This window comes from Coturnix japonica, chromosome 7 (assembly GCF_001577835.2).
Source record: "Coturnix japonica isolate 7356 chromosome 7, Coturnix japonica 2.1, whole genome shotgun sequence".
Lineage (NCBI taxonomy): Eukaryota > Metazoa > Chordata > Aves > Galliformes > Phasianidae > Coturnix > Coturnix japonica.
In genome coordinates, this window is record NC_029522.1 from 31,116,807 (window position 1) to 31,693,522 (window position 576,716).

General features: G+C 41.7%; 5 protein-coding genes and 1 long non-coding RNA gene across 20 annotated transcripts in view; 2 read left to right on the plus strand and 4 right to left on the minus strand.

Annotated features, from left to right (window-relative positions):
• The window catches only part of KIF5C (kinesin family member 5C), a 69,075-nt gene extending 42,600 nt beyond the window's left edge, over nucleotides 1–26,475 (minus strand). The window contains exons 1-7 of the mRNA XM_015869249.2: nucleotides 26,142–26,475; nucleotides 10,948–11,038; nucleotides 8,242–8,315; nucleotides 4,473–4,577; nucleotides 2,625–2,673; nucleotides 1,779–1,834; nucleotides 809–896 (exon numbers count right to left, since the gene is read on the minus strand). Of these exons, the coding sequence (XP_015724735.2) occupies nucleotides 809–896; nucleotides 1,779–1,834; nucleotides 2,625–2,673; nucleotides 4,473–4,577; nucleotides 8,242–8,315; nucleotides 10,948–11,038; nucleotides 26,142–26,267 (589 nt within the window). The 5' untranslated portion in view covers nucleotides 26,268–26,475. The remainder of the gene's footprint in view (nucleotides 1–808; nucleotides 897–1,778; nucleotides 1,835–2,624; nucleotides 2,674–4,472; nucleotides 4,578–8,241; nucleotides 8,316–10,947; nucleotides 11,039–26,141) is intronic.
• Nucleotides 26,476–33,068: 6,593 nt separating this feature from the next.
• On the minus strand, nucleotides 33,069–71,383 carry EPC2 (enhancer of polycomb homolog 2). Its single transcript, XM_015869267.2, has 14 exons — nucleotides 70,973–71,383; nucleotides 58,950–59,109; nucleotides 50,660–50,805; nucleotides 48,184–48,390; nucleotides 47,311–47,459; nucleotides 46,918–47,050; nucleotides 45,438–45,629; nucleotides 45,027–45,116; nucleotides 44,205–44,350; nucleotides 43,759–44,102; nucleotides 39,251–39,387; nucleotides 37,384–37,543; nucleotides 35,546–35,879; nucleotides 33,069–34,346 (listed from the first exon to the last, which is right to left on the minus strand). The coding sequence occupies exons 1-14, from the start codon at nucleotides 71,123–71,125 to the stop codon at nucleotides 34,274–34,276; spliced, it is 2,424 nt and encodes an 807-aa protein (XP_015724753.1). The 5' UTR covers nucleotides 71,126–71,383; the 3' UTR covers nucleotides 33,069–34,273.
• A 4,436-nt stretch (nucleotides 71,384–75,819) lies between these two features.
• On the plus strand, nucleotides 75,820–92,394 carry LOC107317055. 3 transcript variants are annotated; one of them, XR_001556703.2, is made up of 8 exons: nucleotides 75,820–78,020; nucleotides 78,773–78,877; nucleotides 83,887–84,010; nucleotides 85,281–85,401; nucleotides 85,830–85,982; nucleotides 86,745–86,875; nucleotides 87,394–87,453; nucleotides 88,740–92,394. It is a non-coding gene; the product is annotated as an uncharacterized LOC107317055 (long non-coding RNA). The 3 variants fall into 3 exon arrangements; XR_004307975.1 differs by having other exon boundaries at nucleotides 83,887–85,401; XR_004307976.1 differs by having other exon boundaries at nucleotides 75,820–76,488; nucleotides 83,887–85,401.
• Nucleotides 92,286–212,532, minus strand: MBD5 (methyl-CpG binding domain protein 5). Of its 12 annotated transcripts, none has more exons than XM_015869254.2 (16): nucleotides 212,424–212,532; nucleotides 169,261–169,358; nucleotides 146,707–146,845; nucleotides 143,222–143,413; nucleotides 131,025–131,127; nucleotides 130,449–130,583; nucleotides 125,578–125,680; nucleotides 124,983–125,163; nucleotides 123,072–123,179; nucleotides 119,663–121,801; nucleotides 107,941–108,969; nucleotides 106,152–106,363; nucleotides 103,394–104,602; nucleotides 99,076–99,188; nucleotides 95,359–95,434; nucleotides 92,286–92,928 (listed from the first exon to the last, which is right to left on the minus strand). In XM_015869254.2, the coding sequence occupies exons 6-16, from the start codon at nucleotides 130,559–130,561 to the stop codon at nucleotides 92,857–92,859; spliced, it is 5,355 nt and encodes a 1,784-aa protein (XP_015724740.1). In that variant the 5' UTR covers nucleotides 130,562–130,583; nucleotides 131,025–131,127; nucleotides 143,222–143,413; nucleotides 146,707–146,845; nucleotides 169,261–169,358; nucleotides 212,424–212,532; the 3' UTR covers nucleotides 92,286–92,856. The 12 variants fall into 12 exon arrangements, with proteins under 12 accessions (XP_015724740.1, XP_015724739.1, XP_015724738.1 ...); XM_015869253.2 differs by having other exon boundaries at nucleotides 131,010–131,127; XM_015869252.2 differs by having other exon boundaries at nucleotides 130,449–130,878; nucleotides 131,010–131,127.
• A 10-nt stretch (nucleotides 212,533–212,542) lies between these two features.
• On the plus strand, nucleotides 212,543–225,207 carry ORC4 (origin recognition complex subunit 4). The gene is made up of 14 exons (XM_015869265.1): nucleotides 212,543–212,657; nucleotides 213,924–213,992; nucleotides 215,437–215,513; nucleotides 216,289–216,379; nucleotides 217,865–217,940; nucleotides 218,343–218,428; nucleotides 219,329–219,377; nucleotides 219,865–220,016; nucleotides 221,227–221,400; nucleotides 221,693–221,779; nucleotides 223,114–223,222; nucleotides 224,180–224,275; nucleotides 224,357–224,424; nucleotides 224,915–225,207. Exons 2-14 carry the CDS (start codon nucleotides 213,936–213,938, stop codon nucleotides 225,101–225,103), a joined length of 1,311 nt encoding a protein of 436 aa, XP_015724751.1. The 5' UTR covers nucleotides 212,543–212,657; nucleotides 213,924–213,935; the 3' UTR covers nucleotides 225,104–225,207.
• Nucleotides 225,208–226,240: 1,033 nt separating this feature from the next.
• On the minus strand, nucleotides 226,241–276,541 carry ACVR2A (activin A receptor type 2A). Of its 2 annotated transcripts, XM_015869262.2 has the most exons (12): nucleotides 275,170–276,541; nucleotides 248,918–249,125; nucleotides 246,587–246,696; nucleotides 245,126–245,280; nucleotides 237,961–237,984; nucleotides 234,843–234,986; nucleotides 234,071–234,214; nucleotides 233,153–233,298; nucleotides 232,581–232,695; nucleotides 232,147–232,285; nucleotides 230,546–230,676; nucleotides 226,241–229,678 (listed from the first exon to the last, which is right to left on the minus strand). In XM_015869262.2, exons 1-12 carry the CDS (start codon nucleotides 275,222–275,224, stop codon nucleotides 229,484–229,486), a joined length of 1,566 nt encoding a protein of 521 aa, XP_015724748.1. In that variant the 5' UTR covers nucleotides 275,225–276,541; the 3' UTR covers nucleotides 226,241–229,483. The 2 variants fall into 2 exon arrangements, with proteins under 2 accessions (XP_015724748.1, XP_015724749.1); XM_015869263.2 differs by lacking the exon at nucleotides 237,961–237,984 and having other exon boundaries at nucleotides 275,170–276,540.
• Between the last annotated feature and the right edge of the window lie 300,175 nt (nucleotides 276,542–576,716).

Genomic DNA, 576,716 nt, shown 5'->3' on the forward strand with positions numbered 1-576,716 from the left:
TGACAAGAAGTCATATTTCAGTGCTATCTGATGGCTAACAAATTCAAACATAAGAGTCTACTCATTGGAGAGTTCAGTCCTGGACAGCAACATCTCACAGCCATGGACCAAGCTCTTACTTCCTCATACCAAGACCTAAATTAACCAGAATCATAATACACGACAGTCTTGGAAAAGGTTTCTTTTTTTCCCCCTCTTCCTTAATTTTCTTCAAGAAAAGTTTATTTTTTTCCACAAACCAATGAAATTTAACCAGAAATAGTATGAAAAAGATTAACACTGAAAGCATAATAAGATGGCATCTCAGGGATATAGAAAGGAAGGAAGGTTCTCTCCTTCCTTCTTAATGAGTATACAGCACACACACAAAAACCTCACATGATACAATAACACTATTCAGATGTGTTGGTATATTGATGGTGTTGATGTAGAACTGCAATAAGAATGCATGTCCAACATCACAAATAGAGAAAGAAATCTAAGCTGAGCAAAATTAGAGAGAATTATGAAGCGATAAAAAGAAGTTGGGCAGGTCTCAGTGCATTTCTGTGAGAAGGTTTCCTAACTTTATAGTGAATGCTTTCAGCAAAGAGCACACCATTTATATTAGAGCTTCTGAGTGATTTTTATTGTGTATGTAATCAAACATCCACCTTCATTCAGGCACTTGGACTTGATGGTCTTTAAGGTCTTTTCCAACCTGAGCAATTCTATGATTCTGTGACCATTCGCATAAATAACTCGAAATACTTTGTGTATCCCACTAGGAAGCACCAAGCAGCCAAGAAAGCACCCACAGAACACTTACTTGTAACAGCCACATGGCGGTTCGCTTTCCCTTCATCGATGACATCCAACACCTCCTCAGGACTAGATACAAATCTTTCTGTACAACCCTGAAAATGAAACACAAGAAGAGTTTAGAAGAGCACGAGTACTCCAAATGCCATCAAGAATCTATAGCACAGATGATCAAATAAGGAAAAGAATCATCAACCCGACCACCAGCAAGGCAGTGACCCACATTTGCCATGGTACAACTTGCAGCAGCTGTTGATGGGAAAGGTTAAGAGAGTTTTATTTCCCACAAAATTAAATACTCAGTCAAATTGTAATGTATGTACAGGAGACCATTTCTACACTCAGCACGTAAAGAATGGCACAGCATATTGCTAACTATTGCTAATTTGGGTTATATTACTTGTCCGAATTAGTTTTTCTCTCTCAATCCATACAAGACAGAGCTCTCTTTCTCTGCAATATTTGTAAGGGAACTATTTTATTTTATTATTTTCGCCTTCTCCAGGGACAGAATAAACTGAACACTATTATACGTACATTATTAAGGCTCACATATGTTCACAAGAAATATATGGAATCTAATTGAGGGCATAAAGGTCATAAAGCAGTTTACATGAAATCCCAGCCCAACAAATCTGCTCTAAAATACTGCAAGACTTCAGCGACAAAGTATTAAAAAATTCTTCAAGATGTTCTCTTTCATATTCAACATGAAACAGGCAGGGAAATACTGAGAATTTAACATCACTGGAACACACTGTAAATGTTTGAAGTCAGTAAAGCAAAGCAAACAAATGATTCAAGCCCATTAATATTTCAAGAAACTGTTTGGATTCGGGATCTAATACTGCTTGAGCATTCAAGACAGAACATCAGTTGAATCACCTCAGTAAACACAGAGGTATACAAGCATAAATGAATGTATATGTCTGTTATCTAAGAAAAATGAAAGGCTCAGCTTCAACTTTGCCATGTACCTTCACATATGGAACTCTGTTCTTATCTTCATGTACGGCAAGGTTTGTCTTTGACACTAGAAAGAAAGATGGAGGATCATAAGGAACATTCCATAAATAAGACTGTGTCAAATATAGACACAACACGAAAATGCAAATATTCTGAATACATTAAATCTGTCAAAGCAGAGTGTAGTAATTTCCTTATTGACTAGCGCTATTTCTGTACATATATTTTGTAGATCTTGTGACTGTTTTGTTATTGTTACCTTTATAGAAAAGACCTCTTCTTTACTGCTTGTCTTAGTATGACCAAGACAGAACAATGTAAATATATTCAAAGCAGCAAAAAATTCAGAAAGTATCAGTAGGTCTCAGGGAAACTCCAAAAAAGCTTGAATAGATGTTCCTGAGTGCTACTGTGATTTACATCTCTCTGTCTTCAGGCTGATTCTAAAAAGCGTAAGTTACTTTCATTAACATACAGACACACAAATGGTTATCTCCCATAAAATTCCATCTAAGGACAAAATAATAATAACTAAAAAAAAAAAAACAACACCAAAAACAGCCCCAAAATAAGCCATTTATATTCTTTTTTACAGTAAATCCAATGGAAGTTTGCAAGACTCAGAAACAGCCCCTTCCATTCAGCTGCATACCCACTGGTAGATAACCAAGCTGGGTAGCACTGCCAAAGCAGTGCACTACTACTGATGATTTAAGCTACAGAACTGTCTGTCAGTCACAGTCACACAACTTCAACTTAAATCACTCAAAGACAGAACTGAACCTACACTTAAGGGAGAAGAAAAGCCCCAAACCAAACCAACCACCATGTAGTTATACATAAAATGTGAAACTTACCATCCAAAAGGTCCCTTATTTTATCCAAGTATATTTCAAAGTAGGACACCTAATTAAAGAATCATAAGCATTACAGATTTAAACTCTAGCAGTTTAAAAATGCCTCCACCCATATTTATCTGCCCAAACGAAAAGCACCAAACTACAAGCAAATCCCACCTCCCACATGCTTTGAATTACATCTATCTCTTTTGAATGATTTCCACGCCAACAACCTCTCTCTATTTATCAGTGGCTCACCAGGAACGTGTGTCAAAAAGCTTCAGACAAACCTCAGCTTCCTCTGTCACTTTTGGACTTAAAAATATTGAAGAGAAGTAAAGTAACCCACTTAGTACCATTTCACCACTGCAGTACTACTACATCACTTGTAGGGCATGTCTGATGAGAGGCACAAAGGCAGACAGCAAAGCCCATGGTTTTGCACACCAGTAACATAAGCCTGACTTACATACATTAAATTAAACTTTACAATGAAGTATATTGTAAAAGCTCCTTCCTGAATCAGGTCTCAAATAGCAAATGGAAAACGAGCTCCTCTGTCACAAAAAGAGACAACTGTGTCCGGAATAAAAAACAGAAAAGAAGTTTAGGGAGAAGTCGAATGAATGAGTGACTATGTGAATACAAGGGCATTCAGCTCCAACAGAGGCAAACAGAAACGTCTTGTAAGCATGGTGCCTAACTGCACCAGAACTAAGATTTACCTAGGGATTATTTAGCAAATCCAATAGTAGATGGCTCAATTGCAGGTATCCGTAAACCCAACCCATGTAGTAAAGCATCCTTTTATCTCAAATGAAATAGAATTTTATCGACTTGTTTATTTTTAACTTTTGAGAACTGCTAATAAATACAGAAGTGTTTCAATTTGGGATATTTTCTTCATCTGTGTCACATTTCAAGCCATCTTTTGGACCACACATTTCAATACTCTGGCTCACCCAGACTCAGCTCACGTGCTTTGTATCATCCCATTAACACACACTGCTGAGGACCCACACACGCAGGAGACATCAAGTACTCTTCCCATTTCTAAATGGGTTTCAATTAGGGAGAAAAAAAATTGATATTAGTTTTCTGAGCTGGCTTAGTTATTAAAAGAGTGTGACAGTTCGGTTATAACCTTGCTCCAAATGACAGAACTCGCATTTCTCTAAATGACAGCTCCTCGTATAATCACTCATTCATTCACTGCTACTTAGGCAGCTTTTCTGTTACAATATTCATAGATGTCAGCTAGGATAGGAAGCCACAAAAACTGCTCAGTGCTGGCAGAACGTGATTTATAGAGTGATACAATTCTGCTGGGACAGGAATTTAATACGTCTGGTGTCTTGTACAAGGGGGTCCCCATCTGTTAGCATCAAAATGTTATCATGTAGAATAGCAACAGACAGGAGAGTTTTATGGATGATGGAAAGAAATCAGTGCCACTGCTACAAAAACCATTTCTATGAAAATTCAAAGGTGACCCTTAATTCCTAAGAGCTCAACACTTTACATTCTACAGTCTATTCAAATATTTAGATGGTTTATTGTGAGGTTGCTTCTGTCTGCACTTCATGTTGCAGTGACTGTTCATGTGCATGCTCAGGTGCTCCCAGTACAGAACGACATACTCCTCCCAGCATATCATTAACTGGTTCAGATGCATTCTGATGGATTATTGAAATGCACACACCCAGAGCACCATCTTCTCATAAATGTCCTCAGTAAAGCAGTTTGAATCACAGGCAGGAGAAAGGAAACACTCTGCAGCCACGTGCTCTAACCAGAATCCAGCTCCAGCTCCAGCTCTGCCTTCTTTCAGCTGACCCATTACATAACATGCCATCCTGAATTTACCTTTATATGAAACTCCAGGTTCTCATCCATGGAATAGATGTGATCAAAGATGTCATGTGCAATTCTCGGAATGATTCCCATTAGCTGAGGGTCATGCAGCTTCCCCTATGGACACAAAAGCAAACCACAACTAGGAAAGTGTTGCTTAAGCATGGGGAAAGGGAAATCCTTGTTCAAACACACCTTCATCCAGTGGGGCTTTGCAAACAAGCAAATGGGATTTGCTTGATGCAAACACACGTAAAAGATGGCAGGGTGACTCAACATGTTAGCACTCTTCACCCCATGGAGCACCTATCTGTTTTGTCAGCTCCTACCACATGTGATGCACGCTGTCCTGCTGCTGTGCACTCTGCCACTCACTGATTTAAGACAGATAAACACAAACAAAGCGAACTTTCCAATTACTGCCTGCTACTCCCAGTTAGAAATCAGCTGTTTGGAAACACATTAGAAACAAGAAGCCTTAAAGCATCCCAATTCTCCTTTGCCAGTAACAGTAATAAATGACAGTCAAGCCATTAACCTGGGATGAAGGAAATTTAACATGAAGAATCGACACTGTCTCTCTCCTTCTCTCTCAGCTTACATTTAAAGCTGCTACCAGGTTTCTCCCTTTCAACTATGTACACCATGGGGAAAAAGCAGAAGAAAGAGGCTGAAAGAGAGAAACCAGTTGCTTTCCTGACTGCCTTCCCTGTAAAGCAGCACTTGGCTGTATCTAAACCAGGAGCATTTTATTCATGTTATTTAAGCAATATTAACTTCTGCAGTGGAAGCGGTTAAATGCTGTACCATACACAGCACCCCATGACGCTCTGCAAAAGCTAAGAAGTCCTGGTTGTACAAAATGCTGTTTTAATTCAGAAAGAGAAAATGAAAAAGAGGGTGATTAAATAAATTCCTGAGGGAGGGGAAAGAAATCTGTATGCATGTACACTCGAAACAAAACCCAGCACTGTGTTCTGCCTTGCCAGCAAAGGCTTCACTGCACAATGCTGAGCTCCATTACACAACACTGGTTTGGGGCAGACACTGCCATACAATTTTCACACTATTCATTCATTCCTTCTCACTGAAGAAGTCCTTAGGTTCCAGCGAAGCCAACTGACTACTCGTCCTGCATTACTGCACACACACATTCTTCCCAAAGAGGATAAAGGAGCTTTTCCTAAACCAGGATAAATAGAAATCAGTTGGTATTTCTTCACCACTCCCATATGCAACCAAAGGTGCATCCATACTATTCAGCAATGTAAGAAGCACTATCCAGCTAGCAGAGGCAGCTACAGGTCCAGAAACAAAGGAGCGAAGCAGTGCCTCCTTTTCCATAGCAGTGTCTTGGTTTGTTGCATGCATTGCTAGCTCAGCCAAAGAACAGCATGAATTCAGAGTTCTGTCCCAGGGTCTTCTGTCTGAAGACACAGAGATGTGTCAGCTTTGGCACCTCTGCAGGTAAATGGTGCTTGGGCTCTGCATAAATGTCAGCTCAGAGACGTATTTGTTTATATGTTCTCCTAACATCTAGGAGCTGCATAGTATGTCTGCTTCCCTTTCCATAGCCTTTACTATAGTGAAAAAGTTAATTTGTAAAAAAAAAAAAATAATGATTTAAGGTACATGTAATTCAATCACTGTCCCTACAGCTTCATGAGCTTTGGCTTTCTCATTGTTTAAGTCAGTGCTGTCAGAATAGCAATGAAGCAACGAAGCGAGATGACATTCACTGCTTTAAAAACTGTAATACCAGCACGCCACTGAAAAATAATTGGTTTAACTTCATTATGAATGGATTTTTATTACAAGGGGAATTGCACGGAGAGCATACGTTGGAAAGGGAAACAAAGGAAACGATGGCTACTCGCAGAAATCAACAAGGAAAACACTGCCATGGATTTATCTCTGACCCCAGGATGAGTATGGAGAGGAGTGCTGCTGCTGCCATCAATTGACACTGCAGTTAGGAAGCTCCCCCAGAGCACCAGGACAGTTTTCTCTGCTCATTAAAGCCTCGTTTTAATAACAACATTAATTTTTAGGGGTTGGACTACATGATCCCCCATTCAGAGCCCTACAATTCTGTGATCCTACACAGCAAGCAAACAGAGGATAGTGAAGGACAGCATTGAGACACTGCAGCTTGACTTCAAGACGTTGACGTAACCACAGTTTGGAGGGACCTGCTATTGAAAACTGCAATGTAACAGCAGAGCCCATCAGTTTCTCCTGTTGGAAAAAAACCACGTGTTTTTAAAGGTATCCATCCTGCTATGCAGTGTGGCAAATGCTTTATTTGCCCAGGAGAAAGGTGGGTGTCAGAAAGCCCTTCTTGGCTGTATTACACCACTGTGCCCTGTTAGGCCTCACACTGACACCAGGCAGCATTCTGCATTTCACACAAAATCCTTTCCCTACAGGATTTCATTTTTCTTCAACTTCAGACTATTTTCTCCTCCTCAACATGCTATAGCAACATCACAAGGGGATGTTAGAGTCAAAGAGGGATTAAACTGCATTTAGACTCGATTCCACTTTAGAAATGACAGCTTCTTTTTTTATTAAAAAAGCAAAATGGACATTTTTCTACAGTCGTTTTCTTCATCACAGCTTGTAATTCCGAATATAAATTGGCTTTAAGAGATCTTTCCCCATGCCATGTGGAAGGACCCGCTCAAGCCCTGCAGACATTTTGATGTAATTACATTCCGAGCGGGTGGATTACTCAGTCACTGTGCCATCTGTGAGGCCTGAGCTAGTGATTTTCCCCATCCCTAGTCTCCAAAGGAGGCAAGGACAGACTTAATAAGACATGAGGCATCCGTTATTGCATCCTCCAGGAAAGGAGCAACTGTGGCAATTAAACAGCAATTCCATCAGGGCCTACTGGCTCAAGAGAATATTGCTTTCCTTCTCCTTTACTCTTCAGGTCAGGTAGGTCAGCTGTGTTAATCACGTAGCAAAACCATCTGACGCTGTTAAACAAAGGACAGCTTTTTGCTTCCCTTCATTTCATTTAGCAACGCTTTGCTCTAGATCTCCTATTGAAAGTTCATAGTTGAACCCAAATGCTTTACGACAAATACATGTGGCTCGTACAGTGCTGTGACAGAACAATCCTATGCTAGGATTAAATGCTTGAATAATCCTTCTGCTATGGGAAGGGACTAGAATATATGCATGTTTCTGCCAGAACAGCAGGGGGAAAGCAAACCAAAACAAAAACTCATACAGAAGAAGACAAAAGACACTGTGGCACTCCCTGTAGCAGAAATAGGAACAGACTTAGGGCCTCAGTCACCAGGAGCTGATATTCTCCTCCTCTAAAGCAACCATTTCCAAACGCATCGATTCATCCATTTGTGCCACAGTGTGTGAGGGAGGCATTCCCAGAAGATGAGTACAAATGAGAAGACCAATAACCAAGGCATGAATTTGCACAATCCTGTGTGTAAGGGAACTGTATCTGTATTACAGTATTCTCTGTGGATTAAGGAATCTCACTCCTGCACAATGATACACACAGCTAAGCTGTCATGACAAACATGGAAAGGCTGCAGTTGGTACTTTTCACTCACCATTCATTAATTTAGCTAGATGCTGTAAAGGGCTCTGGAAAAATAAAACAAAAAACCTTCCCTTTGAAAACAATGCGATAGCATAAAGAGCAGAAGCTTTGTCTATGTATTTATAAGCCCCTCACAGCTCAGTGTTCCAGCAGTGCATAAAATTCTACTGCTGCTACCCAACTGATTGAACTTTGCCTCTGTACCTCCATAGTGTGTGTCTTTCCTGACGACGTCTGCCCATAAGCGAAGATGGTGCCATTGTAGCCTTCAAGAACATCTGCAAAGGAGGAGGAAAACAATTAAACCTCAGAATGGCATCTTCAAGCTGCACTATCAGTGTTTCATACATCCAAAATGCGGAAGGCCAGTCAGAAACACACAATGCAAGTCGCCATCCATAAGCCTCCAAAGAGGAAGTTAAACAAGCTCACACTTTTCCTATTACTGTATCACTCAACGGTTCAGAGCCTTATTAATTTCCAAGCTTGTCAGCAAAGCAGGAGAGCAAAGGAGGAAAAGAGACAGACAGGAATTAGCTCTGCTGAAAATAGACTCCCATCAAGGCAGGATAGTCTTTATATTGCATACTTGCTTCCAAAATGACCCTGCACATTGCAAGGGGGTTGAAACTAGGTGACCATTGAGGTCCTTTTCAATCCAGGACATTCTGTTATTCTATTTAATGATTCCACTATTCAATCTATGCTGGTCCCATCAGACCACCCCACTGCCTGTATATATACACATGTGTCCAGATTACATATTATTACATAGACAATTGTAATCTTTTTGTATGCATCTCCCCATGCATGCATCCCAAGGCACCGTGGCCCAAGCAGCAACACATGTGCAGGTTCACTGCAGTCCCTGCCTGCAGGACTGTGCTGCCCACACGCAGACACTTGAGGGTTGGCCAGCCAGAAGGATGTTTGGTGAAAGGCTTTCCACTGAAGATGGTTAATTCACCATCTGTCAGCTGACTGAATAGAGAAGATGGGCCCTGAGACAAACAGCCTGCCCAAAACTTCAAGTGGAAAAAAACAACAGATGAACAGGAGCGATCCCACGAAGATCAGCTGTGGGTTTTATGTAACTCCTAACAAACATGAAAGCCCAAGCACTCTTCTCCCTTCCTTGCTGAACCCACTCTGCAGTGATTTTCAGCTACACTCACTGCCCCTGATGGCCGCCCAGCTCAGCCCCAGCACTGCAACCAGATGGTGCTTCCCTGCAAGCAGCACTGTTGCATATGTGGCAACACAGACACACTGGCATCAGGCATATACAAAAGCTGACAGCACCAGCAGGGCTGTGCTGCCCAGTAAAGCTCCACAACACAATGTCCACAGCAGCTGTGGAGCACTGGAGACCTGGAAATGGAGCGATGGTGAGAACTGGAGACACTCAAGGCCAGGCTGGATGTGGCTCTGGGCAGCCTGGTCTGCTGGTTAGTGACCCCATAGCAGGGGGTTGAAGCTGGATGCTCAGCATTGTGGTCCTTTTCAACCCAGGCCATTTTATGATTCTATGAACCAGAATCGTAAAGGCCTAATGCAGCCTTTGGGAGCACACCCAGCACCCTCCCAGCTCCACACCAAGTGAACTGCTTCTCAAAATCTCCTTCTTCCTTATGTTTCTCATGTGCAGAGTGTGACACACTTTGGCTGAATTTCTGAGCTACTTACTTAAACCTAATCCCATTTCTTTTCCAGCTAGAAAAACCTCATTTGGATCACTGTTATTGTTAACATCATTATGACAGCCATTGTTTTAAAGCCTGGCAGCGCAGCTGGTGTTTTTGGTGATAACATTAATCACAAGGAAACCATCAGCCACTTCTTGGGAGCGCGATGAAGTCTGATAACAAATGGTAACCTTGAAAAGCAATCTGTAAAGCCTCCAAGGTTTAAATAGCACTTCACATTGTGACATCCTCAGCTGATATTTTCATGTCGTAAATCACCTTGTACCCACCTATCAGAAACAGCACAGCCTGTGTCACATTCTTCACTATATTAGGCTTCAAAGTGAAAATTCAGTGTTTTATTTCTCTCACTGTATCTCACTTTCATAGAAACAGAAGCTCAGGACTGCAGCCTCTAAGAGCCACGTGAGACATCACGTACACAAAGAAGGCAAACCAATTAGTAGACACCAACTATCCAACATTAGCACACACTGGGATGCTGGAACTCTTTGGAACACTTCTAGATGTGGAGCTGTGTGTCAGCAATCTGAACGATTTCTAAGCTCTACAAACTCCATTCCCACCAGTTTTTATTAAAGGCTTACCCACGTGAAGAAATCAGAATTGCTTTAATTAGGCTCCCCTCTGAGAGCAGCCAACTTGAGCCTTATGACTCATTTCCTCTCTACAACATCAAATAATTAGCTTCTGGTCCTGATCCCTGATCAACCAGACTACACGTGTGCTGCTGGCAGCCCGCTTCCTCCTGAACAAAACCCAGCAGAGCTCACCCCAGGGCCCACTCCCTGCAGGCAGCATTCAGCTCACCATGCTGCTTACTGCTCTAAAGGCTACACAGAGCTCTCCAGCACTGCTCCTGCACCTCTGTGCGACCCCAGATCTCACATACCCACAGCATTCACCATACAGCCTTGTGCTGCTATAGAAGCACAGCTGAGACCAGCTGTGACAACATCCCCACTATCTGAACATTGTGATTGAAAAACTGAGGATCAAACCCTGGGACCAAGCAGGTCAGCCACTGCATGGAACCACTGAAGTGCAGACAAATGCTTAAAGAATATACCAAAATCCCATGCCTGCAATAATTACTAAGTTCCAGTAGAGACAGCTTTAGTATCCTGTCTTTAAATAGCTTGAGTGGACAGGGAGACATCATTTTCCTTCCACCGAAATGGCAATAAAGGAGGACAACACCTACCTTTGACAATCTGCTTGGCACAGGCATTATAAACTTGCTCCTGGGTTGTGTTGGGAGGTAACACTCTGTCAAAGACATAGGGCTTCCCTTGCTGCAAACCAAACAGAGACTTTTGTAAGAGAAGGAACATCACATACAGTTACACAGGTTTTGTGTGTTGTCTGTGAACAGGTTTGTTTGATACTTAAAAGACGAATCATTTTTAAGACAGCAGTTCAGTTCTTACAGCTCAGTAAAGGCAAGCAAGGCATTTGCATTTAAAATAAGATTCCTTTATTATACTAAGTGGATCTGTCGTATCTTCATCTTCCATCAAAGCCTGTAATGTTTCCCTCCAAAGACGTGACATTTTGCTTTCAGACGAGTGCAATGAGGGCCTCTCCCCCTCTGGATAAAGGACTTCTCCATAACACCTGACCTAAACCTCCCCTCTTTTAGTTTAAACCCATTCTCCCTTGTCTTACCATCATCTGACCACGTTCACAGTTGCTCTCCCCCCTGTTCCCTTTAAGTACTGAAAGGCCACAATGAGGTCACCCCGCAGCCTTCTCCAGGCTGAACCAGCCCGGCTCCTGCAGCTCCATCCCTCTGAGCATCTTCTGGACCTCATCCTATCTCAAGGATAGGAAAGTGATTTTTAAATGATTTAAAAGAAAAAAAATCAGGGCAACAGCTATTCTTGTGCTGCAATGGGCAATCTAGACATCCCACTTGGTCAAACAAGACCCAACTGAGGTGACCACGACTGCCAGCACAGCACAGCCCTGGGAGCAGCAGGACCACAGGACAGTGCTCAGCCAGCCCCAGCCCCAGGGCAGCACACACTCAGCCCCAGCACTCCATTTCATCACAGCTTTCTGTAATATACCATTTTCCCCTTGCAGTGCTGTGGGGCTGCCCAGCCTATTCTGGTACCATTTCTCAACTGGACTTTTGACCTACTTATCCCCTGGATAGGGACTGTCCCAGACTGCTTACCATAAGCACTGGGTACAGACTGGGTGCCAAAATACCAGAAGGACATAAAACTACAAGGATGGACAGTGAAAGGACAAGGCGGAATAGTTTTAAACTGAGACAGGGCAGGTTTAGGTTGGATCTTAGGAGGAAGTTTTCCCCCCAAGGGTGGTGACGCACTGCTCACAGGTTGCCCAAGGAGGCTGTGGATGCCCCATCCCTGCAGGCATTCAAGGCCAGGCTGGATGTGGCTCTGGGCAGCCTGGGCTGCTGGTTGGTGACCCTGCACACAGCAGGGGGTTGGAACGAGATGATCATTGTGGTTGTTTTCAACCCAGGCCATTCTATGGTTCTATGATTCTATTCAAGAGCTCCCAAAGGAGGAGTACAAAGATGGGGACAGTTCTGAGTGCAAGGGGTGTGAGGAGCAGCGGCCATAAACAATAGACACTAATCAAAGAGGCCAAAGCACAAGTGCACACATAAGTGCAGCTATCCGCTTACCAATTTATTCCCTTCATGCCTGAGTTGAGGCACATTAGCTACTCAATGTGAGAGAGCAGCAGGGAGATGCCAGTACATCACTGCACCACAGCAAACATCGCACTTCAGGCAAACGCTGCTCCTGAGCCATCAATCCACTGAGCTCTCAGCAGCCCCAGTGTCAGAGCCCTCCGGAACAGCCCCACAGTAATTGCACTGCATGCAGCTGGAAGAGGCACCGCCTGTCATTTATCTGTCAGACTGAAAAGCTTCAAATGTAAAGCAGCAATTCACAAATGTGCTACGCGGGTCAAATTCTTTCCTTAGAATTTTAGCTTTGGAAAGCTGTAAGGCTGGCACACCCAGCACTGGTGTCTGAAGGAAATAAATGTGTGTTAAGGATCCCAAAGCAGCTGTCATCAAGAGCACAAAATGAGAGCTCTGCTATCCAAGCAGCACTTATGTTTTTGGGAAGGGTTTTTATGGCTCATCTCCCTGTTGATTTTGGACAAAGACAACTCGGGGCTCAGGCTCAGCAGCACTCCTGAGGGCACACACTAAGATATGGAGCTTTTTCATTGTAATTTACTGAATTTTTGGGTGCTATGCTTCTAAGCTCTGAGTTTACAGCAGTCTTTCCTCAAAGGTAACAAAAGCCACATCCACCCTCCAAAGGCAACGTGATGGCTGAGCCAAAGCTTTTGCTCCGGAACACAGACAGGGAGAGCAAGCATGAATGTCACCATATTCCTACCATCTCCTTAAACAGGACTTGTTTCCTATTGCCACCTTCAGAATACCACGTTTACCCTACCATAATTCAACCTCCGAAATCAGGAGGATTTCAGCCTTATTACAGCTTATTCAAGAGAATAATAAACAGCCTTCATGAAGCGACCCTACTAATTTTATCTCCATAAGGTTTCTCATTGCAGGCCGTGTTATCACCTCTCACACATAAATCCCATCCTCCTGCCCATGCCATTGCTCCCTGCAGTCCCCCTGACCATGTACCATCAACTCCTGCACCATGGGCTGTGCTGAGCGCTCAGCAACACCCACACCTCTAAGGCTGGAGCTGCACCAACAGCCCCTCTGACTGCAGGGTGAACTGCCACCCAGACATGCTGCCGATTCCTTCACCAGCTTCTGAACTTGCAGACTTGCTGTTAAAAAGAAATAAACCCTGAAGATTTCATAGGCACAAACAGAATTCTAGTGATAAGCGCATGCACCATCAGATATGTGATTTCATATGCAATGTCACAGCGATGTCACTAGAAGGTAACGCACTCTCAGTTCAATGTAACTGAATGCATTTCCTGATTTATACAAGAAATAGCTCAGCTCTTCTAAATTCCACGTAGAGAGGAAATGGGTAATGGTTCAGCGCTTAGAGCAGCATGCTAACAATTAGTGCCTGAGTGCAGCTCATGGTTAATTCCCTCTGATCTTCAGGCAGGCTTCGATCCACAAGTGTACATGCAGGAGGCATTGAGCTCTGTGGCAGGATCCACAGCCCCACATGGAGCCCCGGAGTGTCTTATGAGAAGTGTGAGCAGAATGAGATGGCTTAGAATGGAGCACCCGACAGCCAGTGTGTAGCTCGGGTGTGGAATCAATAAAGTAGAAGGGAAGAAAGGAACACAAAACCCTGAATTTATTTGCTTTTTTGGGCTGTATGAGGGCATCTGGATCAGATGAGGAGCTACAGCCTGAAAACACACCCCAGAATCAGAGATACCATCTCACATTTATCCCAGGACGGACACAGGTTTGCTCTGTTTGCACAGGAAACCAGAAGACGAACATGAGGACATTAAGGACATTTCTTAAGCAAACTGGATGGCCACGAGCTGTGTTCCACCCGCCTGACCTCAGGGATCCTTGTATCACATCAGCACATCTCTCATTTGGTTGCATGTTGTGCAGCCCATCGGCACACACCCAGCACCATCCGTGCTCACGGAGGAGAGGTCTTATAAATAAAAGATTCTTAATTGCAGGCCCGGAAGACAGGCTTTGTCAAAGATCAGAAAGCAGACTCTTACCAGAAGCAATTCACATCTTCCATCAAGGCCCTGAGTAACCTCAATGCGCTACAGGGGTAACAAAATTCTCCTAAAGAAACTCTTACGTTTTGGTAATACCCCTAAAAATCACTTGGAAAACAACTGAAAACAAACACTGGTCCAAGAAGGAGCTGCAGAGCAATCTGAGTTGAGCAACATTACTTTTGCATGGCGGCTTTAATTATTGATCTGCCTTCTGAACATCCCTGCGGCGCTGATAGGATCAGGCATGTGGCCAAAGACCTGTTTTTAGCTCTCACTTGCAGCAGAGAGAACCTTTAACTCTTTGTAACAACAGCACCGCTCTAGTTTGGTATGGATCTACGATTTAGGAATAGAGGCTTCCAAAACTATTTAGCAGCTCCTCTTTCCCCCTAAGTGACCTGGAAAATGCACTCCGTCAAGAAAAAAGCAAATGAATTCTAAACACGAGGATATCCCAGCTCAAAGCCAACTGTTAAAGAACAAACACCCTTTAGCAACACTTTGGGCAAAGAGGCACACAGGCAGAGCTCTCCATCACCATCCTGCTGGGATGGGATGCTACCAGCTAACACAGAGCAGCAGCGTGAGCACCTCCCAAGCCCATCAGCACCCAGATCCTCCTGGCTGTTAGTGGAACCAGGGCTAAGGTGAGGAGCAGCACTGCTCTGGGCTGCTTTTGGAGCACTGCAGGCTTCATAGAGCCATGCAGGATGCACCAGGAGCACCCACCCATTCCCACACACCACAGAAAGAGGGATGTCTTACTTGAGGGCCATTGGCTTGCTTGTCCTCTTCTCAGGCTGCCCAGCACCGTCAGCACAGCCTGGCATGAAGGAAGACCCCGGGAGCCAGGATCCAGCCACTCCACCTGCCCATGGTTCCAGCAATGCAGCACATGGAGCTCGAGCTCTGCATGGCCTGGTTGCATTGTACAGCAGAGCCAAACGCTCTTGGAACTCTCAGTGTGCTGCTCTGCAGCCCACGTGGCAGCTGGTGGATTTGGGCAGCATTTACTTAACTGCTTACGTAACGGCACACAAATGATTTGGGAACAGAGGTGTGACACTCCGCAGCTCGGTTTGAAGCACTTTTGTCTTTACAGAGGTGAATGCTGGTGGGAAAAGGAGCTCGCCAGCTGCATAACACCGGCTCAAGACAGGCATCATGCCCAAGAAATCAAGGTAACACTTCCATTTCTCCCATCATTTCTCACAAAGCCATGCCTTAAGTAGAACAATTCCCTGCTCTTCAAGCTAAGCTATTTTAGCTACTGCCTCAGCAGGCCTCTCAGCTCTACCATACAACATGAGATGTACGGTCCTGTACCCTGCTGGGAAGAGCAGGACTCCCTCTTCAGCATGATCCTTCTCAGCCTCCACGTAGCCTGCATTGCTGTACCATAACAGAAAGCTACTAGTTCAAATTACGTGCTCTAACTAATTTAATAGACCTCTACGCGCCTATTCAGAGCTACCTTCACAACCTACTCATTTCACTTCTGCAAAGCACAGACAAGCTTAATTAAATTAACTCTGAAATGCTGTCATTTGCATTATAGCTGCAGCTCTTCTCTGCATCAGAGGTTCTTAACTAAACAGGAATCTCACAAGGGCATTTGGGACACACTGTTCTAAGCCCTGTGAGGTACAACGAGGTTCTGACCTTCCAAAACTCTCTGGTAAAAAAGCAGCCCAGCTTGAAGCTTGTAATTTAACAATCAGGTGATCAAAGATACCCTGAAGCAGCTCCCTACAGCACCAATGGGAGAGCATCCAGGCAGTGACATCCCATGGGTGAGGAGCTACAGGAATTAAATGGGAAAGCACAGCATCTCTGCATACCAGGAGCATTTGTACCATGCCAACAAAGCTCCCAGAGGGTGGGCAGACAATTCAGAACACAAAACAAAGCAGACCCAGGGAAGATGCTGCTCCACAGCTCCACAGCCCCAGCCCCAGACATAGCTGCACCTTCACTCCACCATGCTGGCACTGTGTTAATCTTCACTCTGTTAAACATATCACTTACAGATTTTATGGGGAGCTGGATGGCTCAGGAGATTAGTAATGGGATACTGAGTGCTGTCAGTTGTAGATTCAAATCCAACTCAGGTCAGGAGAGGTCAAAATTAAACGAGAGGGCATCACTGATCCGTATAACAGCTTTCTTTTCAGCATGCTCTGCAAAAGCAAGGATTGAAGGGAAACAGCGAACAAACCACACCATTGGTGCTGGAGTGTCCCACCAGGCTGGATATATATAGTGGCAAAGAGAAACAAATGAGATGTTTGCACTCCCGCTGCCTGCATTGTACAGGGTTTGTTCTGCAGAGGAAGCATTTCACAAGTGCAGAAGTGTCACAGTTACAGCTGGGCTGCGCATCCACCAAGCTTACCTTACAACAGAAACATAATCCCTGTCTGTGTCGGCCTCCTTTCCTGCAATGCAACTAAAAAGGAAGTTTTTCACCCAGAGGGTGGTGACGCACTGTTCACAGGTTGCCCAAGGAGGCTGTGGATGCCCCATCCCTGCAGGCATTCAAGGCCAGGCTGGATGTGGCTCTGGGCAGCCTGGGCTGCTGGTTGGTGACCCTGCACACAGCAGGGGATTGGAGCTGGATGAGCACTGTGGGCCTTTGCAACCCAGGCCATTCTATGAATTAACATAGGAGAAGCACAGCAACCATTCTGCACGTTCTGCCTTCTCCATTGAAAAGCAACACTAGCAGAAGAACTGAAAGGGCAGCAAACAGCACAGTGCTGTATGGAGTCACAGCTGTAGGTATGTGATGCACAGCTGTGCTAGCATTACCCCTATTCTGCAGCTTGCCTGGCTGTAGCCCAGTTTTGTGTCATGTGCATCTCGACATCCCCCCTATTAGCTACAGCGTGAGCATGTTAGAGCTCCGCAGAAGCTCCAATACCGAGGCAGGCAGAGCAATTACCCTGTCACCAAGTAATGCAGACAAGTTGCTCCTGGCAACAAACCACTTCAAATGTGGATGGAGAGCAGCCCTCACCAAGGCGATGCCATGCACTCCTGCAGCCATTTTGAGCAGCTGTTGCCCGGTGCCGTTTCTCTCCGTGTCGGTGTTACTGACTGCAGCACCTGGGGCACATAATTGCTTCCTCTTGCAAGCTCCTCGCTTCACAAGCAAGCTGCACATCTAAAAGCTGATTACATTGGAACATGGAGTGAGATTAGCATCCGCCAGGAAGGAGCGTGCAGGAACTGCAGCGATTCATCAGGTGCTTTGATTCCCACTGCTGTATCTGTGACCTCCCTTCGCTCTGCTAACACTTCTATTGATTTCTTTCATCCTTTCCCATCTGGAGCTTCCTCTCTTCCTGCCATTTCACCCAGTTCAAGGCGGGTCTTCTCACAAAGCTGAGGCAGAGGATGGAGGAGGCAGCAGCCCCCAGGGAGCCACAAAGCCACCCACCCAACAGAGCCAGCTCACCCAGGGCTTCCATTCCTGCTCCCTTTGCACAAAGAGGAACCAACTCAACCCCACCACAGGCTTAAAACCAACAAGCTTCTGCTTTTGGGGCTTATCACACTGATTTCCTTATACAGCTCACCTCAATATCTGCAGAAAATCTAGAACCCACAGTTTTAAGTGGCACGTCCAAACCTCATTGTTTGGGACTGCTGACCATCTAAGCCTGTGGCCTAGAAATTCAGTGTTGTTCAAATTTCATTCAAAATTCAAATGGAACTGATTATCAACAGCTTTGCATTTGGTAGTCAGAATGTCTGTGTCAAGTGGTCCCACAGTAAACAAGCCGTGGGGATGAGTTGTTGGGTTCTGCCTGTGTTACTGCTCACAATACAGCTCAGTTACACAGAAGACATGAATAAAAATCATGTAATTTTTGCTTTCCTAAGTGCAGAAATACATTTTTTGGCTCCTAACCCCATCCTGTGACTTTACTGTAGCTCAAAGTGTGTTACAGCATTCACATACAGCACATCCCTTCGTAAAGCACGTAAAGGAGATCAGCAGAGCAGCCCCACTTTCTGCACGTTATCCACGAAACAGGCAGTGCTGGCTACCATTATCTGACAGTAATTCTATTACCAGATTTAGTAACACTGAAATATTCCTTCTGCAGCTCCCAAATCTTCAAAGCAGGGGACAATCTGGTCTGTCACACAGCATTCACTCACAACGTTCACCAGGCACAAAAGGGATCACAGTAATGCCCACATTGTGAGCAAAACCATGTGTGCTCTTTCTTGACCAGGTGCAGCAAGAGAGACAAAGGACGGGCCGTGGCCTATGGGTCAATTCATACAAACTCTTAAGCTCATCACTTGGCATCACATCCAATAAAAGCCCACATCCTCAGTACTGAAGCTAGAAAGGTCTCTACTTCCCTAACATTACTGTTTATCCAACATACAGTTCCTAGCTCCACAAATCTCTTAAGCCCTCACAACAAATGGCACCATGTTGCCGGAGTATCTTGAGCTCACAGAACTTCATGGGAAAGGAGAGCAGGCAAAACCAGAGAATACATGGCCTGGGGATAAGACTGAGAGCCATGAGCTGAGTTTTGCTCACCAGCTGAGAATCCATCTGTGCCCCATCAGGTGGCACTAGCCACGTTGATCCACCCATCAGCACCAGGCAACATGAAATCTAAACCTCAGGACCCAACAGAGAGGAGAAAGGGGAGGAGTATTCCAGTTTTCTAATGGGTGACTATTTGATAATACTTAGAAAATCTGGGCTGCACATAAAGGCAGCAATGGGCAGAATAAATCCCTTATCACCAACAGAAACAGATTTCTTCAAGTATGTACATACGCTTCAGTATAGCAAGATTAACTTTGCTTTAAGGCTTGTTTGCATCACTGAACTACTTTGCTTTGAAGTTAAATTGTAAACGATACCATAGAGTGAAAAGTAATCAAGCAAATGTGTTTTCCACTGGGTATTTGTGGTTGACCAGGAAAGCGGTGAGAAAATATGAAAGCATACAGAGAAGCTCTGCTCCAGCTGCTCTGTTGGGAGCAGGACTGTGTGCTATGAGCTGCTCCAATAGACAGACAAAGAGGCAGAGAGATACACCTCCCAGCTGCACCCCGTGCCTCCCTCTGCATGCTCTTGTACCATAGAGCAAAACCAGCCCCAAACCTTCCTGAGTGCTGATAATCAGCTCCAAAAAACCCAAGTGGATCACAGAAAACGGCAGCGCTCTGTGAGAAGTGGCAGCCCTGACCACATCCCACTGCTGGCCTCTAAACAGACACTCCAGCAATTCAGAGTTGAGAAAAGAGATTCACAGCTGCACAGAAATCAGAGTTCTGCTAACAGCTTTTCTAAAAATATTCTCTAACCCAGTTACCCCAATGCAGGTAATGGCCTCCTGCACATTCTGCACTCAGTGAAAGGATTTGGCAGTCAGCACGTGATGCTCATGTAGCAGAGGTTTGACCTCTCCATGGATTCCCAACCCAAAAGTTGGCTTTCCATCTCCAAAACGAGACACCGCAGATGTCACAGCCCAGCACCATGACGAGGCAGCAGGTGAGGCTTCTCAGCAGACAGCGAGGCACTGAAAGGATGAATCACTTCTTGCAAACGCATCTAAAAGGACTACTATTAAATATTTAAGTTCTTATCTCCAAGTACTCGTCTCTCAGGGGGGAAAGAAACTCCAGCGCTCCTGTTTGCAATTAGGGTCTGTTGCATAATTTGATAATATACATGTTCTGAAGCTGCCATGGGACCAATTATCAATATCACAATGTGAATTCGATAGCAATCGTGTGCATTTCCAGAACATCCCATAGAAAGACCCAAAGAGGCCATAAATACCTAGAAATGGCTTGGCTCTTTCCCACAGATGACTAAAGATAGGAATCCATCAGCAATACCATGCTCCACACCTTTAAGATTCCGAAGCATCCCATTTAGGATGCTTTGGTTTGTTCTAAATATGATTTTAAGTACGCAGTATTTTCATTCTCCAAAAACAACCACCAAAGCAACCTGACCAAGCACTGCTAAGCAGCTGGAACCTTCCCATGGAGATAGAAATGCAAACACCAGCAATGCTGTAGTGCAGCCAAAGGCATCAAGCAGACACTGAGCAGTGATACATACAAGGTGAGCCCAAGCAGCCACCCCTCCTTGCAAGTGATGCCGAGTGACACAAGTTATCTAAGTGCCATTTAATCTCGTCCTCAGCAGAAAGAAAAGCCCACCCTGAGGACAGAGCAGCTGGGGGAGCTGCAGGTGTGGAATTTGGGGCACAGCTGCTGCTCTGGCAGCCCACACACCTCTGGCAGAGCTAGATGTGTCAGTGATGGGAGATGAACGAGGTATCTCAGGCTTGGAATTAAACACGTCCCAATGGAGGTCACCTCAGTGACGATGGAAAGGACACCAAAGGTAACAGTGAGGGTGTCAGCAGCCCTGTTCAGAACTGTCAAGATGAACTAAACTGAATATTCTCTCTTCCAAAAACTTGTCTCTGCTTTTATGGAAGCATCCCTTCCCTCTAAAAATCCCTTAGGACACTGCCACAGAGAAAAGTGTATTAGTAGCAGAGACATTAAGTTGGCCTTTCATCCTCTGCTTTATCTTCTGCAATGGATTGAATCCTCCTGGCACAGCCTGAAGTGCTGGAACAATAGATGGAGATGGAAGCGCACATCACTCCCACCAGCTCCTTCACTGCTCAGCCCTCCTCTGGGCAGGAAGCCTCACAGAAATCATCTCCAGCAATGCAGGAAAAGAAGCACTCCCAGACTTCCCAAATGCCAGGCAATCCAATGGCATCAGATGGAGCAGGCACTCCCAGAAAGGAGCCCAAACAGCAGGGATATACACACTGCTGAATGCACCGAAGCGGCCTTGGTCTAACACGAAGCAGGTCTGCATGAGCAGGAATGGCTCTAAACTGAGACAGGCAGGTTTAGGTTGGATCTTAGGAGGAAGTTTTTCCCCCCGAGGGTGGTGACGCACTGTTCACAGGTTGCCCAAGGAGGCTGTGGATGCCCCATCCCTGCAGGCATTCAAGGCCAGGCTGGATGTGGCTCTGGGCAGCCTGGGCTGCTGGTTGGTGACCCTGCACACAGCAGGGGGTTGGAGCTGGATGAGCACTGTGGGCCTTTGCAACACAGGCCGTTCTGGGATTCCACAATTCTATGAATACAGCATCTGTACTTTTAAGTTCCAAAGTTCTCATTTGGAATCTGTGTTTCTGACAGAACAGGCAGGCAGAAGGAAGACGCTTAATTCTGAGAGAAAGGTGTCCAGACAGGATGGGAAAAACACATGAAAAAGCCTTCAATGCTCTGAAAAGACACCAGTGCGAAACTGCTTTGGTGAAAACAAGAAACTTTGTAATTTGATTCAATAACCTTCTTCCTAGCACCATCACCAATACACAGATGCTACTTTTCACACCCAGTTTCTCTTGCTGTCAAGCACACACAACAGAACCCCCCAAACCCAGCCCATCAACACAGAAGCAAGCAGCTCTGCTATAAGCCAGCAAGAACCAGGCATGCACACTCTCAGTGCCCCATCTGCCCCATGACCATCACCTTCTGCACGAGCTTTTGGAAGTGGATACGAAGCACAGCTGTATGCCTTAGGAAAACAATTCCCCTTTTCAAAGGAACCTCAGCATACAAGCCCTGGGTGGCTGCTAGAGCAGTTGTGCAGCAAATGAAGGCCTTCATTGTGCGAGGTACAGAAGGGACATCCTAGCCCTGTGGAAGGAGCTGTGCTGCATTGATGTTTCCCAAGCAAACTAACACACTATTGTCCATCTTCCTCCTGAGATAATGAGCAGCTTAAGCTTCCAAGAGAAACCACCTCCAAAGACACACACACACAAAGTTCCAGATCTGTCAGTCTTGTGCTGCTGCTCCTCTGCAAACAGCCTGACCTGTAAGCAGCAGGGTCCATAATCACAGGGACTGAGCACAGCACACCATGGTGTGCCTGCCCATGTAATAGGAAAAGGCAGCAGGCTTGAGATTGCTGCAGCTCATGTCTGGGTGTGGGAAAAGCTGATGGTGCGGGTGGAAAGGAAAGAGTCCTGGAAAGGAATCCATCAGCTCCCGGTGCCTTTGGATCCCATCAGTTCCATACAAACACATTAGCTATACCAGCTACCTGCTACCCATTGCTGTGCCCTGCAGCAGCTTTCCTGCCGTGCCCAGTGCTCAGTACAGCAGCAATGCTCAGCAGAGCTGGAAAGCTGACCAAAGACACCAAGGGACAGAGCCAGCATCCAGCACCCAGATAGATAAGCGTTCTCCTAGGGGAATGATGCACTACACATCCACTGCAACATTCTGCAGTGAGGCAGAAGCCCCATCTCAGTCTGCATTCAACATCAGACTGGCAGGAGTGCTTTGTAGGAGGTATTTATAGACATGACATGAACAAACCCCTGCAAACAGCCTGCCTGTGCACCACAAGGCAGGGATGGATGCCTGCCTTTGTCAGGAACACCATGTAGCACAGCCCATGGAACAGGCACACAGCACGGGGTGGGCTCCCACCACATTCTTTGGGTGTTGTTGAAGCTGTAATTCATTTGCTACCCCACAGCTTTGGGTCGGCTGGTTTGTTTGAAGGTCTCTTAACTACAACTGCTTGCAGCCTACAGGGATCTCCGTACAGGAGGGGCTTAAAAATGTGCCTTTATTACATTACTATCAACTCTGGTGCCCAAGAAATAAAAGGTAAAGCATCTCCAAACATCCCACAGCCTGTCTGCAAAACAGCGCTGTAAACAGCAACACCATTTACATCCAGAAGTGCACAAAACACCGCTCGGATTCCACCCCAAATCAGCCAGCAGTTTTCGGTTTGTTTTACCTCGCACAGCACAGCACTGCTCAACCACAAGGACCACGGAGCTGCGGATCGGGTGACCATTTATTTTCCTAAGCACAATGGTGAGCTATGTGGAACATTTCATGCAGCATTATCCGCCCTGCAGCAGGCAGCCCTGCCTTGCCCCACACCATGCTACCCCAGGGGCATCGGTCCAGCCCGGTGTGCTCAGCAGTGGGGCAGAGGGGGCTCCCCATGAATCCCAAAATGAGATGTGCCCGCTGGGCACAGAGCCCTCCAGCTTCCCTCTGTGTGGGTGCTCATGAAGGACAGCAGCCGGGGATGGGGGGGGCATTCAAGGAGCCACCATCAGAAGCCTGCAGGAGCAGCTCGCTGGGGCAAATGGCTGCACGGCCTCCAGCGAGACTGGGAGAAGGTAAGGCAGCAAGAAAAGCACATTTCTAGGAACGTCAGCCAACACGATCAATCAGAAAGTCACCTTGAGGTTGCAGAGGAGCAGAAACGTAAAATGAAGCTGCAGTCTGTTGGGATTACGGTGGATCTAACCGCAAAGGAGAGCCGTGCATTTCCCACCGCCGCCTTTTGCTGCCACGGTTAAAGGTGAGATGCCTATTAAAAGCTTTTCTTTTACCTCAAAGTTTCACCTATAAAAATACACTCTTGCTTTGTTTTTTTCCTCTTGACTATTTCCTTAATCACAGGAAAACCTCAGCACGGCCCTTCAGTCCTCCTGCTCTGCCCACACCTCCCTGCAAACCAAGTTCAAAGTGCACAAGCACCCCTGGAAGCGGTAAGGATGTACGAGCACAGATCACATCCCAGCTCCAAGGCCTTCCTGATGAGCAGCTCCTAAACAAATGGAGCCGGGCACTGCAGGCAGCTTCACTCCTGATGTGGAAGAGAAACTCACACCCTCTGTTACGCTTCCTCCATTGCAGCTTGTTGTCAGTAAACGCCGAGCTCTGATCTTCTGTTGTTGTTGGAAAACTTGCTCAAGGCATAAAGAAAATGGGAGATGATGGCGAGAGGTTCATAAGCAAAGCACCTCCCACACTCACCCTTTAGGGAAGGAGAAGTAACTTCACCTGCACTTACGAAGAAAGAAGATAGATATACCCCTTAAGCATTCAGACTTTAATTCTTCTGATAGGATGAGAGAATTCCTACAAGCTTTCTTCCTTCTTTGTTTTAGTTTGAGTCCTCCTTTCCAACATCTTCTGCAACAAAAAGTAAAAGCTGCATTGCAGTGTTTTCCTAATGCTGTAGGGAAGCAGTGGTGGGTCATGGTGTGCTCCATCCCACACCATGGGTCAGTGGTGGGCTCCCATCACACACCATGGGTCAGTGGTGGGCTCCCATCCCACACCATGGGTCAGTGGTGGGCTCCTATCACACACCATGGGTCAGTGGTGGGCTCCCATCCCACACCATGGGTCAGTGGTGGGCTCCTATCACACACCATGGGTCAGTGGTGGGCTCCCATCCCACACCATGGGTCAGTGGTGGGCTCCCATCACACACCATGGGTCTGAGGGCTTTCACACCGCTGCCGCTCCAATGGAAGCCCACAGCCTGAGGTCTCCTCCCCCCCAGCATCCCAAACAGATCCCTGTTTCGCTCTGTGAACGGAAAGGAAGAGCAAAGCACCCCCTGACACCCACCCCGTGGAACCGAGCACACCTAAATTGTGCTATTTACATAAACCAAAGGGCAAACAAGCTTTATCCTTCCTCTCCCAAACCCTAACAGCAGGAAGCCGACAGTCGCTGCTATTTCTCCTTTCTACCTTTCAAGGAATCGCCCCCATCTCCACAACAAACACCATCCTCAAAGCAGTGCAGTCACTGTGTGTTCCATGCAACAACCTCCAGACTCACAGGTTACGAACCGGCACGTCCTGCTTTCAAAGCATAGACACAGATCCAAATTCCAACGCGACCCACACCGTTAAGGGGACGTTTCAATGCAAAGTGTTCGAACCGGCTTTTAATAGGCGTGAGGGCTCATTTAAGGAGGAAAGGAAGAAAGATGTGAAGCAAATGGCAGCTGAAGGCCCCGGCGGTGCCGCAGCCGCTCCTCCCAGAGCAGCGGGTTTTGATAGCGGATGAGCTCAGCCCATTGTGAGCAGCGCTGCACTGCAGCCCCGGAGCGCTGCCTCGCCTGGCTGGGGTAGGAGGGAAGGGAGAGGAGGCAGCAGGTTGCCCACAGACGACTCACATAGAGCGAAATGAGGGAAAATAAATGGTTTTAGGGTTGTGTTTTTCTTATATCTGTGCGAAAGTTGCAATGGATGCAAAGTTTTCATCAGCAACCTCATAAACCCTACGACCAACGATCGCCTCCCGCACCATCACCCCGTGTCGCTCCGCTAAACCTCAGCACGCCGCCCCCATTAACAACCCCACAAAGACCCGGGCCGAGGAACTGCGCATCATCCCGGAGCTCAGCCCGCAGAGGCCGGAGGGAGCGGCAGGAGCACCCCGCATCCAGGGGGCGATGGGAACCAGCGCTGTGATGATGCTTCTGCAAAGAGGGGCCGGGCGGCCACACGGGGTTGGGGTGGGGGGGAAGGCACCGCCCCAGGGGGCGCCCCGGAGCCGGGGGGCTGCGGCACAGCGGGGCGGGATGGGATGGGATGGGATGGGATGCCGAGCCCGGGGCTGGGAGCAGCGATGCGGCACCGCATCCCGGTCCGGTCCGACACCGACACCCCGCGGCTCCCACCGCCCCGCGCCGCCTTTGTCCGCCCCCCGCACCGAGTTTCCCCGCGGCGCTGCCGCAGCACAGCGCGGGGGCGGCCATGACATCACCGGCAGCGATCGCCCCCCCGCTAAAAGGACCCCACGGCCACAACGGGAACGACTCACCCCGATGACCACCGTCTCCTCGCCCTTGAATTTGGGGATGAATTTGTCTCCTCGGAGGATCTCCGCCTCGTTGAGGGGTCGGAAGCGGCACATCACTTTGATGCTGCACTCGGCGGGGTCCGCCATCTCGGCGGTGGAAGGGCCGGGGCAGGTGCCGGTGCCGCAGACTCCCCGCTGCCGCCGGGCGGGGACGGGAGGAGCGGGGCGGGACCGTGCGGGGCGGGGAGCCGCTCGGAGCCGCTCAGAGCCGGCAGCGCATCCCCGGCTGCGCTCCCGCCCCGGCTGCCGGGCTGCAGGAGCGGCTCGTCATCCCTCCTCGCCCCGGGGCTTTGTGGCCGCGCCGCAGTAACGCCGCCCCGCCCCGCCCGCCGCGATGTAACACGGGGGATGGAGTCCGCGCCCCCCACGGATCCGTGCGGGATGGACGCGGCCCTGCGAGGGGAAGGAGGATGGGAACAAAGAGAGATGGATGCACGGCTGATCTGCTGCCGTCTGTGGGCTGATCTGGCGAAGATCTGCGAGGAAAAGCAGAGTTGTCCATAGCCATCAATACATCACCTTTAACTCTTTGTAACAACAGCACTGCTCTAGTTTGGTACGGATCTGCGACAATACAGCACCGATAAGGCTGTCAGAGCACAACCCGTGAATCAGCAGCTGGGAAAAGCAAAGCCTGGAGGCCTGTGCCTTCCTTACTAGCCAGAGGAATCCCTGCCTTATGTGCAGCATTCAAGGCACCTGAAGCAGTTGGATCTGCCACGTTGGGTCTCCTCCATCACCCCACCCCCTGTAGCCACAGTTGGTTTGGTTCCAAAGGCTCTCATGCCCTTCTTAAAAGTAATTACATCAAGGAGAGTTAGCAATGTGCAGCGTGTGATAAGGCATTGTTATATAATGTGATTTATTCCTATGGATTACCAATTATTTAGCGCTCACTTCTCTTATGTTTCAAGCTCTTGCCATGAATAGCGAACTTGTAAGTCACGACAAGTAGGGGCTTAGCCATAAAGGAATTAATCCATATTTTTCTCCATTATTGAGGGTTCATTGTGGAGCAAGATAGGCAAATCTGCATCTCCCTGTTAGAGTGGGAATAATCTGCCATCAGTGAGAATGCTCTGAAGATCCATCTTTTCTCAGCAGTATTGTCAGAAACAATATCGCATTGTCCGCACCACAGACAATACTGCATTGGTCACTAACCTGCTCTTTTTGCTACTTAATTCCAGATTACTGTGAGTTCAGCAGCCAAGACAGAACGTCAGCTCTCAGATCAGCAATCAGAACTCCCTTAAGCTTGAGAGCTTCTTCCAGGTTGCTCTGGATATTGCTTCCTTTCATTGCTGCTGGGCTCCAGGAACGAGCGGTGGAGCTGAGAGATGAAAGAGCTTCAGGAGAAAAAGAAGAACAAGGTTGAATTTCTGCTGTCTTTAACAATTCGGTCCAATGAACTGACATCAGTACTGGCCAGGGGAGAAACTTATCAGCAAGGAGAGCAGCTTTAATGTAGATTCCATTGATCCTGGTGCATCAGCAACAGCCACCAAGATGAAATTTGATGTTTTGCCTGTGTCATCAGTGCTGAGATGCATCTATGAGGAAAGAGGTGGTAAATCACATCTATGAGGTGCAGGAGGTACCAGAAGGGCTGGGATCCACAAGACAAAGTTTAATTAGCAAGGTCGGTTACTACCATCACAAGGAAGGCATCAGAGAAAACATTACAAACCCAAAACATGCTTCACAAGGAATGAGTGAGTAAAGAAACAAGCAACAGAATGAAAAGTGATGAGAAAGCTATTAGGAGGAACAGAAACACATCAGTGTGCCCAAGTATCACCAAGGCAAAGAGGCCTAGGAATAGTTCTGGAGGGACTTACAGACCGTTTGTGCAGGCAGAGCAGCAGACTAATAACCAAGATCTGCATAGCTAACACTAAGTCACTCAAGATAATCTTCCCCTCAGGCCACGTTTCTTCTGGTCTGACGTGTAATTTCCTTGTTGATCCGGGACTGAAGAGGTTTCTTTTAGTTCTCCTTCTGCAAGCCGCCACTCTTCTACTTCAACAAAATTAACGCTTCCTTATTTCACATCCCAGCAGCACCTGGAGCAGTCAGACAGAAGCCCTGCAGCAGGACAGTTCTGCTATTAAGAACAAAACAAGTCAATAATTGGAGCCATCACAACAGCAGAGACAGGAACCATTATAAACAGAGTGCTGCAGTCAAAGGAAGCTCCAACTGGAAAGGTCTGAACTACGCTGGCAGGGTGCGTAAGAGCAGCCACGGTCTCCCAGTTGCCAAACACTAACAAATATGCTTTCTTGAAAGCATCTGTGCGCCTCCTTAACGTACAGAGATGAATCTCAGTCTTCAAATACATTATTCACATTACGCAGTCGTATCTTTTGTGCTTACCCATCTGTACAAATGGGTCGGCTTCAGAAAAGAATTGATTTTTTTATCACTTTGCATAAAACAGCAAAGCATTCAGTTACTCCAATACTGTCCTGAGATATAAGCCTTCTGTGTTGCTGAAATAAAAGGATTGTAACTTGGAAAAGCAAAATTTATCTTCCTCGGCCATAAAAAGCTGCCATAAAAACAAGAATCACTGCAATCCAGGAACAAAACTAACAAATATAAACAAAACCCCAAACCTTCACACTCTCAGCTTTTATTGTGAGAGATGACGGCATTTCCACTCTCCAGAAAAGTGGCCAATACAAAGAGAGAACAAAACCAACACTGTGAGGCATGAAAGTGCAGAAAGAGTTAAACAGCACTGCAGGCAGATGATGCCATCTTCTGGTGTCGTTTACAAAGCTGTTGATTTAAAAGCACAGTGACTGCTCTAGCCTGATCATCACCAGGATGATGGGGGGGGGGGAGGGAGGGGAATGTTGTTAGCTTTAGCATCACTTTATCCCCAGGGCAAGGTTCACTGAAATAACATTAATTCAGGAACAGTCAGCGAAGCGTTTGCAGTGATGGTGGGAAAGCCAGCACCAGGCTGCCATCAGCTCACAGCTCGCTGCCACCAGCCTGTCCCCAGGGGGAAGGCAGGGCATATGGGGCTGCTGGAGCACGGCCTTGCTGCCAGAGTCACCACCAGCATCTCCATCAACACTAAGCCTGAATTGCTACCGAGGTTTGGAATGTGCGACTATCAGCCGTGGTCAGCTGACTGCCGACCCACTGACTTTTTGCTATCTTTACTAGAGTTCCACTGGTTGGAATTCATTTATTATTTTTTTTTTCCACATGCAATCCTGAATAGATAAGACTGGAACGAGAGGCATAACAGGTATAATGCTGCGGTCAGTCTTATTTGCCAGAACTCTAAGGGAGTGGCAGCAGGTGGCTGTGCACTGCAGACACACTATTTAGGCTGATCTATCTGTTCTGCTCCCATTTTCCTCTTATCTGCTGTACTCTTAATTGCCTCCTCCCTTCATTTACTCCTTGCTCTCTAATTGATCTTTCTATTTTATCCTCCCTGTGTAATTACATTTGTATTAGAGTTAAATCAGTGTGTAATGGATTGAAACAAGATTGGACTAAACAGATTTTCCTGGTCTTAGTCACAGAAACAATCCTATCTTTGGGAGCCAAGCAGCCCACTGAGTGTGCAGGGGAAAAGCTATTCTGCCACAGAGGAGGCTCCAGCCATCTCCCCATTTCCTGCACGGGATATTGTGGGCACTTATGTCTCTTCATCCATATTTCACATCCACTCCTCTAAGAAGGCTCCTAGCAGGAGGATAAGGCACAAAGTAAGTACATCTCAAGCTGCATGCTTAGAGTGATAGAGCAATTTAAGTACTGCAGCCCTTTTTGGACTTGTCACATTCTCAGCCAAAGGACCTTACCAAACAGAATATAATATTGATTTCATCTCTCTCAGAATTACATCTTTACATTCACCTTCTGGCCATTTAAATAAAGCCTTGTAGAATATTTACCCAAATAGATTCCCATTTTATACACATGCTATTCTCACATTACACTGACTCTCGAGAGAAATGCTGCCATTTCATGCACTTATAGCATCTCACAAATAGCTGTTAGGTTGGCAAAGTTCACTAGGTTTGGATTGCAGCAGGGTAACTGGGTGTCTGCAACATGGGCTCTGTTAAGAAGCAACAGATTGCTCAGAGTGGCAAGCCCTGGTAATGCAGTTAACAGCATGATGCACTGCAAAGCACAGCAGCCACAAGGGATGTGCTCCCCACACTGCTGCCTACCCATCCTTTGCCCCTACCACCTCCTCAAGCCCTTCCCTTACCCTGAAGCACCCTGTCCTTTGCCCAAGAACCCCCCTTCAAATCAACTGTCTGCTTTAGTGAGCTTCCCAGGTCCAAGCGGTTCCACGGTGGAGCTCCACTGCTAAGCTGATGCAGCATTGCTCTGGCTCACGGACTGAAACTGCTCACACCAAATGTTTCCAATGGCTGCACCAGAAAAAAACCCAACAATTTCCCCTCCCCAGCCATTGTTCAAATGTAAACATTGGGATCCTAAGAGCTAACCCAGCTCTTACTGCTTGGTCCGCTGCTACACAGGAAACATTTCTTCTCTTTCCATTTTTCCCCCATCCTTCTCTTCTGAGTAACAGTTTACTATGAAGACAAAGATGCCGTTTAACTCACGAAGGCAATTCTCCACCTCTAAGTCCGAATACAGTGAAACCTAAAAACAGAAGAAAAAGTAGAGAATTGAGATTTGAGATTCTTCCTCTGAAGTCAAATGGAGGAAGTCCATTGACACGACTAGCCTGTACAAAGTTTGTTTGCTGCAACCTTGAGAGCCTTGTGCATTTCAACCAGGACACTTTATCCTAAAGGACCGAGCAGTTCTTCTTGAGAGGTGCTGGAAATTGAGAGCTGTGAGCTGGCTGTGAGCACACCACTTCCTTCATGAGGTTTGCCAGCAACTGCAAGGCTCCCACAGACACAGCCCAGGAGACAAAACAGGATCTCTGGAGGTTCTCAGCTTCAAATATCAAGCACTGAAGCCAAATACTAACAGACTGAAATCTACTTTGACTCCACCTGAGCACATTTTCCTACCCCTCTGTTAGAGTAATCATTGCTTGGCTTCAAACAGTGAATATTCCAAATAACAACGCCTACAGTTAAGCAGATATCAAAATTCAATAGCGCATCTACGGATGAAAAGCATTCAACAAACCTAAAGAATCATTGTTTTCCACAATATCTAACATAGGAAAATCCAGCATGTCACACTTGAAGCCCAATATAAATTGCTATAAATAAACCAAAAAAATAATCTTACCTGAGCACGGCTTCTATAGAACACAGCATTGCCCATCATCCTCCCTTTCTGACACTTCAGGCCCACAACTGAGGACTAGAAATTCTTACAAGGACTGTTAGAGTCCTGACTTATCATAAAGCCACATCGGTGCTAATACTTCAAATGGAAGTCACTCAACACAAGGCACACTCACCTTCTGAGCTAATGAAATCCTTTTCCCCCCATCTCAAATTCTTCCAGCATCTATTAAAAGTGCCAGCTAAAGGCTTTTTCCAGCCATCAGATGAGGGTTAGGCTACATGAAGTCACAGACACATGGCAATCCTAAGGATACTTTTAGTCCCATTTACTACAGAAATGATCTCCATTTGCAGTGGGATGAGTATGTGCTACAGAGCTCAGGAGCGCTCATTTGCTAAGGACTCAGCTTTCAATCTGCAGAAGAAATTACTTCCCATTTTTATTTAACTACAAAAAGGCTTTGGGGCTAAATTAGAGGACGCAGTTCTTTTTAGGTATCGCTCCCATTTGCGACACTTCTGCATCCAAAAAACTTCCTGCTTCAGACTACATAATCATGCAGCCATTCCCAGAAGCGAATGGAGTCCTACAGAAAACTCTAAGTAGACAAAAAAGGCTCATGTACATGTAATGATCAACGTATCAAAGTGGAAGCTCAATAAAGGCACAGTGCAGAAAGAGCGATGAATGAGCTTGTGCCTCCCCTTGTGCCGAGGACCCCAAACCTGCCTTTATGCTTTGCCTGATCAAGGCAGGAACACAGATGTGTCTGCAGTTCCTCCAAGTAATCCCATGAACACACTCTGATGTTCTCTCTCTCTTTGTGGACTTGATAGTGAAAATAAAGCGTCAGTTAAGCAAAATAAATAAATACAATATTAGACATCTACATTTCTGACAAACTCCCCACATTCACAGCTCTGCAAGTGTTTAACTGCCAGAATTTCTAACTGTCAGAAGATGAAACATGTTTAAAGGCAATGTAGACTAAAAGAAGCTCTTCATGCAAACATTTAAGAGGAAGAACGTACTGACTGTATGACAGATAGCAAAAATCATACCTCTGTTTTTTAAATAGAGATGAACAAATCATTCTTTTAGATGCTCTCAAAAAAGCAAAACGCTGAACTGCAATGTTAACTGGAGTCCAACTAACAACAGCCCTTGGGAAAAGAGCACGTGTCCATGTCAGCCTAGACAAGGGTGACAGTTCACTGAATCACAGAACGGCCTGGGTTGGAAATGACCACAGCGACCACCTGGTCCCAACCCCCTGCTGTGTGCAGGGTCACCAACCAGCAGCCCAGGCTGCCCAGAGCCACATCCAGCCTGGCCTTGAATGCCTGCAGGGATGGGGCATCCACAGCCTCCTTGGGCAACCTGCTCCACCCTCTGAGGTTCCTTTGGCAGAACATGCAGCTGTTCCTTACCCTGATTACTTCCAAGTCTCGGGTTCCAACTGCAGGACGATCCTTCCCTACCACACGCTTTAAGAAACAAGACAATCACACACACTGAAACCTCCTGCTGAATTAAATACGTGCACCGTGGCCAAAGTCATCATCAAAAGACCATTAACACTGTCTGAAACTTACACTTGCATGAAATAAACACATAAGCAACGTGTCCATGTTTTGATATGTATTTTTATTTCCCTGCAGTTTTCACTTATCAAGAACAAGTAACAGGGAAAGTTGTCTGAACTAGTGCATAAACAAACATTCGGAAACACCACTACACGTATCTAATTTACAAGAACCGTATAAAAAAAGTCACTAAAACACTACACTACGAAGGTGTCCAACGCTTACAGTCAGACTTTTTCCAACCCGTTACTTGCCTTGTAGCCACAGGAAAACTCTCCAAAATTGAAAAGACGATCTTGCCACAACCCTCCCTCCCCCCCACCACCTGGGATGGCTCGATATCTAGACATCCAATAATTATTGCAATGATATATAATGCAATACATACCTGGTAAAATGTCCTTTACGTGGTGTGTTACAGTTTTAAAGCCGGTTAAAATATGCAGTCTTCGGATAAAATGTCATTGGTTGAAAATTTTCTCTTATCTGCACAATTTTATATGTGTCAGATGCATAATTTTCCTAGTCAGCTTTTTTTTTTCCTGTGTAATTATTTTTTATAAACTGGTATTATAAATAGAAATATACATTCAAAATATATGGAAAAGTGAGTTACTACATTAAATTTGCATGTATCGATCCATCCCTTTCCCCTGCACAGTAATAGAAAATACTATTTTGCCTTGAACTTCATATTTGACAGTGAAATGCCACTAAAGTATTTACCAAAAAGTCCATCTAGTCAAATTGTGAAACAAAATGAACCAAGTGAAAACTTTACATTTCCTTTAGAAAAAAATTACAAGAATTTTGTCTCCTAGCTATGAATCTTTAACTTCTTTTTTTAGACACAAAGTTGGATTTATTTGTACAAGATACAAAATGTAAACATGGCAAAATAAATAGTTAAAACAAGTGATGCAGGATCCCATTTCATGCTCATGATCCCATTAAAGAATTATTTTTTAATCCATTCAGTTGCAAATTCAAGTGCAAAAGCATGATGATGAATATCTACTATTCAAGTAACAGAAATAATATTGATGATACAAATAAACTATTTTACAAGGTAGTGATTCTCCCAATTTTACAAAATTTACATTATATATCGACTTAATACACGATATAAGGATAGTCCATTTAGGTCCATTTTAGTTCTCTGTGATCCACAGAGTGCTGTATTTTGCATTCGGTTGGAATATAAATGACTACACCGTTAGCACAGGTTGAGACACTGATTTGAGGTTATGTCACTTCCATTGCTACTGTTGTCTCTGCTATGCCGTTCAAACCCAGCCGCTCTGGTTCATGGTTCTCTCTGTAACAAAAGAAGCATTCCACAATTACAGGTAGAACACGGATATTTCCTTATGCAATTTCAGTGATTTCTTACAGGCTCTGTGCTCTTACATGGCTATGGACAAACCTTAACATACACACTAGATAGAAACAGACCATTTAAAGCTGAAATACTGGTGGTTTAAGAATGGCTTTAACCCCATGAACATTGCAGTTCCTTCTACAAGAGTATTAGCAGAGATGTCCCAACTTCAATGCATTTAACTATAAATTACCAGCCCAAATTACAGATAATAATAAGTCTCCTGAAGGAACAGAGTCACGGTATGCCATTAGGACTTGTGCAACAGCTACCAATTATTCCATTTGTGAACTATTTTTTTCCAGTTCAGTTTCAGCACAAAAAAAATTCTAATTTCTTTCTGACTTTATTACCATCCCCTGTAGAGGAGCCTTAGGTCTATTCAGCTAAGATGGTTCTTTTTCAGGCATATGCTGACTTGACTTGAAACACCCCTGTGACTCGATGGAAACAAGAGCTAAAGGCACTAATGATACAGGAATACGCTTTAAAGCAATTGCTAATTTAAAAACAGCTTTTCCACTCTCTGCACAGGGACTGTACTATACGTGTGGTTCTCCATCTCAAAAGCTCTTTTTAACAACTCTGGATATGTCATGAAATAATCCATAATGGATAAAGCTAATGCTCTTTTTCTGCTTTCTTAACCTATAGACAAGTATTTCTTTTTTGCTTTTAAAGCATCATACAATCCAGCAGAGACCTTTACAACAGAGCCCAAATGCTGTCATTTGCAAAACATAATCAGCTACAAGCCACTGCCACTCCTGTGGAACACTTAAGTACTGGCTAAGTACTCGTAAATGAAAATAATTATACATTATAAAGGCATGCATAGTAAGAGACAGACTGGCTTATATCTGTTTTCTATTTTGAATTCAAAACGTGTATGCACACATACATATGTATAAAATAGATATGCCAGCCTGCATCTTACATTATGGGTACATATAGCTGCAGAGAGAACACATGGAGAGTTTGAAAGAATCTACTTGGCAAGTGCTGAATAAGAAGGGACAAATGAAAATGGTTAGAATGAAGCCACTTAAACACAATGGAAGACGACCAAAACTAGTGTGCTCCAAACTGGCAGAAGTTTTAACTGGAATCTGTGCTCTAACTTGCTCTGCGCTTACCTTGCTATACTGCTGATGGCACTGCTAGGAGTTACCTTTGGCACTCTGTCCATACTGGCAGCAACTGTGGCAAGTTTTAAGGCTGTTGGCGATGGTGCTGAAGTCCTTGTATTAATATGCACATTGACTGGAGAAACAACGCTGACATTGTTGAGGTGCACTGCATTAGTCAGGCAAGAATTGTTCATGGGAAGTGTTTGAGGGCTGCTTGTGCACAACGCTGGAATTAAGTGGTTTGTGGTGGTGTGGCCAACTGTCCTTACAAGCTGTACAGCTGAAATCCCTGGGCTGGATGATAAAGCCATGTTGGTGGAGTACAACGTTCTAGAGGTTCCTGTTGCAAAGCAAATGTTTTTAATTAAAACATGCCATTTAGATTTAAAGACAAAAGGTTAAATCTCAACAGTAATGATTTAAGCATGTGAGTCACTGGAATCATCCCTGTGTTAACTGCTTTAAGGACTCAAACAGATGAAAAGTCTTAGAATTCTTTCCAGTCAAGCTTAGGAGTATTTTAAAAGTGGGGGTTTTTTTTTGTTTGCTTCATTCACAAAGACATCAGAAAGTGGAAGAGTCTGTAGTGTCAAAGAGCTTTTATATTTTCCAACTTCATGCACTTCAATTTAGGAGTCTTAAAGTGCAGCATTCCCCATAAAAGTACATCATATGGGACCACAGCTTAGCCAGGCAACTATAGAGACTGAGTGAGAAGCCAAGTTCTGATGCTTTGAATCACCTCCTCCCTTATCTGACTGGCACCACCATGAGTTACTTGGGTCTTCAAGGCAACAGAATGAGGAGTACAGGACCCCTCCCAGCTTACAAAGCAGTGCTGTCTGTATTCAGATGGTGGGAGAACTTCAGGCTCTAGCTACAATCAAGCACAGCACATACTCAAACTGGTGGCTCTCAGGATTCCTCTTCCTATTCACTGATGGAAAAAAAAAAAACTGGGTCTAAGAACATTTCTCCCTATTCCTACAAAAAGCTGGTTTTAGTCAATATGTCCTAATTTAAATCTTCCTATCTGAAGCTGGAATGGCTGTTTTACATCAGTGACATCTACAGCCTTGGAACAGTAACACAAATCTAATTTTATATGCATATCTGCAATATTTTTCATCAACTGTAAGGCTATCGTGCTGATACATGGTACACACACATACACCTGATCCTGTATCCCTCAAAACATTACACTCTCAGATCTGATATTTCAGCAAGTTATACACAGTTGCCCTTTTCTTTACTGGATCAGTTCCAGTATATTGATTTTATTCAGCTGTGTTGCACTGCTCTCCCCCTCACACTTCTACTTATTTCACTATTCAGCCTAGCAGAAGGTCTATAAAACTAATCACACCATCAGCTATTAAAACTACAAATTACTATAAAATAATTTTATAATTCAAGTTTCAAAGACCATTTCTCTCAGTAACACAGCAACTGCACCAACATGGCTGGCATTGCTGCCTCCTATCAGGGACGGTCAGAAACAGAGCTCGGGAGCAAGGCAGTGAATAGCAACTTATGAACTTATGTACTAGTGCTTGAATTTGGGAGGAATCTTAAAACACTATCAAGTATCACTCTGATCACAAAATATTATTAGAGGATAAAGCCTATAAGAGAAAATGAAGAACATTCTCCCAAAGGTCAAAAAGCATTGACAGTTTTTATTACCAAACTGATACACATGCCACAGCACAAAAAATATCTAACATTTAAAACCTTCAGTAACAGTAAAATACACTGAAACACAGTATTTTGGAGAAACAAAATAAGATCATTTGGCACGTTCTCTGTTCTGCACAAGACCACGAGTTTTAAGAAATCATCACCTGAAGGCTGGACAACACCATTAATGTTGTTGTGGCTGGGGGTTTGTTCCTTCGTTGCCTCACTGCGACCAGGAGCAGGCGCACTGACCACTGCGGATGCAGCAAAGTGGGCACTGGCTGAATCAAGTGTTTTTGACATACAGTCAGAGGTGCTGGAGCCCTGGGGGAATAAAAAAACATTTTTTTATTTATAATTATCCAAGTAAGAAGTGAAGAACAACATCTGTTAATGTGTTTGAGAAGTTTCCTACTGGATGGTTACTATGGCCTAAGCTGTCTCCTCTGTATCTGCACAGAAAAAAAACCACACTAACCTAAATCTACAGAATTCTCATCATTCACAGCACATTCATTCTCATGGAGTAATTCATTCCAAAGCATAATCACCTACTGAATTCTGGATGTACACACACTCTCATCATTCAGCCTGGAGAAAAGAAGGCTTGCAGGGTGACCTAATTGCAGCCTTTAAGTACCTAAAGGGAGCCCATAAACAGGAGAGCCAATTCTTTGGAAGGGTAGGTAACAGCAGGACAAGGGGAAATGGTTAAGTTGAAGGAGGGCAGATTTAGGCTGGATATCAGAGGGAAATTCTGTACTCTGAGAGTGGTGAGGTGCTGGCACAGCTGCCCAAAGAGGCTGTGATGCCCCGTCCATACCTGGAGGTGTTCAAGGCCAGGTTGGATGGGGACCTGGGCAGCCTGGGCTGATATTCAATGTGGAAGCTGGTGGCCCTGCCTGCAGCGAGGGGGCTGGAGCTTTGTGATCCTTGAGGTCCCTTCCAACCTGGGCTATTCTGATTATCACTCTATCATTCTGGATTTTATATTAAATGAGGAAATCCTCTCCAACCATGTTCATCCTCTTAAAAATCTGAAGTTCAGCCATTTTATTTAAGTATGCAAACCCAAAGCTTTACAAAAAAGCACCATCAATAGCCACTATTAAAGAAACCCTCATAAGTAGAAAACACCAAGGGGAGAGGAGCTTCCAGCACTGGAAACTAGATATAAAATGCTTAAAATATACCTAGACAGCAGCTTTTAGATTTTCTTTATCAGACAACTAAGCTCAACAGAATACAGGTGTTCTTCCCTTGCAAGGAATTACAAATGAAATAATGTGTAGAATTCAGAAGTGCGGAGAAGTTCTCAAAATTCAAGTTAGTATATGTGAAACCAACATTCTCCTCTTAGAAGCAATGAGTTTATAGTACTCTCTTCACTTCTGTTTGTAACAATGCATTATTACATGAAGTTGTTTTACAAAGAAGTCTCTCCAGAGCACTTCTACACACACAGCAAGATAAATCCCATGACTATTCATGTCACTTGACAGACCACTGGCTGTTTTTACATGGACACAATTAACACATTAAAACATGAAGTCTAAAAACACAGCCACGATACGCTACTAAGACAACAAAATAAAACTACACACCTAGCAAACACAAGAGGTTTGGGTGTTGAAACTTAGAACATCAGCTGATTCAAAAGCAGAAGAAATATGAAAGGTATTTGCGATAGCTACAGCATTAATTATCTTTTGAGCACTATAAAGCAAACTGGAAAAGCATTTTGACCAAAACCCATCTTACGTTCTAAAAACTACTAAAAGTCTACTTCTAAATCTTTACATATTTATCAGAGTGTGGAGGCATTTAAGGCCAGGCTGGATGTGGCTCTGGGCAGCCTGGGCTGCTGGTTGGTGACCCTGCACACAGCAGGGGGTTGGAGCTGGATGAGCACTGTGGGCCTTTGCAACCCAGGCCATTCTGGGATTCTACGATATTTAGCTTATGACAGAGAGAAAAATCACAGCAAGCAAAAAGGAATACAGGAACATATGACAATGTCAGGTACAATACCTGTGCTTTTGGATGTGTCTGTTGCGAGGAATGCTGAGATTGTTGTTTCTGTTGAAGCTGGGCAAGTTGTTGCCTCTGCATTTGAACTAACTGCTGTTGATGTGTCTGAAATTGTTCTTCTGTGATACCCCCTGTTACTACAGAAAGGAAAGGGAAGTCAGTGTTAAACAGGTCTGCACAGAGCAACCACATCACAGATACAAGAATGGGCCAGTGCTGGATAACCAGTGGGTGAAAACATACACTGTGCCGGATGCTTGCAAAGATCTTCATACACTGATACACAACAGAGAGACCAAACTAAATTTGTTCACTGTGTTCTTTTAACACTGATTCAGTTCATAACAGAAGGATTCATGGCTTCCATGTTTTTTAAGCAACTTCTATCCTTGGGAGTTTTCTCTCAATACCTTCAAGCAAAAGCTTATAGAAAATTTTCTAATTTCCCACTTTCACACTTTTTTTTCCTCCTGAAGGGACTGCTTAGGACTGACCTGAACAGGTCGTTCTCTATCAACCTCTTTTTCCTTTTAAAGAAAGATGCTGTGTGCCATAATGGTTTTGATCACTCATGAGACCTTGGTTAACACAACCCCAGTAGTATCACACTCCCAACAAGTCAGTATGGGAATGGTGGAGACAAGAAAAGCTGTTCCCAATATTCCTCCCTACCTCAAGAACTGCAAATATGATAAAGTCAAAACACCAGCAGGTGTTTAATGCTAAACCTGAGTTTTGTGCAGTCAAAGCAACTCTGGAACTAAGTTCTCCCAGGAGCAAGGAAAAAGAGAATTCACTTTTCAAAGATTCCCATTAACTACACTTCAGTATTTTGAACTACATACTTCAAAGACCAAAGCTGTCATCCATCTCCAACACCTGGATGCCGCAGGAATATAATTCATCTCACCAAGAGACAGTGAGACAACAATTACATTTAATTGAGCTGTCTTTCAGGGCCTGGCTCCTCTGTTTCCTAGCTGTAAGTACTCACCCTTGTGCTGAAATTCTGTTGTAAGAGCCAAAATGCAGACTGACTGTTGACAAATTACATGGGAAATTACTTCTCTGCTGCTTCACCATTAACACAAGTGTCAGCCAGGCTGGCAGAGCACTTAAAATGTTCAGCGATTTACGTTATTCACCCTATTAGATTCTTGGGATTTTATCATTATTTCCAACATATTCTAAAAATCAAGCTTTCCCCCCCAGTTAGCTGTACTTAGATCCCGCTGAAGCCTCTTCCCCTCTTACTACAAGCTCTTAACTCAAAGTTCAGTCAGCTAAACCTGTTAAGCTTCCTCACAACAGTCTCCCAAAATGTGTTATGTTACTAAAGGCAACAGAGCCAAGAACAGCATTATGGAACATTACGTATGTATGTAATTCTATTTTTAAGTTCCAAGGCACCAAATTCTGTAACGCCTTCTGTTCTGTTCAAGAACAAAGTCAATTTCATGCAAATAAATACCTAAAATGCATTTAGCCTTCATCAGCTATTATTCATCTGCAGTACAAGGGCATTTATCTCAACTCTAAGTTGCTGAGTCAAACTGACCATCACTCAGTTTAGGGCAGGGCTACACGTTAAATGCTCTCTCCCCCCTTCCAGTTTGACACAGACCAGGAAGCCATGGAACACAGCTGCAGGGTACAGGGCTGATCAGCACAGCAGCATCCTAATTGCTTCTGCATTCATACATCTCAGCTCCAGCCAGGCCAGTACCTATCAGCAGGGTTTTACTCAGTCACACTGAACTCTGCTGTTAACCTTATGAAGAAAGCAGACACTCATTAGCACACCTACCATCCTTTCATTTTGCCAAATCAAACAACTGAAGGCTCCTAAAGACAAACCCAACTTCTACAATGCTCCAAGGCAGCCTTTAAGGTCATGGCCAAGTGCAAGCATTCTGTGGATGCTCCATCCCTGCAGGCATTCAAGGCCAGGCTGGATGTGGCTCTGGGCAGCCTGAGCTGCTGGTTGGCAGCCCTGCATTTGGCAGGGGAGCTGAAACTGGATGATCATTATGGTCCTTTTCAACCCAGGCCATTCTATGATTCCATGGTTCTACTTTTCATTAAAGCTTCTATTGCCCAGTATTTCAGTTTGCACTGCTTAATATCAGTATTCCCATTTAACCACAGTCTGTACATACTGAAATACTACAAAATACTACAAAAAGTCAATGTGAGAGTTTATGGTTTCCTCTCCTGGACATCTTCGGCCTAGGTTATGATGTCATGGCTCTTAGGAGCTTTAATCAAAGATCATCGATCAGGCTGCCCCACTAGAACAGTACCCCATTAATCTAATTATTCCTGCATGATATTTATTTCTCAACAGATAACCTCTGAAAAGTAAACGCCTGCTCCATACACAGAATTCTGTACCTCAGAACGCCATCATCTCCAGTTGTCTTTCGTATCTATGGACACAGTAACTAAGCAGCCGGCTGTCTGAGTGGCTCCCAGGCACTGGCAGATGATGCAGTGTGTACTGGCAAACTGCTGAAGATTTTGCCTACAGCCTAATTCTCACTTCAGTCCCACAAGCAAGATGAGTTGCAGTCTAGGAATTCAGCCAGCCAGCTAAGCACTATTTTGCCAAAGTAAGTTGCACCATCAACAAGTTCCTTGCAACCCCTCTCATACATTGCTTATCCTCATCATCAGCTTATCTCATTTATTAAACAGAATCCTTCCAGAGCTGGCTTTGGCAAAGAGACCACATTTGCTTCCCAGGTGCAGCACGTAAGCCTGCTGAAAGTTTACACAACTGACTGAAGCGATAAGATTGTTTTAGGGACCTTGTCTCCCTTGTTAGAGCACAAGCAAGAAAAAAATTTAGCTTGGAACAGAGCTTCTTTATTCACACACTGATTAGGCACCTTTATGACAAAACTAGCCATGCAGTTTTGAAGTCTTTGTTTCTGTTTGCATAATGCCTTGCATTGGGGAAATAGCAGTGCAGCAATTGCTTCATCAATACAGAAGTAAAAATGTAATGTGGAGGTAACTTTAAAAACAAATAACTGAAGTGAACAACCATCTCCCAAGATCTGCCTTAACAAATGCAGCAGTGGTACCTATGTCTATTACACACACAACCACACTCAGACCCACCCTGCTAAAACTCTCTTGTTACTCACTACGTACCAAATGTAAAACAGCAGTGCCTCATCTTGGCTCAGTTACACAGCAAACACTGTTGTTGCTTTATTGCACCTGACCCTTTAGTAGAATTACAGGATCTGTTTTGTAGTCTGAATATGGAAACAAAAAGGTCTTCCTAAACCAAACATTTCCCTGCATAGTGCACTCCAACTGCTGAGTAATCTCTGCTCACATCTGAACAGTCTTCACAGAGATCATCAGGATCATACAAAATAAATTGCATTCATTACCATCTTTCACATCCTTGACAAATTCCTTTCTGCCACCTGCATTTGCTTTAACACTGCTTAATTCTTACCAATAATCCCATCAAACAAAACTGCTCCTTTCTATTACAGGTGCAACTCTCCAGCCTTTCAAGCTCTTCACAAAAATAATTATACAAGATATCACCGTGGCACATTACGGCTATTCTCTTCATACAGCAGAAAAAATATTCTTGTGCAAATCCCTTCATAAGAGAGCACAGTATAAAGGTTGCAATGACTGTGCAGCAACTGACTTTAAAAGAGATGGGCCCCTTCCATATCCACATGACGTTAATTATGGGATTTAGAATCAGCCTACTGTGTCACCCAATTATCTTGTTTTACAATACCAAGTTCTGTATGCACACAATAGAGTGGGAAAACACTCAAATGCTTGTTGATGCTTGGTAAGAGATCTCCTCTGGCACGTCTCCAACCATCCAGTATTTTAAAGAATCCTGCATTCTTACAGTAGCATCAATTTTAACATTGTCACTTGCTTTAAATAAATCACTTGCTTCATATATTAGTTGTATTTGAGACTGCTAATGCGAACTTAAAACAGTTTTTTACTTCTGGTAAGTTTTATTACAAGTTAAGTGATTCTATATCCAGAGTAGAGTCTTGAAGATTCTACTGTTTATGTTTTAGCTTAAAGCATACGTGAATTGCCGTCTTGCTCATCTGGAGCTGTCAGGTCACAAAACTGAATGGTAAAAGACAGCTGCACTATGTGTGGGAGTTTGACATCGACCTTAGGGGAGAAGGAAATCCCCATCATAATTCACTCCTTAAATAAGGTTATGCTGATAAACTACATGTAAGCAATGCTGCCATGCAAACAGAATCCCTCCTTCGCATCTCACATGTTTTAAGTCCACCACTTTATCATGATTCTATCTGAACTGCAATTAAAGCAGGAGGAGAAGAACTTAAAATCTCTAAGAAATACATAAGAGTCACCTTGTATCATTGGGTTTAGTTACACATCATTAGTTAAGATGGTTTCAGTCCCGTCCCAAGAACAAAAGCACCAGAACTTACTATTTGAAGTTCCATAAGAGTTAAAATCCTTCTGCCTACCTGATATGCCATTCTTGCTGGTGTTCAATAAAGCTACAGATGCTGCAGAAACTCTTTTGTTATTCACAGTCTGCCCTGGTTTCCTTGAGGTACATTCTTCACTATCGCTGTCCTGTAGATTTAGTAGCCTTGGCTGAAAACACTGCAGTCGACATGATCTGATATTGCTTAGTATTTCAGAAAGGGACAGTCTGTTTTCACAATGTTTATTGGAAGCATTGGTCCGTGAAAAATTAGAAGAAAAGTCTAAAGTCTGGGAAGAGCTTGAAAAACTATTCAGCATTTCCGGGTCAATCTGTCTCAAGACAGGATCATGTTCTGTGGATATTCGGTCCATTATAACCCTGATTTAAGAGATGGAAAAAGAAAGGATGTTATTTATGTCTCATATATATATATGCTTTTATACTTTGAAGGGAAACAGAGTGAAAACAATGCAATCGTACCTTCCACCCCTGCCAACTCGTCTTCTTGCAAATCCTATACACCTTCTTGGAATTGTAAGGGTTGTAAGGCAATGCCTGAACCTCAGTTTGTCCAATTCTGCCAATTCTGCATTTTCATAGGAAGAATTAGTTTGGTCCAAACGAGGCTGGAAAGAATAAAGGAGAGACAATTTTGCACATTTCTGAAAACACAAAGTAGTTTGTGGTATTCTCTGAGTGATCACAATAGCAAAACACCTGCATGGCAGGAACAGAAGCAGATGCCAGCACACATTTGAGTTGTGCAAACAACTTGCAACACAACTTGTAGGAGATGCCTGTGATCTAACCTGAGTACTCAGGGAGGTTGTCTGGGCTTCTGGAGCAGACAACCTGGCAACTCAGTTACTTCTCCAGTGAGTTATAATAGGCAGCCTTAAAGACCATACAGTCACAAATTTTATTTTGCTTTTACAACCAACTCCAATTAACGCGCCCACATCTGAGAACTAAGACAAGTAGCATCCCATGAGCTTTATAAGCTGGGAACAAAGGATGTGTTAGGAGAACCAAGGGGAACATATGGAAGGGGTGGGAGTCCTCCCATTCAAACAGTGGTTGAACTAGGCTGCTGGCAATGCTTTGTGTTACCTTTAGGAAGTCAGAGGAACAGCACAAGGAAAAACATTCTTGTGAAAAACTCAGATTTTCTTTGGAGTCACCATCACCAAGATTTTCATAACGAAAAGGGACTAAAAGAACTATTCCGCTGACAATATGACAATGAAACAAAAACAAAACAAGAACACCCAACACACTAAATGCGACAGCAGTTAGCCTTACAGCATAATACTGGCATCCTGCTCTTCTCCTGAAAGCACAGGGTCCATCAGGATCATTTTCCTCTTCTGCTTCTGATACCGGTGAGGGTACCTAAGCCAGAAAGCAAAGTTATTCTTCCAACTGCCATATGTATATAATACAGATATTAAAATATACAATATATAGCATCCAATTGACTAATATGGTAAAAGCGTATTTTTATACAAGTTTGCATTTGACATATTTTATAAATATTGGTTTATATAATATATAAAGTTCTCCAAAACACAATTTGGAAGATGAAATAAACTCAAAGAGCTTCTGCAAACTGTCCAACACAGTTATTCTCCACTTCAAGCTATCCTGTCCATATTCCAGATAGCTGAGTTCTCCACTTTCTGTAGGCTAAAAGAAATTGTAATGGACTGTTACCTGCGGGAACTCATCTTCATCTGAGCTGTGGAAGTCATACTGCTTGATATCACTCTTGTTGATAACAGGCAAGGGCTCAGCAGAGGGCTGTTGAGCAGTTACCACACACTCCATTTTCGGTTTCTTCAGATACTTCTTCTTCTGACGTACAACATCTGATATCTCCTCCTTTAGAGATGAATGATGAGGATGCTGTTTGTGAAAAACAGGAAGAGTTCCAACAAATAAAAGCATGTAATTAATATTGTTTCTTCACCTCATGGCTTAGAAAAACATGACTGCTCATCTTCCAGGGCCTCTCAACATGCTGCACTAGTGGACAATATCAGATACACTGCAAAATTTATTCAAAGCATCTGGAGACCTCAAAACCTTACTTCCAATTGTCTTTACAGAAGTTTATTAGTAAACTGAAAGCTTTCATGCTATGTGACTACATTAAGAGGTTCCTTTCTTTTCATCACTCTCAGGATACTGTAATTGGAAAGCCTATTTCAATTGCTTTCTGAGGTCTCAGTTTTCTATGCCAAGAATTTACTGTTTTCTTAATTGCTCAAATCTGTTCACAAGAAACATTCTATGTTCTCCAGTTCTCACATGGCTTGTGTTTCTTGTAAGATCTCATGCTACTAGTTTTTGCAATGTTTTTATTTAATTTTTAAGATTTTGTTAACATTAATCCTCTCCAGCAATCAAGTAAGCAACTGCAGCAATATTAAACTGTTATTTGAACACAAACGTTTTACAGCTTCAAAGCTCTCCAATTAATGATTACTTTCTCTTCCAAATTTTTCAATTAATGAGTAAAAGCCAGAGAAGCTTTTTGAAAAACTCTTTAATTCTTCCCCCAAATTACCACTTGTCAGTAGCTGCCTGACTGAAACTAACTCCAGTTCAGCTTCATAAACCAGAGATGAGAAACAGCAGGCACAATTCCCAGCAGAGAAAGGGAAGGGATCTGTACTACATCCAGTGACCACTGGGTGTCGCAGGTGCTAAATACAAACTTCAAAAGGGCTTCAACTCCCGAGCTTTACAGATGAGTGTTTTATAGCACTCCAACAATTCCAAACAGCTCCTAGAATCCTCCAGTATTCTTGCTGTAAATCAGCAGACTGTCTTTGCACTGAGGGCTAACCAGTACTCATGGACAATAGTACAGGAAAAAGGCAGTGCTCTAAGTGCCTGTCAATGGGAAAACAATTCACTGCTTGGCCATCTCAGTGTTGTTCTTTTGCACGCTTACAGCATTCATGTTCACATCACCATACAGTGAAAGGGACAGAACTGTGAGAAGAAAAAAATGAAGGCTACCACAGAGGTGTTTGTTTGGTGGGTGATGGCCAATTCTTTTAAAATTTAGGTGAGAAAAAAAATTAGATGTTAAACACAGCAAGCATATCAATCTGCTAGACAATTTTCTAACGCAAACACCTGCAGGGTACAGGCAACAGGAGACTTGAAGCAGAAGGAAGATTACCTTAATTTTACATTCTTGAACTTTGTGATGATTTCCATTATGAAGAGTGGATGCAGTTGTGCTCATCTCTTTTTCAGGTCTGTTAAGCTTCACTTCATTGAGAATTTCACCTCCATAATCACCCAAATGGTATCTTAAAAAAAAAAAAAAAAGTTAATTAAAATAGTCTATTTCCACTGGGAAACATCAGAGGAACAAGGAACAGGCAAAGAGGCTGCATAAAAACCTTTCTGTTTCAGCTTCTGAAGTCTACATAAGTAATACATGCCTCCAGCCATGCATGTGTGCAAAAGAAGAGCATCCATGTAGGAATAAATCACAGGAGCTGTTATCAAACCTATTTAATGAGAAGTAAAACCTTAGAGTTATAAGTGACATAATTTGTGAGCTTACCTTTTCTCTACAACTTCCAACGTTAAATGCAGTAACTCGCGTTTTGTCTTCTCTCTCCTCTTAATCATCTCCAGAATTGTTATGGCTCTGCTAAACTCCCTTCTTAACTTCAACATCTTCTCATAAGACGCTTCATCATTCTTTCGATTCTGTTGAAAGATAAAATTTGCTTAATGCCAAAAGCAAAACCCACTGGGAATAACTAGCACTAGTTCAGCAAAAAAAGCCCACATAACACTGCTCAAAGTGAGAGCCGATGAGATCAGGATAAACTTTTCATAAGGCCCAATCTAGTTGGGATAGACAGCGCAAAAAGCAAAAGAAAATCTTTGAACTTGAAAAGGAACTCTTCAGTCGTTTTCTCCATGTTTTTTCTACTCATATTGCATCCCAGCCCAAGGGAAGCTCATCACAAGAAGGAATTCATGACTTTGTCCCTAAAGGTTTTCTTTAACCTTGTTTCTACACACGATAAGGTTATGTGTATCTACATACAACTTTGTAATTATCCAGTATTTTACATAGGACTTCCTCCTTAATGATATGAATACAAAACTTGAATTGTTTATTAATAGTGAAAGGAAGAGAGATTTCCCCTCTTCCGCCAATGCAATATGCAAGCCTATAAATTACCCTTGGACTTCCAGCCTTCCGGGAAATTGTCACATACTAAATGGACACAAAACTGATACATTACAAACTGACTACATCACTGAACAGATCTGAAATTGAGGTGGGTCCTCCAATATTGCAACTACTGATACAGACAAGCAATCACATCAAGAACTGCAGATAGCATCAGACTGATTCTGCCATCTGTTGGAAAGGAATCAAAATAGTTCCTAGCCACATAGGATTGAAACGGCAACTTACCTTTCTTGTCTGCATTTTCTCGGTTCTCCTCCGAAAGGCAACGTAAGGGTCGTTGTTGGTGGAGCCATCCCTCTTTTCCTGCTTGATTTGGGGGATGAGAGACGGCCCTCTGCAATTCTTACGCTTTCTTACCCAGTAGTCATATACAGCCTTAATAAGGTAGTCATCCTCATTTAGCAGCAATTTAGCCTCCTGAAGTGTAACGAGCTGAAAGAGAAAATGCAAAGGGCACAGTTGAGACGGGGTAAAGCAAGGAGAAAGTCACTGCACATTCAAATGCCTTTCACACTTCCTAAATAAACTTGATCCTTTTCTAGTACAAGGGAGAAAGGAATATTCACTTAAATCCAAACATTTAGGCCACCAGCTGATTGTCCAAACTTAAACAGTTCCTGACTTTTCTGGATCAGTACGATCAGCTCCCAGAACCCTTTATACAAGTCCATAACTTCATCTGCTCTTCACAAAATACTGAAGCAGTGTTGATAGCATTACAAGCACAGGGCCTAAATGACTTACTATCAAATCACAATCAGCAGACTAATCATTGACTTACTTTTTTTGTTCCCCTAAATAAAGGGGAAAAAAAAATCTTACTGGTGAGACATTATCAACATCTGATTACTTGCAGTTTGATGTTGTACACAGTAAAGAATCTTTCAGTGAAATCAAGATATGTTCTAAAGCAAATTACTACCATATTTTCCCCCCAAAAATGCTTACTCTGTGATAGAAAAAGACAATGACCTTCCGTATTTATCACAGCCCAGGGATACACAGACATTCATTTCTTACACAAGTTATTTCAGTAGGAGGTAGTTAAAACACAGGTAATTAAATAAGTACATTCTTGTCATATGTTATACTTCTATACTGAAATCACACCAAATAAACATAAAAGCCATCACTGAGTAACCAATGTATGAGTTTAACACATTCAGATCTTAAACCTATTTATTAAACAATAGAAAAAAACATCTCTTATTACTTAGAACAGAAGCCTGACAGAACTTCATCTTCACCATGTTTAAAAAATACCAAAAAGAAGCTTGAATTTGAACTTGCAGCTTTGCAAACAGTATTTCAAACTATGTTAAACCTTGACTCTACATTAGGATCATCAGAAAAAGAAACAATACATTGAAGAAAAATAAGGACACCTTAAGTCTAACCACTGCTTCTGTAGATGTAGTAGTTGTAGCCAGAATAAAAACCCAAACTATAGCAGAAATAGATCTAAGAAAAAAATGGACCTGCTTATGGAGGAGGGTGAGGGAAAAGAAGGTTCCTAATCCCCTGTACTTATGACAGCGTGCAGTGTTACAGCAATCCTGCATCTGTCCTAATGAGAACAGACACCAGCCTGGTTAAATCAAACCAGTCTTCCGGTTCTTTAACTTCATTACTCAAGCAATCAGTAATGAAAGCAACATAAGGAGAAAACATGAAAAGTGTAACCAGCTGCTTTAACTGAAAGCCAGGATAGAGGCACTAACAGCAAAGCTCTAAAAGATCCAAGTGCCACATATTCCATGTGCATCTTTTAATGTATGTGACAATTTTTTCTTCACATCCCATCCTCTCCACATAGTAACATCTCTTTACCCAGTGCTCACTGAGCTCTCCAAAAGAGGCAGAGAACACAAGAGCTTGCCTCTTACAATGTAACACCAAACTACATCAGATTAAGCAGCTGTGGCAGAGCTACAGATCCTGCAGCAGATGTTTCCATCCCACATAATGCCCATCTTGCTGAGAAATAACTTATTTTTTCAAGCTTACCTTTCAGAACCTGGTCCTTCTCATGTAGTTTTTGAGCCATGCTTTGGCTTTTAAGACCTTTCTCCAGACAGTGGTCTCCTGGAACACCTCAAGAACTTAACTACTAAAATATTAGCACCCTTGCGATAAAATAATTGGCAGCTCATGCTTGCTCCTGGAGCATAGCTTCCTTTCTTACATCACTGCAGTTTATATCACAAGGGTTCAATCTCAACAAAGGCTTTGCTTCACTGTCCGTGCTTCTAACCTCCAAACTGAAGACAATGCCCACTGTGCCAAGCAAAACAAAAAGATATGGACTCTGATATGCTCAGATCTGTACACCTACCAACCACTGTCAGCTTCTTTCATGCCTATATAGGTGAAAGCAGATACTTTCCCGTTGTATCTGATGTATTCCCGTTGTAAAGTTGTCCCCGTCTAAAGTATCATGGATGGGAATTAGAATTTAAAACCATCTCCTCTTATCACCACCACACACACCCACCCACCTGTTCTCCCTCCCTCCCCCTATTTTCCTTCTACCAATACTGACAACAAGTGACAGCAGTGCAATTTCTATGTGCCTGCCATGTGCCAGTCACATGAGCGTACTTAGCAGCAAGTAAATAAAACTGAACAATGAATGAGAACTACTCAGCCAGAAAACTCACAGATGAGAATACTTTAGACATTTCTTAACATAGCAGAATACCTGACTAGAACTGGCTTTTTCAAGTCTGTCAATCATTATTTCAAACTGCAGTGGCTTGATTTCCATCTTCCGATTTAGTCTGTTCAATAAGGTTTCATCTTCAGAGTCCATATCATAATCTGGCTGTTCATTGTCCAGATTAAAGGCTGAAACAAAAAACACACAAGCACAAAGCAAGTTAATACAGAAGCATGGATCCAACAGTCAGAAATAAAAAAACATCAATCAAATTAGCAGATCTCCATCATGACACTTCTCTTTCTGCTGTAAGTGTGCCCACACAGAAGTACTAAAACAGTATTTAGAATTTTCTTGTGTTTGTGTCTTTCTATATAAGGGGAAATAGCGCTCTCTCTTAATGTGGTTTGAAAGGGAGAAAGAAAATAAAACTTTTCATACAAAAACTATCATAGGAGCATACAAATTTTAATATCTCTTTGCAAAGTAAAAGCAGAAATGCTTCTGGGTGATGTTACAATGCAAATCCTCCACATTAAGATCCTTAACAATTAAGATAATTTTAGTCAAACCTCGTACTTACAGAAAAGTACTGAAATTCCAGTACAATTTGTTGCCCATTTTAAAGTAACTCAATGACATTACTAAAATCCTTAATGAAGTACCCTTGTTTAAAGTACAACACTGCGTAAAATCATAGAACAGCTTGGGTAGAAAAGGACCTCAGAGATCACCTAGATCCAAGGCCCTGCTGTGGCTGGGCTGCCAACCACTAGATTAGACTGCCTAGGAACCCATCCAGCCTGGCCTTGAGTGCCTGCATGGATGGGGCATCCACAGCTTCTCTGGGCAGCCTGTGCCAGCCCCCCCAAACCCTCTGAGAGAAGAATTATTTCCTAACATCTGACCTAAACCTCCCCTCTTTCAGTTTAAATCCCTTCCCCTTTGTTCTATTACTATCTACCTGTATAGAAAGTCGGTGCTCCTCCTGCCTGTAAGCTCCTTTCAAATACTGGAAGTTCACAATGAGGTCTTTACGCAGCCTTCTCTTCTCCAAGCTAAACAAGCCCGGCTCCCTCAACTTTGCATGACAGGAGAGGTACTCCAGCCCTCTGATCATCTTCATGGCCTTCCTCTGGACCTACTGCAACAGCTCTGCAGCTTTCTTGTGCTGGGGACCCCAGATCTGGGCACAGCACTTCAGATAAGGCCTCACAAGGGCAGAATAGAGGGGGGACAGTCCCCTCCCTCACCCCACTGCAACCCATCTGTTGATGTAGCCCAGGATACCATTGGCTTTCCAAATTGCAAGTACACACTGCTGGCTCATACCCCGCTTTTCATCCATCAGGACCCCAAAGTCCTTCTCTGTAGAGCTGCTCTCTAGGAGCTCATCTCCCCAGTCTGTATTCAAATGTAGGATTGCTGCAACCCACACGCAACACCCTGCACTTGGCCTTACTGAACCTCGTTGGGTTCTCTTGGGCTCACATTTCAAGACTGTCCAGGTCTCTCTGAATGGTACCCCTTCCTTCTATCATACTGACTGCACCATTCAACTTAATGTCATCAGCAAATCGCTACGAGTACGCTCAACCGTACAGTCCAAGCCATTGACAGACATGTTGAAGAGCACAGGGCCCATGATGGACCCCTGGGGGACATCACTGATTACCAGACTCCGCCTGGATGTAGAGTCATTGACAACCACCCTCTGGCTACAGCCATCCAGCCCATTCTTTATCCACTGAGCAGTCCACCCTTCAAATCTATCTCTCCTCAATTTAGAGATAAGTGTATGGTACAAGATGATGTCAGCTGCCTTGCACAAGTCCAGTCAGATGACATTAGTTGCCCTTCCTTGGTCCACTGATGCTGCCAGTCCAGCACAGAATGCCATCAGATTGGTTGGGCACGATCTGCTGTTGATGAATGTTAGACAAATCCTGATGCAAAGTCAGGTGTTGCTTTTTCTCCAAAACCAACTCAATTCTAGATACAGCAAATCATAGAACTGCTCAGGTTGGAAAAGGCCTTAAAGATCATCAAGTCCAACTGCAACCTACTCTCCAACTCTAACAACCCTCTGCTAAATCAGAACGTGAATCTTTCTGTGTTCTACAAACAGTATGTTCCTGACCTTACAGCAAGGCTCCTGTCTTTATTACAGATCACCCTACTCATTCTCTACAGTTAAGCAATGCTTCTGGTCCCATGAAAAGCAGAAGTATCGTTCGGATACCATAGCAGGAAATTTCACAAAGAATATGAGAAAAACCTATGCAACCCTAATTCCTACTAGATGCAATTAAAGTTCCATATCAAAACTCTCTCAGATCAAACAGTAACTACAACACTCCAAATAAATCAACCAACAAATTATTGTATTGACAGCACTGAACGTTTAGGGACATATATTCTATGCGCATCAGACAGCAAACCAAAGCTCCACCTTATCTCTTTCTTCTTAAGTCACAGCTACATCTGAGCAGCAGCTTTAAGGAACTCTGCACCCAAGCTTCCTGGTGCAATTTGAGGTGCTGCAGGAAACAGGAGACCCATGAGAATAATACTACAAAAATAACTTCAAAGCAAGTTAGAGCATACTGCTTCATACAGCACACAGTCGACTGCTACACAGTAATGCATTCCTTCCACATATCAGACCAGCCTGAGAGCGCTCCTGCTGTATTCCCATGAAGTAATTTAGCTTCAACCACTGCCAACACGCAAAACAATTTATTTAGCCTTGCACGAAAGCTGGGGAGAGGCACTCACACTCAGACACAACATGTCAGAAGTGCCAGGCAGCAATCCCTTACTGTTTTCAGCTGTGAACAGCTACCTCCCTTCACTGTACTAATTCTGAGAGTAGCACTTAATCAGAAAGCTTCTCTGGATCAACACATACTGTAAACACACTCTAAAAATATATTCCAAGAAAATACTACTACTACTGCAGTACAGCTACGCTTTAATTGGATTATTAATAGTATTAATTCAGTGAAGTGGCCATGCAGATGGTACAAAGGCACATTCCACTGTTATTGGGCATAGGACCCAAAACATCTCCTCTAAACCAAAGTAAAAATCAGCAGCTGCACATCAGACTGACACTTGTACAGTCTGCACTGCTTGGATCCTGCTGCTTCAGTGATGGCAAGCTGAGATCAAAACTAAGAATATTATTTAAAATACGCAGCTCTATAAGGCTGCATTTATTTAAAAAAATAAAAAATAAAACAAAAATCACCAAGCAGGGCCATGCAACTGAAAGGAGATTACTACAGTGCATGGGGTGACAGCCAGTAAATAAGCAAACAGCAGTGAGCTAGCCGGAGTGTCAGTGCAGAGACTAATGCAACCACCTGTGCAGGGCACTGTCAGTCCTGTAAGCTTCACTCCAGTTTCTCCCTGTGGACCTGGAGAGGCAGAGTGGTAACCACGAGTGCAAACAAGGCGGCTTGTCCCACAGGAGCTCTAACCTGCTGCCTCCAAGCTCTGCTGCACTGCGCAGTGCTGCTGGAAGCCTCTCCCCACAGACAGACTGACACCAGCTCTCCCCACCCCCAGCTGCTCTTCACTGAGTTCTAAGAATCTTGCCCTGGTAGCTGGTGCTTCCCCTGCCCATTGATGCCCCACACTGCACTCCATTCCAGACTTTGATGGCCTACTGAGAATCAACTTGCTGCTTTCTCCAAAAAGGAAATTGCAAAAGTTTCCCCGAACCTATAAAACAAACGCAGTCGTAATGTGCAGTGTAAAATCACACTCAAGCAACCCTGCTCAAGAGAGATGGCCAAAGTTATCAGAGAGGATATCCACACTGCTTTGCAAGGTTCTCTGCTCCACAAGCTGGATTGAAGCAGGGCTTCCAGAGTTGATCTCAGAAAGCCATGAGAGCCCAGAAGAGTCACTGTTTGTTTATCCTCAGGCACAAAAACACCCAGCCCATTACCTGCCAGTAGACAAGCCAGTAATTCCTTGTGAACAGGATGCTAAGTCAACTTTTGTTTTAAAAACCAGAGCATCAGTGAGCATGGGGAGCATCGTGACAGAGGAGATACTGTTCACCTGTAAGCTGGGAGCAGTGCTTGTAAACCTGCCCTCATTTCCACACTGAGGAAAGTAAGAGTTGCTGGAAATACCTGAGCCATACACGATCCCATCATGTGGCAGGAACATTCAGCACTGCAGAGATTTGAATGGCTTTCTGCTAAGGGAGAGAGCAGATGCATCCAGCAAGCAGCAGGACCGGCTGGATGCACATGGGGCAACCACAAGTGGGAAAGGAAGAGAAATCAGAACCTCCTCCTTTGGCTGTTATATTGGCTCATCAGCTGTGCAACCACTGGCGAAATAACACCTCAAATCCATCTAACTTCCTAAATAGCTGATAAAATCTCAGCACTCATTCTTGAGATTTGATGGATTAAAAAAAAGGCTAAGTGCTGAAAACCAGGAAATAATAATCATTAAAAAGAAAGAAACAACAAAAGCCAAGCTCAACACCATCATCTCCACAAAAACATCCTGACAATCAGATTGACTAGATACAGAAGATAAAAGGTATCCAATATGCACTTGTCAGGAGCACTGAATAAATCCAGTCTCGTTTTGCTCCACAAAAGCATACGGGTAATGTCAGAGCAGCGGTAGCCTGTGCCACACACGCTGCCTTTCATACATTCTAGCAATGCTCTTCTTCATCTGGCAGTGCTTCTCGCACTGTTTGTCATGGCCTGTGCTTACCAACACAGCTCAGTTGAAATGAAAGGGAGGTTACATGGAGGCCACAGGTTAATGACACTGAGGCAATGGAAATAACAACTGCATTCCAAAAGAAATGCATGATTACCATTCTTCAGCTGCTGCATGCAATCACAAGGAGTTAATTAACCCCAAGTTAGCATGTCACAGCTCTGGGACGCTCACAGAATCACTCTCTCTCCCTGAAGCTTGCCCACTGCTGCTCTTTCAAACACACTTTGAGACATCCTTACTCCTTATTTGTGTTTGGTTCCAGGAAAAGCCAGTTTCCATCCTGGAGCTGCTCTCCGGTAAGGCTGGACTCAATATGCAGATGATGTGAATTGCCCAATGTGGCCACCTATCTGTATTTCTGCCTCTGCCATAGGAACAGACATAGCTGTTCATTCATGCCTACAGAAGTCAGTGGAGAACTAACATCAGGCCCAGAAAGCACAGTATTTCAGATGCCCTGCAAGTGGTTAGCATTTTAGAACCAACCAACGTGACACTTCAGTCACAAGCCGACTTCTTACAATCCTTTTTCCTGTTAGTTCCTGGGAGATTCTCGTGGCTGAGAAATGAATGTCCTTTTCTTACTCCAAAGCATCTGTCCCTCCCCATGCCACATGCTTCTACAGTGCACTGAAGAGAAGGGCCTCCATGATCCTATCGCTAAGCCTTACCTCAAATTAACATTCAGAACTTGTTGGCTTGCTAATTGCTGTTGCAAAACTACCCTTCTAGCTTACACCCTTCACCACTGCAACCACTCCTGATGACAGTAGCTTTCACAGAGGGATTGGCTTTTGTTTACTTGAGCTCCTCTACATATTAAGTTCATATTAAACTATGGAAATGCAATTTGTTCAGAAGTTAAAGTACATAAAGTAGAGTTTAGTGTAGCTAAATTATCTAATTTAGTTTACTTAACAAAATTAAGGCTGTGGTTCAGCAGTCATTAAGCTGATCCAGGTGTGAATTACAACTAAACCAAGTGCTTTCACCAGCTTTCCTCCCCAGCAGCCACGCGTTCTTTCACATTCCTTGCACCAACCTCAGCAACCACATGCTGAGCCAAGCCAAAGAAACAAGAAACCCACAGGTCCACCTAACCAAAGCAAGCCAAAGATAAGCTTCCTGCCAAATCTGCTCCTGGGTTAGCTCCCCCCAGAGCACAGCTGCTACAAGGAGGGTGCTGGCATTAAGAACAGAAGAGCAGCACTGATCCTGCTGGCAGCAAATACTTGTGCTGACCAAATGCAAATGAAGAACCACATCATGGTAATTATACCCAAAGTAGTTACCAAAGCAGTAAACCACCACCTCGGTGGCAGGTCTGTCTGTAAAGCTGGAATGAAGCAGAGCTTCCAGTGCTCCCCACCTGCACCACACACCTCTGCAGGCAGGTACCATGCAAATACCCACTTTACATGTTGGACTGCAGTCCCTGAAATGTGGGAAGTGTAATTAAAGAACAATAAAAAGTAACTCTAAACTATGAGAAATAGACACTTCACTACTTTTATTATTATTAATTTTTATTTTTTATTTAAACAGAGTAACTAGACTTCAACTCATACAACATAATACTGAGTGTTCAAAACTGCATTTGAAAAGATCTGGCTACATCACCTGTGATAAAGCATTAGATGGTTATCACTATTCTTTTTAATGAAAGTTATGAAAACATAACTTACATACAATAGCATCAGCTGTAGGACCCTCTAGGTTGTTTCTTACTGTTGATAGTGGATATTTTTTGTGTATATCTGTGTCTCACTAAGAAACAAGCTTTCCTCTAGTTTGAGCTAGTAGTACACATAAAAACTATTCTAGTAAAGATGAACATCCTTGTCTATAAGATGAACTGCAAAATTATTTCAGGTTATTCATAATTTCTTAGTTAATAACTACACATGTGGAATGTAATACGCAGCCTCTTGTCACCTGATGGCTTATGCCGCCTCCATGGCCAAAGCACATAGAGCGTTACTCTTCTTGCTTTCAGCATTAGAACAACTGCTAAGCAGTGACCACAAGCACAAAGCAGCTTTATATCACACCTACTGCAACCAGGCTACATTGGAGTACTATTCTGAAGCACTATCTGATGTTTATTTTCAGCTCTAATACTTTCTGTTGGGTCCCCAGAAAGACAGAGTCTGAGCAAGACAAAGCACACACCAACATTATTTATATTTAACACTTTAATCCTGTTTGCTAGCAGTATTAACAGCATTTCTGGCAATGTACAGGAAAAGCAGCCTTGTCTCAGTTTAATCAACCTGCCTTGCTTGCAGGTTTGTTTCTTCTACTAAAAAGAGAAATACTTCATCTCCTTTAACTCACATCTTACATTACCAGCATTGCCTCCAATGCATCATAGAAGATCTTGAATGTGTTATTTCCAAAACTCTTTTACTCTATAAACACTTAGGAAAATAAGGGACTTCACTGTGCTAGTGAGAAAATACCTAAGGATCTTCAGTAGACATCAGCATTTGGATTTAAGTATCTTTGCCTGACTCGAAGCTCAGTTACATCTGTAAGGACAGCTGAAGGCAGACAAGCATAAAATGCTTTCTCTGCTCAAGTCTCCTTACAGACCAACAGCTTCTTGCAGACAACAACAAAACGTGATGAACAGTTTATCAACACTTGCCCACAGTGTCTGCACAAAACCCAGAACGAGCAAGATGAGTGTACTTCCTTTTCTAGATGTTCTAGCACACCTCTGTGTCCAAAGTCTTTCCAATGCAAATAAACAAAGACAAGAACTGGTGGTAAGAGAAGTTCTCCCTGAGGAAACTCAGCACTGAACTTCTGCTGCAATGTACTGAGTGATAAACCACTGCATTAACTGCATCTGAGGGTTTGCTACAGAGATTAACTCCAAGGGAAGTCCAAGCCACAAAACTACCCCCAGGAATGACATGCTGCAAAGGACAAACATGACTGCCTGCCAAGGAACAACTAAGCTGCTGAAACATAAATACTTGTCAACGGAACATCCAGAGACAACTATGATTAATTAATTAGGACTTCAGATCTTTTGAGACCCAGTTCCCTACAGAAAGAGCTTCAGCAAAATAAGAGGAAAACACAAAATAACTCCTACTACACACAGCAGTGGAAAAGATTCAAATGCTACAGCAAATAGCCTGACAATCACTGCTACCCTAACTGAAAATGAACCCTCCAGAACTTTGTTGCAGCCAGTAGAATCAGGGCTGATTGCCTTATAAAACCTCCTCTATTTATTTCATTTCCATTTATATTAAACTTCTGAATTAAAGGGTTTTGAATCAATTTTTGGATTGACAGAAGACAAGGCTTGCCAGTTACCACACATCAACACGCAAATCAGTACAGAGCTCACAAACAAACAGAAGAAACCTCACCTTTATCCTTAAATTCTCCCAGAAATTTACAAGATAAACTGGAATTTACATACACAGATCCCCCCTGGATTTGAGTTCTCTCAGTTTCTGAATACCGCAGCAACACTGTCACTGAGCTTGTTTGAAGATTACTTAATTAAAGGGAAAAAAAACCACAAAACCAATATTCACTAACTTACGTTGAATGTGAATGAACTGCTTTGGTTGCTTAAATTCTCCTTTATACAAACGATTGTAATAGTTCACATTGCTCTCTGCTTCAGGAACTGGGATAACCATGCTCTCTTTCTTTTCTCTGAAAACTTGTTGTGCTGAGATAGCCCGTTGCAAGTGATGTTCCTGCAAGACAGAAAGTGAAGAGTTTAATTACAGAAGTATTTACAAAGACAATCATCCTATTCTCATACTGTTTTTATTCTCATACTGTTTTCCTGGGTTTGTACACAAATTCCAGGTAAGTCAGGTATTTTAGAGGACAGCAGGATGTTTGCTTCCAGGTTAGTGACAAGAGATGGGTTCTCCATCACTCAGGAGCCATGAGGTTCCTAACAGATCTTTGAGCTCCTCTGAACATAGCTGCAAGCTGATAACTGCTCTGACAAAGCACAAACCTTCTACCAGACTGTGAAAACATCCCTCCAACCACACAAAACATCCTTGTTTGGTTTATACCAGCTCTGATTTCCTAACTCATTAAAAGCTACCATAGAGAAAATGTATGTAAGACCAGTTTGCATACACATTAAGTCCTCTAAAGCGTTAATACAAGCAGTTTCAAATCAAAAGAATAGCTAATTTCCTCATTCCTGTTTCCCCAGTAGCTCCTACCAGCTTGTTTCTTCAGAAGTTCAGACAGTTAAGTGATGAAGTGTCCTCACTGTATAACACTTAAAAGCATAGACTCCCTGAACAGATACCACTTCATTTCACTCTCACAGGACAGAAGACTGAACTGCCACGGAATCATTGCAAGCTGCAGCCTCACAGCTTAGTGACCATTCTCTCAAGGAGCCAGGAGCCCACAGGTTTCTTTCTCCACAGCAGTGCTCTCACCTGCAACTCCCAGAATGTGAGAGAAAGAGTGGCAGCAGAAAATCGACCTGGAAATCCGCTCTAATCCGCTCACCTCTCCCCAACCTACACAACCATTCTGTGCCTCCTGCAGGGGCTTCAGGTCCCCAGCCATTCCCACGCAGCCAGCTGCTAGAATAAGCACAGAATCACAGCATGGCCTGTGTTGCAAAGGCCCACAGTGCTCATCCAGCTCCAACCCCCTGCTGTGTGCAGGGTCACCAACCAGCAGCCCAGGCTGCCCAGAGCCACATCCAGCCTGGCCTTGAATGCCTGCAGGGATGGGGCATCCGCAGCCTCCTTGGGCAACCTGTGAACAGTGCGTCACCACCCTCTGTGGGAAAAACTTCCTCCTAAGATCCAACCTAAACCTCCCCTGTCTCACTTTCAAACCATTTCCCCTTGTCCTATCACTGTCCATCCTCATAAACAGCAGTTAAGCCTTTGATGCTTTCTTTTTGACTCCCTGGGGGTACCCACCCCACCAGCAGCTCCAGGGACTGCCCTGCCCCACAGATGGGGCACATCCCCAGCAGAGCAGCCCAAGCCTCAGCAATTTAAGTGCAGGATCTGCACCACATCTGGGAAACCCTCTCGAGAACAGGACTTCTTCCTCTTGAATTCAACAGAGCATTATATACAAAAAGAGCACTGAACAAAAGCCTATCCTTATAAATATGTCAATGGTTTTTACAATGAATTACGGCCTCTTCAATATTAAAATGTTGCAGAAATGAAAATAATGCAATTTCTGGGAAATTAGAATATAACAAATCAGTGACTGGAAGAGCAGCTCTGGGAATCTCCAGTAGCAGATGAAGCAACATTAAATCAAACCATCAGGCTCCCAAGTGAGCGCTATTAGAATTAAGAGCAGAGTGTGATCACATATCTGGTGTGATGTGCTGGAGTTAAAACACGCTGAATAAATCCGTCATTCCACCACAAAGCTGTCTGGGAAAGCCTCACAGTGCTGAGCAGGTAATTCAGCTGAAACCAAATTTGTTTCATTACTGAGCTGTTTTCTGTGGGCATCCCTGGAGTTGCCTGCTAACCGCACAGCTCAGTGCTGGCAGGAAGGGCACACGGAGGCTGCCTGTGCAATTGCTGCCTCTGGTAATGAACGAGTAGATGAGTAAATAAGGATTCACTTCCATGGAAAGCAGGAAAGGAGGGCACACAGCAACCAAAACTCAAAGCACGCTGAGGCTCTGCGCGCTGCTCCATGGCCCACTGAACTGCACAGATGAGTAATTCCATTCTCAGTTTCCATAACACTGCTGGTAGGTGTTCAGGGAGTTCCCAAGGAAAGGCTGAAAATAGGTGTCAGTGTTCACTTAGCTATACAATGTCTTTAAGCATGACACAGCCTTCAAACAAAGAGCTCTGGAAGCGCTACTGTCACTCAATCAGTAGAGCTTCCAAAGAAATGGGGAGAATACATCATTTTTGCAATTAGAAATGAACTAACTTTCTACTGAACACGAACTTAAAGAAAATACAAATTCCAGGCCCAGAAACTGTTCTGTTCAAACACACCCTGAAGATCTATAAATAAATGAGTCTAATTAAATGGCTTGACTCAACCCAAAGCCAGCTTTCAAGGTCTAACAATGCATTTAGCAACCAGCGCACAGTGCATTCTCCTTCCCTCTTATTCTCTTGAAAGACACACAGTATTTCTCCACCTGTACCTGGTTCTGCAGCAGGGGAGATGCCAGGCTCTCACACACACTGAGTGAGCATGAGAGAAACGCACAACATGCTGCCATAGGGATTAAAGGGAACATCTGTCAGTCACTAACCATTATTTTCTTTGAAAACCAAACCCTTCTTACTCACCTGACTAAAAGCTCTGCATACTTCAGGCTGTTTTTCTGGGCACCAAAGCAACAGAACTAGAAACACCCCTGTGTTTAACACACAGTTAAAACACAATTGTTCTCCAAGCACAAGACCCCTTGTCTCCATTCACATTAACCACACAAGTACCTTTACTACCCATCAGCCACACAGACAACAACATGCTGGAGCTTTGTAATCATTTTTATTACATTATAGATGAAAGAACCAACACCAGACACTATTTTTCCCATTGAAAAGAGTATTTACCAACAGAAACATCCCTTTTATTCTACTGCTGCAAGTTGAAGCAGCAGTTTGCTTTTTCCTTTATCCTTTAAGTTCACACAACTGCCTCCCACAGCACTCTCCCTGAAATAGTTTCCTTGTACTTTAAATAAATGCTCTAATATTCTGGGCAAGCACTAATTTTCTGGATATCCCTGTGGTTAAACACCATCCTAACACTGAAAAGCTGACCTTTGTCTTCGTTACGAAAGTGCACAAAGCAGCTCCTTACTGGACACAGCTCCCTCGGAGAAACAACTTCAGGACTTACTGAATACACCTGGTCTCTTCTTCATCCCTACCTACGGGGTAGATACAAAAGTAAGCAGGTGTGACTGTCACACACTCACCTGAGCTGTTTTGAAGGCAGCTGACTTTAGGAAAGAAACATTTGCAGCAATGTTACCAGGACATCAGAGGAAAAAAAACACACCCCAGCCTAGTTGTTAACATTGATTCTTTTAAGACAAATGGCTTGGACTTCATAGCAGTCCATTGCAACTGTAAGCACGATGGCAAAGGAAAGTGAATTTGTTAACAGCTTCACCTACTCTGAATGGGCTCCTTCTCTGCTAACATAGAGCCACCTTCCCTTCTACCTCCAACCAAAAAAGGAATTGAAACAAACGAAAGAAGCATGAGAAAACCTTACCACAGCCCAGCTAGTTGATTTGCCCAACACTAGATTCAAATCAGGAATTGCTATTAGTTGGCATTTTTACATTTAACGTACACATTCCGAAGCAGAAGTTTTGGTATGAGATCAGCAGGCCGGCCTTGCACAGTCCTAACCACAGTTCCAACAACAAGTTTCAGAGACATCTGAAAACAGCACCTGAAGAAGAGCAATCTGAAGCTCAAAGGCAATGCTAACCAAAGTGCAGCCCTGTGTGACAGCCCTGCCTGCCTCAGGAACAGGCACTGCCTCCTTTACTGCTCAGCACTGAGGAGCAGGTTGACACCCAAAAAATACAGAGTGCCTACAGAGCTTTTTTTTCCTTTCCTTGTCCTTCCTCTGCCCCAGGAAGGAAAGCAGTTACCTGAAGCAGTCACATGTACAGCAGGAAAACACCACAGTGATTTTCACCCTTGAGACAGCAATGGGTATCTTAGAGAAACTCCCAGCTTCATTTCTAATTGATTTTGGAAAGCAAGTATTGTAGTGAATTAGCATATCAAGTTGTTTGGGGTCTTTTTTTTGACCATGATCCAACAGAATCCATTCCGTTGCCTGCACTGTCTCCTCAGGTCACGGATCTCTCAAAAGGTTCTCTCTGTTACAGACCAGTATGGAGAACTGGGCAGACCACAGCTTGCATGCTACATCCAAACCCTGTACCCAAGGCAGGGTGCTTTATAGGACCAGAACTCCTCCCCCAGTTTCCATGCAGGGCTTCTGGCTGGCTGTGGAAAGCGGCTTTAAAAAGCCAGCAGAAGACAGTGTGATGTTCCCTGCATGCAGGAAGGACTCACCAAACTACTTCTCAAGTTCTCTGCCAGCCAGGTCGTGATTATCCAATGCAAACTCCCCCCCTCCTCCTTTCACAAGACTCATTTCCCACTCCCCATGCCACTTTGCCTTCCTCACTGCCAAATTATGACTGTAGGAAGGAGAAAAACAAACATGCTGCTAGTGTGCTGCTGCTACACATAGCTCAATGCAGGAGGGCAGCAACGTGAACCACACTGCGTGACTTCACCCCACAGATTCACAGAACTCCCTATGCTGGGTAAGACTTGGTAAGATTGTTATTATTTAGCTTTAGCTTTAGGAATGAAGAAGGGAAAAAGAGAAAAGAGAGGAAGGAAAGAGGGGGGAAAAAAGGAGCACTTTGTTTCCAGGTGCCAGCGCATCCCTTTCAGAAAGAACTGTTACAGTTTAACATCCAGTAAATGTATCCACTTAGCAGCTTGTGATACGTTTGTATCACTCAGCACATACCAGGTATAACATTGAAGAGAAAAAAAACTGCAAGCAAATCGCATCCAAGGAATTACTGTTATTTTCTTGAAAGCCGCTTCCGCAAGAGTAACTTGATTGCCCCAGTGTGACAAGCAGAGATGCAGACGTGTACACCTACACACAACATCCTTAACTTCTTAATGAGATTATCCTGCAATACTATTTTAGAAGACTGACATTCCACAATGAGTCTTCCCCTTAACTCGTTCTCAAGCTGGAGATCAAGAGAGAGGAATGTTTACTGCTGCTTACCTGAGAGACGTGCATTAAAAAATACAACAGTTCCTTGTGTCAGAGAGCTTACTGTCCTAGCAATGAAGCTACTAAGAGCTTGGGTGCCAAAGGAGCCCAGCAATTTTACCCTCTTCAGAGATGCAATTACCTGGACCGTTTCAGATCCCATTTCCGCACTCAAGTAGTTGCTTACTCACTGTTTAGTTTTCTAACTTGTATTACTTCTCTCCCAGAAATAAATCCCTACTACAGATGAACCATCACCAGGATGCTCCCAGCATAGATCGCCTTTGTTATGCAATTCAAGGTGGTTTGGCAGACAAGAAGTGTGAGCCTCAGCAAAAGGAATGGGAGAACACTAATAACCAAATGACAAATTAAAATGTAACAACAGAAACCAACCAGGGAAAAGGGGTAGAAAACACTTAGAAATATGCTGACTCTGTGTCACAGGGGGTGTGATGAGATAAAAGGAAGGGAACAATCCTTCAGTGATAAGAAGTGTCAGGGAACTGACATGTAACAAAGGGGAGGGCAGCCTCCCAATGCACACCATGCAGGCCCTGGCTCCTTGGGATTTCAGAAGACACAGATGTAAGAACAGACAAAGAAAACCATTACTGAAGTAGGTGAACTGGGGAGGCGTGGAGCACACCAGAGAAAGAAAAAACGAAAGAAAAAGGTTGTTGGGGCTTTTCTTCCATTTCTCACTTCCTTTAAGTGCAATAATCGAGTTTTGATTTCCTCCCCTTTTTACACAAATATCAGTTCTGCAATTGATGTGCACTAATAATAGCACTCATGACACCTAAGGTGTCATGCTATCTTGTTTATGTAAGCATGGGAGCACTTATCTCTAGAAATGGTTAAGTTTGAATGTGATGAAGATGCCAAGGCAAAGCAGTAGTAAACCCAAAGCACGGTGTAGTAGTTTGGTTGGCAAAATAAATTCCAAATAACCTCCTGAATGTTTAGCAGCCATCAGAATGATCTCTTGTGAAAAAAATAATTAAAAACAAGATTAATACAAGCAGATTTCATGCTTGCTGATTTGAATTATTCAAACAGGACATCTCAACTAATGTCAATTGACACGGAAATTGCACAGAGCTGACTACTGCTGAATTTTGCCTAGAAGTAGCAACACAAAATCACACCACCTCTGCAGCTGCCCCAAGTATTTCTTTCCCTTAAGCTAAAAGAAAGAGGGAAAATACCCCTACCTGCATTAGAGATGTTACAGAGCACAGTCTCAACTGCAAAGCCTCCTCCTGAGCATGTTATACACCCTGAGCCCTACCTGCAAGGGAGAGCCCTGTGTGAAGCTGCAGTGTGAACTGCCAGCTCTCGAGATCCCACTGCTCCCAGCCTGACACCCAAATGAGTTCAGGCACATTTTTTGGACTGGCATTAAGGACTGTGCCCTGCAGCCAAAATGCAACTTCATCTAAATTAAGTGCTAAGATAAGGCTGAACCCATTTAATCTCAGGAAAGCAGTCTCATGCTCCTCTGCACCCAAGCCTGCTACCCCACCTGCTCCCACTGCTTCCCCTAAGAGCATATAACACTCACTTTTTGGCAGCTAGGCAGCAGGATGGGGCTCAACTCTCAGAGAAGCCTGAGGAAGCAGTAAAGCAAACACCAGGCAGCGGGGAGATGCAGGGCACCTACTGGCTGCAGGCTCAGCTGTATCTTGAAAGCACACAAAGATAAATGACTTGACATTTGTCACAGACTAAGCTTATACTTGAAGCAGTTGTCACCGGCTAGCTGATAGGTGTTAATGTGATAAGCACTAATAAACTGATGATGAGTTTTAAGGGCAAATCTTTGTATTGTTTACCTTCAGCCACATAATTACACCCAGAGCAAAGGCAAAGCTGAGTTCAACAGGTCACCAGGGAGCTGACTGCTCATTTGGGCTCCGAGCCCATCAGCTGGGATTTTCATTCCCAACCACAGTTAACAAAACCCAACCTGCAGAGCACTAAGGCAGAAATTACCAAATAGGTCATTAAAAAGTAGAAGTCACAGAGTGAAAGGAAGCTTCTGTTGGCCACAGAAGTATTTTGCGGGTAAAAGAACAGGAGGCAGGGACAGAAGATGACAGCTGAAAACTGAAATAATGGCTGGGAAACTGAGCTGGAAAATGCACTTGCAAGGAACAGCACTGTTTGATTCAATGGGCTTCAGTAAGGGAGAACTTAACGTAACGTAACGAACGTAAGACCTGAAGATCAGCCCCCAAATACACACAAGAACAAGTAAATAGGTAAATCAGTAAACACATAAAGGTGCCGAACTCAAACTGAGAAGTTAACTTACACTGGGAGTAACGTGGCCCCACCTGCACATCAGCCTCCGGTGTGAACCACACAAAGCCATTTCTCCCTTCCCCAAGGAACTCTGCTGTCTTTGCTTTGTGGGGAGATGCAATCTCCCAGCAGCTAGAACTGCTAGCATCTCCACTCAAATATGAGCAAGAAGATTTATAATGAAAGACTGAACACTTCAATAGAAGAGCAAACAGACTGCAAAGCTCTCCTCTAGATGCAATGGGAAGGCAGAGACAATATGCAGTCAGGATATCACGATTTCACAAGTTTAACTGTGGAGAATATAAATTGAATTAGTTATTCCAATCTAAGTTGTCTACTTTCCTCATGTAATGTCCATTAATGTACTTATTCACCTAGTTTCCTAGTGCTCTTCAAGCCTGTGAGTTTCAGATAGCACCAGGTAATGACTTCTGCTCATCACCTCATTAATTGCTTTTCTTGAGGCATCTTCCTAGAAGCCCAAGAGGCTGACAGCACAGCAAGCAACAGAACCCGACCTCCCCCTGACAAACTGAAGCTGTTTAAGGCACCCACAGGTTAATACACACAGTTCAGTATAAATCTGCTAAGCGACAGCTAAATCTATTTATGCTTTGAAAGCAATCACCTGCAGCACTTCCATACACAAACTCAGCTGTAAAAGAAGCACCCTTCCCAGTAACCACGTCAAAGCACCTGGAGCACCACCAGAAAACAAAAGCAGGAGCAAAGACACTGTTGTGCACACCTCCAAACTCTCTGATTTCATTGCAGAAGACATGAGGCAGCACAACTTCAGGCAACAGAACGGTACTAAACAAAACCACTTGCTCTTATTTGTTACAAGTAACTATCGGCATGACCTCATTCATCTCCTTATAAATACAGGGAACAGAAAAAAGGACAACCTGTAAAACATGAAATATTTCAACAACAGCCAGGAAGGCCAAAAGCAGAGCCTTCCTGAAGCCTGCAACTAACATCCATGTGTTTATGTTCACATACACGGCATGAAGCCCCTCTACAGGAATATCATGAAGCGACTATAAATTAATCTACTAAACAGAAATCAAGAGACCTCCTTTGGCATAAGGATACACAAACTGAAATGCAAATACAGGATGGGTGCACAACTTCCTTTTTTTTTGTGCTTTAAAAAGCAAGCGCAGCCATAAAATTAACGATCCCTTCTGGCCTATATGCACATATTTTCAAGTGCTTCTGATTGAACTCGTTCTATTCATTGTATCAGCAGAAATGTTCACCGTGTTACTCTATATCAGCAGAAGTATCCAAACAAGAAAGCGTGACCTGAGTAAAATGAACGCGATCTGCCTTCAAAGGAGTGAGCTGCTTCAGCAGTGCTATGAGCTCCAGGATGCCCTGCAAGCCAGCTGATGAACTCAAGTTTCCAGTGCTACAACAGGGACTGAGTTAACAAAGGGATAGAAAGAATACGAACAGAGGAGAAAGCAAGAAAATAATAATAATAATTCAGATTTACTATTCCCAGCCTTTAAAAATAGTCAAAATTGAGCTTTAAGTGTATGATCAGTAAAAGAGCATCCTGCGGCGATCACACAGGGACTGAGCATGAAATTCACTTCTCATCCACATGGTCAGCATTTTAATAACCTGAAGCCACGTCCTTACTTTGCCTTTCATGCACTTCCTCTCCCCAGACACCCTCAGCTCTGCCATGCAGCATCAAACCCAGATGCAGGGAACAATGTTCACACCTGAATTTCCAGGTGAGCACTCAGGCACCCGTGACCAGACAATCTTGTTACTTTAAATTACCACCATCATCGCTCTTATCAACTGCCACCACTTCCAAACAACTCCAGCAAAGTTAAATTCACTTCTGAGAGACCTGGGGCTGAATGCGTGTCTCATTAAGAAAGGTTCTTCTGATGTTAGAGTGCTCTTTGTTACCGTGTATTCAATCACCAAACAGATAGCTGGGCAGTAACAAACAACACGAGGACTTCTCTACTCTCTCTATTGGTGAGATACGGTTCTTACTCAGCAGCAGAAAAACACCACAAAACGCTCACACTCCGTTTCTGAAACACACATGAGAAAAGCTTCCTACTTTTGTTTAATTATGAGCTCCCTCTTACAGGAGATTAGAAAACCCACACGCTTTCCTACTCGGGTTTAATTCAGGATAAATGATAAACACTCACTAACATAAACATACAACATACCAGAAGCCTAATCCCTTCACAGCAGGAACCTCCGTGTGAGCGAGAAGAGCAGCTGATTTGTGAAACGCTTCGAGCACATGTAAATCTTTAAGATACTTAGACGGAAATAATACAGGAATTTTCATCAAGATCAGATCAAAACAAAAGTCCAATGAAGATGCTCACACCCACACACCAGATGTGACAACCAGCGGTGAGCTCCAACACCCTGCCTGAACCACAGGGACTCGGCACCGCTTTAATTCCTCGTCCAAATAACTTCAGAAATAGTATTAGAAATGAGCGATAACAATGAATCACCACTAACTTCAGGCTGACGTAGCAAATAATAGTACTACTTGAAAGATAATAAGAATGAAATCACACAAAAAAAAAAAATAAAAGCACTCTGGTTCGTGTCTTTCGATGCAAAAAAACTCAATCATGAACAAAGCAAATCATACTCCTCTACTAGAGAAATGAGGCTGTAAGGTACGAGGCAGATGCATCAAGCAGTTTTAAGTCTTGGAAATGGGTAAATATGGTTATAGCCAGTTCAGTCAGTACTGGAAGTCACCCCTTGGCTCTGGGACCACTGAGCTGTATGTGTGTGTGAGTGAACAGCAGCCACCCCAACAGCCGTAACCCCAGCAGAGGGCTGAGCATACAAACAAATAATCACAATGGCCTCGGTTGAAAATGACCACGAAACTCATCTCATTTCAACCCCCTGCTGTGTGCAGGGTCACCAACCAGCAGCCCAGGCTGCCCAGAGCCACATCCAGCCTGGCCTTGAATGCCTGCAGGGATGGGGCATCCACAGCCTCCTTGGGCAACCTGTGAACAGTGCGTCACCACCCTCTGGGGGAAAAACTTCCTAAGATTCAACCTAAACCTCCCCTGTCTCAGTTTCAAACCATTCCCTGAGACTCCTGAGTAGTGGAGATGTCAGAAATGAACAGGTGAGCAGCTCCCTCCCCACAGAAGTCCCTGTGAATAACAGCAACATTTGCTATGAAAAAAAAAAAAACAAAAAAAAAAACCAATAAAAAGAGCTGGCTGGAGTGAATTCATATATATTTATTCATATAATATGTATATTCATATATATTTAACTACAGCCATCTATACCCAGAAAAGCCTTACATGCCACTGTCACAGAAATCTACATTTAAAACCGCTTGTGGGGCACTGGGCTGAGACCCACCCCATAAACAGAGCTGTCAGCACACAGCAGTACCCCAAACTCTCCATCAGTGGCACAGATGAACGCTGTGCCCTGATAACGTGTCTCACTCTGCACCTCCTTGCTGCTTCTCTGACTGCTTCATATCGAGCCTCCTGCAGAACATACCCTGTACAGCCACACTGCAGGGCACACAGAATCACAGCATGGCTGGGTTGGAAGGGATCTCAAGGATCGTGAAGCTCCAGCCCCTCTACCACAGGCAGGGCCACCAACATCCACATTGATACCAGCCCAGGCTGCCCAGGGCCCCATCCAACCTGGCCTTGAACAGCTCCAGGGATGGACGGGGCATCCACAGCCTCTCTGGGCAGCTGTTCCAGCACCTCACCACTCTCAGAGTAAAGAACTGACATCCCTGACATCCCACCTCAATCTTCCATACCTCCCATTCTTACAGCCCGGTAGGATTTAGCACAAGTTTCCTTACAGAAAAGAGACAAAAACTTCAGAATCACCCAAAGCTAAAAATCCATACACGAGCACCAGCCTGAACTTCACCATCACTTCGGCAGCCCGTCAGCTGAAGCGCAAACAAGTTTATTCCAAGCAGCGTTTACCAAAACAACGGAGTCATTTCAAACACCGGAGGCTCAAGCCGGGCAACCCGAACCGCCAGCCCCGCTATGCTGCCCCCCAGCCCCGCTGTGCTGCTCTCCGATCACGCCGCCGCCTGTCACAGCGCTGCCCGAGCCGCAGCCCGCCCCAAGGTTAGCGGCCTTAGCACGCTACGCCGGCTGCGCCCGCCCGCTCATTCACAGACGCGCCTTACGCCTTCCTCCTCCTTACGCTAACGTAAAGGCCTCCCCCCCGCTAATCAAAACACTCGCGAGTCGGGACGCAAAGAAGATGGCGGAGCAGGGCCCGCTTACGGCGTCGGACAGCAGTTTACGCTGCGCTCTTTGCGCAGGGCCCCGTCCAAGCCGTGCAGCGCCGCGGTGGGGAGCGTGCGTAGTGCGCTTGGTGAATGCCGATGGCCTATTTCCCGTGAGGGGAGGGGGGGGGGGGGGTCTGATAAACAATGGTGCCCCCCCTGCGCGGCTCCCTTACCGATTCCTCCTCTTTCTCCATCCCCGTGGGCATCTGCGGCACAGCCCGGTTGATGGAGACGCAGTCGTTGAGGTCGGGCATGTCCTTGCCGCGGTAGATGGGCAGCGGTTTGGCGGCGTCTAGCGCCCGGGCTCGGAAGGAGAGTTTGCTCATTGTCTCCCCCTCACAATAACACCCCGGGGCCGGGCGGGCGGGGGGGGCCCTCAGTGCGGCCGCGCCGCCGCCTCCCAGCCGCTCCCGCACCCGGCCCGCACCACCATGGAGGGTCCCGCCGCCCCGGAACAGCTCTCCGCGGGGCCGCCCGTAGCTCACAGCGCACGCCCCGCAGCCCTAGATCCGCGCCGGGCTCGCTCGATCCGCTCCCTGCGCCATGGCAAACATGGCGGACATTAACCAAAGCGGCCAGCGATCCCGGCAGCCACCGCGAGAACCCGGAGCGGGGGGGGGACGGAACGGAGGGAGGGAGGGAGGCGGGAGGAGGAGGAGGAGGAGGGTGCGCTGCGCGCGCAGCCAGGGGCGGGGCTGAGGGACGTGGAGCGGGATGGAGGGAGGTGGGTGAGGTAGTTCTATGGGGGTCGGCGTACGGGGGGATTCGCTCCTCAGAGCGTGCATTGCCGGCTGGACGCTCGAACCGGAGGAGTAGCGCTGAGGAGGCGGGAAGACAGTCAGTCAGTCAGTTAGTTAGTTAGTTAGTTAAAGTCAGTCAGTCAGTCAGTTAGTCAGCTAGTTGGTTAGTCAGTCAGATAGTCAGTCAGTCAGTCAGTCACAGTCAGTCAGTTAGTCAGTTAGTTAGTTAGTTAGTCAGTCAGTCAGATAGTCAGTCAGTCATTCAGTCAGTCAGTCAGTCAGTCAGATAGTCAGTCAGTCAGTCAGTCAGATAGTCAGTCAGTCAGTCAGTCAGATAGTCAGTCAGTCAGTCAGTCAGTCAGTTAGCCAGTCAGTCAGTCAGTTAGTCACAGTCAGTCAGTCAGTCAGTCATTCACTCCCCGTGCCCGGCAGCAGCTCTGCTCCACAGGAGAAGCCCGCAGGGAGTTGTGCAGGTGCCTGATTTTACCTTTAAAGGTGTTTTGTTTCAGTTTTAACATAAGAAAACTGCCGAGCTGGTGCTGCCCAGGCTGTGGTTGCTCAGGGTCAGAGCAGTGATTGAGTGACACTTGTCAGGATCTGCCTTAGCAAAAGCTGCTGTCAGTGAACCTGAGCGTGTACCCTCCTCTTACTTAGGGATTAAAACACGTGTCTAAATCGCTTCTGAATGCCAACAAATCTATAAGGCACCGCTGCACACTGATTTATTTAAACACAGCTTCAATTGGAGGCAATCTGGAGTAGTGCATTCACTCATGCCCTTCTGCTCTAAAAAATGTTTGTGTTCATAGACAATTCTTGCCTTGCATTGGAACTAACACCCTTTTACACAGAAGCACATCGTAAAGCAGTTCAGAGCTAAATACCAGCCTTGCTTGTAGTAGCCCAAATTGTGTGTGAGATGCATTCAGCAATGCTCCTCTTTACATGACTGTTTCAAATTGGTGTAGTTTTTAGCTCAGTAGTTACAGGAAGCAGCCAAACTTCTAACCCTCAAAGTTGGTTTGTTATCAGGAAAGATATTCACAACTGGTTGGTAGAAGCAGATGGTTGCCATTTTCCAAAGAGTAATTGCAACGCACTTGTGCAACAGCTTTAGTTTCTCAGTCTTACTGTGCAGCAACAATCAGGAGATTGTAAGTGAAATTAATCCTGGGCTGGAACAGCACTTCTTGTGTGTCTCCTTTGGAACAATCAGAGCCCAACAGCTGCATCTGAGAAACTGAAAGCTGTCATAAGGATGGCAGTATGAACTGTTCCATAGGAATGAAGGTGGTAGCAAAGAGAGCTCTGTAGCTCTCGGAAGCTCAGAAGCTGGGTTAGCATTTTGATGATGACTTAATTAAAGGATGAAAACACTGTGACTATGCCCACACCAGGCAACTGTCTGAAATTGTTTTAATTATCAGCTGCTAAACTGGGTGTTTAATGTAAAGGATGAACTGAATTTGACCTCACCTGCCAGGTCCCAGCTTCACAAGTTTAGAACAGGTAGTTAAAACTGCACTCACAGAATCACAGAATGACCCGGGTTGGAAGGGACCTCAAGGATCATGTAGTTCCAACCCCAACACTCAAATGTGAACTTCCCCTACATAGCTGACAAAGTGTAAAAGGGGGATGGATTCCACTTTAAGAAAAGGAAATACATTTTCAGCTCACGGTTCATGGGTTTTCTTTATTCTATGGGTCCTCTTACAGCCCTGCTGTAGAGATAACGTGTTTGAAAAGGTTAATTTAGCTGTGTGGAACAAGCAGTTCCTCCTGCAATACTTCTTGGAGAAGTTAAAAGACAAGGACTTTCCTTTTTCTGCGTGTTTTGTTCTTTTCCCCTGCTTAAACAACAACAGCAAAAGAAATGCAGCGCATTTACCCTTAAGGTGGCTCTTAGCTCTGAACTCATCCCATTATTTTATTTCCACAAACAATGCAATTCTTTTAGAATTTTGCCCTGCAGTGTGCCGGAGCTTTTTTCATGTAGTACAAAAAGCCATTGCATCTACCTGAACATATCCAGAACTAAAGTTTCTACTTGCATAAATACTTTGTGCAGCTTAGCTTTAAGCCAGCACCAAACATCCTTTCTGTATATCCTTAGACCTCATCCTGTGAAATATTACGGTTTTTCTGATTAATTTAAGCAACAAAATATGATGAGCAATACATGACCTCTAGATGACTTGCTTTGGTGAAGAAGAACCCCAAAAAACAACGTTTCAAAATTAAGTAGTTGAATCGTGACAATGAATTGTAGACACCTGCATAACATTTAGCCCCAGGAATGCTTGCTCACAGCCTGAAGAATCGTAGTATCTGGTGTAGTTTATTTGCAGGTGTTTTCTGCTCCTTCTCACTGTTGGAATGTACATCTCAGTTCGTTAGTCTCACACCAAGCAAAAGCAAAACTTTTGATGCCAATATTATGCTGACATGAGGAATCGTCAGTGTGTATTACTGAAATATGATGTCATGAGCATGTAGTGGTTATTTGTTTTATATGTTGTTTCCTTCTAAGTACCAGATGTCTTTAAAGAAATGTGTGGACTGTATAGAAACACAGCTAACCAGCAGTGCTTAATGGCCTCTGCAAGGGCATGGAGCAGTTCCTTGCAGAAATGACTGAAGTGTTGAAAGATAATGAGAGTATTAGGATGCAAAACACTTGACTGTAAATACATAAAAATAATCCCCAAGACTCAAAGTGTACAGAAAATTATGTTCTGCAGCATTCCAGATATTCACTGCATGAGGATGTGAAGAAATGACTGTGAAAGTGATGCCAACGATCCCATTAACAAATCTTTCACTCATACAGCCATTGTACATTCAGGATTTCTGCCTTGGTAGCAGCAGCCTCATTACAGAGCATTTTGATCTCATGTTTAAGTAAAGCTTCACTGGAAGGGAACCTAAAAGTAGCCAGGAGGCTGGCTTAGTAACTTCAGCACAAGAGAAAGTGCTGTGCTTTCCAGGAGATATATGAATGGACTAGGGGAATCTTTTTAAAGGTTATGAAGTCCTCCTTTCTCCCTAGGTCTGAGAAACCCTATTGAAGTGAAAGAAACCTCTGTCCTATTCATTTCAAAGGGAGTTTTGTCAGGAAAAAGAGCTTGATCAAAGTAGCTACTAAGCATTCTTAGTGGCTAATGTTCGGAGTTCAATGTATCAGCTGTTCCAAACCATTTCTATTTCAAATTATTCAAAGGCTTTAAGGAACTGGCTCCCTGCGCTTTTTCCTCTTTAAGATCACCAAAATTTATCAGCCAAAATGTGAAATCTGGTATGGAATGGCTTCTTGGGACATTTAAAGAGCTGAACACAAATTAGAAAATTAAGTTAAAATCTTGATCCCAACAACAGGCACCGTAAAATACAAAGTAAAAGGGAAGCTGTGAAAATAGCTGATTCCCAACATTGCAGCAGGAAGGTAAAATGATGAGAGATTCTTGAGCTAGAAAGCAGCAGGAAGCTCCTCATTTAGGAGTTTTATAGTAAAAATATCCTTGTCAAGAAATAGATGTAAAAGAAAAGTAGACTTTCTGTCTGAAGATTAGTAAAGGTATTCAGAGAGGTCACTGATTCATTAAAGAATCCTGGGGAGTTGTTTCTTATTGTAATCCCATTGTGGATCCTTAGTCGAAAGAGAAATGTACTCTACTGAGATTGTTGTCCTTTATGACCCAATTCAACAAGTTAACAGCCGTATGATTATAAAACCAAATGTATTTGTCTTAGAATTATCCTCCATAGAAGCCTACAGCCAAATGATACTCTGCTTTCTTAGATGACATAGCCTTCATAGAAGAACAAGTTTACCCAACAGCTATCAACCTTGCGAGAAGTTCCATTTTAAGAGAGGTCGTTCTTAGGTGCTTGTAAAGGCATTAACATTTACTGCATCAGCTGAGATTTGTTCTTCATGCTTACATGCCTGTATCCATCTCTGTCGTGTGGCATTTGCATGGAGGATATGCAGAGCATCAAACCATCATCCACCTTTAACACAGCTCAGAAACACAGGAATCTAAGAGTGAATATACAACAAAACTGCTGCATTTAGTAATGAAGTGGTATTCTAAAACGTTACCACCAAGGTGTATGAAATAAGGATCTTCATAACTCAAATAGGATACATGTATTGAAATGACAGAAATCACCACTGATTTGAACATATTTGAATCATAGAATCATAGAATGGCCTGGGTTGAAAAGGGCCACAATGCTCATTTTGTTTCAACCCCCTGCTGTGTGCAGGGTCACCAACCAGCAGCCCAGGCTGCCCAGAGCCACATCCAGCCTGGATTTGACTATGTTTAACATTGAAAAAGATGAACAGTGAGTGAAGTGGTGTCTGCTTTGGTGTTCAACACACCAGGGTGTAGGGGAGATTTCAGAGCAGCAGCACCAACATGGCATGGTGTCATCTTGTGCATACAGCAGTGAAGATGTGACATGTTTCCCTCAGTCCCCTGGCTCAGGTGCTCACAGCCAGGTGGGCAGGCTGCCTTGTGGCTTGGATGGAACAGCTTTATCTGTGTCGTTAACCACAAAATATGAAAGTGAGCAGGAGATAAATAGCATGAAATACCAAACCTCTCGTGGCATATGAGGAAATCCCAGCATGGATCCTTATTTCTCTCAGGACACACAACTGCTCTCTCCTGTTGTTTCTCCCTTCCCCTCAACACAACAAAAGCAAACAAAACAAGAAGCCTTTGGCACTAAGCAGAACCAGATGAGGTGCGGGACTGGTGGAGCTGCTCTCTTCCTGGTCTCTGTGCAGCGCAGCTTTCGCTGCTGCAAGGCATGTGCTGTGTGTGACTCAGTGCAGCTTGTTTTACCACCAGGAACAAGGCAGCCTTGCAGTGCAGCGACTGGTAAAGAGGAAACCAGTGGTTATGCCTGGAACGAGGAAATCACTGTTGTAATTGGTACGTAATGAGTATTGTATTCCTGCCGCTAAGGTTTTGAAAGTAACAGTAGGCCTTACAAAGGGATATTTACTATGCCACCCAGAAACATTGAGCAGAGAGAAACATGAAACATCGTGTTTACAGACATACACAAACTTATCCCAGCGTCTCACAGCTTGCAAGGCAAATGCAAGATCTGTTTGGTATCTTCTGCAGAATCATTGCGTTCTGAGGAGCTCCTCAGCTTGTGTTAACAAAGTCACCAAATCCCGCACGTTCTGCCACTTCTGAGGCATTGTTAGGCCAGCCAGAAAAACAAGAATCACAGAACATGAAAACTGTGGGATTTTAATTCAGAGCCCAGAACGGTGCAGGAATTTTCCTAAAGTGGAACCTGTGAAAAACTGCCCCGGCAGCGTGGGGTGCTCCCTTTCCTTCTAAAACCTTCCTTGTTCTGCTGAATTTTACCTTAAGGTTAGAAGTGGAGCTGCTTTCTAAAAACGCATTTGCATGCATCAGTTGAAGTAAGAAACCAGGAAATACGCAGAACAGAAATACTCTAAAAGCTGCGTGCTTCCCTATAACATCACAGCAAGCGCTGCTTTCTGGAACAGTAGTCCAGATAAAGTCATTTGTCACGCTGATAAAAACGGCAGCATTTTTCCTGCCCACCCAGTTCTGGGGCTGATAGGATTTGGTTCAGCCTGATCTGAAGCAGCAGAGTGGGAAAGGCATCTTTCATGTGTAGAGCTCATCAGAGGCAAGAGAAAAACAAGTGTCTCTCAACACCATTGCTTTTATTCTAGAGACAGAAATATTAGCTTGGTTCCAAGAAAAGTGAAAAGGAAAAGGAAAGTGTCACATTGACAATGAATAGTGCAGAGGCGGTGCAGTTTGTACTGTATTCTCTGTGCATAAATTCCCGATAACATAAGTTTTTAGTCTTCTCTTGTCATTTATGCAGTGAACATACAGATGTAGAAGTGTATCCAAGCTTCAAGTTTCTGTAGTTCCTTGCAAAGGGCTTTTTTAAACATGCAGAAGGCTCTTATAATGCAGACATGGATCTGGTACAGTATTATTCCCTGGAAAGGTGGGAGAAGTTTGCAAAGTTTGCTTTCTTACACATTCAGCTTCTCCCCACTTAGTTTTTTTCGATCACAGTCAAACCTTTCTTGAAAGAGTGAAGAGCATGTTTCCCTTTGAGGTGGGTGGTGTGGTGCATCCCAAAGCCTGCCTTGGGAAGACACCACTTTAAGGATGTGAACTCAAATGATGGAGAGCCAGGAGCAGGCAGGGGTAAAGAGAGACATTAGTTCAATTATAAAAGGCATTTCTGGATGTTCAGTACTTGTGTCTCACTGTGAGTAATCCCAGTCACACCCCTGGAAGCTTTTGTTTCACACTGACTTGAGCTTCATACAGCTGTGTCTGATTACATATTCCTGAAGCTGGATGTGTAGAGCCTTCTCCTCGTGTCCTGAGCTCGGGTTTGGTGTACAGACATAACAGCACCTGTCTGCAAAACTAAGCTTCATTAAGATGGAAAGGTATTAAAGGGTTAAAAGAGGAACTGAAGTGTTGGCATGGCATAGAGTAGACATAGCAGGAGGACATGAAAGTCAGTAGGGTAAGGTGATGCCTTCGTGTTTGAGTTGCATATGAAAGCTTTGGAAAACTGCAAATGCAATTTAGTGATAGCTCAAGGCAACATATGTGCAACTACCATAAAAATATGTAGTCAAATAGGAATGAAAAACCCTGAAGAAAAATTGTTTAGTATATATATTCATATATTTATCTCTCTGCTGGAGAGGTGCAGTAAGACCATCTCACTGAGGGTGAATGGAATCACCAGGGGTGCTCAGGGTCACCTCAGGGTCTGCTAAGGCAGCTCATGGGCAGAGCACTTCTCTGTGCCTGCATTCACTATGATGAGTCTCAGCAGTGCTTACACAGCGGCCACAGCAAGCGTGGACATGTGGAAGGATGTGTGTGCTGCTGTACCTTTATTCCTGTTAGATAACTGCAAGCTGAGATGGTGAAACCTTTGATAGCTCAGTGCTACCTCATTTCAGATGGATGAGGAAAGTGCTTGCACCTATACACCCCTTCCAGTGGGATGAGGGCACTGCAAGGATCTTGGTTCCAGCACAGGTCATTGGTGAAGAGGGAGGACTGCAGGCTATTCTACTGAGTCTTTTAAGTAAGCTGTTCCTATTGTCAGCTCTTCAGTGTACATAGAATAATGATTGGTAGGAAGAGGTGTTTATCTTCATAAGTAATTTCTTTTGTTTTAAAGGAAATGCTAGTGATGCATACATGGCAACCAGCAGGTCAGGAGAGTTGGTATGCAGAGGAATGGGAGCAGCTGAAAATAGCTGAAAATAAGAAAAGAACAGAAAAGGTAAGTCATATCATGTGGGACAACATCTGAAGAGACAGGCATTGTTCAACAGTACTAGAAAACGAGTTGCAGGCATTTCACTTTCTGTGTTACCCAACCATGAGGCACGGTGATGTAACGCAAGAAAGCTTTTGGCAAGGTTTGCTGTGTGCTACTGAGCCTTACCACGAAGGCTTTAGTAATAGTGCGATATGCAGCACTTGATTATAGGGATTATAGGGAATTTCTAACCCTGGCATCCTGAATAATGTCTGTGAGATTAAATATCAGGACACCAAGAGTTCCTGGCTACACCAAGTGTAGGAAAAATCTTGTAAGACAAAACAGTGTCTAGTTCAGTACTGATGTGAATGGTGTCACTAATCATTCATAGAAACAAAGGAGAAATTCAGAAATGTATTGAATGAAATAAACGACAATACTGGAGTTTTAGTACAGATCTTTAAGAAGCCCGAATTAACCCTTTCCAGTTTCTCCCAAGCATTCAGCATTTGCTCAGGAATTGTGAGCTTTTCTTGAACTCCCAGGTTTAGATTTGGTATCAAACTTTCTGATACTCCTGATGCGCAAAATCTTAAGTTTTCCTGCCCAAAATGCTGTTTTCCTCCCCAAAGTGCTGATAATATAAATCTTACCTAAGCTTGAAGAAAGTCTTTTAATCTATTTTTAACCAAATGCTCCCCTAGGCCTCATTAGATTTTTAACAGATAGGAGTTTGAGAAAGGATGTGCATGAGAGCAATTTGTGAGACAGAAGATACACATAAGAAACCAGCAAGGAAAGTTAAAAAATAGTCATTTTTCTTATATGACAAATCTGAAGCAGAAAGACAGAAAGATTAATTATTGGTTTGGTTCTGAAGGATTCCTCTAATTTTTATCTAATTCCCTTTTTTACAAACATTCAGCGATTTCACATTGTCAGGTGTGGCTCAAGTATTTTGCAGTTACTGAGGTAGATGCCACTCAGCATCCAAGATGCAGATGGACTTGCTGAGCCATCAGAAGATATTGTGTTTAACTCAGAAGTATCTGTTGCCTTGTAATGGAATGATACCTGTGAGCTGAAACTGAACGTACAACTCAGGTTTGCCTGTCAGTGAGCAGTGTGTACCAGTGATGAGGAAACCTTCCACAGTCTATGAATGCAGGTCTGCTCTACCTATCCCAAAAGCTCTGCTTACATATTAGTTGCATATACTTACTGCGATAAGTGCTGAAACAAGAAAAACCCACAACATATCTTCTCCTCAAAGAGCAAACCATGAAGGGAGCTCTTACCTCTGTTTTAAGATTTTCCTGTTTATTTTCTGTCTTACTTTCCTTCAGTGATATGTGTGGTTAGTGTGTGATAGGAATTCAAGCTGAAGCAGTGCTAAAATAATCAGCATTACGTGCTCAGCTCTCCAAGCTCCTGACCACCAGGAGTTTCTATGAACACCATTTTCCCTGCAGAGAATGGGGCTTTGGGTGTCCTGCAGCAATATTTGTATTCCTTAACTTGTTCAACCTTGATTATTTTGTGTGCTGATGAGTTTCGTATACATGACTTTAATTTCAGGTATCAAGTTGACCAACTCAAAGGATTATTAATAAAACAGTGCCCTTGTGTCACCCAGAACATATTAAAATATTCTGAATTGGCAAATCACAGTTCCATTGCAGGCAGCTTTCTTTTCCTGCCGGCACCTGTTTAATAAAATGGTTTGTTCTTCTCTGATTGCCAATTTGAAAGGGAACAGATCCAATGTATGACAAGACAACCACAAAAAAGAAACCATAGGTCTTTGCTCGTTGTTGGTATTATTAATTCACTGATGAACAACACAGGTATTCTTTCCACTGCAGGGACAGACTTCTCAGTGGTTGCTTTGTGTTCCTCCAGCTCAAGGAAGATCTGTTGCCTTCTACAGCATCAGGTGTGATGCCACTTCTCCCTGTGGATCATGCTGTGTTTTGAGGCATTGTAGACTATTTGGATTATAAGACACCACTCTAACCATCATCTCCCCATCACAGGGTCTATTCTTTGTAGCTTCATAATGCTCAGCGAAAACACCAGACCCATGGTTGTTGTAGCACCTCGCAGTTCCTCAACTGTGGTTCCTGCACTTCCTTTCACTGAAATTTCACAAGCACTCTCTTTTAAGAGTTTTTTTGGGGAAATGTTTTTGCTTACATTACCTAGTTTATATGCCCATGTTCTAAAACTGCAATTTCAGATAAATCCCTGCTATCCTGGGCACAACAGCCCTCTTGGTTAAGGAGCCATTTGGTGACAGGATAAAAGATTCAGTGCAACTTTGCTATTTTCATAGGAAAAGCAGCAAGCAACACACCAATATCTTTGAGAAAGGTCAACTTGATGTCAGCAGCACCAGAGCACAGGATGTGGGGATACTGAGTGCTCTGCTCCCGTAGGTGTGGTTAGTGGCAGGCAGCCAGGCTGGCATCACCACACCCACTGCAGCTGTTTGTTACCAGGCACTTCCAAAAAAACAATACTTAAGATTAATTTAGGAACAGACTCGATGAAACACGTTTAATTTCAGGTATGTCCTGCAGTCCGTTTAGGTATGTTGTTAACGTCTGTTCATGGTTCACTCTCTGTTTTGCTCCTGAAGTTTGCTCTTGTTGGGGATGCAAGAAGTTGCCTGAGATTTGTTCTCAGCCTCTTCTGCAGTCTCGTGGTTACTCTGACAACTTCACTCTTCTGCTGTGGCTCAGCACGACAGCCTGTACCTGGTAAATAATGTGTCTGTATCTACATACATAACAGAACCAGCAAAGAATGGTAAGGAGAAGGTTTTGAGAACACTTTAACAACACAGAACAGGTCATTTCACTAGCAACTCATGTTTTAACAGCAGTTAATTGTATTCTAAAAGGACAGATTAATATTGTGTTCAATAGTCATAACTCCTTTGGTTCCTCTCTGATTAACGCAAGTTAAAGGATATTTTTGGGATAACAACTGGGCCTGTATTTCAGGTAGAATTTTCAGTTCTCTAGTTTTGCTTTGAGAAATATCCAGTATAATCTTAAATATATAAACTGGCTTAAATCTCCTTACATGCAAATTTTCAAGAATATATTTCAAAAGTAATGATTTTAAGCAAGTGCTTCATCGAAGCATGACACGTGATTTGCCAAACAGACTTATGACTAAGCCAACACATAGCTTGTTCAGTGGGACCAAAATTTGCTCCAGTGTGATTCATCAATGAGTAAGAATGATGCTATCTGGCATTTTAATCTGAGCACAGATTTGAATAATGACCTGGATTTGTTGAGGAGCAGCTAGCTAAGCAAGAAAAGGAAAAGAAAAAAAAAAACCAACTATAAAGAATTCTGTAGTTGATATCATTACCTATTTTCAGCTATGTGAGTCAGTGAGCTATCACATGGATTTGCACAGAAATATCAAAGCAAATCCCACTTCAAACCCACACCACTTCCCAATATATACCCTCACTCGTCAATTGCAACAAACCGAGTTAACATATGTTTGTCTGAAATACAGATCAGAACTATAGCAACAATTAACTGTCTTAAAACAAAGACTAATGGCTGATCTGAGAAGAAATACGCAATCAACAAATGACATTTGCTGACATCAGTAGGAAGGGTCTGTAAGATACACAGAGATCAAAGTTGGCAAATTGTTATGCAAAATTGGAAAAGAAGATTCTAAAAAGACAGAGATGGAAACTTGTATGAATATTCTTTAGTAACAACAATTGAATCAGCTACAGCTGTCATGAAAAGACTGAAATCCAACATATTTCTTCAATATAAACTTCCTTTGAGTTACCTCTGGAGTCATGAGAGAATCATTATTCGTAGTGGTCCATGTTTTGTAACACAGAGCCAAGTACTGTCACAGGGGAAAACACAACTCAGGCTGTTAAAGGAGACTTCCACTAAACTGTGTCCTAGCAGAAGATGGAACTTTGACAAAATGTCATTATGTTTTTCCAGAATGTTATATAGTTTATTGCACAGTGATGTAGGAAAGCAACTATTCATCCAGTACTGGACAGCAGAGCAAGAACAGGTTGTAATGTGGTAATGCAAGTACTCCCAACAACATCAGCAATACTGAAAATCAGATCTTCTCATTCTTTGTCTGTGCTCTTATTTGAGCAAGATCACAAAACAAATGGGCAAGAAAAGAAGGGATGCTTATTGTGGCTTCTGTTGGGAAATACCAACTGCCTTTGGTCTGTAGCTGATCTAGCTGTGGATCAGGACTGCTCAAAAGAGAGGATAGCTGAAGTCCTCCAAAGATGTAAATCCCATTGAAGGAGGCACACATACCATGTTATTCAGGGACAAAATGATCAGCACTGTAGGGCTAGTTAAGAACCAGCTGGAGCTGTTCTGAAAGTCCCATGCTACAACTAAACTTATCTCAATAGCGCAGGCAATAGGTGCTTTAGAAATAGAAATAGGTGCTTTAGTGCTGCCAGGCATATTCCTCAGCTAAGAGATCAGGTTTCTGGGTCTCCAAATACAGAAGTCAGTCACCAGCCCAGTGATCACCTCAATCACCTGCATGCCTTATAACACTATATTTTGTTGTACCTATTTTCTGTATTCAGAATTCACAGCCTGAAACTTAGTGTCAGATACTAATTCTATCTCCTAAGAATTATGTATATATGAGTATATAAGAAGTACAAGCAGTTGATGTGAGGGCTTGCTAGGTTGGTTGGGAGCAGGGAGTAGTTCAGCTCGTATGGAACGAATTCATTCTCATATCCATTAGATACTTAAGATACCCATACAAGGCAGCTAAGAAGAAGAGGATCACTGTAAATAGTTGGTGGCAACATCTTCATATTACAACTAATTAATAGAAATATGACATTAATGTCCTTTGGAATTTGGCTTGCTTTCAACTTCTCTCTTACACAGTACGAGCAATCACTAGGATACACACAGAGATGCTTTGAGGTTTGCTAGAAACTCACTTTGCCTATTTTATGTTTCTCTATTGCTTAACAGGAAACGATCTCTGAAGTAGAAGCACAGAGGACTCTGCTCCTGAGGACTGGTTCATATCCCAGCTCCACACAGCCGAGTGCTCCGACCGGGGACTGGTGCGATAGCATCTCACTGTACAGATTCCGTAATTAATTTTAATTTCTTTAATTAAGTATTTAGTCTTTGGGGAAGGAGTATGAAAAAGTTGTTTCATAAACTGACAATGGGCAATTGTTCTAAGTTTCTTATCCTGCAGGCAAGCAGGATAATGAGAGCTATAGAAATACTTGGGCAGATTGATTGCACGGAGCAGATAGGAATCCCCTGGCACAGTCCTCTCATCTGTTTGCAAAGTAACAGGCACCTCCCAGCTCTTCCAGTGAACATCACTGTTACCCCGTGCTGCAAGTAGTTAAACCAGCTTTGAGTGCAGCTACTGGGGGACAACACTGAAATTAAAGAAATACAGAAGAAAATGGACAAATGGGTCTGAGTTCCACTCTGTTGTGAGCAGGACCAAAAAGCAGCTCACAGAAAAAATCTGGAGACATCGATGAGTTCAGATTCAAGGGCAGACCCAGAGATTTGTATCCAGATGTATTTTCCCTGCATATGTGGAAGAAATCTTTACAGACTGACTCAGAAACCGTCCTGTATGATACCATGTGCATGTGTCAGACCAGGAGGTGACTGAGATAATGGCTACTAATCACATTTATTGGACTCCTTGCATTCAGTGTGTGGGGGCTTCACTCCACTACAGTTCCTCCACAAAGACAAATCCTCATTTGAAGCCTTACAGCTTGGGTAGTTAAAGTGGCTGCTGACTCAACCTCATCCCTTCATCAAACATTACATCAACAGACAGCAGAAACTGGGGAAATAATGTTATCAAAAGTCTAATATCGAAACTCCCAATACTTTACCAAACTCACATAAAATAAAATGACATAAAAGAAAGCCAACAGATGTAGTGTCATATGGACTTGCTTAATGGCAATGCTTAGCCTTTCAGAAAAAGGTTTACATCTACATTTACTACTGAAACCTGGCATTTATATTGAATAATTCATAAGTTGTTGCTTTCTGTGCTTTGCTGCTTTCCTTATATGCATGAACCGAAATAACGTTATCTCTGCTCTAAGGGGAGGAGATCAATCTGTACATATGCAGATATTTTTGTCATTGTTCTGTAGTGTATAAATACGCATTTAACTGAACCGGTGCTAAAATTTCATCTTTGCTTATGACAGAAATGCTCTGTACAGATTTCATTTGCAACACGACTGTGCTTCCAACTAATTCTCCCAAGACTCTCCCAGGTATTTTGGCAACAGTCGCATGTAGTTTGGGCACGTGTTTCCATGCCTACATGTGCCTCATTTTAAGACAAACTCATCCCTCTTCACTCTTAGCACAGCTGCAAATGAGATCGCTGCCAGGGCTTCTCCACCCTTCCACCTTTTACCTGTGACCTCAGCACAGAAAGGATTTGAAGATACCCTTGGATTCAGGATCTGCACAGAACCTCAGCAAGTGAGTGTTTAAGTAGGAGCCAAGGTGCTGGTTTTTGTTACTTTTCTATCCTGTTGCTTCTAGTGTCAGCTTTGCAGATATTACAGTTGCAAATACCACGCTTGTCCTCTTCTCTCCTGCAGTTTATTCCTTTTAAAAGCTAATTTTAATTCTAAGACATTATTGTCTATTTCAACTATTCTACCATAGCCAATTTATCATCCATAAAGGCTGAGGGAACACTGTCTTTTTTACTGATGCTTCATCTGCAACTGGTTGAAGCAAAAGGGGTGCTTAGGCTGACCCTCCCAGGCCAGCTGTCTTCTTTCCTATTTCTCAAGGAAAAGTTTCTCATTTAACTCACACCAATGGATAAAGTGTTGCAGCATCATTTTTCCTGCTACTGTAGCACATTCTACAGTGTATAAATCTTTCCTGCTTCTCATTAGATGGGAGTTCCTAGGAGTGAGTTCCTTCCTAAAGCTCGCAGAGCAGCCTGGGCCAGTCCCTGACTTATTCACACACCTGGAGACAGAGCCCTGTTCTGCATCCTGCCTTGAAGACTTCACCGATGAACCAATAGCCACAAACTCAAAGCACAGGTACATAACATCAGGTCTTCCACCATGGTTTCTTTTATATTTATTTTTAAATTTAAGTATTTTTTCTATTCTAGTTTATACTGCTTTTAGCTCAGTTTCTACTTAAAATATCACATTCATGATCAGGCTTTAATTATGCAAAAGAAGTCCTTGCAGCATGCGCCAGCACAGCTCCAGCCCTTTGGAGCTGCACAGAGCAATTCCTCTGTTTCTGGAGTTCAGGGGGATGTCTGTTAATCTCCTCACTGGTTTATGGGGTTCCTGGTAACCCACATGGATTTGTGAGCCCACACTTGGCTCATAAGGGCCAATAACTTTCATAACTTAAAAAGCAAATTAACAGAAGGATCTCATGATGGTAGCTGAAATCCCAAGTGCTCCATCCTCCTGATTTCACACAATCATGGAATCATTAAGGCTGGAAAAGCCCTTGAAAAATCCCCAAGCCCAACCCCCATATGCCCACTGCCCACATCCTTCAGTGCCACATCCCCATGGCTCTGGGATACCCCAAGTACAGTGACCCCCCCCCACTCCCTGGGCAGCTGTGCCAATTTCCAAACTGAATTTGTATTAATGCCATTTGTTATAGCATAAATTACTGAATATCTGTAAAAGGAACAGCAAGTGTGAGACAAGCGGGTGTTGTCAGCAAATGAACAGCTGTCCCAGGGTGGGATCGACACTAACAGTGTAAGCAAGATACTGACAAAGATTTGTTTCTAGATATTTTTAACTATGTTGGTTTTTTTTTCTCACCAGGTTTCCTGCTTGAATCCCCCTCACACACCCAGTGCTCGTCACCTGTACTGCAGTTCTTCTCTCTGCACTGACTGCCTTCCTCTGGGCTGGAACACAAAAGAAGACTTTGTGAAACCTGTCACCATTTCTGGGTACTTGCAGTGCATTTTTTCTCCTACATGGGTTAATAGAGCTCCATGGTTATTTCTGGGAAGCAGCTACTGACAACCGGATGGTCTCTGTCATATGCTGAGAATTATCTGCCTACTTGGGCAGGATTTATTCTGTCACTTTGGGACCATCGTGCCTCTCTCTGACAGGGACGAGGATTTCACTCCAGCCTCTCCCAGGTCTTCCCTCTTTCTCCCCAAGTTCCTTCCCCGCATCCCCAAGACAACAACATATCAATAATTAAGTGGGCAGCTGAGGGCTGGGGCGCCTATTTGTGAACACTGCGGACAATCCTGTGCCCAAGCAGTGCAATTTCACATTAAGGGGATGGTTGTTTTTTTTTTTTCAGATATTTTTTGGTAGCCATATTGGCACAAAGAACCACAGCTTTGTCTGAAACTCTATGGGTGTGTTAAACCAAAGCACAGAAATACAGATTCTCCTTTTAGCCACAATTAAATGAAGTAATAATAGGATAATGTTTTTATTTATTTCTCAGGGGTAAATGTTCACTTTTTGTCCCTCAGAAGCAGAGAGGAACTTCCAGGACTGATCACAGGTAATGGCAAACTCTAATACTTGTTATGTGTTATGATGTTTTCTCACCTCAGAAAAAATCAGAGAGAAGCAACAAATTCTTTTCCTGGATCTGAAAAATAAATGAATATATAAGCCAGATAACAGGAGCTGCCTCTTCTCTAGGCCTCTTCCCTCGGTTGCAGCATCTGAGAAGGCTGCAGTTGCTGGGGTGGCTCTCAGTTGTGCCAGGTTCTGCTGCTTCTTTCTCTACCTGGTTACACACCTGCCTGAGTGTTCACTTTCTGTTAAGTAAACGTGGAGTCATGTGTGTAGAAGTTATGGGTTTTTTTGAATGAGGAGCATTTATTCTTCCATGCTCTTAGGATACATGGCTGCTTGCTCTGGCTCCCGACAACCGGCACTACCGCTTCCCTGGGGTTTGTCTGCAGGATGGAGAATCACAGCATGGTTGGGTTGGAAGGGATCTCAAGGATCATTGAGCTCCAACGCCCCACCACATGCAGGGCCACCAACCTCCACATTGAATACCAGCCCAGGCTGCCCAGGGTCCCATCCAACCTGGCCTTGAACAGCTCCAGGAATGGACGGGGCATCCACAGCCTCTGGGCAGTTGTTCCAGCACCTTCCCCTCTCATAGTACAGAACTTCCCCAACATCCAACCTCAATCTGCCCTCCTCCATGTCCTGCTGTTATCTACCCCTTCAGAGAGTCAACTCCCCTCCTGTTTATAGGCTCCCTTTGGGTACTTAAAGGAGTGCGGGGTCCCAACTCTGCTGTGCCACTGCACTGAGCTGAGCCCACAGTATGGAGAGGGAAACCATTCCCGTTCTCTGTGGGGATGGAACTGGATGATGTTTAAGGTCTCTTCCAACCTAAGCCATTCTCTGATCCTGTGATTTTGTATCTTTCCTGGAATAGAAATTTCCAGAAAGAACTGTTCTATTTTATTTAAGTGCTTCGTTTTTTAATTTCTGTTCTAAATCCTTCGCCCTTATCATCTCCTGTTGCAGTAGCATTCAATTACAGCCAAGTTCTTATCTCACAGCAGGTAAAAATGTGAGAGATGAAATCTCTCCAGCCTGTGTTTTGTGGGGGCTGCTTGTAGTCAAATGGAATTTTTGATTTTTTTTAAAGCAACAACAAAAACTTCTTTCAGGTGTTCATAATAAATATGAATAATAAAGAGCAAAGCACACGAGAGAGAGAAAGGAACTGGAGGCCTGACGTAGCCCTGCTTAGCTCTCAACTGTGCAGTAAATAGCAAGTGCTGCCATTTCAGTTCCCTGTGCTTTTTTCATCTGCAGATCATGTTCAAGCCTGCAGCAGAGGTTGGTGCGACTTTCTGGGTACCAGTGCATGGGCAGCACGTGGCAGCAGCACTGACAGTGGCAGCAAACAGCTCCAGGTCTGACCTCTGCATCTGAGCATGGAGCAGGTACGTGTTGGCTCTCTGCGTTCCCCACCAACCCCAGCCCCCAGCGCACACGGCTGCCGCATCACCACCACTGGCTTTTTGGGAGCCTCCAGTGTTCTTCCAAAGCCTTCTAGACATTGGTTTGAGCTGAGCTTGCAGTGAATTTGGAGCTAAGTTACCTGTTTGTGTTTTGGGTTTTGTAAATCAGCACTGAACTGAAGGCACTCCGTTACCGGGTTCTCAGGGCATCCTGCAGTGTGAGGGCTTGCTGCTGGTGCTGATGGCCGTGTCCTGGTGTGGCTCTGTGCCTGGATTCCACCAGCTAAAGCCTCAGCAGCCGCCAGCTCCCAACTTACCTGCAGATGCTACCCGCGTTCATGTGGACAAACTAAGGGTTGGACCCAGGCTTGTGGGCTGAGCTGCAAACTCACTTGGCTTCAGTGCCTTTAACTGAATGTTATCACAGTCGGTTTCTATTGAATTGGAGAGCGGTGCCCATGGCCTGATATAAGCCTGGGCATCCCGTGGTACTTGGCGTTTTGCAGTGAGAGGAGACAGTCCCTGCCCCGAAGAGAACATCACAGGAACTTTTTTTTCTGGTGATTTAATCATAATATTGACAACTTTATCAAAAATTACAAAACTGATATTAAAAAAATTTCTAATTCTTAGTAAGTCTAGAATGGGTTTCTTTTTTTAAAAATAGAAAAGCACTTTTATGCTACTGCTCTTCTGGAATTCTCACATTACAACCCTACATAGCAAAATACAAATGTAGCTAAGAAAGGTAGCAGGCCTAAGGTACTTCAGTCCACCACGAGCCCTCTAACAACTTCTATACCATCAAACTCAGGGACTCCAAAAGGGTATCACAGTACGTAGAAACCTTCTGCAGAACTCAGCTAGGAAATGCCTGGTAATGTTACGTTCCTTCTAACCCCGAAATCCTTAGACTGTGAGTATGAGACCTGGGACAGCAGAGGTGGGAATCAGTATTACTTTTTTCCCTCTGTGAATATTTACTTTTGCAGCTGATTCCAACCAAACATTCTCTGCAAGAAGTGAAAATACGAAGAAAATCCATCGAAACGAATGAAAAACATTATTATTATTATTATTATTTTTATGGTGTTCACAAAACGCACCATAACAGTAATGAGGAAGATTTCCTTTCATCGCAACGCCCCAACCGCGCCGGCACCGCGGAGTGGAGGAGCAATAAATAAATAAATAGTGGGAGCCACGGCGCCGCGGGGCGATTCTGTGTCACTGTGCCACGGACGGACAAAAGCCTCTCCTTCCACTTCCCACAATGGAGTAGGTTTTTTTTTTCCTTTTTTCTTTTTTTTTTTCCTTTTTTTTTTTTCACCTTTTAAATATAGGAATTCTCTCTTAAATTAGAAAGTAGGCAAAAAGTATTATTAATTATTATTATTATTATTATTTTAAAGTTTCATTTTAAGTCTTCTATTAGAAAAAATAGAGATTTATTAAACAAAAAATAATAAGGTAGAAAGAAGGGTTGGGCCTCCATCAAAAAAGTATATTATGCTTTAATGCAAAGAGAAAGAAATGGCTCTATGGGCAAAATTCAAGTACGAGTGACCAGTTTTTTAATCGTAAAGTAGGTGCAACATTTCTTAAAATGTTCCAACACCGCATGACCTGTAATGCTCACAATATTTACATTAACTGCTTACATGAAACCAGGAAAGCTCTAAAAGAGGAAAAAAAAAATGGTATGGACTGAAACAAACTACTCCTAGCACCCACAGCAATGTCATCATTAACCAATGAAATCAAGTGCACAAAAATACTTTACATAGTCTACCGATGTAAAGTATACATTGGTGAGGAAGTACAAACCTAAGGAGTTAGATGCCAAAAGAAGGTTGCTCGATACAAACTCCACTCTAGGACAGAAAGCAAAGGCAGAACCCAACCGAACGGAACCAGGCACGCACACAGGCATGTGGACACCCGCGGCGTGGGCATCCGACACAGGAGGGACACGCGGCAGCAAAGCAGGCTGCGATGGGGATGGACAACGTCAACTCTTGGAACAGAACAAACACATCAACTTGGAACATAAAAATGCCGACTACGCTACACAAAAAAAATCACTCCACATGAGTCTGCATGTAGGACCGTGGTGTTACACACATGACAAATGAACCTACCCCGCGGAAGGAAGGGCTCCTGCTCCAGGCCCCTGTAGCCAGTGTAGCTATTGCAATCCCTCGGGCTGGGGAAGGAGGAGAAAGAGCTGTTTGGTGAGACACGAGGAAGCGGTGAGCCTGGAGGGACTGCTCTGCGCTGGAGCCCTGGGGGCTGGGGTCCTCAGGGCCAGCTGGCCTCTGCCACGGGCTGCATGCAGGGCTGCTGCTCCCGGAGCCAACGGGACGCCGACTGCTGCCAGTGCTGGGCCAGGGGAAGACAGAGGGGGGCCCTGGCTGTGCCCGGGGGCCACAGCGGTGAGCTGGGAGCTATTTCAGGAAGCCCTGAGGACAGAGGGTGTCACTGCTTCCATCGCCATCACCACCATCCATGTGAAAAATGTATGAGCTAGAATGGAAATAACGTTGTGCTACGCTTCCGTTCGTTAATTTATAATGGCTCATAGCTTTAGACTTTTAAATCTGTAGTGTATTAATTTCTTCTACATTTGTTTCACATTTCTCACTTAATATAACATAAATAATTTGGTTAATAGATTTAACCTGCACATTTCAGCCACATTAATATATATAAGAAATCTGTTAATGGTATAAATAATTCTTTTTAAATAAAATAAATCTGATATGTTACATAATACTGATAAAAATTACTGTTGCTAATAGTTCTGTAAGCCACCCCTGATTTTCTGTTTCAGGACTGTGAGATGGGTCTGGGATTACCTCTCCGAGCGCTGGGAGCACGCCGTGCCTTCTGCAAAACCAATCTGCAGCCAGCACCAATCGTGTGCTGGAGCACCATTAACAGCCAACGCGATGCTTTACCATGTCAGGTAATTGCAGCTAATCCACCTAGGTGCTCGGAGGTCAGGGTTACTGGGGGTAGAAACTCTTTAGTTTAGCAAGTGGCTATGAAACCTTAACTACAGAAATAGCTGACTAAAATAGCCCATCTACTTTTTCCTTAATAAAATCTACACCCTCCTACTTTAAAAGTTAAGTAAATAAAAATGCAACCAACAGTTGCAGCCTTTGAATCGTTACTTAGAGCTGTGATCCCACGTCCCGTTAGGAATCTGCAAGGTTGCACTCTCCTACAGAGACCTGAAATGGAGTACAGTACTTCCAGGCAAGGTTCATTCCAAACAGACAGGATAAATGGACACTCAGTGGCGTGAAGTGTATGTCATAATTAAGGTATTACATAATCATGCCTTCTCTCTGCTGTTAAATACAAAAACAGCATCTTTTACATTATCATATAAAAGCATTTAGGCTGTATTTTTATTTATCACTTTACACTGGTAGTCTCTTGTATGTGTACTCAATAGAAACCAAAGAATTTTGTACACTATTTTTTTTTTTTTTGTACAATAAAAGATAAAGTGTGCATTAGGTACGCTTGTACATGACAATATTGTACAATATTTACATTTCAGATATCACCATGAAATTCTGTATTATCTATATACACAATGAAAATTTCTCAGAAACATTTGGACTATTTCTTATAATCACAATTTTAGTATTATAGAAAAAAACAAAACAAAACAAAAATAAAACCAACAAAAAAACAAAACAAAACAAAAACCAACCCTCAGTAATCATCTGACATGGTTACTGTAACCTTCCCAGATTTCTGATTGGCTTTTCCAGCAACCGCTCTCCCTCCTGATCATCCACACCACTGTACCACACTCCACGTAGCACCCCGCGGCGGCGGCCGTCCTCATATAAATATTGATATAACCACGTCTATATCAATACCTACATACAGACTTATGTGCACGTTCGTTTTGATAAGTACTGGACCAGTAACAAAGACATTCAATGTTATCTAGAGATCTTCCTCCTCTTGGGTTTTGGAGGCTTCACTTGTCTGTCTCCCTGTGGGATTTGGTGGACCTAGAAATAAGGACAGTCACAGGTTAGTGGAGAAGACCCGTCTGAGTAACCAGCCAAAAGCAAACGAGCCATGGACTGCTGAGATGCTGCTGAGCTGCCCCCATGGAATCATTTAGGCTGGAAAAGCCCTCTCAGATCCCCACATCAACCCCCACCCACCCCCCATGCCCACTGCCCACATCCCTCAGTGCCACATCCACAGCTCTGGGACACCCCCAGGGATGGTGACCATCCCATTCTACAGCAACTGTGCCACTGCCTGACTGCTCTTTGTGGAAGGAATGGTTCTAACATCCAACTTGACCCTCCCTGGTGCAACTGGAGGCCATCACAGCGGCTCTCAGCACTTCACGTTCACATGGACACAGAGTTCCACAACTTCACAGCCCTTGGTGGGGGCAGCTCCCGGCTGCTGCAGTCTGTGTGCCTCAAAGCTCTGTGACCTCAGAGCAAGTACCAACTGAACTGAAACTGCAGGTCCACCACATTCCGTGAGACAAATCTTTATCAATCATTCTGACAGCAGCAATTCACTACAAATTGTATGTTGAGAAAATACCGGTAACATGAAAAAAAATCTACCAAACTCAGGACAGCAGCAGCATTACTAAGGAAGGCGCCGTGCCCAGCAAGCTGTGTCCCACTCCTCACTATGTGCAGCCCTCCGATGTGAGCTTGGTGCTGGCTGAAGCGCTGCTGAGCTCTCGCCATGAGCACAGCGCTGCCAGAAGGGCCACGGAGTGCCACCACCACCTGCCGGCGGCCGCAGCTCCTGGCACAGTCGGGCAGAGGCTGCGCATCCCCACGCAGTGCTGTCCTGATCGCCTTCAGGCCATGACCACTTGCTGCTCGTTTACTGGCTCTTTCCAGCAGAAATGATGATTTAAGCTCATTATCTTGTTTGCACACTTAAAGTGTAACCCATGACTGAACTGCAGGAGTTGAAAAAAAAATGCAAGTCACCAGAAAGGGAATCATTGATTCCCTATGATCGTTTCTAAGGATCATCATTTTCATGGAAATTAACCCTGATTACAAATTTTGGGACCAGATAACTGGGATATAAATCAGGTCTAGGCAGTGACACGCGCAGGCTGGTGGAGCAGCTTGTTGGCATGATGGAACCATCCCTCAGCATGCCCTGCTGCAGGGCCTTCACCTGAGCCAGTCTGTATCACCATCAAATGTGTATAATGTTATAGCACTGCTGCATTCAGATATGAAGGAAAGGCAACTGTCCCCAGCAGGATGGATCTGAGCATTTAAGTTTTGCCATAACTGACACTAGAGATGCACGTGCTGTAGGCAGCCCCAGCTATTTGCACCAGACCTACAGTCAGATCCGGCCTTTACATCAAAACTCATTCTGGTCTGATAAAATTCCCAAGTTTCACCAAAAGGTTTGGATTTGTTATTGCTTATGGCAGCCACTAAGAGCTGCTGAATAATTTATTTAATATTTGCTGGTGGTTCTGAAGTCAGCTCCACGTCTGCAGCTCAGAGCAGATTTCCTTTTATGTACTCCAGCAGCTCCCGTGAAGCCTTACTCATTCTCCCAAGTATGCATGTGTGCACACATCTCCAGCGCAGAGCGCCGGCTGTCAGGAGAAAGAAATTATTCTGCATTCAAACTGTGTATAAATTAATAATTATAAGAATTACCGATGCTAAGGTCGGGGAGGCTGAACTGCAATACACTTCTTTGCATTTCTGTGCGTGTTGTGAAGGCACTGCGGGCATGTTTCAAACATGAAGACGAGCACATTGTGCTGGATGTGGCTCTGGGCAGCCTGGGCTGCTGGTAGGTGACCCTGCACACAGCAGGGGAGTTGAAACCAGATGATCATTGTGGCCCTTTTCAAGCCAGGCCATTCTATGATTGTATGACTGTGATTATATACATGATTCTATGACTACGTGAGCCAAATTTTATCGTATTCATTGATCTTGGACAATAACACAGCGTGAATGGTTTTAAGAGTTCTGCTGGCCGTAATGTCAGGAAGACTCCAACTTACCTGCCAGGACAGCTTCCATGTCAACACAACAAAAATGTTACTCAGAGAGTCTGATATGCAAAAGAACAATGTTTTTAAGTGTGGTTTCACTGAAGGAGGCTGATTTGTCAGCAGCCAGAGACAGCCCCGCAGCACGCCTGGCACCCAGGAGCTGTCAGCTCCACCTGGAACCACATGCGGGTATCCAGCTCCTTTAAAAAGCAATGCAACTGCAACAGCCCTGAAGGACGCGCCTTTTCCCCACTTTACAAAAGGATGTTTGCAGACAGTTTGAAAGGCAAGAAAAACATTGACAACACCACATCATTTCACAAACTGAAAGGAACCCCAACCAACAATCCCAGCCCTCTACAGACACACAGACACAGAGAGAAACGGGACACGATTATTGCCAACATGAAAAGAAACTTACATTCCCAGACATTTTGTCTAGTTCACTCATGGCCTCATGTATAGCAGCTTCTAAATGGTTATTTAGCTTTCCACTTCTAGGAAGAAAAGATTAATGGCATCAGTAATTCTTAGTAGCAGAAAAACACTTAAAATTAATAATAAAGACATTAACTCATCAGACACAGTCTGGCATCCGCAGAGCCTCCCAGGTTGGTGCAGCACAAACAGCACAATCGGGTCTATAAATAACACGATGCTGGCTCAAGGCTTGTGTTAGAATTACAGAGGAAAAATAAAAGGCAGCGCTTCGGCGACATGTACAGTTAGTTACAGCATCCACGAGACAAACGGCATCGTGGGGAACAACAGCACTCGGCAGTAACCCAGCTGTCTGTGCCATGTGGGGCTGGGCATGGCTTATAGAACATCAACGTCCCTCGGACCACAGAAAGTGTAAGATGAACTGAAACGGACTCATAGAAAGCCAGACGTATCCACGTGGGCTTCTGACCCCCTGCAGCTGGACTGCTGCAAAAACAAGTGTAGGTTTGGCAGTGTGGACAAGTGATGGCACCTGTGGATGTGATAAATGACAGCACAGTGTTGTTTGGTAGCAAGGTAACTTCCTGGAAAGATAATACATCATTCCATCTATAATACAGCTACATTAATAACTGATAGCAATGCTGAGTTTAATGTCATTTAGCAGCAGCTTTCAGGTCTCAGATTCCCTACGTAACAGGAAGTTATTTCACCACCACTAAGCTCTGGCTGCAGCCCTATAAATGTCTCTTGCAGATTTTTTTCTCTTACTGTTTCAAAATCTCATTTCTTTTCCTCCTTTTTCAGATAACTAAAAACCAAACAGTGTTTGAAACCCAAACCAAAATGCTTTTCCGTAGTATTTCCCCCAAACTGAGTTACTAGAAGTTAATTCCAAATAGCTCCGATGAGATCCATCCTACAGACTGTCCCTAGTGAATGGCATGAGGGTAAGGACAGATGTGCCTGCGCTAATAACCTGCATTGCTCAGAGCTTCCAATGACAACTAGAAGGAACTGCAACACTTCATCCCACAGGCACACACACATTGCTTTCACAGCAGCAAAAATCCTGCACTGACACTGTAAGTTTGAATTTGAGCTTTAACAGAACAACATTGGAGGTGATTCAGCAAGAAACCGATGGGATATTCAGTGTCCAGCAGCATTTCAGTAGAAACCAGCTCTAACAGGATGCTGGCAAACATTGAAATGGCACAGAACAGTTCCACTGTTCCCCTGTTCAAAGGGTCAAGGTGTAGTTTTCATTGGGGATGTGTGTTTTTCTTTTTCCCCCCCCATAAACTCAATAGAAGGTATGGCAAAGCCAAGAATGATTGACGAGACTTCATCTAGGCTGACGTTCAAAGTCACCAGCACGAGCAACTAAAATAATCAAAAGAAATATTACATAGGACATTGATTTCTTCATGTGTTGCCTTTGGGCAGAAGCTAGATGACCGCTTGAGGTCTTTCCCACCCCCACCAGATGTTGATGTAATTACTGCCAGTAGTCCAAACCACTGTTTGAAAGTATTTGATATACAAACGATGATATGCAGTCTTAAGACACTGCTGCTATGTGTTTTAAATAGCAATGCTTTACTGTGAAGATGATGAATTGCCCTCAAGCAAACCAGTGTTTCGGAAGGGCCCATCGCTGAGACATCATTTACAGCAGGCAACACCCTGACAACCAGAGAGCCTGACATCACATCAATATCTGCTACAGGTTGTGGTGATCTGAAACAACCTGCAACCACCGCAGTGTTTGAGGAGCAGAGCTCAAAGTCTTCACAGAATCATTGAGGACGGAAATGACCTCTAGGATCCCCAAGCCCAACCCATCGCTACTGCCCACGTCCCTCAGTGCCACATCCCCACGGCTCTGGGACAGCCCCAGGGACGGTGACCCCCACTCCACGGACAGCTGTGCAGTGCCTGGCTGCTCTCTGGAGATGAAAGTGCTCCTAATAGATAGGATTTTTTCCTAATGATGGGAACACAAAGAATGAAACATCATTTTGAGGATCTGGATGTTAACCTTGCTTTGCTAAAGACACTGAACTGATGTGCTGCTGGTCTGTATTCTCTTGGACTTCTTTGCCTGTCTTCTTTATTACAGAAGTGTCCAACTTGATGTCAGCACCTGGTATACGTAAGTACTGGGAACTTATCCATGTAGCAGCATAAAGAGAGTTGTGTGCCACATGTAACAATGAAATCTGATGTTCCAAAATTGTGGACTTGCATGGAACAAGAGGCACATGCACCAAAGCAGACCATAAGGAGGTCAAAAGCTGCTTCAGATACACTCAGCACAGAGCACAGGTCAAAGAAAGGGAGCTACCCCCCGGTCCACAAAGAAAGAGCAAAACATTTGAAACATAAAATATGTAGAAGTAGAAATATGGACAAAAACCTGTGTGGGCTGTGAAGGAACCCAATGAAAAGGGGCAGCTGGGGCTGCAGCCTGCTGGGGTACCTGACAGCTGCTGTTTCCTAATGTGCAAACAATGATGCAGAACCAGTAATGCCACAAAAAGGCGACTGGGTTCAGTGCAATTCTGGACAACCCTTGCAATCTGCTAAATACGCAACTGCAGACCAGGAGACCGGAGCTCTTCCGAAACTGCAGTGCTTATTCCAGCTTCAACTCCTTCCATGTGCTGCTGCTGCCACCTTCCTCCAGTCTCGTATTTTGCTTCAGGGAGCAGCGATAGCTGGGGGTGCCAGCAGCCCTCCTGGCTGCTCAGCGCTCGCCCTCAGCCTGCACTCACATGTTCTGTGGATGGTGTTGAAAAAAACCCAACACTGTCTCACTGGCATTAAAAGTATTTCTCCTAAGCACCTAAGCATGACATATAAATAGAGGAAAAGCTCACACCTTAAAAGGAGCTGAGGGCAAATAATTATTTAATTCCGGAAAGTCTGTGTTTATTGCTCTGAAGGCAGCACTGCAAACTGACTGAATTCTCACCAAGTAACGTGTTTCCACCACAGCAGTAACCAAGCACCACCATCCCAGGAAAAAATCCCATCTCTACTCTTGTCCTTTGACAGCTGGCAAGATTTTTTTCTCCTAAAGCCAATTTCATTTTCATCTCTCTGTGTACGCTTATGCTTCACCTCTTTGCATGTTTCCCAGTCTTTCTATCCTTTCCTGCTTGTAAACGAAGGCCAAAAGGTGAGAGGAAACCAACCAGGCCAGAGGTGTGTGACTCTGCATGGGAGCCGCTGCCTGGCTAACTGCAGCCAGCCCTCACCCGCTGCGAGGAGCTCCTCTGCAATGGGAAACTACTGAACTTACCCAAATACAGGCGGGCTGTGCCTGCTGCAGCAGCCAACAGAGGGAGAGGGGAGAGATAAGAAGGGCAGGTCTTGTGAAAAATTGGACTCGGTCAGAGTAGTTTGGATGTAATAACTTTTTTTTTTGGCTGTAAATTAGAATCCCACACATGAAAGCTCAAACAAGCAGGCTGACATTTTACAAAGGCTACAGTAAATATCAGAAGATGCAATAAAAATGCAGATATCAAAGATCTCGGATGATTATCACAACCAACACAAGGAATTCAGAAAATTAACTTCTCAGTTTGGCAGATCTGCAACGGTCCCCCCCAAAAGGAGACTCCCTGGAAGCAAAAGAATGTGATTATTCATCCCACTGGCAAACAAATGAGCACACACTTACTTTCTGTTCCTTTTCCTGGCTCGGTTGTAAGCTTCTAGACCTTCTGTTAGTGTCTTCAACTTCTCTGGCTCCACCTGAGTGAAGGTATGAACACCAAACCACATTACCCAGACCTGCAATTATCAAACACTGCTTTTACTTTACTGCTAGACATGCATTACTGCGGAGCCTAAAGTTCACCGCATCCGTAAGACACAACCGTCCCAGCAAAGAAATCAACGTACAGCAATGCACGCCCCTCAGACATCACAGTTCCTCTCTATATCCACACTACCAGTACAGGTATAAGAACTAGAAACACAGCGTGTAGGAAAATAAAACTAAGAAGGAAAGTGATACTGCAAAGTATGAATGGCACCGTCTGCAGGACCTTATCATCAAAACATTATTCCACTCAACTCTTGGTATTGCTTAGATTTGGTTCACAGCCATTTCTGCTTTGAAAAACAACAAAACAAAAGACGTTTAAAACACATCACTTAAAAGAAAATGAACCGATAAGTTCCTTCTTTGTCACAGCATTATATTCTGCTGACTTATTTGCATAACTTCACAAGAACCTCACAGAGCATTTGTTTCATTAAAAAGTACACCCTGTCTTTTGACACAAAGCAAATTAAATCCGCAAATACAAATTCATTAAGCGTGTCTATATACAACCCTGAACGTTAATTTCAATACAGCTTGACTTGAAAGTCAACCTTTCAATTACTAAATAATTTATACATTCACAACGACTCTCATTTTCGATGTGACAATCTGATGTTGATGAGTGAGCAAGTTGTCAAAACGTCTGGAAATAACGGCAAATAAAATCCACATTTAGAGCAGATCTCACGTTTGGAACTCACACATCTGATAACGAAGCTGGGAAACAGAGCAGCCACAGCAACCTTATAGACCAGCAGCTCCTGGTGAGGGCTGCACACAGGCTTCTGCTCTCATGCACCAGGGCTCATTATGCACAGGCTGGGGCACTTTTCCCTTAAAACTATGGTTGCTTTCAATGACAGGCTGAGCTTTTGTGGATAAACAGGAGAGCAGAAAGTACACATGATGGGAGCAGGCTGGGTGCAGCTGTGATCTGCTCTGGGCCCAGCACTGCCATGCAGCTGGCAGAGGCAGCGCTCCTATCTGAGCTCAGGTTTCAGTCCTTCATCTCAGAGCACATTTGGAAAAATACATTTTTCAAGCTGAGCAGAATTAAATGGTGGAAATGTGATCATCCTGGTGCTTTACACCTGGAACTGTACCACAAGACATGGTTACTCAAGTACAGCATCCTCAGCCATAACATTTAGATACCTATATGGGTACGTATAGACAGGTATCTAAGGGACAAACTTTCAGTGCTGTACATGTCTGCCATTAGGTGCATAAGTTCAAGTGTACAGATTTGCATGAAGAGCAAGTATTGCCCTTGATTTGCAAAGGACTCGTGGGACGTTACAAAACAAGAATACCTCCCTCGCTGGAATTTTATGATAGCACAACAGTAAAGCAGAAACAAACCCACCCCCAGCTGCCAGCGCTGTCTGAAGCAGCACCACACGGCTAACAGAATACAGCATTATCAGCAACTGTAACAGATACGCTGGGATTAATCATATCACACGCCTTCATTTACAATAACCCATTACAACACTAAATAATACATACAGATTGGATTTCCAAGACATTGATAAATCACACCTATTATTATCTCTAGCACTAGAAAAGCTCAGCTTCCTTAGGGAAATATCTATATGGGCTGATAAAAGCCCAACGTTGTATGTCAGTCTATAAAGAATGTTCAGAACCCAAATAGTCATCAAGCACCAAAACATGTTTTTCCTATTGCGAACTCTTTAGGATCAGGTACTAATTAGGTGTAAGATCCGAGAGAAATTAAGCTGTGCCATCACAGAGGAGAGGCTGACTGTCAGCGTGGTTCCTGGGCACAAAATAGTGGATAATTATTGCAACTACAACCCCCTCTGCTGAAATGCTGCTTTTAGGCCGTTTCACAGACATACATCTGTAGCAGCAAGAAGGAAAGCAGCAGCACCTTCCCAGACAGCTCTGCTCAGGAGCACATGTCAGGACCTTCTGGAGAACAGACTTTTGGAGGACTGTTTCAGAGCAGGCTGAACAAACTGCCAAAGGACGGGGCTGAACACAATGCTACAGGAGCGTGTGGACTTGCATAGACAGCTACTGTGCACAAGAGTTCTTTGTTCAGCTGGACGCACAAACTGCTGCACAGCACATGCACGTTTTCATACTTTTTCATATATCACTGTATCCCTCAATTCAACCTGAAATCCTGACCTCTGAGCGGTCATTCGCTCTGTACTTCTTGGAGGGGAAGCACAGAGTAGAAGTATGAGACAAGACAAGGAGTACGCTGTACTTCTTGTTGAAGGAGACATACACATGTTTAGTTATTACTAAATGAAAGGCCTTCTGATGTGAGAGGTGATCCGTGGGCCTTCCTGGTGAAGAACTGAGTCAGCCCCTCTGCTGCATCCCCACGTGTCTGACGGCGCATCTCTGTGGCGTAGAAGGGATCCATACATTGCTTTCCTGTTGTTTGTGCTTCCATATACAGTAAAATCTATGCCATTAAATATTGTGTTACACAGCATGTTCGCATAATGCACACAAGAGACAAAACCAAAGGAAGTGTGCTTGCACAAAGAGCAATCATACATTCTGGTAACCACAAGTGGAGAGAAAAGTTAAAAATGGCTGAGGAATGCAAATGAAAAAAAAAAAGAAAACCAGCTCTTTATAAATGTTATCAAAAATAAGCTTTTAAAATGTACCAAAACAATCTTATAAATATGGATATGCAATCAATTTTGTGAAGCTAACAGAAAGGCATACTTTGAATGCACATGCAGTGTAAGGATGTATTCATCGCTCCTATGGGACAGCGACACTGCTCACCTTCTGCTTCCATTTTTCATTTGCCAATACTTTTAATAAGAGTGATCTGTAACTCAGCGATCCAACCTTTATAAGGAACGAGCTGTTCAGCATGCCGGTCCTGTTAGTAAGCACGCTGACTGCTCTGAAGTGAATCTTTTTGTTCCATGCACTCAAACGGGAGCTCTGAAACAGCTTTGCCTGAGGAGATCAGAAGAAGCCAAGTTCTGTTGAACTAAGCTTGAAGCCACCCTGGCCAGGCAACACTCCAGTTATTTATGCTGCCAATTCCTCTAGAACACATGGGATTGTTCAGGGAAATTATGTTTGTGCATCAGCCTCGGATAATTGTATGGGCAGCACAGGGAGAGCAGCGATGGTTACAACACAGAGATACCAGATTGACTCAGAAGTTCCTGAGCTGCACACTGGTGAGATGCAGAGGCTGATGGTGGAAAGCTCCTCCTCCTGTCCTCGTACTCCCTGCTGGACACCATTTGGGTATGGGATTACTTTGGTCCAACCTACTGCAGCCATTCTTATGTTTTTAGGACTGTTGTCATGTAACCCACCAGGGATGAGTATGCGAAAACATGAAGTTTTCAAGTGGTTTGCTTTCTTTGTGCCAGAGGTAAAATGGTTTGGGAGGTCTTTCTTTTCTACTCACTTATTTCTTAAATTGGCTTTTTTTTTTTTCTCTTCAAATTGGCACTTAGAAAACATTACATATGGAAGATACAAAAAAGATGAGGAAAACCACAAAAATATAATTCTATACACCTAGCAGAGACTAGAATTTGAAATATTATCACGCATTCTCTGACAAGCACACAATTAAGTGTTCAAAACTCTGGATTTTACAACAAAAGAGCAAATTGAAATGCCTTCCCTGCTGTACGACATTGCAGACCTCCATTCAGGATGATGGTACCCATGCATTTCGCCACAGAGTGCATGTGTCACTCAGCAAGGCTTTCCTTATTATAGACTCCTCACTCCCATTAGATCACACTTTTCCTTTTTGCAGTTTCAACCACTTTTAGATGCCTCCATATTCCTTACACATTCAATCTGTTTTTTTCTGTACACACTGTTAGCCTAACAATTTTTTTTCGTGAAGAGATCTCGTGTGTAGCAAGCCTTTGGTATTAACCAGTTAGGGAATCGTCGTCAGGCCAAAATATGGTCTGTTTCACAGCACTGCCAGAAATTTCCCAGTAGATAACTACGGTACAAATTCAGTTCTGCAAGATATAGCACGAAGAAAAAGCAATTTGTACTACGAAAATAAGACAAAGAAAAAAATAAAGAACTGAGATAAAGGTTGGATACACATTGGTATAAGCATTAGGACACACGTGCATGTCAACAGATAGATAGATATGTGCATATATATATATAAATATACCTTCCCCTCCTCAGCGTTTTGTTGACATGAATTGTGAACGTCTTCTTCTCTTACTAGTTTTCCAGGCCATGAAGTCAGTCCTTTGATTTGGCCCCAGACCAAGTCGCCAACATTAAACGTCCTCGGCCTGTAATGTATCAGCTCATTTGAAGAAGGGGAATCTGGATTCCTTAGGTCATCTTCACTACTGATGCTTTTAGCATCTGAAGGGCTAGGCACACACCCATTAATGCTTTTGGCATTAAAATCTCCATTGTAATGGATGTAGTCTTTAACTAACGAACTTTCCAAACTATTTGAGGAACTCGGAGATTGCTCTTCCAGAATCAGGTCTTGTTTAGAAGTGTTCAGCAACTCCCCGTATCCTCTGTTCTGCTGAGGCCTATTTCCATTTATGTGTGCACATCGTTCCACAGTGTTCTCCAGTCTTTCCTTAAAACTCATCATAGTTCTTTTGTAATTGTTATACCTGAAATTCTCCTCCAACATCTTATCACTTTGACAGTTCCGCTGTGATAGCAGTACCTGATGCTGCTCGCCTTGCAACAGTGGCAGTGTGGAGATGTTATTGGGCCTTTCGTGACAAGGACTACTATGGATATGGGTGGAGTGGTCTAGAAACTCCTCACATTTCCACCTATTTATCTCACCAACAGGACTTTGTTCCCCTTCCCACTGTTTTTTGGGTGTGTTACAACTCGTTGATTTGTAATACTCATACCCATCCCCTTCACTTGAATTTTTACCATGCTCTGAATTCTTCAGTACTCGCGTTCCTCTAGTGTTTCTTATCCTACCTTCATGATCAGAAACAGCAATGTTTCTTCCATGGATTACTGCACTGACAGCACTAGAGAGATTTAGCGGGTCACCAATTGAGGCTGTGAAGGCACTCATGGCACTCAAAGCTGGAATGGGACTCATTTGTGTGGTACTGCTAACGGCAGTGGTGATCACTACTTGCATTCCCTTGCTCGCAGCATCTACGACTGCTTTGTAGATCGCATCCACTGATGTATCACCCTGAGCAGCGGCATTGAGGTTATCCTTTGCCTGTTGACCAAGAGATGGTTCAGTTCTTTGCTGCAAATCACAAGATGTCTCTTGGAAAGGAGGAAGCATAGCGTTGGAGCTCTCAGGTACTGGTGCCATTCCCATCTGACTGATCATTCTTTTGTTCAGAGCAGCAGCATCTTCCTGCATTCTCACCTGAAATAAGCAGACAGAAAGACAGGAATTGCTACTGTGCTTAAAAATCCACTCCAATAGAAAACAAGTCTTACGTTAATTAGAAAAAAACGGAAATGATACAACCCACTACCTTGCCTACATTTTCAGCTGCTTTCTCAGATTCTTTTTAGAGGCTCCCACTTTTTCTCTCCCAAATCTTTAACTACACCATGAAGTACTTCAATATTTCTGTTCTCAGCTGTTCCCTTTTGCTCTTTTTCAGACCCTCAAATTTTCTTCAGTCTTCCCTATCAGCTGTTCTTTGGGGCTCCCTCTACATCCTTCTTTCAGCCCCTGCAATGTAGGCCATCACTGTTCTTTTCCAACTGGCTAGCATTTCTACTTTCTGCCTTTCAGTCATATGCTTCTCTCCTGGGATGTCTTCACTTCAGACCCATGTAAACCATGCCCACACCCCTCAGTATTGCATCTATAATGTCAGGCATGGCCTCAGCAAACTGTAACCTTCAGATGAAAGGAACTGAGTTTTATATTTCTTGTCACACATGTGGGCAGTGAAGATGGTGTTATTAATAGTGCTGCAACAGATAAAAGCTGCTTCAAACAAGGGCAAAATATTTCCAAAAGCTCCCTTCAGTACTTACCACCACTATTTATATAACTGAGAATCTGAAGCAAAAAAATACTGAGATGAAGCTATTAGAATTCATTCATTCACAAAGGGAGGTAATGGGCGGTTAGAGGACTGATGTTGCAGCAGCAGTGAACTGTCTACACTGAGAGAATGACACGCCTTCTTTTTCCTTCTTAAGGGAAAAAAGCGTTTTCTGGCAGCATGCATCCACCTTCACATCTCGAGTTCTGCAGCAACAACAGCGATACTGCGCAGTAACAAACACATACTGTAACTCTGCTTCTATCAACTATTTTGGCTGCTGTGCTTCCTGCCACTTTGCTAGTTGAACAGTTCACGTTGCAGGATGAAGAACTATTTAGGTTGACAGCAGAGAGGTATCATTGTTGTTGCACAATTTGCCACTGCACATTCATTCTCATCCCTGTTTTTGTCAGTCTATAAGATCTACACTGAAGCCAGCTCTTCCATTGCATTTTAGTGGGGATGTATGAGAGGCTGGTGCATAGCCACCTATAATCACTGAAGTTTCTAATTACTGTAGAGTGGTATCAGCATTTCCTTCTCAGCCCTGAATGGCAGAGTGGTCTAAAAGGAAATTTATAATCCTTTTTTTTTATTTTTTTCAGAATGGAAAGCAATTCTGCTGAAAATGCGCAGTAATTGTCAGAACACACACAGCCTATTATTTTTCCAATACATTGAGCAGAACCATTTCCAAAGAAGCTCTACCCAGTTTCTAAGGCAGAAGGTATCAAGTTTCAGTACCAATTACTGACTTGCAGAACTCAAAGTTACTGAAAGAGGCACGCAGCTGTACACGTCATGTTGTCTTAAACACTGAAGACAAAAGAAATCAAACCACAGAGGATGCAATTTTACCTACTGAGACTTGCACGTAAGTTTGAATATCAATTTCATTTTGCTTTCTACCTGGAAATTTTGGAACAGACATGCCATGGGGTTTGGGTTGTTAGCTGGGCCAGGAATTGGGGGCTGGCCTTGAAAGCCCTGCATGTTCTGATACCCCTGGAGAAGGTGCTGTTGCTGCTGATTTGAAGGAAACATCTGATTGTTGTTTAATAGCGACTGGAGATGACTCAGTTGATGGTTATTCAAAGTAGTGTTTATAGATGACATGTCACCTGTAATTCAAACACAGGGAAATGTAAGTCAGTACACTTTTCAACAACCATAGGCATTCCCTCGACTGAACGGAATGCTAAGCAAACGCCTCTGTAAAACCACACTTTTCCCCTTCAGTCTTCTATGGAATGGTCCTCAAGGTATGTGTCTCCTACTCTTTATTCCTGTAGTTCTTCAGTATTGCTTCTTTTGCATGTCACATCTATCTGGACTCTTTCTAACCGTTTCTGACATGACTATCTTTGCCTTTGGAACGGCACACAGCCAAGTATGGCAGAATGAGCTTCTATGATATTCGGTGTCTTGGGATCTTACTCCTAGTTTCCAAAGAGTGACTGCTTCATACAGTACTGAGGTGGTGAGGGGGGGAGAGGAGGAGAGAGAGAGAAAAAGAGAAAATAATTTGAAAAACCCAACGAAGCCATTTGTTTCATTAACTATGACTAAACAACACGATCTAATTATGAGCAAAAGGCTTTTTGGACCGCTGACAGGTCAGTCCACACTCTACAAGTTTTTTAAACATTTTAGAGAAATCACTGTATTAACATTTTGTATAGTACAAAAATCTCACTGTACACAGCAATTCTGGTTTTAGTAAAGTATACACGGCTATGAAGTAATAAGGCTTTAAAATGTATCAATTTACCAGCTTTTTTTCATATAAAGTTAATGGTTCTCTTAAGATTTACATTTGCATAACCTTTGGTTAGCTGTATTCTACATGACGAAGGTCAAGGAGGGTTGAGTTCCTGGTGGCCATTTAGCAAGCAGGCATGAGGGATTCGGTTCCACACTTATCAGCTCTGCCACTGCTTTTTCCTTCTCCTACTGTACTTATGAGTTTATGCAATCCAAACAACAGGGGGATACTGCCTACGCTACGTATTCTAGGTAAAATTCGTCAAAAGTCACAGGTGAGAACCTAATCTTTCAGGACTTGGTTTGGGCTGTTGGTGCTTGTCAGTGAAATACGCTGGCTATCTAAGCTCCAAGTTAAAAAAACACCAGAGAAATGAGAAGATATAAATGCACAGCAGAGGGCTCATAGGGCAACCTTCCTCTTTGAACTTGCAAAGCATTCGCTTTGAGCTTGCTGTATTTGCTTTACAGGCAGTGTGCTTTCTGAGGGTTTTGGCTCTCCTGATTCGTTTGGAAAGCGGCCCTTGGCCATTTCTCACCTACTGCACAGCTACTCGTACTAACCCTGTGATGCCACACGCACTTGAAATGAAGCACTGCATCCCAGAGATGCACCTGTGCTTTAAGACTTGAAAAATGAACCAAGTCCAATTGCGCAGAGAACTGTAAGGTGTATACAGTCAGTCTAGGTGGCATCAGAATTAAGAATAGAATATAAAATAATTTCCAAAACCCGTATTAAATATTACTGAATAAAATCAGAATGTCGTTCAAATGCCGTACAGGAGCAGTTATAAACAAGCTGTAACATACAAAAGCTTTACAAAAAAGTATGATAAAGTGTCACCTTTAGAAATAGAAACTAGAATCAGAAATTCCCCCACCCCACCCCTCTTTTCTTTTCCTTTTATATCTGTGAAGAAATTGAACTTACCAAGCAGACCTGTCCCCAGTAGAGGGTTAAGTAGCTGTGGCACCACAGAGTTACTGTTGAGTTTAGCTGGACCAGATGTATTCCCAGCATTATTAGATATGTTCAGCAATGTTTCTGCCATTGACACCACTGCTGTCCCACCACCCAGGGTAGAGACAGACAGTGCTGCCACTGCTGATGATGTAGTGGTTGTGGTAGTGGTTGCTTGGGAGGAGGTGGCTATGGAAACCTCTGGATGATTAGCGGTGTTGCCCGATGCAGAGTTCAGGACACCTCCCACCAGCTGGGGATTCAAGGCCATTAATGCTGAGGCCCCAGAGACAGCTGGGAGGAGCAGGGGGTTAGAAGTAGTATCAGTGCCTGAAAAGCTTGGTAAAGGGTTCCCCAAGGGGTTGCTTAAAAGGGTCTCAACCCTGTTGCTTTCTGACTGATTGCTTGGCAAATGGTCAGGTGGGGCTGTCATCTGTGTTACTGAGGGCAAAGGGTTATTTTGCTGTTGCAACAAATCTGAGATGGTCAGATTGAAAGATGGTAGGGGAAGCATGGCAGCTGCTTGGGCTTGGTTCTGGAGGAGGGTTGCTAGAAGCTGAAAATGAACAGGCTGTAATACCTGCCCATCCACGTCACTGGAGAGAAAAGCTAAAGCAGCATTTACATTCGGGTTGAGAAAACCTAAAGGGTTGAGGTTGACCTCAGACTTGCCTTCTCCTGCTGAAGGCTGCAGTATATTTAATAGATTCTGGCTTAGGAGATGTTGCTGATTCACTGGCAAAGAGATAGGTAGAGAACTGAGGAGGTTTTGATTCAAAGAAGGTGGAAGATTGTTGTTTGAAGAGCTGTTCTGCGGGAAATGAAGCGAGTGTTCGTGGCCAGCGAAAGGGAAATCACCCCCAATGGGCAGCTGGCTCTGAAGAGGGTTTCCAGCTGCAGTAGTGACTATAACACCATCTTGAAGAACAGATGTTGTCTTTGTGATGGCGGGTTGGCTGGTGCCAGCTATGGCTATTGATGATGATGGTCCTGAACCTCCTGCAATGCAAAAGAACAGGAATATTACTAGTATGCTGTCTGCTGGGAGACAGTTGTCCGAGTCATAAAGTAACTAGGTCAATCCAAAACAGCAATGTTTGATACCCATGCACAGGAAAGAAAATGTTTTGAGCACCAAAACTTAAAATACAAAGAAATCTGCCATCGATTACTTCACGTACTACTGGCTGCGCACATCTCATCAGAAACTCTTTAACACGCTCGTACTTCTCCTACAAGTCTTTGAATGGGGATTTAAGAGGATTTCATTCATATATATGTTGACTAGTGTAAAACTCAAAGCAATCGTAACTACCTACGTCATAATGGACCAATAATCAATTAACTACTAGGATGAAGTATTAAGGTGAGACATGAATGATGTTCAGTGAAAAGTAACCGACCAAAGTGCAGCTGTGAAACTTTTGCTCTTTTGAGAGAATTAAAGCATGTGAAATTACTTTGAACCACACCCTTCGACTTTATTCCCATTGCAATTCATTGGAGAACCAACACTAAAAACACGTATGGAGATTATATTACAAAATGTCACAAAAAGTGACGTAAGATACCAACTACTCAAAAAGGTGCAAAATTAACACAGTTCATGAGGCATTGTACTGAACGCATGTGAAGGAAGTCCATATGCTCTCTTGCAGGTACAACTATGATTCTTCCATACAGAAATTAGATAGTGAATTAGCAAAAGACGAAGGAAGCAGAAACTGTAACCATAAAGCACAAGATTCCTATTCTGCTGTGAGGAGAAACATGTGAACAAAGCAATGAAACCAGCTTTGTGACAAGCACATTTCTCTGGGTGGCTGCTTGGAACTCGGAATAGAAAAGCACTTGATGATAACAAAACAAGCCATGCACTGAAAGCATGTATCCCATTGGAGTCCCGCTTGTGGCTGTGCATTTAAAACTGCAGATGAGGCAGGAATGGAGATACTGCCTTCAGCCAAGATCTGGTAAATGCCAGATCTCAGCATGCACGTGCATTTATTTTTAATGCAGCCACAATCTGGTTACTCCAATTCAGTGAGGCAAATCCCAAGACTCCAAATTGAGTATTTCCAATAGCACTAATCTCCAAACCATTGTAAAATGCATTTTAGAGAAGTTATATAAAAAAAAACTTTAAGATCTCTGTGGCTAAAACCAATTTCTTTTTGTTTCATTGGTGAAAAGACTCTTCCAAGACTCCCAAGCTCTGCGGGCAGTTTGTGGCAGACCAGTACAGCCCGGGGATGACAGCACTACACATCAACTGACAGATGCTGCTCCTCGGAGAAGACAAGGCTATGGACAAAACACTGCTTACAAAAAAAAGGGTGGGTTTGTTTGTTTGCCTTTGTGTTGTTTTTTGTTTTGTTGTTGTTTATCTTCCAATCCAGTACTTCCTCCAGCTGTGATCTACCTTACAAAGTAACACCACCTGAGTATCTTCACATGGCCTTCCCCATGCAAGCACAGGGTGCCTCCAGTTTAGCCTCAGGGACAGCAACAGTCAGATATATTTGTCTTCCTAATGCACGGCACTGTTCCAGGCTGCATTTCTGTGGGGAACCCTTTACCTCCCAGCAGGGACAGGCACACAAACAAGGTTTTTGCTCAGCAGATGAGAAAGGCTTCCCTCCCCACTAACAGCCACACCACGCACTGAGCAGCACACGGATAGATTTTTTAATTCAGGCATGCAGAAACTCTTCTATATGTAGTGCTCTCACAAGTATCAAACCTAATCCTGGTATTTTCAAATGGACCTAATCCTTATTTCTCACACAATCATCTGCAAGACAGCAAAGCTCAGACTCAGACAACTGTTGCTTTAGGATTCTGTTGTGCACTGGTTTACTTTCCATCCCACACAGAGCTTCTGGATATCTAATCTGAGAGGTTCAGAGCAACACCTGTCCTTTCTCCAGGTTAATTAGGCAATTGATCGCTACTGAAAAATAAATCTCGATGGATGCTGTGCAAAAGAGAGGGATGTGTGTGTACTGCAGCCCAGACTTGAGAAGTTGGGTAGCTAAGGGGGGGACAAGAAGAAGAAAACAAGAGAGAGTCACTGCTTGCTACAGCTGCTGTGAACGTACCAGGCAGACAGACACCCCGACAGGCAGGAAGGCTCCCAGTTGGTACCAGGAATTCTGCACTGGGCAGCAGCTAAAGCAATATTTAGAACTGCTTTGTGGGGAAGGTCTATCCACACACATGGGCTGAAGCACCAGGAGAGAGTTTCTGGATCTCCTCCAAAACACCATCTCCTCTGAGCCAACATGTCAACGAAGGGATACATGCCTCCCCATCCTCATTAAAGCCCAGAGTGGCTGGGCAGCTCCTCAATGTCTGGCCCCAAACCAAAAGACAACATCTGAGTTATTTTTTCCCCTTCCAAAAGACCGATAGCTTCCATAATTGTGATTTACAGCACTGCAGCAAGAAGGAGCATCTTCCTTGGGAGGACCAAGGTCAGGGACCCAGTTAACCACAGACTCTCCAAGGCCCAGGATGAACATGAGCAGCTCTGTTTGGCTCACAAGGAGAAAAAAGCAATGGCTCACACCGCAAGTGAAGGTGTGAACGGGTCAGCTAAGCAGCAAGGAAAAAAGCCACGTACCTCATCAAAGTGCCTGTGGAAAGTACTGCCAGCACGAGAGAAGCAAAGTCCTAATAAGTCTGCCCTTTCGACTGGGCAGTCGCAACTGCAATACAGAATTGACTCAGCTGTCCTTTGAGGTCTGACTCTCATCCACTGTGATACGTAGGCTATATAGACGCAGTATTTGCTGGGAGTTTCAAAGAGGGAAGGCTGACAGTGAAGACCAGACATAGATGTCAGCCAAAAAAAGCCCCTTTGCATATGAGCAAAGCTGCTGGGAAACCAGGGCTGTAATAATCCTGACTGCTTCCATTCCCTTTAGGACAGACAGAAGAAAAGGTGACCGCAACACAGAACTCCAGCAGAGAACAGAACCCAGAGCACCAACATGAAATGCTGCCTCAGTGCTGTACCCACATTCCAGTGACAGTTTTCAGATGAGAAACGTGAATGAGAGTCCAGAGCTAAAGGTTTCCCAAAAATACAGTATTCTGAATCCTAGATACTCGGGGCACAATAAATGTCAGCTCAGAAACAGGAGTCCTTGCTAATCAGAAGTTCTTAAGAGTAAATACAGAATGAAACAAAGATGGAAGAGTTGCACTAAAAGCCATAAAAACCCAGGCTGACTTCAGGCTTTCACCTCTTGCAGACACAGATGCCTGCAGAACTTCTGCCTGTGGTTAAGAGAAAGGGACTGTCTTTGTAATGCACCAGGAAGAAATATCCAGAGAGATGAAGCAAATATATATCCACTCTTCTCCTAGAAGTTCAAACAAGTGCTTTGGGAATAAATTAATTTGAAATTGAATAAGTTATACATTTTTAAAACTATCCCTTTGTGGCTACAGTAGTTCATTTGCGTATGTTTTTGTTTCATTTTCCTTTGAAAGCCAGTTGATTTTCCTACGTGGATTTCATCTTCCCTCCTTATTTCTTCTCCCAAGTATTATTTGAGAGCTATTCTCAAGCAGATGCAGCACGTAACGAAATCAATTAGCACTGAGAAGACTCACTCCCTGCCCAGTTAAAGACATTAGAAGATATTTATCGTTTATGTATCAGCGTTGTTTCACCACACAAACACATCTGTGTGTGCTGCTGTAGGGATGGAACAGTGCAGTCAGAGGTCTGCCTTGCTGGGAATCCTGCTTTTTACACAGTGCTAAGATTTAAGATTTGAACAGCACTAAGAGCTGCATGGCAGGTTTCAGGGGTGTCCTCAGAGCCACCCAGCCATGTGCCAGGTCTCCTGAAGCTACATCAATAGGAAGAGAGGACTACTGTCAGCCTAGAGACACGAGCACACGGTGGGCATTAAGTGGCAATATTTTTAAATTAGGCAGTTTTAGGAGGTTTAACTTTCACAGAACGATCATCACTAATGGAAGCAATTGGAACTATATGATCCTTGAGGTCCCTTCCAACCCGGGTCATTCTGTGAAGCAATGTGATCTCATTTCCCTTTAAAACTGGAGACATCTTCCTGCTTTAACTCCATATCCCATCGCTTACCCATACACTCAGAACCTACAGCTATACATTCTTGTAATTATATTCCCTGTATTCCTTTAGAATGGAAAGCATTTAAGATATTTATCTGCTATCACATCCATCCTGGTGCTTTCAATTCCAAAGAAGCCATAGCTCTGCACTTAACCACAAACCATCGATGTTGTCTTCCTTACCAAGATTGTCTGCTCCCTTGGGACAACAGAAACAACGAACGCCAGGCCGATAAATGGACTGCTCTTCCCAGGCCAGCAGGAGCAGGCAGAGCCCGACCTCCTCTCATGCACAAGGGACAAGACTGCGCTCTTCTGCTCCCAGCTGTAGGACCGTGCTATCACTGCAGTGACCGAGCATGTTACTGCGACTGCCAGTGCCACAATGCTGTATGAACATACACATCTCACAGCTGAAATGTTGGCCCCATTTTGGAGAAGGGCAGAATGCCCAACGCAGTTTCTAGGACGACATAAATGCTTAAAATTAGGTATCTTCAGTGCTTCAATCAATTTCAGTCTTGGTTCTTTTACTGCCCTTGTGTGTTATGACTTCTCCTCTTCTATCATCAGTGCTGCTTTTAAAATGACTTGGGGAAAACTATTCCTATGTGCCAAGAGGAAGATGAGGGAGGTAGTGCTAATGTGAAGGTGCTCATCTCAGGTATAGGAAGAGGATACAAAGCCTGGAGAAGCCAGCCCTTCTGGTCTTCATTTGCCAAAACAAAGTCAGCCCAACATAACTGGTGCACATACAGATTAAATACTCAATTCCCTTTTTCTATTTCTCCTAGAATTGGAGGTTTACTCAATTTCAGCTCCCTTTACTAAACAAATGAGTTAATTAAACAGAGCGTGAACTGAGTTTTTCCTAAGTTTTTCCCATTTGTTCGCATTTGCTAATGATAAACATCCAGAAAATTGGATGTTTATTCCACTTCCACATTCTTTCTCTACGGTGAATCTCACAGCAGGACGTACGTTCATGTCAATGCTATAACAATCCCTTGTTAACAATTACGGTTTACCTAATACGATCACCGATGCCTATTAAGCCAGTAACTCTTTTCCACTCAGAGAATGAGAGTGGTTTTGAGTGTAAGACCTCTCTCCAGAGTTAAAAAAGCAAATAAATTTCAATGGCAGGGTAGGAAGCAGACTTGACATACCACACATTTTCATACGTAGAAATCTGATTCCTCATATAGAAGATTTTCTTTACAGTTCTTATTTGAAGAGGAAAATAGTCACTTTCCCCCCCACCCCCAAGACGACAATGCAAGAACATAGGGCAGAATGTTGAAAAACCATGCCAGATTTCAAACAACAGCAATTCCTTGTAATGATACTTTCCTGCTTCACCCCTGCCCCCAAGGAAAGTCTCTCTACATGCTTATATAAACACCCAAACCCAAAATCAATAGAACAATTCAATTGGCTTTATAATTAGAAGAGTAGCTGTCTGGCATCCTGTCTAGGGGTTATTTCAGCTTAAAAAGAAACTTTTCTCAGACATAACAAGCCCCATAAAGGACGCCAGCCAGCCACCCTTCTAAATCTTAAGTTGAAAAGTTCTGTTTCTGTATTTCAGTGATATATAAAAGTAAGGGAGCAAATCCACAGGCCATCGTATTAGGCTACTTTAGAACCTAACACCCTACAGATATACAAAATGGCATATTCTATGTGTTTTACAACGATTGGTATTTTTCCCATAGATTAAGGACAAATCCTGCAGTTTGACTAATGCAATTCACCCCTCGGGAGGCTTAGCTTTGCAGTACAGGCAAAAAGTGGGCACAATACATTACAAATGGTACAGAACTGGGATGCATCCTGGAGATCACAACCCATGCCAATGAAGAATAAAAAAAATGAATGCTGGTTTGATTTGAAGGCATTTTTTTTCTTTGAATGATGATCTGATGATCAACAAGATGATTTCTGATCCTGCCAAGGGAAGATGATCCCTGACAGCTTCACTCTGAGCAGCTCTAGCCAACTGTTAGCATGGCAGAAAAGAATCCTTCACAAGTTCTGGTTCTATCTGGATGAGAGAAGATGAGAACTACTGTAACAGTTAACAAACATTCTGAGCAGTCAGTATGAAAGCAGTACACTTCTCTGAGATTTCCTATGTTCAGAAGGGAGGGCAGTAAGAGGGAAGGCTTGAGCTGAACAGATAGAAAGGTCTGACACAACTACCATTAATGTTCAGAAAGAACCTCGGTTGTGAAATTTCACTTGGCCTGAGCTGGTATGCTCAATATGGCCTCTGCAAGCTCATTTCAGTGGTCAGTAGCCTCAAAAAAGGAAGACATTTATTTCTTCAATGTTGAATTTACCAGCATTCTGCCATTGGATGCTGTCATGGAACACCTGCCAATGAAGTAAAAACCAGAGAGCCACAGAATCATCCAACCTAGAAAAGCCCATCAACATCACAGGGTCCAACCATCACCCTCACCTAACCAACACAGCTCTCCACCCTTCCAGATATTGCCCAAGTATGAATACCTAAATATATACCTAATACCTAAAGCAAGTGATACAATTCCTATGCCCGTATTTTTAAGAAAAGCAGATGGCAGGGCATTCCCAACAGCTGGAAAACCACCCAGCTGGACTCCCTGAGCTGCTGACCTGCTCTTGGCATGGGCTGAGCCTGGCTGCAGGAAACCAGCCAAGCTCTGGTTTCCTCAAGCTATGCACAGCCCCTGGAGCACCCCAAGTTCCATGGACATTTCTCTTTTATGCATCCATGGACCTACCCTGCTTCTCTTTTCTTCTTTTTGTTTTGCAACATCACTGATCTGACAGCTTGCATTAAGTCTATTAAATCTTTGAGTCACTGTTTTCCAAGGCAATGTTCCATTCCCAATTATATTACACCAGACTTGACTGCATTAAAATAAATTCTGTTTGAGTGGGATAGAAGCTCAAACTGATTGGCATCAGTCTTGTGTGCTGCTTTTCAATTAATTGCATCTATTTCCTGTTCTGCAAATTTCACCACTAAAATTTTACTATTCTGCATCTGAGGAAGGGATAATAGTATAGAAATATATGTATATTTTTTGCCAAACCTGTCCTTTAATTGTCACAGATAAACTTCTGGAAGTTTCTCCTGTTCCTGATATTTCCTGATTATCTTTATTCCCATTAGCTCCGGTTCGCTCCCTTATCAGCCACACGTAGCTTTTACTACCCAATATTGTTTCTCTTGTTTTCCTGCATCCCTTTATACAAGTGCTGTCCTTAGCAGGATTTGCAATGCTAAACATTCAAACTCTTTGCACAGAGATTTCCTACCCACTGAACTCCTGGACGAACAGCAAGAAGATAATAAATGAAGCAGACTCTACAATAAGATCTATGACATGGGGATGCAGCAGCCCTTCTTACAAAAAAACCCAGACAAAGACAAAGACAAAGATTGCTTCTGGGAGGCAAAGTGGCTTAACGAATAAATCCGTAAAGCTGCCAAATTAGCAAATTGGATACTACCTTCAGTTTGCATCTGAAGTCTCTAGGCTTGATTCACAATGAATCGTCAGACATTAACAGAAGTACTAACACCACTCATCAGTGGTGAGTCCAGAACCCCATCTCTTGGCAGACAAAGGTGTCTTCTTCCAGAATGAATAGCTGTGAATATCCACATGGTTTGATGCTCCTCACCTGAGACTAGTGTTCTAAAAGAAAACGCTTGCAACCTAAATACTATAGAAGCGATGCTGTAGTTGTCAATAAAAACAAGTGTAATAGGTTTCTAAGGGTGCAAAATTGGGAGAGTAAAAAAAAATCTTAGCACTGTGTAAATAAAAACGTTGATTTTTATGCCTATTCATTTTTAATTCAGTCACACTCATACCGAAAGCTGGAAGCTCTGGGTATTACCTCTGGAAGAAGCTGACAAAAGGCAGAATAGTAAAAATTGGTCCATGTGATTAAAGTCTAACTAAAAGCTTGGGCAATCATCAGCCATTTAATTGTGGTGATTCTCAGTATTTTCTCTCAGGAACCATTAACTGATTAGAAGCTACTCTGAAAACTGGCACAGAAACAGAAAACAGATTCAGCAATTAAAACACAGAGAGACAAAGCAAAAAAACAACGCACAAACTCAAAAGATGAATGTATGAATTTCCTGATGACACTGTGCACAGCTAAACTCAGCTTGTACGCATGGCTCCTTCTGCATGTTTGACACTGCTCAACTCCAAACACCACAATTATCAGCCTGCTACATTCCATATACAATAACTCACGATGCACCTCTTGCCATTTCTGTCTCTTTCTGTGTAACTGAATGCAGTCTGGAAACAAACTTTTATTTTTAAAGGTTAATATCAATCCAAAATTCTCAACATTTCATGCTCATTTCAAGGCAAGAACACTTCCATTCTGCTGCAAATACAGCAAAATGCCTTATCTGGATTTTCACTTGCTATGGATTCAGATCTAATGCTGCAGCCATGCACCTCTGTGATGACTCAGGCAGGATGCTGGATGAAGGGCTGTGCAGTTTCAGGGCACTGCCTCTGGGAATAACGCAAAGGCACCAGCTTCTGAAATTTCACCCTTAAAAAGAAGGCAGCTTTCCAGGTTTCTATCCATCACAGATACCAATAACAACACATACACAATTGCAGGTTGTGTGTATTTCCCGGGCATCAAAAATAAGGAAACCAAACCGGTCAGCAGTGAGAAACAGAACTGCAGCCTTTACCTAAGCAGGGTTGCCATTTACTTTATGAATAAGAAAAGAAGCGTCAATTTAAGCCCTTATAATTATACTGCTAGAAATCTAACAGTTCTCCCCAAGGTATTAGAAATACCGTCCTTTTCTGATGTAAGTTTGGCTGTTTGAAAGGTTTCAGGTAAATCTGAAGTTCACACATGGAGTTATCTATTTATTACTGCTCACCATCCCTGGAGGTGCTCAAGAAAGGTGGTACTAAGGAACACGGTAGTGGGCAATACTGGTGGTAAGCAGATGGTTGGACTAGATGATCCTACAGGTGTTTTCCAACCTTGAACTATTACAATCCTTTCCCAGGAAACAAATCACTACTGCTCAGCATCTCGATGGTAACTGCTGGCACACAGGCTCTTATCTCACATAAACAGTGTCTTCTGTTCTCTGTAAGGCAACGCAGCCCAACGTTGCAGCCACTTCACAGCTTTCTTCAGCTGCGTGGACAGTGACAGTGCAGGAAAACCCAACTGCTGATTCCTACTGACCATCAAAGAGGTGGAAACCCAAAGAGTTCTTGGAAAAGGGAGTTTCTGGTATGTTGAATGGGACACAGAACTTCCAGGGCAAATTGAGACCTCTGTTCCATTTGCAGGAGTACAAAGCCTCAGAACAGACAACACACAAGGAAATCTTCTTTGTCAGCATGACAAGGCAAAACAGCCATGCAAGGATTAATGGTTACTTGCTTCCAACACAAACCACTGATAAAGCTATGGAAAAAATGCCTTATTTCCCCAGGAATGGAGAGAAACCCTCCGAAGTCATCAGAAACCGTAATTAGCATGGTTTTAAAAGTAATGTTTATATATTTCATTCCATTCTGTATTTTAAAGAATAAGTGGATCTCTTAGAGGAAGACCAGAATACACATCAGGCTTTCTTGGGTTAATGAGACAGACAGCTTGCATGCTTACCGTCACTTTCATTTGACCTGAGGTAGTTTAGCTGTGACTGCATCAAACCCACACTCTGACAGTTAAGCAAGCTGAAATACTGAAGTATCAAATAGTTTTTCTTCCCTGCTTGAGAAATTAACATAGAACCATCCTTCAAAAATTCATGCTTTGTTCAGTCAATAATAGTTAAACAAAAATCAACATTTCTGAGCTGTCTCCCTCTCACCATTAAAGAGGATGAAGTTGGTAACAGTGGCAGACCTGCTTCCTCTCAAAGTCTTTGCTGATGAATAAATCAGGAAATCTTGCTACACTCTTCCAACTGCACATACAATTTATTCAACCATTTAATTACCAGCATAGCAAAATTACCATGACAAAGGCAAACTCAGACTTGGCAGCTTCCTTTCTGCCTCCAAAAAAAGGTTATTTAGAAAACTTTTATATTTCTATATCTGCTCCAATCTCCGACAACACTCAGCTATTTAACGCAAGGACTAAGTAACACTAGTACAGCCCAGACACCAACTACCAGGTGAGCTGCAGCCTTCCAGGGTTGAAGTAGCTCAGCATGATGCAGAAAAATTTATTTGGGCAAGAGACAAGAAGTGAAGTCTAGGTGTGTACAAACGTGCATGGATTTTATTTGTGAAGGGTGCATGGAAGTTGGGAAGAGTCAGAACAGGAAGGAGGTCAAGATGATTTTGTTTAGGAAAAGGGAGATACATTTTAATCTACCACTGTTTTTTTCCTTATTTGTTTTATTTTTGAGTATGTGGATATGAGCATGAAACAGGCATACTTTTCAGGCTGGTAAACTCAAATTCAGAAAGTAGATAAGTAAAAGGAACCCACTTAAAAACAGTCACCATATATTTCCAAACAGTCATACATAGGGGTATCCTTTTAAAAGGAAACATACCTGCTTCAGGACTTGTTTGATTACAGCTGCTAGCAATGCTGTTTGGTATCACTGGAGTGGAGGATGCCTGGATTCTTGACTGAGGTGGGTTCGGATGTAATGAATTTCCTAAAGCCATTCCTGACTGACTGAGCATCCCACAGTTCCCACTAGCCTGCATCTGATTTATTAAACCCGCAAGATGGTTGGCGGTGGCAGGGCTAGTACCATGGACAAAGTTAGTGTTTGTGTTCTGGCAGTGCATACCTTCCCCTCGTAACGGTAAACTCTGTGCCAGTGAGTTCTGAAGAGTGCCAGAGTTCATACTGGTGTCTGCAAAATGCATCTGGTTACCAGAGCAAGGTAAAACAGTACTTGAGCTCCCACAGCTGGTAGTACTATTGCTGCTCATGTGAGAGCTTTGACAACTCATGGACTGAAGTAACTGGGACATAGAGCTGATGGGAAAAGAGCTTTGACTTTGCTTTCTTACTAAATCAGATCCAGCTTTGGAAACTCCAGAACTCTCCAACTGAGACTGTCTCAGCAAACTCAACACTGTGGTGGTTGGCTGCTTTCTTTTTCTCAGAGGATCTTTTTGCTGAGACATCAATTTATCTCTCAGTGCTGCTCGACCACTTTGCCCTTCAGTCGTTGGTAGAAGCACATTGGCAGCAGGAGGGAACATGGTATTTAAAGTGCTATGTCCTTCGTTGTTGCCACCGCTGGCAACAGGTCCAGAATTGCTACTGCTGTTATTGTTGTTACCAGCAAGTTTATTTTGATTTGCTAGCTGTGCTTTGGCTGCTGCTGAGAGTAAACTACTTGCTGGAAAAGAGGCAGCATTGTGCTGGTTCAATATCTGATTTAAAGGCATTCCCAGCAAACCAGGCTGACTCTTCAAAGAACCACTTCCAGCCGATGCAGTAGAAAAAACTGCATTGTTTGGAGGATTTAATACATTACTCATTCCAGCAATTAATGGGTTAGGGATGTCCTTGTATTGATTAAGTCCATCGTGCTTGGTGGAGGGGCTAGATGGCATAGACGGTCTTGGCGACCCTATTGTCGACCGTGGGGACCTGGGAGGAACTTTAATACCAGTACAGGATGACTGTGGTCCTACTGGAGGCAGCAGGAAATTTCCATGATCTGATGATGTGGAAGAAGAACGTGATCTTTGGGGAGAAGCCTCTATCCTTCCAATCCCGGATCCCATCATATGAACTGGGGATGTCACTGGTGAAGGAGATAGGGAAGTAGAAACTGAATGCTGAACTCTCTGAACATGACTTCCATGGTTCATGTGACCGGGTTTTACGGTTGGCAAAGGAAGATTACTTGGCAAAGGGACGACAGCAGGAGGCATGCTTACATTCATCACGGGTACCTGAGAGTGGACATTTGAATGGTAAGTAGTTGGGTTAATGATAACAGGATTCTGATTGACTGGTTTGCTAGGAATAGGGTCAAGTATGCCAAGCGGATCCTTTTCTGATGTTAATGGCTTTTTCTGAAGAGCACAAGAAGGCGGTGGAGGAGGTGGAGGTGGACCTTGGGGTGGCTTATGGTGAAACATTGCTCGCGGTATTTCCATACCAGCTGAAAAATTACACATGGGTTTTTTCATTACAGGGCTTTTTGTGGTCAAGGTTGGGGAAAGAGGTATATTAGTCCTTCCAGCCATTGCACAGGATGACTGTATGGGAGAACCATGAAGCATTACTGATGGCGGAGACAGAGGTGTCCTGTTCATATGAATAGGACTTGAGTTGGGTGCTCCATGAAAACTGGGATTGTTCCTTGTGAAAACATCAGGGCTTCCAAGTGGGTCAGTCCTAGGAGAGATTGAACCATCTCCATATATCTGTGATCCTGATGAAGCTGGACTGGGCATCCCACCATGACTGCCACGATATGGAGACTTCTGTCCAAGTTCATTACTACCCAATCTCTGCCTAGGATAGACAGAATGAAGTTCTTGTTGCTGGCTTCCAGCCATTTCTTGCACATAAAGCCTACCCATGGCATTAGATGCCCCTATCATCAACTTGAAAGGAGTCTTACATTCTGGCATCACAGAATTTGTAATTCCTTCATGTGATTTATTCCTCATTGATCTTGGAGTTGCTGCTCGAGTAGGAACTACCGGAGTTGCACCTGATATTAAAAACACAACAGTTACTATTTTGAAATCTGGTGTCACACATTTCAGTACACGAATATTGTGTGTGAAATCATTCATTAAAGCCTTTTGGCTAAACTTTTGCTTAAACAGTAATATCTAAATCACCAAACTGTTGCTGGAATGGTGCAGACTACCCTACTGCAGAGCACAGATGAACAAACCACAACTCCAATTCACATATAAAACCTGTATAGATATGGACAACTTTAGATCTTGTGTTTCTCAGGTTTTAAGTGTACTTGCTACCCAATTAAAATGCATTTCAGCACTGTTCTTTCAAAACATCAATACATATAAATTTCCCCCCCTTTCCCTAAACATCATCGCCAGTTTTCTACTCCTGAATCTCCAGCATCATCACTTCAGCTACAGCACCAGCTGGAAGAGCTGGCAGGAGGAGCGGTCTATCACTATCATGGGGAAAAGGAACCTCTGGCACCATCTATTGAGTACAGGAGGAACAAGGCCCATGAAGGGTTTAGGTTAATTTCTCCTTGCTCTACAGGGAAAAAAAGCCCTGCCCCACAAGTTGTGCCTGATAAAGATGAGTGGGGAAATGTGCTGTACTATTTTGACTTTGATTTCCATCCAGCAGAACACTTAATTGCATAGATCTGAGAGGATGTGGCTGATCAAGGCAGGGTGCAGCACACTTGCTGCTCTGTGTCACTCACTGGCACTGCGGGCACCAAGTTCCAGTTCTCTGAGTAAATCTGCTTTTAGGATCAGCTTTGCTAAAAAGGTGAGTGCATTATACAGAATCTTGCAGTATTTCACTGATTTAAGGCTTTTCTAGTAGTTTTTTCAAAAAAATATCCTTGGTATCCACATACTAAATTTAAGAATGGGCTCTATCTCTTATATTTGTTTTCAGGATAAAGGCTTAGGGGATATGCACGCATTTGAACCCCTACAATAAGGACAAAATTACTGTAAACTGCAGTGTTGAGAGCTGACCTTCCAACACACAAAAGACCACTTCCCTTTTCTGCCCATCAACATCAGTTCTGTTTAATAAACAAATATTTCTTCAGTGTTTTACTTTAAGAACACCCTCACAGGCAGCTCCGAGCCTGGTGGACTTTCTGCCAGTTTTACTGCTCTGGGGATTTGTAATTCAGTTTGCAGTGGGAACCCAGTGAAGGAAAATGATTGTATTCTTGGCATGCAGCCCCTAAATATGCAAACGTAAGCTTTGAGTGGTGAGCTGAAGATTTCACGTTCAAACAAATTCAGAGGTACCTTTAAATTCTCCTACACACAAGAACTCAATTCCCTTCTTTCCTTCTCTCCGGCCATAGGAGACAGATGGCACTGAAAATCCTGCCTTCATCCTATTTGCTGAACCAGCTACATCATGACAGAAACAAACACGTTACCCTTCTCAAAACATAAACAAAGTCCCATTCCAGGGACAAATCTCAAGACTGAACTGCAACATGAAATACGTACAAGAACCCAAACAAATGGGCAAAAGCGTGAGTAAATGAAACAGTATTGTGTTTACAAAAGCAATTTAGTGGGAAATTTTCCTCTTCCTTTAGAGAGCAAAATTCTGATCAATAGGGAAGGTAAAAATAAGATTCGTGTCTTAAATATTTATCTGTTTTCCTCTCCTTCGTTTTGCTTTTCTATTTTTTAAATGTAAATGCATTTTAAATACCACAAATAGGTGATTATAATAGAAAAATAGTAAGGGAAATGCATAGCAACTTGGGAAATTGTACTGTTAGGTGTAAAAACAAGCCTCCGTTAAAAGACACATCCTTTAAACCAAGATTTCAAACCATAAATAATCTGAAAGGGCAACGGCGCTCGACTATTATGAACGTCACTGATGTCTTCATATTGCCTACATGCTTGCAATGTATTATTTCTATATCCATAACATTTTTTGCTTTTATTCAGGCTGCAGAGGGTAATTACCAAGGGTTGTTTCCCTAAAGCTGTGGGCATCACAGTATGTTAAGCATAACCTTCCAAAGCTCTGTGTTAAAAGTAAGCGTACCCCTCTGTTTTAACTACTTGGATTTGTAAGGCTGCTTCAGATCTTTTCTTGTTCTAGCAATCCAGAGAAAATACCTAACTTTCAGTTTAGGTTTCCATGCAGACTGTTTTTGTAGCTATTTCTATCAGTGCTAACTTTGTATCTTAGCTGAAGTAGCTTTGTTTTCTGGTAGTCATTCTCCTGATGCCTTTATTGACAGCAATTGTATCCCCTTTCAGTCACAATTTCTGTGAGGCTAAGCAAACTGAACACTTTCAGATGACTTTTGTAGAACAGATTCTGCACTTTGCTTACAGAAGAGCCTCTGCCCTGTTTAAACTTGAGTGCCTCTAGCAAGAACAGAGGCACAGGAAGGCAGCAAGCACAGAAAGATGTTTGTACCTCTCTGTCTTAGAATCACATTGACCTGCACCATACTGCCATCTGGTACTGCTCACAGGCACCTTTGATCACTCAGTATATTGAGGTATTCTTTCTCAATAATTTAGGGCTAATAGCTTTTTTTTGGTCTAGTCCCCAGGTGAATAACCTTACAATTAACAGGATTTGTTGCTGTAACTTTTCTATCACTCCAGGTGTCAACGATCCTCCAATTTTCCATAATGTTTTGATCTTCTTTTGTTTCAAATAATATTCATCAGCTTCATCCATCAACAAAATTACTTGACTTTTGCTGATCTGGATAATTAAAATGCTAATCCAGGTTGGTCTCCCAAAATAATCCTTGAGAAATTACAGTGGAGATTTTTAGTTGTATATTCTGCCTTGCAATACAATTTCCCATTTAGCCAAGTCCTTAGCCACATTCTAATCCCTTTATAATCACTTTATTCAGCTTCCCTAATTTCCCATGTGACAGAATATCAGACATATTACTACGGTTCCAAAAGATGAGAGCTAATGTATTTTCTTTGTGTAGAACAATCTGATATCTTTTCCAAGAAAATCACGCTCTTATTCTGGGATGACCTGCTTTTTAGATTCATTTTGTATCTTCCTCCATCTCTCTAATTACTACTTCCATTTTTAACTTGAGCCTGTTTACTACTGCAATCACAGATATATAAGGCTTTTGGGGGTGTTTCTGTACAGTAATTATATATATAAGATTAGTTGGCTAAATGATTTTGCATGCTGTTACTCACTTGTTCCACCACCAGGACTAGTTAGAACTAGTGAAGGATGTGGTGCTTCCATGCTTTTATGAAGTGTAGCCACAGCAATAATTTTTCTTTTATGTATGCATAGTTTGGTGACATCTTCATCTGCTTTAACATCTTCAGCAGTTCTCTGCTTCACTGCAGCTCCAGGATCAAAATTAAAGACCTGAGTGTAAAAATTCCAACATTTAAAATAATCACTGTTTGATTATTACTACATTAAGGGCTTTTCATTTTCTGGAGTTATCAAGGACACTACATTTCCCAGTACCCACTAAACCTGCATACGTTTGCTCTGACATACAGAACCTACCCCAGCAGCTGGTTAGGAGCCCTCCAGAAACCAACTCCTGCTGAAGCTACCAAGTATGAATATCACACATTAACATGTTGCTGTTGATGTTAAGCTGCCAGTGAAAATCGAGTCTCCATGCAGGGAGAAGGCAGAGAGGAGATTCATTCAATGGTTTGCATTCTATATTCGATGAGAACAGAATTTAAGTCATGGCACAGCACATCAGCTGGCATAGTTAGCTGATAAGGATTACGTTGCAGAAATCAAAGATTATTATTTCTTTACCTTGGGAAGAACAAGAGGACATTCTAGGCCACATTTGCAGGTTCCATCAGTCAGCAAGTAAGTCTTCACCTGCTCCAAGCAGGATAATAAAGACCCACTGGGACTGTAAAGAAAAAGAAATGACAAATTCAAGCTATTGGACAGGTCATGACTTCTATCCACCATTCTAACAGCTCACATGGACAGAATTTGATACAAACCTAAGGTCTCACATTTAGTTTCACAGTATTTCTTGCTTTTAGTCAAGAAATGAGAAGATACCAAAAACAGTGAAAAAGAAGCAACATTTTAAAGAAAGATTTTACCAGGGCAGAACAAACACGTGCAAAGAAAACAATGGAGACCATTGATATTTACTATTCATATTACAATTGTACTTGAAAGCTTTAACTATTGCCTAACAACTCTAAGGCAAATTCCTTCTCTCCCATAAAGTACAACACACAGGCAGAGGGCAATCCCCACAAACCTCCGCCCTCAAATCCCATCCCTGCAGCTCCATTGAGGCATGACAGTCACTTCTACTTTCTAGGACTGGAATGTAATTTATAAAGAAAGCATCACAAACGTGTATGTGAAGTATGAGATAACTCATGAAGAGAAGGGAGAATAGTGACACAGGTCTTGTGGCTGGGTTTGATAGTTGCACACCGTGTAGTTTATTCAGCTGTAATTTCAGCTTTCCCAGTGAAAGTGTGAAATGTTGCACCAAGAAGCCAGTCCAGGGAGTGGAACTGCACTTGGATTTCTTTAGCTCCAACCAGAAAATCATTATCTCCACATCCAAGAATAGGCCATTGGAAATTCCGTTATGGCAAAATCACTAATTCATAAGATGAAACAAGTTCTCATGTCAGAAACCTCTAACTTTCACATTGCTCTTCATTACTCAGCCATCCAAACTGTTCATCAGGAAAAGAATACAATGGTCTGTGAGGACTGGCTGAAACTCTGCTCCTTAAAAGCCCTTATTTTAACCAAAACAACTTAAGTGGAAGAGTCTGGATGATGAAAACAGCCAAGCGTCAAAATTCCAAACTATGATGAACTTTCATACTTGAAACCGAACGTATAAACAACTGATTATGCACAACAAGAACTCACTCATCTATAAAGCAACATCTGCAAATGACATTTAAAGTTACGTTAACAGTTTCAGTAACACGCTTGCCAGATCTGCCCTAAAAATGGTTATTTTGGAGAGAATCACTTAGGTTGAATATGTATAGCACTGACATTTGAGGATAAATAAAGTAAAAGCAATCTAAAAATAATGGTAGAAGCACGAAGAAAAATGATTTATAGGCCAGAGCGGCCTGATCTGATCAAGCACACCGGAGCAGCCGTGATGCACAGGGGAGGATCCTCACCTGGGGGTGTCACAGCTTCCCACAGAACTGCAGACTGGCATCTGCTCTCTACCAGCTCATCTACACACCACAAGTTCAGTGACGTTTAAGAAGCTCATTTCAAATGACATCTGTGGGAACAGGCTCTGGAGTTGGGATGTCACTTTAGGTGCAGTGGTTAAAGGGCCTGTTGAGCAGCAAGAACTAAGATCTCATGAAATTTTGCTTATCAGTGCTCCTTTGGCCTGGAATCACACACTCAGGTGAAAATGCCACAACACAACACAACCACTGATGCACAGCAGCCAAACTTATCCAGAGGCCACAGCTACTGCTTGCTTTGTAGAATATCTGAAGTTGGAAGGAACCCCCAAGGGCCAGCAAGTCCAACCCTGGCCCCACACAGCCCCACACATATCCTATGGCTGATGTTGGTGTTCCTGAGCTCTGGCAGCTCGGGGCCATGCTCACTGCCCCCTGGGGCATCCTTTAGAACCGAGTGAAGCTATGTCATCAAAGTTCTTTTTGTTTGTCTCTGGAAGAAAGTAGTTTTTACTAAGCTTTACTGGTACACAAATTGCCTGGAAAATGCAGGTACAGGTGTAAGGAGATAGTGGAGCCTGGAAACAACAGACCCATAGGGTATATACCTACTGCACAGACCACAGCAGGATGTAAAGTGAGCTATGGACAGCCCATGCTTACCAGGAGCACACAGAGCAGCCCACTGAACCTGTGGTGTTACAGGAGTCACCATAACCTGCTGCATTTATGTGCAGAGTTATTTGTCTACTGAAATACCAGAACTAAGAAAAGGCCCTTTTTTTCTTCTGGGCATAACAAGTAGGCACGTGCAATGAAACCTTGATATACAGAACAGCCCAACTGATTCATACCAGACATCATGGCTGCTGCACACCAGCTGTGGACTGCATAGACCTACGTAATGGCAAAGCACCTTTTGTGTGAACAAATTTCCTCACGCTTCTGCACTGCAAATGATAATCTACAGCTTCCTTTGTAAGAAACTACGCAGGTTTTTTTGTCACTCTAGACATCCTGGGGTTTTGAGACTCCAAAGAAATACAAGAGAACAAATTACATATTTGCATCAGCTGCTGACAGTTATGGAATGTCTACCTGCTATTAAAGACCTCTTCTCAGTTTATTCCACTGATGACTATTCGCTTACAGCAACCTGAAGAAGAGATTATCTCCAAGCAGCACTGTTAGTTACTAAGAAAGCAGAGCTTTCACCTGGTAATAAGGAACTAATTAATAGATTTAACTCAAAGCAACTGTTGACAGCTGATAAAAAACATGAAAGCTTTATAAAGAAGCACAATTACAACGAGTCCTTTTTCAACTGGGATCATCTATTCTTAATACACACACTTATTTTCCTCTGGGTAGTTTTTGAGTCAATATTGTTTGGCCTTCCTTTCCTTCAGTAAATGCAGTGAATATTTTCAGGGTGGCTGTTCCTTTACAAGGGCTCAACAGCAGCTTCTCTAGAGAGTTTAGGGAGAGTTCATCCTTGAAGATGCTGCTAACAACACCGGCAACTGACCTGATGGAGTGCAGCTCACATGCCATGTTGGATTAGATGACACCCCTTCCAACCATCACTCCATGACTTTCACCAATAAGAGTGTGGATGAGCATCTAGACACCGTCTAGACTTCCCTGAATCAGAATGGCTTATAAAGGAACACTAGTAAACTAACTACTGGGTTCAAGAAAAAGAAAGTACGTGGACAAATCTTGGGCAGAAATAATATCAGCTTCCCCAAAATGACAAAGACAACTGGTCAACTTGATTAACAGGACCAACTGGAATAAAAACTGTGTTTCTCATAAGGCAATTCAGGACAGAAATATTAAGAAACAGCAGCAATAAAAAACATATGAAAAAAGACAGAAGAGCAAATAACTGTCAGGATTATAAACAAATGTACTGGTTTCTAAGCACCTAAGACTTCTCCAGGAGCCTTATGGCCTGTTTCTTACAGCTGTAGAAAATAGAATTCAAATACAGATGGGCTCATTACACATACAAAAATACTGAAGAATTTTAAGTCCTGACGTCTGGATACAATGATGACAGGAAAAAAACACACAACAAAAAACACCCCGAACCAAACAACTCCTCTTTTTCATTGATTTTTAACTGAGAGAGGCCCAGTAAATTACAGCAATAACGAGAACTACAAGGGGAAGGCGATTTCTCTTTGACATGCGTGTTGGTGACATGGATTCTGTTTGATTCTGCCAATTGAGAATATAAACAAGAAATCCTGGTATGTATTTGATCTTTTATGGTGGTTTAGTGTGAAACTGGAGTATGCTGAGACTCATTAAAGAATTTCATATTGTTAATGTATAAAATGTGGTGTACGAGAGGTTATTTTAATCAGAGAAGAGTGGAATAAGTATAAGATAATAACAAACCGATAATCATTTAGATTAATATGATATAAACCTGACGTACCTACATTTTGTTAAAACAAACTTTGATCTTTTTCCAGTAAGATTTAATTTGCAGTACGTTTATCTGAACACACTCATTTAATAGTAATTTCAATACATTTCTTTGAGTCTGCTCCAGGATAAAAAAAAAAAATTCCATAAGCTGGGAAAATAAATAAAATATTGTAAACCTTGGTTTTAAGGCTTGCATTCCTGTATTTTTTTCCCCCTACATTAGAAATGGGAGGAACCTGTAGAAGTCAGCCCTGCTGAGGCACGTCAGTGATGTTGTACAAAGAACCTTCATAGTTTGTAAGATGGACTGATGTTTTCTACAGATACTGAGTACAGCAACACTGTTTAATTTCCTTTTGAAAGGGAATAAGTAAACCTCAAAATACAGTGGAGATCTGGAATGTAAACTCGGAAGAGACAGCAAAGAAGAGTCACTGAACGTCAGGGTAAAGTTGCATGGCACCACCCAAACTGAGCTGAAGGCCTGTTGCTGGCAGAAGAAAGTCCCACTCTATCTTATCTGCCATGAATTGTCTGAATGCCTGGTTGTTCCTTTGAACATGACCAGCAAATGGTCTTATAAAAAGCCAGTGCTGAGTAAGGAAAAGGCAGTGAGAGAAATTTCTCGTCAGTTTCTGGTGTGACCTAAGAAATCCTCTGGCTAGTTCCATTGTAAAAGGCTCCAATAATAGAGGTATTAAATAAGGTTAAATCTGCTACTGCTCAGCTTTAAAATCCACATGATGATAATAAGTAATAAAGAACTATTCGTGCCTAAAGCAAAATGTATAGTAAGGATATCAAATTTTCAAGACCAAGAAATATTAGATTTGTAATGAACAGAGTATGTGCTACAGGCATGCAAATAGCACAACTCAAGTGGACTCCGTTAATATCAACAGAATGAACGATCCAGCACTTTCAAAAGTCTAAGCCCTTGAACTCTGAGTGTAAGAATTAGCCAAGTCAATAATCCACCACACGTTCTGGCAAAACTACAATGCAAACAAAAACAGCAACCGCTTTAGATGACCATACCTGATATAGAGCACTCCACTTTGGTCCACCCGTCGCTGCCAACCAACGGGAACTTGCACTGCTGGTGGCCCTCCTTCCGTGTCCCCTCCGTCACACTCCTTTCCACCATTCATTTTTCTGTTTCTGTTTATGAGTCTTCAAAGATATCAACAGTAAGATGATATCCTTTTACTACATGTCATCATGGCCTCCCAAAGAAGGCCATTCAGCACATCTTTCCCCAAATTGTACAAAGTGCATTGGGAGGCTCCAGCTCAGTTTGAAACCAAGTCCTTAAAAGTGGCCATTTTTGTTAATGAGTCAGTTTCCCATTATAATCCACATTAAATATGCAATGTTTAACTCCTTATATATTCATAAGGACGAACTATATAGATAAAAATTAGTGCTTCCAACTTGGGAAAATCATCATTCACCAATCCTTTGTTACCTGTCAGAAAGGAGAATGGGGAAAAGGAGAATTTCTAGTTCAACAGCATGGTTCCAAGCTTGATGACTAAGATAACTTGTATTTTGTGAAAGCTCGTCTCATTTTTATAAGTTATGACTCAGATCTAATACCTCCAGGTATTATACCCTTTATATGCCACATTCTTTTTGTTTTCTTTTTATCTTCCGTTCATTATCCAAGTTCTCTTCTTGAGTTTCTTTCATGACTTCCTGGCTCCAACAAAACAGCCTGAAAAACACAAACACAGAAAATACATCAGCCCTTTCCTGAAGTCCAGTCCAGTAACTCATGACTATATGTGGATGATTACATGTGGATGCAACTGAACTACATCTTAAAGGCCAAGACAATGCAACTTCTATTAAATAGTTAAAGCACAGTCTGGGTGAATTAAGGGATATATCATTTAACAGAGGAGTTCCACATATGCTTCTATTAAAAATTATCAACAGATGACTAGCTCTATTAATGCCCTTTAAAAACTGTTTATAAAATGGAACAAATTTAATGCAGAGGAATCTGCTTCTAGGATTGATAATATCAATAAGAATGGAAAAAATGTTACATTTAGATTAGATTAAAATAACAACTTCATTAGAAAAAAAAACAACAAAACAACCCAACAAACACTTATATAATGAACAGGAAAAAGTCAGCAATTACGATTTTCCTAACCCAAATCTAGCTTTGGAATCTTCATGTTCTTCTGTGTTGATCTCTGTATTCCTATGAAAAAATCCGAGTATCATAAATAATAATTTCCCCCCATGTTATTATGCTGTAGGAAAAGATTTTCATTAATGTATTTCAGGATTAAACAGTGTGCTGTTCTTCAAGAAGTTTTCCAAGTAGATCTGACTTCACTTTCAAGACTGGAAGATTTATTAAGGTGAGACAAACATGGAATATTTAAAGTAAATAGTACATATAAGAAATCGATAGAACATAAAAGAAAATGGCACTGATGACTGTTGTAGTAATGACATTAATGGGTTTTATTTGGAATTGATTGTCAGTTCTGCCCTACTCCTAATACCGGTGTTACGCTAACATTTAAAAACATAGTACATGTTACTATAGATCTGAAAGATTTTTAGTAAGAAGAGGCATTTTGAGATAGAAGTGGAACATTAAGTCCATTAAGGATCCTACATTTCTGCAACAGCAGTACAAACAAACAACACATTACATCTTCATTTACCAGGAACAGCAGAAGAAAGCTACAGAGACGGACAGTCCTCAATATTAGTCTCAGCACACTGACACAGTACGTTCAGATGTGCTACTTATAAATGTACATTTCAGAATGCTAAATAAAAAAGAAGAATGTTTTCAAAACCAATATGGACTGGGAAGGAGCCAGCTGCACACACCCCTTGGATAAGGGCTGAAATCTGAAGATTAAAGATTAAGAAGGTAACAGATGACATTTCATCAAAAGCAAGGCAGAATTTAGCTTTCAGCATTATTGCTGAATGGTGTCTTGGCAGATCTGTTACAGGTCTCATTAAAGGCTAAAATAGGTAAATAATTGCCCTGTTTTTCTATTGAGAATTAACTTTCTATAATACAGTAAAATCGGGCTCAGAAAATACGTATATAACATACTGGAAGCACATATCACAGACAGGGTTGCTAATCTCTTTGCGCCGTCTTACTGTGGCTCATGTTGCTATTTAGGGCAATTACACTGGATCCATTACGAGAAAAAAAGCCATCACTTTCTTTTTTGCTCAAACAGCAAGAGACACTTTGAAGTAACCTTATATTTCTACTGGTTCTGCAGTGCCCCGCATTAGCTAACATCCCATTCCATCGCCACCACAATACTTATCAGATAAACCACTTTTCTGTACTGCACATAGCTTGAAACAGTACCGAAAGAAGCAGAAGAATTCATGCAGCTGCCTCTTGTGGGGAGAATGCTCAAACATTTTAACTCAGTAGAATGGACTGGAATACAATGGCTGCTTCAGCCGTATACCTTCCATCTGAACTCACTATTTGCTTTACTTTTTCCTGAGAAATACTAGAGGCTAAAAATTGTAAACTGACACAAAAACTTGAGCAATGCGCAATATAAAACTGAATCAGAACAATTGTGCATTATCCATTCTTCCCCAGGTACAAAAATGCTTAAACAACACACTCATCCTAAGGAGAAAACAGAGAACACTGCTATTCACATTACAGGGTCTGACCTTCTAACTTGCCATTTACCACGTGCATATGCAGCTGGGGCTCTGTGAGGACAAACCAGTGCTCCTGTGTGCAATGACTTGTAGAAATGACGTCTAGGGCTGTCTGGAAGCTCCGTGCAAATACACAGCTCACCAGTGAGCAATGAGAATGGATTTATGCATTTATATGAAAACACCTATAGAAGTGAAATGGCTTCACAGCTCTGAATGGATTGCCACAAACTGCAGGCAATAAAGCAGCAAACATGCTTTGAAAGTAATGCCTCCTATTTATTTCCATGGAAATGGCAACGGGTAAAAGGAGCACAATAACACTATTGGATAGAGCAAATTCTCAGCTACAAAACACTATTTCTCAGCACAGTCACCACCGTCAGCTCTGTGTTTTCACCACTGATGAACAGGAACGTGCACGTTGCGCTTGTAAAAATCGGCAGCAATAGAGTTAATCCTCCCCACGCCTGATTTAAAAAGGCACCCTCTGCATTTTCCCCGTACCTGGTTATCAGTCAAACAAAGAAAACAGAGCTAAGGAAGATAGCAGTGAAAAAGAGGTTAAGACTCACTTAATACAGTCTGAGTCTGGCTCTTTTTCCCCCCTCACACTGACACAGGCTGGATTTATAAAACGTCTCACATGCTAAGAGCCAAGACAAGAAGCTGCAGCAGAAGAGGACAATCAGAGGGAAGTGGAACTGCTCTATGGGATTTGCAAAGTCCTGTCACTGAAAACAGCCATGATAATCCCAGCGGGGATCAGCGTGGCCAGCCACGCTCTGACAATCAGAGCATCCCTTTGACAACTCAGCCCCTTACGCTTCTGACCAGACCAGAGTCTTCCAACTCAACTGCTGAAAAGCAGTCTCCTCTGACGCACCATTTTGCTTTTCAGTATCTAAGTATTCTAACCAAAGTACTTCAGATTGGTTTAGAAAGTATTTGGATTTTGGAGCAGATTCAAAATGTTTTGGACATTCTACCCAAAGGGCTGATTTTCATCAACCCGTGTAATAAATACCTCTTCTCTGTAATCTCATAATAACTCCAGACAACTCATGTTATCTTACCACGAGGAACACAACTTTCCACATCTAAATCAATTAATCCTTTTTTCTGTGCGCCAAGACATGCCTTTCACATTTGTTTGCAGTCCACTTTCATTATAATATGCTTAAAAATATTTCACTGGAGAACTATGTAAAATGACACCAAATTGTTTCCTCAATCCAATCCCTCAAATATCTCCCCCCATGAAAAATTTCCCCTTAACTTCCACATACTGAAAGTATGTTTTCCATTTTTAATGCATCTGTCTCACTCTTTTGAATGCTGCATTTTGGAAGCCTCATTGCACACTCAGCTGAAAATATTTAACAGTTTTTTAGGCAATACAGAAAACTTGGTACAAGGTTAAAGAAAATTAAATTAGATACTAATAGTCTGGATTCAGATCCATCACATATGATATGAATACCAATACAACCTTTCCTTTATTAGTAAGTGGATATAAAACCAGTAAATCACATTTTGACAGTCTAATACTGCAAAGATGCTCTACAAGTTTTTTCTTAAATGACCCTTTAAATAAGCTTAGCAGCTCCAGGTATTACAGGGAAAGGCTACTTACAGGTCCCTGAGAAATGACTGCCTCTGGGTGCTTCCTTATGGGATGACGACAGATTTTGGGCATCAAGTTTTGCAGACACTCCGAGTACCCACAAAACAAAATCATTATAAATACAAATACTGATCTCTCTTCTATCGCAGCAAAACCTACATGACATTCAGAAATGGAAACGCTCTCAGATCACAGTCTTGGATGTTAAGAACTAACAAGAATCTTTGGCTTCTTCCAACGCATTGTTTTCAAGCTACAGAGAGTTAAAATAAGGTTTTATTTAGTTATCATTTGCTAATTATTATTTGTCTATCAAAGGAGTTAGCTAGGATTCTCCTGTGTCATCTAATTAGAAACGTCTCTTTGCTTTTTGGGAATGTTTTTACATTTTGAAAAGAAGCTTTCTCGCACTAATTAGAATCGAATACTTTATGAAGCTTGACTTTTTATGTGAGTGACTCAACAATCTACTACAACCTCCCCAATGAATAAAGGAGATCCTGTTTCCTTCAAACTTATCTTTCTGTATTGGCATCTAGCACTACAACACTGCTGTATATATGATATATTCTGTCTTCTGGCTTGAGAAAGACATCATCTTCTTTCGTGTAAATACAGAGCTCCATTGCAACAACCAGAAAATCGTTCCAAGCAGCATAACCTTATTAAAATTATGTATTTTAAAAATGTCCTAGTGCCGAATCAGTTTATACCATCCAACACATTTGGTGCAACAGCATTCCGAGCTTTAGAAAGGATAGTTTCATTATATAGAAGTCTTATGTAATCCTAATTTATTGCTGCAATTTTTTTTAGGATTGGAAGACCCCAACAATTTAAGCACCCTAAAGAGGATGGCTATTTGGGTGAATTTGCTATTAATTAGCAAATAAATTCCACAGCCCAGGCCGCTGCACTCATCTCTGCATCCTCAGTTAATGAGCTGGCCATGTCCCAGCTAGGGCAGACTTGCTGATCTGCATGCAGAAGGACACAACCCCACTGCATGTGGTTGCTTTTACTGCCAGGCTGGATGATCAAAGCAGTCCTTTCAGGCCTGCTATCTAGGAATCTACAGCAATAAAACAATCTTTAGCTGTACCGTGGCTAGATGGGGAAAAGAGCCTGACTTACATTCACGGATTCCAGCTGTCACTAAGAGCATATGATACAAACCTCCTCCTTTTGCACCAACTTGCTGTTAACTAATCACAAGCTGTAATCCTTGCACAGGTATCCTTCCTGCCCATGCTTATAGGACAGGTAAAATGCAGCTGATTGAGCTGTGACACATCCTCCATTGCTGAGGTTTAACTGTCTTATCACAGCGACTGAGGTTTTCAATTCCAGTGAAAGCAGTGGAAAAGCACATCCTTTGCAACAACAGTCGACTACCTTTGAAAGCACACGTGTGCATGGACAGAAACATACAGCATCTCTGAAAGCATTTTGGTGAAAACCAAAACCGAGCTACATAAAAACAATATATTTTTCTTTTTAAACCTCGACTCTGTCTGCTCAGTAACAGCAATCACTTGGTAGAGACCAAAGATACAGCAGTCAGTGCGCTTTCAGGCCTTCCACCACATTAATTTCTTTCTTTGCAAGCAAAATAGGTCAAAACTGTGCACGTGACAGGCCTTCTTATGAGCAAAAATAATGTAAACATTCAGATTTTTCTATTTTTAAATTCGAAACTAATACCGGGTATGAATGTAGGCTACAGAAGAGCCCAGTTATCCTGTAGAGAAGAATATTATGCCACCACTATCAACAACATCTTTCTTAGGGCATGCAATGAAATGAATATTGCCAACTTACGTGCTAATATTGGAAATTAAAGAAATATTACAGCATTCCATTTGGTCAGTCTAAAGAGGAACTAATGAAAAGCATGTCTATCTTCAGCAAGTACAAATCCAAAGAAATGAATCCAGGCTCGGTGTTTGCTTGGTTTTTTAGTTTTGCTTTGATTTTTAATGGCCAAAAGTCATCGGTGCATTTATTTTTCAGTGGTGATGTTTCAACGTGCAAAGTTTCATCAACCCTATGCAAACTGGTTACTTATGATATTCTGAAACAAAGCAGCAAATAAGGTATAACATAAAAGAGGAGGGGCGTTCCTAAGGAGGATTTTAAAGGACTCAGCCTTCTGGAATGTAAAGAGAAATTACACTGTCCCACACACACTCAATGTATCAGCTTTGTAGCTGTAAAGGTCATTTTGGATTTTTTAGGCCTTGCTGGATAAGAAAATCTGCCTCCAAAATCTATTTTGCTGCAGAAAAGTCAGAATTTTGATTTTGTCAATGAAATCATTTACCATTTTTTTGGATGATTTTGGAACAAAGCTTTAAGTTAAGGTGTTCATTCTCTGTGGCTCCACGTATTGTTCATGGTTGTAACTAAGGCATTTTTCTACAGTGGCTGGCATCCTGCTGGCTCCCTATGAAACCACCAAGGTAAGAAGACACAAGAAGCTAAATGGACATTTCACATAACAGACCTGAAGCAAAGCAAAAAAGACGATCGCAAAATGTGCCTACAAGACCTACAAGGTCAGACCTCCCAAGACCAACTGCCACAACAAAGCTGGATACTAAAATAGAGCAGCCTGCTTTGCCACTGCAGCAACAGATTCACAATGATTGCTGTGGGGGTTTACAACTGTCAGAAAAAACGATGAGGGGTTTATAACTAATAAACTCAAAGCACTAATGGCACACACTGATTATTATCCAGTGATGGAGCTACAGGGACTGCAGAGTTCCTGGCCAAAGTTAAAATTACTTTAAAAGGAGACTGGAGGACACCATCAAAGAATATATTTGTTCTTTTAATACCTATGTTTCAGAATTAAACACAATCTGGTGTTATTAAATATAATTCAGTCACAGTTTTCATAATGGAGAGTATATGAGCTTCAGGACCATCTGAGACAGAACGTTCTTAGGTTATCTGATAAATAAATTAAGAAAATAAATAGGTAATAACTACTGTAAATGTTTAGTCCTTGTTAACAGCTTTGCTGTATGTTATTGACTGGTTGCTACCAAAAGAGTTATCTGCGGAAAAAAGAGTTAATTTTATAACAAGAGAATATTTAAAAGTAGCCATTTGAAAACTGGAACATGAGAATTCAATTTGATTCTATATATATAGTAAAATATATATATATGGAAGTATAATTTGTCTGGAAACACAGTGAAAGGCTTTGATCTTCAGTTGTAACAACTACTCAGATTAGCTCCATTAACTGTGCAATGTGATGTGGAAAAAGAAAGAAAGAAATGGCGAGAATGAAAATCTCATTCCCATATTGTAAATGCGGAGGCCGAATAAACTGGATAAACTTCCCTTGTTTGGCACCTGAAGTTCAGGACGCAGCAATATTTAAATCATCTGAATAATTCAGACTGAATTTCTGCACAAGAGAATGTCAGAAACGTAGCAGGATTGCAAATTAAACCTGTAAATTAGGCTTTCTGTGCCAAAGTCATAGGTCTGAACTATTTTTAGACACATGGAACTTTTTATCCAAATACCATTTTCTGAATTGTTTACTGAATTATGCATTTCTACTCAGTGATTTCCCACATGAAAAAAAACCTCTAAAGATAATTAAAAGTATCGAGTATAAATGCAATAGAGTTTGGAAGTGCAGGTTGCCTCTCTGAAATTTGCTGTGCTACAAACCCATGCCATAGATGCATGGATCTCCTTATTGTATTATTACTCACTGCCTTCCAATGATACACTAACTGAAAGGGTCAGCATGCTGAGAATTTGCCCCCACTGTTTTATTTATGAGACAGACAGCATTAAGAGACTTCCTCTATTTTCTGAAAGAGCACTCAGAAGTTTAAGAATATTTACCAAAAAAACAAGTGGGTGATTTTACTCCTTTCTGGTGCTTTTACTCCACAAAAACTGTGACAAATGTTCCTCTATTGATATACAAGAGGGCCGCTAATTGTAGGTTGAATCATTTTAAAGTGAAATCTCTATGAAGATTTGTATACATGATCTTCCCTTATTGAGCTCCTTCCTCTCACATACACTGATCTGAGTCACCTGTTTCAGGAATATACCACTGAACTGAAAAATTCTCTTCTTTACCTTCATACTAAAACTTTCTATCTGGCTTGCTCTCTAAAAAATATGAGGTAAATAATGTAAGCTTTAAGTGTGTTTTTAGTATATTCGTATACTGCAGGACACCAGATTTAAAAAAAAAAAAGGAAAAAAAAGAGCCTGACCTTTTTCCTCGTTAAGCATTAGATTTAAGGTGGAAATTATCATCACGTTCAGTCCAAGCTGAAAAACAAAGATCCAGTTGAAAGAAAAAATAAGCAATAGTAAGCAATACGGTCCTCCTAGGATGCTACAGTTTCAACGTTAAGTGATTCTTAATTATTCCTTCATACTTATGAACATCTAAATGGAGAGGTTTCTTTGAATATTGTTTTTCCTCTGAAACAAATACCTGCTTCCACTTCATGTTTTGCTCACAGTTCACTTCCAAAAAGCAAAGATAATCAGTATTTAAAAAAAGGTAATGCACAACGTTCTATTAATGTTTATTCTGTAAAGAATGCATTACCGTCCTCATCTGTACACATGCTGTTAGTTTTGGGGAAGATTTTGTGCTTCTTAAGTCAAAAACCTCCTTCACTTCTTCCTGCCCCAGGGAGAGGTTAGAAGGACATCAACCCCTCCCTGCCCTGGCCAGGCTGCTTCCTTAGGGATCCTGACTCATCAGCTCACCATCCCTGTGCCTGGAGATTCGCAGTTAAGAATGGCAAGGTACATTTAGCCCAATAGGATGAGCAAAGTACATAAATGTTAATGTCCGTATATCTTTTGGTTGAAATTTTACCTAGCAATTTTTAGACATATTCATACTGACACCTTAGTAAGCACAAATTATACTCTCCCATTAACTGTGAAGATTACAGTCTGGCTCTTAGAAAATGAAATGTTTACTTCCATGATACTAAAAAGCATTCTGTTCTCCATCTCAGGTTGGGAAACTCTCTTTGGAAGTATTTTTGTCATTCACACCATCCCAAACTTCAAATTTTGAAATTAGGATTTAAAACTTTAGGATTAAAGATTTTAAATACTTCTAAATAAATTCTCCCCATATGTTTGCAAAAGTCCTATTTTAGGAAAAGAAGTATGAGTAACTTCAGACTCAGAGACGGGGAATGTAGAGTTTTCATGTTAGCAACCTATGCCAAAAGTCCGGGCACTGTCACTAAGTGCCCAAAGCACCGCTCTGCACAACAGACTTGGAGACTTCCAGAAGCCAATTCTTTTGCCACTGCTTCTTTCTTTCCAGCTGTCCCCTCCATGGAAACTTGACAAGGGTAAAATGTTGCTAACGTGGACTTGTACCAACAAAAGCCAATATAGTGTGCCTACAAAAAAGGATACTTAGGCTATCAAACGAACTTCACCTAAAAGGATTTTTGTATCTTTAAGCGCCTTCTTCCTCCTTCCACAAAAATGTTGGGTATGTTTTAGGACCTGAAAAGGACCTCAAAGACTTCCTGGGGAGCGTGATTACTCATGCTGGGCCCCAACTACTCTGGAAAGCCTTGTATTGCATCTCGTTATGACAGCATTAGGTTTAACACAGAGCTCTGCCAGCAATCCATAGCTTTGCTCATTTGGTGCACCACAAAACATGATTTTACTACACATGCAATAAACTGCACAAACCCTAAGCCAGACATAAAAAGGTTTGGGTCTTCTCAGGAGGAACCGAACAAAAGGGTGAATCACATTCAAGCTCGACAAAAGTATTGCACCAGCTCATCAAAGCAGAGCGAACAAAAACGAGGGTAAAGGACCACAGGCAGCCAAAATTTAAAACCACGTGTCCCTATAGGGAGGCATGACACCCAAGAGTTTAAGAACTTATCATAAAAGAGAAGAATGTAGAAAAGGCACTATTTCACCCCAAACAGAGGAAAATATACGATTCCAGATCCTCATTCAAGACTGAAACAGACCTTTATTCTAGGCAATATTACGAGTCCCAGGAAATGCAGAAGGTATGTACCTAACAGGTATTAAGCATCCTCCAGAAAGTGAGCTACTGGAAAGCACGCCAACAAAGAATCACACAGTCAGCTCTAGTTTAAAACTTCATTGAAAGGAATTCCTTCAGTAACACAAACAGCCCCACAAATAAAGCCATCAGTGCCATGAACTCTGGATTCTTGGCAGGAAGATCTACAAAATGTGATTTTCAACCTACAGGTATCTCTCCATCTAAAAAAAAATGTGTTTAGTCCATACGTTACACTTTGGTACACTATTCAGTGGAAGCGTGAATTTAAGGCAATGAAAGGCAAACTTCCCAGTGTCGCTGAACCTGAATTTCTCAAGTTCATTTTAAAAGTGGACTTTCCAGGGCACTCAAAGCATTTTATTTACCAAAAAAAAGTTACTTATTCCTCTTACAACTGCTCTAAGGAAATCCCGTGAATATCAGATACCTTAAAACTATTTACCTTACAGAAGATTATTAGTAACAGAAAAAGTTCTATATGTTGGACGGTTTTCTCTTAATCCTTGGTGCAATGTAAACCTGCCTTTTTTTCCTTTCTCTTTTCTCTTTCAAATCTGTAGAGCCACCACCACCAATGCTTTTGATAGAATTCTTATCTTTTTAAGGTTTCATGTCCATCGTGCAGTGTTCTCTTTTTTTCCCCACAACAAACAAACCTCGTTCTTCCTGCTGCTCCTTAACAGTACTGCTTTTTAAATCCGCCACTAGTTTGTTGCTGCACTTTGTTGTTTTCTTCTTCCTAATAACCAGTTTCCATCATAAGAGACCACGACCAGTACAGCAAAGTATATGCTCAGGTCTCACTGACAGTGAATTTTTGCAGAGTCTCACAAAAGACACTGATGCTTTTAAAAAACCTTCAGCACTTGAGAAATAAGTATTTGTGATCTTTGTTTTTTTCAAGCACCTCAATCATCTCCCTCTTATACAGGGGACATGCAACAAACTCGGATGCAACATGGAAAATTGTGAATAAACATATGGAAAAAAGAACTTTCATATTGAGGACGACTCAATAAACTGCTGGCTTTGGTACAGAGCAGCTGTGGATTTCAAACCTTGGAGAAGTGAAAGCCTGAAGTTAACAAAACTCTGGACAATCTTTTCAGAGCTGCATTGGATGCCCTCGGTAGCAGAAAGTCAAACTGGTATCCTAGGAAATAGCCCCAGAAAACTGCACATCTGCTTTCAGGAATTTACAGTATTAAGCACATAAGCCAGAAAAACAAATATTTCTGAATCTAGCCACAATGTTATATTCCATAGGTACAATTTACAAATACATGGAAAATAGATATGAATAGGTCCTCCAAATTTTCCCAAAATCTGATCAAAGAAGACTGGTTTTCTGTTACATCTCTCAACTGAAAGGGATAGCTAAAAACAGATTCAAAATGAGGTCTGGTCATCAAGTATTCTGTGGGAATACTGTATGCATCGGTTCAGAGGTGATCAGACAGAATTCTATATTTTCTCTGAAGAAGAAACCACTGATAAGAATGAAAATGTACCGGTGTGTTTAAGAATCTTATTTTGAAGCTATAGATATAGTACAGATACTACACTGACTCATTAAGATGACCAAACAATCTGTTGTAGATTAACATAATTTTATTTAAAAAGAAAAACGTACATATTTCTTCAAGTGGGGCACTTCAGATTAGGGATCTCTTCAGTCTTTTCTGGAGGGATTTAAAAAAGCTTTGGAGAAATCTTAAAGCTATGGAATTAGCCTGGTATTTATAGCTCAGTTTCCTACTGTGTTCTTTGAGCTTCTAGGACATTTTTTTTCTCCATCTGCTGGTTGTTGACATGATATAACCTTATATTTTGACTATGAAAATGTATAAGAGCAAGTGCTTTGCATTTTACTGTGAAGTTCTGCCTTCATCTCAGGGCAAGGCAGCTATGCTCTGCCACCACTGTATCAGGTAGATCAAGAACAGTGCCGTATATTTTCTGATGCAGACAAATGGAGTTCTATTGTTTAATTATATCAAAATATATTACTACCAATCATGACTAATACTCCGTATGAATCACGCTGCCACAAAATGATACTTTTCGTGCCATTAAGATACTGTACATGGTATGCTGCTTCAAGAAAACCTGTTAAATCTAGGTCAAGAATGCTTTCTTCTTTGTTCTGTTATCAGAAAGGTCCATGGATCATTACAATGTCCATCTCATATATAGATATGAATTACCAAATTGCTTACTTTTCTACTTTACCACCATGAAACGTCGAAGAAATCCTTGTTCTGGTTATTTTTCTTTCTTTTATCATTAGCTGAAATCTTTTGTATTATGTTGCTTGAAATGCATATTAGAATGATCCTTACCACCACAGAATAAAACTACCAAAATAAAATAAAAGTTTCCCAGCTTAAGAAATGCACTGATTTACTTCTGAATACTCACCTACATTAATCGTCATGGTCTTGCTTCTAGTTACCTTGGGGATATTTAGTCTTCTTAGAATTTCTGATGCACTTGGAGATTTGCTTTAGATATTCTCCTGTTGAGATCTCGATAATGGGCTATGTCCATTGAGGCTGGCTCCTTGTCTTACCGCACCCCTCATGTGAGGAACTCTTGCACACCAGGTTACATCTATTGAGACAGTAGAATTATTTAAACTAAAATGCAAATGCCAATGAATCTGTAGCAGAAACTGAGATAATATTTACTGTTATGGAAGGCAAGGATGGCTCTGACTGGAACTGATAAGAGAAAGACAGCTGTCAACAAATTACGATGGCTCACTGTCCACAGGAATGGGCAGATTTCTAGAAAAATCAACTTAAGCTTTTTATAATGATAGAACTAGAATCAAATTTATCATACAAAGCTCATGTCTTCAGACAACTGTAGCAGTCCTGACACATGCTAATAGCCTCTAACTTGCAAGGCTAGAAGTTAGGCTTTAGAGTGTTCAGTACCACAGCTAACACTATATGTCAAATACATATACCAATACAGCAGCAGTTTCTCTCCTTTAAAACTAAACAACCTTAGCTAAGTAAAAGGCCCTAACAGTACTGCTTATGAGCTATTGCAGAGGTACACAGACACTGTAAGAGCTCGTGCATTATCACAGTAACACTTGCCTATCAAAAACAAAAGCACTGGGCTTCTCTTGAGCAATTCCCTTTGGAAATGATGGCACCAGGTATCTGTAACCCTCCACTTGCTCACAGTTGGTTAGACTTTAAGCACGACAGTTTTAATTTCTCTGACACTGAAAGGAGTTAACAACCTTTGCAGGACTTTAAGTCAATTAATTAGTTCTTTTAGAAGTAAAATGGATTGGAGCTCATTAGGTTAAAGACGTAGCTAAAAGAGTTGATGTTGGCCTTTGAAGCGTTGTACCTGAAAGCCTGAGGCCTCAGTAAGAGAACAACAGCTAAAAACCAGAAATACGCTCTTAACAAATTCAGATTTATAGGGAATTTCCCATGTTTTGAACAAATCTTTCATTGAAATGGATGCAACACAACCAGTCAAGGAAAAAAGAAAACTACTTAGAGAGAAAATGCTTGACAGCAGTTACTTTTCTTCAGATTATCCAGTCCATAAATATTATCAAAATTATTAAAATGAAAATTAAATAATAATAAAGAAACACTATTAATGGTAAAAACTCTTCTCATTCATTGAAATGGCTTACAACAATCTAAACAGAACCATGTGACCTTATAAAGGCAGGCAGTCTAAACACTGACTATATACCACTGAAATACACTATATTTGATTAAGTGAAAAATCAGAGCATAATGCTAAGGAGAAGGATGTCGTGGTACAGACATCCAGGCACGTTCAGTGGAGATGGGAAGGCACTGAACTTTCTCCCAAGACCTGAATTATCAGGCTCCACGCAATGGGCCTGAGCTGCTGGTTTTAGCTTATCAAGAGCCTGAGTGTCAGTGTTTCATAAATCACTCAGAAATTCTGAATCCTAAAATCTGACACGTAAATGACACGCTTTAAACAGAAGAATTTCATCTTCTGTTGCAGAAGAAGACAAATGTTTAATGTTTCCTCTGTATATAATTTCCTCCTTATATAAGCTGCATGATTATTTTTTAAAGGAACGTTCTTACTTGTTATTCATAAAACTATAGATGAATGCTTTAGGAATCTGTGACTTCAGAGCAGCTCATTTTTACAGTGGCAAAGCAAATAGAGATATGACATAACTTTGTATTAAATAGCTTGCATACAAATAAATTTTACATTACATTTTTACCATGCATTTAATATTCTTCAGATAAATTTACTTATTAACGTTTAATCACATTGAAAGGTATTGATAAGAGAGATTTTTGTAAAAGCTTTCCTAAAGCAAAAGCACAGCAAACAATGTAAAACTGATTTACTGGAAACAATTTCAATAGATGGATGAAACAGCCCAACAATGAAAGCTATGTCATACCAGGGCTTAAAATAACTAGGTCACGTGGACAATGCTGAAGATTTAAGTAGCATCAGTAAAAGAAGCATCTACTAAAGGCCTCAAGAATTTGACAAAGAAAGCATTACTAAAATGAATTCAAATCAACAACCTGGTTTTTAAATTACAGCATCTAAATAAAATAGTAACAATACATTAATTATCAGAATTGTCTGTATTGAACATACAGAAATGGAAATGTGTAAGAAAAGAGGTAATTAAACCTTCTGCCGGGAAAAAAAAATACCTTTACTGCACATATTCCATTTACAAACCTACTGCCATCAAAATAATAGTATCACACTCAGCACATGCTGGCAATGTCTTATATGACCCTCAAAAGAGTTTTACACGGCGATCCAAGAGAATTTTTGTGGCTAATTCAACAGGCTCTATATTGCTTTTCCCTTCCCGAAAGTCTTGTTCTCACTCTCCTTTTCTCCTGCCTCTCAATCCTTCTTTGCCTACTAGGAACTACCAGCTCTCAAGATGATCTTGGAGGTCTTTTCCAACCGTGGTGATTCTATGATGAAGCATTAAAATAATTACTTGTAAAAAGTTGTGAAGGGTTTTTATTACTATTATTATTAAAAGAATGGATAAAAATCACACTTCTGAAAACCCGCTACTTAATGCAAGACTGATTGCACTGATACCCTAGTGCTTACTAAACAGTCAGCACTGCACCACGCACAAAAAGGCCAGTTTATTTTTATCGTTCACAGATAAGTATAGGGCATTCACAGTGACTTCAGTATGTTTATTTTTCTATTGCATGCATATCCCTAACAATAAATTTTCCAGCAAGTTCTCACCAAGTTGCTGGTATCTAACGGTGGATGTATTTCTGGGGAAAAGCCATCTGCTTTTTTTTTCCAGTGAATGTGCTTTCTCATTTGCTTGTGAGCTTTCTATTTACATCACAAGTCTGTGATAACAGAGTAAAAGAAATCCTGTCCCCATCTAATCTCCCGAGATACATACACTATTCTTACAACTGTGGCATTTGTTGCATCTAAAATTAAAAAGACTCTACTTTTTATAAAACTAAATAGAAATGCCAAAAAGTGATCTTCCACTAAAGGAAACAAACTCAGGAACTTTTCAGTCGTGTGCTGTTACAAATATGTGCAGAACAAAGTGGCGCTTTGCCAGTTCTCTTTCCTCTTTTAAGGTCTGTTTTATCTACATATCTTCTACAGCAATCTGCTTGTTCATTGGCTGTTTCTCATACTCTCATATATTCTTTCCATTTACCCTGTGGCAGAATTGAGAAACGCACCTCCAAAACTGCATCTTTCAAATCACAGCCATGGGCTGCGTGCTGGAAAAATTTGGCAAAAGTTCAGAGACTTGATTACAAGCATCCAGCCTGATACTGCTTTATTTTCAATAACTGAACCACAGATATGTGGCATGAAGAGAAACGGTGGGAATGAGAGAATCCACCTACCTCAAATCCAGGAGATCGGTGGAGGTAATCCACCAGAGTTTGGTGGTTCTCTGAATTTTTGTAAAGAAAAAGTGAAGTGCTGTTTCTTCTAGTCTTTATATTTTTCTGTCTCCTATGTTTTGATTTTAGCCTCTTCTTCCTACAATAAGAAACAGGTTTTAATGAAACACAATTTGCAGAAGGACAAAGTATCAGTACCAGTACTTAATACAGACTGCATGGCTTCTCCAAAAGACTGCTTCACTACACAAAAGCCATGGGAACAGTCTCAAAAGCAAACACTGAAAAGAACTGGTTAGTTTATTACAGCTGTCTCAGAAGTCAGTGAAGAGAGGTAGAGTTCAAAGTGTGATGTTAAATAAGTGAACGTAATCTGGTCCCAAATACACCCCCATTCTTAACTGCCCTCTAGAAGGACCTCTATCTTTGATGACCATAAACAGAAAATCAGAATACCCTGTGTCCAAGGGTAGAATGGACTCTAGCTATATCCTCTTGCTTCACATTTGCACAGAATTTAAATTGACAGAAATACAGCCTGCAGAATGAATAAGAGGACTTTATATTAAGTGTTCTTGAGAAGATCTCCATAACCCTTGTGGGCCTTCAACTGTGGGATATTCTGTAATTACCGTAAACCTTCAAAGAACTGAAAATGTAACAAAGACATGCAGAATTTGTTATTTACAACTTACTTATATAGATACATTATCACATTGAAAGTAATGCCTCCTATTTATTTCCATGGACATGACAATAAAGAGCACAATAATGCTATTAAATAGAACGAGTTCTCATAGTCACCATGCTTAGCTGTGCATTCTTCATACTTCTCACAAAAGTCTGCACCAGTAGAGGTGACCCACTGTTGCTGTCACCACTGCAAATGCAGCAGCCCCCCTCACTGTGCTCACACCCGCTGCTTGGTTTCCATAAATGTTCATAAGTATCAGTGAATGTCAATGGGTGCCATGTTTCCACACAGAGGAATTCATCTCCTTTGTTCCATACATACTTCCATGTCAGATGCCATCTGGTCTGAGTGTCCCTCTGCTGCCATCGCATAACGGGATACGGGTGGGAAGGTTCAACCACAAGCTCAATCAAACCAGAGCCTTGTACTTCATTCTGTTCTTATGAAACATCAACAGCTACTGAAAATCTCTGTGCATGTGGTTACATCTGGATGAACACCAAGGGCCACAGGACCTTCAGTTTTCCCCAGGATAGACCTGGAATCTCCATCATCCCAGAAGACCAGGCTTACATCAGGGCTCTGCTAGCACCCTAGGAGGAGGCAGTGTGCTTCCTCACCTCTGTTCTCTGGAATGCAGTGGAGCACACACTGCAGCCCCAAGCTGCTTCCTCTCCTCTACCCGCTAACGTGGCTCCAGAGAATCAGATAAGGGAGCCGATTTGTGTATTTCTGTCGGATTAGTCTTAACCTACATCGGTGCCCTAATCTCTGTGGCTGCAGGCACGCGGGTGTTGGAGCGGTGCAGCAGGGAAGGGCAGGGCCTGCGTCCGCTCAGAGCTCTTCAGGGTTCCTTCCCCATCTCCTTACTTTAAAACACCATGCTATTGGAAAGGTCGTCTTCCCTGGTTTTCATAGGAGGACTTTGGCATTTTATTTAATTATTTAAATAAAAGCAATATTTAGCTGTCTACACGTTCAAAACATTTCAGAATTAAATTCAGAATATCACTATTGTGATACTGATGAGTAGGTATGTCTAAAAACCCATTTTGAGTACCTGATAGAAGTCATCATAAAGGTGTAGGAAATGTGTAACTTTGTTTTTCTTTTACCCACTAGAATTCCTGTATGTTACCTAATATTTCCCAGGCATGGTATCTGGTTAAAGCCGAGTTAAAACATAACAGATGACCTAACAAAACAAGAAATAAATATCTGACCTTCTGAGAGAACCTTTGCTCAAGCACACAGACTTTTACAAGTGTGCTACTCTTCTGTATTGGCAGAAGCTGCCCACCCTAATGTAACATCAGAAATGCATGTTAAGTGCCCCCCACCACAACTCACTGCATGAATTACATCAGAGCTCAAAGGAACACAACAACAAAAGGTAGATCCCTTAGGGCAGCTAACTTAAAAATCAGCCACAGCACTAAGGCTAACATACTAACACATCTGTTTTACTTCTGTGATGCAAAGCTATAAGGCTAACATACCAACGTATCTGTTTTATGTATGTGATATGTAGCTGCAAGGCTAACATGCTTCACAGGTCTGGCAATGGTGTCATTGGAGCGGATGTAGCTTGGAACAGAGATGTAAGAAGGGATAGAAGGGATACTACCTTCTTTTTTGTCACCAGATACAGGAAAAAATGAAGAAATGGATTTTTAATTTGAAAGCAGAGAAAATTGGAGACATCAATTTATCAAAGCTCTATCCTATAAATCCTACAAATCTCATACCTTCGTAAAGAAAGTGACAACTGCTAATAATATATCTTACAGGAAAGAAAATGCTTTTATTTATAAAAAGCCTTGGTTTTGACAGGAAAGGTGCACGTTACTATTCAGAAACAGCATACATACAGCCTTCACCCAGCAATTTCAAAACAGAACGAAAACAATCAAATTGACAAATAGATCAGTTTCCCACCATAAAGAAAATCACTCCTATGTACAACCTTGGGTAATAAAGAGGTAAGCAGAGCGCAGGCCCATGTGCCACAGCACTCCTCTCACCTAACTGCTGGTTGCTATGGCAAGCATTTGCCCGTGTTTTGTACATTAAACTGTAATATGTTTTCTGCTTCCTTCCTCTTGGTATTTTGATGAAGGTAGCAGTCGAGCTTTGGGCTTGAAAGATACAAGAACCGTAAGTTCTCTCAAATAATCACGTGTTCCAATTCATTTTGGTCTTCTGAAAACATCTGAGAATTAAGTGATATATTTAAAAATATTTCCATTCACCTGCAAGAGTGTTTTAAAAACTCGTGATTTATTTCCATTAGCTACTTTGCGTACCTGTTGTAATCACATTTCTACTTCCTAACTCACAATGGAAATGTAATCTACTTTTCTCCTTGGCTGATCTTTAATTTAATACAGAGATAGCTGCGAAACTGATGGGAACTGAGATGAGATCCAAATTGTAGTTCTGTATATAATACCAGTCTGCCTTTCCTCCACTTTTTGTCTTTGAATAGATGTTAAAAAAGAAAGAAAATACACAGCCACTACTACTGCAAACTAACAAATAATGGGGTGCTATTCTGGGCTGGGCTCTCCTGAAATACCGTGACATTTCAAGATGTGTAGCAGCCAGCTCTCGCTACAATGCCACAGTCATCCTAATGAGGAAAACTCACCCATTTTTTTTCTTGATCTGCATGACTAACGTGAAGCCTTACTATAAAAGTAGAAGTATCTCAAAGTGAAAGCTTAATTAATTAACCACAATAGAAGAAACACAACTCTATTCTCACCACGGATCTCCATACCAGACCAACTGCAAACTCAAACGCCATCCGCTGACAGAAAGATTCATGAGAGCACTTGCAAAGTTATATCTATATATTTTAAGGAAGATTAAAAAAAGAAATAAATTGTTGCTTTTGATAGTAATGGTATTTTCCACTGTTGGTGTGTATGTGCTCTCACTCTTTTCCCACAAGTGAAAAAAAGGAAGTAGTACAGGTTTCAATTTGTCTATTGCATCATTGCTTGACATTAGAAACTAATAAAGAGAATTTCATAGCATGGTCAGTAGAACTGGGTTATGACTTTTTAACCTCTCCTGTGCTTCATAAGGTGTAAAACTTCAGAGAGAGTCCTAAAGCATATTCACAAATTGCAAGAGGGCAATTAAAAATGCATTAAATGCCTCATATTTACCTTAACAGCCCTTGTTAGTAATGCTCAACAGAGGTGAGGCACAGGACACAGAAGTTATCCCAAACAGAGCTAGAAGAGCCCTTCCTCCTGCCTGGCTTTCCTGATGACCCTTCAGTGAACAAACAGGTGAATAAGCACGCCAACAGAGTAACCGACAGGTGAGAAGTATCCCTGGACTTCAAGATGCACCTCTTATCAAAAGCCTTGAACTTATTAGGACAGAAGAAATTCATCATCACATAACCAAGTGTCTTCTGTTAGGTATGGTATGTTATGGTTCAAAATGAAATACTCTTTCCTAAACTGCATTAGGAAAGAAAATTCCAGAAAGGAATCGCAGTATGTGAACACCATGTATTAGTACTTTTCCCATTGTTTCTGCTCATGTATGTGATAGCTGGAAACTGTTAAGAAAAGGTAACGTATAAACAAATAAAGAAGTGTTGCTTCACCAGCCTTTATTGTGAAGCTTTTTACAGAAGTACTTTAAGGACTCACTTTCAGCACCACCATGGATGCTCCGAAGGAACTTACACAGGGAAGCCACTGCACCACCTGGTATGTGACATGCTGCCTCCTGAAGGCCTCCTCCTTTGCCATCAAGCAACAGTCATCCTTTTGCCAGCTCTTTCAAGCTGACACTGCCACTGATTGGTGCTACTAATTGTCCAATTCATTCATAAAGTACCAGGATGGTATTTTAATAATCCCCTGACACTGGACTCCTAAATCAGAACTCACTTTCTGTTTCTGGAATTTTAATTCCATTTCTGTTAAGGTTAATAGACAATTTCCCACTGAGTTTAATGTAATTCACATTGGATCACTACTGAATCTGTATTTCTAATAAAATGCCCTACTATTTGATCACTTAAAAGATATCCACTTTATTTACTCACAGGTATCAAAATCCTCTAAAAAGTTATCCTAGAATGATTTTATAGAAAGCTCTGACACGATTCATGGAGTTTGTTTTTAAGGTATCTCCAAAATCCATGGTACTAAGTCATCAGACAGCCCTCTGATGAGAATCATCACTTGCTGCAAGGAACATTAAGGCCAAACAGACTTTGAACATATTGTGAAGCTTTTTAAATGACAAATGTACCAAATGGCACTGGGGAAAAACTGACCCATCTCATGAAAGGTTAATTAACTCACTTCTTTACTGCAAGAGTTTTCTGAGGTCCTTTATCTGCCAAAGGGCCAAAGACAAGAAAATGGCTCCAGGAGTCTAGCCAATATAGACTATTTAATTTTATGTAAATAACTTGTATGTGTAAATATGCATGTTTAACTGATACGATGTTTTAATCAATTTGCTAATCCGCAAGCTTTTTGGTGACCTTCGGCTATTGCTGATACATAAATCAAGTACTGCTCTGGCCGCTGCTGTGATCTTAAAACTAATTACCTCTGCTACAGGATTCGACTACGTTGAATTTTCCTGAAACTACACTTTCAACAGCAACTGAAATACAAAAACATCAACACATTGTATTTATACACAATTCAAATCCAAGAGAAACGACAAGGTGAAAACTTCATTCCAATTGGACAACTGTAGCATCAGTTTACAATTTATTATCCACAGAAAAGTGATTTCATGATAACCTACAAGTACAGTGCGCAGAACCAGCCTAAGGTCAGCAAGGAAGCTGTTCAGGAAGAGCTGATCATAAGTATCACATCATGGCTCTAAGTTAATGAGCTTTTCATACTTAAGTTTGATATCCCAAAAAAGATACCCAGGGCATGTACTTAACATCCATAATCCTTAACAAAACTTGGTGTAAAGCGACTGGGGACTCGATAAGAACCTTTGCAACAAATTGCTAATCACAAAAAAGAACCGTAATTGCAAGAGCACTGATCACTTTGCACTCAAAACTTTGGCAGCAGAAAGGTTTTACTTCTTTTCAATTTGCAGATAACTACAAATAAAAAGCTTCGCATCGTCCAATCCCTCCTGAATGCAAAGCTCTGTATCACAGATTTATGTAGGCTCAAGAAAAATGAGTAGACAAAGGCATGTAAGCTGCTTTATTGGTTCATTTTTCTATTTTTATTACGTAAAACAGTAGCAATCATTTTTATTTCATAAAATCTCATGCTGTTTTTGCTCTGAGCAATTCACCAATGAGAAAGAATGAGGTGGGATCCCAAGCTAGAAGTTAAAGGCGCTAGTATATAGTGTACAGTACAGTATATAGTGAAGTGCCAGCTATTCATGCAGTAAATTAAAAAAAAAAAAGAAGAGGGGAAAAACATTTTAATAAAAAAATAAAATTTCAGAAAACTGAATCACAGAGAATAACAACTTTGCTGTCCCCTGGCTGAGACAACTGAGTAGCTTCTGGGGGTAAGGAGATGAAAAGGATAGTAGAAATGATTGCCTTAGCAATGCCCCCATGAAAACAACAACCCCCTCCTGCAAACCTGGATGCACTTTTTTTTGTGTCCCCAGTCTGCTCCATAAGTATTATTAGACAAGAAAAAGAGGGGACAGTAAAAGTAAGCACTTAAAATTGTCAAGACTGGTAAATCAACAATAGGAGCGGGTAAAAAACCCACACTTCTAAAATGAAACACACAAACACACTGAAGGATTAAAGAACAGAAAACTATTGCAATGAGAAATAAAATCCATAAAAAGAAAATCAGAGACATAACTGTACAATATAAATTCAAAGCATACGGTGCATTAGGTTTCTTGCCTCAAAGAAGTTTTCCATCCAGCAGTCATTCAGTGACCAGCTGCATTAATGCTGTCATACACAGACCAACACAAGCGTCCCATGCATTATAGCAGCTAACAAATGAATTGTACTAGCTTCATGTTAACCAACTTTTCACATCAACAGAGCACACGGAAAAAATGGAACTGAGAATACAAATTACAGCAGTCAATAGAAAAGTTTGCTTTGTTATTGCAAGACTATATGTCAAATTTTCTCTAAAACTGAAACCCCAAACCCCTTCAATTCAAAGAAACTTCTAACACATGATGGGAAAGACTTGAATTGTTTAAGGCCTCCGGTCATTAACAAGAAGTTAAACACTTCTAATTGCTTTCTAAGTTATCTTAATTTAGTAATTAAATAATCTAAGTGTAATAGCAGTATAGCCTTACAATTTTGCATGGATCTAAGAACAGTGAATTACACAATGTCAAATGGTCTAATTTAATGAAAAGGATTTTTTCCTTCACAGAAACCACTACATAAAATTCCCAGATTCTTCTTTCTTAGCATGTTTTGATGCTATCTGGATTTACGCTTAATGCAAGTTAGTTTCTAACCACTGAAGCTTTGTTTGCTCTTCTGTACTTGCAGAATTCCCTAATTCAGAAGTAGAAAGGAGCTAAAGGGAGCTTGCACATAACAGACATCTTTCCCAAACAGAGCCCTGAGACAGCCTTTCAAGTACAAGAACTTTTAATTCCTACTGAATTGGGCTAGATTGAAATCGAAGGGACAATCAGATCTCTTAGCAGATAAAAGAGATTTCTGCTCAAACCAATTGCTGAGACACTAACAGTGAGCCCAAGCCTAAAAAAACCACAGTCTGCCTTCACCTTCACATAAACGTGCTTTAAAGTTGACAGCTATGAGAGCATCCTTTCTAGAATTTGGGAAATGGTTCTCAGTGTCCTGACACCCAACAGTGGCAGAACAGCAGAGTCCTGCAAGCAGCCCAAGGCACCAGGTGGCCACACACACTGGGACCGCACTGATGTGGTGGCACCAGGTTATGGAAGTGGGTTACAGAATCAGTCTGAGTGAAAAGCAGTTCAGGGAAAAGGCAAGGAAACACACACAAACAGCCGCTGTAACAGCCAGATCTTCAAACCGGACCCCATTGGTGCAGCTTTCCCCTTGCGGCTGTGCGCTCCCAGCCTGGCCCAGCATGGGGCTGTACGCAGCAGAACGGAAGGAAGCCGTGCAGATGTGGGAACAGTGGGCAGGAACAAAAACAGCTTTATCCAGAAGAACTGCTGGCTTGAATACCAACAAAATTACAACCCAACTTCCCCTATAACCGAAAAGTTTTCTGCTGCACAGCATCCAAGTCACCTAGTAGCCTCCTAACAACTTACACGAAGAACACGTCAATATGTCCTTTGACACCCTAAATTAGCAGGTAGAAATAACAGCACACAGCTCCCTCCTTGATTCCAGTAGCTACGTCTCTTTGAGAATTCTGATATTGTACACTTGTGGTGATCTGCCTTATCAAGAATTTTCAGTGCTAGAAAAGTGATGGACCTAAAAAATGAGTTTAAGCAGAGATGCAGAAGGCAAGCCTGATGTGCTTTCCAGCACTATCATAATCAGCATCCAGAAGCATCATCATAACATGATGTGCATAACCAAGCCACAGTACAGAGTACAAACATTACCAAAAAAGTCAGAATGTTGCAATCAGGTAATAGTTAGCAGTTACTGAGCGAGATAACCAAACCGGTCACTTTTATGTAGGGTTTCAAATATCACATACCAGAGTCTTCTGAATGATTTGGCTACAAACATGCCCTCATGTCTCCACCAAAACCAAAAACCTCCTCACGCAGTTAGATCCCCGCTGAGTGCAGGAGGGCTCAGCTACAAAGCAGTGTCAGTGCACTCAAAGTGAAAATTTACTGCAACCATACACAAACCTGTAGTAAATGGGAACATTTAAATGAGGTGTCTGCAACTGCTGCAGCTCAGACCAACTAAGTGTGCTATGGTAAATACAGCCTGTACTTTGGCACGTCCAAGTATTTCAGGCAGCAGATCAAAACAAGCAGTTTAAAACAAGCTTTTTCTTTAAATAGACTTTTGGTTTATTCTTTCAGCCTTGCGCGAAGAAAACATGAATTCACTGCATAGCAGCCATAAAGTATCCTAATACTAACAGGATCATCAAGAACTACTATTGTTCTACCCACGTACCACAATATTTTCAGCAGCATTATTTCCCCCACGACATAAGCCGTACTGTGGCTGAGCTCACCTGACACCACAGAGCAAACTACCATTTCTGCTCTGTCATTTTTATTTGTTGGCTTAGTCCGAATACAAAATCCCACAGTAAACTCTAAATTTGCTGCAAATAAATGGCATCCTGGGCAGCTGAAACAGGTCTCAAAGGTGCAAACACTATCTTTTTGTGCAAGCATTAAAGAGCAAGTCCTCAGAGTTGTCAGGTTTCACTTTGGTCTTCCAAATAATTCTCTGCTAAACCTCTGAAACTTCAAATTTCCTATCTACAGGGCATAAAGCATCTCTGCACAAATTCTGTCAGTGTCTTTGGTAGAAAGTTCCTGTTGTTTGCTTTCCAGATGTTGTTTATGAGTAGAAAACACATAAAAAGCCAATGAAAAGTAACCCATGCTTATTTTACTGTCTTCTTTCAGATTTTTGTGCCATCAGCAACAGCTGGACCACGTGGAGTCTGCCACGTATGCAACTGGGTGTGAAGAATCACAGTGACAAGTAGCCTCAGCACACCTCCATAGCAAAGGTATTTTCTGCTCCAAATGCCTATAGACACAGGCAGGGAGTGTCACACTGAAGGGACAGTTCAAGACACATGAGGTTTGGTATGCCAAGGAGCAATGAAAAGGTAGAACTTTAAAACATTATTATTATCAGTCAAGGCCGTAGTGTAGCCTATTTTCAAAACTCACTTCACGATGAAGCTTTTTGGAGCTACAGGAAAATAGTTTTACACACTGTTCTATGACAGAGTTGGGGTCACACACACTGACATCAAGTTTTGCATGAATTCTGAGTTATCTTTAGCATTGAGGTTTTTGACATTCATGGAATCATCTCAGGTTAAGCTGATTGGCAGTATATTGCATCAGGTTGTATTTTAGTAATGGCAACCCTTCAAGCTTTGCAAGCAATTCAGGATTTCATATGTTTTGCATTATTGCAAAGTCGCTACATGCACTTTTATATACAGTGGCTACTATATCAAAGGCAAAGTTACTCAGTGATTTACAGACATAGTACTTAAGCACAATTGTCAACTTGGAAACCTATCATTTTGATTTTTTCTTTCTTTTCAGCTGGCATTAGCACAAGAAGTTCTGGAAGAGATCGTTTCCAATTTGCAAACATTTAAAACCAGTGCTAACTTCCCAGGACAGCTGATTTAAAATTGGTATGTTCTCTGTAACTGTGCAAGATCTACAAAAGGACCATAAATATTTCCTGTACTATTGTCTGATTTGCAGCACCACAAAGAAAGGCTCGTTTTCTCTTTCCAACTTAAACCAAAACAATTTTCTCTTTCTGTCTCTCTCAAACCACCAAAAAACGTAACTGGACTTTGTAGAGGAAAAGCATCGCCTCTCTTCTGCATCCCCTATACAGCCATAAGCACAGATAACCAAGGGTTGCAACATGGCAAAGCATAACAGTTTTTTAGGGGGAGACAGGACAGCAGGGTTGGCTATTTGCTGCTTCCCAGGGCCATAAGCATGATGGTGATGAGTTGGTGGTTGCACTTTATGATCTTAGAAGTTTATTTCAACCTTAATGATTCTACGTTCTTCTAGAAGGTACAGAAGATTTCCAAATCTTTCACTTCTTTCTGCTCCCTCGTGTCCTCAGAGCACTGCTCAGGCCCAAACCTTTACATACAGCTGACTCTTTGGAAAGCAGAAAGCTGCTTCCAGCCACCAGAAGCTTTGGAGTGAAGCTGAAGCATTAGGACAGAACAAAACGATGTGCTGCCCAAAATTACAGCTGAGACCAAATGCTCCAGAGTGCCCCACACTACCCCCAAACAAGAATCTAAACAGAGAACGCTGGTTTTAAATAATGACCACAGAGAATGATGACAGAAAGAAAGAAAAGGGCATGAACATACGACAGAAAATGGTGACAGTGCTGTACAGCTTTTTGTTGAAGCATACGGTTGTGGGACTGCATCGAGGGTAGAGCAGGTAGCTTTCACATGTGTGCAACCTCATATGTTCTATGCTGTTTGGCAGAGGTTTGTGTTTTCTAATGCTCTACTCATACATTACCTGAAACTTTGTTTTTGTTTCATTTTGTAGTTATTATAGCTTTGGATTTCCTAAGAAAGTGCCAGGGATACTTCAGAACTCTGAGCACAGTTTGTTTCTCAGGAGATAGAAAAAAAGAAAAAGGAATAGACATCTGATTTACTATTGCTGTCCTCTGGTTTAAACAGCGATGCTAAGTGTTCTACTGTTTTGCACAAGAAGTGATAGAGCTATAAAGGTATATCCTAACAGTTACCAGATAGCTTTCAAGAATATTGATTTTATTTCAAAAGAAACACGTTAAGCTTAAATAGTTGGCAAAATGAAAAAGCACACTGAAGTAACGCCAGGAACAAGAACTCGCAGCACATAACGTTAAGGTAAGAGATTTCAGAAGTGCCTAGGTAATAGTCAGGTTTCTCTATGCTCCTTCTTTTTCCTCAACCTGAAAAGGTTTGGTCAAAGGGCTCAAATTTCCTATTCTCATCAAAACGTGTTCAATGACATAATATCTGAAATCTATCAGAAAATGAGTGTCAAAAAAACCCCAAACCTATCTGATCAGGTAGACACTTAGCCACGCCATTCTTTAATGAAGAGTGATGAAGTATCAAAGGTAAAAAGCATAGGGATTTAGAGTTCAGCATCTCCATCTGAAACTACTGCAGAGCCTCATGTTTGAGATTGGTCAAGGTTAGATAAAATGCTGGCTCTTCCAAAGTTCAAGAACTGCCTCAATGTTTTCTCTATAATGGAATTCTTTTTGAGAGGCTTTTTAAAACATCTTTAATATTCCACTAAAATCTTTTCTTTTTCCTTTTCTTAAAAATCCTTTCATTACAGAAAACGAATAATGGAAACGAACTGACATGGCTTCATCATTCAGACACTGTTCCTTCAGATTGCCAATGGTACATCATAGTAGATGAGTTTGGGGACAGATAAGAAAAAATTAGCTGATATGGAATCTGTAGCCTACAGCTGGTATTACAGAACATGCTGCAAACATATCTAAAGATGTGTCAAATCCAAAAGCAGGTGCAGATATCTCAAATGACACACAGATCCAGAACGTGGCAATGAAATGCACTGTAATCAATACAGCACTGCACTTTGTGAAAGTAACAAGAAAGTCTTTCCACTTGTGCCATCAACTTCCACAAAGCCCAGCTCAGACTTTATTGCTTATGATCCCTGACTGTACCCTCAAATGCCTCCCTTAAAACTGCCTTTTCATCATTACTCATTTAATTCAATGCTAAAACATATATTCAACTCAAGATTCATCTTTTATGTATTTTTATTTCTACATGAATTGAAAATTACGTCAGCCCACTGAGTATACAGTATATCCCATTATCCTAAATATTCCACGACCTTGAACCTAAGCTAAGACTTACTGTAAGTAATACAGTCCTCTAGCACAGCCCTACTCCAAGAGCTGCTCCTTGCATCTAAGACAAAGCCCGCACCCTCCTGCTACCTCTCCTTGTCTTCCTACATTCAGCCCAGTGCCACCGAGTTCAAGACCTACACTGAAGAGCTGAACTGGTTTTAGCTTCTTACACATTTAGTTCTGGATTTAGGAGTGGATCACGGAGGAAGAAGTCAGGCCCTTCTTTCCCTTAAGTCCAAAGTGCAATCTTCCTGACTCACCCCGACCAGAACCAAATATCACTTTCAGCTGCAGCTGCTCCTCCAGCATTGCTTCCAGGCCACACCACCTACCAGAGATGCTGTGCAAACCTCTGCCTGGGGCACAGTCACTAAACATGCAGCAGTGCAACCATTTCCCAATGCAGAAATATAACTATATATTTGGGACAGCCTTAATAAATGTTTTAGCCTTCAAAAAACTCCCTAAATTCTATTTAACATCTCACATTTTGTTTCCATCAGCAAAATAGGGGATAAAGTAATAAGGCATGTCAGTAGCACAGCTGGAAACTTGGTACAGTACTCATCAATTTTATACTAGACAGCCACAGTAAAGGTAAGCCATGCTGCGCTTCTTAGCACTCCATTTAGTGGATCATTTAAAAATAAATGGTTTTCATAAACTTTTTTTTTCCAAATTGGCACCACTCCTTCTTGCCAAATAGCAAAGGAAGATGCTAAAACGTGCAGTGAGTAGAGATGGAAAAGGCAAACCTTGCTGTAACGACAGGCAGCAACACAGCTGTGGATGACATTCAATAACTATTAACGCAGAGAAGCCCATCTCAGGTAGAACTGTATTTATGTGGGATTAAAAGCAATTTCTTACTATAACAGAATTAAATGTGGAAACGGTTTTCTATGTAAAGCTGTGTGCATGCTAGCATCTCCAGGCAGTGAAATAAGATCAGGAAACTTTTGAGTAAGCAACCTTTAATCTAGGTCCTGCAAGATGTGCTAAAGGAAGTCAGAAACATGCCACCGTTGTCCCTTCTGGCCTTTGAAATCTTAAATTTCCCTTATTCTCTCTCAGATAACCAGAGTAACACATAGCTGCCTTGGATAGAAAAGTAAAATAAGCCACATGGATATATAGATAGAAGAGACAACTACAACCCACTGGAAGGCACAACCTCCCATCTTCACATAAAGAGACGCTTTGACAACAAGTAGTTCCAGTCTGAAAGCATCTTATCATTGATTAGCAGCACTTTACTCTTTTGCAGAAGTACTTGAATCTGACTTTGTACATTAAGGATGTGCTGGTGGAGCCTGCTTCACTAGGGAAAAGCAAAGCAAAGGGAAAGGCAGCTTTCCCTTCTTCTCCTTGCTTCCCAATGGTGCACTACCCAACAGGACGAACATTCTACATCTCTGGACCTTGCTGCTGGAGTCCCATCAGCTCAGTCACAACACACACCATACAACTGTGTCCATGTTGGCTCATACCTAATTATAAGGCAGCTTTTATGCTTTCAAATGGAATTTTAGGCTGGCATTCCCATAGTCCAGATCAGAGCTATTGATAAAGAATGCACAACTTTGTATGTGCAGAAGGGACAATTGTAAAAATCTAATCTGATCTCTGACATAATACAGGGCATCGAACCTCACTTGGAAACAGCTGTGTCAGGACCAGTTATTCTTTCACATGAGAGGATTTCAGAACACTGCATGCTATATGCAAACCTCAGTCTCAAATGGGAGTTACAGTGGATGTTTAACTTTGTTATTTCCAGTTTAACTGAAAAACATCACCTTTTTGTAAAATATATCAGTGTATCAGTGCAAAAGGAGGGATCCATTTTGATAGTAATAGTCTAGAAAGATCTTTCTTATGTCCTAGGTGTGGCAAAGAAAATAAGAATCAAGCATGTTACTAGATGTTATGTGCTGCCAAAATGAAATGTCAATATCCTGTGTGCATTATGAACACAAGGTTATTTGTTATTATTAAAATCAAACTGACTAAATAAAAACATGTGTGATTAGTATTGTATCCCCACCACTCCTAACACACAGGCAGAGATTGAATTAGTTTCACCATGTGAAACAGCACACATCTGCAGAGATTTGGAAAGATTATTTTATATCTCTGACCATCATGGAATCTTAAGAAAAAATGACAAGAAAACGGTCACTTTCATGTATGAGCCAGTATTTTATAGTAATCAGCACTCAAAAGACATTAGAAAGAACTATAAAAAAGCAACACAAATAGAGAAAAACATTTTAGTAACCACTGAATTCTGTATCATCGTCTTAAGCAAGGAAGTAAGGTGCCTGGCTCTGTTTTCACTCAATCTTTCTAAAAGAAAATATGGGGGTTTTTTGTAATAAAAAAACCACATGGGATTTCAAGTATGAGGGGTATCCACAGTCTTAGCATCACTCATGACAGACCACCAAATCAACTAAATATTGGCAATGCTGCATATTTAAAGCAACACCTCCTATATTATACTACTTTCACTACTAATTCTTACTTAGAAGTTCTCCACTTTTAGTTATAGTAACTTGCTACCATGGAAGACGCACAGTTTGCAATTGCACAATACAAACGAATTAGTAATATGGTTTGAAGTGCCTCTTTGCAGAAAAACAGAGCTTTCCCTTGGCATCACTTGTTTCTAATGGCAGCTTTTTAAGGATCACAACCATTGTAATAAATACTAACTTTATCAAGGCATGTGTATAAATTTCTGCTGATGTAATGGTTAAAGTCAGTTTATTAAGACTTCTACACTGTCAGTGGTATTTTAACTATTAGAATGTTGTTTGAGTAGAATGATCTCCTGATTAATCTTCCATACTGGTAAAATAATGTGTCAATATCACCTCAGTTAATGCAGAATTCATCACGTTTCCCAGCTAGCAGCAGATAGATAAACTCCTGCAAGTTAACAGAAATACTGACATCAAGTTTCCATTAGGCAAAGTTTTCTTCCTTTCTCCAGCAGTGAAATTTCACATCATGTACATCAAAAACTTCATCAAGATCTCCTGAATACTTGGGCTTTAAAAGTCCACAAAGAGGCCAAACACTGACATGCAATTAACGATGAAGTGCTTTCTCTCCATCCTAAAAAAACTATGACTGTTATTTGCAGTTGTTCCTACATTACACAGCTTTCATTTGGGCAATATGTACTAGAAGAAGGTGTTCTGTTCTGGGAGGCATCAAATTCTCCCATCTACAGAATCAAGAAGCCACCAACTTTGACTAATGCCAGCATCTACCCGCTGAATTTCCTTTCAGACTATGTAACATTTCTTCTTCAAGACATGCATATACAACAACATCTGAAGCATATGCGTCTTGGATATGTATTTAATTCCTTACTGTCAGAATACATATAAACTGGAAGTTACTACAGGGGACCTTCATTCAGCACAATGAGCATCTTCCAGCCAGAACACCTACAACTCAGATTATTCCAGGCTGTCATTATGCTTGCTGTCAGCTGTTCATTTGCTACACAATCTATGCTATAAAAACAATCACTTTCTGCCACTCAAACTCTTAAAAGTATGGTTGAAATAAAATTAAAGCATACAGGAAAAAACAAAAACAACGTACCTGAATCAGTGTCTACATAATAAACTGTACAAAACTTCTAAGCAAGAATTTGTAGGGTAAGCAAAAAGCAAATTATCTAAGTGAGGTCAAATTCCATACGTTATAATATACAATATTAGTTTTTTCTCTTCTGCCTTTTATTGAAGGCACACCCATAGCCAGGTTTCCTTCTCAATTTCCTGTTCCTTTTTTCACAACAGCAATTAAATGAGAACCATTATGTATCTACCCTCTCATAAACTATTTTCAAATCATACATAAGATCCAACAATGAATATTTATGTGTCAGTTGCATAAAAATAATAGCATTTCGTTCCCTAAACAACAGGCATCTGAAACACATTACAGCTACCTTGGTAAATTCATGCCAGGATTCACATCCTGGATAGTTTTACTTCCCACATAAAGAACTAAGATGAATGAAGTTGGTCAAAAAGGTTGTTGTTTTTTTAAATGCTACCCTTCAAATGGAAAGTTCAGTTTACCTGTTCTTCTCTGCTCAAGCATTTTTTTTTCTCTCTGAATGGCGTCTACTGACCTTCATATGCTGATGATGAAAACCAAATGAAAACTTAATGAATCCTCTGAAGTGATGCAATCTCAGTTTGGAAGACTAAAAGTTAAAGTTAACTGTGACTATTAGAGAACCAGTTTGATGAAAAACTTATCTTACTGATATCTCTTTAACTGCATCCTGAAAACAAAGCTAAAAAATCCTGTTTTGAATGACAATTCCAAAGCTTTGCCACAGGTATTCAGAGGAAGAGAATCTCTCTTCTTTAGAGATCTTGGATGAGCTAAAATCTAAAAACATCCCAGGTTTTAATTTAAAAGCCCATCAGTGATCTGGGATTCTTCAAGGAGAAGGGACAAAAGATGTTTGTGAGACTCACTCAGATCAGGAGAAATCAATCTGGGAAGATGCCACCCTTTAGCAGAAATATGCTGAAAGAAGCCAGTTAAGAGTCTGAAAAATGAAGACACCTTGTTTCAAGACAAAAGAGCAAAAGCAAGAATTAATTTCAAAGCTCTTCTTTCTCACTGCAGGAAAGCAGCTGCAGCTCCAGCTATACTACCTAAAATGCAGAAGCTGGTGGTATGAAGTAAGACTAAGACTTAGGAAAACATCAGTGACCCACAATGAACATGCCAACCCTAAACCAGGGCTGCACACAAAGTGCACCTGGAAGTGCTAGAATTCATTGCTTCCCACTGTGCTCTTCACAGAACCAAAGTACTGCACAATGACTGCAAGAGCTGGGCAGGCTTCTGAGTATTTTCTTGCACTGAAAGGGGCTCAGGAGGTAGGAGCCACCCTGTCAGGCCTCTGCTGCAGGGATACCTGCGCCTGGAACATGCAGGCACTGATCAGGATCCAGCTGGCTGATGAAGAACCATAGCAGAGAAGTGTCTCTTTGCTTCTACACTTTTCTTAATCGTTTCTATAGATTTTCACTACGATAGCAAGCCCTCAAGCCTACAAAGGATGTGAGTTTATAGTATGTGGAAAATGGAACAAAACAGAATAGCAAAATGAAGAGGAAAAAACACCAGAAAAACACAACCAAGTCTAAAATCAACCCTCTACAACCTTTCAGGACAAATTCCCATCAAGAAAAACAGTGGTTTCCTAGGTTTCCACTAACAGTTGAATTTAAGATTTGTTACTCTTGAGTTTCTTGTTCAGCACACTGTTGTTTCAGACTGAATCATGAAAGCAAAGTCAAAATTCTGAATACGGTTTGTTGTTACAGCAGAAATGAATAATTCTGTTTATCTTGGATACCATGCTCCAAATGCATTGCTCCTTTAAAGCTTGTGTAAAATCTACCCCCCAAAAATGGCAGCACATCTATCAGCTGTTATTTTAAACACACAGCTCTTGCAGGACAAACAAAGATGAAGTGACTTAAAGCTTCCCAACACTACAGGAAAATATAAGGATCATCATTTGCAAAACTGAAATAATAACAGAAACCAAAACCTTCTGATGATGTGCAGGTCACTGTGACTGTATGAAGCTAGCAACTAATTCAGAATCCATGTGCATGAACATCTAGTGTTGATAAGAAAAAGTATATGTTAAATGAGATTAAACAGTTGTTGTATAAGCTGATGAGGGAGTTACCTCAGTATCATACATTTTCATACATTTTCTGCATTAGCTACAGGTTTTACATTGAGATTAAAATTAAAACATTGTGTTTGGTTCATTTACTAACAAAAACATGTCTGAAGATATTTACATGTGTGAGGTGTGCACTAGTCCAGTATTAGAAAACTGAAAGCCTTTGCAGTGGGGGATATTTGTTTACTGTATGTTCCAATGAAACACCAGCCTGTACTTGATATGGTGAAAAGGGGATCACTGGAAGCAAACTCACTGCTCTGGTGAAATGTGAAACAAATGGCAGAGGAGATAAAAAATATGCTGCTAAAGCAGAGAATGGCTTATTAAATCCATTACATTTAAAACATATACCAAAGTTTGGCTCTAGAATGTACCTAAAAGCAGTGATATTATAGAGTAATATTATAGAAATATATTTTTTCAAAAATTTAGTAGAATTAACTTTCAGATTTAGCATGTTTTTTTTTCCCTCCCTTTCTTAAACTGAAGATAGCTTAACTGCTTTGCATCTTGCATTACAGAAAATAACTTCCACAAAAAAATACCATCTCATAGTGAAAGATGAGAGAGCTGCAGAGAACTGACTGCTCCCAGAAAAACACAGGGGCTGTGAGGATGATGAATGGGCTCAGTTTTAAGGAAGACTCTGGAAAAGCTGTCCCTCAAATCTGGACTGCAAGCTGCTCCAGAGAGAAAAATGATGCAGCATAACACTGCTCCTTTTCTGTCTTAGAATAATTGCAGTCAAAACATTAGTAATGACACAGTTCTAAGAAAAACTATTTAGGGAAGGACTGTGTATGCAACGCCAAGTCATATGTTACATACTTCAGCATAATTAAACAGCCTTATAAATTCTGAAGGTTGGATGGTGAGGCCTGGTTTTGTACTGAGATGTATCACAAGTCTCAGAATTATGCAGCCCAGAAAGTTCTGAAAGCCTGCATTACATGGCTTGCAGCTGGAGATGGCACACGGGACTAAACACATCTATCATTTTATTGCACAATATGAAATTCTATCAAGCTACTTGAATGTTCCACGTACTGTTTAAAAGGATAAAATCCAAGGAACAGATGTAAGCTTCATTCCTACTTCTGATGCTTGTATAACCATTGTTATATATTACATACTATTTTATTAATGTTGTATTTCTCTGATACATTTTTGCTCCCTTGTATGTGATTAACAAGAAAAAAAACCAAGGACTTGTAAAGCGTAATTCTGGTTTCTTTTACATATTGAAATAAATAGCACAAATCAATAAGTGCCATCTCAGTTTCTGGATGAGAAAATCCAGTGTTCATGCTAACACCATGACACGTGCACTAAAAACGCTCATAAATTCCAGACCGTCTTCTACAACACAATTTAAGCTGCTTGAAACAAGCAGTTCTTGAAATGTACAATTTCAATGCATAAATGCACTCCAGGAAGGACGCCATTTGGCAGAAGGTTTTCCGCTGTCCCAGGGTTGCATAAAACTTTCCAGAACAGCATCAGGGGCAGAAGATACACCACTGTCTGTGTTCACCTGCGTGGATGTGCCATGGGGAAACGGGTGCAAATCTGAAGCCAGAATGGTATTATAATCTGGGAAAGTATATGAAACTAGCAAAGAATGGTACTGTGCAAGAATGGATAATGAACCTGGGACAGAAACTAGCTGACATCAGAAATTACTTGAATGAGAAGGAAAGAAAGTTAGAGACAAAGCAGACCTACATGACGGAGAGATGGGACAAGAGGCATGTGGGAAGCTGGGGTATGATAAAAATGGCTCAACAGGTAGCTACTCAATGGGTAGCTACAAGAAAAATGGAAAATGGAAAGAGGAAAAGAAAAAGCAAGATGCCTAGACCCACCGACCTTCCACTTCTTCCACTTCTTATGAAGAGCCTCAGCTCTTGCTGTCGTCTTGATGAAAGAATCATCTTGCAGCAAGTCCCCCAGGGTTCTGCAGCTCCTCAGAAACCCCAGCAGCTCAGCAAAGGGCTGGCAAGGAGGGCTCACAGAAAATGTTTCTGCAGAAGATTTGGGAGTTACAGACAGGGTCCCTTTTTGTCTAAAAGATGGTGAGAAAACCTGACACTAAAAAATACATTAAAGAACAAAGGCAAATTCCTAATTCTATCTTCATAGGAAAGTTTGAAAACTATACAGCACAGAAGACCTGGAACCACACACAGAACAATTAAAAATAACAGATAGCTGCATACTGACTAAATGACACCTATGTAATGCAAGGATTTCCTCCTAGGGGGAAAAATAGCATGTTATCATATAATTAAAGACTGCATGATAATGTGCAAGGTACAAGAAGGTGAACCAAGGTCACTAAGGTTTTCAAGTATTAAGACTGCAAGCACCATAATGCGTATTAAATACGGAGAGCCCCTACATTTAAAAATAGATCACATGGAAAAGAAATAATGTGTCCATGTACCTACACAGCTGTGATCAGTCTAGTAATGGCAGGCAAAACAAGAGCGAAACAAAATCTGAAGTATTTTAAATAAGAGCTAAATGGTTTTTTTTCGTTCCTGGTTTTCTGCAATTTGCAGCTTTCTGAGCTCTATCCACTGGTATGTATTAAAGCTTCTGGGAAATAAGCAGTAAAACATTAACCTTGCAGACATACTTCCCCATCCCAGCTTTCCACACACAAAAATCATTTCTTCTTAACCCAGATGCTAACTTTGATAATTACTCCCCAGTCTTCCTTTACCAAGTGCCAGTTTCCCAGTTTAGAACAACTGAAATATATTCAGAGTGTTTCCCTAAAGGAAACAGCAGCAACAAAACCCCAAAATTTAACAGCAACACATAGGTGTAAGTAATATCTCTCAGCTCAGTCCTTTTATATGAGAAGGGTCTTCCATTCTGGGGAAAAAAAAAAGAAATAAAAAGGAAAGAGAACTGCCTTCATTTCTTTCTTAATTTGAGCCTTCTTCGAACAAACAGCTACTGTTTGTGCCATTTGTTTTCCTGTTTTAGGTCATGTAATTCAGTTACGCATGCCACACTTTTTAACTCTTTCCCATCTGCTGTTCTCTTAGTGCTTCATCTAGAATTCTGCTGGGAAAACCAAAAATGATACAAAATCCAATGGAACCAGAGCTGCCTGAGCCCAGATACATCTGCCAGTGTCTGCTGCATATGGAGCTGAGTCACACGCTGTTTCACTGCCCTTGCAGTTAAATACAGGCTGAAAATCCCACAGTAGATAAAGGAAAAAAGAAGGGGGAGGTTACATACAAAACCTCTGACTTATGCAAAATGACACTCAACAGGAAGTTAAACAGCAATTCATTACAAACACCACAGAAATGAGGTACTTAATATGGAAGCAACATGTACCCTGACCCTGTGTGTCCCAGCCCTGATCCTTTGTCAGGCCAAGCTGGAACTAACTACAGAGTTCCAAGAATTTTCTATTCATACTGCTTGAAAAATCAGTAATAAAGATCTGCAGAACAAGCCCTTTCCCAGCTGATCCTGGCTGCTCAGACATGCATAAAGGGAGAAAATTAGCTCTGAATGCTGAACAGACTTTGTAACAAGTGGCTCAGTTTTCGCTGTACTGCATCAGGTGGTGGTGTGCTGCAGGTGAAAAGAGTATCAATAACATCAAGGCATCCTAACAACACAAGTTTTATTCTTCAAATAAATAGCCAGTGAGAGCTATTCAAAGTTCAGATTTTGTGAACTAAGTAGCTTATTAATCTCCATCCTCCTATTCAAGAGCATTTTACACATTTCATTTTGAAAAGCCTAAGATGAAGTTGCTCTATTCATAAGTTCAAAAATGAAGCTGTACCCTCATTTTGGACTTGCCTATTAAAACAAAAAAAGGCAAATATGTAAATTTCAAGTGAATTAAAGTACCCCATTAGGAGTTCAATTATATTCTGAAATTACATCTTAATTGGTTTGCTCATAGATGAGCTGTACAGCTAACCAAAAATCTACTACCATATAATCATCCCTAAATTTCAGATATTGCCACACGTTAAATTAACAGCAGATAATGACTGGGAAAATTAGCTCTATTGCAACAACAGAAATATTCTCTCCATGTTACTTCAAGTGTTTATATAGTTAGTTTCATAACAAACAGAATAAGAATAATACAGATAGAACTCTCCTGTGCATTTAACATTTATATCGGTCACCAGAAGTCCACACACTCAAAACGAATAGTACAAGTAGAGCGTACATCAGCCTCACGTATCTAATAGCTAATTAAAAAGAAGTTACATCTCTAATATCCCACAGAAAACTTGCTTAGATTAGCCACTGTTTTACTGTGTGCCATTGTTTTAAAATTCTGCTTTTTTGAGAAGTAATCCCCATATTTTTAATATAAGAATAAATAAGCTAAAAAGAAAAAAACTTAAAACTTTCGGAAGCAAAGCCTGACTCCTGTACTCCAGCTGCTCTTTAATTATGGTTAATACATTATTTTTAAGGACAAAAGGTATCAAGCATTACTGATGTGCAAATGCACAATACGGATATTTTACTTACCACTGCTGTCTGAAGGAAATAAACTTCAAAGATCTTGTCTGTAAATGACGTATCCTTCAGTATTTATACCTCCAATGATCACCATCGTCAGTAAGGATCTGAAGAAAAACACCACAAAAAAGTACACCTAGGTTAGCGGCAACAAGGCTCAAGGGTTTTATATCTTGTGCTTATATGTTGGGGTAAAACTGTGCACTGCATGCAAGGCATGAGTTTATTAGGTGCTGCTAAAACCAAATAGCCCCGTAGCCAGCACATGGGAAGGCATTTTTCTAGCTGAGGAGTACCACAATTCATCCACATCAATATATTTAAGATGCAATACATCAAATTTAAGAAATCCACTGTTAACATATGAAAACAACAGTAATCATCCCAGGGATTAAAGATTACAAAAGAAAAAAACCAAAATAAATTGCAAATTAACATTGAGCATGTTATTTTACATGCAACAACAAAGCAAGCGGGAAAACTCTGGTAAGCAAAAACACAGATAGCTTTAAGACAACCCCCTTAGTGATGCAGGACCTGCTCACTGCTATACACAGCATTAGGCCACGCCGGTATCCCCGTAACCTAACATATGCCACGTTACTTCTTTCAGTCCGCATTTAGCAACAGATGTCATTAACTAGGAGGCTAATCAAGTCAGAAAGCTTTCATCTTGTAAATAATGTTACCCTCCCCTCAGCTGGTTCCATTTGGGTTAGCCTTTCTCAGGTTACGGTGGAATCTAACTTGGAGCAGAGGCAAAATTGCACTAGCTCCAGCCAGGGCTGACCAGAGCAGCAGTAAAACTCAGGCTAGCACATGCCACTCGTTCATACTGATGTTTTCAGCATTATTTATCTGTTTAGTCTTTCATCTATTAGCAAGCTGGGAAGATTTATGTGTCAGCAGCCAGGACGCATGGAAGGCTGATAAGAGCTCCAGGTCCCCCAGCACAGCAGGGGCCTTCCATAGCTGCTTAAAGCCACCTCTAATAGCAAAAACATGAAGTTACTGCAGTTCACCTCTATGAATGGATATACGCTTTACAGTGCTTCATCTGAATTGTCCACCTTTGTTTTTCCTGAAGTAAACCCCTCAGCTTCCACTGGATCAGAACACAACACTCGAATCAACTTCTTCCCCCAAACAAGTCACTGAATACTCACACTCTCTAACGCCTCCAAAAATTTAATGTCCTCATAGAAAAATAACTTTCGGAGCAGTCTCTGAAATCAAATCATGGAGGCTACCAGGGTTACACTCGCTCTTTTTTTCTGATGAAAAATGTGAAGAATAAATTGGATGTACGCTATGCCCTGACGCTTGCCAAACTTGGAGTTGATGGGTTGGTATGGAGGAGAAATTCCAGATAGAAAATGACCCTGTTAGAGTATGAAAAGACTGCTGTGCAGGAATTGAAAGCACACTGCCACTGCTTTCCTGCCGTGGCTCAGGATAGGGCTGAGGGGCAGGAGAGGAGCAGAACAGTGCTTCCAACAGCCTGAGGCTGCTGGTGCACCCCAAGGCAAACAGCAGCTGGTGAAGGGGGCAGACAGGCACCACAGCCAGGTTATCAATCGCTCTGCCCTGATACACCTTTTTACATTACTGTAGGCAAAGAGCAAACTGAACCTCACTGAATTCCACTGACTGCTTCTACCTCAACTGGTCTACGAGTCATGCAGACACGATACACACTTTCTCTGTTAGATCTGCTTGGCTTTGGCTGTCCTTTACCCCCTGGATATGCCAGACCAATCCAGCTAGAGGCCTACAGTGGTATGGAAGCCAAATCAGCATCCATCAATGGATCTGTTTAATAAGTTCTGCACGGCAGATGCTTATCAGTCATTGCAAAGCACAAAACAAACCTTCCAAGAGGCAGGTCTTGAAATGCAAAAAGCTGCACTCAGACCTGAAGTAAAACAGTTTTTCTTGCACAGAGAAAATGAAACACGGAGCAACTGCAGGGAAATAAAAGCAACGTTTCTTTGCGCCATTTTAAGCTGTTATTTTTCAAAGTGGTTCACAGTCTGTGATTTGTTTTCCCTAAAAGGGACTTTGCACACGTAATATGGTGTTGAGGCTTACTATCAATTGTCCGTTCAACTCAGCCTTCCACTTTCTTACGCTGAATCACATCCAAACCTCCCCAGATATTTTAATGCCACTGAACAGCTATTTCTCTTGCCTGTTGAGTAACTCATTCTCACTTGGTCTTCTGTATTAGTAGGTTATACTATTTTTTCCCTAAATGCACAACCAAAATCCATACACTTACACTTCACTCCTATCATAGATGTTCTTTTCAAACCCATTTCATTGTATTTACCTCATGCACAGCTGCAGTAATTGTAAGGATATCATTAGTTTTGGTCTCAGAACCTCACAGATTTTGGAGTTAAAACTAAGAAAGTTACACAGCGTTAGAAATAAACAGCCACCAAGAATTCTCCATGCAGACATTTTCCATCTGAAGGATCTCTGTATTTTTCTCCTTACATATTCTAGCACCGTGCTTTGAATGTTGTTCCTCTAAATATCCTAGAGTATGAAGAGTTGGTTCTACAAGATTCTGCACACTAGTCTGGTGCCAGCCCACAAACATATGTCTCTGCTCAAATGGAGGAATCTGTTTTGATTTGATTTTCTTTCTTTTCTTTTTTTTTGTAGTTTCTTCCTGGAGTGAAGACAAAGCATCTTACATAGATCCAACTCAACATTTACTTACTCTTCTGAGAAACAAAACTTTCCAAACCTCCAAATACATTTTGATAATTTATTCCCAAGCAGCAACTTCAAAGAAGTGAAACCATCTGAACGCATCACAATAAAAACAAAGTCAATGCTCATAAATCATTGGGGAAAAATAATACACTGGTTTTAGGCATTATTTTCTCTGTTTGGGGGTGCTATTAAGTCAGAATTATTTTTAACCTAACCATTTTATTGCACAGCTATGTAAAAACATCAATATGTTTTCCTAATGTTGTTAGCTTTCCGTTTGTTCCAAGTGGAAATAGTTCCTGCACTCTATTTCTGTATTATTTCGGATATTTTCTGCTATAAATGTTATTGACACACATTTAAGTGTTGTCCACACATTTAACAAAGTAACGAACTGAAAATTACACACTGGACCCCCTCAGACCCCTCTATGGGATTTCATAGGGAGGTCTCTGGTACCAACCAGGTGCAGTCACACTCATCTTCCAGTCCCAGTTGCATCCATGCCACACTGGGAGTTTGCTTTTAATTACAGTGTCACAAATGCAAACAACAGACACAAAAACCTCAGGAATTAAATATTTGCATTTGTTTCAGCAATTGAGCTTCTTGAAAGAGCCAAATTTTGCACAGGCGTAAATCAAAAGTAACTTTGATGAAGTTACACGTCTTCCTTTAAGTTACAGGGGTGAAAACCACGCTCAGGCTTCATAGGGATGCTTGGGTATTAAAAGAAACCCATTAGTTAGAACAGGTGCAAAATTTCAGCCCATTTGCTTTTAGATAAGGGAACACACACAAGAGGCACTGCCACAGAAACACTACAAAGGCTTGCAGTCCCTATCAGTCACCTGCCTCTGGGAGGTATGTTTCTGCAGCCTTACAAAGCTTATTCTACCCTAAGCTAAATGTACACAGAAAACATTAGAAAACAGTACACATAATAACATCCCCGCGTACAGCTACACAAAGGTAAAGCCTAAAAAAATGTCTTTTTTTAAGTGCCAAATTTAAGAACTAGTAGAGTTGAAAGGCGCTGAGCAGATCTTTGTTTTCTAGCTCTTCGTTTTCAAGCCCACAAACACCCACCCCCACACACCCCACGTCTTGGGGTAGGGATGAGAGGAAAGCAACAGCAACAAGCACTGCACAGAATGAGCACAGATCCCTCCTCCTCCTGGCTTAGGATCTATGAGATGACTGACTTCAGTTGCAAAGGCACGCCACTGGAAATGGATTCGGAGGAAAACCATCAGATTTCCTTTTTGTCTTACTATGCAGAGAAGGCAGCTCCAATATTTAACAGTTATAAGGAAAAAAATAAATAAACCAGCAGTCAAACCAGGGACCAGCGAGCAAGAACTAATGTGATCACTTAGCAGATAACTCTGCTCCAGTACCACTCTAAGAACGAATTACATCCTGTCTTTAACTGTTATTTACCATTTTGTGGACACCAACATAATACAGATTTCTCATTAGCATTAGAGAAAAAAGATGCCATTGTGAGTTTAAAAGCTTCTTTAATTCTCTCATCAGCACGTGGCAGGTCAGCCTACTCGGCCCTTGAGAAGCCTCCAGCAATACCTACAGCTTTGTATCTTCTGTATTGAGTTACACCCAGACTTCATTCTTAATACAGTCAAAATTTCAGTGCTATTCAAAGTTCTGAGAAGCAAAACAGAGACTCATCTAACTACATTTAATAAGACCCATTTCTCTTCCAAACACAGCATCTGTAGTTCTTTCATTTAGAGGTTCCTTACAGATACCTATATATATATATATAGGTATATACCTCTATATATATATATATATCAGCTGATCTCTCCTTGAATCTCAACAGTATAACCTCTACAATTAGTAAACTTCTCCATGGGGAGTAACTGCCTAATGTGCAGCCATCCCTGGAGAACCATAAGGCTTTCAGCTGTACACTGTGGGAAACTATAACCATACTTGAGTCTACACACGGCACAGGACAAACTAAAGAAAAAACACCATAACCCAAAAGATCTTATTAACCCAACCACAAGGTGCTTTTTCTCACCTTTGCCCTAACAGGCATTATATTCTGGCACATCACCATTCAGTAACACGTGAGCATGATATCTAGACTTCTCTTTCTTAGTCTCACATATTTGAAATTACCTGAATAGTAAAGCACCTACAGCTGGAGAGCTTTATGTCCTGATCTTATACCTCATTTAAGAGAGCAGGAGGAAGCTCCAGAGTCAATTCATATCTCCAGATCCCCGAATTAGGCTGCTCACCAATGTCTGTACCACTCCCTGTGAGAGGCGGACCAAGTAGAGAAGGCATGAGGGAAGTGGAGAGGTTGAAAGACCAAAGCACAGAAAACCAGGCAAAAAAAAATCCCTGATAAGTCGTGGACATTAACTCTTCATCAACTCACTCATCAATTCAAAAATCCATAGACTCATGTTTATATAGTGCTGCACTTCATTACTTTACAGTATTTGAACATATTGCAGTATACATCCTAATAATCAGGGCTATATATATATTTATATATATATAAAGTGAGCCTTCATTATGTATTCAAGCAGGATTCTAAAGGGATGACAAATGCTGAGTAACATGACCTAATGAAGACAGCACTGAGAGATTAAAGAGTCTGAGACCATTTGGTATCTGGTGGTGGTGTGAAGGAAGACTGGATCTGCAGGACACAGCTTAAGAAAGCTTAAATCTACTGCAATGTGGGGGTAGTGTATCAGACCTTAAGCATACGTATTTGAGATTGAAAGTATTTTAAGAAGCAGAAATTGAATGTATGGACATGAATCCAGCAGCCACATGTTTTCAAGGCAAAGCCTGAAGTGAAAGTAACAAAATCTATTCACATCTCACCCAGGCACCTTTCTGCAGACTGACACATTAAATTAACCACCAAGTGATCAGCCATACAACCTCACTGAAGGTGAAGCACTGGCAAATTTCAGTTATCTCTTAAAACACCATTTTTGATCATCTTAAGTTTTCCATATACAAATGAGAATCCTTCCCATCCATGTTGCCACTCATCCAAACACCCAGCACACCTCACAGTGGAATTCACTTTCCAAGTCACAACAAGATGGCAAAGCTATTCACTTCCTAACAAAAACCTGCAGCAGTGATTGAGAGCCCTCCTCAAATGGTTGGTACAGGTGGAAACAAAACATAGAACTGCAGATATTGTCAACTGTAATCTTGTTGGTTGAACGCCGGGAAGATGGTTCAAGTTCTGTTGCAAATGTGAAAAGACATAAATCAAGAAAAACGAATGAAGGGATTAGGAATATTTCCTAGTTGTTATTTTTAGATTGAAGATAGAAAAATAGTTTTTCTAACTGTGGAAGCATGCCTGTGCTTTACCACGCAACGTTCTTTCTCTTCTGTTTAGATGGATCCACAAATACTTGCCTCCAATTTGTGGCAGCTGATATCTCCCTAACAGCATTTTATAGCCCCAGGGCTGTCTCTGTCTATAGGAAATCTGTGGAGAACTGATGTTATAATAATAACTTTTCTAAACATAGAAGTCAAGTCTGAAGGAACTGCATTATAGAAATGTAGATAGAGCAGCTTTAGGTTTTGTGTGGATATTTCCTGTCAGTACTCACAAAGGTGTCATAGGTTGGACTGAAGTTCTCTTTGTGGTCTGTGTAGAGAAAACCACATACTGACAGTCACAATTATAAAATAATTAGCGTTCTTGAGCTTTCAGGCACTGAATGGCAGAAATCAGAATTCAAACTGCAAAGAGGACACCACACAGCACGTGGAACACTGACATCTTTCCAGACTTTCTTTGAAAACATGGCACAGTGCTGAGCCTCAACTGCTTGAGAGACCCACCTCCAAAATTCAACTGGAAACGTTTAGAGGAGGCAGAAAACACTAAAATGGTAAGTACATATGAATCTGTGATGATTACACAGCAAAAGAGAAACAAATCCATCACTCTTCAGATACGCCTCTTGTTTATTTTGTCTTTAGAGAACTGAAAAGGCAATCAAGTGCAACAGAAAAATTGTATTAATTGGCTGATATTACGAGGGTTGAACAGAAGTTCAATGGTATCTTTCCATTTATTTAGCTGCGGCAAAATTAGGGCAAAGTTTTGTACCGCATTTTGGATACCAACAGGCAAAGTCATAGAATCCCAGAACGGCCTGGGTTGCAAAGGCCCACAGTGCCTTCATCAGCTCGCACCCCTGCTTGAATGCGAGGGTCACCACCAGCGCCAGGCCTGCCCAGAGCCACATCCAGCCTGGCCTTGAATGCCTGCAGGGATGGGGCATCCACAGCCTCCTTGGGCAACCTGTGAACAGTGCGTCACCACCCTCTGGGGGAAAAACTTCCTCCTAAGATCCAACCTAAACCTCCCCTGTCTCAGTTTAAAGCCATTCCCCCTTGTCCTATCACTATTTACCCTTGTAAACAGTCTTACCCCCTCTTGCTACCAGCACTGCTGTTCTGTACTCCTCAGCACTACCCTTGTTCTCCCAGTCACTGTAATTGACTTAACATACATTATATGTAAATATAAAGCACTAAGTTTATAAACACTGCAGTAAGCCTTGGTGAAATTGAAAAATTCCTGTCTCAGGAACTCACGTACAAAATGAACTTCCAGATTTAACTGAACTGAACTAGTTGGGTTGACAACACATGGGAGCTTCCATGGATCTGTAAGTGTCTTATTTATTCAAAGGAACCAGAAAGAAGGGCCAGGAAACCTGCTTCTATGAAATCTTAGAATTACAGTTAGCAGGTTATTAAGATTTTTTTCCCTCCCTGCATTTCAGCTTCAACATTCAATAGCTGTAAGTGCATATAATTTCCCAGAACAGAAAGTATTTTTGTCTAATTTTAACACCTGCAGCTTTACAAAGGATTTCTCTTTTGATGGAACTCCCAGAAACAAATTAAATCACAACCGTCCCCAAATCCCATAAGGTTTAACAGATGCATATTGCTATCTATTAGCACTGTACGTTCACCAAACTGAATGCTATTAAGATTACCTATAAGATTTAACATGTTTTTTAATGCATGTATACAAATATATAAGCCTGACCCCACTTTGCCAGGCCTATACCCAGTACTCTCCTTCCCCCAGCATCTGGAAAACAGCATGGACAGAAGGGCCGCCCACCTCTGAAGTGAATGCACTCCCAGCTGCTGCCAGGGATACCGAAGAGGAGGCACTGCAGGTTCTGACAATGGGAAAAAACAAACATGAAAGGTAAGGAAGAGCAGATGAAAGCTGGGGACATGCCCTAAATACCAAAATGTCTCAATTGTCTGTGTGCTGCTTTGAAGGAGACCCCTAGAACACAGGAAAGATTTCTCTGCAGACAAAGCATAGCTATCAAATGCATGAATTAAACAGGAAATGGCAGAAGAAAACAATTCACTAATTGGTCAGGTAAGCCAGTGTATGCTTTGCTTTTGCTTCTAGTGATGCTAGAAAAGAAGTGGAGACAGCAATCTTTTCATCCTGCTGTATGCCTTAAAGATCCATATAATTAACATATAAATATATATATAAACATTTTACATACATATATATAAAATATAGACACACATACGCACATATATAAAGCTGAACGTCCATAGCACATTTAAGCTCAAAGAACGGACTATACCTTTTTCTTTTTCCTCTGCTAACATAAGAAAGATCTGCAGCCCTCCCATTAGTATGGTGCTTTTAAAAAAAGACTGTATGCAAGTAACCCATTCTGATTGATTGCTATCAGGAACATGAAGATCATTTTCCAAAACTTCATTTCTTCCTTTTGCCAAACTTAGATCAGCTGCTATTTAGCTGATGATTTAGGAGCATTCACAAAAGGCATCAGTAGCAATTTAGTCACATGGGTCTAATTTAATAAAAAATACCTTGTAAGATGATTGCATTACGAACAGAAAGGAATTTAGCTTCCTTTTCAGCTCTGAATGCAGCGTGTGCAGATCATTCCCATGGAACCTGCAGGCCAATCTAAGAAACCTCTCAGATGTAATAATGCAGGTTGGGTTTTTTTTAAATACCAAATTTACGTTGTGCTTGCATTCTTTCTTTGCTCAAATAAAGAAAAATAATCTGATATCCTCCTATTCCAGTGCTGGGTTTGTTTGAACGAAAGACTTTCTAGACATGTTCTGTTGTTAGTATTTTTTCAAATAAGGAAATAATATTTCTGGATGGAATTTATGCTTTTCTGTTACCTTGTTTTCCCTGCAATATATTTGGCTGACAGATTAACAACATTGTTTCAAATCTACAGCACCATTTAATCAGCTTAGTTCAATTGCAATTTTGCAATATTAACAAAGTGGACTTGGGCAAGAGGCATGGAGTAACCTCTTCTGGAACAGCTAAAAGACTTGGCCACGGAAGGTAACTTCTGAACGGACTGAAAAGAGATGCCTCTAACGCAGCTTTAAACATTCTGGCTTCAGCATGCTGTTCCTTGTACTATTTCTGCCTTTATCAGTTTGGTCTCTGCCATGATCCTTTCCATCCTATCACTGCTATAAAGACAGCCTCTCCTAGAGACAGCCTGATTCCTCCAAGGGTCTGAGGAGCCCCCTGGTAGCGGCCCCAGCATCACATGACACACATACGATTAAGTCAGAAACAGATCAGAGCAGTGCTCCCTTCCTGCTTGGCTGAAATGAGGTTTGGAAAGTTTTGTAAAGAAAACAACCTTCTTAATTTTCTAAGACATCTCCTGGGAAAACCATCATCATCACAGCAGGAATGACCATGTGACAGCTTCCTTAGTGCCCAGATGTATCATAGAATGGCCTGGGTTGAAAAGGACTACAATGCTCATCCAGCTCCAACCCCCTGCTGTGTGCAGGGCTGAAACCAGACCAGGCTGCCCAGAGCCACATCCAGCCTGGCCTTGAACGCCTGCAGGGATGGGGCATCCACAGCCTCCTTGGTGAATGTATGAAGTGTGCAGTTTGTCTCTTCTCACCTACAGCAGAAACAGCACTCACAGCAGACACTCCGTTGTGGAAGGAACTGCTAAGACAGGTTACTCTCCAGGAAAGGGCAAGATGAAGTGTCTGCATCGCACGAAGACCCTCATGAGGCAGCAGAGGCTTTTGAGCCCAAGGAAAAGTTGTGTTTGAACTCTTAGCATGATTTAGTGATTTTTGTTATGCAGGAGAAAGGATCGCATAACACCTCCAAGAGGTCTGGAGCTCAGGCTGCCTCTGGCTGCAGCCAGGCTGGTAGCAAAGAGCTGTCAGATTAGCAAGGTTCAGCTGGAATACTGCACTGAGAAGCGAAAGAAGGGAAAGCAGCAAAGTATTCAGTTACCTTACTGATAATAAGGTGATATTGATAGCGCTAATGATGGCACACAGATTTACAGAAAGCTTTCAGCTTCAGCTGGAACACGCAGGAGTTCCTTCACACAGACCACATTTAAGAAACCAAAAAGCTTTCTCTGCACCGTTTCATCAGCCCACAGATGCAACACCACCAATACCAGCAACTTCATTCTGCAAGAATTCCATGGCGCTGGAGATAAAGTTAAAGGAAAGATGTTTTAGACATCAAAAGCCACTGTCAGCTACGTGAAGAATATCTGTCAAAAAATGATATAGTCAAGAATTATCACTTATTTAACCCACTTCAAAGTTTAACTTCAGGAGTTTGGTTTGTTTCTTTACCTCCTGTTAGCAGTTAGCCAACCACAAACACCCTCCTTGCTCCTTTACAATGATTCTAATCTCCATTCAGAAAGGACAAGTTACTGCCGGAACTGCCAGCTGGGTCCTGCTAGTGATAAATAAAGGGGCACCATCAACACCCAGACAAAAATGCAAGCAAAGCTCCCAGGTAAGCTTTATTTCTTCCAATCTTCCTTCTTCCTTCTCCACTCACTGCAGCCCAAACACAGTTTTCCACTCTCTCTTTTCTGCAACTTACGTAAAAACTAAATCCTGAACCTCCAGCTCCTTGCTTGCACTGCAGCATTGGGACTTTGTGCCCTGAGAGCTGGGTGACAGAGGTTGTGCTTGGTGAAGCTGCACAAGATTCAGGCATCATCACGACAGCTCTAAGGATGCAGAGATTCACATTCACGCCTCAAAAGATTTAATACGTTCTTTTATATACCCATATGAGATTATTTTACATAGGGTGGTTAAGCTGAAGGAAAGAAACAGGGAAAAAAGAAAAAGGAATAAAGGGCCTTTGTCCTAAAACAGTTTTTTTCTTTGCTTTCTTTGGAAGAGTCATCTAAAAAACCACTACTGTTGCAGAATGCTCTTTCATGACATTTAGCCTTAATCTTCTCTTTCTTCATTTCACTGCTTTATTTCTAGCTATAAGCCCCTGCGCTCCCCTGAATATTTCCTTTTTATCTTTCGTTATTTACAATTTCAGATACACGGAGGCTGTTAAGTCTGGCCTTGCCCATTCTCTTCCCTTAGACTTTCTGTAACACCATTTCCTTACAAGAACAGATGAAGGAGTGCTATGCAGAAGGCCTGGCCCTGCTGTAAGCCATGCAGCCAGGGACTGCCCTTTCAGGACATCAACCTGGAACCCACTGAAAACTTTCCTGTTTGTTTCCTCACACACTATGATGGCTGAGGCTTTGGTACTAAAAGGCTGCAGAAAATACCTGCATGTTTAAACTGATTTTAGCAACATCTGCACAGAAAATAAACGCATACACGAAAATCTTTGATATCACAAATAATGCCAAACGACAACAGAAATCTCATCCCCAAAACCAACAAAACAAAACCCTGTGCACAAAAATTCAAAACATTTTTTTGCTGTAGAAAATAAATAAGTGAAAATATAGTTTTATAAGAAATGAGCTGAGATACAGATCTGTAAGTTCATGGATAATCCTGGCCATCTGATTACGTTTATTGTGGCTATAAAACCAACACTTTTGATCAAGGAAAGTTAATTAGCACAGAGTAGTTGTTGGGAAGGACCTGTGAAGGCTGCAGCCCAGCTTTACTCAGCCAGGTCCAGTAGGGCAGGATGCTCAGCACTGGTCAGCCAAGTCTCATACACCTCCAGGATGCATTTTAGAGCCCATCCACTGACCCATCAGCACCACAGTCATTTTATTTTCCTTGCACCCAGCTGGAACATTTCTTTTCCACCCAGTGCCACCACCTTCACTGAGCAGCAGTAGCACAAGTTTGCCTGTCTTCTCCATACCTTCCAGCCAGGTGGAAATGTACTTTTCGAATTCCCTGTCCCTGAACGACGACCAACTCTGCACTTCAACTGAATACCAGCAAACCCACACATCTCTCCCCTATTCATCTTACAGATAGAAAATGGGCCCCACTTACTGCTGAAACGAAGCTGAAACACACAGAAAGACTGTACATGAGGTGAACAGAGCAAGTTCAATAAATCTCCTGAAATCCAACCAACAGCTCCATTTAGGTATTTCAGCTGCTCCTTTCACTGCTCAGTACAACTACACCTTAGCATGCAAATAATTTTCAGCTGCTACTGCCAGCTCAGCAGGGGAAGATTTAAATCTGGATTTTCTTACTTCATAACTTCTCATTTCTTGGTTGTCAAGGCCTGAGATATTCTGAATTCCATATACTGTAAGAGCAAAAAATAGTGCCAACCGATTTCCCTCTATCCCCTCCCCCTCCAAAAAAAAAAAAAAAAAAAGGCCATAGTTTTTAAAATGACGTCCTTTTAAGCAATTGAAGTTACAGTGGCCTTAACAATACCTTCAATTCTTCCACACTCATAAAGATACTGCAAGGCACCGAGCTCAGCTGGCCTCCAGCCCTCCCAGGGCAGCTGGGCACTAGCTGAGGTTTGGGCACCAGGGCGCTCTTCAAACCTCTCCCTGCTTGAAGGAGTTTGCACAGACACACATGCAAACATCTCTGGCTGAACCATCACTGAAGATTCAGCCCATTTTCTGTTGAGGCAGCATTTCCACAGTCCCTTCGTCTTCTTGCACATTTGGTCTTTCTCTGGTGATGCTTCCCAATGGTGTCTGTCAGGTCTGCCTTTTTGCTAGTGTCAAAATCATTAGTAGAAATATTTCTAATAAGATTTAAGGCTGCTCTTGAGAAACCTTTGTTAATGTCATGGTACCTGACAATTCCCCTTCCGGCCACACTAACAGTGACTCTTAAAGAGCCTTACTGAGATGGGTAACTCTTGTATCTTCTAAGTGTTCTATAGTTTAACTAGAGATTCTAATATAGAGTTGTACCACAGCGTTAGCCTGAAATATTTTATAAGAATGGCACTGTTCTTAGCTGAATGGGAATTCCCCACGGAGAATAACACAGTCTAAAATAACTCTGAGATGTAAATCTGTCATTCTTTCCCCCCAGGTGCTTCCACATGATTCCTTCTAACATTACCAGCACACACCAAACCTACTTGAGCTTCCCAGAATGCCTCCTCCCAGCTTCTTTCCCAACACTTCCCATCTACTCTATCTTGGATTACTCAAGAATATCAACTGACTTTCCCAGAGAATCTCACCAGAGTAGTGCATGGTGAGGACGGATAATTTCTAATGTCCCTTCCAACCCAAGCCTTTCTAAGATCCTACACTGGAGGAGGCAAGAGGAACTGGAGGGCTGGTGCACAGGTCCAGTCCTTGAGCCTGCCTCCCTTGGGAAGGTATTTCTGACATGTCTCTCTGTATGCTAGAAGCATCTATCTTTACTTTCCTTAAATCATGCAGATGTCCCCATGCTCTTAAAGACAATATGCTGAGTGATCAGAGCCCAGAATACTGACATAAGATGTTATGAAGGACAGAAGTATAACTGCCTTCCAAGAGGAAATAGTGGCTAAGGACTACAGATCCATTAGTAACTACGGAAGACAAATGATCTAAGTTCCAGCCTCGTTTATAGATGCCCTTTACTCTCATGGCATTATAACTGAGGTTCTGATGACTGATGAGGAATATCTCCCTCCGACTTCTGCTTCTCATCCTTTATTTCTGCATTTTACATCAATAACAACCTTATAAACTAAAAATATTATGACTACCTCCTATTAGTTTGGTAACAGTTCCTCACATTTGGAGCCCCTTGGCCTCATACACTTTCACTTCCTCTGCTCAATATCTTCTTTCATCCTCCCCACACTTAATCAGTTGTGCTACAGGTGGGAGCACTGAAGCATGCTCAATAGCTACTCTCGCATGTCAATGCAGTACAAACATCATTTATTTCCCCCCACAAAACTGTTAGTGCTTTTGCATCAAACAGATACTTGGTTCTCACACACACCAAAAAAGTATAAATAAATAATTGCAAAAGAATAAAGAAACAGGACAAGGCCTGTTGGAGCAGCAAGAGACCTGCAGGATGCTCTCAGCCTGCTACAAGGGATGAAGCCTGAATGGATGGTACCAGCAGTTCAAGTTAGTACGTCTGCCTGCAAAGCCCTAGCCAAATTTGCTTCACACGTGTATTTTAATCTCTCAGTCAGAGTGTTTGGCAAATATGCTTAGAAGAATAAAGCTCTTTCATTGGCAATTTCAATATTGCTTGGTTATAGGTTTGAAGATTTGCTGGCAGGAATTCTGCAGAGCTAAGATGACTTGATAGATGGGAAGAAGCAAGGCTTGACCCCAGCCACATGAAGAGAAAAGAAAAACCCATTAAAATATTAAAATGAAAAAAATGGTGATGTTTGAGGAAGAGTGGGCTGAGTTTTTCATTTTATTTTAATAGCCAGAAATTTCATTCACGGATTCTTCCCAGTTCCCTGATCAAACAGGTCAAATGTTGAGACACCAAGCACAAAAACATCAGAGCATGTTAAAGGTTCTGCTCCATCCCAGAATTTACAGCCACAGCCCATTATCAGCCTTCCCACAGGACTGGCTAAATCCCCGAGAAATAATGTGATTTAGAATATATAGTTGTAAAATAGTACAATTACATGCATAAAGCATACAACGACTCAAAGCAAGCAAAATATTCGCATGTCAAAATAACCCCTGTTGAAGCCCCATGTAGTTACTACTTCACTGGTTGAAATATGTTTCATTCATCTTGGGTTGGTGTTCAACTCAGTCTAGGTGGTTTCATTACCAGCAGGTAAACTCCTAATGGAATGAAAAACAAATAACCAACAAAACAAACTAACTAAAACCACAGAGAAAATGTGGACATGTGGTTTAGTTTTCAAAGGTACTATGTGTGAGTTCATTCATGCTTTCAGGATCCCTCATTTAGTGTTACCTGACAACTAGGTCAAAAAGCCTCACAAAATACGACATTTGGGAAGGGAAGCTCCATTTAAATAACTGCTTAAAATTACCTTAATATTTACTATTTACATCAAACGCGGCTACAAGCAAAAACTGGAGCTGACAAAATAAAAAGGGCAAAGGATTTATTACAACGTTTAGGATAATTATGTGACTAACAATTGCAAAGCATCAATATTTTGAGTAACACAACATAGAGTTGTTCAGATATGTAAATACGCACCTTGTAAATGTGTGCTTGAACTTGTAAATAAGCAGATTAAATAATGGAAATGAAAGGCAAATTGCTATTAATTATTAAGAAAATTAGTATTATCGGGTACAGCAAGGAGTAATTAAAAATATATCTGAGGTGTTGAAGAAATTAGAAGGTGAATATTGTTCAAAGGTTTTGAGCACAGGATGTTGGTACACGAGGAAAGAAGTAGTTACAACAGGCAACAGGAGTGATACTGAATTGTGAATGTAGAAACACAAATGACTTGCAAGTTTAGATATACTGAATTCTTTTTCTATTTATAAAAGCCTCAGATATCTTCAGAATGGTGTTTTCAATGAAAGGAGTTATAATTCCAGAACTAACAAAGAAGTTTCATAAAAGTCTGTAAAAACACGCATGGCAGGAAAGAAGATATCAGGAAAAAAATCAACATTCCCTGAACCAAAACCACATGGCAGACATTCACCAACTGCTAAAAAGCTGCTGAAACACCAGGAACAGAAGTGCTCATTGGAAGAGCCTCTGAAGAACCTTCCAAAACACGGGATGTAGGGATGAGCCCCTATGAGAAGTCACACAAAGAAGTAAAAACACAGTCTCCTCCCAGCTGGCAAGGTAAGACATGACCAAGTGCAACTTATGCTGCATTTCCACTTTGGTCATATTTCAAAGTAAGTTAAATCCTGGTACTGGTGGACCTGTCCACCACCACCGCCTTTCCTTTAGGGACACTCCAGTGACATCAAGCACATGCTGCTGGCTGACGCTGCATTTCAAACTACTCCTAGATAGACTGCTGGGACGCCTTTCTTCAGCATGGGTTTGAGCACAAAGCCCACCTTTGCAATATACAATCTGGTACAACTACTATGTTGTCCCCACTGTTGGTTGATGGAGAATGTAGACGATGTGACTCCTGGTACTTTAAATACGACCACTTGAACTTTGCAGAAGTTAAAATACAACTAATCTGTATCACTACATTCACATCCCAATCCAGAAGCTCCATAATAGAGAGAAGTACCTTATTTCTACATTTATAATTGGAATTTAAAAGGTAAAGCTAATCCAAAGATGCTTTGGCTGTACAAGAAATCCTGCCTTCAGTCAATGAAAAATTCAGTGAATTAATGAGCAGCTTTCTTCTAAGCGGATACTCAAAATTTGATAATCAATTTGTGACTTGCTGGATGTATTTCCAGCCTGCAGAAAACAATGTTCCTTTCAAAAGCTACTTCAGAAAAATAGTGCAAATTTCTGGATAATACCCCAAATATACTCTGTTCTGCATCGACACAACCATGAGAATATTGAACTTTCAAACAATGACAAATATGTGAGTTTTTATTACAGTTTCTCAGGTTTCTTCCTCCTCCAAGTTACAAATTAAGGGCCCAAGAACTTACTGAAGGCATTGGCAAGCTTAAAATACTTACATTTGTTTTGATGAAAGTCCTTACAGGTCAAATTTGCATACAACTACTTTCAGTTGTTCACTGTGGAATGGAGGAAAAGGTTTTTTTGAGGTTGTGGGCAAAGAAACTCTTCCTATGACCAAATTTATGTTCCTCAAATGTGTTCCATTAAATTGCTCTGATATTCTCTGAAATTGCCTCTTTTCAAATGTTATCATATGTGAGAAATTAAGTGCATAGTTCTGAGAAACATGAAAGAAACTGATTCATATTTTTAAAAATGGAAATGACGTTTACACAGATGCATCACACACCATTTATTCTGACATTAAACCGCAATTAAAATCATTCAATTCTGTGAAGCAGAACGACCTTCGGATAAAATTCAAAGACCCAACTTGGAATTTATCCAGAAATGATTCCACCTTTCTGGGACTATCATGACCACAGCACAATACCATGGGTCAGATCCAAGCCTCTTCCCAGTGCCCCCTCCCCTCAAACTGACACACACTCCTGGGCAAGGCATTGGAAGAGCAGCAGCAGTTCTGCCTCATACGTGGCCTTCTGATTTAATTACAGATTCTTCTTTTATCACTGAAAGTTTTAATTACTTTTACCAGCGAGTTAAGTGGGAGAAGCGAGGTGTATCTGCAGGCTAAATCTCTCCCAGCCTGCTGAGTGCTGACTGGGCTTGCTGCCCCAAGCTGGGATGGACACTTGTTGTACAGAGGTACATTTTAACAGGTCTGATGAAATCATCATCAAGTTCTGGAAAATGCTCTGTTGTCATTTGTTCAAGCACATAAAGAGAAACCAGAAGGAAATGTGGTGCCTTCAGATGGCACAGGATAAGATGAAGGCACTGATGATGGACTTTTCTGCTACCTCTGCTTTGATAATGGGCATCATGGCTGCCAGAGCTATGTAAAGTCACCTTTCCAACAGAGATCCTGTTTGACAAGTGGAGGTAGAACTGCAGCAACACACACAGCCAAGGCTTGTGTCTACAGCTGATGGCTATGTCAATGCATGTACTGCTGCATTCAACTTGTACTAGGGTAGACATGACTATGACAAGGATAATTCATCTGAAGACCACCGTAACCACTTTGATTTTGTATATGTATATTTGTACATACGCATATATATCTATTACCTCCTACCCTATTGGTTGGGTACTTAGTTAAAAGAAGAAACTCATTTTCTATTTTGACCCTTGCAGGTGGTAGTTTCATGTTGTGTAGGTCCATTCCAAACAAAGAAAACAGACTGGATTCCACAGTAATCCATGGGACTCCTCCTGTACCCACTGCCTGAACCAAGACGACTGCTTCTAAAGCTGACTTACACATGTATCGTCCACTTCAAGAGACAAATACACCCTCAATACCGAGAGCTGTTCAGTTCCGAGGCTATTCAACAGAAACAGGATCATATTTCAGATTCCTGTAAGTTCCCATATCACTTCCATACCTGTTCAAGTAAAACGGCATGAAAACACAACGTTATCAAAACAGAAGGCTAGTGATGAAAGAAGCCACAATACAAACTGTCTAGACTGTATACTCTAGCTAGTAAAATTATTATATATTTCTACCCGTAATTCCTTGCTTTCATAAAGCTAAAAAGGTCCATTTCTATATTCAACATCACTGAATATAAGCTCATAAAAGTTTGTTATTCTTTTTAACCCAGCAGTATTCCCCAAGATTACAGTACAGTGAGACAACTGAGTTGTGGGGATGTGGCACTGAGGGATGTGGACAGTGGGCATGGTGGGGTGGGACAGGGTTGGACTTGAGGATCCCAGAGGTCTTCTCCAGCCTTAATGATTCCATGATTCTGACACGAAGACCGAGGAAAGGCAACAGAGAAGCCACAGGACACAGATGCACATGGCCAAGCACTTGCACCCACCTTTAAGCTCTGCACCATGCTACACAAACACAGCGTTCTTCTTTGTTGTTTGTGACAATAGTTTTGGTAAAAAAAAAAAAAGTCTACTGTTTTCTATGTGGACAGCAGATATCCAAAGTGGTGTGCAAGAGCTAAATCTTCTTAAATGTATTATTAAAATATGCTTCTATGGACGCTCACTGCTATATCCTCAAACAGCAAAACACGCAGGCAGCTCTGTCACTTTTAGAGGTCGCTCATGTTTGCAATAATGTCACTTTACACGGGTTTTAGTGGAAGCCCGACTCAGCGCTTAATCCTTAACTTCTAATCATCTGCTCGATAAGATGTATACAAAACATCTATATAAACCATATGGTCCTGTGAAAACGTGGAGCTGAACCGCATGAAATGCAAGCCCTCGCCTTTTCTGCACACATCTGTTGCTGTGGCTTCTGACGGGAGCGCACCAAACAGGCTCCCACTCAGGCAGGACATACGGCAGGAAGTGTTTTGCACATGCTGTGCTAGGCTGCAATTAGCAGCCCCAGCAGCCACCTGTCACAGGCTGCAGGCACACGGCTCTGGGGGGCAGGGGGGGACACAACAAGGCTCTATAGATGGGAAGCAAACTCTGTTTCCTTTGCTATCAGCAGTGAAATATCTCCTTCCTTCTCCTGCTCTTCCAGCATATCGCCTCTGCCACATTAAATACATGGCAGGAGCTGCCGCGTGTTAAAATTTGTGCAGCTGAGTATTTGCAGAATTACCCACAGCATGGTGTCTGGAGGATAAACCCAGGCTTCTCTCCTCTGTTACATATAACTGAACCTTGGCTTTCCGTAATTAAAAACGCACAAACAAGTCGGGCCTTCTCTAATTACATAATCAAACAGGGAATTTTTACCATGACATTTTGGTACGTGCTATGACAAACCTCTGTTATACACTCAGAACCTGACAGAAAATCATTTGGCGAGTTCAGAAGTGACAAGCCTTTCCCCTTTTTGGCACATTTCCTCTTTGATAGCAGTCAATTTCCCCCTCATTATAAATGGTAAAAGTAAAGATAACATGAAAAGGCCACTTAGAATCAAAACAAAATGAAGGAATGCAAATGTATAGGGGAGTTACACAACTGCCAAGAACACCCGGAGCCTGCTAATCTGTTTATTACTTTGTATGTTCTCCTCAGCAGTGCATATGAAGCACTGAGAACTTGGAGAAGTGCATTTAAAAGCCGACTTCGAACACTGTCAGCATGAGTCAGACATCATTTACATGGCTGAAATTTCATGAAAGATCTTTGAAATCATACCTCCGTAAACCTCACTGTGAATACTTATTTTCAGCTTCCTCCTGCATCCCAGTGGCTGTAACCCCAGGACCTCCACCAACACAAATAAATCCCACATCCCATTCCGAGTGCTGCAGGGCTGCCCCATCTTCAAGCACGGGCACAGAAGGGCCGATCAATACAGCAGCACTGGGAACACAGCTCAGCCATTTGAGCCCCGGACCTTTCACCACCAACCATATGCTCCCCTGGCATCCCCACACGGCTGGAAGAACCAGCCAGCCTTTTCCCACACTAATTTGGTTTAGCCAGCCTGCTCCAAACACAGCTCCTTTTTGCAATTAGCCACACGGGCACGAGAAAGTGGTCACAGATCACCAGTGTCTGCTAATGACACCTTGAAAGCTCAAAGAAAAGACGAAGGGGAAAAAAAGAAGAAAGAAAAGCTCTTCCATTCCTTCTGGAAGACCCAGTCCAGTCTGTGGGCTACAGCAGCAAGGAGAAAAATGTGATGTTATCTCCCCAAACTCCACTGGAAAGCACAACCAAAAAATGCTTTTTGTGACCTGCCAAACCTTGTGTTGCTGCACGTCATACAGCATGGATCTTCAGAAAGAGCCAGGGAGAAAATGAACTTATGTGTCTCTCCAAAGGGCAGCTGCAGGACTCGGTATCACAGGGAAAGTCATGGGAATGAGACAGGGACCCACTGAGTGAGGATCTTGGTTTGCTCCAAACTTGCTTCTATCACAGTGCGTGTTCACAACATAATATTTTCATGCATAATATACATCCATACAAAGGAGGAAACCCCAGTAGCATAAAGGAAAAAAACAATAAAGATGTTTGGAAAACTTGACTCCAAAGACTAGAGGAAAGGGCAGAAAGATGTCTTTATTTCCTTCTACACAAGGGACAAGGTTTATTAATCAGCACTACTCATGAAGCAGGCCAACAAACATGGAGGTTAACACACATCAGCTGACAGCCATTCACCCCTATGACCAACTCCAAGCCCATTCAGAATATAACCAATTCACTACCTACCTATGGTGAGAAGCAGCAGGCACTTTATTCTGGACAATCTAGATGGGCCAATCTATATTTTGATACTGGTGACTTTAGATTTATGGTCTTTTAAAACTATTTCACAGTCTTTTTAAACCATAAAACTACTTTTCAATGAAGAACAATCTTTACATATGTTTAAGTAAAAAAAAAAAGAGCAGCCTAAGCCTTTGTCTTAACCACCAAGAAATAGTTATCAACACAACAACTTCCAAGAGATGCTAAATAATCTTACCCTGAGACTTTCTTCAAACTATACTTATACTTGATATTGTTTAGACATCACAGTGATAATCACGCAAAATTCAGTCTACTTCCTCCTCCTCAGACTTAGGTCCTTCGCTCTGACAAAGCAGTTTCACATGCTAAACTCCTCATTTCTTTCCTGACTGAAATGTATGATAAGCCCGCAGGACAACATGGGCCATAGTTCTGCTACCTCCTAATCCCATTTCAGATGTCCTACTAAATGAATCCCAAGTTCCTGATTTTCCCTCCTGTCTACTTGTTCTTCCAGGTGAGCATCCTACTGCCAAATGTCATCTCCTGGTGACTGCTAATGGAGCTGGTAATGCCTCCCCAAGCCATGTGCCCAAATTCTTGCAAGCAGACCCACTCACCATAGCACCTTCTAAAACCTCTCAACAGACCATAGTTTAGTGCAGAAATCAGAGACTGCACCAGGAGCAGAGTTCTAATTCTGACACTGACTCCAGCACGCTACTTAATCTGGCTCAGCTCCCACTTGCCAACTTACATATTTTTTCATGAATTACTATGAGGATGCAGCAACAGATTCAGGTTTTAAAATCAGTAAAATAAATTAAATACATAGAAGATTAAAAAACCCAACACATTAGGAGATCTGAACATACAATAAAGCAAAATAATTTTATCAAGGGGCAACAACTTAAGCTCATCAAGATGGAACTGGAAGAAAATCCATAAAGCCAACTTTAATCACTGTTGTTAATTCATACGTGTTTTAAAACCAAACTAGAAATCAATGTGAGCATGCCTGGCTATCAGCTAACACCAGGGAGGAGAAGGGAGACCTTCATCTGTATTCTTCCAGGTAGCAAACAGAAACTGACCAGAAATGACAAAAAACATGCAAGTTTTGTTCTCCTTTCAGCCAGAGAACACAAGAGATCTAACGAGTTAAGTACTAGAAATACTTATAAGGGAGATATTACGGCCAACAATAAAAACCAATATTGTATTCATCTCAAAAACACCAGAAGTCTGGAAAACTATAGGTATTAGTTGCTGAGGAACTGTATTCCTATTCAAACATTCTCCAAACAGGATGGATGAGAGATGATTGCCTTAATTTCCTTTATTTCCCATTGTCGATAGGATCCTGAAGAAGGAAAAAAACAAATAAAGTAACAAGAACTACTGTGATTCTTTTCCTGCTGCTGCTTTTCCATTCCGTGAACTCCAAAGCACAAGGAACAAGGCTGTACCTCTGCTATCCCTGTGAACACTATACTACATTTGCTCACGTTTTAAAGGTTATCTTTGCAACCAGAAGAGTCCAGAATTGATCTTTTAAAGCTAATATTTTCTCCTTCTTGGATGGGGCTTAAGCTCATGAGTAATTCCACTGTTTGAAAACAGGGAGTAAGCAAATACTTCTCTTGAGCTTCTCCTCAAACAGCTTTGCTCACTTGCCCTCATTTCCCATCCCCATTTTGGCCTTTTGTAAGTCAAAGACAGCTCCAGCAACCCAACACGACTCAGCCAATATGAACTTTAACTTCAGCACTGTTTGGTATGGATTTTGTCATATAAAGCATCAGTCACATAATGTTAATTAAACACAGGTCTATAGAAAAGAACTCAGATGGCCTCATTCCAATACTCCACAAAGTTATTTCTCCACTGGCGCATCCAGATAATTTATGGAAACTTACACTCATTTTATTCCACGTGACACTGGTAAACAAGTTAATGTAGAATTTAATTGCCTTTGTCTCTTCAGCTCAGAATTACCTTTTAGTAACATTTATCTGAAATTACAAACTTTGAAGAAAATAAATGGCAATTGGGCTTTATAAAATTGATCCTATTCAGGGGCTGACAAGTGTCACAGCTCTTAATCTGAATTTTCCTTGTCAGGGAGGAAGCGCACTCGATCAAACGATTCTGCAAGGAAGGCTGTTTTTCTGCTGTCTCATGTTTCCTGCAGTATTGTAGTCGCATACATTTTTCTCCATTTATTTATTTATTTATTGCATTTGTATCAACCACTCTCCTTGCTTCCAGCAAAGCACATCAGAAACCCCTCTCAAAGCACTGTTGTTTTTTTTTCCCCTACAGAAATACAAAATAACCCAATCTTTGTAACATCTATAGCTGATGTTGAGAACCAAATGAAACAAAGGGAAAAAAAAAAGCCCCACGCAACAACAAAACCAACAAAACAACACGATCATTGTTATATAATGCACACAGCCTCAGCCATATTATTGCAAATCATTAAAACAACCCCTGAATATACAGACGGCACACAAAAATCAACACCGCATCTGAAGTGCATTTTCTAAAACCAAGTTTGGATTGTGATGCATTGAACGATTGCGAACAACACAAACCACGCATTCCTGACAGCCCCATACATTTTCAGAATTCCTATCTGCTGAAAACATAACTTACAGTTCTACTGAACGTGACACAAAGCAGCTCCACAGGTACAAAGCACCTTCTCTGCTCACACTTTCACTCCGTGAGCAGCTTTAGCACAAATACATATGTGCATATATTTGGATCTTTTAAGCAGAAGAGACAAATAAGAAATGAATGCCCAAACAGAGTTAGGTGCCAGGTTATATGATGCTTTACCTGAAGGTCTTCCCTTCCTATTTGACTACCCTGAGGTTTGTAGCAATAGAGATGCATTTGAATCTGGAAGTGAAAGTTTGTTTTCTTTTCCTTAAAGAAACATGCAGGCTGGAGGATGGGAAAGGAAGTCGGCAGAAAGAAGGATGTCTGGACATTTGCCACCGTGAATATGAATCAACATCAGGAAAATAGAGCTATTTTTGTCTAGAAATATATGTGGATGTGTTTGTAGGACATCATTACAGTAGCCTAAAATTACATGTATTTTACATGTAGACATGCATAACACATCCTTAGGCTTGGGATTCACACCCAACGCCTGCAGAGGAGTTCATGCAGAGACAGAATGACCCTGACCATATACAACAGCATTCCTTAAGCTCTCACACGAACTTATCTGTGCTGCAAGAATGGCACAACTGAACTCCCATAATTAAATATTTTATGGACATAGGCATTGATTCTGATTTTCCTGTTTCCTAAAACAAGGAGAGATCACTACTTCTGCCACTTGCTAAAACCAGGAAGAATCCCAGCAGTAGATCCCCAGTGCTATCAGACTAAGCAGCAAGAAGCATTACCCTCTGACCTAAGCTTGGGTTCACATTCACTCTTCCATCTTTGGGGTGGGGAGAGAAAAGAAGGAGAGGAATCCAAGCCCAAGGTATGCCTCACTACTAGCACAGGGTGTAACTGCAGACAGACAGACATGACCTAGTTTTAATCTCACTAGCTTGGGTACAAGCAGCAGAAGTGCCTGTGAGTGGCTGGAGCATGTCAAAGCCTGTTCTGCAGCAGGTTTGCAGCTTTTCATACCCAATCTGGCTGAAGCACGCCTCAATACACTGCAGTCACACCTTGGAGGCCCACAGCTGAATACCTACTGCTCAGAATTCCCTCAATAACCAGATGGATGTTAACAAACTAAAGGCCTCACAATGTCGAGGTGGGCCTCTGTCAGACATAACAAGGACAGCTATGCTTCCTAGAAAGCTGTGGCGGTGCTCAGCTGAACACAGCAGCTCCTCTGCCTTGGACAAAGTCCTGTCCGAGCTCTGCTCCTCTGGGCTGACTGCACTCCCTGTGAGCCAGGAGAGAGCACACAACAGCAGAAAGGAACCAGCGGATTTTTTCATTTCCTTTTATTTCCTCCCATCCCCGACAATGATCCCATGCAAGAAACATGTAATTGCTATCTCCTACTAATCATTTTCTACTTATAAACATTAAAGAACGCCAAGATGCTAAAGTCCTTTTCTTAAAGTATTAGGACAGCGTTAAAGTTCCTGGGCCAGAAAATTCAAGTCACTAAGAGAAACAACAGAGAAGGAAGAATACCCAGAAGTTTATGTAAGGAGAATTAAAAGCACCTCACTGCAAGACCAAAGCCTATGGCCAAGAAGCTGTCAGAGTGACACGTTCCTGGTGTTCTGCTCAGCTCAGAAGCCTCAAAACAGATGATCCAGGTTCGGAGCCTGAGCTGGCAGAAGGTTGAGCTTCACCATTCCCAAGAAATATGTTGGTTAAGACAAAACTCCTCCGATTTACTTTTCCAAACAAACAAAAGGTTTATGTGCTGCTACACCAAGATATTTCATGAAACACAAAAGGGGAACGAGCGCTATGTCTGAAAAAGGAAAACAAACTACCAAACAGTGAAATATGGGAGTCCTTGTTCCTCACAGATACAAGAGAAACCTACTTAGGCTTGTTTCAGACCGAAGCAGTAACAAGTTAAAAATCTGCAGCCACACCTTCTGTTTCAGAAGGGATACAGCTTATAACACCAAAGACACACAGGTAGGTGAACGTCCAACACAAGTCAACCAAGACTCTTAAGAGAGGCAACACCAATACAAATCCTGAATAAAAATACTACTGTGGGTTGCAGAATTTCCAGCCTGCTTCCACAGTAGTTTACAATTCAAGTTCTAACATCAAGTAGGGCACTTGTCCTCCTCTTGCTTTTATTAAGCTCAGCAAGAGCAACTTGCTATCACTTTTAATTTCTACATGACTTCTTTGTTCCTTGTCAGCTTGAAGGAGCAGTAGTAATGTTTTAGCCTGTGAAGGGATAGCCAGCCATCTTTTCCTTCAATCAGAACACACTTACAAAACTCTTTCATTCTTTTTGCAGTAAAAGGGTTTCCTCTTAGAAAAATTCTAAATCCCAACCTACTTTAACGCCAGAAAACTTCCCTGCACTGTACAAGAATGGGCAGGGCGGTGTAACCAGTGGTCTGTAAATATACGCCCATAAAATAGAAAACATGATGCTATCAATCTTCTCCTTCACAGCTGAGCCATCAGACTGACCAAATTGGCCTCCAGAGCCCAGGAGGTGTTTGGGTGCCCAATAAGCTCTCCTACCATGGACACATGCTAACACCACAGTTTATTCCAACTTCAGAGGGCAGCTCAGCGCATCCTGCTTTGGCTCTACTGAGCACAGAGGCAGGGCAAGGGTTTGGGCTTCCTTCTGAATGGAAGGCTATGGACATCCAGGGGCACAGGGCAGCTCCAAGGAGACATAATGAGGAGCTGGGTTGAGATGCCCTAACAACAGTTTGGAGGCTGCTTCCCCTACAAGCTGGTGAACAGACAAAGGCTGCCTCACAGAGGATACAGCTCCTAACACAGCTACTCATCAGCATCTTCTGAACCCAAGTAGGTTCCCATTCAGAACTTACTGCTGGGTTATGAAGGACAGTTCAGAAAAAGCACCAATTATTTATCAGCACAGGTAGTACAGCTTTTGCAGGACAACATAATTGTACAATGAAATGGTCCTAAACGAAACAAGGAAATGCTAAAGAGAGGCAACTCAGCCGCATCATTTCCCCTTCTTCCCAATATCTAGAAAGATCTGCAAAAATTCAAGAGTTTTTGAAGACGTTTTTTGGGGTAGGAAGAAACAGTGTTATTTTCCCCAAATACTGCTCACAAGTAACCCTGAATTTACACAGCAAAGCAGTATATGGTCTCAGCAAGGTTTAATGCAATGTTTCACATAAACTTCTGAATAACTTGAGCAATGAAAAACACAAACACGAACAGGTAACACACTGTTCACTGACACGTTTGTCACTGTGTTTTTACACTTCCATATTTACTACACTGTATGTTACACTATGAAGGAGCAAAGAAGCCTCAGAAGGTTACAAGACAGAAGAGGAGAGAATGTAGTTTGAAGGAGCAACTTCCAAGTATCAGGAGCTTCCCTGCAAGCACTCGCTCACCTTCCCAGCAAGAGGCAGCTCAAGTTACTGCAGCAGTTGGCAGCTCACGGCTACCACACTTGAGTTACTGTACTCACGTTTGCCCAGTAAGCATTAACTTGCATCCAAAGCTGGAGCTTAGAGTAATTTGACTGTGAGCTGATGAATTTTGCTAATTAAAGTAAATTGTGATAACTTGATATATCATGTTTAGCTGAATTTCCATGTAGAACATACCAGCAATGTTACTCGTACACATTTTGTCCCAGACCAAGAATTATCAGTAAGTAAAATAAAAACATGTATAAAGATGTGGTTTGGATTAATGCTTTTTCACAAACAGTGCTCAGCATGTTACAACTTTTATTTCCCTGCCCGTTACTCCCCAGGATTGCTAATGCTGAAAACGCACACTTCTTTATACACTTCTTACCATGCTGTATAATTTGCATAGAACCATTAAGGTTGGAGAAGGTCTCTAAGATCACCAAGTCCAAACCTACCCACCCACCCCCATGCCCACTGCCCACGTCCCTCAGTGCCACATCCCCACAGCTCTGGGACACTCCCAGGGATGGTGACCCCCTACTCCCTGGGCAGCTGTGCAATGCCTGACTGCTCCTTTTCCTAACACCCAGCTTGAACCTCCTTTGATGCACCTTGAGGCCACGACATCAATCAACATAACTCAACAGTCTACTGTGGGACAAGCCATTCAGAAAGAGCATGCCCAAGAGCTGTTAAATGGATGGGAAGGACTATGACTCTGAGGGAGTCATCAGTAATCTACATCTTTTTACTTAAAATAAACAGGTACAGGCTGGTCACATGGCTGTGCAACAACTGAAGAGCCTCTTCTTTGAGGTAATGACATGCGTGGATATTCTTCCAGTTCCCATCTCTATTACAGGAAGGAACTTTATAAGTTTCCTGCTTGATGTCTAAATTCACGATCAGATTCTGCACAACAGCTTTATGAACTGGAGCAATAGGATTGGGAGGTGGAAGGGCAACGCAAAACAGAACAAGCAACCACAGTCCTGCAAGTCCTCTTTAAGGTCACCACCCTTAGGGACATAACCCAGGATCCTGCGTCAATGAGCACGAATAAAAACCAAGAGAGAAGTGGCTAGAGCTGCAACCCAGCAAGTGGTAACTGAAACCTTTGTTACGATGGGCCAAAATGGGGAAGTAACTTCCAATTTTTAAATAATAACACTGTATTTATGAGGGAGCTTTATGTAAGCAATTGGGTAGCTCCAGCTGCACACTAGTAACACTGTTTTACTGATCACTGTAACAACTAAGGCAGACTCAAAACAAAGGAAATAATGTAAACATGTAACTATTAGTAGATTTGAAGAAGTTTGTATTTATTCAAAACAAAAACCAAAACAACAGAACTCTGAGGGAACTAAAAACAAAGTCCCCAACCCCCAGACTGGATGTACAGGTCTAGCAAGTAATACTGCATATTTCTGTAAACTTCCACGCTCCTTGTAACTCTATCACACCAGTAACATAATAGGGCCATATAGTTATTAGCATCAGAGGAGTGTCTGAGTCCAAATCGTCCTGTCACTGAATGAAGCTCAAAGAGCCCCAAAGCAGCTGTCCTCAGGCCCTCCTGCTGGCCATCCCCAGCCCGGCATCCCGCTAGCCTGGCTGCACTCATGCTGTCAGCCGATGACATTCCTGAGCAGAGCACTTTGCTAACCCTTTGTAATCCCCAATAAACAGTTCAATCATTAACAGCATTAACAACCTAGGTATCACGCAACAAATCATTTATGACCCTCCTTTTCCGCTCTCCTCGCTGGTTATGGCTTTTTACCTTTTTCTGCTTCTGTTGTTGTCTCAGTTCTGTTGAACTCTTTGTTCATTTATTCCTTCTTCTGTTGGGGGTGGGGAAGAATCAAGAGTATTTTTCAGGCAGGAGATAGAAAGAATCCTTTTGTTCTGCTCGGATTGGTATTTTACACATTCGGTATGCTCTCCCATCAGTATTTATTCTGGCTTTATAGCCACCTGTGGTCGGAGGCCACAACGCTCCTGCATAAGGTGCCCCCAAACTCCTACACAAAAATTTAAGGTTTTACTTGGTTAAAAATAGAAATTAAGGTCTGCATTGGTAAATTACATCATTGATCTGGGCTCTCTATCTCTGCTAGAAAAGCTGTGGGATACAGAAATGAAAGTGTCAGTGCGGAAGTAACTACTGCAAACTCCTTGGAGAATTCCTCCAAGGGCACAACTTGGCATGTGGTTTTGTTTTACTACTTTCTTCTAACTGTACACTTACCAGTGGACAAAAAACTGTATTTTTCCCAAGTACTTTCAGTTAATTTAAAGATATGGTTTTTAATCTTTTTTTTTTAATTTTTTTTTTTTTTTTTTTTTTTTAAACACAAAGATTTGAAAGAAGAATCAGAAAACTTCTAGCAGTTACTGGAGGGTCTGCAATGTCAGCACATAAAAATAAGCCAAGAGAATAGCACATTCTCCTTCTCATCATGGCAAAGGATATTCTGCACCTAGAGCTTCATGCAAAGCAAAGACGACAACACACTGGCTCACCTGGACCTGCCCCATGCTTGGATTGAATGAAGTGTGCCTGCACACAGCTGTACTCACTGCAGACTGCATGTGAGCACACCACCACCACTGATAAACACTGCCTTAATGCCACCATTCAAATGGTTGTGGTTTTGTCTGGAGGCACGGAATGCTCCTCATCCTAGAGCTGCTAGCTCTGTGATTTAAACGTGGCCATATGAAGGACTCTAAGGTCATCGTATAAGTGCCAAGTGGGTAGTGACAATGGAATACTTCTCTGAAAAAATCATGCTGTTCAGAAAGTATAAGCCCTTCACTGCCCAAATAAATGAACAGCAGAGCTCCCCCCCCATGTGAAATCTTAAACTTTGCCAATGCAAACTTGTTACGTTTATTACTGGAAGAGACTTAATATGGCTAACGAAGACCTGTGTTACCAGTCAGCAACCTTCACAAGCGAGCCTTCATGAGCGCACACAATTAAATCAGTGAAGACCATCTTCCCCAAAGCCAGTTATCACTTCAGATACACTTGTTGTGTTCCTCATTTGCCAGGATCCGCACAGTGTATGAGGGGCACTGAAAGCATCTCCATGACTGCAGAAACAATAAGCTCCTAACAAATAACAAAGACAGACCAATCTCCAAACTCTTGCAGTTTGAGTAATGTCCAACTGGTTTCGGTCTGCTGCAGCACTTGTCATTCATCTAGCAAGTGAAATGAGACCTGGTTCACCATCAGACAAGTTCCATGTATGATCAACTAACTTTACAGGAGCTCTCAAGTATCTCATGTATTTCTACCTATGTATTTTACCTCCTTGTATTCACCTTGCATCAGAAGACACCTGCAGATACTACAGCAGCTGCTGCATGCAGCCCACTTCTTGGACCTATTGTAACAACTCCCCTCTGAGTGCAGCCAGCACCTTCCACGAGTCAGAAGGTGGGAAGAGTCCCAAACCCTTGGTCACTCTCAGGCCGCAGCCTGTTGAAACAGGAGCTCACACCAAGCAGGCACTGCTCATCCAACAGAGCCAGAACCAGAGCTTGGCCCTGACAAGAATTTCGCTGCAGAGCTCGGAAAAGGTGATAGCAAACAATCACACAACTGGACTGACAGAGAACAAACACACTCTTTAACACAGTGCATACTAATGTGCAGATTGACTGCAGCAGTCACAGTTTCAGAAACTCAGCAACAACAAAGTGCAACTGCAACATGCAGCTACATACACATCTGGGTCACAGCACTGTTAAGGTGTCGGTCTCCTTACATGTTCACAGTTCTATCAATCTTCAGGCATGTTCGGTAACATCATAATAAGCTGCACTGATCCTTGTTATCATGGTGGGCTGGAACAAGTGAAGTACCCAGCCAAGCCAATCCTCTGAACTTAAAAGAACAAGTCATTTCTCAGTGAGAATGGCATCTGAGTAAAGGAAAACGCTCACAATACAAGTAAGCCCAACACAAGTCTCAACTGGCACTGGCATGACTGATCTCAGACTCGATGGCTTCAGCACAGCGTATCTGGCTCCACCTGCTCCAGTCTTCAGTATGTACACACCCCACTGTCTCCAACACACGTTCCAGAAGCATTACCAGCCCACAAGGCTGGGAGGATGACTATATATGTATGCTTGGTTTTTTGAAATGCTGAAGACAAATGGACAGCTTTGCTGTTGGACAGGCAGTAAAATCCAGCAGAGAAGTTTGGGAGGGCACAGAGCTGAGAGCAGTGGGGAGCGATGCATGTGCCCAGGGAGCAGCTCACCTGCTGGGGAGAAGCAAGCAGGCATCACTGCAGAATCCCTCTGGCCAGCTGACCCCTAACTAATTCTATGGGTCCTGCCCATGCATTCCAGAGAGGCACAAATTTTCTCCCTAAACCATACATGGATGTGGAAATTGTTCCAATTTACCTGTTAAGTTGCCATCATTTCTCCCTTAACAACAAATTCACTCTGAAAAAGAAAGAAAATAGCTAAAAGCCTATTAAAATGCTTATTCCAAAACATAAGCATTCAGTTTTTAATCTGAGTGCTCAAAACTCGGAGATGGTAGCTCAAGAACAGAAGATGAAGAGGATACCCAAAGCAAATCCAGCTCTTAAACTGGCGAATGTCTGCCTTCCCTTCGTGCTGGTAGTTCAGCCTCCCTCCACATCCTGCCTCAGTTACCTACTGTTGGCTGAAGATAATCTCTTCCAGGCTTCTCAAATGCTGACACAGGAAACTCTGCAAGCACACCAAACTACTTCCTTTCCTCCTTGAAAATACTTAATAACCTACAACTTCCTTCTGCGTCCTACTCGGAGTCCATCATTTTCTTCCTTCTTTTATCAAATCCTCTAACATAAAATTTCATAGTGTCAATTCAACAAAGAAAAAACTAGAAAGTTCTGACAGCCTCCCTTCTCAAAAATTTAATAATAAAAGATATCCTCTGCTCTTGAAGCCTTGAAGAGATGAGCTGAGTAGCCCTAGGTATTCTACAGCTATATTTATGAAAAAGGTGTTTAGTCACCGAACACACAACTCAGGAATCAGGAAAGCGCTTTGCCCAAGCCACAAACTTCTCTTTCTCTTTCACAGGGGAAAATGTGCCACACTCCTGTGCTGAACAGAAACTCACCTCTCAGAGATGTGCAGGTCTCACTCAGTTCTGGATGGGAAAGAGCTCCCATTGGATAATACTGCCAAGACAAGTAGCCTCCAAAACAAATAATCAAAATACCCCACAGATGTATCTGTGCAAACATACGCTATTCAAATTTGGGAAGGCAAGCATCTCCAACACACCAACACAGCTTTCTCTCCAGGCATTATTCTAAAGTTTCAGTATGGAAAACATTATTAAAACTTAAGCAACAAACCAATATTAAAATGGTAGCACTCAATCACAGCAGTATTAAAAATAAAACAACAAAAATGCACAGGAAAAATAATAGATCAAAGAATATATGAGTGTTACCTTTCTATGTAGAAACAGCATTCTACTTTAAAATAAAGCAAGAAGTGGTGGTGCAAGTAAAAGTAACGTAGCACCCTCCTGTTGATAAACAGAAATGAGATCACTACTCTTGAATATTCAAGATCTCCATGCTGCAGAAGTTTATTTGCCCTGCTTTAATCCAGAACAATTAAGCTTGATTCTAAAATTTGGCATTTCACAGTGGTGAGAACAGCATCTAACGAGAAGGCTCAGTGCAGCTAATCCAGCTGCTGAGCGTGCATTTACTTTTCCTGCAGAACAGGCATTATCACTTTGGTGGATCCACCCACCCCCACATCTATCTCAAGTCAAACAGTCAATCGACCAGCATATTGCTATAGCAAATCTAAATTAACCATTCTCCTAACTCTGGTTTTCTAACTTAGAACACATCTATTAACACACTATTCATCAGATGCTGAACCACTGGGAAAGCACATAACTGGCTGCTACTGCGCAGATCATTTCATTGCAGCTGATTGAACAAATCCCTTTTCCATGTTTTTTGGCAGAATTGTATCAAAGCAGTTATTTATAAGGAAGTTGTGCAGCTGTCGTAGTTTAGAGAAAAACAAATTTAAGTATTTTAGGAAAGTTGTTTCTCTCTCTTTTTCTTTTTCCTTGTTAAGTCTCGAACAGGAAAATAAAGGACGAAAAAATTAAGTTCTTGTAAGTTCAAAGCCATTCCCTTCCAGCCAACACAAACACTAAGAAGCTAACAGAGAACAGCATCAGCAATTGGAATTTAAGCTGTCCAATGGAAATCAGATTTAGAAATCAAGTTTCTCTCATTAGAAATCTCTTCTACTGTTCACCCTAAATTACCACTTCTCTTATTCTTTGCCGAACTATTTAAAACCATTCCACTGTATTAAGTCCAAAACCATTTTCACAGAAGGAAAAAAATCCCTCATTATTACTATTCTTCTATATCACAGTAGCACCAAGGCTCCAGTAGGATTGACAAGTCCACAGAAAGACACCATCCAGAAGAGGCACACAGAGCACTCAGCCATTGAATTCAAAGGGATCAGAAAATAACTCCTTAAATGCAGATTGTTTAAAGCTTACAAAATCAACACATCTGGTTCTTCCTTCTGCTCAGGCTCCTCAAAAACGTTTAGCCCCATTCCTGTGAAATGCTGAAGCGCTCATAGCACACAGGAACTGATGTTATTTAAGAGATGCTTATTTTCTCCCTAAGAAATATTAAACTTATTTCCTATGGCATAAGCCATGCCTCAGACTATTAGCTCAACCAGGAGATGCTGTACATCTTCTTAAAGCTCCTATTGGATATAAAACCTTTGCTGTGACCGACAGAAGGCTGTCCCTGAGTACGTCTAGAAACATTAACCTGAAAATGCAAACCATTTTAAAAGTAGCTTTCATATTTCTGTGAACTGTAAGACACTCCTGCTCCTGTGAATTAAATTCAGGCTTAAAACTTCGAAGACAAGAGTTAAAAAATAAGAAGTTAAATTCTCTGCCCGAACGCATTTGCTCAAGTGCAAAGCTAACAAACGCTAAAATTGTTGGCAACTCTTGTGCATTTCTGAATCATTAGGTAGTCAAACTATTTTTTGATTTTGCTTGCGTGATGTTGGATTATAATAATCCATATAAACCAGCGGCTTCCCCTTGCTAGGAATACTGCACTTACTTTTTGGTCATCTGATGTCGAAGGGATGCAAAAAAAAAAACAAGCGGAGGATCAGAAAGAACTAACAAAAAGGAACTTGCATGTACAGTAGTGGGATAGAACTGTCTGTATAGGAGACGAATGAAAATGAATACAGTTCAAAGTAAACAAACTAACGGAGAGCCAGGGAAGGTATGCTGAGCATTTCAGTCACCCTGCTCAGAAAACAATGAAGGGATGCTTTTCCTCATGAAAACTTAAACACGCAGGGCTTTGTGAGGGAGAGCTGCTCATCGGGGAAGTACACAGTTCTCCAGTGCTTCCCCACCACTGAGATGCACAATGCTCAGCTGCACGGTGGGACTGAAGCAGGACAACGACAACAAAGCCAACCACAAGTCATGTCTTCAGTTCCTTAAAGACCTCCCTCCCTAATGGAAGCCTAAACATCTGGGCCAAAATCACAATACTGGAGCACTTCTACTAAGAGTACTTACCATTTGAAAACAACGGGGCTTGCTGCCCACATCTGGCTGATGAGCTGGATGTACCAACCATCAGCCCTTCCAAGTCTAGTACAAATATTACGCATTTATTTATTTATAAGCCTGACAGCACTTTTATGCCTATTCTATTTTCCTTTAGTGATCAAACTATCTCGTGACTCTTTCTTAAGTAAAGACTGGGTCTCAGCAACACTTTCTGGTTGACGCTGCGTGAAAACACAAGCCAGGATTTCATACTTGGACAGCAGGGACTCATCCACACGCAGCATCTCACTGCTCAAAGAAGCCAGCTCCTCCAGTGAAGGCAGCTTTGCTGCTGGTTGTTTGCATAAAAAGCAACGTATTTATACTTAGCAATGCTTAATTGTGGCATTCCAATCTTGGTGCTGCCACGCTGAATGCCAAATGCCATGTCTTATGGCAACAAAGAGCCAGTAAGTGCTTGGGGACTCCAGTATGGGAAGGATGCAGCGTGCAAGCAAAGCCAGCAGCAGGAAGGTCTGTGCAGATCGGGGACAACATAATTGTGGATTGTACTCGACAGGATTAGCACAGAGATTAAAAAAGTAGTAATTATTTGCAAATTTTTGATGGAAGTAAGCGTTTGTATAACCTTATCCTAAAATACCACCTGCCTGTGGAGACCTCTAGCATACCTACAACAGGCTTTTTTTCAGACCTTACATTAGAGCATTAAACAGAAGCTTGAGTAACATTAAAGAGCTCTTTATCCAAGACACCGATAGCTGGAGATGCTTTGAGGCACCTCCAGTTTAAGGTTCACCAGTGGTCAGCAATGAAACGTTTGACAATCACCACCATGAAAAAGCTTGTTATTCTACATATGAATTTTGATTACTTCTACCAAAACAGTAACTAAAAAGTATTGCTTCGTTTTCCCATAACAGAAGCTCAGAAGTGTTCTAGGTAGTCACTAGTACTATAATTATTTGCAAAAAAAAACCACACAGAAAACCACAAATCAACCAAAAACCTTAAATGTAATATTAAATCTGCTGTTTATTTTTTAGTTCAGAAATACCTTCCTCAACTTCACCACGTGGCTACAGATTCTTAGCAGAACTCTTATAGCAGACAATAACTTCTGCATGGCACACAAGATGGTCAAGACTGATTCATAACTGTGAAATTTATTTTAAAAATAAATATGTAAATAAAAGGAGCATGGGAAAAAGACCAGCAAAACCCACCAGCACGGGAAGAAAGCTAAACATGTAAAGTGATCCACTTGGAACCTGCAACTCAGCTGATTAAGAAGTCACCTACCAACCAGCACAGGTGGCCATTGTATGCTTAGAAGAACTCATTCCCTCAATCCCTTCAATGAAGTCAGAATTCACAAAAAACTCCTGTTTAGGGTTTGATCCCACACCCACTGCAGTTGCTGTCACGTCATATCTGAGCACTGACATGAGCGCAAACAAAACAGAATGTTCATGTTCTTCCCCGATGAAATTATAATGTATAGGATTTTAATCACAAAATATCAATAAATGAAGAATTATACCGGTAAATCAATATTAAAATAGACTTGGGAGGGTCTTCCATATAATCTGGGGTATTATCAAAGAATAGCATCGTGCTCTGGCCAAACTGCAAGAGCCCCAACAAAGATGTTAGGAGCAATAACCCAGCTTTCAGGAAAAAACATCCACAGCACCACAGTGAGCACTGCAACTTTATAGATAGTACGCTCGGCACAGATGGACAAGTAATTTTTAGAAATGAATCACGCTGCAAATGATTTTACTAATTTTAAAACAGAGGTGAGGAACCAATAGCCTGCAGGCCAGATATGGCAGGCTGCTGCGGTTCGGATGGCTCACAGACACACACACGCCTCACTGCTACCACCACCAAGGCAGGCTGCAAGGAAAGCCATCCGGGTTTTAAGAGGCTCCAACAACTCACGTATTTTTAAACACATAATCCCTAAACACAAACATCAGCCCGAAGTTCCGAGGATTAAGTGAAATCTATGCTATTAGTTCACAAATCAGAAAAGCAGAAATCAAACCCCTGAGTTGCTTTCCATTAAATACAGCCCATCGCTGCTATCCTCAGAAGGTGAGACTTCACAGCCTGAAACATTTACATTATCTTAGCACAGAAAAGACAGTGGGGCTTCAAATTCAGACAGCAGCCTATGCTGCACTTATGGCAGAAGCATTTCAATACCTGCTTCGACAGAAAGGAACATACATATCCCACAGAGCTTATTTTGGACAAACTTCCACTGAAATCAATTAGTGGTTTGCCCTGAAAAGACCCAGTCCCACCTATAGACTTAAGTCTTTTATAGGCAGGTTTTTGTTGTTTTGGTTTTTTTAATTCCAAAGTGCAAAGTATTTCTAAACCTGAAAATGTATGCGAGGCTCCAAATGTGAAAAGAATAACAAGAAGTTCAGAAGAATATACCAAGGAAGAGAGAAATCTTCAGCTACCAGTCTATTTCCACCATTCCTGGCAACTACATTGCAGCTGCCATGACCGTACTGCTATTTAGTAAAGTGAAGGCTGCAGCTTTAATTGAAGTTGGGATGTTGTAAACAGAGAGCTGCCTGGCTCCGGCCTGTGCTCCAATACCAGCAGCAGCACAGCAATGGGAAGCATAAACAAACCTTTTAACTAGATTACAGCTTCTAAACTGGCCAAGAAATCCTTCAGCGAGGACTCCTGTGTGACAAAATGGCAAAGGAGGAAAAACACTTTGAAACAGCATCTTTAAAAAAAGCCACATCTTACCTGAGCCAGCATGAATGGGAGTCTGCCAGGGACAAGGACTTAAGTCTTCAAATGGGGCTACCCTTCAAAATCACCATTGGAGAAAAAAAAAAAGGGCAGAATATTCCAAACCAAATGGCTGCAAAATGGAAAGGTATTTTTCAAAAGCTCTAACGCCTCAAAATGCACTTAAAGACACGTTACCGAGCGTTCAACTACCAGAAGATGTTACCATTCCCATTGCAGGCAGCCATGCTGGAGAACAACCCAGCTAAAATGCATTGCATCACAACTGCGCCAACACACCCACCTCTTGCACCTGATCCTTCTAACAACCTGCCTTAGCCAAGCTTCCTCATGGAGCTCACAAGGGCCAGAACCCAGGAAAAAGAAAATTCTGCTGTAAAAATCCAGATTTTTGACAAAATAACTCTTCTTATCTACATACTGGATACCGATCCAGAACAAAAACACACATACACAGTTCTCATACAAAATAAAATTCACCTCAAGCCAACAGCATGTATATACAATAGGTAAACAAACACCTCGGTGTTGGTTGCATCAAAGTCTTAAAAGGCATGAGAGAAAACAACAGCCCCCTCCCCCACACCTTACAAGCACTTTGGGTGCACAATTAAAATATAAAGCAGTGCCAGCAGAGGCCCACCACAAGACAGCAAATCTGTGCTTGTTTTAGAGGGCTAATCACACATAGAAGTGTATAGAATTTGTGTGTATATGTAAGTATACACGTTTGCATGCATATGCTTGCGTGAGTATACAAACACATGTACAAAAATATAGGTTAGGTATATGGGTAAAAGCTTGAAGATCGAATAGCAAAACAACGTCTTACACAAATAAAAGAGGATCTCAGTAGGCTTCAAGAGACCAGCCTAAATAAGGTGTCAGCAAAGATCTACCTGAGCTTAAAAACAGAACCTCAAAAACTGGTGAAATGAAATTTAATGTAAAGTTTTTGAACCACCAGGCAGTCCGAATGGCAAAATTAAACCATCTGTATTACATAGGTCCACCTTTTCCTTGGCTGGTTTTTCCCTTTCTCCTATGTTAGGCTGCATTTGCTCCCTTTGGTAGCAGGGTACAAGGCAACATTATCGTGAGCCTCTTGTTATTTGGATGCTGAGAATTTCCCCATTTGATCCAACAGGATTTGTCGGGCAAACAACTGACAACTGCTCTGGTTCCCCCCGACTCGGCAATATTTCTTAGTGTGACCATGCTACTGATTGTGCAGACCAAGGGCCTAATATTTAAGATGCTATTTATGTTTGAGATCACTCTTCCTTCTCTAAGTAACAAAATAAATTTGGATTTCACATCACTGAAAATGGAGACTAATCTCAAATGAAAATAACACACACACACATATATATATATATATGTGTGTGTGTGTGTGTGTTATTATGTGTTATATATAATATATATATATATATTTAAATCCTGGACTTCACCATATATGGGAATTATGTAATTAACACAATGCTTCTACAGGTCCTAGCTACCAGCCTCTGTGAGGAAATAAGGCTTCTTAAAATGCTGCTTGCTTTGTTATGAAATATCTCTTGTAAAAGTAAAATAAAAGATACGCAAAAAAGCACATTGAAAAATCTAATGGATGAACAAAACCCTTTATCCTTTCTTCAGCAAAGGAAGTTATGAGAAACCCCAACTAATTTCCAGTCCTTTAAACACTTCCATTTTTAAAGTAAACTTCAGTCCCTCGAAACAGAGGACTTCAGAACGAACACACAGTGGTAACAACCAAGTGACAAACACCCCTCATATATCACCAGCTCTGTGTATCACCCCACAATGTCCCTCAGCTCCAGCCCAGGGAACCAACATGTGCTGAAGAACAAGGCACTCAAAGCCATGGTTTGTTCCATGGCCATTCCCATGGGACGGGCAGGAGGGAAGGGACAATCCCACAGTGGGAACATCTGTCGAGCTGCAGACAAACTGAGCTGATCAAGTGGTCTCACAAAGGTCTATGAATAGCCATCTCATGGTAATGACTGATTCCTGCTGCCATGTGCCACATCAAAACAACAACTCAGAGGTACAGCTCCAACCACAAATCTGTAGGGCCACACAATTGCTTCATTTTAAGCACCGCTTTAAAGCATCTACTTTTTGCACCTCTTATATATTCCTGCATGTACACAAACACATTTGTGCATGTAGCCAAACATATACACATATGTACCCAGGTACGTAGTAGGACATATACTCACACTCTGTAATTTCATATTTAATATGGTTTTGACAAATTTTAAGTTGATTTTAGAATTCTTTTAAGTCTGAACCCCCTTCTAGACAATTCATCAAAAATAGATGCCACAGTGATAAAGAAATAAAGAACTCTGAATCTGGAGAGCAGGAAGGAGTCAGCACTGCTTCATTTCTGAGCTGCTGCTCTTTGTAAGCAACCCACTGGATTTAACTGTAGTTCCACAGCTTTCAGGAGGCTTTAACAGTTGACGCATCTCCAATGGTTGTCCAAGATATTATTTCAGATCCAGGCTTTGGTCCTCGTGCAGGCCTACCTGAAACTGACTGAGCAGCATCGTGCCATCTAAGAGCTCCAAAATAATTACAATGGAAAGTCAGTGAAAGCCTGTGGTTTCAAACATCCAAATCGCTCTCAAAAACAAAGTCCTTGATGACAAAAGCTCATTCAAAAATGTATCCCGTATATTTTTCTTACTGAGATTGATGGTAACTTTGATATTCACTTCCACCACGATAAAAGAGAAGGCAATGTAAGGTCTTTAAACTAAACCAAACCAACCAAGCCCCAAACCAACATAACAAAACAAAGCACAGCAGCAGAACCACTCCTCGCTTCCCAAAAGTTTCAACAGCACTTCTGAAAAGGGAGCCTCGCCACTTCCAAAACTCATGTCCTGAACCACCTAGAGCTGAGATCCCTCTCTTGAAAGCTGCTGTGGTCACGGGGCTTCTTAAGACCTGGGAAGAGACAGGGAGCAGCAGGGCTGCACACAGGCATTGGGGGCCACACACATGGCAAGCCCCATCCAGAAGGGCAGCCATCCATGTTGGAGGATCACTGCTGCTCCAGATATGGATGTTGTAGCTATGGACTGAAGTCAAGGTGCAGACCTTCCACATGCAAACAACTGCCACGAGTAACAGTAGGGTAAAAAAAATAACATACTGACAAATGGAGTCAAATAAACCCTGATGTAAAACAAGGCATTCTGTTTGTGAGAGGAGTGTTGCTTATACCAACACCTTCAGTGCTTTTTAGAAGGAACAAAATGACTGATCCCTCCAGATCCAAAGAATGAAGGGATTAGAAGCAGAGGAAAAATTAAATCACTGGAAGTCCTCCATCATAAAGAAGGTTCTCTTTAAACATCCACTTACCTAGACTAAATACAAATGAACACATTCAACTACAATGAGCAGCACCACAGCAAACTTCAAGGGAAGACTGACTTCTAAAGGACAGGTACAAGCGTGGCCCAAGCAGAACCTTTCCAACTAGCACAGCCTACATCTTGGTGCCATAGGGCTCCTGCAAAGCAACCCCTCAGACTGCGAGCCCGGGCAGTCACTAACCTGGAATATGTAAAAATAAATGAACAAATCGCTATGCTTTTGCTCAGGAGATAAGTAATTGAAATATATGCACAGAGTTCTCCTGGAAACAACAAATATTTGTAGATACCTTTTCACAACAGCAGCATGAAAAGCTTAAGAAAAGCAAAAAACTACACTGCTTCTCCATTAGAGCTGTTGATAACTAGCAGCCTGCAGTAAAATGAGCACACAGATTCAGTTCTTCCAGTTCCTAAGAGGTCGCCTGATAGCGGCCAGACAACCCAAATCAGCCTTAGAGCCCATGGTATGAGGAACTGCTGTGGAAACACAGGAATTACCTCTGGCACAACACAAGCACACTCGTTCAGAGCCTCAGCCCCACAAATGGTTCCTCAGGACCGTTCCTATCTGATCCCCCAACCAGCGGATGTCTATTAAACACACACGGCTGTAGGAACCAGAGGCCTATGGAAATGAAGTTCCGCCAGCAATTCCATCTCTAGGGTTTACAATCAGAGGACACTATGGGTTGTTCAACCCAGTTTCAGAACTCTGTTAGGGCATTTTACTGAGCAACCAGATTAAATCAAACCCTGTCCATCTTAATAGTTAAAACACGCAGAAATAAAAGTGTTAATCTTTGTAATAAATAATACATCCCATCAGCTGGAGGCCATGGAAGCTGCAGGCAGATCTGTGGCTCCGCAAATACAGGGAGCATAATCCTGAGGCTACCCCAGGTTTCCATACAGGAATGAGAGCGCATCAGTGGTATCTCAGGTTGAGAAACAGAGCACTGTCATGAACAAGAGGAAACAGAGTCCTCTATTCCTGGACAGCCTTCTGCTGTCCAATCCTTGCACACAGTAAGTTAACTAAAAGAACGATAATATATTTAAAGAACGAGTTTTTATACATTTACCAGCCAGGCCTGAAGATGATTCTCATCAGCTTTGAAGATGATGATCACTTTGTCAAAGTTTTGCACGTGTTTAAAACCAAAAGTATCTCATTTTCACAAGCTAGCGGAAAACTTAAGGCAAACTATTAGGAAGAACTAGAGTTTAGGCTGTTACCTTTGAGTATTCCTCATGACATTTTTAAGTGATCAGATTAAATATACATTTCTCCCATTCTTTTCACCCCGTCTAATGACTCCTTCCTCAAACTCTTTCCAGCTTGGTCACAAAACCGCTGCTTCAAATTAGAAACTGGAGATCCCAAAGCATCCACGGGCGATCCCTTTCTTGTGGGTGCCCTTCCAGCATGAGGCAGAGGCAACGCACACCCGACGCTGACCTCCATTGAGCTGCCATGCCCCAATGAAACACATCCTCACGGCCTACTTCGTGGTGTGCAACTCACCGCGCTCCAGCTGCCTTTTTAAGATTACAAAGAGCGTAATTAAGCTCCAGAAAGAAGCAGACAACAGCAAATGTCCCACTTATAGAGGGGGTTCTTACATCAGCTACGTATCAATATCTCAGCTCTGACTTCTGGATTCTTTCTAGCCTCTGGAAGGCTTGTGCTCGCGTTTACTTCAACTCAGTTCAGCAAGTAGCTTATCCCCTTACATCTTATGTATTCTAGGCGTTTTGACACGTAGCTTTCCTTTAATTAGCAGGAAGCTGTCGGTTGAGCCTGCAGACGGCACCGAGCCCTGCTGACCACCACTGTTCTGGCCACTGCCGGAGCCCCGGCCTTCCACGGGCAGCCAGATCCCAACCCGAGCCAACTCCAGCCCGAACCCGGCTGCTGCCCATCCGAACCCCGGAGCTCTGAGGCGCCTCCTGACCCGGGGAACCGCCTGCGTGTGCCCCGAGCCCAGCTCTCCAACTTCAGCGGGCAAACAAGTCTTTGTATGAGCGGGGCCTACAGCCGGACCGAGCCAAAACCCGGCACCGAACCTTCACAAACCTCCGACACCCCGCTCCGCTCCCCACCGGGACCCTCCACGAGCCGCTCCGACCACCGACCCCCAGCTGCACACGACAAACCCCCAGCACTTCTCACCCACCCCCCGAACTTTCGCACCCCCTGGCCGCACAACCCCCCTGCTTTCTGTCCCCGCTCCCCGGGCCCGGCGGTGCCGCTTGGTGTCAGTGTGCCGGCCCTGAGGTAAACAACCGCCCCCCTCGCCCCGCCGCGGCCCCGCCACTCACCTCAGCGTCCCCCCGGCTCCCGGCCGGGCCCGGAGCGGCGCAGGCGGCGAACGCACACAAAGGGCAATAAAGGGGGAGGAGGGGAGCGCGGGGGGTGGGGGCCGCCCGGCTGCTCCGTGCTCCCGGCGGGGCCCTGCCTCCCTCCGCTGACGGCCGAGGGGAGGAGGACGAGGAGGAGGAGGGAGGAGGGAAGAAACTCTCCGCTGTCGCCTCACTCAGCCCCGGGTTCCTCCGGTCCGGGGGGGGGGGGGGGAAAAGGGGGGGGGGGAAGAAAGTCGGTGTCCGTACAGCGGCCCCCCCCAGCCCCCGCGGCGGAGAAACGGGCGGCCTGTCCCTTTAACGATATAAATAACGGCCCCCCCCCGCCCCCCCCGCGCTCCTCATCGTCAGCTGCCGCCGCTCCGGGCTGGGGGCTCCGGCACTGCCGGGGAGGAAGATGGGAGGCAGACACTGCGCATGCGCCGCGGGGGAGATCGGGAGGCAGCGGGGGGGGGGTGAAGGGGGGGGAAAGGAGGGAGGGAGGGCCGGGCCTACCCATAAGGCTGTGCGCGGGAACCCGGAAGGACATGGAGACAGGGGGAAGGAAGTGGGGGGGGCGGGAAGGAAGGGAGGGGCGGGGTGTCACGTGACGGGGCGGGCTGGGAGCGGGAGCGGGGCTGGGAGTGAAGGGAGAGGGACGGGACGGAACGGCGGTACCTCAGGTGGGGAGTGGGTGGGGAGTGGGTGGGGATGGGGGCTGCTGTGAGGGCTTTAATGGGAGATTTAATGGGGATTGTAGTGGGGGCTGCTGTGGGGGACTGCAGTGGAGGTGTGGGGGCTGCTGTGAGGGGCTGCAATGGAGGCTGCTATGGGGGAGGCTATGGAGGCTGCTTTGGGGGCTGCAATGGGGGCTCTGCAGTGGAGGCTGCTGTGGGGGATGCTATGGGGGCTTTAATGGAGGATTTAAAGGGGTCTGCAATGGGGGGCTACTGTGGGGGACGGCAATGGGGGCTGCTGTGGAGGCTGCAATGGGGGATGCTGTGGAGGCTGCAATGGGGGATGCTGTGGAGGCTGCAATGGGGGATGCTGTGGAGGCTGCTGTGGGGGGCTGTTATGGGGGCTGCTGTGGGGGCTGCAATGGGGGATTTAATGGGGGGCTGCTATGGGGTCTGCAATGAGGGGCTGCAGTGGAGGCTGGTGTGGAGGCTGCAATGGGGATTGCAGTGGGGGCTGCTATGGGGGCTATGGAGGCTGCATTGGGGGCTGCTGGCTTCTGTCACGGTCTTTTCAGGGCCCACTCGGGGCGGTTTTCCAAGGGCTGGCTGTGGGATCGCTGTTGAGCTGCGGCTTTCAGCCCAGCTGTGAGAGCTGGGTGGGTGCTGGGGGCTGTTAGCACAGCTCTCCTCAGGGTGAATGTCCTGGTGCCTGTATTAAATACAGCTCTGCCATCGCCTCCAAACACTAAATTAATCCCTTTTCCAAATAGTTACGATCGTATCCTCTTTCTTCTTTTCTTTAAAGATACAATCTGCAATGAATAAGCGGAAGTTAAAGGAGAGCAGTGGGGCAGATGGGGAATGCATCTCACAGGTTGGTAACACCTCGATGAGCTGTATTTATGTCATGAAAACTTTCCGTCCTTTGCCATCCATGTGATTCTGTAATTTCCAATTAGCCCTTCATAGCAGGAAAACCTTTTTTACTTGTGAATGGAGGATTGTTCACAGGGGGTCGTTCATTGGAACACTATAAATCTGGAAGTGAAGAAAGTAAGACTTTAAGCAGAGGAAAAGGTAGCTGAAAAATCAGGCAGACAAGCACAGTTTGACTACTGCCCACAATGGGGGAACTCAGATTGAGAGAATGGGACAGCAGTGACACATCTGTATGATAATGTTATACCTATCTTTTGGGTCACGTGGATGTTCACTTAAAAGACCTGATGCTGAAATATGATTTTTAAAGGAGTGACGCCTCGCTGACAGTTTGCAACTTAATCTCCAAAAGTCTTTGCCATGACACCAAGCACTGCAGAATCACAGCGTTGTAGGGGCTGGAAGGGTCCTCTAGAGATCATCAAGTCCAGCCCCGCTGCAAAGCAGGCCCCATACAGCAAGCACAATGATTTCTGTGCATTACAAAGCGATGCAGCGTGCAGGTATTGCACAACTGCTTGTAAGAGCGATGGAGAAATAGTGGTATAGAGTCCTGTTGGCTTTTAGAAGCTGGGATGCTCCGATTTGTGTGCTGATGGTCAGGTGGTAGAAGAAACACACTGCCATGATGAGGTTTGGACATTGAAAGTTGAAAATAGAGTTCCAAACAGCAAGTTTTTGAAGTGGAAAACAGGACAATATATAGCTAAAGTTATCCCATTAAGTATATCCCAACAAGTGGTCAAAATACTGGTATTTACTGTGCAAGTTGAAGGACCTCAGATCTTTATTTAATAGTCCTACTGGTGTTTACAATGTTCTTTGTAAGCAACATGTAACTTGAGTTTTTCTCCCACCTTTCTTCTCTCTCAATTTTTAGGAGCAGTGAGTCTGAATGGAACCTTGAAAGCTGATATACAGTTGTTATTTTATAGCCACTGGATATTGTAGGGAGCAACATTGTTAGCAGTGGTGGAAAAAGTCTATTTAGTGCAAGTCTGACCACGGATAGATTAGTGGGTTACTTTCTTAAGGTCGACTGGCAAATGTTTTCTGCCCTATGTTATGCAGGAAGTTATGAATTAGCGACCTAATGTGTAGCATCCCTTTGGGAGCAAAGAAATTGGAACAGAAGGGACTAAAGACTGACATGGCTGTTACCACATAGTCAGATAGTTTTGGTTTTTTTCCTTGTAGAACATTCTGCTTATTTCAACTTTATTCTTGCTTCCTATTCTACCATGGAGGACAAATAAAGCTTGCATGTAGAATAGCTGTATACATGTTTTGCTATTATTTACTGCATTAATTACATTATTGGTACATTCAGGTGTTCGAAGTACCAAGTGTTATTTCTCAGTCTTGAATTATATCCGTAGGTGCAAAAAATGCTGCGTGAAAGACTGTGTCACCATCGTGCGATGGGAAAATTGTTTGGGATGGATCAGCAGTACAAGTGAGTAACCAGCCTGAAATCATAAAGAATTCCTCCTTCAGACACAGTAGAAAGATAATAAGGTAAAATCTTTGCTATAGTTAAGCCTCAAACAGCAGGCAAAAGTGAGTGCATTTACTACAGCCAGTCCATGATGACTCCTTTAGAAGTATGTGTGCAGCATGAGTGTTCTAATTAAAGTGTGAGGCTAAGTGTATACATTTGTAAATGCTTGTGAATTGGAAATGGTGTTTTTTGATTACTTTGAATGTGAGACTCAGCAACTTGTTTCTCTATAGAAAATTTATAAGTTTATTTTTGGTGGTAATGGAATACAGACATGAAATGTCAGCGTTGCTGTTATCATTCCTAAGCTTTGAATGATCAGATTCAACACACAATCGGTTTCAAAGTTGTCAAAAATCAATAATATCCCAGTGGATTATTAGTTGTTCTATTGGTGTCAAGATTTTCCTTGACTATATTGGCCAGTCTTCTTTCTTCACATGCTACACTGAAGTCACGTGAAATGATCTTAATTTATTTTTAAGTTTGTGCTTTGATGGTAGAGAATTATAGAACTTTATAAACTAGTGATACTCTTCTGCATGATTTGATATCTCAAAATACCTTAAGAGATCAAATCACTCAGCTTTTGTACTCTCGTCCTGTAAGCACTGATAGGAGGTTGAAATGCATGATTTTTTTCTGCTGTTTGAAAGATTCGTTGAATTTTCCATAATTTCAGTGAATATTGCCTGATGTGAAGCTTAATTTATTGCTGTTTGCATCACAGGCATCTCCTGGAAATGCTGAAGCAAACTACAGTTCATGGAGAAAGTAACTCTGCCCTCATTATTGGACCCCGTGGATCAGGAAAGACTGCGGTATGGACACAAATTACAAGTTAACACTGGGTTTAATAAGGCATGAAGCAGGTGACCTCACTGAAGTCATGAGAGCTTTTGGAGCTGATTTTTGTCTCTGTGCCTGCTTATAAGGAGAGAACTCCTGGTTGTCTATGTATAAAAGGAAAGCGTTCTAGGATTTATTCTGAGCTAATTCTGTTGAGTGGAGAAATTCTGTATTGAGAAATAGTTTTTCTAAAGAACGCTCAAACATTTGAAATGTTTCTAGTGCTGAGTTTATAGTAATAAAAACAACTACAACAACAACAACAACAAAAGCTGCTTCAAGTACACTTGACAAAGCCTCATGCCTGCCTGTCCTCACAGTGACTTGCAGAAGCATTCATGGTTTTGGAACCCTTCTGTGTTTCTACCAGGTTTCATGGAATCTTTCAGCATTTTTGCTGTTACTTACACTTCTGCCATGGTGCTTGCCATGAAAATGTTCATCTTTGCAATTAAAGTCAAGTTTTGTTTGAGAAGTCCCTCAAAAGTTCACCTGCTGTTGCTATTGGACATCTATAAAAATAGCTGAAAAGTTGCCCAAAAATATAAAGAAAAACACTAAAGACTGTTGGACAGGTCAGCATGATGGGAAAGGTGTTACAATAAGGGTGTGATAATAGAAAGACCAGCACAATAGAAAGGAGCTATAAAGAAAGAAGATTGCTCACCCGTTTCAGAAGACTTCAGGTTTGCAGAGGATAACTTCACCAAGAGGAGATCTCCAAGAAGAGATCCTTCCCAGTAGCAGTCAGCCCTTAAATGACATCAAAGAGGTGGAGCCAGGCTGCAGCCCTTCCTGTCTCACAGGTGAACTGCCTTCCCTTGTGCTCCCAGGGCTGACCAGGTCATTTCCCCAGCTGATTCAGGCCATGAGTCCGCAGTTCCCATACAAGAGCAGATTTGTATAATTCTACATGTTTACATTTAGTGAATGGTGATACATCTTAATTCTATTTTAAATGCGTCAGATAACATTGTTATCTAAGTTACAGGGCTATAGAACATTATTTATGTTCGAGCATTATGTATTTTGCTTATTGTGAGTGTGGGTTTTGTATTTTTAAAGAATTCTTTAGTTGAGACACACGATCACATCTAACCAAGGCATCATGTTATGTAAGCACTTCTTTTACATTTGCATTAGTATATTATTTAATAAATAGGTTCCTTTTTACTGAAAGATGTCTCTGGGATTAATTTCGGAACCCTTCCCAAGAGCTAAAGCTAAGACTTCCATATCTTAAGTACAGTTGAATATAAATACTTTAATAAGTGGTAAAACAAGGGAATACTTCATGAAGTGAATGTGAAATTTTCCCTTTATTACTTCTGAAAAGACTCAGAAATTTTTGTCACCTCATGAACTGCTCGTACTTCTTGCTGTCCAGGATTATCAATTTGTAGATATTTCTTACATGTTAATCTGGTTATAAAGAAGTTTTGTGTCTTTTTTCCTAGTTATTGAATCGCGTCTTAAAAGACCTCAGAGAAATGAAGCAAGTTAGAGAGAACCTCTTGGAAGTTCATCTGAATGGCAAGTAATGCAGCGCTCTTCAAATACGTGACATTCAGCTGCTGTGTATTGTGTGTACTTCAGGAGAGTTTTAGTTCTGCCATTTGCAGTCTATTCCTGAATGTCAGTGTGCTTGTCTGTTAGCTCCAGAATGTCTTCCTTTGCGTATATGTGTAGATAATGTGACTGATAATAACTCTTTCTCTCAGAATGTTAGAAATAATTCAGCTGTGAGCAAGTTATTTGAAATAACATTGTATTATGCGTGGAAAATGACCATCTTGTCTGTATTTTTCCAAAGGCCTGCCTTTGTAAGGCTTTAATGTGAGAGAAGCTTCTGGATACTTTTCCAATGGCTGTAGGCATGGCTGCTTGGAATGAGGGAGAGCCACCAGTTCTTCACAAGCTGTTGTTTTCTTTCAGGGCTTTTGCAGACAAATGATAAAGTGGCCTTGAAGGAGATCACCAGGCAGCTGCAGCTGGAAAATGTGGTTGGGGATAAAGTTTTTGTGAGTATCAGCTTTATTATATTCTTTGCTCATCTCCCTCTAAAATCCTTGCCTAGAAAGCTAGTTTTGTAGAACACATTGTTGAAAACAAATGGGCTCTGAATGTTCATTAGCAAGATTACAGCGGGCTGGCTTGGTTTAAGGGATGTAGCAGCCTTTACCTATAATGACCATGATTGCCAAACACTTCATGCATGCCTAAAAATGTGCTGAACATGGCTGGGTTTGGATAACTTATTAGAAAAGGTTCACTTCAGCTCAAAATAATTGGAGGAATGGAAAGGCTTTCTTAAAACTTACCCGAATCCTCTGTATGAAGTGAATATTCGTCATTCCAAAGAGGCTGTTTTCAGAGGATGAGTGAATTTTGGAAACATCAGTTTTATAACATCCCAAGACAAAAAGTAAGCAAATTAACTGACCCCAAAGCACCATCTTGAGTATATTTGAAACCACCTCTACTGCATGTGGATATTGATCCAGTCTGATACAGGATGGACTGTCCATTGTAGTTAGACTTTATTATCTTTTGCAGATGCTTGCTTCCTAGGCTTGCCTTTGCTTTTCTGCTTATCCCATATTTGTTACAGCAGTTCACTGCTTTCTGCTGGGAATATTTGATCTCATAAGGCTGCAAAAAAAAGTGGCAGACTGCTGGTTTTCTATGGGACCTGCTAGGGGATGGTTATTGCATATGTGTAAGTAGAAGACTGGGTATGCAATGGCTACTTAAGGAAGAGTTCTGATTATACACCATGAAGTAACACAGTAACTTTTCAACTGTGGACAGGTTTTGTTACCGCAGTTTTAGGAGGAGGTGAGCTTTAGTGGGTGTCTCAGCTTGTATAATTAAGACAAGGATGCTGCAAAATGACTGTGAAACTTTTATCCTCTGTATAGGGCAGTTTTGCAGAAAATCTTGCATTCCTTCTTGAAGCTTTGAGGAAAGGTAAGCAGCACCAGCACCGTTCTGGAGCTGTGTGTTTGTTTGTCTCTTGATTGGAAAGCATGCAGCTGTTTCTTCATTGTATTGTAAAAGGAGGCCCAAGAATGCTGTGGTTACAAAATAATGCAAAAAATGAGTAATACTAAACAAACATTGACTTAAGTGGTGCCATAAAGATTTACACGCAAGGGTCGGCTATGAAGGATAGATTATTTTGTTCTCATTAAACCTATTAAAAATAGTGTTTCTAAATAATAGCCATAGGAAGTTGTCCCTTGCACCCAGAAATGATGCTTGGCAAAATGGCACAAAACTTACCAGTCTGACAGTGTATCTTTTTAGTGATGTAGGAATACATATAAAAGGAGGGCTTAGGGAAATAGCTGAAAGAAAGTCTGTATGTTATAAAGAGCAGGAGATGTGAAACAAAGGTGTAGAATTGGAAATGGCAGTGATGCAGCCATGCTCATTTTGTAACTTGTTATCACAGGAGACAGGACCAGCAGCTGCCCGGTCCTGTTTGTGCTGGATGAATTTGACTTGTTTGTGCATCACAAGAATCAGACGCTGCTGTACAACCTGTTCGATATATCCCAGTCAGCACAGACTCCAGTAACCGTTATTGGACTCACATGCAGGCAGGTAAGAACTCGCACTTCAAAAATATTCAGCTCTTTCTTAGTTGCTGTGTTCTCTGTTCTCCACTTCTGATATGTTCCTTCATTTACCAAGACTTTCTCAGTTGAGAACAGATAGATAGGTGTGTTTACTGTGAAGTAATTAGTTCTAACACTGGAAGCTGGTGCTTAAAGTCATACTGTTTTGCCTTAGTAATCTCTATTGGTTGCAAAAGGACAGATTATAGCAAGAGCAATAATCGTGAAATCTTTAATTGAAGCCTGGATCTGAGGTTGATGGGGCTTGTGTGGTATTTAACAGAGTGAATTGATACAACTTAATAGAATGGTTAATAATTGATATGTTAAATTATAGCCTTTTCTTTTGCTCCGTTGTCTGAGTCAGGTTTCTCCATCACTCGTAGTTTAGAACCCAACATTGCTCTGCTTTTGAATCTGCATTTGGAAGCTGTAGTGGTTCTGAGCTGTTGCTGCTTAGTTTTTCAACTGCTTGTTGCATGTGTGTGTGTGTCTTATAAGCCAGATATTTTGCACTGTTGGTGCTCTGTTGACTCCAACCAGCTTTTTGGTGAGGGATTCTGATATTCTGATATTCTGAAAGCTGGTTTTGTTGCAAGTAAAAGGGAAAAATAGCTAGAAACAATGTAATCATTGTGTCACAGCAGAAGGTGGGGGAACAGAACTGCATTGCTTCAAGTGGAGGAAACGCAGCTTGCTTCTGATGCTAATCTATTGCTATCAGCTCTGAGAAAAATAAGATTTTCTGCATTATCTTCAGCCACCAACTTGATGGCAGATGTGCTGAGCTGTGTGTCACAGCCCAGGAAGACTCACATTGGCTCTTGGCACTGTTTTAGTCGGAAATGTTCAGTCTGACAAAAGGCACGTGAGCTGCCAGCTGCTGTACCTGCCATACACAGCTTCTCTCCAGCCGTGGGGGGCTGCAACATCTCCAGCTCAGGCTTAAGGAACTGAAATATTTGCATCATCTATGGAGAAATTTGCCATGTTTCCTAGCAACTAATTATTGTGGTGATGCAGTGCACCACATGGTTTGGGTGAGTGGCAAATTCTTAGGCACTTCAAGGCACGTCAGTTGCAGTAATTAGCAGAGGAGCGCCTGAAGTCTGAGAATTCACCTGGGTGGGTTTTTAATTGTCATTTCTACTGTAGCAAAGAATGCACTAAGAAATAACACTGATTATTTTTACCAGGATATTCTGGAGCTCTTGGAGAAGAGAGTGAAATCAAGGTTCTCTCACCGACGGATCTATTTGAAGAATTCCATTCCTTTTAAGCAGTACATCAGGATATTCAAGGAGCAGCTTTCTCTTCCTGCTGAATTTCCTGACAAGGCTTTTGCACAGAAATGGAATAGCAACGTTCAGGTATCTGAAGCTCTTGATATTTGGTTTTGCTAAAACTGGTAAGAAAAGATCTTTTAAAATTGTCGTGCTTTTAGCCTTAGATTAGCATTTCCTTTCAATATATGATATGAGTTGAATCAAATTGCAGTAGACGATCTTTGATTACTGATGTGTGGACACAGAAGCGTTGCACAGGAGACCAAAAAGTTCAGGTTACACATGAAGAAGAGCATTGTCAGTGCAGGCTGAGCTGTGTGTGATGGTCAGTGAACGAGTGATGTGCTGAGATGATGAAAATACCCTTTTTTTGTAGCTTCTGTCAGAAGACAAAACTGTGAAAGATGTATTGCAGAACCTTTTCCACTACAGCAAAGATCTGCGTTCGCTCCATTTCCTGCTGGTATGTATTTGGATACAGTATCTTCCTGACTTACCATTACCTGTAAAGATCACGGTTGTCTTCAAGGCAGCTGTCAGAGCTTTATGTGAAGCATCCTACAGAAGACAGGTAGCATTAATTTAAACACCATAAAATGTCTGCGTGCTTCTGCCTGCGTGAAAAACTGACTAAGCGTAAGTGCTAATATGTCACTGTGTGCGAGTATTCAGACTTTACCTTCAGCTCTGTGATGGGCTGCCCTGTGCAGTGTTTGCAGCCTGTCCCAACTCTGGATTTTTATCCTCTGTGATACGTGGATCATTGACTTCTGGCTCTGATGCTGAAAGCAGAGCGTGGGCAGAGTCACTTCTCTGGTGGTCCTCTGCTTCATTGAGTTAGTTACAAGATTGCCAGTTATTCTGAGTTCAGCAGCACCGGTTTATTTCTGTGTGGTACGAATGAATGCCAAAGAGGCTGTTGGGATTAACTTTTCCTTGAGCTGCAAGGTGTGTCAGAGCTGATGCCCATTAGCCTTCGTAGTCCAGAACCTCATTCTGTTCCTTTGGAAGCTGAGTGATCACGCTCCTTTATGAGGCTGTTACACTGACATCTGCAAGGAGAGGAAGAGGCCAAAAGAAGTATGTGGTTGTAGAAAGCATTGGATGATCTCAGTGGAAGGGCTGCTTTCAGTAGTTGAAATAGATATTGTTTTCATAACACAGATATGCAAAAGTAGGAGGCAGTCACTGAAAGCCAGTTTTTCTGTCTCTATGAATATACTAAAGAAAGAGCAAGTGAAGGTCGCTGCTTGTGCCTGCTGCTGTGTGAAGGTCCTGGGTAACCCATAGCTTTGAAGGAGTGGAGGTGAAGGAGGTCAGATAATTGTGTGTTTATTGACTCCAGTTTGTTCAGAACTCGCTTTCTGTGACAGCCAATTGAAGACTGATAACAATCCAAATTGTGACAAGCCATGAGCTGCCATCAGATGCTTTCCCAGCAGTGACGTGAGTAGCTCTGCTTATAGAAGTCTGTTTAGAATAGCTGTAAGTACTTGCAGCAATCACTGAAGTATGTTAATCCATTGAGATCAATCTAAACAAGCTAATGAGTGTTTATGTCCTCTGGTGAGGAGGCTTTAAAGTTTTGAGCCTGGAAAACCTTCCTGGCAAAACATAGATGTAGCTATCAGCTATTTACAGGGTTTTTGTGTGAGCACACATTGCGTGGGGCTTGTTCATTAATGATTCCAGGAGGTGACTTCAGGGGAAATGTGTTCTGCTGCATTCCATCTCTGAGTAGAAACTGTGTCGGTCATTAGTAATTAAATGAAAAAATGCCTTCTGTTTTATTTTTAGATGCTTGCTGTAAGTAATGTTACTGTTTGTCACCCTCTCATCACCGCATCAGATCTTCAGGAGGCAAGCAAGCAGTACAGGATGGACTCGAAAGCAAATATTGTCCATGGTAAAGCTCAGGCCTTTTTCATCCCTGTGTTTCTTAATAGCACGGCAAGCACCGAGTCCATCCCTTCTTCTGATGATCCCTGAGGGCACGAGTTGGTTGGGGAATACATGTACCCAGAGGGGCTGTTCCCACTGCTCTGCATTCTTACATCCGTGTGTGGATGTAACAGTGCTGGGTAAACCAGGAGCTCAGTGCCCTGCAAGTTGTGCTGCTTGGAGCTGACCATGTGAGTGCTTCCGGGAGCTCCCTTCCTAAACCTCAGCAAATGTGTTGAGCAACGTGCTAAAACGTTTGGGAATTGGTACAAACAGGGAAAGGAAAGAAACAGCTGCTGAGGGTACAGAGCCCGGATGCATTTACAGGAGGAACTGCTCTTATCCCATTGCTGCTTCTTTGCTCCTAGAAGTTGCAGGCTTTGGTTTGCTTGGCCCTGTGATTCTCAGTGCCCTGTTAGTATTTCACTGCGTCACTTCCTTAGCTGGTAACCCCTGCAGACTCTCACTCCATGACATGCTGTACAGCAGCACAAAGATTGATTTGATGCTGCCTGAAATTCTTTCTCATGCTATATCTCACAGAATGGCCTGGTGGCAAAGGCCCACAGTGCTCATCCAGCTCCAACCCCTGCTGTGTGCAGGGTCACCAACCAGCAGCCCAGGCTGCCCAGAGCCACATCCAGCCTGGATGTCACACATCCACAATCATCATTTTTTGTTCTCATTAAATTTCTGGGGCTCTGACAAAACAGCTTCTTAACATTCTTGCTTCAAGTATCTGGAGAAGGAATGCTCTGCTTTAATCCAACCGCTCCATTCTGGAATTGCATTACAATTATGAAGATAAAAACCACAAACGTAAAGCCCACAGCTTACAAAAAGTATTAAAAGCAGCCAATGAGCTGCTTGTATTTCTGGTGAGCTGAAGAAAACCACTGAGAGCTCTTGTCTTTCCCTTTAGGTTTGTCTGTCCTGGAAATCTGCCTGATTATAGCAATGAAACACTTAAATGATGTTTATGAAGGAGAGCCCTTTAACTTCCAGATGGTGTACAATGGTGAGAGAAACGCATGAATGTGCCATACAATAAATCACTCACTTCACCCCAAGTAACTTTTCCTGCCTCTCACCTCTGCAGAGTTCCAGAAGTTCATCCAGAGGAAGGCACCCTGCATGTACAACTTCGAAAAGCCCGTTGTGATGAAGGTAAACCCGAGACGTACCTTTCTCTGATGTATTCAGGTGTGGTTTTCGCTGGTGCACGCGTTGTGCCGGCACACACACGGCGCTGTGCTGGGAGCAGCCTTGCTCTGCCCTCTGCTGGTCCGCCAGGCGCTCAATTCTTGGCTCTCAAATGAGCATCACCGATGGAAGCGCAGTGGCCGGCAAGAACTGACTGCTAACACGAGCAGCTCGTGCTCCCCCCGAGGAGGGGGCTCAGGCTGGGCTCTGGTGTGGCATTGCACCTCCATAGCACGGCAGCCCAACACGTGCCTGTGCAGATGTGTTCGGTTAATGAACTTACATAACACTGCAGCCAGCAGCTGAGCAGTCCAGAGCTATTCTGATCTTGTGCAACACTTCTAAGCTGAGTTTGATTGTATATCACAGCATCTCCTGTGTCACTCAAACTGTCCAGAGCAGCTCAGAGCGATGTTGTCTTCCTTCTCCTAACCAGTTTTTCACTTGCTTTCAGGCATTTGAACACTTACTGCAGCTGGAATTAGTAAAGCCCATGGAAAGACCGTCGGTGCGTTCTCAGCGGGAATATCTCTTAATGGAGCTGCTGCTGGACAACAATCAAATCATGGATGCTTTGCAGGCCTATCCCAACTGCCCCACAGACGTCAAGCAGTGGGCAGCGTCGTCGCTGAGTTGGCTGTGAACGCCTGGAACCTCCCAGTGGGACATTGGAGGTAACTGTAGGCTCCGCGGGATGTAACACCCATATTGTGGGGGTCAAATGAATAAAGGTTTGCAAGAAGGTTTTTTGCTTTGCCGGTTGTTTTTGCATTTGTTTGAATTCTGAAGAGCCACAGTCCTATTAGCTTGTCATAGTGAGTTTTTAAGGCCTTACAAGCTCTGAGCTGAGCTCACAGAGGATCAGAACTCCCCCTTTTCCTCACTATCTTTACTTTGTAGAAATCAAAGCAGTTGCTCCTGTGAGTTTCTTCGCCCCAGGTTAAGGCAGCTGCAGCTCAGAACCAGAAGTATTTAATTGTCAACAACACTTGGTTCATTCTTCGGTCTGATGAGCGCAATTCAGAGCTGCCATTTCCGAGTTAATTTTTAAAGCCCAGTATTCGCTGTCTGCCCCTCTGCATCCTTTGGAAGGAAAGAGGGGGACAGGCTGGCACTGCAGGGCTGTGCATGGGGTGGAGAAGGGTTGCTTGGAGCAGCTTCCCCCTTGTAGCTTTGCTCAGAGCCCTGTTGCTGAGGGTCAGAGTGGGAAACATGAGAACCTTGGCCCAGGGTAGGACAGCAGTGCTGGGAGCAGAGAGCAGAGCTATCCCAGCACTGGGAGATCAGCACCTCTCCTGCAGCCTGGAACGCTGTACTTCTGGACAAGGTTGCCATTTCCACATCACTGCCCATTAAGGCTGTTTTGAAGCTCCTCTTGTGCAGGTGGAAGTGGCTTTATTTAGATGCTGTGCTATTAATCTAGGCTGAAAACATGATTTACAGTTTCACAGAAAGCCAACAAGTCTGGCTTCAGTCTGGTGCCACCTCTAGGACCAAAGGTACAGTTGCAATAGTGCAGGCTGGGAAGAGAAAACAGGCCGAGATGTTTGATATCTCCAGCCTAAAGGCTGGGCTGGTGAAGCTGAATGTTTTCAGAGATGGAGCTGAAGGATGAAAGCTCAATAATCTCCAAACTCCTCCAAGCCCCCCAACCCCATCCTGTGCTGCTGGGGGCACCCAAGTGGTGCTGGTGAGCAACAGCAGCTCCTGCTGAACTGCTGGGGAAAGGGCTGCAGACGTAGAAACAGCTGTTACAGACTGGACAAAAGGCATCAGCACGTCGTAGTAGTCACATTTTTTATTTTAACTTTTCTGGGGGGAATGGGGGAAAAAAGAGCATACATTTGTATTTGTACAATATTTAACAATCACTTCGTTGGGAGGGGAGGGAGTTGGTTTGTTTTTAGTACTTGCAGAAAAACAGCAAGCACATCTGACAGTAGTACAACAACCTGTGCCCAAAACACTGACAAATACAAAGAGTAAAGTTAAAATAATTGCTTACCAAAGTCTCGAGAGGTAACGAATAGAGTATGGACTGAAACTGCACTTAAAATAAGAAGTAAAAATAAAGTACTGCTGGTTGAGTATCTGAGGTAAAAGATGTTCCGTCAAGGATGCTACTTGAATCGTTTTGCCCGTGAAACCTACATTGCAGCTTCCTGCATTTTGTACCAAGTGTTCCTAATGGACGTCATTGTATTTATTAAAAAAGGCTACAAACGAGAAGCTGGAAATAGAGCAGAGTGGTGGCCCTGTTCTGTCCGATGCTGATACGGCCAGCAGCTGCCTTCTTACTGCCTGGTTACGTTGCAGTTCGTGCACCAACGTTGGTCTTTGGACTGACTTCTCCTCAGGAGCTGAGGTACCGGGGTTTTGCAGCGCTCAGCCCCAGCGGGCACTGACTGCAAGCAGGCAATGCTGAAACGCTTCCACCTGCATCAACCTCACCGCATCCTGCTCGCGTTTACGCTCCAGAAATGCTGGCTCTGAGGTTTCTCAGCTTGCACACTTGAACGCTCCAGCAGCGAACCAGAAGTAAGCCGGAATGCCCTGCGAGAGCAGCTGTACCTGACCCAATTGGAAAGCATTTATACTGCGAGTATCTTTTTCACAGCTGCACTGAATTATGCTGTTGCAAATCAGGAAATTCAGAGTAGCGCAGTATTGAAACGCTCAGATAGACCCCAATGCAGTTTTAAAACACGAAGAGAAGTGATCTTGGTTTCCTGGGGCAAAGCTCAGCACTTGCAGGGGGTGCAGCTCTCTGCTGCCAGACCCTGCAGCAGCTGAAGGACAACACAAAAGTGCTGCACATTTTGGACAGGACCGCTCTTTGCTTGAGAACTTGGCCTGTATTTATTCTACCTCTGCTGGGAAAGGGGTTAAAACTCAATGGGAGCACAGAAGTTTGAAGCAAAATACAAATGGATCCTTATTTGTTCAGAACTCAGCAGCTATGCTTATGCCCTGCTGAGCACAGAAGATGGCATCCCAGGAGTAAAAATGGAAGCAAAATGAAAACGTCAATTACGGTGGCCACAAGCAGCTTCTTTTTACGACCCATCTGAACAGCACGGGGCTGCGCCCTGCAGTAGCAGCAACCCCTCTGAGCCACATGGAGCCTCAGCAGAAAGACGAGCAGCAGCGTGACACAGCACAGGGAGCGCAGCAGCAGGAGCACCGCAGCCATGCCTTCCCTTCCTTCCCTGCTGAGAGCACACCGACCTACATCTTGTTTGCTGTAACCTCCGTTATTGTTGCCAGAGATTTAAGTCCCTGTAAAACAGCGCCTTGGGGTGGGACGGACCCAATCTTCCAAGGTAACGTTCACATTTAAGCCCCTAATTGCAACGTTAGAGGCTTCTTTTGAAAGCCCTCCAAAGCTCGGTGTGATAACAAACAGGCAACAATAACACAGCACAGCCCTGGCTAACGTCGGTTCTATGCTCCAGAGGTTTGTAACATTTATTGTACTCTGTGTAAAGGACCAAATAAACCTGGTGGAGCAGCACTTCTGAGAAGCACTTTGGCACCTATCTACCAGTCCGTTTGTAATTGACATGTAAGGCATGACTCACCACTCACATTGCAGTCGTGAAAGCCATTTCAGTGTTCTTCCCTACACTTCTGCCAGTCTGTGGTACGGAATCGGTTACCCCGGAGTTGTCATTGCATATCTCAGTTGTAGGTGTGACTAAACGATCCCTGAAAGTTCTGAGTGTTTATCATCTGCAAAGCGTGGCGGGAGTTTCAGGTGGGGTGGGATAAGCCCCAGGTCTCACAGACAGTCAGCAGGACGCCGGAAAGATGGCACCAACTTGAAGCAGAGTGAAGGATGCAAATCTCAAAGCGGAAAGGAAGGAATTTGGGGTAACTGAGCTTCCTGAGGTGATCCTGAAACAGAGACACAGAACCCACTGCGTCCTGCTTAGTGAAACAGAGAGCACGGCGGGCAGACCTCGTCACAAACATAAATAGGAAAAGGCTTCTCATAAAATAAAAAGACTACGATCGCAGAGCTTTCCAGTGTCACAGCTCACAGAAAATTAAAAGTCATGCTTAAGCTTTCAACTACTCCTCAGACACAGCAAACCTAAATAGAATTCCATTAAATAAATGTATGAGATACTCTGGGAAATGGAGGTAAGAGAAAAGCTTCAAACTAAAACAGGGAGGAAAAGTTTGTTTCAAGAAACAGCACTTGTTTTTTTTCTTTTATACACAACAAGCTAGTACAAGAAAAAGGCTAAAAACACTGCTTTAGGAATGGCCATTTACTGTTGGCATGAAGCATAGCTTACCCTTCTTAAATAACACAGTGAATTTGAAGTACATCATTTACAAAACACGGATCGGTTTATTACTCCAATTCTGTTAGTGTTGTCAATCTCATAATTTAGCGGAGGTGGAACTGAGGTATACCTTGTTGAGGGAGGTTAAGTAATACTTGGAAGCCTCTTTGCTATATCCCACTTGATTACTTTTGTTTATGTACACCGAACAGCAGCACACTAAACATTCACAAGCTGTGTCATATTGGCATTACAATAAGTCATCTTTATAAACAACAGCAAATGCAATAAAAACAAGTTACCCTTTTTTTTTTTGTTTGTTTGATTTTGTTTTTGTGTTTTTTTGTTTTTCAATCTGAAATGAAATGTTTGATTTAAAAAAAATACCAGTAGTTCCTTAAGGAATTCATCAGTCTCTTCCAACAGCTATTAAGAAACCCAATGTCAGTTTGTAAAACGCTCCGTCAGCCCGTCCAGGTCCGCCCTTTGTTCAGGCCCTGAACAGCCCCGCTGCCACCTCCGGGCGCGTCCTTCGGCATAAGCAGGGAATGCAGAAAGTCTCATGGATTCGTGTGTGGGAGGAGGGGGAGCAGGAAGGGAAACACGTCCCGACGCTCCCAGAGACCCCGCGGTCGCTTCACACAGAACACGACGACGCCGGCAGTCCCGTCAGCTTTAGCAGCTCCAGCGAAGAGTCCTGTTGGTCAGTTCCATGACCAGTGCAACTATCATAGACTGGATTCTTTGGGAGGAAAGTCAACATTTGTCACCATTGTGACCACAGTCACGATGTCCTCTGTTGTTATAATGTTAGTTAGTTTTCGCATCTGAATAATGCGTTCTTCTACGCAGCCCGCTGACAGCCTGGCTTCTGCGTCGTGATCCCAGCACTCCTCGATGGTCTCACACAGCATCGCCATCCCCTGCGGGCAAACAGAGGCAGCGTGAGGGAGCCTGCCGTGAGCTCAGCAGAGGTTTGAGGTACAGCCCTTCGCATCCCTTTTGCCACATTAGTTTTGAAGCCCAACGTGTCAGGGCACCTCACACCTATTATTAATGGCACAAAAGAAACAAGCCCAACAGCAAGCCAGTGCTTTTCTTTATAGCACACTGCTGTATGCTGGCAGTGGTCGTGGCACTTCCTAAGGCCTCACACTCAGAGAGGTGAAGCTGTGCAGGGATAACATGAAAGCAAACTGTACAGAAGGGGATCTGCCCCCGGCACCAGTTCATTTCTCTCCCATGTAACACTGAGCTGATCCCACAGCATGCTGCTTACAGGGAGCAGATGGCAGCGCACACATTGGCCTTGCAGATGCTGCCATCTATTGTTCCCAATAACCCATTCTTTGAGAACAAAGCAAAACGAAAGGAATGGAAGTTAAACAGTGCGAGGAATGCACAGCATCGCTGAGGTCTCTTGCCAGAAGCCAACTCACAGGAGCTGCTCCTCCCTAACAGCTCCCAGCAGCTTCCCACTCACTCACCCTGCGTTGTTACGTGCGCTGCTTGTTCCTTCCCGCAGGAAATCAAGGCTGTTATTCCTTATGTTTAATTTTATCATGCACGTTTTCATTTCAGACAAAAAACCACAGAATCTCTGCTTTAACCAAAAAAAAGCACTTTCAATTCGCTCAAGACGAGAGGGAACTTTTTATGGTGTTCATAAGTCCATTTGATTTTTACTATGCTCAAATCCTTCCTAAAAGACAGCTGTGTGAGCAGCACACCGTGCAGGATTAACACTACCTGATTCAAATCACAACAGCTCCTGGTGCAGAACTACTTACAGAATGCTTCTGCCAGCACTCTCTTAAAACAGGCCTCTTCTTTTTATGAACCACAACTTCCTGCATGTCTTCAAGGGAAGGATGCTGGCCGATTTCTTCTTCAAACGGCAGCATGTACTCATCTACTGGGCCTGGAGATGAGCAAAAAGATATTAGTTAAAACACAAGTTCTGCTTAAAGGAAAAAAGATTTGCCTGTTAGAAACGTAGCCCATAAGCAGATGCTTATAGCATAGTTTGCTTCTGGTGCTGCTAAGGCTCACACAGTGCCAGGCGAGCAGCAGCTCAGCCCCTCACTGAGCAGCTCAGACCCTTCACTCTCCCACCTGTGGCAGCCACACGCAGGGGACACAGGGAAAGGAGGAAGGCGAAGGTGAGCAGAGCAGCACAGCACAGCACAGAGCCCACTGAGCACTGCAGGTACCTGCTGCAAACAAAGCAACTCAGAGACAGAAAGAGCAGCCGCGAGTGCAGAGCTGCACACAGCTGTGACTCAGGAAGGCTGCTTTCCTCTCACATCTCCCTCACTTTCTGGAATAATAACCACACCTGCCAGAGATCTACAGCACACTTCTAGTGAGATTCAGGTATGTGTGTTTTACAGTGCAAAGGGGCAAGAGATCAATACAGAATGCGGGTCTGCCCCTGAAAGAACACTGATCCCGTTAGTAAACCCAAGCAGAGCTTTCATATTTACTTAGTTTCATTAAAGTCTTCACTGCAAAGTGAACTTCCCCTGAATGTTTTGAGCCTTGTCTTTTGTCTCGTCCTGCATTAACCCTGACTTGTGCTGGACACCATAAAAACTCCTCTACTTAAAACATTTAAGAGAACTGTTCATACTTGAAATATAGGACCAGAAACCTTTTCTTGATAGTTTGAAACCTGGTTCGAACAGTTTGCTTCATGGACAAATACACAGCTGTGACAGACTCCCAGCTAACAGCTCAGAGTGCTGCACGTTGCTGACACAGCCATGTTTTCAGTCTCTGTGCTATCAGCAATTCTTTCGCATATTCCTGTCTCCCATTAAAATAACCATCACTCTGATACCAACCAAGAGAACGACTGGGCAGGGAGGCACCGAGTTCCCACAGCAGTGCCTCACTCACACCTACAGTTAAATCAGCAGCAGAATCTCCTATATTACTCATTCCATTGTTTCCTTTCACCAGGATTCAAGGACCAAAGTTTGTATGTATGCCAAGAAGCAGCCAGAAAATCATGAGCTGCCACACTGTGCTCTTTGTAATAGAATACATGTTGACCAACGAGAATTCTTCATATCAGAAAAGAAACAATACTGAGGGACAAACTGGTCGGTGCTGACACTGTGAGGCTGACCACAGGGAATCAAACAAGTCAGGAGTTCAGCAGTAATTCCTTCTTGCTATCACCAGAAGAAAAGCACAGGGCAGAAAATGTTTACCTGGGACATCATACACAGGAGAGATTCAATTATGAAGTGACTGCGTAGTGCTAGTGTTTAATTCCTTTGCTCACAAGACTACCATCCTTCATGCACATAACCTACCTTCCAATTCCTAGTTTAAAAGCCACCCATTTAATGAAGCATTTCAACAGAGCAGGTATTTTGCTCACCATCTGAGGCAGTGCAGCGTGACGCCAGCTCCCAGAGGACCAAGCCCATGGCATACATGTCTATTCTCAAAAACGCATCCCTTTGGAAGTTTATAGCACCTTCTAGGACCTCAGGAGCCATGTACCTTCGTGTGCCAACCTGGAGAGACACAAACATAACAACACTGCACACTCGGAACCAACAGTTTGTGGAATGTGGAAGTGTGAAATGGGAGGAAAGCAGCGAGACGGGGCAGAGGACAAAAAGCTGTGATCTTTAATTATCTACATAACTGAGTAATATTAACTGATTCTACGAGAAGGTCAGAATTGCCACCTCTCTTAGAGGTCAGAGTTGACGATACCGTATCCTTTCCAGGAAGAAAGCACAAAGTATTGTCACTTTTTGTTCACAGTTACAGCTGTGTTGTGTGTGCAAACCAATCCATCTTTACCTGTCCATGTGTATCTCCTGCAGATTTTCCAGCCTCGAACTTTAAAGCTAGACCAAAATCAGCAATGCAAGCTGTAAGGTTGTTTTTCAGCAGCACATTCTTGCTTTTGATGTCCCTTTCAAGGTAAAGAAAATAATTAGAAATCCAGAACATGAAATATTGTATGAAGTGATAGGTATATATATATATATATATATATATATATATATATATGTAATATAAAGAACTAGCACACAAAACCACCACTTACAGTATACGTTTCCATCTGAAGGCATTCAGTATTACTTGAAGTTACATACATTTGTTTCAAAAGCCATACTGGCAATTATTTTATATACTCATAGGATACTCAAGTAACTGTGCAAAAATAGTTACATTAACTGCAATGTCCCCACTGCCCTCTATAAAACACCAGCCAGCTTTCTGCTTAGGCTGGGCAGATCTTCTTTATTAGGCTCTTGATATCTACAGAAGGAAGTTATCACAGTAATTTTTGAGTACTTTGTATCTGTCCATATTTCATGTCCTTTGGCTCCAAGTTAAACATTAACCATCAGCTGCAGATCCCTTACCTATGTGAGATGGCAGGTTTATGTCCATCTTTTAGCCCTGGTATATCCTCATGGAGATAAGCCAGGCCTCGAGCCATAGTCTGAGCAATGTGACACAGCTCATTCCAGGAAACCACGTTAGCCTTGAGGAAGTCAGTTAACGAACCCTGCGTAGCAAAAAAGAACAATTGTAAGATAAGTTTCACTCCCAACAAGCCATAAAGAAAACCTCTGCGTAGCCTCCATCCTAAAATACCATGGTACGCTTATCTGCCTTCCTCTGTTTTCTGATAAATCCTATCATTACACACACATATCTACTGCTAGCTTAAAATACAACAAAAAATTAACCTTTGCATCATCACTGCCTGTGAACAGCACAGAGATGTGCCCATGTATCACTTCAATAACCAGGCAGCATAAATCAACTCAAGTTCATGGCCAACAATCTGCACACAGCTGCCCATATCAGAAATAGGAGCCAGGCCCTGCTTTTTTAGGGCAACTTATGGCGTTCCAGCCACAGGAAACTGCAGGTCAGATTCGCCTTCAGGAATCTGCTCAGCTGTGGACGTGCACTCTCTGAGCCCTTTAACTGACAGCATCTCTTTTCTCTTGGAGCAATGACTGTAAGTCCTACATCAGAAGAGGAACGGATGGGATAAAAATGCCAGAATTGACATTACATCACAATGTCCACAAGGTGGAGCCTATTTAATTCAGGCAAATACAGATGAGGGACACGCAAAAATAAGCACACTGTAAGAAGCAAAAAGGTAGGATAAGTATTTCTATGTGTTGTAAAATAACCTCTTTATTAAGTACAGACCAACAACAGCTGAAAGTAAGCTTAAATAAATCCACATCCAGCATCAGTTAACAGTCAGTGAAAGCTCTTCACATTCCTGTCACTACCTGGAGGTCGTGTTTGCAACAAACCTTTTCGTGAAATGCTGTAATTAACCAGAGATCGACATCAATGCTAGTGCCTCGTTTCTCTGCTCCGATGAACTGCAGAATATTGTCGTGCTTCATTCCAGGTAGGCTGTAAATTTCATATTCATTCTGCCACGACTGTTTGTCCTTTAAACAACAAACAAAACCAACATCAAACAACCAAGTCAATACCACGATCCTACGAGATCCCCCAGGTAGCAGCAGTGGCTGTTTGTAAGTGATGAAAACCCATCCTGGTGTCACTGTAATGCCACCCTCATGGACACCATGTAAATTTGCTCTTAATGTTGTGATCACAACCTATTCTAAGCATGGCTTTCAGAAGGTACTTGCTGGGAAGCCAACAGCATTTTGTTTAATTAGAACCTTACAGCTCTTACAGTGCTGCATTTCAGAACATCTATTTACTGGCTCACACTCAGTCCAAGTGCAGCTTAATTTGGTCTCAGTGATGGAAAAGACATTTGAGAACAGCAAACAGTATTCAGGTATCGGTGCTAACTAAGTATTTTTGTTGTCTTTGCCTTATGGCTGTACAGAATTTCTGTTTCACTGATACACATTTGCTGCATTTAATAAAGCCCCACATGCTTTGGCTGAAGCTGTTTCCCACGCCTGAGAACATCCCTGCAATACCCACATTTACAGTACGCGATGAAAGTTCTCTAAAACAAAAGGTTCTCACTGTGAGCAGAAAACATGGCTTGCATTACGATAAGCCCAGCAATGCAGGACATGAAGAACTTTTGCCTACCTGGATAGGGAATATTTTGACTGCAACATACTCGTTCAGCAGCTGAGCTTTCCACACACACCCGAATCGTCCCCTGGCTTTGATCTCCAGCAACTGCAGCGGCTTCAAACCCATCAACGGTGAAGGTGGTGGTGGTCCAGGATCCTGAAATTAGGTAAACACCATTAATTAACATTGCTATTACAATATGTGCCATCTAGAAAGAAAGGCATGTAAACCAAGACTTGGTACCATGTAGCCAACCCTCCTGCAACAAATTCCCCCAGACAAACCAGAAACAAAACAGCAACTCTTCTCCACAGGAAGGAAAAAATAACAGACTGTGAGGCATGCTCAGAATTATGTGCAAGCAACAGCATGACAACAGTTACAGTACACACCTGTCCAACCAGGAATAAAAGCACAGCAAAAATTAAGGGATAAAGATAATTAAGTTTCACTTGGTACCTTTTTAAGCAATGGAACTAACCCAAACACCTTTGGTTTCCCTCACCCTGCCTTTACCACACTCTCCTGAGCACCCTACTGATGGGCTGGAACAGTGAAATGCAGCTCTTCCTTAAATTATACACATCACCTGCTTTCTTCCCTACCACCAACCAACACACCAGACCCGCCTGCGATGCCCCTGCATCAAACAGCTCTACCCAGACCTGGCCCTCCTGCCTGACCCCCGCAATGGTGTTGCCATTGGTGATGATACATGGGCAGGGGATGAACAGTGTTCACGGCAGCACGGCTCAGCAGAGGCCTTACGTTACATATGAAAGCAAGAACCTACAAATGGAAGGCTGGTATTGCACTGCAGAATACACAGTGCGCTGCTCAATGTCTAGATTGTACACTTCACTCCTGCTTTCCCCCACCAACATCAAACATCTCATGCATGTTAAAGATGTTTGCTGAACAACTGTGGTTTTAAAGTATGCTTTGCTATTGTGAGAATGGAGACAAGAGCTTCTGCATCCATCCAAGTTCCGAGCAGTTTAAGCACAGTAATAAATAACCATACTCTCTTTCCTATTAAGCAATAAACACATCCTTCAAAAAGGACTAGTTTCATCAATAGCTTTCTATCAATTCAAATAAATTCATCAGAAATCAGTACCTGTAAAAACATGATACTGAAATACAGAGTGGGGAAGTTACAATACTACCCTCTAAAGATTATGAAGTTCTTTTGCCAACGCAATTGATGGATGCACAGATAAAGCTGCTGCATCAACGTAGCTGGGTTTAAGCTGGGTAAACACAAGAGGAAACTAAGCTTAAGAATTAAAACCTGCTTCTAACACGAGTTCTTGTTCCTGGAGCTGCTGATACACGGCCATGCAAGTTTCCAGTCCTGTGCTGCCCTTCATTCGGTGCCAAAGCCCTTTATGAATATTTCAGGCAGCAGGGAGCTCACTGTCCTCAAACTGAAACGAGATGCCCAAATTTACTCACAAAGGCCTATTTTGAGTTTACAAAGCTGTTATTTTAAGGGTCCTGAGCACAGCGTGGCACCCAAAGACTGAACACCATGAACACCGTGCCATTACACAGCCTGTGTGACCAGGTTTGAACCTTGGGACTCGCCTGAACTAAGAGAACCTCCCATGGGAAGTAAACCCGAACCTCCCTTGCTGCAGCAGCTTTCCTTCCTGCACTGCTCCCTGCTCTCCCTCTAGCCCATGTTCAATACTTCCCATATACCCACACTCTGCATTTCCTAGAAGGTCTGAGCACTTCAAACTATTTTCCCACTTGTTATACAGCGAACTTCTATAAAATCAAAACTTTCTGCTCCTTGTGAAGAACAACCATAACTGTACACAGAGCAAAACGAATCCTGATTGGAAATGGGAAGGAGAGCTGCCTTGACATAAACTAATAGTTTTTAGGTTTCCTGAAGTGAGTGGGGAACGGTTCTGAAGATCATCACAACAGGAAAACTACAAATCCAAGGCAATGATGAGCTGGACAGACAGCTTAAGGGCCGCCCCAACACCATCCATCAGCATGTGAGTGCAGCTCCAGTCGTTCCCCTCACATGAAAAAGGACCAATAAGCCACGTGTGGTTGTACAAAGACATTTCTCTCTTCGGACTCCAAAATAAGAACAAGTTCTTAAACTCCACAGCCCACACATGTTCTCCGTGTTAACTTCTGCATTAATTCCCTTTGGTTACATTTATTCTACAGCTTCCATTAGAACATGGTCAACAAATCCTCATTTCTCTTTTTGAGTTTAGGTTCATTTTCAATTGAATACCACACGAAAACCCAAACAGAGTAGAAGTCAGAACTCAGCTTCTGTAATGTAGCCTAGGACTGACCCTGTGACTTGCATCAAACTCTTATTAACATAATCTAGGTAGTAGCTTGTAGTCATAACACTTATTTTTCCCTATCTGGAATGAAGTCATTTGGAGCAAAACAGTACAAAGAACAGAACGATGGTCCTTCACAGGTGTGATATTCAGAATATTTAGACAGCAACCTTCTATTTCCCCCTAAAGCATGTTCACAAGGTGTTTTGGCTGTGAATACGAGGCCGATGTAGAAAACATACAATGTAAACTGAGCATTCAGACCACAGCTCCAATCTTGCTTGGTTTTTCAACCACACAGTAACGAGCATGGCTCTAAACAAACAGTTCTCAGTTACTTGCAGTTTTTTAAATGAAGAACCATTAATTAAATGCAAGTAAAAATCACTTCTGGCCAACGATGAAGTCAAAGTAGAGACTGATGGTGGCAGAGCACTTCTCTTCAGCTAACCTCTCTCCTCCATCCAAACACATCCATTTCACACACATGAGCCGTGCCAGCTGCTCACAGCAGGCAGCCCCCAGCTGCAGGAGTGCAGTGCACAGCCCAGTGCTGGACGTGGCACTGGCTGCAGCATTCATGGTGTACTCCACATCAGTCCCTGCAGACATGTAACTCCATTGCCTGAGGAGTCACAGCAGGCTTCAAGAAAGCCACAGGCAGCAGACTGAATCTCTGTTCTTCAACCCCGCATGCTTACCAATTTCTGGTCTAAAATACTGAAAGGATGGAATTCATACCAAAACAACTTCTTACAAGTCCACAGAAAGTTCCATAACCATGAACAAACATCAATGCATCTTACCTCAATCATTATATGAAAGGCGTGCTTGTTGAGGGGGAAAAAACACAGGCAAAAGAAATTACTATTTACATCAAGAATGGGATGAGAAAACAGTTTATAAGAAAAGAGACAAAATAAATTGCTTGCGAATTAACAACAAAAATACTCATGGGGATCACAATACTTTCCTGTGCTGATAACAGAGCATTTAAAATGAAAAAAGAAAAGCATCATTGATATGTTAGCAAAGAAAAATAAGCAAAACCAAAGGTTTGAATACAGACCATCCGCTGAATTGATCTCATAATTAGAAACAGGAGCGTCCATGTTGGTGCCTACACAAACGTCACTGCAGAACAGTGTATAAACACATGCAGAACATACTTACAAACACAAGTTATGCAACTCAGCTCGTTATGCTCCCAACTGCACAGTAGAGGGCACTGTTGTATTTTATCTTTTAAGTTAAGAGACTACACTGTACTCAGTACCTAGCTGAGGATAATGGAAACTTTCACATGCCTGAGTTAGAACCAAACCTCACTAACAAACAGGTCTTCATACACTGGATCTGTGTCAGTAAATCTGGCATGCTTGAACAGGAACTAGGACATGTGGACCTGCAGATGCCACATCCCACACATACAAGGTACAATTATAATGCTTAAGACTTATTTCAAACAAATCACGAGTTCACAGACCACTGAACGAAATCTATTACAAAAGCAGAAGTCCAAGAGCTCTATTACTGAAACTTAAAACATGTTTCAATGAGACAAGCTTGTCCGTGCTGATTCAAAGTAGGGAGGCTCAGAGACACCTTCATTCCTTCTCCTGGGCTTTTTTCTCAGTCATTTTCTGTGTCCTCTGCAGTTTGATCAGATACTGCAACAGCACAACACCCAAAGGCCTGAAGCATTCGGCTGCCATGTAGCAGCAGCCATGTCCTCCTTCTGCCTTTGCCCTTACATTCTTCAGATTCTACTGAGCTGGGGCCAACACCAGCCTCCTCTCAGCTCAAGAACTGTCTAGCACACACTTAGCATTATCTACATAATTAATAATAGAAGGGCTGAAGCATTTCTTGAAGTCTACATTAGCTGGGGTCTGATTTACAGCTTGCTGTCAGGTGGGTGCCCGGAGCAGCCCTCCTGGGTCAGCCAGCACAGCCGCAGGTGAGGCTGAAGCCCCTGAACCCAGCACTGACCCTATAAGCCTTGTACAGCCTGCAGATACGTCAGGCACTTCATCAGAGGAAGGAACTCCCTTTAAAAGGGCTAAAAAAACCCTTCAGCTCATTTTCTTTCACTGACTGGCGGTCCCAGTATGACAACAGTTATTCAGTGTATGCAGTTCAGACACGGCAGCACAAACTCCACAACCCACGAGCACAGACGTTCCTGCTCCAAGCTGCCCATGTTCCTTTACCTGAAACAACAGCCAAGCAAAATAACAACATTGCTCCATCTTTGCATCTGATAGGGGACAGCCTCTGCCCAGGCTGATAGCCACATCTATTACATGCTCACATCTCTGCTGAAGCAGCAGGTGAATAAACAAGCACTGCTTGTATGAAGTAGCTACTCGACAAATCTCTTTCCTTGGGCTGCAAAAGAAAGTTATTAAAGAGTAATTTTTCAGGCCTGTTTGCTGCTACAGTCCTCCAGTTCCAAAGAACCATGTAAATTCCTCAGAAATAAGTAAAAAGGCACAGGAATCCAAACATTCTGCTCTTAGCAAAATGAGAAAACACATATATGGAATTCTGAAGTCCTATCCCAAACCCCACATCACTCTCTTAATGAAATCCCCTCCCCAGACCTTAACACATCACACACAGGACAACTTCCAAAGAGATTTATGCACACCGCAGACATTCTGATACTAAAACCATTGCCTGTCCCTTCAGATACACACCACCAAGGCAGAAATTTCATTAGATATCCAAATACCAGCAGGTTAAGCAGTATCTGGCTATTATTGAAATGCAAATATATTCATTTCAGCAATTACTGCAACTCTCAAGTAATAAAAGCTGGGAGTAATGGAGAGCCCCACAGAACAGCCACCATCCCCACACACACACACATAGCTTCATGTTCAGGCCGGGAGCAGGGAAATAGCTGTGATACCTGCAACCACCTGGATAAAAAACCAAATTCAAGCAGTTTGTCTGAACTACAGACACGTCACAGAGATATTTATAAACGTAATGCTCCAAATAAATGCACATCATCAATTCACTCCCTGGTTCCTAACTACGGCCGTAACTATGGCATCTGCCTGTTCTCTTACAAGTCCCTCGACCTTTTCACTTACAAGTCCCTCAAATGCAAAGTAAAATGATTTGTTCTTGCATTCCTGAGAGGTATCAGCCTACAGCACCCAGGAGAGCATTTCTAAGGACACACAGCACTGGACTTCGCGATGGAAAACTACTAAAAAGCTCCCAAAGGTCAGGTACCTGATTGCACACTTGCCAGAAATCGCTGTTCCAGCCCTCCTGTGATTGCTCCCCAGCACAATCAAAGACTGTCACCTTTGAACAAGTGTACCTGAGCTGGGTATCCCAGCACCACAATCAAAGGATGGCGTCAGAGCTCCCTCCTCTGTCACTCCAGCTACTGATTGGAATCAGTTCTAGAAGTTCTCATTAGACCTGAAGGTACAAATGCATCACCACAGAACATCAAGTCATGCACACTCCTGGCAGTGCCAACCTAGGGCTTATGGGTCTTTTAAATACTAACATTGCCACTCATTTAATGTTAATGATTCATCCACGACCAGCAAGTACTCAGCCTTAACTCCTTCCTAGCTAACCAAAGGCTCCAACCCAGCCTGCACCCACCATTCAAAACAAGTTCTTCCCATGTCCAACTCCCAGCTTTTCTCCATTGATCAATGTATTCTTGATAAAACACCTCTCCCTTTCTTATCCCTCATTTTTCAAGTGTTTTAATGATTCTATTTAAATGTAACAACAACAGAAGTGGCTGGAAGAGCAAAGTGGGAAAAACCTCAACATTTCATTTCATTTTGTCATTCTTCCTCAGCAGCCAACAGCCATTTTCTGAGTGTGGTAAAGGGACAGATTGCCCCAGAGATCTGAGAGCACCAAGTCGATTATTTGGTGTGCTCAAACTTAATTTAAGGAATAAAAACAGTAAGTGAAAATCTTTTCCAATGCCAACCACAACATATTTACTCACTAGTACCTACATTTCCATTATTTGTTTGAAAATAAATCATTTTCTTCCATTACTATTCATCCCATGCTAAGCAGAACTGCTTTCAATTCTGACTCCTTACAGCTGAAACTGAAGTAGCAAAATCAAGATGAGGCTACACAGGTTTATTTGTACTTTGTATCTTCAGAAGTTGCACAGAAGGAGGTACGATGGTGATAGGAGCAGCCCATTCAACACAGAGTAATTGCTGAGACTCAAAGCATCGAGACCAGGGTGATGACCAGAGCGGTATCTCTTTGTATCTGATCAACGTGCTCCAGTTAAGTCTTAGTTTATGTAGCATGTGACTTTGGAAACAAGGCATGTCTTCCCTATATTATGGATGCATTTGGAAGCATGTGGTTTTTATGTCACTGTTTAATACAGAGTTTAAACAGCTCATTATGAGATTTTGAATTTCCAGTCACATCAAATAGGTCCAGATCAGGCCTTTCTTCTGCTCAGTGCTTAAACACATGCAGCATCTTTGACCCAAGTAACTCCAAATGTTTCAGAAGAAAGCATAAAAATAGGCTAAGAAAAATGACATTATGTGAATCGACAAAGCTTTTTCCAACCCTCACAACAGATGACTCTTATTTTAAAAACAACACAAAACAAAAAAAGCAACTCTGTGCTCTACTAAGAAATTCATCACTTGGGCACTTCACTAAAAGTACACGAGGTTAATTTTTCTATGCACAGTATGGAGAGCCACAGCTCTGCAAACTGATAAAAAACAGAAGTGTTACTTGTGTCAGTTATGCTATAAAATAGGTTGTGGTCCTATCTATCAGATGACAGAGTGGTAACACCGCAGTCACAATTAGCACTGAGTGACAACCCTGGCCCATGCTCAAGAGATGTAAAAAAATAAATGAGCATAGCAGATCAACTCCCTGCCATCCACGTTCACGTTCCTACCAGGAGAATTAGCAGGATGCTGCGGGGAAACCTGAAATGCACCTAAACTGAGTGAGAGCTTTAGTCCACAGAGGCCACAGTGCTTCATCTGCGTGTACTCAGTGCTCACAAGTGAAAGTTAACCGAGCACCAGTAACTCTTTCTAAAAAAAAATACAGTTTCAAACATCTAAAACACTGAGCCATCTTTCTGGTAAATAGATCAGACATATGGACTATATGTTTGCTGCACGTTAAGTCCTAACACAAATAAGGAGATGAAATAGCTCAGTCAAACTGTTTTACATAAACACGCATATATTTTGCAAACCTACATTTGCTAATAACTCATTACAGAATTTGAGGAGTGATAGATTTTCACTAAATTTGACAGCCAGCTTTAGCTAGACTGCAGACAGCAAGGCACACGGTGCAACTGGTGCTGGGTTGGGGAGGCGAGACGAGATGCCTGCAGGGCAGGGGAGCAGTGGGTCAGTGCTGTCCCCACATGGCCCAGTGGGTACAGAGCATGGCAGGAGTGATCCACAGCAGCCGCAGCTATCCAACTTCAATACCAAACCTACCCCTGCCACACTGGAATTAGAATAGTTACCTGGCCATCCCAATGCAATCCACAGAGCTGTGCACTGAGGTCAGTCTGTGTCAGAACCGCCTGCCTGATGCGCTGTGATGCAGTTCTATTTTCAAAGGAACATGCAGTTGTTTCCATTTTCTCAGACATTCATCCTTCCTTTCAGTTCAAAAATTTCTTCTAGAATATTTCTCCATCTTCTTTTCTTTTTTCTTTAATCTACCAAACAGTCCCTTTCCCTGTAGCACAATCACTGACATTCTATTTACTTACTCTTTCTTCTCCTAATTCTTCCAACTTTTCTTATCCTCCAGTGTTTCCTCCTCTTGATTCTCTCTCATTTCTCATCCTCCCCCCTTACTTGCTACAGACAGGAAGGTTCCTGCCAGGGCACACTGCTGCTCAGCACTCCCACTGCCATGCAGAACCTTTTCTTTTACATCAGAAACTGATGTTTTCTAGTGAATATCTGATACGCCCCTAATTAAACCATCCCACCGATTGCGACAGTAAGGCTCAGAGAAGAATGCATTTGCCTACAGACTCTACCCATGCCCTACTTATTAAATATACTGATTAAATTATTTAAATATTTGTTTTATGGTTATAAAGCTACTAATACTCTTCCCTCTCTTCCTGTTTCCCCCGCTTCCCATTGAAATCAGCTGTAACCAAATTTTAAAGTGGGAAACACTGCTCTGCTGCCTATGGGAGAATATTTCTACCTTCTATTTCCATAATTTCATTTAGATTTTCAGGCAGAAGTCACTTTTCCTGACTTTCCACATGGAGCCTTAATGCCTATTCACCACAAGATAAGAAAATGTTATTACACCATAACTAGCTCATGCACCAACATATACTTATCCCAACAGATACAATCTAGGCATTAACGAACAGGTTATTACCCTATTTATTAAAAATTTATGACATGTCCACTCCTGTACTGAACATAAACCAAGGAAGAAAAGAGCTACAATAAAAAGGAAGAAGAAAACCAAAATTCAGGTTCTTGATATATTGCAAGCATTCAACATTCGCTTGCTTTTCTGACACTGTCTGTAAGCCTAACAGGGAAATTCATTATTCACACAACTGGAAAGCATAAACTTCATCTTACAATGGAGACTGCTAAGATGACATAAAGACCCAAATACAGAAAAACGGAAATGAGTGCCAGAGTTATGCTACCAGATCTACATGAAGTTGGTTTGTTGCAAGGTCAGGATATGTGCTCTTTTCCCCCTGAACCTTACCCTTTGGCATGTAGTTATGTCCACTGCCTCCTGTTAAACTTCTCTTATCTGTTACTATGAAACTGAAACCAAAACAATTTGATTTCTCAACCACAGGTAATAACACTTCATGGAGCACCCTGACGTCAAGCATTAGCACAGGAAAACCTCACAGCAGCTGGCAGTACAGGGTAAATGCATGCAACCCTTTTAAAACACAATCCTACCAAAAATAGCAAGTGTTTTACCTTCAGATAACCATAACCTGAATTGTCACTGTATGAGAGGTGAGGTGCTGTAGCTGAGCAGTCACTGTACTGGCTCAGGGAGTTTAAGTTCAAATCTGACTCCAAAATCTCAAGTATGGGACCTCTCCTTCAGTTCTGAGGGTTTTGTTGTCTCAATCTCACCCCTGGATGGCCTTCTACATACTATTAGTTACATCTACACGATCAGCTGGAGCCTGACAACAGCAGAAACTGTAAAAGTTGGTTTTGATGCCATGAAGCCAGGATCCATTTCAAACTTGAGGACAACCAGCTCAGAATATTTCCCAGGTAAAAGAAACAGTGATACAATTGAGACATTTAAAGACAAAATATAACTTTAGCATGAAGAAATAAGAGGAAAAAGATGGTGGGAAGAACAGAGGTCACAAGATGAACTCAGCCCTTGGACTACGTTTCAATTACATATTTTCTTTATAATCTCCTTAACTGGTACCTGTAGTTCAGTTCCATGCTTTTTTCTTCTGCTAGCTGTGCTTTCCCTGTTTCTGTTTTCCATCCACTGCAAATTGTGATTATGAATTAGCCTCTCCCCTTTATTTTTGTTGTAAGCTAAGCATTACAGAAAGCTCAGGAGCACATGAGAGCACCTGCACACAACATGCACACGAGCAGTGGGACAAATGAACTTCCCTCACCTCTCAGCAATGTGAAGCCAGAACTTTTGTGCTGTTTAGTTCCACACAGCCCCAAAACAGTTTTTTAAACAGATCCTCACTCATGCATCAAATATCAATCAAAACACACAAAGCTATTAAAGTAGAAGCTGATGTTTTTTGCTTTTGGTGATACCAAGCACAGACACCTTTAAATTAGCAGAGCAGCAGGAGGCCTCAGCCATGCAACAGATGCCCATTTCTGTCTCCCCTTTGCTTCAGACATGTTTGGTTTTTTTTTTTACCTTTCAAAAAAAGAAAGAAGTCATAATGCAGCAACTTACTTGGGTTGGAACAAGTACTGGAGGATATGCCAGCTTGTGATGTCTGTACATCCAAAATGAAAACAGCACAATCACTGCAATTCCCATTATAGGCACCAATGAATAAAGCAAGGTATTGAATAGAGGTGGCTTCGGTGTGACTGGATTGGAAGTTGCTGAAGGGAACAACAACAACAAAAAAGTACATAATTCATTCATGGCTGGAAAAATCTATCATCCCAATCTAAACTTCACGCATTCAGTACAACAGGATAACAGCACTTCATCAAACAGCATACTCTAATAATTAAACAGATGTGTACTCGAAAGGCAGCATTTCAGAAGACATGGAGATAACCCAGATCCCCACACTTACATGCCAGTGCACCCAACTGTTTTGTGTTTCTATGCTTGCTCTATCTACATTGTGCAAGAGACGTTTTTATTTAAAGGACCACAAGAATGCCATCACTAAATGAATGAGAAAAGAATCAATACAGAGGTTTAATCTTCAGAATGTAAATAGTAAGAAATCATTAGTAAGTAGCGCTGGCCAGAAATAATCTGCCAATGGATTGAGGCTCTGCACATTTGCCGAAAGTAAAAATCCTCTGGCTGAAGACATTTATTTAAGTATCTCAGCGAGGACTCCAGAGGATCTTCTGGGGACAACAGAGAGCAAGGAAGAATGTCCATGATTGTGTTAGCAATATAGCTGACAAAACTGACAGGAGCATCTCTTGGGTCACCAAAGAGAACTTGAATCTCACAGAAACGTTATTTAATATCACAACTTCCTCTGGCTACGCAGTGCACAAGACATTTGCCAATTTCAATTCACTTATTAACACTGATAGTCTTCCAACAAAGATTAAGAGATTCTTGACTGGAAGAAGATACTCAAAAATAACTTCCTAACCTTCTACCTATTGTTTTCTTAAAACCATTTGTTAAGCATTGTTATCTGATGTGCTCTGTAACTTAGAAAGAAACTCTTCCAAAACTTTTAAAGGTTACTATGTGAAGCGGTTTAAAGAAATACTGCAAACATCTTTTCATGAAGAGGAGCATTCCTAGGCTGGGATGTGCATAGCAAGATAATACTGCTTATAACCTAATAATTTATAAATGCTTACAGAAGCTTCCCTATGCAATTAAGGTAAGATTTGACAGTAGATACAGCATATGAAAAAGGCCAATAATTTCATGTTATTTTTTCTTCTTACCTTCAGAAAAGAACTGAGTGCATTTTATCAAGTTCAATTTCCTTTTTTTAGTAGCTTTTAAATTGAAGGGACTGGTAACTTTCTAGGTTCATTATAAGGATGCACACAGCTCTATCATTTGGGGAATCAGAAACCTTCTAGCAGAAAAAACCTGACTGTAGCATTTTGGAAAGTCTCATCTCCTAAACATGCACAAGATCAGACATTCCTGAACTCTGCTATACAGTCTCTTCATCAGTGTGTTAGAACAACTTACGCTGTGTGACCTCCATTTCTGGAAAGTAGAAGAAGCGTTCATTACACATGTTGCCTTCACAACAACAGAAGAACACTTCAGGGCTGTCCTTTTTCTCTATGCAATCATTCCTATAAAGTAACAAAAAAAACCTTATTAATCTTACGCTGTCTGTTTTGCTGAAAAGAAAACATTTGATAATATTTAAAATTTAAAGGGAACATCAGTGAGTTACCCAGAATAGCAAACTACTCACAATACAGCAAAATGTGAGGGAGACTTATTATTTTATATTGCAACAATGAAATGCCGTTAACGTTAAACCTGAAACAGAATGTTTTGCTATTTCTAACACAAAATTCAAGAAAAGCTGACAAAAGAGCAGCTCAAGATGTGTGTTTACATGTGCAAAACAAACAAGTAAATGGTGAGCATTTAATCGCAGTCTCACAGAACAGGGTTGCAAACAATGGAGATAAGAAGGAAGTAAAATTATTTTACTGCATTTTTAGAAAACACTGATATACCATGACTTCTCCTGCATGTACGTATTCCATGTAGGGAAAGGGTTTATTTCAGACGGTGACTTAAAAGCTGGCCACAATTTCTATTAACTAACAAGCCTAAAATAATTAAGTAAGGAGGCAAAAACAGGAGTAATGCAGAAGGCAACAATTTGACAGCAGATACAAGCTTGAAGGTCCTGCAGGAATAGCTGCTGACATTACATGTTTCTAGACCTCCATAACAGTTCCAGGTTCATCTTCAAACACTAGGTTATTTTATAGATCCGGCTATTACAATTAGACTGTGCTGAAATGTCCATAACACATTATTTGATGTTCTTAATCTGCTGCTGCTTGGAGTTCATCACACCGTAACTCTCTGTTTAGTAAACTGCCAGAGATAAGATTTTGCTTAATGGTTATTTTAAACAAATGCAGCACCATGCATTCCTCTGACAAGCTACAGTTACTGAGGGCACAGACAAGCTTTTACTTCAACTGTTCCCTTCTTGCATTTTATTCCTTCTTCCAGTTCCTTTTCATAGCTCAAAGGATAGCTCAGTGCTGAACTGTTCCAGACTGTTCAGTGATGTAAGCTGCAGCAGTGGGATGCCAACGGTACAGAACCTAATTCTACTTCCAATTCGAAAAATTCTATTTCCATCCTACAAGTTCAAAACCAGGCAGAAATAAAATCGGTTCAAAATGGAAATATTTCCACTTCTGCAAATCTACAACTAAGTAGAGTTTAAAAAGATATCAAAGTACTTTCCCATCCTGGCTTACTGTTACTACACATTAGTAGCAATTATTTATTGCAAGTTTCTTCAGAAATTGTCCTTTGTCTTTCAGCACAGCAGGATTTCAACCATGCTATGCAAGCACGCTTGCAGATGCTTTGCTTCTTCTCTGGAGCAGAAAATCAGGAGTACTATTAGGCTTAGCTTTAAGCTATCAGTTAAAGGAAAAAACATCCCAGCATGGGGAAACTTTATTTGGTATAAAGCACTACAATGAATCTTTCCTACTCATTCAACAAACATAACAGGAAAGCTTTCCAAAATATGGCCAAAAATGATTTCTAAATTCATTTTAATACAAAACTTTCACGCTTTTATTATATGTAATTATTTCCCTTTTCTAAACAGTAACTGTGTCGCACAAAGAACAGTTAGTGCAGTACTTCAAAGACTTACAGCAGTACTTCCTAAAACATGTAATACTATTTCTTAAAAGAGTCACGACCTTTATTCAGCCAGTAGGTAACAAAGCACAGGTCCTGCTGTTAATGCTCATGGGTACTTGCTACACCATCTGTTACACTAAAACGAGTGGATTTCTAAAATATTCAGTGTCTCTTAGAACTGCTACTGAGGTGAGTGTTACAGCAAACTGCCAAAATGCTTTCAGATTAAAGGAAAGCACAGACACGGTGTATCAGCTGTCCTGCTCCAATGGTTTAGGAGAGGTGAACTATGAATCCCAAGTTCTGTTTTCAGTAACTGTATTTGCACTGGTTGACAGTAAACTGCTACAAAAAAAAACTGGCCTAAATATATAAAAATTAAACACAACTTTTAGTACATAGTAACTGAATGAGAGCAAGTAGCACATGCTATTCTGTAAACACCATAAACTTACTCAGGTGAAGTTGGGTCCATACATACAGTTAAATGAAGGAAAAAAAATATCCTACATGTTTGGAGAAAAGCTTAGGTGCAATTATTTCCAGGCTACTGGCTACTGGATTGATCTTTTGTCTCAGTTACCGATTGCAGAAGAGAGGTTATAATGATTACAGATAAGCAATATAGTATAAACTTATAAATGAATCTTAAAAACTTACCTGTCGTAACAGTTGATGTCATCTAGCCAGCAACCTTGTTTCACTATTTCAATTGATCCGGAAATATTCTTCCATGTAGCAAAACAGTGTCGTCTTTTATCTTTATCTCCATAACAGGGTTCAATGCCGCTGCGATTTGTTTTATCTTTCTCCCAATTAGCGTTGTAGTAGATGCACTCTTGTGTTTCTGATCTGCCAAGAATGGCACCTTCAAGGTAAGAAAAGCAATCCACAGTTAGCAGCATTCTGATGAACAAGTTGCACACCAACAGTCAAACCCAGGACGTACTGACAGATCACACAACGCTTGCATCAGTGCAGCAAGTCCCCCTTCCCCTTCGCCCTCTTTGTTTTTTAGCCAAAGAAAGCAAGCACTGAAAGCTCACACGCATTCCAAGTCAGTTTTGAAACCTAAACCACAGCCCTTCCGTTAACTCAAATGCCAACTTGGACACCTTATCAAGATTTGAAGAAACAAAGGACAAGTTATGGCAATATTTTACCCTGAACAGCAATAGAATAGAAATTTTAAAATACTGAACATTAGAAGTTGAGTTAGTTTAGCCAAAGAATATTCACTAGCAGAATTTGCCACGAAGCTTTCTTTCCCCCTCCCATGTTGTTACACCTGCCAAAAAATCTGCTTGTAAATCTCAGGAACCTAAACTCAACTGATCATTTCATGGTTCGGATGCATCAAAAACTCAATGCTAAAGCAGCACCTCCTCAGCCACTCCAATTTACAAAGCAGGCAATGGGAGCTGTGTCCACCAGGTGTAAGGCAATGGTCCCTCACTTCCAAGGGCACAGAGGATGCCCTGCTGTGGTTCCATCTAGCGAACCAGCTGCAAGCTGACAGCCACTGGAGCTGTGCCACATCTCCACAGCCAAGTGCCCAACTTCCCTTGTGCCCAGGGCCAGCCACGAAGGAGGAATGTGAGCCAAGAGGTGCTTGGAGGCCAGAGCACTGACGCAGTCTGTACTGAACAAGCTGGTGCGCTGTATCAGACTAGCAGACCTGCTACACTGCCTAGTTGTTATGTAGTTATTTCTTTCCTGCCATCCCGCCATTCTTAAAAGCAAAATTTTCAGCAATTCTGATTTGTCTTTTAAATTACTAGTATAGATGATCCATCAATGCCTACCAACGGCCAACCACAAAAATCAACCAGTATTATCAGACTGAGGCACTCTGTTTGGAGCTAACTTGAGAGTTTTGATGTGATGGGAAGTATCAGTCTGGATTCTGCAAAGATAAGGGACTGTTTGGACATGAGACTGTTCCTCAAACCCCAGACAGCAGAGCTGACAGTTCAGTTTCAAAACCATTTCCAGTGGATACTGTGTGAGGAATGGTTTGCAGACATCCAAGAGCGTGATGCACTTAGCAGAGACTGAAAGAACACCTGGCTTTTCCTTCTGTTTTAGTCTTGCAAACACTGCCAAGAAGGTGTCATCAATCTTCATTCAAGCTTCATCATTTAATATATTAAAAAAACATGGAAAAACAGAAGGATGTAGAAGAAAACCAGGATTGGTCAGAAGTATGACAATGCATGTTCAGTCTGCCTGTACACCTAGCTGATAGATTTAAGAGATTACTGAAGATGAGATGCTAACAAGAAAATGCGTTCAGTAGCAGTGCCAGTCAGGTTCCCACCTATTTCTTTGTATCACTCGGTACCTAACAAACATACATTTATAATTTGGATACACTGCTGTATCCGTACCCATGCTCCTTTCTCCCATACCAGTACAGCCATCAGCAGGGCAGCTCTAGGCCTGACCTGTGGGACCAAATCCTTGGCATCCAGGCACTCAGAATGGAAATACGAGCGAGTACAGCCTGCTGTACAGGCACCAAAAGGCTGCAGGGACTGCTTCCTGCTGAGCACTGCAAGCACCCTCAGAACACAGCACTGGCCATCACAGCAGGCACTGTGCTGACAGTGTCAGCCACCCCACATCGCCACTTCCAGAAACTTTTGCCTTTGACGCATTCCCAAAATAGGCAGAGGATGCTGCTTACGCTTCTTGGGAAAGAGCCTGGATGTTCAACGGGAGAGACACGCGAGCCAGCTGGTAACACTGCGAGATGCAGCATGTTAACTATTACATTCTTTGTGTTGCAATGGCCTGACCTTTACAACTCCCAGCCACGGCAAGAAACAGATGAGGCAACAGATTGAACAATTTGGTTCTGTCAGTGCAATAAAGCAGAAGTCCTGGATGTATCTCATACGTGCCATTCCTTTTCTCCTGTTGCCAAGCCTTGCTTTGAAGGACCACGGAAAAGCTGAAGTCATGAAATTCTGAAACTACCATAAGATTAACTTTGCACAAATAGTTTTCTTACACACATGTTCTCAACAGTCAGGTTTTCCTATTTGCCAATAGTGAATCAGTTCTATCTAACTGGGCTGTTGGCAAAGCACTGCTGTAGGGACTCTGGAGCTGCCCAGAGCACCTAGCTGTGATAATACCTTCTCAGGTGACTGTGTGGCCATTTGGGACAGGTCTGGCCAGGCTGAAGTGACATCCCGATGTACCAGGACAGTTCTGACGCAGCTTTCACAGCAGAGAAGCAGGACCAAGGTGAAAGCAAGGAGAAAGGAAACAGGGAAACAGCACAAGGAAGCAGCCCTGAGCCTACTGCACAAAGAAAGCACCAGGCTGCATCCAGACAGCCCCTTCCCAAGGACCAAACTGATGGAGGAATACGGCAGCTGGAGCTGACAACAAATACACATCTATTTGGGTTCCAATTTAGGCAAAATATGCCTCTAATGAAACTCCTATTACCATTCTGAGTGCTGAAAAATTGTTTTCTCCAGAAATTGACAGGTCCTTGGGAAACCTATTACTGAACCTCAAAATGCAAAACGCTGCTGTTGAAAGGAGCCACGAGCAGAGCTCCAGGATAATCTTAGGAACTCTTATGAACTTAAGGTCTGAAAGCTTGTGAAAAGAAAACACGTCAAAAAAGGCAAGAACATGCAGGTATATAACAGAGTTTGGTTTCAGCATGTTAGCACAGATAACATTTAATCTGTTCTGTGCCACTGCAGGTTGCGTGCTGCTGCATTGCTGGGCATTTGTGTTCAAATGACAGCTGCAGAAGGAAAAAAAAGAACCAACATTTGCTAGTGAACTTCTGAACTGCTGTTAATACAGGATGCACTGTAATTGTCAGCAGTACAGAAAACAACTTTATCAGAGTTGTTAGGAGCAGTCTGGAAAACCTCACCTTTGTAGGGATTTGAAGGACTGGCTTCCATTCTTTTAAGCAGGACTACATGAATTCCTGAAGAATAAACCCTGCCTGTTTGCAGATAGAACTGCGCTCTTTTTCCATCCGGTGTTTTCCTGAGATGCACTTACTCAAGCCCAAGATGCAAACGGCAACAGTGAAACATGGAAGAGGATCCCGTCTGTCCTTCCCAGCTGTACAACCCACCCCATCAAGCCCATCACACTCCAGTGGTGCCTGATGCTACTACAAACACAAGGACAGAAATGGAAAGGGTTTACAGGCAGGAATGCTCATAGGATAGGCGAGAACTTCTTTGGGGCTGTTCACTAAGCACAAAAAATGACAGGGTTAAGCTTGTCCTGGTACCACTCTACTTCCTGCAGGAAGGTTATTTACACTGTGTTCGACTTGGGGTGCATCTGAGCTCAGTCTGAGCAGGGAGACCCACAAATGCATGAGGAACTAATGTATTAGTATGGCGGATCAGCAGAATGGCCAGAAGGACCCCAGGGACTGGACACAGTGAGACAGGACACAGATCACCCCATTCATTACAGTATGTGAACCATAACAGTGTTCCAGGCGACTAAGAAAAAGGTCAGAAAATGCAGTAGAGCTGCAGATAGTGCCTGAAAAGCTTCACTTACAGCACAGACACCTTTTTCAAGTACTTATCCACATACCTTATTCTAGCCGTTTCCACAGTGATCTCGTATACGCCCTCTAGACCCACAAATATATCTGGGAACAGACTACAGAAATACACAACAAAGGGCCAGCTTTGATGTTTCTACAACCAGGAAACAAGTTTTTATCTTTCTATATTTTTTTCTGATAACACCCAAGGGAATGTTTCCCAAAGGAAAAATAAAGGGTTTATTTTCAATATAATAAAGCAAACTGAGTTACAACACAAAGGATCTGCTCTATCCTCCTTATGCATGATAAGATGCCTCAAAACATATTTTGTTGAGCTTTGGACAAGTGTTAGTCCTATTACCATTGTTCTCAATGCTTTCAGGTCAGACAAGGACTGTAATTCCTCTAAACTGTGCCAAAGTACATTCATTAAATCCATACGTGACAGCAATTAACCTAAGCAGTGCAAGAATCGGGCAAAAGATAAACAAGTCAGTAAAGTAACAAATCACCTGACCTGCTGCCACACTGCCTTACAGAGCAGATGTTCTATCTCCTCAGATTAGAATTTCCCCTTAACCTTCTCCTTTTCAGCACAGTCTACCAAATCAGCGTTGCAGTTAATCAGGTTATTGGGGAAGAATGCAGAAATACCAGTGAAGTGCTCCATCCAGAGATCTTTCAAGAGCCTTAAAAAAGGCCCTGAGGGTTCAATTCTTTTCCTAGGACGAAATTTATGAATAAAACAACGAGACACATCTGCAAAGGCTGCAGCTCTGGCACTGGAGGTGCAGCTGGACCCCTCAGAAGCTTTGTTCTGCCATTAAGCACTCAGCACACCACGCCTCAGCATGAGGTGAGCTGTAGCAGAAGCAGTGCTCCAGGAAGGCTGCAGGGCTCCAGCATGTCACCATTTCTTTTCAGGGTGCAAGCAATGGGCCAAAACACCCTGGCATCCTTGCTTTTATTAATGCTTCAATTCTGCAGTTAAGTTCCACTTAACATTTCAAGGCACAGCAATGAGTTGTTCCAGTAAGAAAGTTGTGGTAGATTTAAGTATCACACAAGGCATACCAGTTTCTGAACAGAAACACCACTTCAGGCTACCAAGCAAACACCATCATGAGTACTACTGATGGCACGTAACAAGGCAAGTTTAGATACAGTCACGTGAAAGAACTATGAGACTGGAATTCAAAGAAGAGATGACCTTAAAACATGCCCAACATCTGAGTGAGACAAAACGCTTTACTTGCTAGTCATCAGTATGCAAAAGTGGCCACTCGACCTTTCAAGTTCAAGCCTCAGTGACTAGCCATGTTGAAGGAGCTCTGCACCCACAGCTGCACACTCACCCTGCTGACTTCTCCCAAAGAACCTTTTGGAGAGGCTATTAACCTTTCAGTTAATTTAAACAAAGAGCTGTGGTTTTCAGAGACCTGAGATGATAGAAAGGCAGCAGAACTAATGGAATGCCTCTCTATGGAGGGAAGCTACAGTTCAAAGAAAAAGATCCACGTGAAGGCGAGGAACCTTGTAGTTTGATTGCTGGACTGAGGAACCCACATCTGAAGTAAAGGTTCCATGGGAGTGGTTAAGAAAGATGGGATTAAAGAATGGGAATCGTGATAACACAAAGTACTCACTCATACTGGTGAGTGCCAGGGGTACAAGGACAGTATCTGAAGCTCTCTGAACTCTTAATCATGAAACAAAAAACCTGACACTACTTTTGCAAGATGCTTCCCTCCTGATGGTCCCTCCCTTCCACTCCAAGAGGAAAAAAGAAAGTCTGTGGTGTCCTGCTCAGGCAGCACCAACATTCCTTAGGGCAAACCTGTGCCAGCAATGACAGTTTGAAGGAACCAACTGATGCTGACAGCACCAACCAGCTTTGCCCAAAATAAAGGTTGTCAACCTCTGTGAATCTCCAGCAATTTCAAGCAAAGAGAAGAGCTGTTTTTCACACTTCTTGACTTCAAGGGAGCGCACTAAAACACAGGCTGATGTTTTCAAGTTCAAACACACCACTCCTGACACCACAAAGGTGCGAGCAGCACAAAACAGAGAAGTCCTCTCATCTACTATCTAACAATTTTGTAGGGGAAAATACGTTGACAGATTCTATAAGCAGTTTGGGTTTTTGAAGTACAGCTTTGGGACTACACTCACCTCATTCAGACATTACTGGTCAAACACTTCTCCCTCTGAACAACACAGAAGTTATCATAAGCTGATAAAAACGTACCCCCCCAAATGACACTGGGCACAGCACTCACAGAAGTTCAAATTGTACAAGATTCAGAGGCTGAAGAACATCGATGGCACCGACACAGAAACACACAGAGAAGGTTTCCAGTTCGGACTACCCTCCTCTCCTTGGCACCAACCCTGAAGCAGACATACACACGATAAGTCACTAGAAAATAATCACAGTAGCCGACCTCAAAGGAAAAGCTGTTTCGGCTCAGCCAAGGTTTAAAAAGGAAGTGAGAAAAAGGAACAAACCACAGATAAAAAGGGCAAGGCTTGGCTTCAGGGGTTCCTTCCCACCGCTCCTCCCAAAATACAGGCACTTGGTACTGCATGTAGGTTTGAATGTAGAAACATAATTCAAAGTAAAACTCAGCTTAGTATCTAGGACTAAAGAAGTCCCCACGTGGGGCTCTGCTGTACCCTGTTTGGTGGCACCACCTGTAAGAGCCTGGCTGAGCTCAGGTGAGGCAGCTATGGATGCTTTCCCAAGGCTGACAAGCTTGTACCCCTGTTTCCACAAAGCCTTACAACGCTGCTGCTAAAATTAAATAACAAAGCACTTTGCTGGCACCCTGCTCCAGATTAAAGCCTAAATATACCATGTAAGGACATCAGACCTCAGATAGGAAGGTATGACTGGCTCTAAAGGATGATTTTTTTTATCACGCTGTTGCTGACAACCAGCAGAATTTCCATCTGAAGGTCTGACTGGGAGTTTCCCAGCAGTGTCTTCAGGTACTTGGAGCCTCAGAGCAAGGAGAAGCCTACAGCTTTGCTGCTGGTAAGGGCAGCCTCCAGGTGGGCTATGCTGTGCTGTATGGGGCTGCCTCTCCTCTGATGTCTATGAGGCAAGCATCCACCTTTACATCTGGTTTCACACAGTTGATGCTACAAGTTTCTCTTGTATTTCATTTTTGCTCTCCATTTCAGTACATGGTGTAACAGCAGGCCTGTCCCAGTTCAGCCTTTCCTGAAGAAGTTGGCCAGAACTGCAGCAGTACTCGAGATGAAACATTCCCAAAGACTTGCATTGTATCAATATTGTTTTCCTCTGTTAGTCCTTCAGAAGCATTTTAAGGCTGCACACATCACAGCCACATCACATCAGCAGCTCACGTATCTGCTCTAACACAAGGCCACATTTGAAGTACATTTCGAAGTCGTAGTGCAATCAACAAAGCAGATTCTGCCACACAGCCTCACAAAGAGCTGAACTGGCACAAACGAGTGGAAGTAATTCCCTCCTTCAGCCACTAAACTTACATAAACGTCAAACTGCAACATCGCCCATCTGAGTAAATAGCAATCACCATTAAAACCTTAGTATGATTTTGACTGCTGAACTTTCAACCTAAAGCAAAAAAAAAAAACCCTAAACCTGCATGACCTCAAACCTTGCTGCATCCATGTCTACTGTATGGCCTTATACTATAAATGTGTATCTGATTTATAAAAAATTCCAAGCCTTTTCTGTATTGACAGGGATTTAAAGTTCATGTTTTTGTCCTAAACTTGATATGTATTATATTAAAAATAAAATAAAATAAAATAAAATAAAATAAAATAAAATAAAATAAAATAAAATAAAATAAAATAAAATAAAATAAAATAAAATAAAATAAAATNATAAAATAAAATAAAATAAAATAAAATAAAATAAAATAAAATAAAATAAAATAAAATAAAATAAAATAAAATAAAATAAAATATTGGGATCAACTACTTCTCTACCTCTGGCTAAAGTATGGATTTTCTATCTGCCCCTCCCAGGCTGCCTTACTTTGCTCACTGTTTCAGGCTTGAAATCTGAAGATATCATCAAAGTTCCCATTCTCACAGCTCAAGGCAACTCGCTGACATGGTAGGGGTGCACCCTTCTTGCTTCCATGCTCCTCTGAGTGCTCTGTACCTACACCACAAGTACAGGTTCTGAGCACCAAACGCAAGAGCCAGGCAATATCTTAATTACTTTTAACCCCCAACATTTCCTTCCCATGCCCTAAAGATATTAGATGAACCAACAGCGAGGACTGAAGATTTTACTACAGATTATTATGTCCATTTCTATGTAGAATAAATGCAGATTTTTCTATCCACTGATTTTTATTTTTATTTTTTTGCATTATTACTAATTATGAATATGTGTCAAAGAATAAACCTATAAATGAAGTATGCCAAAAACCAAAATCAGGTTCTTAACATCGGGACACTGAGCACTAAAACTCCATGGTAGTTAAGAGCAAATACATGCTACAAGATGTATTGTACACTACAAGGTACTGAAAACATGTTTGCAGGGTTTTAACAACCTCAACGTTTCATAATCAAGGCATCAAATTTCATTCTCATTTAGAACCATGCACGGATGCTCAGTACAACTGAAGTGACCAGGAGCCCCTCAGACTGTATGTCTGCAATAAGACTGCTCAAAATCACCCTCAAAAAACAACTGCAGCTGGATTTGTGTTTAGCAATCCACGCATTTGATAGCACAGGATCAAGGTGAGTTTTGGTTCTGTGCACCCTCATGGCACAGAACATACCTGACATGGCACAATAATCCTAAACTGTTTGAACAGGTTTATAGCACGCAAATTAATAATAATAAAAAAGAATTAAAGTGTTCAATTAAGCCAGTTTTGCTTCATTTAACTTAACAAGAAAACCTTAAAAATGCATTTGTAACAAAAATTTACATTAAATTTGTAGCATTCACTTTTCAATATGTTAATTCACAGCATTAAAGTAAATCAGCTGAACTGTATTAAGAAATAGCTCTCAGGGAACAGGAGTGTTCCTGTGAGAGCCCCACACAGCTCTCAGCTACAGAGCATTCACATTTACAATGGCAACTCCGGTTCAGCCAGTCCATCAATTAAGGACTGTTAAAGACTTTTAAAAGAGGGGGAAATTCAGATTTGCTGTGTGAGACCTGTATTCAAATCTTTTATTTTAATTAATTTTCCTCAATCATTATGTCAGCTGCAATCTTCATTTCAGCAACTTTCAGGGAGCTCCTGAGCTGTAGTGACTGCACTGGGTAGCGAGGAGTTTCTGATGTATGCAGTACTGGCTTGTTAACCAGTTCTTATTACCCATCTATTTGGTGGTCTTCAGGAGCAAAACATAATGCGGCCATATTCCCATACTTGGATTTAAGATGAGACTATGGTCTGGAAACAACAACACACACATCTCACAAACAGCACCAACACAAATACTGAGAACACCCCATGGCAACAACAAATGTTGTAATAAAAAAGAAATCCCATCTCCTTTAATACTTCAAGGAAATACCCCAAATCTCCTACTGACCATCCATCAAATAACTTATTATTATTGTTAACAGGGTTCGCTTAAATCTTTTCTATAAAACACAGCACGTCTTCAAATAGAACCCATACAATCTTCACTCTATAAGTCAGCAAAACAAAACAATGAACCAACCAGGAAATCTGATTATCCAAATGCTGAAAAATCATTCCCAGCTCCGCTCATGCACAAGTGAAGCACTGATCATCCCCCTAAGCAGTGGAACACCAAAGCAGCCCTTGGAGAGAGAACCCTGGGGTAGCAGAATAACATAGATATTAATGGAACACCAGTATCAGACCTGACAGAAACACAGAGAACTGCTGCAAGAAGACGGGAGGACTTAGAGAACAGAAGTAGCCACCTATTCTTCATTATCTATCCAACAGAAGGGGAAAAAGCATACTTAGAATGCTAGCCTGACTCACTCTGGATGAATTTCGCTACTATTCTGAATAACATTTGCTGTGTCTGAAATAAGCCAAGTGATAGAATTAAGGCTTTCAAGACAAAAACCATCTGCTTTTGCTGTTTGCTGAAGACATCCAAATATGTAATTTTTACAGTATTCAAACAAAGGTACTCAGTATCTTTCTATATAAACACGCATATATACAAAAACCAGTTGAGATAGTTCCTGGCATTCAAAAAAGGAAGATGATAAATGTAATACAACCAGTTTTAATCAAGATCAAAGCAGCAGGAGAATGCAGACAGACAGTCTAGACTGCTCTACTTCTGAGAGCCTAAGCATATAAAGCAACATCTGCAAAGAACATTAATCACATTTAGTCTACAATCTTATCACCTCCTAAGCAAGCAGAAACAACTTTTACTTAAACATCACATGCTTATATATGACAGGCATTTTTAATTATCTTTAAATTAGATATTTATCACTGATTACAAAGCTATTATACTAACTCTGAAATATGCTAAGGCAATTTTAAATACAGTTGCACAGTCCCCTGGATAAAGGGGGTGGGGGGAGGCACATGACAGATAAGTGTTGGTGAAGAGACTTACTGATGGGCAGAACTGTTTCTACACTGTTGGTAGAAAACGGGAATTCACAATATTGAATTCAGTTCTGATTTGCTCATCTACATTAAAGACTATAACTCAGCAGACAGCAATGAAATTAAGATATTTTCTATACGTTTTTTTTAAGCTATCTTGGGAAATCAAGTGGGAATATAAACAATCAACTCAGTTTCTTTTTGGTCTCTGTCTATAAGAAAAGATTCGCTTGCTGATAACAATTTCAAGGGGAACTAAAACTCAGAGCAGCGCTGCATACACATCTGTAGCTTATTTACCTGATTTGATCCATATCCCTTAATAAAAAAATAAGCTATTCCTTGCATCCCATAGCTCACTCCACTTACATCCTGGTTCATTCTCACTTATGATTTTGTATGCTCAGCTAGCAACCATTTAATTTCCTTTATTAAGTGTCTTGCATCAAAGTTTTTCCTTCTGCCAACATTTTCCCATACTCCCTACTCAGATCATCCCTCCATTAAGCCTCATATTTGTCATCAAAAGTGCTAGAAATTCTTATTAGCGCTACCTGAACAACTCCCTTTAATCTTGTATGCCGGTCTACAACTTCATTACGCAGGTTCAAACTTCTGGGAGCCAAACATTATCTTCAACAAGAGCCTGGGAGAGAACTGCCCACAGAAAGCTGGGAAAATGTACATTTTAAACCAGAGGAATAAAGAACCATCACCAGTAACTTCTGCATCAAACTCAACTTATTAAACAACCACACATCCCACGGCAAACCTAATGCAGGAATCAATTCAAAACTGATGATTCTTACTTGAAATCACAGTCTGACATTTCTCAGATAAAAACAGACACTGTCTGTAATCTCCACTTCTTCCAGATCCTCTGAATTTTAAGAGTTACAGTTTCTAATAGTTTTCATGGGAGACATCCCTTCCCATTGCAGATACCTGCTGGTCACGGTGCTGCTTCTTAAACTAAATGACTGTGATTTCTTAGCCCCTCAGTAGCAGCGTTTGCAAATGAAACAAAAATACTCTTAAAGGTTTTTTCTGGATCCTCCCCAGCCTGTGTGCTTTGCTTGCAAAGTCAAAGCTTCAACACAGACCTTTCTCATGAATAAACTCCCCAATACCGAGCATCCCAAAGCTCTGCAGTATTACTGTAGAGCTACAGCTCATTTGCTCCTGATCTATTTAAAGAATGCCCTATCTTCAGTCCTACTGACAACAGATTTTTTAATGCTCATTTTAACCTCCTAAATCATGCAGTTTGACTAAAGAATTTTCTGCACAACTGTTGACACTGCCAGCCCCGTCCAAAACAACACAACTCTGACAAACACCCTGAAATGCTGTGCTTTAAGTTCATTGCTTCCCCCGAAGGAGAGACATCCTGCCGATCTGCCCAGGCAAAAGGCATCAAACGAAAGCAGATGAGACTGGAAAATGCAGTGAGCATACGAGAATGTAAAGCAAGGCCTTGTTTTATTAAACTTGGCCATCATAGAACCACACCAAAGCAATCTTTTTCCTGGTCACTGGCACCATTTGCCTATCTGATGCATTCCAACACAATATTACAAGTTAATAAAAAACTAAAACAACAAACCCAAAGTATTCAGGTAAAGCAGGAAATTTTAAGTACTGAAAGATGACTGCAGAGACATTCTCAGAGCTTGGCCTATTTATCTTCAAAAACACGGAACGAGTTTTGGCTGTAGAAGTTTGTAACTTTAATGAGATAAACTTGATAGAATAATTAAAACTAGACAGACAGACTACTTTCAGGTGGCACCTAGAAAACAAAAATTAGTTTCTATCACACTGCAGATGTATAAAGTTCAATTTCTGGCCATTATTTCTCATGGCAGAATGAAAACATGATAACGTCACTAATATTTGTCCCCAGAAATCTCCCAAGTACTTCAGCCTGTCAAAGGTTCTGAACAGATGCAATAGCTCACCCTTGTCGAGCACAGCACACAGTGATGCATGGATGTGGAGCAGTAACTCCCCCCAAAGCCCATGGCGTTGCTGCCAGACAGCCAATATCACCTGCAGACGTCTGTTTCCCTGGCCATAACACATTCAAAGCTGTCTCTGCTCCATCCCTCCAACACACAAGCCCCCTTCACTATGGGAACTGCAGCTCCCTTCAGACCACAAGCTTTGCCACTCAGGAAGATTCTTTGCCCTACCAATTTACAGACACCTGGTGAGAGGCACATTTCTTTCTTACCTAAGGAGCTTGGCATGAGACAACTACACAGAGCTCGTTAAAAAAAAAACTCACAGATGCTATTTTGTATTACAAATCCACTTTGCAAAGCTATCTTTGGTCAATAGTAAGAACTACTTTTTTGGTGAGAGGAACAAGGAATTAACCACGAAGTCTAAAAGAAATCGCATCACAGCTATACAAAGGAAATCCAGGTTTCAGTACTTCTTATCAAAAGCCTTTAGGTGAAAGTACTGCATTTCCACTAGAAGTTAGTTCATCTTCTAAATTTAGATTACAATTAAGAAAACAACATCTATTGACCTGGAATTCTGAAGGCACTTCAGGAGATGACTATAACCTTATTCCTCTTATCAAGCACCCAATGAAAGCCACAACACGGACATGGGTACTACAATAAAGAGCTTGGCACTCTTCAGCTGGCTTAAATTTGACAACTAGAACTCCAAATTCTACACCAAGAGAAGTTTCAAGAAAGCTTCCCTGAACATGTTCTCCATACATGCTCTCCCTGCTCAAAGGCAGCACTACCAAACTCCTGTGTATGAGATGACAGTGATGACGAGAGGTTATTCCTGGGAGCAACTAGCACAAAGGTCTCCAACAACACTCATAAGAGATTAGCAGAATATAAGACGCTTCTCGAAGGAGAGAAAAAAGACAGTTTTGAAGTTACTTTGAATAGAGGGTTAAAAAAAATCAGTTTAAACTATATATCTGCCTATTAACGCATCCTTGTACATCCTCTATCTTTAAACCATAGAAGAATGCCAGTTTCTCACCAAATTCCTTAAAAATATCACTCTATCCACTGTCAGTGGAGGTGAATAAATAGCTCTTTATGGACTGAGTTAATATGAAGTAATAACCTAGAGTTTCTGATTCCACAGCATTTTGGAAAATAAGCCTAGCTGAGCCTGCCCTGTGTCAGCTAAGGCTTTGACAAAGCCAGCAACAGAGCTTCTTCCTAAATACCTACCTCAAGACTTACACCCAGTATGCAGGACTGTATTACTATACATAAGCTGGTTTTAATCTACTTTACTCAAAAATATTGGCAATAAAGTAGCAGCAGGAGGCTCAACACGTTAAAACAACTTAGAAAGAACTCAGGATAGTCACTATGGATTACCCTGTATCATTTCCAAAGTGAGTATAATAAGAGAGCACAGAGCAAGCAGCATGTGATACTGAATATGCTGACACTGCTTCAAACATGTGAGTCTGGAGAGAACTCAGACATTAACCCTGCCTGGGATCGATAACACGCTCATGGGACAGATTCACTGAGCAGCACTTCCATGAGCCACCAGCACAGCCCTAAGCATCCAGTGCTGGCCTTACTCCTTACCCTCACATCCTACCGAACACACCTTTCCAACCACAAAGAAGAAACAACTGCAGCCACAACTACCGTGAGGGCTACAGTTTAACTATTTGAACACACATGGTAAATGGAAGCAGAGTGAACTTTGCACCAGCTTCTAACTGCTGACTCACATCCCTCCCTGGGCAGGACACCTCTCCCTGCTGGCACAGGGCAGCAGCCACGCATGGCCAGGCAGGAAGTGAATGCAGATCTCCAGCACAAGGAGAACTGCTTTAGTGTTGGCCTCCCAGAGACATATGTGTTCGGTGATTCCTCAGCGTAAACACTCACGCTAGAGCCATGCTCTGTTTGGAAGAGATGAGAAAGCTTTCTGTAACAAACAGGAGTCATTTTTCATGACATGTTATAAAGCATTTTAATACTGAAGCGGGAGCTCAGATTAAGAACGCATGGCAGAGAAAACAGCAGGTCTTCCAGATTTGCAGCATAAATATTCTTTGGAGGAGAATGTTTCATAAAAAAATATCAGACAACATTAACCACAGGATCAACTAAAGGCTCTTGGCAGGAGGCTGCAGTGACTGGGGATTATTTGACTTGGAGGTTCCACCAGACCACACTTTAGCACCTCGGACAAACTATTCTCCATGAATTTGTCCATTTCTGAGGCCACTCTTTATTTCCACTGGTTCTGAAGTGAGTCCCACAGTTTAATTGTGTGGTTAATAAATATATCTTTTGAAAAAACAAACAAACATCGAATGCTTTGCTAGAGCTGATATGAAGCAGATGGCCAGCAGGCCAAATAGGAATGAAGGACAAGCTATGTAGGTACTTGTCCCAAAGCAGCCCTAAATGCAGTTCTGTAGATATCATGTTTCAAGTTGTTTACATTTAATTTAGATTAAGTTCTACATATGTATACACAAAGTTCTATTCCTAGTTATTAAAAACATTGTAAGAGAACACATTTCTTTCATAGCAAAATATCGGCTCTGTGGTACTACGGGGCAGGATGACGACGTATTCCTAGGGCTGTATTTTCTTTGAAAGAGCCAGTAACCCCTATTACATTGATGCTTACTGTAAGAGAACAACACTTCCAAAGCTGTGTTTGGAGTACCTCTGAGAAAGGGGAGTCATAAACAGTAGTTTAAGGGCTTATACTGCCAGATGTTCTTTGATGGAGGAGTTCTGCTCAGGCAGAAACAGGTGTTTCTCTTGTCACAAGCAAGGAATTCATTCAGCAATAAATTCTCCAGGCAGGCCAGAAGAACATCAAAGCTTCACAATTGCCAAAAAGAAAAAGGTTATGAGAGAACTCTCACGTTGTGGCTGCTCAAGCTGTTTCTGCCACAGTAATGGAAGAGCACTTGTGAGACAGCTTTCTGTGCACTTAAGATCAACAGGAGAGCAGCCTTCCTGAATGAGAAGAAAAACAGCCTCTTATTTTTGTTTTACAGGCCGGTTACGTACAGCTCATCGGCACAGCCAACAGACACTTAGTAAAGCAGTCACTGAAGGAAAGCAGCACAACTCTACTGGGCAGGAACAGCCAGACACTGACAGCCAGACACCGACATCCACCTTCATCTTGGATGTAACATTGTATAGTTCAGGTAGATGTAACGTTGTGACAGCCTTGTTTCTTCTCTGACACTGTTTCTTTGACCATCTACACAGAGATACAGAGATTGCAGCTGGAGGCCAGAAAACTCCCAGCCTTGTCCGTTCCTGTTCACGCTCAGACTACAGATGCCTCAGGCTGAGAAGTGACACGAGGAAACAGAGTAGCTTATGACAGCAGTTTTGGAGCCCCCCCCCAAATAAGAGCTGTACCTCTTATTCAGTTCCTACCTCACTGTTAGCAGCAACCTTGAGATATGACGTCACTTTTATCACCCATATCTTCAGTTCAGGTTCTGGGGATGGCAGCCTCCAGCTGTAGCTGTCTGTAACGTGCTCTCTGGAAACACAGGAACTCTGCCTCCTACTATCTATGAAAAACCCATTAGTGCAATGGGAGAGAGCAGCCTAACTGCATGAAGAGAACTGCATTAGTACACTCCTGCTCAACCACATTCAAACCTCTTGTGTCCACACAAAGCAGCAGGTGGCCCTGTGACAACAGGTGTGCGCTGAGGTCCTTAAAACCCCCCAAATAAGAAACTGGTTCTTTTAAAGATCCATTAACAAAGATCATTTCGCCTTTTTTCCCTTTAACAATTACACATAGAGAACCATCCATTCCACGCTGCTTTCTCCCTATGTAATTCATTTCCGAGGTCAAGTTACCCAGGTACTGCCAGCCCTCATGCCACCCATCTCCTCCCATGCTCCTTTCTTCTATCCCAGCTTCATCCTTATTCAATACTGCCTGCAGAAAGCCACTCACGAGTGCTCCAAGTCACTTCTGCTGGGCTAGCAAGTAGGATCAGCTCAGCACAACATCAGACAGCAACGAGGGCTGGAGCGAGAGGGCAGAACCAACAGTGAAGTGTAATTCCCAAAAAGCAGCTGTGTGGGTGAGGGAGAGGACACAGAGAAGGGAACTGTCACCCTCTCAGTCTTTCAATTTTTCTTCCGTGTTCTACATAAATCAAAGTTGACAGAACTACAAGACACCAACACTGAAAGTACTTATGATGTAACAGTTTTCATTATGTATAATTTGTAAAGTCTTGACGCTGTGTCAAACAGAGAAGCTAGCTTAAAGCTAGAAATGTAATTTTAAAGTGCCATACAATAGAAATTAAATAATGACACTTCAAAGATGCCTGAGTAAAGAAAAGACTTAAAACTACTCATCAAATGTAACTTTTTACCATACAAAGAACCAGGGACTTTGCAGAAGGAGGAAAAAACTGACTTTGATGAAAGAAGGCCAAATGAGTCTGACTGGCTGCAGTAAGTGATACTGGCTGTCAGCACCAGCAGCCAGAGCAACCAAAATAAGCCTTTTGGACAAGCAGAGCTAATTAGCTGTTTTATGAAGCTGGCTGAACTACTGTAGGAGCAATTAAAAAGCATCCACTTCGTTGGCTTACTTTTGAAACTTTATCCCATGACTGAACTTCTGTTTCAAAATGACTTTTTCTCCTTGAATGTCCCACCTAAAGGTGACATGGCTGTGCTGTGCCTGACATCAAGATGTTATCTGCAACAAAGGTTCTGCAGCTCAGCAGTGACATTTCAAGAGCTCTATCAAAGCCCACAATTTGCTGCATGGTGAGTGTGCCAGGCCATGCCTGAATAACGGCTTTCTTAAACAAGCTCTGAGGTTGCAAACAAGCTTCTCTTTGCCAAGTGTTAAACTCACTTTGGCTATGAACAAAAAGTGAGAAGAGCTTACAGTTCAGACAACTAAGTGAGGCTCCTCTGGAGCACACAATGTCAGCACAGAAATACCCTGGAAGTCCAAAAAAGCCAATTTCACACACAAATTTTTACTCTTATATGAAGAAGTGGTGACTTGGCCTCTTCTCTGACGCACTACAGAGTGCTACCGCTGTACACATCAGATTTTAACAGCCTGAGCTGACATACTGCACATAACTTGACAGAAACCTCATACTCTGACCACAATGATCATGACAAAGTGAAAAACACAATTTGGTTTTCTGCACAGATACCATTCCTTGTCTTTGATGTGAACGAAGAAGCTTCCAACGCTAACCCTGAATGTGAACATGATCATGTATAGCTGAATCCTCGTGACAGCCTGTTAGAAGATGTTTCTCCTTTGGATAAGCCATAGATGATTCTCGTGAACATAACTGTTCCTCATTTGATGAGCAAGATTACAGATTTAAGATTTTTAAATTATTTTCATTTTAAATATTTATTGTCTTGCAAATCCTATAATTCCCAGTCTCTGTGCAGACACCCTCAGAAGCCCAGTGGCTCTGTGAAGGGATGCTGGGGGAGAACTGAAGTTTCTGCCCTCACACACTCAGGTGGGACGCAATAAGGCCAAGGGAAACTGGGCAGTGGAGAGAAGGGTTGGCAAGCAAACAGCTTGTGGTTTTAAATAGTCATCTTGCATGTTAATCACTGGTTCAAATCTTAGTATGTATCAACTAATTAAGATATCACTACTGTTCCACATGGCAAGGTCAGGATGGGTTCTTTTTTCCCCCTCCTACACTTTGTATGAGCCACAACTGTAGCTAAACCAAAGGAAATCAGACCATAGGATTTTTTGAGGCCTTTTAAGACAACCTCTGTGACAGGCTTTGAGTTGAAGGTAGTACAGCAGTATCATACCCAGGGAGAATTCATAAAGCAGACTCTCACGTTAAACTTAAAGCAACGTACAAGAAACCCCCACCAATATTTTAACAGGGGTTTCGTCCCTTGAAATAGCCTTATGAGCAAATGAGAAACAGATCATTAGTTCATTTTTAATAAGATTGCACAACTGATTGCAACTTGAAACTACAACTTTCACAGCCTTCATTTTTTTTTCAGCTCGGAAACATTAAAATATTTAAAGAAAACTTCTCCCTCCCGTAATTGCTCTGAGCTGCAGAGAACTCTCTGTACCATCTACTGACAAACACTACCAAAGATTGCTAAAATTAACAGTTACTGCCAAAGTTTAATTTTGTCTCATACACTTAACAACATAATGGAACAACCAAATTAAACCACTGCCCTGTTTATGTGGATCTTTCCCAGAATTCCTAGAAAGTTTTTCATGTTAAAAAGTCTGATAAAATGATTCGTTATATTTTAAAATGGCTTTTAAAAACCAGATGAAATTTCAACTTAAGTGCTGATATTGAAACCTAAGCACTAAATACAACCAGCTGAATAAAGAACACTGTGGTCATTTAGGCAGTATTTAAAGACTTGACGTTGGTGTTAACCAGGTGAACTAAGAACTCTGGACCTGAAAGACCTCAGGTCATAATATTGCAGCTTCACCTACAAAACAAACTCCCAATCACCAGTTTGTAAGCCACCAAAAGGAAGGAAACTTAAAATCAGCTACACAAGATAATAAAGGTCAAGACACAACTAGCATGTGCTCACAATAGCACCCAGATATCACCCCGAGCAGGACATGCAGCCCTGCAAGCACCCCCAGCACCCACCCTGCTTGAGGCCTTTATCAGTGGCTGCATGAGGAGCTGCAAAGCACATCACCAGGGCTGCAGACACCACTAAAGCTGGGGGTGCTCAGTGGCACAGGATGGAGGCAGAACATCAGGAGTGTCATGTAATGCAAAAAGGACAAAAGCCTGAGCCCTGGGACAGGGCACCTTCTGCAGCATCACAAGCAGGCACAGACCAGGAGGCCTTGTGTGCTGCTCTGAGCGCAACACGGGAGATGACCTCCGAGGAGAACAAAAATAAAGCCATGCTCCTATGAGTTCACAAAGTCGTTTCGAGCAGAAAGCTACTCCTTCCATTCAGGGCCTTCACTATGAAATTGCATGAAAAAAACACTGCTAAGAAGTAGACTGCAAGACTATGGCAACGTGGAGAAAATACAGAAACAAAACTGCTAAGTATTTTGACCATCTCTCCCCTGTTCCATGTCCAGAAGGGAGAGCTGTACCCATCCAACTCAGAGCTCCACCTGCCAAAGAAACTACTTCACTTGAGTTTAAAAGCAAAAAGAAAAGATCGGCAATACAGACTGCTATTTCCATTTGAAAAATTCTACAGACATTCTCTGAAAATGAAAAGTTTCAATGGAACTGGATGCCTTACATAACTCTTCAGGTGTTAGCTTCCAGCAGCATCTCAGCTAAGAATTAGAACAGCACAATATAAGTCATTTTCTGTCATCCTTATTGAGGCTGTGACATTTTCTCAGCAGTGAAACAGCCTCATGTGGGCACACAACCAAACTAGATTAGAGAGCAATACCTCCCCTTTGTAACACAAAATACAATGTCCATTTTCTTCATTTCAGCTCAGCTGATGACCATCTCAAAGACAGGGAAACAGAACAACCAGAAACAGTCTCCTGAATAACTCCAGCTCACACCCAGCATTCATAAAACACTGATTCTTCCCATTGATGGTGCCCTTCAGTCAGCTGAATTCACTCCCCATAGACAGTGCTGGCCTGTGCAATAAAACACCTGGAAGCCAAGATGCTGTATTATGGATTTTTTCTACATGTCCATGAAGATCATATGGGGTTTTTTTCCACAATTACATTACGGCTTCAGCCTCATTACAGCTTCATATAAATCCTTAACATCGAAAATAGAAATTACACCTTAGCAAAACAAGGAAGGTGGCATTCAGCTACTTCAGTTACCTCAACAGCGTGCAGTCTTCTTTCCATCTAAAGGTGCCTCAGCATCACGTGAAGGCCAAACCAGTGGAGTTTAATAGTTGTGAGCAAATCTTCACAGTAAATAGCACTGAGATTAATTATTAGTTTTGGACTGACTGCATCCTGATTGAAACCAATGACCTTGCACCGATTTAACCAGACACGCCAGCAGAATGCAGTATTTTTAGTGGAACTTTTAGAACACAGCAATCCTTCACTTACCCTCACAACGAACAAAACACAGGGCAGTCAATGTATGTAGCATTCCTGTTCTTCCTCTGCTACTTTATGAAGTCACCAAGATTTCAGGTTACGCAGCTGCCACTCAGACCTCTCCTGGCACCAACACAACTTTAATTATGCCACTTGCTTGTTCTCTCCGTGACAGCCTCTACTGAAAGCAGTGACAGCACAGCTCACCAACAAAGGCAGAGTTAAAGGCTACCACTCTGCTTATCCTTCTTCAACCAAGAGTCTGAAAACGGGGATTAATTGGGAAGAAGCGTGGAATAGAAGTTAATAAAGAAAAGATAGAAGGCACGTGCTTTCCCCAAGCTCTATAATGCAATTCAGCTTCCTGTGGCAGCACCTACCCAGAGGTGTGTACAAAGGAGCACATCGTGCCTCCAATACTGAGGCTCTGCAGATCCCACCCCATTAGCAATACTGGGTTACCTCAAACTGCTCCTGGCTGCAGCAATAGGTAGACTTCCCACATTTCCAAGTGTTTTTCAAGTACCTCTTAACCACATAACCAAAGCTTTATGTCTCCAGTTAGTAAGCGAACTGCCTTTCTCTTTTCCTGGCCAGACCACTTGCTTCCAGTCACACTTCCAACCAACAAATGCAGAACAATCAACTGTCCTGATTTTCTTCCCATAAGGAGCTCTTTCACTGTGGAATTACGAAGGAACGGTGCAGCAGATCTGTGCTCTGCTCTCTTCCCTCCAATAATTCAAGCATTTGGTGCATCTCACATATGTTTGGGAGCCCCAGCCACACAGACACGGCTGCAAACAACGTGGCAGTAAATATTCAGTCTCTGTGGCACCGCACTTACAAACTGTTTCTAAGAAAAACCCTCCACCGCCACGCAGACATTGCAGAGGAGAGAAGAGAAGAGATGCCACATGAAGTCAGTGGCATTCAGAAACACTTCAATTTCCATATGGAAATAGCAGGAAATAGGATGTGCTGAATTTCAAGCACCAAGGCAACAAAAACACATTAAGATTTAATCACACAAGAACTTGGCTGTAAAATTTGTAATTTTCTTGATCTTTTTAAAGAGTTCTCATTTTTAGGAACATCAGACAGCTAACAGACCATGCATTCCACCAACCAGCTAAGGCAGACATTTGCATTAATCTGCTTTCTGTTAATTAAGCGGTGGAAACGCATCTCCCCTTCACCAAGAAATCTCTTCTGCAATCAAGTTCCTTGTCAGCCTCTATCTTTGCACAGCCCGTGTTATAGCAGCTATTCTCTAAACGATTCCCAAGGATAAATACTGTGGACTTGGCACGTCTCGGAATCACAGCTCTGCAAAAGTCGAACTTCTGCACGCTGCATCCATCTCATTCCTTCGTGTATGAGGAAAATGTTAATACCATCTTTTAAGATACTGGAATCATAAGTATAACATTATAACGATGATTTGTGAGAGAGCTGAATTCCAGCTTTAAGGAGAAATAAGCTATGGGAACTGAAGCCCTGCCAAAAACATGAGTGTAAAATGTAAAGGCTGCAGAAGGTAGAATAGCTATGAATGAAAACCATTGGACTTGCTGCTGTTTTTCCCCTCTGTAAAGCCAGCTTAGGATCTGTTCAAAACAAACATCTCAAGTTAGACACAAAAAAGGTAATTTTCTATATTCTCATTTACAAACTGACAGATCCCATCACCAAAATGCTTCTGCTGCCAAATTCCAGCAAGGTGGAGAAAACAGAAAAGTCATTTTGAATACTGTCCATTAAAACCAGATGAAAACTATTATTCACAATAGCAGCAATTACTTCCTTGCATTCCATGCAACAGCAGTTTTTCCCCTCACACAGAACCCCCTGTACCATACGCCATCCAGCATTTGGAGAACAACTTGCTTTTTAATAAATCCAAGACAGCGACACCTCTTGAAACATCTGCCAGGCAGAGCCTGCTCAAACCACAGCTGTATGTTCAGCATTAGCACAATCACAGATATTTTGTCATAACCCACAAGGACTTACAGTCAGTACGATGTTCAATATTAGCAGATTATAGGGCGCTGATTACAGACCAAAATTCTGTTAATAACATTATAGTATCAACCTGGAGCCACAATACCTTAGTATTGTCTTAGTGTCTAAGTGTCTGGGGAAAATAAACCCCCCTAATAACAGTTGGTGTGAGACAGAAAGAAGAAATAAATATAAAAAAATCAAACCATTCCCCAGGCTGTGGAAATACCTACAGCATTATCTTTGAATCATTTCTTCTGGCTAAATGACTCGACTCCCAAAAAGGCTTAAGAATGATCCAACATTCGGGGGAAAAAGACAGGATGCGGACCTTCCTGATGTGCTTGCTTTTGTTGAAGTGATTTTAAGCATGAAGCATGCAACAAATTCAGGTCTTGTTCCCTGCTGGAAACTCAAAGCTGGAGAACTACTCTGCTGCCAACCTCCCAGGTACAGAGAAAGAACTGATAACTCGGAAGAGAGGAAATGATCATTTGGGAGATACCATTAGGAATTTAAAGCTGCAGCTTCCGCAATAGAAGACTTTGGTTAAATAGAAGCCACTGCTTCAACATCTCCCAACACTCACAGCTGCACGGGCTGCGTGCTCGGAAACAGCACAGAGAGCAGTGAAGGCGTACAATGTATTCCTGAAAGTTCATAATGAGTAACTCGGTAATGACGAAGGGAACACAGAAACACTTCCTTGGGGGTGGGGAGAACAGAGATAGCATCTGAAGGGAAGTGTTCCTTGATGAACGTGCTGGTTTATTCACTTTATTAAGCTTGCTTACAATGAGCAGAGGCACGGGAAGCGTAGTCTACTGTTCAGAAGGACTTAATTATCATTTCAGGATCCTTGGCTCTTTATTCAGGCAAACACCTCCATGGACTAACACACACGGAGGGTATGAGAAAGACGGTGCTCAGGGAACTAAACATGACTGCACAGGGGCACTTTGAAGTTTAGCTCCTGCACGTTCAACTCATTCTCTTGGATGAGTATAAATGGGTGCAAATCCATACCCACTTTTATCCAGCCATCCAAACTGCTGTGAAGGCCGGTACCATAACACAGATTCTCTTATTTAAATACCACAGTCAGAAAGTGGAAATATTCCCACGTTCTTAGCAAAGACTGATAGATTGAACTCACTGGCAATTCCTACACCTCTGAAGGAAGCTCCCAGCATTCTGTACAGCAGTTCAGAGATCGTTAAATAAAACGCCTTCATGCTGAAGCCCACTTCCACACCCATGGCACAGAACAAACCATTTTCACCTAGTTAAAGAACAATAGCATTAATGGGCCACGTAAGCAACTTTGGAAAATAGCTGCACAAAGGACACTGCAAATAAATAAAGGCAGAAATCCAACACCCCCACATGCACACATACATACATACATACATGCACAGAGCCCAGCAGCTGGAGAGTGGAACCAGTCGCCTTTACACCTGAACTCCTGCATTTCTTCAGCCACTGCCAATATTCTGGAATAAACAATCGAAGGAAGGTTCCTCCCCCCACCCCCCACTCCGTTCTCCGTTGAAAAACTGTAAAGGAAGCTTATTCTTTTGACCATGATGTGAGAATGGACTGATCAATAGGAGTTTGAACCTGAGCGAGTGCCAGCGATCAGAAGGAACGCTGCTCATCAAAGCGCTGGACTTCATGCTGGAAGCTCACAGAATCGGATGGTTCCGAGTGTAAAAACAAAACCTTCTCTTCATGTTTATACCCACACCAGGTCTGCAGAAGCTCCACTACTCCAAGCAGTAGAGCAGAAAATAGTTTAATGTGTGTTAAATACCAGGATACTTCATGTGGAATACAGGAATAACCACCACAACGATGCCCTTAATATCTGAACCGCTGTCCAAGTCACAGCCAACCTTCCGATCCCTTAGTGAGGATTATTCCTACCTTTACAGGGAGGAGAAATATTTGTTTCACCGACACCACCGTGACTAAGAAATGGAGAAGATGGGACAGGTTTTGCTACTTAACGGCTCTTTTTAATGAACGCTAGATAACAAGGTCGCTATTCTGTGCTCCAAGCAGAGGGAGCTCGATAGAAAGAAGGACGTGGAGGTGAGAGACAGGCAGGAGGAACAGATGGCACCACGGCTTCAGAAATGGACAGAGGGCTGGAAAAGTTTCCCTGCAGAAGATATTCCTGAATGGAGAGGAATGTGGTTCCACGAGTTCTTCCAAAAGAAGCTATCAGGGAAAGATGAAAGGCAGCTTCCAGGGCAGGACAAAATCACTGCAAGAAATCGCCTGCTGTTTCGCAATAGGAATAAATGGCGTACTCTAATCTGAAGAAAAATAACCCAAAAAACCACTCCCATCTCTCCCTAACCTGCCCTGCTATTTGTCTGCTTAAAACAGAAAGGGTTTTTTTCAGTTTCTCCCTGGCAGAGATCGCCATTTCACAGCACATTTAGCCCACACGGAACTGATCAATAACACTACAGACACAAGACTAGACTATCCATTTACTAACCACAAGAAAATGTGCCGTTCAGCAAAATCCCTCGCATCCTAAGGCTGAAGTTTTCAAAGGCATCATCGCTCTGCAGATCTCATTACCGCCCTGGAGCAGTCCCGCACAAAGCCAGCCGGCCTTCAGGATGAGCAACAAGTGTGTCCCTGCACTGCACAGAACAGAGCCCAAAAGTGCATCGACACACACACAGAGGGCTGCACACACATTCAGCACGTGAGCAGGAAGGGTCAGGCTCAGCACACGAGCAACACATCGAGTGTTACACAGCTCTGCAGGTTTCAGGTGCAGCTGGTGGCAGCAGCTCTCCAGCCACCGGTTGCTCCATCACCATTTCCCTCCCAGCCCAAAGGATGGAGCCTCTCACACCGCTCGTCTCTGAGGTCTGAGAGCCACAGCACGACCGCCGGGTTTCAGGCGCTAAGAAAGTGAAAAACCGAACGGCAAAACACGAAACCCAACAGCTGAACACAAATCACTGTTCGGAAATGGAAAGTCTGGCTTTTCGGGCTGTTTCGGTGCACGCACCGATACGTGCTCAGCCCTCGCTATCGGTGCGGGATGAGCTCATGCTTTCACAACAGCAATTATTCCGAACTAATGAAGCATTAATGAAGGTTGCCATCCACCGCTGGACGCTTCCAGAGCCCTAAATTAAGTTCGGAATATTTCACAGCTTGGTAAATAATCCACTGGAGCAAACACGAGGCCGGGAACTGCCCACAAGTGAACGAGGTGGGCACAGCCCCGGGTGGGACCCACACGAGCACTATGAGCACTGCACGTACCTGAAAGAGTTGTGCACCGGGGAATGACAGTGAGAACAGGAATCTTTCACTGCCATCCCCAAACGTTTGGCATTTCATAGACTCACTGAACGGCCTGGATAGAAAAGGACCACAAACTGACCCAGCTCCAACCCCCTGCTGTGTGCAGGGTCACCAACCAGCAGCCCAGGCTGCCCAGAGCCACATCCAGCCTGGCCTTGAATGCCTGCAGGGATGGGGCATCCACAGCCTCCTTGGGGAAACTATTCCAGTGCATCACCACCCTCTGGGGGAAAAACTTCCTCCTGGTATCCAACCTAAACCTCATCTCAAGAAATGACCTCTCGTCCCACCGATACAATCACCTCGTGCTTCCAACAGCTGAGCCCAAAGCAACAAAAGCACGCACTCACCTGAAGAACACGAGATGAGAAAAACAGCGAACGCTAACTTCGTAGCAGCTCCCATTTTCCAATGGCGTTAGAACATTTAAGTGACTTTTAGCATCCAGTTTCTCGGTCCTGCAAGCCGGACAATCCCCTCTTCTTGCGGAACCGTTATAAAGCGATCTAGAGCAAACTTCTCCGTTGATAGTGTTCACCAAACAGTAAAATCGGGGTCGTTTGGAGACCGACGGTCGCTTCAAAGCGAGAATCCGGGTTCGGGGGGGCTCGAACTATTGTGAGCGGCGTTTCAAAACACACGTGTCATTTGGCTTCTGGACCAAGAGCGGCGGGATTTAATTCACAAAAGTACGCTACGAATCCACGGCAAATAAAGGAAGATTGATTGAAGTCAACGGCGGAGCCGCCGGGTGCGATCCGAGGCGGTGTGTATCGGCGCTCACTCCGTCATGAAGCTCCGTGTTTCCCCGCTCTATGTCCCGGTTCCCGTTATGCAGCGCGGGGCTCCGGGCAGCGCGGTGGCTCCATGGCGGCTCCGGGCAGCGCTCCGACAGTCCGAGCGGCAGCGGGGCTGAGCGCTCCGCTACGGGAAACACGATTTACGATTCCCCCCCTCTACGACGATTCCTCCCCCTACGATGCTTCCATGCCCCCCCCACCCACCCAGCTCCCCCGAGACTCGGCTTGGTATTTAAACGCAAAATGAAGGGAAAAAAATAATAATAAAGAAAATAAAGAGCAAAGCAACGGCAAGGCCAGGCACGGCTCCCGGTGGCTGCGCTCCGCGGGGCCGCTCAGGGCTGCACGGCCGCCCGCAGGGCCCTTCCCTCGGCAGCCCCCGGGGACATCGCCCCGCAACGAGTCTGCTGCTTTTGAGGGAAAAACAAACAAATAAACGCAAAAGAGAAGCAGGACCGACAGGAGAAGGGCCCACAGGAGAAGGGCTGACAAGGAGAAGCCCTCGTGCCGCCCTGAGCTCCCAGCCCTCAGCCCTGAGCTCGCAGCCCTCAGTCCTTATCTCCCGGTCCTTAGCTCTCCTCCCGCCTCACTCCCGTCCCGCTCGGATCTCGGCTGGTCTCTCCCGTCTCCCTTTTGCCGTTGTCAGAGCGGCGGACACCAACTTTGTCCCTCCAGCAGTGCGGTTTGAGGGTTGCCGAGGAGAAAAGGCCGAGCCCGGTTTCGATCTGCGGGCGGTGCTGGTGGTTGGAGCCGTCTCTAAAGTCTCCCAAGTCCAACCTGCAGCTCGGAACGACCCTCCGTACCCTGCTGCTGCCGCTGCTCCCCTGTGGTAATTTCATATCTACCCATTCACTTGTGTGGCGTGGAGAACGGACCCAAGATGGCGGCGCCCGGCCGATTGTTTTTGTTTCCTCTCCTCCTCCCCCTCCCCCCCCTCCCCTCCACACTCACGGCAGCCCGGCAAGACACGCCGTGCGAGAGCGCGCCGCATCGGATTGACAGCCGCGCCGCCCAATCACAGCGCGAGGAGCGCCGCTCGGCCCCGCCCCCCTCCAGACCCACCCCGAGGGGGCGGGGCGCGCTCCCCCCTCCCCTCCCCTCCCACCTGCCCGCGTGTGCGCGCGCACGGCTGAGGAGGCGCGCGAGCGGGCTGCGTGCACGCGCCCCGCCTTCCCGCCTCAGGGCGTGGTGCTCGCGCCGCCCTCAGAGCTGCTCTGTGTAACGACTGCGGTGGGAAGCCCTCCTTTATTTAATGCCCCGTTGGTGGCTTTAATAGATGCCCATAGTTTGCATCAGGGATAAAGAAATGCTTGTTTAGGTGTTGAGGACTGATGTGGGGAAGCACAAAGGCCTCAGCGCTGGGATTTAACTTCTGTATTTCTGAAGCAAGAAGCACCAAGTTCTCAATAACTACATCACTAACTATAGATGTGCATTGGAGGGTTACGGTCCAAGTTCCCTTGGTGGGGAGCTGTCGTTACGTGGTGCTACATTGGGTGCTGTGTGCGAGGTAATTCACATGTGTGGGTTTGCAAGTCAATCACAGAATGACCCGGGTTGGAAGGGACCTCAAGGATCATGTAGTTCCAACCCCTCTGCCTGGCAGGGCCACCAAACGTAAGTCAAGGCTGGGTAATGGCCTCAAGTTGTGCTGGAGGAGGTTCAGAGTAGATACGAGGAGCCATTTGTTCTCCAGAGAGCAGCCAGGCACTGCACAGCTGCACCGGGTGGGGGTTACCATCCCATGGATGTGCCCTGGATGTGGGCATGGGGGGTGGGTCCACATGGGGATCTCAGAGCTCTTTGTTAACCTTAATGATTCTATGATCCTCACTTCAAACACCAACACAAAGTCATCCTCCAGTGACGTTTTTGATTGGAAAAATACCCCAAAATCAAACAAGCCGTATGGGATCGTGCGCATCATGAAGCACCGGGATGTGTGGCAACACTTTTTATGCCATTTTTTTTAATCCAGGCATTTCAGGATGATTTACAAGCATTAATTAATGCATTACAACACTCCTACTTAATCTGTAGCTTTTAATATTCTTCAATAGCAGAGTATTTAAACGTGACCTGTTCTGCAGGTTGCGTTTTCACTTTGCTCAGCTTCTTCGGGATGCTTGTCGTGTTGCCACATGAGCAGGAAATTACAGCTAAAAATATTGCCATTGTATGTGTTTATATATATAGATAGATAGATATAATAGCACAAATATGCCACCTGTGTAACATTTGCATGAATTTTGTAGGAAGGAAGGAGGTATCTCGAGATTTCTCAAGTTGCTCCTTGTTCTTAACCATGGGCAGGTCTTTGCCTGCAGTGTCAGTTGAGCAGAGTGGAGCCTCCTGGCCATCCACAAAAGCAGCGATCCTCCTTAAAGGGCTGATCTCGGCCATTGTATTCATCAGGATCAGAGGAATCATAAGCAAAACATATATTCCTTTATTTTTTCTCCAATTTTGAAGCCTTATGCGACCATGGCAAGTGATACGTCTGGGTTAGGATGACTGCTGATGTCTGGGGTTAAGGAGCCCACTCAGTCTTCAGTCCAGCAGTATCAATATTATTATAGGTATTGGTCTATTTTCAACTCTAAGCAAGCCTTTCATCATTTGCACAGCTACTTAATGTAGTATAAGAAAGGAAATAATTAAGAAAAAGCAGAAATGTGCTTATTTTCAGTATGTGAACAATAAAACCCGGTTTTCTTACATGGATGCAACACCTTTAACTGGGCTCAGCTGTATCTTTGGAAACACAACATGAATAGAACTGCATCAGAGATTCGCTCCTGTTGAATTTTGCTTCCAAAAAGAAATGAAGTAGATAGGTGCAAATATTGTGCAGGCCTTAGCAGGAATTACTTAGTGTTTTTGTGAGGTACTTGATGCAGAATGCTTTGTGCCTGCTCTGGGTTCTTGCTATTATTGTTTGTAAAAGGATGAGTTTTATCCCACGAAGAGATATGAAATGTCAACACAGTTGCTGTCTCTTTTTAGATGTCTTTTTGCTTGCCTTGCTCACGTGGATTTTGGGAGCATTTCCCTTTTCTACCTTGTCACTTTTTACTTCTCTTTTCCCTTTGCCTTAAACTCCAGCTCTTCTTGCCCACTTCTAAGATCAGTCTGTCTGTGTGTTTTTAATGAATCATTTACTGTGACACATGAGCACTGAAGACACAGTATCAGGGACATAGACATCTACAGGGAGCCTGTGAGCAGCAGCATTAACACCATGAAATGGATGTGATCTTAGTTTTGTTCTATTGTTCACATTGCTTGGTTTAGAGGCAGCACAAATGTAACTTTCCTTTTAGGGAGTAATGGGAATTAAAAAAACAGCATTGTCTCATTTTTCTTTTCAGAGCGCTGCTATGATTAGAGGGTTTCATCTGTGCCTTTGCCGTTCCCACACTGGATCAATACTGTTTACACAGAAGCAGCATTGTAGGTAAGAATCTATTGTGCAAGACTCATTCGTAGTCTCTATGCAGGCATTTTTAAAATGCAGAGTAAGAAACATGGGCTTTATAATATCAGCAATAACAATAATAGATGCAACCTTTGTCATTACCTCGTTAATCTCCCCTTGTGTTCTAAGTATACCTGGAAGGAAAAGAGAAACGTGTTTCAAACGCTGACCTTATAGAGCTGAGACAAGAAGTGAGCAAAGCAGCAGGAAATCAGTGTTGTTTGCAAGGATCTCCTCCTTTCTAGGCAGCTTAGTTTTCCATACTGTGGGAAAAGATGCAGATACTGCAGGGCTGCCTGTTTTACATAAATACATGGGTAAACAGCTACCTCAAAGTTATTCTTAATTTCATATGAGTATACAGAATTTATGTAAAACTTTTTGTATTTTAAAAGAGTTTTAGTACAAATATTCAGTTCTAGTGGACTGGTCAATGAAATCACTGTGAATTATTATTATTATTATTGCTGTTATTATTGTTCCAAAACTATTGAGGTGTTTTACAGTTACCTTGATAACGCAGCTTTGGAACACAAGAAAATGCAGCATTAACAAGTTAAGATGCATCATATTGAAAGCTTCTCTCTGGTTTGCTTTTGAATAGTGTCACCACATGTCTGCCCATCAAAGTTTTCTCTTGCTATGCTTATCATCAGACTTAAAAATCTTACACGTCACTGCTGAACCCAGCTATCTCCATAAGGACAAACTAAAATACATGTTGAAATCATAGCCCCGTTTTGGATATTCAGGTATTGTGGTGTTCAGCCAAAGTACGCTCATTTTGTTCACGTGAGCAGTACTAATAACTACAAATGAATAGGATTTGGTCTGTTTCTTGTTACATAAAACTGTTTACACTGAGTTTGTACGTGTGACTAATTCCTTTTTTAATGTAATCAGATGCAGCCTGTGGACCTACACTGAGATGAATGTTTCCCAGCTTCTGGTTTAAAAGCAAACACAGATAGAAAACGTTATGCAAATGAACACTTAAATACATTCTCCAACAAATCATTTTCTTTAAAGGCAACATTTATACCAATGATCATTTATCTTTTTAGGTCAGGTATCCAGGCTTTATTTCCTTAGAATACTTCCTTAGAAGTTAATAAATACCTCATGTATTGTCTTGGAAGACCAGGTGATTCCTTCCTAGGATTTGCAATGTCTTGTCATAGAAGGTCATCTGCACAGAGCTTCTTGCTTTCACTGTATTGTCTGTTAGGGTCAGTTTGTTGTAGTATTGGTTTTTATTGCTATGGCATTTATCTTGTGTGATTTCACATTCATTTCTTTGCAGTTTATTGGGGCAAATTTGCTGTTAAGAGTTCAAGATGAACTCTTAAAACCCTGATCTGTATTATGAGAACAAGGTTCCTCAAGTCTGTGTAGAAACTTCACTTCTCAGAGTAGGGTACTGTAATGTGGATGCCTTTGGGTAAAAAAAAACGTAATATCTATTCAACATAGAAACCAGAAGTGTCACAACATTGTAATCTCTTCACTATTATTTTGGATGAATTCTTTATGTGTTTTTCTTTTGCTACCGTGTCCTAACAGTGCTGTTTGATTTTTAGGAATATATTTCTCATACCTACGTATAAAGTGTTTATGTATAGATAGATGTGTATATTAAGAATGATGTATTTTAGACCGATGGTTTGTAATTAATTGTAAATTTTAAGCAAAGCCTATAAGGCCTAGAAGTGACCTTGTCACAGAGAAGGAAGGCTGCCAGCTGCAGGCAGTTTTGAGGAGGATCAAATGATGGCAGGACAGGTTAGGGTGGGAAGAACGCAGTAAGGAGGTAAGAATGGAGCTTCCTCAGAGAGTGACGTTGTGAGAGCCTGCTAAGTGTGTTTATTGTGTTCCTATTAGTCATAGCTGAGTTTGATGCAATGACTTGGGAATCAGAGTTTGGTCCTTGCTGTTGGAATATACCTCAGAACATATGTATTTTTCCACCTGCTGCAGCAGTTTGTAACTCTCCTCGGTTAGGCCCCTGTGTGAGGCCATGGGAAGGCCGTTTAAATGTTTTAACTATTCCTGTGTTCTGGAATGGCATTTGTGGATTATTAGCTGTGTTAAACTATAGCAGATCTTTAGTACATTCGTGCTGTACTTCCACAAACACTTTAAGCCAGCATAAGTCAGAAGATGCTGCCCTGCTCTGCGCAAATGTTCTTGCAGCTGCACACATAACTGATTGGGGAACTGATTTGGTTCAACACTAGCCCAGCAAACAAACCAAACCAGAACATTAGCTTTAAGCTAGTTCTGAACTCAGTTCATTCCCAGCCTCACAAATATTTACGTTGGCTGGAAGGTCCTCACCTTCATGGTGATGAAACCAGAACAAGTGTGTGAAGAAAACCAGGAGCCACTTTTTCGATGCGAGGGCTGGTTAAATTGCGGCTCAAGTTGTGGCTCCTTGCTAAATGAGCCAGACATTCTAAAGGAGGCCTAGCAGACATCTTTTTACTTCCTGATTTCCAGGTCTGGCACTTCTTGGATAGAGCCCAACGTGTGGCCTTGGTCTAATTCTGTCTACATTACCTACCTTTCTGTACCCGTTTATCGCTTGCGAGAACCAGCTTTGAGTCTTACATTCTGTGATCCAAACTGTCTAACTAAAACACATTTCCACACCCACTGAAATATGTTTTTTACTCTCTTTCGAACTCTCACAGCTGATACTTTCTCTATTGGATAATTACATCTCTTATTTGTACAACAAAAAAATTGCAAACGTGTACGTGACTGAGATGAATTATGCTGTTGGTATTACAAACTGATTGTTTAAGTAGCTCATCTCTTCTATTCCAAATGGTCCTAGACCCGCAGTATAAATTATGCATTTCATAAGTGTTTTTATCTTTGTATTCTAAAGAATTACATATTCAAACTTTCATTCATCCCAAATTATGTAGCAGAAAGCACATCCACGTCTCACTCATCACATTGCTGGACATGAGGCAGGAGGATAAAATTATGGCTCATGGTTAGCTGCATGGACTGCTTTATTTAGCCTTACAAGTCTTACATAGCACTTATGAATACTTCTGTTATGCTTGGAATTTCTGAAACAATTATAGCTCAATAAAAGTTAAATTCAAATGCAAATACTAGCTATGTTATTTTTTTACCATCTTGCCACTATAAGCTTGCCAAATTTAGTGCATTATGTGCAAGTTATTCATATAAGTCCCAATCTGTATTTGCCTGCTTGGCACTTTTATCTAATCATCATGAACCACAGCTGCTGCTTTTCTCTGACCCCAGATACTTGAAGGAGAGACTGGAATGAGGCAGTGATGCTGCATGGTAGTTTGGAGTAGGTATTAAGAGATGCCCCTTTGCTGGGTGGAGCTCCTCTGGAGCTGCATTCCCTGTGCTGGCTCTGTTGGGTGATCCGGCCATCACTAATAGGCTTTTTTTTGCACAGGCGGCAGCACTGTTAAAGGCAGCATTTGGATGTGGGGATGGGAGGAGCTGCACCGCAGCTGATTGGTGGGTTTGTTTCACAGTTAACCTGTGCATCTGGTCAGAGATCAATAAATAATTCTGGGTTGTGTCGAGCCCACTGTGTCTGGAACTGCAGTAAAACCCTGCAAAATCGTTAATTCCTTCAACTGATGTTGAGGAATCAACTTCTACAGTCTGTAGAGCAGAACTCAGGAGTGTAGCTTGCCATTGGAACTTTAGAAGCTGTGGAAAACATTGGGGACTAATTATAGAGGTCGACGGCAGATTATGTTAAAACTGTAACTTTCCTCCTCTTCTTAAAACTAACTAGGACACTGCATTATAAAAATAGTCCTACAAGATTCCATAGTGGAATGGGCGTTAGTAAGCTCTTAACATATGCTTTGGGTTATTGCTGTTTGCGTGTCAGCTGCTGATTTATTTCTAATTCCATTCTATCTTTGAACAACCAGCCCACCTTTGGAGCTTTCTTAATAGTTATTTCGTTATAATGAAATAGAAAATGAAAAATACGGGAAAGGTTTTACCTTGGAAGTATTTGAAAGAAGGGAATGATTTATTGTAGGAATTGTATTAATTTCCCATTCATCCTGATTATTCTGGACTTTTTCTAGGGCTCAGTAACTGCTTTCAATTATAAGAGCAATGAAACAAATCTTTGTCTAAGTCTCAGGCGTATGTGCCATTAGGAACAAACAAACTGACTGAAGAGGTTGTCTAAAATGATTTGGAGTGCAGCTGATGGAAGGGGAGCAGTGGATGTTGAAGTGATATGGATTAGTGTTAGGACCTCTTATTTGCCCTTTTCTCTTTTTTGTCTCTTCTCTGTATTATTACCATCAACATGATTCAATCCTCAAAGTATAACTGGGATCTTCAAGTAAGGAGATGGTAAAACCAATAGCCAATCCAGCTGAATAGCAGAATCACAGTGTTGAACTCTTTGATCTGAATCAATTAAAAAACCCCAAACTCATTACTTACTGCTTTTAATACCATGTATGAAAACACACGTTGCAAACGTACACTTCTGCAATATCAACTAAGGGCGTTTGGGTGTTCAAAGGAACCAGAGGAACACAAATGACTTCAGGGAAGGCAGGGAAGTTTAATTGAAAACTGATATTGAAATTCTGACTTTTCTTATTTCCATTCAAAGGGAATTTCTTTAAAAATAAAAAAAAAAAGAAAGAAAATGAAATGAACCACCCAAGGAATCAGTCCAGCTTGTTTACATTCTTTTTTCACAAGTGTGAAAGTTCAACTGGCTCTGGTTAAGAATGTCTTTAAAGCATAAGGAATGGCTATTAGGTTAAAGGTAAAGGTGTTTTTTGATTTTTAACTCACATGAAGTAGTGTGAGACAGAACCTGGGGGCTTCAGTTAGTGGATGATGGAGTTTTTAACTATCAAGCTGCACTTTAGTAAGGAGTTGCTACAGCCTTTATGTTCCACTGAATGAATGCTTTTAATAGCCTTCTTCGTGCTTAGTTTCTTGTCAGTATTCAAGCAATATGTGAAATTAAACACTGATTGCTTTTTGCTACTTAACAGAAGTTACTCTTACCCTCTGTGCTGTGTTATCTATGGCCATGGGGTGCTGTACTTTATTTTGGAGTTGTTTATTTCCCACTATGTTTCTCTTTGTCATTCACTTCCCTGCCTCTTGTAGTGGTGCGTCGCTGCTTACTGTTGATGTGCTTTGCTTTAACATCTTTTGTTATGGTTTTCTCAGAGGTGGCATTTCATCTCGGTAGATGCTTATGATTAATTATCTCATAAGGATCTGAAGTTTGCTTCTTTAAACTCAGAATTTTTCAACAGGAGACTTGGCAATAGATGTACTGTAGCTGTTCATAATGTTTAATTAATGCTGTGTTATGAATGTAGATTTTTTTCTTAGCTTACTCTATTTTGAAACATTGCTTGATGTATAGAATGAAAGAAGTGTGCACACTCACTAAGTGAGGCATATTGTTGTGTCTGTGAACTCTGTACATTTGTAATGTTAAATTTGCCAAAGTTAATATGTTGAAAAGTAACAAGTTACTTAAGTTAGTTAAATGTCTCTTCCTTGAGGAAAATTACCATAATGGTTACTTTTACTAAAATGCAATTACTGTCATTGTAACAATCAATCACATTTTCTCGTAGAGGGAACTTTCCCCAGTTCGGGATGCATTAAAGTGTAAGATTGCTCAGTGCTGAAAGGAGCTGCAGAGGCAGCGTGCTGCTGGGGAGAGCCAGGTGGAAATTCCAGTCACGTGGTTGTCTTCAAGGCTTTTCACAAATGGAATTTAAAATGAAAGGGAGCGCAGTGACCTGTGAAACATCAGAAATTCTGAAAAGATTTAAAAATAATTGAACAATGCTCTGTTTATGGTGAGCATGCATGAGCTTTTTTTCCCCCTGATGTTTGTTTTCCCTCATCTTTCCTTCCCCATTCTGTCCTCCCAGTGACGTTGTGCTCCTGACTCCTGGCCCTCTCCCATCAGCTCCGTTGTTACCAAACTAGAATGAGAATTCCAGGGGTGGGGTGGGGGTGGTAAAATCTTCTGCAAAAAGTAGGGATGAGATAAAGAAACTGAATTTTCCACTAGGTTGGCTCCCAAGCTAGCCTAGGAGAGATTAATAAAGAAGTATGTGCTGCTTCTTGATCTCTCGCACCATGCATAGATGTAAGACAGGCCCTTGGTAAGCACAGGCTGAGTTGCTGAAAGGTCCATTGGAAAAGCTGAAGCTGCATTGGTTTGCTTGTAGTTCTGCTGGTGGATGCTCCTTCCTGACTTGTTAGTTTTCACCGAGGAATGCGAGGAACAGTGCTGGAGAGAGTGGTGCCATTACTGCTCATATGTATAGCCCATGTGTTCTGCTGTTGTGACACTCATTTCCAAAGATACCAAAATCACACTTAATAGGAATGTATAGGAGCATAATGTAGAATGGAAGGTAACGGTGCACGCAGTGGTCCTTAACAGATGGTGATGTGATTCTGTCATGGTGTTTGGTAGCCATGTGTCCTCCATGGCACTGGAGAAAGAGAGCTGGATTGCACACTTGTTTGCAGTGCATTCTAATTGTTCTATGATGCTATCTTGAAAATAAATGAGAAAGCTTTTGAAAACCCTAGGTCAAAGTCATTAAATATGGAATAACTGTATCGGCAAATCAAGTGTTGATGCTTTGGAACCAGTTTTTGTATTTTAATTTTGCAGGTATTTTTTTCCTTATATCTCTGTACAGACCATTACATATAATGTTTGCTATTGCTCTACAAATGAGTTTGTGTTTGTAGTGAAGAACAGAAATGGATAGGCATAGAAATGGGCACTGTTGACTGGTCGATCTGCAAAGTAGAAATGTACTTCAATTCTCATTGAATCTGAATAATTCTGGAGTTTAGCTTGAGGTGTCCTGTGAGGAACATCACTTTTTCCCCCCCCAGACAGTATTGATTACTGCCTTGTGTAAATTACACACAACTCGAGGAACGATTAATAAGCTCTGCTGTGATTAGATTTGACCTAAGCTAGAAATGGAGGTACTTTGTTCAAAGGCATTGAAAAACAACTGCTAAAATATGCACTGTGAATGTTTGCACACTTTGAGATTCATGTTAATGTGTGGCACTGCTGTGGTAAATGTGTGTATTACGATAAACGTATCCATTTCATCCATCCCTATATTTTGTTGATTTTGTGTTAAGTTTATTTTGCACAAAAAGTGACATAGATTTCAGTAAGTATGTACTCCTGTTGATAAAGCGCATATCTAGGTCATTTATTGCTTAAAATATGGATGAATTATCATTTTGCTGTTTGCAATTAGGTAAATAATTACTGCAAGAATATTTTCAATATTTATTTCAGCACGAGCTTCTCAAGCTCAGCTCAATCCAAGAGACTGATAATAGCATCTGATTTAACTTGCAATATTTTCTTGCAAGTTCAGCAGTGGTTTGAAGCTTTTGTATAAAAATCTGTATTTCACTTTTGATTTTTAATATATATATATATTATATATATATTTAATTGAAAACAACGTTCTGCCTGATGTTATAGGGTCCTTAGGTGGGTTTCAGAGAGATTCCTTGGCCAAGTAACACCTTTTGCCAAACTACCTGGTACTCGAAGTCCTAATTTCTCAGTATTCTGGGTGATAAGATAATGTGAAGTACTGTAGAATTGGATTAAAAGTCAAACTTGACAGAGCTGAGATAAATTTGTTCTTATGTGTTCTCAGTACTCCTTGTAAGATTAACCCAAAAGGTGCAGAAGTGGAAACAGAGGGGGAATTTGGAGAGTTTTGTGTAGAACGTGAGAGAATCACAGATTGACATGGAATGGCTGAGGTTGGAAAAGGAGCCTGGGGGGTCCTCCTCGTTATATAGAGATGAGGCTGGAGCAGGCATCTGCAGCTAGATTGTTCAGGAAATAACAGAAAGAACAATGCTTCATAGAATTGCATGCAAAGTGACTCAAGAGAGCAACATTACCAGTGTTTGGAATAGGGACTGCATACTTGATCAAATACCAGTAAAGGATTTTTGAGCTGGTTATGTGTCTGGTCAGTGACTAGTTGTGGTTTTCTTAGAGGCCTTATATGCAATACACATATAACAAACCCTTCATTCCAGTTGTAGGCCACATGTGCTACCTCTGTATGCTTAATGAAAATGTTTTATTTTTTTAAAAATTAAGTGTATTTAAATTTTATTTAAACGGTGATGAGAAGAGACTGTATTTACTGTCCATGTGGAATAGTTGTGATCATTTATTGCAGTAATACTCGTGTATCTTAAGCACGTGCAAACTGGGCGATCTGATTCCTGCCAATAGTCGAGTTAATAAGAAAGCAGCATTGCATTTCATTCTTGAGTCAGAGGCTGAAAGTGAAGTACTTCTCAAGGCTGACTGAGAAAGCTGTTCTCCCTTTGGTGCAAATTGCCATGTAAATGGTAAAACAAGTTACAAAAGATGAATAGAAGAAATTCCCTGCCCTCCCAGGAAGGTTTTTTCACTAGATTACAGATACTCTTGTCTATATGCTCTTGTTTATCAAATTATTCTGTGCTGTGAATATCTTTCTCGTTCGGCAATTCCATTAATCTTTTTTGGATTAGTATATAGCATTCTGGGCTAATTACCTATTAATAACTTTCGACAACTTGTCCTATTAATATTACCTATTAATTGTTTCGATCTTGCGGTATATTCCTAGAATGGGCAATTATTTCAGTGAGATAATCATAGAAATAATTGTGTTGTACTTATGTTAGAAAAATGGAGATCTAAAACGAATGGTGCTCTGATGAGAATTCAGAAGACTGGTTGGCACACAGTTGATTTTGTTGGCTCCCAGCCTAATCTCGTTACGTTGTTTTTAACTATGAAGAGAGTGGGTTTAAAGATCTCCAGCCCTGCAAATGAGATGAGGGAATTGTAAAGAGCTTAAAGAATCAGAAAAGTATAACTCCTTCAAAACAAATTATGCAATAAGTGTGATATTTAAAATTTGTGCCCAAGTGTCCTTTAACATGACGTGGACGTTTGGAAAATCTAATTCAAACATTCAGTCTGGTTGAATGGAAAGTGTCTTATTGTACTAGTTGTAGTACTACTGTAATTGTAAACTAACTTGAGTTTAAGTAGTGTGTGGGCGTAAAACAATATGTTACAGTTTTCATCTTAGAACTGTAATAGTATCTTAAGTACTACAGGATCAGTAAATATTTACAAATAGATGTCATCCTCACATTAAGTCTGTAGCTCTTCTGTGTGAAGCTGTTTATAGCATTAGCTTCCATGTGTTCCAAGACATTTATTTCAGACTCTTCTGCTGTGGTTAACTGCTGACACAGGTGGGTTTTTTTAATGGTAAGAAGCAACCTATATAAAAGCTTTTCCTTCCATGACCACCTGACCATACCAGTGTTGTTCAGATTTAATTGCTTTATATGGCTAAATGCGATTGCTGCATGCATCTGATAAAACTAGACACGAGTATGTGAAATTAAATCAATTTTAACATAGATATCCTATCATAGGTTCTTGCAAAGTGAACCTGTTGTGCTGTGTTCACTCATTTTGTAGTCTGTGATGCAGACAAAGAAAATAGTTTGTCATTGAAAGAATCAGCAATTTTTTTGATTGCCTTGGTGATGGCTTCCTCACTGTCGTACTGTGAGCTCTTTGGCCTTTTAATGTAGGGTTTCTGTTTTCCATGTTTTGCATCTTTCAAGGAATTCTCTGTAGAAATGTATGAAATGCATCATAGTAAGATACCACGAGGTGTGAATATCTAGAGGGAGAAAAAGTAGGACAATTGAAATGATTCTTCAGACCATTAATGAAAACCTGTTAAGGGGCATTCTGATTTCATACCCTATCACTTCCAACCAGGTAACACTGGAAAGTAAGCCAGGCAAAGTAAAAATAGCTTGAGTGTTACAGTGCTACCACTACTGTAATATCCTCTCAGACTTTGCTGAATTGATTGAGCTCCTAAAATCTCGAACTGACTTTTAAACATTAGAGGAAACCCAATTGCTCTTCATTGCTCAGTACAGCTTAGTGCAAGTTATTTTTCAAGTCACTCTTGTGAGTTTGACAACCAGGAAGTGCTCTGTGTTGAACAAACTGCCATTTACTTAGGCAGTGTCTCACACTGTTGTTATCTGAGGGGAAGACTGCATTCGACATATCTGTTTGTTCGTGCTATTATCAGTGATGTGTACAGGATGTACAGACCCTTTTCTCTATCAAAATACTGATCTTATTCTCTGCCTGCCTTTTTACCTTTTTCTTCTGTCACTCCTACAGTTTATTTTAAACTTTAATTTATACCAAGCTTCTGCTTTCTCTATCAATATCACATCATTATTCTTATCTGATTCTCCTGATAATTTGTTTGCACTGGAATTCTTGGCAGTGAACTAAGAATTTCATTGTCTACCTACTCTCTTTTCTCTTGGAGAGTATAATAGAGTGGGTGGGTGAAGCCTCATGGTAATATTTTTATATTTGAAATGTAGCCACACTTTATATGCTCCTACACGTTGTGCTACTTATAGATAATGAAACAAGTCTCATCTTGTGGTCTGCTGCTTTCCTATTTTCTACTGGTTTGTGCTAATTCTACTCATTTAATCTCAAACACTCAAATTAATGCTGCTTCTCTTTTCTTTCCCTTGCTCTGTGGTATTATTCAGGAAAGAACTATTAGAGACTATTATCAATAACTGGGAAAGCATAGCAATAACCCTTCCAAGAAATGAGAAAACGGCTCATGAAATTAATAGGACAGTGCCACAGATGTGATCATCTCACAGTATCCAATTGAATTAATGTGCACGGAGAGTGTATCCTTCAGAAACACCACGACTCTGTTCTCTGAGCCCAACGTGATCTGATATATGGTGGCACAGCTCAGCTTTTTTCCTCCTTTCCTACCATGGGGACCTCAGAGATCCTGCAGTATTTCTTATAATAAAGGCAGGAGTATAACTGTAACTTGTTAAAAGTAGATGATATTTTGAGGAAAAGGAAATTCAGAGCATCTGCTGAACAAGTACCATTAAATATCATAAAGTTATTTTTTTATGCGGTGCATCTTTACAAGCAATCTGAAGTAAATAATTTCAGCACATAAGGGAAGTGAATAGAATGTAGTTTATAAATTGGTTATCATTAGAAGAATGGATGATTTTTATTCTGTTTCTTTTGATGGAAAAACATTTTTATTTATTTTTGAAAGGTGAATATTGAAGAATGAAGAATGTTAAATAGATGCAATAATGGCTATTTTTTTGCTTTAAATATTAGGATATTGCTTAATAAAGTAACAGCTTGCTCTTCCTAGATGTGGAGTAATGACACAGGTGGTAGTTCAGCCTTTTGCAGGTAAAACCAAGCACTTCACCATTAATTCCATCACCTGACCACGTTCCGGCTCTCTCCTCGTTCCATGATACACTTGCTCATGTATCTGACCAAATCTTTTTCTACCACATCCGAAGTCTTATCAGTTATAGATGATGTGTTGGGTATCAGCTACTTTGTTGCGTAGTTTGAGTAGTTTCCTGGTAGGAAACAGCTTCAAAATGAAAAAAAGAAAGAAGAAAGAAATATAAAGTGATGAGTGTGGTTCTACCTTGAACGGCAGAGCTGGCATAATAACACTATTCACCTCAGCTCAGTTTCTGCCTCCTTTCTGTGCACGTTCCTAAGATAGATGTGTTAGCAGGTTTTTTTTTAGTTCACCCGCCTCTTCTTCCACAGAGGCCCTAAAACATATAATCAGACAGTAATGGTTTTTGAAGACTATAGGTCTGATTTGGGTTGACTTGTCATGAGCCAGTCAGAGGATTCCTGTAGCATTAGTAATCCAGTTAATGAAACAGAAAGCATACGAAGGTGTTCAGTAGTTGGAACTTTCTAAGAGTGTTATCCAGTACTAATATCCAATACCAAGCTGATTATTTTTCAGGAGAATATTTTTGATGACTGGTTTCTCAAAGGAAAACTGCAATCCTTTCTGACTTCATGATTTTTATTTGTTCTTTATGAACTATTATGGCAACAAATGTCATTAACAACCTAAAAATGTGGAGTTAATTACAGGGTGTAGAAACATACTGTGTTGTCTTGACTATTTTTGCAGAAAGCAGCTTTACACCACTGTAGGTTTTGATGCCTGTGTGGGTCTCGTCCAACTTTTTGTGCTTGCTGGTATGTTTTTAAAGCCACAATTTGTTACTTTATTTCATCCTGCAGAAATAAAATAACTTAAGTATTCCTACTGCATACCAACAAATCTCTGTATTGTTCTTAGTCTGTAGGCAAGGCCATTGTCAAAAAGTCTGGAGCAATTAATCAGAACCAAATCAGATGCTTTCAACAGGTGCTCAGGGTAACAAGGTGATGACTAAAAAGAAATACCTGTCTTACAGTGAATTCCTTACAGTAAGGAGATCAGATGGATAAACTGTGGATCAAGCTGTACTTCATTATGTTTTATTTCTGTTGAAGCAGCAGAAATGTTCTGCTGTGTCCAGATGTATCATTCTAGCTGCAACTGGGACTTCTTATGAGATCCTTCCATGCTTCATCTCTCCTTTTATGCCAGAAGCTAAGAAAAGCTGCTGACAAAACTGCGTGTACAGTAATTTCTTAATCCAGATCTCTTAAAATGACTGAGTTAAATTTAAGGGGACTATTAATATTCAGTGTGCTATTTGGTAGCTTGAGTCTGTTTGATGCAGGTGGAATGGGAACATTTGCCTGTGTGGTTATGTGACTGTTTGGAGGGGATCGCTGCAGCACAAACCTTTGCTGGGGACGATGGTTATGAAGATTCCTTTAGCCAAAAATGGTGATCTTTCAGCACAGTCAGCTGGGTTATCTTCTTGGAGGCTAGGAATTTGTGCAGCTGGTTTTAAGATGCCACTTCTGCTCCTTGCATGGTATCGTGCTGAATTTGCAGTGTTGTGGGCTGTGTGCTGGCCGCATCCATTGGCACATTCTGGCAGAAAGTCATTCTGCCTTGACACCTCCCACCTGCAGATTCCATGCTAAAGGACTGCACTGTCTGCTTTACGGTACAGAAATTAATATGGACAGAGAATCTGCCACGATACTCTGCTACTCTACAGTGCCAAGTTGAGCTACTCAGATCAGCATTAAATCCCTCTCCAGAAATGAAAGCAGCATAGCTGCATTAGGGTTATTTTGTGCTTTGTGAATCAACTTGTATTACGCTGAAGCAGCTGTACTACCCTAATACCTGTTTATGGCCCTGATACCTGTTTATGGCCATGTTCTTTGCCACATAACAGTGCAGCCTCATCCAGTGCTTGTGTATGTGACTTGCACTGCATTGTGCAGTGCAGATGGAGCTACAGAAAGTCAGATGCTTTCGTCTTTGCTGTCTCTGGTCAGTACCGTGTTACAGAAGCATGTGTGAAACACAGTGCCTGGTACTCAGTGTTTGATACCAGCTATCCAGTTCACATTATTCTGCACTTGCCTTTCCTTGTCAAACAGTGTGTTAAGTACTGGAATGATGCAGAATTTTAGATATTTATAACTTGTTTATCAAATAAATTAACTTGCAGTTTTCAGTTTCCCTTATTTCCCCGCTGTTCTCTACAGAGATGCTGGTATCACTGGAGTCAGGAGGTAGTAAATCCATTTGTTCTGCTGTTTCCTGGGGCACAGCTGTTTCAGCTTGCTGTGGTTTTTTGCCTGTCTGAGATCTTCTTAGGCACAATGGCTGATTTACTGCCCCATATGCTCTCTTTGGTATTTCTCCACAGTGTATATCTGCCCAGAGTGACAACCTTATACTGCTGAGGGTTTACCTGTATTTTCTCTAATTACAGACACAGGCAGCATCATTTTCATGCAGTCTCACTGTGACTGATAGGTAGAAGCTGTCTTTTTGTATCTCTTAGTTGCTCTGCTCCTCTGTGGTGGAGGTAAGGGATTTTGTTCTGCTCTGCTTGGGTGCTCTGAGTGGACAGGAGATGAAAATTACAGGGCAGCCAGAACAGAATTTGTGTTTTCACTGTCATATAGTAGGAGATATAGTTGGTAGCTGTGAAGTTACCATCAGCTTCCAATCACAATGTTCTAATGCTGATCTGGGGCCAAGGGGCAAGTTTTGTGGGAAGACTGATTCCTTCAAATGTGAAGTTTAAATTGTTGTATGGGTCAGGAGAAGATGTGTTCTGTTCAAAGTTGATGATGATTTTTGTGTTTTGTTTTATTTTAAGGCAGTGACCCATGGTCTAAAATTTTTATGTGAGTAATCACTGGACCAATATATCATGTGTACGCGATAAAGTACTGTTATTCACTTCTAAGTGCTGATTTGTCCCTGTATTTATGAATGAGAACATTTAACAGTGGCTGTGAGCTGTTTTTTCCCCATAGCCGTGATTTTTAACTGTAACAAACCAAACAGTGGTCCGTGTAAAGCAGCACTCTGATCTTACAGAGGTCAGGCAGTAACTTTAGATGGTGCAGTGCGGAGATGCTGTGATCAAAATTAAGAAACAACTGCTCTGTGAAGAGAGATGGACTTGTACAGATTTCTGCTTTGAAAGGAGAACATTAGCTGGAGAGTTACGAAGGGGCGTATGAATTCATGAACAGCGTGGGAAACGAGCACGGAACATAATTTCGTATCCCTTTTCGCAAGACAAGGAATGGTATATGAATATGAATCACTCTTAAGTAATACAGAATTAAATGATGGGATTTCCTGCTACAGGAGACTGTAGAGGACAAAATCACAAGTAGATTGTTTAGCTCATCCTGAGCGGCTATTGAGGAGAAATAGAGCTAAAAAGCCATGAAACAGCAGTTCAGGGCACAAACTCCTGTTCAGGAAGGGCCCAACTGCAGGACAGAGGGACCTTGATGGTGCTCAGATAACACGTTTGATGTCAGTTATTCAGAACCAAATAACCCTTACTGTGTTCATGTACAAAATATGTCGTTCTTCAGAGACGTAGTGATGTTACGGTTTATCTTTGTTTGCATCTCTAGAATTTTGACAAAGTTGTTTCTTTATAATATATATATTGTTTTGGTGATTTCAGACTGTATCTTAAAATTTTACCAAAAAGCCTGTCTTCTGCTCCTTGTTTTCATTCTCTGTTTAAGCTGTTCACAGCCTGTTTAAATGTACTCCGAGGGAAATGCCTACGAAATAACTTCAGAGTTGGAACAGAACTGAGAGTGATGAGGGAATACCAAAGCCAGAGCTGCACTGCAGAATTCATCTCTTTGGTTGTTTCCTTTACAGTAAGGCATTGCCCTGTGATGAGCCTCCTCACAACACCTGCCACAGAGAGCCCTGCTTGATTGAATTGGCCAACAGGTTGAATAGTTTGCTATAGCTGTAGTGAAATCTACACCTAAACTGTGCTGCTACAGCCCTGTTTCCAAAAATAATGGAGATAACAGGTGTAAGCAGATAGAGGACGTATAGCTGAAAACTGGACAGTCGTGCTTTGTTTTTACAGTAAGTAGAAGTGTTTTCATGCATGTAGTGAATGTCAGTACTGGAACACTAGAGGTACTCTGAAGGATTTGTACAGCATTTTTCATCCCAAGAGTTTTTCCTGTTGTGCAAACTATTGGTCCCGATCTAACTGTTGAAATGCAGCCATCTTATGGTGCTGTGAACAGCAATCATGTGAAAGCACACAAGAGTAGAGAACTAAGGCTTGGCAGTACTGGAATTATTGGGGTACCTTTTGGGTGTGTGTATTAATGCTCAAGTTTGCTCTAAGTGAGGACACAGTAATGCATAAACTCTTTAGAACCCCGGATTACTAATTAAAAGGATATTATGCTTAAGAATCATATGATGCTTGCCAATTTCTTTCAGTCGTGCAAAATTTAGTATTTTTATATTATTTTTAATAGTTCCTCTATTGCTGGGATTTGTGTTCCTCACTGATTAATCTCTTGTGATGTGTTTGTCACAGCAGACTTGTAGGTTAGGGGTGGTGGCTGAACTCGTGGTTAGCTGTGTTGATACACAGCCCACAAAATCTATCACATGTATTTCACAAGACCACTCGATTTTTCTGATATTTAAAAATGATGAAAGCATGGTGCCTCAAGAAATCCTATAAATCAGATTAAAAAGCCTGAGTTTTTGATGTGTCCTTAGGCTGAAGCTACAGCTTTTGCTGTGAAGCCTAACTAATTGAGTAGGCTGCTGGTTTGTTCTTTTTAGTCGAGTTCTGTGAAGTAATTACCCTGACTAAAAATGTCCTTTCTTTGCTTCTAGCAAGAAATTATGTTGCGTTATTCTAAAAACAAGAAGGAAGTTGCTAATCCTGTAGTAGGAATAGTGGTCCCACTGTCTTTCCCTTGAGGTCTCAAAATGGGAAGTTGCATTTGTTCACGGAGAGCAGATTCCAAGAGCTGCCCCAAGAACGCTGCCATCAGCTGAACTGTAGTAGATCCTGCTGTTTCCCACCCAGTATTTTTCGGCTGCTGCATCTACCCAAATACTCTGTTCCACTGATAGGAGTTCTGAACTAGCAGGTGGGAGGCAGTGTATTCCTACTGGCTGGCTGGTTTTTTCACTCATAAACAATTCAGCTAAGAGCTGTTACATCTGCCTGTGGTGCATACTTGTTAGCTCGTGGTTTGTGTGCAAGCAGTCCTTTACTAAGTAGGGTGAGATAGAACTTCAGTCATCTAGACACTAATGATGTTACAACGTAGATTGCCGTACCTATTAAATAACTTATCAGAATGTGTCGAATTTCAAATTAGTTCACTTAAAAACCAGAGCGGTTCTATCAGGATCTCACAGCAGACCATGCTGTTCTGTACCTCTTTCATCCCAAAATGTTGTCACTGTTTGCATAGGGTTCTTCAGTGAACACAGAGCTCAGTGGTCAGTGTGGCTTAAGACATTTACCTGTGTATCCATTACCACGGTTGGTGTTTGCTTGTTTGGTTGTTTTCTCTGAGCAATTTACACTGGGGAAAAAGATGACTTTAAAAATACAAGCCCTCATTTCACATCAAATTCTCTCAAAATCCCATGACTTCGGGGTTTGCACATTGAAGAAGAAAGTGCTTTTTGTTGTGACATCTCTTATAATGTGTTGAATGAGTAGCATTGCTTGCCTTTGGATCTCTGAAATGTGTAAAGTCTGGAAATTTTAATATAATGATAATGATAAAAATTCGAGTTGTGACCATGGAGCTGGGAGTATTTTGGGAGGTGTCAGATTACAAAACAGGACAAACTTCTGCCATATGGTCCCTGTTCTGTAATTGATAGCGTCTATAAGCTGTTGGTAGTATGGGAAACACAAATCTATGTTGGGAAAGAAACCAAAAAAGCGATGGGTTGCTGGAAGCAAAGCTCTCTGATATCCTGATGATCTGTCACCTTTCTACATTTCTCACACAGACCACAATACAAGCAGTTTCCTTTGTGTAGTACTAAAGTACCATTAACCCTCAGGCCAAGGGGAGTCCCTGTGCTCTGAACTATCCCTGTATCGCCAGCTGGCTTTTCCTGCGGGCAGCACAGATTGAAGTGGGCTTTAAATTGGAATTAGAAGAACACGGGGCTCTGGTTTACAAGGTAGGGAAAAAGTGCGACGGCATTTATGCGAGTAGTCAAGGAGTGGAATCTGTTGCCAATGGAGTACAGAAATCTAGCGTAGGAGGAGGAATATGAAATAATTAAAATGTAGGTGTTGTTCCCTTGCATTCTTGGGTACTCATATAAATGTGAGAGACTGGCTGGAAAACTTTGCTGTCATTCCAAAGTTAAGCTTTCTTTTTTTCTTTCTTTCTTTTTTTTTTTTTTTTTTTTAGTGGGGGTGATTGGTACTTTTTGGGGTAATAAGTAGAACTTGAGAGAGGGAATATGACAATGAAAGCAATACCGTGCTGTGGCTGTGCATTTCAGGTCTCCAGCTTGGAAGGAGTTGCTAAGTGAGGGCATAGACCCATGTTCTGTGCCTCCTGGGGCCTGGATGCAGAAGCAATGAAAGGAGGATAGAGAGGCCATGTGCTCTCTGAGTGTGAGGGTGACACGTACATGATGTAGCTGGCACATAGCATACCTGAGTGAGTTCTGCAGGAGGAGATGGATGTGATTAATTGTTTCCAAGCTCCATAGCTGTGAGCTAAACCACGTCCAGCTGAAGGTACAGTTCAGAGTCCTCACAGGTAAAATGCTTAACTTGTTTCTTTGTTATAAGACATAGTACTTCAGTGAAAAATTTTGGCTAATGGTGTTTTTAAGCCATGTCTGTGTATGAGGGAGACTGGGGAGCTCTGAACACAGTTACCGCTTTGCATATCTTTTTTTCCAAGTCCTTTTGTGCTCTCACTGCAATGAATTCCAGATGAGCTGGTTGGTAGATAGATGATAATGTCAACCGTCTGAAGCAGGTCCTGAATGAATCCTTTTATTTGCTTACCATGATAAAGTTTCACTTCAAAAGCAGTGTGGCCGTTTTTAAAGAACAGTGTTTCCCTTTAGACAGCTAACCAATCATCCTTGCATAGCTGAGGCCAAAATAGTCCTAATATTCTCTTTACTGCTACTACAGTATCTCTTAAAATGAAGGATGAGATCATAGTAGCATTTTGGTTATTGGTGCAGTTTCCTATTTCTTTCTCGAGCTTTTTTAAGCTCATACTGTCCTTACAGAGCGACCTCCTGGTTTACCATGTGTAATCATGTGACCAGTTGTTTACTGTGCTTTGCTGTGTCCTCGTTTGAGTCATTTTGATAATCTAAGACAACATTTTTAGCTTCATGTTATATCAGGGGATTCAGCTGCGATTTGCCCACGTGCTCAGGAGGAATCCAGTACTGGGATGACAATGAAGTATGGCAGAACAAACTTCAGAACTGGGCTTTGTGTTTGATCAGTAACTAATAAACTGCTGCCAGTAGAGCTCTTTTTCCTTGTTGTGCTCTAGGTGTGCTGTGTTCAGTTGAGGGAGCTGTCAGTAGAGGTATGCTGGCAGGTCCCAGTGAGGAGCTAATGGAAGACATTTCTGCACAATGACTGATGCCTCCTGGTATTAAATACTGTGCTTAGTAATACGTACATTCCCTGATAGTATTTTATTTTGTACTATAAATCAACTTGTTCAATATGTATTATCCCACATCATTAAAATGTGCTTCTCAGCATGTAAAGAGCTTTGGGGAATATAAGGTGTATTTTGCTGTGTTCACTGGTATGAGAGTTCCAGCTGATTTTTCATGTTCTTGAGTTGCAGATGCCTGAGTGTCATGAGATCTTTCATTAAAAAAAATATAGCATACTGTTCCTATGCCAGATATTCTTCTGGAAAGCTATTTTGGCTCCCACCCCCCAATAGTAACAAGAAAATGCTGCACTATGAGTTATTTTTAAAGTGGCTGAAAATAGCATCCGGATTATTTCAAGCCACTGATGTATAAAATCTTAGTAGGAAAAGAACTGCTACTTTTTTATTGCTTGTTTTCTCAGATTTGTTTGTTCTCAAAGTTTAGAGAAGTGTCAGGTGAGTGAAAATTATTGCTGAGGGTAATTTGTGAGCATGGTGCATTATCATGTATCAAAATATTATGTAAACGGAGATGACTTATTGTCCTCTTGGATGCTGTGGGTAAACAAAGCAACAGATCGCATCCTTGGCTCTTACAAGGTGTGATGTGCTACAACAGTGCAGGTCTCAAGAACTTCCATAATCAATCCAACAGAGGGACATTCTCATTTCATTAACAGGAGGAAGTGAGGATGGTTGAACTCAGTGAAAGCAATGAAGATTTCTCTGTTCACTCGATAAGTTTGAGAGGCCCATGAAATAATACATCAAAACAGGTTTTAGGGATTGTGGAAGGTCAGAATGGTGTAGGATGTGTCACTGACAGCTCTTAGATAAATAGGGCTGAATTTTCAACTGCATTGTAACATCACCTTTCCTAACATGCCGTGCTAGTAGTTGTGGTGCGTATGGTTGATGTGAATTTAATTCCAGTCTTAGAACTATCTGTTTATTTGCTTTTATAACACCATGAATTGTTACAAATGATCTACAGAAGACGATTTGCTAAAATTTAATTAAATCCTCTGTGTACTTCCACTGTTACGGTCAGCTCATGGCTTTAAAGATGCAGGATTTGTACCATGTGTGTCAGTGGTAGTTGAGAGTTCCGTGGATAATATCTTAAATATGGTTACACTGTATATTTTGCTTTTTACAGTGATAATCTTCAAAGGAGTTTTTTGCTAGATGCTGTTATGCTCTTTATTTCATGAGCAGATACTCCTAAAAACATTGTAAGAAATGGTTAACTGCCATTAGTAATGTTTTCTTGTGAGTTTTAATTCATTTTATAGATACTTTTTATCTGTAATTGCCTTCACTCCCTATTCTATGGACAGAATTAATTGCTTCTATAATAACCAGTGAAATGCTTTTTGGTATTACTATACATGTGAAGTGCAGGAAAGAATCTGTCCTAAGCTCTACATTCAGAAGTTAACTTCTAAAATAGCAGACTGTTTATGCGACGGATAACATTTTTTTCTTACCAAACTGTATCTAATCAAATCCTTACAAAGCAATGCCATGCATTCAATGCATGTCCCATAATTCTCTTTGGAGACAGTGCACAGCTGCTGCAGTTAGTATTAGCTGCTTCTTATGGCTTGGTATTTTCTTTCAATAAAAATCACAGATGGCGGGGTGTCTTTCACACCATGATTGTAAATATGAGCCTGGGTCAGGTGAAGAGGTGATGTAAGTACATGTAATTCTACTTTAAGTATAAAAATCCCACATTGAGTTCAATTACCGTCTGTTTTTCTTGTAGTCCCATAATGTCCAGACTTGATCCAATGACAGTAGTGACATGGAGTGTAAATTGTTAGTGTTCTTTATTACGAATAATAACATAGCTCTGAAGGGTTTAGCTTCTTGTGAGTTTGCTCTGTGTATGTGTAATTGTTACTACTACTTCTTTGCCCTTTTAAGTAACAAGTAGGTAAAACCTGCCATGTTCCTCCAGTTTGCTTCTGCAGGTCCTTTATTTCCCTTGTACTCCCACCAACTCAGCTATTTTGGGTGAAGGGGGAAACCTGTAAATTATTTGCACAGAGCTTACATCCTGTTTTTAAGTTTTCTCACTATCATGCATAACTCAGATTCTAGTTTTGTTTCTCTTTTGAAAAAGTAATTAGGGTACATCTGTTCTGAAGAGAAGGGTGTGATGAGGTCTTGAGTCCTGCTTGACTTAACCCTGGCGTTGGAAACAAGGTTAGCCATGTCTTTGTGCTTTTGTAGCAAGGGCTGCTCACAGAGCATGTTGGCTTGAGCTCAGCTCTCTGAGAGTGCAGGTGTGTTGTTTTAGAGGCTTAAGCTGTGACCATCATTTGGCTACTGTTAGCTTGAAGGACATGTGAGCCATAGACATGTCCCAATACAAGACGAAGATCTTGCAGAAGCCTGCTGCAGAAGTAGCAAGCATTTAAGAGTTTCCATCAGGTTGTACCATGTGTTGCTGTTTAATACCAGCTCAATCTACATCCAAGTTAAGCAGGAGGATATAGAAACAGAATCTCATGGTGACTCAGAGTCAGAGGAATATAGAATAGAGACTGACACAAGCAGAGCCTGTTATGGACTATGATTATTATTAGAATTAGCTCTGGTGAATATGATCTTTCTTTGTCTCCGAACAGTCTCTCTACTGACTTTTAAAATTATTTCTTGCAGTATTGTTGAATTTGCAACCCATAAGCATTTCTAATATGTATATATTAGAGTTTTGTTCTCCCGGTGGACTTACCATTTTTACTGTTCTTCCATCAGCCTTCTGTCATTGATTTAAATCATTCTGCCAAGGAGAAAGTTCAGCTGGAGTCTGACTGTATGGGGTTGTACACCACTTTGGCTTTTTATTTGTACTGCCATACTCAGATGCTAACTCACAACGCTATTCACTGTCACCTTGTTAAATGTTTCTTATTTCTTTCTCCGTTTTGCCACTGCAAACAAATTTCAGATAATTGCCTCTGATTTTGACTTTTTGCATTTTTCTGAGCAGGAGGCTTTTTCATACTGGTCTGTCAATCTGCCGTCTCTTTTGTTTACTTCAGGAAAAAAAAGAAGATTTTATCATTCTTAAAACTTCAGCATCGTCTGAGGGGATGTTTCAATTTTTATTTTTCATTTTCAGGTTGGTTTCTTTTTATTCCACTTCTTATAATAAAAGAGCTAAAAGTCTGGAATATTGCCAGCCTTGATGGAATAGTTTAGAAGTAACACTCCGTTACAGTTGATTTTAATGACTGTATTTTGGTGTTCTGTAACTAACGCTGTTTATTTGCTTTCGCTCCATGTGTGTACCCCTGGACTTAAGGATGTGAACTTAGAACTGAATGGATGTCCAGAAACACTGGTAGGATGGGATTTCTCTATTGCTATATAGACACTGGAGACCTTCAACAGTATGGCGTTGGAAGGTACTTGCATGGCATTCATTTCTATTCAAGGGAATAAAAGTGTGTTCTAGCTGTAAAGCTAGCAAAGGTGATATGTCTGTGTGATTTTCTCTTCATCACTAGGAAATTTTAATTTTGGGCATATTTGATAGTCTGATGTCAAATGAGGGTGATACCAAGGAAGTTTCCAAATCTACTCACTGCATATGGACAAATGTCTACAAGAATAAGAAGATACAAGGGCCCATTTATCAGCCATCTTTTTTCCCAAGTAGTGTCTGAGATAGGGAAGGGGTCACCTGCTTATGTCTTTTAGATGCTTGATGAGCTCAGTGACAGTGTTGTGTACTTTGGATGGGACAATATACAGCTGTGCACTTCTGACATGTTGTCAGCACGATAGTCCATAATGTCCAACGATCTCACCTCATGTTCTGGTTACATATAATCAAGACGAGAAAGGAGGTGTAGCTATTTCGATGAACATGTGAGAATACTCAGCAATACAGCTCAAAGTTACAAAAATACAGTTCGTAAAGCATCTCAGAATTCACACCTCCCTATAAAGCTGTCAGACGAAACAAAGTTCTGGTTCTTCTCTTGTTCCCATTTCCTGGTAGGATTTTGACAGCAATCATCTGTAAATTGAAAGGGCTTCGAAGGGAATAACAAGCATGACTTGAGAGTGGGCTGTGTGGGCACATCTATACTGCTAAATATGAGGAAGTTAGGCTGCCTTTCCCATCCCCAAATCCAAATGGCGTAAAGATGGTTGTTGTGTCTCTCTGAACAAGGCTGGCCACAGCCAGTCCACAGTCTGGATCTCCTTAGAACAGCATATGGTAGCACTGTACCCCAAAGGCACAGTCACTGTTCTGAGGAGGGGTCAGGGTTCAGTTCCCATTCTGAAAGCACGCCATCACTACTGCAGTGCACCAGAACGGTCCTTTAATTACAGGCCACTGAAATTATATTTTCTGTATGTGGTATGAAGACATTCAGAGGAGACCGAGGACATGTTTCCAGGACTGTTTGAGTACAGTGAGCCAGGCTGAGGTATCATTTTGTTTGTTGATTCTTGCAACTGTTTCTGAAGGAAGCCGTGCCCAGAGCTGTGTGTAGATGGTTTCTATCTCCTCTGAGAGCAGTTGGTAGCATTACTGGAGGAGTTTAGCAACAACATTTGAAAATGCATTTCACAGTTCAAAGAGGAATAACCAGAATTGTTTGGTCAGGTCTGTGCCCCGGGATATTTGGCTATTGAGCGTTCACTGTACAGGTGCATGAAGTGCAGTGCTGTTATGTTGTTCGGTCATTTTGAATCAAAGGTTAGAGATTTTGTCACTAATATATCTTCTAAAAATAAACCTAGTTTTGACGCCCCTCTTTTTGGGGGGCAAAGAAACATAGGACTTGTTTGTGTGCCACACAAGGAATGTGCATGGTTTGAATTTTGGTAAGCTACCTAAACTCTGCATATGATAATAATTCTAGAAATACGTTTCTTACTTAGGGTTTCTAGTATTGAGCTTTCCTTTTCTCCTTCTCCAAGCTCTATACATCTCTAAATAGGGTTGTTTATGAGCAAAAAAGTTTGGCACGTTCAGTATGGGTGGAGTGCAATTTAGATATCTGTCTTGGGAAACAGGAGTTTACATAAATCTTACTTAGCTAAAATGTTGGTTCAGATCCAATTATGTACAGTAGAACTGTGTTTTAAAGTCCTGAGCTGTACGCCTAAACTTGTCGTGTCTCGTGGAAATCGTATAATTCCGTTCCCCTTCTCCCATATTCTTCATGTTCTTGCATATTCTCTGCAAAATTTCCACGTGCCTGTAAACAGAAAACCTCTGATAAGTATGGTCTCTTAAACTTCCAGTTAGCTAATGAATGTACACTGCAGCGTGATTTTCCTTCCAGCACTTTAGAGAACGTCTTTGATAACTTCTGACCAACTCCATTGATGTGATGGGATGTGAACAGACCTCTTGTAGCTGCTCTTGCTTGACTGCAGGTCTGCTCCAAACTTCCCTTAGCTTTGAGTTTTTTGTGCTTGGTCTCCTCTGGCTGAGAGCTGTCCCAGGAAAGATCTCTAGGTGACCAGCAGTTATACCCATAAATACTGCCTGTAAAGCCAGTTCCCAGCACTCCGCATAGCTGATGTTCTAGATTGGTGCCTGCATAGAAATTCTGGGCTTTGTGCTTGTAACGCTGTTGTCTAACCCTGTAATTATGGATGTTAGCTGTCTTGCAAATCTTTGATACCTGCTTGCTTGTTGGCCATCTTGAGTGGCAGGCAACACTAAATTTGTTTGTTAAAAATTGTTATCTCCAGGGGGAATACAAGACCATCACAAATAAATATCTGGTTCCCGGTACTGCTTAATTACTTGTAAATTCACTCTTTCAGACTACATGCACCATATACACTGCCAGGTCATTAGCCTACAGGATCTAAATATAATTTTATTAGCTTCTTTGAAGCGGACTATTACCTATTTAAAAATCCTTCAAAGTGTAATTATTTTAATTATTTTTAATCCTACAGGATACTTTACTAATTATTGCTGGTAGTATAGATTAATTTTATTACATGCAGTGAATTTTGTCTGACTAGATTTGGGGTTTTAATTAAAAGTTCTAATGGACTTATTAATAATAGCTTTAGGCTCTATTTACTGGAATGCCAGTGTGATTTTCTGTGGGAGACAGTCGGAACAATAATTCAGTTCCTCTCAGTTAGCTGGTGAAGGGGTGATGTACAGCTTTTCTCCAGAGGCTGTGATTTCTTCTGGTTTCTACCACATTTATACATTACCACGTGGAAGGTGGATTTGATAATCAAGATTCATATGCAATTAGTCTACAATGAACACTTGTTCTATCCCCTGTGTTACGAACGATGCTGATGTGACCTTGCAGACAGTAGCATCTACATCTGTGATGTTTCTCCTGTGAACCAGAGGTGACCAAGATGATGGGCAAGTTCTCACCAGTGCAGATTTTGGAAAAGTAGAAAAAGTTGTATGAAATATGAGTGGAGAAATGGGTGATGAATCTGGGAGCAAGAGAAACATAGTTGAGGACCTTGAGGATGCAGATCTGAAGGTGCTCAGGGAGATTTTTGGCATAGAGGAGAAGAGACAGGGAAGCAGGAATTCAGGTGTGACGGAGAGGCCTGGAGTGCAGCAGGATGAGAAGGCAGCGCAATCAGCTGCTGCATTGAAGCAACTAATCATACCCAAAGCCAAACCTGAGCACCGTGTTTATTTTCTGGATGGGAACAGCAGGTGAAGTTTTTGTGTGGCTTGAAGTGTGGGAGAACTTAATCCAGAGCTGCAGTGTACACAAAGCATTAGGACATGAAAGCTTTGGCTTATTTGAGGCCTTACGTTGCTGTGCTGTGTTTCCATATAAGAAGATGACTTTGTTGAGTACTTCTCTGCTTGTATAACCATGTCAGTTCTAAGGATTGTAATCAAGTGGGTACAAGGCTTGAAATAATGAAGAGCTAGAGGCCTGCAGGTGGGGATGTGGTGTGAAGGGCAGAAGATAACAGCTGTAGGGTTTCCTGGTAAGTGGTTACCTGCCACAGCATAGCCTTGTTTTAGACATCTAGCAAAAGTAGGGGGCACAGATTGAGCCCTGTAGTGCTGCTGTGAAAAATGAGAGTTACTGAAATACTGTTTGTGTCAAAGATGGGATGGGAATAGTTTGGCAGCCAACAGCTGTCTGGTTATAGTCAAAGTGTTCACTACTAAGGCCTTTGGATTATCCAACAACCGGAGATATTCCAATTCTTTCCATTCTTTCACCTCTTATGAACACTCCCATGAAGAAAAAAGCTTTGAAAGAAATGCTGGGAATTTTGACGTTTTGCAGTGTTGCACAACAGTGGTGATTAAAAAATAAATAAATAGATAAAGCAACCAACAACCCGGGCCTTTACCTTATTAAGATATATTTTGAACACTCCTGATAGTTTTGCAATCTAAAAGAGTACAAAAGAGATTAAGATATCCAAAACGTATTGAATGCTCATAGGAAAGAGACAAAACCTCTCCCATGGTCAACTTTGGAGTATTGTAGCAACAATTAGGCTTGATACCTAAATGTGACAGCGTGTTAAACTCTCTCTTACCATCACTGTTTAACTGCAGTTGGAAAGGTTTTGTTATAACGTTGTTTCTGAGATGAAGCCCAGAGCTCTGAGCACCAAAAAATTTGAATTTTGGGGTAAAAAACAAGTTCCTATATGAGGCATTTTTGAATAGGATCATCCTGTAGTGTAAGTATATTTGTCGTACTTTGTTCCAGTGTTTAATGTTCCAATTTAACAGCAACATTGCTTTTGTAAAACAATTTAAAAGGTGCATATTCTGCCTGTCATCTGTATTGCAGTGTATTGAACTCCGTCCTTGATTTCTCTAGACAAATGCAAAGTGACATCTTAAAGGAAGAGCAGCTATTACTGGCACTGAGGACTTAATGCCTTGACCTGGTGTGCCCTCCGTGACCTTGGCAGTGTAAGGCAGATTAGTAGTTCAGAGTATCTTTCTGTTCATGTTTATTTAATTGGAGGTGTAGATGTTGTATTTGCACACCTTACAATCTGTGAAGTTAAAATTAAACAATTTGCCATCGTGTCTTGCAGTGAGAAACTGACAGTCACACCTGTGTGTCTGTGTACCAGACAGTGTTTTGTTTGATGAAGAAATTTTAGTGAGAAAGAGAAAGGTGAGACTTCTGAAGAGGCTGAGTAAATGTCGGGAGCTGAGCTTTTTACCTTCTACAACAGCTTCATCCTAAGTGTCAAAGGAATAATTAGAAATTAAGGTAGTGCTGATAGAACTTCAAAACCTCGGTGCAGATGTTTTTGAAACTCTGAACTCAAATGCTGCCGTGCTGCAGTGTTCGGATTGGAACTATCTCCCCTTTCCAGTAATAAGTATAGCAAATTTCTTTTAAGGCCAGTGGGAATGAATTTATAGTTGTTCTCTGCCAACTGTTTAAAAAAACTGCCAGCTAATCTGTTTCTCTGCTTTTTGTGTCAAAGTTGAAATCTATCTTGACTTGAGTTGAATTCTTTGTATACAAGCCTGGTGATTGCTGGCGTTGTCCTGTGGTAAAAAGCCTTCTTAGCTGAAATCTCCTGAAACCACTGTATGTAATCTCACAGTTTGTATTGGAGTCTGAGTGTTGGCAGAGGTGGAATAGGACAGTCCTTGAACTCCAACTTGACCATAGGTTCAAACCGCCAGGCACAACAAATGCTGGTTTTGTTGCTGTCAATATCAAAAGGGAATTGTCATGTCATGGAATTTTACCCTACTACAGTGCTCCCAACACCTGCTCTTGTCAGCAGAGGTGCTGTGCTGTTGCACATGGTGTGTGTGCTGCCTGTATTGCCTGTCTGTGTGTGGACTGAGGCAGAATGTGAATGTAAACAGTGGAACCCCTTTACTGGTGTGATTGTCACTGCTGAGCAGAGGACTTCATCCTTTCATCCATGGTCCTTCTCTTTGACTTCATGCACAGCTTTGTCCGTGTTTCTGCATGTCCTGGCACACATTGTTGAATTTTCTTTTATTCTCATATTTTTATCATCACTTTTTTACCAAAAAAAAACTTGCTTTCTGATACTGATCAATACATCTTGTTCATTAAGCCGCTTTCTTTTGCCCTTCTTACTTCACTCTGAAGACAGTGCGACAGTTTGGAACAAATTCTGGATGCTGTAGATACTTGACAGGTTCAGAAAAGATGTGTTTGCTCTTCCCAAGTTTCCTTAATAAGAGAAAGCCCCGTGTTTTGACATATTGAAGAGATAAAGGTATTTTTCATAACACCTACTGTGGTGTTTAGGAATAATTGTTTATAATACATAATATATTAAAGACAAGAATGGTTAGAAGTCGTGGCTTCATCTTTCATTCCTGTGAATAGAACTGTTCGGGATTATTACCAGAGAGAGGAAAGCACTGTAACATAATGAATAACTGCATAGCATAATACTCCCTTGACCTCCATAAATCCATTGATTTTTGTTTTGTTTTGTTTTGTTTTCATGCATGTTCTACACATCTGAACACGATCAGTGTGAAAGGGCAGCTGGAGCAGCTCCAGCCCTTGCAACCAATTGCCCCTGTGAGAGCATTCCGCTGTGTTGCTCTTGGCACAGGCTTATCCTAATGGGCGTAATTTTAATCAGAAATTTTTGCAAGGTTAATTCTGAGAGTCTGTTATTCTCTAGTGTCTTTCTCCTAAAAAAGGTTCTTTCTAAACGTACCTAAAAATCGAAGTGAAAGTATTCCAGTTAAACTAGTGGGCTCTTTGTCAAAGATATGTTCAAGCTTATGCTTTTAAATAGAGTTTAAGAGAATTGGTGATGAGGTCGATAGCAGGATTACTGGTTTGGTCTTTGTGTTAAAAGTTAAAAGCTCAGAGTAATCTACACAGACTGTTTCTGGGCCAGATGTGTTTTGTTTTTGAGACTGTTATTTGGGCATGCCAACATTCCTTCATGCACACATGGGAGAGATGTCACAGTGCTGGTCACGTATTTACAGGTGCTTGCATGAAGTGCTCTCTGTAGGTGACATAATGTGGGGTAGCTGTTGAACATTTGGATCCGAGTCCTTTTCTCACTTAGTACTGAAATAAATATTCACATAGTTTTGGGAGTTACTCTGCAGAAGGTGTTCTAATTGCTATCATGTACATGATATGTATGATAAATGTGATTACCTTATCAGACAAATTATGCCCAATTTGACTAATTTCACTAACTGAACTTTATATCAAGAACTATTTTTATGATTGCTAGCAGCATCCAACACAGCTGTGTGTGGAAAGGACCATTATTAAAACTGTGTTTGGACACAGCGGAGCAGAATACTTATGAAAACCATTTCTACCCACAAGTACATCTGAATCAAACCCTCTTTCATACCTGAGTTCTTTTTTCTTTTTGTTTCATATCATGGTTAGAAGCTCTTCCTTTTAGCCTTGGCTAAGGCAGATTATGCAGATCTTTTCATTTTATAGTGGAGGAATTTAACCTTTCCCAACCTTTTCTGGGCAGTGTTTTCACATCACGTACCTATCCCATCACATACCTATCATTAATAATGCACATTTATTACTCAGCTGACAGTTTTTCTTAGCAGTCAAATTCTGAGTACGAGTAGATGATTTCAAGGCAGCAATTCCTTTTCTTAAAAGCCTCAATCATATCTGGTGTTATTAAGGATAATAATTACCTCTGCAGTTTTAGAATAGTACCACTACCTCAGAAATTTAAGGTATGTTGTTTTTTTTTTTAAACTTTATTTCTGATTTTATTTTCAGCTGTTTGGATTCAAGATGCAGGTGTGAAAGTGAGGGGCTAGAGCTGTTCTGACCCAATAATAATTATCCCAGATACTAAGAACCAGTAATTTAAAGGGAGCTACTAATTATTTGGGGAAATTAGTGAAATCTCTTGATTGGAAATTCATCATTGCATTCTGCAGTGGTCTTCATAAAAATCAACGCATGACTGTTTAAACTGTTAAAGGGTATATGCAATCATGTTCATGTTTCTCTTGGCCATATGATCATATGTACATATAAGAGACATTTCCTCCAACTTTTTAATTTAACTGCCTTTTGAATGCAGATAACTTCTTGAATATAAGCTGATACAGTGCAGTCATACCGTGTAGAGGCACAAACAGAAGGAATAAATGTTCCTGGTCATCTCAATGGAGAGGTAGCTTTGCAGATGGATTATGGTGATTTAAATGTCAACAGAGTTATTTTACTTCTGATCGTTTTTAGTAAAAGCATCCAGCTAATGTGCTTATCCAGCACGGTTGAATATTCCATTCATCTGAAGGGGCATTCCAGAGGAATAAGGCTGCAGGTTATAAATTGGGGATGGTTTCATCATCTAGGCAGCAGGTTGGATTTCCTAGACTAACATCTAGACTCTCTGGAACCACAGGTTCAAATGCTGGCAGACAGTCCTGCCAAGTATCTTGCTTGACATTCATTTGGTCCCCGGGGTGTTGCTCCATAACATCTCTGCTGAAATCTCATGCACACAGTGGGGAATAAACTGTATTTCATCCCCTGCCAGTGGGGTACAGAATGATAGTTACTTTGTAAGGTCTGCGTCTGCTCACCTTCATCCTTTGATCCTGCTCCTCTTCTCTTTTTTTTTCCATAGACTGCAAAAGAGATGTTTCATAAACAACTTGTGTTGTGATTTTAAGCTCCTTTATCTCATATTTTTGAAGGAAAACGTAAAGATCTGTGGAGAAATGCAAAGATGGCTTTTCTGCATAACGAAGTGCAAACAGGCATTATTTACTGAGTAGCAAGGCGTAAATGTATGTGTGCTTCTATATCATTGCTCTTTAATTGAATAGTTCGGTTCTTTCAGTATTTGATTGACATCCAGTAAGGATTTGACTATACTTAACAGTTCTGTGTTTGAGTGAAGAACAGACAGATTTCACATAAATATTTTAATGTATCAGATATGTTAATTTCAGTGAGTATTTTGACAGACTAAAACAAGAAAATATTTTAACCCTACTCCATCCCTGATACTTTTACTAGTAAAACTTTGTTTTAGTAGGAACAACTGTGTAATAGCACTTCAAATCTTCAGGCATCATTCATTTAGAGATAGTAAAGACTGAAACATGGCCATCTCCAAGATTGGGTGCAGTTGTTGTAAAGCATGGTAGATAGCGGTGAGTGGCAAAAAGCCCCTTACACCACTTAATATTTCCACAGAGGAGACAGAATTCTTATTTTTATTAGCTGCTGTTTTTATTTATCCCATGGTAGGTCCCTAATCCTACTAATCAGTGTGATGCTTTGTACGTATACTTGAGAGAGCTGAAGGACTGAACAAACATTGCTGAGTGTGACTGATGAGAAAACACCAAGGCTGGGTAACTCATGGGACTCTCTGCATGGTCTGAAATAACCAGTGAGTAAAGGACTTAGAGGAAATAAAAGTGTGTGACTTTTTAAGAACTGTTGCTGTTGTCCAGATGTTAGTTTTGCCTTACAGTGCTGTTGCAAGATGTTTGCCTGTTCTCCAGAAGATTTGGGAACCGTGCTGCCAGGTTGCTTTTCTCATTCCTGCTTGAGCATTTGATGGGAAATGACAGAAATTAGTTAGGTTGTCATTTAATTTGGAAGCAGAGCTTGTCAAAAAGGCTGATGTGATGCGAGGTCGTGACTCACCTGCAGTGTGCAGCCTGGGAAAGTGTGTCCTTCGTAGGGGCTGACGTGGGAGGGAAATTAGCAGTGTATTCAGAGGTGAAACACATACAAGGAGATAAAACTACAGAAAGCAAAGTTTCTGGTTAAATACATGAGAGAACAAAAATGAATTTGGAATAAAAGAATTACTTCATTATTGTAAGAGGTGTTTAGCAGCACAGTGTCAGTCATTACCAGCCTGTGTGCTATTTAATTATGTTCTGAATTCATCTGTGATACCCAACTGTGCATGTGTGAGTGATGCTCATACAGGATACAAGTCGTTGTGTGTCTTCTTACATTCTGAGACATTTATGTTATTAATACTGATTCTTTTTTTGAGAGAGAGAGAATCACAGGGAAAAAGTCATTTTGAAGAAAAAGCAATTGTACCTTTCTATTAATACAGTAATAATTTCGGCTTTTAGATTATTGCTCCTGCACTTCACTAAAATGAAAATTAAACAAACTTCGTCCTAACTAGAATCAGTTGCCACAAAAGTAAAAACCTAAGGAGAAGAAAAAGCTATTAAGAGATTTAAGCACACAACGAAGGAGACCTTTTAGAGGAGATTAAAGAATGTGACAGGCATTAGTATTTCAAGGTGCTGTGATCTGCTCGTGGATTGATGTGCCTCACAATGAGACAAGGCACATTAAAAGCTGAAATCATTCAAGCTGGTGTGAAACTGAATATGAGCAATTACCAAATAGTTAGGCATTAAATAAAATGGATGATTTTGTGAACTTGCAGCATAGAAGACTTCTTTGTGCGATGAAAAGCTCAGTCTTTGAACCTGTCCCTTGAAACGCCAGCTTTGAGACAATGCTTATTGTGCAAACTGAGGTGTTTAAAAGGAGCAGTTCCTATTTTAATGTTGCCGTCTAGCACTTTGTGTGGTGAGAAAGCATTACGCGCTGAGGAAAAACACTGATGTGTTTAACTTCAGCTTTTCTGTAAGCAGTGGCCATTGGAAAGTCACAGCCAATAGCATTTGCAGGTCAGGAGTGATAGTGGAAGAGACTGCCAGGTAGCCTCTGTCATGCATGGGTAGCAGCGAAGACTTATATGCAGACTCCATTAGGAGGCTTTTTCTGCATTGAAGAGCCTTATTCCTTCTGAGTATTAAAGCAGAATCCTCTTAGGTCCTGTTTGAACAATTTGTCTGGACAGTAAATTGGGCATAGCAGTTTTACGAAGGGTTTTAGCCTAAAGCATGTATAACTGTGATTAAACAGCAAACACAGCTTTCCACTGGTGTGGCTGTGGCCTTAATTGGGAGCCAGTACTGGGGCAGCAACTGAAATTGGATGGTAAGTGTCCAGTGGGGAAGAAAAATGATAATTAAAGAAGTATTTGTGAGTGGTTGTGAATGAAATATTAATGATACGACAACGAGCTGAACGCTTTTGTCTTAGCTTTGTTCCCATATTTTTTTGCATCACAAACACAGGAAAAGCAGATCTGTACATGTTGTATGAACCTTCTTGCCAGTGGACTGATTTGCTTTCACTGAACTCAGGCAAAGTTTTGATACTTACCTAAGTAGAAGCAGGCTGAAATCCTATAAACTCATTAAAAAGATACAAACATGGGAGTGTTTTTGAAATGTTAAAAGAAGAAAGTTCACAGCCTCAAACAGGCATCAATGGAGGTGGTTGCACAGAAGGCACCACCTGATGTGCACAGCTGATGCTTGCAGTAGAGAAATTTGTTATGGACTACTTGGCAACTAATATGTTCCTGGTTGTGTTTTATCTAAACTGTTATCTCGTACGTTAAAATTAACAGCTAATCGTAAGTTCGTTATAACTTAATGAGCTAATAAAATAGACAGAAAATTGATGGAAGCTGTGCTAAATTCAGACTCACAGAATGGTTATTTCTACTCATTATTCTTAGCCAGTTCTTAATCTATAACAAAAAGTTTATTGTTTTCCTGAAAATTAGATCTCCGTGGCCGAAAGGTACATAATAAATATTAGTTCAGTTCTGATCTTCAGAATTGTTTTAATGCTTTCGGTACCAGTTTGATCTGATTTCAGTACTGAGGCTTTATCAGATTTCTCAAGCTGGCTGCATCACTCAGCACTAACCTTCTGCGTCAAAGTCTTGCTTGGTCTTCTGCATTCATCCTTAAATCCATTAACAGGTTGCAAGATCTCCTGTTTTGTCTTTGTTCGGTTGATTTCAAGTCTTCTGCCTTTGTGATCTTGAGTTAGAAATTGAACTGTATGATAGCGTCACATATTGACATGGTGCTTTGTGAGCTGGACTAGAAACAGTCACTACACGAGGGGCAACATGATGGAGAGAGCTAGAATAGTGTTTAACTACAACACCAATTGATTCTGATTTCATAAATAGCTCTTTTCTTTTTGGCTTACCCAAAAAAAGCCATGTGTTTCTCATTGAACATTTTTTTATATCTTGCTTGCTTACGGGGACGTTTGGTTAGGTGAACTTAGTAGGGTTGGATATATATTTTTGTATTACAGTTATTTCAGCCTGGTGGATTCCCTCGGGAGACAAAACAGAAACAGCATAAGCTCTTAGTGACATTTTAGAGTTCACTGTATGTCTTATTAATGAGAATCATGCCCTAAAACTATGTTCATTTTGTGGCAACAAAATATCAGAGTGGGTCTCAGGCCACGCATGTGGCTTTAATCGCCACATATTTATCAGAGTTGAATAATCACAGCGCATTTTAGAAGGAACAAGAAATTCAGGGTTACTCAGAGCCCAAGCAGATGATCAGTTTTCCTAGGATGTATTTACTGAGTAACCAGAAGAGAGCATGTGAAGTGTTTGGCTGCAAGGGCTTTTTGACATTTTGGAGTACAACTGGTGCATTGATCACAGCCCGTCATATTGGCACGTGCTATTAAAATACATGTCCTGCTCATAATAGTATTAATTAATAAAATACAGCTCACGGTCATTTGAAATGGCTCTCAGGACAAATGGCTTTGGAACATCTTATTGTCACATGGCATGTATGTATACAAGTCATGTTTAAGTAAAACTGCTACTATTATGCGTTGATGAGACGTGCCATGGCTGTGGAATGGAAGAACAGTCAACATTGGGTTGTTGTAGTATCGTCAGTCTTCTCTTTTATGGAAATAGATAAACCATTATTTATCACATGCAAAGAGTAAATGCTAATTTTCCTCCTTTGAAGCATCAGCATTACTTGTGGCAATGTCAGTATTCTCACATGTGACCATTGTACATAAAGAAGGATGTTCTCATTTGTTAAGGTATTGAACTTTTTTTTAAAGCAAATACTGTATCTTGATCATTCTGTTAGAGAAGTTACTATTCTTTATTTAGTATGTTATAGGAACATTATAATAGTATAATATTCATATTCTGGTGAATTCCAATTCTGCACAACACAGTCCATTAAAAAACCAGCTAGACCTTTGCATGTGCTCACATTTTATTAGAAGTCAGAGTGGAAAGAATGGAAGCACACAGGTATTTAATTAAGAAGAAAACATGCATTTATTCTGATGTATTTATTTATGGATTCATTTCAGAACTTAAAAATGGAATGTTATTTGTGATCCAAACCATCATTTCTTTGGCACTTGAAATAGAGCTCTTGAAAACAGGAAGCAAAAAAACATGTGTGAATTCTGTCTCTGTGCTTTGATCTGACACAAAGTCAGGAGAAAAGCTGCTATGGATATTATGGAAGTAGGTTGAGTCTGTGTGAGAAATCTGAAAGCAAAATTCCTTTATTTTGTAATACAATCTATCAGCTCTGGAGCTATTCAGAAAATACTTGCATTCCAAGAATTTAGTGCTACTCTTCTGCCTTTAGGATAACACACTGATTTATTATATTAGGTGATAGAATTCCCACTGGCCTTTGGCTGGATCATAAAGTTTAGGTTGGCCTTAACAACCTGACCCCAAGGTTCTTGATGAGAGAGAAACCTTTTAAGTCACTGATACAGTCTTCTGAATAATATATATATGTAAAGTACTCATGGAAAATAAAATGTTTCTCTTTAAAATGACATTATTGCCTGAAAAGTCAAACTGGAGACTGTCTTCTTTCTTGTAGTACCATCTGCAGTAGTTGATTGCATTCCACAGAACGTGGCCATATCTCACCCTGAGAACGAAATACTGCTTCATAAATACCTTGCAGAGCGGATCGTGCAGTGTGTTCTCACCTAGAGATGGTCTGCAGTGAAGCCAGAGGCCTTCACATGGAGCTGTCACCTTTCCGTTGGCAATGACATGTTGAGATCTTTCTGTGAGCACATTTCTGTGTTGGTAATATATGATTGATTGTGTATAATTGATGCTATCAAAACGCTATTCATTAGTAACATCAATTAGATTTTCTGATGCTAAGATTTGAATAAAAGTTAGTGTGCTCTGCCTCCTATTCATGTGGAAAAAAAACAAAACACTCTCATATATACATATATATTGGATACTTTAAAGCATAGTCACAGCTAAACAGTCTCACAGTGTTAATTAAAACGGTGTGAGCAAAGGAGTTGGTCAGGTACTGCTAGTTAGAGCTGCCTGCTTTGGAGGATCACGTAAATGGGAGAGGGAAGAAGCAGAAAGGAGGAGCCCCACAACCTCTGCTGCTGTGAGCACAGAAACCAGACCTGATCTTCAGTTCCTTCTGTGCTCAGGGAAGTGTTTGTGTGTTCTTATAAACAAAGCAGGCTGCATCAAAGAGGGAGCCGCCTCCATCAGCAGCTTTCACTCAGATCAGAAAAAAAGAAGCGAAGGCTCATAAATCTTACCTTAGCTATTACAGCTAAAAGGAAGAGAGTGACTTTCATGTGTGCTTATCTGATCGAGGATATTTAGCCTTTGTGATGTTTGCTGTGGAAGTGTATCTATCTGAAAGAGCTGTGAGGAGGGTCTCTTTTTCCCCAGTGTGGCCAACTTCTGGTGCTCTTGAGCTGTCTTGGGGTAACATCCATCCTGGCTGTTTGTAGAAGCAATAGTTTTTGTGCCCTTCAGGCCTTTCTGAAGCATTTCCTGTAGGATCTCCCCCTGCTGAGAAGCACATCACACACTCTTGCTGTCTGTAATTTAGCAAGGTGGGGACAGAGCTGTGAGCAGTGGCAAGGACTCTTTGTTACCAAAGGATGCCACTGAGCTCACCCTGACCTGTGTATGGGACTACCCAGCTAATCTGTTTAGCTAGAGAAAGTATGATGTTCCAGAGCTTCCCTTTGGTTGTTTGCTCTGCCAGCTGTGCTTATGGTGCTCTATACAACTGGTGCTTTGGGAGTGCCAGAATAGCCTTCCTCTCACAAACTATTGGAGCGTATTTATGATGGAGACACACTTTCCATGTAATTTATTTCATTTTCAGCTGAGGTACCTACTGAATTAATTTCCAGTGCTGGCTTATCAGCTACTTTGGATTAATACAGGCTTGTTTGTGGCCATGGGCCCAGCTCTCTGTATCTGGTGTGGAGCCTTGTCAGTGCAAACACTTGGTTTCAGAATTTGTTCTTGTTACCAGGAAGAGGTGGGAGCTTCTGGTGTCAGTTTGCAAAGCTCTGTGCTAAACTCACTGCCCCCTGTAGAGCTGCTGGCTATGGGTCCGGTGGAGAGTCCAAGTGACTGATAACACGGTGCCATCAGCAGACAATGAAAATCAGTTCACCTTCAGTAGCTCCAGTCTGGAGCCCATGGAGCAAGAGCTGGCAGATCATCCTTATGCTGTGTGACTCTGTGTCCTCCGCCTCGTGGAGGAAAAGGAGAGGGCTGGACAGGAATGTCTGTGGAAGGCGAATGGCAGGGTATAGAAAGTAATGGAAGAGAGGAAGGCTATAGGAAAGGCTCCAAGTTATAAATCTAAAAGCTGTACAAAATCCTTATTTGTGGGTTTTGATTTTAGTCCTCAAACCCTTTAACTCCACAGATAACAAGATAGCTGAGATTGCTCTGGCAAAATGTTTCCAATATTCAGATCTTCATACATAGCAGATGGCTCTACGAATATTCATGCAATTTTGTATGGAGATTATTTGTAGGAGTTAACAATTACTAAATATATCATCAATTCACATTTACTGCAGCCATGTTCATTAACGTGAGTGTGGTAGATTAAGGCTGGCATGGGAACATCTGTATTTATTGTAGTTCCATCTCTGATTTTTCTTTTTTTTTGCTTTTAGGTGTATTTTTATCTCCTTTAATTCCTCCAAAATCTGGGTGGGATCACAGCATGCTTCAGACTTTTCAGAAAGGATCAGTAAAGAGCTGAAAGTTGAAACTCATTTTGTGTAACTTAAATGTTCACCCATGTTTTGTAACAGGTCACACCACTTCCATTCCCCTGACTAGGAATCTTACTTTTACATACATTACCAACTAGTGCTTAGGTGGTGTTAAGCATTGTTGAAGTAAGTTAAGCATCTTTCAGGTCAGGCTATTTGTGTGTTTAAAGTTAGGCGCGCTGCTTCAATTAGGCACACAGCCTGGATGGGGCCCTCACCACATGCACAGAACTTTGCCTTTTGCCTTTGTCCCTCCAAGTCTCTGTACAGCTCTGAAGTGACAGGAAATCCAACTGCAGTGAAGCTGTGTGTAGGGGCTGGAGAATAACGATATTCCTTGATATGGCCATTTATAGCAGATGCAAAATGTGTCTGTCTAGCTGTTGGTAGAAATAACATCAAAGAGAAAAGCTTGAGATGAGTACATTTTGAATATTTGCAGCATGGATATTTTATAGTTATACTATGTAGAGTATTTAAATTAAACACAAAACATGCACTGTTGTAAGGACAAAGTTGGCTTGATGCTTAAATATTTCTCTGTCTTTTAAAATGATGGTGATTCTTCTCTGCCATACGTGATACTTTATGAGGCAGAATTGTCCCCACGGAACCAAAAAAAAGAAATGTTTTATTTATAAAGGATGTTCATTACAATGATTATGTAAAGAAAATATGAAAGCAGGAATAGAGTCTGAAGGCACTGGGTTGGAGAGAGGAGAAGTGGCAGGGTGGTGATTCTGCACCTTGAAGGACATCTCTTGTAAGCTTTCAACATTGCTGAGTCGGAGCAAAAAATACACGAGTAGGAAACAATTTGTGTTATCTAAAAATGCTACATCTCTCTTAAGCTCATCCTGTACTTTGTATCTGCTTTTGAGAATCTTCTGCCTTTTGAAAGAACTGTATTTGATAAAATGGTGACATATCAGCTCTCTGATGCATCGTTAACGAGAAGCTCAGTATGACTAATTTAAAGGTTGGACTTGTTTCATTTCTATATAATCAGTGAAGCAGATATTTGAACACAGCAGCTAAAATGTGTACAAAAAGTTGAAAGACTGTTGTTGAAAGGAGTTTGAAAGTTGCTTTTGAAAACAGTCTTTGTGTTCTCTGGAGGCGAGGTTTTAGTTCTTGGGTTTTTTTCCCTTTGGGAAAGGTGTCATTTTCTTCTGTGCTTGTTTTTGTTTTTCATTCTTGCCAAACACTGCATCTTTAGTTCAATATTTTTATTAAAAATAAATAAAAATAAAAAGCCTCCAAATCAGTCCTCAAAACCCCCCAGTGTAGAAAACGTACAGGAAAGTCAAACAAACTCCTTGCCTTCAGTAGTTTTGACTAGATTCTCTTTTGAAAGCACAGATAGCGTTAGATCAAAATCACCTTAATGAGATCTGCATATCTTTTCAAAGCATTTTACCTTCTAGAAGCTGATAAGAACTATTCAAGAAGTGCTTCATGGATCAAAGCTCCAAAAATAAATATGGGTCTTTGGTTGTTTTTTTTTTTAAACTCAGTAGTACGGGATCTAAGCTTTTGATTACCATAACAGAAACAAAACTCTTTGCTGAACTGTTACAGATCTCTAAAGTAACTGAAATGTTAAGAAGTGCTGGCTTAGGCACCTACTCCTTAGATGTGTGGCCCAGTCTGAGGTGTGGATGTATGGCTTTGGCAGGGCTGTGATCCAGTCGTGTGCTTAGGCTTCAAGTACTGACGGCGAGGGGAATTAGGTGTTGTCAGAAGTCACTTGGGAAGATAAGAGACATCTCTGGAGATAAACAAGAGAAAAATCTCTGGAACTTGGTGCCCATCTCAGCCACAGCTCCCTTGGGGTCACCCACAGTCTCCTAACTATAAGCAGTAAAGCAGTGGAAGTAGTTTATCTTTTAATGTAAGAGACTAGCAGTGCCTTCACTGGTGAAGGAATGTGTTCAGCTGTTTTACCATCCTCAGCCTGAAAGATCTCAGCTCCACATCCCTGCAAAAGCTCTGGGAGGAGCGGTAAGGGCTGAATGTGCTGCTGAAGCCCTTGTGCTGCCCAGCTGGTTGCCACGATCCCAAAACAGTGTTTAAAAGAGAGTTTTATTTTGCAGCTGGGACAGACTGGGAATTCAGTCTCAGATGGCTGATACAAATATCGTGTTCTTTAAACTTATAAATACATTGTTTTCCAGATAGAAAAAACGTTGTTGTAGTGTTCTGAGGATATTGGTGGAACTATCACTTTGGGTACAATTCAGATACATAGTTGTCGATATTGTACCACTGAGTAAACTGAAATAAGTGAAACAATTTAATCCAGCTTTTCAGTTGAATTTTGCAAAGTTTCTTCAGGCAAATTGCTAATTTTTAAAGCCTTATTGCCCCTTTCTCTATCATTTGGGGAATGTGAAATTTTGTCCCTTTTCAGAATTTGCCTTTTGAAAATAACGGAGCAGGACAAGAGTGGAGATTTGAAGGAGGAATATGAGAGATGCAGACAATGTACTGGGAAACGTGATGGCTACAGTGAGGACAGGAAGTTTTAGTGGGCCATAAAGATAAATTAATGTTACTCAGCACTGAGATGAATAGGATTTTTCCCCCCACATTTTAGAGGTCCTTGAATCAGATGCTAAAGTAGCAACGAGTCAGGAAGAATCAGCGGGTGATTTGGTGTGATAGGAAAGACCGAAAGAGGCAAGAAGATGCCAGAAGAAGCAGAGTCCCACAGTGTTTCAGTGCTAAAGATGAGAAATGAAATACTGCTTTGCTGAAGGAAGATGGACCTTTATTTATGGTTTTAATAGGAAAAGCCATTCACAAAGGACACTGTCCAAATATTGTTCCAGCTAACACTGCTTAGCAATAGAACCATGCAGACATTATAGCCAGACAGTAGTAACAGAAGGTAACTTTAAAGGTGGTCTCCAGGTAAAACTGTACTCCAGCATTACAGTTTGAAGGCAGAGAAAGCACCCCCATAAACTGTGATGCTTAATTGCTGACTATTGACCATATACTTTGCTGTACTCATTTCTTGGTTGTGCTGCAGGAATGGCCTGTGGTACCATTAGTCAGACTGGAGATGGGTGTGTTTACATCATTCATCTGTGGTGGAAAGTTTATTTTTCTGCTTGACATCACTGCTCTTCAGGTGCCAGTAATTGTAAACATCCCTTGTTTTCAATTCTTTGTCCCCTTAATCTCATTAGGAGAATATCAGACGTTAAATCTTTTAAGTAGCATTAGAGTGTGTTCATCCATAACATATGAGAATGCCAGTCAGTTCTTATCACCTACCTTTTACAAAATGTTTGCTGTTTTGCAAGTTACTGTGCTGAAAAATGAGGCTCGATTCCATGAAGGCTTTGCTGGCAAGGGTTGCTGTGAACTGAAAGAAAATCAGTATTCAAAATGAGACTGACAGTATAAATTAGAGTGGGAACAGAGATGCACATGGGGGCGGGGGGAAGGAGCCATCTCACACTGTTAGATTATCAACCTTTATAACGAGCACTTCAGAACAAGTTTGAAGTCTTCTATGTAAGACCATCAGCATGCATCTGGCATGCTCAGTGTACACATTGCTGTTGCACGCAAGGTCGTAGGATGGAGACAGTAAGTACATACCAGAAAGCAGTGTTTGTACAGTTTCTGACTTTTCAGCATCTTAGATTGTTAAGAGAGCTTCCGTCTGAACCTATTCATCCTAAACTGAATACAGCAGTTTGCTTTTCTTTAGAAAATAGCACATTTCTTACTCTTGTCACTTTTTGCTTGTTGTAAAATAACAGATTTGTCCTCTGTGCTTCCTTCCTTTTCTCTTGATTTCTCTACTTACACATCCACTATTTACACATCCACCCTCACTACCTTCCCTTACTCATCCTTGTATTAAAAAAGTGATCGATGACTTCTCAAATCTGAGACAGACATCCTATGCCTGCCATCTTCCCAGTCATAGCAGAGCTTTGCTTTGCAGTTCATATGTGGTTTCTTACCTGTCAAAGACTGTAATGCATTTGGAGTAAATCTGAGAGTAAAACAAAGTTGAGGCATTTTGGCTCTACCCCACATGTAAACTTGTAGTTTTATCTCTGAAACTAGCTACAGTGCCTGCTGCATTGTGAGGAAATATCCCCAGGTGAAAGAACAGGAATCGGTGTGATTCTCACGATGCTCAGTTGTGATGGCTGTGTGGTGTTGATGCTGAGGTTTGTATCAAGCCTGCTATAGATAAACATAGAGAAGTGTATTTATGCTGGTTAAGCTTTTTAAGACGTATGGAGCGTGATGCAACTGTTTGAAAGGGAAACTTATGAGTGTTTTGTAAAGACCAGCAGGGAGAGCAGAGGCAGGAGGGACCCTTGGCAGATGAGGCTGTGTGGCATGAGGGATGTACTTTATTAGCAGGCTGACCACCGCAGCTTTCTGAAGTTTTTAGTGAAAGATGGGTTATTGTAGCAGGGCCTGTCATTCTGCAAACATTGCTGTGGATCTTTGACCAAACATGGCTTAAAGTGTAAAAAGTTTATATGCTGGCACATCTGTAAGTGCCTCAATGCTAATTTTGTTGTACCCGTAAATCTGTGGTTTGTGTGTACATAATTTTATTAAGTGTATTTTCATGTTTCAGACTGCCTCAAAAATAATTTAATCTTATGCCTGACTTGGAAAAACAGCTTCAAATGAGAACTGGTGTGTTGAAAATCACAGACCTCGCTGTTCACAACACGCATAATTCAGGAGCTGCATTCCACGGACTGGAAAGCCACAGTTTGGTCTTGCAAAGCCACCTGGCTGCAGTTGATAGTAAAATCTATTGGTAACCCTTTTTCTGTAATATAATTAAAACACTGCTGAATTATCTGTTCGGTGTGGCCTGGCTGCTCCCTGAAAGCACACGCTTTGCATCTAATAATCCCAGCCTTTAGGGATGGCTGTCCATGGCACGGGCTGTGAAACCTTGTTTAAAAGATTTTAAGATCTTAATCCCTTCCCTGATGAGACACCCATTGCTGAAAGCTGGGGGGAAAGGTCCATCTGTCTGGCAACATATGTGTTTACACTGTTAAAATCAGTAAATACAGCAGTGTGCTCAGGGTGCCAAGAGTTTCCTTTAGTCATGAATTGAGATGCATTGTTTTGTTGCTGTTGCTTGAGTTTACACACATCTGAGAGACCAGAACAAAACCTGCAGCTCAGAAATGATTCTGAAAGCATAAAATGCACCCCGCTCTGCTCTGAAAACACTCTCAGTGAGTGCAGCAAAGCACTGCTCCACCCAGCACTGTGCTGGGCTTCTGCTTTTGGCATCACGGCCATCACTCCTTTCTCCATTTGCACAATTGTAAAAAGATTTGCTTTTCACATTGTCTACTTTTATGTAAGTTATTTATACACCCAGGCGTGTAAACATGAGTCAGTGGAAAAGGAGGCTTTCACAAGTTCCTGCCTTAGGCCACGTTTGATGTATGAGGGTTGGTGCAACCATCCCAAGGACCTGCCTGTGAGTAGGAGAGACACAGGCAATGCAGTATGAAACACCAGAAACTGAAATACCAGGCACGTGATGTGGTCATAATGTTAATCTGTTTCCAGTACTGAAAATCATTTATCTTCTTGTTCCATTTATATTTCTGCTTAGAAAGCTGGTTGAAAAGCCCCCTCTGTTATTGTTTACCAGTGTTTGTGTAACTAATGCCTAGGGAAGCAAGTTAGGCAACCTGTGCTGCTCTATAAGGTTTTGTTTTTGGATGCAGAACTCTTGATAGGACAACTGAGTTCTAAGAGACAGTTTGGGTATGAAGTCAGTAAAACAGAGAAGCTCCTGGCAGCAATGTGCTGCAGCCAGTCAGCCTGATGGGCAGCAGCTGGAATGGAACATCTGGGACTTCAATAGGTAATGTGCCTTCAGCTGGAGATTGGAAGGGGCTGACTGGGGATCATTCTCATGTTCATGGGAAGTAATTCACACGTGCAAAGAATAGAAGCAGAGGAATTGTAACACACTTATTCGGAAGTGTGAAAGGCAGATGAATTCTGGGTTGTAGGCTGCTCGGAGTTGGAAGTCAGTCTTCTAAGTAGTAAGAGGTGGGTTTGTAGAGAAAGGGTGAAGCTGAGAGCATATGAGGAAAAAATGCTTGTGAAGAATGGTATAGACTTGCTTCTGTACTCGTGGGGATGGGGGAGGTAGTGAGCAAAGCCCCAGATAATAACAGCTGTGATGGCCACAGCTTACACAGAAATAGCTGCTCAACTTAGATACTGCTGAGGTGTGAAGGCTTTGAGAAAGCACCAGTGTTACAAACAACATCCATTAAAACTGGTGATCCCGTCTGTGGTGGTTCAAAGATCTACATGGAGGGTTAATTGCTTATGCAAAGCACTTTAAGCTGGATGCCCACCCATTCATGGGGAGGCTTAAGAGAGAAGATGAATTTAATTCTGAGATGAGTGAGGTATGAAATGATAGATTTGTGAGTCATTAATATACAGAGTGCAGATCAATTCCTGTTTGCAGGCAGATCAACCAGCCAAGCACTGAAGAAAGGAAAGAGAAGGGCTCTATAGACCCACTTAGCCCAACTGCTAGTAATTCTTACGAAACACCCTAATTTTCTTAAGGAAAATGTGTTACAACAATATAGTAATTACTGTGGACTACAGATAGAATAGTTGAAATTAGGTGAGAAATAATAGCAAGTGGTCTGATTCATGAGAAGGCAGGCAACTGGGGTGGAGATAAAACTGATCACATTTGCAGATATGTATTTCCTGGGTCAAACAAGGTGTTCAGGGATGCTTGTGCTATGAAAGCTGATCAGTAACTTCTCAGATGTGACACTGGCTGTGCTTGCAGTGTGCTGGGCTCCCAGGTTCACCCAGGTGCTGTTCTTTCAAAAAGTTGGATGAAGAAAAGTAGATCCATTACTAGAAAGCAGAGGAAGGAAAAGCAGTGAGTGCCTGTAACGTTTGGAAAGGAAGTTAAAAACTTCTCTCTGATTCTAAGACATGTTTTGTTTTCATCTCTAATAAGAATTTCTTACATTCCCGTTCTTTCTTGGAATCTTGAAACACATCTGTGTCATCAAAAGCTCCGGGAATTACCTAAAATATTGTTCTGTCCAGTAACGTGGTTGTTTTTCAGCATGTCTCTATTCCTGTGTCAAAGCATGAAAAGTTTGCTGCACGCAGTGTGCGGGAGGGAGGAACAAACAAGTGGATCAAAGGGGTTCCTCTTTGCAAGAAGAAATGTAATTCCGAGTCAAGTGAGGAGCTGATTTTCTTATAAGGCAGCATGCGGTGAGCAGATAGGGCAACTGTGGATGGTTTTGTAGGATTTCAGGTTCTCCATGACATGCATGGCATTCTGTCATGGGTGAAAGGAAAGAAAAGAAATCCACCAGAAAACTACTACTCCTTATCTTTAAGGAAGGGAGATGAGAACATCTGAACCAGTGGGTAGCAAAGAATGTCAGTTATGTTCTAATCTAGATCGGTGAATAAAAAGATAATCATCAGTAAATTAGAAGAGGTGTTGAAAGCTCAGTTAATTATAGGAAATGAGGAAATTAGAGTGCTGAGTCTGACTGTTTCACTTGTTAAATTAAAAAAAACAATGTTTTTTTTCTGATCTGTACAATTGGTTCAGGTATATCGAGATATCAGATGAGGGGATTGTTGTTGTTTTTAATAACTCCTCCAAAGTTGGGGTTTGGTGCTGGGCTGGCACCAGCTGGAGCTGCATTTGGGTGGGGGGTCAGGAGGGTCTGTGCTGCTCTGCCTCCTGCTGGGTCTGCTTCCCTCTGGAAGTCACAAGGCATCTGATAAAATGAAGGGCTTGCAGAAGCTCAGCATTTGTAGTTGTAATAACAAATGTGAGCCTCTGTGAAAACAGAGGGGTTTTTACCTTTTTTTTTAAACTGATTGTGGTTTTATTGCATCTCTGTGAAGGTTGTGAATTGTTTTCTGTTGCACTGAATGTGAGTGATTGATGCTGCTGACCGTGACAGCTGAATGCACAAACTGTGCTGTCGGTTAAACTAGAATGTTCGTTCCCAATGAGTTTAAGAAAGGGGGGGAAAAAAAGCAACTCGTGATTTCCCATATCTCATTTTAAATCATGATTAAGTTCACTGTGCTGGCAGTGTGTGAGAGGGAGTAGCTGTACCCCAGCTTTGTGCAATAAGGCACCATTTATTTTTGTATTTATAGCAATAATCTTTTTTTAGACTTTTGTTCTCCTCTGAGTACTTAGCTAGCAATCATATACTTTTAAATGGTTCATATCATTTATTTCACATCTAGAAGTTGTATCTAGAGTTAAAATTCCCCATTGAGTTCCTTGTTTTCACAATTATTATTGGAAGTGAAAATACATGAAGATAATTAGTTGATCAGTCGTACTTGCTTATGGGACGGCTTTGGGTAAAATCCCATCTTTCTTGCAGCGCCTGCTGCACTTTGGAAATTGGTTATGAAACCACACTGGGCAGTTTACGGACAACGGAATATTGATGGATGGAAAAGGAATTGGGTGAAACAGAAACGTAGGCTGCCGCTGGGACTGGGAAATCAGCAGTAAAGGTTCCCAGGAGCTTAGAAAGTGACTTTCTGGTTTTTTAGGGGACCTGTGCATATGGGCACCATTTGCTGAATGTACAAAGAGGTTCTTTAAATAGCAACAGTGAGAAATATTATGCGTAAATAAATAATTCCAGATGTGACCGATCTTATACAGATTTGAATGGGCAGCATTTCAAGACCTGTGTGCAAGGTTATTAGAAGAATACTGTCCACTGAAAACTGCCTCCTTTGCTCTGATGCCCTTTAATCCAACTCCTTTCTTCCTTGCCCTATACTCTTCTGGAAAGAGAAGACCTGGAAGCAGAGCAATTTTCCACCCTTCTGTGGGGTAAATTTCAACGCAGTTTGACACTATGAATTCTGTACAATTTAGTGCCTTTTGATAAGCAGTTTCCAGGTCCAAATCTACTTTAGCCGAAGTAACTCTTGCACAAGGAGGTATCTCCATTGGATCAGCGAAGAAAAAAATATTCATCTCCAACTTCCTTATCAGGTGAGATGTCTCCTCCCCTCAGCAGCTCACATCCTTCATCGCTGTGTTGTTTGTCTGAGGGCCGAACTGCAGTCAGCCCAGGGCAGGGTGAGTGGTGAAACGTGCAGTTTTCACACAATTTTCCTGACTTTTTGCCCTCTGCAAAAAGTTTTTTGTTCTGGTGCAGGTAGATGGGGCTAAGCAAGATCAGGCCTGTCAGCAGCACTGCCCTTCTGCAAAGGGAGAGCTGGGAGCGGGCTGTGCTGCTGGGAGGGGCTGTGGGGCTCAGCACCGTCCTGCTGGGCTGGGCCTTTAAGCTGTAGCCAACAAAAAAGTGCTTGGAATTAGGACATGGTGATGACTTCAGTGGATAAAAATCTACCAGAATTAGCCTGGAGGTCCTCATTATGCAAAGGATAGGGAACAGTAAAAATCAAATCAGCAGAGATAAACTACGCAGATCATTTCTGCTGATCAATAACAGCCTTGTGCAAATAACCCCGCTGCATAGCAGCCCATCTTTCTCAGAGTCAGCAGGGAGTGCAGATTAGATAAACTGCAGGCCAGTGAGACTTTTACAGCAGCGTAATGCATGGAAAATGCCCATCACTCCATCGCTGGATCACACTGTAATGAACGCTCACTTTGTGCATGCAGGCTACAGGAGTTTATTACGGCAGTCAAGTGTAACCAACCATCATGAAAACAAATGATATTATCTGATGTTGTATTTCCTATTGTGACTTTTGCCGTATCTAAGAGAGGGCAAACTCCAGGCTGCAGACTGAATCGTGGATTCCTGCATACTGAAAGCAATGGAAGTTTAGGGATGCTGGGCCAATACCAACCCCCTGCATCAGTGGCATTCCTTTTTGCAGGATTATCCAAAACACGTTATGCTATAGAAAATGAATGCAAACAGTTGATTAGAGGTGATAAGAAATTGTTCTTCTTGATACTGTGGCATCACTTCATTTCACAATGAAACTGTCATAATGTAGAAATAGTGATGCAGTTCCAATTCATGGCATTTTCTTCTCAGATCACGCTTTTCTGTTGTTCTCTGCTTGGTACCCTGTGCTGCTAAGGTCTTTGTCCTGGGCATCTCCTTTAGCTTAACATTGCCTCAGTATCTGAGCATTGCCCTGACCTCTCATTGCTTATTCTTTCATTTTAGGCAACGCTAATGCATAGAAAATAAGCAAATGCGTTGCTGCTTTATTTTGCTTTTGTCTAGGAATTATGGAACCAAGATGCTTTATGCGATGTACCGTTATTACTATACATTTTAGCTAAGGTTAATAAAATGGAAATTTAATAGATGCATTAAATGTCTGGGATGGTGGATAATGTCGTAGTGAGCTGGAGCATTGACCTCGCTGCACTTAAAGGCTGTGAGTCAGACTGCCGACGCCACAGTGCAGCGAGAGAGGGAATGCATTTATGCATGTGTGTGTGCTTGTCATTTGGGAGGGTTTTGCTGTTTGGAATCTTGGGGCCCTCTGGTGCGCTAAAAGTTATTTCAGCCATTGCTTCACTGCATTCACTGGGAAACTTGATAAAAAAATAGGTATCTGTAGTTTATTTATGTTTTTTCCCTCGGAGTTTTATTTGTCAGTGCTTAAAATAGCAATTGTTTCCAGCTGTTCACTTACAGTAATCGATACAGGTAGAGCAGGGCTGAGGAAGGCAGCATCCCTGCAATATTGAACCCCCTCCTTTCTCTCTCCTGCTGCACAGCACACAGATATTGCTGTGCAGAGCCTTCCAACTCAGGCTGGGTCTGACACCACAAACTAGTGCTGATTTGGAGGGGTCCTGCGGGAGGTGGGGGTACAGCTCTGCAGTTCAGTTGCTGCGCTGCTTTTGTTTCCTAGCTAACTCTTTATTTTGGATCCTGGCTCATTTTGTGAAGTGAATGTGGTAACTCAGTGAGAGGAAGAGAATTCCCCGAAGTTTCTGTTAAGTTGAATCAAATGTGATTGTCTTCCTTTTCTCTCCTGAGAAATTTCAGATAAAAAATGGGGGTTAAACATTGGCAGATGTCTTTATTCAAACAGCTCTGTGTGAGGACAAGTCCACCCAAATGGCAGCTCTGACAGGGACACCCAGTGCTTCTTCAGGAAACCTTCCTCCTTCAGCTGCCAAGTGGGCTCTCATCACTGAGCAGTGATTGCTGGGCTCAGGGCTGGAGTGTGCCTTGTGCATCAGAGAAGGTCCATTCACGTGTGTGTAAACGTAATGCAATTTAAGGCAGTGGGAACCGATGTGAAGCATTGCTGGTATTGGAGGATGCAGTTCTTGTGTGAAACTGAAGCGCCCATTGAGCTCTCTAGTTGGACAAAATGTGGGTTGTCTGGCTCTCCCTGGGGGGAAAATAAAAGGGCAAATCTTTGGCTCTTGGCTTTCAGTGTGAAGGTTTTTTGAAAAGGAAAACCAGTGGAAAGCAATAGCAAAAGTGAGTCATGGTAGAGTAAAAGTGCAATCTGGTTTTGGAGATGTATAGGTGGTTTTAGTCAAAAATCCCCTAAAAGGTCAGGTCAGAGCATATGTCAGCTGCAAAAGACTCCGAGCAGTCCCTTAATGTATGTATTTGTTGCCTGCCTGATACACTGAGTGCTCACCTCGGTAATGTGTGGAACTGCAGTTGTTTGAGACTTTGTGCTACGCTTTCATTCTCAGACATAGTGGGTATGTGAGAGCAAAAGACTTCAACTGTTGGCTCGTTTCTGGCTCTGTTACATGAGTTTCACAAGAAGAGCATCAAACATAACAAACCACTGTTTTTATAACATGGTTACCAGTAATAGCTTAAAATATATCTTGTGATTGAAGCGTTAAGTGCTGAATTGATTGTTTTTATTAGCATTCACAGCTATTGCTAATCGACTCAGTAAAAGCCCCGTTGCAGTAACAACCCAGAAACACTTGCAGATCCATGGCAGTGTACTTGTGATGGAATAGCTGAATTTCACTGAATTAGCTGAATTTCTGTGTACATGAATTGAATCAGTGTATATGGCAGATAATGGTATACATTTAAACCATCACTATATAGCAAGTGAAATGAATACATATTGCTTATTTATATCTCGGACAAATATAAAATAAGAAAAAAAATGCTGGAATTTATACACAGCATTGTTAAAAATATTAATTTCCTTCTTTATTGGGAGCTGCAGATAAATGCAGAAATGACAAAACATCTGCTTTTATGAAGTCATCTGTTTTGCAGGTACCTGTTTTCTCCTGTTCCAGCTGGCTAAGCAGAATTAGAAATCTATCTCAGGAGTGGCAGCAGTATTGTGGACTGAATATTGAAAGGCATTTGGGTACTCAGTATTCTCGATGAATTTCATAATGCCATCAAGAAGCCTGGATATCCCTCTTCCCAGGGCAGCTTGTTTGCCATTTGAGGAACTCCTCAATGTGCTTCTGTGCCTATCAGCAGCAGCCTGAGTGTTCTAAACATTAATTTTTGTTGCTCCCTGATTTTTCCAGGCTGAGATTTTATTGGAAATGGGAAATGCTGGTTCTGCTGTCAGCAATAAACTTCATTTCTGGAGCACCCACTGTTCGTTGTCTGTGCCCTTCAGGTTGCCAGAGTTATGATGGCAAGAAGGGGAAAGTTTGGTTGTAAGAGTAAGCACAAATGGAAAAAAAAACCTTGTTGTTCAAGTTGACTTTTGTACAGGCAGATCGTTCTATGACACGACAAATAGAGGAGAGGAACAGGCTTTTTGTAACTACGCCTCGAATGCTTTTCAGTAGATCTTCTGTGTTACTAATGATATTGAGAAAGTAATACGAATAAAGTAGGAAATCATTTTTATTTTGAAATTAATTAGAATATAAGTGCAGATGAAGTTTAGAACTAGAATGAAACTTAAATGTGCATGCTTAAAAACACAACAGAACCAGATGTGTCTAATCTTTAGTCTCCTGTAATGAAAGGATGAGGTAAGGCTAAGGTAGCAGAGTCATATCCACACTGGAGAAGAATTTGGGGTGTGAGATTTCTAGACTGTAACTGATTTCTGACACTTACCCGGGGAGACCCTGAATGAGATCCAGTGAGCTGAATTCTCAATGAAGCCTCCTGGCACTTAGGCCATTGAGCTAACCATTCTTGATACCATCCATTTAAGTCATTTAGAAGCTGATCCAAACCTCCTGCCTTTTTCTGGCTGTTGTAGATTCTGGGTAGATCTTGGAGAAGAAACATGGATATTTCACAGTGACGACAAAGTAGCAATGAAGGGCAAACTGGAAGTACTGGCTTAGATAGTAAAAAAAGAGCAGAGTGTGGAGCTGTATAATTAGTGGTTTAGGATAACCTAAAAGGATATATACTGTGCAAAATCTGCAGTACCACCAGGATTTACCACTGTGACAGAAGGACAGTTTTGACGTGTTCCTTTCTTAATTAAACAGATAATCTCATGACCTCTGACTTATCTGGGATACTTGTGATTCCCTCTCACTTGTCTTTTTGTAGGGTTTCTGTAAACCCTACACCTTACAAAACAAAGGTGTTGTGTGTCTGCAGTGTGTCTCAGATTAAGCTCTAAGACAGAAGATAAATAGTAAAATGATACTTTATCACGTTGCTCTAACTGGAATAACTCATGTTCCAGTTAAGTGCAAGCAATTGGTTTTAGGTTCAGGTAATGTGTATGATGGGAAATATTTCTGCTGTAAGATGTATTTTCTAGTTTTTAGTTATTTTATACACAGTGAATTTCAGCTCCTTGTACATGACCATATCCTTTTCACACCAAATGCTCTGATTTTTGCCCTTGTGGATCCTTCTTCCATGTAACTGTAACATTGCGCTTCTTGGAAATGAATTGTGCAAGTGGCACGTGCAGAAGTGATGAGGAAACACTCATTCTGCACGTTTCCTCAGTGTAGTTTATAAAGCAATTTGTAGCTTCTAGTACAAAAGCTCAGGTATTTCTCTGTGCTTTGGCCATACAATTCAGCTGGATATCCACACTGTAGGGCGGCAAAATGAACGTTTTGAAGGTAGAGTGCATTTTCCATGTAGAGGACACAAGAATCTAAAATGCAGTGCCATTGGGTTCATCATCACTAATCACATCCCCAGGGATGTTGACCCCCCGCTCCCTGTGCAGCTGTGCCAGTGCTTGGACACTGTTTTGGAGAAGAAAGCGTCCCTAACATCCACCCTGAACCTCCCCTGCTGTAACCTGAGGCCGTTCCCTCTCGCTCCAAAAGGAAGTTGGGGTTGGAAGGGACCTCCAGAGATTATCGAGTCCAACCCCCACTCGTGTGGGGGGTGTTTGCGTCCAGCATTCTGCTGAATTTTACAGCTGAGAACTCCTGTCAGCCTTCGTTGTACACAGTGCTTTCAATTCTTCATGTAATTAAAACAAACTTTTAGCAACTTTTTCATGTAGCTGTTTACTAACAAATACTTGTGGAGAGGAAAGGAAGCAGTAACAATTGCTTAACCCTGGGGTGAGACTCTGACTAGGGAATATTTCTATATTTACCACACAGTGCTTTTCCTGTATTTCAGTTAATATGAGCATAAAAGCTGTTTCACAGTGTCTTTTTGCTCCAGCTAAAGTTAGCCTGATGCATCCAGAACCAGCAAATCAAAATAGATTGAAAAATACTTTTGACCTGAAGTCTGTTTTCTTTTCTCACAAATCTAATAGCGATTTTCTTTTTCTTGTTGAATCTCCTGCTCTCCCTTCTTTTGCTTTAAAATCCTGCGCAGTATTTAAGCTTCCTAAGCACCCCATGGGGATATAATCAAAGAGAAAAGAAGCTTGGGAAGGAGCCAAGAGTGTTTCCCATACCGCTGTGTCACAGCCCAGTGCTGTCAGCAGGGCGTTCAGCTGGCATTGGAGACCTTCATTCAGCTTTTACCTCATGGCAGTTCCACCAATGATGATACATGAGAAAAGATGTGGTGGAGACAATAATTTGTTCTTAAAAACTGTGCGAGTTAGCTAAAAAGAAGTGCCTTTCTGTCAAAGAAAATGACGTTTACCGATAGGGAGTTTTATTCAAATGTGACCTTTGCAGAAATCAAAGTCTAGCAAAAAAAAATCTTCAATCCCACTTTATTACAGTGGTGCCCAGTAGTGTTGCTGTATTTCAGGGGTCTGTCAGCGTTCCCATTATAAAACATCAAGAATTTTCAATTTAATTCTGCTGTAAAATCTGTTCTGAGTTTGAAACATACTCTACGTTTTCCATAGTTTATTTTAAAGAGGAAAATTTCATCTTTTTTCCTCTCCTTAAACTTAACCAGTATCTCTGCTACTGGAGACAGAAGCGGTTCCTCATTCTTCCACTACGCTGACAGCTGTTGCAAGTATTCTCTGCCTTCAAGTATTCAAGGCAGGAAGATTACAGTGGAAGTTTTGCTCTTTCTCATGAGGAAGAAAAACACCGTGGTGCTTTCTCTGCCGTTTACGGTACCAGCATCGGTTGGATTTCCTGTTCTTACTCTGCAGTTTGTGCAGTAGCTTTCCTGTTTTCCATCTTCTTCCATTCTCCAAGTCATACCTTTACGCACCTTTACTGTATAACTATGTACACATACGTGCATATATATACGTAGTATAAATATATACTTTTTCAGAATTGTGCGGTTTCCATGCTGATACCATGACCTCATTTCATTCTGTGTCTCACATGGATGCAACACCCAACAAGAAGCTAATCCCTGTTAACTGCCATTGCGACCCGCTCTCAGCTGTGATCTTTATTTTCAGCATCGCTTAACATCTTTGGATTCAGTTTCAAGACGGAATATCAGCATAGGCTTTTTTGGTTGGCTTTTCTGTTCTGTTGCGCCCCATCTGTGTTAAAATTAAAGCAGTTAATGCTGTAATAGCTGGGCTGAACATTTGCCTGCTGTATTACTCGTTTTCAGATAACTCATCAAAAAGTGAGTGTTATTCCCTACAGACACTGCCACAAAGCACAGGTGGCTGTTTCGGTCTTTACTGGTGTGTATTTCAACAAATGAGGTGTATTCTTCTTCAGAGGGCAAGGAGCTGCTCCTGAGCTGTTAGATACTTTCCTTTATGTTCCTTAAAATAAATCGGCTTCATTTTCTTTTCCCTTCTGTTTTTCACGAGTAAAGTTTCAGAGTAAGTAATTTATAGCACACAGGATAGGAAATACATGAAGAGATTCTTGTGTGTTGCGGTATCATTTACTTTGAAATGTTAAGTATATCTATATATAGTGAGGAGGTGCGTTTAATGTGTGCGTATTTCCCCCAGATCAGAATTTTCAGCAATATTTGCTGATTAGAGAAGAGAAAAATCTGATGATGGTTGAAGTGAGTTTGTTATAGAGATCATTTCAAGGGCAGGAACAACAACTAATGGCACTGCTCACGATGCTCTGAGTGCACTCGCAGCTCAGCAGCAGCTCTGCCCTAGCACTGATCTCGGTGTGGAGCTAACTGACTTCTGTTTCTCACTGTCCTTATGTTTTAATAGTTGGTATAGGTGAATTAACCCACTATGATAAGCCACTTCTTAGCGTGCGTTTCTCTTTCAAAATGTGGATGTAGCTTCAATTAATACTAATTGGATTTATGGAAGGAAAGATCCTTTAGTGCTTTCGTGCTGGGCTGGTGTAGTGCTGCTGTAAGGGGGATGCATTGATAAATGCAATCCCTAAATAAAGTTCTGTAAAATACAGTCCCACAGTTACCAGGTTGGTATTGTTTCTCTTTGCTTATTGAATACATAGCAAAAATAATAGCTTGTAAACCAGTCTTCTGTTCTGTATGGAGCCTGCTCTAGCTGAGCCTTATATCTGTGTAAGAAACCTTATTCAGTAATACAAAAATGATGCCTGTGTGGGGTAGGAGCTGAAGCTACAAGAGAAAAATGAATGCCTATGTTAGCTTTTCTGGTAGTTTACTAGCATTATATGCATACTGTTTCTATATTGCACACAGAAGTGTGTGTCTTCTGCTGTTGGTATGGGACATGCCTTAGTAGTTGGTATGGTAGTATTGTCTTGATCATCTTAAGGTGCTTTGCCAACCTAAATGATTTTGTGTTGCCCTGCCGTGCCAGATCTCATAGCTGTGATCTCTATAGAACAGGTCAGTGTGGGGTTACATCGCTCCAGATGGGTTTGTAGCTTCAGGAAGCTACATTTTCAGCAGTCGATTTGGGTTTTGGTTCTAACTTATGGTACCATTTCTGGGCTAGCAGCTAGGAGTTGGTCTGTGCCAGGATCTGCATGGGTTTGTGCGAAACATAAATGTGTCTCCATGGTTTTGCAATAAAATGCAATCACTTTGTGCGTGCATCAGCTTTCCAAGTTGTACCACACTTGTTTAGGTTCTACCACCTTCTGAAATACAGAAAGCAAAAACATAAATATGCTACAAAAATGGAAGTATTTATAGCACTTATCTGCTTCCCAGTCATATTTTAATTATTGTGCAGGGTGGCAGTGCATCTTCTTACAGCAAGTTACATATGCTGTATGCATCCGTAGGTGTTCTTGTTTTATATTCAGGGATCTGTCTATTAGCTAATTTGACATGAAGTGCTGTAGTTGTGTTTGCTTACGAAAGCTGAGCCAAACCTGGCAAACAGGGTAAGGGCTATTTGAACAGTGCATTTACCTGGAGAGGAAGGTGAGCAGGGTTAGGCTGTGGCTGTCACACCCATTCTGACCACATCCCCACCTCCGTCACAGCAGAGCTGCTGATGTTCTGCTTCCCCTGCTCTGTGTCATTCTGTGCTTTGCTGGATGCTTACTGATCCTTAAGCAGTTTGTTTCCTGGTGATGTAAATGCCTGCTGTAGGTTCTCACATTTCAGCCTTCTGGGAACCTCCCTCAGCACCTAACTTCTTAGTTTGTGCTTTCCATTTGTGTTTCTTTCCTAGACCAAGCACGAGATGATGTGTGTATGTGGGAGCTGGGCACTGTGTGGTGCTTAAAATCCTATTGCAGCACTTGACTGGACATGTAGCGGCATGAGGAAAACACATGGGTGTTCAAATCACCTGCATGCACAGTGCCAGTTTCTCCTTAATGTACAGAAAATGGCTTTCTGACTGCAGTGCAAGGATCTGAGCTGTTTGTGAGCTCTCCGCATATTGGCTCAGTGACAGTGTTTGCTCACGTGTGGATGCAAGAAGCCGGCTGTTCTGCAAGCAGTGTTTGTTCTAAGGGCGGTGAGAGCCCCGGGGGTCAAAGTTTAACCAGCTGAGTGCTGACACAGCAGGAAGGAACGCTGTAAGCATTAAAGCTTTGCTGTTGCTACTGTGTGATTTAGGAGAGTGAAAAGTTTGGAAACATGCATGCTAAGGACAGCCTGTCTGTCATCAGCTGCGTTGAAATAAATTGGAAATACATTAATGGGTAGATGGTTTCAAAGATGTTGACATGTATATTTTATTAATCGAGAGGATTTTTAATTCTTTTCCATCAGGCTGTGAATAGTCTCTGTTGACACAGAAGTAATGGCAGATTTAATAACATCATAAATCTCGTGATTTTAACCCTGAAATTCAAACAGTAAAAGAAAATGAAAATGAGGTGGTACTGACACGGATCTCAGGTAGCAGCTCTGGAGTCCTCAAAGTTACTTTGGCTTTACTGTGAATTAGCTGCAACCTGTATCTGCCCAGCAGGGAGAGTTTTGTCTTCAAGATCACTCCAATTTTCCTCTGCCATGCATTTGTAGTAAATCATTAGCAGATCATATATGTTTTGTAGTTTAATCCTTCCTACTTCATTTTCCACAGTGATGCTCTCAGCAAACAACCCTAACATGTTTCTGGCTGTTTTGGGGAAGCAGAACTGTGGGTGGGTTCTCAGCTATTTCAAATGGGCAGACTGGAGCTGCACAGATGTGATGAGGTCCCACCTGCCAGACCCAGTTCCACATTGCCTTTACATTAACACTGGTGTTATCCCACCTGAAATCATTAAAATATCATAGAACAGAAGATGTGCTGCTGCTGGCAGCGCTCCTATTAGCCTATTGTCCTACCAGTGATGGCTGGTTCTTTTCATTTCTGTTGAACCACATGATATTCCTTCAATTCACATGAAGGGGGGTAGAAATCCCTGGAAGCAGAAGGGGAGATTTTCTTTTCCCAGTGATCAGAACAGGACGGGGATACTGCCAGAGATTGTCAAAATGATGGCAGAAAGGTTGTCTGGTTATTTTGGAGGTGGAGATATTGACCATTAAATAAAGTTCTGCTACAAAAAAAGCCTGATTAATTCTGCAAAATGAATATTCAAAACTCTGACATTTTTCTTCTGAATTTTTGCAAAATAGCCTCTGATGTCGCTCAGAGAACATTAGAGAAGCTGCTTTGTTGATGTCATGTAAGGAATGTGGTCACTGTGAGGAGGAGATACATACACCTGGTTAGTTGAGCAGTGGCCTGTTGCATTTTGCAGTGGTGGGGTATTTGTTCTTTCCTAATAAATTCATATTTCATAGCAAGGTCTGAACGACCAGCAGCCCCAGGCCTGGTGCCATAGGGAGACACTGGCTCAGTGGGTGTGTGGGGAGTGCCCTTGGTTGCCCTTTGGGTCTGTGCACTGATACGGGCACAGAACACTTCCTATTCACTTGCAGTTCAAAGCAACTGAACTTTTAAATTAAACTTACTACTTAGTGCTCTCCATACATTAGCCCTTTTGAGCACTCATTCTGTATAATTTTACAGTCTCTTTGGTGCCAGCATCTTTGTTTAACTAACACTCTATATTATTGCATTCAAAAATGTACTTGTGAAAGTGTTTTGTGTCTCTGTTGTAGCTCAAAGTGCCATTATTTAACACCTTTCTGTGGCTGACTTTTCTCTTTACAATTTGTTCAGCTTTGCCTTCTAGTTGCAAACATTCCAGGATTGTAGACAGCAGAGAGGTTAGAACTAGCAGGAACAGCGTGGCACTGCAGGGCGAGCCCATGTGAAATACTGAAGGGCGGCAGTGTTGAGAATGGATGACCTTCCTTGCTTTGTCACTTTATGCTTAGAAGATATCCCAAACTTGGGACTGTACTGTATGAAGAAACCAGGTTGGAAATGACCGGAATAATGTTCTGTCCTGTGCTCAAGTGAAAATGCCCTCATGGGAAGTTTCTAGCAGGGACAGTGATGTGCTGATCCTCACCCTGCCTTCCCTTTGATTTCTTATCAGAACGGAGCAATCTGGGGTATGGATATTTGAGGGCAGCGCTTTGCAAGTCTTGTGACTTTCCATTGATGCCGTAAACACTTCAGAATCATGATCTGCAGATCCATATCTTCATGCCCTGAGAAATCCAGAGAAAATATCAACAAGAACCGGGATGGGCTTTTAACACTGTGCTGCTTGTTATGAAATACGTTACTATTTTTTGGTGGTTATTTTCATCACAATTATAGCGGAAGCAAAAATAGCTGCGTACTTCAATAATTTGGAATCCATAGATGCTTTTGGTTTTAGCATTGTGAATACAATATAAATGGAACTCGTTTTCCTTTTTTAGGTAGATGCAGCTGCAGTTGCTTTTAGATATTCAAAGGCGGTAACCTCTGTACATGACATTTAAGGACTATATCTAACAGTACGAACTGGAGCCTTGTAGAGCAGCACTGGATTTCAGATGTCAGCTGGCGGATAAAAATGCCACATATGAACCAACTGTAAAGCCTGGAGTAAGAAACTGGTTTGTAAAGCATTAACTGTAGGAGAGTGGAGTATTGCAAAGAAGAACAGGCACAGACCAGGTTTCTTCCTTTTGAGGAGCAACAGTCCTTCCCTGGGAACACAGCACAGTCCATGGGAAGTAGTGCAGGCCCTGGGTCCTCTCTGGCCCAGCTATGAGCCCTGCAGTGCTGTTCCATGGGCGCTGGGGTCTTTGTTCTGCAGGTGTGCAACTAGGTACAGTATAGATAATGGGTGAGATATGGAGACCTACATGCTTGAGTACCTATATAAAAAGGAGTAAAGTAATGGGGAAAAAAAAAAAAAGAAAAAAGTATTTTCATTTACATAATTTGCATTAAAAGAACTTCCCGCATCCCCTCCTTCAAGGGAGATTTGTCAGAAAAGCACTGGCTATTAAAGAAGCCCGTTTTCTCCCTGCAGTCTGACAGGAAACACCAAGTGATTGCAGGGCAGAAATGTGTGCTGCAACAAATGCATTCCAGCCATTCCTGCACCCACCGTTCCCCGCCCGGAGCTGCAGGAGCAACCAGCAAAGCTGACATCATGGCATCTTTGCAGCTTAAAGTAAACATGTGCACATGGAGCTGTGTCCAACGTGTGCTCCGTGCTACTCCGCAAAGCAAAACAGTGTTTATACTCGTTCTGTGAATCAGCTCCTGGTGCAGCCCTTGGACTTTGAAGGGCTGCACATACTGAGAAAATACATTCCTTGCTTCCCATGCAAACATTTTTCTACTCTTGGCTAAGGCAAGGCAGGCAGAGGGGGCTAAAATGTACTCCAGGATAAAAGTGATTTTTGTGCCTTGGTCTTGGGGGAGGGTGGGATCCTGCAGGAGCCGTCCTGAGGGCAGCACTGAGGAGCCAGGCACACAGGATGGGCACTGAGTGCCATGGGCTGGCTGCCTGCTGTACCGTGCCATGCTTCTCACAGGCAGCACTCCGGCATCTCACACTCTTCTCGGTGACTCTGTAGGGACAGGACAAGAAGGAAAAGGACAGGACAAGCTCTGCTGCAGCTGCCTGCTGTGCTTTCTGGGTGTGCTTCCTGAATTTGCACCTGGTCGAGACTTCAGCACGTAGGTGCAAGTAGCCATGTGCAGAGCAGGAAGCACGGCTGCTTCCCCACATCTTCCTCTAATCTCGTTAAAAACATACACTTTCCAGATTTGATGATTAGCAGGAATCTCTGAGAATGTCTCAGTGCAGTGTCTTTCACATAATTTCAGGTGAGTTAATTTAAAGGTGATGTGTGCTATACACTAACCTTTACTCTGTGCAAATGGCTCAGTGTAGCTATTTGCTTTTTATCACTGATGTGGGAAGGAGGGGCCTAATGCAGATTTACATCCTTTCTTTGCTTTTCTCTCTAACTTCTAGAGATCACTTTGAAGCTTTCAGTTTTACTCTGGCAAGATATATCTCTGCTTATGGATTAAATGGATTAGCTTAATGTGGAATTTAATCGTTTCTTAATTTTAATCTTTGTTTTTAAGCGTTCTTCCTTACTTTAAAGGATTACCCTCAAAAACTGACTTTGGCTTTATATTTCCTCTCGAATTACAGCCTCACTCCGAAACGTTTCTCCTTGTCTCAGCTGACCTGTACCTGAGCAGAGCACTGCTTTGCTGGGTGGCTGCTCCTGTTGTCATCTGTGAGGGAAGTTTAAACATTTTCATATGTGGCATCATTCCCACAGCTGTCATTGCTGTCTGCAAGTTTATTCTCAGCGCAGTGTGAAGCTTTCAGCCATGCAGAAGGGCAACACTTTCACTTAAATTGCTAAGACATGAGTTTTATATTCAGTTTTCTCTTGAGTGTAATAGAACTTGTTACCAGGTCCTCTTCTCAAAAGTGAGGTTGGAGAATTCTGGGCCAGTCTTCTTCAGATGGATGAATGTACTTCTTGATAACTCTGGGAAGGTTGCTGGTTGCTGCATGTTGATAACGAACTTTCAAAGGGCAGTCATCCCCAAACATAACTGTTTTTTCTTAAGACAGAAGGCCAGTGTTAAGACTCAGCTAATTCACAGGGAGGAAGAAGAATGCTTCTTTGTCACTCCAAATACAGCATTTCCTTGTGTATCCCTAGGTACTAATCACAGTCTGGTTACACTTAGCTTGTGTAAATAGCACGTGGTTCCACGTATATTAATGTATGTGCACGTGCACCTATGTGCTTATACGTGTACGCCACGTCAAGGGGTATAATTTTCCACTCATGCTGATGCATAGCATTACAAAATGCATTTGAGAAGATAACCTAATGTGGAGAATAGTACTGGAAACTGGGAATTATCTGAATGTATCATCTGGGTGTCAAAAACTTGTGTTTTCCCATAGGAGAAAAGCACCGCTGTGATTTTCTTTCTGGAAGAGAATTACTCATTTTGAGCTAAGAGCTGATTTTGCCTCTAAATGTGACACTGGGAGTACAAAGCAAGAAAGCTGTGCTGATACCGGGTGGCAGTTTTTAAAGTAGGTTATGGTTGTTGATATCCCAGGAAAAAAAAATAATGACAGCTATGAAAACAGTGCTTGAGAGAAACGAGGCTCAGATACTGAAGCTTTCATTTGCTGAAAGATGCTTGAGCTGAGCTGCTCTGAGCTCAGAGCACCAGCAATTAGCTGCTCACGGAGGTCAGCCTCGCCTGTGTGTGTGTAAAAAATGCCAGTAGAATAGAATACCAATTCTTCCAGACCTACACTGTGGTAATGCAATCAGGTTACAGTGGGCTCAAACGTACACTAATTTCACTGAAGTTATGTTTTCCCTTCAGGCTGTAGTTCTTCATTTTCAGAGCCCAGCTACCCTTTAAAGGAGCTGGGATGCTTCATCCTCAGTGGAGTTGATGCAGAATGCAGGTGCCTGAGTGATACGGATGCTTCATTCTTGGTGGAGCAGCTGGAGGAATGAGCAGATCAGGGTATATTGCTTTCAAACTCTGACCTGCATTTCTTATATAGTTCCTCCTTTGCATCTCTACAGAAATCCCTTCCCAGTTCCACGCTGGTCTTTGTTCTGAATCCCCGATTAAATATTTGTTCCTGAATGGTTGCAGAACTAACAAGTTTCCTGGATCCTTTCCATCTCATGTTTAGAGCTGACATCACCATCTTCCTCGGTGAATGGCTCCTCTTCTGAGGCTGACCTCTGACACCACGCTGAGTGCTTCCCGCATCTCAGAACACTGCCTCATGGTTCTGGAAGGATTCATAGAGGCAGAAGACTTCTTTAAGAGAAGCCTTTACCATTTAATGTTTGTTTTCCTTTTTTGCTTTAGAATTCTAAGAAAACCATCTCAGTGTGCAGGACAGACTTTTTTCATTTTAACCTTTTTGAGTTTTCAAAGAAGTCTGGTGAAGGATGCATCCCTTCCATCCCATATATGGGGAATGAGAAATTAATCTGTTCTAGAGATTTGTTTTCATGGTAACTCCTATATCCTAATAAAAACAAAGTCAAGTTTCCTTTCTGTTACTTAGAATTACGCAGTCTCTATTTATTGCTCAATTTCTTAAGGGAAATAAATAACTAGTTCCTAAAAGGGCAGAAAGGATTAATGCTTTTACTGCAATAAAGCATAAATTTCTTTCCTTGTATTTTTTTTTTTTCCCTTCTGTTTGCTAAATCCAACTTTCATTCTAGTTCAGGGATAATAAGGTCAGGCAGGAGTTTTATCTTCCACTGAGAAGTTTGCTAAACGTTTGTTATAAAATTGACAAGTTCTTCTTTGTTCGCCTTTGGTGCTTATGGCATACAGTGAGGTAGAAATTCATAACAGTCGATAAGAGGGAAAGAATCTTCCTAGAGCATCAGTGGCCAGACAGTCTGATCTGGTGGTTGCTACATAGCTTGGGAGTTTGCTGAAATTGCCTATTCAAGCTTTAAACAACTCAGCTTCATTATTTTAAAAGGAAGATAACAATATGATGTTGTGCAGAGAGGCTGTGGATGCCCCGTCCATCCCTGGAGGTGTTCAAGGCCAGGTTGGATGGGGCCCTGGGCAGCCTGGGCTGGTATTCAATGTGGAGGTTGGTGGCCCTGCATATGGTGGGGGGTTAGAACTTCATGATCCTTGAGGTCCCTTCCAACCCCACCATTCTGTGGTTCTTTGAAGTAGTTGTGCTGCTGAACAGTCACTGTTTAGCTGGTTGTGTTTTAGGGTCTGGAGGAGGACATACGGAAGTTCACATGATAAAGAGTACTTGGTAACTTGGATTCAGTAGGAACTGATAGTGAAACAGCTGATTTTAATTCCAGAAGTAGTTTGAGGGATTGTCCTGATGAAATAACTTAATGTTTGGGGTTGAATGCTCCAGACAGCTTGAACTTAGAAATAATTTGTAGTGATTTAATCCATTTATGCTATCTGGAATAAGCAAAACCTTCCAAATATTTTCTGTTAACTGGTCCTCGATGAAGAGATTTGACCAAGTAAGGAGTTCTGTCTGTCAGACAAAGGCTTGCCAACGTTTGTGGTGAAATAATCTGCTCTGTTTGGAGACTGCAGGGAAAAATCCTTCCGTACAGCTGGTGAGTTTTGTTTTTACAACCAAAACAGACATACTGAATAGGGAAATAGGGAAACTATCGATAATGTTTTTATTAACCCACGCTTGAATCATTCAATAATGTTTTTATTAACCCATCATTAGCTGTTAGATTCTCTTTGAGTTAATAGCAGTTTGTTTGCTATTCAAATATGCTGGTTGCTGGTCAGCTTTGCAAGGAAAAAGTCACATATTGTTAAAGCTTTGCTTAAGTACAAGGACACACAAAACAATAACTAAAATATAAAACCAACCCTCCTCCTACTTTGTGGCCATTAAAACTTGGAGAAAATTTAGAAGGAGCCTGTGGACACTTCTGTTGTGTCTGTGTCCTACAAATTCATGCCAGTTAAATGTACAGAGAATATAGAATATGGGTCTTTGTGGCTGTTAGTCACATTCATTCTTCACAAAGTGCTGGCTGCAAATCCAGTTTCATAGATGAAGGGCTATAATGTAAGCATAATGTAGACACCTGTCGGTTTGTGGAAGCCTAAAATAGCTGCCTGGATGGAATGTGTTTTTCAGTAACTTGGAGCATATGTAAGCTTATTGATTCAGTTTAGTTTTTTTCCAGTACTTGTCTGTCACCTTTGCTTGTTGTGCTAGTTGCAGTACGAATAATAAAGTATGTGCTATTCATTTGCTGACTTATTAATATGCAGTGAGGGCTTGCCATTAGAAATTAATATACTCCTGCTCTTCAGAAAGAGGTCGAAAGGCAGCACTATTGCCATGCTGAGAAGCCAGGAAGATGGCTCTTTTACTGCTAGTGAGCTGAGTGCTGGGAGAGGGGAGGGAGAGAGATGACACTGATGGTGGAAGGGTCAAAGAGGGAGCCCCGTTTTGGCAAGAGTTTCTGTGATGTCAGGGTAAAGCTAACTCTTCTTAGCAGAGTGTGCTATGGGATTTTCTTGTACCGGTGTAGACGGCTGCTTGTCTTTGTTTTGTTCAGGAACTCGAACTTGGTCAAAAACCTTCCTGTGAGTGTGCTTGCCTGCTAGATGCAATCTGACTTCAGGATGTGGCTGTATGAGTGTGTCACAGTGCGTCCACCCTTGAGGGTTAGTGGAATATTAATGGCAAATGCTGTGGTCCAAGTTATTGTGAAGCTTGAGGTGAATGTAGTACGCTGTCAGATAAAATCTTCTATACTGATGGCATGCCTGTGAATTGCCTGCTCTTGTCTTGTAACAAGTGAGTGTACTAAGTACGGTGTTTAGTCTAGAGACTTCAGCAGCTGTGAGTTGCTGCCTCTCAACTCTTTGTGATGGGTCCTTCGTGAAACCAAACAACTGAGTGCTTCTGATCCTATTCAAGATACGGTCAAACTTATGAGTTTTCTGGAAACAAATGGAGTTAGAACCGATGATAGCAGTAATTGTGGAGGCTTCAGCTTGGCACCTCTCACTGGAGTCTGGTGCTTACAAAAGGGCAGTGTTGGTAGCACCTCTGACTTTCACTCCATCTGTCCTTAGTGTCCTTATTGAGTGAGATCTCATTGTGGCCTTCCAGTACTTGTAGGGAGTGAATAAACAGGAGGGGAATGGCTGTTTGTGAGGGTGGGCAGTGATAGGACAAGGGGAATGGTTTGAAACTGAGACAAGGGAGGTTTAGGCTGGATCTTAGGAGGAAGTTTTTCACCCAGGGCATGGTGATGCACTGGAACTGGTTGCCCAAGGAGGCTGTGGATGCCCATTCCTGCAGGCTTTTAAGGCCAGTCTGGATGTTGCTCTGAGCAGCCTGGGCTGCTGGTTGGTGACCCTGCAAATAGCAGAGGGTTGGAACCAGATGATCCTTGTGGTCCTTTTCAACCCAGGCCATTCTGTGATTCTAGGATTCAATGGGGTTGAAATTGGTCTGTGGTTCATAATTACTGTTGAAGTGGGAAAACAGACTAAGAAGAAGACTACTAACTAATGTGTTTACATTAGCTTTGTTTTCTTAGGAAACCATGCTAAAAAACCATTGCTGTGTTGATATAACCTTTGATGGTGTTTTGAGGAGGTTAGCTCATTCTTTTACTTCTGATTCCTTCAACAGTGTGTGTAACTGTGTTTAAGAGAACTACAGTCGGGTTTGCAGATAACATAAATTTACTAATTTGAAACTTGGAGATGGGAGTGAAGAAACAGGAAGGAAATCTGAGCTCTTGTAGGTCAGTCTTTTGGTTACATTGGCATTAAATCAAGAACAGGAGGAGAAAGATTGTGCAACCAAAAATCTCAAGTCTCTTTTTACTACATTGTCACTTTCTATTTATGGGATCCTGAAACGACCTGGCTTCCTGGACTGAACACAGTAGTGGCACATCCTTAATTACAGTCTTTTACTTTTTAAGCCAGTCTCCACTAGACACGAGTGGCATTTTTTAACAGATGTCACAGACCAGGCTGCAGTCCCAAAAGCAGTGGAAAATGTGACTCCATCCCTTGACACATGAAGCACCACACGGTGCTACAGAAATTACTGATGGTGTGAGGGATGGCTCTGCCACCCTCCAGTAAATCAACATTTGGTGCTGATCTGATGAGAATGATTAAGCTCACCTGGCAGCATCTGTGACTGTCTCCGGGAACACTGACTGTATTATTTGTAATAGCATATATAAATTTATATCTGTGCTACTGTTTAAATGCTTTTTTTTTTTTTTTTTTGTGGAAAAGTAGTGAGGATGTCTGTGCAAGGAGACATTCTTTTGTTATTCAGCCTCTTACACAGACAGCGTAACTGCTGGGGAAGCTCCGAAGATCCTGAAACCCTGATCAGCATCAACTTGAGAAATGACAGAGATAAGGAGAGAGCAAGAGAACTTGCCCACCTTTTTGGCAAGACTGAAAGAATATAAAAGTTGTTCTTTTACTGTCTGTTCTTTTATTGTCTCCTTCTTATTATTGTCTCCTTTATTAGGAGACAATTAGGAAAAACAGCATTTGCAGGTTTTGTTTGAATGAGCAAGTCTGTATCCAGTCTGTTTCTTCCTCAGTGCTTCATCTTGCATGGCCTTGAATACTGGAATTCTCATCATCAGCCTGGCTTTGGTCAAAAGCAGCATTGTTATATACAGACATAATAGCTTCTTAAACAGACGTGATTTCTTTGCTCTGCATGAACAGCATGAGAGGCTTTCCTTGCCTCTTCTGCTCATTTGCACTTAGGAACTGTGTGATCTCAGTACTGCTACACGTTGCACTGCCCCAGCAATTACTTTTGCCGTGGTTGACACTGAGGGACTGCTTTAAGAACCTTTTTATAGTTTTTCTGAATATCTTCAAAGTGTCAGTAATCTTACAGGTCTTGACAAACTCCTCAGAGAAAGCCAAATTTCAGTAGGTAGCAGCCTGTAAAGCAGCACATGTGGGCACCAGCCATCGATTACCTGGATTTCAAAAACAACATTGTCATCTCTCCAAAGGAAGATCTATTGGATTTCACATCCATTCCCTCCTCTCTGCTGGGTGGCTGTAACCTGCTGGATGATGGAAATAAAGTTATAAGGTTCATTGCTGTGTTTTTTCTGCGCATACAAATAATGCACTCTTGGGCATCGGATTATTTATTCATAGGTGTGAGGAAATCATCCAAATGTTTCAAGCAAAATTAACATTTAAATATGCATGAAAAGCAATTACGATGTTTAGCCCCACCATAGGCATGGGACTCCAAGTTTTTTTCCCTGAACTGTTTGAAAGAAAAAACATTTCTAAAAATGGAGCACCTATATGTGCACAGTATAATTGGATATCAAATTGAAAAAGTTAAATAACCATTTCCATGGCAAAATGGATTGGATGACAAATAAACCCTGGTGGCTGAACATTTGGCCACTTCTTCTTCAGCACTGAAGAATCTGGAATAACTGAGGAAGCTTATAAATCCTTCGTGATGTTCCTGATTATCCAGGGGGACTTCACAGACTGCAGCACTGGGTTTATTTGAATCTGGATCTCCAGTGCCTGTCAGTACTACGGTCAAATGTTTGCACCACTCGGGGTGATGTACAAAACAGGGCTTAAAGGATTTCTGCCTATTTTGCCTTTGACCATCATCTGCTGCCCAAGTTGTTGTAGGCTTCAGCAGAAGAGGTAGATTTTAAGAGAAGGTCTGAGTAAAGCTTAGGGTTAACTTTTGAGATGGTGTGCATTCATTGTATTGTTGTGAAGAACAAGAAGCACAAAATACCTACTGCAAATAGAGGTGTGTCTGGGTCAAAGAAAAGAAGGAAGAGCTCTCCTTCTGCTTGCTTGCAATAGTAAACTGCAGTGTTTTCATTGCTTTAAGCATCAGGGATAGATTCACTTCTTTTAAGTGAGCATTTTCTGGATGCACACATTGAATGTTATCAATTTGTTTTTGAACAGGAGGCTCTCAGGATCTCCAGAGAAAGGTCTGGATCTTACAGACAGGGGAAAAAAATAAGGAGAAGAGTTACTGGGGGTTTGTGAGGGTGATGTCGGAGACAGAGCGTGTCTTCATGCTGCAAGTTCTTCATGATAACTGGTAGCAAATAGGAAAAATAGTAATAGATGAAATCAGAATAAGGATTTAAAGTAAAAAGAGGTCAGATGGATCTTAAGTTTGACCTTGACTGATTATCTTTTCTTCCTGAGTTCTTCCTCGCTCTGTGCATGTATAAGGATAAGAAAGGGAAATTTGCAGGAGGTTGCCTACTTTTCCTTCTGGCTGGAGGCAAGGTTGGCCACAGAACAGAGAATGGGAAGTAGGCTGGTAAATGCTGATTGCAGCACTAGCTGGGGAGTTCTTCAGTTGGCTGGAGGCAGGAAGTTCCTCAGCCCACAGCTGCTGGATGACAGCAATGCTCCTTTGTTTCCAGCTGAGGAATTTGCTGGTTGTACCACAGGCAGAATTTCTCAGATGAAAGTTGCAGCTTTTGTGGGTGGAGAGGAATGTTTCAAAGGGCTAAATTGAGCCTTCTTCTGGCTTGTGACTCTGAACAGGAGGAGGGTACTTCAGGCTACTACTTTTAAAATGGGCTTGCTATATCTGCTGGGTATCTATCTGTAAGGACCAGCCATCATGGAGCTAATTGGTACTCCTTTGACAATTATTCTTCAGATGATATTCATTTAATGTCTCCTGTTCTTTAACAGTTTCGCTGTTCGTACGTGATAGATGATATTTGCTAATTGTTAGAAAGATTGCTGGTATTATCTAAGAAACCTTAATGTTCATAGTAGAGTAGAATTAAGGAAATCATTTTGAAGCTGTGTTGATGCTAATGCTGTTGGATTAGCAATATCCCTCAAAGTGTGGAACATTTTCAGCCTCTTCTGATATTGTTTATGTTGTGGTGGACTGGTCTCCTTCGTGCTTTCAAGATTGCTAGTGAGGCTGTCATGATGTTTTCAGGTAGCTACATACATTTAACCAATCCAGCTAATACTGACAGCAATGGCATGTTTTATGAAGGGATCAGAGCATTGCTTAGTTATGTCAGCTGTCCATTATTTGAATGCCATGTTTTGAAAGCTCAAGATCTGCTAGACCGTGAGCACTTGGCTGTAAACTCCTACAGAAGCATCCAAGATTCTGCTTTTCCCATCTGCTTTTCCAAAGATAAATGTGTGGATTCACTCTGGGGACAGATCTGACTTTTTTTTTTATTAGCCCTAGATTGAGCTAATGCAACTTGTTTTTTGTAGAGCAACCTGCAGGATCTGCATAGAACGTACAGCTGGGTCCAATAGCACAGCCAGCTGAGTGAGTGCAAAGTGCTTCTTGTGGTAAGGATGCCATGCCTGCAGCCTGCAGGTAGGGCTGCTTGTTGGCGTGTAGCATGACACAAGATGCTATTTGCTCCTCTGAGATCCTGAGTGATTTAGGGCTGGGTTCTTGCTTGCCTGCTCCATTCTTGTCTTTTCAGTTTTGTTTATGCTGCCACAGGATTGATCCAATGGAAGCTTTTGAACAGAAGCCAATATGAATGGTAGGAGATGTTCTGGAATTGCTTCCTGCATGCCAGAATTGGGAATTCCTGACATTCCTGCCACCTGAAAAGGCCCAATGGGGACTTTTGGAAGTAATTGGTTCAGAGTTGATTAATTATATTTAATTAGACTGTGATGATGTAGTATGTCAGTTACTTGTGAGCAAATCATCCAGCTTTAAGAAGGCTTATGGCACTGGATGGTTTTCATGCCTTGGGACTCTCAGTGTTGCTAGTATCTCCTTGAGGATGTAACTACTCTTGATTGACTTTTGGAGGAGCTACAAGAAAAATCCGAACAACCAGTCCACCACCACCCAGCTGAATTAATCCACAATGCCATGGCTTTCTTGCTATGTACCCCTTAATTAAATTTGATTTTTGTCATTATAAAACAAAACAAAACAAAACATTGTTTTAAAAATGTCTGTACTGAGGCAGTCTTTAAAAAGCAAGATGCTGCTGAAGTCCAACCTCCCCAAGGAATGGGGTAAGACCTTGTGTCATTAACGAAGCCATGAGCAGAGTGCTTCTTCCATCAGTACGCTACTGCTAGGCAAGCACTGGTTTGGTTGGGATTTTAAGAGCCAGATGTAAATGTGCTTAATGAGACACATGGGGGCTGATCTGTGGCTGGGGATAAATGGCTTTTAGCAGTAGATGCAGTTGAAAGTATTGCATTTCAGTTCGCAACAGTCAAAAGAGAAAAAGACAACGGTCCCAAATGGCAGACATGTCAGGATTGAGAAGGATGCGCAGCTGTGGCCCGTTTGTGTATTTTAATCCATTGTTGGAGGACTGGAAATGAAACAAAAAGAAACATTAAACTCTTAAAACAAAAAGATCTGCTGCTGACCAGGACAGGCTACCAGGAATGCAGAATTTTGTCAGTTTGTATCATACGGAATTTAAGTTTTCATATGGCGTGCACTTAAAACACATTGAAAGAGAATAAAATCAGCTGTCTCTTGTTATCAGAAGACTGGTGATTATCCGAAACTTGCAGTAACGTACATGTGAGAAACTTCCTGCCATTGGTTACTGTTCCAAGCGCTCAACTCGGCAGTTTGGTCAGCACTTGTTCTCATAGTGTTGGAAAGCAGTTTGTGTTGGGACTTTAGCATGATGGCGTTTGTTATTGGCAAAAAAGGAAGTTACAAGTAATTATGAAATACTTTTACTGGCTCCAGCAACAGCTCTGTGAATCCAGTGGTTTAGATTAGCTCATCTTGTAGCTCAGGGTTCAAATGTAAAACTCGTATCCACTGCAGCAGTTTCAGTGTTTAGAAAAAGGTACTGCCTTGCTGGCCAACAAATATAGTTTTTTCCTCTTGAGTTTATTGTCACTAAAGCTACTTAGGCTCAGAAATGACCATCCCAAGAAAAGAAATGTGATTTTCCACGTTATTTTGTCTTTAAGTAGATCAGGAATCCTAACAGGTGCAATTTTCCATTGTCTTGTCTTGTGCACTGGGACCAGAAAGAAGACTTAATCTTACACTCTTCTCCCTTTTCCCCTCCTCTTGCCAGTAACAAGGTGCTTCCCAGCAGCTCTATCCTACACCTGAGCACTTGTAAGCCATCTTTCATAATTCAGCTTTGCTTTTCTTACTGAACTAATGAGCTCAACAGGCCAAAGAAGCGCCATGCCCTCTTTGGTGTCTGTGACCTGCTAGTCAAAATGGCAAGGTTGGGTTTTAGGAGCAATTTCTTCTCCAAAGAGCAGTCGGGCAGTGGCGAAGCTGCTCAGGGAGTAGAGGGCACCATCCTTGGGGGTGCTCAAAAACTGTGGTGATGTGGCACTGAGGGATGTGAGCAGTGGGCATGGTGGGAATGGGTCAAATTGGACTTGGGGATCTTGGCATTCTTTTCCACCCTTTGTGGTGCTGTGATTTTAGCAGTGTTCTGTTGGCTTTGTATTTAAATACACCTTGCTGTGAGTGTTTACATGGTAGAAAGTGGTATTGCTGAATGCCAGAAAGATGTGGCTACATACCGATGCATTGTGAGGCTTCTGTACTGTGGTTTTATTCTTGCTTAAAGCTAGTGACATGGCTGCAATTGAATGTAGTTAACTGGGCTGCTTTCCTCAGAAGTGTTTCTGATTCAGTAGAGCCTTTCCAGTGTGTTGCAGTCTAGCACTGGGTCATACATTAGGCAGTCTGCATGAGCTGTGCATTACTTGATGCGTTTTCAAGAACAAAGTTAGACAAGGGCCTTCCTTTGCCTGTGAAGAACTGAAGACAAGGCAACGATCTCTTTGTATCTACAGGCAGCATCTCCAGTGCACAAGCGGCAGGTGAATGACGAGAGAGCCAGCTGCATTCTCCTCATAGCTCGTAGCTAGGTGTGTGCCATTTCCTCTATATGGCAGTCGTGTGTCAGACAGAGAAGCAGCGAGGAGAGCCAACCGCAGCTTGTGACAGCTCTCGCCAGGCTCGCAGATGCCGTGGGTCTCCTCCAGACATTTGTCACTGCAAACTGCAACCTCTGCCAGGGCCGGGGCTGCGGGGAGAGCTGGGAGCTCAGCCTGAGCCAGGCTTCAACCAGACTTACACCCTGAGCACTGCGAGCATCATCAAAATGCGGTTCTCTGTTTGGTTCAGTACAGGAAAAACACAATTCTGAAAAGCTTCTGACTGTTGTTTTTCTAACAAGTGAAACAGATGGATTGGAAATAGTATTTACTATTTATTTCCTCTACATATCAATATGTGAGGAGCCAGTATAAATTACGGATTGACTGCAAACAAACCAGCCCACACCAAAGCAATAAAGTAAACACTGCTGTATTTTGTTTCAAGTCAATATTATGGGAATTTAAATGGCCGGTGTTTCTGTTTCCAGTGGCTGAATTTTAGGGTCTGTAATAGAAAAGAAAAATAATAATGGTTTAAAAGATTCTGTGGAAAATAGGTTTAGAAGCTATGCCAAAAACATCATAAGCAGTAACTTCAGAAAGTATTCTCTTCAGCAACAGAAGCAACATTTCCATCCATTTCTGTTTATTTTTCTTCACAAGAAGAATAAGAGTGAAACCATCGACAGCTCGATTGTGTCCTTGAATTGCTTGAACTCCACATACCAAGAAATGGAAAGGCTGTGTATGTCATATTCCTACCTACATAGCCTGTATGTTATTAATTTAGCGTGCCATTGGTCAGATTAGTTCAGATGTTAAACGTCTTGACCAATCTGTCTGACCAGCCGTGTACTTCAGCTGTAGTTTTCCAAGCAGCGTATTGTGGAAACTGAGAACAGATGAAACGAGGGAATGTAAAAACAGCGAATTGAATACGCTTCCCAAATTATTCACTTATTTCAACAAACAAGAATAACGTTGATGTAATATATGACTGGTTTCAATGCTAAAAGCATATCAAGAGCTGGAATGTACTTACGTGGCTAGACAGTAAATATCTTTGAGTCCTTATAATCCATTAAATTGTAAGAGTATGTCTGCTTTTCTAAATGGAAGGAGACACATCTCTGCTCTGCACCACTGTCATTTATTCCTCCATTTCCTGATTCTTTGGCCCTTTTTTTTTTTTTTTTTTTTAGTATGTCTTCTTTTGTATCTGTGAAACTACTGCTGCTCCTGCTTAAGTTTTCCACTGCTCCTGAGAGCTGAGTTAAAGCAGTGTACAATTTCTTGTGCAGCATTTTCACTCTGAGCTGCCCCTTCCCACTGCTGGAGGATGACTTAATGCAGATGATGATACTGGATGATGGGAGGCTGAGCTCTCCTGGCTGTGCTTTGTATTGGAGCTTTTTGTTCCACTTCTGATCACAGGTTGTGATGCTTGCTTTCTTTGCTTTGTTGCCTGGGGTTGCACACGAGCTCCACAGAAATGATTGGTTTGCAAAGCAGCTTAGTATAAATATGCTGAATATTGTTATATCCCAATCTGCAAAAGGTTTTATTACCTTGTAGACCCAGTTCCAGTGTCTATATCCTCTTGTTAACTTCAGGTTGCTGTTGCATGAATGAAAATGGAAGAAGGAGGTCTCTTCCCTTTTCCTTCTGTCTTCCACAAACTCCATGAGTTGAAATCATTGCTCTGACAAGTGTCATAGAATCATAGAATATCCCAAGTTGGAAGGAGACAAATAAGGATCATCAAGTCCAATTCCTGGCTCCACACAGAACCACCCAAAAATCGCGCTGTGAGTTGCTTTCTATCAGATGATGCATTACAAGATCGCTTGGGATTTAGAAACGTATCAACTTACTGATGAAAGTCCCTGCCAGGCTTGTTCCTCACACTGTCCATGCAGTGCAGAGGATGCGTACCTTAGTGAGCTTCTGTTGCTTGGCATTGCTACAGTGCTCTCGTGACCCTTCTTCAAGAATAGTTGTTTTGAATAATGGGAATAGCTTTACCTCAGCCTGATCTAAGAATCATAAATGAAATCAGACCTTTGGCAAAAATCCCATTAACGAGCTTGGTTGTGGAAGCTGCTCACAACAGAGGTGAGAGAAAATAAACACTTTACATCTCCAAACCTGTCAAACCCCAGAAGTCTTTCAGTACGATCTGGTTCAGTAGCTGTCTGTGATTATTTATTGTCTGATGGTAACTGACTCCTAGCACCTGTCCTGCGTTGTAGTTCCAAAAAAGCTTAGGCAGGAGAGGCGTGCTGAATGCCATACCTTGCTTGTTGGTGTGAGGTTTAATAGGAACATATCCTAATATATCTAATTCTTTACGAGAATGGAGTTTGGAAACATCTTATGTAGGGCTCCTCGCTGTCCTCGCTTTTTTGCAGAGCATGTGTACTACACATAAATGTGAAGGCAAGATGTTAATGCTTTATAGTACCAAAATTGTGAAAACTTGAACTAAACGTGCTTTTTAGCACTCGAAGTCTGGAATAATTGAAAAATGCATGTATTTGAATTTGAGCACTGTATATCTCAACAGCTTTTAAAGTAGTTTCACAATGAATCTGTTTTAATGCTCCTCTGTCTAATTGGAACCCTAATACCTAAGACCTCAAGGCTGCGTAGCTGCTATTTTCAGAGGTGCTGAGTGCATACAGCTGCTGTTGACTTCCCTTCATTCTCTGGGTGTTCAACACTTCTCAAAATGACTGCATACAGCATCTGCTGCTACTGCTAGAGTACTGGATTTCCAGCAAAGACAGCTGAAAATTGTCTGTAACATTTCTATAGTACTCAGATGAGTTGTCCAGCACACTGCATGTGCCGCTGTGATAGTTTTGTTTGGGCGTTAGCTTGAGGATACCTGTGTAATTAACTTACACGTTCACTGTGCGTGAGTAACGCGGTCAGCCTTGACTCACAGACCTCTCTTCTGCACTGTAACAGATCTCTGTAATGCATACCCCACATGGCCTTCACAACTGTTGCCTTGTTTGGCATTGAGACGTTAAAAGTTTTGATAGAGCCTGCTAAGCGTTAGGGATTTTGCTCTGGTTTGAATCAGATGTAGAACTTAAAAGTAAATGGAGTCAGACACACAAAAAAGTAAAGTGCTGGTACGGTAGCTCCCAGATTCAGTGTGTGCTCCTCAGCTCAAATGTTCATATAAGCGCTGGGTAGATTGCTCTGTTGAACTCGCAAAGCTGAAGGTCTGGTGTTTCTATGATTATTCACTAACATCTACTTACAACAGGTTTCCCGTTGCCGAAACAGCGATTTTTATGTATTTCACTCCGGTCTGTCATTAGAACTTCCTCAAGAATTGCCTTGTGCCAAAGGAGAGGGGACAATTACTTCAGACCTTTCATTTCCACAGGCTGTTAGTGCTGCTGCAAATTAACAATTGCTGCAAGCTGATGCAATGTAGAATATATGCTACATGTGTTTGTAGCTGAGCAAAGCTCGCTAGGATATATGAAAACAAGCAACTGTGAATGACACTTACACTGAGACTGGAAAATGTTGGGTTGTTCCCTCTTGAGATAGCGTTGTACATGTGCATCATTTGTCTCTGGTAAGACAGGGCAGGCTGAGCATTCAAGTTGCTACTTTCAGAACTGCTCAAGAGTGCTTTCAAGCAAGTCAGTGTGCACAACTGTAAAGCTGTCTTCATTTATAGCCTTTGTAATACGAACATAAAACTATGAACTCAGACCACCAAGAAGCATCAGACACGGCAACTACTGTTTACAGCTGTGTATTCTTCATGTTTTCTGTGCATGAGTTGTGATACTTCATTAAATACCTGTTAAGTGGCAGAATTTACTTTGATATTGCAGATTTTAATACCGTGGACTTTTTATTCTTTTGTTTAAACAGGCAAGTAGTCAAAATAGCTGCTTTCGTTGTTGGTTCACACCTCGAGGATGTAGTGCTGAAGTTTTTGTTACTGAATTAGTCAGGAGAATTTCTACTCACACAAATACAAAAGAGCAGGCTGAAATTTATTTATAGAGTACTGCAGATTTCTGAGCAACAAATTAAAGGGACCATTGGTTCTTTTGTGAATGTGAATGTTTGACTGGGTATGAACTGTCTATTTTCTTTCCAAATATTGAAATGTTAAGAAAACAAATGCTTAGCAAACCAGGCCCTGAGCTTATATTTTAAACAGCTCTGTGGGAAAATGTGTCTTGCATTCACAGCATGCTCTGTTTGCACTGCACTATTCATGTATTATGGGAATCTTAAATAAGCACAACAGTGGATGCAGAATATGTACAGATATGTAGAACCAGCTTTGCTGAGCTTGACCTGGTACGGTAGCTCAGTGCGGATGTGCGCTGCTATCAAGCACTGAGAGATTCAGGTGAAATACCTGCTTTGTTTAGAAATCTAACAGAGATACTGCTGGTCGTTTCTCCATCAAAACAGGTGATGTTTATTATGCCAGAAGCATGTTTTAAAACTCATGGTGGCAGATTAGTAACTTTCACACCATAGGGTGAGGCTGGGGAAGCAACGACCTATAGTGCATTTCTTTCAGTTCTTTCATTAGCACTGTAGTTTCCCACCAAGTTGATAGGAAAAGTTGATTTCTCCTCCCACTGGGCAGGAGAAATGCATCCAGGCCATTGCATTCTTTGCCCTTCCCACTTAGTCCACCGTTGCCTTCTCTCCTTCCATCTTAGCTTCTCAAGGTGCATCTTTTCAGGGGGCACATTGATCCCAACAAAGAAACCCTTGCAGTCTGATGCTGCAAAATCATTCTTGATGTTCGAACACATTGTGGATTTATTCCACATTGTCCTCAAGTCACAAGAGGAAAACACTAGTGCAGCTGAAACCCAGCTTGTAACACCTTGTTGGGTGACTTTAGGCAAGTTGCTTTGTCTGCCCGAGTCTCAGGTTCATCATCTGTTGGAGGATCGAGCTTTGTAAAAGCACTGTAAGATCTGCTGATGAAACCCCTTTTCCTGCTTTCTTTTATGGCAACAAACACTTTTCATGTGGGAAATCCTACACGGTTGTGTATATATTCATCACAAAAACAGGAAAAAGAATCCAAAGAGCTCTGTGTATTTTTAGTACTGATAGCAGTGCACATTGGTTAGGAAGCATTAGAGTCTGTTTTTTTCCAAATGTAAATAAAAACAAAAGGGATTACACGAGAAGCTTGTGTTTAGACACTACAACTCATGGGGAATCTGTATGTTGCCAACGTTTCACTTGTAAGAAAACACTGAACCCATTAGGCTGCTGCTGCTTCAGAGCTGTGTGGAGACTTAATCAAAAGTTCTGGGGAAAAAGGGGGATGATGAGAGTTTTATAACCATAGGCTGATATTTTTGAAAAACGTTATTACGTGTTTTAAGCTGCAGAAGACTTGGAAGATGAAGCTTTCTTCTCATTCATCTGCAGGTTCCTTTAGGTTTTCTCTGTTCCCAGAATAAGGTCCTAACCATCAGTTGCACCTATCCTAAGTGCATTTGCACACTGAAGGGGCTGGGTTAGGATGACTAAAAGTGAGCATTAAAAAAGGTCTGCGTAAATCCTGCAGCCAAAATATATCCATTTGTTTCTTTCACGTCTGTTGTTGCACGTGTTTCCTTTTAGCAAAGCAATGTATTTCCACTTCTTCTGCTCAGTTGTGTAGGTGGTCTCACCTTTGTGCATGCCTAGAAATAAGCATCAGTGCTGCAGGTGCCCTTACGACCTATGTTGCATGTGAATTCAGGGTGCTTTGTGGTGTGTACTGCTTGATTATTCTCCACTCCTTTGACTCAGCTGTTGTGCCAGAAGATTGACATCCTTGTTTTTGTGCATAGAAACGTTGCCTGCTGGTTGCATAGTTTGCTGTGTGGTGACTTGGCCCATGTGCCAGCAGAAGGGCCAGCAGTGCAGTGATGTGGCCTGCAGGACTGAGGGGGGTCTGGCAGCGAGCTGTACTTGTGGAGTGCCATCCTGTGCAGGGCTCTGTGCAGCCATACCCCCAGGGCATGGGGGGACCCATAATGGGCACCTGGGACTTCTACCATGAACATCGTTAAGTGTTTCATACAACCTCATGCCTTGTCTGAGAACGGCAGAATTTCAGCCTTCATGTGAAACAGAGCTTTCAGTCTTCTGAGTTACAGGAGAAAACTTGGAAACATGGGGCCAGCTGTCAAAGTGCCAACCACTTGTCACTTGTAACTTCACTACCTTAAACACGTTACAGAAAATAGCATTATTCAGACCTGTCTGGGTGGTGCTTTGTGTTCCCCTGCACCTCCCCGGTAAATGAGGTGTCCTTTTGTTTCCACACATTAAGTAATGTGTTACTCATCCCTGTTTGACCTTAGCAAGATGAAGTTAGTCAGAGCGCTGTGTGCACTGTGTGCAGCGCCTCATGACTGTGTTCCTTCCAGTTGGGTCAAACAAGACAAATTTTAGATCTTCAGCGCACGGCTAAATTTACCCAGTTCTGCATACTTGATTTGGCAAAACCATATGGACTTTTTGATACATTCCTCAGAGCTCTTCTGAATCCGTTTCAGAAGTCTCTATTCACGAAGCGTACCCACTGTTCAGTAGGAGGTGTAGAAGAACGGCGCCTATTTTAGGCGGAAGATTTCCTGCGCGCCTCAGGCCTGCTAACATGAAGCCATCACCCCAAAGCTGCCATAAGGGCTGGCCCTGTCCTGCACCCAGGCTCCATCAGCACGCAGCTCTGCTCCCTCTGCCCTTCAGGCTGAGCCCTCTGGGGCAGACCCTTGGGTCTGATTCTGGATCCCCTCTGTGAGAGCGGCTGGAAGAGAGGAGGGGGGAGTTGAGGCTCTGGGCATGGTCTGAGGTCAGCTTTAGCTACTTGTAGACATGCTTTGTTTTTTGCTGTTTGTCATAGGACTGGTGCAGAAGATGGAAAATTCCCTTTAATCAGTTAGGCAGGATTTCCAGAGGAAAAACTGCATTTGCTGAACTCAAGCTGTGAAGCAGCTGATGGATCACTGCCCAGTGGTATGCCTGAAAATCATCCTGTGGAATACTTGATGTTTAATGCCTATCCTGTTCCCTGAGTAGCTCACCTTGAGGATGAAAGCTCTGTGCAGAAAGCAAGCTCAGCCTGCCTGCACCCAGGGCAGTGGACCTCTTGGTCAATAGTGCGGCTTCTTTCTCTGAATGCAGCCCATGATAAGAAGCAATGCAGTAATAAGAGGCTTGGCAGAGAAAGAACAACTGTGAGCTGTTCAAAATATGCATAAGAGTATATCAGTCTCTGTGATGTCCTTGTAATTCCTTAATATATATTTCTTCTTTTCGTTAAAGTACCTTTTGATCTGTAAGTAGTTTTTTTTCTTTTTTTTTTTGTTTGTTTGTTTGTTTGTTTGTGTCAAGTGAGGTTAAGAAAATGTTCATATCTGAAAGGAGCGAGCTCAGCCTAGAAGGTACAAATAAGGTATTCCTGAACAGAGGGCTGCTAGAGCTCATCGTAAGGTTTGACATTAGAGCTTGGACCATCCACAGCTAAGACAATAAAAAAATTAGCTGATGTTAATGTTATATACATATAGTCATCTTTTTTTCTCCTGTTCACCTAACGGTGATGCTGCCACACACTGTGTGGGTCCTTTGCCCAGTGGTGAGCTGATTCAGGGAGCTACATTGGCAGAAGCGTACTTGCTGTTTTTTGTGTAGCTGGTTCTCTGCTATCTCATTTTCTGAACTGAATCACTGCAAAGTGAGACAAACTCCAAAGGCAGAAGGGGAGAGGCAGGGTGTGAGCCAAACAGCGGAGGAGAGAGGAGCCAGCAGGACAACACCTTCCCATTGCAGTGAGCTATTAGATTGGCTTAACCGTAATCCAGAAAATAACTTCGCAATTTTTAGAGTTCATTAAAGACATTTTATAATTCTCTTTGTTGGTTAATTGCCCAAATAATTATGAAAATCCAGCTGAACTCATGGGGGTTAAAGGTAGGCATTCATTGATGTTTTGGCAGGTTGTATAAGAACACCAACAGGCAGGATTTTATTCTTTTAAGTCAGAATTGTGGTCATTTTATTCAGTTTAGTGCTAAACTGCAAATGTAGGCACGATTAGCATGGAACTGAATGCAATATTGTGTTTCACGTAAAATATTTTGGTTTCAGCTTTTCAGTCCTTTCCAAATTTCAGATCTCCTCTCTTCAGCTGCAGAATTCAATCTGAACTCACAAATACTTTGTTTACTCCAGAATCTTTTTTGTTTTTTTATTGGACTATAAACTCTTCATTTTTTGCTGCCAGCTCTATCTTGTAAAGCAGGCTCATGAAGCTGGGCCACTTCCCCTAGCATACGCTCTCAGTGAGTCAGGACTGCGGGTGGAACTTGAGTTTTGTCATTGCCAAGAATAAAAGCACTCTGCTCTATCAAAGCAGAAAGCATAAGGGCATCATTTCTTATTGCAAAAGTGAAAAACTGTGCTTCAGCATTTCTTGTATTTGCGTATTTCTGTCGCTTTTTCAAATTAAAAATATTCTGTGCACGTGTCAGCTTAAAAGCACTTAAAACCCATCAAAACAACAGCCTGGTGTCCCAGCATGCAGAGTGCTTTGGCCTCATCCAGCAGGACGCTGCCATGTTAGTCATCACTGTGGTTTCAAAAGTGAGTGTTTCTTGAGTTGCAGGTTCATACCCAAATACAGCTAAACTTGCAGAAGATCACAGAGAAGTCTGGTATCCGGTTGGCTGAACTGACAAATTTTCTGGAAATTCCCGTAGAATCTGAGCTAAAATTATTCCTTTTTGATGCTGAAATCACAGCTGTGACGAATATTCATCCCAATCTATGATTCATGATTCTCTCAGAATGGGAAGTGTTAGAGTAGCACAATTTAGTAACTTTTGTTTACTTCCTCCTAGTTCAGCATTTCTCATTTATCGTGTTTTCTCCTCTATAGGTTATCTGTATAACAAACCCATGATTACCTGTCTATAAATGCTACTTTACCATTTGTTCAACCATTTGCTGCTGTCTAGTTATAAAATAGGGAGTTATTGGGTAATGTCACCTGGTAGGAGGGGAAATTTTCTGTATCACAAGTTGCAAAATTCATTTAGAATCTCGTATCTTTTTTACTTACAGACAATTTTGCACTTCAAAACATTGCACAGCTGACCCGCAGAATGAAATCACAGTGGCTGTTAGCAGTTGCAGTGCTTCTTTATGCCTGGTGACCTCTGTTTCCACGTGCCCAGCTCCCAGAAGGTAAGAGTATTTGGAGCTTTTGGTCGTACACTTACAAGGTCTCAAATCTGTCCCCACTGCTGCTCAACTACAGCTTGGGACCGATTTGCCTGTTGTGGCCACTTCTCTGCCTGGAATAGGAGCACATTATTCACGCACAGCCCTGTGCCTTGCAGATAGCTTCATGTGTTAACTTCTCTGATTATCACCATCAGTAACTCCCCGTTGGTGCACACTTGAAAGTCAAGCTTCCTGTAATTCTTTTGCCTTTTGATTCCTTTTAAAAGATTTCAACATGTTAGCAACCAAAGATTGTTGTTTCTTTTCAAGTAATAGTTGCATCTTTGGTGCTACACTTAATATGTTTGTGAAAGCAATCCTGGTGGTCTTTAGTGCAATGAAATTCAAAGTAGCTGTGGGGATCTTGAAATGAGAATACATTTCGCTGTGAAACTGTCATCCTAGACAGTCACTTGAGATGAACGCTCGCTCCCTCTTGGTATAAAGTAATGTGCATTTTAAAGCATAGGTTTTTCTTTTCTGTCTGCCCTTACAGTCATCAGAAAATGGTAAATGGAACCACCATGTTGGGTTGAACAGCTGGTACTTGTATTTAAAAATAGCATGTTAAAGCTAATGAATTATCTAAGTGACAAAGTCATAACACGGATACTGAGAGGGCAGAGCAGCAACGGAGCTGCTTGTGTGTTTGTAAGAACAGCTGAGGAGTAATGAAAACACCTAGGAAAAAAGCTGAGTTTTGCCTGCACGTTGCTCTCATAAACACAACCTCTTTAATGTCTTGCCAAACCTACTTTGTTAGAAGTCAGACGGTGCTTCTTGGAAGAGACTTTTAAAAACAATGTGCATTAGAGGGATTTCCTTGAATTAGAGTGAATTTTGTTCTTCTGCTTACAGCAATGTAATTTTATTTAACTGAATACATTCCACAGTGGAGTACTATGTAGTTCATCTGTATTTAACTGAGCTATTAGCAAAAAAAGAACAAATCTGTAACTGGTTTTATATGGGATGTATCTTTTATGTGATGAGAGGAAAGGGAAATAAACTCTTTTCAAAAGGGAAATTTATGAATACCAAACCCTGTAGTGCAGTGTAGAAGAGCTCCATTTGAATTGACAGAAGCAGGTTTGTGCTTTGTGCTGTGGTCCTTCAAGCCTGCGCTATGTAGGGTTACCCTTGGTGAAGGGGTCTTAGGAATGGTATCACCCCAATGCCTGCCCAATCTGCTTGTCATCTACTACCAGAGGAGAATTTGGCTCCACGTTCCTTTATTTTGATGTGGAATTTGAAGTTCCTTAGGAAACATTCTACATTTGACTTTCCTTTTTTAAGTTTTGCAAACTGTGTTTTTACATGCATTTGCATGGAATGTTTAGTTGAATTTAGATTTTAAGGGGAAACTTTCAAGGCAACATACTATTTTGTGAGTCAGAAATGAGTTTGAAACGAGTTGCATTTGGAGTGGATGATATCACATGGTATTTTTTTAAGTCAAAGATAGCTTCATTTATTCAAGAAATGTTTTGATGTGGTTTCTTGAGCGGAACATTAACTTGTTTTGAACTGTATAGAAGAGACTCAGTGTCAAAATGGCTGCTGACAGAATTCCATTACTTCGGCCTCCAGATGCTTTTCCAGCTGAAGTAAATATGCGTTAGTAGCGAATAAAACATCTTTGCAAGGGGTATCCTGGACATGGGGCTTTAATGCTTGCGAGTTTAATATCATCTTTATGGTACAGAGTGTTGTTTTGCCTGTTGGTTTTGGTTTGTCTTGGAGAGTTTTGTTCATTATTTTTTGTGAGCCTTTATTTTCTTTTGAAATGCAATGACTGAGAAGTTCACCATAGTTTTTACTTTTTAATGCCTTCGTACTTGTGGTTCAATGAGATTTTAGAAGATTTCCAACATACTTCTAACATGCTTTACTTCTGTCATGTGAGAGCTGACCATATGCTAAAACTCAACCCTGAGGCAGCATGCTTACTTTAGCACCCCAAGTTCTGAGCTAATGTGGTTGGGTAATGAAATGACATTAGAGCTGACTCGAAATCCACTCAGTCAAAAAAGTCCTGGACATGAATAAGAAGCAGAATAATATGGATCCTTTGATTGTATTCACATCACAGGATCTGTATGATTGCATGCAGAATGAAACGTTTCTTCACTGGTAAAACCCATAAGGACTTCAGATGCCATAGTAAGACTCATCACTTTCAGTTATCTTTTACCATTACAGTGAAGTCTGCTGAAAGTAGCTGATTGTTCTGTGCATAATAAGCAGGTTGAATAACCCCAACAATCCCATATAAACAGTGCAGACCGGCAAGCTCTCTGCATACAAGCCCAGCGGTTCGAAGCGTTGTCTCTGGGCGCTGTTTGCTCACGATGTAGGTCAATCACAAAATAATAAGCTAGGTGAGGTGGATTTAGATTCTGCACTTGTTTTTCTCACAATTTAGGACATGGGGTTTTTGTTGTTTTTTTTTTGTTTTTTTTTTTGTTAAATGAACAGATTTTGCATTTTGAACATTGAAGTGTTCATCAGTCATTGATGCTGTTATGGTTACTTTTCTTCAGTTGGCCTTTAATATGTTCTTGACCATATATGAATATACTGTCATTGGTCTGTCTGTCAGCTGTAAGGTGGACAGGAGATGGCATTTACTTTGTCTGATCTTTGGCTAACAGTGTCTGAATGGCCAGAGGCAGGCCAGGCATGGGGGATTAGAGCCTTTTTACCAGTGACAGTACTCATTTATGTATATCTTTTCTCTTCCGTCCATCAGTTTTCATTAAGGTGATAGAAACTCATTCTGTGAGATGTCTACCTTTCTGGCTTTCAAATTGGATTAAAATTGGTCAAAAAGATACTGGACAAAGGAAGGATGGTCAGTATGGTCACATAACACTTTTTCGTTAGTGATTGAAGCCAAGATATTGCATTATGAAACTATGTCATGCATTTGTGGGAGGTGCTTTTGTCTCTTATGGAGTGTTTGTCTAGTCTGTGTTTGCAGTTAACGGCGGCCATATAAGCTATTAACATTACCGGTAGATTGCAGTGATATTTTACAACATCTGAAAACCAGTGGTGGAAAATATAGAGAAGTATCTTTCAGAAGGAACAAATTCTGAGAGGAATAGGAAAAATGTGAAAAGCGTAAGGCCCCAGCATTAGCAGGGCTACTAAATTTGGAAGATATTAGGTGGTTTTCATACCATAATGCACAGAGCTTCCTAATAGTTATTTCTTGTGGATCTGCAAAACAGAAAAGACTTTAGGTTAAAGGAGTAGTAATGAATCATTTATGAGATATTATCTAGAAAGATGGATTGGTTCCATCTGTTACAGTAATAAAAAATAATAATGCTTAGCAATTACATAAATGCTTTACAGGTTTTCAGTGTGCATCACAAACATTAATCTAAGATCTAGCCCATAGCACAGTTTTTAAAAGCTTGTAAAATGGCTTCAGCTTATTCATACTGTCTTATTTCTTTGTTTTTAACAAGGAAATTTGTTGTAATAGAGTTTTTAAACCAGTTTAGAGAATTGAATTGTAACTCCTTGGTCTAAGACAGCATACGAAGACAGCCACAAAATTAGCTTCTTTAACTCTAGTTAATTTAAGTTGCTGCAAGTGTCCATTTAAAGTGCAGCTCTGAGTGCAGGTGTTCATTAACATACAAATAATGAAGATGCCTTCCAAGATACAGTACTTGCATTATCCCACGTTTAGTTGTTAATCTCATTCTTTTTTCTGTCTTGTAAGCAGCTCACTCGTTGAAGGCTGCTGTTTTCTGAGTACAGTCAACCAGAAGTTATGCTATGCCCTATTTCCATGTGTATGGGTTCATGCTACCTGAAAGATATACCTGCCTTTGTTCAGGTCAAGATGAAATGGATATGTCAAGTAGTGACTTCCCATATAATATGTTCTGGATGCAGCCTAATTTATCTAACAGAATGAGCCTTTAGCTTTAATTTTTCTTTTCTGTCTAGTTTTTAATTTGAGTTCTCGAAGAAAGTCACAATAAGTTGAAGCAACAACAACTATAAAGTCGTATCTATTGGGATTTCTTATGTGCTCCCTAGCAAACAAAGGTCTGAAAAAATGGACAAGATTTATAGTAAATGTAGTTTAATGGATAATTATCCCTGTTGATATTTTGAGCATGTCTGCAGGTCATATAGATCAACATATATTACATTTGGGATAAGTACATCAGTGTCTTGAAGTTGGATTCTTTGCTACATGACCTGTGACCTTGAAAGATAAGGTGCCATGTAAGCTACTGCTTTGTAAATCTGTTTATCTGTATACGTCATAGATTAGACACGGGTTTTACAATACGATTTGACTGCAACAAATGACATTAATTCCATTAACTGTGGTCAAAAGTAGTGCATGTATTGACAGAGGTGGGTTACGTATCTCTACCTACCAAATATTTAGTTTGGAAACATTAAACACATTTGTTTATGGTGAAAAATAGAAAAGTTTTGATAGAACTAGAACAGTAGAACAGTAATTTGGGGAAGGAAAAAAAAAAAAAAAAGAAGATATAATTTCCTTAAACAATAATCTGTTAATTCTTATATGATAAGATTAATTACAATGGATTAAAAAATAAAAATTCAGCATTTCATGCAGACAGAAAATGATGGGTTCTGTTTGGTTGTATCCAAGCACTGATAATAATTTCTGGATCAGAGCAACAGTTTGCTGTCAGTGCTAACTCTACCCCTTTAATCATCAGTGACCTGGAAAGCAGTTCTTTAGTCTCATTATCCGGGCTATCTGGGTTAGTGTTATAAAGCATAAACTGTGCATGGAGGAAGCTATTAGCAGTGCAAAGGCGATCTTGCTTGGTAACTCCCAGAGGCTGCAGGGTGTGCTCTGCTGCTTACCCCAAAGCCCTAACATTAAGAATAGTATAATCGTAGAATGGCTTAGGTTGTAAGGGAGCTTAAAGATCATCTAGTTCCAGCCCCTCTTCTGTGGGCAGGGTTGCCACCCACCAGCTAAGGCTGCCCAGTGCCCCAAACAACCTCTGATCATCTTTGTGGCCCTGTCATCCTCTGGACCTGCTCCAACAGATGCTCCACATCTTCCTTGTGCTGGAGACCCAAACCTGGGCACAGCACTCCAGGTGGAGCCTCATGAAGGTAGAGCAGACGAGGACAGTTGCCTCCCTCACCCCACTGCCATACCTCTGTTGATGCAGCCCAGGATACCATTGACTTTCCATGGTACATGCACACACTGCTGTCTTGTGTCCCACTTTTTATCCATCAGGACCCCCAAGACCTTCTTGTCAAGGCTGCTCTTAAAGAATACTGTACTCATATCTGGGATTGCTCCAAACCAGGTGCAACACCTTGCACTTGGCTTTGTTGAACCTCAGTGCGTTTTTGTGGCCCCATGTTTCAAGCCTGTTCAGGTCTCTCTGGATGGCATCTCTTCCTTCTGTTGTGACTGTGCCACTCAATTCGCTGTCATTGGAGAATCGTCTCTATTAGTGTGTGCACCGTCTGGAGGATGGATGATTAGAAAGCAAAATAATAAGCCCGAAATCTTGTTCTAGGCAACAGCCATCTACAAAATCTATAGTTAGGCTAGTAAAGATTGGTTTGATGTTTATTTTTTTCCTATTATTTCTTTCCATAGAAGCTGGTAATTATGTTTGGGAATGTTGTCCTGAAGTTCTAACATGTGTGGCTGAAGTTGCCTTAGAAAATTGCCTTAGGCTGTTTTTACTCTAGTGGGAACTCTAGCTTATAACAGGACTTCAGAAAGTGAGCTACTCAGTATTAATGCGTTTTGTCTAGAATATGTAAGCAACCAGCTGCGTCATACAGCAGTACAATGCTAAGAGCTGAACGGCCACCTAGCATAGTGTATTAGTTTGCATGTCTTGTAATAACAGCATGATCATTGTGATAGCTTCAGAAATTACTATCACCCCTTGCTGAGAAATGGCTTGTTACCCTCTTGTTTAGGTTTGCTTGTGATGGTTTTCAAATGACAGCTTGTTTCTTCTGAGCAGTAAAGTTAAGGACTGTTGGGAGGCTTTCCCTTGTTTCACCTTGCAAGTTCAACTTTAAAACAGAATAAGAAAAGGCCTGTGTGAAGTTCTTGGTTATATATTATCTGTGCTGAGTTGGACATCTTTTCAGTGCTTTGCAGATATAGGTGATGTTGAACAATATTTTTTCTCTCTTTATAGTGTTTTCTAAAGAGCCAGTGAAGTGTCTCATGGAGAAATATTGTATTAATGGCTAACAAGAAATGACCTCTTAGTAGCTCAGCTTGTCCCTTTCTTTTTTGCTCTGTCAGGATCAGAGTGTATGCTTTAGTTGCTATTGAGTGTTGGGTTACCAAAATGCACAATCAGTGGTAATAGACACAAACTGATTTTACTTATGTCTGATTAAAGAAGAGACAGCCTTCTTTACTGCAATTTCCTGTGGAAATGAATGCCACCTAGCCAGTGCCTCCCCTCCAGATCAAGAGCTCTGAAGTATTGCGTGTTCATCCAGTAGCAACAACAATGTTTCTGAAGCTTGAGAGCCTTGAAACACTGGTCCTTATTGCTGACATTTTGCAGTATGTTTTGAAGGGAAAAATGGTGCTCTGGGGGAGATAGAGATAGAAACAAATACCAGAGTTACCTCTGTTGTTCCTCCCTATGTCCGTAGCAGATTATATCTCAGGTAATTGGGTCCCAAATTATTAGACACCTGAAGACAAACTCCAAGGACATCTCCCAAGAAACTATGAAGCCAGTATTTTCCATATTATGAGGATACATGCAGCTGTCTTCTCACAGTGACCCTGAACTGCAAGTGAAATGATGCTACTTGCATATAGCAGTTTTTGCTTTTCTTAGTAGGCATCCGCAGAGCATTATGTTCCAACTACAAATGAGAACTAATTTGTATATCCTTCTGTGCCTTGCAGCATTTCTGTGATGTTGCAGTTTACTTGACCTAAATGGTACACTTATGTGGAAAGTGTGGAAATAGAGGTGAAGGATCACGGAGTGACATTACAATTGGTGTAGAACTCCAGGCTTCCCACCTTCTACTTTCTTCCTTCAGTTGACATTGCCAAGAGAAAGCATAACAGAAGTTGCTAACATGATAGAAGTTTCCATTAGATTCTCTTTCTAAAAATCAAAATAGGGTCATTTGGAGAATAACCTTTCAAACATAAAATGTTAATGACTGCTGAGGTCTGGACAGAACTGATATGCTCCATTTACACAGATGTAGCTTCAGGTTATGAGAAGTATATGAAACACAGACAGCCACCAAATAACTCATTACCCCATGGAAACAAAAATGGTCTTTACCTTCAGAATGTCATTTATTTTCATCAGCACTAAGGACAGACCTTAAACAATGTTGTTTCCAGAACATTCTTACCATTGTCAGTGGCATTGTTCGACTAGATTTACAACTGCGTAACAAAGGCGAGTACAAATGGCTATTAGGAAATTATTCATCAGGGAAGGGGAGTGTTGTGGTTTGGAGTGTGAGGTTGGCTGAGCTTAGTTCAGACAGTTATGTTTCGGCTTGAGGATTGTGGTCTTTCACTCCCTTTGCTGTATGACCAGTCACACAAGTCTTGTTTGATGGGATGATTTGAGCAGTTTAAATAATGCATAAGGAATAGTGAATACTACAGTGTATGTGTGGGCAGGGTTAATCATATTTGTGCAGTGTGGGAATCCAATGTAAAGAACAGCAAGAGTCTCTTTGTTTGTATATTTGTCAGTAGTATGCATATTGAATTGGAGTTAGTAAACTGTGCAGAGGTTGTTCTCCTAACCAGTCTGAATACCTTCTGGATGTCTGTCCTTGCTACTGCCGAGTACATTTGCACTTTTTGAAGTCATGACCATTGGTGAGCCTGTGATGATAAGCCCACCTCTAGATTTCTGTTAATGAGAATCTTTGAAGGCATGTGTGTGCTAAAAGGCAGGTTGTCCCTTTGAAAGCGTTTGCTTTTGGTCTAGTTGTGTTGTTGGTTTGTTTTAAGCTTTCTTTTTTTTTTTTTTTTTAAACCACGAGACTTTTTCATAGAATCACTCAGGTTGGAAAAGACCTTAAAGACCATTGAGTCCAACCATGACTCAACCATCCTACCCTAACTAACAACCCTCTGCTAACTCATGTCCCTGAGTACCACATCCAAACAGCTTTTAAACACATCCAGGTTTGGTGAGTCAACCTGGAGTTGACTGGGGTCATAATCAGCTTCATGAATGGTGTCGTTTATTACAGTTATAGCTGTCAGATTTTGTTTGGTTTCCTTAAATACGCTCACCCATGATACTCACATGACAAATGCCATTTGACCTGTACTGGAGATCTGACGGGTTAGGAAAAGCAAAAGGAGTCTTGTTTGTTTCTGGGCTTATTTGAATGTGTTTTTCTTGAGGGAAATCCCACATTAAACTTCTCAGTAAGAGTTATTTCCCAAAGAAGGAGCTGCAGCAGGTTCTTGCTTGATGGCGGGGCTAAAGCTGGGTGCTAAAATAAATGCTCCACAATACATTTAAGTTTCAAACGCAGCGTTATAAAACTGCTGCAGGTACTTAGCAGCACCAAAGCAACTTTCTAACAGAATGGAATGAAAAAGTCAAGAGTAAAACATCCATTCAGGAGTGTTGTGTGGTGTGGGAGTGGAGAGGGCCAGATGGGAAGGGTAAAACCAGCTGAAAGGAAATGTTCCCAGGAAAAGAGATTAAGGTGTTTTCAAGGAACAAAAGTAGAAACTCACATTGGATATATAACTCAGTGTATGGAAATATTAAATTAATGTAATTAAAGCTTTATCATCACATGAACAGTGTACAGCTCACTATTTAGGAGATGTCAACACCTGCTTGGTATGCACTCTCCCCTTCTGCACAGCACCACCTCACCTTGCTGTTACACCTTGTGGCTTCCTTCATCTCCTGTGAGGCTGGCTTTTAAATATCTGCCAGCTCTGAGTTCCAACAAGCATTGGCATGAGCAATGAGTCAAGCCTTAGTGTGCAGCATTACTCTTTTGACAGTTCTAAAAGGATTATGTAACTAGAATTCTAAATAATATTTCTGAAATGTGTAATTTAAAAGGTCCTCATATTTAATTTTTCATACCATTTAATTGACGTTGCAAAAGAATCATTAAGTTGGTGATGATTAAACCAACACTTTTATGTATCAAATGCTCTTGTGGGGGAAATTTAGTCATCACTGAAGAGATATAGACACATATTTTCAGAGAGCTGCACTAAAAGTAGGGACTGCATACGCTTTTCAGTAAATCTCTGCCCTTATTTCTAGCCTAAAACTTCCTTCTTGTCTGCCAGAGCACATCTGGATGTCTTGGGAAAAAATCTGTTTTGCTTCTACATGGCATCCATTTGAGAGTGAGAGCCTTATTTCACCTGTGTGGGTTAAGCCCAATTTGAACCAGATTCTGAAGAAGTGAGAATGTGATTAAATTGTTCGGTGTATTCTCTTGTTGATATTAAGCTGCTTAATTTTCTGTATAGCAAACATCTGCATTCACTACAAGCAAATGAGAAAGTTTCACTTGCTTTTGTGTTGTTGGTTTCAAAGTCCTGCATACCTGAGCCAGTTACTGCAGGTCTGTGTTCCTTTTCTTACTCTGTGAGGACTCTTCACTCTATCGTGTCAACAGTAGTGTCTTTTTTGTTTGTTTTTAACTTACAATTACAACGATTATGTGGAAGGTTCTGTAATGGGAAAGGTAAGGAGTAGCACCTGAAGTGTTTTATCTTTCATTCTTCCTGATTCCTTTGAACAGTGTGTGTGTGTTAGAGCATACAGTAACTTCTTTTGTTCCTTCTGAAGGCTGCTAAGCTGCATTATCCCGTCCTCTGAAGAAGAGGCATGGTATCATTACAGACTCATCTGGATTAGCCTCACCTTGCCCACCAAGCCCCATCTTGCTGTACATTTAACTGTGGTCGCTAGATGCTTCTGTGTTATATCTTCTGTTGGAGAGTTCTGTGTAAGACGGGAATCCAAGTCATGGGTGGTATCAATAGAGCATGTTATGTGAAGAAAAGTGATGGGAAATGAAGGAATGCTAGAGGCAGAAGAGCAAGTATTAACACATCTGGTCAGGATAAGGTGACAGTTAACAGAGCTGGTGATAACAGGGAATTGAGATAGGATGGGATTACAATCAAATTGACAGCAGGAAAGGCAGGAATTGGTCAGAGAAGATAAATAATTGGAAGTATGTGCAGATTCTCTAAGAACAGAATTTAACTGATCTTTGAGAAAATTCACGCTAGAGCTTAGTCCTCAAACCTGCTGGTGAAACAGTTTGGCAAAAGCTTGGAGCAGCACATGTCTTACAGCAGGTTTGATGAAGATCAGTGAATTTGAATCACGCTGAGCAGCTGGGTTTGATACTTCTCTGAAAGCAAAACCCAGAAGCTCATCCATTCACATCTCTGTTAGCTGAAGGTTTGCCATTGAGCATCATGGTCACTGACGCTAAAGAAATTTTCCAGACCTAGCAAAGTTGCTGTAGAACTTAGTAGCTCCCATGCCCATTTTGTTCACTCTGTGTCATTAGCAATAATAATAAAGAAAAATTGCAGGCTCCAAATACAGACTGTTCCCAGATACACACACAGCAACATATAAATCTGGACTAAATGTCAGCACTTAAAAGGTAAAAAGGCTAATTGCAACTAAAGCAAATTAGTCCTTCCCCTAAAGATAAGGAAACCAGATCCTGTATGTCTCTCTCATCCTAAGCCCCGTGTCCTGCTTAGTCTCGCTCCCTAATACAGACTTCTGAGCTGCATTCCCCATTTGCCCTTTTTTCAGTACTCCAAGTTTTTATTCAGCACTTTGGTGTTTCCTTCTCTTCCCTGTGGGGCTGCCCAGGTGTAGGAGGTGGTCTGGGGACGAGCCCTGGGAACCTCATCCAGCCCCTGCAGGACTTTCCTATGCAGGTGGAGCAGTGGGCTCAGCAGCTGTGCACAAGAGCAGTGGAATCCTCATTTCAAACTCCTTCATCTGAGCAGAAGCAGAGAAATCACAGCAAGAAGTTTCTGTGGCAGGAGCAAATTGAGAAACACAGTTTGAAGAGTGGGCTTTTAGTTCAATCATTTTGTTTTAGCACCAGAAATTACACATAAAGACCTATACAGTGGTGTTTCAGTGATGCTGATTCCGTTAACTTCATTGCTGGCTTTGCTGTCAGATGCATTTGTTTTACGAGCCGGGACTTCAGCCAGTCTCTGTCCAAGTAAAGCTCTTCTGCCCTTGCACAGCCACTTTGCAGGAGCAGATCTCGTCTGCCTCTGCTGGGGCTGTGCCAAACGTCTGCGAGGCGTCTTCCTGCTCTGCTTATAGACAAAGCATCACTGCACTTATGGGAGGCCAAATAAATTTAAATAGTGGATCAATCTACACAGTCTTAATTTAGAGCTCAAATTATTTCTTTGCAGGACAGCAGATGAGTCCTTGCAAAAATCACAGGACATCTTAAGCTTCTGGCCAGGCTGGTACCAATGGGGTGGGGAGGTGCAGCAGTTCGTAGAGCAGGTGGAGGGTGTGTTGTTTCCTGGGCACCTGAAGGCATGGAATTACGGAGGAGATTTTCCTGAGCTCAAAAAAGGCCCTTAATGTGACACTGTGTTTGTAATATTTAGTCACTGGTAAAACCCATCATTTTCCCTACTGGAGTTTTCCCCATGTCTAACTTTATTCTTTCATTCTCTGTCCAAGTTTGTGATTGAAGGAGTTGTGTTTACTTTGCTGTAGGCTTTCAGAGGAGTCTGCTCAGGCTTAACTTTTGAAATCCTGCTTAACAACAAGGGAATATACAGGGCATGTCAGAGCAGTATTCTTGGGGACATCTTTTTGCATCTGGACTAACTTGCAGTTATGACCTGGAGTTTGTTCTGGAGTCACAGGAACCTCAGGGCAGAAGTAGCTTCCAAACAGGGCTGTTGTCTGCCTCTATTATTTGTGTGCTCTGTAATGGTTGTCCTTGAATACAATTTTTAATGTATTTATTTGGCAGCGTTTCTTGTGCATCCATTTTGAATATTTTATGGAGACGGAAAGATTCAGTAGCTGCACCTGGTGTTTTGAACAGCATTAAGGTTCAGTCAGTACTTGAAAAGTGTGGGCTCTCCTCATGAACCGAAGGCTCCTCACTATGCCCTTGTGGGGCAAAACAAAGAAACTCAAGCCAATGAAAGACTCCGGTGATGGGACTTAAATGATTCTCCAGACTGAGTCTGTAGGCACAGGTGTCCATCTGTGGGCTTTGCCTACTGCCATGGTGCAGGTATTGCTCTTTTGCACACTATGTAAGTATTTGTATGCCCTGTAGAAATCCTGAAGAAACCAAACTCTGGTCTAATGATGCCATAGCAAACAGATGCACTGCTTTCAAGCATGTGGAGGTGATCCATGAGCTTCCTCTGTCTTACACTGTGAGCCCTTATGTAGTATAAAGTGCTCAAAACGTCTTATATTACTCTTATCTTTGGGTTGCTTCATAGATTTGGTAACTTGACCAACAGAGCTGATGTGAGTTTTGCAGTACCCCAGATATTTTCCTTTAGTCATGTATAAAAGATGCTACTTAATGATCAGACTTCTTTTTCTTGCTTTTTGTATTGTTTTGATATTTAAGAACTGCTTTGCTCACTGAATCAAAAACCCCACCAAACCTCTCTTTTAGCTCCATGATGAAAATTCTATCTCAACACCTGGGATTTTGGGGGGGAATTTATTTCCTGGAGGAGGAATTTGGAATACAAGCACACATGGCCCGCTCTGGGTCTTATTTCAGCATTACTCAGAATACGTACATCAGTAGATAGGGAGAGCAGGATGATAGAAATTTCGTGACCATTGACTTCCTGTCTCACTGGTGCTGGTACATTAGCCCTTATCAAAGTTGGAAGAGCAGCTACAACACAGCCATTGTAGGGACTGGATCAATACCTGGCAAGGAGCCTGAAGGTCAGATAAAGTACTTAGGCAGGCAGCATGCCAGGCTAAAGAGATATCAAGAAAATCAATTAGATACTAAAGAAAGAGCAGCAAGCTAACTAAAAATCCAATCTTGAAAGGCTCTTTATATTTTGAAGTCAGCTTATTAGTGTTAGCTATATCTTTATCTCACTAATAAAATTATGTTTGTTAAGCAATTAAAACCAGACTCGGGTCATACAAGGCTAGCACAAAACTGCCTGTAAACACCTGTACAGTGCTAGATTAGAAATAGCTACAAATGGTGGAGATTAAATCAACCTGCTTTGAGGGTACGGTATCGTACAACTTGTGACTAAGCTGCTCGCCTCCTCCCTGCATCGATTACTTTACCTAGGTGCATTTGGCATACGGCTCAGATGCTTTCTGCTCTGAGTGGTAATGGAAAGCACAGATTTGGAGTCTGTCTGCTGGTGCCGGGTAGTTCACTTGCTAAGTTACAGCTGTCTGAAGTCAGTAAATAGAAGAGAAACTCAGGTGGGATCGGTCACTCCCTGAGCTTTCCTCTCCATCCCTCCAGGCTGCAGCGATGGGATGGAGAGACATGTTTTCCCAGGTCAGAAGCTTTGCGGAAGCAACCAGCTTCATCAGCTTTCCATGCTCTGCTGAGTGACTGATGTGAACTCACAGGTCAGATGTCAACATCCTGCCTCAACATGTGCTGTGCTCATCTGCACGTGTGGGTTGAGGATTGTACATGCACACACACACCTGCTCCATACCTCACTGTGATAAGTACCTGGAGCTGAGGTAATACTCATTCCTTTTACATTCTGACTGTGTGTGAAGACACAGAGTTCAATACACGCTAATGAAAAATTGAAAAGTTGGCTGTACATAATTAATAAGGTTAATTTGTTTTATTCAGTTCTAACGCGTGACTGAGAAATCAGAGTCAGGAATCAAAATAAGCATAAATAATGACAGCAGAAATTTGGTCTGTCACTGAGGGAGCGGCTCAGGTTCTTTATTTGGTGATGATTTCCCAATTTCAGCACATGCACCAAATGGCAACAGACGGGACAGTATTTTGAAAGAATGGTGGCACTGATGTATGCCCAGTAAATTAGGAAGATTTGTGTGAAATCCCATCTACTGCTTTGGAGAGCAAATGTAAACCTCCACAGAGACTGAGAGTTACCTGTTAGGGATACTAAGCAGAAATTAATCCTTCTGTCTGAAAGAGGGAGAAGGCAAGTAAACGAAGAGTAATAATTTAATTATGGTTGTTCCTTTTTCGGACATTAATGCATCATTTCTTATTCAGACTGATTTCTAAGCTCAAGTCAAGGATTTCTGTACATTTCAAGGAACTGAATGCTAGAGATGTGACAGTCCCTTCCATTGTGATCTAAGCCTCATCCATGAGCCCTGTAGGACTGTACTGGGATGGGTCTGTGGGCTCCCAATGCTTCCAATGATGTGTCCTGTCCTTGTGAAGCTGGGAGCATGCAGTGTGCCCTGCACTGAGCTCCGTGTTCAGCAGCCCAGGCTGCAGGCCTAAATGGAGGTGGTGGTGGTTGAAAGGATCTTCTGTCTTAGAAAAGGAAGCAGGTATTTTAGGACTATAAAAATAAAACAAAGTGGGAAAGTCTGTTCAGGGGTTGACAGTCTGATTGCATCACCTTTAAAGAGAACGTGCGCATAACTGGGCTGCAGACACCTGGGATGCTACAGAAATACCACCCCTGCCTGGAATTACCAGCAGGAAGTAAATCTGCCTGTATTTGTGCTTTTGTGACTCCTGCAGACGTGCTCTGTCAGTAGCACTTCAAAGCTAATGCAGGATTTCTTATTTATTTCTTTTTCAATTCTGTGAATGATTTGGATGCTTTGATGCAAGAATTCACCAATTAAGTAACAAGCAAAAAGTCTTTCAAATAAAACTTACCACATTTGTTCAAGTCGTTGAAAAGCAGGAAATTACTGTTGCTCTCCAAAAGGCAGCTGTGTGTATGCAGTGACTTTTTATTTAATGATTCAAATTATAGCATAAATACACATTGTATTACTTGTTACTCTCATTTGTATTACAATACACCAAAGAGCCTTGAGCTCAGACGTGAGCTGCAACAACCCAGGCGTTGTAGAGGAGCACTCAGAAGATCAGACCTCTCTGGCACTAAGAAATGCCAACTCTCCTCTGAATTCTGATGTTGGAAGCATCCTTTTATGTGCTTACAAAATCCCTCTGCATTGTATGCTGCTTTGTTAATTGCTTGCTGTGGCCAACAGGAGGAAAAAATGGTTTCAGAAGTCATTCATGTTAAACTTGCAAGAGAAGGATAGCCCAGTAGAAAAACTGATCACAGAGAGTTGAAGTAATGGATTGCAATGTGGCCACCTGAGTTTTTTAAGGGTATACCCTCCTTGCCTGCCAAAGACTGGGCAGGGGCAGTTCCGACACATCTCTGGTGTCTTCCAGTGCTGCTGTTGGACACAAAAGATGCCTCAGGCTGTGGTCACTGGCTTGCCAGATCCCCAGCAGGGCCTGGATCTGTGCCTAGGGAGTCATGCCTAAATCTCTCCTAACTGCTGCTGTGGTCTCTTTGTGGTTTCTCAGTTCACTTCAGCCAGCTTAGCACATTAAGGTGTCACAGATTCCACTGGGTGGGATGAAATGTCTGAGGTCACTTGTACAGCATGGAGCTTTGGTTTGTTTAAATGGATGGCGAGCACCTCATAACTGTGCAGCAATTAAATCTCAGAAGAAAGTGTGTCTGGACCAGTTGTAGTGTTTTCTGGCTAGGAAGGAATCGGGGAAGAGTAGGAATAGATTTCAGGTTGGAAGAAGCAGGAATTCAGCAGGAGTCCTTTGAGCTTGTGGAGTGCCTGATGTGCACTGGAATGATAAAAAATATAGAGAGCTGACATTGTGTGAGTGACAGCTGGTGAATAATGAACTGTGAACATGAGTTGTGACATTGAGGGCATCCTGTATTTTAATTATAGAGTGGGCTGTAAATTATCTAATTATCTGCATTTCCCTCTTAAAGAGCGAGGAGCCTTCTTTATGCAGAGGTGGCTGACCTCGGCAGGGTGAGGTGGGGATGGGAGCTACTGGGGCTGCCCTGGGAATCTGCAATTGATGGATTTGGGGAAAGAGCAGGAAACTTCATCAGATGAGGTGTGTGCAGACCTGGCCCACTTTATGAGCATTGCTCAGTGGTGGCATCAGAGTCCTGAGAGGCTGCATCCCCATGAGATGGATGCTGGATGTTGGTCTGGAGCATGGGATGGGTTGAGCTGCAGAGAGCTGTAGGGCGTGGGGTTGTGGGCTCATGGCCTCTCCATGCACAGTGCTCGGGCACTGTTGTGCTGTGAATTTGTAACCGTTTCCCTTTTGGGTTTCCATTCAAACTTTTCTGTTATTATATGTATCTAGGGGGCTTCAAAGTGCACTTTGCCCCATGTGAGGTGTAAGCCAAATGCTGTATCTGGCATGGGAACCCTGGTTTAAAGGCAGGGAGAAGAGTCTAGAGTGTTTTCTGTCTGTACCAGAGCAGATACTCTTCCAAGATAATGCATTTCTTCAAAGCTGGGCAGCAGCTCAATTTAAAATCATTTATATGAAAATAGATTGGCCAGGAAAGAGAATGTGCTGCTATTGTGCTTTTATAATGCGAGGATACTTTGTGCTCCTTCAGGAGAGCTCAGATGCTTTCTGCCAATTGCTGTTTGAAGTCAGTGTAAGCAAATTTGGGAAGGAGAAAAGTCCCGAAGAGAGGAATGGATAAATGTGTAATGTATGTCTTAGTTTAGCTTGGTTAGGATGCTGAGCACTTCAGCCATGCTCAGTGCATTAATAACAATTAAATATACTTATCCATATAAAAGCAGTTTGTTTTGCTGACAGTGACTTCTCCATGATGAGATCTCGATACCTGAGCAAAACTTTGCATTTTTATTTTAGATAATTTTGCTGAAGGCGCTATATGGGAAGGCTATCAAACTATTAACTTTCTTGACATGAATACTGAAGGTGGATACATGCGGACATGATGGGCAACCAGCAAATTTACTAATTGATTTAAGTAGATCTTATTTATTTTTAAGAGAGAAGGCCTTGTGTACGTTTGTTCTTTAAGCTTTTGAACTTCTTTTGTCTGCATATTCTAAATGCAGAATAAACAGCTCATTTTTAATCCAGATATTCCCATAAGATGTACTGCTTGCAGTTAATTTTCCAGCAAAGCGAAACTCAGTCATGCGAAGGCAAATGACACCAATTTCGTTCAGTCCATCAGCTCCTATGATTCGCTTGTAGTGAACCATCTATGTCAGTGGGATGTATTTATGTACAGCTACGTGTACATCAAGTCATTATTTCCTGAATCTCCACCTGGGGACTGATGTGCTTTTTGGGGGCGATTGGTGATTTTTCTTTTCTAAAAGATACAAGCACTGGCATGTAATACTGCAAAACAGTGTGAGTTATGTCAGCTTTCTCTTACGATGCTCAGCTGCTCGGGGATTTGATGTGTGTACAAAAACAGTCTGAATTATCACAGCTTGGAGATGGGCAAGGAAAAGGATTAAGTGATGTTATTTCTGTGCAGATTGAGGCTATGTAATTAAATACAGATAAAAGCAGAAGTGAAATTGCTTCTTCTGTTTTGGGTTAAAAAAAATACTAGCAAAGAATGTAGAATGATTGGAATAAGGAAATGAATGGGAGCAATAACTGGCCAGTCAATAGAGTGTTTTGGAATTAGAGCAGGTCAAGCTAACCTGGTCTTTTATTCTGTATCCAGCTTTTGTGCAGGTTAGGCTGGAAAGATAATGATATAAACCTAAACTTAAACAAAACATTTGCATTGAGTCGTATTAGAAATGTCGATTAGGAAATATAAATCATTTCTCACACATTGTAGATCAGCTCAGAGCTGGCTAACTGTCCTTGGAGAGTAGCTTGGATAGACAGCCCTTCAGGGGTCACTTCCTAGCAGAGCCTTCTGTAGTGGGTCTGAGTCTGATGCTGTTTGCTGGTTCCATGAGTGACCTGCAAGGAAGCTGTAGTGACCGGGCACTATTCACTGTGTGTGGCCCAGAGATTAACTGGATGGTGTCATTCCCTGTGTCCTTATTCACAGCTCAGAAGATCTGAGAGCATCATTGGTGATATACTGGCAAATACTATTCCTAGCAAAAGTATATATTCTCACTGGGAGAATGTGATGTATTGGTCTTATCAAACTAAAACTTGTGCAATGACTTCATCTATAATAAATATGTGCTGTATCAGACATTATTTAGCAGAGATATAGTGAGATCCAGGACTAGAAGCTGAAACTAGAAAAACTTGGCTGGAGCACTTTTTACAAATGGGTGTAATTAATCACTATTCTCATGGTTTATGGGTGCAGTGCCACATCATTTTTGATTTTTACCTAAGTGCTGTCTGCTTTTAAGGCAATAGATCTGTTTGTGTTCCCAGACCTCTAGGTGTGGTTACATCAGATTATACGCAACATGAAGCTTTTCTCTGAGCTATACTGGAAGTTAAGATGAACAAGTGCAGTGTTCTCCGCTGCTCATCTGTAATTGTCTCTCCTTCCATACGTCCCCAAGGGACTCTCTGGAGCTGCCCATAGATTTTTGGATGTACTGGGAAGTCCAGTTAGGTGGACAAAATCCCCTTCTTTCATCCTAGTTCTTCTCCTTAATAAAGGTGCTGGGCAAGCATTTGGTGATATTAGCTAGGCATGCTGTTGGGATACAACAGTAGCCACTGGCTGTGTGCTTGAACACTGCTTTTTGAGCACATGTGGTTAATTCTGCTCCTCTCATACGGTTGCTTTTCTTCTGGATCACTTGACTTATTATGGAAACTGCTTGCTAAGATATGTGTAGTCTGAAGCTTGCATTGTTTCTTCGGGAACACTGACAAACCCACTGAATTTATAGCCCTGATTTCCAGATGAATGCTGAGGCTTGTTTCAATTGTAATTCACAGTCCTGCCTACATCCCTCTGCTTAGAGTGTAGTGCAGGGCAACTGTTTATGTTGTGGAATTACTTTCTGACATTGATGCATGGGGAAATTATTCCACAAAACCTGACAAATATGGTGCATGCTGCAGGAAATACAGAGAACTAACCAGGCGGGGGTAACCTTCCAGCCCACCAGAAGCATGGAAGTCTCTCCAAGGATTTGTGTCATTCAAAGGCAATTGTGTGGTGCTCTGCAGAGATTCCTACAGGACAGTCACACTGGGAATTCCTGCAGATTAGCCTATCATCAAGTCATCAGGACACTGCTATTTGAATAAACACAGCTGTTGTTTTCCAAGAAATGTGGCAAAGAGCAGCAAGGAAAAAAGGGACAATTAGTGTTGCTAAATGCCAAGAAACTCAGGCTGGCATAGCTCCTTTTAAGAGGCTTTGGCTTTTTGGAAAGCCTTTTTTACAACAGTGTGATTTAACAGGGAAGAACAGAACTAACTGCCCTATCCTATATCAAAGTCTCATTCATGCTTTTATAATATGATATAGGAATAATGTCTCTCCTGTCTATTTTTCCCTCTGTTTCTCACAGCCCGGTGCTCTGATTGTGATCCTGTGAAGGAGGTTAGCTGGATTTTAGCAAGACATTCTTGTTTCATGACATGACCATGATTTTTTGCAGTGATGTTTGTTCCATAGCATCTCCCTCTGAGAAGTATGCAGGCCCTTCCAGAAACTGCTAGAGGATTCTTTTCTGACTATTGGTTTTTACACCATTTTCTACCCTGGGTAACACAGCATACTGGTTATTAGTGTAGCCAGTGAACCAATAAAGGCCATGTCTTAGACATGGAAAATTATGGTTTAAATAATCTATTCTTTTCTGACTTCTTTGAGTGACCACTCTGCTACCAGCCCATAGAAGCTTGATGAAATACTGATTTTGGACATCTATAGGCCTTGGTTTCATCTTCATAGGTCAAAAAATGTCCTGCAGCAGGAAAGCCGACTGCTATGCAACATTCTGGCCTTCCCCTTTGAACCATAATGTGCTTCTGTCTACCACATTCCTCACATCAGAGAAGCTCTCCCCTAATATTTTGCAGATGGCAGCTGGTGCTGGAGCCTGGATGGCTGTATCTGGACTGCTTGCGGTCTTTCATGGGTTCTTGTCTGAATAGGAGAGTCTTGATTCAGGCAGCAGACACAGTGGAGGGAGGTTAATTGGGAAAAGAGAGGAAACAGAGTAGTCCTGACCTCATTAAGGAAAGAAAGCTGGAAAAAGAATGAGAGAATAATCACTTGATATACTTAGGATAATGTGGTAGTCTCATGACAAGGTGTCAAAATAGATAATCAGATAAAATACGGGCAATTGAGACAAGTTAATTTCCTCTGTGTCACTGTGCAGAGCCTCATCTCATGCTCTTCACCTGCATTTTGTCAATAGACATGCAGCAATTTCCTTAAGTAGTTAAAGCATTTTATATCCAAACTAGAAGTCATCCTGGTATCTCCTTTCATTAACAGAAAAGCAAGGCAAAAATGTCTTGGAGCTAGGAAAGAGACCTAAGAAGGCAATTGCAATGGCAGCTGTTAGCACTGTCACAGTGAAGGTATGGATAGGAAGCACAGGAAGCACGAATAGGTTGTGTGTGTCTTGAGAGACCCTGTTGCAATTTTTTCTGACCACAGCACTCTTGCAGGAATTGCTGTTCCTCCTTTTCATTCTCCTGTGGCTGATGCTTCACTTCACACAGCAGAACATCTCTTGCTGAAGCCATGTGGCTTAGATTCAGTGCTTCCTGCTTACTTGGTCCCTCTAATGTGCAATGGAGCCTGTGAGCCCTAAGACAAACAAAACAGAAGTAATAACGTTAAGTTGAAAGAGGTAAGAATCAGATAAGTGGTATACACGGAGGTAGAGGGAGCCAGTTCTGTGAGCCTCGGCTCCAACTCTAATGATGTGATTTAGATTAATTGCGGTGTTTTATTGCTTTGAATTGAAAACAGCATTTTTATAGGCTAGACAGCAGGTGCAGAATATCTCAAAAGCAAAATCCAGTTTTCCTGAATGCTTACTAAGTATTAAAATGGAAAGGAAAACAAGGCAGAAAATTCACTATGGAGAGTGAAATTTTTCCTAAACAGAGTGTCTTCTCCACCCCCTCATCTTTCTTGAAGCATTCACAGGTCTCCAAGGAACATATTTGCATCATGGCAAATATCTCTGCGCACCCTAAAGATTTAGATTCAGGTCTCATGTTTGTATAATGGACCATTCTGAAGCGTTCAGTTGTGCAGATGAGATTTATTAGGGGCTCTGGAGTACCTCGTTGTAGAGGTAAGCGCTGAGCACCGTGATGCAGCAGTAACAGAGAGCAGTCGCTCCAGAGAACCCAAACGCACAATGAGTCCTGTTTATCGCCAGCCTGTACAGCTGTATTGCCAAGTATGTTGTTCTATCTTCAGAATTATAGTAAGAGTTTATAAATGAGGCACTTAGATGTGCAGCAGCTGCCCTCCTGGAAGCACATCATTATTAGTTTGCAGCAACAGCACTCAGCTTTCTACCAAAAGTTGCTGTTTGTTAATTCTGTGAGCATGCGGCGCTCGGTGCTGTTGTGGGGATGCTTTCTGCCTAATTTAGCCAAGAGCCATTTGCCCTAATGTTCTTCAGTGCTGAAAAGTACAAATTTACAGCCTCTTTCTTTGGAGAATTAGAAGTGTGTCGCACACTGTGGTCTGGGACAGCGTTTGGGTTTGTCAAAGGCAAAGAGAACATGAGCTGAAGGTGTGCAGTGTGGTGAGATGCTGCTTCCCAGTGCGTGTGGTTTGAGGAAAGCATGGCCCCACCAGTACAAAATGTCTTTAAAATGCCCACAGGGCATATAGCCAGTTGTACATGCCATGTCAGTGCAGGACAGGCTGCTCTGTAGCAAGCAGATGACAGTCAGGGATCTTCTGCAATAGGCTGCTCTGTGATGGGGAGCAGCAGCACACCTGGTGGGGTTGGCCTAAGGAATTAGCAGCACTAGTTGTGACCCCAGGTGACTGGTTTTCTCACTCCCTCAAGGAATTTTCATGTTGTTTCAAGACATTAAAAAGCAAATGCTTCTTACATTCACAAATGCAAATTCGCCATTATTAGCAAAGGGAAAGAGCATCTGGGCTTTATTTTGGCAGCAGAGAGACTTAAGGAGAGGGGAAACAGCCTAAGCGTAAACAAGCATTTCTTATTTTAAATAGTGTTGTCTTGGTGCTTTTCAGAGCTGGCTAACCAGTTAGCCTCTTTGATTTTCCTTACCATTAATTTCCAGGTTGGCTCACTGTACTTGCTAAGAGAAGCAAGAGAAATTGCTTATCTTAGAGGCAGGAATCAGCCTGAAAGAGCCATGCAGGACATTAAGAATGGCTGGCTCAGCTCTGATGCGTGGACCTTTCCCTGCCTAGTAATGGAAGTGTCTGCTGAGCAGGCAGCTGCTGGGCCCTGCTTCAGCTGCTGTGCTGCAGTGATGGCCAACAGCTGCAGCCCTCCCATTGCCCTGGAGGTTCCTACACGCTCCTGGGAACACACAGCCCTCTGCCTACATCGCATTGAAAAGCATGTAGAACAATTAACACCAACCTGTGTTTTGCATGAGACTAAAGGTGGTCGGGTGTTGGTGGAGGGTTTCGAGCACTTTGCCTCCATTCCTGCTTCTGCCCCACATCTTCTGTCTGGATTTGCGCAAACCATTGTAGGCTTTCAGAACGTGCCCAGCGAAAGCTTCAGTTGCTTCCCATGTCTGAAAATCCCATCGATAAGGTTTTTACTTTGTCTTTGTTACACAGAAGGGGTTACATCCCTGCCCTTCACTGACACCATCTGTCTGTGCTGACTGCAGGTCGGGTGAGCTGCACGCACACCCTCTGCACCAGGAGCACAGCCCTGTGCACCAGTGAGCCCTGGCTGTGCAATAGACGTGTTTTCCATCTGCACTTCTGTGCTTTTAATGAGGTTTACAAGAGGGCAGATATTACCCAATAGTTCCCTGCATTTGTGAAAAGACAGCTGGGAAGGGGCAAGCAACCTCTTTTATTTTAGTGTTTATTGCATAAGATAAGCGCAGGAAGTGGAGAGAGCTCTGAAGAGGAGAGATTTATCCCACACAACACTGCCAACAGAGCACAGCCTGCTAAGGGCACACAGGGCCTGTTTGTGCCTCCCGTGCTATAGATAGGTTCTGCTCACAGCGCTGGGGGATTTGCAATTTTAGATGTAAAGCATGAAGATTTGTTTAGTGTAGATGATTACTGGAATGGCTGGAAAACCAGATTTCATTTAGTTGTGACACTTGAAAATATTTGTTGGATGAGTGATTGAAGTCTGTGTCACCATTTCTTTTCCTTATAACCCTGTCCTTATGCTAGTCCTATTTGCATTTTCAGTGTGCTCGTACATGGAGCAGAGTGAGGGTGGGTCTCATTCAAGGCAACATTTTCCTTCTCCTGTTAGTGATTTTCTGGTGTTACAGATCAGGTTAGAGCTGTTGGCAGCGATGCATGCAGAGAGGCAGAAGACCCAGATTTGTGTTTAGCATTTTTCAAGGAAGAAAAATATGTTTGGCATTTTAATTTTCTTAAAACATTCTATAATTTGTTACATCTTGCTCATTCATAATGTAAAGCTAGGGAGAGACGGAAGCCTTATAAATAGTTTCTGAAGGCTCTCTGGTAAGGAGTCCTTGTGGAGTACTGGAGACTGTGGTGTTTAAATTGAGGTGGAGAAATGGAGTGTGCACAGGAATATCTTTATATTTCATGAATATACAACGCGGGCAGTTTTATATCTGATAAAGCAGACTTTTTGCTTGTGCAAATTGCCACCCTTCCATTGAGCACAGAGTCTGTCCTGGCTGAAAACCCACTGCAGTGCGCTGAACTCAGCTTTGCAGCCCCATGAAAGACAAACTCTTGGAAGCTGGGCAGAGGAGGCTGTCCCTGCTGAGTGGCTGTCTGACTTTGGCTTTGATTTAAGCTGTGTTACAGTGAGATTGGCAAAAGGCAGTCGGGGGAGAGGAGACAAGGGGCAGGAGGAGAAAAGCATTGCAGCAGAGAGGTAAATCCCATTCTGGTCTGTTTGTCTGCCCACAGATGAAAACACTTGATCTGCGGGTAGGTGACAAGGCTTGCAAGTCCTTTGAAAATACCATGAGATGAATTACAGGCAGGAGCGAGGAAAAGCAGCAGGACTCCAGTTTTGCTTCTTTATTTCTGCCCCCATCTTCACCTTCTAAGTGAATGTACATTTTTTACAAATGCATACTGTAAAGTAAGTCTTCCAGTGGAAATATTCTAAGCTTTTAATGCTTTTGTAATGCTTTCCACTTCTCTGTGCTGCTTTTCTTATGGATCTGAAAGTGCTTTAAAGCAGTCAGCGCAGTCTGCGTGGGATGGGGAGGGATGGTCCCCACCTGACAGATGGGGGCTATGAGGCACAGATGGGCTGCATGACTCGAGCCGAGAGGTAAAGCCATGAGCCTGGAACATCTTGTCTGTCCCGGATCCCCCCCAGCCCCAAAATGACACCATTGCAAGTGTTAGGGCAAAGCTAAGTCGGGAACGTGGTGAAGCAATGCCTGTGGCTGTTGCTGATCCTCAGTGCTTCTGTGCAGTCCCTGCTAGCAAGTGTGCAGCTTTGGTGGGGATCTGTCGCGGGTGGGAGGGTGACAGGGGCTCAGGAGCTGACAGGAGCTCTTCAACATCAGACAGTTCTTAGTATTTTTGTGCTAGAATTTTGCTTCTGTTGCGGAGGAACATCAGACACTGAAATGTGTTTTATTCTCATACAGGGTAAAGGCGTCTCTGTGATCCTACCTTGTTGTCGAGTCTCTGGGAGGACAAGACGGTTGGAGGCGAGACACATTGCCTTCAGAAAGCCTCCTGGGTCTGGCTGCACTGGGTGAACATTGAGCCTTGCCTGTGACATGTTCTCATTTCACGGGAGGCTCACATTTCCCAAATTTCAGTTTTTCATCTATTAGTGAGAGAGAAAAGGGGATCAGTTCCCTGCAGGCATTCAAGGCCAGGCTGGATGTGGCTCTGGGCAGCCTGGGCTGCTGGTTGGTGACCCTGCACACAGCAGGGGGGGGATGATCTGGATGATCATTGTGGTCCTTTTCAACCCAGGCCATTCTGTAATTTAATGAGAATGATAGAAACTGAAGTGGCAAGGGAAGGAGCTTCAGATGTTTTAAATCAGGCTAGGTCTAATGTAATTAGTAAACAGAATTGCAGCGTGCTTAATTAAGGACGTTGTAGGGGGGAAGGGGCAGGTGTGCAATCACTGAGTGTGAAGTCACCAGGAACAGCAGGCTATCACATTGTCATTTGTGATTCTTGTACTTCTATGGAGGTCAGGTGAGGCTTCCTTGTCCAAATATAGTGATAGGAGAATGAACTGGTGAACAGATTAGTGGGAGGGAATGGCGTCTCGAGTGGTTCCTCAGCAAGCATTCACTGCACAATGAACAGAGGTCTTCTCCCTCAGTGATCACCATTTCATCCGCCTTGTTTCCTAGAAGGGATTTTTGTGTACATGTTCAGGAATTAAGTGATCTCTAAAATGCGTTGGTGTAAGAAACACATGCTTTATATTGAGTAATAGCAGGTCTGTATCATTTTACAAAACAAATGAGAAATACGATACTTTAGAACTAGATTTATCATGTCAGAATTGAGAGCTCATTTTATATTTTAGTTTGAAGATATTATTAAACTTTGCATTGCTGTGAATTATGTATCAGTCAGCACATCATCAAAATAGAAGCATCTTGAAATACTTATTGAACAAACATGAAAGTGGCTTCTTAGATTACTTACGAAGCATCTTAACCCAGCAAAGGAAAATACAAGCTTTCTATTTCTTGTGTAAATGAAAGGCAAAGAGATTCAATAAATAGCTGCCTTTGGGAAATGCGATATAATGTTCTTGGAAGTCAGCATCCTTGGGAAAAATACATTACAAAAGGAAAAGTCTAAAAGCTCAGGGCTCTTCTCTGCCCAGCATTGTGAGCCTCCATCGAGCCCATCTGTGATACTGTTTTCGGGCAGGATTTTTTTTGTTGGTGAAGAATCTCGGGACTCTAAAATGGTCCGTAAGCGTTGGGAAATGCTCTGAGTTCAATAGTGGGAGTACCAAGGAGAAGGATGAAACGCAGTGGTGACAACGTGAAGTCGTTCCTCTGTGAGCACCAGACTGAGTCCTAATGATGCTGTCATTTCTTAATATTCATTTTATTACAGTAAGCTACAAGTTGCCCAGAATGAGGTCCCTGTTTGGTGGAGACTGTGCAAACATGAGGAATAAATGCTCACTGCCATGGAAGAGTGCACGGCTTGTGTGGAAGGGATGGAGATAGGTGGAGTGAAGAATGAGTTAGCAGCAGGTGGATGTTTTTGTGGGCACAGGGCATAAAGGGTCTCAGCTCAGTAATGGGTTTATCAGTTAACCTGAAGGAAATGAGCAGTGGGTGAGGGGCAGGCAGTAGGGAAAGAAGGAAAACTGCCTTTCTGACACACCCACAGCCACAGAGGCAGGCCTGAGCTGTGTCTAATCTGGAAAAGGCTTCTGGCAGAGCGTAGGCATCGCTGTGCTTGTGCATGGAGCCTGTCCAAGGGAGGGTGGCTTTGTCACTGCAATTATCCCTAAGCTTGGCCTTTCAAAACAAAGTGATGTCAGGACCGGTCTGTCACGCTCTTCCAGTAAAAGTAAATACAAGAAACTTCTCATCCTGCATCTTGGCGTGGTGAGGTGCTTAAGAGAAATGCTTAAGAGAAAAAAACAACCCACACTGGCTCTGTAATGATTATTATGGATGCTTGCTCTAAGTAAGGTTACTAAGTGCACCTGTTTCTGATACCATTCCTACCAATGAAATGTGCACCAGCTTTGCTCAGTAGATGTCAACAGACTGGTGTCAGTGGTTAAACCAATTAAACCACTGGAGACAGTAAATTATCTTAAAATCTGATGTATTTTACCTCTGCATTTATGTTACATCCCTCATTTTGCATTTGTAGGAAACAGAGCTGACAGCAACTTTGGTCAGTGTGACACTGTGTACTAACAGCAAAAGTGCAAAAAAATTCCTTCAGCTAATTGCTGACCTGTGACTTTTCCAGTGTAAGGAGCCTTACAGGCACTGAAGTAAAGAGACAAAGCCATACTGTCATTTGGTGTAAACTGATCTGACAGCACTAAGGCATTTGGAGCTGGGCTGATTTATTGTAGCAGCTGAGGATCTGGAAATGGCAGTTTTTAATGTTTCTAATAATTTACAACGTCAGTCTGAACGACAGGAGCAAAGTAATAAACACAGGTTTCTTACTGAGATGCTTTCATCACTGGGGAAGCAGAGGTGAGAAGCCCCCATGCCCCATAGCTGGGGGCTCTGCAGCTCTGCACCCCTGGATTGGAGCAGCTGGATGCACTCCAGTTAGGACAGCCAGGATGCCAGCACAGCAGTGAGTATGTCTTAATACACACAGAATAAAAAAAACCCTGGATCTGCATGAAATCTTTCAGTTCTCTTGGGTTAGCCCCAGCTTGCTCATCTCCGCTGCTATTTTGCCTCCATAAGAGGCACAAATGCTCCATCCGCTGCATTTCAAAGTGACCGACAGATTCATTGACTTTAATCCAAAAGCAATTGCAGACTGCTGTAAACACTCACTTCATGGCAACCATCACCACTGTCACTCCTCAGCACTACATCCTTACCTGCTGTAAAGCCTACTGGTTATCTAAAGCAGTGTTTAGAGTCACAGCTTTATGATTGTTATCAATGGCGTTTATCGATCAGTCTGTATTAGTAAGACATCCCAGCAATTTTCAAAGACGTTGCAATATGAAAAGGTTGCATTTCAAACCTTAAATCGTAACACAGGACTTCTAAATAGCCATTTCACCCCTTGTACGGTAACAGAAACACAAGGCAGTGTACATCTAGAAATTCAGTGTGATGTTCTTTAGGCTGGTAGGAATATTGGTGTACTTAATCAGTGTCTTTTATTGGTTCTCAAAAGCCTTGTGACCATGTTAGAAAAGGCAATTAGGAATGGGTGACTTGTTAATATTACCAATAAATTATTGCTAAATTAGGAGTATTGATTAGATTCTCTTCTAAAGCCATGATGTTTATTGCTATTTAGTTTCTCACATTCTTTTCCATTTGCTTGTGATCAGCAAAAAGACATTGTCTTGCATTTTATTTCTTCCTGTATAGTTGCCTTGTACATTCAGATCCCAGTTGGCGCAGTTGGAAATAGGCCTCTTGAACTTCTTTGTCTCTCATTTACTAATCTTAAAAAATATTTGCAAAAATAATAGATCCCAAGTGAAGTCAGTTATTCCCTGGATTAAGTTTCAGGGAAAGCGCTGAGTGCAAACACAACTTGCCATTGCCTGAGAGGGGCTTTTTCCTGGGGCCCTTCCCTGAAGCAATAGAGGTGGGGGACAGGATCCTGAAGCTTCTTGACATTTGCAGATTCACTCTTATTCATTTCTGTATCTGAGATTTCTCAGCTGGATGACAAATGTGTGTTATCCACAGAGTTATGTTTTTTTTCAACGTCTCCATTTATTGGATGCTCCAGGGTGTTTGGATTCAATTGGAACTTACAGCTTGTCTATGTTTTATTTGCATAATAAGGTTATGAATGACAGAGCAGCTACAGCCAGACGTGTTGGCTCCAAAGATTGCAATTTAAGCTGAGTATCTTGCAAGAGTGAAAAAGGAATGAGAGTGAGAGAGTGAGATGAGAGTCTGATCATGTGCAGAAAAGTTACAGAAGGGAACCTCCATTGTGTAGAATTCCTGCTTGTGTGACATAAGTTTTCTGGCTTGTGATTCAAAGCACCTGGATCCGAGTCAGCTGCGTTTGGATGCTCCCTGGTGAGCTGTAGACCTGTGTAAAGTCATATGCAAAGAGAAAATCAACCCCCTCCCCCTAAAATGTGGCATTTGCAAATATGTACTTGTATGATACCTGGACATCAGGTAGAAGAGACACGAGCCTTTGTTTTTAGCTTAAATGTGCAACCTGCATGTGTGTTAGGGCTGCGTGGAGAATAGTTTTTTATATATTCCAAAATACTTTCTTTCTTCTTCTTTTTTTTTTTTTTTTTTCTGGAAAAGTTGATCTGAGGAACCTGAGGAACTCTGGAAATCGGCACATAATGTTCCAGGAACCTTTACTGAATGGGTCATTAGAGCTGTGTTCTGTGCCCTTCAGAACTGTCAGTCTCAAAGACCATCCATTTGAGAAACGGCTTTTAGTTTGTATTAATTGAATTATGGAGACAGAACAATACACGTAAGTTTCAGTGTCAGTCACTGCTGCAGCCAGTGCGTTTCACTGTCCTTTCTGGGCTGTGCTGGCTGGCAGCATCTGCACTATCTGCTGTTTGAGATCACTGCTCTCACAGCACAGGGATGCTGTCATTAATTTTCAATAAATATTTTTGAATGCATATTTATAGATACAAGTTGGGAAATGGGCAAACATTCTATTTTTACAGTAGTTCATATGCACTCCAGGAGTTACTTCCTATGTTCAGATCTTCCCTGTCATTATTTAGACATGTATTGAGTTTTTAATTCCAAAATGAGTATTTCTCAGTCAACGTCAGGCAAGTTCTCCAGTTGTGCCCTTCTGGTAATGGACATCTTGATATAAAAACAAGACGTCAATAGAATAAAAGACTTTGCTTAATATTCTCTGATTGTAGAGGCTATTGATTATACACGACAGTCACGTCAGGCAGTGCATTTTTAGATGATTACTTCATGCCTCAGGTGATGCAACGCACCATAAAGAAGATGGATGGTGCTCTGCGCTTCCACTGCCTTCCAAGTGAAGCCTCCATAACACAGTCCCTCATTTTCTGCCTTACTTTCTACTTGTGTATCTGCAGCACTGGAGCTGGTGATCTCAGCTGCTGTCTCGTGTGATTCCTTTTTCTAATAACTGTTTTTATTTTCTAGCTGTTAAGTTGTTTCTTGCCTTAGCTTCTTCAGGCAGAGGTTCTAGCAGGCATTATGAAGTCAGTAAGCACTATAAAATGTGAAAGCTGCAGGAGCTGTAGCCTAAACATTAGAGGAGGGAGCAGGATTCCAGATCTAGTCTTGGCTTTGCCTCTGAATATGATCATAACCTTGGGCAAAGCTCTTAGATTTGCCTTTCCCTGGTTGACTTAATTTGTGTAGCAGGATAATGAGACTTAGCTAGGCTTTTCCTTTAATTCCTTTTGCTTCTAGGAAGTTGGTGGAGTGGAGCAGAGAGCTGCCCGGGGAGGGGGGGAGGCACAGGGAAAGGGCTCCGCACCTCATTGCTGGAGCTGGCCCTAGGAAGGTGCCCTATGCAGACCAAGCCTTCACAGAGGGGTGCTGCTTCATCCCAAGGTTAAGTGCAGCTCAGTGAAAAAAAGCATGAAACACCAACAGAGCATCCACTGGGGAGAGAAGTGCTGCCATAGGCTGAGGTGCAGCTATTTGGAAACCTCAGGGAAGCTACCATAATGAATGACTAGGGGCAGGCTGAACTCCTATCCCTTACTATCCCATCTTGTTAGATATTAACATTAAGGTATTTGCTCTAAGGGATTTGGTTAGCTGTGGATTGAACACCGGTCTGCCTTCCCTCATCTTTTTTCTCACTTCCACCACTGTGCTGTCCCCACTGGGATGGTAGATTCGCAGATATTAAAGCAATTAACGGCTTACTTCATTTTCCAATCCATCTTTTGGCAGAAGTGGCAGTGTTCTCCATTCTGCATGAACAAGGGCTCTTGCCCAGTCATGTTGTAAGGAGATAGGGATTAACTGCTTACCTGGGAGATTGTTTGAAGCTGAAACATTTCACCGTCAGGAAGTTGTTCTTCAGATTCGACCTGAATTATCTTCCTTAATTTAATCACATCACTCCTAGCTATGCCCTGTGAGTTGCACTAAATCTTTCCTCTCCATTCTTTCTGTTTACATCCTTCATGTGTGTGTTGACAGATATATTGCCCATAGGTATTGCTTAGCTTCACCATACATATTTAATTGAAACACATTTAATTATTCCTCCCATATCCACCTCTGTAGCCCCCGCTCTGCTTTTTTCTCTTAGTTTTCTATTTCTACACCTTGCTTGTCAGGAACTTGCTGGATAAATGGATTTCCAGGTGAGTGTTCAGTGCCTGGGCTCTGGGAGAAGCAGAGCAAAAGAGAAAGACTCCTCCTTTGTGGTTGATGTGAACAGATAATTGCAATTTTCCATATTTTTGCAGAGCTTTGGTGTATGTTTGAAATAATTATCCTTGATTTTGTTCTTAGCAACCTTCTGACTTGTTGATGGATTGTTATTCAATGTGTTTATTGTCTAAAACTGAGGATCTCACAGTAAGATTTCAAAGAGCATTGAAATCTCTTGATACAGTTTGAGCCGCCACCATTGCAGCACTGGCTTCTGCACCTGGAGCTCCTGTTTGATCTCAGAGCTCTCTTTTTCCTCTTTCCCTCAAGGGGGATTTGGAGAAGTTACCCTGCTCCTGTGTAAAGTTAATTAGTAACAAACCTGATCACTTCATTGTCTCACAGTCCTACCTCAGGTCCCAGAGCACTTGTCAGTCAGTCAGTTTGGAATAAATGAAATGCTGTGCATGGGCTCATTTGTTTATTTATTTATTCATTTATTTATTGCCAATTGCAAATTGCTTTAGCTTATAGATATGCTTTGGTATTTGATGGCAGATGCCTTTGGTTGTACTGGCAACCTTTGGTCAGAAATATGTATTACCTTTCCATTGCACCCAAAACATACTGTCAGTACATATCAACACTGAGTGATGCCGTAACATCCCAAAGATCCCCCATACCTATACCTGTTATCTCTGGCTGCTTTATATGGCTCTTTACCAAAATCACATAAACACAGCCAATGCTAACCTGCCTCTCTCTGCTGTATGGGGAACGCACCCAGTGTCCATAAAGCTCCATGACAGAAGATGCTTCCTGGGGTTGAATAAAGACAAGTGTGTGAAAAGCCACTTTAGTTCCTTGCTTCATACTGAAAATATCACAGAGCAGAAGGTGTGCCACTGCCTCACTAAAAGCGATAGATGAAAAAGCATACCATCACCTACCCAGAGAAAAACATGCCCTAACTTACTGAGTGTATTAGCAAGCCATAATTGATCCTTTTGTTGTGGACTCATGCAGATAAATACAGAGTACTTCGGTTGATTTCCAGCTATTGCACGATTTCCTTTGCATTGCTAAAAAACAAACCCTTGACAAAACGATTTACTGACAGTGCCAGTCACTGTCTGTCTGTGGGACTGCTTGGACATCCTCTCCTTCAAAGTGACTGATACCCTGCAGCGTCTAAAACAGAACAAACAACTTTGCTAGACAGTGCAAAAATATCTTGACAAGTTCAACCATTTTCTTTTAACCCCTTGAGCCCTCATGCGTCGCGCACTGTGCATTTGCAGGCTTTGCTGCAGTGCAGCAGGGTAAAGATAGCAGAACCTGGTGTGCCTCGGTAGGTGCCAGTTCTTAAACATATGCTCTGTAACTCCTGAAGTTGGGAAATTGGTTCAGTGCAGCAAAATCACACTGCTTTTCAACTCAACTTTTAAGTTGTCAGGGAGGGAAAGTGTGGTGGATTACTGACAGTTCCTTTGAATTTGCTTGAGGCTTTTAATGTTTTCAAATTGAAATTACACGAAAGTCTGGAGATTTGAGTTTAATACATTACGGTATTCAACAGCAAATAGTTCTTTCAGTGAAATTGCTGTTTCCATCAGTAGTGGTTTGGGTTTTTGTAATATATGAAAGTCTTAATCTTGATTAAAGTTCTGCCTGGGTGAGCACTGAAAGAGCACGTAGGAATTCCACATCCCAGATACATCAGGGCAAACCCTTAGAAACATGTTTGATGCTTGACTCTCCTGTATATTAATTCTTTTCTAGCAAGACTATTGCAAACGATGATTGTGTGTATTAACATATTAGCAATTGACATCTGGATGGTAAAGAGCTTTCCACTTAGGGGCTTGAAGTCTAAAAATGAGACTTCAGTGCATTCACAAATGCAGTATTTTCTGTAGTACTGTCACTGTTGCCTTTGAGGATCCTAAATAGCATCAAGGCTCTGGCCTAATGACAAAGAGATTAGGGTTTGGTAATGGTGAAAGAAGGAAGAGATGGGATGTGGCAGAAATGGGGAGTGCTGTAGATCACCCCTACTTCCACCACCCTTGAAAGTGAGCCTGCAGGTGCCTCTCTACTTTAAGGGCATTGTAAAATGTGCTGCCTTCTTTTTGCTGTCCCCTTGTGAGCTCTGGCAAAAAAAAAGTCCAAACAATAAAACAATTCTGAGCACCAAAGCAGAACGATCTACAGAGGAAAGGCAGCAGAGATTCCTGCCAGTGAGAGAAGCTGCCAAAGGCACCTGGAGGAGCCTCTTTTGTTTTTCCTGGACTCCTCCTGAGCTGAGCCGTGCTCCAGTCCCTTTTTTCTTTCATCTTCTCCACCTTGGGTTCCTTCCACCCCCCCTGCTTCTCTCTTCGAGCCTTTTCTTGCCATTGATTTGCAGAGGAATGCCAAGGCGTTCTGGCACAGAGTGAGTGCAGATGCTTCGGAGAAGCAGGCAGGAGGCTGCAGAGAGCTGGGGCTGCCTGGGGAGCATGGAGCTACAGCTCAGCTGCCAGTCACCTGCGTTAATGGTGCGCTGGGGACCGGAACTCAAAGGCATGCTTCTCTCTTGGTGCCTCCTGTAAATCACATGTGTGTATGTAGAGAAAACCCTCTGCATTTAATCTCTTTTCTTGTGCCTATTTGTTTATTTATCCTCAGGCTCTTAGCTCCCTGCAGTAAAAACAGCCATTTCCTGAAAGTCAAGTAACATGTAAACGGCGCTTGCTTTTCCTTTCAAATTAATTCATTACTGTTTTCATTTTTCTAAAATAGAAGCTTAAGATTGCTATCAGTGAATGCGAACATCTTAGAGTTATTCTGTAGGAGTTTAGGCCTATCAACATTTTTATTTGTTAAGAACCTGCTCGGCTCTAGGTAGAAGTCCTCCAGGTTGGGACCTGGCTGGCAGTGAGCAGGGACTTCTGGCAGTCCCTGGGCAGCCTCTCTGCCCAACTACCTTGCAGCACTTTCTAGTCAGTGCTGCTCTGAGATCTGTGGGAGCTATTTCATACCCAGAGTGACAATTGTTGGTGGCCAGGATACAGAAGTCTGAAGTGCTGTGCTTTATTTGGCCGTGTTATGTCATGGCATTTGTTCTGCCATGTCCGATGTGTTGTGTTCAACTGCAACAAAACGCGACCTGACAGAACACCTTATGGGAAGCTGTTATTTTTTGCAAAGGAAAAAAGGTACATTTGGGGAGCAAAAATTGACTGATTCCTTCCTGTTCTAGCAGATGCATCCCTTTGAAGGCTACAGAAGGTCTTCTGCAATCTAGCATTGGTCTGAGAGGATCTTGATGGTAGCTGATTGTTCAAATGTTGTCTTAGATAGCACAGTCTTTTGTCTTAAGCATTGAGCTTCTCTGCCTTTCCTTCCTGAGTCCTTCCAGAGTCACTTAATTGCTCTATTTCAACTATATAGTTTACAGACTGTGCAGCTTCAGATGGTCCTCATACCGCTTAATGAATGAATGAGTGTAAACTGTAAATAAGCTGTTAGCATGAAATGTAAAGCTGAGGTACACAGTTCACTTCTACCCCCTGCTCCCAACTCAATGTGCACATAGATTTTGTATATTGAAATGCAAAATTCATCTGTTGTCAACCCAAACATTTGTCTGACAGGTTTACTCACAATTGCAAAAGTCCTTCTGGGATCCTTTTATTTGTTCTCTTGCTTGAGCACTTGTGGGGATTGTTTTTATCTTTTTTATCTGCCAGTGTCAATAGAAACAAAAATGGAGATTCACATGTTGTGACATGGATCTAGAAGCTGGGAGTTAGCCCTGCCTGCCTGCTGTTCAGGGGTAGCAACAGCACAGGCAATATATTTAAAGCCCTGGTTCTCAGCTGAGAAGGAAGGGCAAAAATGCAGATTGGTGAGTGCCTTTCCTTCTGAGCCCTCAAGGATCATCATGGCTGCAGTTCATTGACTTTAATTGCTAAACATGCTGTTTTGTCTCTTCTATCACTTTAACAAGGGCTTTACAATTGCATGAACTTTTAATGTATACTGGGTAAAAACATAGGTCCTGTTCCATGCAGTGGCTGAGTTGATTGAAGAGCAATAGGATTTCATTACTAATTTTTGGTGAAATTTGTTAACTTCCTTTCATGTAATGACAGCTCATGTGCAAAGAATAATTAGCTGATCAGATTTTGGCTTTGCAACCCGCAGTTATGTAAGATTTCCAAGAAAGCTGAACTGGCATACAGCTGTATAAATGTCACTTCTTCCTGTAGTAAAAGGAGGAAGCTGGGTTTTGGCACAGACATTGCCCGGCTCCCAGGGTTGGTTGGGGCTTAGGCCTGCGGGGAGCAGGATGGGTGCACGTGTGCTGGCATATCTGCCTATCTGGCAGATGAGCCATCAGAAACCAACATCATGAACTGGGGGTGCCAGTGGCATGGCACTTATGGCTGGGCTGATTGTGATGGGTGATTGGAGCACTTACCCAAAACACCACGGGTGCTGCCTTGCATCCATGCAGCCTGGCTAGCTGCAGCGGACAGGCTGGCCACACAGACGCACTGGGATGTTTTTGATTTAACTCTCTCATGTTTGACCAGTCCCATCTTTCTCCATGTAGCAGTGCACGGATCTTCATTGCAGCTGATCACCCCTAATTGCAGCTACACACTAACTGTGTCCCTGCGAGGTGCAGCATGGGGAGCTGCTGGTTGTTCTGTTCGTTTGGTTTGCTTATGGAGTTCCAGAGGCATCGTTTACAAAGTTCAGAGCCACGCTGCTAAATCCCCCAACTGCTTCAGTAGTGCTGCAATCAATCATCAAAGTAACAGCATCAACATTTTTCCTGGGCTATTATCATCACTTCAATTGCTGCAGCAATAAATTCTGCACTCATAAATCAAGAGCGATCATTTTAGATGGGCAGAAACATAAACAGCATTTTAAAAAATATGTCTTTTAGTAATCTCCCATCATCTTCGTGTCAGTTATTTTTATGATATAAATTAGAGTGTTTGTCTTGGTTTCCTCATCCACACAAAAGACAATCTGGTATTTTCCAATTCTTTGGCCAGCCAGCCAACAAGCCCCCAGCTAACACGTTCATCTGCCTCTTTCTTCTGTGCTGCTCATTTCACTAAGTGTGGAATGTCCTTGCATTAAGAAAAGGGTTGTGTTTCCTCAGGCAACAGGTGCTTATCTTTTCAGTTACAACACAAAACTGACAAAGCAGCTCACGTATCTAACAGCTATCGTATGAGAATCTGAAACCTTTCTCCCCTTTAGTGAATGCTTTATTTTTTAAGGCCAGCTGCAGCTGCAACACCTGAATTATGGCATGGCGACGTGTTCTGTGGGTTATAGTTCCCTATTACATTTTCTCATTACCAACACAAGAGGTGTATTTATTCCTTACACTCTATTTTTTATGGAAGGCTTTAATGTGCTGAGCCTTGCATTCTCTCCTTTTCAATACATGTGCATCGTTGAAGGGTTTTTCTTAATTTCCTGTTTTAGACTTCCCTCCGAGATTGCTTGTTGTGTGTTCCCTGCCTTGCAGTATACAAATATGTCTGCTGGCTGGAGATCCTAAGACTGGTTTTCGCTGAAAGTTGGCAACACAGGTGCTGGCTGTTGGCTCTCTCACCGCGCTACCCAGCTGTAGCGTGCATTGGCGTTGGTGCCAGATGGCGCGCGCCGAACACGTAGAGTAAGATTGCATTTTATGTTTCTGGATGAGTAATACCCCACTTGATTGTAGTCGTTGATACTTGGTCCAAAATGATCCGTTGTCTTTTGCAAAGCAAGACCTGAGCTTTGGCTCTGTACCTGGCATGTCGTGCAGCTGTGGATTGTTTTCATTCAGATCGATTGTGTTGCATCTCCGCTCGAGCCTTGGTGTAGATGATAAAAAATGATTCTTGTAATGGCAGTAATCACCTTCAGGCCTGAACTTGCAGAGCTGGAGTCAACAGGAGCTGTGTTGAGCTGGAAGCCTGGGAGCTGCTGGCAGAAGAGCAGGAAACAGCGCTCTGTGCATTCCCATAGTCAGCTTTCAAGTCTTGCTAAGGGGTAGGAACCTGAATAATTTTCATCTCATATTGAGAAGTAGGGTTCCGTGCACTCTTTCACAAGGTTTATCCAAATGTTTGCATTCCTTTGCTGTCGTATCCCAGATGTTAATGCATAGGGTAAGCAGTGAGAAGGTTTGGTAACCTTTCTTACTGCCTGGCTTTTGGCTTGGAAAACAATCAGTTTTCTAATCATTTGGTATTTTGCCCTCAAACCTCTGATCTATATACAAATTAAAACCATAGAGGTGACAAAAATTAGGTTTGTTTTTTTTTTTGCAGTCTCTTGAATCAGCAAGCTTGGCAGCTCCGTGATTTTTTTAGTTTTTTATTGTTTCATATATGATAGGATTAGCCCTTCATCCTGGTACTTCAGTATGTCTACATTAATTATTTTCAGTCCTATTTAATTCAACAATAAACTCACATTTTCAGTTCAGTGGAACAGCCTATTCTTAAATCATGTAAATATTATTCAGAAGAAGGTGATACTCAAATGCAGTCTTGCCAAAGTACAGTCATTTATTTTTAACTTCTTTAGCATGCTCAGTCATCCAAGGAGCAAAACAATACATGATTTATAAAAGGCCTTTAATGAATTTCTTCCATTTCCCATTGGAATCTAAACATTGCTGAGACACAGGCACAGTTAGATTGTCTTGCAGTCTGGGGTGGTTCTGGTGGTACACATATGGGCTGACTGACAATCCAGCCCCAAATTGTGCCTGTGGCCTGTGGTGTCAGGAAGGGTTTTGCTTCTCAGAACCAAACTGCCCCTCTGAGGAACATTCAGCTTCTGGGCTGATCATCACCTTCCAGCTGGATACTCCAGTGTCACTTTGTGCTGTACAGAATACTACTGTGCCACCTCTCAGAACTGGGGGTTTGCTTTGCATTGCTGTGGCCCCTGAATGTAATGGCTGTACAGCAGTATCTGCAGCATAGCTGTGTCACCGAGTCATTTTTGAGGGATTTTTGCAAGGTTATAACTTAAATTATGACTTAGTGTGAGGTCCTCCTGTGTCAGATGTACTTCCTGCTTTCTGCAGTTGGCACAGGAATTGGCAGTGAGTTGCACTCTCCAGCTCTGAAGTTGTTTTATGCAACCTGTGCATGGCTCTCCTTACAAATAACCCCTTGTCTCCAGGGCAGCCAGCAGTGGCATTATGGATGATTTCACTTTAAAAGGTAAAGTGTTACCTTGGTGCAATTTGTATGGTACAATTTGCAAGTAATTAATGTTGCTGTAGTTTCTGCTTCTCATCTTGGAGAAATCACGTCAGTGCAACCTATATAGATTTTGTAACTGTAGAGGTGTACAACAAATGATAATAGCAGATCGTAGCACTTATTTACAGTAATAACCTTTCATAGGATACAGCCTCCTGCAGTGTCTCTTTCTTGCAGTGGGGATCTGAAGCATGGATGTTTCAGATCGAATCCTGCTTTATCATGCCATTTTAACATTTTCCTATTATCTCTTAATTACTGATGTTAGCCAGACCATTACTTTCTGTGGATGGCTGTTTTGGAGACGTCAGCTACAAGTCAGCAATTTCTCTAGTCAGCATTGTTCTTAATCACACAGTCACAGCTTTGCTTCTCTTTCTCGTATCATTACGTAGGGCTGTGGGGCAGGGATGTGAGTGGGAGGTCGAGGGATGCAGCTTAGGGTGGGATGGGAGGAAAAGGGACGAGAGAGTCAGGTTGGAAGTGGAGAGGCTCAGGCTGTACAGAACTGCAGATTTTTCCCCACAGATTTTATTATGAACCATCTAAGAGCTTTTCATACCAAAGCAGCCCAATGCATGAAAAAAAGGGAAATGTTTTAAACTATATCCCCAGAATGAAAAGGTTCATTATCAACAAGCGCCTGTAATCTCAGCAGTTCTGCCTTGTTTCAACTGGCTTGGTTAACTGAGCAGCCTGCTATTCCATGTTGAACGTACTGGGCCTGGAACAGGAAAACAGCAAGGCTTTAAAGTAAAACTCTGTTGAGTTCTCTATTCAAAACATGAAGGTCTTTGTCCAGCACACATCTGGGATCTACTGAGTTTTACCTCTCAGAGTGGTTCTGGTGTGAACTTTAGTGTCGGATCAGTTGTTTCATAAAACCTCTGATCCTTTGCATCATTTTGTATCTGTCGTCTAGCTGGAAATGGTGGAATTGTGTTTTCCTATTGGAAAAAAAAAAAGAAAAAGGTCTTTTTCTCAGGACTTGTTGAGACCCTCAAGCCCTAGAACTGAGCAGCAGTCTTTCCAACAGAGAAAGACATGCCTGTTGATGTGGCTGAGGTTGCTTCGTAAAAGTTTTCTCCACAAGCATTTCCCTTGCATAGCCCAGTGAATGAAGCACTGAGTGTTTAGGGCTCAGAGGGTGTTCCATGCTGTCCCGAAGCTCCTTCTGACAAAGCTGAAGTCAGAAGATGATGATGGGACTGGACAGTTCATTGCAGCTCTTGCCTTTGCTAATACTTTTTCAAGTAATGAGATACTGCTTATTTAAAAATAAAATAATCAAAGACACAATTAGTGCTGTAAAATACACCTTCTCTGAAACTGTAACTTTAGGATGGAATATAAAAGTTGCTTCACTCAGCTGTATGCATTTTTTGTGTTCAAAATCTGACAATGGTGTGTATGAAGCAAACGCAAGGGTAGGGGAGCATGTTACTTTTAGGTTTTCTATTTAATTTCTTGTCCTGGAAACGACTTCAGTCATCCCAAGCCATTCTGTACGAATGAAGGTCAAAGCAGGTATCTTAACAGAATCGATGCAGATATAACTCTGAATTTGTTTCCTCTTCTCCCATAAATGCAACAGGGAAGTGAATGGAACTCTTCAGTCTGAAGGCAGTGCGAGCTGGACTCCCACATATGATGTTTAAATTCGTTGCTGCTTCATACCAGGACAGTTTACATTTATTTATCTTCCTTTGAGAGAAAGCATTGTGTCTAAACAAAGTCGTCATTGTGCTCGTACTTACTTCTGGACTTCTATGGCAATTTGTATTTAAAGTAATTAAGGACCATAATGACACTGCTTCACTAACTGTGCAGTTAGTATTTGGAGTACCTCATGTATATTTTACTGCCATGCGTGGTCTTTATCACTGCAGACCTTTTGCAAATTGATTCATTTGCATTGTTATATCTTTCAGAAATCATTTTCTGTGTGTGAGGAGTGGGCTCCCAGGCGGAATGGGAGAGCTAATGCCTGAAGAAGAGCAAGTTATTTGGGTCACCTTTTCACATGGCGGTGTGTGTGACAAAGCTGAGGGCTGTGTGGGACGTGTGTCTGTCTCAAACCTGGGAGCACTTCATTTCCCTGCCCTCTTCTGCCCATTATCTCTCTCTCGCAGCCATTTACTTTCCAAAGATACTAATTTAAAAAAAATTAGCCCACTGCAGAAATCCATTAGAGTATTTTTTTTCCCCTCCTTCACCTACACAAATTGGCACTGCCTGAAGCTGAAGAGAAGTAGAAATCCTGGATGAATGACAAGTACCATGGCTTTTAAAGTCTGATATCCTCTAGCCCCGCAGGGCTGGAAGAAAGGGGACAGATCCTCTGATCAGTCAGCTCAGTGCAACATAAACAGAGCAGGGTTGTTCTAACGTGGCTGAAGAGGGCCAGTTCCCTCGCGCTGTGTGTGCAGAGAGCTGGGAGGCCTGACTCCCACACTGGCATGGTGACAAATTGCATTCATCTGCAACATCTGAGGGAACCAAGCTATTTGATGTTTTGTTTTGAGAAAGTTATTGAGAACTGCTTTGTATGCAAAAGGCATGCAATGCCTCTAAGTCCTAGATAACTCAAATTATGGTGGCTGGAGGAGCTACATTTAAATCTCATAAAGTTCTCTGGTAAGATACCATGGTATGTGGAAAAAGCACACAGCAATGCACGAGGAGTTGTCTGGACCCTAACAAGTTGTTCTGCTGACTTTCTGAATGCAGAGATGTGCAGCTGGCACGAAGCTCCATCTCCTTCTTCCTTCTCCTCCCGACGTGTGATAAAACCATCAGTGTGTTGGCGTAGCGCTGTTGTTTGAGCCTACCTCTGCGATCTGCAGATGTGTGTTGGAGAGGGGCAGGTACCTGAAATTGGCAGTAATATTTTTTTTGTTTATATTGAAGAAGAAAGCTTAGGATGCTAATGTAGCGTGATTTAACTCTCCAGTTAGATACAGGGTGTGATGGGACAGTGGCACTGCTTCTGGTGTTTATGGAGGATGTGACTATTGACACAGTTACAAGTCCTTGCACAAGGTGGGTTTTCCTACTGAACTGTGTGATTTAAAAACCAACAACACGTGCATCCTACGCAGGACAGATCGTAATCCAGAAAGTATTTTATCCTTTTTCTCATAGAAACAACCTCCTAATATCTCCCTCGCCGAAGATTTCAGGGGCTCTGCCTTGTGTTGTTGAGAGCTGTTTTTTGATACCTTTGGTTTTAATAAGCAGCATATTATCTCATCTGTGTGTGTACAGCAGCATATTTCAGAACATAGGTATGGGAGGAGTGAGCGGAGCTGGCAGCAGATGAAAGCAGGCTGCAGTGCTTCAAAGCGCAGGGGCTGACAGCGCGTGCGAGAAAAGGGTCTGGTAGGCATTGGGATGGGAAGCTTTTGAAATATAGATAACCTACAGCAGAGATGAGCTCTGTTCTTCTGGCACTAATAATTACAAAGATAAGAGGGTAAAAGTGAAAGGCAGCCAGGAGATGTGGACAAATTGAGGATAACCCATCCTTGGAAAGATGAAGAGATAGAAATTTTGCTTTGGAAAATGAGAGTAAAATTAAGCTCAGGTGGGAAAAGTAAAAAACAAACATTTTTCTACCTCTTGAAACATTTGTAGTGAACTTGGAGGCATAGAAATTTAGGTCAAACCCAGTTGTGTTTAAACACTTGGAGGGTGTTGTAACAAGATTCCCCAAAACCCTGCAGAACGAAAGTAATGGCTGTAACACCAGACAGAGGATCCTGGGAACAGGAAAACACGTGGCACCAATGACCCAGAAACTGCAGGAGACCCTGAAAGCCCCGCTCACAGCAAGGTGCTTTGTCCCTGTGCTGGCCGGGCTGCAGCCAGGTCCCAGCTCCCAGCAATGCACAGTAAGATGCCATGGGAAGATCATGGCATGGGTTGGCACGACTACACCTGAGCTGTGAGGCAGGTTATAGAGCCAATCCAAAATGGTTGTAACAGAACTGAAAAGGAGAAAAATCAATGTGCCTATGGAGGAGCTGCCTCATAGTGAGGGAGATGGTTAAAAGGAAGCTGTTAAAAGGAGTGGCTGAAAGAGGAGCGCGTTTGTCGGCAGCTCAGATGCTTTAAAAACAACCACTAATTTTATTACTAGGCACAAATATGCCAGAAATAAAATACAAACCAACATACAAAAGAGCTATTAGCTTTTTTTTTTCCTTTTTTCTTTTTTCTTTTTTTTTTTTTTATATGAAAAAAAGGAAAAAGAGGCAACACTCAATTTGAATGTAAAAGACAAGCCAAACAGATTTTGAGCACTTAGTGAATGTGGAAAAGCTAATAATAAAAACTTATTCAAACACACCAGAGGCAGGAAGCTTGCCAGGGAAGCAGTCAGACTGATAGATGATCAAGGCATAACAGGAGCATTAGAGGAAGATAAGACTGTGGCAGGGAGTGAGATGGATTTGCACTGCTGTGTGCTGCAGCGGAGGTTAAGGATGGCTCTGTGCAAGGGCTGCTTTGGTAGGGACAAGCTTAAGGAGCCGCCCCACATTAAAGCATTCACTTGGAGAGCTTTGAGAATAAATTGATAAGCAGTGAGAAACTGCTGGGGCCAAACACACAGATGAAGGCTGTACAGATTCCAGATACGCTGCTCTGTAAAGCTGATGAATCTAAAGCATAGGCAAAATCCCAATTTAGAACAGTTTCAGTGGAGTAAGCTCAGAAGACAATTGCTATAATTATGCAAATTTAAACAAGTGAAAAGCCTTAACACAGTGTATACAAAATAGTGGTTTAGAGGAATTAACTTTGGGAATTAGCAGAAATTGGTCATTTGTGTGTAATAATAGGAATGGGAGCTAATGATCCAGGGTGGAAGAGTTGTGCCAGTAGATGCTTAAGCTTAGATAATCCTGTGTTCAGTACCTTCATACTTGTAGTTGTTTTGGATTGCAGCCTGTGCCAGTGTTATCGTATTGAAATTCCAGTCACTCACCAGTTCTTAATTAGACAATATTCCTGATACAATAATCGTGCCATTAACAGGTGATTAACTAAAGTCTATATCATAATAAATAACAAAGTTACTGAGTATAGCATAAATAGCACAAAAGCAACATAAATGTTCCCAAATTGGCATTATCACACAGTGGCCATGACCCAGAGTCTAAGACATTTACATTCACTGCTGTCCAGTTCGGTGCTTCGAGTCTTTACAATTAGCTGCCGGTAGGAGAAAATTCATTTTGTTATCAAGGCTTTTTTCCAAGCTGGGAGATTTGAGATGTCCTGTCAGAACAGTCGGCATTCTGCAGGGCTGAGAGCTGATCAGTTGTCTTCTACTTTTTGGGCTGCTTCATTTTTGATGCTTAAATCAGGAACAGTACCAACAGAGTCTGTATGCATACTTACACTTGGTGTCCACTTTGGTGTTGTAGTATATAATGTATGTACGTCCAGTGTGTTCACCTCAGTAATTGAAAAAGAATTATTACACTGGATATGTTTATCAATATATATATATATATTCATTGCCTGTATCCTAATATTAAGAAAAAACCCATTGTACATAGTAATCTCATGGCAGAAGCTGATAAAATGTGTTACTTATGTTGTGGAATTGGGGACCTTCTGTGCCAACCACAGGCAGCTCTCTACAGACCCAGCCCTTCTGTTGTCGCTCCTGGTTTAATGAACCAGCAAAAGTGAGATCTAGGAATAACCCCTTGGAAGGTTCAGATTGGATGTTAAGAAGAATTTCTTCTCAAAAATGGTGTTAGGCTTGGAACGGGTTGCCCAAGGAAGTGATGGAATCACCATCCCTGGGGGTGTATAAGGAAATGGTTGGTCCAGTACATATGGACGTGGTTTTATGAGCAGTTCTGGAGGTAGGTGGATGGTTGGACTGGATGATCTTAGAGGTCTTTTCCAACCTTAATGATTCTGTGATTCTGTGAATAGCCCCACCAATGACAACTGCCTCTCACTGTCCTCCCAGTCTCACCTCGTGTCCTGCGCTCACCTCCAGTGCTCAGGGAGGAGCCCCATGCTCCCTGAGTCACATCTTATTAACCTGCCCTGGCTTTAATGTAGGCTGAAGTGGTGGGGAGAGCCAGAGGACTTGTTATCGTGTGACAGGGGTAAGGTTACAATTTCACTGTCAGAGCTGAAACTCAAGCTAATTAAAAATAATGAGAGTGGAGTTACCTGGTGGTGGCAGCTGCCTACCCAGGAGCTGCTCGGCTGTGGTGTGATGGTTCAAGAGGACTCATCATTTCTTGGCATCTCTTCCTTTTTTTTTGGGGTGGAATTTGCATTTAACGTGGATCAGCTCTCTGTGTGGAAGAAAGGAAGGGGAGTCTCAGCTGTGTTAAAGCACAATTCTATTGCTGTTATTTTTTTCAGTAGGGCCTGCTGTTCTTCTCCCAAAATGATTCTTCATGTTGAACCATTTTTCTTCCATGTTATGATGTGCAGCTGACCCAGCGATGTCTCAGCTCTTCATCAAAACAGGGGCCTTTATTCATTGCAGTCTGGTTAGATGTGGGGAGCTTATTTGGGTTGGAGCTAAATCAAATGTCAGAATCCTTCCAGAAATGCAACATCTGTCCCCCCACACAGCTGTGGCCCAAAGCAGCCAGAAGTGCAGCCTTTCCAAGGTTTACCTGGTAATTTAAGTTTACATTTTGCAAAGGTAAACAGGAGGCACCGACCTAGGTGGGTTTATTTGGGTTTGGGAATCTCTTTATCACCCCGGCAGGTCTCAGATAGCTCCAGCTTTGAACTTTTTTGGCAGAGAAATGGTAATTGCTGACTTTTGAACGCGTTTGGCAGTTGGGTGGTCAGAATTTTCCCTGCAGTATTTTTTACTTCACCAATATCAGAGAAAACAAAGCCCAGTTTTGGAGTGGGAAAGACCTGTAATCTTCAGCTTTTTCTTCTTCCACCCTGATGAAGCCATGGCTGGTTGTGAATGTTCCCTTTCTCCTTTCTCACTCTGTAAAGAATCCGCAGGCGTGGCTGCTCTGTTATCCTTGCCATGTGTAGCTGATGCCAGTGGCACCAGCTTTATTGGGCTTTGTTGCAAGAGGCTTTTCCTCAGATGTATGTCATATTAAATCCAGACCTGTAATTATGGAGGTTAGATTCAGTGGTGGTGTGCAACAGGGTGAGATCCTTTCCTTTCTTTCTCCAGCCCTAATGAGCTTCAGGGTGTGTTCCTTGCTGCTCCTTACCTGGGTTCAGCATGTTCTGATATGGCCACTGCTCCTTGCTGAGGGCTTTGCTGGGAATGCCAGGCACTTCCATCTGACAGAAGAGCATTTCAGAGACAGGAATTCAGCTTTTCCTAGCCGTGCAAGAAATAGGTACCAGCTTTGGTAGCTCATCTAAGGGAACATCAGATGCTCATCATTCAGCTTGCTTTTCTCTTGAACAAATCATGCTGTACTCCCAGGAACACACATATGTGCCAGCAATCTTCATGTACACTCAAAGAAAGCCCCAAATGTCCCAACCCTAAAATTCACTACAGCTATGATTTCTGGGAGGGATTTCTTGCTATTGTTACCTTCTGTTAACAAACAGGTTTTATTAAAGCCTTCAGGAGAAGGCATTCCACTCCTGTCTATACAAACAGCTACCAACTGAATGCATTTTAACAACTTTTTTCCAAGGTATTCCATTAAAATGTCAACTTTTGCTTTCATATACTTCATGATTCTCTTTTTTCCTTCTGCCACAAATATGTTGTTGCCAACATCATCATGACACAGTTTGCTGCCAAGCCTCGGCGAAGTTAAAAAAGGAAAGAAAAATGAATTTCGATCGGCTCTTTAGGTAAAATTCTTCCAGCACTACAGGCTGAGAAAGCAGTCAGAAATATCCAGAGTGCTGCAGACGAGTGTTGGAATGCCAAAGGGATGGCAGAAAAACCTGGAAGTAGTACCAGGGGGATTGATTCAGTGTGATGTGAGTGATCAGCCATGGACATTTCTGCATCCATCGTCCTCTATAGATTTCACATGGCTCCTGTTGATGTGCTGTGGAGATGAGGTGTAGCACTGTGAGCGTGCACACTCTGGCTTTCAGGGCTTTAGCAGAGCAAGTCAGCTCCTGCCTGCAGGAAGCAACGTGCCTTTTCCACCCAGCAGCCTCTGAAGGCTCTATGAGATCCTTTGTGACCTCCCGCACCCCCCAGGGACTCTCTTTGAAGCACATCAGCCTGCTGTCACTCAGAAGGTCCCCAGGCCCAAGTGCAGCCAGGTGCCAACCATCTGCTGCTGGCTGCTGGCAGGAGGAGCTGCTGAAAGGAAAGAAAAAACCCTGAGTTTTGCTTTGAGAATTGTCAGGGCAGGTGGCTGTGTTTCCTGCTCAGGTGCCTGAACACCTAACTGATGACACAAGCCTGGCTTTGCGTGGGTAGTGTCCCCATTCCAACCCTTCAGCAGTGCAGGTCCTTACTGGAATTTCATTCTTATTTTTGCTATCCAATGATTACGCTTGGCTGGAGCTCCCGAGCGGCTTGGCAGATCTGAAATGAGCTCTATGGTCTCAGCAAATCTCTTTGTGGCCTTGTGCAAATGAAGAAAAGCAAAGGGGAGCTGTGCTGTCAGGGGGGGATGTGAGTGCTGAGTGCCCAATTACAGTTTGGAACCAGCTTAACAAACTTTGAGTTCCTGGGTGATGTCCCAGTGATTTCCTGCCTTCCTTCCCAGGCACTGGACATCGTGCTTTGTGTGCAGCTCGTTGAGTTTGTTGTTATTATTAAGCAGCAAAGCATCTCTTTCTTGGGATTTGCTGTTTCTCAGGTGTTGCCCTCACCCCAGAGCTGTTTCCTCTTAGAAGTGATTTGATTTCTCTCTGTCTTCTCATAGGCCACGGCTTGAATTTGCCTGTGCTCCTGGTTGTTAAAGCAGTTTTAAAGGAGAGCCAAAGAGCTGCTGAATGTAGCTGTTTTGTTTACATTATGTAAAATTGGGAATGTGCCAGAAGAGAGATCCCACGCATCCCATGCAGCGTTGAAGGCACACAAGGGTGTGGATGCATCAGATAAAGTGGGTGGAGTTTTTGAGCTAAGGCCTGCAACTTGCCCAAACGAGTTAATTATACATGCTGCGTCTCACTTTCCCAATACAGAAACATTTGTAATTAAAAAATAAATAAATAATATATATATATATATAAAGTAGTGTAATTAGGAATTGGCTTCAGGCTGTTCCAGCTCATCCCTGACTCTGGGACCCGGTCACGGTCCCATCAGCAGCAGTTCAGCAGTGATGCAAGCAGCACGGATTGTAACCTGACAATTTGCTTACACCTACCGCTCTAATTTAGTCTCTCATCTTATGTAAATAATAGTGGCAAACATTTCCCATATTTTGTGGAAATTCAGTTGATGGAGAAACAGCACACATAGAATAGATTTCGAGTTCTTTGAGTCGTATGTGGAACTCTGATTTTCTAGTACTGCCTCATGCAATGCATTGCGATTGTGAACTGCGTAGTGCATATAAAAATCCATATGCCTGTATTTTATTTTTAGTCCCAGCAGCCTCCATGTAGCCCGTTTTCTGTGTCACACGCAGCTGGAGTCAATGATTCTCCCATGTATCTGAGGCCATCAGCTCTCCCCGGTGGAGTATTGATTTCCAGGAAACAATCTCCACGCGGCCATCCTTGCTTAAATATAGCATTAACTCCTGTTCGAAAACAAAGCACGTTCCGCCCCTTTTCCACTGGAATCTGAATGTGTGGCTCTGTTTAGTGAAGCATTTAGATTGTAAGGCAAAAAAAGAAAAAGAGTGGCTTCATATTATGGAACATTTTACTGTTTACATCCCAGCTACCATACATGACTAGAAATTTAACGCTTCTGAAGCAGTTGTAACTGTGAAATCGAGCAAGAAAGCACAGGGCTAGCAGCTGTTTTAATGCACTGTGCAGCCAGGAAATAGTGTAGACTGTCATTGAACGTGGCCAGGGTACTGGGATGTGTATTGGTCAGAAAAGAGAGATCTTTAGAAAGCTGTCAGATCAAGAACGTATTTTACAGCATCAAATATTTAATATTATCTAAGTAAATAAAAAATAAAGGGGGTCAAGGTTAAAATCAAGCTTTGCGGCTGGTCTCTTACACTATTAAAGTGATTGTAGCAAAGGTAGAGGGGGTTATTTTTCAGCCCACAAGAAAGTTGCAGGCTGCAGGTTCAGTTTAACCTTGCAACCTTGCTGCTTTGTGGCGGGGAGATTGTTATTTGTACTACATACGGTTTAATAATCAGGTAAGGAAAGCATTTACTTCCTAATCATTCCATTGTAGGCTTTTTGTTTGGGGTTTGCTTTGGGTTGGCTATGTTTTATTTATAGATGCACCTTTTTTCCTGTAAAACACCTTGAGGTGAGTCATGTTGTTCGTGCTATTGGAGGTGCTGCAGAGCTGCCCTTTAGCAATGAAACATTTGTGCTTCTCCATCTCACTTCCCCTCAAAAAAGCATTGCTTATTTCCAGATTTTAGCCTGACAAACACTGCAAGTCGGGCCCCGGATTAAAACCCCATGGGGTTAAAACACCTTTTAATTCTACCATATAATTTTTGCCTTGGAAGTGCTGTCTGAGACCTTTGCCCAAGGAGATGATGGCACAACACCACAAAATACAGCTTAGAAGGGTATCAGAAAACCATGCAGGTGCATTCTTAGTATGTGGAGGAAATGCTTCTTTTCTCCTAATGTTCTTTATTTCAAATGGGCAGTAGAGGTGGAGCTGGTTACCACCTGAAGAACTGCTATGCCAGCTACGTGGATAAGTGATTGCATATTTCTTACATACAGCCAGTCACTGTGACCCCATTTCTTCCTCCACATCACCATCAGCGTTTATTTATCGCTTTAATACATGGCTGAAAGCCTTAATAGGAAAGAGTAAAATCTGTAGGAAACGTGTAAAATCTGGTGAGGGGCAGGTGTGATGCTTTGTGCCCCTGCCAGAGAGCAGTTGAACTTGGCTCCTGTCATTGTTTTCAGTAGAGTGATTAAACTCAAATCTTTGCCTTGAAATGTGGAGTCAGCAGAACTTAGCAATGAACGGCACTTTGCGAGTGCTTTAGGTGCCCTTTTAGGTGCAGCTACCAGGTGTGCGTCCACACAACCTGTGCCCAGTGGCAAAGGTAAAAAAGAAAATATCATTTCTATTTCGATATCATTTGCCCATGAAAAACAGTTTTCACAAACTTATACAAAATGGGGTTATCTGACATAAAGACAACAATCCCGGTTCCAGTGTGATTAACCCCCTTCTTCCCCTCCAACAATGATTTTTTATGGACCAGTGCAGCTGCCGCAGCAGCCACCCATAAAAATTATCTACTGCTTAGAGAAATGCAAGACTAAATGACATATTTTTGGATTTTTAAGTGTCACTTGAGTGAAATGTACTTGTGTATGAATAGCTCCCATTTATTTTTATTTTTTTTAGGAATGGTTAAAAATGAGGAAATTGTGACAATTCTTGAACATTTTCAATTGCTTTTCCTTCTGTTGGTCTTGCTGAATGGGGAGAATGTTTTTATTTTTGGATATTTTAAGGGGAAAATATTCAGAATGTTTCATTTTTCATTACTTCACCTCTTTTTCTCCTTCTCCTATTTGCTACTGAAGAAGAAGAAAGATCAGGAGTGGGAAGGGAGGATGGAGGAGGAAGAGGGAGAGAGAGAGCAAGAAAACCTCAAAAGTAGTTAATTTTGATGGAATGACAAAATGGAAGGTTTTGTCTCAAAGTTGATAGGAGTGCTGAAGAGAAGGAATGAAGCACAAAGTGCAAACGCTTGGGTTTGCTCAGGTTGAGGAGCAGGAGGAAAGCTCATGTGGGGCACAGTGCTCAGTGGCCATGGGCAGGAGCAGCATCAACACCTTGGTTGCCCAAGGAGGCTGTGGATGCCCCATCCCTGCAGGCATTCAAGGCCAGGCTGGATGTGGCTCTGGGCAGCCTGGGCTGCTGGTTGGTGACCCTGCACACAGCAGGGGGTTGGAGCTGGATGAGCACTGTGGGCCTTTGCAACCCAGGCCATTCTGTGATACTGTAATCTTATGGAATCTTATGGAAGCATCAGGGCTAGTGTGGGAAGGAGATGAAAGCTGAGCCATGGTGTGCTGGAGGATGAGGGCAGTTCCAGCAGCAGGGTTAGCTCAGAGAAGCCATGGAGACAAGAGGGAGAAGAACAGATAAGCGCAGTATTCATGTGATCCAAGAAGAAAGTTTATAAAGCATTAATGAATCCCCCAAAAATGTCTTTGAAAATACCAACAACTATGTAGATAAGAGTGAAAATGCTGCCTTCTTTCAGTCCTTGTTTCAAAAGAGCCATAGCCACCCCATGACACAGTGTATTGATGGGGCTTTTTAAGTTTAAAAATAGCTTAGGAGAAGAGCCATTGAAATGGATTATGAGCTTGCTTATGGAGATGAAACAGAGGGTGTTGGCAAGAGGGGAAATTGAGAGCAAGGAAACAAGTGGGGTCAGTGCCATGGGCCTTGTGATGAATGGTGAATGTAGATGCCCTTGGTGAAGGTGAAACTTCCAAACAGGAGTGACAGTGCTGAGCCCAGGGCACCCGGCCGCCAAGCACAGCCAGGCGGGCAGGCAGTTCCAGAGCGCTAAAGCTAATTATGGAGATGAACATGCTATTCGTGTAGTTCAGCAGATGGCACCATGTTCTTAAACTCTTGAAATGAAAACTTTTATCAGAGGATAACAGGGGTTTTGTGGTATTGGCTGAAAAGGAAACTTTTGTCAAAAAATACCATTTGGAAAACTGAAGCAAGGGGAACGGTGAGAGTTCCGGATTCCTTTTTAGGGTCTGAGTGTATCCCTTTGTACACTTGGCTGCTAGAAAATGTTCAGCGGCTTCATGATGTGATGATGCTCTTTAATGGGAAATATTGTGTGATCTTAAAGATGGACTTCATCCAACAGATCTTTTCTACTCACTTCTGTGACATGGGTGAGATCTCAAAAGTTTGGTTGCCTTTTTAAAGTCCCCAAAATTCTCAGAGCAGCCAGACTGGCCAGGCATTTCATGAGGGGTGTTTTCTCCTCGTGTTTTCAGAGCCCTCGTGGTTCTGGACTCAAATGCTCTCTGAAGTGAGGCTCAGGACTGAGGCTGAGCTCCATGACTTGCTCGTTTCTTCTTGCCTGTGGTCAGTGATGGGCAGAAATGGAACTCTCCGTGCCCCACTGCCCTGGGCAAGTGCCTGGAACTGGAGATCTGCAAGAAACATGTGAGGTAAAAATTATCTGAGCTTTTCTGCAGACCTTAAATTTGTTTTAGCTTCAGCACATTTTGTCCAAACCATTCTGTCCATCTCTAATGCTGTGTAAACAGTATAAAGCAGTTGCTTTGTGAAATAATGTGATGTTTGTAGAAACGTATATACCAACTGGCTTCCAAAATCAATATGGTAAACCCTCAGTACTGCATTCTGAAGTTCATTTCTGCTTTGACGCATCTTCAGAGTAAGACATAGAGTCCATTACTTCTCATGTTTTTTAAATTTAAAGGCAGCAATTTAAGTATCAATGAAAATGTGAAAGTCGTAATCTTTATGAACAGCTTATGGAATCCATTTGCCTGAAATCTCTGGTTGTATGTGCTGTTCTGATTGCTTTTTTGGTTTAGAAAAGAGTCTGTAAGTTTTTGTGTTCTTGGACAAAGCAAATGGCCGAACAAACATCTTGGAAGCAGGGACAGAGAGCCATTGCACATGCTGCATGGTGATAGCTATACAAACGGCATTGCTTGGATCCCTCTATGGCCTTGGCCAGTCCTCATCCCCACGGAGGTGCCCTATGCACAATGTGAAGAACACTTATATTTGGGAGGACTCAGAGGTCTGACTCCAAGACTGCAAATCTAATTTAAGTGGTTTTATCAGCTGCTTTTTTAAATTGAACTTTTTTAGCAGTTCTCACAGACCTGAGAAAGAGAGAAAATAGATCTCAGCCTGCTATGCAGGATGATATGTTCTCTAAATCTGTTATTCAGAATGCATTCAAAGTGCTTACACCTCTAGGTTTTCCAAAATACATGAAACCGTTCTTCAAAGAGAGCTTCTGATGCTTTTTGGCTTTAATCTGATATCAGGATCGCCTCTCAGCGTGTGCCATGAGAGCAGTGGTTCAGGCAAGGACTGCAAAGACAAAATGGAGACAGAAGCAAACTTCTGAATTTCTCTTTGTCATCTCTTTAACCCAGGGTGTTCTACTGGATGGCTGATAAGTAATTAGAGGGAAGCCCAAGTTTTCACCTGTGCAACCCACTTGGCAAACCAAAGGCTCACAGTCGGAGCAGCCTCAATGCGGCTGTGCCTGCACTTGTATCTCTGCGTGGTGCTGGGTTGTGCTGAACCTTGCAAAGGACTGTCAGCAGAAGTTTGCCTTGGGGTCTGTGTGTAAATCCTGTTACTTCACCACTTCATCAGTTCATCCCTTTCCCTGCTGTTGGAAAGTAATAACAAGCGGAGTTTGGGACATGGAGTGCTTGCTGCAAACCAAATTGTTGTCGGTGCTTTTTAATGACTAGACATTGAAAACACAGTTACTGTTCTAATCGGGATCTCCATTAATTTCTTCCTAGCTTTCAAATGTTATAACTGCATTTCTCCCAGTATGTTGGCATCTGTGCTGGTATTTATGAAGTTTTGCGTGCTTTGACTGCCATGCAAATTGTTCCTGAAAGTGCCCTCTGAGGAACTGAAGTGAGAGGGAGCTCAGCAGTCGTAATAATCCTGCCTTTTAAAAGATTATTTTGCAGTTTAATTTGTGATGTGGTTATAAAATGGCTGTGCGGTGACTTGCTGGCATCGCTAACAGACAAAGGAGGGTTTTGCATTTGCAAATAAATGAACAGTTCTGTTTCTCTGAACTCATACATACAGTGTTGCTTTGCATTCTGCCATTTCCTTTAGATTTGCCTACAAGCCTATCAAGAAGCTCATGTGCTCAGCATGGAGGCATCCAGGCTGGTGGTGGTTGTTCCGCAGGGAGTACATTCTCAAACTCATATCAAGCAGAATAATTATCAGCGAGGAGTTACTTAACAGAAGCAAGTGGGCTTTATGCATTCTTTTTGTATATGAAATATTATGCAAATTTATCTGTGCATGTTATTAATCTTCTGCATGTTATCCCACTGATGCTGATATTCTCATCTCAGATGGAACCCAAGCGGTGTGTGGCACCTTGCAGCTCTCAGGCCTTCCTTATTTCCCCTCCCTGATCTCGTCTATGGGTTTGAAAATCCCATTGGTATGTGTGTGAGAGCAGCTGCTGCTCTGGGAGGGGCAGAACCTGGCTCCTAATGACAGGGAAAGGTTGGCATTTGGCTCACCATGCATCATGGCCAGCAGGTAGCCTGCGAGGGGCTGGGAGGAATGAACCTGTCACTGCCCCTCCCTCTGTTACTCGATCACTCCCAAGCTGCAGATATTCCTTCTCTCTCCTGTTGTGAGCTCCTGCAGGCTGGATGGCATTCCAGTGCTCTGAGGTCTAAATGTATTTAAACCCAAACATTTAAGGATGAAATATGATCTATTTATTTTGCTTCCTAATGTGTTTCTAACCAAAGAGATGTAGACCCGCAGTGGGGGTATGACTTCCCCTACTGAAAAAGGAAACAGGAGCTGGGGAAAGTTCTGTCTCTGCCAAGGTAATCAGGAAAAGGATTAATACAGGGAGATGTAAAACCCACTGCTGACTATCCATCATAAGGAAAAGACCAGAAGGCCCATTACTACTTGCAGCCCTCCCCATTGCTGAGAACCTGGCCTGTCCTTCTCTCCATCAAAAATAAATTTGCCATAACAAAATTAGGCCTGTCCAGCAGATTATTAGCCAACAGAATATATAGCTCAGTCTCTGAGCTCATCTGCTAAAATCACTATGAAATACTGGCCCCGACGAAATTGCTGGGAATTTTGCCATTGTTTTCAGAGGACCTCAGATGTCTTTGCAGGTATTTACAAGACTTTGAGGTTACTTCTCTAAAATGACCTGTTTACTTTTCTGTCAGTGGAATACATGTACCTCAGGTATTTATATTACCGTTCTTTCAAATGGCTCCAATCTATGAGCAGTTAGAAGTAGAGATGATGCTAAGAGGGTTCCATGTGTTCTCTCTGTTGATTAAAGTTTAAACTGTGCTTAGACCAAAGCAGATACATTAATGCATGAAAAAAAGTTGAATATTTAAAACCGAATACATAAACTGATGGCGGAAAACAACTCAGTGAAGAGATGTGTCCCATATCATTTATTACTGAGCCTTTTGGCACATCCCAGTTTGTGAAGTGCTGGGGAACCAGCCGTGTGTTTCACGACGAGGTTCTCTGCCCACCAGCCATTGCGCTGTCCTGTTGTGTGCTCTCCTGTTGGGAATGGTAGCAGCAGGGCCGTGGGGGCTGACTGGGGAAGTTGGGTATCCTGTCTGTGAAGTTCTTTCTGTTAGGAGTTAGCGAGGCGCATACATGATGAATGTAACCCAGTTGTGCCTGTGTATCTGTCAGCGCTCCGCTCAGATTGCAGCCTCATATGGTCTTAAAATAGCAATGAAAAGACATTAGTGCATAGCATATACCTCTATACCATATGCTGGGGATAAAGGAATCTAATTGGGGGTCTTTTTGTTTCTTATTTTTCTCCTTGCGTGTATTGTAATGCTTCAGCTTCGGTTCTGCAGGATATTTTTTGCTTTCAACAGAAACTACTGAAATGTATTTGACTCCTGTTATGCAAACGACGATTCTCAGCCCGCTTTTGGTTTGATTAATGCCCTGAACAACAAAGCTCAGAGGAAGTTTTATTTAAATCTTCAGCTATATATATATATGTATATATATGTATTAATTTTAAAAACTATTTTAATCATGGTATCAACCCTTGTGGAATGGGTTTGTCATCTGTTGAAATCAGATCTTTCTCTGCTACTGCCATCGGTAGAATTTTCTTTGAATAAATTCCATAAAGATAAAGAGGATATGTATCTGACAGAGCTTATCAGATGCTCTCGTGGTGAGCAGCCAGCACCCTGTTGACCACTTCCATGTGCTCTAATGCTTCCAGAACATACAGGCAGAAACGTGTATGGAAAATGAGCTCGCATTTGTTCAGGCTTAATTCAGAGCACGTCCTTGGGTGCGGATGGGCAGTGCCACAAGGCAGGGCAATGCCATTTATCCCTGATAGCCTTCGCACAGCAGTGCTTTACATTTGTGTGTGATTATGTCCACTTAGAAATGTTTGCCCACTCGTCTAGGCAGGAAATAAAGCACTTGGATGCAAATTATGTGTCACACTGCTCTTTGACAGCACAACTTGAATATCAGATTATGCTTTTCAGTTAATCCAGAACACAAAAATCTGTCACAGAATGTTTTCTCAATTCTCTTCTCAGTTATAACTGTTATTTGAAGAAATGATCAAATATGAACAGGAAAATGATGAGCAGCATCTGCTTAGAAAATAAGCAGGGACTATCTGTGCCTCAGTACAATCAAATGAGTTCTATGTGGTTGGCCTTTTAGGCATTGCAATAGTAAACATAATTAAAGTAGCAAAGAAAAACACTCATAGTGCTTGAACAGTGTGTGAAATATGCATTCTCTTGCTTTGCATATAACATGTATGAAGCACCTCCATGGTTTTTGTGATGTATGTCCAGCTTTGCATGCCCAGCTGGTGCACTGGAAAGAGCTCAGGGCTGGATCCAAGGGGCTGAGGCAGTGGGCCCACAGCAGGCTCTGTTATGAGCCCTGCCTTTCCCTGCAACCTCCATGCTCCTCTCAAAATGCTTGTGATTTGTTCTTTGTTTTTCTCTTGTTATTTATTTATTTATTTTATTTTATTTTATTTTATTTTTTTATTTGTTTTCTTTGTGTCTGCATTTTCTAAGGTGATGCTGTCTCAAGGTACACACTGTCTTGCGACACAGCTCTTCAGCGCTCTTATACCAGTGCATTTACTCCTGCTGCATTTTCAATTCAAGCCAGTTGCACAAGCAGAAGTTGCTGAGCATCCTAGCTTTTAAATGTTTCTGAGAAGTAAAGCTATTGATCAAACAGCCTTAGGAGCAGTAGCTGTGGCTGAATCACGGTGTCTCATGGAGGAAAATCCGCATGCCTCGCACCTCTGGGGATCTCTGTCCTTATGTGCAGGAGTTTTGGAATCCTCCTTCAAACCCATCTGCTCTGAGCTAGCTGGCAAGTGAGAAAGCCAAGCATCTGCATGCCACTTGTTTGCGTGCACATCAAAGTATTTAAGCGGTCAGAAGTTCTGTCTCTGGTGTATCCGAATTTATTACTTTGTTCTGCTTTTTCGCTTCCTTACAAATTCCAAATAGATCCAAAATATAATTGGGAACATTGTACATTTGTAGGGAGGCCCTTGTGCTGCCTGGTGGGTTGTTGTGGAGGCTTTGCTCTGAAGGCAGGGAGATCCCCTCATTGCATTTACCGCTGAGCTACCTCCTCTGATGTTCCATTTTGTCAAAGGCTGTGACAGTTTGGGTGAAGGGAGGAGGGTTTGGTGCAGTGACCTCAGCCTCAGCAGGAAACGTATTGACTTGCCAGTTTGTGATCATCTAATTGACACGGAATGAATTGGACTATGTCTCTAAATATCCACCTGAAAGCAATGGTAACTGTCATTACTTTGAGCCTCAAGCAGACAGAAATTGAGACAATAACTGAATGTGTTTCATTGCAGAAGAATGAGAGCTGGCTGCTTTGCACAAGCATTGCTTTTGGGGATGGAGGAGGAACATGCAAGGGCTGAAGGTCCCAAAGCTGCTGGGCTGCTGGGAGCATGGCGGCAGTGGGCAGCCTGGGCTCACTCACCATCAGGATGTTGAGCTCTCCCTTGCCCTAGGTCTGTCTAGAAAGAAAAGTGCTGTTCAGAGAGCCCTAAGAAAGAGGAAAAACCCACTCTTTCACGCTCAAACCCTTAGAGAATTTAAATGTAAAATGTTTTGAGCTTCTACACTTTTAGGCGTAATTAACTAAAAATACATTTATGTAATGACATTTAAGTTGAGGATGTTTTTATTAGATTTTATACTGTGTGTAAAGCTGCGATATGTCTAACAAAGCTGAACTTACCCAAAAACAGAGCTGAGGAGATGGCAAGACGAGGGTGTTCCTGCTTTCCTTGCCCTGCTGGGTCTGGTAATGCTGATCCGACCCCAGCCCAGGAGCCTTTAATGCAATTATACCGAACAATATTTAAAGCTGTGAACAGATGCAGGCCCCCCGACTCCCGGGCACGTTTCCCCATCTACATGATCTCTCTGACCGCCTTTTGAAGTCCTCCTCGTCCTGAAGGTGGAATTTGTTTGGTATGAACTGGAAATCTAAATAGCTCGGCAAACACAATGACAGATGGCAAAATCCCAGTTGGAACGTGTGACCAGCAAACTGGCTGCGATTTGTTTTCACTCCGGGGTAGACAGCAGACATACTGTGTCTGTGCAACAGCTGTGACAAATATTTGATTCGAGAACTTTCTAAGAGCGGGCAGCATTTCCAGGGAGAGAGGAGGAGATGCTACCTGTGCAGTTTTATTTCAAAGAACGAGAGAGGAGAGCTCTGTTAGAGCTGGGGGAACAGGAAGGCTCAGGAAGTACAAAAGGAACAGCAATGTATATAATATTTATGCTCTCAATTGAGCGCGGTTGCTGCATTAGTTTGGAGAGCACAAGTGGGGATTCATCAAGTCAAGATGTTGCCTTTGCAGTGCCAGAGAGATTTGTTAGTTTCCGAATGCTGAACAATGCATATTCTTAAGGGATTTTTTAAAATTTATTATTATTTTCTAAGATATTTTTAATAAGTGACTTGAAAAACGACATGCTCTCATGTGAGTCCAAGTCAGCACTGTCTGCAGACCTTTGAGGTGATTTCTTTATCATCGTAATGATTTTTGATTCTTGGAATGAAAAATAAATACATGCAAATAGAATGAACGGAGACTTTTCCAAGTGAAGAGAACAATCTGAGCAACTTTCCCATTTAAACAAACACCCAGTGTCTGTAGTAACTAATCTATAACCTTTTGAAAGCAACGTGTGATGCATATTCAGCTTTTCCTCTACTTTCTCACTGCCACGTTAAGCTTAAAATGAGCGGTTTGCTCAAATCCTGGGCCCTTTAAAGCTGATGGTAAATTCTACATGAGGGGAGTATCAAGTTTAAAGGACGGGCCCCCATGTCTATCATATCCTGCAGCCCTCTGTGTCTGCCTCGTTTTTCCTACATCTTTGTGTACTGCCAGATTCCTCAAGTATATTATTTTGGCTTTCAAGCCCAACTTTCCCCACCCAAGGCCTTAAAGAGCAGCGTATTGTATTTCAGAGCACCATAAAAAAAGTCCCAAAAGTGCTGTTCTGTGTAAGTAATGCAGGAAAGGACCGTGGTAGACTTTGAGGAAAGGTTTCTCTTTTTTCAAAGTACATGGATTTAATTGAAAGCTCGGTCCCTAAGAAGGGATGCTGAATGGGGATGTGTAAAGCTAACTCTTTTAAATGGAATGTGGATTGCCTGCAAAACTTGTTAGCACTAGCATGTGAGTGTGAAACAGGTTGTGTGTGTGTGTGCATATGCATGTAGATAGCTGGATAGATAGATGAGTATGGAGGAACGTATTTAATCCTTGGCTTCTTTTACTTTAATAACTGAGGTCCCAATGCAGAAAAAAAAGCCAACACCACACTAGTTCATCAACTCAAGTGGTGCATATTTATACTTCTGAACTTTAGTAATCACAAAGGATGATCTAGATCCTTCTTTTCGTCCTCTGATATGCAGCAGAAATAGATGAGAGTTATATGGGAATCCTCGGTAGAAAAAAGCTGAGTTCATTAAAGTATATAGGATCAGTGGAAAGGATTTCAGGCATATAGTGAAGTTTGAATAGGGATAAGTAAAACGAATCTCATGGAGAATGAAAAATAACTGTACAGCACCGGGCTATGGCAGTTTTAACCAGGATGTTGATTAAAATCTGTTATTCTACAAGATACGTAAAAAGGCAAGTCTTCTATGTTGCAGAGAAACTGTATCACTCCTTTACTGCCGTGACTTTTTGTACATTAATCTCATTTTTTAAGCTCTTTTTATATTACCAAAGTGTTGTTTTTTTTAGCTGTGATAAGGATAGCCACTGGAAGATGGTTTAAGAACAAAAACTAACACAACTCTCCCAAGTCCTGCTGGTGACTCATTTATTCTGCTAATTGTTTCGTTGTATAATCACTCCAGGAGCCACGGCCAGGTCAGACCTGATGGTGGGAAAGAGTCCTGGTGTACAAAGGATGTTCTCTTCTTATGCATTCCAAAACGGAGAGATGGTCTTTTCAGAGGGAGAGCTGAGCTGGGATCTCCTATTCAACTCCATGCCCACAGTATCTGGCAGACTGCTTGCGAAGTCTCTGTTTCCTAGGAATCCCCCATCCTATAAATACAGACAGCATTCTTTGTTCCTAGAAGTACACCCAAAATTTCATTGTGCTGAAATGAATGTTATTTGCTAATGCCAAGTCAGTCACTTGAGGCTGTATCAATGACCTCATTGTTCATTTAGTATGTTAAAGACATTTAACTAATTATTAATGAACCTAGTGAAGTTTATGTTCACTGAACTTTTCATAATATCCTTCAGGGAACATGTCCCACAACATGAGAAATTGGCTGTCCCTCCTGCTGGGAACAGGCCTGGGGAGGGATTCCTAGTGCCAGAAAAATACCAACTTCCACTTAGGGCAGAAACTCATAGAAATAGACTTTATCTCCATCTTAGCTGTGTATGCAGAGCAACGTGAGCATCATTACTCTTGTTGTTATAGGTACCTAAAATGAGTAATAGAGAGGTCAGTTACACCTCCAAGATGAAGGATTCTTTTAAGCAGTGAAGTCAAAGCTCAGTGACTTGTCTTCCTATTTGATTCTTTGCAAAGCAGGGATGGTAGATCTTTCCAAAGGACTTCTGCTTCAGATTAACAGGTGGTATTCTGTTAAAGGAAGCACACATGGATGTCCAGCAGCACAGCTTTCATGCAACACCTCACACTGGAACAAAGCATGACCAGGCTGCATGCTCTGTGGAAGTTTTAGGTAGTCTGAGAGCTGTGTGCCCTCAAAGAGGTTATAAGTTACACTGGGGCAATGCTGAGCTGTCAAGCCAGCTTGCTTAGAGGACCAGATGAGAAGTTAGTGTAAAATTGATTTTGTGTTCACAGCTACCTAAAAAGAAAAGAAATATTCCAGCTCAATGTGCTAATAGATGTGTGCCTCAATGCTTGTGGTTTAGCACAGATGCGGAGACAAAGTCATGAGGCCACGTTAGGAGCAGATGTGCTGTGTGCTTTATAAGCCTTGGAGGACTTCTCAGTGTGCTGGTGGACATGCATCTGCACCTGCATCCATACCTAGTGATTTCTGGAGAGTTCTATCGTGGATTTCCAACAGCTCCTTTGAGGTCGCCTCCTGTAGGTTAATATCCTCATGAAGGCACCTGCGCGGCAAGCAGAAGAATAATAGGGTGGTCTAAATATAGCTTTACAGCTGAAAAGCTTTGTTTTCTGGTGGAAAATGTAACGTTGGAGAAAAGTATCAGAACAAGCTGCATTGTTTGAAAGAGAAGAAGCTCAGTTCACTGAGGTTCAGTGTGCGATTGGAAGATGGGCAGCATTGTGTAGGAATAGGAGCAGCCAAAGAAGTCCCACCTTGGCCCAGAACCTCAGTGTCCCTGCAGGTCTCTGCCCAGTAGTTCAATGATTCCAGCCACCTGGGACTGTGAACCAGCTTCTGTGTCTAGGAAATCATTTGAGAGATGCCGGGAGCAGCTTTTTTCCTAAATTCTTTTCCTCTCAGTGCAGTTCCCAGTCCGTAGATAGGTAGCAGCTGTATGGAGGGCTGGCCACTGCTCTTTCACAGCATCCCGTGCACTGGGACGCTTGTGCTCATCTCAGGCCTTTGCTATAGCAGCATAAACCAAGTCATCCCCAACCGATTGCTGCTCAGCCCCTGGCTAGTCAGGCATGCAAAGCAATTAATTAGTTATGTCAGTACCGCAGAGTTACCTGTGGACTTGAATGACAATGTCATAAGCGGAGAGCTTGATGAAAACCTGGAGAGGAAGCTAAGTTTGTGGAATATGTAAATTGAGGTAGATGCAGACCTGGAAGTAATGGGTGCAGCAGCACACACGTGCAGTGCACGTTTTTCTCCTCAGCAGGGTGGTTGTTTTGCAGATTTCTTGTGGAAATCAAATCAATCTGTAGCTATGTTTCTGGATGGATATCCTGAAGTTGTCACTCCTTCAGTATCTCAGCTCTCCCAGTGAGCTGCAAATTGTTCTAGATAAATGGCTGCATTTATTTTCTACTCATACTGTGTCCAACCACCTGCTTTTCTGTGTTGCTGTAGGAGCTCGTAGAATAACTCCACACTTCCTCGATTTTTGAACCGGAGCCCATAAACATGGCAGAGCAAATTTGGAGCTAATTCAACAGTGGCACAGGTTGCCAGGAGGGACCATTAATTAACAAAATCTTTGTCATCTTCGATACAACTGATTAAAAGTTTTCTCTTCTAGATCTTTCAGATCCGTACCTTGTATGAACTTGTATGGTCTGAAATAAAGCTGAGGGGGCAGAAGGTGTGTTTTTCACCCTTTCATAAGTGCTCCAAGCTAAGAACTCTTCATTCAAACTTGGCAAACTTTGCTCATTCTCTTTTGCCTCACAGGGTTGCTTTCTGGAGGAGCAAAGTTTGGAGCGCTGTGACATTTGTGACATACATTAAGATAACTGAAGAGTGTGGAGTTATAAATCAGTAGGTAGTATGGCATGCACATGCACTGCTTTTGTGCTAAGTATAAACTAAGGCTTTTCTTTGTGATTTACGTGCTAGAGAGTTTATTATTTCTCAAAATATGAAAAGTGGTACAGTTTCAAATGAGGATTTGATCCTGCTGTTTAAACCAGTCGTAATTATCAGTTTCAGCAGAGGATTATAAAAAATGTTTTGTTGGAATAAGCCAAAGAAAACCACTTTTGAGGCCTGCCTCAAAGCTGGCTGTTAGCTGTAGATACAAGTCTTTAGTAGATGTTTTTGCTTGTTCATGGTGGCAGGACTGAGACTTTCCTCGCTGCCTCACCACTGGAGAGGGCTTTTGCTGAGCAGCACTTCATTCCACTCATTGCTCTGTTTCTATCTTTGCTCACAATGAAAAGGGCCTCCTTGAAGTTTGGAGAACAGTCAGATACGTAGCTTCCCTTCGAGCCAGATGCCATTTTGCAGACAGGGAAGGTAGCAAGCAGCCACTCACAGGAACAGCTCTGAAGAGGTTCTTGAGATGTGTTACTGCAGCAAAGGCCTGCTGTAAAAATAAAGGCTTGCTGCAAAGACAGAAGTTCAGTGTAGAGAGACACGTGGGAGAATCCGGCCTGTAAACAACCAATCCAGAATAACTCTTGTGACTGGAGAAGAGTAAACCAAAACTTCACCATGGGTTACAGTTTTACTGAGACCAAGCATTGCTAGCAGGATATAACAGAAAGGAGATTCAGTTATATTTTGAGCAGTTTCTGTTAATGGCTATTTAATTGTAATACATGGGATTTTTTAGAATTTATCACTATTGTTACTCCCTTTCTGTGCAGGCTTTTCCATCAGGTTGCTGTTATCAGACAGTTTGCTCATCAAATGACATCTCAAGTAGCAATTTTCCATTTCTTTAAAAAAAAAAATCTTTCTGAGCTACCTTGAACTTAGAATAAATAATTGCCCTTTAGAAGAACCAGAGAATTCAAATATAAGCATGCGGTTGATTCCTGCGGGTTGACTGTTCATTTCTTTTAAGCATTTGAGAATTTAGGATTGGACCATCATTTTATTGTTTTTTTAATGGTTGATATCCTTGGGAATAGTTTGCCCAAGGAGGCTGTGGATGCCCCATCCCTGCAGGCATTCAAGGCCAGGCTGGATGTGGCTCTGAGCAGCCTGGGCTGCTGGTTGGTGACCCTGCACACAGCAGGGGGTTGGAGCTGGATGAGCACTGTGGGCCTTTGCAACCCAGGCCATTCTGTGATTCTATGGTCCTTATTCTGTGCTTTCTTCTAGTAAGTGACATGAAGATTTTTGTTTGGTTTCAGCTCATAAGCTTCATATGTTCGTAGCAGCTGCATATTAAATTCCTAATGCTATCTAATATTGGAAAGAGATTATTAAGTGAGATAAAGTGGGTGGGGGAGTGCCCACGTATTTCACAAGGTTTTGATGCTAGGTAATAAGGAAGGTAACTCATGTTGGAGTACGACTTTCTACAGCTACTGCACTAACGGGAGAGGATAGCATCCCTTTTGTTGAATTGAACTGATGCAGAATGCTAAAAATACTCTCTGTTGAACTTAACAATTATGTTCTCTATCTGGCATCTATAGCAGACTTGCCCCATGTATTTAGATCAACAATGAGGGCAGTGAGAGATCTACTTTATATTTATAGCTCGTTATATTTAATTTGCTGGTGTGAGGTTCTCAGCTCATAATTGAAGTGGTAAGAATGACTTTTCACAGAAGGGTCCATCACTGTCACCCTGACCTCGCTGACATTTTCTTTCACATCTCTGTCTTCTGCTGTATTCATACGAATACATGATGAGACATATGAGATGTTTCCTCTCACTGTGGCTTTCTTTACTGCCATAGCACAGGAGGGTGTTGGGTAATGGTCCCTGCACCCAGCCCCAGCTACAGTTGTGGTCATCCAGAGCCCCCACAAGTCAATTAGCCATTCTATAAAGCAGAACATACTTTCTTCCGCTCTCAGAAGCATTTCTGGTAGATAAGCATGTTCAGGCTGCCCTGGGAACTCGCACAGCACTGGGTTTTATGAAGGAGCATATCCTCACTGCCCTGCTTTGCAGGATGCTTCTCACTTTCGCAAAGTTCAGCCAAACTCCTCCTCATCTTCTGACAGCTCTGGTGGTTCCAAATCAAATCACTTCTTATCTCCTTCCGTTCGTCTAATTCTACTTTTCTCCTTCCACTGACACACTTGTTTTGGCAGAGGAGCAAGCTCTGCCAGTGTGCCATCTGGTTCTCCCTTGTACAGCATTGCTTTACTGGAGAGACTTTCCTCCTCACTTCAGAAACTTCTTCGATCCTCACCGATTTCTTCCAGTGTTTGTCCACTCATCTGTTAATTACATTCTATTGACTCTTTATCTCCCTTGAGAACACACTCAGAGTATTCTTGGAAAGCAGCGAAAGTGCCGCGTTTATTTTGTCATACTAAACTGTCAAATCAGTGACAGTTTTCCTAAAATAGGCAACAATTAAAACTCGCTATAAATGTACATTCTTCCCATCCTTGTCATATGCAAAGGTTCCTGCAGAACTGCAGGCACAGCTGGATGGATGCTCCTACTGCGGCTCCGTGCTGTAGAAAATTGTTGGTCTTTGTATGTTCAGTGTCTGAATGCAAACAATTAAATGTTTATAATTGCTTGCTTTGCTCTGAAGCTTTAAGAAAAGCTGTTCTAATCAACGAGGTGGTCTTAATTTAATGTCTGCTATTTCAGCAGCCGTCAAATAAAGCTCTGCCAGTAAATATTTACTATTGAGTTACTTTTAGAAATGCTTTTTTTTTTTTTTTCTGATTTTTTCTTACTCCTTAATGAGCACTTAAATAAAAGATCCACATAACATTAACTTCTGCTCTGTTACATTTAGGCAGTGAATTAAAAAGTACAAAGCAGAACAGAAATGCCCCTATTATGTAGAATTTGCTGGCCCATTAGATATAGTTTGTTTAAGTCTTTCGACGCTGAGTTACAGGTCTGAAAGTCATAGAATCATATCATGGAATCACAGAATGGCCTGGGTTGAAAAAGGCCACAGTGCTCATCCATTTCCAACCCCCTGCTGTGTGCAGGGTCACCAACCAGCAGCCCAGGCTGCCCAGAGCCACATCCAGCCTGGCCTTGAATGCCTGCAGGGATGGGGCATCCACAGCCTCCTTGGGCAACCTGTGAACAGTGCGTCAAAAAACATTCTGTGTTAGTTTCTATTCTTCAATGTGCTTTAAAACTTTTCTACTAAATGACTTGGCCAAACTATTTTTAAAAGAGCTTGCATTCTGATTCCAGAAGTCTAGTTCAATGTTATAGTGAAAACGAAGAAATCCAGAGATACATTTATATCCTTAACTGCTAATCAGCTGCTTTCTGCTCTGTGTCACTGTGCAGCATCAGTGTCCTATAATGGTGATGAGTTTTAAGGAAAGGTTATCATCATACATCCGTCCTCATGGATTCACAGGATTCCTAGTGTGAACGAAGAAAGAAAATAGTCAAGCCAAATTCTCCTTGTGTTCTAAGTCTTGAAGATAAAACAAATGCTGCTGAACATACGGTTTTAAGGCCAAATCCAAAAAAAGGATTTTCAGTGAGGCAGACTTCAGTGCCTAAGTCCAAAACTGCTCAACCAAAATATCATCAGCTCAACTGTGGAGGTTATGAAATGTACCGGCCGTCCCCTTTACTCAGGAATTGTCGGCTTCTCAGTGTGCCCAGCTGCCTCAGCCTGCCGGCGGGCTGTCTGGTCTCACTGGAAGCTAGAAAGGAAGGGGAACAGCACGCAGATCCTTGGAGTGCATCCTCCCACGTGCTGGCAGGCTTCAGTCTGCACAGGGTTTGATTGCAGCAACTCTCTTCTTTCCAAATGTTACTGATGGAAGCAGTGGTCGGGTCTCTGCCTTCTCCATGACCTGCAGCCACAGCTTTAAAGAAGTGGAGGCAAGAAGTGGCTAACCCTGCTTGTTCTTACCCTTATGGGTGGATCGGTTCTGTGAAGCTTTTGTTGGTCTGTGAGGTAAAGCAAGATGTGTTGCACTAGGGGTTAAAAAATACAAACATGGCTGCGGCTTCATCTCTACCATGTGTGGGCACAAGAAGAATGTCCTGTGGACTGGGCTTTTTGCCCTAAGGACATGGTGTTAAATGCATCAATTCTTGCCAACAAAGTCAGACTGAGACTTTAAGACATGATGTTGCAGAGCCCATTTACTTTGCACACTTTCTAGTTCTGGATCCCATGACACCTCCTTTCCTCTCTGCATGGCAGAATCAGAAAGCCAAAGCAGAGCATGCCTTCTCTCCAGCAGGCCTGTAGCACCCTGCCTAGGGCACTTGGTTCTGAAGGAGCTCCCTCTGGCACTGGAGGACGTCAGCATCTTTGGTCAGGATATCAGCATCTTCTAGCTTGGAAAGAAAACACTGGAAAGGTACTTCTAAAAAAAATTCAGCTAAGGGATTTCTGCTTCTCTTGGTATTCTCATTAGTTTCTTAGAGAACCCAGAAGGGATTTTCTTTAAAATGCTCTTGCAGTGCTAGTGATTGATTTCCTGTCAAACCTATGGGTTGTGTAGGGGCAGCAGGTGGAGATTTTTCCCAGAGGATGCCATTTGTTGTTGGGAGCTCAGATTCTGTTGGACTTCTGTTTGAAGAAGGAACAGAAACTGGGAGCACTACTGAGCAACATCCAAGTTACAACATGATGACCTTTCAGCATCTCTGTGCTGCACTTTTTCTTTCTGAAGACCAAGTTCTGCCTCTGTCACTTGCTGAACAGCAGTTCTTCATTTCAATGGGGTCAAAATAAGGTAATGCTAAGATGTTAGGGACTGAAACGTAATTACTTACATATAGTAGATCCACATCACACACCCCTGACTATAAAAAAAAATTGCCCCTTCTTGTGCATTTACAAAGTCTGCTGTTGCTTTCATTCCATTTAGAGAACTGTGTTCTCAGTGCATGACTCGGGTATTTAGCTCTCCGGAAAACCACCTTTGTATTTTCATGTTGTGACTCTCGGGAAGCAGCATGCCCATGAACCAAGGTAACTGTCCTCAGAAACTACTTGGCCTCAGTTCTCTGAAGAACCATTATGTGCACCACATATCAGCAAAATCCCAATTTTAGAGACTCTGTTTCCTTATTGAGAGATCACAGCACAGTGACCTTCGATGAATTTGTGCTAAGTTGACATCCATGTCAAGAATTCTTAAGTTTTATTTGGTTTTCTTTCTCTTTGGAGAAACCTTCATAAGGAATTTCATGTATGAGGCTGATGTCAAATGAAATGAAATGAAAAAAACAAATCTTTTCAGAAGTGATTTATGTTACCTTGGGTATGTGTGTAAGGACTTGCTGGTCCTTTCCAGCAAATCCAGCTGCAGGACATTAAAAAACAGTACAGTGGAAACAGTGAGATTGCTTAATCCGAGAAGAGATAAACCAGACAAAACCAAACTAAATAGAAATGACATTAGATAATTTGCACTGTGCTTGGTATAATTAGCACCAAGTACATTTTGTCAGGCTTTGTCAGGAGCCTGTAACATTTCTGCCCACAAGAGACAGCGTCTTATAACTGCAAGACTAGATTCCTTCAGGACTTTGGGATCTTGTGTTGCAGTAAATGAGAGAATGTCCATTGAGTTTGTCTGGAAGTGGATCAAACTCTGTATAAACATGGAATGAATTGGCTTTCTGAAGTCTATGAACTTGAGCCCAGTAATTATCAAGCCTGTGTCATATTCTGTGTTGAAATCAAGCAACAATTGTATTTTCACATTGTTTTGGCAAGAAACCAGGAGAAGCTTTGGGACTTCAACTGACTTTCTTGTGAACTGAAACCAGAGGAAATATTTTTACAACACCCTATAGGGAGAAATGTGGTAGCTTGGTACACCGTTGTTTTCCAGCACCTTTGGAAAGCAGCAGGGTTCCTTGCCATGGTGCTCTCCCTTTATTTCTGGTTAGCATCCTCATTGGTATTTCTGGGTGGGAAGAGCCTTCACTTCTTCGGCAGCAGGATAATAATACATCTGTCAGGCTGAGGCACTGCTCCTCTGTCAGCCTTGTGCTCGGGTGGTGAAATATCCCAATATATGTGGCTGCGGATTTGAAGTCCTGAAAAAGAAGTGGGAAAATGTTATTTTTCCCAATTTTCACCATGTCCCATTAAAATGGTGCGACTTAGAAGCTGAGTTTATATGAATTTAGTCACATATAATCCATACCCACAGTATAACCTTTATATTCACATGCTTACTGTAGTTGTATGCAAGTCCACCGAGATCACTACAGTCAAGCTAATGTAAGTATTTCTTTTCATCTGAAAATGTACGTCTCAGCTTTGTCTCCATTTGCTTTGGCCAAACACTGAGGCGTTCATTTAACATCAGGCAGCTTGTATCTTATGACAGAACTTATCAGTAAACCTGCTTCTTGTTTGTTTGGATGTTATCTTCCGCACGATTAATTAAGCTTCCAAAATCTATGCAAAGTATATATTGAAATGACAAGCTTTTAATCTGTCGGCAGTCAGTCAAGTGCTGGCCTGCGTGTAGGCATTTGCACGCTTCATAAGCTTCCTGTAAACTCATGCAGAGTCTGAGAGAAGACAGAGCCAGCTTCTGGGACGAACCACCACATTCCTGAAGGTTTTTAAACTTAAAAAGTTTGATGTCATTGCCTCAGTTTTGCAACAACAGCAGTGGAAGGGAAAGTGTGGGAACACCCACAGTACTGCTTGCCGGAATACTTTCAAACTGCCTGCAGGCAAATTCTGTTAATTAAGAGGAATAGGAAGCTGTGCAGGTCCCTGCTTCCGTGGGAGTTTGGGCATGTGTGGGGCAGGCGGGTTGGTGTGTGTGTGCATGTTGTGCTGTGTGCAGGAAGCTCTTTGAGGCTGGCTGCCCACCGGGGCTCCTTGGTTTCCCACTGTGGGTCTGCAGGCACAGCTGAGCCTTGGTGTGCAGAAGGGAAGGGAGATCAGCCAGCTTCCCTCTTGTCTGCCTCCTGCAGTCCGCTGCCCTTTGCGTTGGGGATTGTCTGCCCCAGTGCCTGGAAACTCTCTTCTGTGTCTTCCTCTTATCAACAGAGAGCGGTGGGCTTATCTTCGCCAGCTTGCATTGATCTGGCTGCTGGCTGTGCTGGGTGCAGATCTGTGTGTGGGCTGCCCCGGGAGTCACTGGGAGCCGATGGCTTCTCCTCCTCTCATGGCACTCCCCCAAGGCGGCCCCAAGGCACGAGGCCTTTGGCCCTCCCGCTCCCCTCCTGCAGCTTTACCAGGCACCAGAAGCTCCAGAGAGGGGATTTTTATAGACTACATCGTCAGCATGCTCCTAAAATTTGGCTGTCCCTTTCCTACCATATGTCCCTGGCAACTTCCTTCAGCTGAAGCGAGCCCTCCTGACAGCCAGCACAGAAGCTGTCAATCACAACCACATCCATCTCGGCACTTGACAGGCCCTGGGACCACCTGCTCCTAGGCATGACTTCTCCCCACATCCCCCTGCTCCCATCCAACACCTGCTATTGCCCAGCTCCCTGGCTACTGCCACTGTTTTCTGCTATCCCCTTTCTCTTCTGACCTTCACTTAGAAAAGGAGTCTGTAAACGCTAACAGCAGACAGCCATTTACTGCCTGTAAATGGTGATAGCGCATGGAAAAGAAAAACTCTTTAAGTAGTTGGTAGTTCTCATTGCCCTCACTGGTGTAAGTGGCATGAGCCTTGAGCCACAAACCATGTTGTTTCACGTGTCTGAAGTCACAACCCAGATCTGAAGTAGTATTTTAAACTTCAAGGCATCCTCCATGTTTGTGAACTCCCAACGTTTGTATGAGGATCTTGCTGTTCCTTGGGGTCTGTAAGAGTTATTGTAATGCACTCTAAAACTTCGGATGTGAATGGGCCCTGGAGGTGATAAACACTGCTGCAAAGTGCTGCTGGTATTTTAATTAATACTGAATTGATGGTAGATATTGGACTTACCTTCATTTCAGTGCCTGAGTCATTGGTTGCAGTGAAATCAAAGAACAGCCACTTCTGGGTCTCTGCTGCGGCTGTGGTTTTCTTTCCTTTGTGCATAGCTTAGATCTTAATGGTAAGAAATGGAAATTATTGAGGATATTTCAACCTGTCCTCAAAATTTGATTGAGAAACACTATTTTGATTTACCATTAAGTGGAAAAAGCATCCAACGCAATCTTGATGTTTTTAAATCTTCAGTTTCTAATTACGACTCCATTTGTGTGTGCTATAATATATTTCCTTTGGTCTTGTTTAAAATGGTTTTCCTGGTCATAGGTCAGATGGAAGTGAAAAAGTGCTATCAGAAGCAACAGTAATAAAGCTGATACATATCTGCATCTTTTTGACAGGCTAACTGTTGAAAACAAAGAGTACAGAGTAAAGCGTAACATTGATTAGATGAATTTGATGAGAAAATTAGAAGACTAAGAATTATAAATAGAATTAAAGGCCTTGAACACTCAATACTTAGAAAATAAAGCTGACCCATTTTCTTCTTCCCAATCATAGTTTTGATGGTTCTCTGAAAAAATTATAAAACTTCTCTGGTGCATTTTGTTCCTTTTTAAAGTTCTCCACGTTTAAGTAAATCAAGATGCAGAGAATGACATAACTCTACTCAAACATTTTTACCACTACAGAAAGCCATAAAACTCTGTTTTCTCATATTTTAGTAATCAATTTTTAGTTGATGCAAAGTAAATGAGCCTCATCAGTCCTCTAAAGTGCTGCTGTTGTCTTGTGTTGAATTGCCCTTAGCGTGATTTAGCCCTCAGCCTGTTGCCACAGTATCCTCTGATGGTTTGGTTTCCCATGTGATGCACTGCCGTTCCCCTTTCTTTGAGCATGGTGAATGCATGGTTCCATACCCTGCACATTCATGAGAAGATCCCGATTGATCCTGTGTTATCTCCTTAGCCTGGGGCGCGCGCCTGGCTGGCTCCTTCCAACAGCTTTCAGGATCTGCTGGAGCCATCCTGGGCCGTGGCACAATTAGGCATGGTTTGTCATGAGGTCTCTTTGGTGCCCTTTGAGAAGTGGGAAAAGGCAGCTCCACATGACCCATGTTGCCAAACTTAATATTTCTTATTGGTATATACAACAGTATGTCAAATGTATAAAAACGGCCTTATTGTAACTCCCTCAATCTGCTTTCCTATCATGTAGTCTTGGCATACTATGAGTGAATCCCATGCCCCAGCAGCTTGTGTTTTTCCATTTACTTCAGTAGGGCCATAGCCTTGTCCTGGTTTTACTTGTTTTTATCTATCACGACCTACTTTTTACTGCGTAGACCCTGCGTGTATGAAGTTAGAATTCAGTTCTGACTCAGGCAGCCAGAAGAAGAAAATTAGCTGCAAAAACTGGCTGCCAAATCTTTGTTGTTTAGTTCTGCGTGACTTGGAAAGAATCCAGAAGTGGGGTAAGTTTGAACAGCTCGTATTAAAGAAAAAAAAAAAAGCCAACAAAAAAACTTCTTTACTTATGGAGTGATTTGATTTCATCTGGAAATTACCAAGATGCCATAAATATGAGAACCTACAGCACCAAGTTTTCAGAGCCGCTTTTCAGAGGAGAGCTGCTCTTAAGCGAAACTTGATATTATAGCAGTAGAAACCGGTTTAGATTTATATTTAGTGACTTGCATACTTACTTAGTGATTAGACTCTTTTCCATTTTCTGGCATGGGTGAAATGGTATGTTAAGACAGGATATAATCCTTTCACACTCCGCAGGCAATGTCACAGTATGATGTTGGCACAATGTGAGGCTTCCTTAACCCCAGAACGTGTTGCATATTCATTCTATTCTAGAGGCTAAAGGCAGTAACCCAGAAGTAATCTTATTACCTACAATCAAGTGTATCTACATGGAATGGGGTGCTGACTACCGAGGGAAGCGCAGTTACGCTCATTTGGGATTCAATTAAGAACTGTTGGTTCAGTCATTTCTATGTGTCTGAAGCAGATTTCTTCAGCCTCCTTCTGGAACTGACAGTTTCATTGAGAATTTTGTGAAATAACAAACACAGATTGCTGGGGTTCCTTCAAGACACCAATTACACTTTAAACAAATTTTGCAGCATGTTTATGTAGACAAATGTGAGCAGTGTTCCTGTTTATCTTGGGTAGCGGATGCTGTTTGGAGGTATTATTTTTACAGTCGTGATCAAAAGACTTATCTTTGAGAAAATATGCCTCCTTCCACCACTATATCATTGCTATGAGCTATTTCTGCAAGTTTATCTTCCTTCCCTCTTGCACAGCACAGCCCATCCAGTACCACTCTGTACATGCACACTAATAACTTGGAGATGGAGACAGGGCTCAAACCTTGTTGTGGAATAATAGCCTCCTCTTGCTAAAAAACTTCCCTGGGAAAGCAGAGCACTGTATCAGCAATAGCCACTGAAGCAAAATAGATTTATTCTGTGTCACTGTTCCATTCAGATAGCTTTATTTCTAAGCTATAAAAGTAACTCAGAAAGCAGATGTAAATGTTGCAGCTGCTACGTAGCTTTTGTAACAAGTTCTGTGTCAGGCAGTGTCGCACATCTTATCACCACTGTTTTGGAGCACTTAGGTGCAGTCATCACTCCTAACAGATTAATCAAGTTCATATTTGAGCTATTTTTGCTGCCCCGAACTATTCAAGTCCATTATTTACTGTTATGTGTAATGAATCAGTACGTGAAGGGAATGGGTCAAACTTTACATTCATTATGATTCACAGAGATTTTTTAGATAATTGCTGGTGTATTTTGCAAGATTTCTGCTGTTCCAGTTAACCACAGAAGAGCAAAATGTAACTGCTTGAGCCATAGGGGAGAATTTCGGTGACATAGCTGTTAAGGAATGGTAGGAAAAAGACAAAAGACATTTCTAGACTTCTGGCTCTTCTTAGGCCTGTCTTCTGATGTCGGTCCCAACAGTGAAAGCTATAAATCATGTCACAGTATTTCGCATGATCCTTAACCGCAGCCGATGTGTTTCATGTGTGATGAGTCACAGAATGGTTTGAGTTGGAAGGTATGATAAGATAGAGTTGCTATTTCCTTAGCTAGATGCTAGGAGAGAGTTTTTCTTCTTTATACAGGCACCCTATTTGCTTGTGGAAGTACAAGAGAATAAAAGTCAGTGAGATCCATCTTGTCTGAACTGAGTTATAACTGGAGGACCAGGTCCTTAATCTGCTTATATGTGTTGCATACGTGTAATCAGATATGGGGGTAAAAAGTAACCACAGAGAAACTGGGAGGTGAAGTGGTTAAGTTGTTTGCTTTGATGTTTTGCATTGTTCTAAATCACTTCCTGCTCCTCCTTTGAATCATGAAAATCAACAGAGATCCCTTCCCCCACAGAACCTGGGCACAAAGGCATTATTTCCATCAGCAGATCTTTGTGTGGACTTTGTATCTGTGGGCCCAAATAAGCTGTGATTTCAAGTGCTTATGTGTCTTTGTTGTTGGTATGATGACAAATCTCAAATGCAGGAGCTCAAATTTGCAGTGTTTGGGAGTGGAATCTCTGGAGTCTGGTACCCAAAGCAGTGCAGGGTGGGAGAGTTGATGGAGCTGGACACCCTTTGCCATACAGTGTGTCCGTTCAGTTCTAAGCCATTTGGCCCTACCTTCTGTCAGTGTAGAGGGTTTTCTAGGCTGAAAATTGGAAGGTAAGATATGCAAATGCTGGAAGGTCTGGATAGAAACAGGAAAGTTTTGTGATAGAAATAACTACCGGTGCAATGACTGTAGTATCGACATGGAAAACCTCTGCATATTCATGTGATGTGACAACATATGGCCACGTACTGCAGTGCCCAACCTTGGATGTGTTCTCTTTTCACTTCAAAGTTTAATTTGGCTAGGTTTCGGTATTTGGGGTATACTAGATGTTAGGTAGATGTGTTCCCAGCGCTGCAGCAGGGCCACTGAGAAGTTCCAGCTTTGGTAAGCAAACACCTCTGGGTTTGTTTGGAGAAGCCTTGGTGTGAGCACAGCATCTGGGCTGTGTGGGGAGGACCAGCCCCAGCATGCCCAGCATCTGTGCAGTGTATTGCTATGGGGAGATCCATTTGTTTTATCGGAGCTCGAGAACAGCCTGAGGGGAAGGGGAGACTGGAAAACTCTGTTTTGTTCAGGAACATATTTCTCCCCTATGGAGAGTGCAGCTTGGAATAAAGTGCTCCCTGGGCTCTCACACTTGGATACCAGATGTGGTTTTCCTGTCTTTTCGAGTGCTAATTGTGTCCCAACTGGTGTATTTTATGGCTTTGCCTGTACCTGTAGCAAAACAATTAAGAATGCAGTGGTGCTGGAGGGAGGGAGGTGACAGAGGTGGGGAGGAGCACAGTGCCCCAGGGAAATGGCAGGAGGCATTTACAGGAGGCGTTACAGGGCACACTGCCTCACCTGCACTAATACCTGCACTGCATATGTTGTAAACACCCTGCCCAGACCACCAGCACATGTTTCCCTGCTCAAAAGGCTCCTTTTAATGCTGCTGGCATTGCTAATCTAAATCTGTTATGGGGAGGTGGATTATTGCCCTATGTTAGCGTGCACAAGCAGGGGGAGAATTCTCTGCTAACCTTCAGGGCTTGGTGTTTATCTCATCTGGGAAACTGATTCATTCTTCTGTTGGGATTTTGCAGGTAGCTGATACAATGGCAAAGTGCATGGGAACAGTGTGGGTCTGCCTTGTATGCATTAGTGCCACTGCCTGTCCCAGCAGTGCTCCCTTGCCATTGCTTGGCTCTGGTTTGAGCTGTGGGCACAAATGTACTGGTGTTCAGTGTTCAGCCTGGCTGGGCTGTAGAGACCTGAACCAGGTGTCTCCGAGCCACAGCTGTGGGCTGCTACATATGTACATAAAGAACGATAATTCATTACAGATGTGATGTGATGGAGATGAGGGCTTCTCAGCAAGAGCAGTCAGGCAGTGGCGTGGCTGCCAGGGAGTGGGGGGTCACCATCCTTGGGGGTGTCCCAGAGCTGTGGAGATGTAGCACTGAGGGACATGGGCAGTGGGCATTTGGGGTTGGGTGGGGATGGGTGTGGGGATCCTAGAGGCCTTATTCCACCTAAATGATTCTATGATTCGTGGTGGTATAATATATTCCCCTGTAGGTTAAAGTCAGTCAACAGGAACATCCCCAAGAAGCCTGGTAGTGTAGTGATGCATTGCAGAAAAGCTTCCTTTTGTACCATGTGAAACACCTTAAGGAAGGTCTCTCTGAAATCTCTCAGACTCTGTGAGTCCCTCATGCTCTCTGTCACAGAGAAAACTTAATTAACTTTTACTTTTAAGGAAAAAAAAAGAAAAAAGGAAGTCTTGGGGCAAGAATTTATGTCAGGCAGTCAAGAATGTTGTGTGTTTGTTTTTTAATATCTATCAGCAGTGAAGAGGATTTCTCAATACCATGTGTTGCATATGATTGCATAGGCTTGGAATTACTCACCCAGCCTTCAGGTCTGCTAGGCAAACAGTTACACGAACCAAATCCCAGAGCTCCCTAAAACACGAGGAGCGGCTGGAAAGGCAGTAACGGAGTTAGCAGAGAAGCAGCGGAAGGAATTTATCTGGGAGGTGAAAAATTGCCCTTTGGGTGCCTCCGTGATATTTTCTGACTTGAAAAAGAAGTTTTCTGCTCCCTCGGACTGTCACCTGGCTCCACAGGGAAACGTTTTAATACATTTTTAAAAGGAGGAAGCAAAAAACTGCTGTGCTCTGTTCTGTGTTGCATTATTAAAGAGGAGATGTTGGGTCGTTACTAATGCAGCCGAGCACCTGGACCTTTGCACTTTGCTTAAACATGCACACATTGGAGGGGAGATTACCGCAGGATCAAGTACAATATTTTTCAGACTTAAGTGAGCTCAGGTTGAAAAGAACCCTCTATTAATAATAACTAAAAATCACAAAAGCCACTTATTCCACTTGCCAGATTTAATTTGGGTTTGTTGACTTTGTAAAACTAAGGGCCCTTTCTCTGCTGTTGAAGGAGATCTGTTGGTAAGAGGCAAGGCATGGGGTGAGCCCGCGCTTCTTGCTGCAGCCTGGAGCTATTTGGGGCTCTGGCAGCTCCTCCAGCTGCTGAAGCACAATTTAAGGCAGCGTGGCTGGCAGGGACACATTGGCCACAGCTGCCATGGAACTCAGCCAAAGCAATGCAAAAAATGCACAAAAAGCAGAGAACAAGCAGCAGGAAGACTCCCAACCCCATGGTGTTGCCTGCTGGGATCTCCTCACTTTTCAGGCACACTTCTCCATACATCTGCAGCCTGCTCGGTCTCCCAGACCTGTAAAGCTGCATGACCAAGGCTGTTTGCTGAATGTGCCCAGTTTTGCTGTGTAAACACAGATGCTGCAACCATGCAGTCAGAGGCACCGCGTTATTTACCCCTTCAGCACGTCACAAAACGTCCATCGCATTGCAGCGATTGAAATTCTGTGCTGAGACGTTCCCAGGCAAATGGAAAATGAACGTGCTCACCCAGATGGATAAAAGAGCCTCTGGTAATGACAGACTAACTGTATGACAGGCCAGGAATGTCATGCATGATCAGGTATTTCAGCTACAGCAGTCCATTTTTTTTTTAATTCTCCCTTCAACTCTTTTGGGAAGGTGGGTTCAGCAGCTCAAGAAAAGAGATGCCAGAGTTTCTGACAAGTTAATTAAGCTTTCACTTCTGAGTATTACATGTATAGTGAAGAAAAGAAACTTAATTGTCTTTGCAGAACCTGACAAAAACCAAGAAAAATGCTTGCATATTTGCTCAGTTTTGTCTCTATTTTTGATACTTATTCAGCACAAGCATTATACTTTCATGGCTTCAATTAAAAGCAAAGTTTTGGAAGCTTCTCAACTGTTAGTTTTGGTACACAGATGTATGTATGCATTGAAAGAAATATTGATGTGAAATATAAGGCCTAAAAAGAACGAGAGAGGCTTTAAAGCAGATCAGCTGCTTCCCTTTGTAGCTGTTGTCTGATTGTCTCCCACCAATGTTAAGAAGCAAAAAGGAGTGCATACATGTAAGGTGTGATTGATGTGTAGCTCCCAGTGCAGCAGATTGGCTGTGGGAGTCATGGGTTGTTCACAGAGTTGGACAGAACGATGGTGTTGAGTTGTGGCTGTAGGTGCAATGATGTGGTGGTGGTGGTTGGCTCAGGGCCCTGCACTGCCTGCTGGCTGTGGCTGGAGGGCACAGGAGGAGAGGACTGCTGTGCTCTTAGGTAAGGTATGAGGCTGAGCTGAACTCATCATCATATCCAGCACAGCTGCTTTGAGGTCTTCTAGTATTTGCATTGAAAGTGTTGGAAAAATTCTTTGGGAGACGGTGGTAAAATGTTGAGAGATGATAGCTGCAGGACTGCAAGAGAGGGGAATGGCAGTGGTTGGAGGTTTAGTTAAGGGGATAAAAAGAATAACACAGCAGCAGCCCAGGTCAGATGGAAGCTTTGCTATCTCAAGTAGGAAGCAATGATTTAATTAATGACCTCCCTCAGTGGTTATCAAAGGGCAGTGTCCATGAACGTAATGGTAAAGGAAACTATAAAAACTTATAAATGTATCCGGAGAGATCACTTTACAGAAAGGGACTGCCTGTGGATGGCTGCTGGTGAAAGGGGGAAGGAGTAAGCTCTTCTTTTCCATGCAGAAGGAGGGTTTTTTCCTAATTGCTGCCAAGTGCTTCCTTATGCACAGAGTATTTGTGCTGCTCCGCACTTGAAGAGTTTTTCCTGGAAACCCCTGTTGGACCTGGTGCATTAAAACATCTGTGACTCAAAACTTACTGGAAATCCAGTTATCAGCCTCAGAGAGAGATTGAGATCTAGGGCACGATGAGCAGAAATTTGGCTGAGCCCTGAAGTAGCAGAGGCTTATTTTAAAGGAGTGTGTGTGTCAGCAGAGATGCTCGAGGCAGGAGGAAGAGTTGCCTAGTTAGTTAATTACCTTTGCCAAGCCTCGAAATCAGCTAGAATATTCAGCCGAATCCCAGAACAAGCTTCTTTCTCTCTATTTGTATATTATTACGCTCCTATTGCTAGAATGAAGCACTTATCCAGCCTCTCAGGCTGTGGCTGCCCGCCCTGGCTTCGTGGTGCCCAGCTCTGCTCCAGGCACCACCTATCGGCACCGCTGCACAACGCACTGCAGCTGCCAGCAACGCTGTGGCCAGAAGAAGGCTGCACAACTTAGTAGATCAAATACCAGGCCAAAAATGTAATAGCTGGAGGGAGTTGGCCTTCGTTTTTATAGTACAATACAGCCCCGAATGCCCAGGATATTATGATTTCACCGTGGAAATGCATTATACTACAAAGTAACCATTCATAGCAGCAGACTGAATGCCAGGCTCAAACGATTTGCCTAATAGAAACGGGGAAGCCTTTACTGTTTAAAACTTCTGCATTGGAAGGGAAGCACCACACTTGATATTTCCCTTCTTCTTTTAACTCCTTCAGCCTTTTTAGAGAGAGGGAGAGCAGTGCTGGAACATTGCTCCTCTTGGCTTCGCTGCTTCCTGAGTGAGATTTTTGCATCATTAAAGCATATCAGATGTGCTACTCCCATGCTACAGGCACAGCTACAGATAATTTGATAAGGCGAACATGCATAACACAGGCTTCTATCAATAATTAATTTTTTTTTAATGCTGAGATTCTGGGGAGCCTGGGAACCTGGCTTTCCCAATAGCCCATCTGAGCGGCTGTCTAGCAGCCAAGGCTTCTAGTAAAACAAGTAGGCAAATGGCCTGACAGGAACAAGTCCTATCAGATTGATACTTCCCCAAATCATTTTGATTTCAGCACATCAGCATTTCCGAACAAAGGAGCATTTCATCAGAAACTCCTGGAACAGCTTTAGCTCTGACCTCAGTCGTACCTCCTCATGGCTGGAAAATGCCATTTATTTACTCTTCCTGTCACTTTTCCATCCTTCCCTCTGCTTCTTACTTCATGTATGTCCTGCAGCACGATCCCACTGCTGCCATCTCACATCGTGCAGGTTGGAGGCCCAGAGCCACGCTCCTGTGAACACAGCAGGCTCTCTATCTGAAGAAGGAAGGAAGGGAAGAAGAAGGACTGTGGCCAGTCCACATCAGCTCCAAAGCAAACCCAAGAAGATGTGAATTAGGCTTTAAAAAGTATTGATTTAAAACTATCTATCTCATCGTTTTGGGGGCAGAGAAAGAAGCAGCTGTGGTTTTTACATCTCTGAGGCCCAGTCTTTGTTGGTTTTGACATTGCGTGAAAACTCAGACGTTTAAATGGAGAAGGTGTAGGTGTTGTGTGTGACGTGTAAGGACTGGTTTGGTGCACCTCAGGAGTATCACAGACCAGACACTGCTGGATGTGAACGCTGCTTTCTCTCTGCCTCCCCTCAAACATGTCGAAATGCACTTAATTTCTAAACCTTGTCATCTCTTCAGAAATTAAAGACCAGCGATGCTGCAGGTATTTGCTGTCCCTGAAATCAGCATATGTTTCCAGTTACAGCTCATTAGGAGGGGTATCTCAGCCTCAGATTAACCTTTGTTCTACACAGTTCTGCTGTTGTGCAACCTTTATTGCTATGAATCAGAGATGCTGGACCATGAACTTGAAATTATATGAATTTAATAATGAAAAAAAAAAAAAAGGTAAGAGATTAATTCCAGATGACAGTGAGTTTCCTGAGGAGACAGGGTGTGGGGACAGTCTGTCCATCCCCCGCTTCATGCAGTTCCCAGCATGAGTTATGGGCCCACTGAGAAGCAAAAGAAAGTTGGGCTTTAAAAGGAAATAATAACATATCTGTGTTGTTTTTTGAATCACACTCACATTAAATGCACACAGAACAGGGAGTGGAACATGTTTGGGTGCCCTCGTAAAGGAAGCCCACAATTACACACCTTCTTGTTTGCTGTCTCTCTGCTTGAAAATTTTACAAATTATTGCTGAAGTGGCACAAATCCAATGTCTGCACTGGTCCGTAGCCTGGGCTTCTCACATGGGAGTTTCATCCAGGGTTAGGAAGGGATTAATTAATATAATTACTTTATCTAGCGTGTACTGCAGCTCTGCCTGTATTTCTAAGCGAAGCTGTCTCCCGTTGGTGATACCTGCTGCCCTGGCCACCAGCAAGCACCCGCTACCTGCAGCCCCTCCAGCATGAGTTTGCCCTGAGCAATGTGTCCTTCCAACTGCAGGGGAGAGAGGCTGTCCTAAGTCATAACCAGCACTCATCGTCCTGTGCCTCAGTTGTGGTCAGGTGCCAGAACTTCTGAGCAGTCAGTGAATGGACAGCTTAGGGTGTAGATGTTACTTATGTTTTATAAGGTAATATTTTCTTCTTTTTTAAGTTTTTGAGATAAAAAGTAGGAACCAATCAGTTCCAAATGAGATCTTAGATTTTTTTCAAGTGCTGTTGTTGTAAACTTAGGAAACCTCCCTCCAAAGAAGTTGTGTTTGGAGAGCACGGAGCTACCTGAGCAGGGGCACTCATTCCTGTGGTTTTCTCAGAGACTTTAATACTGTTTTCAGTCTCTCTGGCAGTAAACTATTTTTAAGAGGTTAAGTGCTCATTAAGATAAGATGGAGCAAAAGATTGAACACATTGTAAGGGAACATTATCCATAAACTAATTTAGAGCTCAGTCACATGAAAGCCAAGCCCAGCTTTGCTCACACAGTACACGATAATGATATGTTTCAGGATTGCAGCTGAGAACAAATTTGACAGATCTGTGCACCATGCAATCACATTTGCTAATGTTAGTTTTAAAACAGAAAAAAAAACCACAAAAAAACCCACACCAATCCCAGTTGGAAGTATTTTCTTGGGAAAACTGAGAGTGTATCTCACAATTGCCTGGCAGTGGGCACTCATTCTGCAGGAGTAAGGCTTGGCCATGCAAAGACATCACTGCTGGTGGCCCTGTGATGGCTGCTGGGGATGTGAGAGCTGGGCCAGGAACTGCTGTGATCAGCTGCTGTGCACATCAGCTCGTAGGCTGGCTTGTCTCTCTTGGGAGCTCCCAGAAGGGGCACTGAGAGTGGCCAGCACAGGCCACCAAACAGGAATAGTGATGTGTAGCAGCCATAACCTCAGCTTGGAGATCATGGAGAAGTCACCATAGCTCTTTCTGAGCTCTGTCATTGAATCATCATAGGATCATAGAATCGTTTGTGTTGAAAGGTACCTTTAAAGGCCATCTCATCCACTACTAGCAATGAGCAGGGACGCTTGCAGTCCCTCAGTCAGGTAGTCGGAGCCCCATCCAACCTGACCTTTAACATCTCCAGGGATGGGCACCCACCACTTCTCTGGGCAGCCCATTCCAGTGCTTCACTATCTTATGTGATAATTTATCTCTGCGTAGAGCTTATGGCATTACATAGGTTTAAAGCATTTTAGGTTTTATTTAGTCACAGATGGTGTTGGAGGGGCAAAATCACTGCTCTTCCTAATGCCTTCCATTTCGCCCACTCATCTTATTGATGGCAAGGTGTGTCTGGGAAAGCATTCCCTTGCAGGGCTTTTAGATTTTGGAACGTGCTTTCTCCAAGTCTGAATTTGATAATTTCTTTATATGCTGCAAGACATTTGTTGCAGGGGATTTTTGGATGGTGAGATTGCTTCCCATAGTGATGAGTGAATTGAAAGAAGCTTCCATAGGTGTTTTGCTGGCTGAGTTCCTGCTGGAATGATTATTTCAGTGCTGCTGGGATTTCATTATATCGTATAATTAGCGAAGGTGTCAGGAAAATTCAAGCCTGAGATAAGCATGTTTTTATCATTTCCAATCTTTATGTGTAAATAAGCAGAGACCTTAGCATTGCAAGTGGTTTAGGGATGCTTGGAACTGGGACAGCTGGTTGTGTATCCCACCCTGTGATCCATCCTCCAGCCTCTGGGTCACTTAAACCCACGTTGCTGTAACAGTCGAATTTTGCAAAAGTTCCTAAATCTTTACAGTGTCGTGGAAAGTTATGTAAGCTTACAAAACAGCTACAGATGCCTCATGCAGACAGTGTGGCTGTGTTTATGCTGTACTCCTGCCATCGTACCAGGGGGACTTTATGCTCATGAGCAGACTCCGTGAATCCTTGTGGTTGTTATTGGGGCCTTGGATTTAATCAAGTTTTGAAAACATTATTTCTTTCCTCTTCGAAATGCAGGAAACAGAATTCTCATCTTGTGCTTTTCTATTTTGCTTCCAGTGTTTCAATTTTCTTTTACTCAAGTGAATTAATTTTCAAGATAAATGCAGCACCTCCTCTGGAATGCCAAGCAGAGGGGAATACTGTGGCACGTTTTCGTCTTGGAAACAAAATAATTGCTATAAAAATAGTCCTTTATTTCTTCATTTTATGATGCGCTCCCTTTAGAATCAATAATCATCCTTTCTTGTACTTGAGATACTTTCCCTCCCCACACCCACTCTGTCCTATCCCCTTAAAAAGGGAGAGAAGCTTGAGGCAGCCTTACTTTCATAGAAGCATGGAATGGCCTGGGTTGCAATGGACCATGATGCTCATCTAGTTTAACCCCCCCTGCTATGTGCAGGGTCGCTGACCAGGCTGCCTCTGGCCTTTTGTTACTAGCACAGGAGTTTAGTATGATTTAGGGGAAGTTTATAAAGCTTTTTAGTAAGGTCTTAATGGGTTTAGCCTCCAAAGCCACATTAGGATGGGCCAGTTGGCAGCTCCTCAAGCAGTGGGGAGGGAGCGTGTGTGGAGCATGGGCTGCTGGTGGGGGCTTTGCTCCTGGTGCTTTAGGTGAGGGCATTCTGCTTTATGAACAAACCAGCCACCCATGTTCACCGTGGGTGCAGGGGTGGGGGAATTATGGGAATGTGAGGCGCTCTGAAGTATCTGATCAAATAATAGAAATTAATTATTTTGGTTTCAGCGAGGCTGACAGTTGGGCGCTAAGTTGGCTTTCTGAAGCATACCTCAGCTATGACAAATGGTGAAAGCAGGTGGAAACAGATCCATCCAGCTGCTGCAGCCCAGGGGAAGCTGGAAGTAGTCTGAATTCAGCAGGTTGCTACATGTTGCACGGAAAGCGGTTGCTCATTCGGGTTGCAGCATTGAACGGCGCATATTTGCTTAATGCTCTTTTAATGAAAAAATCAGATCTGCGAGAACTTTCTCATTCCTTCTGTTTTTAGATCGGCTTTCAAATGGTTCTTAGTTGTCTGGGAGGTCGCTGTAATGCTGGGCGATTCAGAAACATATGAGGCCCACTTAGAAAGTCTTTCTGGGGAAGGTAAAGGCTTTTGTTTCCTTATGAATGACTTTTGCAAAGGGAGTTCATTCTTTACATTCTGTTCTTTGTTGTGGCTCTGCCAAGTTATGAGTAAACAAAGCACTTAATGCACTTTTTGCTGTGCACGATTTGATGAGAATGACGTACAAAGTCTGAAGGGAAAGTTAAACCTTTCAGGGAGAATGAAAAACAAGGCTTAGCAGCGATGAATGCCTGCTTCTGAACTCCTGTGAAACGGCGGGTTGTGCAACAGCTCTTGAAAAAGACAAGAAGAGAGGGGGAGAAGCAGCGCTTCTGTGTATTCGCTGTCTTAGGAAAGGGCTTAGGAATGAGCTGCTCTCCAGCTGGGTGTGGAACGTCTCCTTAAGCAAACGCGTATCCTGTGTGTTTTCAGTCAACTTTCAAGGAAAATGTTTTCCGTCCCGTTTCAGTGTCAAAACCCCAAAGAAGGGCTGAGGAAGGGACTGCGGAGGGTGATTCTTGTTCACTGCGAAATAAGAGGGGAAAATGGAAACACAGTTGAGGTTAATCAGCAGCTTTTTCGGTTTTTAGGTAGTCTCTGTCCTGTTCTGTCTTCGGGCATGGAGAGCTCCGAGGAGAGTCTTTGCTCTCTTGCAGCTGCAGGGGAGTGCAGGAAATCACCCTCATCACAGCTCCCCATGGGAGGTCGGTGGTGTAATTCAGACTGAGGTACTGCAGAGCACTTTGCTTTCTCTCTCACAACTGAGAGACAACAGAGTTGTTACTTTAGGGGAGCAGATAATTCTCATCCCTCTTCATTTCCTCTCTCTGTTTTTCTTCCCTCTCCATTTCTGACTGCACACCGTAACTCCAGCTTTCCCCAGAAAGTGTTTTGCGGACCACTGCAATTGTTAAGGATGTTATAGATGCTTCCAGAATTAGAACTTTCTTCAAGTTTCTGGAGCCTGTTTTTCAGACTGTGGCAGATATTATTTCATTCATCATGTAAGCTGAGTGAGTTTTCCTAAGAAAAAGATCTGCCTTTTCTCTAAGCAAAACAGTGGAAGCTACTGCATGCAGAATGCTTTGAGAAGTGTTGCCCCAGGGTTTAGTGACTGAAGGGAGCTCTAACTGTAAAACCTGTATGGAGAGACCAGTTAAAGCCACATTTGACCAGTGCTAAATCTTGGATGTGGCTCTGGGCAGCCTGGGCTGCTGGTTGATGACCCTGCACACAGCAGGGGGTTGAAAATAGATGAGCACTGTGGGCCTTGGCAACCCAGGCTATTCTATGATTCCAGTGTAATAAATACTAGTGAAGTGTGTACACCACTACAGGGCGGAGATCTTTTCTCAATTATTCTTGAGCATGAGTATCTACAGCAAAATAATACTGTCATTACAGCATCAGATAGGGTTTCTGGTCATTTACCTGTAGATCCCTGCAGAGTTCCTGTAGCTGTACTTAGTTGAGAGGAGATGAGCAGAGGTGTAAACTGGGGAAACTCTTAGAGTTGTGTTGAAGAAAGGGGCTGGCAGGCTTTTATGCTCAGCCTAAGTAAGTGAGCAAGCATCTGCTAAAAAAGATGCAGTGAGCTTGGCCAGCCCTAGTATCTGCAGTGCAGGATCTGGTCTGGCTCTCAGATACTTTGAGCAGCATCATGAAACCAACCATAAGAAATAAAGCTGAGAAAGTAACAGAATTTAAGAGTTGAACTACATCAGAAAAGAGCAGACAGCCCATCATGATGTCATCCTAATAGTTCCTTAGGAGTTACTTTAGGTGTGACTGTGAGGTACTGAGAAGTACTTAATTATAGGGGTTTTTTTGGAGAGGCCTCTGATGCCGTTGAGCTTTGGATGGAGCCAGGCTCGCTTGGCACTCACTGCCTTGGCAGGACATTGCAACAGCCTCTTATAGCCCTTTCTAAGGAATGCCTCCTTCTCTCTAAGTGGCCTGAAATAAGCAGATTATAACTCTTATGCATGACACATTCATTTTGACTGTTTGTGGAGGGTGGTCACTCGCAGCAAAATCTGAGTTACTCTAAATAGTGGGAAAGATTGTGGAATAGGGCACTTGGTAAATCAGAAATACGGGAAAGCAAGGCAGACTTTTTTGCACAAAGAACACGGTTCAACGTCAGCTAGAAATGAGCAGAACCGAGGGAACAGAGCTGAGCAATTACAGCACTTTGCAGAGTCAGAAAAAGCAAACAGACTATGAGAGCAGGCACAGTGCTCCTAGTCGTTCTCAGAGAAAGAGCTAGGAAACAACAACATGAGAAAAGCAAGAGGAGAGTTCAACGTCAAACTGGCAGACTCTACAGTGTCATCTGTAAAATGATATCATCTGCCAGAAAGCCTGCTGCCAATTCAGACATTTTTCTGCATTCACAAGTTACAAGTGTGCAGCTGTGAGGCTATTGAATTTCATGACTGTACATTTGCAGCTTGTGAATTTGTCAGTAGGCATTTCCATCTTGATAATATTTGTGGAGAGCTGTGCAGTACGTATTGCCTTTCTATTAGATATGCTTAATACAGTCTGCAAATGCTAATCTGAGGATCTCTGTTGGAATGCTGGAGAACTACCTAAGACCTGCTGTTTTCTTACTGTTTTGCATTTATATTTCTTGGGTTTCCACAGCTCTTAATCACGGCTGAAACCTCCCTGTGAAAAGAAGCTGAATACATGTATATTGAAATGGGAGAATGTCAGTTTTATTCACATTGTCATTATTTTCCATTGTTTTTTTGTGTGTTTAGCTTGGAGGAAACATCCTCCCCCGGTCTGCAACACCTGAATATTGTTGAGCTGTTATATATGTATATACAATTGAGCTTTTTTTTTGTTTCTTTTTAACATAAAGATGCTAAAAATACAACAGCAGTGGATTTTCCTGCAGGTTGATTCGTTTGCGGATCATAAGGGAAGCTCTTTTTTCTTTGTAAATGGAAGAAGCAGAAATGTCTGTTTGGTGGAGTTTGCTGAAGATCATATAGAAAATCTCAATTTTAGTAATAGCCTATAAACACATCTCTCTGAAAGGGAGTTTACTGGAAATTGTGGAAGAAAATTGCATTTTATTTGCTCAGCTCTGGAGGAAAGAGATGGCTGTGCAGGAAAGGGTAGCCCTAAGAAAAAAAGACTTTTTCATTGAGCGGAGTTCACTTTGTAATATCTGGGCAGCACACTTTGCAATGGGAAGGCTGCCAAAAGCCTGGTTGTGTAGTAAATAAACATAGCAGGGAAAGGCAGGCTGAAAGAAGATGGCTAGCCAAGCAGGATCCTCAACGTCTGCTTATTTATTTCTTTATTCATTCAGTCATTTTAATTCTATCCTTGTCTTTGACACGTCTATCTTTATATGGTCAGTGAATGACAGGCTCACCCGCCGGAATAAAAATGTAATTAAACAGCAACCTGCTGTGGTCAGCTCCAAAACCTGGGCTGAGGAAACTCTGCTGTCACTAAGAGAGTAACCCCAAGTCTCATTGCTGTGGCCAAACACACACACCGACCTTCCCCTGTCCCGTGCCTCCAAAATCCTTTCTGCGGGCATGCAGAATGGGGATTTATGACTTTTTAGGTGAAGCTGACCCCAAAACGTTTGAGCTATGCTTAGTGGAAGTTGGGATCCCAGTGCACCAAATGGGGACATGCCTCTGGGAGGAGGCCAGCCTTGCTTAGGGCTGGAGGATGAGCAGCAAGGGCAGGAGGCTCGGTGTGATCAAACTGTGCCGTATGGTGATAAATCCTACCTGGAAAAGCTCCTCTGGCAAGAGCTGCCGAGTGTGATTTCTGTCCTCCCATATACTTCGTGCTGGTGAGCACAGAGCTTCTCTCTTAGGGTTGACCCGGGGCACCCTGCAGCACAGCATGCAGTTACTGGAGAATGTGCTGAAGAAAACCAGATTGTGAGCTGGGGTTTCCCAGTCTGTCCCAATGTGTGGCCGCAGGAGCGGTGAGCTGATTCCAGCACAGATCTCTCTGGGATTATTTATCTCTTGCTGATGTGTCTGCAGTGCCTGAGGAATAACAGAACTTTCTGCATCTAAGATTTGCTTGCCACAGAAGGTCCAGGTGCACCTCTTGCTTTCCATGGAGGTGAACCTTATTTCACTTTCCTCACCAGCGTAGGGAAGGTAATGCTAAAAACCTTTCCCTGGCCACAAGTAAACAAACAATCTCTGCAGTTCAATCATGCGTGGCATCTTGCTTTTCCATAGGCTAAATAAACGGAGCGGTCCTTTTCCCACTATTTCTGGGCTTTTGCAAAACATTGCCAGTCGACAGCATAGTAGTAATATTAACACATGCCTGTTCAAAAACGTGATACATACTTTTGGGTCTTTGAGATTAGTTCCTCTGAAGTGCTTTTTCTTCAGCTGCCTGACAAGGTTTTTGGCTCCACTTCAGTCTGGTAAGGAGACAGCTGCTCAACTTCTGACACAAATGAAGCAAATTGATGGTATGCCATCTCCAAAATTCTCTTTTCCTGCCAGACACACTGAGATTGAGTACCAGGAGTCATTCAAAGCTTGGGGATTTTTATAAAGATGCTGGGTGGGGCCGAATGTGGGGCTTGTGCATTTGGCTGGGCTGCTTCTGCTAGCACTCAACACTTGCACGGAGTCTGCATCACTGTGAACATAAACAAGTGTCAGATCGTTAATACTTACACTGCTAATATGGTGCTCATTTTAACTGCTGTTGTGTACTGAGCTGTCATTAGCATGGTTTTGCATAATGTCTTAGAAATTACCTCACAGAAATGCCCTCACCTGGCAGGGGAGGTGATGTGCTCAGGCAGGTGGTCTTCACAGGTCTTCCCTTCCCTCCTGGAAGGGATATTAAAGCATGTGTGAGTTGTGGAGGTGACATGAGACAGTCAGCATGGCTTCACCAATGGCAGATCACACCTGACCAGTCTGGTGGGCTTCTATGATGAAATGGCAGCACGAGCGGGCAAAGGAAGGGCAACTGATGTTATCTGCCTGTGCATGTACTGGGCCTTTGACATGGTCCCCCACCCCATCCTTATCTCTAAATTGGAGAGGTATAAATTTGAAGGCTACACTATTAGATAGACAAAGAAGTGGATGGATGGTCGTAGTGAGAGGGCTGTTATCAAACAGCTCAGTGTCCAATTGGAGGACAGCCATAATTGGTATCTCTTAAGGATCTGTCTTTGGACCCGTGCTCTTCAGTATCTCTATTAGAGATGTAGAAATAGGATTGAGTGGTGCAGTAACACCTTGTCTTCTTCTGACTTGTAGTTACTGTTACCATTACTTCATGAAGAGACCTCAGGATGGTAAACGTTGTGTTCCTTAGATGCAGCAAAAGCCCTTATCTTAAGCAGGAACATTTGGCAAACTTGGAGAAACTGTCAGCACATTCTCACAGTTTTATATGTAGGGAAATGCTAATAAAGGTGCTGCAATTAGGTTTGTCATGGCAATAAAAGATGGCTGTCTGCACAGCTCAACTCAATTTTCTTCATTAGATGTGGAATTAATAACTACTATCAATTTTCATTGCTCTGTGCTGTTTTCACTTTGCAGTACCTGAAAGCTTGCTTGGGGTGGGTTACTCTGTTATACTGTGGAGATGGGGTGGAGGCTGTGCTGGCACACCATACACTTGGGCTGTGCTTACTGAGAGCCCCTTCTGACATTTTCTTCTCCAACAAGGCCGTATTTTTGTTGGAAGAGAACGTGTGAATCAGGTTCTGTCCAGCAGAGCTTTCCCCGTGTGCTGGTTCTATGTCCCATGCACTTCACCTTTCAAGAAAGTGCAGCTAGCTGCTTTGTCTCTTAGGCAACTGCAAAAATAACTCCATCAAGAATAAACCCGCAAACAAGGGCAAACATAATAATAATAAAAAGAATAAAATAGCAAAGCTGTGAAAAGAAATGAAATATATTGATTTAAATAGTCCTGTAAAGCTATTTCCTCCCCCTGCACCCTCTGAAAGGCAGTAATGATATGCTCTGATTCCTAAGCACAAGTCCTGACTTGCATAAATTTGGAGATTTCATCTGTATAGATCTGCCACTTGCTAAGATATTAATACCTGAATATTTTTACGGCACATCCTTAAGTCAATAGGCAAAAGGTTTCTGAATAAAAGCCTTAAAATTACCTTATGAATTATTAACTATTCCCTATATTACCTTTGAATTATAAAAGCATGGAAAAATGGAAAGCAGAATTGAAAAGCATCAATCTCAGGTTCTTTAAAAATGTAATACTAATCATTTGAGCAGTGTACAAATCTTTTATTAAAGATAAAGAGGAAGCCATACTTTTTTATTAACTTGAGGATATGTTCAATCCGCATGATTAAAAATCTCATTACTAACTCAAGTCAGGGAAGTGATTTATTGCTGAAACAAAATAGAAGGCATTCTGCCCATAGCTGTATTTACGGTGAGGAAAGCGCTCAGGTTGTATCTGCTTCGTGTTTCTAAGGGTGGATTCCACTTTTCTGGGAACAATGTTGTTTGAATGCAGTCTGTAGCTGAAGAGCCACCTTAAGAAGGAAAGCCTGAACTGAAATTATAGGTACCAAGAGATCTTCTTTGCGCTCGTGAATCTAAATGAAGCAAATGATTTTGTCTGATTCGGTAATAGGATGTGCAGAAATCCAGCATTTTATATGGAGGGACTTGGGGGTGTAGTTAGTGCTGTGAAATGAGTATCTGACTGCGGGTATTGGTGTGATTCCTCACCTGTCTCATACTAACATGTGTTTTATTGATGGATATACTGGGGCTGTGCTGTTCAAATAGGGCACTCCAACTGAAGTCTCCGTTTGTGATTGTGACAGACGATGAACTCAGTGATGTTATTTCCAGAAGAACCATTCTACTTATGGACACGTATCCGGAGATCATACACATAATGTTTCTGTACTTACCAAGCCTTAAGCAGGTCAGGTAGTTTGTCTGAGTGCTAGGCAGCTCTATGGATGTCTTGCACTTGAAAAGGGTGTATATCTTAAAATATTGAATTATGCCCAGTATAAATTACAGTACTATTTATATTACATCCTACCATGTAAAATGAAGATAATACTGAATTTATTTACATCACAGCAGCTGTGGAAAAACTGTGTTATGAGCACTCGCGTATAGAGACAAGGCATTAAATGATGCCATCAATTCCTGCAAGCCAGCAGAAATAGCTTTTTGCTTCCTGATAAGCGTGCCTGGTTGGCTCCCAAGGCTGAACGCAGCTTTTGCACATCTCCCAGGAAGTTTGAATTCTCTCCTGCACCGTGGGTGGAAAATGCCTGGTATTATCATGACAGGTGCAATAGGTATTGAAGTGTAAACCCTCCCCTGATCCCGGGTAACATATTGCCAGGCCTGGGCTTTGCTCCAGGGGAGTGTTTGGGGAGAAACTGCATATCTCGAAGTAAAGAAACATTTCTGGAAATAGGTTGCTTCAGAAATTTGGCAGCTCTTCAGATGTTCAGAATGTTCGAAGCAGTCAAGACAGAGATTGAACAGTGGGTAGAGTCAAGGAAGGTTGTATAAAGTGAGGTTAAATGTATCGTAGAGCTGTGGGAGAGATGTGTTACACAAACACCGTGGTCATTTAAGGAAGGATCCATGTGACAATTAGTGTTCAATGCACCAAGCAACTTCACATTCCTCTCACCCATTTCCAGCCTTCGAATGTTAAAAATATAATCGGGGTGTCAAAGTATTTCTAGGTTCTCCACTTAAAACTGTGTACTTATCAGGACCTCTTTTTCCAGAGGATATAGGACAGAAATGTTTTTTGTTCCAGTGAGCAACAGGACCCCCCCTGTTTCTAGCAGGGTGCAATCGGTGCAGCAGGACACCAGCAGGCACAGTGCAATGAACACATCCCAGGTGCTGCAGGTGGTTTGCATGGCAGCAGTTGGCATCTGCCCTCAGTGCGCCGTGTAAATGATTCCTCAGTCTAGAAGTTCCAGGATATCAGAACGCGTAGGAAGTACAGGAAACCCAGGTGGGTTGTGTGCTTTTGTTTCTGTTTAGCTTGTGCTAATTAGCCTGCATGGGGAATGGCGAAATAAAAATGCCACCAAAGCACACACTTCTAAAATCTCACTTAAATCTATCTCCAAAGTGGTTTTTGTTGTCACAGTTTTGGCAGTTGAGGGAGGATCCTCAAGAGAACAAGAACTTGTTTTCTCTGGAAAATCTGCTTTTCTTTCTTATTTTTCTCCAGTATTTGCACATAAGTGTTGTTATGTTTTCATTTCCATCTGGAAGGTACAATCTTCATCTGAAATCTTTATGTTGTAGCTTTATGAAATAGCATCAAAGTAGGTGATAACGAAGACATTAAACATCTTCTGATGATTAACAAGATACTTTTAAAATCTTCCTTTATCACATGAGTGTAAAATGGATGCATTTGCTTATGTAAATCCATAACGTGCCAATGTGTGCTCAGTCTGAATGCTTCCAAGATTTCTCCTGCTTTCAAAGGAGAGCTTAACTTTAGTTAAACATTGTGTTGGGAGTGTGTTTGTCTGCATTTCTGTGCTTAGTTTTGTACATAAAGCTCTTCTGCTCTACTGAGACGCTCCTGTTGGCCATCAGTGCTTGCTAGCATAGCTTAAGTTTCTGGTGCCATGTGCTGTGAATAACAAAGCATCAGTTAGACAACCTTAGTGCACTCAGCAAGTGGGAACTTTGTTGTGTGAATTTCATTGACCAGCAAAATTCTTGGCAACTAGTAAATGTTGGCCAAAGTTTTACACTCTGGATCTCATCTGCCAGGCTCTGGTCTTCCCTTTCATAAATCTCTGATGAGTTTGTATTCATGGTTGGTCTTAAGTTTATTTTCAACTTTACTGTACCTGTATTATATTATAACTGGAATGTAATTTATTATAAAATTATTGAAAAACCCGATTTTGAGAAGCTGTGGAAAAGACAACAGCTTGAAATAGGAAAAGGAAAATGACAGAGCTAAATCTGTACTCAAATAGTCTGTCTAGCAACTATCAAACTGATAAGTTTAGATTAGGATCTGATTTATGGCTTATATATATTGTAAGTTTTCTGCGTTTCTCATACGGTAGAATACCAAGTCAGTGTCAATGATTTGACACTGCTTTCAAAAAGTACAATTATAGTATATTTCATAGAAGACTTATATTTCACAGTAGTCCTTTGTTATAGATGGCAATAAGTTTGACACAGCTTGGTTCGGAGATGAATATTTCTTTTTTTTTTCTTCTTTCTCAAAACGTCACCTGATAAGTCACTCATAAGACTGTAATGTATTACAAAGAAGCTGATCTATCCAAACAGTGCTCAGTTATATTTATGTGTATGTGCATGTATGTATTTTGTATGTGTAGGTAAGTATGAAAAGTGTCCAGGTAGGAAGTCAGTGCTGGAATATCCTCCAGACTGATGAGGTTTAACTCTGCTGTGTAGGTGATAACTCAAGAAATATCACTGCAAAGAGCCTAAAAGAATACCATGATGTTAGAAGGAAATTAAAATAAGTATATTTGTTAAAGCATATGTTGTGCTTGAATAGAGCCCCCTAGACAAGATGTGGCCTCTTTGTGATGGGTAGGCTTTTCTTCAGGCTTTGCCTGGTGGCTTCTTTGTGGTCTTTTGTTGCATTTCAGGAGGAAATTGTAGGCATTGCTGCCCCACTGCTTGGGATCCCACAGCCTGCAGAACAGCACACGTTACAAGGCTTTCCCAGGAGGCTGTGAATTAGCTCATCCTTTTGGATCTGCCACCTTAAAGCTGACAGAATATTTTGACAGCTCAAGTCAACTTCGCCACTGATCTAAGATTTATTTAAGGAGATACTTGATTACAAACACAAATGTTTTTGAAGAAAACAGTAAAAAGGAATAATGACATGTGTAGTTAATAGCATCCATAGTAAAAGACTCTGCCTGGTCTGCTTATAGCTTAGATACAGACAATCTGCCCCAGGTCTGGCCAAGCAAAAAGAACAACCCTAACCTCAACCCTCATCCTCACCCCTGATGTTCAGGTTGGTGTTCAGTATTCCAGGCTGTGTGACACAGGCTGTGGTCATGGTTGCCTGTCTTAGCTACTGTAGTTATGCTATCCTTGTGAGCATTGCAGAACACTGTTGCAAATGTAACACAGCTGCATACTTTAGTTTAACTCCACATGCCTCTGCTGGGAGCAGATTGGAAGAACTGTGCTTGGCTCAGCAAGAAGCTGTTTGGAACGAATGCTCAGCACTTCACACCACCAGTCCCTAGTGATAAACCTCATGTAATGGGCTGGCTCTGAAACCCAAAGTTTTCAGCTGTTCAGATTGACATACTGGATCAGAAGGAAGTTCTGGGGATGCTTCAGAGGCAGGGGCCTGACCCTACCCTGACTTAACCTTATGTTATTCGGTGATTCCTTTCAGGTTCCTATAATGGTATTGCCGTGGTGTAAAGGTGCTGGAGAATCTGGCTTAATGAAGTAATTGTGATGTATGCTACATGGAGGTTTAGAGCCCTCAGGCAGCAGTCTTAATATCATGGTCTAACACTTGATTTAAGAGAACATCTCGTATGTATTATTTACAGCAGATTTTAGACCTCTGCCAGTACCAGGGACTGCAGCCCAGAGGATTTATTAGCGCCAGATATGCTATTTATTTTGCAGAAATACCCAGTAATACTTGAAGCTACAAAACCAGTTTTGAAATAAATAGATCTTAGTATCATGTGAATGATGGATGAAGGCTAAGTTCAGACTTGCTCCCTGATAGATCGAGGCAAATTCTCTGCTGGATATTTAACTTTAATACAGCACAGCAGAGGATTTTTAGGATATCGTCCTCAGCCTGTCATGTAGAGCAGTTCTTCACGAGGCTTCTGGAGCCCTATTGCAGAGGTCTTCTGGACTTTGAGATACATCAGCTCTTCATGTGCTTACTTAAATAGACTTAGCACTTTTTCATTTTCAAGTAGCCTTGAAAGCATTAATTGATTTCATTAATTGATAGGGCTGAAAGCTTAGGTAAGGATGGAGAACCACTTACAGCTGTGAAATGACATGACAGTCTTAGTGTGTAGGTCTCAGAACTGAATGGGGGTTATTGAGCTGACATGGAAAAAAGCAAATATCCTGCAGCCTCCCAGGAAGTCTTTCTGTAGTGGTAGGACATGGTGTCTTCAATTGGGTTGTAGTTTTATCTTTTTCATTGTTTCTCTGGAAATATTCTTATGCTTTGAGTTTGTTCCTCTCTTTCTCACATCGATGGGCAATGAGCAGCTTTCCCTTGTGGTCCAGAAAGGCTGAAATCTGGCCTCAGTGCAGAGTTTTGCTGGCATAGCTGTGTTTACTCCCATTGTGAAAAAATCATGCCTGCAGGTGATACCACTGTGCAGAGGGGCAGGATGTGGATGTTTCTTACCAAGGAACTCTTTGTCTGCTTCAGTTATGTTGCTAAAAGCTGACGTTACTAAGCCAGCAGAAAAAATCCTTCCATAAGCACATGCTGCTGTTTACTCTGGGGGCTCTGTGTATATAGCTGTAGGGAGGTACAGAGACTTCCTTGTGCAGGTGAGGCATAATTTATATAGTAAGTATATTTTTCTATAAGTGCTTCAGGTGAACTTAGTACAAAGTATAGTTTTGCTGATGCTGCTGTTCTTAATGGTAGCGGTTTGTACCTCCTGAGCTGCTGCTGAGGCCAGTTGTTTCATAGTGCATAAGTGCACATGGCTGACTGTGAATTCAAAGCAGCTTAATTTCATAAAGGAGAGTGCAACTTGTGCATAATTTCTGTTCTCTGCTGTGGTCTTCCAGATAAAAAAAAGTACATTGTTAAGGTTGGGGACTAATAAACTCTTCTCTGTGATACCAAGGACTCCTTATGCACTGAATGACAGCATGGTTTTAGAAAAGGTTTTGGGCAAATACAATGCAGGTCTAAGCAGTTTTCTTTCCTCTTTCCTGCTCTGGCTTTTAATTCTTATTTTTATTTTAAATTCATTTCTTTTCAGCACACGGGAGGAATACAGCCCATTGAGCGCCAGCTAACCAGCTGATTTATGGCTTACTTCCTATCCGCCCCAGTTTAATTAGGATGTTACTATTTCCTGCCCCTCATTACACCAACCCTGATCACTGACACAGAACTGGAAGCAAATGATTATGAAAGCACAGAGGAATACGAGCTGCTAATTTGTTTTGGTCTCTGCTGCAAAATTGAAACTGTACATACTTATAAAGTGCTTTACAAAGTATATTATGTGGCCTGACAGAGAGCTTGTGTAGCTAGCTGGTGCTTTTCAGAGGAGAAAGCTTTTGTTATATTATTAATTATACATAACTGTATGTATATCCATTATATTATCCCTTCCTCAAAGGAAAGAAAGAGGGATTCAGGCGGGCAGGTGGGTGGATGGGCTGCGGGCCAGCAGGGCTTTCACTGTTAGGCCATGGCTGTGCCTTGTGTGTCCCTGGAGAACAGTAGGAGAGCCATGGAGAACAGTAGGAAAATGCTTCCCAGAGGTTAACCAACATGTGTTCAGATGCTGAGAACACAAGTTGGAATTGTAGTGTCTGTCACCAAGCTGGGTTAAACCTTGGGTTTGGGGATTGCAACATTCACTCAGTATTTTGTTTGTCAGGAAGAAAAGGTGCCAGTAATTACACGAATTCCAGCCCTCTGCATTGTCCTGGGCCGATGCCTGTCCCTGTAGGATGTTGGTGTCCCCCCTCTCTGGTTCCAGATGATATTAAAGTAAGAGGGACCTTAGTCCACGTGCAGTACAGAATGCAGCCATGATACCTGCACAGATACTGGCTCCTCCACATGTTCAATGGAGGGTTTGGTAATGAAGTTGCTTCCCTTTCCAGCTGTGTGACTGAAAGGGGATTTTCCAAAGAGGTGTTCAAAGACTTCTAGGTACCTGACCCTGAGTGATTTCTCCCTGATGCACTGCTGCTCTTTCCTTCTTGAGGTGACTCTTCCCCTGTCTGTGAGCTGCAGGGCTGCTAGGACAGCTGGTTTTTGACACGGTGTCTGAACCTGTTTTCAGGTATGAGCTAATCTGTGGGTCTGAATAGCACTTGATTTCATATTAAGAAGAAATCTGCCTTGAACGACTGTTTGCATAGTTTAGCAAAATCAAGCCCGTGCAAGAAAGGTAGGCTGGCAGAATTCCAGTTCTTGAACTAAGAAAGTTTGTGAATCTGGACTTGAGCATAATCACTTTTAAGTGAATATTGGCATTATTTTCTTTGTGATCTACCAGTGAGTCATACAGGGAGAACAGGATCTCAGATCCGGTTTGAGATTCTCCAGCTTGAGATAAGGAATAAAAATAGTATTCAGATTTACAGGAAGGGGTTGAATAATGTTTAAACATTTCTCCATCCTTCCTAGAGATACCATGTGAACTTAAACAGCACTGGAAATGACAGCTGAGATTAAAACAGGTCGTCTCTTGCAAATGCTTTCACAATATCCCCACTTCTGTGACCCTGTAAGATGGAGAAAGTCTGCTGCTGGCACGCTGTCAGGGCAGAGCACGTTTTGGAACGGGTTGTTTGCTGCTCAGAAGCACAAATGAGGACACTCTCAGGCTGTGGGAGCACACTGTTTGCTCGTGCTGTTTACAAGAAAGCTCTTTTTTTCTAGGAAGGCAAGCCAGCCAAGCTGTGGCTTAGAGCTCTTGGTCCTGCTCTGTGCAGGATGGATGGTGGTCAGTACTACAGTCTGCAGCGTTTCATCCCTGAGTGTGTGCTAAATTCCTGTTCCTTCCCATAACTTTTTCCATCCTTGATCATTCTTAGGGAGCTGGTGCTGTGACAGGGCAAATAATAATGACATCAGCGACAGACCAGATTTATAGCTGCAGTCCTTTGTACTGTTGTGAGCTGTGTTGAAGACATAACAAATAAGAAGGGTCTCAGGTTCCAGAACAGTTCACAAATAAATGTTTTCTTGGGCTTTAAAACACTGAACTTCTTCTAGAAACTTTGTGAGCAAAGTCAGGATATTTTCTATGTTCTAGATCTGTCATCATGGAAAGCAATAGTGTTAGACAAAAAATGTCTGCAGAAGAGATGCATTGTTCATTTTAAATTACACCCAGCATTCTTAGGGAAGCAAATTAAATCACACTTAACCAAAGCATACAGATAACAGTATTAAGTACAGCAGGACATTTTAATTACTAAATAAAACAAATGTACATGTCTGTAACTGTAATTAAAGTAGTGTTGTATTTGCTGTGCATTAAAGTGACTTGCGTGTCTGCAGTACAGTAATTGGCTTACTTCATCATTGGTTATTGACTTGAGATTATGGTTACTGTAGAAGAATTCAGTGCTGTCTGTCCACCAGTGGAATTCAGATAGTAATTGTCTTCATCAAGACCCAGCCTCAGAGCTGCAGTTGTGCACTGGATAAGATGCTGATCACCTCTGAGCTCGCTGGTAGCTCTAGATGCCCTGCTAATGACACTGCAGCCCTGGTTTCTCATCCCTTGCTGTGGGATATGAGATTTCAGAGGCTCAGGGGCTGCCGTTGTGCTTTGGAGACAAAGTAGTGCCATCTTTGCTGAAGTGAGGACTGGCATTGCAGCTTATCCCTGTGGCACTGTGTTGGGTGCAGGTAGTGACTAAGAGGGAAGCCTGAAGGAGTGATGGGAAGAATCTGAGAACGAAGAAGGTAAGCTTATTTCCCAAATCTTGTCTTTGTGCCATTTTCTTCTCTAGCTTCACAATGCTCAGCAGCAGTAATGCAATCTTCAGATGTGTGAAATGCTGCTGTGAGAAGAAAAGAAGCAATCTGTTCTTGATGCCCCTTTTGTTAGAAGAGTAATGATCTCAAAAATTCACAGCAAGGAAGAGCTGGCTTAAAAAGTAAAGGAACCATTTGTAATATCAAGATACATAAATCCTGCAACCAATTCCCAATGGAGGCTGTGAGAAGTTAATCCTTGAAAGTTTCAGGACAGGACATGGTGAAATGTCTCTTAGGAGCACTATAGTGGTGCTTTATAGGTGAATATCTTTGGGTTTCTCCTCCAGCCTGGATCCTGTTATTACAGAGTCAGTGTGATGCAATTTAGGCAGCTGCATGGAAGGCAGAATCCCATCCTGGCGATCGCTTGGGGAAATCCCTCCTTAACAGGCAGTGTGGCCAGTATTGTGGGCTCAGATGTGTTTAATCATGACTTCTCCAAGATAAAGGAGCAAATCCAGATAGGAAATGATTCCTGGAGGCATAACCAGCTCCTGGTCTCTCCTAGGGCTAAGAGTACATGGGGCTAATACAGACCTCTCTTATACCACTTCATTGACAGGCATAGTTTAAATATACACATAGTAGTCAGAAACAGTACTTCACATTTAAAAGTACTAAAATATAGGAAACTAACCCCTTATCACACACACCTTTCACTGTTTCAGTAGGACAGCAAGATGGTTAAGAACAGCAGGTGCTGTTGGAGAGTGGACCTGTTGTTTTCTGCTTTGTCCTTCCAGGTGAAGATGGAAAATGGAGCAGCACGAGTCAGGATAGCTGCTGGTAAATAGTTAATGAACAGCCTTGGTTTGAATGCACATTCCAGAGGTGCCCCCGCTGGCTGTATTTAAGCAATAAAATGCAGCAGGCAGCGCTTTTAGAAGTGATTACAGTGGTCCTTGTGTGGTGTTACAGTGCACGGGGCTGAAGGCTGAGTGACTTTAATCACTGGAGAGCTGGAAAATTCACCGCCTGGTATTAGGAGATGAACTTTGAGTTAAAAAAAGGAAGTAGAGCAGGTAGGCCTGCCAATTTACCGAGCCTGATTGGCAGAACGATGACTTAATTGGCAGCCATTGGGAAATCACAATTGACAGAGAAGTACCGGCAAGATTTATATCGAAGGATAGATTATAGTTATTGTATAACCAAGTGATGTATTTATAAGTATAATTACATAATGGTGGGGCTTTGATTACATAATGGTAAGGCATCCACCTCAGCAACATCGTGTGATAAATAATGTATATTTAAGATACCCTCACCTGTTAAGTTTCTGGGCAGCTAAAGTCTCAAAAGCTATGAATGATTATGAGAAAATCAGAGCTTTAATACCTATGGAGCTGCTTCCAGTGTGCCTGGGCATACATTTCCAAGAGGTGGTAGCTGGGATGTCAAACAAGAGCAAACCATTCAGGTTGCTGAGGGAAGGCTGAGGAGTATAGGTGCTCTCTTGCTGTTTCACAGATAATAGTTTTTCTGGCTGAAGAAGAGAGTTATCTGAGAATTCTGTGGTGTGTAGCATGCAGTGCTGTGCCTGGAATGGGGATCTCAGCCCCACCAGAGGGGGCCTGAGCATCATGAGTCCATTGTGCGGCATGAAGAACCACCCCAACCTGAGTGAAAGGCTTCTCAGCAGCAGAAAGCAAAGGGGAGAGCTTAGCTCACAACATGAGATTTTGCTCCGTAAGCCTCTCCTCAGCGCTGGAAAATGTGTCATGGTTATCCAGCTGAGTTAGCGATAACGCCATTCCTCGGTGTACACGCCTGTAATTTGCTTTTATTTTCACTACCTCTGTGCTCTCGTTTCAAAACTTCTTGATTTTCTTAAGCTCAAAGAAAGCTGCCAGCTGTCTTGGGACATCACCCTGAGCCATGGAAATCTGAATGATTCATTAGCCTCCGAAGAGTGAGCTCAAAGCTTGAAACCCTTTTCAGATTCTCGGTAAAAGACATGGATTAGGAGAGATCTCGGTTTCCATCTCCCAGAGAGCTGCCAAATTCCCTTCCCTGCTCCTCCGGTTCTTATGCCACTTTTCGACATTGTGCATTAAATAACATGACTAATATTTGTTACTTGTCCTTTTGAGCCTTTATGGAGGAAGAAACATGCATTGTTTTGACTGGGTGTTTTAGGTTTTCTAAATCTAAACATATGTAACCGTGCATGTTAGAGATAGTAGGTAAAAGTGCATGGGGTAGAGTGTGGTTTGGGTCTGCATCGCCCTTCACTTCCAGAGAGAGTTTATTTCACTCTTGGGCTTATTCCAAGAAAACCTTACTGTACAGAATTGCTCGGTCTTCGCTTTGTAATGAGCTTAAGGCTGAAGCAACAAATGGCGGGGCCCTCAGAGAGTAGGAGCAAGATTGTGCTAGGAGCCCTGCTGGCTGTGTTTGGTGGCTTTGTGCTGTGGTTTGGTGCCATGGGGCGGTGCTGTTCTATGGGGATCAAGGAGATTCTGTGGGGTGTCTCTTACTTTTGCTTCATCTAGAAGAAACCCATCAGGGTAAAGCAAAGCTCTGGAAGCGAAGAGAACTGTGCTAAACCCCATTTCTTGCTGAACTACAACTGTAGTAGGTATGGCTGTGCTCCTCCAAAATGCAGAGAATCAGAGAACTGAAGCCTGTGGAGAAAGAAAAGCCCACATTGAGTGCTTGTGCCCACTTCTAAAAGGTGTCATTGCCCCTAAGGAGTGTCTCAGTAGATGTTATTTATCAAATCCACCGTTGCTATTTTATTGCACTGCGAATAAGAGAAACATTAAGGTTGCCAATGGAAGTTACCCTGCCATGTTTGCTGTGTGTGTTGTGATCTCTTGTTCTGTAAACTCATGGACACTGACCTTCCTCCCTGCATGAAGCAGCACATGCCTTAATGTGCCTTCTGTGCAAATTATTTTTGTTAGTTCAGCATGCCTCTAATAATCAGTCTCTATAATTTGGTTTTCTCCATTCATTGATTGCCCCAAATATGATTTTGTGATGCAGAGATCCCCTAGTCATAACTACAGAAATGACAGGCAGTACTTTTTGTAATCTCCATATTTGACGCATGAAAGAAGGCTAAATTCCTGTTTGAATAAACAACATAATAAGGTTATTGAGAATAAGACCATTACTATATAAAATTATGTCTAAGTGGCAGATATAATTAACATTGGATTGTAATTACACTAATTACAAGTCACATTAAGATACTCCAGTAATGACAAAGTGAGCACCCTATAATTGAATGGAATAAGCAGGGAAACATGCTGCTCACACTAATTACCTAAATGAGCTAATATGTCTTCAGAGTGACAGTCATGCTCAGTGTTATTACACAGGCGAGACAATTTTTTAAGTTAAAAAAAAATATCTAATTTCCTTCCTTCCCTCTCTTCAGGACCCATTTCAAATCATCAGCAGCTTCAGAATTTCCCTCTTGAGCCAAAAATAGAGAGATCCCAGAGTTTAGGCCTTTTCTAATTTTATTCAGCAAAATAGAAGTTTCAAGGCTACGCTGTGATTTTGACGTATTCCTGCTGCTTTGAAAGTAAAATCTGGCTTGTTCGGTGTTTATTGGTAGGCTCCTCTGACAAGCCAATCCTATGTGATTTCTTCACTTGTCTAAATTTGAAACAAACAAAATAATGTAACTTAAGCTCAGTGTGCTCTACAGCATAAAGCGTACTTATTTTGTTGGCTCCAGAGTAGCAAATAGGGCTTATAACAGTCTGGCTCCGGTTGTGCCCCTGAGAGTGGTAAAATTTGAATTATTCAAGGCAATTAGAGGGAGCATTGCAGTGGAACTCAAATTTCAGATCATGCTTCTTAGGGTAAAAACTAATATAAGAATAGGAATTCTACATGCTGTGGAAAAAAATGGAGAATACTCTTTAAACACCTCCAGCTGTCTGGGTCTCTGGATTGGGAAGAAAAATAACACAACGAACCCTTTAATAATTTGATACAGTTTGCTAGGAAATAAAAATTAGAGCCAGCCTAATTCATCAGATTGCCATTACTTCAAACTTATCTGAAGAATATATTATTGTTATTTTTCCTTCTTGTGTGGTTTGATTTTTAGGGACCTGCAGCACCAGCAATTCCCATTTCTTTTGGTGATAGCCAGAAATGAGGAGCATATGGTTTCTTAGCAGTATGTCTGACTGTTGTTGCTTATTTTTATCCTGGGGTGTAGGAGGTTCACTCGCAGAGCAGTTTGATGAACTCTTATGCTATCATCAGGGAAGCCGCGAGTTTTGGGGAAACGCCTGAGAGAGATTGAAGAGGTAGTTGAGTGGGATGGTGCCCTCGAATATATAGATAAGTCAAAACTGCATGACTGCAAATGTCATGTATTTGTGTCTTGGAGGCTCAGCCTCCTCTATAGAGAGTGGGGTGAGTAAAAAAGGCGATGGAGGCTTGGAAGCAAAGGTCAAGGGAAAAAAGGGGAAAAAAAAGGAAAAGAAGTGAGTTGATAGGTGGGCTAAAAAGAGATGAAGTCATGCCATTTCTTTTCAGATCAGGAAGAAGATGGAGAGATTTGCAGTCTTTGTAACCTTGAAAGGTGGTTCTTTGGTGGTTCTGAAGATTTCCAAGCAAGGTGAGTTAGGGGGAAGAGATGCCAGGGAGAGAGGAAGGGCAGCTCCAGAAAACCCAGAAATAAAGAAGCAAAAAGGAGAAAGGGTGATAGGAAGAGCACAGGTAGTTTTTAAGTTGACAGAGATGACTGGAACAAAAGAGAGCCAGTGAGGAAATGGGAGCATTCACGGAGGAGTAAGCATGCTTTGCCTGTTGGCCATAAAGAGAACAGAATTAGATTGGGTGTAGATATATGTGCTCTAGACAGTGAACTTTTATTTTTGCTTGCCAAGAATCACCAGTTCAGTGGACCCCAGTATCACCATTCATTGTTCTTACAGGCTTGTAATGGAAATAAAGGATAAAGTAAGAGGTTTGCTTAGACCTTTAGTCTGGAATCCACCTGGGTTCTCTGTCATCTTATTCCTGATCTCTTAGGCATTTAATTAGTCACACAAGCACATATATATATTCTTTCTTGTGAAATACAAAGATGTCAAAGACATGACAGGTTGACAATACTGCAATCCATGCCACCTATGTGTTATGTCTAACTACTGTAGTGACTGTTGGAGTGATTCATTGATCTGCAGATATGATGCAGATACGTCTTACGACTTGCAGGATGACCTTGCTTATCTGAATTAATTCATTAGTGGAGCAAATAAGGAAGAAAGTGGTGTCAAAATGTGTAACAGCATTTAAAAAACCAACAACCCTCCAGTAATGAAGGGTTTGTCACTGAAAGTGTTATCTGCAAAGTTACCTGAGAATTTAAATTCCAAGGAAAATTGTGATCCAAATTCACAAAACCATCAAATGAATAATTTCAACAGATTCTCAGCTCTTCTTAAACAGATGACTGTGTGTTTGCAACTGAATGTTTGATAAATGAAAAGAGACAAAATGTTCTACTTTTCAGCACATTTTTATCCGCAGCTGGTGTGCAGACTGAGACCGAGTGTATGTTAGCTTTAGCCGTGATTTTTCAAGTTGAGGTTTACTATATTTAACTCTACATATATTTAGAATTGATGGAAGTAAATTTTTTAACTTCGGAAAATGTTGCTGAATGGAGACTTTGGTCCAGCTGAAAAATAACAGCGGCGCTCCCTGATCCTACCTCTCTGGAGCAGAGAATTACTGGCTCTAGGGACCCCAGCCAAACCCTGGGAGAGTTTTTAGTTGTTCCTAACAGCAGCAAACCCAACATGAGGCACATTCATTTGCTTCCCTGGTAGTATGTACACAGAAACCTGCACCCAGATACATCCTGTTTGTAGGCTCTGTGCTGTAGTACACGTATAACAGAAGGTACGTAACCATTTACTAGCATTGTATGGCACATTGGAGGCGTATCGTACCTGTTTAGGAGTAATAAAGATTCCTCGGGATCTGCTTAAATATTTTAATAATAGTTAATGTGTTAGAAAGTATTTAGCTTGGCAGAAAATTTTAGTGTATATTTTTCTAAATGGCTTTTTGCCGAACCGGTACAATAATAAAAAGGCAATTTCATATTCCCTTTCCTGTTCAGTAGGTGTGACTCTGCTTCCACACCTGCTGAAACATTCCTTGAGTCATCACAGTAATTACGAACATGCTTAATTTCATGTACATGCTTTATATATTCCCTGTAAAACATATCCTTAACTTTTACAGAAATAATTGCTATATATGCTGTGCTAATGACTTAATATGTGATTATGTAGAAGTCTTTCAATGTAGTGCTTGCATTCCCATCTGTAAAATGGGGGTAACGCGTTTTCAGCTGCTGATTGTGTTCTACTGTTTGTATCGATATTAGTTGAGTATTCTGAACTTGAGAACTGCTGTGCAAATTCTTGCTTATGAAAACATCACGATAAAGCTACTGATCAAAAATGTGATTTGAATGATTATAAAAGAAGCAGCTCAAGGCTTTTGCCATGCTAATCAAACACCGAGGTTAATTTAGTTGTTATTTACAATAAAAATTCATTCAGGTTGGCAAAAAAATAGCTCATCTGAGCTCTGTTGCACTGTATGTACAGTTGTCCTCTTGGCTTACTCTCTAATTACATCTTCTTGGTGAGTCACTCCTTTCACATGATACAAATATTTACAGCTTGTAAAGAACATGATATCCAATCAAGGAACAGAAAGGGCCAGACTAGCTTGGAAAAGGCTGGACATATGAGACCAGGGAACTCAGGAGATTGTGTTTGCTTAGGGGAATAGGAAGACTTTAATGGCACAAAACTTCTTCCAAAAGCAACACACTTTAAGAAGCTCAGCTCTTATATTAGAGAAGGTGGTGACATTTTAAAGCCCTGTGAGATGAAAAAAATGTGCAGAAGTATTAGGTTTTTTTTTTAATTTAGTCACTTTTCATGGCAGTGTCTTAGTCCCTCCTGGGAGGTGCTGTACCTGAAATTCTGCATTTCTCAGCCGAACTCAAGCTTGATTCTGCCTTTCTGATAGATGTGCAGTCATATGAGAAGCAACAACATGCTGCTCTGCCCATGCCCTCTGCCAACACCAGTCGCATTGCAGAGGACAGGACAGAAATCATGATTCAGTCCTCACCTGGTGAAGCACAAAGTGATCTGATGTGTGCAGGTTCTTCCAAGCATTGGTAGAAATCTCATTCAGCTTTTAGGGTACGCAGAGATAGTCCAGCTAGTTAGTTCTGTGGAAGAAGGGATTGCAGTTTTTACCACTCCTTTATGTCAAAATCTGAAAACATTGAAAGTTTTCATTAAAGGAAAACATTGATTAGGAAACTGGTTCACACTGGGTATCCATCTGAAGGGCAATAGCTGACCAGTTCAATAATGTGTAGAACATGCACCTCCTCAAGAATAGATGGCTGCATGGTTAAAGCATCAACGCTGTCAGTCAGGCTTACAGGAAGCAGTGACCAAATGAGTTCAGTAAACACTTACCCAACTTGCTCCAGCCTCTTCTAGGGAGTTTGAAGTGTTTGTTCCAGGGCTGAAGTTGCTTTTTGGTAAGCGTAAACACAGGAGCCAGAGGGGATTCCTGCTTCACATTTCCTTTCTCAGTATAGAATTATACTTAACTCCTTTCTGTCCTGTGTGTATATATTTTCAGTATTGTTTGTCTTTTATAACTGATGTTAGCATATTATAAAAGCTTAAACCCTCTAAAACAACTCAACTCTTAGATTATATCCATATGCAATTAATTAATAAGGGTAGAAACTTGAGGCTGGAATGACACTGCATTCCTGGTGCTGGCTGTTTTGATAGATTTACAGTTAGTGATACATGGCCTGGCAGGAAACTTTTTATGGATAAACATGCCTGTGTGGTTGTGGGTTGAAAGTGCGATAGCAAAAGCCAGCATTCAGATGTTTCAGATAATTCAGGTAATTTTCCCTCAACTCCTAGAATTCCTCTGTACTTAAAAGTTAAAAATCTTATTTCTGTAAGTAATTGCATCTCTTAGGCTCATCTGAAATGTGCTTAGAATCCATGAGAAATCCAGAAACGTGGTGACCTGCTCTGAGTGTCCCTGCTAGAGCAGGGCCTTTGGACCAAATTATACCCAGTGCTCCCTGCCAGCTTCAACCCTTCTGTGCTTCTATTAATTTGTGTTACTAAACCAGAAATACCATTTGTATTGAATAGGGTTCTAGTTATATATGTTGTGATCACACTCTGAGATCTTGGTCCACTTATACCCAATCTGTAGAATTCCAAGACAAAAGCACTTTTAGGATAAAGCCTGTCAAAAAATGACTGTATAGAAGATATCCAATATTAATCTAATGAAATGAGACTATAAATCACGTCAGTGTGAAGTGAAACACTTCTGCTGCAGTTCTGCTGCATAAAATGGGACTGGAACCATCTTCCTCACTGCCACGTGATGTAGCTTCTTCATTACAACAACAGCAGAGATGAGTAGTCTTTGGGAATTGGAATGAGTTCATAGGAGCACTTACATTATCATGAAATAGAAGTAGTTTATTTATTTGTAGGACAGCTATCATCTTCTCACTGTTGGATTTTGATGGACACTTGGGTTGTCTCAATCCACTCAGAATTCACAATTGTTCTTTTGTGGAAGAGCGTTATGGCAAAAGCAATATAATTTAATTTGGTATAATGTCTTTAAAACAATGATGTTTGTTTTTTAGATGAATATTTTATATGTTGTGTTTAATTAAAATAAAAGTCTGCTACTGATCTAGGAAACGCAAAACAGACTTGAGTTCGTATTTATGAAGTGTAACAATATTGGCAAGGAACAACTTATCTTGTTTATGAGACATGCCTCCCATTACCGCTACAGATTGCAGACGTTTTATTGCTGAGCTTTACATGGTTTACAATTCAACAAATGTAGCGAAACTGTCATCATGAAAATAAGCCTATAAATGGAGGTTTGGAGGATTTTGTTTTTAAGGATAGTATTTAAAGATCAAAATGTGTTGCTGTTGTTGGAAAATTTCTTGCTTTTAAATTCCTGTAGAAACAGCAGTCTCAGTCCCTTTCAAATATGAATGGGAAATGGGGGACATTTTTGCATCTGATTACAAGTTACCTATACATGACAAAGCTTGGCTTTACTCTAGAGAGTTCATCATGGTCAGAAGGGAAAGACTTGAAAAACCGAGCTGAGGTACTGCCTTGTGAATATTGAGATCATTGTGAGTCGGCATAGCTTTACTTTCTTTTAAGTGGACCTTCAAGCACTGCTCAGGCCATCCCTGGGCTACAGGGAGCATCAGATTGAGCTGAGTTCCTGCTGCACTTTCCAATGGCTGTAGCAGTAGTTTGATGTAATTAATGAAAGAACATCCAGGTTGAAGTATGACTCAAAAAACGTCATTTTTCATTAAAACATCCAATGATATTAAGTACCTGCAACATCTAGCCATTTAGATGCATATGTTTCCAGGACACTCATTAGTGTGGCGGATCTGCATTTCAGTAATAATAATAACACTGTGAGAAGATGTGATTAATTAAAGCAAGACCCTTGTGATGCCAGCAGCTCTAATCCATTTTTCATAAGTAAAGATGTGAGGTAAGCAATGAAGCTGGATGAGCCATTCCCATGCCTTGCTGTGAGGGAACAGTGGTGACAGAAGGTTGTATCTTTCCCCTTCCAGACACGGGACACAGAAGGTGCAAGTGCAGATTCTACGCTGCTCAGCCTGTTCTGAGGTAGGTTTTACACAAGGTTTTTTTTTCTACCATCCACATTAATTCAATGAAAACCAAATGAAGAGAAAGAAAACAATCAATTTCAGCTATGAAGTAGAGCGCTGCAGTGCAGGGCTGTTTTTTATGAGATCTTGTGCCTGTCATCCCTGCTCTTCCCAGCCTCATGCTGAGCATGTTCCACACTGCTGACTTCAGAGGTTTTCAGACTACTCAAAAGCCAGGCATTCGTTTTCCTCTGACTTCATCATTTTTCACGTAATAATATTTTGACCAGTTTAATCATCTGCATGGAGAGTGTGGAAGTCTTGGCAGCTACTTGGCATACTGAGATAGATTCCCAAAAAGACCAGATAGATAAGCTTCTCAATTGTTGGAAGAGGAGTGATGATGTATCATTTGCCTATTAATCTTCCAGGAGCACAGACACACGTCTTGACTCCTCACTTCTTTTCTCTCTCTCACCAAACTCCTTCCTGTCAGGATCTCTGAATCACTTGGTATATACATTTATTCACTGCTCTTTCATGTTTATTTGGATCCACGTGTTCTTTAGAAAGCAAAGCAAGAAAGGTTTCTTGAATGTTCTGCTTGTTTATTTGCTGTTTTAGTGGCTTTTAATTAATAATAATTTGAAGTCTGAAGTGTTTAATTCTTAAATGTCAGTAAGTAGTCGGTAGCTTTTTAGTTGCTGCACAGAAGATTTGTTTTTTCTTCAAAAAATACTGAACTGCACATTTAACTACTTTATGGTGTCTTTCTCTCTGTTATCCATCGTAATTTTGATGCTATTTTAACACCTTGTGCTTGTAAGGTGTTTGCTGAAACAAGTAAGAATCCTCTGCATTGTTGGATTCTTCTTGGTGGTAAATCTGGGAGAAACTGAGTTCATATCAGACAAAGTCAAATGCCTTTTCCATGTGAAATGGGAGGCGGTGTGAAATATCACAACATGCACAAAGCTCGATATTATGTGTTCTCTAATGTCTACACAGGCAGTGATGTATCAGTGCAGGAAGGGATTATTCCAACATATTTCATATCCATATGTTTATTCTTCCTTTCTTACAAGATGGCAGCTTGCATGTAATGAAAAAAATGTGCAATAGGATTAGATCAGTTGCTGTGAAAGTGCAGCAAGGTTCTTAAAAGGGATGATCTTAATATTGGCCTGCATTAGAGTTGAGTACAATCTAACGTGCTTATCATAGAAATCTTCAGCACTGGGCACCGCAGATTAAGAGGAGCGCCATTCTGGACTGGGAGCAGACAGGTGGGTAATTGCATTGAGCTGGAAAACGTAAAGGGAGAAAGGAGATGAGACTATTGCAGTGACTGACAGGTGCTGTGTTATTTCTATCTTCCTAACTAGTTGCATATTGAGCTAGATAGAAAAGCACGAAGTACTGGATTGCGTGCCGAGATCTGCAGCCTGTTCTAGCCTGGCTCTTACCGGTGTCGGTAAATGCAAATGTCATGGAGGTGTGAAACATTTGTAGATGTGGATGGGCCAAGGGTACTTGGCTTTCATTGATTCATAAGGTATTTTGTGCGTAGATAAGTGAACACAGATAATAGCTATCCGGTATAAAATGTGAAAACTATTATGGTAAGTGTTGTTCTCTGTACTGCATCTGTATTGATTGATTTATTAAATTTACAGGTATGTTATTTGGTCTACAGGTAGGTTGTAACGTAACCTGCTGGTAGAAGATAAAGCGAGTGGGTTGTGTTGTAACCTGTAACATAGCCTGTTGTAAAGAAGATGGAAAGCCTTAATGCTCACTTGGGAATTTAATACACCAGATCTGTAGCTTTCAGTTGAAAACACGCATGAAATTGAAAAAAATATTTAGATCTTAGCCTATATATTGCCAATAACAGAAGAAATGAGGCTTTATTCCCCTTCCTTTGATAAACAGGTAGCAATTTTAACGTCACTTTTGTATGAACTACGATCAGTCAAGTTAAAATCACCTCAGTGAACCTTTTTATTATTATTCCTGTTCAAAAAGTGAGCTCAGTTATGACAGCAATACGTGGGACTCTTCATTAGTGACACTCCTCTAGTGCTTCAGATAGATACTGTACACTGCCAGAAGGTTTGTGATGCCACAGAGGGGGATGAGAATTAATTATTAACTGTTCTTTTATTCAATTGTATTTACTTAATTTCAACCTCTTCCTGGATTTGGATGTTGAAGTTTTTTTCAGATTTGCAGTTCTCTGTGGTTCATGCAACAGAAAACAGCAGGGATTGCATAAGCATCACCTAAGCAGTGCGTGCTCAGAGTTTGCAGCCATCACCTCTGACATCTGCAGACACGCTGGGTATTAGCAGACCCAGGAGCATAATGCAGTGTCTGGATACATCTCACATCCAGAGCCCATTAAGTTTGGCAGTGGCAGCTTTTTCTCCTAATGTAGCTCTAATCTCAGCTCTGGACTGCTCATAACTACCAGAGATGTCCAGGTGCTCCCTTCCCCTTCCTTCATTTTCTCCACTCCTGGTGCCCTCTCTTCATTCTCCCCCATCCTCAATCTTGGGGCTTTTATCCTCCACTGCTCCCAGCTTGGGCTGTTCCCATCTTCTCTCCCCCCTGCCAAGTCATTGGCTCCAAAGACCAACTTCTCCAGCAAGAAAACCCATTTCCAGTGTCTGCTCTCCCAGTGTGCCTCCTACCAGGGCATTTTTTGATGACATTAACAGTGTAGGAGAGACCTGCTTTAATTTCGAACCCCTCGAGCCATCCAAAGATGCCTTGCTTTTATGTTAGCTGCTATGAGGGTGGGAGCAAAAAAGCTTTTACGCAGAAGAGATTTAGAAGAAAGGTCTCGGGGATGGTAAAGCTGTTCAGTTTTACTGGCACACAGAGTCACTTCTGCTAGCACAGCTCAGACTTTTGGCAGCTTGTTAAGCTGTGTAGCGGAGGAGCTCGGTGTTGCTGGGATGACTTCTATTACACTATGTGCATAATTATTTACTAAAAGGATTCTTTGTCTCACTTCCTAAGTCAGAGGTGCCTCGTTACTATTCATTCTGCAGTCACGATGCTGCCTTTGTGGACGTTTTAATGTACCTGGCTGGCAGATAAAGGCTTCAGATGATTTCCCCCCCCTCACAATTGGTGACATAAATGGTTACCTCTCCAAACATTTGAACATAAAGCAGCATTCAGATGTGGCAAGTACATCATATTTATTGGGGAAATAACCCTGAAATGTCATTTCAGATGTTTGGAAAAATTTACATTTGGCACAGTGCATCTTTGAGGTAATACTTACATCTCAAATGCAGACCGCAATAATAAGCAAACCCTCCCACTTTAGTCTGTCAGCAACACTTACAACCGTGCTGAAGCTACAGTAGCACACTGTTGTGCTTTCTAATGGCTGTAATTCATCACGTAAAGCTATTGGCTTGCAAATAAAATATTGCTGCAGAGCTTGCAGATTGATAGCCATGGCTTGTTTATCGATTGCACTGGAAAAAGGAAACAGAAAGAAAAAGATGAATTTTTAAGCTGATAGCGCAGTGATAACTGATTTGAAGCTTGCCATTTTTATGTAGTTCTCTATAATGTGGTGGCTATGTAGATACAGAAAATGCGGCGTTACGTTATCACACTGAAGCCAGCTTCACATCATTCTCCTTCCCAGATATTTTTCAACACATTAAATATTGAAAATAGCGTCATCACTCTTTGAGAATGAACCCACCTGCCAGCTCACCCCCATCAGCCCTTTCAGCCTTTCTCAAACTTTGAAGAGTCCTGACTTCAGTAGCAGAGAAATCATTTTGAAATGGGAGGTGAGTGCACTGAACAACATATGTGAAAGGACAGAGTGCCTTTTTGGCTGAATAAATCCAAAGAAGTCAGATTTTATCGCTTCACGTTATTCTGTGTGACAGAAGTGAGTCAGATTCCTGCTCCCTGGAGTTCCCTCTGCTGAGGGCAGGAGAAGCTGAGAGCAAAACCAAAGGCAGGCTGCAGGAGCGGGCAGTGAAGGCTCACATCAAACAAAAAATGGTGGCAACACTGGAACGGGTGCTCCAAAATGGGCTAGCAGCTCTGTTAATGAATTTGGTGCAGACACTGTAGGTCTGTCTCTCTTCCTTCTTTCGGAGTGCTTCAGAGAGCATCTGGGAAGGCTTTCCATAATTCTGAGTCACAGTTTTTGTGGATCAAATCGTGTGCATTATATACGTCTTTCTGGGTTCCAGTTTCAGCGGTTTTATTTGGTTCCAAATTTGGTAGTCATGGTAACGACCACTCAAAAGCAATCTCCACTTTTGAGAAAGAAAAAAAGAATGACCTTAATGTCTTTTTGTGGAAGTAAGAAAGCACAAAGACATTTCCCGGTGTCTGTATTTGTTAAATTCCAAATTGCTTTTCTAAAAATACAGTTATGAGCTCCTTTGGAATTAGATAGAAGAAACCTATTTCAGAAAGGACATTTTAAAGCAATTTTATGCCAAAATGAGTCCTAAAATTCTGGCCTTTTGTTCTTTGTCGTGGAGGCATAAGGAGAGAAAAGCCAGTGATCATCCTCAGGTTACAGTGATCGGAATAAAGTACGTTTTCTGATCTTCCTTCTGCTTGAGCTTTTACCAACCTTAATGGAAATCTGCGTCTTTCTTCAGATGAAAACTCAAGGACCACATTCTGCTCCTTTAATACCAGTGTAATCTGTGGAGCTTGTTAACAAATAATGTTTCAGACTCTTTTAGCTAGTGGCTCATTCTAATGTAGTGTACAGGCTTTTTAATTTTTAGTTCTTGCTTGTTTCCAAATTTGGAAATTCCTTATGACCTAAGAAAGACAATGAAATCAACATCATTAGTATGAGAGCTATACCTTAATAGTTTGGGGTATTCTTCTCTTAAAGCCGGACTTGTGATTTGGCACACGCAGTCCAAATCCATTTGTAGTGATGGAACTTGGGTTGCTTCTTGTGTTCCACCTTGCTCCACCTTTCACACCAGTCCGGAGATGTTAGGAAGGTTTCTTCCTCTTTCCATAATGGAAAGCAACAAGATTAAAATACATGTCGTCCATTGATACAGATATTTGAAATGTGCTGTGGGAATATCGTTTGTATTGAAGTCTGGTTTCTGTGTGTCATGGTTTTGTGGGGAGTTCAAGATGCTGTTGGTGACATTTCCATTTATGGCCCAAGGGCATTCTTGCTCATGCTTTCTTTACTGCCTTTTTTTTCTCACAGATCTTACTCCCATTATGGGTTACCTGTATGTTTTGTCAAGGAGCTTAAAAAATGGGAGGAACATGACAATGAAAGTCAGGTATATGCTCCCTTGAACTGTGCTTACCTGCAGCATAAAATGTAAATAACACACATTCTGATTCCTTGAACACAATGAGACCAAATAATAGCAGGCAGTTTCGTTATACAAATCCCACTTGGCTTTGTTCTCTTAGAATTAGGTACCTATGTCTCCCTTCATAGCCTGTGTTGTCAGCCCCAGGATTTACCTTATTTACAACGCTTTTCCAAAGTAAGGAACCGAATCACTTCGGAATTCATCTCCTTTCAGTAGAAACAGAAGGAGACAATTGCTCTAAGGTCCACGCATCACTAGAAGAGATGGGAGAATATGGTTCTATCCCTCAGATTTGTCATGGACGCTGCAGAAGTCATTCCATCAGTTTTATCTACTTGTTACTCAATTGTTTACATCAGTATGAGAACCATGGTATGGATGTTTGATATATTTGTGGTAATTAGGAAACCAACCGAAGTTCACAATATGGAAAACATTCACAGTGTTTTTGCGTCGCTTGCTGCACTCAGTGGCCGTAAATGGCAAAAGTTGTGGTCCTACTCTAAATATAAAATAATCATAACATTATTTGCCTTTGTAATTGAAATCCCCAAATGTACAAATAATACCAGCAAGACTTAAGAAATATATTCAAATAAATCAGAATTCAGAGACATTCATGTTCATCTATCTGTTGGCTTCACAGTCCCATACAGTGTTCTTGTCATGTCTCAGTTCTTATTTTATGTTCTTCTGACAGCATATGAAATGTCCTGAAATTCAAAATGGACTGGCTTACTTTATTTCTAGCCATATTTCATGAAACTTGGAGCCTGGAGATGGTTTGACACTGTATGCGAATACAGTCAGAGAAATACCATCAATTCACATTTTGACAAGAATTTAAAAGCCATTAAATGAGTGCTGTCTTGTCATGATCTCTAGCAACCAGGGATCTCCATGTTGGCCTAACTGGGGAGTTGTGTGATGGAAGAATACCTTAACTGAAAGCTTTCCTCCAGGACTGAATCCTTTCTGAAAGGGGGGATGTGGAGAGAGCGCTTATTTTGTAGATATGTGGAAATGAATACTGTCTCAGTAGTTCTGTGCTGTACATTCACTTGTAAATTATATTTTATGTTATTTAAGGAGTATTTACTTCACATAGTAATGCTGTTGATTCTTTGCTAATGCCAGATTTGGATATGAAACTGAAATTTGCAGAATGGACTGGCATGAGAGTTCTGAAATAAGATTGACATCTGTGCTTCTGTAGGCAAGAGGTTGAGCTAAGAGTGTTGTTTGTTTTTTCAGTTTTGCATACCTAATAATGAAGCCAAGTTACCAGCAATAATTCATTATTAGTGAAGGCCTTTACCTGTCTCCTCCTTTCATTATCATTATCTACATTGGCTATTATTAATTGCAGAGAATGTTGCTGAAAGAAAAGAGTTCTCTCATTAGATTCTAGAGTCTTTAAGGACAGTCTCATGTGGATGAAAGAGGATATCAGAGCAAGGAGTTTGGATCACTGATATGATCAGGTATATATATGCATTTCAAATATATGTATTATGTATACACAGGGATATAAATACATGCATGCAGACATGCTCACACATCTGTATATAATACATATTTACATGTATTGCTCTTGTAAGCTCTGAAAATATGTCACTTAAATATAAATAAATCCAACGTGTCCAGTCAGGGATTTGTTCTAAGCAGAAACCATAGCTCCCAGGACTTTCTTACCTTTTAATTTTGTTTTCATTCTCCAAAAAGAAGCCTTTGTTTGCACTCAGTGAGAGCACCTGTGGAATCCTTAAACATTTTCAGGCACGTTTTAAAAGCTCATCCTTGTGGTAAAGATTTAATCTATCAAAGTGGTATAAATAATGGAGACGTAGCCTTAGGTGTCACTTCTTCCCCTTACAGGTCGGAAAATAGCAGAAGCATCACTCTGCTGCACGTTAAAGTATTTCTTAGCAGAGCAATGACAGGATCCTGGGCTGCCTCTGAGTTAGAGGCACCCTACTGTTTGTTATTGGTTATTTATAAGGTCTAAAAACACACATAAAAGCCACCAGGCTTCTGACCAAGATAAAAATGTAACTGGCAAAATAACATCGTATTAAAAAAGAAACAGTCACACATATGCCTCTGAAGGCTTTGCTGTTCAGGTAATTAAAATGAAATTACTCAGCAGAGCCTCGTTGATTTATGTCTCACTGCTTGATGAATGTTTCTTGAAAACCAACTCTCTAGGACTAAGCCACCTTGGTTTTGGTTAGAACTAAGAACAAAGACCTCATTTTTCTGTTAGTAGAGTACCTATATCTACGCTGTGCTTGTAGTTTGCCCCACTGCTCTGCTTCTGCTTTTTGCTGTGCTTCTGTGCTCTCACACCATAATGATCCTTCTGACTTCTTCATCTCCAGCCCCACATAGAGAGAACGTGGCTCAGCCCCAGAGCCTTTCTTTTGGCACAGGGAGGCGTTGCCTTTCTCAGTGGTGGTGGTGCATGGCAGCAGATCAGACCTGTGCTGTCTCCTGGCAAGGGAACATTTCAGCTTGGCTGTTTAAATAGGGAAAATGTGTGGCCTTCCTAATGGTGGAAAGTCCTTCTCGGTATTTCTGTCTTTCTGTTATTCAGTCCATCTTTTTCCATCTTTTCCTTTAAATATCATGCACAACATAAAGCATGTCTGTTCAATTATGCAAAATTCACATAATATTACACCTATATGTTCCCCATGTAGGATGCTCTTATAAAATATGGCATTTCTTTCACTTGCATATGCACATGTGAAAAGATCATAGTAAAAGGTGAAGATCAGAGTTGACAAAGCTGTGCTTATCTATTGCTTCTTCAGACACCCTGAATTGCATAAATATCATTCTTTGTGTGTTTGCCATGTACACAAATGCATAAATAGATCTCCCAAATTGGGAAACAAGTCTAAAGAGTGGGTTCATTCAGTGTCTTGGCTTGCTGTGGATCAGAGTCGGTATGTGGACTGCTTGAATGGGCTGGGGTCTCTACTGAGGCTGGATGGTGGAGAAAACAAGCCTTCAAAGGAGGCTTGAGATGAAGGGGAGAGCTGTGCTGTAGGGTGGTGGATGTTGGGGGATGCACTGCACCCCCTTTCTGAACTTCAGGAGTTCCTTCCTAGCCAAAACCAGATCAGTTCATCTGTGATGCTGACACTTCCCTGCATAACTGAAACATTTGCAAGCCTAGACATGACAGACACCTGCTCCTTCTTTCATTCAGTGTCTAGAGAAAGTTAAGCCTGTTGCTGTCCCATCCTGTTCGCGTCACCTTCCAGGTGGCTGCATTGATATGGAGAGGCAGCTCAGGTCACTCAGGTTGCTCTGATGGGACATGTGCCTCCAGGAGCATTTCTGTGCCTCGCCTTGCAGGACCCAGCTAGCCCACCTGCATTGCATGTCCTGAGGGCTGGCCCTCAGCTGTCAGTGTTCAAAGGGATCAACTATGTATTCATAATTCATAAAAGGTACACCTGAAACTTTTTGATTGTTAATTTGTGTGATGTTGTACACAAATGACTTTGGTGTCTGGCCAGAACAGCGTTAAATGTGCCCGTGTTGCAGTGTAAGAGTTTCCACAACCGTGCTTTCAAGACCTGTGGGATGAAGGTCTGACTGGTCAGAGGGTCATTGGTAACCACAGACAGCCAAACAAGCCAACGTTCAGTGCAGCATCTGTGTAATGAGTTCCATGGTTGCTTCTTTGGGAGTTCTGAATTACTTTGAACTATTGGCGATAGTTGGATGGTTGGACTGGGTGATCTTAGAGGTCTTTTCCAACCTTGGTGATTCTGTGATCCTGTTCTTCAGTTTACAGGGCTTATCGGTTGTTTAGGGACATGGCACATATGAAGATGTGATGAGATGTTTTGTGCCCCACCATCCACCTCAGGGTATAATGCTTCCTTGTATGTATAGCTAGAAGCACAGTCTGTGACTTGGGCATGAAATGTCACCTCTTAGGTATTCTGGTCATTGCACGTGATCATATGTATGCGTAAGGTAAGTGGCTTACATTTATTCCAGGTCTTGTTGTAATTTCTGGTGTTGATCTTAACTCTGACACTGGCAAATATGTTTCAGTAAAATATCGTTCCATCATCTAGGCAAAAATCCAGAGTGATAAATGCTTGCTGAAAAGATGTAGAATCCATAGAAATATTTGGGAACATTGGTGTAAATGGGTGATTTTGGAAAGTTAAAGGAGTTACTGTTTAGATAGAAAGTTGTAGGCTATGGAAAATAGCAGGACAAATGTCTGAGGACTATCCTCATACAACACCAGCATTTTAGTGTGAAAGGCCAAGATCAGTAATAGTTCTAATTGAAATCACGTTGATCTCAGTGGTATTTCTCAGGCAAAATTTGCCCATTTAGGAAGTAAGTAACAAAAAAACCCCACCAAGTTTCTTTCAGCTCTCATGGGTTTATCTAATGTAACAACCAGCGCTTCTCACCTCTGTGTGAAAATGGCCTTCAGAGTGTCTGTGGGTTTTTACTGATGGAAGACAGGTTGAAAAGTTTACAGCTCACATTTTACTGCACAGCCTTCCTATAGGAGAAGCCCACGCTGGCTCCAGACTTTGCACGTGCTACAGCTCTGTTGGATGGAAACCTTTCACAACCCTGTACAGCAATTCCTGGTAAACCTTCTAATTCCTGAAAACTTTCCTAACTCTTCCGTGGTTTCATATATGCCACGGATGGAATTTCTGAGAGGGAGCTATTAAAATCTGTTAAAAAAAACACCAAAAAACCCACCAAACTGTCAGCTGTATTCAGTTTCAGGTATAAAAATTAATTAGCCAAAGAACTGCAATTTTACTACTGGCAAGTCAGACTAAATGAGCTTTCCTGTGGGAAAAAGAAAAGTTCAATTAAAACAAAAGACCTGTGTGGAAGAGATTCTTCAAACTATTCCAAGTTTTCAGATCAGTGACAAATGAAGAGGGATATTAAAATTTCATTCAGGTCTGCAATTGGAGAAACTTTAACTGTACCAGTGTGCAAAAGATAAATAGAGTCTACAGACTCAGTTCTGCATGACTTCTGATATAAAAACTAATAGGATGGAAAATTAGTATGAAGCAAAAAAAGTGCCTAGATATTAGATAATTAACGCTGCTTACTTGCAGTTCTGTAACAGTTGGCTGACAATGGGGATATTCACTGTCTGTAACCTGAGAGCAAAGTCTCTTCCTTTACCTGGCTTGACAGGAGTGATTTAAAGGCAGTAGAGACAATAGAAAGGACTTCACCACTACATTTCAAGACAGACTTGCTCAAATCTCACAGGCAGAGCCTGCAGGACTGTAAAGGAAGTCCATATTTTCTTCTCCCTTTCTCTTTTTTTTTTCTCCTCTAATGGTCTACTGGAACCTTTCCTGATATATGAGTGCTTTCTCCAGCTGCTTATTCTAGTGTGAAGGTAAAAGTTGTTTCAGTTTTATCTATGAAAGTAGATAAGAATACACAAAATGAGCTACTGGAACAGACAGATACCATCTTGGTCCAGTCTTCTGTCTCTGAATGTGCAGCAGGAGATGCTGTTTAGGAAGAACAAAGACTGGCTACTGGAACAAAAAGCACAATGGCTCAGAGGGCTGTTGGGAAGCATGAGTAATTAAAGTAGTGAGGCTGAGATGACTTTGATTTCTTTTCCCCTGGATGGTAGGTGTCGGAATGACTTCAGCAGTTCAATCGGACAAAATGTTTCTTTTTTGTAGCCTCTCATTTTTGGCTTAATTTGCAAAAAAAATTGTTGTGACTTCTGAGGGCTTAGATTCCTAATGACATTATTGTAGCTTCTCCAATTACCTCTTAACCTCGTGTTTGGCCAGGATCCTGTGTGGTGAGTTAGTTTGGTTCAGGTGATGAGTGTTGGTTCATTAAGCCACAGGAGGTTGCTTACATGGATGAGTCAAAGACAAACAGTTCTGGGCTAACACAATGAAAACAGTGATGGAGCTCTAGTTGTTCGTTGTGGCAGATATTATCTTTGGTCTATTCACATATGTGTGGGTGGGCATCTGGATAAAAGGTAAATATCTTCACTTGGGTTGGAAGAAAAGGTATCAGGCTTCGTGTTGTCTTTGAAATGAACAATGGGTCACCTTTGGGCTACAGCAGCCAAGTCCATAGTGAAAACAAGTCTGAAAACCTATGCCAGAGTGCGTGTGATGGGCACTGGGGACACTGAGCTCACCAACAGCTGGTTCTGTGGATGTGTGGTGAGCACTTACTGATGGCCCCAGTGCAAATTTCTCTGCTGTGGTATCATGCATAAGTGCTGTCATGGGTTTGCTGTGAGGTAAACTCTGGTGTTTCCCACTCTGTGGCAAAATGGAGAATAGTAGGACTGCAATGGAATAGAACCATGTATATTGTGCAGTGTCTGGAGATGAGTCTGTTGCAGAACCTCATCTCCAAGGGGATAAAAAAGGTGGATTAAGACAGGGAACACATTCTGGGAAACTATAAGGGACAAGCCAGCAAGGAAAATAATATTAAAAGGAAACTGGGAGCATGGAGAAACTAGTGCAAAGGGTTTTCTAAGTGATGGCTTCTTGGTCTGAATGTATTGATGCTTCTCTCTCTAATAACTATTAACCTCTGTAGACAAGCTAGAGAAATTAGTAATCTTAAAGAACTTTAACACAGCTTGCAGCTCAGAGTGAAGCATGGGCTTTTGTGGAGATCCCTTTTAACCTGAGCATGCTCAGAGCCCTTCCTGGTCTGAGCATGGCTGAGCCTAAATTAACATTCCAGTTTCACTGCTTCACAGACACAATCTATCTGCAACATGATATTTATCCGTACAGCTGGCAGCTGTGGTGTCAAGTGATACGGATAGATGAGACCATTACTATGATACAAATATTTTCTTTCCCACATTCGCTCTTTGAAGCAATCACACACAACAAAGTTTGCAGCAAAACTGTGCAGAGCAGGAGTCAAAATTCCTCCTTTTCTCTAATATAAGGGAATTTGGACTTCTTCTTACAGTCCAAAGGTACAGAGAGTAAATAATTACTTTTCTTCTAGAGGCCAGTTTAAAAAAGCAAATTCCTCTTATAAGTAACTAGAAAAAGATGCTGAAAGTATGTCTGCAGTGCTCTGATTTGCATAATTAATATACATTTGCTATTAGGAACACTCCCAAGCAAGAGCATATCACTCACAAATGAAAACCTCTAAAAAATCTCTATTATCTGCCAAAGTCTTGAATTGAGTATACTTGGATCTTTAGAGATCACAACAGAGCTGGAACAAAAGAGAAAAGTCAACTGACTGCAAAAAAGCAAATCATTCAAATGTGCCTACAAAGGGTGTTCTGAGGTGGTTGTCTTGAGCATTTCTATCTCATCATTCAGGCTGCTGTCACTTTATGAAATGGAAGTCTTCAGGCTTGCAGGCAGGGCCTGCAGCTGGTTGGCTGGTGTCTAACCTGCATCAGGGCAGGAAAGTGGCATGAAACATTTGTGTTCTTCCACTTTGCTCACGAATCTGTTAGTTCATAGAGTATTTTCAATGTTTTAGAATGTTTTTTGAGATGAAGTCCAAGCAGTTTGGGTGAAAGCAATGCAGGAGGTTTCCTGGTGTGTCTTAGGTGGGTCATGCAGGGGAGATGCTCCTCTGTTGATGCTGGGGAAGCACTGGCTGGGGATGTGCGGATTGATGGCAGCTCTGGCTGCTGGGAGTTGGGATAACTGGATTTCAGACCCTGTGGGGAGTGGGGAGGGAGGTGAGGCCTCATGTGGCTTGAGCTGGCTTTGAAGCTGGCTCTGCTTTGTGCGGGTGTTTGGATCAGAGGCCTCTGGAGCCCTTACAGATGAGGTTATTCTGTCAGTCTCTGATTTCTCACTCTGTACCCAAAAGAAAATTGACCAGTTTTCTTTTGATGAGTTCAGAGTCTTTGTACTCTGTATTTGCTTCAGTATGCACTGATTTGTACTACCTTTCCCTACAGATTTCTTTTTGTCTTTATGACCTTTTGGGAAATCAGACCGAGTTTTGATTTTGGTTCTTCACTACAAAGGAAAGGAAAAGTACTGAGCAAAATACATCATACAGGCAGCCGTCTTCTGACTAGACTTTTATTCCTGATAATCTCACCTGAGGTATGAATTCTTTTTAATGATTGTAGCCTGTATATATTAAATGATCAAAACACAAAGCAAACAGAAATTCATGCTCATGGTGGTTGGAGGTGTCCTTATTTTGAGCCATAGGAAACAGCTGACTGTGGTTTTAAAGCAGTAAAGCATTGTGCTAGGCATATCTTCTTTAAAAGGTCTTAGGGCTTCACTGTTTTTAATACTTTTTCTACTGAACTTATATAATGTTACAGTGTTTGATCTCTAAATACCACAATTATTTAGATATAGGAACCAGCCACGTTTATTTATTTCAAACAAACAAGCACTCCACTAAATGTTGTTTGCTTTTAGTAAAAACGTCTTTCACTGAGTTTAATTGGGCAAACTTTGCACTGCTTTGTGTTTCCTTGCAGTGCAGGTTGTGTAACTTCACTTGCAGTTTACCTTAAGAGCTAAAGTTGTGCTTGGAAAGGCAGATATCTGTCCAAAAGACACTCCTGGCTTGGATTTATGTTAGCTTTGGAGGACTGGAGTTCTTCTGAGACACGATGTCACATTAAATCTGGCCTGAATCCCTGGACTGTCCCGACTTGAGGGATCTCCAGGAGTTTTGTGCAGTCAGAGGAAACCTTTACCCGTCGTACTCAGATTTTGTTCATAGTCCCTTCTTGGCTGAAAGAAATATTCAGCTTTCTTCTGCTACTCCCTCTAGCGTTGAATATACTGCATAGCTGAAAATGGAAAACAAACGCAGACCTGTGTTCACAGAAGCCCAGGGAAAGAATGAATGTAATGTTTTCTTCCTTCTTCTGTAGGTTGTTGGGTTTTGCTCTGCTGGGAATAGAAAGTCCACTTGAGCTGACAGCAGAAGTGTGTTGTGTGTCCAGATTTGTTGGTAAAATGAAGCTGAAGTTGGCCTTTAAGTAGGAAATTCCTTCCAAATTTGCCAAATTCACAAGAGGAAGATGAGAAAATCTTGCTGTCTATTGATGCCTCATAATCAGACCAAAATATTGGCGTTTCAATTAATCTTATATTCAAGCCTATATCGTTTGCAGTTGCTAGCGGTCCCTTTTAAACCAGTGCTGCAAAGAAAGACCTGGCTGAAAGCAAGTCGGGTTTTTCAGTTACATAAAACTCTGAAAGGCTTTTACAAATTGCTGCTGTGTGGGAGGCAGCTTGCTGCAAAGCTGTCACTTGAAACTTTATCAATCAGAAGACAGCACAGTTTTTAATTATGCAGATTTTCAAAGTAAAATAACTTTTTTTTTCCTGCAGGAAAATGTAGAATGAAGTCAGGTGAGATCTGGAACAATCTGAAAGGTTTTGAAGAGCTGCTGGGCTTAATTGAAATGGCTTCAGAAAGCTGGCTCTTACAAAGGAGTGCGGTGTACTTGAAGTGTTTCAGCTTTCTCCTTTATGAAAGAAAAACCTTTCCTCTCCTTAAAAACTGTACAAATTGTCACTGACTTCTAATTACCTCTCCATCCAGAGAAGGGCTCCCTTTCAGAGTATCCCTGTAGCTGTAGAGATCTCTGCACTTTCTGCATTTTTATGGCCTAATTTAAGAGTCTGAGCGTGAAGTTGTAGAATTTTCTGTCCATCAACACACAGCAGGGGCAGCAAGTGCGGAGCTCTGTGCAAAGTGTCTCATAAATCCTTTCCTTGTGGAGACAGTTTGAAGTTCTCACCGATAGGTAAAACTGCTGCAGACATCCTGATGTTGGCTAGGAAACCTCAAAACCGCTCAGCTGTGCTTTCTGGTTTGACTGTTACATGAGATGCCATGATGTCATGTCTCCTATATCTTCAGAGGGATGAAACAAAGAGTTGGATTTTATGCTGCTTTAGCAAGATAGACGATCGGAAAGGAATGTGAATTAATCATGAACACTCCATTTTGCTAATGTGTTTTGTGATGGGAGAGAGAGAGAGAGAGAGAGAGACTTTCCTTTTGCTCTTTTACTTTTTGGGTTGTTTGACTTCATTAGAAGTTGAATTATACTGTTTGCTCTCACTCTAAGAAACATGCATCACTAACATGTCATGTAGTTATGACTGATATGTTCTCTAAACTCTTTTCTCCAGTGTTTATTGTGCAACAGAGTTGGCACCACTAGCTGTTGAAATTTGATCAAATCATGACTTCTACCAGAAAGAAGCACTTCTGAGATTTCTCTTACAAAACAAGAAGCAGTTTTCCCTCTGATTTTGGCTGGCATCTCCACTGTTTCCCCTCCTTTTTTAATTTTAGCATTGTCTTTGAGAACATTCTCTCCTCTGGCAGTGCTGTCCTTTTGCTAAGCCTCGTGCATAAAGGTTGTCTGAGGAATCCTAACCATGTCCACAGCACAGGATGGATTCATCTCCCTTTCCTTTGTGTGGTGCAGCTGGTAATGAAAGTGATGGATGGCACCTCTTCTTCTTGTGTCCTTTCAGATGTTTGGTTGACCCAGTGCTCATGTTCGGTCGTTCTGGGATAAGGTCACAGGTCCTCACCCTCTGACTCTTTGTAGATTCCCTTTTAGTATCCTTGCATTGCCTGCTTCTTGTTCTTTCTATATTTCAGCCTGGAGTACAATTCCTTCTGACAATTTCCCTTCCCCCCAGCTGCTTTGCCTACCTCTTTAGAGCTGTTTTAAATCACACTGTATTTCTGGATCCAGCACCTACAAGGCCATGGCCCTTTCAGTGTACTTGAAGAATAGGCTTGCCTGTGGGTTTTAGTCTCCCAGGGTCACAACGGCTCCCTCTGCTCTCCAGGCGTAGGGTTCTTCAAAGTCAACTGCCCTGTTTTTTGGCATTCATATTTGAAGCCAAAAAAGAAATGTGACACTAATTTACGTCTCCCAGTCCATGAGGTTCTTTAGTTCTATCAAGCAAAGTGTCAACTGCAATGGATGTGCACTTTTATCCCTCTGTCTGCTAAACTCCTGGCTCAGCAAAAAAATAAATATAAAAAAAATTACAAATCAGGACTGCTGCAGATGTAGAGAGTGGTCTCCAAAGAGATTCTTGCAGCACCAGAGAACACAATCTGTGTCTATGCCCTTTCTTTTGTGTTCCAGGACCTTTGAGCACAGAGACATTTCGAGAGGAGTTGATCTCAACACTGGCTGCTTGTTCTCAGGCTGGCAGCAGCAGCCCTTGGGCCAGTCTTTGTGATGAAGGGGAAGAGCTGCTTTCCAGCACGGCCCCACATCACCTCGAGGCGATGAAAACCTCCTTGATTCTGCCCTATAACAGCCTATGTGTGGCTTGCACATCGAGCTTGTGATCCCTTGATGATACACTTCATGAATTGGCATACATTCCTCAGTGTGCTAGCAGGGATCGTGCTGTCTGAAGAACCGTATCTAGGTCCTTCTCTGCATGTAACATCCTGCTGTTTAAGCTTTCTCACTGCTATTTCCTCTCCAATAAGATTTGAGGAAGAAATTGACCTTTGAGCCTCCTCTTGGATTCTGAGCCCAGTGAAGCACAGATATCTTTGCATTGCTTTAGAACTGCAAGTAAAAGTCAAATCTTTCTCTTCTGTTTACTTCTCTATGAATTTTGACTGGAAATTAGCTAACTTTATTGGTAACCAGTTGAGCATCTTGTGATTCATCGCTTTCTTGCCAGTAGTACTGCAGTAGCTGGTTGTTCACATTTAGCAAAGCCTCCAAATTTTATTTTCAAACTGCATATTGCAAAGTGGGATTGACAGCTGCTGAAATTTATGGCATTTGTGGTTGTAAGAGAAAATGTCTTACTTGAAGTATTACCCCTGCTGCCATTGGATTGGGTTATACATGCAGAGCGTTTCTGACATCTCCACTCTACTTCTAATGAAGAAAAAAGAGGGGAATTCAAAATTTAAAGGTTTGTAATTAAAAGAAGAGCTCTAGAAGTTGCAAAATCTACTGCTGAAATTCTCTCATCACCTCATTTAGGAAAATTGGGTGATTTAAAATGCCATTTTGAGATTGACATGAAAATTTGAAGACTGTATCAGCGACTGTTATGTAAATGGTTCTTGAAAAGCCTCTGGATCATTTACTCAGAGGTGTATTTAAAGCTGGAAATGACTTATTCATGCATTGTTTCAGGAGTTCATACTGTGATTTATTTTTTTCCAAGGTACTTGAAAGGAAGCTCAGACAATTATGAGCATGTTGAAACCCGTATGGTAAACAAGGGCATTAGAGTGGGTATGGAGGTGACAAGAAAACAAAACCTTGGAACAAATACTGAACAAACAATGGGCACAACTAAGTAAGCTGAGTGAAACTGCTGAGAAAAGTCTTGAGTGGGGCTTTTTTTGCTGTGGATGTCAGAAAGTCATACAGGAGTTCCATTTGAAAACCAAATTAATGCTTTAAGCTGAGGTGCTCTGATAATAGCGACCTGTCCTTGCCATTTCTCTAGGGCTGGCTCTTGCTTAGGAATTCTTACAAGATTCTGGTCTGCTTATAAGGCATCGCCGGTTTTTATCCTTGACTTTTTCTTTTCATACTGGGAAGGTGAAGTGGTTTAGTCACAAAAATGCCTTGCTCTGAATTTCCTCCTCTCTTAGAGTCCTGCATAGTTTTGGGCAAGTGATTTAATCCTTTATTTCATTGTCTGAAAAGAGCAAATGCCATCCTCCCCATTGCGTAAGGAAAGACTCTACCAGCCCCTGGGTGCTGCTCAGATACGTCAGTGGTGCGGCTCATTGAGCACCCAGCAGGAAGAGGCTGATATGAAGATCCTTTCCAGTAAGATTATTGCTGACCCCAGGTCATACATAATAATGTATTTGTGATTTGATTTATCCTTTCTAGAAATCTTTTTAATATGTCTTTATTGTTTCTGATTTAATTAATCCCTGTCTAGTTCTTGCAGTTTATCAGGATCCTTCAGTGTATCTCATCCACTGGCTCATACGGGCATGAGATTATTGTGGCATGGAAGAGATTTATTGATCCCTAACTTTGGTTAGCATAGTTTCTCCATGTTTTTTTGTTCTCGTTTTATTATTTTTGAAGTATTTTGTTAATTAGCACATTGCAAAGCTAATGGTAGGTATCTTTATGTGTAATGGAGCAGACACTCTTCTCTCCAACAAACAGCTGTTGATTTTTGCCCTCCAACAGACCAACTTCAGTGAGCAAAGGAGGGGTATCTGACCAGGTACAGTGTGAATGCATTTCCTTGAAGAAACACAAAATCCTTCCTCTGTGAGTTTTACTTTGGTACCTTGCTTAAATCCGTGCAAATGATGTTAGTCTCCAATGTGTTGGGCTTTTAAACTTGACAGCTCACATACAAGTGCTCCTAAGAGAGAACTTGGTCTGGAACAATAATGAGTTTGTAGTGAGAACAGCTTTGGCTTTGGGCTGCGAGATCAGTTTGATCTCACGTTGACAACTGATCCTTATAGACAGACTTTGCGACTCCTTCCACTTAAAAAAACAATAAAAAAACTTAGAGAGCCCCGGGGCTTGGTGCTCACATGCTATTGTGTTACTCACAGTTTTGTCTGAGTAACTGACAGTGAAGGTTTCTGAGGATGTCAGTGGCCTCAAAAGAGTCATACATTCCGAATATGCATCTGAACCGAGCTGCTGCTGGCTGCAGCCTCTGTAGCCTGTGTAGAACATAACGTTGACAGGTTTAACATAGAACTTCCATTGTCTGAACTTCTAGAGAAACCTTCATTGTCTGTGTTCGTTAATGGGTTTTAGTTAATAAACTAGAGTCAGATGTACTTGCCACAGCTGCTCAGCTGCTCAGAGCTCCTTGGCATTGCCAAGCTGTAATCAGCTGTCCCTGGACTGAAAGGCAAAGGTGAGGAGTGAGGGGTCATGGAAGTGAAGAGGTATCAGAGGTTGTTCCTTATACTTATCTTAGCCAGTTGTACAAGAAAGGCACCTTTGACCTGGTTGTTCCTCCATGCAATATAACGATTGATCGTACTATATTGGGATGAGAACCCGTTTTCTTCAAATAAAAATCAAAGGCTGAAGCCTGAACTGTTGGAGTCCCTGTTTGTTCAGTGCCCCTTTACTGGAGCCATTTCTGACCTCCCTCAGAGCTGTCTTCAGAATATCATGGAGGCCAAGAGGCAGGCTGAGCCTCCTTACTTACTTTTAAACAAAGATTTAGTCAATACAGACACTATGATTGGATTTCCTGGCATTCAGCGCATGAGCCAAACAAGAGAAATCTTGTGTTCAAAAAATCAGTTTGTGGCTGCAAGAACTGAGTCATGTAACCTCTGAATTGCAGGAGACGGAAAAAGGGGGGGGGGGGAAATGGTGTTCAGAACATGAAGCTTAAATCAGGGCACTGCTCAAACACTGACGAGAGCACATTTATAAATCCAAATAATAAATAACAGAGAAGCATGTATTTACGCAAGGAAATTGCTTGTGTCGCTCTTGAAATATATGCATGGTATTTTTTATTCGTTCAAGTTATGAAATAAGAGCGTCAGGACAGCAAAAACAAAGTTCTCTGCTGGCTCTGCAGGGTAATAATTCACACAGTTCATCTCCATGTGATCTGCACATGTTGAAGAAAGATAAATCAAGCCTTGGATAAGAGTTATTAATTACCCGCATAAAAGAACTTGGGACCGACATCATGCGGGAGGAAGGGATGATCAGAGCAGAGTGGAGTTTGCAGAGAACAGCATATGCACCACTGTCATAAAAAGCACAACCACTTTATCACATCTTCTCAGATATATTTTGCTATTCCTTTTCACTATCTGCTGTACTTTTGTCTTTACTCATGGTGCAGATAAAACATAAGGTGGAAAATGAGAATTAAACCTACTCTCCATGGTTCCTCCTCTGTTTAGTTCCTTTAAACTAGTAAATGGCCATCCTACCTATCATCTGCAGGCATGAATCAGTCTGTTTTATTCATTCTCTCTGAACAGCTGATTATTTTTGGTACCTTTTTTCCTCTGCTGCCTATGTGTGAGTATCTTGCTAAGGTTGTGATTTGTTGGTGAAACAGATGCTGGCTTGACCCCTGTGTTGCTTGCTCAGTATCTTGAAAGAAAAAGCAATGAATGTGCTATGAGGTTTTAAAGCCAACAAAATTGAATCTTGCCTCGTAGGAAAGACTTTCTCTACATGGTGTGCTTATTTTTGTTTGCTGTTTTTACTCGAAAAGGGAAGATAGATAAGTAGGCACATTTGTACACATAGATAGTTCTGCTAGGCAATTTAAAGACCTGAACCTGCATTTTTCAGTGGCTCTCTGAGTGCTGTTTGTTACTGACTGAGCTTCACAGCGCTGAGCACTTCAGGAGCCAATCAATCAGGATCCCTTACCTTGAGATTTTGTGTTCTGTGGCCCCGTTGCACAAATTCTCACAGGTATGAAATGCCTTTTGTGCACACAACCCTGCCAACACCTTTTAGGCATTCAGATATTCAAAGTAACTTCTGTGCAGAAGCTTCAAAGATCAGGGCCTAATGGGACAGGAGGCAGAAGAAAGAGCTCATTGTCACTGGTAATAACTCCTTGTCATTCTCCATCCGTGGGAGGCTGGTGGAGGTTAAACAACCTGGGAAGGATCGTTGCTAAGTGCTTACCACAGCATCTCCTGGTTAACCAGCACTGGGTTTGCCTGCTTTTAAGATCTTTCCAAGAAGTTTTCAGAAGCTGTCCTGCCCTGCAGCCTTCTTCTGGAAAGAGATGCTGAATTGAAGTTCTCTTAGAAATGGACATAGCTACGCCTTAAAAATGCGGTGTTATTTGACCCCTCTGAGTGCCCTCTGGAACCTGTTGTCTTTATCATATCTTCTTTTCTTCAGTATTTCTTACTTGTGGATCTGCCAGCCGTGTTCCTTCCCATCCTGTTGCTGTTTCATGCAGTGTTGTTGTAATTTGGTCTGGAAGGCCCATTTTTCTATAAATGCTGATTACCTTCTGGGAATGCAAGAAAGGGGCTGCCAAATGGCAGCATGGTAATTTCGCTTCAGTTCTGACAATAACAACTGCAATTCAAATGTCCATGTACCAGAATAAGGCCCGCGGACTCTGTTGCATTGCATCTCATTGGTTGCTCATTATAACCTATCTGGAAATTTTCCTTGTGGCAAGATGGAGATTTGTGTCTCAGCTTGAATTCTTATCAGAATCTCTTTCTGCAGATGAAAGCTGCTGATTTCCCTCCAGAGCAGAGAGGAGGCTATTTGACATTTGTTTGTTGGCTAATCTGTTTGAGAAATCTTACATAAACTCCGGGAGGGGAGCTGCCAATTTCAGCACGTTGGAGGAGAAATGCTTCCTTATTTGGAGAGGTTTGCTCCTACTCGGGGCCGCAAGAGTGGTTTCAAAATGCTTCTGGTATTTGATGACTGTGGCATAACTCTGGAAATCTGTGTGCGCTTTGTATTCCTCCTTCAACTGCTTTGAGATAACTGATGTATAGGGGTGGTGGTCGGGGTGGGAGCCCTCTGAGCTTTGTGTTAGGAGGGTTTGTTCCCTTCCTTGCTGGATTAGAAAGGGGTTGGGCTTTTTCTGTGCCAAAAAAACACCCACAGAATCCCCCCACCCCCCTTCCTTCTTATCACCCAGACCTTTTTGTTTTGCTAAGGAGTTGAAAGCAGCTATGATGGTGCTGCCTGCACTGTCTATGCTGTAGACCTGGAGACTTGGGTAATGCAGATGGAAAGACCCCAGTGGCTGAAGAGGTTATCTGGGCAGGAAGTCCTTCTGCCAAAGGCTCCCTGCCTTTCCTATTAGATATGATTCAGTGCTTTTCTGCATTCAGCTTGCCTCAGTTTACCTGTTTACTCCTTGCATTTGAAGGGCTGTTTGTTTAGAAGTGTGTATTCCTGTTTCTCTGGAATGCACTTGCTAACTGCCAGCCCCAGAGTTGGTTTTACATGTTTAATTTTATTATGTTCATGAGGCAATGTTGGCAGGAAAGGCACTATAAAAAGCATTCATTTTGTGGAGTGGTGCAAACATGTTTTCGGCTGAATTGATGACACTGAATATAAAGCGCTTCTCATTTACACTTCCCCTTAAGGTTTGTTTAATGAACGAAGGTTTTCATGTTACTTAGAGGTGCTGTTCTTTCTACCCATCCAGACAGGATACAAAACTTAATATGCATTTCCAGCTGCTGCATCTCTTGTAAAACAACTTGTTCAGCAGCCCTTCTCCACGAACCACGGGAGATGATGGCAATTCCTCTCTACTTTTCTGATTTCTTATTACTTCCCTTTGAATTATGAATTCTTTTTACCCTTTTGACTATGGATTCAGAAGCCAGTTGTGAAAGTATCTCAAGATTTTGGTGTAGATATGTGTTTGCCCCATGAGAAATTTACATGTTTGGGGTACACCATTGGTTTTGGTCTTCAGGTTGCTTTGACACTGCCTGCAAACAGCCATGACTCTCCAGTGTATATGGCTTATCAAATTTACATCTAAATTCCCTGGCAGTGGGGTAGTATTAATTATAATGCTCATTACAACTTCTGATCTGATACTTTGCGGGAGGCACTTCCTTAGGCTATTAATGAGGGCTGTAATGAAAAATACACGTTTCCAATTTTTTTGTCATGCATTGGTGTCTGGAGGCTGAAAGTGGTCTTGTCTAATGCTCAGGCATGCAGCATTCTTCCCACAGCTGAATTAACTTTCTGGTTAGGTTGCTCAAGTCCGCCAGGTCATACCAGGAAAGATAAGACCTGTGCAAAGCAGAGCACAGAGAGGCTAAATTCAGCCTTGCTAGTCTCCCGTGTACAGTCTGTGACATGCAGTTCATGTTCCATCATGAATTAGGCCACCTGTCCATCATTTCAGCTGACCTGTATTTGAATGCATATATTAAATATAGCCATAATGAGGCATCACATGAAAGGTTGCGTCTTCTCTTCAACTTCCACTGTAACTCCTTCATCTGCCACCAGTATATGTGTGGTGCCAGCAGCTTCAGGTTGGGCAGAAGTCAGTTATTTGCCAGGCTTTCTGCACACCTGGAGCACAAATTGAAATGACAAATGTTGTCTGACCTTTAGCAGATGCTGATGGAAGAAGCTCTTTGCGTCAGGGCAGAACTATGGGAAACTTGTTCAAGAGTGTAGAGGTTCCTATTTCATGTCAATAATGGATATCACATCAAAAAATGCCATATGCCTCATTGAATATCTGATAGACATCGGAGACTTCGAACAGAAAGAGTTTTTGAGCCAATGACATATCAAACGCTGTCAGAATAATCATTTTTTTCTCTGATTTCAGTCAATTGCTGTCTGACAATTGAAAGGCAAGCCTATTCAGAGAGCGTTCACCCACGCTGGTGCCTGATCCTCAGTGCTAGCGCTGCTTGCAGCCATAGGTTTGGAAGCAGAAAGAAAAAGTACACATATGAAGCACCAAATGGAGGTTGTTAAACACGAACCATATGTGTTATTTAGCTCTGGAACATAGAGAGGTTATGAAACCATTCTTGGAAAAGAAGATAAATACATTTCCCGTACATCAAAATAATTTATAATGAATAGATGCATGAAAAGTTTGCTGAAAATCAGGCACTATTGAGAAGACAGAGCCCTGATATTCAGCTTATAACTGGAGCCTATTCTGTACTGTGATAATGAAGTTCAGGCTGTTGTCTAGGAACATGATTAAACACAGGGCTCGATAATGATTAGTAAAGGATCTTAATTTGTTTTTGATAGACTGTGGTCTCCCAAGTAGGAATTGGAAACACACTCTCAGTTCTCAGCAACATTATTAAATCTGAACTCAGTATTACTCAGCGATAACACTTTAATCAGCCTTAAATCTGAAGGCAGGAATAAACAAAAGTGTTTTGGTTTACTTTCCACTCAGTTCTCAAAAGTTGTGCTGGACCTCAGTCTGTAACATAAGTTCATTTTTGATTGGATGAGAAGGGGGGAAGAAAATGCCAAAGGCTACCCACAATCCAAATATTGTACAGTGCGCAGTCAAATGAAGTCTGAACATCAGTGATTACATTTTTAGTAGGATGAGTGTTCTGACTGAAATGCAGCAATCTGTCACTTGGCCTTTCCGTGACATTCAGTGCATTGAAATTACCAGGGAAAGATTGGTTTTTGACATGCTAAATTAACTAAGTTAGAAATGTGAGCTTTATCATCTCCCCTAATTGTTATTGGGAGAGTTTTCTGTTGTTTATTTTCCAAGCAAACTATTCAAACAGCAATTAATTTTTAAAAACTTATAATACGGATTTTCAGTGGAAAGGTCAACTTTGGAGCTGGTAGAGAGAGTTGGTTTAGAAAAATAGCTTGTAATCTGAACTGCAGCAGTTCAGTGATTGAACTGATTGCCTTCCCTTAAAGTCCAGCATCTTCATAATTACTGTTTATCTGCATGACATTTGTCACTGTTGTGCAGGTGACCGCTTTGCAAATGGGACATTGAGTCTCTCCTGCTCAGACAAGGATTGTCAGTGTCCACCCTGCAGTAGCTCATGGTCCAAGTAAAAGCATTATTCTGTACCAGGAAGTATTTCATACTGTTGGTTTTCATACTGTGGTAGATGAAGATGAGGACAAATAAACTGCTAAAGCAAAGCAAACTTTTCTAAAGAAAAGGAAGGTCTGGCAAATGGGCCTGTAGATGAATAGGAAACTATTTAAAGTAGCACTTCCGATACGTAGAAATCTGTGTTCTTTCCCCAAAACACGATGTTTTACTCTTTATTTATTTAACTTTTCACTTGGTGTGGTGTTTTCAGGGATGTGAAACACCTACTTGACCTCAAGGCAAATGGTGCTTCCAAAGATACTGTGCAAAAGCTGCTGCGGTTTCAATCTTCTTTTGTTTTTCTTTCAAATTGAGAAGATCAGCAGTGAAAATCTGCCTGTAATTACTTTTCCTTTGAGATTTTCTTACTTTTCATTTATTTGTCTAAAAGGCAGTTTTTTCTTCTGGTGGTTCTGTGCTAAGTCCATGTAGGTGGCACCAAGCCATTGTAGTGAGAACATTGTCAGAATGGGACAGTCTGCAAATTCAAGGTGTTTCAGATTGGAAGCACTCTTGATCCAAGCAGTCATTACCTGTGAATGTCAAAAGATCCACAAGAAGATACATTTATATAGATTTTTAGCTCCCGGGCAAACATATAAATGAAAGTTTGGGAAAGATCTTTTTGTTAGTTAAGTGCCTTGAAAGATGGTGAATATTCATTTCACTGGTATTTATCAGTTATCTGGCAGCTTTCTAACCTTGCCTTTCTATTCCCAGCTTTTCGATAACAATTTGTAGGCCTTATGCTAAGCAAACATTTAAGGAAATTTTTGGCTGGTCTGTGTAGGAGGGTAGAGAGACTGCAGGCGTCTTTGGATGAAATTAAGGAGGATTCCTGTCCATGAGGTCTGTCAGACATTTATTTTCTGCCTAAAGCAAAAAGAGCTACTGAAGTGCACGCAATAGAAAAACTGGTGAGAAGACCCTAAAAACCAATTTCTAGTAGTGATTTCGGGCTAAAGTGATGAAATTGAAATCTGCTTGAAAATGCATGTTTGTATACATCCAGGTGGAGTTAATTTAACACTGTCCAGCACTAGGTGAGCAGTTTGGGTAAAGCCATAATTGCAACTGGGCACTGTTGACGGAAAATTCTGCGGGCAGCCTGACTTACTGCCAGGCAAATGGAGATGAATGGAAACATCAGTGACATATTCTTTGACATTGTATAAATGCACAAATTAGGATCTTTGCTCACTTGCTATATTCTTGCTTTTGGAAGGCAGTTCCAGGTATCGGTGGCAGTTCATTGCTAGTTGATGAAAGGCTGTTTTATGATGTGTTGCCTGTAATGGGATGTGATGTGGCTGATTGCACAGCCAGGATTTCAGCGTGCCCACCACCCCTCTGGTGGTCTGTCCTGAGACCATGTGCTGAATGAATAGAAGGAAGATAAATGCAGCACGTGGTTTGTGTGCACATACACATACCAGCAGGCATACAGAACTCTGCTTGGTCGCCTGTTTGCATCCAAGGAAAAGTTTGCACGTAATGCTTGCTCTGGATGAAACCACAGGAATTTATCCTGATTGTGTAGCAGCAGCCTCTCCCAGCAGCATGGCCAAGGATGGCAGTGTTAGGAAAGCTTCCTGCAAAGCTCGTGTTGCCTTGCACGTGTCTAAGGTGGGAGGTAAAGGTTAATGGCTAATTTAGGAGTCTGAAAAAGAAATTGCTTAGGAATCCGTGAGGCCAGACCTCTTGGGAAGGCCACAGCACGAGGCTTTTAGAAGCGTACAGTATCCCAAATTGGAAGGAACCCGTAAGGATCATCGAGTCCATCCCTCTGAGCTCAACTGAAATGCTCTTCTCCTCTTTATTAATAAGGAAATGTGACAAAAATGCATGGTGTGACATGCAGCTCATCAGTGAAAAGGTGAAGAGTAAAGCACCTGTGTGCTGTTCTTTTAGCTATAGACCAAGTCAGTGAATTGTTGTGGTTTTGTAATTTGGTTGGTGTTGCTGTTCCACATCAGAACATCATGTGGGATAATGGCCGTCAAGGAGACAAGGTTTTTCCTTTTCTCCTCTTTTCTGTGGACTGCCTTATATGGGCATGGATGGGGGAGGGGGCGGCAGCGGCACCGGAGGGGAGGTCGGGAAGGGGAAGGGGCTTCATCCGGTTCCCTGCGAGGAGGCAGTGTGGTCGGGACTTCCCACTTCCCACAGCCCGTTGGTGAGATTGGGACTTGGTTTTTCTCCTTGTCGAAGCTCTCTCGTTGTTGTTTAGTGTTATTGGGATCATTAAGCTGCTGTTCGTTCTCAGATCATTCTTTTTTTTTCCTTCATTTTTCCCTCCTAGTCCCGTTCGCAATCTCCCTTCCCTCCCCCTCCCGGAGCGCACGTGGTCGGGCCGCCCCGTGCAGTTCGAGAGGGGACAAGCTTTTGTTCCTTCTCTCCATGGGTTTGTTCCCGCTGAGCTCTAGAGAGAACTCCGGGACATTAATAAAAAGTAAAGGAAGAACATGAGACCTCTCCTAAGAAGGGTACAGCGTATTATCAAATCTTTAGCCATGTGATGGTGATTAGGAGGTAGCAGAGTTTGGTGCTCCCCACAAGTCACATAAGGCTGGAGAAATGTTGTTATATCCTAATATCCCAAGAAGATTTAGGAGGAAGTGTTTCCCCCAGAGGGTGGTGACGCACTGAACAGGTTGCCCAAGGAGGCTGTGGATGCCCCATCCCTGCAGGCATTCAAGGCCAGGCTGGATGTGGCTCTGGGAAGCCTGGTCCAGTGGGGTTGGAACTGGAAGAACATTGTGGTCCTTTTGTACCCAGGCCATTCTCTGGTTCCATGATAAGACTCTTGACAAATTGTACATTGACTAGGGTTATTACATTGCAGTATAAACTGCTCTGATTCTTCTTCAGGGAGCCAGGTTGGACACTGGGATACTTGAGAGCACGATGCCCTCGCACTGGGAGGTACTTGTGTCAACCTTTGATTGCCAAGGAAAACCCCAATCTTTAGTTTTGGAATTAAACATTAGGAAGGAACAGTTTTAAGGCTTTAGCAAATTTAATCCCATTCTTTCTGTGCAGGTGTTAAGATATGGTCTAGTGGGAGGGTGACCTCAAGGGAAATGCTCTGGCCAGCAGTGGCACAATTTACAGGGTCAAATATAAGACTTTCAGCTCTCTCATCTCAGATTTCCAGGAGATGTGTCTTGTTCTTTGCCTTACACTGCCTGAGAATTTGATTGCCTTTATTATCTGGAGCTTGCTTCTTGGGCAGAAATAATCCAGCTACGACTATTTACAACCATCTTTCTGTGCATGTGGATTAAATAGGAACTGTTTTGCCTCAGCAGTGTGGATTTCATGTCTCCGTGGCTGTTCTGCATTGCTGCTTGGGCTGCTGGCTGGAGTTGGGATCGCATGGCTTGGCCTGCCCTAACCCTGGCATTTCTGGAGGGATGGCTCCCTCGTGTGGTGGTAATGCACAGACCTATCTCCTGCTTGCCCTGCAGAGAAAACACTTTTAATTTATTACATTTCATTTTGCTTTGTTTTATTTTGTTTTACATTTCCTCCCCACCTCCTTCCCCCCACTTTGTCACTGCCCTGTCTGTTTTAATACAGCCACTTCTTGAGAGGCAGAGAAAGAGCAAAACACTGCTAAAATGTCTTATTCCTCCATTGATCTCAGGGCCATTGAGTCACTTATCATTTTTTGTTTGAGGATGAGCTGCAAACTTGGCTGTAAACTCTGTGTTAGAGCACAGTGACCAGTGTCACTGCATTGAGCTGCTGGGAGACCATCACTGGGGAACTCAGTGCTCGCCCATTAGCAGTGCTGTGCTCCACTGGGCAGGGCAGGATTTTAGGTGGGCAGGAGAAACATCATATTAGACAGAAGTCTAGAGTACACCAGAGTAAACAATAGTAACTGTTTTCAGGCAATCTTTTTAGCAGAGCCTAATCTGTTCCTGAAGCTTCACTTAACTTTGTGACATGATTTTCATGTTGACTCCTGTAGCTTAGTAAACATTAACAAAGTGCACCAGAATGTTGGCTGGAAGTCTCAACCTCTACTGCCATACCACCATTATCTGCCTCTATCATGGGCAAACATCATAGAATAGGAGGCATTACTTTTGGAGCAGCCCTCATCCTGTTGGTCAGGTGGTTATTAAATTTGATGGATGTTCAGAATGAAAACTGGCTGTGATTATGCCTTTACATCCTTGTCGTACCAAGGCTCTTGCATTGCCTCCATGGGATCTCCTATTTCTGTAGTGGGGAAGAAAAGCCCATCAGCTCTTTTTCCTTAAAATTCAGCTTTTTCTTAAATGGGAGTTAAGACTGTCTTCACAAATTCAGCTTGCTTAGAGGTTGGAACGTATGAGACATGAAGAGATGGGAGATTTGTCTTCATTTGATCTCTATTTCAGTATCATCATGGTTTGATTTTCATGTGTTGCAGGCAAAGCTTTTATACTCTGTGCATTTCCATTGAATGTGACTTCTGCTTCAGGGAAATCACCACCTTACTTCTAGTTTCACAAACGTTTAAAGTTGCATTTACCTTATAAAACACAGCAATGGGAGCATTTAATTAGGACTATTATTATTTTGTGGTGCAATACCAGAGGTATTTTAAAGATTCAAGATCCTTCCTTCTCTCAATGAACACATTTTAAATAGACAGCTGCAGATATTTAACTCACTTCATTCTGATCTAATCCCTTTGGGGTATGGAGTTACAATCATTTTCTTCTCGTATTTTCAAATAATATGGCATCAAACACTCAAAATAAAGGGTCATCTGTCAGAAAAGCCATTGCACTCCCACATGTATTTTTTTCCCCCAGCTTATTTTCTCTTTTCTGATAATTATTTGAGAAGGAAGCTGAGCTCAATATGCAGAGACCGGGGTGCTTTGTATTCGCTTTGCTCATGTAGCAAAGGGTCAGTGCCGTGGCTATGGCCATGGGGCCAGGGCTGTGCACTGCTCAGTGGATATGGCTGTGGGATCACATCAAGAGATGCTTTCTGTCGTGTAGATGTATGTGTTTCAAATTGAATATATATATATATATATATATATTAAAAATTAAAATAAGCCACAAATACTCTTGCAGTCTAGACAGCTGGTCTGGCAGTTGGTAATGTGAAGGCCTATTAAAATATTTATGCTATTTGTTATTTAACTTCATTTGTTTTTTTTTAAAGGATTTGGAAGTGAGCTGGTGAATAAAAAATGGCATGAGGTCACCCTGGCTGGGAGTGATGGGAGCTGGCAGCAGCTTAGGCCACTGTGGCACCAAGGACCCAAGCTCTGCAGCTCTCTCCTATGTAATCTACCCATCTTGTTTTTGTTCTGAGCAAGAGGAGGTGCTGATAAATATGCTGAAAATATTTTCACACTTCTCTTGGGTGGAATTTTGATTTAGTAACTGGTACATGAAGGCCTGGTTTCATGAAAACTTCTGAGTCAGTGACAGAACTCCTTTTGACTCAGTTGTAGCAATGGAAATCAGCTTTAAAAATGACATTTCCCTTCTGATGTGAGCAGGACAGGCTTTGGACACCTCCAGGTTCAGTTTTTCAGACCTTTGAGGCCCACGATGGTGATCTTAAGATTTGTCCTTTACAAGCTGCAGCTCATTATCGTAGGTCTTTGGGGAAACTCACTGCACAGGAATTAATGAAGGATTCAACCTTTAAAACATCTCAGCTCTGAACTGATGCCCCACACACAGGTTGGACAGAGCGGCTCTCTTAATTATATTGTTTTCACCCTAATTAAGTTCATCGTCAGCAAGAAGTGGTACCTAAAGTAGCACCATGGTTTGAACAGGTACAGAGAAAGATCTTAGAAGTGAATCCATGCATTCACTCAAGGCAAAAGCCGCACAGCATGCATGGTAGATCACATTGGATGTACACTCCCTTGTGTTCTAATGGGGACACAGCTCTAGACATGCAAACTCACCATGACCTTGAAATCAAAAAGGTGTTTTCACAATAATAAAAAAGAAAGGAATTGCACATCATCAGTGGGTGAGCTGAGAAACAGGGAAAGAGGAATGAGAAATGAGAAAGAGAGAGGGAAAGGGAAAGGATGGAGAGAGGAGTCCCCAAATTACTCCTTTTCCAGTGCCACGCTTCCTTGACAACTCATGTAAAAATTCATTGAAAATTTATGCAAAATTATTAAACAAGAAAATACTTCTATCCAGTCAGTGTGCAATTCACGTAGCTATTTAGTGACATCCAGATATTGGTTCTGTTGGGTTATATTCAACTCTTGACTTTTCTTAGCTGTGAGTTTTGTGAAGGCTTAACAACGTAGACCAAGAGGTCAAATATAATCGGTGTTCAGAGATGGTGATACAGCATGAATAAATGGTGCTAGACATACGGAGATCAAATTAGTAAAGCTTGGTTTCATGTTAACCATAGATAATACGGTGTGAAATTATTTAATTAGTAAAAATCCCTGGATATTCTGAGCAACAGAAAGGAGCAGTTTGGAAGAGGAGCAATGTCGAGAGGATGCTCAAGGAGATGAGTGGCAGAGTCTGCTTGGTTTCATTTGTTTGTAGAGGATTGAGACAAGGGCAAATGTTGCTCTTTGGCGAGATAGAGTTGTATTTTTCTTGAGAGTCTCTGAAGTGTTACCTGAGCAGCCTGTTGCTTAGGTCTGTATGTATGGCATACAGATACACATGGTTGGTTTTTTAGGTGCTCACCTGGTCAGCGTGCTTTGCTCTGCCAGCCACCTGGGTGGGTTTGGGACCTTTGGCATTAACATTCACATCAAATCCCAACAGAAGGGAATGCTCTTCTCTCTTTCTTTCCCTGTTGTTCTGTACGTGACACTGCACTGTTATTTCTGTGTTTTCATGGAATGGACCGTGAAGAAAAGGTGATTAGACAACTTGATTTACTCAATTATATGTTTAATTACTTGATAAATCACATATATTCTCTTTATTTTGCCAGGCAACTACCATTAATCCTCTTATTCTTTGGGTTGCAGTAGCAAATGAAAGACAAGCAATACGAACAGTATATAAAAATGGTATTTCTGGGCCTACATGTTTGCTTTTAATTAATTGCTTAACATACAAAGCATATTTTTGTGCCTCTACTATGGACACTGGTTCATATATTCACACATCTTTCTTCTAATATACTACAGGGTTCACTTGAATTGTAAAGGTACCTTTAATTACTATTATACTTTACAGTAAAAACTTGCACACGTCTGGGTTATATTTCTGTGCTTCTTCCTAAACTACAGTTGTTGCAGGACAGCTTATCTAGAACTTCAGATTCATTTACCTTTAATAATTACCTCTTAAATAATTGGTGTCATTTGAGCTCACAGTGGCAAAAGGAAGAATGGGTGTAAATCCATTACCTGGCTTTTTTTTTTATTCCAAAGTTTTTTTTATTCCAAGAAGTATTTTTTTTTTGTCTCTTGCTTATGTTTCATCACAGCAGGTAATTGCCTTTAAGAGTGCTTTGGGTTAAAACATTAAGAAGAGTATTTATAATGGTGATTTTATTTTGTTTCGGAGAGGTTGTTTGTTTATTTCATATATATGTGGTAGAAGAGCTGGGAGGGCTGCTGTCTCATTAGGAATAGAACTGTGCCAACAACTTTGTGTGTTTCCCTGCGTGTGTCAGCAACTTCTCTTCAAATCTGCTATTATAAAAAATTCAAGATTAGTTTCTGTGTACCATGTGGTGCATAATTCAGTTTAGCCGTGGAAATAAAATGAGGTACTTTACAGTATTGTGCTCATACAACAGTGAGGCAAACGTGGGTTAAATGTGATCGGAGATTTCCAATTAAAGTGCAGGTGCAAAGATGTTGTTGACTACCTGAAATTTATTCAAGCAGGTCCTTAAATAAATTTACATTAAATCAGTGGTAGAAGGTGAAACTGTGATGAAATCATTTCACCAATTGCTCGTAACCTCAGAATTTCATTTTCCAAATGCGATACTGTGGATTGGGAAGGAAGAGGCAGAAATGAACAGCAAGTTGTTTTACTGCCCAGGATGACAAACTTTAGTTCTGCTCTACAGCTCGGTTTTTAGGACTTGGGTAAATAGGATTCAGTCCACCAACTGATTTGGAGATGATAATCAGTTAACGTTTAATTTGGTGAGCAAGAAAAGGCTTTGAAGTAATATAATGTAGTTCCTGAATTGGGTGCACTGTTGGATTCCATTATTAAATGTAGATGCATAGTAACAGTGGCACCATGTTTGTTATTTTAATAATTCTAATTAACTTCTGGTAATTGTAGTGAATCAGCTGCCAACTATCCTGGCTATGATCATTTTTCAGGGTTTTTATTTTCATTAGTCAGCCAGCCAACACATTAAGGATGTTTCATGGCAAGCTGAAGTTCAACAGCCCTGGAAACTTTTCTAGTTGAGGGAAAATGCCTTTTGATGAACTTTATCAAGATCTGTCCATGTTTAAGAGCTTCTGAGAGATTCATAACGTAGTAATTTCCAAAAACTCTACAACTATTTAGTATTGCACTCTTTCTTCCTGGTTATTTATCGCTGAGGTTTGCATGAGGAGGTACAAGCTTTCTCCCTGCTGATTATCCTCTGTCGTTTTATAGTCCCACACTCTGTTGTGTGAACCGTAGTGGTTTGTAATAGTGATAAATCCATGTGCTTCAGACTGCAATGCTGCAAACACACTAGCAGCAGAGAACCATTTACATATGCAGGGCCAGATTCTTCACTTACCTAACACTTCATTGCCCAGTGTATCATCTGGAGTAGGGAGCTGCAGGTGAAGATAGCTAACAGAAATGAACTTGTCATCCTTGTCTCCCTCCATTAGCTGGTGAGACCTCTGCTCCCATGCTGGAGATGGCACTTGGGGTGGTGTCAGCAATTTTACTTGCCTCAGGTAGGACTTTCTGCAGTTCAAGAAATGCCAACACATTTTAGCTGGTGAGGTGGCAAACGTGGAGTTGTTTCATCAAAGATGCATGCTTGGTACAGGAGGAAGATTTACCATCAATAGGATTGTGTTGCTCAGAGGATTGTTTTAAAACAGCAATTAAAAAACCAACAACACCACGCTTTTTAGGTTATCTAGAATTCTTTCCAATAGATTGAGGATATGGCTGTCTCTAAAAGCTGGAAAGATTCATTTTTCTTCTCAAGCAGCTTTTGCATGGGAGGGAGCAACTGCAAACTCAGGTGCTTTTGAAGTCTGACTTGATTTCACTGAAAGAATGAAACTCATTGTAACTGGAGTTATTTAATTCGGAAAAAAAAAACCACACCAAAAAGCCTCTAAAGGTAAACTTGTAATTGTCTTTGTGAATGAATGGTGTATGAAAAGGCTCACTAGCATCATTTGCTTCTAGTCTTCTCTTCCCTGAATTTATCACATTTCTGAAAGGAAGGTCACTGAATCACAGAGTCATGGAATGGCCCAGGTTGGAAGGGACCCCAAGGATCATGCAGCTCCAAGCCCCTGCTGCAGGCAGGGCCACCAACCTCCACATTTAATACCAGCCTAGGCTGCCCAAAGCCCCATCTGACCTGGCCTTGAACACCTCCAGGGATGGGACATTAGTTTCCTAAATCTTGCTCTCGTCTCTTTAGCTGATGCAGAGCAGAACAGCTGAGGTGTCTGGGAACGGTCATGCTCAAACCCCTGACAAAGATGTCAGAATAATTTGTGCACTGAAAGCATCCTCTGTTGAGACCTGAAGTATGGTGCAGGGAAAGCACTTTTCCAACAGTTAAATGTGTGACTCCATTTGAAAGGAGCTATATCGGGTAGTTTTAATTTGGAAATAGGAAACTTAGTAAGTAAATTGAATTGAGCCCAAAAGAGTCAATGGGATGTAATTTTAAACTCTAAAATAAAAAGGAGACTTGGGATGAATATATGTATGGCACCCTCTGAGTACAAAGTCAGACTGTCAGCTGATGTTGTTATTAGCACTGAGGGATGATATCCATTAGAATACGGGCTAATTTCTTACGCTGTCAAGCTATCTGACTGCTCTTTCTTCAAAGCTCATCGTGTTGTTGAGAGAGTTATTGAACTTATCCTAAGCCCCTAGACAATGCTCATCTTCAATTTGCCCATCAGAACATCCATACAATTATTTGGGGCATCTTCAAAGCATTTCATTGCTTTTGAGTAGATCATTGAGATAATGTGCTCTCTTTTATAGTGGCGTGCCTCCTGGATGACAGCGTAAGTAAATGAAGCCTCCACCTCCCAGTGATCTTTTCCTTTTTTTCCTAATCATCAAATAAAAGTAACAAATAAATGCAAACAATCTATATAACGTATAAGTTCTTCAAAATAAATTAATCCTAACTGCTTTTATCTCATTTTCTATGTATCGCCTACTGCAATTTGGGTTCATAATTTGTATTTTGCAAGTGATGTGTTTGATTTCCTGCTTTCAGTGAGTGCCTTTTGGTAGGCTCCAAGCATGACTGGCATAATGAAAAGTCTTTCTTTCATGGGAGTTGCATATTTTTGTGTGAGGAACTTCCATCTTTACTAATTGAGGTTAGATGGCAGATCTTCCTGCTCTTTCACTCCAAGTTGTTGCTTATCTTTATCATCAAAGTGAATGAGAATAATATTTATTGATATAAAGTAAGAGTAGAAAAAGTCCATGCAAAATCTTGTTGCAAATCTCAGTGTCTGCAGTATCCAGACCTTTACAGTGCTCTTGCCAAGGAAACATTTGTGGTCTGGTACGGTTGGTTGCTGGGTATAGATGTGGGTCGATCATGAGCTTATTATTTCTTCATTAATCACAACTGTAACGGTACTGTCTTTTTTATGTGCCAGTGAGAACAGCAGCAAAGAACACAATACCCTCACTCGCTATCAGGTAGAGGGGAACGTTATTCTAAATAGACGTACAGATTTCTGGTATCCATCCAAATGGATGGGGGCATTGAATGAATGTGGCTTTCACCAACAGGGCTCTGAAATTTGCAGCAGCTCACAGTTGGCAGTTTATTTTTTATTTATTTAATTTATCTTCATCTCAATTACACAGTGAGATGTTCTTTTTAAAAACTTGTTTGTTATTAAGATATAAATCTACTTATTTTAGTCGTGTAGTGCATGCCAGCGTAATGCAATACAAGAAGATTACAAGCTGATGGTTAGATGTTAATAACAGTAACACAAAACATTAAGGCAAGTGACATTTACATAAGTATCTTGATCTTAATACATGTAATTTACATATGAAAATTTAATCACCATAGAGATAAACAGCTGCAATGTTTAATTAAACTCTCCACACAAAATCAGCCTGCAAGAAGTAGTTTGTCACTGCTAATTTATCACAATTCTCATAAGTATTCTTTAAAATAAAAATGCAAAATAAATGACTCTTATTGATAATTTAACTTCTGGTTACTTTATCGTATTCTCAACAGGCTTTGATGATACAATTACAATATGAAGATTCCAGGCTCATTTTCTCACAATTTAGAAGACAAAACATAAATATATAGAGAACAAATGTATTTGTTTACAGACTTAAGGGTCAGCAGTATGGCAGCTCTGGAGTACAATTTAGGCAAATTTAATGCCACGATAAGTTATGTGTAATGAAGGGATGCAAGTCTCTCTCTGTGGGGCTGTTTAAGGAGGAAACAATTATAAGTGAAAATTAATGCTGGCATTATCGTGGAGCTGGAACAGGCTCCTCGCTCGCAATATCCCTGACTAAAACACACATTTTAGAAATCAGAGATGTGCTGACATTCAGAAGTTATTGAAGCCCAGGCTTTGCTTCTAGTGATGAATTTTAAAGCAAAACAAAGCACGCAGTATCTTGAAAGAAGCAATTTACATGTATTTCTGTGTAGTCTTGAAGAAAATCAAAATCAGGTTTACTGAATCCACTTCAAGGTGCTGAGATAGCAATAATAGCAAAAAAAAAAAAAAAAAAAAAAGTTATTTTTGTAAGTTCTGATTTGGTAGGAATGGAGAACAGATATTTAACCTTTAGTACCTTGAAGTACCTATTTTTAGGTGTGAAATTATATTGTATCCAAAGTAGAACAAACTGTATATCAAGGTTGCGGGCCGTGATGAGGTTATCAGATGTGCCTTCTACATATGCTAAAAATTGCCCATTTATATATAGATTTTCTGAACTTCCTACACCATGGTAACCCCAAGAGAATGGAAAACTGGCTTGCGTATGGCAAATTAGCTCGTTCTATAAATCTCATGAACCCATTAAAATGATTACTCTCAGAAAATGAGTTTTTTTGCCTTGAAATTGGATTTTGTTCTCTTTATTGAATGTATCCATTTTGATATAGATTTTGTTTTAGTGATTAGATCATTTAGTTGTTATTTGGTGATACACCTGAAGATGGTACATGGGTCACAGGGAGAAAGTGGGCTTATTTGGTTTAACAACCCTTATTCTTAATGATGTACTATTTACTGAATATAGAAACTGGTTCAGGTTTATCTTCCTAAGTGGAACTTGTAGGAGAGCTAGATAAGAGCTAAAGAAAAAGCTGGAATTGTGTCTCGCTGTGGTTATAAGTAATACTCAGAAAAAAAGAAATCAGAATTTCAGTTTAAAACAGTGCAGTACATATTTTTGTTATGTTTTAATTCTGGTTTTTGAACATAGGCAAAACTGAAAATTAAGAAGCCTTCAGTACCATAGCAGTGTTTTTTATTTATTTTCATCAATTGTTCCAGTTCTCGAGTCGAAAAATACCCATCCAGATTTCTGACCTTTAGGTCTTGATTTCATTGTCATTTCTGTTGCTCGTGTGTCATTTTCCTGGCCCCCAAGCTGCCATGCCAGGAGCATGGAGATCTCTGCATGTCCCTTGCTCAGCTCCTGCAGCAATGGCATGGGATGCCTATGCTTATGCAAGGCATTCAAGATCTTTTACTCCACAAACCAAGCAAAAGGTTCTTAGTGGATACTCTTAACAACTGTGTTCAAGGAGTGATTGGATGTTGTGTTGAGGGACATGGTTTAGTGGGAGCTGCTGGTAATAGGTGAACAGTTGGACTGGGTGGTCTTTTAGGTCTTTTCCAACCTTGGTGATTCTATGATTCTATAGAAGTCATACCTAAGAGTGTGGCAAAAATTAGCGATGGTCCACCAGGCAAAAACTGGGGAAAGAATAGCTTCCATGTCAACATAAACAGGAAGTATTCTCATTACATGGTGAATACAATTTCATCTTTGACTTTGGTGTGTTTGTAATGTGACGGCAGGCAGCTGATCACTGCAGCATTTTCCAGGATGCGCTGCTATTAATTGCTTTGTGTTATCATACACATGGTCACAATTTGAACTAGAACATAGCTTATTACATACCATTCCCTTGTGAGTAAAATATTGTACTCAACAAAACAGAAGGAATTGGGTGAAGATAACCTGAAGTAACTAATCCTGTGATTCCAGCATTTGCAGCTATAGAATAAGACTGATTTGTGAGATCCACAGCTGCAAATTAGTCAGTCCCAAGAACAAAAGAGATGCCAAGCAGAAGTAGAGCTTTGGGAATAAAGATAATAATAGTCAGGAAAACGGGAGAAACACAGTTTAAAACATTAAGTAAATACTATTAAGGAAGACCTGTGTAAAACTGAGTGCATCAACTGCCTTTCCTCATAACCTTCTACAAGATTCCATTCATAAAGATGAATAGAGACATTGCTACTTGAGGGGCATCCATCTGTATACCCTTTCTGGATACAAGGCATCCTTATACATTAGGGCTAACCTGTTTATTCAGGTTAGGCTTGTGTTTATGGTGACTCATTCATTATACCTAAATTATACATACATCGCGTCTGATTGGGATAGGGAAGTTGTTTCCCATATCTGAAAGAAAGAGCATATGGAATGCCCACCACTGGATGTTAGATGAGTATCCGTGTATATGAAGATGTGTCATATAGATATTGATAAAGTCTCAAAGATATTGTGCATATAGTTCACACATGGTCACCTAGGGGCATTCAACTTCCTGCTAAATCAGGTCCAGCTGCAGGAATTCCATCAGTTCAACGAATAATGGTGATAAGAGGATATATTATATTTGGTTGGAGTATCTACCCCATGGCAGTGTAATGTGCTACATGCTAGCCTTGGGGATGCTGTATAACAAATGATTGTGTGAGCTCTGCGTTGTCCCAGGGAGGGACTGAGGTATGCCGTCAGTGCAGTGGGAAGCTGAATTGCATTTGTCTTAAAAAATGGATAGTTTTTGTTGAATTTCTGCCTGTGCAATGCACCTCAGAAAGACTACACAGATCAGCTGCCTACTTTCAACTATAAAATATATGTCCCTGCAAAGTGATGCTCCCTGTCTGTACCAGACATTTGGGCAGGGCGTGAGAGAACACATGGCTTTATGAAGCACTTTGGATTACACGGGCTATGTTTGGCCATATTACATGGGCTATGTTTGGCCATCTATCATCTGTGCAGGTTCCATAATATCCTGTTGAAATCGAGGTCTGAAATCTGGCAGCCTCTGACCAGTGTCCACAGATCTGCTTTGCAGACCCCGTGTCCTGATGACCTCTCGGTAGCACGGCGCGCTGTTAAAAGCGGATGTGGCTTTATGTGTGCCACGAGTGAATTAACTGCTCTGTTGATTAGATTTGCAAAATCTTTTGGGATAAAAGTATTAAGTAAATACGAAATGATTAAAATCCAACTCTGTACCAAAGTGCGGCGTGTCTTTTATTTCCTCTTCTAGCTGGGAAACCAGTGACGTTAGAAGCACTGTAGCCTAGAAGTCAGTAAGAAGACAATTCTTATTATGTTTCTTAAGTGACAAAGTACAACAATAGGACAAATTGGGCTACCAGGGGCTGACTCCTTCAACTGCCATCTCCATCATGCAGAAAATAAACCATTGACTCCAACAGTAGAAAAATATATTTCCATAATAATTAAAAATAATGAAAGAACTCTTTATTTATTTACAAACTATGCATAACCTTCCAGTGGAAGTATAGACTTTCTCCTGTGAGAAGTGATCGGTCCCTCGGGAAATCTCTTCTCCCTCCCTTGATGATGTCAGTGAGCCCTTGATTAGCTGCCGACATGTGAAATTATGGGGGGTCGGTGGGGTTAATGAGAGGCTTCTTTATACAGCCATGCCCATACACTGTCTCTCTCTCCTCCTCGGCGTTGGGTTGTATGGTGACCTCGGTGACAAAGTCAAGAGAGAAAATACACACTATGATATCAGTGCAGTCTAATCAGTGGTCCTCTGTTAATATCTAATTATTTAATAAAGGGGTGATGAATTATTTGAGGCCCCGAGTTCTGTACGAACTGAGGCTTGTCTCTGTGGAAGTGCTCTTCAACTGCCTCCGCCATATTGTCATTGATTAATTCTGTCATGTTGAATGTATTTTTGCAGGTGTGACTTGCATGGGAAATCCTGTTTCACCCTGGGGATGCAAGCAGACAGTTTGTCATTGCCAGGGAGAAAACGTGGCTGCGGATGAACCACCAGGAGGACAGATGGACACGTGCAGCCAGGTAGGTTTGTGGGGCTGGAAGCCGCCTCTCATTACCAGCCTTCTATAATGGTGCTCTTTAATTGCGGTAACTCCTCTGTGCCCTTCCTAAATATATTGTGAGAAGAAATGACTGATTTTACAGTTCCCTCTGTACCTCTGTGTTGACAGCTCGGTTTTCAAGGAGCAGCAGTTCTGCTGTCCTAGAGAGGATGCTCTTGGGTCAGGGTGTGCTTGGGGAAATCTGCTGCCTTCTCCTTCGGCCTCTGCTTGTACCCATTAATTTAAATCGTCCTCCTTTAAGGACTCAGCTTAGAAAAGATTTTCTGAGTTGGAATGACCTTAACATATGTCATGCTTTCTGCAGAGTGGGTGAAGATTATTTCCATATTAATTACTGTTGCAAAGTTTTTCCTTCCCAGCTACAAGCAATTCCCGTCTGTTCCTTCCTCTTTGGGTTTTCCTTCTTATCAGACTCCTTCCCCTTATGCTCCTTCATCTTACCATGGAAAAAAAAAAAAGGAATGGTTGAGAAATTGCTTTACTGAAATCATTGTTCTTGACATATATTTATTTCAGAATGTTATGCCTTAATATTAACCTCTCCCACTGCATAGTGGGAGACATAGTGTGGCTGTGTGGGCTTTTGTCCCTTGAATTACCCTTAGAAGTTGTCCTAATGGTCTCGTTCTGTCATGGTCCTGGCTGAAATTTCAGCTTTTGTGTAGTTTAATCCAGGAAATGCTGGATGCAGGAATTATTTTATGGGAAAGGATATAATTCACCTGGGCCAAATAAAAGCTTTCTTATGCAAGTATGAATGTGAAATGTGTGGGTGACAAAGGGTGCTGATGTCAGCGTCACAGTTCTCCAGTTTTTAGGGTGTAAGTGATTCAGATAAGCTATAAATATTTGCTGAGACCAAAGCAGTTACACAAGTCGGAATGCTTCTGTTTAACTTTGATAGCGTGTGGGTATACCTATGTGAGTGACTGAAGGGGCAGATCTTTGGTCCTGCTTAGCTCCTGCTATAGGTGGTTCCTTTGGCTCAGAAGGGAGATGTGCAGTGCATCTCTCATTTCTGAATCCATTGCAAAGACACATCGTTGCACATGTGAGCATCAGTGGTTTGTAAAGTAAGGGTCGTTTTAAGTTCAGTGCATGCTCCAATGAAGTGAAGTAAACCAGTAAGACTTGGTGCTGTTGCTGTGATGTCCCACTGGTGCCTGCAGTGATAAAGTTTCCCAGGTTGCCATTGCTGAAGTCCTGGTTGGTTGATGTCCCTGGTACCTGCCCTGTGGGATGGCCCTTCTTAATGCCACGAGTTTCCTCAGAGTCCTGAATTAAGCACGGGCAGTGATTCAGGCGTGAGGCTTCTAGGAAAGAGATAATTGTTATTTTATTATTATAATACATCAAAATAAAATCAGCCTGCACTTCTGAAATGGAGTTTATCTTTTTTTTTTTTTTTTTAGCTGGAGAAGTGTACAGTAATTCTTTTACAGTGTTATCAAATGGCATAATAAAATAGCAAAAAGCTTCTCATTTTCTAGGCTATTTATTTTACACACTCACTTTGAATTGGTGTTTATATTCAAATCGGGGACTCTTTTTGGAGCATCAGCCACCAACGTGACCCAAGGAGCATCTCTTGCTCCTAAAGCAGCTAAATTTTGCATGTGCAACAGTGTACACATTCTTTCATGCCTATATTTGCACAAACAGTTAACTTACAACCATGGATGTATAACAAATATTAATGCATGATAATGGCACTTAAGCATCTGAAGTGCTATTTCAGTATGCAAATACCAGAAAAATAATACTAAAAGAGTTCCCAGCATTTATTTAGTACCTGTGGCATCTGGCACACAGCTGAAATAACTGCACCTAAGCCTCAGTAGTTTCCTGTACATCTTAATAATAAAATCCTTAGCTCTACTGTGTGCTTCTAAGAAAAAACTTATAAAACTTTGCATTATAAGAAAGATTCCAGATTACTGCAAGATCCCGAGGTGCCTTTTTTATTTGGATCTTGCTTTCCTGTGAATTTAGCATTCTTTAACTTCTGCCTTCCTGTAGGTGCCATCTGACAGTACTTTCAGAGCTCTATTCACGTGTTTGAAGAGCAGGTCAACCCCATCTCTCCTTCCATGCCCTCTTGCTGTTCCCAGAGTGGTGCTTGACAACTTGAAAAAAATAATAATAGAAATATATGCAGATTTTGTGCCCCAATTAGCAGTGCTAATTGGGGCACACAAGTAAATTGCACTCTCGCCTGTGGAGCTTGTCAGGCAGTCAACCAGAGCATTGAGTCACCAGGAGCATGGCTCCAACCCTGAGTTACTAGTTAATCAGGTGCAAAATCAGAGGGCCTGCAGGAAGGACATAGCCCAGCCATTGGCTATCACTACAGAAGCTGCTTGGGGCTCTTCTTCTTCCTTCACTTCGTCTTTTTTTTTCCCCTTTTAAAGGCCTAAATTTAAAATAACCCCTTGCATGGTTGGTAGGGAGGCTGCTTGTAGTTCACATTGTGTGCTGGGGAGGGAGCTGTGTGTTCCAAGAGAGTGGCATTGCCCAACCACGTATACACCAACTGTCCAGGGGAGGTTTCAGGACGACCTGATCTGGCAGTGTATGTCCTTGTTCATTGCAGAGGAGCTGGACTTGATGACCTTTAAAGGTCTCTTCCAGCTCTAAGGATACCATGATTCTCTGATTCTTTCACACTGGGAAGCCAGTAGACTGCTCCTTGTTCCCACCACACTGCAGTGGCCATTTGGGAAGTGTCCTTGGCTGGGGAGGTTTGGTTCTGGTGTGATGGGGTAAGGGTTATCATTCATTAGCGTCATGATTTACCCTCCATGAGGAAATAAGAATTTCCTGCAGGTGCATTTTAGTTGTAGGCATTTTTGCTGTTCAAGGATTGAACAGCAGAGTCATTTTTAAAGCTAGGATATCAGTTGCATGTTATGTTCTCTCTGCAGTGCTGTAAATGGGACCCAGATAATGGGGATGGGAAGGAGCAGTGCTGACCTGGGATGGGGTAAAAGCTGTTCACTGCTTATGTGGCTGATAAGGTATCCATGGACTTCTGAGAGCTCCACCAGCTTCAGAAGAGGAATAATTTGTATTTCAGGCTCTTTCATTAGTGAGAATCACTCATTAGTCACCGTCTGTGGTTTAAGATCTGGGATAGCGTTCTGATCCCAATGCTCTTTATTAAATATATATTATGTACTTTTTTTCCCCTTAAGTATTTTTCCGATGTCACTTGCAGTAAAGAACTGGACCCACTAGATGGTGGTAAAGACCACCAACTATTCCTTCTGTATAAAGAAAAAGCCCAGAAAAGTTAAGCCTATGTTACCCCATTCAACCAACCAACCAACCCACCAACTAAATCTACCGCTTCTCTGTTTCATATCTTGAAACTGATAGCAAGCATCAGAAAGTTTTGCTGCTTTGAGGCAGCATTATTATACTGTGAGGATCTCTGGATTAAATTGTTTTGCCAGGATAAATATGGAGCGAAATGATTATAAATCATTGTGGCAAGTTTTAATACAGATCAGAAACTAAATTAATCCTGTTCTAACTCATGGATCATGGATCTCTTCTTCTTCAGATACAAATGAATAGTAAACAACGTTTTGGCAATTTTTAGGTTAATCACGTAGAACTGATTACTCAAGAAGAATGCTATTAACATTTAGTCAGTTTATACCCTACTATGTGACAAATGAAAATGAATGTTGCTGTTTTTTTAAGGTATCAAATGGGTGGTGATTTTTAGAAAAATGATTACCCCTAAAGATAACTGGTAATGATGGCTGAAGGCTGGGAGCACCAAGCAGCTTAGCACCATTCATAATTCCTTAAACAAGTGCTGAGGGGAAGCAAATAAAGCGGAGTCTGTCTGGTGGGGGAAGAGGCAGCACTTCAGCTGTAACTTGTTGGGTCTCTTTGTTGTTTTAGGCATAGCATTCCGTGTTCATTACTTGTTAGCCATTTCTGATGGAAAAAGAGCACGATTTATGACATTCAAACCTTCAGTACCAACAAGCAGGCTCTTGCTGCTGAGCACTGTGCACTCTTGATGACGTAGTGTTATATCTTGGTGGATCTGTTATCCCAGTTGATAATGAGTTAATGGGGATGCCTCTCTGTTGCTCAGATGCTCTGGTATGAGAAGGAAATGCTTTGCTGTTATCAACAGAGGCAATGCAGGGAAATTTGTACCTGCATTTGCAACAAGTTGGGGTGAGAAATGCATGCAAAACAAGCAGGGAACAACAATCCTCAGAATAAAAAAGCAGCGTTCTTTGTTCTAGAAATACATATTTTATACTGTGGTACTATCTAAATATTACACTATACAAAGCAATTCTGAACAGAGTTAAACAGGTACGTGTTTCTCACATCCTGTCCTACCCTATGGGAGAGATGTTAGTGCAGCACTGGGTGCATCTCTGTGCCTATGTGACATGTTGCTGTCCTTCCCCATAAAATAACTCCAAGAGGTCTTGGCCTTTTGCAGAACCAGCAAAGCCCTGCCAGCCCAGTGCTTCCTCTGTCGCTTGGCTGTGGAGGTGATGGATGGGGCTCTCAGATCTGTGCTCAGGAGCTTTCTAATGGAGGTGGTGCATTAAGGGGTTTCCACGTTTGTTTTAAATCACTTTCCACATTTTTAAAAATTACATTTCCTGTTATAGATTTATCATATTTTATATACCTACCAGCAGAGCAAAACTTTTCAGTTCTATTAGCAACTTTTTGAACTGCAACAATATAAAGGATTTTTTTTTTCTTTCCTTTTGGGGCGCGGGGGGGGGTGGAATTTATGGAATTTATTGCTCTTTTAGGATGGAAGACAAACAATCAACTCATGAGTTTCCTGTGAAACGAGATACTCTGTATTTGTGCATCTGTAGAGTGATGGCTGCTCCATCCGCAGCAGTCCAAACCCAATCTGTGTGACATATAGGGCCCATTTCAGCCTTACAAGAGTGCAGACATCACGAAGTGGGATATATCAGTAACTGTGCCAGGACTGACCTTTGCAACCTAAGAAGTCGGTGATTTGTGGAGACTTGTTACATTTAGTAATCTACATTTCTCATTGCTTACAGCAGCGTTTTCACTATCATTTTTTTCTTGTGGACGCTGCATGCTGACCAGCTCCAGAATCCAAGTTGCGCAGTTAGGAAGATAAACAATTTCTAAAAGGTTTTGAAGGAGCAGTTTTGTTCGGAAGCAGCAATGATATCTGGGATTGTTTGGAGGTTTGTTCCTTGTGGAGCAGCTTGGAGATGGAGTAGATATGGCTGCATCTCAACATTTTTCCTTGCAGTGGTTCCTGACATTATTTGAACACCCCTCCTTCTTCGTCTCAAATTGTGTTGCCAAATGAAACAAAAAGAACGGAGAAGGCTGTAAATGGGCAATTGCTATAGAATCAGCTGAAAGTTGTGTTTCTCGCTATGCTCTTGGGCTTCAGGAAAAGCATGGGTGGTTACAGCTGAGATTTGCAGTTCTGGAGTTGGGTTAGAGATGTGTCTCCAGCAGGTGGTTTTCATAGACCTGATGTGGCCATTGTGCACACGAGTGCAGCTATTCGTTCTCCTTTCTGGTCACTAGCTAACATTTGCCTTGCTTTGGGTTGATGTAAAAAGCTGTGCATGATGTCCTGATAGGGTCATGGTGTGGGAAGGTGATGCTGCCAGCCGTGAGGACAGTTCTGTTCTGTTTACTGCTATATGGCCACAGGGAGAAGTCAAAACAGTAAAGAGATTTTGGAACAAAAGTAACATCAAGTTTCATTGTGGAGAATTCCAGTGCTGCGTTCTGCAGAGATGTGGAATCCCCACCAAGGCACCTCCTGGTGAGCAGTGTTTGGCCTTCTGAGCCTGAAGATGCCATGAGAAATGAAGGGTATTTTCCTTTTATCAACCTGATCTAGTAAAGGTGTATGTTTGGTGGCCCTGCTAGGCAGGGGGGTTGGAACTACATGATCCCTGAGGTCCCTTCCAACCCGGGACACTCTGTGATTCTGTCTGATTTCCCCATGAGATTTTCCCAAGTGCCAGTTGCTGCACCAAACTGAAGGTGATGACCATTTCCCAAACATTTCTTAATTCTGAGTCACTCCAGGAAGGGGAACAGGAGCTCCTGTGCTCACAGGCTGCCAAAAGGAGTCTCTGACAACATTCCCATAGATCGCTTTACTAAGCCAACCTGTCTTCACAGACTCTTTCCACCCTTACATACGGTAATAGGAGCGTGTAGCTTAACTAGCCAGCCCAGATTTTGGTTATCACTGAACCAGTTAAAAGAAAAACAAAGTGGTTTTTTTTTTTTTTTTTTAACCAATTCTGGCTCTACTCAGGCCTAAATTATTATTTGTTTTCTTTAGAAACGGGCATTTTAATATGTCACTTTTCAGTTCCAGCTCAATAAACAACCATTTATTTACAATTTTAAAGCAATCTTCAGCCTAGTCAGGTAAGAATTATTTCAAAAGAATAAAAACATTTTCATTTCCCATCACTGACAAAAATGAAAAGAACATGAGTTATGAGTCTTGCTATGTTGTCTTAAGTTGATTACTATGGAATGATTAAAAAACTAGCTGTGCTGTCATAGCAGAAGAGTACATTATAAGTGTAATAACAGCTTAGGGATACAATCCATCAATGCCGTACTTGGAAGAAGAAAAAAAGTTGATCTATTTCTTTGGTCATCATTTTCAGCATATTAGATGACAAATAATTGTACATTCATCAATAACAATAGATTAAAGTTGAAATGATTTATTGCTATTACACTGTTGGTATGATGGAGCACTAGGTCACTCAAGCATTGATAGGGTCTGTATTTAATTTTCACGGGTCTCTTAGCAGAAATAATAGACAGAGAGGAAACCACCTGAAACAAGGTAGATCAAAGTTGGTGACAAATGATTTGTAGGTTTGTTCTGGAGGTGGCAGCCCTCGTGCTTGGTGCTCGGAGCCACTGAATTGGGCAGCCCTGTGCATTCCTGCTCGGCTGAGCAGACAGGGAGGAAACCTGGAATGCCATTGCTTAGGGTCAGGCCAGTCAGTAAGGAGAAACAGCAGCTCAGTGTATTGTCAGGCTCTGTGTAGGATGAGCCAGGTTTGATGGCAGTGCCCTGCTTCCCTGCCAGCCTACTGCTCTGCTTAAAAAAATACCCGCAGGTGCTCCATCAGGGCAAGCATCGTTTCTGTTCTTATACTGATCTTAGGAGGAGGTGTTGTTGCTAAGGTTAGTGATAGGGTTTAAGAACTTTGTGTATGTGATATGGAAGCCACCATCAACTGTAATGGTGAGAGAAGGGACTGCTAAAGTTAAGATTTCCCTTTCTTATTAGTCGATAAAGACAAAGAACAACTGTTTTGATACTATTTCTAATGGTGGAATTCCACAATAATCATTCATGTGCCATTGTGACATGGCAGTGGAATGAGGAAGAAGACGAGAAACTCCCAGTCCAACTCTGAAATGATATCACTACTGGGAAGAACTCGAGTCCTCTGTGTGTGCATGCTGTGCTTCCCAAGGATCTAGAGTAGCTATTAAAAATGCCAACCAAATTGAAGAGCTTTATAATTTCTATAGTAACAATGTCTCAAAAAGGCTGTGGAGTTTTGTGGGTTTTTTTTGTTAGCATTGATAAGTTTGTGTTTGTACCATTGATATTTTTATACGTAGAGCTGAATTCAGCAATAGATGGCTCAGAAATAATTCTGCAAAACTGCAACTACTAATGAGCTGGTGGGCTAAGTTTCTCTAACTTTGGGAAATGAACAGGCTCTGTAAATAATCTGCTTTGTGGTGTTTGTAAAGCAGCTTCCATACCTGCCAACATACTGATGACGTGGGATAATAGGAATAACCTCTTTATTTCAGAGTAGCAGTTGCAGTTGTTTTCTCCAAATGAAACTCTGTGGGGATGGACTTTCATTCAGCCCTGTTGGGAAGCGGTAGTAGAAGTTTTCCTAAGACGTAGGAGGTATTTAAGTTGCAGAAATATTTGGATTCATCCTCCTTCAGACATTCATACCTGCCAGTACACTGCCAAAAGTAAGTGACGTGAATAGTGAAAGAGTTTTAATTTTCTGTCTAGTCAAATCTTAGTATATCACACTCAATTTTCCTTCCTCAGTAATCTAAATAATTTCCCACCTTGCTCATGATGAATGTCTTGCCAGTTCCTGCTCAGTCCTTCCACTTTACACAACCTAATTAAAGAAAACATTCCATGATTGCCTATTTTTCCTCATGCATGACAACCTATTATTTTTTCTACCACCTGATTAGGGCTTTATTATCCTTGGATTTAGATTGATTTGCTGGGCACTTTAATAAAACACTACTTGGTTTGATTTAAAGGGCTACAGGTTTCAGTCATTCATAGAATTACTCTTATAAGTAACTCGTGCTCTCAGTGCTGGGTAGGCTCCCTGAAAAGGGATTGGAGGGTACAGTGTTATAAGGTAAAGAAATGAGAACCACGGGCAGTGTTCCCGTTGTGTGTGTTGTTAATATTTCTATTGGAAGCAGTCAGGAGAGGACGTTTTGCAATATAATTTGTCAAGAGTGATAAATCTGTTTCATCATTTCTGTCAAGAATGGATCCCGTGTATTAAAACTACTATAAATATTTTCTGAAGATAAACCAAAACTTTCATATGATTAAATAATAATACATTTATGATGACAAATTACATTTACCATGTGTTATCTGAAACGCGAGACAAAATTAGGTAGTTAAAGTTCAAATGGATGGAGATCAGTTTTGATTTAAAATCAAAGGAATTTTATTAAGTAAATGAGATTTTCATCATTATTCCGTTATATCTAACATTCTCTTCTTTCAGAAATATTACTTATGAGCTCAGATGATTTAAAATAAGAAGTGAGCCTATATTATAGTTCAGTGAAGAAGTTCAGGAGCAGTGAAATGCCATGGCTGTGCTCATCACCTTGCTGATGACTTCTGGTGTTAGCACAAAGCCTGCAGCCTGCTGGATCCATCCTGGCAAAGCAGTGCTTTGGGATCCCTGTTAGCACAAATCCTTACTCTTTGATTTTGTGTTGCTCATTGCTTCATCTTGTAGGAAATGGGCAGCATATGACACTGCACTCTATGAGCTTGATCCACTTGTCAAAGTATTTAAACTTACACTTGGTTTTTGTCTTCTAGCGTTGCAACTTTAACACTAAACACGTAAGGTTTATTTATTATGAAGATGACCTTTGGCTGCCAAATTGGGTGCACTACAAATACATCTGTGTATCTGTAAACCCGTTCATAGCCACATGCTCTGAAGCGAACCATCCTCCGGGTCTGGCATTGCTTCAGTATCCATAGAAAATGGGACAAAATAACCTGGCATTTTTGTTCTCTTTGATATGGAAAGTGTATCTTCCACTGTTCCTTATGATTTCCTCTTGGAGGAACTAGTAGGTGTGGATGCACCTTACACCTGATTGTCCTAATAAACTTGTTAATTTACATACGTGCTTACATTTTTTCACTTTTGAAGCTGGAGAACAGGAAGAACTTCCTTGGAGTGAAAATACATTTATTTTGTATTTGGTTTACTAATTTCCCTGTATTTTGGGTGCTTTGAGAAGTGAAAACGAAGGGGTGTGTGTTTGAAGAAACGTGGGCTGCAGAGACAATTATGCTCAAAGTAAACAAAAGGATCATATAAAAGCCAAGTTGTAGTGCTAAAGAGACTTAATAGCTATAAACTGGTAGCTGTTAGGTTCTAATTACTCTCAAATAATTACTGAATAGAATAGTAAATGTTATTAGCTTACTTTAATATTCAACATAGAACATTGCTTCCAATGATAATTTACTGTTTTTTCAGCTTTAATATATACACATGTAAAACTGAGCTATTTCATAAACATCCTTTATAAATCCAGTTGTCAGAGTTGTATGGAGGAGACTTATATGCAGTGTGCCTATACTATGCTTGCATTGCATTTAAACTGCTGTTCTGTTTTGTCAAGAAACAAATACAGAAAAAGGAAAAAAACCAACAGCAACAACAAAGCAAGCAAACAAGATGAGAATAGAAGTTAGATGTGTAAGTCTTGTTCAGGTTTCCAGAACTTGAAAGCATCACTCATGCACATGTGCTATACCCTTTCTCTTCTGTCTGATGGTGACTGTGACTTGGTGACAGGCGTGTGTATATATATCAGAAATAACAGATCAGTTTCTCCCAGCTCAGTAGCCTGATCTTATATTACACTTCTTTATTTGGAGAGTTTATGTAAATATCTGCTCCCTACAATTAGCTACCAAGTGCAAGTGTCAGACTACCCTGAGTTCCAGTGTATTTCTAATGTACTGCTGGAATCTGTGTATAGCTCCATGGCATCCCTCTGCCTTTACTGTAAGTGCCTTTTTTTTCTCTTTTTTTTTTCTGTTTTCACTTTGTGCTGAAAACATAGAGTCTGTTTTGATGTATCTGTTGTGCCAGTGTGGCAAGGAAGGGATGGAGGAGGATGGAGTGCTGTATTTGTACTGAATTAGCAGTATAGGAAGGGTGATTCAAAAGTGATTTCTTCCTCCTCCTCAGCTGCCACACAAGCCCTGGTCCTTCAGCTCATGTAGTGGAAGGATGTGCTATAGCTGATGGCCTTCCTGTTGGTGCTGATCTGACATTTTATTCCTTTGCCTTGGATATCTTGCTACAGATGAGAAGATGCTTTTATAAATCCTCATTGGCCTTAGCAAGATGAGAAGCTGACACCCCATTAAGGAAGGAAGGGACCCAGCAGGTATTGGTCTGGCAAGCTCAGGTGCACATAAATGCTGCACGCCGTTCCCACCTCCAGTCCCTGTATTCTGCTTTGTATTCATGTAGGAGGATGCCCACACTGGGACTGAGAAGGACAAAAAAGGGAAGAGAGAAAAAGGGGTACTGCAGCCTACTGCCAGCTCTTCTAAATGTAGCCCTGCATGCGTTTAGCATGCATTAATCTCATTTTCTTTGATTTTGCCCGTGCCTGAGAATGGATAACTTTTTGCTTTTCTATTTGCGATAATGAAGTGTTCCTGATGTGGACAATTAGCGACTTTTTGTTCTTGGGAAATTATCTAGGTGTGTCACTCAGCAGCCTGCGCAGCTGCAGCGCCGACCAGCTCCGTGCCAAAGGCGCGCCAACGAATTCGTGAAAAGAATCAGCCAGGCCTGTACTTAGTGTGGCTTTATTCAATTTCACATTTCTTTCTTTCTTTCTTTCTTTCTTTCTTTCTTTCTTTCTTTCTTTCTTTCTTTCTTTCTTTCTTTCTTTCTTTCTTTCTTTCTTTNTTTCTTTCTTTCTTTCTTTCTTTCTTTCTTTCTTTCTTTCTTTCTTTCTTTCTTTCTTTCTTTCTTTCTTTCTTTCTTTCTTTCTTTCTTTCTTTTCTTTCTTTTCTTTTCTTTCTTTTCTTTCTTTTCTTTCTTTCTTTCTTCCATTTTTTCTTTCTTACCCCCTCCATAATTTCAACTTGCTCACAAAGTGCGCCAAGCAAGAGACAGATAGGCAGTGAGAGACAGCAAGCGGGGATGTGCCGTGCTGGCAGAGCCTGGGCTGCCCTTTGTGCTTTTAACATCCTGACATTTATCATGGGGTTCAGTTCTTTACAAGTATCGTTTGTCATGGAAAGAACTCCGGAGAACTCTTTTTTGAAAGGTTCTTATGGCAGGCGGATTTTGGCCTCAAGCTATTTTAAAGGTGGGCAGAGAGAGACCAAAATCTACGTTTAAACTTCATCCCATGCTGTATATTCATAACCTAATTCCTCCTTCCTTCTGCTCTCTGGATAAAAGCGGCATCTCAGTGCTCTCCCATTTTTAAACTTCATCGTTGGAGATAATCACCCAAGTACATAACAACAACATCATATGAGCACAGGGAAATATGTCTGAAATTTCCTTTTTATTGTAGCATAAGATAGTACTTCCAAAATCCCAAACTGAATTGCTTTTCAGTAGATAAGCATCAAAAAATACATTTCCTGCTTTCGGTGAAGGTGCAATAAGGTGCTGTATCAGTGTAATAGTTCAGAATGATATGCTCTACTAGTATTTTGATGAATTACATGATTATAGCTAAAATGAACACTTTCATCATGCCTGAATTAATAATGGTGGTATGATTTGGCAAGTACTTCTGCGGTGTTCTTTACCTCATCACTTTAGAAGACAGAGTTTTAGAGCCCATCCTTTGTCTCGACAGAACACAGGAATCCTTTGCAGCTGAAAAACACAAGAGGCAAGAGAAATGTGACAGCCTTAAAAGGGAAAAAGAAACTAATACATGCATACCTTCTCGAGCTCATCATGGCTTAATTGGTTTATTTTTCACTGCCTTATTCCAGCATCTGAGACACGTAACACTGTGTCAGAAGGAAAAAGATTAGTATGTTTTTTGAGTGGAAGAATAGATATACTGTACTTTATTTCAAATACTGTGTTTCCAAATGATTCTGATGTTTTTATAATGACATTGTTTCTGTTACACCGTCAGTTTTGCTTCAGAACTTGGGTAATCGGTTTGTTCACTTCTGTGTCTTCCATGTTAGTTGGCTTATAAATGGACCCATGGCATGACTTTAGTTATTTTGAGTGAAGCCAATTTTAGAGTTTCTCTGGTTGGTCCATTACTGTGTGTTAAAATCCCTACCTGGGGGGCTTCGCTAATATTGCATATCTGTATACCAGTACAGCACAGAGATAAACCTGCACAGCTGATGCCATTATAGTATTATTTAGTCGATAATAAATGAAGGCTCTGAGTCTTTGCAGCTGTCATCTAGTACCTTTAATGGGAATTAATTTTAATTGAAATAATAATAATAATCAATCTGCTGCAGATAGGAAATGTAAACTTTTGCAGGCTATTGTGAAAAATGGTGATGTTCCATGTATCAGAAACATCTGGAGCAGATGTTTCTGTGATTATGACACACTTGGTGATTATGCTGTGTTCAGTGGCCTTTGCTGGTACCCCTTGAAGCTGGTAATATTACAAGCTTGCGCTGGTGCACTGAACTGGAAGAGAGGAGATTCTTTCTAGGGCAAGACCTGTCCTCTCTGTTTTCCCAAGTGCTTTCTGTCAATTGAATTTTTTCTTTTGGTTAATCATTATCTCCTATGTATCAAGTAGTAGTTTTGTGCCATGAAATATCTCAGGTCTGCTGATGCAGAAAGTCAAACAAACATTAGCACGTTATTTTCTGAATCCGTATTATAGGAAAAGTAACATTTGATGCAATTGTGATCATAAGGAATGTCTTACCTAGTTTAGTATAGATATTCTCTGATGTTGTTCATGACTTTGTGTCTTTCTATTTAAGAGATCTTATAATTGGAGGCAAAAATGTATGGAAGAGTTTAGAGATCTGAGTTGATCACCTCAATTGAGAGCAAAGGGAATCTTGCTCAAGAGAGCTTTACATATCTTTCAACTTGGGCTATTGGAAATCTCAGCACAATCCCTCTGTTGGGCCAACAGTTGCAAGTGACAATATGCAGGTTGCTAGTACTGCTGAGGATTAACCCAAATGTCAATCAGAAAACTGGCAGAAGTAAGGTAAGCCATTTGAAATACAGGACCTCGCTCTCAAGTAAGATTTACCAAAAAAGTCCTATTCTGAATAAAGAGGTTTATCCCCCCATTTCAATAAGATACATTCAGCAGCCTCTTCCTTTTCGTGGTTAGAGCAAAGTCAAGCCAGATATCTTGTTCCCTGCAATAACCCTCCTTTGGAAGCGTATGCTTGGCATAATCTTGACTTTTGCCCCTCATCCTATGGTGGGTATAGAAACTCCATGCAGACAGCAGCTACTGTGTGCTCCAAGGCACAAGGTGCACCCAGGGACCTCAGATGTGATAGAGAGGACGATGGCAGCTGGGGTCATTTGGGAGTTGTCTGCTTGCTTTCTCCATTTCAATGCTGTCTCCAGCAGCTTCCTCCTTCTCCTGCCTTCCACCTGCCAGCAGCTCTGAGGCGCTGCTGCTCTCTGTTGGCTTTTGGGCTTGGGTTTGTGGTCAATAGATGCTATGTGAGTTAATTTGTTATTATTGTTGTTACTGTTAAGTTTTGGTGCAGAATGTACTACTTTGTAGCATTCTGATATTGTAAAGTCGGTTAACAACTTGCACATAGGGACAGACCCAGTTTAGCTTCTGTTACAATGAAACAAATTGTAATTCTGAATTGATTCCTTCTATGGAAATATCAGCAATATCAATTACAATGTCACTAAAATAAAAGAGGAGGGAAAGGCCTTTTTACAAGCCTCAAGATGATCATTTATAAATAAACTAAAACAAAGCTGCCTTAACAAAAGATCCCAATGGAATCTGACATTAATAGCCTTTGCTTTTAATCTGATGCAAATAAATCTTACAGCTACATATCCACAATAGAAGTAACAGAAAGCGGACCATGCTGGAGTAGGACCATGCAGGAGAGAAACAAGGCCTTTCTTTAATTAAAAGTATATGGTGATTTTCTGGTATTCCAAAATCAACAAGTCCTTCCTGCCAACTTGCTGCCAATCACCTCATTCCAAAGAAGGGTTTGTTTTTGGTTGGACTCTGCCTAGAAGTGTTGCAGCATTGCTAGAGTTTCCAAATCCAAATGGTCATTGGAGTTTTCAGTGTTGATTCTGAGAGCTGGTCATCAGATACCAGTGCTGCAATTACATGTGAAGCTCAGATTTTAGGTCCCTTGGGTTCTAACAAGGAAATCTGAGGGTGTGATATTAATCGGTTTTATGGTGTTATGAATTTTTAAGATGCCTTTTGAATGGCAGCAAGGATACTGTCCATTTTTTCTTTCTCTCTCTCTAGAGAGTGCAGTTACTTCTCAAAACAGAGGGGGACCTCATGGCTTAGTTTAATAAGTATTTATATGCATATTGACATTTGAAAATACTTGGCACTGTGGTTGGGCAGATAAATGCAAGTATCTGATTTACTCCCCTGACAGTGGCTAAGGGGTAATGCCATTGGACAAGGCTATAAATCAAAGATTTTCCTACCATGAAGTTCAGGGGCAGCTGACCAGGAACATGGAAGGTAGAATTTTCCTGTTACTTGTTTTTGGAGTGGCAGTTTCACATGCCATAGTTCTGTGTGTATTTTTTCTCCATTTAGAGTGTTGTTTTCCTGTTGATTGCCTGGGATCATACAAATGGTTTATATTATGTGCAATGAACGTAAATTCAAAAATATAATTGAAAAACCTTATCAAAAAAACCTTCCTCTTGGGTGATTTCTGCATTGTAAGTTACACGAGTATGTATACACGGAGTATGTATAGATCTCCAGTGCTGGACACAGTGCTGCTTGGTTTAGAAGATCATTACCAGAGAGAGATGCCAAGGCTTTTTCTATATAATTTATAATATCAGTAACAGAAAAGTGGCACAGCATCAAGTCTGTTCCTACAACGGAGCAAACCATGTAACCCACAAAGTCAGCAGCTCGGTTGCCTTGTGCTTTCTGGAATGTGAAAACATCTGACCAAAATTGCACTAACTGAAGTGCAAAAATGAGCTCTCACCCTGCCAGGAGCAAGCATTACCCCTTTGTTGTGCACATTGTAATTGCCCATCCGATGGTGAGCTCAGAGATGAGCATCACCATTCTCACACCACAGAGTGCATATGCTGGAGCGCTGCGCATTGCGTCAACTTACTTGGGCATGAACCATCAGTGTACAGAGCGTTTCTAAACGCTCTTGTTTTTAGGTCACATGAATATAGATCATCCTGAATATTTCTCTGGACAAACTGCTAAACGCTACCTTGCTCAAAATCTGTTGGACATTGCCTGTGTGCTGCATCCAGTGGTGATTTTTTGTAATATAAAAGGAGATACAAGCAATAATATGAAGCTCGCTTATGAGGCCTGCTTAAAATGGTGTATAAAACAACCAAGTACAGTAAATTAAACATGATACTCATTACGTAAATACAATTATATTTATCAGCCTTTTACAACCACACAAAGCATTTACCAGTAAGAGTTATTTTGGAGTAGATAATTCCCAATTAACTTTTACTACTTTATTCTTGCTAATTTAGTTAGATTTAATTTTTCAAATAAAAAATAAGGAAAAAAAAAAACCTGTATCAAATGACATCTCTAACTATTATACTGGAGATGAGATATAATTAAAATGTTATGTATATAGAATTGCAGCTGATGGGGAACCTCAGCTTAAACTCTTATTTTTGTCTTTATTTGATTGTTGCCTGCATTGCACAGATAACATGATTGAATTTCTAGATGGCTGCGTGCCCATGATGCCAGCACCCCGAGCTCAGGGATGAGAGGAAAGAAAGAGCTTGAGAAAAAGCATTATTTAGAAAATCAAGCAGGTCAAGCTCTGGCGTTATCTGTGCTGAGGAACCTTCTAAGAAGTGCTTCTCTAACTGTTCAGTTCTCTTCTTTAGAGCTGGTTGTGTCTGTGGGATTGGGCTCGCCAGCTCACTTGGGGAGGGTGTCCCTGCCAGTGATCTGAGTTCTTCAGGCTCTTACCAGCTCCTTGTTTTCTCAAGGATGCTCTTGGGATGAAGGACTCCTGGGTGGGTCTCCTTATTTCACTGTGCTGTTTTGTTCTTTTTGAAGAAATCCTTCAAAATAAAATGAAGGGCAATCTGAAAAGGCCTCCAATCTAATTTTTACTTCTATGGTTTTTACTTTGTCTTGACAGTTATGGCTCAGAATCTACAGCAGTATTCAGCGTAGCCATCAACATCCTACTACATGCATGCCCATGTATCAAATTTTCCATCTGTTAAACCAGAGTAATCCAAACTGTCTCCCAGAGAAGGGCTGCAATGTGTGGGAAGTGCCCTGAAGCTGATCCTACAGGGCGTGCTGCGAGATGGCACCAATGCTAACATGTCCTTTAACTTGGCAGGGTTAAATGTGCTGATGGCTGTTTGCCATTGATGTGGCCATACAGCTTTCAGATCAGGACAAGGCTTGGGGGCTCGTGGGGGTCTACCCATGACATCAGGTAGATGTGCTCAGTGGTTTTTCACAGGGGGAGGTGCACTGGAAGTGCATAATATTATTAAACAAAACCTCTCTTAATTTCATCTGTCACTAATAATTAAAATGTAAGTGCAGCATTGCTAATTTCCAACAATATAATTTTAAAATAAAATAAATGCAAGCTCCAAGTGTTCAGCACAGCTCTAAGACAAGAATTAATGTGTTTCACAAGGGAAGGGGGACTTATGCTGATGGTAAGTATCAGTGCTATCTTTTCTAAAGGCAAGAGCAGTTACAGACCCACTGTTCATTACTTTGGATGTGTCACATTTGCTAGTATGACAAGATGTATTATGGACAAGGAATTTTACAGATGGGGAGAAACATCCATGTAAGTTGTTTATTTGATTTTTTCAATATATATATATATTTTTCCCTTTCTGTGCTACCCTGGCCAACCTTGGGATAATGGAATTATTTTATGCCTACTGCACTATCATCAGGCTTTGGATGGCTGCACAAAGGCCACTGGCAACAGAATAAGATGGCTGTAAAAAAATGCAAAAAATTGGGATAGGAAAAAAAAAGAGGGAGAGAGAAAAAAAAAAAAAAGGAAGGTAGAACCAATAACTTGCCCTTAAATTTAAAAGGAACTAAATGAGGAACTTCTGGACAATTTATCTTGCTGTTTACAGATAACAAGTCACTTTGTTTTTATGTGCTCAGTCTAGTATTCCATAATTTATTTGAAAGAAGATGAGAAATAATGTAGATAAATGATGAAGTGTCAGGGTCTGACGCTCTTAAATGAAGCTATTATGGTCAAAGAGAAAACGTAAAACCTGCGGCTCATTATGAGAGCGTTCTACTTGTCAGTTAAGTGAAAAGGCCTGGAATGATTTCCAGTTTATTTGTCATTGCAGTTATTAAAGCTGTCTTTTTGGTGCCATGAAAATGAATTGAAGACTTTATTCGAAGTAAATTTGTACTAAAGCTTTCAGATGTATCTTATGTGAGTTCAGTGAGGCAAGAAAACAGCTTAAAAGCTGAAATATTACAAGAAGGCAACTACTGAAGTCCTGAAACACATAAGAATACGAAGTCTGAGGAAGTTACACGAATAAATGAAGTATTTCGTCTCTTGGGAAATAAAGCTTAGTTTTACTATATTGTACACTTAGACAAAGAAATCAGCCCTTGTTAGTGGCAGCAAAATATTGTCTTTCATGGAAATGTGCCTGGTGCTCACTTTTATATCAAGCTATTAATTCTGGGACAACTTTTCAGACAAGTGGGGCTTCTCTGCTCCAATTTGCTTTGAGCCTCTTTAAAAATGCTATCTCTGAGCCAAAGTGTAGCTGTTGTATCAGTGGCAAGATTAGTTTTCTTAAGGTCATCATCACTAATGTGGCTCAGCAGGAGAAAAGGGCTTGTGGGAGCTACAGGGTTGGTGAGAGCAGCCCATTAGGGGTTGTTTCCCTAACTGAATGACCGGGTTCCAAAACATGACAGCTGACTACAGGGAATGGGAGACATTACTGATGTTTTTATCCCTCTGGAATTAGGCTTTAAGTGCTTTGGTTGGAGGTTAGAGTCAAATCTTAATTTCCCACTGACTGAAATCAGGTTAGCCTTACTACTGAGGTGCTGGTTGACACTCACTTTATTGCAGTACCTTGCTAAGATTGTTTGCACTGAACTGTAAATCTTGAATTTATATGGAAACAATTGATAGGTTTATTTCATTCTGCCTCGTTGATTGCTCTGGATTTCTTTTCCAGTAGTCATGTTCTCCACAACTGCTTCATATTTGCCAAGACAAATTAGTGCACTTAAACTAGGTCCGAACTGTCCAAAAGGAAATTAAGAGTCCTTTTTATTTGAAATGGAAAGCTGTAGGAGCACTAAACTGAATGCTTAACTCCAAGCTCCAGCAGTCTTACAGCAGTATAGTTGACACTTTATTGCAGATATTACAAATGTTATGACATGTCTTCAGGGTCAAGTTAAAAACAAAAAGGGTTCCACGTTCTCATCAGAAGTAATCTGTCAGTTTTGTCATCAGATATTATAGCAGCCCTCAGTAGCGGTGTCACAGTCAAGGGTTTATCAGGCCCTGTGGTATATGTATACATACTCTGATTTCCAGGGGTTTATATCTGCAATAAAAATTCCCTCTGGGCTAAAACTTGGCATCCAGAGCCCAAAGGGATTTTTAAAATTTAAAATAATAATAATAATAACAATAATAGTAATAATAATAATATAATTATAATTATAATTATAATAAATTGAATGTTTTCTTGAATGATAAGAACACAAAAACAAAAACTATTTTGCATTTTTAAAGTACTTTAAATCTTATAAACTGGCAGATTTCACATATTTAAGCGGCCAACTCTCCTTGCATATGAGACCATTAAAAAGGACAACTCAGGAAGGGGAGAGGTTGCAGAGCAGACAAGTGCTTTGTGCTCATTGTGAGTGGAAGTGTTGAGCGTTTGATGAGATGTATAATTAGCAACGCATTTCTAAAGCTCTTGGTGTCTCTTTCTATTGAAACTGTGCATGAGGGAATTAGGATGTCTGATGCACAAATATAAATCATTCCTTTCTCGCCACCCTCTGCCATGGTGTTGCAGAGCAGGGCTGATGCAGGGTAAGCTGCTCGGATAAACACAGCCCTATGGATGCACACGTGGCATCTGTTCGGCACAGAAGCAGGGGACTTTGATTTTTACAGCTGCCACTCTGGTTCTCTTTTACAACTCTTACATTCTGGTAGCAACCAAAACATGCAAAGCATGGCAGGGATGTTCAGAGGGAAATGCAGGAAAAGAAATACAGCAAAGAGAAATGCCTGTGCAAACGCTGATTAGAAACAGCATGCATCTACTGATGGGTTGAGATTTTTGTTAATTATTAGGTGATGTTGCGGTGTATGATACATAGAGATACATTATACTAAAATGTGATGAAAGCTTGGCTACCTCTTATCACTTCAAAAATTCCATCTTTACACCTTCACTTGCTCTCCAAAACCAGGCCTTGTGTGCGTGCTTGCAAGTGCTTTGCATGGTATCTTGCTGCACACTCTGGGTACCACCTGCTTCTATTTGCTGCCTGGGTCAAGGGTTCCAATAGTGAACAGGGCATGTAAATGAACCTCTGCAGGTCTCCATAAATTTTTAGTAAATCAGCAGGAAATGAGCACTGCTATGTAACAGGAATGAGGGGCAAACAAGACAGCCCTCAGATGTAGCAGCAGAACACTGCAAAGGTGCCTGCTCTGAAGGAACTTCTCTAGGAATCTTGAATTAGCAAAGAAAAAGAGCAAAATCCATGCTAGGAGAACCACAACTCCTCTCAGCTTTACTGAGAAAGGATAGAGGTGATTAATATATTTGAGATTATGCTATGGACAAAGGTTTCTATCCCCTTCATCCTTCTTTTCCCAGTCTGCAGGGCTGTAGTGGCAGTGATTGGCTCTCTGGGGATTTGGAACTCACAACCTGCAAACAGCTTTGAAGAGTCTTGGAAGTGCTTTGGATTTTCAGGGCACAACTTGCTGCAGAAATGCAAAACATCCCTGATTTTGAATTGTTTTCCTGCTTTTTTGTTTATAATTAACCATTTTATTTAGATAGCAAATAAGTGGTTTTGTGTTGTGTTCTTACACATGCTCCTACTTCTTTATTTCTCCTGTGCTATCTGTTGTGTTGTGGTTCATGAACTTATTCAGTTATTAAGTAGGTTACCATCAAAGTATTATTATTATGGTACAGCTCAGCTCTGAAGGATGAATCTGCGTAATGATTCTCAGTCTTTTCTATCAAATGGGGTACGCCAAAGCAGTGTGTTGGAATGAGAACGGAGCTCATGGCACCTCCGACCGTCACTGTGTTCCCAATTCAGTCTGATGCCCAGAGAGGGGTGGGGAGCTTTGCATTGACTTTGCTGTGAGACTGCAAGCCATCTGACTGCACAATATTAACAGTCCAGATGCTGAGGATCAGGGTCAGGAAGAATTTTTTATCTTGTTCAATGATGTCATCGGAGATGGGACTTAAGGTGGTGGTGGTTATTTTTATTCTTTTTTTTTTTTTTTAACTCATGCAGATGACTAAAAGGCAAATAGACAAAGATTTATATCATTGTAGACATGGGAAATGGTCCATTAGTTCAGTGTAAAGGCATAACAACATGGGGAGCCTGTGAAATGGTGTGTTGGAAGATAGGGTATACATTTCTGTTGCAGGTCACGTGCTTTTTCTGGTATTATTTTACAAACTCAACTAGGAAAAGGAAAAGATTGGAAAGATTGTTGTGCAAAATCTTGAGCTGGATGAATTGAATCCCAGAGTGACTGTCCTGAAAGAGGATGGAGGATGTACTGGTCAGTCTTGGTAGGTGAGCCATTACATCAGGAGGGGCTTAAGAAATTGGGAAAACATGATATAGATATATTTTTTCTGACACACGGTGCAGGCGCAATGCGTTCTGGACGTACTTACACCTCATGTACATGGCATGTCTATATAAGTATCTTTGAAAATAGAATTAAAGTACTATTTAATAGTTTTTGCTTTTGAAAGCTTGAAAGTGCCTTTTCTGCAATCAGTTGTTAGCGCTGAAAAATTAATTGGTAAAATAGGTAGCACAGAGTCACTGCATCTGTGTCCCTATAAAGTATGTGTATAACGTGAAAGTACAGCTTTACAAGTTAAAAACCAGTTAATTTGAAAGGTAAAGCATCAATGAAGAATTCACCTACAGTTTCGTGTTCTTGCAACAGCATTTCCATGGAGAAGGGGATTTGCATTGTGATAACGGGCAGATAATGTTGTGGAGTAGGGAAATGTTCTCATTACTGATTCCAAGTAAAACTTGAGCGCTGTTTCCACGTGGTGCTCCCATGGTGCTCACTGCCCTAAAATATGCAAAATTAATTGGGGGCACATTAGTTAAAATGGTCCCACAGACGTCCAACCTGCAAAGAGAGAAACGAGCTAAAGATAAGAATCTCTGACATTTGGCTGCTCCTTTTTCCTGGCTGATTTATCTCTAATTCAGACTGCTTAACTTAACTTAAATACAGATACCATAGTTGGAGTATTTGTTAAAGCACTAAGCTGACAAGTACAGAGCACCGGCCATTATTTCTGTTGGAGAGTCAGAGGTTTGAGAGATTCATTTTGTTGCCCGACACTCAGCACCACAATTCCTTGAATTCCCAAAGCTTTTCATACGGCTTCCTCAAGGACAGCTATCATGTCTTAGCTGCTGCAGTGACAGATGGGATACAACGTGTCATGTGATGGATAACGCTGGAGCCACAGTACTTAATCCTTCTAATACTAATAGCGGCATTATCATAGAGATTTATGAGAATGTCAGTTCCAAGTTCCCAGTTCCATTCATGGGTTTTTAAAACTTCAGCTGCAAAAAACATGCATCCATCCCATTAATTCTAATTATCATGGTTCATCTTCTCAGCAGTTTTGTACTCCGGAACCTTTCAGTGCAAATTAACGTACCAAAAAAGTGTATTAATTAATATTTGTAGCTTTTAATTTCTGCAAGAGTGTTGTCTGGAAGCAGCTGGCAGTACAGGGCCGCTGCTATTGAATCTTTGCCAAACAAGTGCAGATGTAATTTTGTTATCTCTTGCTTAGTCATTTACGCAAATTAATTTGAACAATTAGCCTTTTACTGGTCCTTCATGAATCATGCAAAAGGGATCTGCCAAAAAATTACTAGTTGACAGAAAAGAATTGGTTAACATTATGAATCTTAACAAAAAAGGTATTACTATGCTTGGGATAAAGTAAAACTTCAGGAAAAATCTTAAGGGGTCTATTTTTGTGCTTCCTAAGGAAGAGTAAGCAATAGGAATTTGGGAACTTTGTTTTGGATGAATACCAACGTGTAAACTTTCTTGACTGAACGTTGTCTTGTCCTCACCAGTGGTGAAGCTGTGCTGGGGTTCTTTTGTGTGGGGTCATTGGTGAGGCTTTGCCCTCCAAGGGGCCATCAGCATTTGCTCATCATCTGAAAAAAAACCAAGTCTAGAGTTTCTCGGTCATCGTTCTGGAGGAAGTCTGTTATCTTGCCCAAATCTCTCCATAAAACAGGCTCCACCTAAATAGATGGAGGATTTAGCCTTCCAGTACAACAGAATATGCTGATGGGCTAAAGACTTTTAGGTAACAGATATTAGGAATGATGGCTTGCATGTGATGGATATGAATGACTGAACTCAGATATTCCAACGAATTGAATAATTGCTCTTTTTTTAAATTTGAAACTTATTTTTAATACGACAAGCCAGACAATCAAGCAAATGGTGCCATCCAGAGACTAGGAATGGATATTGATCTCATTTCTTTGTTTAAATGGTGTTGCACAAATTATCCCTGTTATTATTCCTAAGCATTCCCGCTCAGGTGACTTTGTATTCAGATGTAGGCAGCAGCTTAGCCCTGCTGGAACTTTGGGGCTCCCTGGGGCATGAATGGGATCCCGTTCAGCCTGAGGCTTTCCTGAAGTGCTTGCTGTAGCTGGGAGAACAACTTCAGAATGAAATCCTTGTTTTGTGAGAATTGCACTCCAGCTCAAACAAACGCTGACTCTTTGTTAGCTGAGCCAGCCGGTCCTGTGCAAATTCCATCACTGGCAGGGGAAGGTATGGGTCCCTCTCCCTCTAATTGTTTTTTACAAGCTGCGCTTTCGCAGTCTGTATTGTTATTTCCATTTGTCCATTTGATTGCGGAGAGAAGAGACCAGATGTTGTGTGACAAATCATAGCTATTTGCAATCTGTTGGAATTCTTATAAATTGTACCAGGGATCATTTTCTGATAACTGATCCTGCAATCACTTGCGCACGTGCATCACTTAGAGCACGAGATGTCCTATTGAGGAGTGCGGACCTATTCATATGCTTAAATTAAGCACGCATCATGCGCATTTGTGTAAATGTTTGTGTTGTAAAATATGCTGATATTTAGAACTTGCCTGTTAAACTCACCATTGCATTAATTTCCATTTAATCAAATCACACATTATTACGCTGTAAAACTTGAAATCGGTTGTTGTTTTTTGTTATAATATGATACGTATGGCTCAGAATTTGTCTGAAGATTATCGGGCAGTAGAGAGATCCAATTCTGTTTACTGATCTGTAATTCACAACAAATAGTTCCTTCAGTAAAGGGCATCAAACCCAATTCTTTTCTCTGTCTGTTGTTAGGGTCTATGGCTAATCAAGGAAGTGGTCTCTCGCTGATACACTAGGAAGAATGAAGTTAGTTCCTCTGTAATTGAAAGTATCAGTAGTAAACTTGGCTGGAGCTTGATTAATGGTATATTAAAATCAGAGTCTTCATGGTGAGTGCTAGATAAGGAGTTTGGGGCAAATTACTTGGTTACTGGGAAGGCTTTAAATTTTAATCATGGAGACACTTCAGTATCATTAGAAACTCAAATAGACAATGGGCACTGGGAGAAAGTTATGTGAATTGATGTGCTGTTCAATCTCTTCTCTGATGATATTGAGTGATGCATGGGCTGCAATTGAGAATCCTCTTGCTCCCCATGCCTTTGATTGCTGTTGTTATAATTTAATATTATACAGTTCTTTATGATCATGGAAATCAGACAAGTTAGTTGAAAAAGATGGAAGGTTTTAGTATAAGAAAAATTATTTATAACATCCCATCTCTTTTTAAGGCAGTTCAATGGGATATCAAAAAGCAAGGGTACTGTAAATTGTATTTAGAACTCATGGAAATAGAGAAATTCTCTTTATGCACTTGTGTTTATTGTTTGATGTGAAATGGCATTATGAACCAGAAACACACCAAACTAATCTAAAGTCAGTTTGCTCCTACTGCTACTATTATGAGAGAACTTGACCCCAGCCTGAAGATGACATTTAGACAATATTATTCTAGTAGGGAGAATCTACCTGTAGCCAGTGAATGCCTATTTGCATTTGCCCCAGCGTTGCTTAGTGATTGCAATAGTTGTAGCCCCAGCCTTCTCTCATTTTGCTAATTTAAATGAAGCACTTTTTTTTTTTTTTTTTCGTTTTCTTCACTTTAGGAAGTTTGGACTTTAGCCACAGTATCCCTATCCCGTATCAGCTTTCTTCCTCTTTGTCAGCAATATGAAGAACCGTGTAATCCTGACATGGTGTACACACAGACTTGTGCAAAGTTATGAAAACGTTCCTATTCCTAATGAGAATTCTCATCCTTCCCTATGCTAAAATGCTTTTGTGTTCATGAATGCATCTCATTGGTGGCTTATAGTCAAAATATTACGATTTTTTTTTTGCCTTCTGAGCAAGAAGTACAAACTGTCAGCAGAAATACTGACCGTTAGCCTCCAAATTAATGATCTTACAATCAGGAATCACAAAATTTTATCCTACTTCTGTCATTGCAGTCTCCAGATGATTTAGTTTACCTGTAGTACGATATTCCTTTGGGTCGGCAGTGCCTTCCAAATTCATGTCATGAAAACAGTGTCATCAGTGTACTTGCATTCTCTGTCATAATAATTATCAAAACTGTAAAATAAGATCAGTTCTGACACCTGGGCAATGTGGGATTAGAAGTGATTCTCCAAAGTCACATTGGAGTGCTGGGAAGACGATATTAATTCCAGTGTGACCTCTGTATTAGAAAAATACTCTTTTTCTTTCTGAAGCTTAATGTGAAATTCAAGTCTGTAGGCTAGGAAAAGGCTTCTTTCTAGCAAAGATAGAACTTGTTGCAGCAAAACTATTTGCAGAAGAAACTTCTCTTTGCAAAATATGCGTCAGATGCTATCTGAAAAGCTGCTTGGGTTTAGATTGGAGTTTCTGCCCATGCCAAAGGAAGGTCTCAGCCAGTTCTTGCTGGCTGGCAGTTCTGCACATAAGGCATTTGTGTAGGATGCAGGCAACAGAAGTCAAAGCTGCTGTTCTCAAGAAGACGTAACAAGAGTCTGAAAGGAGTTCTCTCCCTGTGACTTCCCTGTTCACCCATTCACATGGTGTCATGCTGACGCAGATTAGAGACATTTTTAAAATGAAAAAGTTTACACAGAGCAGGAAGCCATTTTCCATCCAAAACAACTACAGTCTGGGGACTGAATTCTGTCCACACAAGAGAAAATGCCAGACTAAAAAGTCGGAGGAAGAAACACATCCGGGAAGGGTGAGTTGTGGTGGTGTGTTTTTTTTTCTTCTCCCTCTAATAAATGATGTGTACTTAGGGATTGAGAATATTAGAACAAGTCCTAGGGGGATACAGATTTAATGGAAGGGGATGAAGTTGTTGTGGAAACATATCATTTATTAAATTTCCTCATTCAGTTGTTTATTATATGATTTATGGTGACTTAAGCTTATTATGTACCCCTTTTTAATTTATCACGTAATGATTGTGCATATGTATATAGCCATGCTGTGAGTCAATTAATATGTTCAGAACAGATAAAACATTGGAAGAAGCCACTTTGATAAACTGGTCCACCTCCTTTTACAATGCAGCCCTACAATTTCAACCACTACCAGGTCATTCCATATAGATTAATGGTATAGAATTTAGATATATTCTATATGCATTTTTATTTTTTATTTTTTTTTAAACAATCTTGATTTAAATGATATTAAAGAGTAATGTTGTATAGCACTGCAGTGTCTTAGTACATCCTTATGGCCTAATGTACATCAGACAACATTCCCAGTGACATATAAAATCCCATGGTTTCAGTTATCCTCTTATGTTTGCAGTATCTAATTGTGAGCTTAAAACTAGAGAAAAATAGGAATATGTAATGCTTATCTATCATAGTTTGTATTTGCCAATGATAGGGTTGGATTATTCATTAAGTTAAGGCCCTTTCCTTTCTTTTTTCTTTTCGCTTTCCCTTCCTTTCTCCTTCTTTCATTTTCTTCTCCTCCCTCCCTCCCTCCCTCCCTCCCTCCCTCCTCCTCCCTCCCGTCCCTCCTCCCTTCCTCCTCCCTCCCTCTCTCTTCTTCCTTCCTTCTTCGCTTCTCTTCCTTCCTCGTTCCTTTCCTTCCTTTCCTTCCTTCCTATCCTTCCTTCCTTCCTTCCTTCCTTCCTTCCTTCCTTTCCTTCCTTCCTCTTCCTTCCTTCCTTCCTTCCTTCTCTCTTCCTTCTTCCTTCTTCCTCTCTTCCTTCGCTTCCTTCCTTCCTTCCTTCCTTCCTTCCTTCCTTCGCTTCCTTCCTTCCTTCCTTCCTTCCTTCCTTCCTTCCATTCATCCATCTCCCTATCTTTCTCCCTTACTCCCTTCCTTATGCCCCTTTCCTTGTTGTTGTTTTTTTTTTTATCGCTTTCTTTCTTCTTCTCTCCCCCTCCCCTCTCCCTCTTCTCTCACACTATCACCTCCTTTCCCTCTCCCTCATTCTCTCTCCATCCCCATTTATTTCTCTTTTTCTCTGTCACCACATCACTGGGAGTGGAGCAGAATCAGGAAAAAGATTCTGATTAAAGATCCATCATAAATTAATGAACAAAAGTGCAATCCTGGCACTTCATGCTAGAGTGGAACATTTTAAAAAATCATGAAGTGAAACATAAGAACACTAGAAAAGTTTGGATTGGGGTTTAAAATTTATTTGGAAGACTGCGCTAATCAACAGCAAATGTAAGAATCAGTTAGGGTGGCAGGGCAGTGAATGACTTGTATTTTTTATATCAGAGTTTTTCAATCAGCATTTTCTGAACATGGTTTCTCATTATGATAATGATGATGAGATTAATTATCACCATGAGAACAAGCGATAATGGTACTTTGAACTGTATTTGTCACCATATGACACAGACTATTACTTGTTTTTACACTCTCTGGGATGTGTGTGCATTGAGAGGTGCTGACTTTGTCACTGAGTGGAAAGGAGATACTGGAGAGGGATGAGTGAGCATTGACTGGGTGGGATGGCAGCCCTCTCACAGGGTGGTTACCTGGCTGCTCCTTGAAATTCAGCGAGATCAGTCTTCTGATCTGCATTTGATGTGCTGTTTAAGTGAAAAGGTCTGATTATCTCATGTAAATATCCAGAAGTATCTTTGCAGCATATTGACTAAATTAAGAAAGTTGATTTTAGCCCATTCTGGAGAGGGAACATGCATTAAACATAGAGAGGTGAGCCAAGTGAGGTGAGCAAAGGTGCCTGCTCTGACCGTATTGCACCAGTGGGAATAGTTTCGTTAGTCCTGACTGTTTCTGTGCTGCAGGAGCAGTGTGGATATTAACAGACATAATGGTTTGCTCGAGGAAAAGACAGAATGGGAAACAGTTTTCCATCCCTAAAATATGACCAGTGAAATAAAACAAAAAGTCAAACTTGATCATGTAAGCACTATTTCTGTAAGTTCCAGAAGCCATACTTTGTCTGAGGAACTTACCAGGATAATTTGTTTTTCATACTAATGTTTATACATATAAGAGAATGTGCTCCTGATCTTCTTTCTATGTAATTAAGTTTATTCAAGGGGCATGTAAGCAGCTTCTTGTGGTATGTAGTATTTCTCACTATACTAACTAATTAACTTGTAACTGACATACACGTACTCACCTTTCATAATGTTATCCAATTAATAAGTAATAACTATCTCACTAAATCAAAATTAAATGCCTACTTTATACAGTAAGTTTAGAACCTTCCTGCCTACAGACTTTACATTGATTGATTCATTAAAGATTGCATTGTCATATGAAGATTAGTGGAAAAAGCCTTGTGAGCAGCTTACTCTTTTGTTTTGTGCATAATACTTCACATCTGTGCTTCACTGAAGAAGTACAAGCTCTATAAGGTGTCTGGGGTATGCATTGGGTGGTCCTCAGGACCATGCCTGACCACTGGCTGTAAGCAGGGATGGACTGTCCTCCATTCAGGAGGAAGAGGAATGTAGGAACAATATATGAATACTTGAATTTATGAGCCCACTTTACAGCTAATGAAAGACCTTTCTGGAACTGCCCAAAACCTGCTGGTTCTTCTGTGAAAGATACTGGAAGCTTGACTTGGGAGTCAACTAGAAATAATTATGCCCAGGAGGTTGGAAGAAAGGTAGCTTTCATTAGCAAACACAAATGCCACAGGAGGCGATATTGAAGTACCTCTTTCTTATGAAGATTTTTAAGTCATGTATTTCCTACGGACCTTGCAGTTGGCAACATCAGAAGGATATTACAGCCCTCAATTTTTGGTTACAGATGGAAGTTCAATAGAAGGAGCATTCAAGCTCCTCCTAGAGCAAAGCTTTCCATTCCAGCTATAGTAGACTCTTTTGGCTATCTTCCTTGTACTTAACAATGTACTTATTATTCTTGTTTAACAAATATGTGGTTTTGTAATACACTAAAACAACTCCCTAGAGAGATGTGCATGTTGAGTATTGTACTATCTCTTAGAATTACATTTCTCCCAAACTTGAACATGTATGGCCAGCTTCACCATGCATGGGTTAAGTTTGTTAGTTATTCTGGTGTTTCTTACATGTTCCAGTTCACATATTTATTCTTTTATACTTATTAAACTCTAGCAGACATCACAGGGAATGCTGATAATTTAGAGATATCTTGAACAGTGAGGTCCAAATTTACAGGGTGATTAGTTCATGGAATTATAGGTGGGTAAAAGAAGGAATGTGAGGGATTGGGAAGTCATATGGTTACTATAATATCTTACTTCTGTACCATAAGTGGGTTTATGCAAAAAATAAGGAGGAATTACAGTAGTAGAGTTATAGTGTAACAAGTTACACAGTCTTTCAGTATTTTTATTGCTCTGGTTTTAAATGTTGCCCTGATCTGGCTTTATTTTGAGTATCTGTTGCATATTTCTGTCTGATGTTGAAGGCTATTCATTGTGAAATTGAGTAAAATCAGTGAAATGCAATGTGAAAGTTGCATTTCAGGTCACGTTGAGCATTCTGGTGGTAGAATTTTGTATAATAAAAGGTGTTACCTCATGCTTACATTAGGGACATTAAGGGGTTTTTGGCTGTGAAGAACACTAGTCTAAGGACAAGAACTTATTACAGTAATTTTTTTTTACTTTTCCATGAAACTCTTAATTTTGTCCCTGTTGTAGCTTGGAAAAGATAGATATATATCCTTTCAACTTTTTCCAATTCTTCATTTTTTAACTCATTCCTACAGTGGTCTGTTTTAAGCAACAGCACTGACAGCAAAACCTATGAGGGTTTTCAAATTCAATATCCAAGACTGGAAGGAAAGCATGGCTCATCTCAACTTTAGCTGAGTAACTGCAGATCCTTAACATTACCCTCTACACTGGAGGTCTTCGAAGTCATCAATCTGTTGGAAATATGCTGACAGTTCAGAGTGGTTTTGTACTGTCTAAAATGTGCTGTGTTGCTTGAAGAGTTTAGTGTTCTTAGATCACTTGGAAAGAAATGACTTATGAGCCAGAGGTTGAGCTTTCTGTTTCTGTGGCACCTTATGCGTGCGCTGGGGAGTAGTTCTTGCATGGTCCCTGTGTGCCTTGCACAAGAGACCTGTGCTCTGGTGGAAATGGCACAATTCTGCTTGAGCTCTCGAAGGTCATGCAATGCTAAATGGGAGGGTGGGAGTGCAAGGACTGGGCACCAGTAGAAAAAAATGGAAAGAATCTTTAAGGATTTGTAGAATATAGACCTAATTCCAAACTTGTGCATACTCTTTCTGATCCCCGTTCACCTTCAAGAACACTTTCAGCACTCCCATTCCTGACATGGAAACAACAATCTTAGATGTTTTAGAACCATGTGGATCATCCATTACTGACCTCTCTTAGCCCCTGAGCTGCTTTTTTACCAAGTTTACAAAGCACTTGTGGAGCTTTTCTTAGCTTGAAAAGGTTCCATACTTTCACTTGGAATACTCTTTGTGTTGTCATTGTTTTGCCAATATTATTTCTTAAAGTCCTTTTGATTACAATGACATTCTCATACAATATCACTAATTTTATTTCCATCAAAAGAAAGGTTCGGGTGCTGAAAGTAGCAAGATGATATTAATATGTTTTGAGTGAATATATTCATATGATTTTGAACTAAAATGGTGGTAGTAAGAGTTCTGTGAAAGTTTGTGCACCTCCTGTTGTGTTTCTAGCACATGGCATTGGTCTTTTCGGGGCAACAGGAAAAGGTGGTTCACTCAGAGCTTACTTCTTTCCATAAAGTGAAGGGGCTGAATTATCATAGAGGATATTTTACTTTCATTCACTGAGATGTGCTTCGGAAGGATTCCTTTCCTTCTAACACCTTTTTCATGCATTTTTGCATTGCATATATGCTTTTTTTTTTTCATATTGCATGTTGATATTCTGCAGGTTCCCCAGGGAATGTATTGATTCTGGATAAGACATGGAGATTAGTTTCCAGAGGAACCTCTGTTTGAGCTCACTTCTTTATCCCTTCAGCATCACCTGAGCATGGTCTGTGCACATAGCTGGCAGCTGATCTTCATTAACTTCAGCTTCACTGCAGCTCTTTAGATTATTGGAATGTTATTTTTTAGGCCTGAGAGCGTTACCAGCTAATTGTCGCTTTCAAAGTAATGTTAAGGTTCTTCATAGAAATGATGGTAAACAGGGTGGCAAATTCTTTTCATGTGAAAATTCAAACTTATATTAGGACTTGGAATCTAAATGCCTTTAGAAGACAAGAAAAGGATTCAACATGCAAATTTAAGGTTATTCATGTCTGAATATTACATTCATGATGTTGATCTTCTCTGTAGTACATGATCACCTGCTCTTTTTCTGTCAATTTAATGTAATGATATTCACACTTAATTGCATACGTTTTTAGCTCAAAAAGGAAGATTTTCTTCTGTACTTAAAAAAAGAAGTATATATATAGGAAAAAGAGAGTAATATAGATAATGCATTATCAATCTCATAGTGTGCCTTTTAGTCCTGGAGCTGATTAATGCTCCCCTTGAAATATCTGAATGGGGCACATCCTGGTGCTTCTCACATTAAAGAATAAAACCTAGAGTCTGAAACCTTGTATGTTCGTCAGATTAGCAGGCAGCATAAAAATGTAATGGGAATTGGGTCTTCAGATCCCTTCAGCTCCTTTTAAGGCTTCTGCCCAATGAATTCCTACTCATGCCAGTAATTTTGCCTAAATATAAATACGTCTTAGGCTCAAGGCTTAGTCTGCATGTTTGGTTCACTCCTCACTTCCCTTCGTCCCTCCCCTGCCCCCCCTTTGCCTTTGATATCTTTGCATCCAGTTTGTCTTTGGTCACCAAATGTCTTTTTATTTCAATTCACCCTTGTCCCCATGCCTTGCTCCATTAAGCCCACAGTCGTATTTTGGGCCAGGTTCTGACCTCCTTCAGTTTAAATTCAGTTAGATTTCCTGCCTCTAACATGAGTGTGATTTTGTGTCCTTTGTATAAGGTCATATGGATGACGAGTAGTTCTAATATGTTAATACTATTCTCCAGATCAGTGGATCTTCTCCACCGGAAGCTACAATGTGTAAGTGACACACTTGCACTGCAGGAATGCTGGTTCTGACCCCAAGTCTCCAGTGGATTAGTTGCTCTGCTGCAATACCTTTGGGCAAAGCCGTTCAACCGTATCACAAACAACTTGCTTTAAGACTGGAGCGCATACTGTTTACTGTATAATCCTCTCTAATGCTTTTTTTTTTTCTTTTTTCTTTTTTTGAGAAAAGATTAAAGAACAGAATTACATTGGAACTGGTGGAAGCATGATCCATGCCCCCTTGATTATATGGAAACATTAAAATATCATCAGCATGTTAATTTTATCATCTGAACTGTATGAGATTTATTCATATCTCTTATCTATTACATTAGTCTGGAAATACAATTTATTCTGATGGTGGGAATGTCAGACAGAGAGACCAAAAACATCTGGACTTCTTAATATGAAGCAGATTTTCTAGGATGTGTATTGCCACTTTAAAATTAATTCTGCTAATAAGGAGGCAGAGATTTCGTAGCCTATTGATCTCTCAGAATAAGAGCCCAGCCCTTTATTGGGGCAGAACAGGTAGATCCTAGAAGTGTCCCTCCAAGGTTTTGTAGTTCACATTTCTTCTGTTACGTATTTGAATACCAAATACAATAGATTATTTTAGCATCCTAATATAAAATACACAACAGCAGATAAAACCCAGCCATCGCAAATAGCAGGATTAATAAAAATCAATGAAAATTCTCCCAGAAAAACAACATATCTTAAACATTTCCCAGGTCTGAATTGGTGGATTTTCTTTCTGAACATATAAAATCAATATTAATTAAAACCGACCATAAAATACCCCAGCCCACTGAAAGACAGTTTTCGTTTAAGAAATAAATTGTATTACACAGGCTGGATTATCACAGCACCTTTTCAACCATGGAGGAGAGTGAATAACATTTCCCTTCCAATTGCCCAGCATTCACTTTTGGGGGTACTTGTGCTGGAGAGCACATGCAAGCAAAAAACATACCTGCAGCTCTGCGCCCGCCTGACACACTCCCATTCCCATTTTACTTGGATAATAAAGAGGAAAAAGCAGAGTGTTGATCTCTGGTACACAGTATGCCTTCCAGAGTGCTCCAGGACTGCAGCATTTATATGGTGCTTCCCCTGGAAGTCCCAGGCTAGCCCATAGCAATAACTTGGTAATTGTTCTGGGAAGAGGCTCAGCGCAGCTATCGTGTGCACAAGTAAACAGGCATCTATAAGATTAAGAATTATATGCTAGGGCTCTGACACAACCATCAGTTATGCCAGATGCAAATAATTTATTCTTTGTCAGTTCAAATATACAATCTTGTTTGGATGGCTTAAATTTATGCTGGCACCAAAACACAGCAAGAGATATTATTTAAGTGTGGCGTTGAAACCACAGATAGGCATGTCAGATGACCCAAAAAAGTGGAAGAAAAATGTGAGTTATATTTTCTGAGGGTAACTCATCACGGTTATGTAATAACAGATGATGTAATAACTTGTCCTCGCTGTGCAGCACCATGACATCAGATGCTGGGGGATGCTCCTGCCTCCGTGTACCCTGGCAATGGGGTGCCGTGGTGATGTGGGCTCCCAGCTGCAAAAGGATTGCTTTGTATCTTGTTTGAAGATAAAACAAGTAAGAGGGTTTGAACAGAAAGGCACATCTTTCTTGTTCTGCTTTGAATTTACTTAATTCTTTTCACAGTTTTGGTGGCTGAAACAGTTGTCTTCCTTCCACTTTGGCTTTTGGATGTTGGGGATCATAAATAGAAGCAACTTGTCATGTTTCCTTTCAAAATGCAAAATAGTCCGTTTACTTTTTTTCAAAGAAAAGCACGCATAGAAAGAGCATGGGGGAAGTGAAGGCAGCTGCTATTGCAGAGCTGCAATTTGACCAGCTGGAGCTGAGCCAGGCACTCAGTTTGCACTGGATGCAAAGAGATTGCTCAGACAACGCCGTAGCTTTGCAAAACAGGAGCAAAGATAGATTAAGTTGGGTGAAGATGTGTGCAGCCACTTAACTGTATGCCCACTGAGTAGCCCAGTGAGTGAAGTACAACGTGAGCCTCCCCATCTCCAAGATTAAGGCTGTTAGCTTTAAATAGTACCGTAAACATTGAGTTTGTGTTTGGCGAGACCGTCAAATACTTTGTTCCCGTGCCATCAGCTGAAAATTCTGCTCATTTTATAGGAAATCAGCCTACATGGATTTACTGGACAACAGAATAAGTGAAATTTAAGACACACATTTTAAGCTGAGTTCATAACGGCCTACATTTCCAATAACAAAACTAGCAGTGACAGTGATATATGGCTTTTTTTATGAGACCTGATAACTGATGGATATGTGATCTTATAAATGCTTAGACAAACTAATGCACATAATTATATTTTCCATTTGAAGTCTATTGCTAGGCATTCTAATACAATATCATTAGTCGAAATGGCCACAATGATACAGCTTGGGCAGTTTGTCACAGTAATTACAGGGTGATTATTTTTGACTGGAATAAAGATTTCAGTTTTAGTATGGTAGAAGGCATAATCACAAATTAGAAAGCGGCTCGGAATAAAAAAATATCATGGAGAGGGACTTTAAGTATGGATTATACTGCAATTCTAGAACAATTTCTTTAAAAAAGTGCACTCATTTGGTTGAATGTGTGACTTCTTTTAGGGTTTATACCAAGTTCGTGCCCAAGAGGATGACACTTCCCTAATTAATAGTTCTGGTGCTTAAGGGAAAAGGAAAATCTGGGCATTATAAGGAGGGTTTGTCTTATAATTTACATAACTGCTAAAATAGGCTTTCTTTTTTTTTCAATCGACAGAAAAATAGATCGTTTGTCTTCACCATTTTCAGGATGGTTGATTAAAGTAGACAGTGTCCTAACATCTGTATTGAAAACTGTATTAATCAATTGATTAATCACGAGGCATTAATCAAAATCTTCCTTAAGTGTTTTACTTTTGGAGCAGCTCTTAGTATTTTCTATCCGATTCCTTTTAAGGTGTCCATTATAAAGATTAAATTTGGGTGGTAAATATTGAGGGGTTGAAGCACACGTGGCTTTCCACTTGAAGGTCACAGCCATTGCTCATTAGTGTTACTTTTAATGGGATAAGAAGCAAAAGTTTTTAATATGTGACTACATCAATTAATCAAACACACATTTGATTTCCTTTCCAGTACTCAGTCCGTATCTTCAGCACACGCAGAGAAATTTTTAGTCTTCGTAAGCCTTGAACGCTTCAGGCTGTACTGAAGAATATTCCATATATTTTGGAAAGTTAAATCGCACTTGTAGATATAATGAACCAACACACTGACTATAATACAGTTAATTACCCTTCCCTATTTTTAAATATTCTACTTTATAAAAAAGCATTTGAAGGTATCCTGGTCAGCCTTCATCAAGACTATATTTAAATAATCTTACTTGCTCCGTACAACAAATGTAGGAGCTCTTACTGTTGCCATAAAAGAGTTTTAGAATGAAAGACGTTGTTCTGAGCATTTGGTTGATGCAAGTGAACCATAGAAGACCTATGCAACGAAGCTGTTCATCTGAGAATTTGTTTTTACTTGTTCCTGTTTGTTTTTCCAGTCTGAAACATTAAATGCTGGTACTCAAGTAAATGTATTTTGTGAAGCATCAATTACAGTACAAAAGAAAACCACTGATTACACATCTCTCCATATGCATAAATATGTTTCTTCATCTTGCAGTCCCTCTGTAAGTGATTCTTTAAGAAAGATTTACTGAATCCTCATTGTGGCTGCTCTCATCACAGAATGCAAATACCTTTTTTTCTACTATTTGCTTTTTCCATATCGGGGAAAAAAATATATAAAAGGAGACACCAAACCAACTTCATGCTATTTGTATTTGTTTGGGCTTTAAAGTGTACCAAAAAAATGTGCATCTGGCATTCCAATCACCTTTGGCAAAAGTTTAAAGAGACAAACAATCAAAGCACAGCAAATTGCATCCTGCAGCCGCTTCCCCTGTGCCTGAAGAAGCTGCCCAAGAAAATATGGACCCAGTTCTCAGTATTCCTGCTTTTGTTTCTGCCCTTTGGTTGCTTCTTATTTTATACCTCTCCCAGCAATTTGTTCTTAAGGTGATATGTTCAAGCTGAACAGAGACAGAGCTCTGCTAGTTGAAGAGCCCTCAGTCATTTGAAGGGTGGTGGCCTTCAAGATGGGACAACCTCAGAAGCCCTTTGTGCTGGTGGTGCCATCAGGAGGCCTCGCCTGGCCTCTAGTTTGGGTCCCTTCTATGCTGAGCCTGTCCCAAGCCACGGCATCCCTACAAGGAGTCAGCCAGGAGCCAGCTTCCACCCTCTGACTGGAGGCAGAGCATTTCAAGCACTTCTAATCAGATTAGGGAAACCAATCGTTGCTGATTTGCACCACCTTCTGATTACGTTATAATTCTTAAAAGCTGCTTTGATGTGTGTTTACTGGTTGCTGCATACAGCAGTAGAGTTATTATGTCCTTAAAGCCATTAAAATGCACGGGAAATTTTTACGCCGTTAAAAACGATACCGGGCTGCTTGTCATATAATTACATGAAAAAGAAACACGTGTCTTAAAGTCTTGAAATAATCAACAATACGTATTTGGAAATAAACTAAAATCTATTCCTGCGTTGTTCTTCCACAGCTGAGTTCTGTTTTCATTTTGCTGTTGATGGTGAAGGTTGGTTGCCTTCAGCAGGAAGGGAAATGCAATCTGCATAATTCCCATTAGTTCTTCATCGCGCAAATATATACTGATAATAATTCTGTAGTGGGTTAGTTTGTGGCTAATCATCTTTATGCTCAGCAGCAGGTGCTGTGGCAGCAGTGGAAAAAGTATCATGCATTTTAGAAATTACCGCTGAACAATTTCTCTATAATGCACCTTTCTTTTTAATAAAATTATGTTCAACAGTTCATCAATCGAGCTCGTGGAGAACGCTCCCGTGGTATTGGTGCATGGGCTTTATCACTATTTTATTACCAAATGCTGCTGATTTATTTATTTTTAATGGAATCATGGATCAGGGAAAGGTGCTGTTGAAATATGTGAATGCAGTCAGTTAGTGCTTAAATGCTGTTCTGCATTTTAGATTACAAAGGGAATAGAAATGAAGCATTCGTTTACCACTGTGAGTTTGTAAGTTTGTCATCTGAAGTCAGTGTGGTTTGCTTAGAAAAAATGAGGGGGTGCATATGGGATTATAGGGAAATGGAACTGATCATCTGCTGGTGCTTGGAAGAACTTGGAAAAGAGATGAGAGGGATTGGATGATATCTCTTCCAAAGCTAGTGGAGAGCTTTAATGAAGCCTCAGAGGTTATATGAGGTTCTTTTAGAGTATTCTTAGTAGTGCCTGTAATAACCACATAGGAAACGAAAATCTTGAACCAGTGTCAAACAACTGGAACTTCTGATGTTACCTGAACTATGACTGATGCATTTCGTCCAAACACACGTGCAGCTTCCGCTTTCTTCCCAAGAACAAAGGAAGAGACAGATTAAACTAAACCTGCAGAGCAAGAGATGTGCCAGAAAGTAAAAATAGGGAAGAACTAAATAAAAAATGGACAGGCTGTTTGGAAGATCTCGACACAAACCATAAAGAATCTAGAAATTGGGAATAAAAAGTACTATTCAAAAGAAAGATGCTGAGCCATAGCAGGATGTTAGCTAGACATGAAGAAGGAAAAATACACAAAAGGAAAAGGAGGAGAGCTGAATAAAAGGTTTATAAAAACTGAAAGAAGGCAAAACTAATGGACAATGTACGTGTTTGAAACTGATTTAAGGAAGTTTTCAGCTGAATATTTCAGTAACTCTCATTAAAACAATTATTTAGTTACGCACCCAACCTTATAGAAGAAAGCACACAGCCTTCAAAGCAGAGTACCTGGAGTTGAATGGTTCCCCTTGTCATGCTGGAAGTTGAACACATGCATTCCTATGAAGAATTTTACAAAGAAATAAGAAAGTGTAGGAAATCTCAGGGAAAAGTGTTTGTAATCATTCCGAGTATCAGTTGTAATTAAAACACTTCTTAGATAAATTGCAGAACTATAAGACAGAAAAAGTGAAAAATGGAATTCTTAAAATGGATTTAATAAGCTTCATTTTGTATAATTTTGCATTTGATAGGGATAAAAAGAGTTTGGTTTTTTGTTGTTGATTCTTTTCCCAGAAGGAAATGGTGCCATTTGTTTCTTTATTTGTTTTGAGGTACCCCTATATAATGTCTGTCACTGTACGAGTGCTTGACATAGGGACGCTTCATTCACAGCCAGGGTGAATATTATGGCTTTCAGAACTGTTTTTTCTGCTCTGAGTGGAGGGGCAGGGTACAGTCAGAGTTGGGAGAAAGGGAGAATTGTCCTATGAATGATAAATATGGACTTCACTGATAAAAGCATTTGCCAATTGAATACTTTTTTAATGACCAAAGACAGTCACCGCTGGTTTTCCTCTCAAATATCTACTATTCAACAAAGTTGTATGTATGTCAGGAACAACAAGAACAAAAAAAATAGCATGCTTGTGGGTGAGCTGGAAGAATTTCATGTAGACTGCTAGAATTGTCACACAGCTGATAAAGAGCTTTTCCTATTTAGGCCTCTTCTGAAACAAGAGGGGATAACATCATCGGAGATAGAGATGCTGTTACATGATACTGGTAGGAGTACGAAGATCTGGTGGGACATATTGTATGACTGGAATATTAAAGAGATTGCTATTACCTGTTTCATTAAAATGATTAGGAAAAGGGAAAAAAAAAAGGCATGGATAAAAGATGAAAGCTTCTTGTCTATGAAACAGCATTTGATAAATGTTGCTTTCATATTACCAGGTGACTGCTGTTCATGAACCTTAAAGGAAACAGGTGAACCCTGTGAGATGCTACTGTTACTTTTAAGATATCTTGGAAATTGTGTTTTAAACATCTTCCATTAAAGTCAAGCACAACAAAGAAGTCTGTGGGTCAGAAGAGCAGGCTGCACACTGCTCTGGTGCAGTGACATGAGGACCTGTTGGCCTCCTGGGACCTCCCAGCCTCTGGTTCACATGAGCCCTGCCAGTAGCTTAATGCGATCCCTGGATTACAAAAGGGGACTATCAACCAGAGACAGCAAGTGCTGGTGAGAGGGCTGCAGAGATGCTCTTTTATTTCCAGTGCCTGCACTTCAAGGATGAACAAGAGTTTGACGGCAAGAGTTCACAGGATGACTACAAAAACACAGAACTTTGTTCCAAAATGAGCCTTGAGATGTGGGGTTGACAGAGGTCGGCCTTCACGTCGCCAATGTGCAGAGGTGAACCCGAGTTGCTTAGGAATGGAAAGCTACTGGCTGCTCTTTTGAGGCTTTTTGAGGTTTTTTTGTTCTCTTGTTAACTTGTCAGACAGTAATATTTGGGAGTTGAAATTAGGCCACCTCAGCCTGGAATTAAGATTTGGCACTCCTGCAGAAAGGGCAGCTGAAGTCCAGGTCAGTTCACTGTGGAGTTGTGGACTTGCCTTTCCTTCACAACTAAGTTATTTTCTTGAAACATATCTGTTTATTACCATTGCTGCAGAACACCCTAAGGTTGATGCTTGCAGAAAGCTAGTTGTCCTTTTGTGAGCACTACTGTAACTTGGACTGCTCTGCCACCAGGCAGCAGGGAATGGCTGCTGGAACAGCCGGGGGAAGGCACAGCAGTAGTGTGGAAGGGAAAGCTCTAAATGAGATGATGTTCCCCAGAGATGAACGTTTTGATGGATTCTCAGTGTTGCAGAGATGAGGCTGAGCATCCTGCAGCTGCTGGTGGGTTGGTGGTCCTGCTGCCCTATCCTGTGCCTTGGGCACACCTTGGAGCCTCCCAAGGGAACTCAGGGCACTGCTTGCTTATGTCAGTTATCACCAATCATGGAATCATAGAGTCACAGAATGGCTTGGTTTGGAAGGGACCTCAAGGATCATGAAGCTCCAACCCACCTGCCACAGGAAGGGCCACTGGACCTCCACATTTAATACCAGCCAGGGCTGCCCAGGGCCCCATCCAACCTGGCCTTGAACACCTGCAGCAAACATAAGGTGGAAAAGGAAACTGAACATACTTCTGTTGTTGTTGGTATTTGTATAGGAAGAACTGTTTTTGTGGTGTCACCACATATGGTATCCAGTGGAACTTGAAAAGGGCCGATAGATTCATATTCTCTGTAGGTCAATACAGAAATGCGTTTTCTTGGAAATCAATTGCTTTAGAGATGATTCTGTACCGTCAGGCAGCTGCGAGGCTGAGTCCAATGTTTAAATATGTATTTTAAAACCCGGAAAGCTAAGATTAAAAACAAGCAAACAAAAAGGTTATATTTTTAGGCCGATGTCCTATTTCAGCTTAGAGTATCTTTCCAAAGCAGAGTTATCAAGCCTTAGAAATGAAGACTGCAAATGAAAAGGAATAAAAATGAATGCAACTTTAATCATGGTGTTGCAAATGTCAGAGGAATGATAGACTGCTGCCTTTGCTATCACTGCTCCCTGACTGCTTCTCTTTATTGGCGTGTGTGCCTCGGTTGTTCAAACTCAGCGACGTCTGAACACTGATCTCATATTTTTGTTAGTGCGAAAGCCTACATTTGACCTTTCTTTGTGATTGTGACACTGGTTGAATTCTGCTTTAGTTCATGGCAATTTACTGAATCCTTTGAGAGTTCACTAGTTAATTATTGCCAAGTGAATTTTTAATTTGCTCCTATGATTACGTTGGTGAATACAGTCATTAGTGGGAAATTTGTTTTCGAAATTGGCACTAGAGGGAGCTAAGTAATTGTATCATTTATGTATCCGAGAAGAAAAAAAGAACATTCAAAACTTGTTTTTTTTCTGAACATGCTGATTTTACAAATATGGCAGCTATGTCTCAGCAAATTATAAGTGATAATGAATTAGTTAATTTTCCTTCCTGAAAACTGCTATGCTAAGACTATTAAATTACTGTATTTCTATTTAGTGAAACCAGCTACCAGTCAGTAAATTAGGATTTCTAGGACTCTTTTGGGAAGGGGAATTTTTTGTAACTATTATCCTTGTTTATCATTCGGTCTTAACAAAATTAAAATGCTCACTGATACCTTCCCCAAATATGTTTGTTCCCAAACGCATTGCAAGTCAGATGGTTGGGTTGAGTGTCACATCCCTATAGGAGGTGCTGGAGGAGGTACCTGTAGTGCCCACCCTGCATCCTCTCTGGGCTGTCCCAAAGCCATGCCTGGTTGCAAAGTGACATATAATCCATCCCAATTCCCACAGAAGTGTGCCACCTTTGTTTGGCATCATCTGACACAGGAAATGTATCTTTGTAGCTTGCAGTCCAGCCCAGCACACCAAATGCCCACATCCATACATATGCCCATACCTGCCGACTCTCAAGGTGTGCAGTCTCTACTGGGGTCTAGGCGATCCTTTAGCTAAGCTATCCATTCCAGGAAGGCATTTGTGCTGTTGCTTCTACGGTAGCTGCTTTACCCATAGAGTTTAGTCTGCTTTAAGTTGTGGAATTGCTGTGCTGAGTGGGTCAGAATAATGGTAAGTCCTATATTATGCACCCACATTAATGGTTACAATCAAGGTTGTAAATGAGGATAGCATTGCTCTTTCCCCTTGTAGAAGTGTAAGGCTATTTTGCTCTTGCAGTGCTGAATGGGTGTTTGCTATTCTTTTTGCCACTTAAAAAATCTGAGTTCTTCTCACATGCCGTGAATAATTTTGCCCATCTTTTTAATTCATGTTGTTTGTAGTCCATTTCTCCACATGAAGTTCTCTCACAATGTAGTTGTCTGAAGTTGCCTAAATGAAAACTAACCATGCTTTGTGAGTCACTTTTCCAGTGTAAAAATCCTATAAGAAGTAAACAACACATTTCATGACTTTGACACAATGTGTTTTGTTCAATAGTTCTAATTAATATAAGTAATAATATCAGCAGTACAAGGCAGTTTTTATCTTTTTGTGTCTTTTGGGGTGTATATGCGATAGGGAAAATGACTGAAGTTCTGTTGGTTGCAGTGCGTTTCCCCAGTGACTTTATTCATGCTTGGCTAGAACAAGACATCCTGCCTTACTCTTCTCAGATGTGAACTATGGATTAGATTTAGCAGTCTGATGTTATTGTACAATACGTAGGGCCCAGAACCAGTACACACATTCTTTATATTCCTCATAAACTGGTTTATGTTAGTAAATCTCAAGCTATTTCCGTCAGCTTTCTGGCTCGTCAAGCAAACATGAAAGGTGTGGATTTACTGTGAAGTGAAAACTGTTTTGGAAAGGATCGTGCTCAAGGTATCTTTGCCATCTACAAAATATTTTTTTTTATTTATTTATTTTTTTTTTCTTAACTGCTCTGCTTTAGCTTTATTCAATAGCAAAATTCTGTACTAAGAAGGTCAGAGGTTATAAGCAGCAGTAGTAGTATGGTGGAAGAGTATTTTTCCTTCCAGATTCCTTATGGTGTCAGTGGGTCTGGGAGCTGTAGCTGTGTTCTCTTTATGCATTTGTTCCCGAGTTTCATTTGGATATGGGTGATCAGTTAGATCCGTTTGATTTACTGAAAGTTTTTAAGACCGTGTATTGTGATGCGTTCAACATAAGTCAGTAGCAAAATAGTCCATACTACTGAAAATTCAATGTTGGTTGAATCATTTTATGATACAATATTGGTGTAATTAACCAGCTAGGAGCTGAAAAGCCAAGGTAGGAATCAAGGGAAGCACCTATTTTGAATATCCTTTGAATCTGGCTGGCCATAAATGCTAAACTGAAAGAAAAGCAATTAAATAGGTGCAGAACTTTGCTGTGATCTGAGCTCTGCTGGCCTGAGATGGGGCGTTGAGTAGGCATAACATTGGCTTGGTTCACAAGGATCTCTGCTCTTATTGCAGGCTATCTGTAGGTGCTGCAGACTCTATTTTTGCTACCCTGTATATAGTGAAGGGAATTTTAAGAGCGATGGTGGATGTGCTGTTTGCTTGTTTTTTTCTAAGTAAGCTTAGATTCTGGGGCATAAAATGGCAGCAGAAGGAAAAGTTGCTTACATTGGAAATAGCTGACTTGTGTAAACAGTAACACTGTGAGAGGCTCAGCTAAGTTTTGAAGATGATTTGAACAGGCTTAATAAGATTTAATAAAACTTCTTACTAAGACAATCTATCACTCATCTTTAAAATCTCCTCCCTCCCCCCCCCCCCTTCCAAATCCTCAGTTAACTTATTTTAAAATTTGCTTTCTTCAATCTATTTTCAATAGATTTCATTTTGGCTGTCTACCTCCTGCCCCCAGTTACTTATTATTATCTGAAATAAGATGAATCAGGAGACCTAACCTTCATAATGCAGTTATGCAATAACTTGTTTTTGTCAATAAACAGCCTCTGATTGTACACCTCTATAGCAGGTGTCTGTCAGGGTGTAGTGAACTGTTTCAAAGAGAATCATAAGTTGCAGCAAATTAAGTGCTTTGATGCTTAATTTGGAGTTGTCAGCCTCTCACTTTGGTTCACTAGAAACTGCACTTCCAAGAGAGCTTTGGATTTTATACTGCATATGGTTTTACCTCTATAGAACCAAAAATAAGGAATGTTCTGCATGGTTTGAATTCACCTCTGGTTGGGCTACAGCTTTCAGTCACTGCTATATAGTCCTCTGCTGTGTCTATATGATTTTCGAACTATGTTATCGAACTTTGATATTCTGTTATTCTGTGCTTTGAAGAAATACTGTATTGCATTTCTTTTAGCTTGAGAGTACTCAGAGAGGTCTGGGTATGCTGATATGGCAGCAGAAGTGCTGTCTGTAGGTGAACTTCCATGGTATTCTGTCCATACGGAAATAACTTTGCATTTACTCCTCTAAGTTCACCCAGGGACCCACTGATCATGAGGGACTGTGGGATCTTTTGGTCTTTGATGCCCATCCCTGTGGTCATGGCAGTATGTCAAAGTCAGACAGGAAAGTTCTTTGTTTCCTTTAGCTTTACTACACAGCCAGCACACCATCATCTACAACGACTGCAAAAATAAGTACTGTGATGGCCAAGCAGATAGCTCAGTGCAGGCATGTCAGCCACTACGGGCCACAGCTGTAAGGACTTTAATACTGTGATAAGTCACTTGTGACACTCTGAGTGCTGCTATTAGTTTGTACAGTTTGTTAGAGTTTTATGGAACATGTTACAGGAAAACAAAACCCTTCAGTATCAGCTCACTCAAAGCTCCTGTTCTGCTCCATTTCCCCTGGATTCCTAGCTATGATATAAAGTACAGTACTTCGCTGTACCTTCTCACCCTGTATTATCTTCCTGCCAGCTCCTGAGGCTGTAGTTTGTTCCCCATAAATAGATTCTAGAAGAGATAGCAGCAACAACAGTAATAGAAAGTGATTATAGTTTGCAGGTTTTTTTAATACAAACACCAAAGTACTTCTAATACCATCTTTGGAAGGTGGAAACAGTCCTACTGATAAAACAGCACTGGGGTATTCCTGATCATGCTTTAATTCTTGCTGCCTTCTTGTTTACCAACAAAACTGTTTTATATAAGTTCTCCATACAACAGTGAAGAGCTTTAAGGGGAAGTCAGATCCAGTTATGTATATTATGCTATGAAATTCTAGGTAGTTCTATGTATCTGCAGTGGTCCACATTAGGGTAGGAGGATTGTAGTAGCGTTGTATTGCTAAACAGGGGCTTTTGTTTCTTGTCTTAACCCAAAGAATGCTGCTTCTCTGGTTAGGGAATGAGTTTGGGAAACCATTATTACTGGCCTTTCCCAGCTGTAGTGCAAGCTTTCTAATGTTCGATGTCTCCTGATTTCACAGGAAACCCATAAGCATATAAGTTCACTCTTCTGACTAATGTAAAGGAACAGGCTTCCAGACACAATCTAGAAATGTGACTTAAATTTTTATTTTAAAGGTATTATGAAGAAATGCATTTAGAAGAAAGAGGGTCTAATATATGGATACCAGACTTTCTCACTGTCTGCTACCTCTATGAGCACTTTGGGATTTTTAGGAGTAGAGGGAGAAACCCAAAGCAAAGCTGATGAGGAGTGCCCTACAACTTCTGGCTCTGGTTGCAGTCAGGCACTCAGATTCCTTCTAAGAAACGGCTCACATAGGCTCAGGTGAATACAATGATTCAAAACAGCTTTTGATTAAAAGAATGGTGTGATTTGAACAGTATGTATACCTTATAATCTCCATATATAGGCTGCAGCATAACAATCTAGGCGTATGCCTAGTTCATGTGGGTTTCTTAGACCTGTCTAGTTAACATAGCATGCCCAGTCATTGCAACCAGGTGTTAATCTTGCAGCAGACACCTAACACACCTCACATTTACTTCCCATTTTTTTCTTTCTGGTCCCAGTACCATGCAATGCACAGGGACACCCACAACACCATCAGGTGCTCAGAGCCCTTGCAAGTCTCCCTGGGGTACCCACCACCCCTCTGGGCAACCTATTCTAGTCTAGTGTGAATATAGTATAGAATTCAGGTGTGGTTCATCTAATGTAAAGAATTAATTAATTTCACTGCTGAGCTACGTTTTCCTGCTCTATGACTCTATAGACAGTGACTTTGGACACTTTTTCAGTTTTTTTCAGGGCTGTTTGTTTTTCCCCTCTCCAAACCTGTACCCCTTTGCCTTCCATGGCTGGTTCAGATCTGTACAAGGACTGCCCTTTTCAAACGGTCCTTAACATCTGTCCCCTTTACGGCAGTGTTCAGAGAAGAACACTGGTGCCAAATTGCTGCAGGTCAGCCTTATTTATTCTCTCTGCCTTAAGAAAAATAAAAATCTTAATTCAACTGACAGTCTCCTTGAAAAAATCTTATTATTCGTTCAACAGGTTCCACTTAATATCCTTTGTGTAGCTCCCCTGTCCTTCATTTTAAATGAAGAGTCTGTTTTCTTTTGCAGCAGTGCAAAACAGACACACAGGTCTGCTCCCTGCTCGGGTAAGGAAGTCAGCAATAACCACACTTTATTCTCATTGTGTCATGAAATGTGCTTCAATCCCAAACCTTTTAAATATAAGCAAGTGGAAATAGTAAAATTAAAATACCTTTTCAGTTAGGCATGTATTTGTTTATGTTCAATAGATTGTCAAGTGCTTTGGTGAATATTTTAGATATAGAAGAGTTTGTATCTCTGTGTAAATGAAAATTGCTGCTGCCAGCAGTGAATTACAGCTGAACTAATGTTAGGGAAAAGCCAAGCCCATGGCTTTGGATTATTCCGGTCTGGTGCTGGAGGGGTGATGCCTCTCTGTACCTCTGCTGATTTTCAGGGTGAATGAAACACTGCAATATGTGAACTTCACCTTTGGGTCTGGCAGTACATCCCATACTCTTTCTGGAAGAACTAACCCCTTACCATGTAGAAATTACTAATATTAATGTGACGTATTCAGTTATACGCTGGAGTATTCAACAAATGAACCAAACCACAGCATGTTCGGGGTCACTTTAATGAGCATTAGTCCTGTTAGCACCTGAGGCCACATCTACATCTTTGGCATTTCCAGACTGCTTAGGGTTTCTCTGGGTCTTTGGATGAGAGTTGCATTTGCTGCTGTTCCAGTAATGTGCTTCAGCCACCTCCAGCTCTGGTGCCCCAAAAGTCCATGCCAAAAGGGTGTGGGAAGGGAATTGAACATGCTCAGCAGGGATGGAGGGCAAAGAAAAGTTTACAGGTCTCGGGAAGGCAATTGCTGTTGTTTATTAGGGGGCTCCTTGTTAGAATAGTTTAATTAATAAAGGCAAAAAATACCTCCTTCTTTTCACAGCTCTGTTGAATGGAGGCTTTAGTAAAAGCCCGTCACACAACTTGGTCTCTGGAGACCAAACTCCCAACGCTCAGTTAGTGTAAATAATGACTTCAGTGCAGCTAGATTGGTGCTTACCCATTTAATCAAACAGCTGTGTTGGTCCTGCTTTTACATTCTTGTTTTAACAAACTTGGTATATATGGAGATGGGGCCTGTGCAGCAGTTGTACCGCTGTGTGTGCTGGTGTGCTCATGGACAGCTTCATCCCGTGGGCTCTGATGGAGCAGGTCAAAGGTGCTCCTCAGAACAGCACTCTTGGAAATACACCACAAGGGGCAGGACTGCTTTTTTGGGAGTACGTTAGAACTGCAGTAATTTAACCAAACAGTTGACAACCACTTTAATAAGCAAGGGCTGCTGGAAGTAATTCCTCCAATTATATTACACTGGCCCATGGAGTCAGAGGTGGGTGTTAGTGGTATTGCACTAGAGGAGGCGCCCATTGGCATTCACTGGCACTTGCTGAATATTTATGGAGTCCAAGCAGTGGGTGTGAGCACAGTGATGTGCAGGTGGTGCGTTTTGGCAGTGGTGACAGTGACAGTGGGTCACTTCTTCAAGGGCAGATATTTACAAGCATGACATGCAAACTCTTGTTCATTGCTGGTGAGAATACACGCCTTGTGAAAATACACAGCTAATGGTGGTGACTATATTGAAAAAAATACAGTTTTGTAGCTGAGATTTTGCTCTATGATGTAGTCTTTCTTTTCTCTTTGTGCTCATTGTAGTTTCCATGGAAATAAATAGGAGGCATTACTTTCAGAACAACTTATGTGGTTTGTCTTCAGGGCTCAAAGGGAGAAGTGGAGTGTTGAAGATGTATGTATTGTGATCAGCTGCTGTTGTCTTAGCTGCTTAATTAAACAGAGGACAACTTCAGATTTCTTTTTTAAATTAAATCACAAGTTGGTTAATAGTGAAGATTTAAACCCAGTTCCTTCTGAATGCTCCCAACATTTGCAAAGCAGATTCTCTTGCTGTGCATTTCACTGATATGCAGTGTGGGGATTTTTTTTTTTTGTTCTATTTTTTTTACCCCCTTTGGAAAAGAAAAAAGAAAAAAGAGAAGAGCTCTTTGAGACTCTTTCCAGTTGATGCTCCATGTTGTGACATGTAATGTAAAACTGCATCTGTTACGTTGAAATAAGAACATAAGAGAGACACTTTGACATGACGAATCACAACACAACTCAGCAGCAGGAACATTTAAAACACAACACGGTTTCGTTGTCAGTAACCTCAGCCCTGATAGAGACGAGGTATTTAGCCGAGCTCCCAGCTTCACCGAATCTGTGTTTCATCCTAATGAATTTTTCTCCTCAAGTGAGGCCCAATCCTGTCATTCTCCTGCTTGGAAGCTCTTGGTAACTTTTAGACACTGAAGCTGGGGAAAGTTTTGCCTGAGTGAAGACCTCAGGATCAGGCCCAGGAGTTTTTACCGTCTGTGATGTATAAAATAGACTCAGATTAAGCTAGCAGACTTGTTATTTGACAGTTTATAAAATATTTTAGTATCTTTTTGGCAGTAGCAGTTTGAATGTTGGCAAATGTACACATTGCTTGCAGTTACAAAACCTTGTAATGAGTATTTTCCACTGTAATAGCAGTGAGTTGAAATTTGGATAAACCACTTAGACTTGTGAACTCTGACATGCATGGTAACTATGTCTTTGCAAAAGAATTTTGTCAAGTATTGGAGCTCCTACTAATAGCACATCCATCTTTCTGCACACTATAAATCTTAAGAAAATTTCTATTACTCTGCAATTTGTCTGGCTTATGCTATTTATTAGCCATTTTATTCTGCTGCTTTAAGAAGTAATGTGATGTTCATTTTATTGCTGGTTCAATAAATTGTTAATTATAATGCAGTGATTGCTGCTGACGTGATTTAAAAGCCACATTAGCACTATAGCATTAAAGTTTTAACTATTTTACCCTTCAATTCCCTGTTTATACAACAGTAAAAGGAAAATAGCCTTAGAGTAATTTAAAAAATGAAGGTGGTTGTATCTATTGATCACAAGATGTGCTAGAAACTTTTGTTGTTGGCTTTCTTTTTTAAATAGAAAAGGTTACATTTGGGTCTAAAAACTAATGGAAATGCATCAATGTATTGTAGCCTTACAGTTCAGCAAAAACTGTCCTTAAAGCAAGATTAACCCCAAAGTTAAATTAAAAGAATTAGTTAAATTAGGACAATTGGCATAATATATTAAAGGAACAAAATACCCAGATAAATCATAATCATCTTACAGTTATGCATAGCTTCTGGTGCCCATTTTGTATAATAATGGAGCATAAAAGAAGCCGTGATTGGAAAGCGTACCTATTTTCTGCAAGAATATTCTAAATGGGATTGAGAGAAATCTCCATTTTGCTGATAGAGGTCAAATCTAATAGCTACAAGTAGAGTCATATATCCTCGGCGGAGCTCACAGAGGTGCCAGAACTGACACCATACCATGAGCCTTGTGCAAGTGTTATGGACCGAATCCATGGAAACACTGAACCTGGAGTGAGCAGGGAGACGTACTGACTGCTGGAAATAGGCATCTGTGTTGGTGAGGTAGTCTGGCATGAAGTCTGTTTGTCAAAAGGAATCATAGAATCATTAAGGTTGAAAAAGACCTCTAAGATCACCTAGTCCAGCTGTTGACCCATCATGCCCACCATGCCCACGAAACCAAAGAGAAGAAGGTTGCCAGTGTTCCCATTCAGAACTTGCCCCAAATATCTACCTGTCTCCATTAAATCACGTGATTTTATTTTATTTTTAAACTGAGAAAACTACACTCATAGAAATATAGGGAAAATTAGAGCAATAATGAGAGGTGCTATAGAAACTCAGTGTTTGTATACACTCACAAATATGTATATGTATAAAAATATATGCATTTGCAGTCCTACAAACATACCACTGCCAGTGCAACTAATGTGCAGCTCTCAAACACTGCAAACTGGAAGTCATTAATTCAGACAAAGCCACTTAAATACATAGCAAAATGTAAATTCTGACTGCTCACTCTCATATAAATTTGTTGGCCCTGCTGCAGAGCCATTCCTTCCCATATGGGATGCTTGCCATCGTTTGCTGCCAGATGGTCAGACTTTCAGGCTAAAGCAACTTTGTTGGTGTTAAAGCATCATGTGATCTCCGGTATTTGTATGATTTTCAACCACAGTAACAAGAGACGGGTTTATCGTGTAATTAATAATAGAAGGGAATTAAAAAAAAAGAGGAGATGAGCTTATGAAAAGCCACCTGAACTGAGGTTCCTAGCTTAATCCTCCTCTGACCTTTGTTGTGATCTGCTGTGGTCTAGTAATGGACAGACCTAAGCATCACAACAAAGGCTTTTCCTGCTTGTTAGAGGTCTCCCCAGACAACTCTTTGCCTTTTTCTGGGCCAGAACAGCAGCTGGGTAGTTGCAGCCAGTCACCAACTTCACAGCCAAAACTTTATTTTCCTAGAGAATTCCAACAGAGAGAAAGGGTAGAAGGAGGTGTTAAGAAAATTATGATGTTTTGCAAACTTGCTTTATTTTTATTTTATTTAATTAAAAAGATTGACCTGAAGATTGACTATGAGCCATAATCATAGACACAGCTTTTCCCTCAGCCTAATTTCAGCAGGTCCTAAGGAGGAAAGGTGGACAAATGGGTAAAACACAGTGATGAGATTGTAGGAAACAGCGCATAATGCAGTTTGCTTGTTTGCTTGTTGAAAGAAATGAAGCACCTGAGCCCTTTAGAGGGTCCTGGGAAGAGAAATTTGACCTTTTGGTGCCTAATTGCATTTGAAGATCCATCTGGAATAGACCTTCCTACTTCTTGGCTAAGTTAGGAGGCACGGTCTTGATGGCATCCATTTTCAAAGGTAGACTACTCTGAAACTGAAAGCAATTTTCTTGTAAAAATTGTTTAAATTGTCTTCTTGAAGGAAGTTTCTGCCAGGATAGTTTACTAAAAACAAGCAAAAAGTTCCAAAGCCTTGAATTATAATAAACTCAAAGACATTGGTTGAACTGCTTTCAACTAAGGGTGAGTCTTGGCGCTGGTCATGATAAAAAACCTACAGCTATAAGTTTGACAGCCAGTGAGCTCCAAGATTTCAGGCTTTGGGAGCCAATATTTGAGCAAAAGGGACTGATAAAGCTTGCTGAGCTGTCATAATATACTTAAAATCCTATACTTGACTTAGCACTGCTTGACATTTCAATACAAAAAAATTAGGACATAAAAATTAGTGTAGGCCATATTGAACAGATTGAACACTAGTAAACTAATTGCAAAGAATAATTTTCATGTTAATTGCGATGCCTCATTGGGATCTAATTATCAATAAATAAATAAATAAAAATGTATATATATTTTTTTTTTTGGATCAGGCAAGAACTAGAAGAGTGATAAATAAGAAATGGGAGCGGTCTTTTATTGGCATGGCAGGTGTTCACTTCCATATGCAGAAACAGTGCTGCCCAACAGAGAGCTGAACAGCCAGCAGTGGAGGATATGAAAGGCAGAGGGACTGGCTAAAAAGGCAGGCCAATAACTGCCATTATTGAGAGCATCAATATCTTGTATGTAAGAAACTCAGTCAGGAGGATAAGGAGAGTCGGGCATAAGTTGCTAAGCTGGAAATGCTGATTTTCTCTTGGCTCTAAATAGTGTGTGTAAAGTTATCTACAAAACCATAAGAGAAAAAGAAACTTCTAATGAACTGTGAAACCAGATGCTTTATGCTGGAGTAGCGCATTCTGTAGTCTGTATATTGTTATTTTGTTTTCAGGAATGCAGCAAAGTGCTAGCTAATTTCATACAGAGATGCAGGCACAGTTTGTACCCCAAAGAGTTTATGCTGGGAACAATATTCCTATTCGTGGCTGGGGGGTGAGATGGGTATATGGTGAACAGAAACATACTTATGAAAAATAGGTTTATTTTTCAGACTGGAAAAACAGATTAGTATAGAAACCTCACAACGGATATTTTCACATGCAAACAGCCAGCCCCCATCTGCCAGAAGGTATGTGTGTCTCTGCAGATGCTGCAAGGGGTAAGGGCACAAACAGGATCATGGATGGGAGCTATAAGGAAAGCCTGGATGGCCAACCCAGGCCTCATAAGCTTTGTCTAGGTTGGACTGAGATTAGGGTGTTTTATTTGCAAGTAGTAAGCCAGTGTGATCTTCCTGTAGAAGTCATTAAACACAAGATTTAATTTGAGCAATACTGATAACCAACAATGTAATAGCAGCTCAGTATGTATGTATGGAGTAAGCTTTGCTTATGAGAAACATTTTTATATGTAAAAATCTTGAGCAAAAGGAATGCAGAAATGAGCAAAATGTCTGTTTTGGTTGAAGTTTCATTGCACTGTAGCTTGTGGGTTCTGGGGATTCATTATGACACAATCACATATAGTGTAATAAATAAGGAAGACCGATTTTATGCTGATTTTATTGATGAGCTGACATGGTGGTGAAAGCCAGAAGCTGAGATAAATCATGAACTGCAAAAGGAGATGTTTGTGTTGTCTATCTACTTGAGTAGAGAAAGTGAGATATGGAAATATGTCTAATTAATAAGACAGAGGGCAATGGCACAAACCAGATACACAGCACTAAGTTTTGCCTTACGACCATGCGTGATGTCACTACAAAACACGGGGATTTTTATGTTGTCAGAGATCAAATGATCAGCGTAACTTCCTCTAAACTTCAGCTAACTTCAAATAACAAGCTTCAAAAAGTAGTTTATGAATCAAATCCTTTTACTGGGAGTATCAGTAGAGAGGCAAATTTAAAAGGTACCAAAACATTTCTCTAATTTTGAGAATTTGAGATCCTGACTTTTTGTTTTGTAACTTCTGTTGTAGTCCACAGTACAAAGAATAAGGGACATATATGGCTTAAAGTTATTGCTTGTTTTCCAGTAGATTGGAGTGCTCAGCTGCAGTAAGGTAGCTGTGAGAAGGTAGGAAGGAGGCAGGTTGGATGGCGTATAGAGATAAGAGAAAAAATCTAAGTATAATGGGCTGTTCAGTCAAAAGCTGATTTCATAATAATTATTATTTTTAAACAGACAGGTGGAAAAAACAAAACAAAACAAAAAACTAAGAAGGAAACAATGTTCTGCATTGACTCCAAAATGGAATGTGTTAAGCAAGCAGAAAACATTGGAAAGTGAGAGTCTTTGAAAAGCCTGGGAAGGAAGGATGGAGGGCTTGATTTGAAGTAGTTCCAGCTGAAGGAGGTCTGCGTGGCTGGGAGCGCATCATTAAAGTGCCATTAATTTTGCTTGTTGCCAACATTTTGGGTGGATTGGAGGAAGACAGAATGAGAATTTGCTCAGGCAAGAGGGACAAGGTTAAAGAAATGATGATAGGAGGTTTTGAAAGCTCCAGGACTATTTTTGATTTTGCTGCAGCAGGGATATTTTCTTCACTGTTGTTGAGTATTGGGCATTTCTATTTCTGGAAATGCCCCAAGAAGGTTATCCAAATTATTTCTGAACTCCGGAAAAATTTTTGGGTAGTTTTCAGTTTGCATTTTGGTTTCACTTGTCTCTTACTTCCCAGACTGGCTTAGACAGCGCTAATGAAAAACCATTATCATGTAGATAAATTCACGTGTAGTGTTTATGGAAATTAATAGTTGTTTATCCTATGACCAAAACTACTTCATCTGCATCTCTGCGTCTTCATTTATATCTTTGGTTTAAATTAGGACAAGGGACAACCCAGGCCATTCTATGATTCTATGATTAACTAAGTGAAATGCATACATAAAATAAACTCAGTATTTTGCTTTCCTGAAGATTATTTATCTTTTATAATACTTACTGAATTCTTAGACTGAATTTTCAGAAAATAAATGTGAAAAAATAAGGATATTGAACACGTTTCATAACACAAAATACTCATAATTAAAAAATATCCTAACTTCAGTCCTCGTAAAACTAAAGTAGGAATTAACAATGCGTGTAGAAGAGAATGTAGATATTATAGAAAATAGAGCTGGGAGGCAGGATCAGCTATAGCTAAATTGTTCATGACAGATACTTGTCTAACTTCCTCCTGAAATCTCCTCTGATGGAGTTTCTGAAATCTCTATATGCTCTTTTTTTTCCTAATGTCTATTCAGACTCTCCTCCTCAGCAGTTCAAGTCTGTTACTGTTCTTTCGGAAGTAGACGCATACAGCCAATATTTTTTTTGCTGCTGCTTCCAACCATCTGCAAGCATATTCTCTCCATTAGGTGAAACCATATCAATTATTGAGATTATCATTTTTATACAGATCACATTTTCTGTGTCCACTGCCTTCCCCTTCCCCTTCCCTTCCCCTTCCCTTCGCCCTTCCCTTCCAGTCCCTTCTCTTCCCCTTCCCCTTCTTCTTCCCTTCCCTTCCCTTCCCCTTTTCCTCTCCTCTTCCTCACCTCTCCAGCTCCTCTCCTCCCTCTCCTCTCCTCTCCCTTCCTCCCTCTCCTCTCCTCATCCTCTCCTCTGCCTCTCCTGCTCTCACCGGTCTCCTCTCCTCTCCTCTCGCTCTGCCTCTCCTCTCCTCTCCTCTCCTCATCCTCTCCTCTCCTCTCCTCTCCTCTCCTCTCCTCTCCTCTCCTCTCTTTTTTTTTAAGCCATAATCTTCTGTCTCAAGAAATGTGCAACATGAGGAAGGACACTCAGCTTCTGGGACACAGAGGCCCTGCAGCCCGCTCTCAGGCAGTCAGGGTGCAGAATTTGATTTCCCACCCACAGGCATATCATGTATTGATGCAAGAGGATGATCTCCACTCTCCTCAGTCAACACAGCTTAAAACTGCATCCCCCAAATATGTTTGCTCATCACTTTTGTCCTCCTTGAGCATGCCTAAGTGAAAAAAATACGAGTATTCCCCAGGATAAGATTTGTCTTATCTGACTACTGGTGTCTACAACACAGACTTCTGCAGTGAAGGTAACTGCCCCGTAGCCCTTCATGTCAGGAGGAGAAACTGGCAAAGTGCTTCCCAGCATTTTCTACTGCGGTTTCCTTCAGTCCTCCCAAGGACAAAGCTGCACTATGCAGAGATAGGTTCGAGTTTTTTCTTCCTTATCTGAAAGAAGGTTTGCAGGATGGTTCTGATCTGGTCTCTTGAATCGATCAGCGTACGAACTGGAATGGTTTAGTTGAGTGTATAGGCAGAACAATAATTTAGAGTAGCATTGTCTTGATCCAGTAGCAAGTTGCTGTATGTTGGGGCTTTTCCTCCAAAACTATTGAGTGCCATACTCCATCACCATGTATTTGTATGCAGCAGGCAGCTTTTCACCACAGATGCTACCAGAATGCCTGGATAAGGGATGTTCAGCAAAGTACTTACTGCAGATGTCATTTCTAATAGGCTGCAAAAAGCTCATCACCTTAGGATGAACAGCAGAAACCCAGGCTGAGATAGAATTAATTACCCACTTGCAGTGCCTAAACTTTTTAGATGTGATTTAGTCTTCTGTTTTTGCAGGTCATGAATGGGATGAATCCCTTTGCCATTGCAGGCACATCACCTTTGTAGTGGCATTGTTGCCTTCAGGCAACCAGGTTTCTTGGTCAGTTTCCAGCTCTTAACATTGTTTATTGCAGTTATTTTGTGGTAGAAATAGAGCAAACACACTGCAAGCAAAAATGCCTACGTAATGCCTGTCAGGGTATCAGTGCTCCTCACAGGTTTGTCAATTTATCAGAATCTGCTTCATTAATACGTATCAGCACTTAGAGTCGTGTTCACTTTCATGCCTTGTTCAAAGCTATAGCACGGCAATAGCTACAGTGGCATATAAATACTTTATAAGACATCTATTGTCAACTATTTATCATTTATAACATGCAGCAAAAGCATTATAAAACATTTACTACTCATTTGTAGACAGTGTTTTGTTGCTCGTGCCATGCATTCAGAATACAGCATTGATCTCTGACTCCTTAGCAGATTAATAGAGAATAAGATAAATAGGCAGAAAAGTTAACCTGGGAGATTGAGAGAGTATGGCTGCACAGCATCATGGGGCACTGCTGCTGTGGGAGTTTGCCAGGGCTTGGAGGTAGAACTCAGGTGCTGCGTGGTCAGAGGAGACAAATATCATTCTAATGCTTTTTGCTTATTTGCATTGCAGCTGTTTCTTATTCCCTGTGTGAGACGTGGTACCACAGCACTTCCTCTTCTCCCCCTGTTATAACTTAGTCATTACAGCTTAAACATTTTCAGTTTTAAAAGAAAAAGATAATTTCCTTGATCTGATTTCTGATGCATTTTGTTCAGTATTATGTAGCCACAGTTTTTTTTTTTTCTGTAGAAAATTTGATACATTACTTTAAGTTAACTACATACAAGAGAATACTAAATAAATTCACTTTATGTGCTTCCCTAATTAGTTTTCAGTCATGTAATTCTCTTCAATATAGAGTTGAGAAATCCCCAAGTCTACCTTGATGTAGTTAGTGTCACATACACTGATCATGTGAAATTGAATTTGAATTTACTACTAATATTTAAACACAAAAGCTGACTTGAACCATATTTCCCCGTTGGATAGAGATGTCACTGCTCTCTGTAATGAGTAGCATTATGTTGAATACTTAAACCAAGAACAACCAAGTTACAGGAACAGGACATTAATCTTAGAGAGATGTTGAATTTCATGCTTTCGACAATGCAGTGTCTTAGCATTGCCGCTTGCACTTTAATTACTAGAGACAAGTATTTTGCAATATGTATTGCTTGAGTATTTTTTATAAAGATGAAGTGGGAATTCAGATACCACCAGGATCTCTTGGATAACTGAGGAGCCTGCCTCCGTGCACAGAATTAAATTATTTGCTGCCTGCAGCCCTCAGCTGTTGGATGCTCAAAGTCTTAACAAGTGACTGTACTGATCTCTAATTCTTTGCTGCTAGAACCAAACCATGTCTTGGGGTGGATTTGGAAAGAACTCTAAAGATGACATCAGGAACCATTTGCACAGATCCAGATGAAATCCAGTTTGCTTCTTCTCTGCAGGCTCCATGGGTGCTGTGGTTGGAGAAGTGGGGTGGGTGCTGCTGGAGATAGCAGTGATGGCCTCATTCATGTTGCTGCTTGATTAAATCTTTATGTAGGTGCCTACAAATACCTGGATGAATTTAGAGTATTGTGCAGCACAGACTTGGTTCAGTTAGCAGAGGGTGATTGCTGAGCACCTCACATAGAAAGGTGTAGGGGGAAAAAACAAACTGTGGAACTGAGGAATATGATTTAGCCAGGAAGTATTGGTAATGGTTGGACTAGATGATCTTCTAGGTCTTTTTCAACCTTGATAATTCTGTGATTCTGTGATTCTGTGTTGAAGAAGAGTCAGAAGAAAATGGAACAGGAGAAGGCAGAACTCAAAAACTTTCCTATTGAGCACCCCTGAAAATATTTAGGAGAACAGTAGATGAAATATAATTCTTCATACTGTACCTTGGCAGGAAGATTACCACCAAAACATGTCCAGTCAGAATGCAATGAAACCCAAGCCAGTTGCCATGGCACAACAGCACCCATAGCAAGACCAAGTGGTGTTAATCTCTGGGGTCATGCTCTGGCTGCGGGGCAGGGATGGGGGCTGTGGCCTCTCCTGGCTTTTTGTCCATCCCAAGTGCAGATCAGAAAGGCAGAGAGCTAATGGCTGCACGTCTTGTGACCCTCACTTCAGCAGAGGATAAATGAAGGAGCTGGATGGGTTGGCTGCTGTGAGGATGTGTAGATTTTTCTCCCTACAGTGATCAAACGGGGGGAAAAAAAACACAACAAAGATATAGAGGAAATCCCTGAAGAACTCTAAAATGAAATTGTGTGTACAAAGGGATAGTCAGAAGATGAGCTGATTTAACTTTTTTTCTATAAGATGACTTTGGAAAATCAGAGTATGCATTTATACTTTAAAAAAACATAGAAGGTACTGTACGGTATATGCATCTTTTGATCCTTGTGAGAAATATGTAGGTGAGCAAATTTCTTTTTCCCACATCTGATTGCAGAGTGGATTATTTCCCTTCTCTAAACTTCCAGCAACATGCTGGTGTTGGGTGAACTGAAGGATTAACTCCTTGCTACAAAGTCACATGCAGGATGTCCCAGCTGGCTCTCCTCTCTCTGTGCTCTGGTGCAGCAAAACCAGGGCTGAGGGGCACCAAGAAGCTTTGGATTTTCATTGTCTGCAATTGCCAATTTCCTCCCAAATCGTTCCACTCTTAATATCATTATCAGATTAATGGGCACTCATACTGTAGGTAGAACTAATTAGGAAGGTAATTATTCTTTCAGATATAGCTAGAGGAATAAACCAATGTACAGGAGTGGCTGAGGAGTAATTATTTTGAGGAGTTAATACCCAATGATATACAGTCTCAGTGATAACAGATCACCATAAATTGACAGTGGACTTTTGTGTGGTTTTCCAGCCACTTCTCTGTCCTTTCTACAAGGGTGTTCAGAACATTTATGTTCTCATTCCTCCCCACACACACTCTCCTGGATTTCTCTAACAGGCTGCCCAGAGAGCCTGTGGATGCCCCGTCCATCCCTGGAGGTGTTCAAGGCCAGGTTGGATGGGCTCTGGGCGGCCTGGGCTGGTATTCAGTGTGAGGCTGGTGGCCCTGCCTGCAGCCGGGGGGTTGTAGCTTCATGATTCTTCAAGGTTTTACTGCAGAGTTGTGATTTTCTTCTTTTCCCCCTTAAAACACAGACAAACAACAACAAAAAAACCCACGATGATATATTTGTTTCTACACGTGTTGGATTTACTTTTAAATATGTTGAAGATGTTATTTACAAGCTAATTTACTGAACCTGCGTAAGATTAATAGCACAGTCTCTGCATGACGAATCATTAGGAAGTGATAAAAGGCAACAGTCAAACAAGTGGATTGTAACACACTCATGGAAGTCTTTGCTATATATTAATGTTTATTTCATTGCAGCTTGTTGCAGCGGTTCAAGTAATAATAAACAGCTCTTGCCTCATACTTTTTTTTTTTTTTTTTATGGTAGGAATTTGTTTGAAACTGGGTTCTAAAACCAACCTAGGTATTGTTTAAAGATTTCCATCTCTCCATGTTAGAACTGTGTGGTTGGTAACCCATAAAGCTGGATGGGGAAGTTGCCTTTTGCAGTCTTTGAATGGAGGAACATCTCACGCTCCTGTGTTCTCAGCAGTGGTGCTGTGGTTTGTGCAGGAGGAGGATTACGCTGCATCTGGTGAAGGAAATTAAGGATTAACATGTGCATTATGTAGGAGAAACACTACAGGAAAACTGTCATTTGTATTTTACAAGGAAATAATCCTTTAAGTCTCTTAGGGCTGAAATAACTCCTTAGTTTTTCTCTTTTTCCCCCGCCTCTTGGACTGCCCTGTGAATTCTTATGTCAAAATGACTAAAAACCAAAACAAAGATCAGAAGGATCTGGACTCTTTAAATGAGAAAAGCTGTGCTAGAAAAGAGGTTGAGTGAAACAAAGGCACGTTGTTGGACACTTCTGGAACTTACAGTGGGTCACGTTCTGGCTGCTGGATACACTCTAGATATGGCCAATGGCCCGTTCCTTTACCGTGATGAAAATGTGCAGTAATAACCTATAGAAGAGTAAAAAACAAAAGCAAGCAAACCAACATAAAAACTGAAAGAAACTCATTTATGGCCTACAGGCTCTATCTATAATTTTGATCATTAATGTTTTCCAGGAGGAGCACTTCTTGGAGGTCAGGAAACATTTTAGAGGCAGGTGAACTGAAATACTTCATCCTCCTACTCTTCTTAGCTCCTTTAGCAGTTTCCCATTTCCAAAGCATCAGAAGCAGCCCAGTAGCCATTGCCATACGTGTAGATTAAGGATTTTTAAGACTGTAGCCATTGAGTTAGAAGAGGAACCGTAGAATGGTTGAGTTGGAAGGTACCTTAAAGCACACCACGTTCCACCCCTGCCATGGGTTGGGTGCTCCCCACCCACTCAGGCTGCCCAGGGCCCATCGGTGGCCTCAGACACCTCCAGGGTGGGGCACACACAGCTCAGGGCAACAGTGCCAGTGCCTCTCCACCTCGGGGTAAGGAATTTCCTCCTTATATCTAATGCAAATGGGTTTAAAACCATTACCCCTTGTCCTGTCACTACATGCCATTGTGAAAAGTTGTTCTCCATATTTCTTATAAAAAGTCCCCTTTCAGTATTAATAGGCAGCAGTGAGATCTCCCCATAGCCTTCTGCTCTCCCAGCTGAACAGTCCCAGCTGTCTCAGCTGGTAGAGGGGGGCTCCAGCCATCTTAGATTTCTTGTAGCCCTTCTCTGGACCCTTTGTCTTTCTTGGGCTGGTATGGAACTCTCAGCTTCCTCGTAAGGATAGAAGTGGCCCCTTGGACCTTGGCCACACTTTTGATGCAGCCCATGGGGTGAAGTGCTGACTATGTGCAAACGGGATGTGACACTGCAGGATATCATCATCACATGTGAAAGCTGTCATCTCTCCATTCAGTTTTTGGCTAAGCTAAATGCAGCTTCAAGCAGTCAAACTTTATATAATACTTTACCAAACTCCACATTAATACCTATTAAATAAATAAATAAATAAATAAAAGATTTTAAATGAATTCCTTGGAGTCTGATTTCCAGCCTCCCAAGAAACAGTTAAATGACTGAATGGCAAAGGTTTAAGTACTTCTACAAACAACAGTCACAGGGAGGAAAATTAACGGTTTTCTGTTAATGACTCATATTAGTCCTCTTTGGTGGTCCAAAGCGATGGGTTATCTATATATATGCATATTCGTTTATTTATTTATTTATTTCCTATTTCTTCCATACGCCTGTCATGGGGCTGCTTTTCTGATTGCTAGTTTTGTTGTTAAAAATGTCACTCTCTTTATTCACCCTCCTCCCCATAGAATCTTTAAAACTAAATGCAGGAAAAGTGGAATATACCTGTCATTTAGACCAGCTAGAACAAAGGTTGATAGAAAATACATTCCTAGTTTGAAGAGGCTTCCCTGCTGATTTTGTTTATCAGAAAATGGCAAGTTTTGTTCCTAATGGACTGAAATTTAAATAAAATCTGACTCTGGAAATAAAAGCAGCCCTTATGACAAAATAAAATTATATATTTTATAGGAGAAATTGAATTAAAATGCTGGTTTCCTTTGGTTAAATTCTTTTACATAAGGAAATGAATAAACGAGAGAGAGTGAAATAGAATGAGATAGAAAGCTGATTGTTGAAGTAAGCTTTTTAAAAATCAATAATCTCTTGTAATTTATATTTTCGAAAAAACTTTGAACAGACTTCCATACAATATGTTGAATTATAGCTACATTTCTATGTTTCCTTTCATTAGGAGTTGAACTAGGGGTTAAATAGTGTTTTTCTCCTGGGATTTCAGGTTCTTTTTGGGCTGTGGCTTTGGTCTGCAACCTTCTGCAACAGAAAAAGTAACCTGTCCAGAATCTGAGCAAATTGAAGAAATTGATTTATTAGCATTTAACATATATATATATATATATATATATATATATATATATATATTCTTTTTCTTTTTAAATCAGCCTGTTTTCTTTTGTAGAATGGCAACTTATGTCCCAAGATAGGTGACAGAACCATGTCAAACATAGGGAAGGAGGTGGCTTCCAGTCATCCATCTACATGAGGTCATGTAGAGAGACATTATGTGGATGATGTTGGTTAAGATTCACATTCAAAAAGCTGATGTGCAGCATTTCAGTGTATTTGAGGGAGGTCCAAGTGCACCAGGATTGGGTTTCATGGCATGATGGGAAGAAGTGCACACTTTCTCCAAGCCTCAGTTTTCTTATCTGTAAAATGGCAGCAATGCAACCTTTCTGCGATGAGAATGGCATCATCAATCCTGAGTGTCAGCAGGGATATAATTATTATCTTCTTCAAACAGTGGCTGGGGAGATCTGTTAGCTGATGTTTTTAAAGTGCTTTGAAGATGAAAATATCTAAATATTCTTATTACTGTTATTATAATGGCTGTCCACAGTGATCACTGTGATTAGACAGCACCTTCCTGACATGTCCCTAATGATGAAACGTCTCAGGGGCTGCGAAGGGCTGATAGCAATTCCTCTGCAGCCCCTGGAAAACATATCAAAAACCTGGCTTGGGGTAAATTGAAGTGCGGTGTAGAGACTGGTTGTGCTGGGCTTCCCAGCCCTGCTTTCCATGGAGCTGTTTTGGAGGATGGAATTCCCCGGTCTTTTTTCTCCTTCTATTTCTTCTTCCCTTTTCCTTTCCCAGTTCCTTAATTTCTTTCCAGGAAAACTTATGCCTGAGTTTCGTAGAAGGACTTGAAACATTTTGACTGTTTCTTGCTGGTGTTTTTGAGGTGGAAAAATGCTGTTCTTTGAAATTCAGACTCATTATTTGTTGGAGAACTTACCTGTAGGTAGGCAGCAACATAGACGGAGGGATGTGTCATGGGCTGACCACTCTGTGTGTTCATGGGTATGGTTGTGGTATTGAAGCAACCTAGACACAGATTTTGTTCCTGTCTTTTTCCAAGGACATTCAGTGCTGCATGAGCCATTTCTGTGCTTCTCTCCAGAGAAATTCTCTTTAAGTTCATCTGGAAGATGCCCCATCCCTGGAGGTCCCCAAGGCTGTGGCAACCAGCCCTTGGAAGGGGGTCAAACTGGTTTATATTGGACGTTCTATTCAACCTGAGCCATTCTATGACTGATTCTGTGAAGATGAAACTTCCCTTTACAGTGAATGGCTGTCCAGCCAGTCAGTGCATGTTTTTGTGTGCATCATGTTGCTCAGGCACATCTGTATGACAAAAGTCCCTGTATATTTAAGGACAAAGTAAAAGTACAGACGAGGGCACTGATGATGTTTTCAGAATATAAATTGCCCATGATGACCCTATTAAATCATCTGTCGGTTCTTGTTGTACTGCGACCAGTTAGCAATGCTGGTCATATTCTCACTCCTGTATTGAGAAGGTTTCCATTTCTTCTTTCTCATTTGGCTATTTTATTTTATGTTTAATATTTGATTACATCCTATTGTGTCTGATACTTACCAGAATTAAGCTCTCCTTGCTGTAATGAAACCCCAGTAAGCCTGGAGTGCTTTGGCAAAAGTAACCTCGAGCTTGTTTGTCAAGAGGGTTTTGCCAAGCCCACACAGCTCTAATTACATCTTTTCACTGGCCTCTTTTAAACTGTCCCTTCTTTCCAAAGTCTTTTGTGTGCTATGCAGAAATATGTTGTTATAATGAATACAGTATGTTTAGAATAAGTTTCATTGGATTTGGTAGCCAAGCAATTGTACGTTTTTATTAGAGGTACTGTAGGCTTCCAATGGAGATAATATTTATACAGTGGTCCAGAACTGTTTGCATTTAGAAGAATAAATAAAATGAATAATATCCAAACAAGATAATTAAAATGTCAGTTACAGAGTACCTTTAATTTGCTTTGGATTTTGATTTGCAAACCCCTTGCTTCACTGAGAAGACAAAGAGAAATGCGCTCAATATCAAATCTCAGATGCTCTCTGGTATCCTGAGCAGCTCGGTACTTTCTTTTTAGACTGCATCTGAAGTCAGATTACAGAAGTGCATCTTTGGCCAACATTTCTCAGTAGACAAACATTTATGTCTGGTGCTGTCAGATCCTAACTTCTCCTTTTTCTGAAGTCACAGTGCGGTGGGTGATTAGGAGAGAAAAAAACAACCAACCCAAAGAATAGCAAATGAACAAACAAACAAGCAGTTGAAGTCCTATGTCTGTGTGTGTTAAGAATGCTGATGACCTGTTAATCACGGCCACTTCAGGCCTTTGGATTTACTTGCTGTGGAATATTTCCTAAAGAAATGGGCTTTGATATATTATATATTAAAATGTATGTTTGGAGTTTACTGGCAGGGAGAAGGTGAGAGAAGTACATGAGTTCCAGCTTCCCAAACCTGTTGCCAGTTACACACTTGGATTTTTTGTCTGCTTGCTGCATATTCAGCACTTTTAAAGATATTTGAAGAGAAGTTTGCAGTATTTGGGAATTGTGCTTGTGTTTTGAAATATAGATATTTCTTTTTTCTATTGTAACCATTACTGTGCCTATGCCGTGAATCAGTTGTCCTCAGTGCTCCACTTTGATCCTTCCAAAATCAGTTGGGATTGCTCGTGATGAAAGCGTTGCTGTGCAAATCGTGTCCCCTGCTATTTAGAACTAGTTGCAATGCTCAGATTTTAAATGCACAACTGCAGTGTGTCCTTAGTGAATAAGGATGCTAACTCTGCCTGCATGTCTCCGAGGCTAGTGTGAAAAGCAAGTTAAGCCTTTTATTTTTGTGATAGTTGTTTCTACTCTTTTATATATATATATATATATATATATATATATATATATATATATATATATATATTAGTGTGCTTTGTTAAGTAGGTCTTTATTTCCAGAAACTGAAATGTACTCCTCTTTCTTTTTCCTTGAAAATTAAAAGCTTCTACCTTAAAGAAGTGAATGATACATTATCTGCTATCTCTAAATTGAACCCATTTGGAGCTATTTGCATCCTGTAGAAACCTACAGCTGAGTGCTGTGCTCAGAGGTGTAATGACTGGTTGTCACAACACGCTGGAGGTGGCCCCATAACAAAATGATCCCCTGTCAATCCCCTTGCAGGAAACGCATTGGCAACCTGTAATTCGGCCTCAGTATTAACATCCTGCCTGGGTTTTGTTAAATGGCACTTTCTAGGAAGTAGATCTGCTGAACTTGTGCTTAATAATGTTTTAAGGGGTGTATTTGATGGAAGTTTTAGAAAGCATCACATGGGGTTAACAGTGATTTGTCATTTGTTTCTAATTAAAGGACTTAATCTCTTATCACTAGAACAGCCTATTTTTTTATACTAAAGGCACAGATGTGAATGGAAACATATTAATGAGATGTCATACTACACAGTCATTTAGTGTTTTGTTTAACTTAAACACAGCAGAAAATGTGCATCTAAGTAGACACATGTAATGACATTGAGATAGAATTATAATTTCCTACATTTGCATAACCTTTAGCAAAATCCACTTTAGATCCACCTTGCAGTGGTTATTCTATATTCAAAACTGATGATTGTTTTAGTAGTAAAAGGGTCTAAAATCACATAGTGACATTGTTTTCCTGACAAAAGACCTGTTGTTTTCCTGAAACCAAGTATTTGTCTGTTTGACTTTGTTCTTGATAAGGAGAGCAAAATCTGTCTGCTCTGACATTGGCACTTAGTGTTCCTTCAAAGGGATAGAAAGGAAAGACTGACTTCATTTGTAGGTACTGTACCTATTGTCAGTTGCATAACAGCCATTTTACTCCAGAAATATTACAAAGTAAGCAAAAGCAGTATAGTATGATACCTAAGCCCAAAGGGACCACTTTGATCTCGTGTTCTTTCCAGCTGTATCATGCAGACCATCATGCATCACTCAGTAATAGCTCTGTTGAACCCAAACAACCTATGCATGAGCTGGAGAGGGCTATCATTTCCAGCATTCCCATTCTCAAGGTCACAAAAGATGTTAAGGCTACAGCAAGAATGAATGAGTCACTTAACAAACACATGTCCACCAGTGATGGATTTTTGGTCTAAGTATTAGTGAGTATAGCCTATGAGAAATAACAGATTTTAGTCACAGTGGGTAGTAGAGCCACTGGAGACTTCACTAAAGGTGTAAACCATACTTTTTCCACTCCAAAAGGTGTGTGAAGATGCTGCTGCAGACTGGTGGGTGGAAAACAGCTCCTTCCCTTGCTGCAGAATGGCATAGGTGGGCCCTGCAGTGCTTTAGCTGCAGGGAATTACTAAGTGTCATGAAGGAGGTCTGAATCAGCCGTTGGTCAACAGTTTCTTTATCTTCTTTCCAGTCCTGTTATACATAGTTAAATATATATATATAAATTTATTTATAAAATAAATATATACATATATAATAAACTGTTGATTACACACAAATAGCAGCAATGCTTTGGCATTTATGCCACAGTTTTAAATGCTATCCAGAAAATTAAGATTATTTAAAAACAACAGCAATAGAGTTTAGCCAGCTATGAAAGCCAGAAGTTATGAAAACTGTACAGATTAAAATTTGGTTTAAAAGAGAGCTTGTAATTTAAGGCCAACTTGATGTATTTCCCATCAGAGAGTTATTTTGATGTCAGCTCTAGCAAACAACCCACTATTTTAGTGATTTTATTTTTGTGGAATATACATACGTATTTATAAGCTAGCACTGAGTAAAATAAATGATTAAGTAAGCCTACATTTTAAAACAAAAGTGCCTGTATTTTTTTTGCCCTGAACAGGTTTATAGAGATTATGAAGTAACCAGGCTCTGGTGGCTGTTTATCAAAACGTAGTATTTGAAAATAGATGAGGATTATTTATGTCAATATTCATTTGCATTTAGTACAGTAACTCCATCTATCCATTTGATCCATTGCATTCCTGTTCCAAGGATTTCTCAGTTGGTCAAAGCAAAATATATTCATTGAAATGGTTAAGGCAGGAATACAATGGAACAGTCCTGATTACCTTAGAATAACATTCTGCGCACAGTTACATGAAGAAAAGGTCCCTGTGTATTAATTTAGAAACCATGAATGAACATAAATTGTGTGGTTTTTTTCCCCCCCATTCAGAAGATTTGGACCACCGTGCCTGTTGCCCTTAATGCTTTCCTTTGTATTTTCTTGGTGGGAGACCACTTGGAGGAGGTGACGTCCCTTCTTTTATAACAACTTGTTTCTCTTGGCTGCCGTGGTTATGATAATTAAGGCTGTTCCTCAGAATTCCAAGGGTCATTCTTTCCTCACTTGCATTAAAAGTTTTCCCTGCAATGAAAATAATGATATGCTAGGAAGAATCCAAAGCCAGGTCTATATAGTCACACTTCAGGACAACTATATAACAGAATTAGGTGGTTTCAACATTAGGTGGTTTTCTCAGGTGGCTCTGGCCTTTGGCTGCTTCTGTGATAGTTGAGAGAAGCTCGTTAGTGGAGGACCCATAAATATATTTCCTGGCATCATGAAATGCCCTTTTACAGAAAGTGCCAGAAATGCATTATTTCTTGGTTAGTAAAGTGTTCTTCTGTGAAATGCTTAAGAGGAAGATTGTGATGCAACTGAGAATCTTTCGGATTTTTCTCATTGGCTGTCACAGCCAAAATTGATGAGTTTTTGATTGGGAAATACAAACACGTAACTGGAAATATGAGTACTTATGCACCCTGGTCAGAAATAAAAAGTAGATTCCATTTTGGAGTTGAGAGTTATAGCCTGCACAGAATCACAGAATGGCTGGGCTGGAAGGGACCTCAAGGATCACAAAGTCCAACCTGCCCACCACAGGCAGGGCTGCCAACCTCCACATTGAATACCAGCCCAGGCTGCCCAGGGCCCCATCCAACCTGGCCTTGAACACCTCCCGGGGTGAAATATCCCTTTCAGTCCTTGTCATTCTTGTTTTAGTCACTTGCAGGTTATGCTGTTGAGTGAAACTCAAAGACTCATATTCAGACATCAGTTATGCTGGCCCCCAGAAATTTCAAACCCAAAGAACTCAGGATTCATT

Excerpts from the sequence above, each read along its gene's own strand:
- EPC2 (XM_015869267.2), bottom strand. The coding sequence starts at position 71,125 with ATGAGCAAACTCTCCTTCCGAGCCCGGGCGCTAGACGCCGCCAAACCG. Across the intron at positions 50,806-58,949 it reads GCAGTTCATTCACATTCAAC|CCTTTAATCTGGACAATGAA; the intron begins GTAAGTTAGTGA and ends TTTTTGTTTCAG. Across the intron at positions 45,630-46,917 it reads TTCAAGAATGTAAAATTAAG|CATCCTCATCATTCATCTCT; the intron begins GTAATCTTCCTT and ends TTTCACAAACAG.
- MBD5 (XM_015869254.2), bottom strand. The coding sequence starts at position 130,561 with ATGAATGGTGGAAAGGAGTGTGACGGAGGGGACACGGAAGGAGGGCCA. Across the intron at positions 104,603-106,151 it reads GTCTGTTCCAAAATTTCCAG|GTGAGAATGCAGGAAGATGC; the intron begins GTAGAAAGCAAA and ends TGCTTATTTCAG. Across the intron at positions 92,929-95,358 it reads TAGACAAAATGTCTGGGAAT|GTCCACCAAATCCCACAGGG; the intron begins GTAAGTTTCTTT and ends CCTTATTTCTAG.
- ORC4 (XM_015869265.1), top strand. The coding sequence starts at position 213,936 with ATGAATAAGCGGAAGTTAAAGGAGAGCAGTGGGGCAGATGGGGAATGC. Across the intron at positions 221,780-223,113 it reads GTTCGCTCCATTTCCTGCTG|ATGCTTGCTGTAAGTAATGT; the intron begins GTATGTATTTGG and ends TTTTATTTTTAG. Across the intron at positions 224,425-224,914 it reads AAAAGCCCGTTGTGATGAAG|GCATTTGAACACTTACTGCA; the intron begins GTAAACCCGAGA and ends ACTTGCTTTCAG.
- ACVR2A (XM_015869262.2), bottom strand. The coding sequence starts at position 275,224 with ATGGGAGCTGCTACGAAGTTAGCGTTCGCTGTTTTTCTCATCTCGTGT. Across the intron at positions 246,697-248,917 it reads GACATCAACTGTTACGACAG|GAATGATTGCATAGAGAAAA; the intron begins GTAAGTTTTTAA and ends GTTACTTTATAG. Across the intron at positions 232,696-233,152 it reads AAACCTGCCATCTCACATAG|GGACATCAAAAGCAAGAATG; the intron begins GTAAGGGATCTG and ends TTACCTTGAAAG.